Here is a 523,600-nt window from a genome sequence, read left to right on the forward strand (position 1 = left end):
GTGATGCATTGATGTTAGCATTATCTGACAATTTCCTCACCTCATTTAAACAGATATAGAATGAAAGATGACAAGACTTTGAATTATGTTAATAATTACAATACCAAAACATTTGAATTGTTATTCAGCAGGGCATAAAATGAGATATTCCTAATTTGAAACACTTACTTCCTTTTGACTGTTTAATCAAAATTATCTGTTCTTTGCCTTCAAAGCAGAACATCGTTTATTAGTTACTTTTTTTTTTCTAAAAATTAATATGACCTAACTATACATATTTATATATATATATATATATATATATATGCTATCTTTCTATTGTATGGTTGGAATAAAATATGCTCATTTATTAAATTTAATTGTGTCCAAGACAAAATAAAAAGATCCAACAAATCTAATCCAATAACAGCCATATATACCTGTATATATGCAGGTAACCATCCACGTGTAACATGGCTGCTGCCTTGTTTGCTCCAATCATTATAAGGCATGTGTATGCTAAACTAGCCTGAAATCCAACATCTGTGTTTGCAGGATGCACTTTGAGGCATCAGCCTGCCAAGTGAGACCCGCGGTGGATTAATGTGTCAGGAGAGGCGGTGGGGGGAGGGAGCATTAATTGCAAGACAGGTGGATTTAGTGAGTCTGGCAGACAATTATCAGCACTTTGTCATGGTCCTGCCACAAGCCCTGACATTACCTGTCTTTAATAGGCTTTAATTAGCCTGGGAAATTTCATTTACCTAAGACCAAGAGTGGAGAAACCAAAAGCAAAAAAAAAGAAAAAAGTACAGAATCAGTCTGGAATTTTAATGAGAAGTGGGACTACTAAATTTGAAAATGTCAGACATTTCCCAGTTGTACAGCAGGCTTAAATTGACTAACTTTTGTGTGGATAAAAGTGGATAACATCCAGTCTCATAGTAAATGGTGTAATGTGCTTTGACTTAGCAATCACTAATACATTTTTTAAAGAGTTTGCTGAAAACAATCAGCAGATAATTAGTCATAAGTTGTATTTTTGGCATATTTCCAGGGTTTTTAGGTTGTGGCATGTGCCACTGATTAATCACAAGCCAATGGTTTTGTGTTACACACTTTATTTGCTATATCTCCCGTCCTTCACTATCAGCTGTAAATGATCCTGTCACATTATACATGTGGAGAAATGTATAATAAGGAAATAACTAACTCTGAGTTAATCTGTGATGTTTTAGTTCTGCTCCTTTGTGAAAATGCTGTGTATTAATGTGTAACTAAATGTGTTTAATTATGGCTTCACAGTAAATAATGTCAATTTATTCCATTTTTTTCAGAGAAAAATACCAGTGACAATACTGCTCCTTATTTCTGGTGTTAAGTAATTTCATGTAGATAGATGCCAAATTTATTGCTAATAGTTAGAGACTAGTTTTGATTTCCATTTTTGTAATTCTTGCCAATTGTATCTATCTTGATTTCCTGCTTGCTTCATCTTGTTTAAGAGGTTTTCCCTGTAGACCACTGCTGTGTGCATAATATAAGAACAAAATGTTAATTTAGAATTTTGCAAGGGATTGCTATTGTAAAAACGAGACTGTAAAGATCAATTTAGGTTTTTATGGCATTAAACGATTATATGAACCTGGCTCACAGAATATTCTCACTCTGAGTTAGCTCCAGTCTGTTGGTGCTCACAGTTGTCATCTTTTCGTTCCTACAAGGACTTCTCAACAGGGTAAACACACCATTTTAAGAGGTACATTTCAGTGTAACGTTTTAATGGGCAATAAATCTGTGTCCACAGGCGTGGATGATACCAGAGGTACACCTTAGGGAGCACATCCATTTTGCTGTGGCCATCAGGGACAGGGGTCTTTTCATTCGCTTCCATTACTCTTATCTGATCAGGGAGAGGCACCCACTCCTTAGGTATCAAGTCTCTGCAGGCTTTCCTTCTGAATGCATCAAAATCCCTAGAACACTAAGAGGAACGTTAACATACATTTCATTTTACATGGTTTTTAGTGGTAATATTACTGACTGATAGACAATTAAATAAAGAATGACTAATTTGCTAGATAATCACCTGTCACACCTTACTCTGAAAATTAACACCAGTTACTTACAAGCTTGTGCTTATTTTTATCAGTTTTTCTAAAAATTTGGATTTACCTCTGATGGAATTTTTTTTTTTTTTTTTTTGCATGAATCGTTTTAAAACCAGTATTACAATAATGCGGATACAACTGAATCTCTGTACAGCGACGGCTACAAATTTTCTTAGTGGCAAAAAATTTAAAAATCTGGTTTTGTTGCATCTTTCTATTACAGAGGAGAGGGTAAAAAACAACAACAACAAAAAAAAATCTTTTTACCCATTCAACTCCAAAACCTCATCTACAAAATCTGGATTTGACAAGCTCTCAACCCTAACATTTGGTGTTAAAATACATACTGGAAAACAAAAGACATTTATATTTAAACAGATCAGGCTGAGACAAAACAGCAGTGTAAAAGCATTTGAGTTTATCACAAAATATCTGCTGGGATGCACTCAGCACAACAGATTATTGTTTCCTTTGTTTGGAGAGATCACTTCTTTAAGTCAAATCACTGTTTTCTACTGCAGCATCTACTGCTTACGTTTATAATATATTCATATTCAAGCATCTAAGCATCTGACCCAGTGTCATCATCCACTGCTTGTTTACCAACCCCTTTTTCTTCAAAGATCTAAATGACAGTACAAATTTTCAATGTTAAATACACCACTACAGACATCCTCTCTTCCAGGCATTCAGTAGAGGAAAGTGAGGGAAGAAGATAAAAGGTTGAAGAGGCGTCCTAAAGCAGAGATGATATCAGGTCTTTTTCTAGGATCTGTACTGAGAGGGGCGGATGAGGAACAGCAAGCTGCTGATGAAGACGTCTCTGTTCCAGCAGGAAAGAGCAGCCTCGTGCTCACTTTAATTACAGCTTGTGTCGAGTATTCGCACATAAAACGAGAGGACAAAATGTCTTTCGTGTGTTGTAAAAGGTTCAACTTTCACTAAACTGAGGCACATTTTCTTATGATTATCACGATGGTATTGTTTTCTAATTGTATTTCGAAAACCAGTGGAGAGAAAAACAAAGTCAGGTCGGCCTGACATCGACATATATTAAGCTGACCATTAAAAGAAAAACTGTGAATAATTGATCAGACTTACACTGATGTCTCTTAGCAGACTGAGTGTAAAAAAAACAACAAAAAACAAACCAAACCTGGGCCACTTCTGACTGCTGGAAAATGTTTTAATGGGTTAATGCAGGCATTCTTACAGACAACCTTATCTTTTCTGCTTCCAACCAAAATAAGTTTCAACATCTCAACATAATGCTGAATGAGTAACATCACGTAAAAATGATGCTACTTTGTTCAATTTACAAAACCCTCTGAAGTGTCTGCCACATGACACTAGATACGAGACGGACTGAATAAACATGACAACCCCCCCATTCAAACACAGAATAACATTGCCAGTAGAAGTGATGCTCAGCATCCTACAAATATCCAAGCATGTTAGAGGAAATTTGCGCACATATTCAATTAATTTAATTCTGCACAAATATGTCAGATAATGGCAGAAAATAAACTGTTAAAACAAAATTGGTACTTGGACACTTTCTTTGACAATTACATGACCATGCATTTGTCTCTCCACTTTTAGTTAACCACAATATATTGAGAATATATATCTGCAAGTTGGTATTACTAAGAAAAAAATCTCAATTTAATCTATAACTGTTCACAGATGTATGACCTGGAATATGTCATTCAAATGGGAGACTGAGTAAATAACTTCCACATACTTCCAATGTTTTAATATATTAGGGCCAAGGTACAGACACTTCTGTCTTACATCTATTATTAGGATTGACACTGGATCATAATGGCAGATTATTATTTTTCCCCACAAATACGCAATAGAACAGACTTTCTTGTACACTGATCTGGAGATGGTTCAACTGTCATTTACATAGAAATGGTGCCATCAATATGGGGCATACACATCTTTTAAAAAGTGTAAAGAACTGACCTTGCACTGAAAGTGTTCATGCTTTTTAATGTCTAGTCACAAAACGGGCTAAACATTACAAATATATAATATTTCCCATTCAGTTAAACCTTTGTTACGTTCCTATAGAACTCCATATCAAAATGACTATTCATGGGAACTAGTGCAATCTGGAGGAGGCCTGGTCTTTGTGACAAGGCAGGCACAGAGTAAAATAGACAAAGTACTCTAGGGAAGCTCCAGAGCAATGGCAGATATATTAAGGCCATTTTTAAAATTACAGGAAAAAACACAGTAGCAGACAGCTTGACTTGCTCCCCATGCTGAACAGAATTCAGTTTGGGAAGCAAAGCAAGCAAGCAACACCAACTGAACCAATTTTTTCCCCTATCCACTGTTGTGAGACGTCCACGTGCCAGCCTCCCCACATTCCTGGCCAAAAAGCTCCACTCTCCTTTATTCAAGTGTGTTCAGTTTTGGTGGAAATAAGAGTGGTACCCTCCCTAGTCCTTCGTTTGTAAACCCATGCTTCACACCTCCAGTATAGTCCTGGGGCACAGTCAGGCAGTCAAGACTGTTTTAGACGCTTCCTAGGAAGACCAAAGGGTGGGCACTGTGCTGAAGCCAGGGCACGAAAGGCCTCGGCTACCAAGTGAGGATGGGATTGGATCATTGACTTCCAGCCTGCAGTCTCCATTATATCTGTAGCGTGGCTGTAAGTACAGGCAAAATGAAGTTAAAACTCAGACATAAAAATGTGCACATTAAAAATCAATAAAACATAAATGAGATTGTAATGGCAAAGCCAAGTTTCACAGTGGACTACAAATAGGCCATTAGTGCTTTCTGTATGTGCACAGGTTGAAATTATTCAAGGATTAGAACATCTTTATATGTTGAAAACAAGAGAAAAAAAGTTCAACATTTCAAGGTGTCCTGTAGTAACAAGCTACATCACCTAAATAAAATAAAAAACTTCCTATACGGCCACCTTCCTTCTTTGTTAAAATTCTACAAATATTCCATTTCCAAGGTTTATGCAGGTATGAGTCTATTAATAACTTGGATACAAAGATATGGCGCTTCAAACTGAAAAGCACTTTGTCTGGGCTAGTCTGGGATAAAACAATGAATTCTAATGCATCTGGTTGGGGGGGAGAGATAAGACTGTGTTATTAATCTTGTGTCACACATATCAGCTAATTACATACTTGCTATTCCAGTTCTTTCCATCTTTACAGCCCAGCTGTCTCAGGACACTGCACCTATGGCAAGGAGATAAAAAGGTAAGCATTCAGGGCTGGTAAACAGAAATGGCAGCAGAAATTTATCACTGGAGTTTTTTTTTTCGTGCAATACTTGCCTGTTGATAAAATCTATGGCTTGTGCTTTGAGCTGCTCGGCGCTGTGCAAGTCTGCTAGGATGAGGGTGTCGGCCACATTCTCCACTGAAAGGCTGTTGCACAAGGCCTCTTCACACATGACCTTTAAACGCTCCAGAGCATACTGGGGTGGCAGTTGAGAGGGGGACACAAGATCTGTTGTTACATCCTGGATGCAACGTGGCTGCTCATGGTTTAAAGTTTTGAGTATACACACTAACTACGACCACAGTGAGTTGTTACAAATTTAAAAGATGAGGAAAAAAAGACCAAGGCACAAAATGCACAGCTCAGCAGGCTCATGTAACATGTTTTGAAAGGATAAAAAAAATAAATACGATGATCACTAGAAGGTGGACATTTATCAACTTAGCAAAAGAGAAACTGTTGAACATAGAAATAGTTGGTACAATATTCATGACACACTTAATTGAAAAATAGAAAAACACTTAACTTGAACCATCACTTATCCAATAGAACTGTGACTCTAAGCACTACAACCACTATTTTTCACACTATGTACAAGTATTTTCTGAGTAACTGACTGCCTGCAAAGGGGCTTAAATAAATACCATTTTTTAAACTTATGAAAACCGAAATGTCATATCCAATGCATCCTAACAGACACAGCAAAGTACATGACCGTCCATGATTCTATCACAAAATTATTGCACACAATTATTTTCAAAAAAAGCAGATCAGGTTAAGTGTAGCCTTCTGATTTTATCAGTCATTAGCAAAAAGAAATATCGAATTCACTTGGTTAGCAAATGCATTAAACCAAGAAAGAAAAGAGTAAGTATCTCATGATAATTTCAAACCATAAACTAGCTGAAGGTCTGGTTTATGGTCTGTCAGAACTAGTTTGCAAAACGTTTTGTCTGGCCACGACGGAAATCAAAGGTGTTTAGTGCTGCTCCAAGGAGACAAACTCGAAGGACGAGTGAAACAGCAGCCATTATAGAGAAACAGAGTATGGAAGTGTGATATCATTTAAATATGGGGGATAATAGCTCACATTTTCAGATAGTCAATCCATGAGGACATTCAAAGTGTTGCAGTTGTTCACATAAAAAGTATCACAAATAGCTGCATAACCAGTGAAAAAAAATCAGCGAGCTGGAGGAAAGAATAACAGCCTTGGCTTTTTTCTCACGTAAATACTTTCATATTGTGACGTGCCAATATGGGATCATTGGTTTTCAGAAAATTTCAAAAGCGGTTGGACAGAGAAACCCCTAATTCAACATTAGAGTATTAAAATCAGCAAATGTTTAACAAGATATATCAGCTGACGTTTTGGCACACCATGTTGCACACCACACCATTAGAATTTCTAATAGAAATGAAAACAGAAAAATAGAGGAAACTATAAAAATATGTGGGAGATATTTTTTTTAAAAAAAAAATTGCGCTTAACGCTTGGCTACTTACTTTATCTGCTGCTGCCAGCAAATTGTCTGCCATTTTCTCCAGGTTTGGGGCTTTTCCCGTGTAGATGAAACCCATCATTTCCTTAAAGACATCAGGGTCTACGTCGCTAATGTCAACACGGTTCTGCAAAAAAGATCACACTACTCATAAGAACTTGGCAGCTGAAAAACATCTTGGAAAGAAGGTGATAACTGAGGATGATGCTAATTAAAAAAATGACAAAAACAATTTGTGTCATTGCGTCACAGTAAGTATAAATGAGGAAGTGACAAAAAGCAGTTAAAACTAGTTATTCTTACCTTTTTGCTCTCTTCCATCTCATGTTCAAACATAGCATTAAAAACTGGTGACCTCGCTGTCAATGAAATAAACAAACTGATAAATAGCATGACCTATTATATTTAATGTTAGGAATTCAAACCAATACATGGTGACATGTGACAACAAAGAGCAGTGATAAAAGAGCATATAATGAGACAGTAATCTGAGATAAGAAAAAGTGCAGGAAACATCTATTTTACCATTCTAAAATGTTGCTAAATCCACAAAGCTGCCACTTTGTCAGCATTTTTCCCTGACTACTGCAGCTGCCACCATGTCTAATGGAGACAAGCTGGAGAGGCGAGCTAGCCTCTCAATCTCCTGGATCCAACAGTCATCTGGGTCAAGCGGGGCCAAGCAGGGGTAGTGGAGTGGATTAGCGCTCAATGCAGAACTAGGCTACTACAAATCAAGCCGGCAATACAGACCCTCCATAGCCTTTTGAGGTGCTTATGGCTCTCCATGAGAGGCCATTAAGAAGAGGCATACACATGTCTTGCTAAAGGTATTTTGGGGGCTTCTCTCCTGGTTGCTGCTTGTTAAAGTGCTAAAGGCTGGGAAGGGTCTTACCTGCAAGGATGGATTTGTGGGCTTTGAACTCCTGCCCTCCCACATAGAGGCTGCAGTCTGTGAAGCGTGAACATTCCCATAGGTTCCCCAGGTCATCAGACAGCTGACACTCGGGTACCTTCAGCATGTTCATGTTGGACTGGCCAGAAATGTTAACAGAGTCCTGGACAACACTAACCTGTACATGAGGAAACATCACAACAGAATATCACAGTGATGTCATCTCACCAAGGCTAAATATACTAACATATTGAACAGTATATGCCTCTAACTATAATTTGTGTTTAATATGCTCTTTCTTTTTTCAAAGAACCTACAGTGGGCAGCACTGCTGCTTGCAAAACCACAATCACTTGAAACCAAAACTAATTAACTTTACTGAAACACACTAATTGATGAGAACAGGCATTTTGTCTTTAATTTGAACATAATTTGTTTATCAAAGTGGCAATTTCCCTGAAATTGTTGAACCTTTTTGGAACTGCTGTCTGGCACCCATTCTAGTCCTGGCAGCATTTAGCCAATTGCAATTACATCAAAATTCACTGACACTTTATTTACTTGTCTGCTGAAAGAACATTTCAGCCATTTATTCTTCTTGACGCACTGAATTCAATTATTTGGAGAACAAGCATCATTGTAAACGATAGAAGATGGAGGAAGCATTTCACTACCTAAGACTTTAATGTCACTTGAAGCAAATGCCAACAATATATTTGTAGTTAAATGGCACTACAGCTCACACTCAGGGGAAAATGTGTCATGACAGGAATTTGGAGACTCCTGCCTTGATTCACTAAAGGTTACATTCTACATGCTTCAGTAAAACAGTGATCTTATTTCGATGCCAAAGACTCGACGTTAACAAACAAGTGCATGCAGCAGCTGCTCAGTAACAGTACTTGTATGCAATAATGGAAAATGAAGTTAAAAGAAGCTAAATAGAAACACATTATGTCTGAACTTTAATGAATAGGAATCCCCTAATTTGATTGTAATTATTTCAGACTTTTTGATCAATAGAAACGGCCCTTCAGTCACAAGTGTAAAATAAAAACAAAATCCACGTATCAGGCAATACAGCTTCTCTGTGTCTGTTATGCAGACAAATCACATTTGCCCCACAGTACTGTAAAAATTATTCAGACACCTTCACTTTTTCCAACCCCATTATTGTGTTCACAGCAACTACAGCTTTGCGTCTTCAGGGATAAGTCTCCACAAGCTTAGCAATCCTGGATTTGGGTAGTTTATCCCATTCTTCCTGGCATGTTCTGCCATGCTGCATTGGACTGCATGGGAAGTGTCTGAATTGCCATCTCCAGGTCTGTCACACACCTTATAGATTTATAAACTATGAAATGCAGCAATTTTTCAGCTAATCAGCTAATCTATGAGAAGATTTGATGAAAAGATGATTTCAGTTTGGTGCCTGGACACGGTTATCGCTCACAGTAGATGAGAACCATGCCTAGGCCCACCTTTTCAAATGGACCAGGGCACAGGACGCTGAACCCTGCCCGGTCACCGTATAGGGAGATCACACTTGTCAAATGAATTTAACCCCAAATTTGCCCGTTACAGATTGCCTAGTGTGAAAACATCCTTGTTTAAAGTGGCTACTGTCTAGCTAATCTACCAGTTCTGGCTGAAGGGACACCTGATAAGATGGTCGTCCTTCTGAAATATTCTCCCATCTCTGCAGAGAACAGACAACCAGCTCAAGGAAGAGTCCTGTTGGCTTCAAACTTCCTCTATTTTACAATTATTGAGGCCACTGAACACCTGGGAACACTCAAAGCTTTAGAAATTGTTTTTTACCCCATGCTTCACCACAGTTTTATCACAGAGGTCTCCAGAGAGTTCCTAGGATTAAAAGACTTGGTTTTTGTATGAGAAACAGTATGAATTGTGGGACCTTATCTACATAGTGTGTGCCTTCCAAAACTATGTCAAATTGATTTCAATTTTCCACATTTTTGACATATCTCAATTAAAATTACTGACCAGAACGTAGAGTCCCACAGCTGAATAGTTTTCTACATGACAGACTTCAATTTTTAATACATTTGAAAAAAAATTCTAAATATCTGTTATCATGGGTTAGCAGACAAATATGGCACTTTTATTCATCTAAAATGAAAACAAAGTGTAGAAACTTTTAAACGGTCTGACTATTAAAAAAAAAAAAAAAAATGCACACTGGTATATTCGACAAAGAAAATGAAGTGTTTTCTGTAGATGAAAAGATGAGAGGGGAAATGTGTCCCAAGGTAACAACTGATCTTCCAACATGAGTGACCAATTTGATCATAAAAGATTTTTTGTGCAGTCCCATCTTACACCCTCATCACAGATATGGCAGAAATAAGTGTGTTACTAAAAATTACGTAAAATTACCTTGGTTATTAAAATGATGATTACAATCCTAATTTTAAGAATAAAAGGAAAGCAATACCATGACAATTACCTCACAGAACAGGGTGAGTTTGTCATCTGGTAATAGTCCATTGGCTTCATCGAGGAGGAAATCTCTCCTTATAAATTTTTTGAAGCCCCAGTCTTTACCTTGGACAAATCTATATGCTCTTTGGCTTTCTGTAAGGATAAGAAAATGACAGAGTCCTCTTTGTATTTGCAAGTTAGAAAAATAAAAAGATATACAAGAAAAACCAAATGAAAGAATAAGTGCATGTAGTGACGTTTATGATTGCTTGTACTCACCCATTGCTTTTGTTTCCTCTCTCTTAGCATTCAGCAAAGAAAACTTGAACTTTGCTCTGACTTCACTTTTTGGACAACTAACAAGTAGTAAATACAAGGACAGATAATCTTTGCTTTCATCATCAAGTCCCTTTGGATTGACTCGCAGACACCTGAAAAGTAAACACGTCACTGCACATGAGGAAATCGTAACTGCTTCGCTTTTATTACAACATGCTGTGATGAGTCCAGTCTTTTGTTTTCAGAGGTCTTATGATAAAATTTTCAAAAAACAAGGCCCTGCAATTACTTCCATGTTTGTGGAAATGCAAGATCATGAAACAGACTGACAAAATTGAACATTATACAAAAAAAAACAAACAAATACAACAGAACTTCAAAGACCTACATTTATTTTCAAGTGATCGGTGATTTTTAGAGCCAATACATGAACTGTTGAGCAGTTTGAGTACTAACCATTTCATTTTGTCATTAGGACCAGAAGAAAAAGTTGAGCTTTTCAGCACCTCGCCCATTTCTTCTCTGCAGAAACTGAAGTTGTTTATGGTCCACATGTAGGAAAACTTCACGACTTTGACCTTGGGACCAGAAGAATAAACACACAGAACCATTAGACTGCATTTTGTGTCCACTCATTTTTAAAATACAGCAATAGCATTTCATTTGGTCAAGCCACAGTTGAAATAGTTTGAACTGATAAAGTTATATCACATAATATGGCAAGCCTCCAATAAAATGTTTTGGATTTTTACTGTTCTAATACTGTAGTACAACAGGTCTGATTGCAACAGCAGAAAGGAGCTATTAATATTAACTCCTGTGCCTCCACTAATTTGACATGTCAAATTGTCTGCTGTGAAGGGTTTATTAACTTATGATAAAAATATGAATTATAAAGAAACACCAATACTCGTGGCTTTCCCAGCACCGTGATATGCTAGGATTCAGATTATTTGAATTTGTATGTCAAATATGATTAGTCACCATTATGTACAGAACATACCTGTGTGTAACACCAGCTCTCTGCCACAGGTCCACTTGACATCTCCCCAGGAGGAGGAGGGGTGGGAACCCGTGACATTGCTGGCTTAGGTGTATCACTCACTTGCGTTCTTAAAGCGCTAATAAAACCAAGGAAACATTCAAACATAATTATTTTTGCACAACTTAACACCATACATTTCACTTATGAAGTAAATTTATCCTTTTACACTGCCTGACTGGAATAAGGGCTACTGCATGGTCTTTGCAGAAGTCAGAAACACACAAGACCACCCACAAACCACCACAATTATGTCAAGGCAACTTGCATATAGTCCTCATGCATGCCTCTTCATTTTCATTTTCATTTTTCAAACTCTGTCTGTAGCTGCGCTATCACACAGCTCTCTCTTAGTGACTGGTTCATTGGTATGTGATCTTTTAACCCAGCATCACTTCATTTCCCATTCTCTTTCAAAAGCCATGTTTTTATCCATTTTTACTGCTCTGGTCATTTTTATGTAGAGCTTGTTTTTGTGATGATCTCAATTGTGTCATAGAATAGAATGTAAAAATGTTTGTATACTCAGTAACTTAAAACTCATATTTTTAAATGTTGTTCTACAAGTAAAATGTGACACATAAGGAAATATTCTGTTATGCGTTATCTTTTGTGTAATCGTGCACAGACTTTCCCACAACCTGAGGACAAACGTGGATTGCTATCGCAATAACTGGAAACACAGCAGAAAAATAACTTCTCATGTCACACTGTTGACTCACTGGTGAGGTGAACTGGGAAATTACTGAACAGCATTGTGCATTAACTGCTGGCCAGCAAGCCTATGCAGATAGTGGCGATAACGCAAGCACAGCATCTTGTTTTAGTCATATAACCGTCATTTTTACAGGTTCTAACACGCCAACTCTAGTCACTTAACCAGCATGATCATTATCACAGCGATATAACAATGTCAGCCGAAAAACTGGCATGTTACTAAGATGAACTGAATTTGAAATGTTTGACATTGACTGCTAACCAAAAGTCTGAAGTGAATGCATTCCCTTTCTCACATAGTGAAGCTTATATCAAGGCCTTTGAACCCATCATTTAATCATCCAATCAAACTATCTCAGAGTAAAATATTCCTAGCTTCTCTTAAAAGGTCTTAACTTGGTCCAGATTGCTGAATATTTTTAGGCAACTAGCAACTGAGAATATGTATTCCTACTTTGAATGTTGGACGCAGGAAGCAAAACAGAACATTTCTCCATGAAAAGATGACATGAAGGCAGAGAAAAAACTATTCTTCTGCCAGCTCTCTTAACCTGAATTCACTTTATTTTTGTGATTTACCTGAAATGTGAGCATCACATAATCCCTTATTGTCTTAACAGAACAAACACACAAAATGTGATGTGTATGTACCACTTGTTTCTGCAAGTGATCACCACTTGTTTCCAGATTTATCCTTTGTTTATTTAGGAAATCCATTATTTTCTCTGCCTACTTACAATATTCTGTTTAAGCCAAAATCTATGCAAGCAGAAACTATAAAAGGAAATCTGGTGTTACTGGTTCCACGTTTTACACTCAAATCTCATCCATGATGTATGTAGTTTTCAAAACACATGCAGAATTATTGCTGGAAATGGGGAATATGACCAAAAACATCTCATGCTGACTATACAGACATTAGCTTGAAATTAAAAGTTTATCAGCTTTTTGTACAACACACTGCTGCAACTCAGCCATGTTTAGCTATGATTTTAAATGAATTTCAACCATGATTATATTAAACCTCATCACCTCTTGAATAGTTGAAATGTACAACGATGTGAGTTTTTCTCTTAAGTTATCACATGATCCTTCATGGCCCCATTTTCATGTTCCACCCTAGAAAAAATGAAAAGTATATTAGATCTGTAAAAATGGACCTGATTGATCAAGTCATTACAGTGGGACTGCATTACAGTTCTCACAATAGACCAGAGCTGCCACACCTATCCAGGGACTTAAGTCATCAATAATGTGACACCACTACAGAGGTACCACACTACACTGAAATGCCACGTTATTAAAAACAAAAGGATCCGTGAAGATAACACACTGTTAGCAGACACCGGTAATAATGGCCTTAAATGCCTGGCATGTTGGATGTTAACTGATTTGTGATGATTTATGGCACAGCCCAGAATGTAACTCATTGTTCGGCCCATAAACCAGTGTTATTAGCCTTACTTAAATTTCACCTGCAACTTTGTTTGGCTAACACATTAGCTAGCGTGCTAGCTCGCCTTTAATGCAACAGAAATGATGCTACCCGGAAAGCCATGCAGCGGATTTGCATTAACATCAGTGGAAATGTTTATAACCTTTATAGCTTAACGTTATACTTGCTTAGCGTTACGTGGTGTTAGAGGTGGCAGCAGGAGTGATTAATAGTTGCCCTTAATGAAAAATGAAATCACTTGAAAGCAACAGCTCAGTGTTAGCATAACATGCGCTAAAGTGTCTCAAACCATCACTTCACGGTCTATCCCCCTGACCTTACTTCACTGGACTTCATGCATCTGTCCACGTATCTCTCCCGAGCTAATGCTGATGTTCTGGCTGTATCAGGATCAATTATGGTTCACTTCGCCTGAGCCTTAGCCCGCAAATGCAGCTAACACTGAGCGGCTACGTTAAACACAGAACACTATCAATTAATCTGGCCACATACTGCCGCCAAGACTCACATTAGTTACGTTACGTCTCCACTGCAACACAAACTAGGCACCGATACGTTAGGTTAATTGTGTGAAGTCCTGTTCAGACACCGCATTACCCGGTATATAACAAAGGGCCTTCACTGATCGCCGTGACAGGATGCTAACAGCCCAGCTAACGCAGAGCAGCTCGTCCCCTATTGGGAAAACAACGGCGGCTAACTAGCACCTAGCAAAGCTAATCTCTGACCTGATGCTCACAAAAAGTTTAAAAAGACATGGTGGCGGCGTACCTTTCAGTTTCATACTTCCATATATATCGGATAACGTATATAGCTTTGTGTCACACACACTCCTTTCACCCTGCGGTACTTTAAAGCCTTTTTCACTGAGTCTCTTTACAAGCTTTCTTTGTCTAATTTATATCTGTGCTAGCTTACATCTGTCTAGCTGGCTTGTACTTCAGCTGACAGTTGCGCATGCGCGAAACACTGGCTAGCATCCTCGTCTCATTTTGTCAGCTGATACACACTTGTACTAAGAAAACAACGATGATGATGATAATAATAATAATAATAACATATTTCTTTCCAACCAAACTGAAGTTGGAAGTAGTTTGTCCTAGTGCTGTATATACTTTAAAATCAGGGATGGGAAACAAGGGACTATTTCACAAATTAAGTGCTTTTATTTTGATATTTGAGTACAGTAAACTGCTTTAACTTTAGCTGTGAATATTGGTCTTCATCATGATGACATTTTTCTTTCTTCTAAGATTAGAATTTAAATTAACAGTTAATGTTTTTTTTGGTAAGGGTTGACACTACATGGGAAACTTAAATGTATTTGAGTATGTGAGTAGTATTTATTATATGACTGTCCTCATATGGGAAGAAATGTAAACTGTGTCTGTGATAAGGAGTTGTGCTCATTATCTGCATATTATGTACCTATAATATAATTATATACCTGTAAGTGTCTCCAGCTCATCTTAGGCTAAAAACAGCAAAAACTGAAGGAGACTTGATATTGGGTAGCTTACACCCTATGAACCCCTTGACTACAGCTTTTTTTTTTCTCATCCACTGTCGCTTCTATCTACATCCGTTTCTCATCTAGTAAACACAAAGCAGCTTGGGGTAAGCCATTCTCTGAAACAATACAGTATAAAGTCTCCCTATAGGCCTGTGATAACTAATTCTCTTCCAGATGGATAGACACTATTCTGCACAAGGAGCGATAAATAGCTCCAATCTGGTGCCAATCAGTGTACATTCATGAACAAAGTGTGAATTTTTCTCCTCTATAGAAACAACAACTTTAAAATACCCATGTATGCTAGTTTGGGTTTGGTCAAATATACTGTAAACACATCAGAAAAATGTCACATTTTGACACTGAAGCCAACATCAAATGTCTTTAATATCATAGCGATGATGCAGCAACCGATCTTCAAGTAGAAGGGATAGATGATGAGATTAAAGTTGAAGAGATATATGGATGCTTATCTGGAATTTAAATCAGTTTAATTTAAGGGCAGGGAAACAGACTTTACCGAATGTGTCCACAGACATCATAGTCCAAGAAATCAAGAAGAGTAAGGCTCAGGAATAATGATTTAATTGGATTTATCTGTTGCTTTTTTAAGTGTTGCTATCTAATCAGTGGGTATGGAGCATAATGTGTGTATCTGATATAATATAATACAATTTTCAATACAAAGTTAAAAGCTTTCTTTCTCTTAGTTTCACTTGCTTTTCAAGTTTCTATTCTTTGTGCATGTTTGGCTTCAGAATGAATAGCACTGAATACCTGTTTTGTGTCTTTGTCCTATGTTCATCAAGTATGAATATCCCTCTGTATGAATATCTTCTTGAACAATGGCTGTGACAGTCCTCTACGTTCAATCGACAATACTGTTGTAATTAAGGGGATCTCAAAATACCACTGATTTCATTCCTGACAAGTATTCAACGCCGTCACAGTGATGAAGACTGATACAGACAGAACTTATGAGGAGAAAGAAAAGGCTACAGTGATAAGACGAGCCCCAGTGACCTTATCAGAACATGTTCATGGGACATGTCGAGAGAAAAATTGAGTCTGACATTAGTCACACGCTTTTTCCAGTAACTTAGAATTAAAGTCATAATACTGAACAAAAAGATGGAAGAAAAGCCCAAAGACTTCACTTTCATCTAAGTTGATTAAATCAAAGTAATAAAATACATGGTAATACCAAAATGTTGAGCAGATATGGAAAAAGGCATTAGTTGATTATCAGGAGTCCTGAAGAAAGTTCTTTATCCACAATAGTTTTCTATAAAAATATAGGAATATATCTTTTCTCATGTGGTAGCAAATGACTATTTTGTACAGTGTTTGAAATGTTTATGTGCCTTGTCTATGTCTGTATTCATATCTTTCCAGCATTACTTTCAACCATCTCTGGAGAGTTACAGAGGAATCTATTGTTATAACACCAACAGCTCACCCACATCTGTGATTTCTTTGGAAATAATTATTTTGGAACAAATGTAAAATTTTTTGAGCCTCAGGGACTCACCAAAATATCACACTCACATGTGATTTTTGAGATTACTAGAAAACATGGTGTCTTCTATCTTTGTTTACCATAAAGAAGCAATATCCAAAATGCCAAAGCAACATTTTGTAGCATAATAAAAGTTACCTGAGCTACATGAAATGCCAAAAATTCTGTAGGCTGCCTACCTCTTTAACAGATTCATGTTAAATCCCTTTCCCAACTAATCAGACTGGCTGATATAAAGTATGAAATATTCCATTAAAAATTTGCAGAGTAAAATTTATGCTTTAGATTAGATTATCTTGGATTCATCTTTATTGTCCCATGTACAAGTAGTAGGGAGATGATGAAATAGAGTATCCATGTAACCAGGAGTGCTGTGTTAAATGTGCAGTGCAGTGTCACACAGATGATTATAAATATGCACCGAAGATAAGAAAAGCACTGATAATCCAAACCATCATGTACAAAAATGTAGGTTTCTAAATAAAATATTACACTTCAGAAACTGAAAAAAGGTCACTTATGTTCCATTAACATTCAGATCACTGAAAAACTAAATCCACAACACAATACCCCTCTCAGTGCCCATATTTAAAATGTGCAGCTTCATTGAGCCTGAGCACTGGACCTTATACTTAGATGCAATCACCGAAAAAGCTTTCGAAACCTTTTTCCCTTTCTTGTGCACTAGACCCTCAGTGTAATAAAAAGAGATATTTGCCTCCTTCAGTGAGTTGGTTAGATTATGAAAACTGAGCTGTTCAGTGGACTGTAGCTGATACTGTGAGTAGGATTCCTATACTGCCACATAGATAAAACAAATAACAGGCCTAAAGTATTTACTTTTTAGCATATAAAATTATACTGTAATGTTACTGCCTGACTGTCTACAGTCGCACCTGGTGAGTGATTCTGAAACAGTCTAGCAACCTAAGACATATTTAAAGATATGACAATCAAAACTACATTTACAAAACTTGTGATGAACCAAATATCTTTGGTGTTACACTGGAGTTTTACACCAGAGTTGGCAGAAAATTAACTGTGAGCACACTGCATGAGGGTGAGTGTAATGAAACTCCAAACAAGATTAAATTACACTTGTTTCCATTTTCAGTCTTCTTAATTAAGTGTTTTTCATGTTTTCCCTTTCAACAATCTTTGAGCCTTTTCAGGATTTTGACAAGAATCATTATGTAACATGAAGCAGATGCCCTGTTGCCAAGATGTCCATTGACAATTATTGCTATTGTTCATAGCTCATTTCCCAGGGAGCAGTGAGTGAAATTGCACAGTGCCTTCAGGTTATTAATAGTGCCGCTTGGTATGGAAATTAGACACTAATTTAACCAAAATGCACCGTTTTTATTCTGGTTTGATTATCAAATGAACTATGACATTCTTGAAAAACTGTATTACAGTTATTAGTTTAAGATGAACACATTTCGACTACATTCTTTCTTATTCATTACAGAGAATACATTTAATACGACAATTTGTCCATCATTCTTGCATGTCTAACAAGCTGATGTTTTATCAAACATGTTTGTTTGCTTGTTTGTGTGTCTATGTTGCTCAAGTGGCAGAATAAAATGACATCCAGTCAATCATACTCATATTGGCCAGTGACTGCAGTGGTGCAAACTAACAAAAACACTCTAGTGTAACTTTTGTGCAAGATTTGCAGTGAAATGTTTGCACTTTTCAGTACTATTTCATCACAAAATTGATTAAAAGTAATATAAATACAAAATTTAATAACAATGCTAAATGTAATTTTAAATATGAATTCATATGTTTAATGAGCCATAATTGCTTATTCTTGAGGAGCATAGGGAAGAGATGTTGATCCAAGGTGACAGTGGGCAAGGGTTAAACCAATCCAGCAAACCCTGGACAGACTAAGGGCTGACACATAACCGCAAACCTTCTTTCTGTCAGGTTGTACATGTAATCAATATTAAATCTAAATGTGAAATTCATAATGTCTACATGCTGTAATCTCAATCAAATCTTTAAAACTTAAAACTTATAAATATTTTATAAAGACTTAGAAAAAAAGTGCACAGTATTCAATTACAATTTCTGTCATATAACATGTGTGCTTCTATGTTGTACATCATTCTGTGTGAGTGTCATATAATGTTGAGTCTATACTCCTGCACACTGGCTCTCTATTAAGAAATGACAATGCACTGTACAACAATAGTAGCCTTTTCTGTCCCTTAAAGATTATCCATTTAAAAGACATTAAAAACAAACTTGGTTACAAATTATAGTTTCCCCTTTTTAGATGTTTATACTAAATACTATGTTATTGTTATTGTTATTACTCTTCATTTATGCTAGGTGTTATGTTTATTTGAGCACAAATAAAATAAATACAGAGCTGGAAGATTGAACAGGAGTGGCACTACTTTAATTAGGATGAAATACTCAAATATTTGAAACAATTCTAATGTCAGCGGACACGTATACAATTTTATTTTTGTCTGTGTCAGGATGGCGGAGCGGTCTAAGGATCTGAAAGGTGTACCCCTGCCTTCCGCCCGAAAGAGAGCTAGGATAGGCTCCAGCAGATCCCTGTGACCCTGGTTAAGGAATAAGCGGGTATAGAAAATGGATGGATGGATGGATTTTTGCATGTGTGCAGCTACTTCATGGATTAAATCAAAGAGATGCTGCATTCATTATGTGCCTATTTAGTATGGTTTACATTTAACAGAGCAAGCATTTATATCAAAATTAATCTGTGACAAATGTTTCATGTTAAAAGTCGCTTTAAAAAAATCGACCAGTCTGATTTGATTAAAATTTGAACAGACATTGTTGTACAGTCGGCTTCACATATTTGCAAACATCATGTCTGTCATGTCAGAAGTGAGGATGTCTGGATGCAGGACTTGAGAACGGAATAAAACATCGTGACTTGATGACAAGGCGTCTCGTTTCTCCAGCAGGAATTTGATGATAACCTGTCGTTCTTCTGGTCTGCTACACCTGCACACTAACTGGCTGCTGGGACCTGCTTTTTCCCTGACATGCTCCTGTCTTTCCTGGCCTTTCATCCCCTCGCTTCACAAAAGAGAGTTTTTAACTATACCTGTGGGTACAGTTCTTTGTCTGCCAAGAGAGGAATTCAACCAACTAAGCCTTTGATACGATCCTTATGAACCATGTATCACAGGAATGGTTCCAAATGTTTTAGGTATTTCTGCATAATTGGCAAACCTTTTGTGACTCACTGCAAGCTTAGTAAAATTGAATGCAACTTGTTATTTAATTGTGTTAGAGGACACAGTAATCTTCAGGTGATATGTATATACGTATACACTCTATATATACTCTATATAGTTTTAAATTGGTTGTGCACTGTATTAGTGTATAGCGTCATCTCGTCTGATCAATTATTACATACAAATCCTCCTAAAAATGACATCATGGTGGGAGAGTGAATCCTAACATCCTCAGCTCGACCCATCTGTCTCTCTTTGTACTTTCTTGCCACACTTTACTAATCACTATCCGGTGAAGGAGAAATGTCATTTAAATGCTGCCTGAAGTAACCTTTGAAAGCTTAAAATATTCCTCTGCGGGATGGTACTTGAAATGCTCTGAACTCTCTCCACCCCACTCTTTCTCTCTCTTGTATTCACTCCTTGTATATTGCATTTGCAAAGCACATACTCGTGCTCTGAAGAGATACCCAGCATGGAAGCATTACTGAGAGACCGTCGTTGAGCAATTGCTGATCCTGGGGAGTGATAAAGAGAGCCAGGCTGTCTGAAGCCTGAAAAAAGAGGCTGAAGAGAGTCATGGAGCATTCAGACCAGGAAGGTCACCAGCTGCCAAAGAAGGGCCAGACCATCTCCAGGATGTCCTCGGCTTTCCCTCTATTACTGACACTAATGACTTTGAGAACCTGCAGTTCTAGGAGTGTCTCAGTGGGAAAAGTATGTTTAGAACAGAAACCATTGCAGTCTAAGGCAAATTAATACCTGATTGATTCAAAATCATGGCACAGTGAACTTGGCCTTTACACAAGAACACAAAGGGATTGATTAGAAGATATGCAAACGCGATAATCCGTGGACATCCTCACTATCGCTCCCTTTGCATATGGTCATTTTAAGGACGTGCTTATCTTTGGCAACAGAATTTACCATGCAGATAGATTTATTTCCTTGTAATCTTTGGCAATCAGCTGCCAATATGTTTGCATTTGTTTGGGGATGCATGCCTAAAAGTCACATTTACTGAATGCATTAACAGGCTGTGCATGCATAAAAAGCTTACTGTCAGAGGAGCCCAGTGTGCTTCTTAACTCATTAATTTTGAAACTGGTTTACACACATAATTTCCCCTTTTTTTCAGTCTTATTTTTTGGTTTTGAGAGACAATTGGATCTGATTTTAGATCTCTCTTCCTGTTCTAACTACCAGATTCTCAACAGTATTTAGTCACTTGTTTATGTGCAGGCTTCCCCAATCACATTTCTAGGCAGGTGCATGGCTGCCCTCCACAAATTATGTCCAGGATAATTTCATATTGATTAATGCAGATGCGTTCCTCTTGGCTCTCATACCCTACCTGCAGTCTATTTGGTATAAATTACTGAAGCCATTTTGCTGCACAAAGCCAGCCCTTTCCAATAAGGTGCTGGCTCATGTGTCGACTGGGGCCCCCAAACTATCCCTCTGCCTGCAGGAACCACTAAAGCTTTTAATTGCCTTCTGTGCAAATGGTCCTTATGCACTTGATAAAGTATCTGGAAAGTCAGGCACGGGCTGGTAGCACGGTCTGTGCACTTGCAGCATGTGTGAAAAAGATAGAAAATGTGTGTGAGAGATAGGCACAGAGGGAAAGAGAGAGAGATAGGAGTATACAGATAGTGAGACTTAGCAATGGCTCGTTGGTGAATCCTATCATGATATTACAACCTTTATGAGTATGGTGTTCGAGTTACCCTTTATGAGCACAGTCACCATTCAGCAAAATACTTGTATAGCCCAGCTAGTGGCCCACAGGATTATTTCCTTCTGTGTACATTCGTTACAGTAGAGTGGCTGATAACCCTGGGTAAAGTGATAAACAATCAAAGTGCGGCTTCAGTGGAAATGCCTGCATTCTGTACCTTGCCCCTGAGATGGGGGCCATTATTAATGTGGGTCCTGTCCTGACAATGCTATTTTCTGGAAGGTAATTGCAGATTCAGATCTCTGAGAGGGCCTGACTGAGAGTAAATGCCACCTCTTTAATTATGGTCTCCTCCATGTCTCCTCTATTGAGCTGCAGAGATGTCTATCGCTCCACGGGATCCAGGGGAAAATGACTCTAATGGGAAATGACCAGTGTCTGGGAAGCTGGCTCAGATTAGAAGCGACATTTCTAATTGATGGCTAAAGAAATCTCTGGCTGGATGACTGGTAAAAGTCACTTTGGAGCAAATGTAATTGGAGTGATTGGAGTTCTAACAAGAACAGTGGATAATCTCTTCTGATTTAAGCTTGTGTTAACACAGACAGCAAGCTCAGCAAGAGGCAACATACCATTGTATAAATTCAGTCAGAATTTGACACCACCTATGCTCCACTACTGCTGAGGGTCAGAGTGTCAAGGAAAATATTAGATTGTATTGTATTTTACTTCAAGACAACATGTAGGATGGCTATGCTTGGGACAAACTGAGACCACAGTAGAAATCAAACAATTTAAATGTCTTTGAAATCTAATAGTAAATAATTATAAGTGATCATAAAAAATGCCAGTGCAGATATGCTGTAAAACTATTTCTAAAAGAGAGTAATTATTAATGCCCTTTTGATTTACTCATTGGTGTGTGTTTGACATAAGTAGACAGGGTCAGGAAAAGTGAGTCTGCCAAAAACAGTTGCAACCCTACATCACAATTTAATTTAGTTTGAAATTGATGGAGTGACAAGTAAAGATTGAACTAAAAACATTAATGCAATGTACAGTCGCTGAATTTCATTCTAGGGACCACTACATTACAGATGAAAATATCTGTTTGTCAAAGCACCAGATACTCAAACACCCAATGATAATCATACAGATTAAAAAATATATATTTTTAATGAAAAACAGGAAACAATGAACGGCTCTTGTGTTTTTTAAAGACACTGTTTAAATTCATTTACGAATTCAAATTTCCATTACTGGCACTTTCTGACATGGAGCATGTATTTATGTCTGCAGTAATACCTTCGGCTACGGTGTCACTAGACCTTTAAGACTGTCTGCAGCCTGTTTTTTTGTGGATGTTCAGCAGCTCTTGAATCCATCACCGGTTTCTGTCAGTGGTAACAAATTTGCTGCTCTTTTCCAACTGTCCGGTCATTAGTTGACATTTTGGTGCAGGGCAACAGGATCTCTGAGGTCTCCCAACTGGTGCAAAATGTTGAAATGACAATGTAATAACAACATCTGTCTTGTGGCCAGAGGTATTGACATTACATTACAGGTACCAAATTGTTTATGTTGTGAAGTGTGTCTAGAAGACACGTCAAGCTCATGACTCCAGAATGTGTCAAGGTTTTCAAGAGCTGATAGCTGATGGTTGGCCAGACAAATATGTGATGGTATTACTGGGGTGAACTGGATTTATTTAACCAGGTGCTTTTAAGAAGGCAGTATTTGCTCTGATATTTGATTGTCTTATATTTAAACTTTCAAAAGATTTTTATGCACAGTAACCCTGACCGAACGATTGGGCTGAAATAATATGACAAGACTAAAACACAGCGGTTAGCTGTCTTTTTTTTATATGAATATCTGAACAAGAAACCATAAAGCTAACCTCTGCTTTACTTGTCAATGTAAATATGTTAAGAAGCCAAACAGAGGTATGTTAGAATTAAATATAACCTGATGTTAAATCTATTTTTTGTATATATGTATATATATGATTGATATATGTGTGATATATGATTAACATATGCAACTGATTCATTTTAAGGAGTCACATACCAGGGAACTGCTGACCTAACCTAAAATGATCAAACAAATCTGACTCACCAACATTGTCTCCCAAACTGCTGTTTGTTGACATCACTGGGATTTTGGAAATCTGAAGTCAAAATACAAAAAAATGAAACCCTTACTTCCATCTATAGATGTGAATGTGCAAAGTTATCAAGTGTGTCTTTAATCAATGGAGATTGCCTTTCAGTACAAAGGCTTCATTTACCTCCAAAGCTGAAATATGTGAACTCTCCTTCTCATATATATATTTTGAAATTATTCTCATTTCTACCTGCACTCAAAGGTCAACATTCACATCTTATTCAGTGACTATTTACTGACCTTGTCACCTACTTTGTATTGTGTGTGGACAAATGAATTAAGATTCAAGGGCCCCGGTAATGGAAAGGTGTTTTAATTTCCCCCTGACATTAAGATGTTGTGCCTCATAGGCATTTGGTGGCACATTACTCGGCGCCTGCTCTCTGGCTCTGCCATTGCCCCCCATGTTCCACTTAAACACTTCAATCACAGCAAAAGATCAAAGGAGCTGTTAAACTAATCAAGTGGAGACACAAGAGATGAAACTCCCCCTGTATTCAGTGTTTTTCCTATTAGCACTCTCCCTCGCGCTCCCTCTCTTGCTCCCATCCTATAACCCTATTAACGAACACTGTAAATTCAAGGAGGAGGTTTGCTGGCTCAATTGTCTGCAACATATATAGAGCAAACAATGAACCTAAACAAATGGGCATGTATTCTCTATGAGCTGCATTATTGAACAAGGAGCTAGAATCATCTTGGGAGTGTTCTACCTCTGTAGTGCTTAGAAAACAAAACTTTCATCATTATCATGCACTGTATTAGGTACATAGGATCATGTAGTACCTATATAGTATATATACAATAAACTGCTATTATCAGTTCAGCAACATATGTCTGACAAATATCTGCAACTGCATCAAATCAAAAGTATGCAGGTACTTTTATATGTACCACTATATTCAAATTATACAAATAAAGCCATAGGCAATGGTGGGAAATATAAAATGACAATGACAGAGCTATTTACATTACATCTAAGACAACACATTTAAGAAGTGAGATATTTCCTCTGTAAAATAACCTAAAAAGACAAGACCCACACAGAATTTGGACCTCACAGTTTCATAATAAACACTCTGAGGTTGAAGGACAGTCTAGAGTAGTCTTTAAGAGTCCATACTCCAGCTTAATAACAGCCAGAGACACTCTGCCACTTTTCACTAGGTCTCAAAAGGTTACCATATTGGATAATGACTTGTTATCAAGTAGGTGAAAAAGCAGTGTGTTTTGGAGAAAAGGTTCAGGGGGTGATTTTCTCCTAGCAGAATACAATTACCGGCATCTAATATGTCTCATTTGCTGTTAATTCAAAAAACAAGTTTTTAATAGATATTTTGAAACACGGAGTTTCAACAAAAAAGCAACTAAACATGTGACCATTCATAAATGTAATGCCAGTTTGACAAAAAGAACAGGTTCAGTAGTTTTCATTAACTCCTAAGCCTTATGCTACATTTAATAAAGCAGCAGATACCCTGTGCTTTGTGTATATCACTATTGCTGCACCTCATTGCTCTCATGCACAGGAGCTTCACAAATTGCACTTTCTGAGGGCTTCATCAAGCGCAGACTTTTCATTTGTTTCAAGTGTGACCTATATACAGCCAGCTTGTGCCAATGCAAAAATTCATTTTGGTTTAATACAGAAATGTAATGTACTGGAAAGGGGTTAATTTGACAGGTCTTTACATTTCAATCACTAATTAAGTGGTTTCATTTAGGAGCCTAAATAAAGCAAACACTCAGTGAATATTTGCCATTGCAGAAATAAACATGTGCAGCAGAACTGAAATGAAGCAATTAATGGTAAAAGGCAGGAGCTCATTAGTTTAATGGGGAAATTACAAAACAGAATAGTGCCTAGGGTGTTTTTAATGGCATTGTCTGTTTGTTTTTACTTATGATAAATATGCCTGCATTAATAATATAACCCTATTTCTTCTCTGTATTTTTAGTAATTTTATTAACTCTGAAATCACAAATGCAGGATTTGCTGTGTTATTGAATGGCATCTGGGTTTTATAAAATCAACTAGATATTGCCTTTCTAGTTTTCAGGGAAGGGCTTTCAAGATACTCTTTTCCATCCTAAAATAGAGAAACCCAAGAACAACAATTAAAGCACAAAAAGTACATAGAGGAAAGAGGAGTTTTAATCTGATTACAGAGGAAGGAAAGTACCTCCTGACAAGGCACATAAACTCTTTGGAGCTCTGCTTTGAGTCTCCTTCTGCCAGTCCTTTCACAAGGAAGTTAATGATGCTGGCAAGAAGATGAATCACCTCAGACAGCACACAGAGCAGCTCTGACAAGTGAGCACCGGCAAGTCTGACACCTGCAAGTACCAGAAGAAAGACTAATAGTCATGTCAGCTGCTACCTGTAGGAGTTGAGGTATGTCTGTCTGTACTGAAAGAAACTGTCCCTCTGATCACAGGTGAAAAGCAGCCGGAGGGATATGGCTGACTGGACTTTAACAAAACATAAAGTCATGTAGACCAATGAAAAGAAATGCTGAGTGACTTTTATAATAGATTTCAAAAATAGTTTTCCCGAAAGTATTTCTGTCATGTAAACAAAGCAATTTAATTGATTTAAAAAAAAAAAAAAAACTGCTTACTAATTTGGCAGCAGCAAACTATTAATGATATTTTGTTGTTACGGTACCAATTTAAATCTAAAAGTGACTCCTAACCTGCAGCATATATTTAACCCAGAAAAAGCTCAAAAAGCAAAAGCAGTTTTTTACATTTTGAATTTTTTAGTATGACAGATGCGTAAACATGAGTGTGCTATAGATCATCTTCTTTAACCCTGCTTAGTGTACAAGCCACAGAACATTATTACACATTTCAATAGAGTTTCTAGTGAAGATTTAGTGAACAGGATATTAAAGAAGATGGAACATCTTTAATACCCCAAGTCCTGTGTGTCAGGCTGAAAGTTTGTGGAAATTCAATGATGAAAAAGAGAGCTACAATACTTAGGCTTAAAATTCTCACATCATGGATTTGAATGTGTCGCCCAGTGTAATAATTATACAGATGCAATGAAATGAAATGAAATGAAAATGAAACACAATGTGAGAAATCTTTCAAATGTGTCATCCCCCCCCCCCACACACACACACAAAGGAAGAAAAATGTTTTAATGTTCTAAACTTGTACCTTGTTAACATCTGTCAGCACATACCCTACATTCTTTTCCATTTGTTGAATTTTACAAGGCAAAAGTACATTTCACATAATGTTTTATTTAAATCATGCACACAACAATTTCCCATTATGTTGCAATAATATCTTATGTCAAAGACCAGAGAAGCATGACTGATGAAGTCTTTTCCCATAACAAATTAAAACTCTGCAGAAACAAAATTAGAGACAAAAGAGCATATGCATATATTATAATTTTCCAATACAAGTAGATTAGTATTAATGATGCAACAAACAGACGTAGAGTCATAAAATTCTAATATATGTGGTTAAACTGCATAAAACTATAATTATAGTGTAAAAAAAAAAAAGATTAACAGTGGTTACTACTAGTGGATCAGTGCAGTACGTACCAAGCGGTATAACAATAATACATAGAAAGAGATGCTGTAACAAGAGTAAGCTCGCCGTGGTCATAATAAGTGGTGATATGCACATCCAAATGGGCCTCAGATGGTCTGTGAGAGAAGCAATTGTTGCCGCAGCTGACCCTGTAGTTAATCAACTGTAGATGGATGGAACAGACGGGTAAAGCTCAATACCTCAGCACCAGCATTGTCACATGGGTAATTATTGCTACTCTTAAACAATGCTACGTGTGAGTGATGTCGCTCTCAGAGAAATTCAGTAATAGCAGATGTATTTACAGTTCATTTTCATTTAGCAACGAAATGAACACAGAACAGGAATGTTGCCTTTTGGATAAAGAAAAGGCAACATTTAAGTCACGGCTTGTCAAAAATTACTCCTTGGCAAAATCTTGTATCACATTATAATAGTGAAACTCTTTATTCAGTAGATCTCACAGCAATCTCAATATGCTGGTTACCTACAAACAAGAGGCAACAAGTTCTAGAGAACGTTTGTCAACTCAGTACACACAAGCACCTTTTATCCTTACTGGCTTTGTCAGTCCATCTGCTTTATTTCCAAGTTCTTTAAGGCATAATCAGTGCTGTGTTGTTTGGCATTTCCTTTCACTTTCTTTGGCTTCCTATCACTATTTTGATGCACCCATACCAACAAATAAAAAACTGTCAGCAACGCTAGATCTGCTAATGAAAATATGCATTCTGATATAACTTTCCAGTCTATTTTATTCTGTATAACAGATTCAAGTCTGAGCCAAACTAAACCAAAAGAAAGCACAAAACAGACTCCATGTGTGTCCAGCTTTATTAACATTAGAGGGTGCCATCACTGCTATTAACAGCCATCTGTTAATGAGAGATTCCTGTGTGCATATTTTTAAAAGGAGCTATTATCAAAAGTGGTAAAACAAATGTGACAGCCTCAAGAGCGTCCTTTCTCCCTGGACCCTCATAAAGTCCCCACTGGGATTCTGTGATGAACGATCCAAGGCCAACTCTGGCCCAGGGATGCTCCACTGAACCATACTTTGATCTATCATTCGGCCTTCCCATATTAATGATAAGGTTATAGCGTTGAGGGTCACAGCATTGCTGATAAAAGCGCAAAGCTCGCAATTTGTTACGAGCCCAACTTGACTGATCATAACTCTTTTGATGAAAGGGAACATGATTTCACACTCCTGCACTGTCACACCGAAGACATGCCTGTGTTTCTCACAATGTAATGGCATTTGAGGATCACAGCGAATGAGCCCTATCATAGTCAATGAAGAATTAAATTAAGTAGTTGGTATCACTCATAGGACAATGATAATGGACAGCTGGGCACTACAACCCTGCTGGCATAATACATGTACTAACTATACGCACTCTTAAAGGTTTGTGTTAAATAGCTACTCTAGCTTAGAGCCTAGAAGGCATTTGACTAAAAAACTTGGTGCAGATTTAGCACTGATGTGCTGGTGGGATAATCTGGTCCACATATTGTACAAAGTAAAATTCATCTAAAAGATAATCTTGTACTGTATTTTGTATAATGTGTCTTTTGTGCTATCTTGTTTGCTTTTCCATGGACTAGTTCCACATAATGGAACTGTATTCACATAATTGTAAATACATAATGATACCAGATAGTTAATAGCACAATGGTTGGCTGTGCAGAAATAAATAAGCTTGTCACAGGTCTTGCTATTTTCGACTAAATAGTACATTGAAACTGTGTGTTTCTTCTAAAGGTCAGAAAGTACAGGTACAGATTTTGAAAAAGTGGGAAAAGACATAATGTGGAAAAACCATTTTTGTTTCCATCTTGCTGTTTCCATCCACCTCACCAGAAACCTGTAGTCTTTGCTTCTATGCAACATGTGCTGTCTTTCTTTAACAGCATCCTTTGAATCATAGATCTATGGATAAAGGGAGGCCTGAGTTGTAGAGACTGTAAAGCCACCTGAAACAATTCAGACTGTGGCCTTTACTTTTCTCAATAAAATGGACATAACTTGCCTCTGTTCTGCCAGCAGTACAGGGACATAACATCGTGCATGTTTGGTCTGTAGAACTTTGTTTAGGTATTTATTCAACTGATCAGAAAATATTTGTTTGATTATATTAACATAGTATAAACTATAGCTTAGTTGTTTTGTAGTACACACTTGAAGCAGTTGTTTATTTGTTAAAACATTTAAAAGAATGAATGAATAAATGTCATATTAAATTTATGATAATATGAAATTTATGCCCCTCCTCGAACCGCCACCTTATCGTGGTGGAGGGGTTTGAGTGCCCGTATGATCCTAGGAGCTATGTTGTCTGGGGCTATATGCCCCTGGCAGGGTCTCCCAAGGCAAACAGGTCCTAGGTGACGGACCAGACTAAGAGCGGTTCAGTGACCCCTTATGGAGCGACAATTGAAGACCGTGACGTCGCCCGGCATGGCGAAGCCGGGGCCCCACCCTGGAGCCAGGCCTGGGGTTCGGGCTCGTAGGCGAGCGCCTGGTGGCTGGGTCTCCCCCCATGGGGCCCAGCCGGGCAAAGCCCGAAAGAGTGACGTGGGGCCGTCCTTCTGTGGACCCACCACCCGCAGGAGGATCCATAAGGGGCCGGTGCACAGTGGATCGGGCAGTGGTCGAGGACGGGGACCTCGGCGACCCGATCCCTGGGGGCTGAAACTGGCTCTAGGGACATGGAATGTCACCTCACTGGGGGGGAAGGAGCCTGAGCTTGTGAGGGAGGTTGAGCGGTACCGACTAGAGATAGTCGGGCTCACCTCCACGCACAGCCTGGGCTCTGGAACCCAGCTCCTTGAGAGGGGCTGGACTCTCTTCTACTCTGGAGTTGCTCGCGGTGAGCGGCGGCGAGCTGGTGTGGGCTTGCTCATAGCTCCCCAGCTCAGCCGCAACGTGTTGGAGTTTTCCCCCCAGAGTGAAAGGGTCGTTTCCCTGCGCCTTCGGGTCGGGGATAGGTCTCTCACTGTTGTTTCGGCTTATGGGCCGAACAACAGTGCTGAGTACCCGGCCTTTTTGGAGTCTCTCGGGGGGGTGCTGAAAGGTGCTCCTACCGGGGACTCCATAATTCTGTTGGGGGACTTCAACGCTCACGTGGGCAGCGACAGTGAAACCTGGAGGGGCGTGATTGGGAGGAACGGCCTCCCCGATACGAACCCGAGTGGTGTTTTGTTGTTGGACTTCTGTGCTAGTCACAGTTTGTCCATAACAAACACCATGTTCAAGCATAAGGGTGTCCATCAGTGCACATGGCACCAGGACACCCTAGGCCGGAGGTCAATGATCGACTTTGTAGTCGTGTCATCTGACATTCGGCCGTATGTCTTGGACACTCGGGTGAAGAGAGGGGCAGAGCTGTCAACTGATCACCACCTGGTGGTGAGTTGGATCCGCTGGCGGAGGAGGAAGCGGGACAGACTTGGCAGGCCCAAACGTACTGTGAGGGTCTGTTGGGAATGTTTGGCCGAACCCACTGTCAGAGGGGTCTTTAACTCACACCTCCGAGAGAGCTTCTACCAGATCCCGGGGGAGGCTGGGGACATTGAGTCCGAATGGACCATGTTTTCCACCTCCATTGTCGACGCGGCGGCTAGGAGCTGTGGCCGTAAGGTTTCGGGTGCCTGTCGTGGCGGCAATCCCCGAACCCGGTGGTGGACACCGGAGGTAAGGGATGCCGTCAAGCTGAAGAAGGAGTCCTACCGAGCTTGGTTGGCTTGTGGGACTTCCGAAGCAGCTGACAGGTACCGCAGGGCTAAGCGTGCTGCAGCCCAGGCGGTGATGGAGGCAAAAACTCGGGTATGGGAGGAGTTCGGTGAGGCCATGGAGAAGGACTACCTGTCGGCCCCGAAGAAATTCTGGCAAACCGTCCGGCGCCTCAGGAGGGGGAAGCAGTGCTCTACCAATGCTGTTTACAGTGGAAGTGGTGAGCTGCTGACCTCGACTGGGGATATTGTCGGACGGTGGAAGGAATACTTCGAGGATCTCCTCAATCCTGTCAACACGTCTTCCATAAGGGAAGCAGGGGCTGGGGATTCGGAGGCTGATCCATCCATCACCCAAGCCGAAGTCACTGAGGTAGTTCGGCAGCTCCTCGGTGGCAAAGCACCGGGGGTGGATGAGATCCGTCCCGAGTACCTCAAGTCTCTGGATGTTGTTGGGCTGTCATGGCTGACACGCCTGTGCAACATCGCGTGGCGTTCGGGGACAGTACCCCTGGATTGGCAGACCGGGGTGGTGGTTCCTCTTTTTAAGAAGGGGGACCGGAGGGTGTGTTCCAACTACAGAGGGATCACACTCCTCAGCCTCCCGGGGAAGGTCTATGCCAGGGTGCTGGAGAGGAGGATCCGGCCGGTGGTCGAACCTCGGATTCAGGAGGAACAATGCGGTTTCCGTCCTGGGCGTGGAACACTGGACCAGCTCTACACACTCTCGAGGGTGCTCGAGGGTTCATGGGAGTTTGCCCAACCAGTCCACATGTGTTTTGTGGACTTGGAGAAGGCATTCGACCGGGTCCCTCGTGACATCCTGTGGGAGGTGCTCCAGGAGTATGGGGTCCGGGGCTCTTTGCTGGGGGCTATCCGGTCTCTGTACAAACGGAGCAGGAGCTTGGTTCGCATTGCCGGCAGTAAGTCAGACCTGTTCCCAGTGCACGTTGGACTCCGGCAGGGCTGCCCTTTGTCACCGGTTCTGTTCATTACTTTTATGGACAGAATTTCTAGGCGCAGCCAGGGGCCGGAGGGAGTCCAGTTCGGGGACCACAGGATTTCATCTCTGCTTTTTGCAGATGATGTTGTCCTGTTGGCTCCATCGAGCCAGGATCTCCAGCGTTCACTGGGGCGGTTTGCAACCGAGTGTGAAGCGGCTGGGATGAGAATCAGCACCTCCAAGTCCGAGGCCATGGTGCTCAACTGGAAAAAGGTGGTTTGCCATCTCCAGGCCAGGGGAGAGATCCTGCCTCAAGTGGAGGAGTTTAAGTATCTCGGGGTCTTGTTCACGAGTGAGGGAAGGACGGAACGTGAGATTGACAGACGGATCGGGGCATCGGCAGCAGTAATGCGGTCGGTGTACCGGTCCGTTGTGGTGAAGAAGGAGCTGAGCCAGAAGGCGAAGCTCTCGATTTACCGGTCAATCTACGTTCCCACTCTCACCTATGGTCATGAGCTCTGGGTCATGACCGAAAGAACGAGATCGCGGATACAAGCGGCTGAAATGAGCTTCCTCCGCAGGGTGGCCGGGCGCTCCCTTAGAGATAGGGTGAGGAGCTCCGTCACCCGGGAGGAGCTCGGAGTAGAGCCGCTGCTCCTCCACATCGAGAGGAGTCAGTTGAGGTGGCTCGGGCATCTGTTTCGGATGCCTCCTGGGCGCCTTCCTGGGGAGGTGTTCCGGGCATGTCCCACCGGGAGGAGGCCCCGGGGAAGACCCAGGACACGCTGGAGGGACTATGTCTCCCGGCTGGCCTGGGAACGCCTCGGTGTCCCCCCGGAAGAGCTGGAGGAAGTGTCCAGGGAGAAGGAAGTCTGGGTATCCCTGATTCGGCTACTGCCCCCGCGACCCGGCTCCGGATAAGCGGTAGAAAATGGATGGATGGATGGATGGATTAAATTTATGGACAAATTGATCACAAATTGATCTGGCTCAGTTATTGATCTCGGTTTGATTTTTTCTTATTCAATATTTCCTTGAACAATACAGCATTACTCAAATAATGAAATCAGATGTGTCACAGTTTTGTAGATAGGACCCAAATGTACAACACAAGCCAGTTGCTGAGAAGCACTTACAAGACATTCAATCGATGCAGCAGGACATTAAAAGAAATGGTGTATGCAGGTGAGCACAGGAAATAACGTTCTTAAGCTCAAAGATAGAGTCTCTTATCCAAGGCAGACCAAAGCAGTGTGGAATGAGTGTACAATGCTAGATTAATCTGACTAACCTGTTAGCAATAATAAAGTTCGCAGTAATGGCAGTTCTACGGTAACTGTTCATTTCTGCACAGTATGTGCTGGTGGAGTCTTGAAGGAAAAGGGTGAGGAGTGAAGCTGTCAAATAAGGATGTGTGGGTGAGCGTGGAGAGAGCATGGCAAGAGCAGTTGTACCACAGAGCGGGGCTTGGTGAAGAGCAAAAGGAAAGTTGGGGCAGGACCCAAAGGTGAAGAGGGAACACACACAGTGAGAGGCAGGAAGTGTGACAACAAAACAAAAGCATGAGGCAGAAAAAGTACGAGAATAAGGTTTGTCTTTTATCACTACATTCAGAGTGTGACTCATTTCTCATTTCTAGTACATCACACACGCATTAACTCAAACAAAACTCAAAGAACAAGAAATACGTATGTACTCTGCCTCACAAAGAATAATTAAGATTATTGAAAAGACTTTCTCCAGTAGAATCATAATTAAGATAAAAATGTGTAGGTGGCAAGTGTTATTCTTTATTTTTATATATACAGTGCTCTTTTTAAGAGTTAACTCATATATAAATCATGAGCTCTACAGCAATTTTTCATAATCTGTTTTATGTGCAAAATGTAATATTCTGATGAATATTGGCTCTACTGGCATAGATATGCTGAGAGATTTTCAGAAAAATATGCCTGTTTGTTATCTAGGTTTTCTTTCTGTGCTACACACAGAGGGTGATGATTGATGATGAAAAGCATTTTTCTACGTACAGTGGGCACATTGATTTTTTATTAATTGGTGACGGTGTACACATGAAGTGTACCAGTTCATGGAATTAAATTTAATCTTACTTGTGGATTGTGCCCCTACTGCTTTAGCTGCAGACTAAATGTGAGCCTGTTAAAGGTTAAATGGGGGTTATTCTGTATACATGCTAACTTTGTTGAAACCATGAGTAGATAGGATTAGCTGAGAAACTAATTAAGGGATTTTGAAACTGCATTGTGAAGGAAATCTAGGCTATCAATGACATTCTAGTGCTTCACAACAAAATTCATGATAACATGGCTTCACCATATGAAATCTGAGTTTCATTGCGTTGTTATAGTGAGGTCAGTAGCCATACTTTCAAAATTCCTCCTCATCACATTGTTAAGGTATGCTATCAAACAGTACAATGCAGTATCCAGTATCTATAGCACTTAGTTCTATCAGGGGCGAAGGGCTGAAAATCTAACAAGCCAACAGTGGGATAAAGGTAGGGTCTATCCTTGACAGATCAGCAGTCTATCACAGGGGTGATACACAGAGACAGACACACATTCACACCCACATCTATGGATAATTTAGAGTCACCACAATCTAACCCGCATGTGTTTGGACTGTGGGAGGAAGCTGCAGTACCTGGCGAAACACACGCATACACAGGAAGAACAGGAACAAAAAAAACTGGATTGAAGCCAAAACCTCCTAACCACTGCTCCACTGTGTCATATAAATTTACTACAATGAGTTGTAAAAAGATTGAGGCAGTTACTATGATACCAATTGACTACAGATATAAAAGCTGCTGTGAGTGTCAGTACAGGTCAGAGTCAGGGCATTTTACACACACAAAAAAAAAATGTTTGTGCCACTCTTGAAAACAACACAGAAATTGCCTTGTGTTTAGCCCCTTCCTGTTGATCCTTCATAGGGCAAAGATGAGGAAATATGATTAGGGAAACGAGATGTGTTTGCTACACTTGAAGACTGCTGTATGATTTAGGTTAAATTTAATAACCTGTGATCTGTCAAGTCAAGTCAATTTTTATTTAAGTCATTCAGTATCACAAATAAGAAATTCGCCATGAAAGGTACGTTAGAGTTGTTTTGTAAAATGCTATTAAATCTCCATTAGGATCGCACTGAACTCTCGAAAAAATAACAGTGAATCTGGGCTGTTTTGCCTAGCTTTACTTGCACTAAACCAAATATTGCCAACCTTACCCATCTACAATGACATTTAACTGATGAATCTTGAAAGAATCTGGGGAAGATTACTTGTATTTGGTTGTCATTTCATAACGTAACTAACATCATACAAATACATCTCTCACCTGGACAGGTAATCATGAATGTATGCGGTAAATAGTTCCCTTCAGTGATGCTGCAACCAGAAACAACATTAAGCTTTGCATCCTACTAAAGGTATCAAATTAAGTTTACTTTGAAAAATTCTCCATATTTCATTAAATAATATCGGGGTATTTCCTTTGTAACAATCTATAGGACGGTGAGGTAGTGCTTAACTCCTTAACAGTGTGTTACAAAAATGTAAATGAGAATTTCAGCTATTTCACTTTTGTAAACAGTACTACAGAGTACAGTAAGGTCACAGCTGGTTACATTCCAATAAAATGCACAGCTCGCTCAAATCTTTGCTGTAAGTATTTGTCACATCCTGCTGGTTTGTGAATTGGAATTGCTGTTAATTGTGCTTTGTCTGTATTTGGCATTTGTTGATTGCTTCATCCACCCATTCGTTGACTATCTAATGCTTGTCCTTCCAGGGTTGCTGGGAGATGGAGCCAATCCCAGTTAACATTGGGTGAGAGGCAGGGTACACACTGGACAGATCTCCAGTCCGTTAACAGCAGATTGCTTCCTCTAAATGTTAAAAATAAATGTGCAGTGTTTTTGACTGAGTGCAGATGATTTTGTCTCTGTGGAGTTCTCTCAGATGTTTTACATTGCTTGGAGAAGCCATCTATTAAAGTGTTTGATGAATGCACCTAACTGGCATGCAACCTAATCTAACCCACTTTGCTAACAGACACACTAAACATTAGAGTTAAAATCTTTGCACCTTCTGTGTTTATTTTCTCCAAATGTACAGTCAATTCATACAGCAAACAAATCCAAATCTTCCATATGTTTATATTTCTATGTGCACTGTAATTCATTAACATAGGTTTTATCTTTACAACAAAGACAGGAGTTCACATATTGTGCTTGTGCTGTTGGGTGTGCAGTGTCATCAGTCCACAGTTAAACAAAGTATCTATATATGGAGTTGATTTAGTGCATGGCTACTCTCTGTAGAAGTGGGCAACCAGCTAAGACAACTCAAAAGGCACAAACTCCATTATGAAAGCTCAATGAGCTAAAAAGAAGCCCCAGTGTAACAGCTAGGGACTTAAAGGGATCATTAACATCTCTGTTTATGAGTCTATGGTGGTGCATGGTTGCATGGTGGTGTCCAAGCAGGACACCATGCTGAAGCAGTTCTGTGAAGAATCGTCTAATATTCTTCCTGAATGTTGCACAACACTGATCTGCAGCTACAGGAAGTACTGCTCTAAGGTTACTGCTGCCAAAGGAGGTTTAACCTGTTTTAATGACAAATACTTTTAACAAGAGCCTGTAAAGTACTTCAAAGCTAAATTATGTTTTGATTTATCAGCTTCCTGCACCTTTCAGTGTCCCTCCTGTTCCTGTGTCATTGGTATAGTAGGTAATATTTGAATGCTGTGTTCTTTATTAATGAAGATGATACGCAGCAGGTGCTCTAATGACTGGTTGTGAGTGTCAGCAGGGACAAATAATTAAGCTGCGACAGTCCACCCTGATGTAGGCTACCCCTGAGGGGCTTGCTGTAAAATCAAGTGGAAGTATTCAGGCAGGAATGTTGTAGGTTTGTAGTCCACGTTACCCCATTGATATTTGGCATATTCACTCTTAGCATTATTAATATCCTAAACAAGTACCAAATTCCTGTCTCCCACTGTAATCATCAGAAGCTTATGTTTTTGCAAACATGTAAGTTTTACTGTGGGCACCTAACATGGATGATTCAATTGCCTGAGACAAAAACCTACTTGCATTGCTTTGTAAAGCAGCCATTACTGTGAATGCCTTTCTATCTTAATATCCATTCCAGTCACTAAACTTGAATATAAACTTTTAATGTACCATAAAAATGTGTTCATTTGGATTGACATTAAAGTCCATCATGAGCATGATAGCATGCAAAGATGTTTCTTTAGCCATTTTCTATATTACCTTTCCTACAGCATAATCTTCATACAGATTAAACGCTGTCTATCAAATCTCCCATAAACTGCAATCTATTCTCTCAGCCTAAGGGATCTATTGGGGTTCACTGAATGGATCTCAAACATCAGAGCAATCACTGACTGAGCAGAGTGGCATTCCTCCTCACTCTCTCAGCCATGTTCCGCTTCATTTGAACCAACATCCGGCCAGAAAATTATCTGAGCGGCTGGAGTAGTCTTCCCAGCCATTTTGTGGGCGTCTGAACGTCCTGGGCTCCTCTGTATTCATTAGCAGGCCAGTCACAGCGGTGCAATGGAGCATATCCTCTCAGCAGCCAGCAGGGACTGTCAGCCGAGTGACGGAGACGGATCGCAGGTGGACCAGCGAGGAGACCTGCCATAGATTAACTCGTCTGCCAGCAGGGGGACTCCATGGTACCATTTGTTTTCAGCTCAACAGATAATTTTTCTAATTAACCTTTAAGTGCATTCCTTTATGTCACATTCACAGAGTGGAAAAGACAGCCAAGCACCTGATGGACTTTTCTTTAATTCCCCTGTGTCTCTTCTCAAGTGTTGAAGATCTTAGTCTTTCAGCTGTGTGTGTCAGCTACTGCAGGTCAGAGGCTTGTGTGTACTGTGTGCTAAATGTCATCTTGGTTTTTCTGTAAGAGGAAACAAGGTAGTATTGATCCAAATTATATATATTTACACACACACACACACACACACACACACACACACACACCCTCACACACACACATATATACTGTATGTGTAATGATTTGAGGGACCTAGTTGTCACAAATCTGGACTTTCTTCTCTTTATTTAACTGAAACAAATAACACTATGCCAGAGTTAGTTTCATACATTTAAATCTGCAAGACAAAAAAATGAAAAGGGATCAAAACATGTACTAGTTCAAACCTTGCGAAGGGCATTTTGGCAGACAGTAAGATGAAAAAAGACTGATACAACTCCGGTATTTTTCCATAAAGACAGCCAGCAGCCAATTAGCTTAGCATAGAGAAAAGACAAGGAGAAATAGTTAGTCTGGGTATTGGCATCTACCAGTGTCTCCAAAGCCCCCTGATTAACATGCTGTATCCCCTTTGTTTAATTTGTATAATAAACTAAGTGTAGAAGCTGTGATGTTACTTGCCAGAAAGTTTACTATCTGGAGTTTCTGCTGGTTGTAGAAATAGTTTAACACATAAAGCCCCAGTAAAATGTCAAACTGTCATATTTACATTTCATTTTTTTTACAGTGATTAATCATGGAATATACATGTTAATGAGTGAGCAACAGTTGGATTTTGTTACCTTTGCACAGAGCCATGCAAGTGGTTTCCCCCTTGCTAAGCTAACCGGTAACCTAACACAAAAATGTATATTCCCAAAATGGCAAACTGCTCCCTTTGATATTTAAGGACTGTACATATATACAGGTAATTAAGTTTATAACAAATTAACCAAAAAGACAGTGGTGTTTTATCAAATGACGAGACTGCATTTACTGCATGACAAAGTTTTTGGGTTGGACTTATCATATATAACCATGTATAACCAAGTGGACTTGACATTCAGTGTCAAACTTCACATTTACCAAGTGTGGCCCCCAAGGCAAGAGACAGTCTCTCCTCTGCAAATAAATCCAAAATGGCTATTCCAAGAAGATTTCCCCAAGCCTAGAGATGTTTGTGCTTTAGATTAAAAAATGTGTAATTCCATAGCCATCTGGCTCGGGAAAAGGAATTTAAGAGCTGTGTGGATGCCTGCCCGATGCCACATCTTGGAATGGGCTATTGCTTTCCAAATGGCTCTGGGCAGTGTCCCCTTCTATGTATTTGTGCAATAGCATTAGCTTGTTTTCTGTCTGCCCTCCCTTCCTCCCAAAGTTTAAAAAGTAATCTTTTCTCAGAGCCTGGCTGTTTTTTGATAAGGAATCTAAAGTAGGTCAAGGACTCAGAGTAAAGTAATTGAACAGTAATTAAAGCACCCGATGATGCTACAGTTCAAACTGACTCCACCATGAGCTTTGAGATAGGAATCCATTCAAGGATTTGAAGAGCCATTGTTTCACTTTCCTCATGAGTAAAATCATTTTCTTCCTTTTTGTGGGCGTCTGTAATTAAGTGAACAGTTATTATCAAGCCATGTGCAATGTCCACTTATTCAAATGAGTGGTGAACATGCTGGAGAAAATACTGTTACTGAACTACCAGGATGCAAAAATGTCTGCCTGACGAAACAGTATAAAGAGTAGCCTACGTTTCCCAAACATTCCCACTGTTCTAGTTAGTCCTCAATAAAAGAATCTTAAAATGTTTCATTTTGTGCGGTGTTATTGGCACACAATCAAATGAACAATATTTTATGATATTAAGCATTTTTATACTTGCAGATTTGTTTCACTTTCTGTATACTGTAACATAATAGTTTTGTGTTAAGTAATAATAATAGTAGTAACATCAAAACACAGACATTATATTGTACTGTACTTTTAGTCAGGTTGGTACCGTATTTAAGCCACTTTAGCCATAGGCTATCATAAAAAAGATTGGATATAAAAATTAAAAATGTAAAAATAGTTTGGACAGTGTGATCTGCCTCAGAATCTGATCATTCCTGAGACATTCTGCAAAAGAAAAAAGTAAACAGAAATATATGCAGATCTGGAGAACAATATGTGAACTAATATTAACTAATATTCTCACCAATGGGACCACCATTGCCTTGTGAAATGCATAATCCCTTTCTGTAAGAAGATGATATTTGGCAGCCACCTCCAGTGTAACAATGTGTCTGTGGTCTTTTTGTTTCTTTAGGAGCCTCTGGCTGAACATTTGAAGTTTTTAATCTGGCGCTCCAAAGACCAAGGTCACCTTTAACCATCCCCCCTCACTCTCTCTTTTATTTCCTCTTGCTTAGTTCTGGCAATCCTGCTATTTCACACACTATTAAAAGAAATCTGTTAATGCAAGGAGCGAGGTCCTTGGCTTGTGGGATGGAAAATGATGGCATTTCTAAATTCTGTCTTTCTGAAAAGACCCTGGGCGTCTTCTGCGGGGTTTATGACCCTAAGATTAGTCACTTTTCGGAGCTGGATGTACTGCCCGGGGCTATTTCTACCAGAAACTGATTTTCATATTGATGTGCGACGTTGAGCCCTCTCCAGTCCACATATTGGCTCATGTATCACCTGGACTCTGCAGCTGTCAAGCCTCAGTGATAGCAAGTGAAGCAGACAATTCCTCTGTTAATAAATAAACAAGTGACACACTGCTAGTACATATTATATTCCTAAGGCTGGAGGCATCTGACTACGCACTGCACATTTCATTACCATTAACATTGCATGATGTTCAATCACATTTTTGTCCTGATTTCCTTTCACAAAGCATAATTATGAACTTATTATGCATTACTTGCACACCATCAAGAATGCTAATGAATAACTTTACAATACAATTACATTGTGAGCTGTCATTATTTTCTTGTTGTGTTTTACTGATCAGCGTACCTTTGTACTTTTTTAATTATTATTCTGACTTACATTTATATAAAGTAACTTCGTGTGGGAAAACAACTGACAGTGGCAACAGTAGGTTTAAAAAAAAAAAAAACATGTACAGTTTACACGACTGGCATTTTTAACCCCTGTCAATTTCATGTATTACACAGTAGAAGAGTAAGAAGAGATTATCCAAGTCCAGATGTGTCTCTTTCCATGGAAGAAGCATGCCGTCTGCTCAGAAGCAGCCATATCCTGGCACTGATAAGCATCAAGCAGCAGGGCGTCAGCTGTCTGGGGCATTACGCCAGTTGTCTCTGAATATGCAAGATTTCAGATTTAGGAAGCAGTTGCCTTTTAATGTTGTTGACACATCATCCATCATACTTTAGACAAACATTTACCAAGTTGAGTGATTGACGGTAATTTTGCTCAGAGGCAAATGTCATGTCTGTTTAAGCCTTTCTAAGAAGGGAAATGTGGAGTTTAAATGTGCCCGTGCAGTTATTTCTCAGCCAGAAAGAATATGTTGAGCAGAATACAAGAGAGCAAGACGTAACCCTTCTAAAACAAATCTGATATATTACTCTTTGTTCCTAATAATAACACACCCACTTTTTTCTGGCTTAATTGTCAGGAGAAAATGTTCTTTGAGGAGCACCCCAAGGCGGCAACACCCTGTAGTTCATGAGCTATGACTCCAGAGCAAAGAAACCAGCATGATTCTCTCAGTACAGATTGTGTTTTATTGAACCAGGGCTTGTCAGCAGTTTTTGGTGAGCTGGTAAAATATAATTGTGTCATCCTTTATGAAGCAGTGTTGGGATGACAGCACACACTGAAGCTTCATTACTCTGCTTTTTATTGGGGTGTGAAGAAGGGACATTCTCCTGGTGATGAATAACGTCTCTCTCGCAAGAAGTCAAGGTAAAACACACTCAGTGGTGGTGTGCTCCACTGGATATACATGGATCATTTAAAATGAAATCAATTCAGCTGAAGAATTAGAGCTGCTTGCCTTAATGCTTTTTATCTGATGCCCATCAATACATGTATTGATTTGCTAGTAGAATTGAACTTTGTGAGAACTGAGAGGGGGAAAAAATGCAACACACAAATAGCTGAGCGCAACTGTAACGAATTAGCACAATGTAGAGTGACAGCTTTTAATCCATCATGACTTTCTGCATACTGCTGTACATATACAGATGTAGGGAAACCTATGTGTTAACACAGGTGGAGCTTTAAAAACCTCAATTCCATCATTTTTTTTGTAATAGCGAATACATGCCTAAGTTCATAACTTGATTGCTTACATTTATGCGCCGCTAATCATCTGTCTGTTTTCTTCAGGAACCTGTTAATTCAAGCTGTAATAATTTCAAACAGTTTGTAAAAAAAAAAATTAAAAGTGTTCAAATGACAACATACCACGGTTTCTGCTTGATAATTTCAATTAAGATGTGCGTTACAAACACTGTCCGTACATTTACACTGATTCTCAACAGTGCTCAGTGTTGCAGGGAAGCTCTTCATATTGCTCTTATGTCTATTAGAAATGAGGTAGCTTAAGAGTGACTCACGGCTCCTAAATGAGATAGCAAATACCCCCATTCACCTGCGCTGTGATACATCAAGTTAAACAACCATGTTTATTGTGTTTGGGTTCTCACCAGGGCTGTAAACACCTTTTTTATGGATGGAAAACAGAACCATTTGACAATTTAGCAGAACATTTCATTAGAATGGGTTTAGTCGGGAACACCGGCGAGGCGAAATAAAACGTAAGGACTCTGGGAACCTGATTGTAAGTTATTAAGGCAGAGGGGCCGCTCCAGGGACCAGCACTTTAAATAGAGCTCCAAAGTTTCTAACTTCATTTCCTATGCACAATCAAGCTCACACCCAGGAGAGTGAGGATATTTAAGATCCAGTGAATGGATGTGAGCCAGAAAAGGCATTTAATAAAAGCAAAAGACGAGATACAAGTTGATTAATGCACTGAAGAATAATAAAGGCATAGCAGATCTGCAGGGAAATGTAAAGTCTTATTTTCTTTTTCTCTTGACAGGGATTAAGTACAAATATCCCTGCCACTGGTATTAACTTCTGGCAGAATTGCTCTGTGTCATGATCAGTTTTAAGTAGAAGTCTTTCTCACTAACATAGCTGCAGGTGAGATAGACATCAACCCCAGTAATAACAAGAATAGAGCTCAGCTGATATTATCTGTAGGGTTCATGTGATAAGGGTTTTTAAAATCTTCTTCCAATACACTGAAGTCACTAATAGTTATTATGGCAATATTCAGTATCTTTAATTTGGCCATTTTCCTGCCTGGATACAATGATTTCTGAGTGTTTACCACAGATTTCCATTCTTATCCTCTTCAAAAGCATCACTAAACCACTAAACATTACTTATTTATTTTCTATTGATTCCCAGACTAATTAAATTCTTATAGGGTGAATCGCTCTTTAAGGCAGAATGACCCACATCACCAATGCAGTGATAAACTCTAGAAAGCATTAGCATTAAATTGGCATTGCTTAAAATCACATAACCACATTGCTGTGTTATAAAAACAGTTATAACACCCCCCCCCAAAAAAAAAAAAACAAAGTCCATGCTGTTACTCTGTAATAAAAAGGCTGTTTCATTTCCAATATCCAATATATTAATATAACCTTAGTGAGCTGAGCAATCCCTTGAGCATGAGCCAAAAACTGACACTGCTAAAGATTTCTTGTTTTTTTATTTCCAAATCCCACAAAAGTAAATGACAAGCACAGCCCAACACACTGCACCATCTGAGGGGAACTGGGTCATTTAGTGAGGGTAAACGTCACTGAGTATAATTAAGGAGGATAACGCCCTTGGGAGCACTTCTGGTTGACAAAGTGAACAAGTGACAGTGACTTGTTTTATCAAATGAGCAAATATGGGCTTAAAAGAGCATGGCTTAGAGTCAACATCAAGTTGTTTCTCACAATTGTTATCACTGTTTGTCAGACACACATAAAACTCTTCTGAAGCCTGTTTTTCAACTTTTCCTCTTGACAGGGAAAGTTTTACAGTTGTATTACAAAAACAAAATGACTAATTTATAATTTGTAAATTCAACAAATGTGTTATGTGATATGTTAAACTGATGACAAGATCTACAGAAGGAGTCAGTCAGGGTTATTTCTGGCCCAGTTTATCTCTCTCACTACTGGTTCAATATGTGGCATGCAGAATAAATATGTTGCTCTTGATGCTGCTGCTTATCTGTGGCAATTCTAATATTTCTACTCGTTGGATCTATCCTGAAGATCAGACTATGAGGCTACAAATTGCCAAACAAAACAAAAAAAAAAAAACAGACAAAGGTAAACTTAATGAGTTACCCTATTTGTCCCTTTCTGATTTGTGGACAATCACCGTGGATTGATTTAAGCCAGCAAGTCTTTAGAATCACTTCTCTACAACATGATTTAACTTCAGTGACATAAAAAACACAAGGAGCTCTGAAACTGGAATGCCCATCCTCCACCTTGTTTTGTAGTGATCGCATTGATGGCAGACAAAATTTTTAAAAGACAAAAAATGTTAGGAATCGTCAATCAAGTAGCCATTTTCTGCTGCACTCAGACCTGGGGAGGACAGCTGCTATATAACAGCAGCTGCTAAACAGGACTAATTCTCCAGAATGAAATATGCCGCAGAGACCAGCCATTTACAGAACCAGTATCAGAGTTATATTTCAAGGCCCGGCTGCAGCCTCTGCCCATTAAATTGTATGTGATGTATTTTAAGGGCAGTTTATTGTCCTGCTCTGGTCTCACAGAGGTCTACACACAGACATGCGGGCTGATGGAAGACGCCTCTGGCCTGGTATTGGCTCTCCATGCGGAGGGGACAAGATGAGAGGAGTTTTATCAAAAAAAGATAGACATCTGAAGAGTCAGTTTGGCCAAACAAAATCTCCACATCCACATATCCACATAGCACACTGAAATACTATTATTTTGTTGGCTTTAAAATGAGCTGTAAGCAGTGGTATAATAAATGTGCAGATGATAGCCAATATTAGGTTCAACCCTTGTATGTTCTCTAATTTGTGATTATGGCTTGTAATTTTTAACAAGCTTTTTGAAACTATTATCTGAAAGAATATTAGTAAGCAATTTATAGTCAAAATGTTATCTATGTTATCAAGCTAAACAAATTTTAATTACATGCAGCCAACATCCTATAATTTTTAGAGCTACTTGTTTTTCATGTCTGGTTCTGTGTTCAGGAGGCGTAGGTGTTGATTTTCTATTGCTAAAATATATGTCCTTTTAAACATTGTTAAGGTTGCTCTTTTTTCCCTAAGAAGGGAAAAAATGAAACCTGTGGTCAAGTATCTTCTCTGCAGTGAAACACAACAGGCAGACACACTGCCACAACATTTACAGTCTGCTGCTGTCAGAAATACATTTAAACCAAGCTTAATATTTAGAAATGAATACACCTAGACCAAATCGTTTGGAAGTTGAAGTTATTACGTCAGAAAAAAAATGCTAAACATGATCAGGTAAAGACATGATAATAAAACTCATACATAAGGAGGTTGAGCTCTGATGGTCTGAACAAAAATTTCACTCTGAGGAAGGACTTCACCTGGATACTTCTCACAACCATCTTAAAACCACCTCAACAATCAAATTCTAATGATAATCACACAGAAATGCAAATGTACTGTTCACCAGACAAAATGATAATATGCAGGTGGCAGACAGTAAATAAAGAACTAACAATATAACAATATCCAGCTGTTTAGCACTTCTAAGTATAATCAATCACCAGGAAAACAAGGTGATCTGTGAACGTTACACAATTTATCTCATGGAGAACTTCTTCTATGATAAGACACCAACTGCCATGTGAAGTAAATAGTTCTTGGAGAGCATTAGCGGCAAACAGTGTCTTGAGGTTGATTATCTCAGTGACTAATGCACTGTCACTTTGTAGTGTGAGAGGGCCCAGCGAGGACCCCCAGTAATGGAGCCTGAGCAGGTGCTGAAAGCCCACTGACATCAGGGGGGAGTGCACTGACAAGAATTTCTGATGAATTTCAATTACTGATTTATTAAAGCTAATGAGGTAAACGAGCAGCCAGAATACATTTGCTAGATAGGTTGGGACGAGGCCTCAGTGGTTTGATGTGATTTTGTGCATACAGTATCAGCATTAGCATGGTGGGTGGGACCTAAAAATACAGTATTTAAATAACCAATGGCTTCAAAAAATATTTTAAAACACACATTAGACATGCTCTTATTGGATATGCCTAATAAAAGTTGGTGTTTTCAGCCTTGGCTGTAATATATCTAAATGTAGGATTGGTACGCCATCTACTGGAGTAACTACAGTAAAGGAGAGATGTAGGTTCACCTTTATTCTCAGACCTGTACCGCCATCTGCTGTCTTTTTGGTGAACAGCATCATGGAGAAGCTCAAGTTTTCCACTCATCTGTTATTAACCGTGTATCCTTCGAGGGTTGGGGCTTGAGCCAGCATAACTTTTAAAAAGTCTAAAATTGTTTTTACTCAAAATAAATTAGTAGACAGTCTTTTTTAAGCTCCACTAACTGCTGAGAGAAATGTGATTCTTTCAGAAGAAAGCATAACCACCAAGTAAGTAGTAATTAAAGTAATCAAAGGTAAGTCTACACATTTATGTCTGGAGCTGCTTTACAAAGGTGATCCAAAGCCAGGTACCTACTGGACAGGTAGTGTACCCTACAGTAGTTATTTTTTATTGCAATCGCTGCCTGTTCTTATGCCATTAGAGCATAAGACTAAGACTAAACCAAAACAAGCTGAAAGACAACACAAAGTCTGCTATAAATTTTGTACAGGTGAGGGGAACTGAGAATCAGGTTACAATTCTCCTTGGGTTCAACACTACACTGCAAGCAGCCCTTTTCATAGTTAACTAGTCATGAAGTCATATTTAATATAAGATATAGATACAGCTACCATGCATGAAGGATATCCAATCTGAAATGAATTGTAAACTTGCTGCATAGCCAAAAGTGAGTGTCAGTCAGTACATGCTTTGGATAAAGTTTTTCTGAACACAAGGAACAGTTTGTGGAAGTGATTTTAATTATAAAATAGTAACTAAATTGTTTTTATTGATAATTTTGGAACACATACAGATTAGTGAGTTTATGATTACACTGGGTACGGAAAGTATTCAGACCCCTTTAAATGTTTCACTCTTTGTTTCATTGCAGCCATTTGCCAAAATAAAAAAAGTTCATTTTATTTCCCATTAATGTACACTCAGCACCCCATCTTGTTATGGAATAACACTGATATCTGATAGGACCAATGAGTGACTACAAAAGAGGTGTAATTGAAAAATTGAAAAATCGATTTGTACTTTTTCATCCATCATGTTTACACAACATGGTGACTTTGTTAAAATGTAGATGTGATTTTCATCTGAATACACATTTTCACAGGCCTCTGTGAAAAATTCAGCAAACACCCCTTCTCTATTCTGAGTAAAATTTTAGTGTACTATATTCACATACCAGTATGTTGTGTTGTTTACTGACTGGTTTATGTCTCTTCCACCTTCTGATAGACTGAACACAGCTAATCCAGGTAATCAGCAGTAGGTAGGGCAGGAAAAGTTGGAAAATAATCAGGGTAGTGGGCCTATAGGACTAAACTATACAGAAAAAAACAGAAATGTAGACATTTTTGCAAATTTATTAAAAAAGAAAAACTGAAATATCACATGGTCATAAGTATTCAGACCAGAACTCTTCCTAGACCTGGTCGTCCAGCCAAACTGAGCAATCGTGGGAGAAGAGCCTTGGTGAGAGAGGTAAAGAAGAACCCAAAGATCACTGTGGCTGAGCTCCAGAGATGCAGTAGGGAGATGGGAGAAAGTTCCACAAAGTCAACTATCACTGCAGCCCTCCACCAGTCGGGGCTTTATGGCAGAGTGGCCCGACGGAAGCCTCTCCTCAGTGCAAGACACATGAAAGCCCGCATAGAGTTTGCCAAAAGACACATGAAGGACTCCCAGACTATGAGAAATAAGATTCTCTGGTCTGATGAGACCAAGATTGAACTTTTTGGCATTAATTCTAAGCGGTATGTGTGGAGAAAACCAGGCACTGCTCATCACCTGCCCAATACAATCCCTACAGTGAAACATGGTGGTGGGAGCATCATGTTGTGGGGGTGTTTTTCAGCTGCAGGGACAGGACGACTGGTTGCAATTGAAGGAAAGATGAATGTGGCCAAGTACAGAGATATCCTGGAAGAAAACCTCTTCCAGAGTGCTCAGGACCTCAGACTGGGCCGAAGGTTCACCTTTCAACAGGACAATGACCCTAAGCACACAGCTAAAATAACAAAGGAGTGGCTTCGGAACAACTCTGTGACCGTTCTTGACTGGCCCAGCCAGAGCCCTGACCTAAACCCAATTGAGCATCTCTGGAGAGACCTGAAAATGGCTGTCCACCAACGTTCACCATCCAACCTGACAGAACTGGAGAGGATCTGCAAGGAAGAATGGCAGAGGATCCCCAAATCCAGGTGTGAAAAACTTGTTGCATCATTCCCAAGAAGACTCATGGCTGTACTAGCTCAAAAGGGTGCTTCTACTCAATACTGAGCACAGGGTCTGAATACTTATGACCATGTGATATTTCAGTTTTTCTTTTTTAATAAATTTGCAAAAATTTCTACATTTCTGTTTTTTTCTGTATAGTTTAGTCCTATAGGCCCACTACCCTGATTATTTTCCAACTTTTCCTGCCCTACCTACTGCTGATTACCTGGATTAGCTGTGTTCAGTCTATCAGAAGGTGGAAGAGACATAAACCAGTCAGTAAACAACAAAACACACTGGTATGTGAATATAGTACACTAAAATTTTACTCAGAATAGAGAAGGGGTGTTTGCTGAATTTTTCACAGAGGCCTGTGAAAATGTGTATTCAGATGAAAATCACGTCTACATTTTAACAAAGTCACCATGTTGTGTAAACATGATGGATGAAAAAGTACAAATCGATTTTTCAATTTTTCAATTACACCTCTTTTGTAGTCACTCATTGGTCCTATCAGATATCAGTGTTATTCCATACTGTCTTCCATGAGAATAAGCTTTTAAAACACAACCTTAAAATACAACCTTCATTGGCAGGTGAAACTCTAACTAAGGGAAAAAAAGGAAGAGAGAAAAATACAAATATGTCTCTGGGTAGAGTTTTGAATTGCCAATACCTCTGAAGTTGTCTGTTAGCTGAGAGCTACCCTCTACAGTGACAGCAGTGCGGAAAACAGCAGGGTCTATAGACTGTAGTAGGGAGTAGCTCTCCAGGTTTTTAGACTTTGAAATCCTACTGCCTCACAGTAGTGCTGCTTCAATGAGGAAAGTCTTGTGCCCCAAAAACTATTTGAATGAAATATCCCAGAACAAATTAAAAGCTGGCATTTGAAATACACTTAGCTTAGGTTTCTGTGTGTGTTTCTGCCATAGTCTTATTATTATTACTTTTCATAGTCTTATTATTTCAGTCATGAACAATGACTTCGATGCTGCTGCTGCTGTGCAATACATCATTGTAATTTTTTACTGTCCTCTATGATGAAAATTATGCAAACATTAGCAATATTTTATCACATACCACCACTTCCAACAAGCTGCTCCAATTCTGCATCAACACCATTCATTCATCCATCATCTACCGCTTATCCTGGTACATCCAGGGTCTAGGGGGGGCTGGAACCAATCCCAGCTGACATTGGGTGAGAGGTGGGGTACACCCTGGACAGATCACCAGTCTATCACAGGGCTAACACACAGAGACAAACACGCACAAAGGAAAGTAGAGAATGCAGCGAAAATGTGCATTAAATATTATAAAAGAAAGCACTTGAGACCATCACTCCATATTTCATCATGTTTCGCCATGTGTTATACACAGTATAAAATAACTAAAACCAGAAGATCAAATTACATGAAAAAAACTTCAACCCTTTGATCTAATCTGTGGAGCAGAAATTGAATTTTTGGCAAAAGAGGAACCTTTACATATATCACACATTGCCATGGCATTGACTTTTCCAAAAAGTGGTGTTCTATAGATGATTTGCTTTCTAATATAGTCATGATCGGATTGTTTCTGTGGTCATTGAAAATCAGGACGACTTGTATTACCTACAGTAACATGAGCTCATCAGGGGCAGATGCTGAAAAAGAAAGGAGGAGGGAAAAAACAACAGATGAAAGACTCGTGTGCTGCAGAGAAAAACTCATTTTGATGGGATCTTGACAGGCAATGACTGATAACCCTGATACCCTGAGGGAGTTTGGCTTAGGTTTTCTCTTTTTTTTTTCATGTTAACAAAAATTTACTAAAATCCCCGCAGTGTTTTTTTAAGCAAAATGGCAAGTATTAGTATAGTATAAGTATTAGTATAGTTTAAAGTGGTCAAATACACAGACACCTCCATCTCTGCTGTTGATCTGTGCCACTCCATTGTTACCTCTGGTGTCTTTGTTGAAGCCCTGATTAATTGACAAGATGGCGACCGACAAGATGGCGATCGACACAACCAGCCAGGCTCCTACAACGCCACCAACACCAAGAGCAACAACAACAACGCCAACACTACCTGACAATACCAACTCGGACAATGCCAATCTACTACTCCGTCTAGCAAACAATGAAATCACCAAATTAAAGCAGGAAATACGCCGCCTCTCTCACGATCTCCAACAGAAAGACTCCATACTGACTAGCTTCAGGGACGTTGCCCTCGAGCAGTCGAGGAAGATCTCCACACTTACCTTCACTCTCCAGGACACTGCCCCATGGGACCCGTCAACCTGTCCTCGACCCTCCTCCTCTTCTACACCATGTCTTCGGTCCTCCTGGACCGAGGTTGCGGTTCGTGGGCGGAAAAGATTTCACCACGGGTCTCCGCGTCCCTCTCTAGACCTCTCCAATCCATTTGCACCTCTGTCTTCTGCCACCCCGGACCTACATACGGCCTCATCCGCTAACCACGTACCGGATCGTTCCGCTCCGGTTTCCCAACAACCCCCGTCACCCGCCAATGTCGTTCAGCGCCGTCACCTGCTCTCGCTCCCCTCTGACGACACCCGCCGCCCCCGCCTTAGTCCAAGTGCTCCTCGCGGAGCCCGTTGCCACGGCGGAAAACAGTCTCCATCCCGCTCAGCTACTACATCAGTGCGCCGTAGGATCCTTCGCGAGGCCGTGCTCAGGCACACTCACGGGCTCCCTAGCTACGGACCAACCGAACTGCCGCCTCCATCTTCCACCTCAGCACCCGATGTCACCGCCCCGCCACCCCGCCAGTCAGCAAGACGACACGACTCAAACGGCCAACTACTGGCGTCTTCTCCACGCCCCCTTTTCCCCCCAACCACGTTAATCATCGGAGACTCAATTATAAGGAATGTACGCTTTTTCAACGCCACTACTCACTGTCTCCCTGGAGCTATGGCCTCTGACATCTTGGCCATGCTTCCTGGATTACTGCCAACACTTCCGTCTTCCATCTCTAGAGTGATTGTTCATATTGGAACTTGTGACACGTCACTCCACCGGTCTGAACTGACTAAAAAGGATTTTATCTCTCTCCTCCACCTCCTAAGCAACTGTGGTAAGACTATTTTCATGTCTGGTCCCATCCTCACGTTTGGAAGAGGCTCTGGCCGCTTCAGTAGAATCCTCAGTCTCAACACTTGGATCAAGTCTGTCTCCCTGTCCTACAATCTCCAATTCATCGACAACTTCAACCTCTTCTGGAACCGACCTGCCTTCTTTGCAGGAGATGGTCTGCATCCTAACCGCCTGGGCTCCCATATACTTTCCACCAACATTCAACATGCAGTTCACTGTACCCCACACACTAACACTGGACAATCTGTCCATTCTGTCCCACATGCCTGACTATCTGACTCCATACTACCACTCCCCTCCATCTGGTCATCCTCCCGACCTCAGCCTAGAAAATCAGGTATACGCCAGATCAACCACTCTGTACTAGCTAACATCCCCAGAAACATGGACTCGACACCTTTCCACAACACTCATTTTGGGCTTCTTAACGTTCGCTCCCTCTCTCAAAAAGCATCCCTCATCTTTGACATTATTCTTAAACACAATCTCGACATCCTGTGCTTAACTGAAACCTGGCAGCAGCCCAACGACTTCACTGAACTTAATCAATCTATTCCTCCTGGCTTCACATATCTCACCCATCCACGCCTCTCGGGACGCGGTGGCGGCCTCGCCATACTGTACAACCTTAAATACAAAATATCCATCCACCCCACTATCACCTTCCAGTCCTTTGAAGCTCTCATAGCACGTATTCATGGTCACACACCAACCTTCTTGGCCACTATCTACCGCCCACCAAAACCTAACCCGACCTTCTTGGACGAACTGTCTGACCTCTTAGCTGACCTCATCTCTCTGTCAGCCAACATAATTCTTCTTGGTGATTTTAACATCCACTTCGACAATCCCAACAACACCGCTACAAAAGACCTAATTTCCTGTCTGGACAGCTTTGGGCTCCAACAATACATCACCTCCCCAACACATTCTCTAGGCCACACCCTCGACTTAGTCTGCTGCTCTGGCGTCACAGTTCAGTCATGTTCTACCCTCGACACCTTCTTCTCCGACCACAAACTAGTCTGCTTTAACTCCAAACTACCTCTCTTCAAAACCCACCTCTCCCGCACCATCACCTTCCGTAACTTAAAGAACATCGACCTCCCCTCCTTCACTGCTGCTCTCAACAACCTTTCATGTACTAATTACACACCGTCCCTCTCCAACATGTTATCCAATTTCAACTGTGAGCTACGAAATCTACTCAACACCTTCGCCCCACTCAAAACTAGATCTGTATCCTTTACGCACTCTGCTCCATGGTACACACCCGAACTCCGCCTCCTCAAAACCCAAGCCCGTCGCCTTGAACGTCTCTTCAAAAAAACCGGTTCATCCACCCACAAGGACTTATACCTAAACCACATACTGAAGTACAAGCAAACCATTACTCAAACAAAATCTGACTTCTATGCCTCGCTTATTGTATCCGCCTCTGGCTCCACGCGTTCCCTCTTCTCCACTGTCAAAAATTTATTGGGCCCTCCCGATACTCCTCTCTTCCCTTCACTCTCCACCACCTTGTGCAATAACTTCCTGGATTTCTTCTCATCAAAAATCGAAAATATACACCAGCAATTTCCCCCCATCTGTGACACTGCGAACTGCCTCCACTGTACCCTTCCCTCTCTACCAGTATCCTCCCTGCTTTCGAGTTTTATCATTCCACCCACCACGGTTATCTCTTCCCTGATCCTCAAATCCAAACCCTCAACCTGCAAACTTGACCCCCTACCAACCAACCTCGTCAAGCTCTGTCTCCCCTCTCTCCTTCCTCATCTTACCCACATTATTCACACTTCCCTCAGTTCTGGCATCGTACCCCCATCACTCAAGACAGCCATCATCTCACCAATTCTAAAAAAACCTGGTCTCGATCCTGCCGACCTTAACAACTTCCGCCCTATCTCCAATCTCCCGTTCCTCTCCAAAATCCTGGAAAAAGTTGTTCACCACCAGGTCCATACCCACCTTTCCGCCAATAGCCTATACGAACACTTTCAATCTGGTTTCCGCCAACTTCACAGCACTGAAACTGCCCTGGTCAAAATCACCAATGACCTCCTAGTAGCCGCAGACTCTGGCCTTGTCTCCATCCTCATCCTCCTTGACCTAACTGCAGCTTTTGACACCATCTCACACAATATTCTCCTCCATCGCCTTGCTTCCATCGGCATAGCCGGCTCGGTCCTCTCATGGTTCACCTCCTACCTATCTGACCGCACCCAGTCCGTCCATCTCCAGAACTTCCACTCCCAGCCCTCTACTGTCAGTTGTGGCGTGCCTCAGGGCTCTGTCCTGGGGCCCCTCCTCTTTATTATTTATCTCCTTCCTCTCGGAAATATCCTTAGGCAACATAACATCAATTTCCACTGTTATGCAGACGACACCCAGCTCTACCTCTCTGCTGCTCCATCTTCTACCCTCCCCCCTCCCTCCCTCCTTACCTGCTTACATAATATCAAATCCTGGTTCACCCATAACTTTTTGAAACTCAACCCTGACAAAACTGAAATTCTCCTCGTGGGCACCAGATCCACCCTTTCTAAAACCAGCACCTTCTCCATTCAAATTGACAACAATACTGTCCCCCCTTCCCCCCAAGTTAAAAGCCTGGGTGTCATCCTAGACAGTACTCTCTCCTTCACTCAGCATATCAATACCACTACCCGGTCGGCCTACTCCCATCTCCGTAACATAAACCGCATCCGTTCCTCACTCACCACCGATAGCATGGCCATACTCGTTAATGTCTTTGTCACCTCTTGTTTGGATTACTGTAACTCACTCCTCACTGGTCTACCTCTCAAATCACTTCGCAAACTTCAACTTGTCCAGAACTCTGCTGTCCGAATCATCACCAGAACTCCATCCTCACATCATATCACCCCTGTCCTTAAACAACTTCACTGGCTCCCTGTGTCCTTCCGTATAAACTATAAAATCCTCCTCCTCCCCTACAAAGCCCTCCACTCTATTACCCCACCATACATCACTGAACTACTTCATATCTATTCTCCGCCTCGTCCTCTCCGCTCCTCCAGTTCCACTCTCCTCTGCACCCCTACAGCGCGCCTGGCCACCATGGGCGCTAGATCCTTCAGCCACACTGCGCCCCGCCTTTGGAACATTCTCCCTCATCGCATCCGGTCGTCTCCGGACTTATCAACTTTTAAATCATCACTCAAAACATATCTGTTCCGTATAGCGTTTTCCACCTAACTCTCTTAACTTCTCAAAGCAGCCCGTGATGTTCTACCACCCTCTGCCTATTTCATATTGTCTCATACTGTTTCATATTTGTTGTTCTGTCATCTGGGTTTCTGTATTTCAATTTACTTTTACTGTACTTCGCCCACTTCCTAGATAATCCACGCTTTTGCCTTTACATTCTCTCCCGCCGTTTATGTATTCTTGTTACTGTTGTTTTAATGCACTCTATGTATATCATGCTGTATGCTTCCTTTTCTATCTGTAAGGTGACCTTGAGACTTTGAAAGGCGCCATGAAATAAAATGTATTATTATTATTATTATTATTAATAATTGCCTCCTTCTATAAGTTCTGATGGGCAGATGTTTTTGTCAGGTTTGTAGTGGTACCATATTCAGTTCGTTATGTTATGAAGGATTTAACAGTACTCCATGAGATTTTGGTTTCAACTACAGTGTTTGTTACCATTGTGGCACAGTCAAAAACAACTTTTAAAAAAACACCAAACAAACAGGTTGAGCTGCAGCCGCAGATAATCCCATTTTATTGCAGTTATCTCTGTGTGGGCTTGTATTTAATGTCTATCCAGCAGGAAGTAAGTCCAGTCATTCCAGTTTAAACACTACAAACAGGTGTTTCTGATTTTCAGCTTTCCTATATTTGTTGTTCAATTCTGCTTTGTATGTGTTATTTTGATCATTTTTCATAGTAGAGATGGTCAGTGATCTACTCATAGTCCTTTTATTTGGATCATATGTGCGTCTCTATTTTTTACAGTTCAGTTACTGTTGCTGTCCTCAAGATGGAGCCAACACTTCAGCTATATCACAAATAATTGTTCTGGCTGACAGCAAACACTGAAAGCAGCTGCTGCTATTGTTCCTGTGTTTATCTAACCAATATGCTGCATCTGTCAGTATGTAGGTACCAGCTGAAAAGGAATGTCCTTTGGCTGACATGTTTAATTTTGTATCTTCAAACTTTATTAGAGCCAAATCACTGACAATAACCAAAAGACAACAATAGTTTATAAAGTAAAAATAAACCTACTTGTGTGCTCAGCAGCAATTCCGTTGTCAAAAACATCCTGATGGAAGTGTGGATAAATGTTAATACTGCAGATAATTAAACTGAAAAAAGTTTTCCTTAACCATACTAGTTTGTTTTATTCATAAGCTGCATGTTTACATTATAAATCCATAAAGTTTTAAATTGTGATTATTTGTGATTAACCACAGCCCATAAGTGTGATTGATCTGATTTTTTTTAATTGATTGACAGTACTAATATTTATAAAAGGTAACATGTCAATACATGTAATGAGGTTTGTACACTGGCAACTGTAGCCTTTCAAATTATATGATTTTAGAATCTGATTCTGACTGAAATTTGAGCGGATCAAAAGAAGAAGTCAAGCCATCTTATTTTTAACAAGCACAGGAAATACTGTAGAATTAATATAAATTACTGTATCACACCAAAATAACTGTTCTTAGAACTGATTCAACAATTGTCTCATGAATGTATTCCAGACATTACACTTACACACACTGTTCTGACTGAGCTGATCTATGACTATCACTCCAAGGTTGTTGTTAAGGATAACTCTTCCATTAGACTCCACACTACAGTCTGGCTGCCGAAGCAAATCTAAGACACCAGCTTTCAGCTCAGCTGGAGCCGTTTTACTGAAGTTCACCACATGAGTGACAAAATCAAGCAGCAGCTCTCCCTTCTCATCCCCTTCACTGAAACATTCGGTGATATCCATTTCATTTGGCAGCTCATAGCTCTGGTAGCTCAGTCCCTTGGAGTCCAGGATGGTTTTGATGTCTCCAGTGGTCACACACTGACTTACTTCTGTATTAAAGAGCTGGTTCCTGTACTTCTGCCACAGCTTCCCCCAACCAATCTCTGTTGAAACAGATGGCATGAAAACAAGACAGTCATGCTGGCAGCTCAATGAGACTGAATGTTGATTCTGAACTAATCACCGTGTGCATCATAAATATAGTTTGAAATAAAATAATAAATCAACTGACTGAATGGCCAACACTGCCTTCCCTTCAGAAACGTTGACAGCATGTGTGATAAAAGAAAACAGCCTCATCAACAGAAGAGATATCATGGCACTGACTGAAATATAATAAATGTTTTTATAGAATTCAGAATTTGCAGCACAACATGTTTGTTTTTCTACCTTCCGCTGTGAGAAATGTGCACAGTGTTTACCAGAATGCAGGAATGGGTTTTTCCTTGTGCTGCTTTTCACAGGCTACAATAATCACTGATCCACTAACCAGACACCAGGATGATCAGTAGCTTCCCGTTCTTGTCCAGGAGACTATGGAAGAAGTTGATGGTAGCTTCAGGATCCTTCACATAGTACAGCATCTGTTGATTTCACCACAGATAAAGAGCTTTTAACTGGATTCACAGAACATCTAATTATAACACTATGGTAGACACATGTTCTGATGGGATTCATTTCTGTGAGGTGTCACCAAATGAATATGACCTAGATGTGTCTGTGGGCCAGAAGCTGGATCAGCATCAGCAGCACCAACCTGTATCATGTGAATGAAGTCAGCTTTCTTGGTCATCTTCTTTTCTTTCCAGTGCTCTTCAAACTCAGACGCAGTCATCTGGTTCCAGATAAATTTGATGTAGTCTAAACCTGGTTTCTGTGACACTAAAACTGCAGAAAGGCAAAAATAAATACCCATCATAGTATATATCACTATATTTACACCCAAAAATATTACAGTGTCAAAAATCACATTCTGTATTGTTACTGCATGTGTTTTTTGGGGGGGAAAGTAAAAATTTTACTCAGAAAAAAATCCTTTGCAATATTTTTTAAAATTCAGTGTATTAAATGCTCACCATATTAGAGATGCACAGAACAAACAAAAATGAAGTCCACCAGGCTCTCCAGTTTAAATGCAAATTACACAATGATATCTTGTCAATATCATGTGAATATCTGGTGATAGCAGCAGACTTGGAGCTGGATTTATCATTTGACTCCAAGACACTTCAGAAGGTTGGATACCGATATGAGGGTTTGAGTCCAGGACCAGTGGCTAAAGGACTCCCCGCAGAATACATGAATAACTATTACGAATGCATAAGTTCCAGTAACCAGTTCTACTTGTCATTGTGTACCGTCCACCTGTCCCTTACTCAGAGTTTTTAACTGAATTCCCAGACTTCCTGTCTGATTTAGTGCTTAGTTCAGATAAAGTCATTATAGTGAGAGATTTTAACCTTCATGTAGATGTTGAAAATAACAGCCTCAGCATTGCATTTAATTCTATAATAGATTCAATTGGTTTCATTCAAAATGTTAATAAATCCACCCACTGTTTCAATCACACCCTTGATCTTGTTCTGACCTATGGCATCGAAATTGAACATCTAATAGTTTTTCCTCAAAATCCTGTTTTGTCAGATCATTCGATTTTAAAATGATGGATCATGCAGCGTTTGGAAGAAAATTCCACTACAGCAGATGTTTATCTGACAACGCTGTTAATAAATTTAAGAAAATGATTCCATCTTTATTTACATCTATGCCAAGTATAAACACAATGGAGGGCAGCTGCTTCAATCCCACTCGCTACCAAATTGATCATATAGTTGACAGCGCTGTAACCTCACTGTGTGAAACGCTTGATTCTGTGGCCCCTCTGAAAAAGAAGTTAGTGAATCAGAGAAGACTAGCCCCATGGCATAATTTACATATCCGTACCTTAAAGCAGGCATCACGAAGGCTGGAAAGGAAGTGGTGTTCCACAAACTTAAGAGGAAATTTTTATTAACATATTAAAAAGCTCTCCGTAAAGCCAGAACTGCATACTATTCATCACTAATAGGGGAAAATAAGAACAATCCCAGGTTTCTTTTCAGCACTGTAGCCAGGCTGACAAAAAGTCACAGCTCTGTTGAGCCCAGTGTTCCCTTAGCTCTCAGCAGTGATGAATTTATGAGTTTCTTTACAAATAAAATCACAACTATTAGAGATCAAATTCAGCAGATGCTTCCTATACCTGCAATAAATGAATCTTCTACTACAGTAGCTCTTGAATCATCTGTAGGACCTCAGTTATGTTTAGACTGCTTCTCTCCCATAGATCTCTATGAATTCACATCAGTAGTTGCTTCATCTAAATCATCAACATGTCTCTTAGACCCCATCCTGACTAGACTGCTTAAAGACACCCTGCCATTAATTAACTCATCTTTATTAGACTTGGTAAATTTATTTCTAGTATCAGGCTACGTACCACAGGCCTTTAAGACTGCAGTAATCAAACCTTTACTCAAAAAGCCTAGTCTTGATCCAGGAGCCTTGGCTAATTATAGACCAATATCCAACCTGCCATTTATTTCTAAAATCCTAGAAAAAGCTGTTGCTAAGCAGCTATCAGACCACTTACACAGGAATGAACTATTTGAAGATTTTCAATCAGGATTTAGAGCACATCATAGTACAGATACAGCACTGTTAAAAGTTACCAACGATCTTCGCTTAGCCTCAGATAATGGACTTGTTTCTATACTTGTCCTCCTAGACCTTAGTGCTGCATTCCACACCACTGACCACATCATCTTATTACACAGTCTGGAGCATGTGACTGGTATCAGAGGAACAGTGTTAAAATGGATCCAATCCTATTTATCAGAGAGATTCCAGTTTGTTCATGTCCATGATGAACCTTCCCCACGAACAAAAGTTAATTATGGAGTTCCACAAGGCTCTTTGCTAGGACCGATTCTGTTCACCCTGTACATGCTTCCTTTAGGCAATGTTATTAGGAAGCACTATTAATTACCACTGCTATGCAGATGACACTCAGTTGTATCTATCTATTAAACCTGTTAACACAAACCAGTTAACCAGACTTCAAGCCTGTCTAACTGACATAAAGGCCTGGATGACCAGTAACTTTTTAACTTTTAAACTCAGAGAAAGTCAGAAGTCATTGTAGTTGGGCCAAAACATCTCAGAAATAACTTTTCTAAAATTATAGCTACTCTAGATGGCATAGCCCTGGCCTCCAGCACTACTGTAAAAAACCTTGGAGTTATTTTTGACCAGGACATGTCCAACAAATCTCTAGAACTGTATTCTTTCACCTGTGCAACATTTCCAAAATTAGGAACATCCTGTCTCAAAATGATGCAGAAAATCTAGTCCATGCATTTGTTACCTCCAGGCTATATTACTGTAACTCATTACTATCTTAATGTCCCAATATCTCCATAAAAAGCCTCCAGTTAATCCAGAATGCCGCAGCCAGAGCCCTGACCTAAACCCAATTGAGCATCTCTGGAGAGACCTGAAAATGGCTGTCCACCAACGTTGACCATCCAACCTGACAGAACTGGAGAGGATCTGCAAGGAAGAATGGCAGAGGATTCCCAAATCCAGGTGTGAAAAACTTGTTGCATCATTCCCAAGAAGACTCATGGCTGTACTAGCTCAAAAGGGTGCTTCTACTCAATACTGAGCACAGGGTCTGAATACTTATGACCATGTGATATTTCAGTTTTTCTTTTGTAATAAATTTGCAAAAATTTCTACATTTCTGTTTTTTTCTGTCAAGATGGGGTGCTGAGTGTACATTAATGAGAAATAAAATGAACTTTTTTGATTTTGGCAAATGGCTGCAATGACACAAAGAGTGAAACATTTAAAGGGGTCTGAATACTTTCCGTACCCACTGTATGTTGTATATGTATATGTATTTTTCATTTTTTCAATGACCAAGGACTTAATGAAAATGGACTTGAACCTTACTGTATATCTACTCAAGTCCTCCTTGATGTTAGTGCTTGATGTTTTTAGATCGACCTAAAGACTAGAAGTCCAGTTGCTATGACTCAATCTCTAGATAGCACAAGTACTGTATCTCAAATTTGTACTTAAGTACACCTTAGAGTAAATGTCTTCAACTATTGATTTTTACAATTGTTTCAGTCCAAATGGTTCACCAGATTTAATGATGAAAAGCAGCACTTTTCTCAAAAATGACACATTTTATAAATTATCTCTATGATTCTATAATGATGGAAGAGTAACAGAGTAACAGCAGAGGACGCTCGGCTATTTACAGTGTCCCATAGAACATAAGCTCAGTTCAGCAGTGAAAATGTCCTATAGTGTGTGTTCTTACCAGCTCCACTTCCAACTCCTATGACATTTAGATGGGACTTTCCATCTGCAACACTGAGGGCAGAGCAGAAAAAAGAAAAACATTTGGACTTTTCAGAACAGTCCAGTCTTCATCTCCAACCTGCCAAATGTGGGTCAGATTTTTGGGCTGGTAACTGTCAATTCTGCCTGACACTTGGGCATGTGACATGTTTTGATCCAGTGTCTGAAGAATTTCCAAGCACAGATGCATCGACTGCTACTGCGACATGTTCTGTCATTCGTGTCTGATTAGACCATTAAACTTTCTAATTTAGCTGTGAGTCTCCAGACTCCTCTCTGATCTGCCTCATAGACAGTCACATGGAGTAGAGAGTTTAGTTTGGTTCTCTGCTGCCTGACATTCACCTCCTACAGCTTATATCAACAGGAGAAAATGCAGGAAGAGACAAACACTCACTAATTGTCATTCACAGTTATGCACACACTGTTCAGCTGGTTCATCTATGTTAATTGTCACTTATTTGATTTAGTGAGTGAAAGAACAAAGAACCTACATGTTCTTTTTAGGATGGACTTCAGTCGTCAACAACTGGCACTGCTGACTGTTTTCAGCAGCACTGACAAAGACAGTGTATGTTGGCTCATCTGCACAGGTTACATCACTTTATTGTTTGTTTGCTCATGAGCTCATCACTGTCTAAACAGTGAAAAGAATTTACATTGATAAAACAAATGCATGATAATTAGTTGAACTTGGCTCATGAACCTGCTCTTTAAAGCCTGAATGTTTGTGATAAATAGTTTCCGGTTAAAGAGGCAGAAACTTACTTTCAACCACAGGGGAACATTGCTATAACAATACATACACAGGTTTCTCAAAGTTCTGTCTTACAATAACTACAAGATGATCCTCCTAAGTGTTGCTCAGTAGTTTCTTTCATTGACACACTCATACTATTTGTCATGTTAACCACACTCCAGGACTTGGTTTTTTCAGATCTGGTTTGTAATCAGTTCTATCCAGACAGGTAATGCTGTCTTTAGATGTCGGACAAAGACTGTGACAGTATGTTGATATCACTGAAGTAATCAGACAGAAGTGTGTGGTATCTTACCTGGTCAGTATGTCTGGCAGAATATTATGGATGAAGTCCTGCATACACTGATGCTCAGAGGAAAACTCCAGGAAAAGCTGGAAGGATTTCTGGTATCTGCTGTCATCATTAACCAGACTCCTCAGTGGAGATGCCATGACAAAATAAACAGCAAATATTTACATCAAGAATAATTTGCAAAATCTGTGTGAGTAATTTTGTATTTTTAACAGATATTTCATTTTAGCAAAACCACAGCTTCTGTTGCAGGTAGACCCTGTTTCCCATCACCTATGGGAGCTATCAGTCAAACAGAGTGGGGGGTCCTTTGGCATCAGTGTAGGGACTTGGAGGTTGGCTGCCACATTTGTTGTAGAAATCAGTACAATTTTGAAGCATCTGTACTTTACTTCAGTATTTCCATCCTTTTTGCTACGTCATAGTTTGAGTTCAGTATATTTCAGAGGAAAATATTCTACATTTATTTTATAATTTCATTTACTAGTTACTCTTTGATGTGCCACTGAATGACTTTCTGATGCTTCAAGTATATTTCATTGCTAATACTTTTTAAATTGTACTCAATTAAAATTTGGCATGGAGACTATTATTACAGTACACTGTGATATTTGTACTTTTATACTGCTAATATCAATGTACTACTAGTATGATTTTAAGGCTAGTATTTCAAGACTTCTTGGGATTATTTTGACTTATGACTTATTAGTTTATAAAACTATTCTTTTATAGTTTTATAGTTTTTATAGAAAAAAAGAAAAAAGAATTATTATTTATTTTTTATTTTTTATTTTTTTTTATTATTATTATTCCGCCGTTTTTCCCATAGGAATGAATGGAGAGAATGTTAAAATCCTCTTCAACTTTGTCCTCTTTCAGCTTTAACTGTGTCAGCATACTTTCAGCTAGAAACACCATTCGACCTTTAAACGGGTCAGAAGGCATTAATCTATACGTCTTGTATACAGCTTTTTGATATCTATTACGGTTTTTCTTTAATTGCAGTTTAAGTTTTAGGGTTTTTTTAGGAATTTTCTGAATTTTACATTGGCGTCTATGGGAGTGGAATGTTCACAGCTAGAGTGGTGACATCATCACTAGAGTGGGAGAAGCTGTTAAGTTTATGGAAAATTTTTCTCTCTAACTCGCGGCCACAGTTTTGACTCTTCTTACACCATTTTCTCAAAAGTAGTAGAGAGTTTTGTCTTCTTTCAGGCAATGCTGTTCTCATTTTGATAGGACCTACAGTTTTTCCACCACGTGGCCAAACAGACAGACAGTGACTGCTCAATCTCTCATTCACTCCCATTATAAAGAGCTCTCCCATTTCTGGTGAGAAACACAAATGAAGGCCGTTTCTAACTTGCCACCAATCCTTCATTTTTTGGAATATCTTCACAAAAATCAGGATCAGTCTCTTTGTTGAAGCCTCCTGGGACTGTTAGTGAAAGAATTATATTGATAGCACTTATAGTTTTTCTGTAGTCCTCCATTTTGTGAGGTGAAGTTTTCTCAGTTTCTCCAATCCGCGTGTGTAAAGTGCTGTGTCACTCCCCTTCCCACTCTGGGTTTAGGTCACCATAGCAACAGCTCACAAAGCCATAGCAGAACAACAACTGTCTGTGGTTGGTAATTAAGAATGACTGGCTGCCTAATGCTGTTACACATGGGGACCATTCTCAGTTATTTAGAACAATTTACATTTTCTGTGAAGTAAAAGGAATATTCAAAATAAAGTCCAGATTCTAGTAAAAGGTCCCATGAGTCTCCTGCAGCACTTTGTCCTTTCAAAATAAAGGCCCTGAAATAGCATTTTCTCAATAGAGAAGCCCTGAAACAGCAACTCAATATTAAAATGGACATTGCCTATTGGCATACAGCTTCAGCTACCAAGTAAGGCCATTTTCCATGTCAGCCATGGTTTTTGACATGGTCAGGCTTTCACAATAAAAGTCTGCAGTTATTTATAGGAAAATATTACATTTTTGTAAAGTATAAGGAATATTCAAAATAAAGTCCAGATTCTTGTATAAGGTCCCAAGAGTCTCCTGCAGCACTTTGTCCTTTCAAAATAAAAGCCCTGAAATAGCATTTTCTCAATAGAAATGCCTGAAACAGCAACTCAGTATTAAAACAGACATTGGTTATTGGCATACAGTTTCAGGTCTTTGTCCTTTCAAAATAAAAGCCTTTTTATGGCATTTTCTCAAAATAAAAGCACCCTCACTACAGTTCATATTTCTCGATTATTGCAACTGCGTCAGGCGTTTCAAAACATGCTTCGGCGACGCGATTTGACTCAAGCTTTTCGCGGCAATGAGCAATCCCAACGCAATTTCTTCAGAAATTGCATTGTCTAGTTAACTATAAGAGTACTAAATTTGATTACTTCACCTCTAAGTTGTTGCATAGCAGCAATAGTATAGCAAGCACTGGCCTACACAGGAAACAATGGAAACTTGACAGTTTTAACAGCTTTCTTTTATTTTGACAAGTCCATAGAAATCTCAATATAATCATTAGGTCAACCCCCCACACAACAAAGGGCAGTACATGTATCACAACACTCAGTCAAAAATAATTAACACAGGATGAAATAGTAACTACATACATTGCTACAAACACACACAACAAACAGACCTTGACCGAATAATGTGAACTCAAACAACAATAGTGGTCAAACATTGTTTCAGTCTGAGAGTCATGCTGAGGAATCGCATCAGTCCAAACCCCCTCCCCCTCTCAGAGTGTTAATTTACCACTAAAATGTGTAATATGTGTCCACTGTTCACATATAAACACTTTTTAGTGTTGATTTATCAACAGAGATAGTGCTCTGTATTATACATTCTCTATAGGCCAAATTCATAGGAACATGACTAAAAGAGCAGTCATGAGTGAGAAGTAGTGTTGTAACCAGTGGTTTATGTTTCAGTGGACTTGCTGTTTGCTACTAATGGTTTAGATCTACCTCTGTAATATTCACTCTAAGTTATTCCACCTGAAACTACACAATAAGAAAATTAAAAGGCAGGAATGGATAATTATATTTATTTATATTCTATGTATATCTCGATCTTCAAAAAATTCAGACTATAGACCTATACAATTCTGTATAATTGTCAATATAAGCAAAGTATAGTTAAGAATAAGTACAAGTACTGGCCAGGGTATCTGCAGGTTTCTAAGAGCTAGATTTAAGACTTTTTAAGACCTTTTTAATACCACACAATGAAATTTAAGACCAATTTTGTAGAAATAAAATAAAACATCCCACAATACAACCAATTACAATAACACACTGTTTATTGATGTAAAGTGTTTACACACCGTTTGGTTTATTGAGTAAAACAAAAATAAAATGCCAGGTGTTTTCCGACAGGTTTCTGCAGCCGCTTTGTCTTATTCACACCGCATGTGGGTCTCCAAAGATTTCATACCCATTGTTCCGAGTTTTACTTTTTTTTGCACAGCCTGCACCGGACCTCGAACACGTTGCCACTAACTGGACTTAACCACGGCGCAAAATTAGGGTTTTGTAACCAATTGTCATTAAATGTACATTTACCCATGGCAAAAGACCAATGCTGAAACTTTCCCGCAGTTCACGCAGCTGCCGGAAAGCATGTGTTAAATAAACTCCCCTCAAACGCGTATTTTAGTTGGTTCCGCCTATTTCTTTCTGCGTAACAAATACGCGAAAGGCTTTCAAATTGATTTCAAGATGAAAATAAAATCTTCTTTATGGGGTCGGTTAGATTTCATTTTAAGACATTTGAAACGCGAATTTAAGACATTTCAATGCTAATTAAGGCCTTAGTTTTGTAATATGGAATTTAAGACTTTAAGGATCCGCGGACACCCTGCTGGCCTAATATAATTCAATATTTGTTTCTGTATACCTATCAGCCAAGTATACTTGGGTATAATTTTGTTTAGTATATCTTTGTTAGATACCTCAACAAAAATACCCTGAAAATATATTACCCTATTTTAGGATCATGACAGTTTTCACTTACAGGTGAAGAAGTGAGGATGTCTGAAGAGCTGGATTGAATAAAAACCTTCTGCTTCTTTAGCGTGTAGTGGCAGGTGTCAGACCAACTTTAAATACCCTCCTACTGGGGCGACCCCTTCTCTTTAATCTTATCTGTATTTATATCGTTATCTATTTTTGTATTATTTATTTGTATTAGGGCACACAAACTTTATTACTTGCCCATTAAAATAGAACAAACTTTAAATAGAGGCTTAAAAGGACTACACATCAGCTCTGCTTTAAAAAGCACATTTATTGTTGGATAGAACATGACAAACCTCTTCACTGCCACAACCTGACCCCACAGTGAAGTACACTGCTTTACTGTGTTCAGAGTAGACATAGAATGCAGCCTTTTACATGTATTAAAATTAAACTAACTGTAGACAGTCCTCCTTAAATATGAAATTACAATAACAAAAATAACTTTTATCCAGTCTGAACATGGACTTATTAAACATCTGGATGCAAAATCATATGTAACATTTATAAAAACTGTGTCTGTCTTAACACCATTAAAGTAGCTGCCCCTCACGTCTTGTGACATTCCTGGCATCCATCTGCTTGACCATAGGGCAAATTAAGCCACCTGATGTCGTGCTGCAATATCTCTGTATCTGTTGCTCCTGCAAAATTGGGACAATTTAGGTTCATACTTACAGATTAGTGTGATTTTGCTCTACATTCTGTAAAACCTTTTTCCATTCACCACTTTCCAGTTGATTTTGTGTAAACACTGCAGGAGAAGAGGTTGCCAGGACATTCCATGTTACTTTTTTGTGTCTTGACCTCCCACAGATGACAATGCAGAAACCTTGGCAAAAGAAATACAAGTTTCTCTTTACAAAACAATCTAAGCTTGTATGAAATAATGTGTGCAACTTGTAGCCCACCTGAAAAGTGGATTGGGCCACCACTCCGTCCATTCCACTGGCTTAAAAATCCAGCTTGCTTCTGGCACAGGACAACTCAGCATGGACGAATTTGAAATTTGGTTCATAATCCTAAGATAGTTCTGAGAGCCAGTAGCTACTTGAAAACAATCCAAATAAAATAAATCTAAATCAAATGATACAATATGTGGGATCCACAGTTGTAGTCAATCGCTACCTGGTGGGACCAAGACATCCAGATGGGTTGCAGACTATAAGGCTACTAATATCACTGAAGTATCTGCCATCACGTTCTGAGAGCTGACAGCATTTTAACAGGAAAATAACCTGTTGTCTGTTTAGTCAGTAATAGTTTAGGTTTGTATTTTAGTATTTTATAGAGTTTCAGGCATAAAGTCTTTTCCTGAACATGTGTTGGAAACATTTTCTCTTTAGATAAGTTCGTCTCAGATTAACAATAAATGAAACATGGAGTGCAGTCAGCAATCTCCTTTGATTATAACGAGTGCACTCAGGTTCAGTCAAAAAAACAAGCAAAGAAAAACAGTCTACTCTCTTTAAACATCTCCTCATCTAACCTGTGACTTTCCACTCCTGGGAAAAGTAACAATTTGCTAATTGCTATTGAAATTTTAATACCATAATTAATCACACTTGCACCTAATCAATAATAAACTGACCCAAAGTAGTGAATTCCTGGTATTCATTACATTTACAATGTAGATACCTGGTGCATGTTGTCCAGTGGTGAAATATAACGAAGTATTTGTACTTTGTTACTGTACTTAAGTACATTTTTACATATGTGTACTTTACTAAAGTAAAAATAATAGTGCATACTTTTGATATTTTCTCTATTACATTTTTCAGTTATTATCTATACTTTCTACTCCACTACATTTCTACAATGTGTGCCGTTACTCGTTACTTTTTATTATCAAAAATTTGCCCACACAAAGACATGGATTGCATTGGTGCCTGGGAAGTTTAAACCAATCAGGTTTAACTCTATCCTGACAGCAGAGGGCGGTAGAGAAGCCTCCTCAAAGTTCATACTTCACAGTTTGTATAAACACCATATTGACAAGTTTATTTGGTATTTTGAGGGTTAATTAAGCCAAATTAGTGACAATCCTAAAGTATCCTAAAGACTAATCTGGCCAGACAATAATATTTCATTAAATAAATAGAAATCTGGGCAGCACTGTGCATTAGTGTTTTTCGCCTGTCTAGTGGTCAGTGGCTTGTCTTTCAGTAGAGATGGTGATCACAAGGCACCATTTAACATTGTGGTAAAGGCTCTTGTCTTTCTCGGTTGTTAGATTAGTGTTAATGGGCAAGTTTTCTTGTTTTTTCATGAACCTAGCAAATGATCATATTCACTTTCCTCACTGTAAGATCTATAACGTTACCTTTGTTGACTGGTTCTTGCGTGGCATGCAAACTTTGTGCCTAGTCTGGGGTTAAAAAGTATTGCGTTTTTTTTTCCTATACTGTTATCAAAAGAGCACAATGCTTTGCATTGACTTGTTTTAGAGTTAAATGAACGATTTAAAGATTTAACCAGTTCTCTTAATTGGTTCTCTTTAATGGTATTAACTTTGCAGATAATCCCTGATAGTTAACTTGTCAACCACATAATTGTAAGTTACAGTGTGAACAGTGTTACAAAGGGTAAGGACTCTAAATTCACCATCCTTTCCAATAAACAAAAGTTGTTGCTTATAAGTATTATTAGTAGTGGCACAGCTTTGACATTGAGAGACAACCCATTGTGTGAGTACTTTTACTTTTAATACTTAAGGTACATTTAAAAGTACTTACATAGATACTTACTTACTAATAACTCCTATGGTTTTGCAGCCACGACTGTGCCCTGCAGTGCATTACACATATATTGTATGCAAACATACAACAGAAATTTAATATATGGTGAAAGAGGGACCTTCACATTTACCATATATTGCCTTGACATAAATTTTCCCCCAAAAATATTGTTCTGTGATTGGTGGTAGAAAATCAGGATGACTGATTTTATCTACAGTAATATGAGCCTGTCAGGGGCAGATGCTTAAAAAGAAAGGACGAAGGAAGCGGCAAAAGATGAAAGTCTGGTGTGCTGCAGAGCAAAGGAAAACTCATTTTGATGGGGTCTTGACAGGCAGTCACCAATAACCCTGATCCCCTGAGGTTGTTTAGTTTAGTTTCTATCTGTGATTATAGTTAAAGAAAATGAACTAAAACCAAAATCAAGCTGTGAACTCTCACTATTTAAGTGACTTTGTTTTGATTCATTTAGTTGGCATTCTCCCGCCCTCTTAATCTGTGAGTTTTGATGCGCAGCCATTTTTGTCAGGTGTGTAGTGGTGCCATATTCAATTCATTGTCCTACAATAATAGTGTAATTAATAAATAATTAATAGTGTTCCATGGGATTTTTAATCAAGCCCTTATTTATACTTTTCCAAAAATGTGTCTGACCTGTTTTCAGCTCTCCTTTGTCTGCATGTTGCTGGTTTGGTGAGCTAACAGAGCCAGGTATTTTTATACTGACATCATGTGACCTTAGTCAAACAAATGAAAACGTAACGTAAGTTATCTAACGTCAAGCTAGCTTGATGTCATGGTCTGCTTGGAACAGCAGATGGACCTTGGTCAGTTTTTGGTCACTTTTTCACAGTTTGTATAAACACCATCTCCTGGTTCGAAACCCAACAGGGACTGTGGGATATTGGTCAAAATGCAAGTCTGAAATATATGTACTTACTAATGAGTATATGTATTAACTTTATGCATTTTAAAGTCTTGTTTTTAATTTTATATAGTTAATCTATATAATATATATATATATATATATATAACATTATTTTGGTTTGTTTTAATTTCACCCAATACACATGAATGGAAAAAGCTGACAAAAGACCCACTGTTGCTCCCAGTTGGCTGAGCAAGGCTTTGCAACTGGTGCATAGTCAGCACAAGCCAGCTTTCATGTTAGTACCCAAAACCTCACTTTAACATTAATTTCTCATTTACTAAATCAGGTAAATCCGGCTTCACTCGGCCCTGGCTGCCCGGAGAATTTTCCACAACTTTCTGTGTGGAGTTTACATTTTCTCTCTTTGTCTATACGTGGCCCTGTGGTGACCTGTCCAGGGTGTACCCCTGCCTTTCATGTGAAGAGAGCTGGGATAGATTCCACCAGATCCCTGTGACCCTAAATACAAATAAGCGAGTACAGATAATGAATTAATGAAATATAAACCTTAATATCTCTATTGTGTGGACTTCAATATTACCTTATCTTCCAGTCATCTTTGCAAGTTAATTTTACAAGCAAAACCTAGGGGTCAGTGTAAGCAGCCCTTGGTTTTGTCTCTTGTCTTTCACTTGTACAAATGAACTGGGCAAATATTTTCATACATATCACCGAAAAGCCACAATCCAAACAGCTCATCTAAAACTAAAAGCTCAATCTCCATGGTAAAAGTAAGTGATCAGTTCCATTTATTGTTATATTTCCAAAGTAATGTGATTAGTCAGAGCAGCACTGTAATGAGGTTTGTACAGTCTGCCAAATGTAGCCTATTAAAATTATATGATGTTAGAATCTGAAGCTGATTAAAACACTGATCTTGATATTTGTTGGGAAAATTTGTGTATTGTGACACAAAACAAAAATAAGATGCTTATAAAATAATAACAATTAAGCCATTTTCATTGTTCACATGAAATAATATACCAACCCAAAATAGCGGTTCTTAGAAAAACTATAAAATCACAACATTTCCTGGCGATAGTTCATGTTTTGTCAAAGCAAGACTGCACCACTGATCATGTAACACAAAGTATTTCCCACATAGGCTAAGAGCTTAATAGTTGATTATACAAGGTAAAATACTCCACCCATCCATCCATCCATTTTCTATACCCACTTATTCCTTAACCAGGGTCACAGGGATCTGCTGGAGCCTATCCCAGCCCTCTTTCGGTGGAAGGCAGGGGTACACCCTGGACAGGTCATGACAGGGCCACATAGAGACACACAAAGAGAAACAACCACACACACTCACACTCACTATTATGGGCAATTTTAGAGTACTACTCCACCCAATTTAAATAATCAATTTAACAGCTATGCTAACAATCAATTGCAAATATCACATTCACTGTACTAACAGACTCTTCTGAGCTGATTTATGACTATCACTTCCATGGTGTTGTTAAAGATAACTTGGCCGTTGGATTCCACACTACAGTCTGGTTGCCGAAGAAAATCTAAGACACCAGCTTTCAGCTCAGCTGGAGCCGTTTGACTGAAGTTCACCAGCTGAGTAAGAAAATCGAGCAGCAGCTCTCCCTTCTCATCCCCTTCAGTGAAACATTTGGTGATATCCATTTCAGATGGCAGCTCATAGCTCTGGTAGCTCAGTCCCTTGGAGTCCAGGATGGTTTTGATGTCTCCAGTAGTCACACAAGGACCTCTTTCCCCTTTAAAGAGTTGGTTCCTGTACTTCTGCCATAGCTTTTCCCAGCCACTAGTCGCTTGAACAGATGGCATGAAAATAAGACAAAGAATTTTATGCACAGTGCACAGAATGGAACAGAATGTCAGAAAACCTTTTTCCTTGTGCTGCTTTTCACAGGCTACAATAACCACTGTCATAGTATTTTCTTACTGATCCACTAACCGGTCATTTGGATGATCAGTAGCTTCCCGTTCTTGTTGAGGAGACTATGGAAGAAGTTGATGGTAGCTTCAGGATCCTTCACAAAGTACAGCATCTGTTGATTTCACCACAGATAATCAGTGAGCTGGTAACATTGGTTACTTATTGCAAACCAAGATTCAGTGAACTGGGCTCAGCCTTCTGGGTTATCACTATGGCCCATATCCTTTCTTTGCACCTGTGCACTAAAGAGAAATTCATCTATGCCGACCCGGACTGAGCCCTCCTCGCCCGGACTGAGTATCTCAATTTCGTCCGCAGCTCAAGGACATGCAAGCTGTTTCCTTAGAACAGAACCGTTCTTGTGTGTGGCCCACAGCCCAGAGGGCTGCACCCAATTCACAGAATCTTGGATTACAATATGTAACCAATGTTGTGTTTCATTGTGGTGCAGCCCTCTGGGCTACCACTATGGGTCAAAGCGATAGCCAGAAATGCTTCACGCCTCACTGGGCCTGGCAACCCAGGAGAAGAGCCAGAAAAAAAGGAATTGTCTAGGCTCTGCCGCGCATTCCACATAACATGCCAGAGTGTGCACTGGGCAGAGAAGGTGCAACGCAGTTTCCTCTGCGGATGAATGGGGTGGACAAAAGAAACCGTCCAGTGTGATCACTGTAGATCTGAATCACCACATGTTTTTATGGTGTTAAACGCCACATTTCTCTCCAGGAATAACCGGAGAAATGACAAAACCATGGGGAGAGGGCCTGCAATGGAAGAAACACCATTGATGATGATGACACCCCGACAGAGCGAAATCTTTCCATGGAATCTTCTGTGGGGGAGATGCCAGAATGTGTCACAGAAGTGGAAACCATGATGCTCTGGCCTGCTCCGGAGCTATCAGAATCACTTCCAGATCCTCCTCCTGAATCCAAGCCAGCAGCTGAGAGATCAGGGGGATCAGAGTGAATGCATAGAGAAGGCAAAGAGGCCATGGCCAATAAGCAAAGGCATCTATCCCCAGTGGTGGGTTGTTCTTTGCCCACATAGCGAACCAATGGTCACACCATGTTGTCGCAAGCTGCTAAAAGATCCACTGACACCTGTCCAAACCTGCTCCATACCTGAGCCACTCTCTTGGATGGAGACGCCAATCCCCCGTGTGAGGACTGCCTCAGGACATAATGTCTGCGGCCACGTTGTATTCACCTGCAATGTGCACCACTTTCACGGAGAGAAGATATGTGTGAGCTCACAGCAACAGGCAATGAGCAAGATAGAGCAGACGTTCTGATGGGATTAATTGCTGTGAGGTGTCACCAAATGAATATGACCTAGATGTGTCTGTGGGCCAGAAGCTGGATCAGCATCAGCAGCACCAACCTGTATCATGTGAATGAAGTCAGCTTTCTTGGTCATCTTCTTTTCTTTCCAGTGCTCTTCAAACTCAGACGCAGTCGTCTGGTTCCAGGTAAATTTGATGTAGTATAAACCTGGTTTCTGTGACACTGCAGCTGCAGACAGATAACAAATAGATACTTTATATCAGTGTATTTGAACAAAAAACTCTTACAGTGTGAAAAATTACTTTCTGTGTTGTTACTGCATGTTTTTTTCTTTCCAGGAAAGTAAAACTCAGAAAACACTCCTCTTCACTATTATTGAAAATTTTGTGTATTAAAAAGTAAACACTGAAATACTGTTGAAATATATTTTCTATACTCAGCATGTTTTAGGCTATAATACTTGCAATTGAAGTTGGGTAATTTGCTGCTCTGCTATCAAAACCAACAAACTTGCTTGTGCTGTATTAAACTTAAACATTAAACTTAAACTTAACATTAAAACCAGTGGATACCACTTGGCCCAAAGCCCTGTCCATTTCAAAACCATTAGGCACAGAAAAAGTAGAAAAACACACTTTAACAGGAGTAAAATATCAGTGAAAATAAACTTTAAAAGCTGTTTTCCGGTAAAGGAATTCTTGGCATTAAACGTCTGTAGGTTGTATCTAATGATGAAAGAAATATATGTGGATAAATATGTTTCAGTTCTTTTGGTACTAATTACTAATTAACTATGAGCCTTTCTCTGAGAAAGTCTGTAAATCACAGAAGATTCATTCATACTTCACAATATCCCCCTGAAAGCATAAGAGTCACTTTGAAATGTATTCTGATTATTAAGAGATACAAAAAGAAATAGGAATATACAAGGTGAATGTTCAGAAACTTATGATGCGTGAGAATGTGCGCCTGCAAAGATTGTACCTTTATAATTATGGAGCTGCTGGCTGTTAGGCTCCACCACCTCATTATCCACTGTCACCCCTGGGTGTTTCTGATGGATCTCTGAAAGTATCTCTAGGTCCATCTGACCTACAAGAAGAAATACAGGTTTTATTTAAATATTTACTTACCATTCACAAAGATGCCAGGTAGTGCAGATTTGTGAGGGACTATCTTTTGTAACTATTAGTGACCAACAGTTGAATCTAGTACTTCTAATTTATCTGACCTGTCATGTCAGTTTCACAATGGAGCTATGTTACAGATTACCTGTAGATAATAGACAGTATAATCCATTATAATGGATTGTAAGTTAGTATTTATTCTAATCAGGAATATTCAACATCTGTCCACATCACTTCCTGTGCTTCATTTATACCTGGTTACTTCTCAGGTTCAATAAATCCTAAAGCAAAATTACCTGCTGTGGCTAAATTCTATTTAAAGTAGATCATTTATAAAATGTAATTTGTGAGAAATGTGCCATTTGCCACTTGTACTTAACTAAAGGATCTGGATACATCTTGCACCACTGGTTATGTTATGTTGGTTGACTAAATGAAGACTTTGGGTACTGTTGGAAAGGTCAAAATGTTATTTCCAAGTAGTAGGTGGTTTTAATCAAATTCACTGAATTGCATAGCATCACACCTGTCCATCATTCGATCATGTTGTGTCACACATGCTTTCATTGTGTAGAATCAAATTGTGCTGAATCACAATGATTGGGGTATGAGTGCATCGTAGCACATCAGTAGTTGCAACAGTGTATTGAGGTAGGTGTGGTATCTTTCTCAACACCAACCCTTCAACAAACCCTTAGAACATAAGTTCAGCAGTGAATATGTCCTTTAGTATGTGTTGTAGCAGACCTAAGGCAGGGATATGTTCACATTCCAAGACTGAAGGAGGAGTTTTATCCTCCAGGGAATTTATGGCTCTAAAACCTTTAGTGACCTACTAAGGTAAACAACAGGAAGTGGCACATGTTATGCTTCTGCCAGGTTTTCCCCCTGGCAATCACCACTATTCGTCTCACCTGTTTCCAAGTCACTCACCTGCACCTACCGCTACCGCTCCTGTCGGAGGAAATCCAGCGGGCGGTTTGCTACCGGGACATCTTTACCTCCCTCACGGCGTTTACTGACATTCTCCTGGGTCCCGAGGGTCGCCTGTCTCAGGAGGGGACCAACTGGCTAGTCTACCACGTCCAAGATCTCAGGTTGGTTCTGGAACAGTGCCTAGATCAGTGCCTTCCCATAGAGGGGGCATGGAGAATTTGTGACTCCGCCGCCCTATTTCTGTGGCCGGGGTCGCCACCAACAGCTTCCTGGTCGGATTTGCACCCTCGACAACAACAACCGGGTCGCCACTGTCGGGGAGAACCTTCCACATCATGCTGCCCAACCACCTGAGCCTCGGCCCCGGGTGACTCCCCGCCGACGTCGCCGCAAGTTAAAGGGCCAGCAGCCAGAGCCAGAGTTCCTCCAGCAGTCCCAGCCCGAATCGTTCCAGCAGTCCAAGCCCGAGTCCATCCTGCAATCCGCGCCCGAGTCTCTCCCAAGCCGCCCGAGCCCGAGTCTCAGCTTCTCCAGCCGCCCGAGTCCGAGTCTCTCCAGCCGCCCGAGCCCGAGTCTCAGCTTCTCCAGCCGCCCGAGCCCGAGTCTCTCCAGCCGCCAGAGCCCGAGTCTTTCCAGCCGCCAGAGCCTGAGTCTCTCCAGCCGCCAGAGCCAGAGCCTGAGTCTTTCCAGCCGCCAGAGCCTGAGTCTCTCCAGCCGCCAGAGCCAGAGCCCGAGTATCTCCAGCCGCCAGAGCCAGAGCCCGAGTATCTCCGGCCGCCAGAGCCTCCAGCGTTCCCAGAGTCGTCTCCAGCGTTCCCAGAGCCACCGAGTCTCAGGTCGCCGCCCCTGCGGCACAAACCTGAGATCCCTGAGTCGCTGCTGCCGCGACCGCTGCCAGAGCATCCCCTGCCGTCTCAGCAGCAGCTTCCTCAGCCGTCTCAGCAGCCGCCGTCAGAGTCCCCCGAGCTGTCACCACCAGAGTCCCCCGAGCTGCCGCCGCCAGTGTCCCCTGAACCACCACCTCCGCAGCTGTCACCACCGCTATCGTGGTCTCCAGAACCGCTGCCTCCGCAGTCTCTACCGCCGTGGCCGCGGTCTCCGGAACCACCGCCACCGCGGCTGCTGCCTCTCCACGGTCCCCAGTCTCCTCTGTCCCCAGTTTCCACGGTCCCCTGTCCTCAGGAGGGGGGTCCGGCCCCCAGGAGTTGGCTGTGGAGAGGGGGGTACTGTTACGGTTCTGCCAGGTTTTCCCCCTGGCAATCACCACTATTCGTCTCACCTGTTCCCAAGTCACTCACCTGCACCTCATCTGCACTCTCCCTCACACATAAATACGCTTCTCACACTCCCGTTCCCCGTCCGATCTCGTAGCTAATCGAAGTGAGACACGGACTTCACTCCCCGTGGTTTCCAATACTTGTTCATATGATTCCTGTTCCTACGTTCCTGCAAATAAAGATACTTTGAGGACAGCACTTACCTTTGTGTCAGCCTGGTTCCGTTACAGCACAGCCCTCTCCGCCAAAACCTGCACTGTCAAGGCTCCATTTGACAAAGAGCAGACCACAGGCTCTTACTAAGAGAACTCCTCTTAACAAATAGACTCCCCTGCTCCCTCCTGGCTGTTAATACCTTAATACCTTAAAACTCCCTTGTAGAAAGGACTTGAAACCAATGCAATGACAATGAATTGTTGTTGTTATATTTCTACTTTGATTGCTAAGTACATGGAACATGTGTGACCAGACTTATGCAGAGCATCGCTGTCAGACTACGGTGTGATATAGAAGATGTGCTATTGTTTATCTGTCAGTCATGCTTGTTGTTAATCCATATACCTGTGGCAGGTTTTATTGACGCTCATTTATGTTGTTGTTGAACTATTGACTCTGGTTAGTTGCTAAGTTTGTCATGTGTTTGAACTTTGCTGGATGGAAAAAGAAATGATTGTCCCATTTTAGAAAACATTCTTAAAAACTTAAAGAAAAGATTAGTCTCTCAATTCACACAGACCAGTGAGACTGCACCATCACAGTCAGGGAACTGTGAACCAATCACGAGCAACGACGGAGCACCTCCTAGAACAACCACATTGTGTCATGCACAATGATGGACCAACCAGATGGATTAGCCACCCAGCACAGCAAGACACAAAAAGACAGTACACACCCAGATGTGCAGACAGACTTTCTGATTCCTCAAAATCCCTGCAAAATCGTAAAGATTCTCTGGAGACTCAGAAACTCTGAAAACCTTCTCGCTCTGAGAAAAAAAAAGACCCTCAGAAAGAGATCACTGACAGATGATGAGGTAGAGAATGCTTTTATTGCCCAAGCACAGGAGAGACCCAAAGACATCCTCCCTGGCTGTCTTGCAGGAAACAGCTCACCTCCAGCTGATCAGCCCACATCAACGAAACTCCACGGGACAACCCTGCAGCAGCCAGATGGAGAGTGACAAAAGACAATGAACGGACTACAGGCCTGCAGCGGACGTCTTCGGGGAACGCCTATGTATCTCCTGGAAAACCGCTGGCAGACTGCAGTTGGACCAACCCGCAGCGAAACGGACTGAGCCTCAGTAAAGTCGAGGTCAGACAAGTAACCCATGGCTGTGCTGGTTGTCTCACACTGATCTCAGCTGGTCTCCATATTTACTTAGAGCTTCTTGCGAAACACCTACTTTTATACTGTTATAATGCTTTAATTGTTAATTCATCCAGTTTCTCTGACCAATTCTCCCTCTGTTTCCCCCTATGTAAATAAATAGACATCTGTTACTGGCATTATCGATGTTATTTCACACAGTAAATACGTCACTGAATCGGGAGAACTCTCATTCAGATTGTAGACTGATATCCTGTATTGCTCATTAACTGACTGGTTGATCCGCCATCAAAGGATCTGGTGCCACAAAATTATGAAGATGGTTTATGATATTCATAATTCCTAAACCAGACATAATAACACATTCATGTTCAATACATGTATATATTTATATTTGCTACAGTGTTCTTACCGGCTCCACTTCCAACTCCTATGACATTTAGATGGGACTTTCCATCTGCAACACTGAGGGCAGAGCAGAAAAAAGAAAAACATTTGGACTTTTCAGAACAGTCCAGTCTTCATCTCCAACCTGCCAAATGTGGGTCAGATTTTTGGGCTGGTAACTGTCAATTCTGCCTGACACTTGGGTATGTGACATGTTTTGATCCAGTGTCTGAAGAATTTCCAAGCACAGATGCATCGACTGCTACTGCGACATGTTCTGTCATTCGTGTCTGATTAGACCATTAAACTTTCTAATTTAGCTGTGAGTCTCCAGACTCCTCTCTGATCTGCCTCATAGACAGTCACATGGAGTAGAGAGTTTAGTTTGGTTCTCTGCTGCCTGACATTCACCTCCTACAGCTTATATCAACGGAGAAAAATGCAGGACGAGACAAACACTCACTAATTGTCATTCACAGTTATGCACACACTGTTCAGCTGGTTCATCTATTTTAATTGTCACTTATTTGATTTAGTGAGTGAAAGAACAAAGAACCTACATGTTCTTTTTTAGGATGGACTTCAGGCGTCAACAACTGGCACTGCTGACTGTTTTCAGCAGCACTGACAAAGACAGTGTATGTTGGCTCATCTGCACAGGTTACATCACTTTATTGTTTGTATGCTCATGAGCTCATCACTGTCTAAACAGTGAAAAGAATTTACATTGATAAAACAAATGCATGATAATTAGTTGAACTTGGCTCATGAACCTGCTCTTTAAAGCCTGAATGTTTGTGATAAATAGTTTCCAGTCAAAGAGGCAGAAACTTACTTTCAACCACTGGGGAACATTGCTATAACAATACATACACAGGTTTCTCAAAGTTCTGTCTTACAATAACTACAAGATGATCCTCCTAAGTGTTGCTCAGTAGTTTCTCATACTATTTGTCATGTTAACCCCACTCCAGGACTTGGTTTTTTCAGATCTGGTTTGTAATCAGTTCTATCCAGACAGGTAATGCTGTCTTTAGATGTCGGACAAAGACTGTGACAGTATGTTGATATCACTGAAGTAATCAGACAGAAGTGTGTGGTATATTACCTGGTCAATATGTCTGGCAGAATATTATGGATGAAGTCCTGCATACACTGATGCTCAGAGGAACGCTGCAGGAAAAGTCGGAAGGCTTTTTCGTATCTGCTGTCATCATTAACCAGACTCCTCAGTGGAGATGCCATGGTACAAAATCTGACAAAACAAACAGCAAATATTTACATCAAGAATAATCTGCAAAGTCTGTGTGAGTAATTTTGTATTTTTAACAGATATTTCATTTTAGCAAAACGGATACTTCAGAAGCTTGGGTCTGATATGAGGCTTTGGTCCAGGACCCGGACTAAAGGACTCCCTGCAGTTTACATGTGGACTATTACGAATGCATAAGTGTGAAAGCCAAGAGCTGCTTTAAAATGCATCCTCATTCAGAATACAAGAAGAAACAGGATATACATTGTTGCAGTGAAATACTGAAACTATTTTAGGGGAGATTGTGAATGTATAATTGTGGTAAATGAAAAGGTGTACTTGTAAAGACTGTACCTTTATAATTATGGAGCTGCTGGCTGTTAGGCCCACAACCTCATTATCCACTGTCACCCCTGGGTGTTTCTGATGGAGCTCGGAGAAAGATCTCTAGGTCCATCTCACCTTCAGGCACAAATACGTTTTTATTTAAAACCACCTACTTACTTCTTGCAAATAACATTTGGACTTACTTTCCACCAACAGGCAAACTCTACATTCAGTCAACCAACATAACATAACCTAAGTTAGGTGTGCTATCCAGTGGTGCACAATGTGTCCAGATCCATATGTAAATTTCCATGTGTAATATTTAGAGCGATGTATTAGCTGAAATGGAAATGGAATATAGTAATAAATTTTAGTGTGTTGTCACGTAGTGTGTAATCACTGGAAATCATGAGAGTCATGGGATTTTCCTAATCCTAAAATGAGCCATTTAAATCTACACAGGGAGCAGATCTCCAATCACAGAGGAAGTCATGTTGGGCCACTTCGCACAAATTTCCTTTGAATAGGCTTTTATGTATCGTAACTCTTTCACTAATCTTGTGTTTTGGAGAATTACAAAAATATACTTTTCTATGTTTCAACACAAGCACAAATACACCAAGACTTAATGAAAAGACTTGAACCTTACTGTATATCTACTCAAGTCCTCCTTGTGTTAGTGCTTATGTTTTTAGATCGACCTAAAGACTAGAAGTCCAGTTGCTATGATCAATCTCTAGATAGCACAAAACTGTATCTCAGTTTTGTACTTAGTACACCTTAGAGTAAATGTCTTCAACTATTGATTTTTACATTGTTTCAGTCCAAATGGTTCACCAGATTTAATGATGAAAAGCAGTGATGATGATGGAAGGTAACAGAGTAACAGCAGAGGACGCTCGGCTATTTACAGTGTCCCATAGAACATAAGCTAAGTTCAGCAGTGAAAATGTACTCTAGTTTTACGTGACTTTGTTTTGATTCATTTAGTTGGCATTCTCCCGCCCTCTTAATCTGTGAGTTTTGATGCGCAGCCATTTTTGTCAGGTGTGTAGTGGTGCCATATTCAATTCATTGTCCTACAATAATAGTGTAATTAATAAATAATTAATAGTGTTCCATGGGATTTTTAATCAAGCCCTTATTTATACTTTTCCAAAAATGTGTCTGACCTGTTTTCAGCTCTCCTTTGTCTGCATGTTGCTGGTTTGGTGAGCTAACAGAGCCAGGTATTTTTATACTGACATCATGTGACCTTAGTCAAACAAATGAAAACGTAACGTAAGTTATCTAACGTCAAGCTAGCTTGATGTCATGGTCTGCTTGGAACAGCAGATGGACCTTGGTCAGTTTTTAGTCACTTTTTCACAGTTTGTATAAACACCATCTCCTGGTTTGAAACCCAACAGGGACTGTGGGATATTGGTCAAAATGCAAGTCTGAAATATATGTACTTACTAATGAGTATATGTATTAACTTTATGCATTTTAAAGTCTTGTTTTTAATTTTATATAGTTAATCTATATAATATATAGTGTATATATATATATATATATATATATATATATATATATATATAACACTATTTTGGTTTGTTTTAATTTCACCCAATACACATGAATAGAAAAAGCTGACAAAAGACCCACTGTTGCTCCCAGTTGGCTGGGATATATATAGATATATATATATAAAACTGAACAACAAAACACAATCCAACCACTCACAGAAGTGTTCAGTCTATATAAAATTAATACATTTGTTTCCATGTGAAATTAAATGTTCCATTTATTTCATATTTCCAAAGTGAAGTGACAATCAAAGCAGCAGTGTAATGGAGTTTGTACACTCTGCCAAATGTAGCCCATCAAAGATTATATGATGTTAGAATCAAATATCACATTCACTGTACTAACAGACTGTTCTAACTAAGCTGATCTATGACTATCACTCCAATGCTGCTTTTGAAGATAACTCTTCCGTTGGACTCCACACTACAGTCTGGCTGCCGAAGCAAATCTAAGACACCAGCTTTCAGCTCAGCTGGAGCCGTTTTACTGAAGTTCACCACATGAGTGACAAAATCAAGCAGCAGCTCTCCCTTCTCATCCCCTTCACTGAAACATTCGGTGATATCTATTTCATTTGGCAGCTCATAGCTCTGGTAGCTCAGCCCCTTGGAGTCCAGGATGGTTTTGATGTCTCCAGTGGTCACACACTGACTTACTTCTGTATTAAAGAGCTGGTTCCTGTACTTCTGCCACAGCGTCCCCCAACCAATCTCTGTTGAAACAGATGGCATGAAAACAAGACAGTCATGCTGGCAGCTCAATGAGACTGAATGTTGATTCTGAACTAATCACCGTGTGCATCATAAATATAGTTTGAAATAAAATAATAAATCAACTGACTGAATGGCCAACTCTGCCTTCCCTTCAGAAACATTGACAGCATGTGTGATAAAAGAAAACAGCCTCATCAACAGAAGAGATATCATGGCACTGACTGAAATATAATAAATGTTTTTATAGAATTCAGAATTTGCAGCACAACATGTTTGTTTTTCTACTTTCCGCTGTGAGAAATGTGCACAGTGTTTACCAGAATGCAGGAATGGGTTTTTCCTTGTGCTGCTTTTCACAGGCTACAATAATCACTGATCCACTAACCAGACACCAGGATGATCAGTAGCTTCCCGTTCTTGTCCAGGAGACTATGGAAGAAGTTGATGGTAGCTTCAGGATCCTTCACATAGTACAGCATCTGTTGATTTCACCACAGATAAAGAGCTTTTAACTGGATTCACAGAACATCTAATTATAACACTATGGTAGACACATGTTCTGATGGGATTCATTTCTGTGAAGTGTCACCAAATGAATATGACCAAGATGTGTCTGTGGGCCAGAAGCTGGATCAGCATCAGCAGCACCAACCTGTATCATGTGAATGAAGTCAGCTTTCTTGGTCATCTTCTTTTCATTCCAGTGCTCTTCAAACTCAGATGTAGTCATCTGGTTCCAGATAAATTTGATGTAGTCTAAACCTGGTTTCTGTGACACTAAAACTGCAGAAAAGCAAAAAAAAAAAAAATAAAAAAATAAAAAATCTACCATAGTATACCATATTACTGTATTTACACCAAAAATATTAGTGTCAAAAATCACATTCTGTATTGTTAATGCATGTGACATTTTTAGGGAAAGTAAAAAATTAACTCAGAAAACACTCTTCTGCAATATTTTTTCAAAATTCAGTGTATTAAATGCCCACCATATTAGAGATGCACAGAAAAAACAAAAATGAAGTCCATCAGACTCCAGTTTAAGTGCAAATTACACAATATCTTGTCAATATCATGAATATTTTGTGATAGCAGCACTGACATGATGGTAAATTACAGGCTAGGGAGCAGCAGACTTGGAGCTGGATTGTATTTACTGTTTTACTCCAAGACACTTCAGAAGCTTGGGTACTGATATGAGGCTTTGAGTCCAGGACCAGTGACTAAAGGACTCCCTGCAGTAATTACATGAATGACTATTACGAATGCATAAGTGTGAAAGCCAAGAGCTGCTTTAAAATGCATCCTCATTCAGAAATACAAGAAGAAACAGGAATATACATTGTTGCAGTGAAATACTGAAACATATTTTAGGGGAGATTGTGAATGTATAATTGTGGTAAATGAAAAGGTGTACTTGTAAAGACTGTACCTTTATAATTATGGAGCTGCTGGCTGTTAGGCTCCACCACCTCATTATCCACTGTCACCCCTGGGTGTTTCTGATGGAGCTCGGAGAAGATCTCTAGGTCCATCTCACCTTCAGGCACAAATACAGTTTTTATTTAAAACCACCTACTATACTTCTTGCAAATAACATTTGGACTTACTTTCCACCAACAGGCAAACTCTACATTCAGTCAACCACCATAACATAACCTAAGTTAGGTGTGCTATCCAGTGGTGCACAATGTGTCCAGATCCATATGTAAATTTCCAATGTGTAATATTTAGAGCGATGTATTAGCTGAAATGGAAATGGAATATAGTAATAAATTATTAGTGTGTTGTCAGTAGTGTGTAATCACTGGAAAGTCATGAGAGTCATGGGATTTTCCTAATCCTAAAATGAGCCATTTAAATCTACACAGGGAGCAGATCTCCAATCACAGAGGAAGTCATGTTGGGCCACTTCGCACAAATTTCCTTTGAATAGGCTTTTATGTATCAGTAACTCTTTCACTAATCTTGTGTTTTGGAGAATTACAAAAAATATACTTTTCCTATGTTTCAACACAAGCACAAATACACCAAGGACTTAATGAAAATGGACTTGAACCTTACTGTATATCTACTCAAGTCCTCCTTGATGTTAGTGCTTGATGTTTTTAGATCGACCTAAAGACTAGAAGTCCAGTTGCTATGACTCAATCTCTAGATAGCACAAGTACTGTATCTCAGTTTTGTACTTAAGTACACCTTAGAGTAAATGTCTTCAACTATTGATTTTTACAATTGTTTCAGTCCAAATGGTTCACCAGATTTAATGATGAAAAGCAGTGATGATGATGGAAGAGTAACAGAGTAACAGCAGAGGACGCTCGGCTATTTACAGTGTCCCATAGAACATAAGCTAAGTTCAGCAGTGAAAATGTCCTATAGTGTGTGTTCTTACCAGCTCCACTTCCAACTCCTATGACATTTAGATGGGACTTTCCATCTGCAACACTGAGGGCAGAGCAGAAAAAAGAAAAAAATTTGGACTTTTCAGAACAGTCCAGTCTCCATCTCCAACCTGCCAAATGTGGGTCAGATTTTTGGGCTGGTAACTGTCAATTCTGCCTGACACTTGGGTATGTGACATGTTTTGATCCAGTGTCTGAAGAATTTCCAAGCACAGATGCATCGACTGCTACTGCGACATGTTCTGTCATTCGTGTCTGATTAGACCATTAAACTTTCTAATTTAGCTGTGAGTCTCCAGACTCCTCTCTGATCTGCCTCATAGACAGTCACATGGAGTAGAGAGTTTAGTTTGGTTCTCTGCTGCCTGACATTCACCTCCTACAGCTTATATCAACAGGAGAGAAATGCAGGACGAGACAAACACTAATTGTCATTCACAGTTATGCACACACTGTTCAGCTGGTTCATCTATTTTAATTGTCACTTATTTGATTTAGTGAGTGAAAGAACAAAGAACCTACATGTTCTTTTTAGGATGGACTTCAGTCGTCAACAACTGGCACTGCTGACTGTTTTCAGCAGCACTGACAAAGACAGTGCATGTTGGCTCATCTGCACAGGTTACATCACTTTATTGTTTGTTTGCTCATGAGCTCATCACTGTCTAAACAGTGAAAAGAATTTACATTGATAAAACAAATGCATGATAATTAGTTGAACTTGGCTCATGAACCTGCTCTTTAAAGCCTGAATGTTTGTGATAAATAGTTTCCGGTTAAAGAGGCAGAAATTTACTTTCAACCACTGGGGAACATTGCTATAACAATACATACACAGGTTTCACAAAGTTCTGTCTTACAATAACTACAAGATGATCCTCCTAAGTGTTGCTCAGTAGTTTCTCATACTATTTGTCATGTTAACCACACTCCAGGACTTGGTTTTTTCAGATCTGGTTTGTAATCAGTTTTATCCAGACAGGTAATGCTGTCTTTAGATGTCGGACAAAGACTGTGACAGTATGTTGATATCACTGAAGTAATCAGACAGAAGTGTGTGGTATCTTACCTGGTCAGTATGTCTGGCAGAATATTATGGATGAAGTCCTGCATACACTGATGCTCAGAGGAACGCTCCAGGAAAAGCTGGAAGGATTTCTGGTATCTGCTGTCATCATTAACCAGACTCATCAGTGGAGATGCCATGGTACAAAATCTGACAAAATAAACAGCAAATATTTACATCAAGAATAATCTGCAAAGTCTGTGTGAGTAATTTTGTATTTTTAACAGATATTTCATTTTAGCAAAACCACAGCTTCTGTTGCAGATAGACCCTGTTTCCCATCACCTATGGGAGCTATCAGTCAAACAGAGTGGGGGGTCCTTTGGCGACAGTGTAAGGACTTGGAGGTTGGCTGCCACATTTGTTGTAGAAATCAGTACAATTTTGAGGCATCTGTACTTTACTTCAGTATTCCCATCCTTTTGCTACGTCATAGTTTGAGTTCAGTATATTTCAGAGGAAAATATTCTACTACATTTATTTTATAATTTCATTTACTAGTTACTCTTTGATGTGCCACTGAATGACTATTTCTGATGCTTCAAGTATATTTCATTGCTAATACTTTTAAATTTTACTCAATCAAAATTTGGCATACAGAATTTAACTTGTAACAGACTTATTACAATATACTGTGATATTTGTACTTTTATATTGCTAATATCAATGTACTAATATGATTTTAAGGCTAGTATTTCAAGATTTCTTGGGATTATTTTGACTCGCTCAGTTTATAAAACGAGAGTTACGCATGTAACTGCGGTTCTATGAATCCGGAATGACCACCAGAGGGCGGTGCTGCAAGTACTGAATGCTCCCTTCGCGCGTGCGCAGTTCGAGTAATTATATCAACAAAGTCACTGGGACCCCGGATGACCCCCAGAGGTGATATATTCCAGCGTCATCTGAGGCTCTTTTCCTACAGAATCTTCTCATGGGAACGCAAGGCTTCTGAGGGACAAGAGAGCTCTGGCAGTCAATTCAGGATTCATAGAACCGCAGTTACATGCGTAACTCTCGTTCTATTTCATCCTTCCTGACCTCCAGAGGGCGGTCCTGCAAGCACTGAATGACTTATATCAGCGAAGTCACGAAGAGTATCCACCTCACGGAGAAGATCCCAAGGCCTCTGGCCGGAGGACCACATCCAATGGCTGAGGGGTTACCACATTCATATATTCCAACGGCCAAACCCACAGCTGGAAACATCAAGGATTGGGGTGCCAGATCCTCCCTCCCAGTTGGGACAGAAGGTCTTCCCTGTGCGGAAGGCACGATGGCCTGCTGCGACAGAATTCGCGCAGTAGTGGTAACCATGGCCGTGACGGCCAGCAGGGGGCCACCAATAACAGTCCTGACCATCCTGAAGAACCCTCTGGAGTGTTGGAACAACTAGGGATAGCGGTGGGAAGGCATACAAGAGACCCCGAGACCAGGGATGGGCTAGAGCACCAGGGAAAACCAGAGGGGACAGTGTATCGACTCCTGCGAGGCAGATCCACCTCCGCCCTGCCATAGAGGCTCCAGATCTTGTTTAGCACCTCCGGGTGGAGATGCCACTCTCCTGGAGGGGTTTTTGCCGGGTCTCTGATGATGGTCGTTTTGACCAGGTTCGATATAGGGGGCCGGCATCGGAATTGCAACTCGTACCCATGAGTCTGAAGTGAGAGCAGCCCAACAGCTGTGCTGTTGGGTGAAGCCCCGACCGCCGACCCGGAAGTTTCATCCCCTGGCACCACGGCCCTTAGGGGCTTTGGGGGGGGGGGGGGGGGGGACGCTGGGCCCAAGGCTGTTCCGGCGAAGGACGGGCTTGATCCTGAAAGCCCCTGCCCACCCTCAGCGCCCGGTGATGCTGGTAAGGACCAGTACCACAGTGGGTTCTGTTCGACAGCTACTGCCTGGTCACCTGAGCCCGAATGGTGCATTCCAGCGCTTCCGATGCAGCTGACCCAAATAATTTTCCCAGTTCCACTGGGACACTACAGAGGACTTTGCGACACTGCTCCGTCAGTGCCGACTGTGCCAGCCATATCTGATGGAGAGTCTGGACTAGAGACAACATCATCCTACCCAGCTCACGGGTTAAGAGGGCAAAAGCCTGCAATGCTGCATCGCTGAATGCTGTAGCGTAAGTCGCAACTGTGCTGTCCGGCAAGGAGGCCGATAAGGCAAACATCAGGTGCACCAGTGAGTCTCCCAGACGGCCAGCACACGCAATGGCATCAGAGGCCCTTGTCACCAGGTCATCGGTGACTCGGCATTGAGGCCGTGGGCGCAGGGCCTCCTCAGGTGTCACAATGAGGTCCCTCCAGCAGGCATGTAGCTCCCCCGCAGATATTCTCTGGAAGGGGGGAACAACAAAGGCCGTATGGGGCCGTCCACATCTGAAGAAGGCACTCTGCGGGGTCGAGTCAACCTGCTGTGGGACCTCTATTTTCAAGCACTGCAGCGCCTTGCGCATAAGGTATTGCATCGAAGTGTCCCTGTGTCAGCTGCAACCAGAGGACACCGAACTCATGTCTGAAGCCCAAGAGGACCCCTCCCCAGAATCCTCCATAAACTGGGAAGCTGAGGCGGCCAATGAACGGACATCGTCCTGCCTATGCCCAACCAGGCATAGGCAGAGAGGACGGCGCTGCTGCCTCTGCCGGAGGGTCAGGATGTTGAGCTAAGAACACAGATCTCATCTCAGCTAATTCTGCTGACAGCCGGGCAACCCTCGAGGAAAGCCCACGTCCGGCTTTTGTCCTCTTCTTAGGGGAGGGTGTTGTAACCACGGGCTCAGCCAGGCGCCTTGACCGCCGAGGTGGCCCTAACGCCTCTCATCCTGAGGGGGGGGGGGTCACCCTCATCCCCCGGTGTCAGCAGTGCCAACCTGGCTAATCTCCGTGCACGAGGCAAGTAGCTGCAATTCATGCATGGGCTGTCAGATAAACCTTCCCCTTAGGTGATCCGGACCGAGGCAGGCCAGGCAGAGGTCGTGCTCATCATCTGGCTGAAGTATGTTACCACAGGTCGCACAGCAGTGAGCCCCCTCCATGCTGGGAGGCTTCACTGTCTGCAGTACAGATCACGCACATACATGATCGCATGCGCGATTCATTTGCAGTCGGGACGCGGATGCCTGAACATTTCCTGCTGTGACTGCAGCTGGGAGGAGGGGACTGCTGCGAGAGGACTGGGCCGCCTGTGAGGGCTTTGGGACGGAGGAGGGGCCCGCGGCTGCAGCTGATTTGCCGTCTTACTGTGGCAAATTGAGTGTAAGAACGGTGCAGTACAGACACAGAGTCTCCAAAAGTCTCCAGTAACACCAGAAAAAGTCGCCAGATTTGTCACTAGTCGCTTTTAAAAAAACATGTCGCTAGAGGGGTCTGAATACTCGCTAAATACAGCGACAAAGTCGCTAAGTTGGCAACACTGGGTTTCAGTTGTATCCCTTGTTGTTTTGTTTTTAAAGAAATCAACTGCAGCGTTTCAGCCCCAGCGAAAAAACGATGCGCCAAAAGCAAAGTGGGAGCGGGGAGCGCGAACGCTACCGTCACCAGTAAATGCTTGTGGTATTGATAACCGGACACGCCACTATGACCTGACCTCGGCAATCAAACCATTCAGCAAACAACAAGTGGGAGAGGAGAGCGGGAACGCTACCATCACCACCAGTACTCAAATCACTACTAATGAAAAACAACTACGGCGTCTTGACCGCAGCAAACAAACAATGCGTCCAACGCAGAAAAAATGGGAGAGGGGAGCGGGAACGCTACCGTCACCAACAAATTAGGCACTCCAAACAGGAAACAACTTTTTCTGGTGCGGTACACCCACAGCGAAAAAGCGCACAATTATTACCTCCTGGGTATGTTACAGCGTGAAATCCCCGAATCCACAGTCTCACGGAGCTCCCAGAAATTGGTGAGGAGTGTGCCGCTTGCTAAGCAACCTGCCCACCACGCGAACCGCGCGCGAAAAGAAAAGTGGAAAAGAGCCTCGGATGACGCCGGAATATATCACCTCTGGGGGTCATCCGGGGTCACACGTGACTTTGTTGCTAATTACTCAACTGCGCACGCGCGAAGGGAACAGTCAGTGCTTGCAGCACCGCCCTCTGGCGGTCAGGAAGGATGAAAGTACACTGTAAATAATCTTCTATGTAAAATGTTAGGTTTCTAGTCAGTAACAATTATTCTGTTTTTAGACGATAAAAGTTTACTTTATGAATACTTCATTAACTATAACAGTACTAAATTTGAGTACCTAATTACTTCACCTCTAAGTTGTTGCATAGCAGCAATAGTATAGCAAGCACTGGCCTACACAGGAAACAATGGAAACTTGACAGTTTTAACAGCTTTCTTTTATTTTGACAAGTCCATAGAAATCTCAATATAATCATTAGGTCAACCCCCCACACAACAAAGGGCAGTACATGTATCACAACACTCAGACAAAACTAATTAACACAGGATGAAATAGTAACTACATACATTGCTACAAACACACACAACAAAAAGACCTTGACCAAATAATGTGAACTCAAACAACAATAGTGGTCAAACATTGTTTCAGTCTAAGAGTCATGCTGAGAAATCGCATCAGTCCAAACCCCCTCCCCCTCTCAGAGTGTTAATTTACCACTAAAATGTGTATTATGTGTCCACTGTTCACATATAAACACTTTTTAGTGTTGATTTATCAACAGAGATAGTGCTCTGTATTATACATTCTCTATAGGCCAAATTCATAGGAACATGACTAAAAGAGCAGTCATGAGTGTGAAGTAGTGTTGTAACCAGTGGTTTATGTTTCAGTGGACTTGCTGTTTGCTACTAATGGTTTAGATCTACCTCTGTAATATTCACTCTAAGTTATTCCACCTGAAACTACACAATAAGAAAATTAAAAGGCAGGAATGGATAATTATATTTATTTATATTCTATGTATATCTCGATCTTCAAAAAATTCAGACTATAGACCTATGCAATTCTGTACTTGTCAATATAAGCAATGTTCAGTGAAGAATAAGTACAAGTACTGGCCTAATATAATTCAATATTTGTTTCTGTATACCTATCAGCCAAGTATACTTGGGTATAATTTTGTTTAGTATATCTTTGTTAGATACCTCAACAAAAATACCCTGAAAATATATTACCCTATTTTAGGATCATGACAGTTTTCACTTACAGGTGAAGAAGTGAGGATGTCTGAAGAGCTGGATTGAATAAAAACCTTCTGCTTCTTTTGCGTGTAGTGGCAGGTGTCAGACCAACTTTAAATACCCTCCTACTGGAGCGACCCCTTCTCTTTCAGAAGGCTGGGCCAGAAAAGCCCCAAAGGTAAATGAAATTACTGATCAAACTATGTGTGTGTGCACCTTGGATGGGTTTAATGCAGAGCACAAATTCAGAGTATGGGTCACCACACTTGGCCACATGACACTTCACTAAGAGAATGAGGATCAAATTGTTAGTTAACATGAGCATTTCAGGTAATCATCTGGATAATTGATGACCCTCAGCCCTCAGCACCATCTTGTTTTGAGAATTTGTCACAACATTTTAGTGCCAAATCAGGGACCATCCCAAACAGCAAGTTCTGAACCAGATCAGAAAGTATTGTAACATCTGTCCTGGATAAGGCAAACATGTGTCTGTGTAGCAGATCCATACAGTACCTGACAGGGCCAGCTGCTGGCACACATCAGTTTTAAGCTCTTTTCACATCTGGACCTAAGGTGGTAGAAAGCCACCACACACTTGTATTTTCTTTAATCTTATCTTTATTTATATAGTTATTTATTTTTGTATTATTTATTTATTTGTATTAGGGCACACAAACTTTATTACTTGCCCATTAAAATAGAACAAACTTTAAATAGAGGCTTAAAAGGACTACACATCAGCTCTGCTTTAAAAAGCACATTTATTGTTGGATAGAACATGACAAACCTCTTCACTGCCACAACCTGACCCCACAGTGAAGTATACTGCTTTACTGTGTTCAGAGTAGACATAGAATGCAGCCTTTTACATGTATTAAAATTAAACTAACTGTAGACAGTCCTCCTTAAATATGAAATTACAATAACAAAAATAACTTTTATCCAGTCTGAACATGGACTTATTAAACATCTGGATGCAAAATCATATGTAACATTTATAAAAACTGTGTCTGTCTTAACACCATTAAAGTAGCTGCCCCTCACGTCTTGTGACATTCCTGGCATCCATCTGCTTGACCATAGGGCAAATTAAGCCACCTGATATCGTGCTGCAATATCTCTGTATCTGTTGCTCCTGCAAAATTGGGACAATTTAGGTTCATACTTACAGATTAGTGTGATTTTGCTCTACATTCTGTGAAACCTTTTTCCATTCACCACTTTCCAGTTGATTTTGTGTAAACACTGCAGGAGAAGAGGTTGCCAGGACATTCCATGTTACTTTTTTGTGTCTTGACCTCCCACAGATGACAATGCAGAAACCTTGGCAAAAGAAATACAAGTTTCTCTTCACAAAACAATCTAAGCTTGTATGAAACAATGTGTGCAACTTGTAGCCCACCTGAAAAGTGGATTGGGCCACCACTCCGTCCATCCCACTGGCTTAAAAATCCAGCTTGCTTCTGGCACAGGACAACTCAGCATGGACGAATTTGAAATTTGGTTCATAATCCTAAGATAGTTCTGAGAGCCAGTAGCTACTTGAAAACAATCCAAATAGAATAAATCTAAATCAAATGATACAATATGTGGGATCCACAGTTGTAGTCAATCGCTACCTGGTGGGACCAAGACATCCAGATGGGTTGCAGACTATAAGGCTACTAATATCACTGAAGTATCTGCCATCACGTTCTGAGAGCTGACAGCATTTTAACAGGAAAATAACCTGTTGTCTGTTTAGTCAGTAATAGTTTAGGTTTGTATTTTAGTATTTTATAGAGTTTCAGGCATAAAGTCTTTTCCAGAACATGTGTTGGATACATTTTCTCTTTAGATAAGTTCGTCTCAGAATAACTATAAATGAAACAGAGTGCAGTCAGCAATCTCCTTTGATTATAATGAGTGCACTCAGGTTCAGTCAACAAACTAGCAAAGAAAAACAGTCTACTCTCTTTTACTTACAACATTGTATAAGTTATAAGAATGTGGGGCAGTAACTACAGATAAGGTGGGTTTTACACATATGATCATAAAGACATCAACACATTTCTGTGCATTCTTTGGGAAATCTTCCCAGGACCAAAGGTTATCCTAGAGCACAAAGTATCCTTTACTTCTCCATCAGTGTGTGTAACTGGTGTATGCTGAATTTGAGCTCTTTGATTTGATGCCATGTAGAACGACCTTGTACCTGAGTGGACTCCAATAAGGGGGAAAAAAGCAAGATAAGCAGCAGGGCTGGAACACACAGTACAGACAAAAACATACTGAAAGAAATGTTCAAATATTTTTGCAAAAAACATAAACAGGGAATGTTTTTATTGGAAAAGCAACACATTTCCCACCCATGATCATATTTAAAAGGCTACTGCCCCCACGATCCGGCCCCAGATAAGTGGAAGAAGATGGAGTTATCAAAAGATGTATTGTGTATCTTTGACGGGGAAAAACATTTTTCCTTTTTTACTTAAGTACATTTCAGATCCTGTACTTTCTTACTTTTACTTGAGAAAAGCAGTTGAGTCAGTACTTCTACTTTTACCAGTCTTTTTTCACACAAGTATCTGTACTCCTACTTAAGTATAGAATCTGAGTACTTTTGCCTCCTCTGCTCCTGTCTAATCAAAATTGTATGTATTCTTTTACAATTTCTCTGGCCTCCAAATCAGTATCATATTTAACAGTACACAACAACACAATGAGAATAAGGATCTACCCCTGTGAAGCTATGACTGTTGAAGTGAACACAAAAATAGTAACTTATTTGAAGTGAGAACTCAGTTTGGTGCTATTCAGATGGTACAGTTTATGGCTGCATATTGGTGACTGGTCTGGCAGCAGGGAGTTTTTCCTCACCATCCTCTTACCGGAGAAGAGCCTGGCTTCACTCTTTGTGTAGTATGTCCTGCAGGCTGGCTGGGGCGGCTTTGTCTGTTTTTTTTTTTTTTTGTTCAACAAGCTACTGCAAAGAACTTTTTAAGTTTTTAAGAACTCTTCCTCAAATTCACAGGCCTCTGGTAGAGGACCTGAGATTGAGGAAGACACAGCACTGTAAGGGTGAGAAGGGAATTTCAGACTGACATGTTTGCAGAACTCCTTGGTCTGCATTTTGCTTGTTTAGTGAGCTGACAGAATCACAAATCACAGACAGGTGGTGGTTTACTGATATCATGTGATGCATCATGTGACACTTGTTTGCACTCCCATACAAGACAAACAATGTGGGTGGATACTTTTGTAAGATACTCTACCTTTGCATTACAAGAACAATGAACACTAGCAAAGTTCAAATCAGGTAAGAATGAATGAATTTACAGATAAAATACAACAGATCTCTGTATTACTATGTTCATGAAGCACAGTGGTCACTTATTTCACTTATTTCACTTAAGGGAAATTTTGAGATTTTGGTTTCAACTACATTGTGGCACAGTCAAAAACAACTTTTAAAAAAACACCAAACAAACAGGTTAAGCTGCAGCTGCAGATAATCCCATTTTATTGCAGTTATCTCTGTGTGGGCTTGTATTTAATGTCTATCCAGCAGGAAGTAAGTCCAGTCATTCCAGTTTAAACACTACAAACAGGTGTTTCTGATTTGCAGCTTTCCTATATTTGTTGTTCAATTCTGCTTTGTATGTGATTGTATGTGTTATTTTGATCATTTTTCATAGTGGAGATGGTCAGTGATCTACTCATAGTCCTTTTATTTGGATCATATGTGCGTCTCTATTTTTTACAGTTCAGTTGCTGTTGCTGTCCTCAAGATGGAGCCAACACTTCAGCTATATCACAAATAATTGTTCTGGCTGACAGCAAACACTGAAAGCAGCTGCTGCTATTGTTCCTGTGTTTATCTAACCAATATGCTGCATCTGTCAGTATGTAGGTACCAGCTGAAAAGGAATGTCCTTTGGCTGACATGTTTAATTTTGTATCTTCAAACTTTATTAGAGCCAAATCACTGACAATAACCAAAAGACAACAATAGTTTATAAAGTAAAAATAAACCTACTTGTGTGCTCAGCAGCAATTCCGTTGTCAAAAACATCCTGATGGAAGTGTGGATAAATGTTAATACTGCAGATAATTAAACTGAAAAAAGTTTTCCTTAACCATACTAGTTTGTTTTATTCATAAGCTGCATGTTTACATTATAAATCCATAAAGTTTTAAATTGTGATTATTTGTGATTAACCACAGCCCATAAGTGTGATTGATCTGATTTTTTTTAATTGATTGACAGTACTAATATTTATAAAAGGCAACATGTCAATACATGTAATGAGGTTTGTACACTGGCAACTGTAGCCTTTCAAATTATATGATTTTAGAATCTGACTCTGACTGAAATTTGAGCGGATCAAAAGAAGAAGTCAAGCCATCTTATTTTTAACAAGCACAGAAAATACTGTAGAATTAATATAAATTACTGTATCACACCAAAATAACTGTTCTTAGAACTGATTCAACAATTGTCTCATGAATGTATTCCAGACATTACACTTACACACATTGTTCTAACTGAGCTGATCTATGACTATCATTCCAAGGTTGTTGTTAAGGATAACTCTTCCATTAGACTCCACACTATAGTCTGTCTGCCGAAGCAAATCTAAGACACCAGCTTTCAGCTCAGCTGGAGCCGTTTTACTGAAGTTCAGCACATGAGTGACAAAATCAAGCAGCAGCTCTCCCTTCTCATCCCCTTCAGTGAAACATTCGGTGATATCTATTTCATTTGGCAGCTCATAGCTCTGGTAGCTCAGTCCCTTGGAGTCCAGGATGGTTTTGATGTCTCCAGTGGTCACACACTGAATTACTTCTGTATTAAAGAGCTGGTTCCTGTACTTCTGCCACAGCGTCCCCCAACCAATCTCTGTTGAAACAGATGGCATGAAAACAAGACAGTCATGCTGGCAGCTCAATGAGACTGAATGTTGATTCTGAACTAATCACCGTGTGCATCATAAATATAGTTTGAAATAAAATAATAAATCAACTGACTGAATGGCCAACACTGCCTTCCCTTCAGAAACGTTGACAGCATGTGTGATAAAAGAAAACAGCCTCATCAACAGAAGAGATATCATGGCACTGACTGAAATATAATAAATGTTTTTATAGAATTCAGAATTTGCAGCACAACATGTTTGTTTTTCTACCTTCCGCTGTGAGAAATGTGCACAGTGTTTACCAGAATGCAGGAATGGGTTTTTCCTTGTGCTGCTTTTCACAGGCTACAATAATCACTGATCCACTAACCAGACACCAGGATGATCAGTAGCTTCCCGTTCTTGTCCAGGAGACTATGGAAGAAGTTGATGGTAGCTTCAGGATCCTTCACATAGTACAGCATCTGTTGATTTCACCACAGATAAAGAGCTTTTAACTGGATTCACAGAACATCTAATTATAACACTATGGTAGACAGATGTTCTGATGGGATTCATTTCTGTGAAGTGTCACCAAATGAATATGACCAAGATGTGTCTGTGGGCCAGAAGCTGGATCAGCATCAGCAGCACCAACCTGTATCATGTGAATGAAGTCAGCTTTCTTGGTCATCTTCTTTTCTTTCCAGTGCTCTTCAAACTCAGACGCAGTCATCTGGTTCCAGATAAATTTGATGTAGTCTAAATCTGGTTTCTGTGACACTAAAACTGCAGAAAGGCAAAAATAAATACCCATCATAGTATATATCACTATATTTACACCCAAAAATATTACAGTGTCAAAAATCACATTCTGTATTGTTACTGCATGTGTTTTTGGGGGGGGAAAGTAAAAATTTTACTCAGAAAAAAATCCTTTGCAATATTTTTTAAAATTCAGTGTATTAAATGCTCACCATATTAGAGATGCACAGAACAAACAAAAATGAAGTCCACCAGGCTCTCCAGTTTAAATGCAAATTACACAATGATATCTTGTCAATATCATGTGAATATCTGGTGATAGCAGCAGACTTGGAGCTGGATTTATCATTTGACTCCAAAACACTTCAGAAGGTTGGATACCGATATGAGGGTTTGAGTCCAGGACCAGTGGCTAAAGGACTCCCCGCAGAATACATGAATAACTATTACGAATGCATAAGTTCCAGTAACCAGTTCTACTTGTCATTGTGTACCGTCCACCTGTCCCTTACTCAGAGTTTTTAACTGAATTCCCAGACTTCCTGTCTGATTTAGTGCTTAGTTCAGATAAAGTCATTATACTAGGAGATTTTAACATTCATGTAGATGTTGAAAATAACAGCCTCAGCATTGCATTTAATTCTATAATAGATTCAATTGGTTTCATTCAAAATGTTAATAAACCCACCCACTGTTTCAATCACACCCTTGATCTTGTTCTGACCTATGGCATTGAAATTGAACATCTAATAGTTTTTCCTCAAAATCCTGTTTTGTCAGATCATTCGATTTTAAAATGATGGATCATGCAGCGTTTGGAAGAAAATTCCACTACAGCAGATGTTTATCTGACAACGCTGTTAATAAATTTAAGAAAATGATTCCATCTTTATTTACATCTATGCCAAGTATAAACACAGTGGAGGGCAGTTGCTTCAATCCCACTCGCTACCAAATTGATCATATAGTTGACAGCGCTGTAACCTCACTGCGTTAAACGCTTGATTCTGTGGCCCCTCTGAAAAAGAAGTTAGTGAATCAGAGAAGACTAGCCCCATGGCATAATTTACATATCCGTACCGCAGGCATCACGAAGGCTGGAAAGGAAGTGGTGTTCCACAAACTTAGAGGAAATTTTTATTAACATATTAAAAAGCTCTCCGTAAAGCCAGAACTGCATACTATTCATCACTAATAGAGGAAAATAAGAACAATCCCAGGTTTCTTTTCAGCACTGTAGCCAGGCTAACAAAAAGTCACAGCTCTGTTGAGCCCAGTGTTCCCTTAGCTCTCAGCAGTGATGACTTTATGAGTTTCTTTACAAATAAAATCACAACTATTAGAAATAAAATTCATCAGATGCTTCCCATACCTGCAATAAATGAATCTTCTACTACAGTAGCTCTCCAATCATCTGTAGGACCTCAGCTATGTTTAGACTGCTTCTCTCCCATAGATCTCTATGAATTCACATCAGTAGTTGCTTCATCTAAATCATCAACATGTCTCTTAGACCCCATCCTGACTAGACTGCTTAAAGACACCCTGCCATTAATTAACTCATCTTTATTAGACTTGGTAAATTTATTTCTAGTATCAGGCTACATACCACAGGCCTTTAAGACTGCAGTAATCAAACCCCTACTCAAAAAGCCTAGTCTTGATCCAGGAGTCTTGGCTAATTATAGACCAATATCCAACCTGCCATTTATTTCTAAAATCCTAGAAAAAGCTGTTGCTAAGCAGCTATCAGACCACTTACACAGGAATGAACTATTTGAAGATTTTCAATCAAGATTTAGAGCACATCATAGTACAGAAACAGCACTGTTAAAAGTTACCAACGATCTTCTCTTAGCCTCAGATAATGGACTTGTTTCTATACTTGTCCTCCTAGACCTTAGTGCTGCATTCCACACCACTGACCACAACATCTTATTACAGAGACTGGAGCATGTGACTGGTATCAGAGGAACAGTGTTAAAATGGATCCAATCCTATTTATCAGACAGATTCCAGTTTGTTCATGTCCACGATGAACCTTCCCCACAAACAAAAGTTAATTATGGAGTTCCACAAGGCTCTTTGCTAGGACCGATTCTGTTCACCCTGTACATGCTTCCTTTAGGCAATGTTATTAGGAAGCACTCTATTAATTACCACTGCTATGTAGATGACACTCAGTTGTATCTATCTATTAAACCTGTTAACACAAACCAGTTAACCAGACTTCAAGCCTGTCTAACTGACATAAAGGCCTGGATGACCAGTAACTTTTTACTTTTAAACTCAGAGAAAACAGAAGTCATTGTATTTGGGCCAAAACATCTCAGAAATAACTTTTCTAAAATTATAGCTACTCTAGATGGCATAGCCCTGGCCTCCAGCACTACTGTAAAAAAAAACCTTGGAGTTATTTTTGACCAGGACATGTCCAACAAATCTCTAGAACTGCATTCTTTCACCTGTGCAACATTTCCAAAATTAGGAACATCCTGTCTCAAAATGATGCAGAAAATCTAGTCCATGCATTTGTTACCTCCAGGCTATATTACTGTAACTCATTACTATCTTAATGTCCCAATATCTCCATAAAAAGCCTCCAGTTAATCCAGAATGCCGCAGCCAGAGTCCTGACAGGAACTAGCAAGAGAGATCATATTTCTCCTATATTGGCTTCTCTCCATTGGCTCCCTGTAAAATACAGAATAGAATTTAAAATCCTTCTTCTCACATACAAATCCCTTCATAATCAAGCTCCTTCATACCTTAAAGACCTCATAGTACCATATTATCCCAAAAGACCACTTCGCTCTCAGAGCGCAAGTCTACTTGTGGTTCCCAGAGTTTCTCAGAATGGGAGCAGAATGGGAGGCAGAGCGTTTAGTTATCAAGCTTCTCTCCTGTGGAACCAGCTCCCAGCCTGGGTACAGGAGGCAGACACTCTCTGTACTTTTAAGGCTAGACTTAAAACCTTCCTCTTTGACAAAGCATATAGTTAGGGCTGGCTTCAGGCAACTCTGAACCATCCCTTAGTTATGCTGCAATAGGCCTAGACTGCCCGAGGACCATCGGTGCACTGAGATCCCTTACCCTAACCCAGTGTCTATTTGTTGTTTATTGTTGCTGTTCTTTTCTCTCTGCTCTATGCACTCACCCCAAACGGTCGAGACAGATGGCCGCCCAAAATGAGCCCGGTTCTGCTGGAGGTTGTTTCTTCCGTTAAAGGGAGTTTTTCCTCCCTACTGTCGCCAAGTGCTTGCTCATAAGGGAATTGTTTGGTTTTTAATTTTAGTTTTTGTAAAGTGCCTTGAGATGATTTGTATTGTGATTTGGCGCTATACAAATAAAATTAATTTAATTGAATTGAAGTGTGAAAGCCAAGAGCTGCTTTAAAATGCATCCTCATTCAGAAATATAAGAAGAAACAGGAATATACATTGTTGCAGTTAAATAATCAAACATATTTTATGGGGGATTGTGAATATATAATTGTGGTAAATGAAAAGGTGTACTTGTAAAGACTGTACCTTTATAATTATGGAGCTGCTGGCTGTTAGGCTCCACCACCTCATTATCCACTGTCACCCCTGGGTGTTTCTGATGGAGCTCTGAGAAGATCTCTAGGTCCATCTCACCTTCAGGCACAAATACAGTTTTTATTTAAAACAACCTACTATACTTCTACTTCTACTTCTTGGAAATAACATTTGGACTTACTTTCCACCAACAGGCAAACTCTACATTTAGTCAACCAGCAAAACATAACCTAAGTTAGGTATGCTAACCAGTGGTCCACAATGTATCCAGATCCATATGTAAATTTCCAATGTTGTCATGTGTCGGGGTTATATTAAAGTTGGACCAATGACGCGCCCAGTCTGGTACTCAGGGTTAAACAAAAGACTTTATTAGAACTCAAAAGCAGAAAACAGAAACAGGAACACAGGACACTAGGTGAACAAGGTACAAATACTCAGAGCTTGGCAGCGAACACAAGGACAAGGGAATCTAAACACGGGACAAAGCACATGAATTACAGGAACAGGACCTGAACATGAACACAAGGGAAACAAGACATGAGGGTAGGGTCCCCAAGACACACTTACCTGGAGACACACCAGACTCACAGGGAAACATGAACATGAACTACAGGGACAAGGCATGAGGGTCTGGGTCACACACACTCAGGGAGACGCACCAGACCACACAGGGAACATGAACAGGACCAGGAACACAAACATGAAGGTCGGGGTCACACGCGCACTTGGGGACACATCAAACCACAGGGAAACATGAATATGAATAACAAGGAACAAGACAGGAACAAAGGGGACCAGACACGAACATCAGGGAACTAAACCAGAACACAAGACATGGTGAAAAAGCTTGGAAAACAAATACAAGAACAAAAACTACTTAACTAAACACGGTGATCCATGAACTTGTGATGGGCAAATGATACCGAGGCTTTGGAGCTTGTGTCACTCTTCCTGAAGCGGAGTGATTCGAAACGCTGTGTCGGAGCTTGTATCAAAACACCAGTGTCACGTGACTGACTGTTTCGCTTCATTTCTTCAAAATGTTTCAAAGCTTTTCATTGGCTCATAGTCTTTCAGTGTGTGTCATTGGCTCATGGCGTTTCAATGCATTCTGAGGCAATGACAGCTTGACAGGTTTGACAGATTTGAGTGGTTTGGTGCCATACCAGCTATATAAGATGCATCATTCTGCTTCAGGATTTGGAGAGTGAGAGTGAGAGTATTTTGGCAAGTTTCACGGCGAGCCCCACCAATAGGCGACGTTCTAAAGTTTGGGATCATTTTGATCTCAAGAGGTCTGAACTTTTACTGTTGTCATGGGATTGAAACAGTGCCAGTGCTTCATTCGTGCTCTTTAGAGGTTGCTATGGCTTCAGTTGTCCACCAGATGTCACCGTCACTGAGGTCTTGAAGCTTTGAATCTTTTTCGGCACAATTGTCAGTTAAGCCTCAGTGCTTCATGAGTCTTCACTTGCCCATCACTACATAAATCCAAAAAGGAATAAGCAACGCAAGTGTGGCAAACAAAAACTCTTTGGTCAGGGAAGGCTTCAGCAGTTCTGAGCCATTGTGAGCAGACAACCCAACAAAGACTGTGGCTAAGCAGGGAGTTAAAAAACCAAAAGAACAAAACAACACACAGGTGAAAACACCTAATTGGGGCAAAGTAAAGTGAAACAAAATCAAACAAAACCAGTTCCTGTCATAATCCTTCAAATTAAAATAAACAGGAAGTCACAAAATGCGGATCATGACAAATGTGTAATATTTAGAGCGATGTATTAGCTGAAATGGAAATGGAATATAGTAATAAATTATTAGTGTGTTGTCAGTAGTGTGTAATCACTGGAAAATACCAGTCATGGGTTTTTCCTAATCCTAGAATGAGCCATTTAAATCTACACAGGGAGCAGATCTCCTATCACAGAGGAAGTCATGTTGGGCCACTTCGCACAAATTTCCTTTGAATAGGCTTTTATGTATCAGTAACTCTTTCACTAATCTTGTGCTTTGGAGAATTACCAAAAATATACTTTTCCTATGTTTCAACACAAGCACAAATACACTTCGTAGAACTTTTAGCACACTTTATATACTAAAAGTATAATTTAAGTATGAAACAATATATTTATTTTTCACTTGGGTGAAGTTGTTTCCACCATCTGCACATCTGTATGTTGTATATGTATATGTATTTTTCATTTGGGGCAAATGACCAAGGACTTAATGAAAATGGACTTGAACCTTACTGTATATCTACTCAAGTCCTCCTTGATGTTAGTGCTTGATGTTTTTAGATCGACCTAAAGACTAGAAGTCCAGTTGCTATGACTCAATCTCTAGATAGCACAAGTACTGTATCTCAGTTTTGTACTTAAGTACACCTTAGAGTAAATGTCTTCAACTATTGATATTTACAATTGTTTCAGTCCAAATGGTTCACCAGATTTAATGATGAAAAGCAGCACTTTTCTCAAAAATGACACATTTTATAAATTATCTCTATGATTCTATAATGATGGAAGAGTAACAGAGTAACAGCAGAGGACGCTCGGCTATTTACAGTGTCCCATAGAACATAAGCTCAGTTCAGCAGTGAAAATGTCCTATAGTGTGTGTTCTTACCAGCTCCACTTCCAACTCCTATGACATTTAGATGGGACTTTCCATCTCCAACACTGAGGGCAGAGCAGAAAAAAGAAAAACATTTGGACTTTTCAGGACAGTCCAGTCTTCATCTCCAACCTGCCAAATGTGGGTCAGATTTTTGGGCTGGTAACTGTCAATTCTGCCTGACACTTGGGTATGTGACATGTTTTGATCCAGTGTCTGAAGAATTTCCAAGCACAGATGCATCGACTGCTACTGCGACATGTTCTGTCATTCGTGTCTGATTAGACCATTAAACTTTCTAATTTAGCTGTGAGTCTCCAGACTCCTCTCTGATCTGCCTCATAGACAGTCACATGGAGTAGAGAGTTTAGTTTGGTTCTCTGCTGCCTGACATTCACCTCCTACAGCTTATATCAACAGGAGAAAAATGCAGGAAGAGACAAACACTCACTAATTGTCATTCACAGTTATGCACACACTGTTCAGCTGGTTCATCTATGTTAATTGTCACTTATTTGATTTAGTGAGTGAAAGAACAAAGAACCTACATGTTCTTTTTTAGGATGGACTTCAGTCGTCAACAACTGGCACTGCTGACTGTTTTCAGCAGCACTGACAAAGACAGTGCATGTTGGCTCATCTGCACAGGTTACATCACTTTATTGTTTGTTTGCTCATGAGCTCATCACTGTCTAAACAGTGAAAAGAATTTACATTGATAAAACAAATGCATGATAATTAGTTGAACTTGGCTCATGAACCTGCTCTTTAAAGCCTGAATGTTTGTGATAAATAGTTTCCAGTTAAAGAGGCAGAAACTTACTTTCAACCACTGGGGAACATTGCTCTAACAATACATACACAGGTTTCACAAAGTTCTGTCTTACAATAACTACAAGATGATCCTCCTAAGTGTTGCTCAGTAGTTTCTTTCATTGACACACTCATACTATTTGTCATGTTAACCACACTCCAGGACTTGGTTTTTTCAGATCTGGTTTGTAATCAGTTCTATCCAGACAGGTAATGCTGTCTTTAGATGTCGGACAAAGACAGTGACAGTATGTTGATATCACTGAAGTAATCAGACAGAAGTGTGTGGTATCTTACCTGGTCAGTATGTCTGGCAGAATATTATGGATGAAGTCCTGCATACACTGATGCTCAGAGGAACGCTCCAGGAAAAGCTGGAAGGATTTCTGGTATCTGCTGTCATCATTAACCAGATTCATCAATAGAGATGCCATGGTACAAAATCTGACAAAACAAACAGCAAATATTTACATCAAGAATAATTTGCAAAATCTGTGTGAGTAATTTTGTATTTTTAACAGATATTTCATTTTAGCAAAACCACAGCTTCTGTTGTAGGTTCCCATCACCTATGGGAGCTATCAGTCAAACAGAGTGGGGGGTCCTTTGGCATCAGTGTAGGGACTTGGAGGTTGGCTGCCACATTTGTTGTAGAAATCAGTACAATTTTGAAGCATCTGTACTTTACTTCAGTATTTCCATCCTTTTTGCTACGTCATAGTTTGAGTTCAGTATATTTCAGAGGAAAATATTCTACTACATTTATTTTATAATTTCATTTACTAGTTACTCTTTGATGTGCCACTGAATGACTTTATTTCGATGCTTCAAGTATATTTCATTGCGAATACTTTTAAATTTTACTCAATTAAAATTTGGCATGGAGACTATTTTTACAGTACACTGTGATATTTGTACTTTTATACTGCTAATATCAATGTACTACTAGTATGATTTTAAGGCTAGTATTTCAAGACTTCTTGGGATTATTTTGATTCGCTTATTAGTTTATAAAACTCTTCTTTTATAGTTTTTATATCTTGGGATTGCTGTGCAAAGCAGCAATCCCAAGATATGTTTTTTTTTTTTCTTCTCTTTATTATCATTATTCCGCCGTTTTTCCCATAGGAATGAATGGAGAGAACGTTAAAATCCTCTTCAACTTTGTCCTCTTTCAGCTTTAACTGTGTCAGCATACTTTCAGCTAGAAACACCATTCGACCTTTAAACGGGTCAGAAGGCATGAATCTATAAGTCTTGTATACAGCTTTTTGATATCTATTACGGTTTTTCTTTAATCGGAGTTTAAGTTTTAGGGTTTTTTTAGGAATTTTCTGAATTTTACATTGGTGTCTATGGGAGTGGAATGTTCACAGCTAGAGTGGTGACATCATCACTAGAGTGGGAGAAGCTGTTAAGTTTATGGAAAATTTTTCTAACTCGCCTTCACGGCCACAGTTTTGACTCTTCATACACCATTTTCTCAAAAGTAGTAGAGAGTTTTGTCTTCTTTCAGGCAATGCTGTTCTCATTTTGATAGGACCTACGGTTTTTCCACCACGTGGCCAAACAGACAGACAGTGACTGCTCAATCTCTCATTCACTCCCATTATAAAGAGCTCTCCCATTTCTGGTGAGAAACACAAATGAAGGCCGTTTCTAACTTGCCACCAATCCTTCATTTTTTGGAATATCTTCACAAAAATCAGGATCAGTCTCTTTGTTGAAGCCTCCTGGGACTGTTAGTGAAAGAATTATATTGATAGCACTTATAGTTTTATAGTTACAGCAACTCAGTATTAAAACAGACGTTGGTTATTGGCATACAGTTTCAGGTCTTTGTCCTTTCAAAATAAAAGCCTTTTTATGGCATTTTCTCAAAATAAAAGCACCCTCACTACAGTTCGTATTTCTCGATTATTGCAACTGCGTCAGGCGATTCAAAACGTGCTTCGGCGACGTGATTTGACTCAAGCTTTTCACAGCAATCAGCAATCCCAACGCAATTTCGTCAGAAATTGCATTGTCTAGTTAACTATAAGAGTACTAAATTTGATTACTTCACCTCTAAGTTATTGCACTGCAGCAATAGTATAGCAAGCACTGGCCTACACAGGAAACAATGGAAACTTGACAGTTTTAACAGCTTTCTTTTATTTTGACAAGTCCATAGAAATCTCAATATAATCATTAGGTCAACCCCCCACACAACAAAGGGCAGTACATGTATCACAACACTCAGACAAAACTAATTAACACAGGATGAAATAGTAACTACATACATTGCTACAAACACACACAACAAAAAGACCTTGACCAAATAATGTGAACTCAAACAACAATAGTGGTCAAACATTGTTTCAGTCTGAGAGTCATGCTGAGGAATTGCATCAGTCCAAACCCCCTCCCCCTCTCTGTGTTAATTTACCACTAAAATGTGTAATATGTGTCCACTGTTCACATATAAACACTTTTTAGTGTTGATTTATCAACAGAGATAGTGCTCTGTATTATACATTCTCTAAACTTCAAGGCCAAATTCATAGGAACATGACTAAAAGAGCAGTCATGAGTGTGAAGTAGTGTTGTAACCAGTGGTTTATGTTTCAGTGGACTTGCTGTTTGCTACTAATAGTTTAGATCTACCCCTGTAATATTCACTCTAAGTTATTCCACCTGAAACTACACAATAAGAAAATTAAAAGGCAGGAATGGATAATTATATTTATTTATATTCTTTGTATATCTCGACAAAAATTCAGACTATAGACCTATACAATTCTGTACTTGTCAATATAAGCAAAGTATAGTAAAGAATAAGTACAAGTACTGGCCTAATATAATTCAATATTTGTTTCTGTATACCTATCAGCCAAGTATACTTGGGTATAATTTTGTTTAGTATATCTTTGTTAGATACCTCAACAAAAATACCCTGAAAATATATTACCCTATTTTAGGATCATGACAGTTTTCACTTACAGGTGAAGAAGTGAGGATGTCTGAAGAGCTGGATTGAATATAAACCTTCTGCTTCTTTAGCGTGTAGTGGCAGGTGTCAGACCAACTTTAAATACCCTCCTACTGGAGCGACCCCTTCTCTTTCAGAAGGCTGGGCCAGAAAAGCCCCAAAGGTAAATGAAATTACTGATCAAACTAAAGTGAACAGAGTGTTCTCTGAGCCATGTTAAACACACACAGTAGGTTACAAGGAAGCTAAATATTACTAAATATTCTGGACTGCTCTCTGGACTAAGTGGAGGCAGAGAATAAGAGAAGGCTCTCTCCACCTTCAATACCACCAAACCCCCAACTGCTCCCCGGGCTGCCCGCTGCTCCGTGTGTGTGTGTTCACTGCTGTGTGTGTGCACCTTGGATGGGTTTAATGCAGAGCACAAATTCCGAGTATGGGTCACCACACTTGGCCACATGACACTTCACTAAGAGAATGAGGATCAAATTGTTAGTTAACATGAGCATTTCAGGTAATCATCTGGATAATTGATGACCCTCAGCCCTCAGCACCATCTTGTTTTGAGAATTTGTCACAACATTTTAGTGCCAAATCAGGGACCATCCCAAACAGCAAGTTCTGAACCAGATCAGAAAGTATTGTAACATCTGTCCTGGATAAGACAAACATGTGTCTGTGTAGCAGATCCATACAGTACCTGACAGGGCCAGCTGCTGGCACACATCAGTTTTAAGCTCTTTTCACATCTGGACCTAAGGTGGTAGAAAGCCACCACACACTTGTATTTTCTTTAATCTTATCTTTATTTATATAGTTATTTATTTTTGTATTATTTATTTATTTGTATTAGGGCACACAAACTTTATTACTTGCCCATTAAAATTCAACAAACTTTAAATAAAGGCTTAAAAGCACTACACATCAGCTCTGCTTTAAAAAGCACATTTATTGTTGGATAGAACATGACAAACCTCTTCACTGCCACACCCTGACCCCACAGTGAAGTACACTGCTTTACTGTGTTCAGAGTAGACATAGAATGCAGCCTTCTACATACACAAAATCCAGCTTGCTTCTGGCACAGGACAACTCAGCATGGACGAATTTGAAATTTGGTTCATAATCCTAAGATAGTTCTGTGGGGCAGTAGCTACAGATAAGGTGTGTTTTACACATATGATCATAAAGACATCAACACATTTCTGTGCATTCTTTGCGAAATCTTCCCAGGACCAAAGGTTATCCTAGAGCACAAAGTATCCTTTACTTCTCCATCAGTGTGTGTAACTGGTGTATGCTGAATTTGAGCTCTTTGATTTGATGCCATGTAGAACGACCTTGTACCTGAGTGGACTCCAATAAGGGGGAAAAAGCAAGATAAGTAGCAGGTCTGGAACACACAGTACAGACAAAAACATACTGAAAGAAATGTTCAAATATTTTTGCAAAAAACAAAACCAGTGAATATTTTCATGACGATGCAGCAGATTTGGAAAAGCAAGACATTCCCCACCCATGACCATATTTAAAAGAACTGTTGGATGTTGTCAGCTCCAAGAATGATTCATGGTGAATGTGTTGTGTTTTGTTCCCTGTACCAGCAGTGTGCAGGTTGTTAATAAAATAAGAGGAATTTCCTTTTTTGTGTCGAACTTATTTAGTTTTGTGGATTTATCAATGTCTCCCGGCTGGCTTGGGAACGCCTCGGTGTCCCCCCGGAAGAACTGGAGGAAGTGTCCAGGGACAAGGAAAGTCTCTGTATCCCTGATTAGGCTACTGCCCCTGCGACCCGGCCCCGGATAAGCGGAAGAAGATGGATGGATGGATGGAGTTATCAAAAGATATACTGTGTATCTTTGACGGGAAAAAACATTTTTCCTTTTTTACTTAAGTACATTTCAGATCCTGTACTTTCTTACTTTTACTTGAGAAAAGCAGTTGAGTCAGTACTTCTACTTTTACCAGTCTTTTTTCACACAAGTATCTGTACTCCTACTTAAGTATAGAATCTGAGTACTTTTGCCTCCTCTGCTCCTGTCTAATCAAAATTGTATGTATTCTTTTACAATTTCTCTGGCCTCCAAATCAGTATCATATTTAACAGTACACAACAACACAATGAGAATAAGGATCTACCCCTGTGAAGCTATGACTGTTGAAGTGAACACAAAAATAGTAACTTATTTGAAGTGAGAACTCAGTTTGGTGCTATTCAGATGGTAGAGTTTATGGCTGCATATTGGTGACTGGTCTGGCAGCAGGGAGTTTTTCCTCACCATCCTCTTACCGGAGAAGAGCCTGGCTTCACTCTTTGTGTAGTATGTCCTGCAGGCTGGCTGGGGCTTTGTCTGTTTTTTTTTTTGTTCAACAAGCTACTGCAAAGAACTTTTTAAGTTTTTAAGAACTCTTCCACAAATTCACAGGCCTCTGGTAGAGGACCTGAGATTGAGGAAGACACAGCACTGTAAGGGTGAGAAGGGAATTTATATATACTGTATATATATATATATATATATATATATATATATATATATAAATAATATACATGTAGCTACTATGCATGTCGGAGGTCCAATCCAAAATCAATTGCTGGATAGCTAGAATTGTGTGTCAGTCATTGCAGGCTTTGGATATAGTTTTTCTGAAGACAAAGTTTTACAAAATGGCTGTTGTTATTATTGGTCATTTTGGCACACATACAGATTAATCAGTTTATGATTAGAGCCTAAACCAGGTGTGAGCAACTTTGCAGTTCCACTGCCCTTCTTGTTTTCTAACTACCCCTGCTCTACCCACTGCTGATTAGCAGATGATAAAATGACTGAATAAACATACTAAATCATAAACGAGCAGGCAGAACAGAAAGAGAGTTGCGAGCTGTTAGTATGTTAGTGATTTTACTTTGGTTCATTTCGTTTGTACTACATTACTGCTTTTACAAACATTCACAACTGGAAGTAGAACCACTGACAGGTACTGAGCTGTGTCAACTGGAGCACAGAAGTGCTAATTTCCTTTTTCATTCATTTACTCCCATCTCTGATTTGGATCTTTGACACTTACCTCTGGTGTCTTTATTGAGGCCAATTTGGGAGTTTTGGTGGGCAGCCTTTTTTGTCAGACTGACATGTTTGCAGAACTCCTTGGTCTGCATTTTGCTTGTTTAGTGAGCTGACAGAATCACAAATCACAGACAGGTGGTGGTTTACTGATATCATGTGATGCATCATGTGACACTTGTTTGCACTCCCATACAAGACAAACAATGTGGGTGGATACTTTTGTAAGATACTCTACCTTTGCACTACAAGAACAATGAACACTAGCAAAGTTCAAATCAGGTAAGAATGAATGAATTTACAGATAAAATACAACAGATCTCTGTATTACTATGTTCATGAAGCACAGTGGTCACTTATTTCACTTAAGGGAAATTTTGAGATTTTGGTTTCAACTACAGTGTTTGTTACCATTGTGGCACAGTCAAAAACAACTTTTAAAAAAACACCAAACAAACAGGTTAAGCTGCAGCCGCAGATAATCCCATTTTATTGCAGTTATCTCTGTGTGGGCTTGTATTTAATGTCTATCCAGCAGGAAGTAAGTCCAGTCATTCCAGTTTAAACACTACAAACAGGTGTTTCTGATTTGCAGCTTTCCTATATTTGTTGTTCAATTCTGCTTTGTATGTGATTGTATGTGTTATTTTGATCATTTTTCATAGTGGAGATGGTCAGTGATCTACTCATAGTCCTTTTATTTGGATCATATGTGCGTCTCTATTTTTTACAGTTCAGTTGCTGTTGCTGTCCTCAAGATGGAGCCAACACTTCAGCTATATCACAAATAATTGTTCTGGCTGACAGCAAACACTGAAAGCAGCTGCTGCTATTGTTCCTGTGTTTATCTAACCAATATGCTGCATCTGTCAGTATGTAGGTACCAGCTGAAAAGGAATGTCCTTTGGAGTGTAAATACATTTACAACAGTTTGTAGAAACACTGTACTGTGCATCACTGATTGGCTGACATGTTTAATTTCGTCTCTTCAACCTGTATTAGAGCCAAATCAGTGACTTTTCTAGAGTTTCCTAAAGACACTTATCTGAACACACTAATATTTTATAAAGTTAATATAAACGTTAAAATCTCCATTATATGGACTATAATATAATTTCATCTTAAGGTCAAATTTGGAAGTACATTTCACAAGCAAAAGTTTGCTTGCTCATTACTTTTTCATATTTCAATTCAATTCAATTCAATTTTTATGTATAGTGCCAAATCACAATACAAATCATCTCAAGGCACTTTACAAAAACTAAAACTAAAAACCCAACAATTCCCTTATGAGCAAGCACTTGGCGACAGTGGAGAGGAAAAACTCCCTTTAACGGAAGAAAAAACCTCCAGCAGAACCGGGCTCAGTTTGGGCGGCCATCTGCCTCGACCGGTTGGGGTGAGTGGATAGAGCAGAGAGAAAAGAACAGCAACAATAAACAACAAATAGACACTGCAGGTTGGTGGGGCCAGTAACTGCACATCAGCAATATACAGCTCCAGGACCAGGGACACCTGCAGAAGGTACAGAGAGAGAGAGAGACAGAGAGAGAGAGAGAGCTCAAACTAGGGGAGAGAGAGAGAGCACAAGGTTAGTGACATTCAATGGTGGAATATACATGTGAGGGGGGAGGAGAGGAGAGGGGAGGGGAAAGGGGGGGGGGTTAGGGTAGGGGAGCTCAGTGCACCGATGGTCCTCGGGCAGTCTAGGCCTATAGCAGCATAACTAACTAAGTGATGGTTCAGGGTTGCCTGAAGCCAGCCCTAACTATACGCTTTGTCAAAGAGGAAGGTTTTAAGTCTAGCCTTAAAAGTACAGAGAGTGTCTGCCTCCTGAACCCAGACTGGGAGCTGGTTCCGTAGGAGAGGAGCTTGATATCTAAAGGCTCTGCCTCCCATTCTGCTTTTGGGAACCACAAGTAGACCTGCATTCTGAGAGCGAAGTGGTCTATTGGGATAATATGGTACTATGAGGTCTTTAAGGTATGAAGGAGCTTGATCATGAAGGGATTTTTATGTGAGAAGAAGGATTTTAAATTCTATTCTATATTTTACAGGGAGCCAATGAAGAGAAGCCAATATAGGAGAAATATGATCTCTCTTGCTAGTTCCTGTCATGACTGGCTGTAGCATTCTGGATTAATTGGAGGCTTTTTATGGAGATACTGGGACATTCAGATAGTAATGAGTTACAGTAATCTAGCCTAGAGGTAACAAATGCATGGACTAGTTTTTCTGCATCATTTTGAGACAGGATGTTCCTAATTTTGGAAATGTTGCGCAGGTGAAAGAATGCAGTTCTAGAAATTTGTTTTATGTGTGAGTTAAAGGACATGTCCTGGTCAAAAATAACTCCAAGGTTTTTTACAGTAGTGCTAGAGGCCAGGGCTATGCCATCTAGAGTAGCTATAATTTGAGAAAATTTTTGTTATAATGGTCCTTCATTTTGGCTTGTGACTTTGACAATGACTCACGCGCTACATCACATGCGTGATGTAGTCTTTCTCTGAAAGAACTAACATAGTCCAAAATATTCTTTTCAGGGCTTGGCTTCTCTGAAAGCCATGTTTCACGCAGCAAACGTAACGGTCCACGTACAGTGTGGCCAAAAACGAGGTCAGCTGGGCTAAATCCTAGCGACTCTTGGCAAGTTTCCCTCACAGCGAACAACAACAATGGTAAGCCTTCGTCCCAATCTCGACTTGACTCGGAGCAAAACTTTCGTAACATACTTTTCAATGTTTGATGAAACCTTTCCAGTGCACCCTGACTCTCGGGGTGATATGTACTAGACGTGCGGTGTGTGACTTTGAGCTCTGCCATGACCTGAGCGAAAACCTTCGACATGAAGTTAGATCCTTGATCACTCTGAATATACTTGGGCAAACCAAATGTGGAGAAAAATCTCACAAGTGCCTTGACTATGGCACGAGCTTTTAATGTTCGGAGTGGCACTGCCTCGGGGTATCGAGTGGCAGCACACATTATCGTAAGGATGTATTGATTTCCGGATTTGGTTTTTGGCAACGGACCCACACAGTCAATAATGACGTGTTCTAATGGTTCCCCAATTACAGGAATTGGTTTTAATGGGGCAACAGGAATTAACTGATTGGGCTTACCTGAGACTTGACACGTATGACAGGAACGACAGAATGTTACCACATCGGACTTAAGTCCTGGCCAGAAAAACTAACGAAGAATACGATCATATGTTTTTCGTATTCCCAAATGTCCTGCCATACTGTGATCATGGGCTAGGGGCAAAATTTCTGGCACATGATCTTAAACGAGACTCTCCAAGATAGGCCAGACAGGACTCCATGTAAGACCGCAGAGGACAGTACAAAAATGTGTTGGGAAAACTGCCTCTTTTGCTTGTGCTTTGCCAAAAGCATCCTAATCCTAATCTCATACTGTTAAAATGAATGTGTCCCAAAAAGGAAAAAAAAAAAAACCAAAAAAAAAACCTTCCCTTAAAATATAACCATGGAACACAAAATTTATCAAGCAGATTACAACTATCAAAGCTACATTTCATTTTAATTAAGGAAAAAAATAATGAATAATATTCACAGTCAAACATCATTTAGTTAGATGTGGGCTCACTCTTCCAAGTAACAGACACCCTGAACACACCATATATTCACAAAATAACATCCTCAAATTACTGGTCCCACACTAGTACAACACTCCATGTTATGAAAAAGGTTTTTGGTCTAGGGCATAGGTCACTAACAGGCGGACCACGGTCCGGGTGCGGACCCAAAAGCTTCCCCATATGGTCCCGGACCTACAGCCAAAACAGAAGGTTATGATTTAAAACCTAACCAGGCGCTTTTATTTCCACCGGCTTTTGTAGACTTTATGGTAGTGGAAACGCACAGACCAATTGCATGCGAGTTGAGCCATCCCACGTGATACCACTCAGCCAATCAAGTCTGTGCATTCCAGGAGGTAACCATTACGACTCTACAGTGTAAACAGCGTTAGAGGCAAGTTACACATGAAAATATAGTACAAAGAAAAAGAAAAAAAGGCGATACATGTAGAAAACAAAGGGAGAGAAACAGGCGAGTGAGACGGAGAAAGGGAGAGTAAAATAAGGAACAAATGGCGCCCTCCAAAAAAAGAAAAGTGGACTACGAAAATAGAGCATTTAATCTGGAATGGACAGACTCATTTCTGTTCATACTTCCCACTGGGAACACTAAACCAGTGTCTCTCATATGTTCAGAAACCGTAGCACTTATTAAAAGTGCCAATGTGAAAACGCCATTATGAGACACAACATAAAGATTATGAATTGACAGTCAGGTATTGATCACATGCAGATGTTGATAAAACTACTAGGCTACTTAAATATATATCACACAAACTAGTTATGATCTAGACATTATGATCTTCCGGACCTTTGCTTCAAGAAATTTTCTCTAACTGGACCTTTTTAAATTTTAGTTGAATACCCCTAGTCTAGGGGTATGATTCTCGCTTGGAGTGCAAGAGGTACCCGGTTCAAATCCCGGATGAGCCCCCAAATGTATGTTACGCCCCAGCCTAGGGGTTACCGGAGCCTAACACGATTGTGAGTTTTCCTCCAAAACCTCTTCCACTCTCAACAAACACGAACGAACGAACTACAATTAACAAGAATATTTATTCTGTCAAAACACAGAATACAATACAGAATGTTCAAAACAAACAAAACGCTCCGTGAGCCCTACGATATGAAATAATAATGAAAAACAAACGCTAATGTAGCCTTACCCAAACAAAAACGCTAGATTTAGCCCTACGGTATCAAACGAACAAATGGCAAATATCAAAAACGGTAAATAGCCCTATGATATCTAATCTAAGAGAAACAACACAAAATCACAGGTCGCTAGCCTGGAAACTCCTAAAGCAAACCAGGAGAAAACAAAACACAAACGTAACCTAAATGTCTAAATTCTTAATCGAAAACAACGAAAATATTATCAACACAAAATCTTCAAACAAAACAACTCTAATCTTAACTCGAAATCGAAATCTTTAGCAAAATAGCTGGGAATGGCAAAGGTGGGAGAATAGCTCTCCTGAGCAGCAGTCCGTGGGCTTCTTATCGTTCTTCCGGGAAGTGTTGGGCCAATCCCGGAAGTCCAATCCACGGCTTCCTACGTCCACGCCCACTTCCGCATCCGTCACACACACACATACACACACACGAAATGGGGAAGGGAGAGCCAACAACACACCAACACACATAATGACCCCTAGGGTCATAACACTCACTAAACATTTATCTTGAAGTGTCCCTTCAGTTTTTCTGTGTTGTTGTTGCCCTTTTGTGTCTGTATTCCTTGTACACCTCATCTGTTATGTAACCTCATCATCAGCGGTTTGCCTTGCCTTTCTGTGCTTAGCTGCATTTGGGTCTTGTACATTGAGCTCAGTTCTTGACAATTAAGTCATAAACCAATCTTGAAATAAATCAAAATTTTATCCAATGATTATGTATGAGGCAACAAGGTGCCTTAGTGGTTTGCACTGTTGCCTCATAACAAGAAGGTCCTGGGTTCATAACCCATCAGGGGCCTTTCTGTGTGGAGTTTGCATGTTCTCCCTGTGCTTGTGTGGGTTTTCTCCAGGTACTCTGGTTTCCTCCCACAGTCCAAAAACATGTATGTCAGGTTGATTGGTGACTCTAAATTGCCCATAGGAGTGAGTGTGAGTGTGTGAGGTTGTTTGTCTCTATGTGGCCCTGTGATGGACTGGTGACCTGTCCAGGGTGGACCCCTGCCTTCCACCTGAGAGAGAGCTGGGATAGGCTCCAGCTGATACTTGTGATCCTAAAGAGAAATAAGCAGGTATAGATAATGGATGGATGCTGAGTTATTTCTCGGATAACTGAAAATTTCAACCTGCTGGTGGTGCTGAAACATAGATGAAACAGCAAAATAGTTCTATACAAAACAAGTGCTTTAGACTTTATTGTAACCCAATTAGGTAGTACTGAACATATAAAAAATGTTTCTTTTTTACTAAAGACAAAGGTCATTGTACTTTTTCTAAAATCTACCTGCCAGCTCCTTGTTTTATATTGCACTTTGTAACTAAAGTTGGAAAATAATACAACAATAAAATCTGGCTAAATAACGGGTGCTCCGTACATTTACCTGTGACTGCTCAGGTGGATATTTGTGAACTCAACTTACAGGGTATGAGAACAATTTTTTCCAGGGCAAAATCAACATCCATCCATCCATCCATCCATCCATCTTCTATACCCGCTTTTTCCTGGTTCAGGGTCACGGGGATCTGCTGGAGCCTATCCCAGCTCTCTCTCGGGTGGAAGGCAGGGGTACACCCTGGACAGGTCGCAAAATCAACATTTGCAACTAATTTTTCCTGTGCTGATGTTTAGAGTGGTGGGTGAGCCCTGAAAATACAGCAATCCAATAACCAACAGGGGTCTTCACTTCATGCTTTTATTGGATATGCTTAATAAAAGATGGTGTTCTCCACAGTTCAGGTTCAGCTGTATTCGCAGACATGTACCACCATCTGCTGGCTTTATTGTGAATAGCATCATGAGGGAGCTCAAGATTTAAAAGTCTGTCATTGTTTTACTCATATGTTTCTCTTCAATGAAAAAATAAATATGCAGATTGGCCCTTTTTAACCCCCATTAACATATGAAGGAAATATGTGACTCTTTCAGAAGAAAGCATAACCACCAAATAAATGGTAATTAATCAAAGGTAAGTCTAAATATTTGGGCGTGGAGCTTTTTTCAAAGGTGACCCAAAGCCTAATACCTGCTGGATGGGTAATGTAGCATACAATGGACTTCCAGATCTTTTTTATTGAAAGCCTGTTCCTGTTCTTATGCGATTAGAGCAGTGAGAGTTAATAAAAACAACTAGTTTTTCTTGGGTTCAACACTGCAGAAAATTAGAATTAGAAAATATATTACATAACAATTTTCAGTAATCTAAGCACAGAATAGCACAGGGGTGTTTGCTAAATTCTTCTCAGAGGCCTTATGTAATGACCGAAACATTTAATATGTGTGTTCAGACGAAATTCACATCTATGTTTTTAGCACAGTCACCAGGTTGTGTAAACATGATGGGTGAAAAAGTACAGGTTGATTGATGATCAGGACAATTTTTCAGTTCCACCTCTTTTGTATTCACTCCTTGGTCCTATCAGATATCAGTTAGGACTGGGTGATATGACCTAAAAAAAATCCCAGGGTTTTTCACAAAAAATCTGATTTATGACTTAATCCTCATGTACTGTTCGGGATGTTTTCATCCCCCAAGGGTCATTTTTCAGTCTTAATTTGGCCATAACCTTCACTGTATTTCACCAAATGGGATGATTTTTGGTGACAAACCTTAATTTAACAGAAATTTTGGAAATATCATTTAGAAATTTTCCATAGGTCAATAATACACTGTGGGCAAATTCACTACCCGTTTGGTATGTTCAGGATGAAAACATCCACTGAAATAAACTGCTGTAAAAATATATCAGGTAATTTTTTTTCCATCTTTTTCATTGCATAACTCTGTTAATCAACTTCAGTTCTGATCAAAACTATTAAATGTAAAAAAAAATTCCAGGATTTTAACATAAGATTTTAATTTTTTCTGACTAATTTAACTGTCATTAACTGCCATTATAACAACATTTTTTGACTAGACAGCCATGACATTATATATTCATGCATTCTTGATGGTTGGTAGTTTCCCCTGTTGGGAAGAGGTAAAATTTGTGATTTTGACTGTTGACAACCAAGTGGCCCCATTAACCCTTTACACAGGGCTGTGCATAGAAAGCTTAGTTTCTGGCTTTTATATGGAGTTTTATATGAACTATATCAGCATATTGCACTTTGTTACAGTGTTTAACTGGAGACCATTTATGATAATGTTCCACAAAAATCGGAGCTCATGGATCTAAACCAAAAGCGTTTGTATAAAACTTTTATTCAAACCACTGAAGCGATTAATGATTAACATGTCTACAACAACAAAGCATGTGTCAGACAGTGACTGTTGGGCCTTGTGGTCTGAGTCAAAATGTGTGTGTGTGTGTGTGTTTGTGTTCAGTCTTTCCAGCAGGACTTGCAGCATATCAACTGGTGCTCTTTGCAAATGTGTGCACCACAACAGATGCAAATGCTGACTGTTCTTTTTTTTGTCCTGTGCACCACTTGCATGTTTCCCTCTTCACTCCTGAGCTGTTGGTCTCTGTTGGTTTCTGCTGGGGTCTGTGGCTCTGTCTGGAGGTGCAGCTGTAGAAGACTGGATCCCTCTCACCAGTGCAGCAGCAACTGGTGTACGAGGGAGGTGCTGTCTCCTCAATATTGCTGCAGAGACCAGAGAATTTCCCAGCTCTTCTAAGAAAAGCCTCCTCCTAAACAACTCGGCCTGCTTCCAGCAGGGATCTACAGCTATAAGAATGACAAATTCATTATATGCTGAGATGTCCACCATATTAAAAAATAACATCTGTGGTCCTCCTTTTGCAGCTGTAGGTACCGACAGCCTACAAAGATAAGACAAGAAGACAATAAATACAGATTTCTTAAGTAATTTCATTTAAAATCTGCACAACAATGAGAATAATCTTGCAAACATTGTCAAAAGCCAAGCTGTATCTCCTAAATTGTATCTCCTAAACAAGCCCATGAATTCAGTAAAAGGCACATACTTTGTCTAGATTGTCGACACCTCCCTTGCAGCGGTTGTAGTAGGTGATGACCTCTTGGCAGGCAGCTCTGGTTTATTTTCTTTTTTATTAAAATTGTACATGTCTGGACTTTCCTGCTGCAAAGGCATCTATGATATCATCAAATGATACCTGCCTAGAAACCTCATTTAAAACTTGTACTTGTTGACCTCTGTCAATTAAAGACCACAGCCGAAGTGCGCAGCGACAACTCATCCACCCCCCTGTTCCACAGTGCATGGTGCAGCAGGGCAGGTTCAGGGCCGGTCAGGTCAATCATAAAATAATTAATTTTTAACTGCAAATTATTGCTATTTTTTATTGTTTTTTTTTTTTTTTGAGGGCTCGCAGCAACGCACACTCCAGCAGGTGGCTAGGAAACAAGGTCCTAGTCTTTGTATACATTATATGTAATATTTATGTTACATCACTTTCTGTAATCTATGTGTATTTACTACAAAGACAAATACAGATAATTACATATCAGTGATGGCATATTTTACAGTGCCTTTACAGTATATCCTTCAATCAGATGTGGATGATATTACTAGGAAGAATTACTCAAAACAGACATAATCAAAGTTGCATTTTATTTGCATTTTAAACTGTAATTGTTGAAAATGTGTCACAGGCAAAACAAAATTCTTCATGCACAAAGGTGCACTGTGCTGGCTGACCTCTGTGTTATCACCTTGGACATGGCCCTTTCTCATGGGCATTTGTTACACATGAACCTTGCCTGTAGATTAGAGTCAACAACAGGTGTGCTGTCACATTCCTATGCATGGACATATTCACTATTGTCTTCTACAGGATTACAAAAGAGCAAAAAGACAAGAAGAACTGCCATAATTTGCCTTGGCATTATATTTCTTAAAGAGTGATGGTTGTATTTGTTATATTGATCTGTGATTGGTCATAGAAAAATCAGGATGAATGGTCTTATCTACAGTAATATGAGCCTGTCAGGGGCAGATGCTGAAAAAGAAAGAGGAAGGAAACAGCAACACAGGAAAGACGTGTGTGTGTGTCTTGACAGGCAATGATTAATAACCCTAAGTAGCTTAGTTTAGTTTCTGTCTGTGGCTATATGCTAAGAAAAATGAACTAAAACCAAGATTAAGTTGTGAGCTGTCAGTATTTTAGTGACTTTGCCTTGGTTCATTTCATTTGTACTACATTGCTGCTTTTACAAACATTTACAGCTGGAAGTAGAACCACTGACAGGTACTGAGCTGTGTCAACTGGAGCAGTCAGGTGCTAACCTCCTTTATCATTCATTTTTCCAGAACACACTTTTCATGTGGCTTTTATAAACTTATAAATGATAACTTATGAAAGGGTTTTTAAAGGAAAGGGAGTGAATACATACAACAAAAGTGACATTACAAAAAAATATAAATAAAATTCATTTTTATTTCCTGTTTCTAGTTTAACACAACAAGACCAACACAAGTGTTGGGGGGGTGGAAGGGAAAGTTTGAGATTTTGGTTTCAACTACAGTGTTTGTTACCATTGTGGCACAGTCAAAAACAATTTTTAAAAAAAAACACCAAACAAACAGGTTGAGCTGCAGCCGCAGATAATCCCATTTTATTGCAGTTATCTCTGTGTGGGCCTGTATTTAATGTCTATCCAGTAGGAAGTAAGTCCAGTCATTCCAGTTTAAACACTACAAACAGGCGTTTTCATAGTGGAGATGGTCAGTGATCTACTCATAGTCCTTTTATTTGGATCATATGTGCGTCTCTATTTTTTACAGTTCAGTTGCTGTTGCTGTCCTCAAGATGGAGCCAACACTTCAGCTATATCACAAATAATTGTTCTGGCTGACAGCAAACACTGAAAGCAGCTGCTGCTATTGTTCCTGTGTTTATCTAACCAATATGCTGCATCTGTCAGTATGTAGGTACCAGCTGAAAAGGAATGTCCTTTGGAGTGTAAATACATTTATAACAGTTTGTAGAAACACTGTACTGTGCATCACTGATTGGCTGACATGTTTAATTTCGTCTCTTCAACCTGTATTAGAGCCAAATCAGTGATTTTTCTAGAGTATCCTAAAGACACTTATCTGAACACACTAATATTTTATAAAGTCCACTCACAATAATAGTGTAATGGATTTTGCACACTTTGCCAACTGTAGCCCATTAAAATTATATGTTGTTAGAATCTAAGGCTGATCTTGATATTTCCTGGGGAATTTCAGTGGATCAAAAAAAAAAAAATTAGAAGCTTGTAAAACAATCAAGCAATTTAAATTTTTACAAGCATAGAAAATACTATCGAATTAATTAATAATACTGTATTGGCACGAAATGACAGTTTTTAGAAACTAACTAATTCAACAATTGTGTTATGAATATATTGCAGTTATCACACTCACAGACATTGTTCTAACTGAGCTGATCTATGACTATCACTCCAAGGTTGTTGTTAAAGATAACTCTTCCATTAGACTCCACACTACAGTTTGGCTGCCGAAGCAAATCTAAGACACCAGCTTTCAGCTCAGCTGGAGCCGTTTGACTGAAGTTCAGCACCTCAGTGAGAAAATCGAGCAGCAGCTCTCCCTTCTCATCCCCTTCAGTGAAACATTCAGTGATATCCATTTCAGATGGCAGCTCATAGCTCTGGTAGCTCAGTCCCTTGGAGTCCAGGAAGGTTTTGATGTCTCCAGTGGTCACACACTGACTTATTTCTGTGTTAGAGAGCTGGTTCCTGTACTTCTGCCACAGCTTCCCCCAACCACTCTCCGCTGGAACAGATGACATGAAAACAAGACAATCAGCCAGCTGTTGTAGCCTGCTTTTCACAGGCTACAACAGCCACTATATTTTCTTACTGATCCACTAACCAGACACCAGGATGATCAGTAGCTTCCCGTTCTTGTCCAGGAGATTATGGAAGAAGTTGATGGTAGCTTCAGGATCCTTCACATAGTACAGCATCTGTTGATTTCACCACAGATAAAGAGCTTTTAACTGGATTCACAGAACATCTAATTATAACACTATGGTAGACACATGTTCTGATGGGATTCATTTCTGTGAGGTGTCACCAAATGAATATGACCTAGATGTGTCTGTGGGCCAGAAGCTGGATCAGCATCAGCAGCACCAACCTGTATCATGTGAATGAAGTCAGCTTTCTTGGTCATCTTCTTTTCTTTCCAGTGCTCTTCAAACTCAGATGCAGTCATTTTGTTCCAGATAAATTTGATGTAGTCTAAACCTGGTTTCCGTGATGCTAAAACTGCAGAAAGACAAAAAAAAAATATTTACCGTAATATAAATCACTGTATTCACACCAATATTAAAAATATTACAGTGTCAAAAATCACATTCTGTATTGTTATTGCACGTGGATTACTTTTTTACTTTTAGGGAAAGTACAAATGTAACTCAGAAAACACTCCTCTTCAATATTATTTAAAACTCAGTAAACACTGAAATGCTGTTCAAATGTACTCTCTATATTGATCATATTTTAGAATATAATGTTTGCAACTGGCATTTGTCACATTGTTGAAAAGAATCAACTGGGTAATTTGCAGCTCTGTTATCAAAGCAAACAACTTGCATGTGTTTTATTACACCTCATTAAAACCAATGGATATCACTTGGTAAAAAGATTTTTTTTTCTTGTGTTAAATAGCCGATGACGACAAATAAATTCAAACTCTTAGTTTAACATTTTGAATTAAATGCAAACTATGAGTAGGTCATTTAAGTCACTAGTCTTTCATGCTCAATTAATATAAGATGCAGTTTTTTTTTTTTTTATTAGTAGCATCTAACAGTTGTAGCAGACCTAAGGCAGGAGTATATGTTCACATACCAAGACTGCTGATGGAGTTTTTACCCTTAAGGAATTTATTGTTCTGAAATTGATAACCCAGGCATGAAGGTAACAGCAGGAGGTTGCACAGCCATCTCAACTGAATACTGTACTGTCAAAACTACCTTTGACCAAGAGCAGACCACAGGATTTACACAGGCTCTTACTAGGAGAGTACTTTGTACAAACATACTCTCCCTGCTCACACCCAGCCAAAAATATCTTAAAATAATCTTAATTCCTGGTTTCCTTTCAGAAATGACCCAAAACCAATGTAATGACTTCCGAATTGTTCTTGTTATATTTCTACTTTGATTGCTAAGTATGCAATATGTGTGACCAGACCTACACAGAGCATCGCTGTCAGTGTGATATAGAAGCTGTGCTGCTGTTTTTCTGTCAATCATGCTTGTTGTTAATCCATATACCTATGCCAGGTTTTATTGACTCTCATCTATGTTATTGTTGAACTATTGACAGATTATTTGCTGTCTTTGTCGTGTATGTGTTTGAAACTTCCTTGGTGAAAAGAAATTATTGTTCCCGTTTTAGAAATCATTCTTAAAATTTTAGGTCACACAGTGCTCAGTGAGACCGCACCATCGCACTCAGGGGACTGCAGCGAGGATGGAGCATGTACTGGACCAACCACGTCATGTCAAGCATGATGACGGACCAACCACATGGATTCCCCACCCAGTGCAGCAAGACAGGCAGATACACCCTGACTCTGCTCTCACTTTCTCAGGAAAAGACTCTCTCAAGAGTCTGTCTTGAAGAACACAATTTTTGCTTTCCCTCAGAGTCCAACGGATAGGGATTCTCAGAAAGAGAGCACTGGCAGAAGAACACTGGCAGTGCACTGGCAGAAGAACGATTAGGTAGAGACTGCTTTTATTGCCCACGCAGAAGACAGAACCAAAGACATATTCCCCACGTGTGGCTGTTCTGTAGGAAACAGCTCACCAGCTGACCATCTTACATCAACCAACTCCATGAGACAACCCTGCAGTGGCCTGACGGAAAGCGAGGAAAAGCAACAGACACACTACAGGCCTGCAGCCTAGCACTCCGGGGAATGCCTAGGTATCTGCTGGAAACCCACTGGCAGACTGCAGTTGGACCAGCCCCCAGCGGAACGGACCGAGCCTCAGTAAACCCGAGGTCAGACAAGTAACCCCTGGCTGGTGCTGGTTGTCTCACACTGATCTCAGGTGGTCTCCATAGTTACTTAGAGCTTTCTCCTAAACTGCAGTTTAGACCTCAAACTTAAACACAGAACATAAATTGAATGATCAAAATGTCTTCTCCACGACTGCAAACCACCTACTTTTATACTGTTATGTTTTATTCATTATAGGGAGAGGTACCGAGACCTGGTATTAAATGAGCCCCTGGGCTAAATTTTGGAAGACCGCAATGCCGATTAGCTCCAGCCTTAACAGCCCTACTGTTATCAGTATTGAAGTAGTCACATAAATGTGCACACTTAGCCCACGTGGTCAAATATCCATCTGTGTGTAATATATTTTGGCTGTTCGCACAGAAAACCTCTCTCAGCACTTCACTCTGACTACCTGCCTGCTGTGCCTGTAAGTGAAGGCCAGAGACGTAGCCCACACTCACGGCAGCAGTAGAAACATCAACTCAAGGATGGCAGAGAGAGCTAACGTAGCGACAAGGTGTTGCATAAATGTTCCATACAAATGTGCCAGATGTTCCACAATAAAGCAATTCATGTCCTAAATTTTTTTCTTCCCCTAAAAGTATGGATAAGAGCACCGTTAAAATACCAGACTAATAAGCAGATAAGAGTAATTCATCTAGTTTCTCTGCTCAATTCCCTGTTTCCCCCACGAACAGTAAATTAGTCCAAAAAATTAAAATCTGATGCTGGGCAAAAACTAACAATGCATCAAAATCAGTGTTGTTACTAATCTTTGACATATCCAAGACTGTCATAGGGGTTGAAAAATATCCTTTTTGTGTGTGTTTTTTTGTCCAAATCTGTGACATCACTTATTTTCATACAACCCTATGAGCCATAGCCTTTCTGTGAACTGTTGATTCAAAAGCGAAAGCTATGAGGAAATATAAAATTCACCTGTGATTCCAACATGCTTTACAATAAAAAGCATAAAGAAACCTGATGTGGGGTGAGAATATAATGAGCACTCACCACATAAGAGATGGACGGAAAAAACAAAAAGGTCCATCCAGATTACCAGTTTAAATCCAACTTCCTTTACGACTGACATCTTTTGAATGTTATATGAATGTGATAGCAGCACTGGCAGGATGGTAAATTACTGGCTAGGGAGCAGCAGACTTGGAGCTGGATTGTATTTACTGTTGGATACTTGCTTTATATTGCTAATAATATATATAACTGTATTACTAATGCATTAGTGTGAAAGCCAAGAATTGCTTTAAAATGCATCCTCAGCATTTAGAAATACAAAACTGGAATATACATGCAACCACAAACATGGAAAATATTTTTGAAACATATTTTAGGGGAGATTGTGAATGTATAATTGTGGTATATGAAAATGTGCATCTGCAAAGACTTTACCTCTGTAATTATGGAGCTGCTGGCTGCTCGGCTCCACCACCTCATTATCCACTGTCACCCCTGGGTGTTTCTTATGGAGCTCAGAGAAGATCTCTAGATCAATCTCACCTTCAGGCACAAATACAGTTTTTATTTAAAACCATATACTATACTTCTCGGAAATAACATTTGGACCAGTCTACCAGCATAACATAATCAGTGGTGCAAGATGTATCCAGATCCTTTAGTTAAAATTCCAACGTGTAATTAATTAGAGCAATGTATTAGCAGACATATGTTGTCATTAATGTGCAATCATTGGAAAATATTAACCATAACATTAATCTTAGAATGAGCCTTTTAAATCTACAAAGAGAGCAAGTCTCCTCTCACACAGGCAGCCATGTTGGGCCACCATGTTTCCACAGTAGCTCAGAAAGGACAAACCAAATACTGGATCTAGACAGGATATCACATTTTGTTTCAATGCTGGGGTTACTGATTTTCACAATAGCTTCAGTCCAAATGGGTCACCCAGATTTAAGAATGAAAGCGGTAACAGCACTTTTCTCACAAATGACACATTTTATAAATTATCCCTGATTCTACTTTAAATATAATTTAACCACAAACAGGTGATTTTATTTTAGGATTTATTGAAGCTGACAAGTTGCCAGATACAAAAGAAGCAGCATTAAGCACAGAAGGTGATGTGGACAGATGCTGAATATTTCTGATTACATAAAATAATATCTTACAGGGGAGTCATTGTAATGGTTTTTAAATTCCATTAGACAATCTGTAACATTGCTCCATTAAGATCCTGACATGACAGCTCAGATAAATTAAAGGGATTGGGTTTGATGTGAGGAAGTTTAACAGCCCTCATGGGCAAGTAGTCGGTTCATTCAGGAACAAATTAACCTTGAGCACTGGAAATGATACGTAGTGAAACTACAGACTAGTGAAGTCAAGTTGTCTGAAACTGGGGTTAAAGCTTAAGCTGAAGGCTGGCCAGATGTATTCAAACCCTTGACAATGATTATAAGGGTAAAGATTTTTACTGATGCCACCATAAATGACCACACAGCAACAGTTACAACAGAATGATTCAACACCTTCTCACCTTAGCTGTCTGCTGCAGAGGACACTCAGCTATTTACAGTGTCCCATAGAACATAAGCTAAGTTCAGCAGTGAAAATGTCCTATAGTGTGTGTTCTTACCAGCTCCACTTCCAACTCCTATGACATTTAGATGGGACTTTCCATCTCCAACACTGAGGGCAGAGCAGAAAAAAGAAAAACATTTGGACTTTTCAGAACAGTCCAGTCTCCATCTCCAACCTGCCAAATGTGGGTCAGATTTTTGGGCTGGTAACTGTCAATTCTGCCTGACACTTGGGTATGTGACATGTTTTGATCCAGTGTCTGAAGAATTTCCAAGCACAGATGCATCGACTGCTACTGCGACATGTTCTGTCATTCGTGTCTGATTAGACCATTAAACTTTCTAATTTAGCTGTGAGTCTCCAGACTCCTCTCTGATCTGCCTCATAGACAGTCACATGGAGTAGTTTAGTTTGGTTCTCTGCTGCCTGACATTCACCTCCTACAGCTTATATCAACAGGAGAAAAATGCAGGACGAGACAAACACTAATTGTCATTCACAGTTATGCACACACTGTTCAGCTGGTTCATCTATGTTAATTGTCACTTATTTGATTTAGCGAGTGAAAGAACAAAGAACCTACATGTTCTGTCTCATTGGGGCGCAGCATTCTGGGCTATCGCTATGGGTCATATCCCCTCTTTGCGCCTGCGCACTGAAGAGAAATTCATTTACGCCCACCCGGGGCCGGCCCCTCTCGCCCGAACCGCGTGACCACACGTCAGCAGCTCCCATATATAAGGTGGCGGTTCGGGCGGCTCTTCCCTTAGAACAACCGGTCTTTTCTTCAGCCGGCTCAAGGGATCAGTGGGGCCCACAGCCCAGAGGGCTATTCCCTTTCTTTTCTTCAGCCTAAGCACTAAGAGCAAGACAACAAAGGACATGACTTCAGCAGACTACGGCGTCACCAGAATCTGCGGCGAATGTGGTACCGGCTACATCTTCGGGGACGACCTGCATCCACACTGCGTGGGCTGCATGGGAGCGGAACACGCTGGCAGAGCCCTCACTCCATGGGCTAACTGCGCGTTCTGCAAGCGGCTGCCCCTCGAGGCACTCCGCCAGAGAGCGGACTTCTTCATCCTTGCCGCTGAAGAGTGCTGGCAGACCGAGGAGAGGCCTCCTCCCTCTGCGTGGCCCTCCGCTCCCACAGTTCCTCCCTTCTCTCTCCCCGCCGAGGAAACTCCCGGGCCAGGATGACGAGCTCAAACCCATCCTGGACTTAGCCAGACGACTCTGCCTCCTTACTATGCCACTCACCGGACGTCTCTCTGCTCCACCGCGTGGCAGACGATGGCGCACCGGAATATTTGGCTGCACCATCCCAGAGACGGTGAGGAAGGATTTGTTGGAGGGTCCCATTAGCCGTGACAGCTTATTTGGACCACACTTCCAGGAGCTGGTTAAAGAACTCCAATCCGCCACAGACGAAGCGGAACAGTTTCAGCACCATGTGACGGCCCCCCCTCGCACCCCTTGGGCAGGGCATGGGCACGGGCGCCATGATTATCGCCCGAGGGCGAGATGTCCCACCGGGTCCCGAGCTCCCGCCCCCGGCCACCGTCCTCAACCAGCGGTCGCTCCAGCTCCGGCCACCCAAGGCTCCTAGGCTAGTCTGCTCCTGGTCTACCCTGGCACCCAAACCCCCCCGCAAACAGCAGAGGTTCTGATGGTGCGTGGGGAATTATGTTTTGAGGAATTTATATGTCATGTTTATGATTCTGAACGAAATAAACATGTTTACATCCCCCTAAAAGGCAAATATTCCTCCATAACTCAGCCGACTCCTGCCAGTCATAAGGCAGCCATGGCTGTTTCACGCACATTTCCCACACAGTGCAGCCCTCTCGCTGCCGAGCATGTACCGGCTAGTTTGAGTGAGCATGCTAATCAGCACACACCCTTCACACAGCTGTCTCGTGTTGGGCCTTTGTTGGCTAATCTTCAATTTGACCGCAAGCGGGCGCCCGCGGATGACGAGTCAGACATCTTCGCTATTTCCATGTCCCATCATCCCTTTCGGGCAGGGTTCCCCAAGGTTACCGCCGGTCCGCTTCCGGGTGCGTTGACGGTGCAGATAGCTGTACAATGGCTGACACAGAGAGCGGCAGAGGGGCTTCACATAACAGCTCGCCCTCTCTCGGATTTTTATCCAGAGTGGTGCAAGCGTTGCGAGATGGACCGCTGGATGGACAAGCTCATCTACAGCGGCCATACTCTTCAGTTTGCACGGCCCCCTCCGCCATTCAGCGGGGTAATAAACACTCGCCTCGTCGGCGCATGCGAGGGAATTGCTAACAGAGATACAAGATCTGTTATCAAAGGGAGTTGTTTCTGTTGTTCCACCGGTCGATGTGGCCCGTGGATTTTATTCCCATTATTTCCTGGTTCCCAAGAAATCGGGAGAGATGAGGCCCTTCCTGGATCTGACGCGTCTCAACAAATCGATGCAGGTCAGGAGATTTCACTTCAACGACGGCCCAGCTCCTTCGGTGCGTTCACTGAGGCGACTGGTTCACGTTAATAGATCTGAAGGACGCATATTTCCACGTCTACATCATTCCCCATCACAGGGAATTTTTGCTCTTCCGTTTCCAAGAGACCAGCTACCAGTACAACCGCCTGCCGTTTGGGTACTCGCTGGCTCCCCGTACTTTCTCGAAGTGTGTCGAGACGGCACTGGAGCCTCTTCGGAGACAGGGAATGAGAGTCCTGTTCTACCTTGCCCACCTGCCTCTGCTGGCCCACTCCCTAGAGGAGTCGTGGCAGCAGACGGCGGAACTAGTGGATCATTTGAGCTCTTTAGGTTTCACCATAAATTGGAAAAAGAGCGCACCCCAGCCCACTCAGGCCATAGTGTGTCTGGGGGTCGAACTAAACTCTTTACAAATGAGGGCCTGACTCTCGGAGGAGAGATCAGTGACCCTCTCCTCCCTACTGCATCACTTTGCCCTACGCAGACGTGTCAGGGCTCGATTGGTGATGCGCCTTCTGGGGATGATGGCAGCGACTCTTCCGGTGGTGCCTTTCGGCCTATTGCATACGAGGCTGCTTCAGCGATGATTTATCCGCCTGAGGCTCTACCCAGTATGTCACCAGCGGCGTATACTATCCCTCCCCCAGTCAGTGGGCCCGGATCTGCTTTACTGGAGAAACCCCCGCGCTCTGACGCGAGGGGTTCCCCTGGGAATTCCGTCGAATCACGTGTCAGTGTTCACGGATGCTTCCCTGTCTGGTTGGGGAGGAACCTGCCTCTCCTGTACAGTAAAGGGGGTTGGACGGTCAGAGAGTCGGCGCATATTAACGAACTAGAGCTCCTCACAGTGTTGAAAGTTCTTTGGCATTTTTCTCCACTGTTGAAGGGTCCGAACGGACAACACGACAGCTGCGGCATATATCAACAAGCAAGGGGGGGTACGCTCGGCTCGTCTCCTCTCCCTCGCTCACTGCCTATTGCTGTGGACTCACACGCATTTTCTCTCCGTGAAAGCGGTGCACATTGCAGGAGAATGCAACGCCGCAGACATCATGTCACGCGGCGGTCCTCGCGCAGGGGATTGGCGTCTCCATCCGAGCTTGGTGGCTCAGATATGGAGCAGGTTTTGTTACGCCACAGCGGATCTTTTCGCAGTGCGCTGTGGTTTTCTCTGCGTGTGAAGGACAACCCCGCACTGGGCGTAGACGCCTTCGCTCATCGGCCATGGCCCCGTTACCTTCTCTATGCGTTTCCTCCGATCTCCCTGATCCCTCAGCTGCTGGCCCGGGTTCAGGAGGAGGGTCTGGAAGTGATTCTGACAGCTCCGGATCGCCCCGGAGCATCATGGTTTCCCCTTCTGCAGCGCATGCTAGCATCGTCCCCTTGGAAGATTCCATGGAGGGAGGATGCTCTGTCACAGGCAGGGGACGTGGTAGTCAGCCCCCCTCATAATAGGGCAGCACCTGTGGGTTTGGCTGCTAAGAGGAACCGCTTAGAGAGTCTGGGGGTTTTTTTCGCCGGCGTCGTCGCCTCCATACAAGGGGAGCGTGCCCGCCCGACTACAGCGTCCTATGGGGCTAAATGGCCGACGTGCACGGAGAACGGCGTTTTCTTCCGTTGCATACCCTCTCCCCGCGATTCTGTCTTTTCTCCAGTTTATTGCTGGAGAGAAACTTGGCATTTAGCACCATTAAGGCATACGCTGCGGTTATTTCCTCATGCCAAGAGGGGTTTGGAGACAGATCAGTGTTCAGTCACCCGCTCACAAAGCGTTTTCTGAGGGGAGTGCGCAGGCAGCGCCCCATCGCACGTCCCCTGGCTCCACAATGAGACCTCGCTGTGGTTTTACGCAGGTCCCTCTCCGTTTCCAAAAAAAAAAAAAAAAAAAACTCTTCTGCTGACGTTAGCCTCCGCAAAGAGGGTCAACGATCTGTCGGCTCTATCATTATCCCCGGAGTGCCTTCAGGTCAGGGAGGACCGCAGTGCGGCAGTTATGCGTCCTAACCCACACTGTGATCACACTGGAGGGCTTCCCCCCCCCTGCAGAGGAAGCTGTTTTGCATCTTCTCTGCCTGTCGAACGCACGGCGGAGTTGCGCCATTCAGAGCCCCTGTTTGTTCACTACAGAGAGTGTTCGCTGGGCTCCCCCCTCTCTGCAGAACGTTCGTCTCACTGGTTATGTGAGACCATTGCACAGGCTTACTCCGCATTGGGCAGGGAGCCGCCGGTCGGCATCCGTGCACACTCCACTAGTGGAGTGTCATCCTCCACGGCTCTTCTGCATGGTTTTTTGTCAGTGGGAGACATTGCGCAGCGGCCTCGTGGCCTCCCTGTGTGTCTTTGTGTGTTTTTCCATTTGCGGGATGTTACTAGCTCATCCCTCTCTCACGCTGTCCTGGCAGCCTCCCAGTCATAATTAGGCTGGCAAGACCGGGAAGTGTGTTTTATTATACGGATGTGGACAGGCATCTGTTTTCAGCTTTATATGAAACCAGTGCTTACGTATCCCACCTGGTGCTTGCTTCGCTTCGGGTCAGGCAGTTCCTCGCATTTCCTTTGTTTTTCAGACTCTTCTCCTGGGTAGCCGGGCCCAGTGAGGCGTAGAGTATTTCTGGCTATCGCTTTGACCCATAGTGATAGCCCAGAGGGCTGCGCCCCAATGAGACAGAACGTTGGTTACGTATCGTAAACCAAGATTCCATGAATTGGGCGCAGCCCTCTGGGCTGTGGGCCCCACTGGTCCCTTGAGCCGGCTGAAGAAAAGACCGGTTGTTCTAAGGGAAGAGCCGCCCGAACCGCCACCTTATATATGGGAGCTGCTGACGTGTGGTCACGCGGTTCAGGCGAGAGGGGCCCACCCCGGGTGAGCGTAAATTAATTTCTCTTCAGTGCGCAGGCGCGAAGAGGGGATATGACCCATAGCGATAGCCCAGAATGCTGCGCCGAATTCAAAGATTCTTGGGTTACAATATGTAACCAACGTTCTTTTTAGGATGGACTTCAGTCGTCAACAACTGGCACTGCTGACTGTTTTCAGCAGCACTGACAAAGACAGTGCATGTTGGCTCATCTGCACAGGTTACATCACTTTATTGTTTGTGTGCTCATGAACTCATCACTGTCTTCTCTTCACATGGTATTGACAAGAAGTTGAATGGCACCAGCTTCAAAAGCTTTTGAGGTGCATATACTCTTTCTCTGTTTTTAGGGACAACTGAAGAACTTTCAAAATAATAAACAGTGAAAAGAATTTACACTGATAAAACAAATGCATGATAATTAGTTGAACTTGGCTCATGAACCTGCTCTTTAAAGCCTGAATGTTTGTGATAAATAGTTTCCAGTTAAAGAGGCAGAAACTTACTTTCAACCACAGGGGAACATTGCTATAACAATACATACACAGGTTTCACAAAGTTCTGTCTTACAATAACTACAAGATGATCCTCCTAAGTGTTGCTCAGTAGTTTCTTTCATTGACACACTCATACTATTTGTCATGTTAACCACACTCCAGGACTTGGTTTTTTCAGATCTGGTTTGTAATCAGTTCTATCCAGACAGGTAATGCTGTCTTTAGATGTCGGACAAAGACTGTGACAGTATGTTGATATCACAGAAGTAATCAGACAGAAGTGTGTGGTATATTACCTGGTCAGTATGTCTGGCAGAATATTATGGATGAAGTCCTGCATACACTGATGCTCAGAGGAACGCTCCAGGAAAAGCTGGAAGGATTTCTGGTATCTGCTGTCATCATTAACCAGACTCCTCAGTGGAGATGCCATGGTACAAAATCTGACAAAATAAACAGCAAATATTTACATCAATTATAATTTGCAAAATCTGCAAAACCTTTTTCATTTTAGCAAATCCACAGCTGCTGTTGCAGGTAGACCCTGTTTCCCATCAGCTATGGGAGCTATCAGTCAAACAGAGTGGGGGGTCCTTTGGCGTCACTGTAGGGACTTGGGGGTTGGCTGTCACCTTAATTCTATAATTATTACTAATTCAGTATTTCTAGTACAGGTTTTTAACAGTGCAATGTTTTGTTAGGGGAGACAGAGGCATCTTGTCAGTTTCATATCTTACACGTTTTTTATACATGCTGGAATCTGTACATCACATTCTTTTCAATTACATGTCAATTATAAGACAAAAGTCTCAGCTATATACAGTGGGTATGGAAAGTATTCAGACCCCTTTAAATTTTTCATTAATGCACACTCAGCACCCCATCTTGACAAAAAAAAACAGAAATGTAGAAATTTTTGCAAATTTATTAAAAAAGAAAAACTGAAATATCACATGGTCATAAGTATTCAGACCCTGTGCTCAGTATTGAGTAGAAGCACCCTATTGAGCTAGTACAGCCATGAGTCTTCTTGGGAATGACGCAACAAGTTTTTCACACCTGGATTTGGGGATCCTCTGCCATTCTTCCTTGCAGATCCTCTCCAGTTCTGTCAGGTTGGATGGTGAACGTTGGTGGACAGCCATTTTCAGGTCTCTCCAGAGATGCTCAATTGGGTTTAGGTCAGGGCTCTGGCTGGACCAGTCAAGAACGGTCACAGAGTTGTTCCGAAGCCACTCCTTTGTTATTTTAGCTGTGTGCTTAGGGTCATTGTCCTGTTGAAAGGTGAACCTTCGGCCCAGTCTGAGGTCCTGAGCACTCTGGAAGAGGTTTTCTTCCAGGATATCTCTGTACTTGGCCGCATTCATCTTTCCTTCAATTGCAACCAGTCGTCCTGTCCCTGCAGCTGAAAAACACCCCCACAACATGATGCTCCCACCACCATGTTTCACTGTAGGGATTGTATTGGGCAGGTGATGAGCAGTGCCTGGTTTTCTCCACACATACCGCTTAGAATTAACACCAAAAAGTTCAATCTTGGTCTCATCAGACCAGAGAATCTTATTTCTCATAGTCTGGGAGTCCTTCATGTGTTTTTTGGCAAACTCTATGCAGGCTTTCATGTGTCTTGCACTGAGGAGAGGCTTCCGTCGGGCCACTAAGCCATAATGCCCCGACTGATGGAGGGCTGCAGTGATAGTTGACTTTGTGGAACTTTCTCCCATCTCCCTACTGCATCTCTGGAGCTCAGCCACAGTGATCTTTGGGTTCTTCTTTACCTGTCTCACCAAGGCTCTTCTCCCACGATTGCTCAGTTTGGCTGGACGGCCAGGTCTAGGAAGAGTTCTGGTCATCCCAAACTTTTTCCATTTGAGGATTATGGAGGCCACTGTGCTCTTAGGAACCTGGAGTGCTGCAGAAATTCTTTTGTAACCTTGGCCAGATCTGTGCCTTGCCACAATTCTGTCTCTGAGCTCCTTGGGCAGTTCCTTCGACCTCATGATTCTCATTTGCTCTGACATGCACTGTGAGCTGTAAGGTCTTATATAGACAGGTGTGTGCCTTTCCTAATCAAGTCCAATCAGTTTAATTAAACACAGCTGGACTCCAATGAAGGAGCAGAACCATCTCAAGGAGCATCAGAAGAAATGGACAGCATGTGAGTTAAATATGAGTGTCACTGCAAAGGGTCTGAATACTTATGACCATGTGATATTTCAGTTTTTCTTTTTTAATAAATTTGCAAAAATTTCTACATTTCTGTTTTTTTCTGTCAAGATGGGGTGCTGAGTGTACATTAATGATATATTCATACATATATTCATGTCTTACTTCAGAAGAGTTAAATAGCTAGTGTGCATTTTTGATGACTTTGCCCCATTAGTAAGTCAATTTGTTATGTCACAATATGTCGCACCAAGTACTGCAAGAACTGGCTGGAGTGCCCTGTTCATGAGCCCAGTGCTTGCAATTCACGAACTGAACCCAAATCTCATTTGAACAGATGTTGGATAACGGCTCTGCACAGACCAGGCACAAGTACTTACACATCTAGAAACTTGTTACACTTATTTATAAACAGTTATCAAAGGTGCAATGTGTAAAATGTGAAAGATTTAGCAGCACCTAATCATGACATTGCAGAATGCAACCTTCTTTAGCACTCATCCTACCCTACCAGCATGTTTCCCGATGTGAGTGAGGGTACAGTGGTTGTCACTTGTAAAAAAACAACAACAGAAAAAAAAAAAAAAAGCCAGAGCTGTGTAGAGCCAGAGTTTGGTTTGTCCATTCTGGGCTAATGTAGAAACATGGCGGCCCAACATGCTTGCCTCTGTGAGAAGAGACCTGCTCCCTGTGTAGATTTTAAAGGCTCATTTTAAGATTAAGAAAATGCACCATTTAGTATTTTGACATATTTAGGAATATTATATTCCATTTCTGCTAATAGATCACTCTAAATATTACACATTATACCTTTAAATGTAATATTATTTTACTTATTAACATTTAAATCCACTTGTTAAAAAAAATCAGAATCATAATTTACAAGAATATTTTATATTTTTATAATATGTTTTGTCACTTGTTTTGTCAACTTGCCCCAAAATCAGTGATGCAACTTAACGTTACCCCAGAGTGTTTTAGGTTAGTTTAGCATTGGAAATTAGAAAAACAAAAACTATCAAAAGAATCTATGGTCTCTACTCTTCAAAGTAAAAATATTTTACTGTGGATGTTTTTACTTGTGAGTGTGTAAATCTGTGCATTGCTCTCGTCAGCACATGTAGGTGCACAAAACATCTATTCAACTTTTATATCAGCCTGGGTGTTAGAAAAAGCTACAAGTATTACGTCTACTCTACAAGTATTACGTCTACTCTACATTGCACTCAATTTGCAAAAGATACTAATTAAGCTGATCTGCTACTTTGTGAACAAACAAACGGATGTCTTTCCTCGGTGTGTTGAATGTTTTGTTTCTTTCCTCCTTGATGCTGAAAACAAAAAGGCGAATATCAACCGAGCCTCCACTCCCAACACAAAGCGAGCTTCACTCCACTGCAGCAGCCCTGAAGCTGGTGTCTCCTGCAAGTCCCGCCGCGGGCTAACAGAGCTGTCTCCAGCTGCAGCGGAAACACAGACAGCTCTGAGTCCCCCCCACCTCACCCCACACCTTACATCACAGCACTAGCCCTGTCACTGCGCGTTTCACACTATAGTCCCTGTGTCAGCTGCACGGTGTTTTAAGCTCCAGACAAATGGCGAGTTTTGACTTACATGTGGTGCAGAGATGTGGACGTCTGAAAAGCTCTGCCGGCTGCAATGAATAAAACCCTCCTACTGCCGTGACAGCTTCCCTTTAAGGAGGCTGGGCCAAAGGTGACAGAGAAAAGCCATAAAGATAAAACAAATAAGGGATCGAACTACAGCGAAGTCAAAGTCTGTGTATGTCATACTAAACACACGCAGACTAGGTCATAGGGAAGCTGTATATTCATAATCATCTCCATAAATCACATGACTTGAAATACTGGTTTTTCAGCTTAAGGTAGCTTAAAAGCATGAATAAGGAAGGTTTAGTCAGGCAGACAGGAGGGAAAGCAGTTCCAGTCTGTGGTCAGCTTTGTGGTGGTGACTGTTTAGATTGATCTTTGTTTTCATATTACAGGAAAAAATTGAGAATCTGTTGCAGGCACATTTGCACCAGCGACGAACAGTAACGAAAAGGGTGAAGTTATGGGATATTAATCAAGAGATGGACTCCTGAAGAGAGTTTTTAGTCAGCTACGACTTAGTATTGGCCTATAATGGTATGTATGACCAGTGAATTTGTATTTGAAACAGCTTGTGTGTGATCTTTTTTGGTGTTTTTGCCTCTAAAAAAACAGAAAACAATACATCATCTTTTTGAAAAGCCACTGTATAACTATGAAACTACACCTTATTATACCAATTTGGCCTTGCTTCATTTGGCTCAGAGTTCAGACAAGATGTGAGCTTGCACAACCTTATCGATCTACCACCCCCCCCACTGTTTTTTGTGCACCACATCCTGCTCTCAGGTCACAGGGAACAGGTCTTTTTATAATCAGGAAAAGAAGCACCTAAAAACAACATCATAAAAAGACAGTGTGAGCAAAAGTTTTTTTTTTTTTAACCAGGTTTCACAACTTTGGAATGTATGCTCTCGTGCAACTAGCACTGTCTATTTCAGTAGCTACTAGATAATCATTAGTATATGAAAGTAAATACCTGTCTGTCATTCTTTTCTCTTATAAACACAAACTTAAATATGCTCAGGGCAGCTAGACAGTGTTACATCTCAGTGTTGTTCTCTTTGCTCATGTTCTGTGAAGCTGTTTTAGGCCCACAGCTGCTTTGAGCTAAATGGTAATATCGGCATACGTACATGCTCGTGTTTAAAGTGCTAACCAATCTACAGTAGCACCAACCCTGTTGTTTTTCAGACTTTTTCTTGAACTGTAGGTGTCCCCAGTTTTCACCTCTGGCTCCTTGGTGCACACCTGCCTCTCATTGCCTCATTACCCACCCCCATTAACACTAGAACCTCCATGTGGGTCAAATTTACCCTTGACTGTTTTTAATTGTACTTTATTCTATTTCAATAAGACATTCAAGTCTTGCAGCTTCTCTAGTTAAAAACAGGTACGATAAAATCTGAGTAAAAACAGGCATTTTAAGCACCAGCAGGGTCACATTCACCCCTTTGTATAACAGCTTACATTATTTTTGCAATATTCATTCCCACAGTTCATGTTCTATGTTACTAGGCAACGTTTATCAATTAGGGAAGATGGTACGCTGAGAGAAATTTGTCCTTATTGATCTTATAATGGATAAAAGAAGACAATTCATTAGTGCCAAATAGGTATTAGAGTGACTGGATGAAATGTGTGAACACCTCTCCACCTCCACCTCCAAACCTCCACCTCTCTAGATTTTCCTCCACCTGCTCCCTGCTCTCACTACAGATGACAATGTCATCTGCAAACATAATGGTCCACAGAGATTCCTGCCTAACCTCATCTGTCAGCCTGTCCATCACCACAGCAAACAAGAAGGGGCTCAAAGCTGATCCTTGGTGCAGTCCCACCTCCACCTTGATCTCCTCTGTCACCCCTACAGCACACCTCATCACTGTCTTACAGCTCTCATACATGTCCTGCACCACTCGAGCATACTTCTCTGCCACTCCAGACTTCCTCATACAAAACCACAGCTCCTCTCTCAGCACCCTGTCATACGCCTTTTCCAAATCTACAAAGACACAATGCAGCTCCTTCTGGCCTTTTCTGTACTTCTTCACCAGCATTCTCAGAGCAAATATTGCACCTGTGGTTCTCTTGGCATTAAACCATACTGCTGCCCACAAATGCTCACTTCTGACCTCAGCCTAGCCTCCACTACTCTTTCCCATAACTTCATTGTGTGACTCATCAGCTTTATTCCTCTGTAGTTTCCACAACTCTGCACGTCTCCCTTGTTCTTAAAGATGGGCACCAGTACACTTCTCCTCCATTCCTCAGGCATCCTCTCACTCTCCAAGATCTTGTTAAGTAGCCCAGTCAAAAACTCCTCTGCCACCTCTCCTAAACACTTCCATACCTCCACAGGTATGTCGTCAGGAACAACTGCCTTTCCACTCTTCATCCTCTTCAACGCCTTCCTCACTTCATCCTTACTGATCTTTGCTACTTCCTTCTCCACAACAGTTACCTCTTCTACTCTGTGCTCTTTAACATTTTCCTCATTCATCAACTCTTCAAAATATTCCTTCCATCTTTCCATCACACTTGTCAACACATTTCCATCCCTGTCCTTGATCACCCTAATCTGCTGCACATCCTTCCCATCTCTGTCTCTCTGCCTCGCCAACCTGTACAAATCCACCTCTCCCTCCTTAGTGTCCAACCTATCATACAAATCCTCATACATCCTTTGTTTGGCCTTTTCCACCTCTACCATCACCTTACACTGCATCTCCCTGTACTCCTGTCTGTTCTCTTCTGTCCTCTCAGTGTCCCACAACACACTCCTGAACTTCCTCATTCCACCACCAAATCTGCTTTCCTCTTTCCAGATGACACACCAAGTACTCTCCTACCTGATCACTTTAGCTGTAGCTGTCCAGTCATCTGTAAGAACCTCCTGACCTCCCAGAGACTGTTTCAGCTCCTCCCTGAACGCCACACAACACTCTTCCTCTTTCAACTTCCACCACTTGGTCCTTTACTCTACCCTTGTCCTCTTCATCTTCCTCACTACCAGAGTCATCCTACACACCACCATCCTATGCTGTCTGGCTACACTCTCCCCAACCACTACTTTGCAGTCACTGATCTCTTTCAGGTTGAAACGTCTGCACAAGATGTAATCAACTTGTGTGCTCCTGCCTCCACTCTTATATGTCACCCTATGCTCCTCCCTTTTCTGGAAAAATGTGTTCACTACAGCCATTTCCATCCTTTTTGCGAAGTCTACCACCATCTGTCCTTCTGCATCCCTGTCCTACATACCAAACTTACCCATCACTTCCTCGTCACCTCCCTCACCAACATGTCCATTGAAGTCTGCCCCAATCACACACTCTCTCATCACTAGGGATACCCTGAATCACCTCATCCATCTCCCTCCAGAATTTCTCCTTCTCTTCTAACTCACATCCTACCTGTGGGGCATAACCGCTGACAACATTCAACATCACACCTTCAACTTCCATCTTCAGACTCATCACCCTACCTGACACTCTCTTCACCTCCAGAACATTCCTAGCAAAATCCTCCTTCAGGATAACTCCTACTCCATTCCTCTTTCCATACACACCATGATAAAACAGCTTGAACCCTGCTCCTAATCTATAGGCCTTGCTACCTTTCCACCTGGTCTCCTGAACACACAAGATATCCACCTTTCTTCTCTCCATCATATCAGCCAACTCTCTAGTTTTCCCTGACAAAGTTCCTACATTCAAAGTCCCTACTCTAAGTCTTACACTCCTGCCCTTCCTCTTTTCTCTTTGCCTGCGAACACGCCTTTCTCCTCTCCTTCTTCGGTCAACAGCACCAGTGGTGGTCGTTGTTAACCTGGGCCGCAACCGATCCAGTATGGAAGTCATATTTGTGATTTGCATGTTTGATTTGACTTAAATTTTATGTCGGATGCCCTTCCTGACACAACACTCTGCATTTACCCGGACTTGGGAGTAGCACATGAAGACATTGGATTGTGCCTCCCTGTGGTTGCATTTTTGCTTTGCTTTGTTTATTAATTGTGCTACTATTTAAGCATTGTCTCTACTAGCAATAATTCTGATAGGCAACTGCAATTGCGATCTATGATGTTATAAATAACAGTTTTTATTTTTATTTTTTTTTGGTTTTCTCGTCTTATTGAAATTATAAATATATAAATGTATAAACTGAAACTGTGCCACTGACTCTGTCATTGCAAAACAGGTCAAAATGTAATTGTAAGCAGCAGTTGTTTGCCTATTTAGTGAATTCTAGTAGTTTACATAACCCAAATTGTTGCAGTATGTTTTGAATGGCATTATTATAAGGCTGCACACCCAAATCTACATTTCCTTTTATTGGCCAATCTCGTTTCAGTGTCATCTTTGTTTTAAGAGATGTGTCGCCCAAAAACAATGTTCAAAACACAGCTAACGATCATATACACCCATTTCATTACTCTAGGCATTTCTTTTTGAATACCATGCTATAATACAGTGACACAAAACAATTTTAGAAGGATCAATTCAGTAGTCAATTTTACCATGTTGGTGGATTTTAGGTATACAGAGACCCCCGGCAGTTTTAATGTTAAATTCCACACCTACCATACCTGTTTACATTTCCCTCATCAGCTCACCAGCACTGTGTCCTACACCAGGTTGTCTTTTGTACTTCCATGCTCTAGTATTCTTTAGTAATACAGTTGTTCCGGTTCTCTTTATGTGAAACCAATTCTGGGATTAGACATCACCACACTTCACAACTCCCACTGGACTTTAGTTTTTGCATTTTTATTTCCTGCTCTGTTTTCACCCTTTGTTGGACATTGATTGTGTCCTTCATTCTCCATGCCTGATCATTTCTGCCTGGATTCTAGATAAGCTCTAGCTTTTTATTAATAAACTGCCTAAATTTATCTGCCACTATTATCTTCGCTTGTTTACGTTCCATCTGTTTGTTTCTCACATGAAACATGGCATCTAGAGGTTGAGTCATGGCAACTGGACCTCTAGTTTTTAGGTTGAACTAAAAGTCCAGTTGCCATGACTCAACCTCTAGATAACTTCACCTGTACAACTGAGAATCTCCACAGACATGAAACATGGTAGTTTACCATGTTCATCACCTCATTTCTATGTGAGAGCATTTGCTAAATGGCACTAAGTATAAAGTACAGTTTAGATTATTTTGCAGGTATTTAGTCATAAATAAAACTTGAAATAAAATAAAATCAAAATTTGACCTGATGGTGGCATTATACACAAATATTGCTACCAATTTTAATCTTCTGGAAACATAAATGCAAAATGCTTGAATTTATCTAGCAAAAGGTGAGTTATTCATTAATCAGATAGTACTGAATCATTAAAAATGCTTCCCTCTCAAATTCTAAACTTCATTCTAAACCCTGAACATCTTTGTTCTTATGTAATAAATTGCCGTAGACAAGCACATGAAAAAATCAGTATATAATAATAAACATTCATTACTTTAAAAGGCTATGCATTGTTCATCCTAAATATTTATTAAGGTCTGTTTATGCTATGCCAAACTACAACACAATGCATTTTATTAGAATTATCCTGCTAATTTGCAATGGATGAATCCTGATTAAAACTAGACACTATCATTATCAAGCCGTTTACATTCCTTCACCAAAACCTGCAAATATGTCTTGAGAGCTGCTAATCTGAGATGAATTGAACTTGACAAGATCATCCCACATCGTATCCCACACATCAGATGGCCATGACACAAGCATTTGAATTCAACCTTCTTTTAAACAAAAGCGACAGTTTTAAATAAATGAATTAGATGAGACAAAAGATTTAAACACTGTTTCCCTCTCAACCTGAGAGCATCCTGGGACTATCAGACTGGAAATCTGACTGCAGGACAAGATGAATCTTATGAGCTGCTTATCTGTTCCGGGGTCTGCCTCAAAGCCTGTACCAGTAATTACAATTTATCAAGACTCGAGAGTTGAGGAGCAGATGAAGATCAGAAGAAGCACTAGGGCATCTCTCTCAAAAACATTTGAACTCTGAAAATGTGCAACAACGACGAAAGTATGCAATGTGTTTTTTTTTTTATTTTCACATCGTTTCACAATTTATTTGCATTTTTGTCCAGCTCTCATTGTACACACAATAGTAACACAAATAGTAGGATACTGTAAACAATGAATGAACATACTTTTAGATTTTCTGGGACATAACCAAATAGAGTTCTCTTATCAGGTTAGAGGCTGGCTGTTCTTTGCTTTATGCCAATGCATCTACTATAAATAACGCCTTAATTAATTGGCCAAATTATCTGAAAATTACAGTTAACAATTTGGTTTTATGTTGGCCATTTATCATATGTCCCTTCACTGGCCAAATAGTAAAAACAGTGTGTAAAAGAAACTACTCTAAAGTGTTTGGCAAATTGTAAAACAGAATCTCTGCAAGGCCACTTGGAGCACTCTCTGCCAAAATGGATCAAGCATGCCTACATACAGTCAGCTGTTGAAATACAGTTGTTACAACATGTAATAACCATATTTGCACAGCCACTAAGATTATAGAGTTACTGGAAAAATACATTCAGCAGGTGGTCAGATAACACAAGACCAAATCCTCAGTTTGTGGAGGCAGAAAACAGAAACAGCATAAACTAATCCATCCTAAAACCACCAAAAATTAGGAAGTTAATTGTCCACTGGGTATTAGGAACAATGAATGATGAAAAAGGATTGATTCACAAAGATGCTTTGAAATGAAGCTCTGGCAATAAAAAATCCCAGATGCCTTGTACTGGGGTGTAAACCTGAAAACTGAGGACTAAAAGAAAAAGTCTTGACTTCTGTGCATGAGTGTGAGGAAGAGAAATAATGATTAATAAATAAAATACTGTTCTCATATTTTAAAGCATGTGTTCATGGTGAAAAATATAAATAAATAAATAAACAGGAATAAAAGAACTCCAAACTGTCAAAAAGAAGTCTCATGACTTGGTCTGTGTCAGCTGATCTATTATTTTTATTTGGATGTAAGGAATGAATGAATGAAAAAAATGAATTCTAACAAAAACACTGTTATCCAGTAGATAATTCTTCCTTTTACTCTAATTGTTTTTGCAATAAGTGTTTTTTGTTTTGCATTTCATGATAAAGTGTGTATGAGGTATGAGTTTCATCATGCTGGTATTTGATAATTTTCATTAAAGATCTGTCTAGGTACAGTATGTTGTATTTTTCTGGACTGCTTTTGTAATCAAAGCAGTCTGCCATTATCCAGTACAAATAGCACAACTCTGATGCTGTTTCTTAATTTAGTGCTCAGTGGTGTGTGTCTTCAGAGCAACAGGGAGGAGAAATGACTGGATCATAGAATTGTTTAACTTACGGCAAGCCTGCTTTTGGTTTCCACATATACACAACATATGGCATCATCAACAAAACACAATCTGACAGCAACACCTTGCATTACAATTAAAACACTAGAAAAGTCATTTGAAAGAAAAAACAAAAATGAATCAGCACTAACATAGTGCATAGAGCATCTTGCTTATTCTCAGAAATTCAAAAAAAGGCTGTTTACCCAAAAGGCTTATGACATTTCCTTTTACAAAGATCCAGCAATGATGAGACAAAGTCAAATGTCGATTTCTCTTGTCCTTTGAATGTCATGAGTGACTGCTGACTCAAGATGTTTTATCTTCTCACGACACAAATATAAGACAAATAATCAGGTGGCCCGTCACACACAGTCACCACCTGTTAGCCCACTTTCTTTTCCTTTTCAGGAGATTTCACGTTTTGTGGGTTGCAAACATTACTTCAACTATGTGTTCATGTTGCAAGCAGTTGAAAACTAAAGATCAATTGATTTCCGATGTCCAGAAAGCTTTCTGTCTCAGTTTCATCTTGGTCAGGTTTGATTCCTCTTCTTCACAGAGTACAGTTGACTGTAGTCAAATCTGTGGGCTACATTGCCTTTCAGCAGCAAATCACGTGCTTGGTTTGTACAATACAGCTCACGCTACAGTAAAAAGTCACCCAGCTCTAACAGGTCAGTGACCAATAGTATGTGATGGACATGTTCGCTAACAATCTTAAAGCAGTCAGGAATCTGTTAGTGACTGAGCGCGTCCTTGTGAAGTATAGCAGCCTGGTTACATATCCATGTCCCCGTCGTAAGCCAGGGTCAAGGGCTTCTGTGGTGGAGGAGACGCCTTAGTGGTTTTGGATGGCTTACTGAAAAAAAAAAAAAAAAAACAGACAAGAAAGAAAAGCTGACAGTGAATCGTAGCACAGTGCACAGCTCAACTTGGTTTCAGTTTTTACAAAGAATTCCATTATCTGATAGCAGCAGCACACAGCAGACAAAATAATGTGAGGAATATAACTCATACTTGACAGGGTTTTGTTCAAAACTGCTGGTGAGGAATTTACTTTTCTTCCCAGGATTCAGGCTGTTCTCATCTATGCTGTGTGTGACTGACTTTGTTTTTGAAAGTGTGCAAAGTGTAAAATCTCTGAAGAGAATAATATGGTACATACCAAACCAGGAATGATAATGCAATAATGAAGAGTATTAAGATGAATCCAACAGCAGTGACGGCATAAACCCACAGCTTTACTCTTCCATCTGTGCAATCAAAAAAGCTGTTTTAATACAAACTTTTAAATATGTACATCTACAGTCTGGATCTGTCTGGATAGCACTTTTCCCCCTCACATTTCAGAATAAAGAAGTAGGTTTGCTCTGTTTTCAAACATACTGCAGAGGAATGACTAGAATTCCTTGACAGCTTTAGGGTCCATTGAGGTTTTTGTTTTTTTATAGCATATAATCCTAAACCCGGTAAAAACATTGACCTAGAATGAACTCCACCTCTGGACCAGTGTTCCTAGAACTACATAGGCAGGTTCAAAGACAGGGGTGATTTCAAAGCAGGAAGAGCTGTAAAGATGATTTCCATTTCAGTACCTGGACCAACAGGTCGCAAGGTCCACTCGCTGAAGAGGTCCTGGGCATGAGACGGCCGGGGTTTTAATCTTCCAGAATTGGTTTTCACGTCAGCTTTCTTGTTGTTGTCAATCCCTGGGGTTCTGGTGCAGTAGTCCAAGAAGCCATGCGTGGTCATCACTTCAGTGTAACCCTTCTCACACCCACATACACCGCTCTGCACAAGGAGGCAAGCGAGGCCAAGAAGAACATCAATTAGAGCTAATACCAGACAACTGCGATTGTTACTTTCCCACTGCTGACAAAACAGTCTGCCATGGATTGGGACTACTCTGCTTTAATCTACTCTTTCAGAGGAATGCTCTTGCCACAGGTCCATTTATCCCAACCCCGACATTAAAATGTGTTCAACAGGAGGTAGATTATGTCACTTCTCAGATTTGAAGACTTTAAAAAATGTGCTCCAACCAAGATTAACACAGATGCACTGGAACAAATGCAATGCACCACAGCATTAGCTTTATAAGCATTGTGGCCTCCACTACTGATTAATATTTCAAGGCAATTCATCTGCATTTAGCATCCAAAATACTATTTAATAAAAAAAAGCATACGGTAAATGCTTCTTTAAAGCATCCGTGCTTCCGTTTTGCAATTATAGGTGTAGTTACACAAAGCGTACTCTAAGGGGCACTAAAACATCAAGCTTAGACTGTTCTTTTTCATCTCCATGCCCCCCTCCCCCCTCCGTGTGTTCCCTACCTGACACTGAGCCCACATTCATCTGTATTAATCTAATTATCCTTTAATGGCATGTTCTTGACAATTAAAAATGTCATCTGTCAAAATTTATTTGACTCCCCTCCTAGAATGCAGGAGCAGCAGGAAGCAGAGTGAGAATTGCAAGGATCACAGCTGCTTGATCAAAGTGCAATGATCTTACCGGTGTGCAGTGTGAGAAAGGTTTGGTGCACGGGGGATGGCAGTGTCTGACTGTGGTTGGCCTTTTCTGCGGGAAACACCCCCCTGGAGAAAGACAACAGGTTCTTACTTATGTTCCTTTACCCACTGATCACTAAATTAATGTACTGTCACACCTGATTAATGGCCTTGGTTGCCTATCAGAGTCCCTGATCAATCTGCGAACATTTTAATTCCAACATGGAAAATTGCATGTCAAAATATCAAAGAGTAATGCCTTGGGCTCCTGCCTTCTCTGCAGAGGGAGGTTATTCCTCCTGGGCACATATTTGCCAGAAACACTTCCTTACAGCGATAAGATCACATTCAGCCACTATTTACAGCACATCAGACTCACCTAAAGCTTTTGTTCCCAGAGCACTATTACCTTTGTTTTGTTTCTCTATGCCTGCTTTACTTCCCACAAATACAAATGCATGATTATATTTATATGGATTGAAAGCCTCCCAGCTCAGAGTCTGGCTTATTGATTACTTATGTTAAGAGGGAGAAGAGAAATCAATGGAGACTGTACTGAGAATAGGCAGATCAAATAAGGTGTTAAATTCAACTAGAGCACTATACTAAAATGATTATTTGTGTGTGAGGGCCTCTGCATACACTCTATGTGTGTAGTACATTAAGCATGTTCCCACTGCAGGCCCTCCTGCACTAAATTGATGCTAACCCATTATTTATAGGGGGAAGAGTAATTGATTGTGTCTATTGTAGGAAATAATCCATATACAATATAATACTATTGTAAACTGAGATGAACCAGAGCAAAAGACATCACATCTGTTTTTGTATCCCCCCCCCAAACATGTTTCAATTAACTCCGGAACTGAAAAGGAAATCAGACATAAATCTTCTTCTAAACCACCTGCTCCAACCACCTCTGCCAAAATTACTGACAGCTTTCACAGATGAATGAAAGAAAATTCACTTAGTGTCAGAGCAACGCTTACAAATTCCTTTTTGAGCGATCAAATAATTTGATATTGTAGCACATATTCAGGTGATCTAGACTGAATTGAAAAATGAGCCTCGGTGCACCTTTGTGCTGTTCATACTGTTTCAGTTCGCTGCGGGGCAACAAAACCAGAACTGGGACACTTTCAGCTACAGTCTGCATTAAGCCAGATACACATAGATATTTATATCATATAAGAACATGTGTGTTCACTGTGTGTGTGTCTGTACAACCCAACTAGGGTGACCAGAAGACACTGCAACAACTCACCTGTGACATTGACACCATCTGAGCGCTGACACCACACAGCTCTCTCATTGTTGCTCCATTCTCCTGTCCTCCACTGGTAACTGTGGCATTTTCCTTCTGCAGGAATGGCAGAGAGACAATGCTTATTAGCAGGTCGTGCTGGCCGCCCAGCTGTGTTGCCAGGTTCCCATCATCATAAACCACCTCTTCTTCTGCTGGGGGCGGGGGGACAAAATAAAAAATAGCAACACATGTAGTGGTGAATTTTATGGTGAGATTGAAAATTTTAAACACACCACATAGATGGACTTACAATACTGGATGTAGTTTTAAGGTACACAGTTGTGCAGGACAAAAAGATAATGCAAAGTACATGACAGGTTTAATTTTACGGTACGTTCAGAAAAAAAACCTTCACTTTTTGTGGATCTCATTTTATTGTAGAATAAGATTTTAAGGAAAACTGCCAAGTTGCCCATGAATGTACATTCAGTAAACCACCCATCCATTCATTATCTTATCTTATTCATTGTCTTATTCCTATTTAGGGTCACAGGGATCTGCTGGAGGCTATCCCAGCTCTCGTCGGGTGAAAGGCACAGGACAGATCACCAGTCCATCATACGGGCAATTTAGATCAACCTGACATACTTGTTTTTGGACTGTGGGAGGAAACTGGAGCACCTGGAATAAACCCTGCAAACACAGTGAGAACATGCAAACCACACAGAAAGGCCCCAGCTGGGTTTCGAACCAGGAACCTTGCAATCACCTTAGTGGTTAGCAACAGCGCTAACAACTAGACAATTCAGTAAACCATAATGACAAAATAAAAAAGACATTTCTAGAAATGTTTTGCAAATTTCTCAACAATCTCTATAAGCTTTGCACACCTGGATTTGGACAGCTCATCCCATTCTTCCACGCAGATCCTCTCAACCCCAGATTGGACGTGTGTCTGCGAACTGCCATTTTAATGTCTTCCGACAGATGTTCTATCATAGACTTATCCTAAAGCCACTCAGGATTTGTATTAACTGCTTCGAATGATCATTGTGGTGAACTGTCTCCCCAGTGTCAGGAGCAGGTTTTCTTCAAGGATATCTCTATATATGGCTGCATTTATCCTTTATTTAATTTTGGCTAAACTCCATGTTCCTGCTGCTGAAAAGCACACCATAGACTACAGCTACTATAGCTTGATGGTCCTGGTAGCACCACGGCCATCAGTCATTGTAGGGATGGTATTAGTTAGATGATGACTTGGTGATTAGCGCTGTTGCCTCACAGCAAAAAGAAAGTTCCTGGTTACCTGCTGATCATCAGTTCTGCCCAAAGGGTTCAGTTTTTTCTCATCAGAATCATTTTCCTTATTCTCTCAAGAGTCCTTTAAATGCCATTCTGCAGACTCCAAGTGGGCTGTCTTATGCCGTTTAGTCCAAGTGGCATCTGTCTAGCCACCCTAACATAAAGGTCGAGATTGACTGAGTGCTTTTACTCAGTCTAGTTGGGAGCCAACTCTAGTAAGAGTCCTGGTGGTGCCAAACATCTTCCATTTTAAGCCTTTGAAATGGTTTTATACCACTGCCCTGATCTATGCCTTGCTGTTCTATCGCAGTGTTCCTTGGTGTTCATGGTTTGGCTTTTGTCATCACCTGGAATGTAAATTTTGGGACTTCAGATAGACATGCTGTGCTTTTCTAATCTATTTCCAATCAATTAAGTTGACTCCAATGGAGTGCCACACGTCAAGTACAAAATAGGCCAAATAGTTGGTGGCTAAATAAGTATGTGAAGGTACAGTGATCAAAAAAAGTACAAAATTTAAGAGATATGATGATAAACTACACAATGTAAAAGACAATAGACAGCCCACTCTGAAATATACACACTGTCCCTGCAGCAACTCTGGAATCAGTTGAATCAACCTTGATCTTTTCTCTAAATTGGATGAGTGGTGTAGCAGTTGGAGCCATTCTGTGGTTCAAATACTGACCCTTTAATGATAGCCTTTTCTTCATATTTGTAATTACGTGCTAACCCTGTTATGCATTTGAAAAACTTTGCCATTTCATTCACAAAGCTGCCACTTATAGCAAAGCTGGCCATTTAGAACTCACTTGTAATATCACCTTATGGCTTTTCACCTTCATGCAGACAATGTGATGTTCACTGACACCCAAAAGAAACCTTCAATCCACAGTGCATGCTTTGAGTGTGTAGTCTGATCACTGTTCTATGGTGAAAACACTACTGTCATGAATTTCTGAGTTGACAGTGCATTGATATACAGTGATAAACACTGAAGTATAGTTTCAAGGACAGCAGGATTAAATAAAGATCTTTCTATGAAGATCAAATATTTATTAAATGTTTATCAAAAGATGATTACCACTTCATTCATCTATTTGAGGATGAGAGGCTTTTGTTGGCTTTTGTTTGTTTTGTTATTAAATACACAATGTTCAAAATCCCAATAGATGCATTGTGGCTGCTGCACAATGACAAATCAAGCTGTTCTGAAAGCAAATAATGACTATTCTCATACTTAATATTTTTTTTAGTTAAGCTGCTATTTTAACCTTCATTTACAGTATTTGCAGTGGAAAAAAGTGGTAACGCATCACTCATACATTACACTTTATGTGGATATATAATGCTTGTGTTTAACAAATACCTGCTTATTAACAGATCCAGTAGTTATGAAGCAATATCAGCAGACATATGGAGTAGTGTTTCTGACTACATCATGGATGTTAATCCATTATTCATGCTCCTTTTTGCTTCTTAGACTGCACTACTTCCTGAGGGATATGTCTGGCTCTTTAGCTATTAAACAATAAGCTAAAATATGCTATAAAGCTGGGTAAAGCTGAGAGGATGCATCCATCCACCCATTATCTATATCCGCTTATTCCTATTTTAGCATCACAGGGATCTGCTGGAGCCTATCCCAGCTCTCTTTGGGTGAAAGGCAGGGGTCCACCCTGGACAGGTCACCAGTCCATCACAGGGCCACATAGAGACAAACAACCTCACACACTCACACTCACTCCTATGGGCAATTTAGAGTCACCAATCAACCTGACATACATGTTTTTGGACTGTGGGAGGAAACCAGAGTACCTGGAGAAAACCCACACAAGCACAGGGACAACATGCAAACTCCACACAGAAAGGCCCCTGATGGGTTTCCAACCAGGAACTTTTTTGCTGTGAGGCAACAGTACTGACCACCAAGTCACTGTGCTGCCTCAAAACTGGATGATTTACTATAAATTATCTGTTTTTCACAAGTGGATTGCTGATATAAAACTAATGTTTATAGTGTCTTGAAGCAAAGTAAAGCTATGTACAATATGCAAGTGTTTTCTTCAGTACCTTTACAGGGCTGGGTCTCAAAGACTTGGTTTGGGCAGCTACCCTGGTTCTCCATGACTTGAATGATCACAGCTCTGGAGCGGGCTCGGCGACCAATGGTCTCAAAGCTCCGTCCCTCCAGGCAGGTTAGCTGGCAAGAGCTCCAAGATGACCATTCAGTCAAATGGCAGTCTCCTGAGGGTACAGAAAGACAGAAAAAACATCACTGATCAATAATACTGTCAGGTTTTGCTTTTAGATACTTGAGGGTGGTTTATATTCAGCTTGCCAACACTATTACAGCGATCATTTTATTGGCTCCCCTGCCAGGTCCGGAACATTTAAAAAAGATCGAAAACAACTGCAGCACACATCTGTGGCTGATAATGTACCAAATGCACAAACAAATTACTCAGAGAGCCCAGTGGGTATTCAGGAGTAACAGACCAGCCAGAGTTATAAATTATACAATACAAGCTAAAACTCTGAACCCAATTGTAAAGACAACACCCAATACTGAGACATGTCTCACAGGAAAAGCAACATTCATTTGGTTTGGGAAATGATTTTTAGCAGAGAAAGGTTGGTTGATGTGCTCTGAGAGTCCATAAAGGACATATCAACACTTGTTTCCATGAAGGTCAAACATTAATACCCTCTGTAATCGTTGATAGGGTCATCTTGTAGTGATATTATCACCCGCTGCCACAGCTCCTCAGCCAGAACAACCCTCTGATTCTCAGCCCTGAATGCTCATTACTGACATTAGTGGACTGACGCATCTCATTATCTTTCATCTTTATACAGATCCACTCTATCAACTCTTCTCTCATGCTGCTGAGGCTGTGGAACCATGCTGTGGCAAAAAGCTGCAGTGTATGGTAAATAGCAACATAATTACACACATAACTGTCCATTGCATACATGTTGACAACTACTCCCCTAATGTGCCTGCTCCCTTCACCGCAACACACACCAGCACAAATAACACACAACTGCTCTGGTCATCAAACAGTCATGATCTTGAGCCAAGGCTCACAACAAAGGCGGTTTGAGTGATGAATCAAGGCGAGAATCAGAAGAGAGCAAAGGCGAGCACTGTAAGATGGTGGCTCTTCATATTGAAAGCTAACAAGAGTCTTATGTGGTAAGAGCTATTCCAAAGGAGATTAAAGTAGTCTTTTTTATTATGGTTGATGAATGATTGTATTTCTCTTTTGAATGACGAAATGACAAAAAAATCTGTATATTCTACAGTAATGCTTGTGTAGGTGGCTTGTGCCTAACGACAATAATGCTTCATTACAGATTTCCAGGGAGGAAACCCTGACAGTGACAAGTAAAGCAGGTCACTGATGTCAGTTGGCCAGAAGCTACATTCACAATGTGGCCATAAAATGGGATTTAAAACAAGGCATCATGGGATGTCATTCAACTATGATGTGCTAGCTTCTTCCTGCTAGGGTGATTTTTAAATTACAATTATCATTTTAGTGGGCACACAGTCAGTTGAAAACCATGGCAATGCTTTATGTTATAGGCTGTTAATGATCAATTAAAAGCATTGTCATTTGATTTCGGTTTTTCCCTACATTTCAAAAACTTTCTTTTTCTTTTTCTGTCATCTCTGCTAGTGAGATTTAGTACAGTACATAGGTGTGCAAAAGTTGCAGGCAAAGGATTTTGTTTATTAGTTTTAGTTTGTCTCCAAGTTACAGCTACAGGCAGCACCGGTACCCTTTTATCATTATCCATCACAGAAAACAGCATGCACAGAGTTTGATGTGTGCTGCAAATGGGCATGTCACCAGCCAGCAGTGACTGCAGCTGTACAGTATATTGGCACATACTGTTGGATAGCACATCACCTTCCACCAAGGTTTTATGAGTAATCTGTGTGTAATTGGCATCTGATTACTTACCATTGGCTGGGACAGGTGCTCTTAAATGGTACAGGTTACTGATGTGAGTTTTTCTTAAGACAGAAATGTAATGATGAATGTGAGACAAATATATTCCCTGCTTGGTTACTACAACGGTATGGATGTTTGCCAATCGTCCAATAAAGTTTAATATACAGTAATGATGGCAATATCATAGAGTGTTTTAGCAATATTTTAAAATATTATAGTGATGTTAGAAATTATGTTAGAAATGTTGAGTTCACTACCATATAGAAATACAGAGGGGATCAAAATCTAAGTGAACTAATTTTCAGTTTGTAGTGTTTGCTTGTAGTGTTTGTATACACACAACTATAAATTCGACCCTTAAAAAACACTTGATGATGTAGATGGCAATTTACTTTATGTTTAAAATGACAGGCTGAGTTTCCCTTTTAGATTGCCATCCAGGTACTTGAAGTAAACACTACTCGTTTGTTGGGAGGCTACTGCATCACACTGACAAACTGCACTATTACAAATAAATTTGTGTGAAACTGTGGTGAGGTTTGTGATATCAGTGGCTGTTCTGGCTGGTAGTTAGAGAACATGGAAACTCAGGCAACTCATTATTTTTATGTAACCTCAGTTTCTGACTGATTGATGCATTTGCTGCTTATGCCATACCACCACTTTTGCTGGTGCTTCAAAACAGGTACTGCCATCCCCTTGAAAGAACAAACTTAAAAACATGATTTTATATTGATATATTGTGTTTTTTATCATATGTTGTTTTTGCAGTGATATTCAATATATAGTTAATATAATCAAAGTTGTTCCTACTTACTACTAGTCTTATCTAAGACTTCTCATACTATATGTATTGCATGGTTGTAATAGGCAGGCTGATGGGTATCAGCAGTGTGATCAGCAAACTGTGTTAGGATGATTTTTCATGCACCATTTATGTCTGGGTTTTTAGATAATGTAGTGTAAAAAGTCAATAGTGTTGTCAAGTAATTGGCAGTAAAATCTGTCTTTTAGTTACTCATACCTGGCTTCTGCAATATTGAGATAGGTATCACATTAACAAAAAAGAAAAAAAAAAAGAAAAAAATATATATTATATGATTTTTTTCTAAGTAGACATTATGTCTTTTATTCTGGTTGTTAATGTTCAACCAGATCATGTAGAACTAAAAGGGCCATTAGTTAGTCTTTGACTTTTATTGATTTGGCAATAATTATTTGGCAGCTGAAAATGTCAACCAATTGGTAGGGGGGCAGTGTACTGGCAGACCGTAACAAATTATTATTATTGATTATGAAGTAAGTGATGTGGGACAAGGTATTGGTATTAGGAATCAAAAATGATTACAGTAGTTTATGCAGTTATATAGCTTTTCTCCATTTGAATTGATTATAAATAATGACACATTGCACTGATTAATTCAAGCAGTTCCATCAACAATAGCCCTTCACACTGGACCAATACCTCTGAAAAGCAAAGGTGTTCATTTTGTACATCTGAGTATAGCTTTACCTGGGCAGGGGATGAAGCAGGGCTGCTCCATGTTCTGTTGGATCTGCTGCCTCAGTTTGTCTCCACAAAGCTCCTCATCTCCGGGCTGAGGAGGAGACACAGACCAGTCGCCCCAGTGGACTATACATGACAGGTTCCTTCTCCGAAGCCCCTCACCACAATCTGCACCCTGAACACACGACCAATTAATTATTCACATTGGAGTCCATGTAATATTTAATATATACCACAGATTTTTTTTTACCTCTAGTAGTGCTATGGAGCTATTTTTCTGTAAGTGGGTCATTATTTTATTTACTTCATATACATGCATGAGGAGTCAGTTTCTCCAGGGGTTTCAAGCTATATGACAGATCAACCGGTGGCAGTAAGATGCTAAGATTTTCTGCCTTGCACAAAGGCAGAGAAGAAGACTACAAGCTAGTAAATGTGGATGTACATAATACTGGATTTAAAATAAAAATGGTCTTTGCAAATATTTAATAAGAAAGGAAGTACACTTAACAGTGTCCTTCAGGATGAATGTGTACATGCAAACATTACTTTTACAGCTGTTTGTTATATATTAGAAAATGCAGGAGAGTGATTAATAGCAAAAAGTAAAGGAATAAATGCTGCTGGTTAACAAGACTACTACCTAAGCATTTGACGCTAGGTGAAAGTGGGCATCCTTGGTCAGCACATGATGACATCACAAATAGTCAAGCAATTGGTCATACCTGTATAGTGCATCTGGACCAGTCACTTAGCAGCCACGTATAACAAGGCCTTATGGGACAAGGTTTGGTCTGGGTGAGCTGACTGGGACAGGGACGACCCTCCTCATGAGCCTCCTGCAGGATTCTCCGAGTGCGCACAGACAGACCTGCAGAACATCAAGGCCGACACACTTATGAAGAACAGAACAGACAAGACATGTTCAAAGTGAATACATGTATTGATTGTGAATATGTCCAGAGCTAAAGTGACAAATTGCTTAAGAATAAACACTGTGAATAAAGGACAAAAACATTGAGGGATTAATACACTCACTAAACTACATGGGAGTGTGTGCAAGAGACATAAATGCTACACTGCACAAATATAAGGTCCTGTAAAATAACAGTTAATAAAACAGGTGGTGGGAATGAATGATGATCATTATTTAGAAGTGAAAAGAGGCTGCACCTCCTCTTTAGCCCGTGAAATATTTTCCTCATGACAAAGAAGAATTAGTGCAACAGCACAATACATCTGTGTCACAGTGCCACTTTATGCTCAGATCTAACAGTTTCCCTCACAAGTGCTTTGTTCAAGTGAGTCATTAATAATGTGTGACAGGAAATGTTTGGTAAATGGCGACAATAAAAAGAAGGGGCCACAGAGTGGATTTGAAATGTGGTAGAGCAGCTTAGCGTCTGAGTCCTGTGAGACTCAGTGAAGGCATGGCCTCTATCAGCCATCAAGCAGAGCCAGAAGTTTGTGTTCATGTGTTATGCCAGGGGAGGTGCTGAGTTCTGTAGGCCCCAGGCAGAAACAGCAAAATGATGTTCAGCTATGCCACCTCAAAAATCAAACCCAAAACATTAATGCTCCCATGGCATACTGACAAAACAAGACCCTTGTGTCGTCTGACACAGACACAAATCCCTCATGGAAGCTGACAGATGTGTTTCACTAAGTGTGAGAATGAAATGAGATGGTGGCAGAAACAGTTACAGCAACAACAACAGAGCTGAGAGAGACAGAGTTCTGACTTTAAATCCCCAGATGAAATCCTCAGTAAATGGGAGTTTAGTGGAATGAGGGGTTAACTATGAAAAGACAGACAGGTGATGACAGAATAAAATGAATGTGTGAATTTGTGAATCTCTCTAATTAACAGAATAACAAGCTTTCCCTCTGGGAGTCTGGCTTTTGGAGGCTGAATAAACAACATATGCATCCAGGTTAAATTATTAACTTATGTCAACTGCGTGAGGTTATTACCTGATTTCCCCAAAGTGATACCAAGCATACCACAGGTTGGTGATTACTAATTCAATTTTTGACATCATACAGACATAGGGTATATATTTTATTTAGTACCACTGGATCATTTAGGGCATCTATAAAGGTGAGCTGTATGGCATTTTAAATAAATAATATAAATGAATAAATTAAATTAACATTCTTTTCTTAAAATAAAGTGAAGTGTTCTGTGTTAATCAGAACTGGCCTATATTCAAAATGATAATGAAGTAAGAACATTACTTACAAAACACATTGTTTCCCTTTATAATAAGGCTTTAGATTGCCCATACTTGTAAATGTTTTAATGCATTTAAATGTATTCATACACAGTTCAACATCTTGTTGAAATCCTGAGCAGACAGAATAATGAGGCCCCGCACATGTGCACTCTGTTTCTGTTGATCAGGTTGGTGTTCGCGTTCGCTGAAGTTTATTTGTCCATGTTTACCTTGACTACCGCAGGTGTGCGAGCAATCTGTCCACGGCGACCAATCGGAGGGTATACAGCTGACAGGACAGTCAACAACACAGGTTTCTGACAGCCTCCACTTGTTGATCTGACCAGACTGTGGAAAGCAGGAGCAGAGCTGTGAGGAGGGCTGGCTAATTATTTCCACTTCCAAGAAATAGGGCTGGACCACAGTCCTTTTTTATACAGTGGAGACGCAGCAATTAAATCATACAATTACTGTGTATTATACTTAGCACAAAGGCCACAAAATCTTCATGCCAATCAAACGCCCTTCACTCAATTGTCATGCGGTTTTAGTTATACCAAATGTAATTGTCTAGGCTCAGTCTGACTGATTCTACTACTGTATATACTATACAGTAAACTAAGTATAGGATATACTGTAAATAACAGAATCTTTGAGACCACATTTATCTTAATTTAATAAATTAGGAGGAGGAAGATGTTAGGATGTTTCACTGAAACAAACTGAGCAATTGGGCTAATGTATAAGTCATTTGGAACAGAGAGGAAAGGCTGATACTTCGGCATTAATCAATACTTAAAAAGACTCTCCAGTTATGAATATTCAAATGTTCCTGTTAGTGAGCTCCCTGTAATTTGCACATCTCATCTTACTCACTCAGTTTTTAAACATAAACTGTTGTTCTGTATTCTTTACTCCACCACATGTATTGTATAAATATAGTAAAGTTGCCTGTCAATAGTAAAAAAAACAAACATATTTACAGAATAACTGTATGACACTGAAAATGTGATTTTCTCAATCTGTAACTGTGCCATTTAAGTCGTAAACTATGGGATCCTGTTGTGAAATGAAGGTCTTATTACACAGTGTTTACCTGCTCGCACTTATGTAACTCCACAACCTTGCCATCGCTGCGAATACAGTCCCGGAGACGCAACCGTAAACCCTGACCACAGACAGCATTTTCATTCAGCTGACATGTACTCCAGTCTGCAATATACACATAGCAACATATCTATATCAGACTGTCAGACTGTACATCCGTGCCAGTAAGGTCTCTGCAGTCTGGTTACAAGAGACTGTTCATCCTAACTCCTACTACATCCAACCACATGTACTGTATCTCTACTAGACTGAACCAGATTTATCTCTACTTTTGTTATCTTTACTTTATGAAGGCAAACCAGACCAGGTATGCATGCCTTGATACCCATTTATTCAGTTCAATATATTCTTACAACAGTCTGTCATGCACTTGTAGCTCAGGCCCGTTGTGGAGATCGTCCTACCTGAGACTCTGTACTGGTAGGTGAAGCAGGTGCTGTTGAGGAGGCAGGGCTCTGACTGCACCAGCTCCGGACAGGCTGAGTTTTCTGAGGTTGCGAGACGGATGATGTGTCTACTCCTGTTCCTTGCTGTCCCTTGGTCACATTGCTGCACAGCAATGACAGCACCAAAAAACAGGGGAAAAAAAACATATCACATATCACTGTCAAAGTGCAGGTGTAGTTTTGGAAATAAGAGAGACCGGATGAAGCCAGTTGGTGTCAAGGGGACCTTCAACAGGCCAAAGTAATTGAAAGCTGTTTACTGCATTTGCATTTATAGCCTACTGACTAACACATTATGATTAAGTTGTTATCATGCTTTGCGTAATAATACTGTCAGCCTGGTACAAGAGTTATGGAAATCTGTTTTAACTTGAGGTAACCTTCTGCAAGAACAAATTTAGATTCATCACTATAGAATTAAGACAAATGTGTGCAGTGTGAAAATGTGTTTTTAACTAATAAAAGAAGAAAACATGTATTCATTTATCAAGAGAACTGTCCTTTAATGACTTCAACCTAAGTTAGGATTATAGTAGTTCAGAATTTAATGCAACGTTGCAATTAAGTTAAAATGCTTTCATTTTTTATATAATAGTAACATTTGTTTATGTTTGATTCTAGAAGAAATTTAATATAATATAATTTATGCATAATACAATTATAGTCTACTGTAAAATTTTAATATAACAAAATGCTTTACCTCTTGGAAAATATAATTAAAGAGGTTGCTCTCAAGCCCAAACAATATAAACACACTAGAGCAATGACTAATGTTGCATTTTCATTTAATTCATATCTGACTACCTACAGTTGAGTCATGACAACTGGACTTCTAGTTTTTAGATCGAAATGTTTCACTATTCATTCAAGTAGCTTCATCAGTCTGAGAGAAAGCTGGTATGGAAACTCCAATTTATCTTTCAGGTTGGTTTCACTCCACCCCTAGTCCCGTAGGCTCATTAGGTGAGCTATGTAAATCAGGTGAGACTGGTTAGACCCACACTCCTGAGTTGGTTTCATACCTTCACACCTGGCCTGAATAGGCTCGTTAGGTAAACAACAGAAGTGAGCTCAGGTCATTAGGATCTAATGTTAGACTCATGTGACCTCTGATTCACCAACTGGCTGCAGAGTGTGTCCTCCCTGGAAGACACTTGATGTGTTCCTTAATTTCCTGGGAACAGATGAAAGGGCAGCCTGGTAGATTGAACACAGGTTATGGCTGAGCCCTCCACCCATGTTAAGGGAGGGTTTTACCACTTGTACATATATAGCTTCTCTGACCCCTCTCTCAAACCACCTATCTTCTCTGTCCAAAATATGTACATCACAAGGGCTAGGGGTGGAGTGAAACCAACCTGAAGGATGAATTGGAGTTTCATACCAACTTTCTTTTAGACTGATGAAGCCACTCGGATGAGTAGTGGAACTTTTCAACCTAAAAACTAGGAGTCCAGTTGCCATTACTCAACCTCTAGATAACGTCACCTGGACAACTGAGAATCTCCACAGACAGCTATCTACAGTTGCAATTCCACTTTCATTGACACATCTTTTCAGGCAAATGTCCTGAAGACGCATGTGAAGCTGCCATGTGAAGAAGAGAACATGGGAAAGATGAAAATAAATAAATAAATAAATACAATTAAAAAAAAATCTTGATAATGTTGTTTTGTGCTTATAATCCATGATTTTGAAATGTGGGAGAAATAGGAAGGAAAATATATTTTGTATTTTGATGATTGGTCATTATTACTATTTTTTATCGAAAGCAATAGAACATTGAATACTTTAATGGGCATCAGTTGAACAGTGCAGCAGCTAAATGTGGTACAAAGCATCTCTTTAAGATGACTATTTATTGGTCTTTGACACATGATAAAAGAAAACAATTGAAACGAGGCAGTTCACATTCAAATCCTACTCCTTTCTAAAGTTGTGTGACATCAAAACACACAGTGGACACCACTTAGTAACCTAATTTCAACCTATATTTCAACTGTGTTGAGCAAAATCTGCCTGATATAGTGTTTGTGAGGATTTAATTAAAATTATGAGCAGCAATTGTTGCTCTGCTATGAAAAGGATATTTCAATGTGACTGGTAACTATATGAGTTTCATGACCCTCTTGAGTCCTGTTTAAATACATTATGTAAGTGATGGGAGAAGTAAAGCAAAAGCAGCTGCAATTTGTGAATTCAGCTAATGAAGTCACAGGAAAGCAATATATGCACCTAAGTGAGGAAATCCATAAAATACAAAGAACAAAGATTTATTCAGATTACACTGAGGGAACTTTTTCCACCTATCTACCCATAACTTGAGACTTTTTTTTTTTTTTGTCTGGAAAGAACGACTGATCCTCATTGTGGCTCCTTCCCTAACTAAACTAAACCCTATCATCCTAACTCTCTGGCCTCCACTTTCATACCTAGTGTAATTGGCTGATTGTGTAATAGTTCTCAGTCCTGTCTTAAATGGCATTTTGTCTCTGTGACAAGGTGGACTTGAAATAATAAACTAAGTGAACAAACTCTCCTATATTAGCTTTAGTTTTTTTAAAATGTTTCAGTACACGCTATATTGCTTCCCATCTATACAAACTTATTTTTGCAACTTCAAAATGTGACAATGTGTGAAACACACCAATTAATGGTACAATGTGTGTGATAATATGTATTGTAATGTGTGATAGTGTGTCAGAAATATGAAAAAATAAGAAATAAGTGCCAATCCCAAGTACTACCTCTCAACTATGACGAAACTATGTTGACATTTTGGTCTGAAGATCCATTCTGACGTTAAACTACACTGGTCTACAGGTCATTTAGTTTCTTTTTTATAGTAATGTAAAGTTTCTATACTTCAGCTCACAAAGATAATGCAAATTTATTGACACAAATTTCTATAAACATCCTTTTATATCCTCCATGTCAGTCCCTTTGAAAGAACTGGGACACTTGTTTGAATGGCATTCAACATTATTTGACACACGTAAGACTGCTGCTGACAGCATGCTATAAATACTGTATTGTACTTGTATTGTACAGAATCACCCTGTAAACCAGGTAAACTGGGAGAAACCTGAATTTACTAAACTGTGTGATTATATGTGATCATAATTAAGGAAACAATGTAAACGTACAATACAAAGAGTACACATTTATCAAATATCTAGCACTGCACTGTGATAGCATGATAACACAATGTACTCTGCTCAAGTCTCACTATGGAAATGAAAATTATGAAAAAAGAAGCAAAGGATGTGTGAATGTGGAGGAACTGTCAGCTTGGTCTTTGACAGGGAATATTAAAATTACAAGGGGCTTTGCACTGAGCTGCATTTGTTCTTGTGCTCCTGATACATCTGGACGTACACCTCCATCACTGTCACCTCCAAATGAGGGGTGCCAGTGTCAGGATTATAAATCAGTTGCAGCCATTGTACCCTTAATGTTTTCACACCAACATGCTAGGTCCTGCAATGTCCAGGCTCAATTGCACCATTGGTTGTTCAAAATTATTGTCACATTAATACAAATACGACCAACAAAACCTATTAATTTAACAAAATCAAGAAATTAGGTATGTTCGTTTGTAATTTGAAAGTTACCCAAATATAAGTACTAACAATTAGAGTGAAAGCACTGTTACAGTTATGCATTTCTTTCACTGCATCTCAGTCTGCATCCAGACAGTCTGCAGATTCTTCTTCAGTGTTGTTCTTTATATACTTGCAACCAATCAGGTAATTCTGACCTTCTAACAAGTCACATTAAAACGAGTTGTAACACAGAGTCAAAGTGAACAAAACTGAAAGTCAGTAACACTAAACCCAAAATGTCACACGGTGGACAGAAGAGCAGATGCACTAGTTCTGCCCATTTCTTTCTTTCTACCAACAACAAAAAACATAATCTGCTTCACTTGGAACAGCAACCTAGAGGGGACAATTACCTTTCCCCAAAGGGAGCTATGGCCTCTGACTTGGAACAGTTGATTCTCCTCATAACTATTTGAAAATCCACCACAAGCTGTGCTGGAGGAAGCAACTTATGAATAGGTGTGCTCTTGAATATGAATATGTTTGGAAAAGCACAAATGATGGTATGGAACCATGCTGAATTTGTGGAGAATTTTTTGTATTCTGAAGGACATGAAAAAAAAATATCCCACATTAAAAACTGAAAATCATTGTTCTAAACTACAATTTTAGCATGATTTAAATTAATCTTAATCTAAATTAATCCCCAAATGCAGCATTAGTTACTCGATTGCCCAATATTTTCCAAAGCAAAGATCCAATGTGGTTTCCTGCCTTCCAGGTCCAGGTAGCCACTGGTTCCCAGTTCATTTAGCTTGCCTTGAAAATATTAGGTGTAATCCTGAAGCCTCTAGTGTTCTTTAAAATTGGGTTCATTATATATAAAAAAAAAAAAGACAAAGCAGAGCCTAGTGAAAAATCCACTTTAGCCAGTAGGTTGAATTATACTGATTACACAGGCAAAACTTCAATGACCTTCACAAAGACATGCGCTCATGTAGTTTGCATGGAAACTGCACTACTGTTTGGCCAAATTCTCAGAATTATGTAGAAACAAACATTAGTGTGCTTTGCCATAATGATCCTGCCACGCTTTTTTTGGTAGGTCTACTTTGTTTCAGAGAGTTGTGCCCCATAATTTCATTTTATTGCTAAAGTTGACTTTAACATAATGAAAACAATGCTGCAGAAGGAAAATCACTGCCAACTGCAGGAATAAGAATGGATGAGCATGGACAGTGCAGGGAAACATCACACTGTTAATATCCAGTATGCTGTCCATCACTGTGCCACCTTTGGATGCTAAACCTGCTGATCTCATCGCATACCTGCATGCGCTTCACACACTGCACAACATTACAGCTAAGTACATGGATGCCCCAGGATTATACAGCCATTTCCACCTCCAGTGGACCAGCATATTTTACATTAAACATCTGTGTTTCTCCTAACATTACCCGCTGGCAGAGGAGATTTCTCCTTCCATGTTGGAAATTTCTATACTTTTCAAGATCACTGTCTCTCATTAGTATCTCACAGCATAATGTCTCAGTCGGTCAGAAGTCAAGGCCGGTGAGGTGTGACTTCACACTGCACTTTTTGAAGTGGGTGTCGAGTTTTCCAAAGGTTAGGTTAAAGAAAATGGTTGAAAAGATGAGACCAGTTCAAAACTTCTGACTTTAAAATTTACATTTATAATGGCTTATCTTAGCTGACAGTTCCTCTTGGCAGTGACTGAATGCATGTATTTGGTATGTATTCATTATTTTCCACAGAAATGTCTCAATGTATCTTTAATATCATTCTATGTCCTGAGTTTTCCTACTTCATAATATAAATTGATGTGACTGTAACATTTAAATCTTAACTGCGCTGAGATATCAGTTAGTCCTAACGACTTTAGAATTTAGCAGATTGTTTCAGGGTAGATTTAACTGTAGACACAAATCATCAATAACACTTTTATATCGCTGTTAAAGTTAAATTGGCTTTCAAGTTAACAGTTTTTGCATTGTTAAATCACCAACTGCATTAGATGGCTGCATGTTACTGATGTTAAGTGCTCTGTCAAATTTTGCACATTAAAAGACTAAATGAAACAAAATGTATCAGACTAATTAAGTAATCGCTTGTTTTTTTCTTTGTCTCCAGTGTTCTACTCCAAAGGATGGTTATGTTTGACAGGAAACCTATAAATCTGCTACATTGCTGTGTGACCAGTAGCCGGTGGCTAGAATCACAGGGGAACATATGCTACATACAGTAGCTCTAACCTGAGGGTTAACCTTCATTAGAAAACAGTGGCACATTAGTAAAGATGATTTAATTTGCAGTGCCCGCCACTGTAATGTAAATGTGATTTCAAACAACACAAGGTTACAGAACAAGTGGGTGGATGCACCCATTACCATTACCCTTATTACTAACATATTACCAACAGCTCCCTGATGTGAAATTAGACTGTGAATATCTGTTTTTAAAACTTTGTATTTCCATAAAGACTGAAATAAAATGATACATTTTTTTAGATGAAATCTATCAATTTCCCAAATAATGGACACTGGGGAAGTGGCCATTACCAATTTGGTATTCAGCAGCCAGTAAACCACATTCACTGTATGTACTACATGATCTGAAACTGCAGCAGTGAGGCTGTGAGTTTGATGACTGTGCATACTGTATTATTCTAAATAAAATCTATATTTTCTAAATTGACAAACAATTTATTAATTGGTTAATGATTATAGTACTACATGTCTGATCAATTATTTCATAAATAACATATCTGACCTATTTTGACCCTGTTTTCTACAACAGCTTACATGTGGTGCTGTGAGCTATGGATATGTTATCAATAAATCAGCCGCTTTATTACCTTCCAATCTGTCAAGTACAAAAACAAAAACAAGCAAACAACAACTCAATTATTGCTTCTCACCAGTGGGCAATTGGTCCAAGGTCCCCAAGGCGCCATGACACAGTCACTGGGACAGGCCAGAAAGCAGACCTGGGCTCTGGGTGGCATTTCCTCCTGATCACACAGACTGTCTTCCACAGTGCTGGCCTCCCCACTCATTGTTCCTTTCTTCACACACCTAGCAGAGCAGCAGATGCAGCTGTATAACTAGTCCCTGGGGCAACACTAACTGAGTTTCAGAACACATTTCTAAGTTTCTGACTCAAAATAGATGATAATTTTGATTTTGATTTTGTAGGTAATTTATTTTGAAGGGTCTTCTACAATTTCTTCCTATCTGGTAGCATTCTCTAAATATTTAGCTGCACAAAACAGAAACAGATTTTACTGTTTTTTGGTTTTTTTTTGTTAGAAAAATGACAGGACTGGTGGCTCCAAATACAACTTTTGTGTAAATGGCTGTCTGTTTACAAAAAGGTGGAGGCAGAATGACAGTGGTGTCCTGCAGCTCAAAGGGTGGTTGATGGCCAATTTTAGATCTGCGGTTGTGACTTTCTGTCAAAGGTAGGCGTGTTCTAAACAAAACCAGGTCAGTTGCTCTTGACACAATGATATAGTCGCCCAGTTTGGCATTCACTATTTCCATTTTCAACACCAGCACCTGTACCTGTTGCCCCCAGGAAAGGTGAACCCTTGAATGCTTTCCTTTGCAACCATTTCTAATACTACCAGGAAAAAATATCTAAGAAAACACATTAACAAGCAGTAGTTTGTTTTCCCCTAGCAATGAAAGTGTTAGGACTAGTGTGAGTGCCAGCTACAGGACATCTGCCAGTCTACTTCTCCCAGTTTATGTTACATTGCCAGGGTAACAGTCATCTAGCCTAACCCTTTCACTGACCTGATCTTGCGGCTTTGGACTCCCTCCCCACAGACAGGCAGGTCGTCCACAGTGTTGATGGTACAAATGGACCAGGGCTCCATCCTCCACTCATACTGGCTGCATTCAGTGTGGCACGGCACAGACTCGTACACCTACGCACGTGCATGTGCAAACACACACATGAACAGACACGCACATACACAAAAGGAAAGGGACACACACAAGAGATTATAGGAACAAAGCAGCAGACCGTGTAACTGGAAAAAAATAGACATGCATACAAATCAGCTCTCGCACATGCTCACACACGTTGGTCTTGGCTGTGAGGACTCTCATTGACATAAAAAACTCTCTACCACGTAAGCCCATCATCCGCCATCAAAACTACCTAACTTTAACCCTAATTAATTCAAACTATAACAAGAAAACCAAGTCTTTAGCCAAAAACAGTTCATTGAAGTTCAGGACCAGACAAAACAACCTCGCAATGATGCTGTTGAACAAAATTTTTTCAAACGCAACCAGAGAAAGACATGTACACACCCACATACATTTACACAACCCTGCTTAATATAAAATATGAAAAATTGGTCCATACACTGAATGTGAATGTAGAAGACATTAGGGACATTTTCACTTTACAAAGTATCCCTATCTTTAGGTTTAAACCATTAATCATGGATTTTTCTTTTCCATACTGTAAATCTAAACATAATTTATTGTGCTTGTTTTAATCTACACACTGTTTTACATGACACGACCCCACATCAGGCACAATGCAGCTGTTCAGTTATGAAAGACCATACTGTTTTGAAAGCTGCATTAACACAAGTAAAGGGAGGATGATTTAATGTTGCTAAAGCTTCTGGAGTTTACTTTTAGAGTGCCATCCCTTACATTTTCTCCATTAAGAGCATGGACAAGCTAAAGCATGAGTGTAAGCACAGGGATAGACTTACAGGAATGGAACAATGGAAATACAAAAGGAAAGCTCAAGACCTGTCACTGCACACTCTAGACTACAGTTAATTAACATGCTACTGCTGCACAACAATGCAAAACACTAAAATAAAACCTATGCATAATATGGAGAAAACAGCATGGGGTGTGTAAAACAACAATGAACATGGCAATAGGCCCTTCAGTTAGTTCATTTAGTTGGCTTGATGCTGAGGCGATTCACTTTTCCCCACTTAACCAGTGACTCTGGCATCTCTGTATAACCAAGGGAGCAGCAAGCACAATGCTCCTGTAAACATGTTTACTCTCAATCTATGTAACAGTCTGCCACAGTAAAAGACTCACAATTTGTGGAAAAAGATATGACAAACTGTAATGGGTGTCTGTAAATGTGTGTGTTTGTGAGTGTGTATGTACACAGATTAGAGCGAATGAGTGTTGCATTTTCCCTCCCCTCTGGGCCACACAGATGCCTATTACACACCCTCATCATCTCACATCTGTCCCTACAGATGCCCCTGCTGGGTGAACTGGCAACTGCTCTGTTCTGACTTTCTCCAGTATAGACAGAGTCCCAGCTTAACAGCTGATTTTCATCACCAGAACAATGACTTTTGAGTCATTTTTCACAGCATAAATACTATTCATAGGGCACTAACACCATTTCTTCAGTAAAAAAATCATGCAACTATAGCACTTACCAAATGTGTTACAGTGCCACAACACGTAAGGTGTCAAATTGATATAGAATCATTTGTTCTCAGGTTAAAGCTGCTTTACTACAACACACAGGTTGAGCCGAAAAATGCAGTATTTGCTCCCAAGTGCATCTCAAGTCACACACATTTACAAGGTGCTCATCAAAATAGAAAGAGGAATAGGTTATTGTCAGAATTGACTGCTAAAGACTGGATCCTCACATTGGTTAAATTTGACATTTTTTGGATAAGCAATTCAAGAAACAATATTCCCCAGCTCAATTTCTCTGAGCGTGCTTTCAAATGCTACATAATAAGGTCCTAATGTTCTTTAGAAAATGTCACTCTGAGTCCCTCTTGTTAAAAAGCAGATGGTATATTGTCCATCCATGTAGCACTCTCTCCCATCAAACTATTATTTTCTCTCTAAACAAAATACCAAAAGGGTCATAGGAGTATATGTGAGGTGGACAGATCTGACATGCATTTTGTCTTTATTAGCTAAAGCATGGTGTATGTACAGAATGAACAGCACTGACCTGAGCCTGCGTGGATGTCCATATTAGCAGTGCAAGACAAGCCAGAAGTTGGGCAGGGGAGAGAAGAACAATATGATCATTAGTTTAGATTTCGCCTGCAGTGACAGAAATATATAGTTCTGCTTAAATTGGATTTAAAAAAATACTGCATTCTGCTCTTTGTCCCATTAATGAGGGTAAAGGATGATTAAATACTTCATCATCTGCACTAAATGTATCGGCCCTGGATACTTTGCCAAAGTGAATGATTCATAGTGTTGAGAGAGTTTTAAAGTGCTGCAGTTGGTTGCAACAGCTGTGCAACGGTCAGACCTGCAGCTGAAGGCAACTCTGAGAAATTAATTTGCCTGGAGACGGTGAGCGGGAAGTTGGAGTGAATGGGCATATGCTCAGAGAGTCTTTGTGTCTGTAGCAAAACAAAACTAGGAAAAGTGTTATGTAAGTAATTGTCAAGTTATTGTGATTTATATTTCACTGAAAAAAGGGGGCAGTCAAATTAAATTTAAAGACTATCTTGGGCTGCAACACACTGCATTTACCTTTGAGCTGAACATTTAGTAAATTCACAGAATAATAATTTGAACCATATTCTGCAATAAGTATGGTCACAGAAACAACTTGCACACACATGCTCCAAATCCCTTTTCTTTCTAATTCTTCAATTATTGTATTCAAAGCTATTCAATTCATTCATTCATTACTATGCACATCTTAAAGGAGTTACAAGGATCAAATTTATGATAATTTCTGTATTAGTCCCAGGTTTCAAGGAAAAAAATATATATTTGCATACTGCTTTATGCAAGGCATTGGAAGTCAATTGCATTATGGTTAAAGTCACTAAACTGATCTCTAAAAAAATGACTATGGCTCCTATCTAAAAGACATACACATGTCCAAAGACTCAATGCAAACGGACACATAAATGGATACAAGTAATGCACATGCATTATTACAAAGAAAACATGCACAGACATGTAAACAAATAAAATGTAAAAAATAAAAGGATACATGAAGTGCCAGCAGATCCGCCTGCAGGAATGGCATTTTAGTGATTCAGAGACTAAATGAATCGGAAAGCATTAAAAAGGAGCACTCTCTTCTTGAAATCTGTCACTGTGTGACTTCAACTTCAAATAGACTGCTATTCCTATCAGCAACCCATGTATACATAAGAAATCTGGCTGCCCTGTGAAACACAGGGGGATCCACTTCCTTGTGATGTTGACCTTGCAGATATACTCATGAGATGATGTTCCAAAACATAATGCAGTTATTATGATGACTGCCTTTGTAACGCATTCAGTATATTCAGGCTTACTGCTATATATATGGATATATATATGTGTGTGTGTGTTAATTTCATCCCAAAATCATAATAAGAGTGTCAGCTTTGAGCCACAATAGACTCTATCAAGTCGACAAAAGGTCTGAGTATGTCATCTGCTCTTAAGTCCTACTGACACACTGATCCCTTCACACTTCCTGACAATTTAAGACTGGAGGATAACACACATGATCTCCTCAGAAGACCAGCACTCTGCCCTGAGAAAAGAATGTGATCAAAGCACTCATGGCTTAACATGTTACTCTGTAGAAGTGAATGCATGCTTTACTCTTACTGGAACTCACACATTTATTAAAAATCCAGGCACATTAACTATCTTTGTACAGCACTGATGCATTGTACAGTGCTGTATATTATGTATAAGCATGTATTTGATTCATGCAGTTTTCTATCACCGTTTGTTTTTCCATGTTAGTAGTATGAATGAATATCCACACATGGCTGCAACAGACACAGTCACATCTGCACTGAAATTAATTTCAGTCTTTGCTCACTGTGCACAAAGTTGATTTACGTATCACACTCTCACCTACTGGCATCCAAATAGGTCTCTTAATAGGATGTCAATGAGCCAAAAGCCTCAAAGGATTTGTGTCTAACCCCCTTTTGGACCTCCTGCTGTGTTGGCTCTACCACAGGGCAATGGCATGGCCTTCCATAATTACACAAATTATTTAGCCATCAAGCTCTATTTTAAGCTTTCAAATAATCTTCTTTTCTCATTTACTTTGTAATCTATTACCAGGATGCAGCTCAACGAGAGAGAAATGCATTAAGTGAGACGCTTCACAAGCACTTAACCCTGTGCCACCTTTCAATAACAGCTATGGTTAAAGGTTTTTTTCACATAGTTATAATAAATTCAAAATGAGCTCACCTATCATATCACAACCAGTACCTCTCTGTCACAGTTCAAGTGACTGCTGCATATGAGCAGTACTTCAAGGAAAAGAAAAAAAAAAATCAGACCTACTGAAAACATTGGTAAAGTTAGCCGCAGTGGTAGCTCTTTTGTCTTTTTTTGGCTTACAACCCACCACAACAAATTCTACTGTCTCTTTTTCTCTGTATTGTTATGATTTTATCTGTACTTTATCCAGATTGTTATTGTTACAACATGAAATCTATTGTTAAAATGTCTGACAGAGACAGAAATTAGAAATTAATCTCTGGAAAAATTAATTGCTAAATATTGCAGTGTTAGAATATTGTTAAACAGACTTGATATGCAGTAAATTTAAATCAATAAAAATTAAGGGTTTATTATTGAATTTAGATATGGACCAAAAACTAGAGCTTCATAGTTGTCTTTAAAAAGTCATCCCATGATATAGAATAATGAGCATTTATTTAATATTCACCAAGCCACTCAATTCAATTTGTTTTTCTAATTAGCAGACAGAAGCTATGATTAACCTTTGTATCTGAAATAAATGCTGTGGACCATCTGGGTGGCTGGAGGCTTTAGAGAAGCTCCAAAAATGTAGTCCGTCTGTGTGGCAGAACTTCAGACTGCCTTAACAATATCCAGGGTTTGTAATGCAGGGAGACACCTTGCTTTTTGGCCTGGGCCTATGGGGGGACGGGGAATAACACATGCCCAAGCACTTCTCTGTGTTAATTACACCTTACTGGCCTTAGGTAGCTCCATCACCAGTTGGCACAGAAGTCTTTCATTCTAATAAAGGGAGTTAAGTTTCACACCTGGGTGCAGTCAGAAAAAAAAAAACAAGAGATTTAACGTGTTCTTTTTTCTTTTTATCTGTCCCTATCTTTATCTGATATTTGGTATTCAGCCATTCTGTAGACTTGCTATGGGCTGTTGTTGGAGGGTATTAACAGAGAAACCACTTGCAGATGGAAAGACACCTAGAAATTTTGAATAAATTTGGCATAGATATTAATGGTTCCCTGAGAATTAATTCTAAGGTTTTAGTGAACTACTTCCTTATGACAAAAAATCATTAAAGTTATTTTTAAAAAAGTTTTGTTGTTGTTTTAATGTAATTATAAATACCACTTTCACTCATTCAAATGTGTACTTTGATGAAAAGCACCGCCTCCAGCAAACGTTGCTCTGTGAATCTAGTTTTTTCCTCTAATAACAAATCAGCTGTCTCCACACACCATCCTATGCCAAGTCAAGTACCAGCATCCAAGGTAGAAGCAGTGAAATATAATGGTGAGAACTAATTTAACAATAAAAGAAGCATAAGGCAGTCATAAAGTCAAAAGTTAAAGTCACAAATTGATTCAACAGAGCTGTTTACTGTTAAACTGGTAAACTGTCCTTTAATAAGGTACACAAAAAAGAAATAATATTGTTGAATACCAGCTGGACAACAACATATAATGACATTGCTTAGAGAGGTATTGATGTTATGGTTGCCTTAGAGTTCAGGTGTTATTATGGTCCAAAGAGGACAGTGGTAGTTGTACAGTCTCAAAGCAGCAGGGAGGAGGTGCCTCTTTCATATATTGTAGGTGGAGGTTGCTGGCATAGAAGTAGCTGTCACAAGCACTTATGGTTCTACGCAGTGGGTGGAAGGTGTTGCACATAATGGCTGATAGTTTAGTCATTACTCTTTCACCCCCCTCCTCCCGTACTGTAAAGAAACCAATGAACACCCGAGGACAGAACCAGTCTCCTTCATTAATTTATTTAGTATCTTTTTGTCCACAGTCCAAATGCCATTGCCCCAGCAGACCACAACAGGAGATAAATAATACCACCACAGAGCAGTGCATTTTGGCTGCTGCTTGGATTCTGCCTCAGTTTTTGCACTGGGTATTCTCGTGCACAGCATTTCTGACCACATTGTTAATCCACACCACTTATTTTTTGAGGACATATAATTTATAATGTCTACTTTGAGGAAAGTAGTACTGTCAATAGCAGAATTGGAAGTTTGATCTCTAGAGTCCTGTTCTGAATCTCCTTATTATATGTAAATCCTTTATGCAGTCATTTTAAGTAGTTTATTAGTTTAAAAATGTACTTTCCACACTGGTATGACACTGAAACGAATAGAAACTGCAGTGATGCACTACCAAACCAAAACCATTGCCATCCTGCTGAACTGCAGGGTTGTGGGACTTTCATCACATATTCTACTACTCCTCCATGACATTCATTAACCCTGTCCTCACTCACTCTGTGCCTCACTGGGAGGCTGGGCTGCAGCTGCACAAAGTGAATACCAATACAATAAACTGCTGATGTTTTGCGCAATGGACTTAGTGTTAACTAATGCCAAACTGGTTGTTCCACTGCTACAGGTCACAGATCACAGTGCAACACCTGTAGACTGAGGCCAAACACTGGTTCTTCACAAGTCATTAAAAATATAAGTTCTTGGACGCGAGATAAATATTTTAAAGGCCTTGTCATTCATGCAGTTTGCAGGTCCTTCATTCAGTATTCGCATACAACAGCATTTTTTTTTCACAAACTTTACTGATGTAACTTGTAATAGCTATATTCTACACTTTTTAACTGCATTGCTGAGTTACTGTATCACAAGTTTGAATCCATCTTTTTTTTTGCCAGCGTTCACCAACAGCTCTTTGGTTTCAATAATGAGCTGACAGCAGAGTCCTGTCAGTCTACCGTAGCTATTCCTGTATATTAGCTCTGCCTTTTCAGATGTAAAGCTCCAGATGATGAAGGTGTCTACTGAATAAAGACATGATTCAACAAACCCTCAGGATAATGACCACTTCATTCACCCTAGCAGGAAAAGAGCAGTTGATAAATAGCTGAGTCTTTGCTTGGAGCAGACATATTTTCTTCTTTGAAAAGCACCATTGAAAAACAGCAGATGGTTATGAGTTTACTCAGTGTCTTCATAATCCAGCAGCTAATCCTGAAACACTCAACAATACGACCTAATTTATGATATATGATCAGAACCAGGTGTCAACTAACTCAATTACAGTGTGTGTCTCTAATACTGACAAAGGCAGTATAGAGAAAAAATCTGCGTGATTACCCAAGAACCATGTTGTGTTTCACTTGAAGCCTGTTAAATGAGAGTTATGTCAAAAGATTTACAATATACAATTATGACTCTCAACTAGAAATCTCATTTTCCTGGGACAAGCCAAGAGAATCAATGCACCAAAACAATGCCAGTAACAGCAGAGGAAAACCCACTACTTCAAAATGAACCAAGTACTGAGTAGTCAAAATTTCCAGCTGTTGTAACTGAACGCATGAACCATTTTAAAATGTTGCCAAAGAAGAAACAACTTAGAGACTGAGCATGGGTAGATAGCACAATAAGAGCTTAGCTTGGCAGCCATATTAGCTGGCACCATGATATTGCCCACGAGCAGATCTGTGGGGAAGCAATAAAAGCCCCTCAACAAATTAATATGCATAATGAACAGCGTCTAACTGTTTTCTAGCCTGTTCTTCTAAATTGACACCACAGCAAAGCTCAATGTTTTCTGAGAAAAACAGCCGGCAGCATCAGCAGCCTCATCACTTACTGACAGTTGCCAAATGCACAGACACCCAAGATGAACTGAGCCAAAACCTCCAGTCATGACATGCAGTCACTAAGAAAGCAGAAGTAAAGAAGAGAGCTGGGAAACTCAGCTTTGACAAAAGTAAAATATATGGTGAATAAAACTTATTGTGAGCCTTTCACTGATCCGGAACCACAGGATGTGTTAGGAAGGAGCCTACTTGCATTTTGAAATGTGTTTGTGGGACCCCATTAATTTGAGATTGACCATTGCTTTGAATAGCATAATGCTGTCAGCAGTAGTTGACTGAAGAGCTCACATGATTGTTTTGTTCATAAATCTGCCCTGAGGTAGCATCATCAGACTGTCAGCATGCAAGTTTGCTGACTAAAGACTATTTAAGAGCATCAACAGCTACATGTCAGCAATGATGACAGCAACAGTTTCCCTAAAAACTGTGTTGAACATACATTGTAGATACTGTATGTCAGATGTGAGCACTGAAGCCTGTAGTTCAGTGTTTTGCTACAAAGCAGCGGATGCTTTATGGCTGCCATGGTTTTTTTTTTTTTTTTGCTAGGATTTTCTGTTATGTTTTTATGTTTTATGAATTGACATACCTATCAGTAACCACTTTAAATGCATCAAAGTAAGCCATTTATTAACTGTGACTAATAAATAGAAATGTTAAGCAGTGATTTGAACTCTTTCTTAAAACACACATGGCTTATGGTTGAAAGGGTCTTCATTATCAAATACTGCTAATTATCTGATAATTATGTTTCTCTCATCTCTGCTCTGAATGCTATTACAGAGAGGAAAAAAAATACCACAACTTACCAGAAATATATTTACGACATCGAATGGCTGAAATAACCAACCTGCTAATTAAAAAAAAAATTCTGTCATAGCATTCTTCATGTATTTTTGCGGCATTCACTACACGAAAGCCATCAGTGGAACAGAAAACATCAAGGCAGAACATCTTATTCACCAAGCCTTGTTTCATTTCCCCTCTGACCTGCATTTGCAACAAGCAGATCAACACATCAAAAGCACAAATGGAAAATATATTGATTTTGTTCTATAGGTAAATAGGCTGATGGGATTATGGAAATGAGGAGCTTACAGCTATATGAAGATGTCATATTCACTAATAAAATATGTAGAAACTAACAGGCATTTCTCCATTCAACTCAATTAGAACAATAAACAGCATGGCAAGTGAACTTGGCATATACAACGTTGTCTTACAAGACGATCTGAAAAGCCTGTATTTGTTCTTAATACGGATAATTTAAAAATTAGTATTACCTTAAACTATTCCAAAGTTTTATAGTGACACGAGATCACATACACCCAACAAACAATAATAAAATAAACAATAAAAAAAAAAAAACATGGCCCAAGCAAACCATACAGAATACAACAACATACCAATGAAACAATAGTAGAAAAAACAATTTGTAACATAATTAAATGCAGAGAAACATTTATTCAGACATTGAATAACTGAAAACCTCCCACCATGCACACAACATGTGGCAGAGTGTTAGAGGTGGACAGGGAGGATGTTTCTCTGTACATTTGGACAGGGCCACAGTGGATGGAGTGGAGAACCCAGCTCCTAGTTACCCCCTGGGACCAAAATTGTATTTCCAGATGTATTACCAAAGATCGTGGGACAAATTTGAATAAAGTCTGACAAACTATATATCACATGAAACGAGAAAGTCTCACAATTCAAATGGTATAAAGCAATTTAGGATTGAATTATCACAGCGACTACAGTTTCTTAATGTTTAACAAGAGTACAAATATTGGAAAAACGTTAGTTCTTACATTTTCTGTAATGTTACTTCATACATGTACTGAAACATCAAGTGTTGCATGCCCTTTTTTTTCATTAGAATCCAGGGAACATGGTGCATCCATGTTTTTAGGCCAAAAGATGTATTATCCCTGAGTAAATCCATAAAACCATCGTCGTCCTCATGAAAAGTTTTAATCCGGTTTGTTTTAAGGTTGATTTCGCCGTTTATTCAATAAAGATTGACATATCAAGCTTGAGGACTCAATCATACAAACAAACAAACAAGCAAACAAACAAACAAACGTTACGTTTTTCAGCGTAAGTAAGTATGAAAACCAATGGGTGGGGGGATTTAAATGGCCCACACTAATACAGTTAGTTTCCCTGACAACGCTGGGCACGCAGCGGGCGCAGCTACGGGGGAAGGGGAGTTATATTTCATATTTTACAGCGTGAAATAATAAACTGCAAATCTTTTCCTTTAAACGACACCAAGGTCACCAATATAACCCTTAAGATGTAAAGTTTAATTTGGGTATGTGTTGTTCGGCCGTGTGCAGAAAAAAGGGGCGGGGTAGCTAAAAATAACTAACCTGGGTAGCACAGGGCCTGGCAGACAGCAAAGACAATTCTGTTGGAAATAGTGCATATATATAGTACCATTTAATATCTCAGCATTTGGCGGCAAACGCTTGTGGGAGTCATGATGAAATCCAAATATCTCCTGTAATTTTAGATCTAATTTGTATGTTTCTCAGGGAGCTCTGCTTTGACATATGTGAGCCCTCTGCGGCAGTTTCTCAGGGCATTGTGTATTCAGACATCGGCTACAAATAGCACTGTAATAAAAGCATTGTGTAAAGATGCCTACTTTACTTTACTATGAATTGAAGACTTCCAGTTTTTGTTACTAATTTTGAAGGTCTGTTACACATTATTTTGAATAAATAGCTCAGGAAAGTCACTCTTCATTTAAAAAATTCTGAAAACAAAAGGATATGGGAAAGGTTTTTGCACAACTGACAGTCTTTTAGATGGGTGCAGAGAAGTGTTAGTTTTTGAAGGATCCAGAGTGAAATATTCTAAATATGTCGCTAAAATCCTTTTTTTTTATTCTTACAAGGCAGTGCATCCAGACAAAGATAAAACAGGTTGCAGGACAGCCAAGTTTGATATTCTTAGCTTCTGTAGGTGTTTTTTCACCATAACCTGTAAATGGCATTATGCTCATTAGCCTTGGAAACTTGATTAGGTTACTACTGTACTGCTGTTAGTAAGATAGCATGCTGGACATGATAGCATTTGCAGTTTAGAGCAGGCCAACACACTGTTCACGCAATTCCCCACACTTTTTCTCTTGCGTTTTTAATTTTGGAATGACTAAAAACAAAAAAAAAACACTCTCCAAATTCTTGTATTCTTGTAAACCACTTGTATTACACCCACATGCATACTGCTTAAACATGAGGGCAACATTAAGAAACCTGACAGACCTAATCTGCCAATTATACAGTAGTTACTAAACAAATGGGTAATCACTGTTCACATATGTACACTTAGTAATGTTTCACTGAAAGTTAGTTCTTTAATTATCTTTTCCCACCTGTACACAAGATTTAGACAGGCCAAGACATCCACATGAATAGGTTCTCAGTGAGGTGTTGTGTGAATTCTTCATCTTGATTAAGTAGCTCTTGATCGCATTTTGACTACATCATTACCAGCATACTGACAGTTTACTTTACAGCCCAGCTCTTACAGGGTTTTTTGTTTTGTTTTGTTTTATTTTGACATTACTGGCTTTTTTGCTCATTATCTGCTCACTCTCTCTCTCTCTCTCCCTCTCTAATTCTCTGTCTCACTCCCTATTTTTCTTGTATATTCAACCATGTGACAAGAGGATGAGTTGTGGTGCACTGTAAATTTCGTTTCTGTCAAGTCAGTCACTTCTCAACAGGGCTCGAAGGGAAACATCTGCTGGTTGGAGCGAGGCCAGGCTTTGGTTTGAGAGCAGTTCACAGGGGGTGATGAGTGAGCACATGTTCGTGAGAGAGGAGGGCAAGCCATTAGCAATGAGAATATTCTTTGTCACGCTGCACCATAACTTGAACCTAATGAAGTATTAAGGGCCAAATGTAGGTCTGAGAGCTGAACATACAGTACACTGCTTAAAGACAGAAACCTGCATTTTTGAGACCATACAGAGAATTCAGCTCTGACCAACCATGAGTTTCCAAGTTTAACATAAAGCAGGGAAAAGTAACCACATACCTGTATACCTTTTGCGCTAGAGTTGAGGTTATAGGAGCCTTCCACCCACACCACAGACAGATGTACTTCACTTTAAATGGCCAATTTGATAATGTTAACCATGAGCCCTTGTCCACCCTAAGGATAAATCCATGAGTACATTGGCAAGAGCAAGCTCCAATTTCAGTGGTGAGGGTTATTACAGGGCATTACAACAGGGCCCATATAGACCTTGTTAGTGAGCACTTAACCATCTGTATGAAATTCTCCACTAGAACACACTACAATATTTTTTACAGAGCTATGCCTCATCTCCATACTGACCTCCAAAAACTAAAGTGTCCTTTCAAACCCATTCAAGCATAGAGGCAGCATTCATAAAACACTTCCCCTCTTTAAACCATGACCCCATGAGAAATATGCTGTCACAAAATATTCAGAGCTATGGCGAAAGCCTGACTACAGAATATCAAAAACTCCCATCTGTCCACTGCTCCCTCACTACCCTTCTTTTTGTTACTTTATGTCGCCTTGTTTTTATATCAAGGAAAGGTCATGTCTTGCAAGGCAAATGACCTGGTCTTACTGAAGACACTAGAAAATGAGGAGGTTACACAAGAGTCCCACTTGCTGATGGGTAATAAACCTTGTCACTGAAGTGTGAGCAGAATGCAACAGCTCCACAGTGTATTTATGTGACAGCACTGGGATGCAACACAACCAGGACTGGAGAAAAACTTATTAAAAGGCATACTGGATATGTGTAGGAAATTAAGATGCAAAACAGCATGGACCATATTAATATTCCCAGGAAGAGAATGCTGCATGTCTGTGTAAAACATACAGCAGTGTGGACAATATTTGCTTTAAGTGAATTTATTTTTTCGATATTTATCATGGCTTATCTATAATGTACTGTGCTCGTGAACACGAGTGGACTTCCCTCATCTACAATGTATGTGCCCTTGGAATTGACTGAGAGGAATTGACTTGAGAACAATGTGGATAGGTGATGAGGTCAACCCTCTTTACTCGTTTCTGTTTCAGTATGGAAACTGGAATGCATTATTCTAATGTCCATAAATTGTGGATTACCAAGCATTGGAAAGAAATTTAGTCCCACATGGCTCAAAATGGCTATAAAGAGTACTTGTATGTGTGTTTTTTGGTTTTTTTTTTTTTTACTTTAAGGACAAAGTAATAACAAAGGCATCAATGTGCAGTCACAGTTAACGACTGCCTGCCAAAGTGTTTCCCTTGTGTACTGCACAGGATGCTATAAATATAAAAGCTCTGGTGCAAGCCTTACCTGGTTCTTCAAATCCAGCTTGGGGCATGGGCGTCCTCCATTGAAAGCTTTCTCCCTGAGCCACTTGGACCTGATCTTCAACCCGCTGCCACAGGACACACTGCAGGCTGACCAAGCTGACCATTCACTCAGCTTACAGTCTAGGGGGCAGGAGATGTGGCAAATCTCCATCATGTAGCCTGAAATTGAAAATTGGCAGACAAGAGGGAAAGACTCATTTAGACTTGGTCAGCAGATGCAGTGAGGATCACATTAATAACGTCAGACACACATGCCACTGGCCAGTGTTCCCCCAGACCTTGGACTTGCGCACTGTGACACCAAGAGCTAATTATCTGACTAATGAGCGCCTCATTCCGACAGTGTGCCAGCACAACACAGTGAAACTGCTTCAGGGTTTTCACACTGTATAATGCTGATTGTTTTGTACTTTTGTCTCTGGATAAGTTTATTGGCATTTTTCACCCTACTGCCTTTCACACTGTGCAATTAAACATGACAATGGTGTAGCATCAAAACAACCCCTGCACTGCAATTAAAGTTTCACTACCATCATATTTTTATATGATTATTTTGACAGTCACACGCTGGGTATGTTGCTTTCATTGGATACGCATGTGTACATATCTGTCTCTAGCCAGTAACCAAGATTTGCATAAAATCTCTTGTAAAATAGCAACGACATTGAATTACCACACAGCTAGCAAGCTACTGAACTGCTTTCATGGAAAATAGTAGGTGATGTGTGTGAATAAAGGCGACTACAGCCTTTTCATTTCCACATGAAAACAAGGTCTGTTGTAGTTTAATGTAGCTTTAGTCCACTCATCAGGCAAATATTATGTTGAAGCAAAGGGCCAGAATATAACTTCAAATATACCTGAGTCTGCACAGAGTGTTGGGTTGACCAGCTGTCCCTGCTGGCCAATGCAGGCCACAGCTCTGTAACGCAGGCCTTGACCACACTCCTTCACTTCCCGGTGGCTCATCCAGCCCTGCAGGGATCCTGGGACTGAAGGATCGGGGAGGATGCAAGCAGACCAGTTTCCATAGGGCTGGGACAAAATCGCATCACAGGGACAAGCCTCAATCTCTTCCAGTGGGTACAACTCCTCAATGAGGCAATGCTCCTTCTTTTTGCTGCGACCTGAGGGGGACAAAAACACAAGTTACTGCACATTAATAAAAGCTGTATGGGAGCAAGACTAAGCTGACAAAAAAGGCACGTGAAAATATAAATAACAACTCTGTTAATTTATTCCTATTCCTAATTTGCATTTTAAATCTTAGTGTCAGTAGGTAAGCAAACCAGTATAGATTACCAGTATAGCTATAAATTGAGTGTAAAATATCTATTTGCATTAATATGTGAATGAAAGAGACCACATAGAGACATCAGCAGCCCAGCATTTATTTTTACTTCAGCCCACTGCTGTCTACTAGGACAAAAAAAAAAATTACTGGGAAAGTTTCCTTCTTCTTACATCTTGCATTCCATTTAAAGAAAGAAATAACGTAGTGTAACTGTTACACAAACAACAAAAACATAAAATGGGGACAGGAAATGATAAACTGCTTACTTGTTAAACTTCTCACATCTAGAAGGGATAAGTGATCCATATAGAAAAAAGGACTTTTTTCTAATATAGTGGATTAACTGTATAGTGTGAATATACTGCATTTTTTTTCTGACTAAAATACACCATTTGTTTCCTGGCTGTTCATGCTGCTCTGCACTTTCTCTATAGTTTGACTTAACCTTCTTTAGAGGGAACAAACATAACAAATTAATAGCCAATCAGTCAAAAACCCTCCATGACCAGTGGCAGGGAAGCACTTTTCCCTCTGTGATGCATATTCAAAGAGCACTCTCAATGACCCCAGGGAATGATTAGTGCTATTTTCAAGCATATTAAACTTTAATTTATCCCTTTATTTTGAAGCCCCTTAAGGGAATGGTATACACATAATGTCTGTGTTATGTTGCTACAAATATAAGCTCTGATGGTTAGGTCTGTATTATAATTTTTTCTGAATACTATAGAAATAAGACATTATATGTTGGTTTTGTTTCTATATTGTGAATCACAATTTATATATAGTTATTTGAACCTATTGTATGTGATTTGTATGCTATATTTAGGCATAGAATGTACATATATTGCACCAAGAAGATTACAAAGATTAAAAGATTAAAAACTGCAACATCTGAGTGGGTTCCTACTGAGGTGGAAACACAAAAAGACAGTTTTCCCTTTGAAACTTTTGCTGATGCACATGCCTTTTCTTTTACTTTATCCACAGCTTTACACCCACACAGAGAGGTTACTGTTTATTATTAATGATCAATGTTGCACAGGCAGCCTTTGATTCGAAGGGTTGACAATAGTGGAGAAATAGAGACAAGGTTGCTGGACAATGGTGAGATGCTCAGACAGGCACTGTTTAGCTCGAGAGCTGATTTGTGATTAATGACTGTATTTATATTTTTGGTATACCCACTTTACCACAGTCTGCACTGTCTCCTTTGACGTGCGTATCACATATCATACATACACTCATACATGTTTACCAGCCTTTGGCAAACCCCAGTAACTATACTAAAACAGGGAAAGAGTTTGTTGCTGTACTTTCCAGAGCTAGACTCGCAATACCATTTACGCTTTATATACTGTAATTAGTCCTTATCTCATATATATGATGATGTGAATTGCTGAGTACGAGCAGAAAAGTACAGTAACATAGCAATACCACAGCAATGCGTGAGCTCCTGTCAGACACTGTCAGTTTTAATATCTGGACATGTTACAGATACAACCTGTCAAGCTGTTCAACTGCTCAAAAATCTTTATCATGATTGATCGTCTGCTTCACGTCACTGTGTAGTACTGTTTGAGATATGTTGTTCTCAAAGGCTATAAATATCCTACTGTCATCAATACCTTAGTGTTGCTATGTTAGACTGTACTCTGTCAACACCTATTCATGTAAGCACATGTCAATGCTAAACAAATAATGCATTTGATAAGAGTAGTGGGGGCCAAAAAAGACAATCCAAGGTAATGGAACTGGCTAGACTGTAAGTTTGAAAGATAAGCTTTGTGTATTTACATTTCACCATTGTGCAATGCAAAAATATTACAATTCCACTTTACATGTTTTCTGACAGGATGGAAATGCCAAAACAAGAATCATTTGCCAATAGTCCCCTTATCTTTTTTATTTAGTGTCTTAATCAGTTGTTTGAATTGTAGATTTTACGGGTATATCAGAAAGGTTTTTTTTTTCTATTGTATATTTATTTACATATTTTTACAGTATATGATGTGGGTCTTTTATTGTTATTATGTATTTCATTTTATTTTGATGAAATTAAATTAAAAATATATATTTGAAGTTGTGAGGATCGGCCAAAATGTCCACACAAGAATTGTATCAGAGTAATAGCGTCCACACAACCATATAAAGCCATGTACACACACACACACACACACCCACACACACACACCCACACACACACACACACACAAAACACACATACACGGCATGCAGAGATGCACTGTTGATCCTCTCATACTTGTTCCTCCCTATTTGTTTCATGGATCGTGGGTGTCCTTAGCCTCCTGTGTGTCCACTGAGCAGCCCATCTGTTTCTGAAGTGGCTCTGATTGCAAACATTCCTCACATTGTGTGAACTCACTGGTGTCGCACTGCAATTCACTAACAATCTGTTCAATCTATGCCACTGCTGGTGGTTGATTGAAGAGCACCACTGCAACATCACTTCACTTTGACAACTATATTACTGGCAATAGCACCACATAGGCCTACAGGCAACACAAATAATCAGCATTTGAGTCTCTATTATCCAGCTTGTTTTAACATGTTGAGTTGATCCACCTTTAGTGGCTATAATACTGTGCAGTCTTCTTTGTTTCTGTAATGGTTCTGCTAAATATAATGAAAAGCAAATGTGAAAATGTGGAGTAAGTGAAAGAACTTTGGTTTATTGTTCAGAGTGGCCAAGAACATATTAGTCTGAAATCATTGCAACACAAAAAATAAAGATAGATCTTCTGTTCAGTGAAATCTCAACGTAAGGCTTTTCTTTACATGATTGTATGAGTGCACCATACCCTGGTCTGTTTCGACTATAGTTTTCAAACACGTTGATGGTTTATGTAGTATGTTTTAGCTTTGCAAAACGTAGTTTAATAGGTGGTAATTAGGCTTACAAGACATGTTATCACCTTATGTCGAGACAGGCTGGTGCATATCTGGACAGTCTGCACTGATTCACAAGATTTTGTTTTCGAATTAAATCTCATAATCAAAATTGAGCCAAACAAAAATGTTTTCTGGCAATTTTAAGATAATGACCAACTTTACAAAGGAATGTTCAGTGCAGCAAACATGACAAACACAGAGAGGGAACTTCAACTACTGTAGGTGCAAAAATTGGACTTGAAACTGTCTTCAAACACAAACTCAAATTTACTGTACCAAACTGTTTTGGTACATCTAAATAGTTTATGTAACCAAGTGGTCAAGTAATACAGAATATGTGCTAATATTTCTAACATAAAAACTGATGATAGTATTAGACTTGATATAGCTAAATATAATTTCAGTTTTGATAAATAATGTCTATGAGTCAAAACACATCAACAATCATAGAACAGTCTTGTCACGGCTTTAGTCTACCTCTTCTATAATATTATGTCTCTATATACAGTGTAATATCTTTAGACTGTGGGAGGGAATGGATCAATATGCAAATTCCTTGCAGAAATGCAGCAGCAGCACAGCAGGCTCCAGAAAATCCTTGGCTTAAAGTGACAGTGCAAACTATTGAGCCACCCATGAATAGGGATATAACATCACAGTCATGCTTTAGTTCAAGCCAACGGTTAAATTACAATGTCCAGCAGTTAGTAAGACAGGCAAACACACACACAACATCCAAAATCTACTTTAAGAAGAATAATCACAAGGGACTTTAGGAAATTTAAAGCTGATGTGTAACACCAAACCTATAAGGTACAAAACCAATGACCTGTGTGTTACAGGAGAACAGGCTCGGTATGTAACAGAAGCTGACTAAACAGTAGCATCACAGTGTGTGCATGGTTGCTTTTTTGAATGTTTTTCTTCTTTCAAGCCCTTGCTTTGTTTGGTTTGTAAATACACTGCTGTTGTGGTGAATAGGTGAAGGAGGTTGTTTAATTATGACACAAAAATTATATATACAGAAAGCTAGAGAATTATACTCCTGAATGCTGTGTACTTTGCCTGCTTACACAAACATATGCCCATTTTCAACATTATTTCCATGTATTAGCAATAGGGCTGTTGTGCTCATAGCACAATATATGCTAATGTTCTGTGGATCAGTGCAGCTGTGGCAGCGCTTACTTCTTCCCATCTTGACTAGCACATGCTGACTCCAAGGGACATGCACTATAACTGACCAGCATTTTGTTAAACTCTCTTTTAGACCTTCAAAATGATTTTCATAGCAAAGACCTAGAATTTACTTACTGTTATATGGCTCAGTGAGACTTTCCAATACTGCATTATTATCTAAGCAAAGACCTTGGTATGATTCCCACATCCTTAACTACAAACAAGCTAAAACCCACAGAAATTTACACTTTAAAAATTGTCATAAAAGAATTCAGACAATGAACTATTATGACTATCATGACCCAGTAAACACATGTGCCACCCACTGCCCCTAACCCCCCCCAACATTCCCCCTCCAAAAAAAGACAAAAAAGAGCTGAGGCTGATTTCATGTGTTGGATTCAAAGAGATTCTAATATAGAAGGAGACACTGTATGTTTACTACAAGCCCTCTGGCACTGGATCAAATATTCATGAAGACAAATAGCATCCAGCCTGGTCTGCAACCACGGCATGTAACTCAGCTTTTACTATCTACACTGAAATAAGGAATTACAAGCAGTGAGAGATCTAATTTAGATCTGATATACCACTACAGGGACAGTAGAAAGTTAAAGTAAAAGAACCAGAATGAGAAAACAGGTTGGAATAGATTGTGGTATACAATATACAGTATGTCAAAGTGTAGGGGCTTTACAGAAAATCAGGAATATGCTGCAGTGACAACAACCATAAGAGTCAAGGAACGGTAAGTATGAAATGTGAGTCCCAGGTGTACTATGTGTTTAAACTGTTGTCCATACTACATGATTCTATCAGTGCGTTAGGGGTGGCTGATGGAGATGTAGCTGAAGATAAACAGCAACCCATGTGTAGCATTACTTGTGCCTTACAAAGTTAAGACAGTTGCCTTGAGTGACATCTGTGGAAACATAAAAGTAAATATTAAACCAAATCCTAAAATTAAAAAATCGAATAACTTCAGCTGAAATACCAAAATGACCATTAAAACTATATAAAAAAGGGCTAAAATGATACATATGCAGCACTTAAAAGCTTACTCTAACAAAGAAGAGAGTCAGAGCAATTTTGAACGGCTCAGTAACAAGCTGGATAGTGTAGCTAAACCATTTATCTTCTGCTAAGCTCTTTCAGATATACACACACAAACTCTGCTCTCTGATCTGTGGTAGAAATAATTCACAGAATGTAACATTTGAATACCCATACAACACTCAACGTGCCGCTTCAGAAGGAAATTAGCTGCAAGCCAATACTCATCAATAAAGTGATGGAAAAACACTTATCCTATCATTTTCTCAACATTGTTGATGTTTGATCCAAGTCATGTCATCCTTATTTCTGACAGGAGACTGATTCATACTACAGCTGTATCTGCATAAATGTGTACCATTTAAACGTTTGAAAATTATGTTAAGATACTGGTATGATTAATAAGCAAGCTACAAGACTGACATCTCTTTTGAGTAAAGAGTTTTCTGTTTTTGACAATGGGTGGCATAATTTAAACAGGAACTGACAGAATATACTAAAAGTATGATCTTAATTTTGTGTTTTGCTGATATTAGAAAATGGCTTTTGAATTTCTCTACCATGGTGTAGTTATTTAATGTAAGAATATCAATCAGTCAAATGTGGAATACATTGTTAAAAATGTTATTGCAGCAGTTTTAAACATGCAAAATCATCTGCCAACAATCACATTAGTCTATAAAGCCACACCACATATCTAACAGTAACCTTTTCAATCTGCCTTCAGGGTCTATCACTCCACTGAAACTGCACTCTGTAAAGTGGTGAATGATCTTCTGCTTAATATAGATTCAGACTCCACCTCTGCAGTCCTCTTCCTCAATCTCAGCCCTGCATTTTTTAAACACAGACCTAGACCAAATGCAAAACAAATTTGCTATCTCTGACCTGGCTCATCTGACTAAAATTATATTTACCTGAAAGAACGTCCTGTGCTTCTCATAAATAATAGTCCTTAAAATATGGAGTAGCTCAAGGTTCTGTTCTAGGCCCTCTGCAATTTCCTCATTATATTTCACCTCTTGGCCTAGTTACATATTAGAATTAATGTCCATTGTTACACTGATGAAATTCAGCTGTATGTGCCTATTGGTGGCAGGTGTTTCAGATGGACCACAGAGTGTTTTCAATGGCTCATCATATACACATGCATAGTGTGTGCATGATATTAACGGTTCAAGTCTCACTCTATTTCTCCCTCTCCCTTTTCCTGTCAGTTTCTCTGGATTTCAACTAAATCCACAAAAATAAACCACATTGCATACATTTTAGCTTCCATTCACTGTCCACTTTCCAAGTGGCATCAGATTTCAAGGTGCTTTTAATGACATACAAAATCCTAATTGGAATACCCCTCCATACCTGTCTGGTCTTATTAAATTCTTGTATCCCAGTCTGTCCTCTCGCTTCTCAGAATACAGTCCTATTGTGCTCCCTTACTATGGAAAAACCTCACTGCTGGATCAGACAGTTCTGACTCAGTTCAGGCCTTTAAATTCAAACTTAAAAGTTATCTTTAATTACTTCAAGCTTTTATGGGTTATCATTCTCCCTCTGGCAGGTTGGTCTTAGCCTCAGTGAAATCTATTAAACCTACAGTTGAATGTACATTATAGACCATGTTTTCCTACCAACAATATATTACTGTAAACCTTCTGCATCTCTCTAAACTGTTTGCACTGTGTGTCTCTCTCTCTCTCCCTATTTTCTTCTTGCTGTCCTTTCTAACTATGTCTCTCTTTGTCCCTTGGCTGTCAGTGCTTCATTTCCAGGTGTTTTGGATCTGGATTTTCATCTTTCAGGAGTCCCCCAATCCCACATCTCACTCTCTCCCTTGTGTTCATGTTGTCCCAGTGACTCTCTGTTCTTATTTGGGTTTGTGTCCTTGTCCTAGATGTGTGAATGGTGTGTATATAACAGGTCCTGGAAGAGGGATCCCTTTAGATTTTGGCACCTTTTGCCTTCAAAAGGTTTTTCATTGGGGTGTTTACTCCTAATCTGATTCAAGAGTCTAAGGACAAAGGCTGTCATGGTCTGTACTTTTTTGCCTCAAAGGTCTGATGTGTAGCATTACAGACTTTTTAAAGATGAAACATTTGCCTTGATTAATATCCATGTTTCACACTCCGTTAGTAAATATAAAGTGCTTACCTGTGAGTGAGCGTTTGCGACTTCGGGTGCTGCCACATCCTGTGCATTCAGAGAACTTGGACCATGCAGTTAGAGTGCAGTCTTCTTTGCAAGCCAGCCTGCACTCTCTAATCATAGGGGGCAAGGTGCCACCCCATCGTAGGCACTTTGTCATATTGGCCGCCTCGCCATTCTCCCCAACACAGCTGACTCCTGCAAACATAGCAGAAGGCAAGAATGTCACTGCAATTATGTAGACATTTCAGACATATCAAATCAAACCTTACCAAGTTAACATTCAGTCACTGATATTGATTTAAAATTAAAAAAACCCTTTATGCTCATTATAAAACTGATGAAAACACAAGGTCATATTCCTTACACAGCATGTTGAATGGGCTCAAAAAGAAAATCGTTTTACATTTTAGTCATAGTATATGTCATATTTTGTAAAGATTTCTCTATAAAAATTATTCAATGTTGTTTTATAAAAATGCTAGTTCAACCTTCAAATGCAGCACTTTTATCGGATTTCCTTTGATAACTATGATTTATTAAATAAAAACAAAACTAAACTAAATACTTTTGACAGTGATGTATTTGATACCTATTGTAATTTTATGTGACTAAAGAGGAGTAAAGACATTACAACCCAGAAATACAGCTGCAGTATGTGCCTACAGTATGTGTGCTAAGAGAAATTACTTTGCAACACAGCAAAACAGATGGGTTACCTAGTTTATGTAACACTCAATTAACAGTGTGGCTGCTTCAGATAAGTTTGGAAAATTGTCTTGTTTTTTCTTTTTTTTTTTTTTTTTTCCACTTTTACTTACAGCAAAAGAGATTTTATAAAAATCAAAGAATGGAGGCTACTCTGCCAGAAAAAAAGTTAGTCAGTGTTTGCTGGACAATTAAATCATTATACTAAAAAACAATGTGTATATAAAAGTTAATAGTAAATCAGAAAATATTCACACACATTTTTTAAGAAAATACAACTCTTAAAGCTATATAATTATAACTTTATTATAAGTGTTAGAGGAACATGTATTAGTATGCAAATACAGTGGGTACGGAAAGTATTCAGACCCCTTTAAATATTTCACTCTTTGTGTCATTGCAGCCATTTGCCAAAATCCAAAAAGTTCATTTTATTTCTCATTAATGTACACTCAGCACCCCATCTTGACAGAAAAAAACAGAAATGTAGAAATTTTTGCAAATTTATTAAAAAAGAAAAACTGAAATATCACATGGTCATAAGTATTCAGACCCTTTGCAGTGACACTCATATTTAACTCACATGCTGTCCATTTCTTCTGATCCTCCTTGAGATGGTTCTTCATTGGAGTCCAGCTGTGTTTAATTAAACTGATTGGACTTGATTAGGAAAGGCACACACCTGTCTATATAAGACCTTACAGCTCACAGTGCATGTCAGAGCAAATGAGAATCATGAGGTTGAAGGAACCGCCCAAGGAGCTCAGAGACAGAACTGTGGCAAGGCACAGATCTGGCCAAGGTTACAAAAGAATTTCTGCAGCACTCAAGGTTTCTAAGAGCACAGTGGCCTCCATAATCCTCAAATGGAAAAAGTTTGGGACGACCAGAACTCTTCCTAGACCTGGCCGTCCAGCCAAACTGAGCAATCGTGGGAGAAGAGCCTTGGTGAGAGAGGTAAAGAAGAACTCAAAGATCACTGTGGCTGAGCACCAGAGATGCAGTAGGGAGATGGGAGAAAGTTCCACAAAGTCAGCTATCACTGCAGCCCTCCACCAGTCGGGGCTTTATGGCAGAGTGGCCCGACGGAAGCCTCTCCTCAGTGCAAGACACATGAAAGCCCGCATAGAGTTTGCCAAAAAACACGTGAAGGACTCCCAGACTATGAGAAATAAGATTCTCTGGTCTGATGAGACCAAGATTGAACTTTTTGGCGTTAATTCTAAGCGGTATGTGTGGAGAAAACCAGGCACTGCTCATCACCTGCCCAATACAATCCCTACAGTGAAACATGGTGGTGGGAGCATCATGTTGTGGGGGTGTTTTTCAGCTGCAGGGACAGGACGACTGGTTGCAATTGAAGGAAAGATGAATGCGGCCAAGTACAGAGATATCCTGGAAGAAAACCTCTTCCAGAGTGCTCAGGACCTCAGACTGGGCCGAAGGTTCACCTTTCAACAGGACAATGACCCTAAGCACACAGCTAAAATAACAAAGGAGTGGCTTCAGAACAACTCTGTGACCGTTCTTGACTGGTCCAGCCAGAGCCCAGACCTAAACCCAATTGAGCATCTCTGGAGAGACCTGAAAATGGCTGTCCACCAACGTTCACCATCCAACCTGACAGAACTGGAGAGGATCTGCAAGGAAGAATGGCAGAGGATCCCCAAATCCAGGTGTGAAACACTTGTTGCATCATTCCCAAGAAGACTCATGGCTGTACTAGCTCAAAAGGGTGCTTCTACTCAATACTGAGCACAGGGTCTGAATACTTATGACCATGTGATATTTCAGTTTTTCTTTTTTAATAAATTTGCAAACATTTCTACATTTCTGTTTTTTTTCTGTCAAGATGGGCTGCTGAGTGTACATTAATGAGAAATAAAATGAACTTTTTTGATTTTGGCAAATGGCTGCAATGACACAAAGAGTGAAAAATTTAAAGGGGTCTGAATACTTTCCGTACCCACTGTATATGCAGCAAGGTGTCTAATCATTTTCTCTACAGGGGAACCGGTAGTGGAAAAAGGACATTTTCATTGTTACCATGCTGGAAATATGGTTCTCACAAGAACAAACCCTTCCAAATTTCCTGCATTTCATCCGTCATAGTAATAAGTCAAAATGATAAAAAAGGCTGGATCATTGTTTTAAAATATTAATAGCAACAGTAACACCACAATTCAAGTGGCACACCTAACATTTGAATTACAAGTTTAATCAGACCCACAATGAGACAAGGAAATAAATTCTGGTGAATTGTGATTCACCTGATGGGTGAGGAAGTAACATTAATGAAGCAAAATCAAAAACAGTTAGAAATGTGGTCTGAGTTCCTTAAATAAAAGAAAAGTAAATTAAACAAGGAGGTGTGAGGACAATGTCTCTGTAGAGTTTGCTGGTTGGAGGGAAAGGGGAAGAATGTATTTTGCAACTTTATTCAGTGCCTTTGATTAGACAGTGGACAGTGAATGGACAGGAGTGTTGTTAAACTGGGAAAAAGAACACACAAACACCCTGTTTGTATTTTATTGATTTATATTTGACTTTTAAATTTTGCACTCTTACAAAAACATCTAGGTTTCCACATGCCAGCTGAGAATGTGTGGGATAGTTATTTACATATAAGGCTAGTACAAAAGCACTGCAAGGGAGATAATAGGTATTAATAATGTGTCTTTATATAACATTCACAACCATAAGTGATTAAAAAAATAGAGGTACCTTTCAAGGTGAACTGTATTTTGTGTTTTAACAAACCAGTAAAAAAAAACAAAAAGAAAAAACAACTAATCATTAACATATGCTAAAGTATTAGTCCAATTAGCACCACTGAATGGGGTAATTTTATGTCCCTGTTGACATTTAGTTCTGTCCATTCACCTTGAATACTCACCTCTCTTATCCAACCTATGACAACGTCATTCTGTCATGCCAGAGTCTTTGATTAGCAGATTCCACCACAGCAAGTATTGACATTCTGATTTTTAACTGTGAGCCGTCCATTTTTAACATAATTATTCCACTCTCTGGGTGTCCAAGTCCATTTATGTGGCCTTTCACATCATCTCCTCTCACAAATGGTAACAATTTTTTTCACCATACGTCTGCCCCCTGACAGGAATCATCATTAATTATACAGTTATTTAAAAAAGGTGGACATCTTTGAGAACCAATTGAAAGAAAACGTTCTGAAAAGGCTTTTCACTGTTTTTTTTTTCTTTTCCAGGACGAAGTTGTAGACTTTTAGCTAAATGGACATTCTTTGAAAATAATAGGCAAATTTCATTTGTGTTAATTATAATCCAGAACATGTTACATGACATCTTTAGTTTTAATACTATTTTTTTTTATCCACATAAAGCCCCCTCCCACCCTATGTCAGGCTAATTCAGTCATACTGCTTGTACAAAGTACTTCTATAATATACGCTGCCTTGCAAAGAGCAATGTGAATCGGATTCATCATGGCCATTAAGTAACATTTTTCATGCAGCAAAAGATCATCAGCATGACTCATTTTCTATTGAATAATTCCAGTCTTACTCAGGGAGGGATATCACATTTCCAGCTGGTTATGAGCCAGAAGTTGGCTGAATTTAGACACAGTGTATTGCACTTGGTGTGAAATCCATTTGCTCATTGCTCGCTCTAAGTTATCAGCTACAACTTCACACGTTGCCCATACTGGCTTGTCCTATTTGGCTAGAAAAAAACTTTTTGGCAAGGCTAGAATTAATCTTCTCAAATCTTCATCTCATTTAATGGATCTTATCTGAGATCCCTGGCATGTCAGACCAGTGTCACAGCAATCATCACTTCATTCTACACATGCTTAGATATTAACTGTCATTCAAAATGGGGCCAAATGGATGAGAGGAAGCATTTACTTAAGTCAAGGGCATACTGTATGCTACAGACCCAGTTGCATGCTTGTTTCTAAACCTTGTCCATGAGTCGAATATAGTACTGGCTTGAGTCTGCAGTGCACAGTGTAGCCAGCAATCTGACCAGTTTTGACTGGGCTCAGCTCTTCTGTAACTGCAGTTTCAGTGTTTCATTATCACAAGCCATTTACTAGTTTCCCAAGGCTACACAGCATTTCTACTAAAACTCCAGACAGGCTTATATTAAAGCTGTGTGGATGAGTATGATGTTTCTGAGGAGCAAGACATGAATAAAGCTTGCCAGATGACATAATTGTGACCTAATGGGAGTAGTGCAGTATCTTTATTTTTAAAATATGCCAAAAAGCTTTCTAATAACACACTTAGGCAATAGCTGAGACCTTGACTGGCACACTCCCTGGCTGGCTCCTTCACTAACTTTTGAAAGTAAGGGTTTGGAAGGACATAATAATTTACAGGCATTATCAAGAGCTATAAATTCCTTATTCTCTCCTGAAATAAAGCCTACATCTTAATTTTTGACTCAACTGTGACTGTTTTCCCTGGAAAAGATCAAAAGCAAAAAATGAATCTTGCTCTGTGTGGAGTGCTAAAAATGCATTATATAATTTAATCATATATGGCCTTAAAATAATAGATAGAAATATTAACTTTAAGGCTCCAGCAGATCCCCGTGACCCTGAGCCAGGAAAAAGCGAGTATAGAAAATGGATGGATGGATGGATATTAACTTTAAGTTTATAAACCTAAAAATCTCATACTTCAAGACATAACATGAAGAACAAAATGCACAAAAGCCAGCAACATCCGGTTTATATTTTCCACTGAAAAAGGATGAATGTCTGATGATAAGGCTGCATAGCTTTCTTTTCACACTGCATTTCTAAATGAATGGAAATATCTAAAGTCGCTACCATCTCACACAACCTTCCCACAGGATGAGAATACAGCCGCTTCAGTGCGTACTGATATATGAAGAAAAAAACATATTGTAAGCACAACTGAAATTTATGTTAACGAAATCTATATTTCAAATTAAGAAAAACCAGAACAGCAAAGAAAAAGTAAAGAAAAATGAAATATAAACCCTAACGTGCTACTGCACTAAACTGTTGCGAATATTTCATGTAACATGTTACATGAACACAATACATGGAGAGAGTAAAATGAAAATAAAACTGTATCTTCATATTAGACTAATAGTAGTTTTATCTAAATTAGATTGCATTATATTTAGGTATGAGTGTATATTGGGTTCCAACAGGACAATGCTGCATTTTTAGAGGACCTTTAATAAAATAATTGAGAAAACTTTGCTAAAACTTGCTGTCATTAAATCTTTGATAGGCCCATATTCAATGTGTCTATGCTCCTAATATGGTCATATTCCCAATTAGTTTGTCCTAATTAGCTCCCAATCTGACATTTATGTGTCCTTTTTAATGAATTGGCTCACTCAGTGAAAGTAAACTCTGGATAAATTATTTGCTGCTTAAAAACTACATTTAAATTCTGTCTTTTTCTACCGACTGCAAATTCCACACTCATACTCCAGTTTGAAATGTCACAGGTATTTAACTTAGTCATTTTCTAATCACATGCAAATTGGAAGCTCTAAAGGTCAATGAGGCTTGCTCTTAACCTGGGAACACTACAGACACTTTTCCTATCCTCACCAAAAAGTCATACAAACTCACTTGAGAAATGTCAGTCATTATTATACTGTCAAGTAAATGTGAGCAATAGTGAGAGCAGAAATTCTACAAAATTCTCAAGGTAGCACTGGAAGCCACAGAAAACTTCACGTGAATCGCATCAGTAAATTAGTTACAACATTTCGTGAGTCGTCGAGTTTTTAATGATTGTTTTCACAACTCGACTCAAATGTGCACCTCCTCACAAATGGCAATATATTGGACTCTGCACATTTTGAAAACACACAACACAGTCACACGATCAATTATCAGTGGTAATCAAAGGGACACGATATACTATTTATATTGTGTAGCCAGCAGTAATGACAGTAGGATGATGACACTGGTAATTCTACATTGAGGAACATGCTGCATATTAGTGTGCAGTGGCATCAAGACTGAGCCACAGTTTTATATCTGAGAATCTGAGACAAAACACAGAAAAAAGAACAATATATATATTTTCTCTACATTCTACACCACTATATATGGTGGTGGAGAATGGCCGAGCTACGATCCTGTGGGACTTCCAGATACAGACTGACAAACTGGTGATGACTAACCAACCAACATAGTAGTGGTGGACAAACAACAGAAGAAAGCCATAGTGGTAGATGTAGCAATCCCAAGTGATAGCAACATCAGGAAGAAAGAACATGAGAAGCTTAAAAAATACCAGGGGCTAAAAGAAGAGCTAGAAAAGATGTGGAAGGAGAAGGCAACAGTGGCCCCCGTGGTAATCGGCACAGTTGTTGTATATATATGCATATTGATATTTAATGATATTTATTGCAATGTAATGCATGTATATTTTCTTGAAGTAAAAACACTGACTGTTACATACCATATCATAGAGAGCCTAAGCTGGTCTTGTCTCTAATGTTATAATATAGAGTACTGCTGCTGTATATCTATTCAAGTGTCCTGTGGCTTGTAACACTGATTATAAAGGCAAATCTGAGCACTGTCTGAACTCCAGAGTTCAAAAGGACCCAGCAATGCCATATATGAACATCGGACATGATAGAATTTAAACATTTAATACTGCACAATATCCTGATAGAGTGAATTTGTTGCTCTGAGCCAAGCTGGAGTCAACTCAGAGGGAAGACAATGACTCATGATCAATAACACTGAAAGAAACACTAAAGAAGTATTTGCTATAAACCTTTTTTGACCAGTGGTTTAAAAGCCCAGTTGTTTGGATGATGTTGTGATCATTGTTTGTGTATGGGTACTGCTACACAATCTCACATGCCATGTACAGTAGATCTATGACATCATTAGCCTAAGTGTGTCAACTGAGCAACCACCTGGCACCTGAATTACCTATTACTGACAATGACTTTAGAGCCAAGCCAAAAACTTGAGAAAACTGCCAACAAGTTATTTTCCTTGTTGGAACAACTTCACTCCTGCATGCTTAGGTAAATATAACACGTACAATCCCATCAAGACCCATTGATGCAATGCGTAATGTGGCTTTTGTGCTCAGACTTTTGTCCGAGCACATCATTTAACACTAGGTGCTTTTATTTGCATACAGTAAATGGAAACGTATTTATTATTATTATTTTCTTCATATTTTTTTTCCTCAATTTTGAGGACCCAAGGTATTTTGTATTCAGACCAAGATGGGGAAAAAAAAGACAAAAAGTTATTAAAAAATAAAAAATGTGATCCACAAATAAAATATTAATGGCACAGTATGTTTAGGCAAGAAATTCATCATAATGCCATATTACTGAAGCTTCATTTAAAACCCTGTTTACAAGTGAAAAGCTTTGTTTCTGTGGATTGGGAATTATTTCTGTTTATGGCTTTGCTGTTTTTGTTTTACATTATTAATGGATTGCGTTAGGCTAGCGTGAGTATTTCCATTCTTAATCAGTGGGCTGTAACTTTCATAATTCACACACGGTCAGACTTTATGATCGATCCTAGTATCTCAAGCTGTAAAGCAGATATTCATAATTTCATCAAAAAACCTGCTAGAAGGGCAACACGGACATGCAGATTTCAAATTTTACAAGCTTTATTGGGCACAAGTGTCTGTATGTTCTGTACTGTGTGTGTATTGTGTGTAAACGAGCTGATTATTTCTTTCAGCTTGCTGTGACCAAGATGTGTTTGTGACCATCTAAGTCGTTGCATCCATTAATAAGAAACTAGTGTTGTGATAAGATCATCAAGACAACAAACGGAAAGGTTCGTCTCATTACACACTCTGGACAAATTACTTCTTTCTTTTATGTTTCCATCACTTGCTTGTTAAGGGAGCAGATCTAGAAGGACTATTAGGTCTCGTTAAATAAGGAAAGTAAATAGATGGAAAAGCCAGACAAAATGGTGAGCTGATATGTGTAGAGGGTATAATAGGTCAGGAATAATGCTTGCCTCTTGTTTCTAGACCATTTCCACAGGCTTCTCCTGGTCCAGTTAATCCACGTCTAACTGAATCTGGAACGAGAGTGCAACTGTGCCACTTGTGTGTTCTCCAGCTGTATAGAAACACAGACACAAGACAGAAAAACATTAAGATAGTACCATGCCATGTATTAGAGTATGTATTACTATAGTTTTATTTCCATAGCAAGAAAAAGTTTCAGCCATTCTTTCTCACAATTGTCAATGTGCCGATTGTGATATGAACCACACACTGTACAACCAACATTAGCAACAAATTGTTATATAATAAATATGCCACAATTGTTTTATTCAGTTTGTGTACGTGGGCTGGTATTTGTTGAGAACATGCCTGGAAACACAAATTAATGTGAAACCTGAATGTCCTTTCAGTGTCACTATTATGCCATAATGGCCTGCATTTTTTGGAATAAACATACATATCTTAGTTATCCCTTAAGTAACCCTCCCAACTGGCTATACTGTATACTGTGAGATGGCATTTACATAAACAGTTTCCTTGTCTCGTATTATTTGTAGAAAAGGGCAGGTGGAAACTGAGGCCTCTATTGATTTGTGTTTGTTTGGTTTTCTATATTGTTTCATGTGTTTCGAAGTTAAACTTTGCAAATCATGAACCATGAAACTGCCTTATGGTTAAAGTTCCTTTAACTCACTTTCCACTTTTTTTGAATAACACAACACTTACATAATATATCTACTTTGCTCACTTGATATTGCTGTTGTTAGGAACTGTCTACAAATACATTTTTTGTTGTATGTCCATGTACTTATTCAAACTGAAACCAACACTGTCAAGTTAGAACATACCCTCACTACATTTTTTAACAGCGTACTCTTTTCTTGGTTAGTACTCTGATACTAGGCCCTGACAAATAGTTAAATAAAGCTTGATGTAAAAACTTTAAATAATTAGTGAACGTTTATGTTTGCTATGCTTTTAGCGATTAATGAATGATTGATCATTAATGGCAACAGTCAAGAACATACTCCCATTTGTCCACAGGAGGTGTCACAAAATTGATGCTCAGACTACTAATAAAAAAAAAACTAGGAAGGCCTATTCCATATGAAGTTTTTTTAGATATGTATCAATGTAATGTGCTATATCAAACACCAGCTATGACAGGAAGTCACTTTGAACAACTGTTATTGTAGCAGGCCTCATCAAGCCAGCACACTGAAACATTTCATGTCACAACACTGTCAGAGCTGCCATGTACTTTGTCTAATTAACAAAGCTAGTCAGATTGCCTGCTGGCAGTAGCTGGAAAACAAACAATGTTTTTTTTCTCCTGTCATGTTAGGTCTGTTTTTTAGAGTTTATTGTTTTATTGATACATGCAAGTTTGTACTGCTATTTTATTTAAGTGTAGTTTGAACCAGTAACCCTAAATCTAATTAACTATCAAAGCTGTCAATCAATAACTTTTAACTTAACCTATTGGGTTAATAGCAATAATTGCAGCCATGTTTAACATCAATAACATTACAAGCAGATATCTGATGTTAATACCATTATACTGTTACATGCATGCATCTCAAGTATTTTACAACATTAATGGACCCTTGTGACTCTTGGCGTTCAAAAACAGGTCACACTTAAACATTCTTCTCACCCTGGACTTTAACTTAGATAAGAAAGAGAAATAGTTAAATTTAGAAATAGAATAGAAAGGTAGAAATAGTTAATATTAAAAACATGCTTTTACCTATAGACTGGACAAACTGGGAGCGATTCACACTCCCTCTCTTCGTACAGTGTGTCAGGACACTCTTGACCTCCATTAGCAGACCTCTGAATAATGGTCCTGTACCGAGACTGTGTGGCGGCAGTTGCATTTTCTGTTAAACATGAAAGACAATCCTCAGAAAAGGTGACCATTTAAGGGACGGAAAGTAAATTGGAAAAAATCCAACATACTATACTGTATAATTTATGGGACACCAAATACGTAAATATCAATCAGTGTGATATCTAGAAGATAAGACTAAAGAACAAGGGGCCTCAAAGTTGATGCTGATGCTGAATGTGCCCTTGTGGCTGCAGTGTCCTCTTCACCTCACTGCAGTCTGTTTTCAGACACACCACACTGTAATGGCTTCATTTGGCTCACAGTCCAAGGCTCATTACACAACACTAATTACTAACCATTGAAAATAGTGCAATTAAGAAAGTCATTACATCATCAGTGGGCCCAATTGACTACAACATATTTACAGAGATGAGATGCAACAATTACATACTTTTTAAACCTATAGTACACCCATTTAAAACCATTAAATATTCATTTCCTTCTTGATGTGTCAGCTTATTGTAATAGGCATTTAACACTGTCATGTGCAATCACTGAATACACTAGAGACAAAGGGGAAGACATTTGTACAGCAAATTTTTAATTTTTATTAAAATGTATTCAATGTCATTATATATGAAGTACATCATACCTTATGACTCATACCTCATACTATGCCTTGCGGCTGTAACTGGTGGATGCAGAAGAATTAACTTGTACATTGTTGTAACTATTGTTTACATTTGGGATTACTCTGCAGATTGTTTTCTCAACTTATTATCAACCTTTTAATCCATAAAACATCAGAATATAAGGAATTTCACAAACTGCTTCATTACAATCACTTTCCAAAGCTCAAGGACAGTGTTTACCATATCAGAAAACACTGAAATCCCACCAGCAAATATTTCTATTTGAGAAGCTGTAACCAGTGAACTGCTGTCATTGCAGTAACCCCTCATCAGCAAACGTTATAGGAAGATTTCAAAATCAGGATATCCAGTCAGATTCCAGTCAGATTTTCAGACTGCTAGACAGACATTGTGAAAAATAAGTTGGTAGAAATGGATGTGAGTAGCTACCTGGCATACAGGTTGATGGACATGCTGTCCATTCACTGAAGGGTGTCACAATGCAGTCTTTCTTGCAGGGAAGGAAACAGGGTCGAACAGTTTCCGGACGAGAAGACTCTGAACACCTAAGCATACAGACAAACAGTGGTCTTAAATTCTTTTCATCCCCCCTGGGTGTTGAATGATAAACGTCTTCAGTCCTGCTGGTAACAGGACAGTACAGTGAAACAACTGCTCTGTCCTTGACATCACACATCTCCCAACAGAAAACATGATTGATTACATGTCTGCCTGCCTGCACACTCAAGCAAAAGGTGGACAAATGAAAAAAAAAAAAAAAAATTAGTTTTCTCACACATTTAGTTCTACCCAGGGTACAAATACTGCTCCAGAGAAAGAAAAATCTTTCCACTATTAAAGTGAGCAAATTGTCTGTATTTTATGGGTTTTAATACATTGTCAGTTTTAAAGCCCAGTTGTCTTAAAGCTGCACTAATCCATATTTTTTATACCAACGATAGATCAAATTACTAATGTGAGAGGTGTTGCTCTCACAAAACCAAGAAGGCTATCTCCTAATTCTGCAGCTCTCTTCATTTTTTTTTTTTTTTTTTTTTTTTGAATGATTGTTTTGGTTTTACAACCACTGAGCTTAGGTCATGTCATCCTTGTATCAGCAACATAATACCCTGAAAACACACTTTATGCTACATGCTCAGCACCAGAGTAGATAGGAAATGTTATTGATCAGCCAGCACTGGTCCAGACCAAGACAAAACTAAAATTAAGAAGGTCACTCCCTTTCAGCTTCATGTGTACATGTAAAATTCATATGCTCACATTAGCAGAACTCTCTTTTCAGCTTGATCCAAAACAAACAACCAAAAAAATATATATTACCTATAACTATTAACATACTTATTAAGAATTATTAACATGCATTGTTATTCAGTACCAATATATGCAATATAAAATTCTATATATATCATTAACAGCAGCCTATTTGTGTTCATAAGATGGATGAAAGCAAAGTATTACAACTACATGTGTCAGTACTGTGCATCTATAAACTAGGGAAACAAATTTAGGATCACAACCATGTGGCTCCCTATATACATATACAGAGAAGTCACAGCAGGCTTTTGTTGCCGAGAGTTGTGGCAGAAAAATCAATCACAGCATGAGTGCTAATTAAACCTGAGAAAAGTAAGGATATGGAAACTGTTTACCAATGGATCATTCCTAGCATGCCAAGGACACCATTACCAGGTTTATAAGGAGCACTTCACTGAATATTATTAATTTCCCAGTTTTAATAGAAAATAATCATGTTACCATCTCTATTCAGATGACTATAGTACCCATCTTGTGTAACATATCTGTATCAGCCCTTTCGGTTGGGTGTCATGCAATCTTCAAGTGCAGTAGATTAATTCAGTTACGTAAAATCAAATAAGTTTAAAGCTTTGATGTCTTCATCATTGAGCAGCCATACTCCTCTCTTCAGCACACAAACACACACATAGACATACAAATTTCTTTACAGAGAGAGTGACTTCCTTTGCCTGACAACCAAATCCAGGTCTCACTAGAGACCCAGCATGGTGCCACATCCTACCAATTGCAGAAAGCCAGCATGCACGGGCATGAGATCAAAGTATGCCAAAGCATAAGGAGACAAGATACATAAAACCCATCCTTCCTAGGCTTTATCCCTCCTCTTCTCTCTCCCTCTTTGCAGTGATGTATGCCAGAGGGCATGGCAACGCAACAGAGCAGCTGGGGGAATACGGTGCAGTACGCCCAGAATGAGGGAATCAAACTTACAGTCAAGAACACTCTGTTCAACTGTGACGTGGCTGAGCACATTAACTGTCTCTTATAAACAGAGTCTTACAAAACCAATGGAAACTGCTAATTACTTCAGTGATTATTTGCATGACTATGCGAAACCCAGGCATCAAAAAGATGGGCTTTCGAACGGGTTTATTAAAGACAGAAAATACAATGATAAATCATGTATTAAATCATTAAATTTGACAAAACATGCATTCGTACAGTAACATACAGAAACTATTGGTGTTAGTAAGAAAAAAAGCATTCAGGTCTTACACCATTAATTTCAGTTTTGAAAAATGGGCCTTTCCTTTAGAATGGAAAATAACATATAGTCTATTACCCACTTTGAGTAACATTATGGAGAAAACAGCTTATGAGCAAAATCAGTAGAGTATTTCTTTAAAGTCAATTTCAACACTGTGTATCAGCATGGCCACAATGGAGCCCCTTCTGTAACTACAGCTCAAATGATGAGTCAGTCCCCTCTTAAAACACAGCACCATAGGTTGTTTGTCCAAGCAGGTTATTTAGGCCAGTTACATTTTATTGTTAAGTGACCTTTAGCAGTTGTCTCACCTTGTAGCTGCAGTAATTATAGCGGGAGCAAAGGAGGAAGTCAGGTGATGTTGTTATAGCGACAGACTCAGCATAGGGCAGGCATCGGGGTACAAGGATCTGCAACCTTAACTGTGCGTCTATTATTGTAACCATGATGATGAAGATCATCTGACCTTAAATGTACAGTAGGGTAGGTGATTCCTTTCAGAAGCATTTTTTTTGGTTATATTTCTTGAATTTCCCTTTCTATCCCATGCATTGCATTATTGCATTTATTGGACTGACAGCATGATGAAAAAAAGTCAACCCAAGTAAAACCATTGGCTGGCCTGCCTACCTGTCAACCTAGTTCCTACTTACACACACTCTGTCCCTGCACTGAAAAGGCAAGCCTGAAGCCTCACACGTTATCACTCTGTTTTTATAGCTACAGTACAGATAGTGAGGTGTGGCAGAGAAGGTACCCACAGTAGTTTTGAAAAGATGTTGGATTCTACAAGAAGCAAGAAGTAAAACCAGAATTAATTATCAGGGCAGGGCGTGTGTTCTGGAGAAGTGGATTTGGAGAGAACTCGGTACCACAGAGTGGGATTTCTTCACTTGTCTACTTTCAAAATAACACTTTTACATCATAAAATGATTCATTATTAACATAACAGCTTATCTGTGGCATATCTGCTGCTGTCAGTAGGAGGCACTAATACAGAAAGAAATGAATCAAATGATTAGCAGCATTAGTATAGCAGAATATTGTTCAGTTTTTGGTCCAACACAACAGAAATACATTTTCTTAGGTGCAGAAGAACAAAGCAGCTGATATGGCACTTCCATGGAGTTGTTGATCAGGGATAGGTACAATGAATTGTCAACTGGCTTGGTTAAAAAAAGAAAAAGAAAAAGGCTTCATTGCTCTTTAGAGTGCTGAGGCTAAACAATGTGAGATGGATGGTGCCAGACAAATGGGTAAGCATTGCTATGAAATGCTTCATATCCAGACTAAGAGAATACTTTATATAGATAAAGTATTTTTCATACAAACATCATTATTTTACTAGGCAGTAATGCACTGATGGCGAAGGATTCATTTGTTGTTTTTTTCCAGTAATAAAACTTGTTTTAAGAAACATTTGTGTTTGTATCTGTTAACATCTAGCTAAATGTATTATTGTTTTTTTATTTAAAGTATGATATGGATGTAAAACGTTAGCTGTCAAACTTTTACTAGTGATTTAGTGGAGCTGGTTTTTATTTTAACTTTGTTTCCTTTATTTTCGGTTCTCTTTTAAACTTTTGTGCAATAGATTGGCTATGATTCATCCTGCTTTCTGTGTTTATTTTAGTTTTTCTCCTCTGCAGTGTCAGGCTTTAATGCAAGCACGGATACTAAATGTTGCATTCTGGGTTCCTGTTGTAGTTATTGCTAAGCCTGAAATGCTTAGATGTTTGCTGATTTGACCCGCACATCAGTGATATGCATGGGCACAGGGGATTAGATGCTTAACACCAAAACTGTGTTGTTTTAAATGGTAACAATAAAACCCTTATCATGTCTCACAAACTGTACATGTTGGTAGGACAGCAGACAGACACAGCTTTGCAGACATACAGTGATGAATAGCAACACGCAGGGCTTTATGTTAGATGCCATTCCATTAAATGAACACTGCTGCCACATGACTAGCAAAGAAGTGATTGGATTTATGGGATACTGTACAGACAAGATCTGTTGGTGGAGCAGAAATGACAGCTTTCATTAAAGCCTCTATGGTGGGAGATAGGATGGTCATAAGAAAAAAGCCTCTCCATAATCCACTTTATGGCCCTGTCAATAATATATCGAGCTAAAGAAGGGCAAACTTTGTGAATTATTTATAAATCTATCTTCCTGGTGTGGGCTATAACATCATTACAGTGACAGCACAAAGCCCTTAGCAGTATTTGATATTGTATTGCTGAAAGAGGAGTAGATAATGGTAGAGCATAAGCAAAATGAATCTAAGGTTCACATTCACTCACACACACACAAAAAAAGCCTAAACACAGCAAAGAAACCACAGAAGAAAAGCTCAATGTACAAAACTCTGGGGATATAATTTCAAAAGAGCATCTCGTCCTCTGGGTCATTTGTCAGTAAGTAAACGCACACACCAGATATCTTCAAGTAAGACGCTTTTGGAAAAATGGAGATTGTGTTCTTAACTAAAAAAGAAACATGATCACCTCTCAACTCCTCCCCCAGATTTTACAAAGCTCTTTTACTCCTTAACCATAATTCACCATGCATTTCTCTCAGGGCCTATTTTCTGGTGTCTAAAACTAAGCAAAGCATCAGTGACAGGGATGAAAGAAGAAAATATTCTATAAAACATTCTTTCAAGTGCTGTTTTTATCTGCCACTATGAGTCAACATGTTTTTGAGACGTATACTGAGTATTAACCCTGTTTATAATGGGTTGGGATAAACCAATGCACTTCAATTGTTTATGAGTAAGTGCACATAGGTCAAAATAACAGCGAAAACAAATATACTGTACATCTAAACATTTCAAGGCAGAACTTGATATGACACAAGCTGATGTCTGTCAGAGGATTCACCTTTTACTTATGACAGGTCCAGCATTCATCTTCATGCATGTCGCTTTCCGGATCTGGACGCCCACAGCACAGGTGGGGGTCCCATTCCAGGAGATGGTTCTGTTGAGATCCATGGAGGTGTCCTCAATACAGGGACCCCAGGCTGAGACCTCCCAGTAGAACACCATGCAAGGATGGTCATTGCAGACTCTCCAGTCTTCCAGGACTGGACTTGCTGGGCACTCCTTTCCATCTGGCAGGCAACACACAGGAGAGAGACACTGTGTCAAAGACACAAAGAGAATATAACCTGGCATTCTGAAAAAAAGGCTGAGTAGAAACGGTTCAGTGTTGTGCTCACACCAGTGTTAGTCCAAAAAACCAAGAATATTAAGCAGAGTAAAAGTGATTTGTACAAAAACTAAAATAAGTGTCAACTGGAGTACATGATGTACTTAGTAGAATGGCAGTGACCATGGGCAGCGTTGTGACAAAGTAAATGTTTGTTCTGGTTAGCTGAGCAGACACTTTACAAGTTACAGCTTGTAGGAGTTTCAATTACAAATGAAACGTCAGTAAGGTCAGACTTCTTTAGCCAATTCAAACACTACCCACAGCAACACCACAGCAATCTTTTCCTGTCACTGCTCCCTATGTCCAGGTTGTCGTATATTTAGTTATTAACTAGACAAACACTGTGCAGTTTTATATTCAGCCTCAATGACAGTGTAGCAGTCAACGCAGAATATCTGTGAAAGCCTTTACTTCCAAAAATATATTCATGATTGTGCAGTAGATTAGAATAGCAAAACTATTAGCATAGTATATTTAGCTACTTAGACTTTTTCCCGCTGGTTTGCAGACACCACTGAACATTCTGATTGAATATTAATTGCAATTGTAATTAAAATCATTACAGTACTGTTACTGTTTTACAGTGTGCCGTCTTCTTATGGTTGGCTATTTTAACCATGTTGTACTTTATATAATTAATCTTATTGTGCCATATATTCATGTGTTGTAAAGTATATTGTATATATTATGTGTGTATTGTTATAAAGTATACTGTATGTTATACAGTATATGTTTGTTTTTGTATATGTATTGTTTCATGACAAAACACCAGATCAAATCAAATTAAGCAACTTCCTATAGAAATTGTTATTGAGTTTAAAACACAGACACGGATAAATGTTTTGGCATTTTGTATTAGTAATATTAGTTTCTAATGTTTGGAAAAATGAGAAAAACTAGACTACACAGTAATTTTTGAGTGAAAGCAAGACCCGATGTCCACTACAAGGGACATGTTATTACAAAAGAATAAAAAACAGGTTTGAAAAAAAAAAGTGAAGTGCTTCTTACATCCCAAATACTATATTAAAACATTCAAAATATTAAAACATATTTACTTCAGGAAGGATCTATGTTAATTTACTGTGATTTTGTAAAATAGTCACTAACGTTAGATGGCACTCCTGACTCAATTGAAGATAATATTTTACAGCTGAAAAAGTAAAAACGTTTATGCTCACAGTAAACTCTAACTCCTTGTGTAACACAAGTGAAAATGCCACCCAAAAGAAAGAGCTATACTGCAGACTTCAAAGTGCAGGTCATAAAGTCTGCAGCTGAAACAAAGTCTGGAGTGAGTGACCATTCAGACAACCTGAAATAAATTGGTGGAGATGCTTTCTTGACATGGAGGAGGAAGAGTTCAATAAATTCAGTAATGCACTTCTGCTTGTCGTTATAGCCTACGCTCTTAGATGTACAGTAGGGTAGGTCACCTGATGGGCAGAGACAAGGAAAACAAAACCACAACAAAAACAAACCAACAGCACACGGACCATAACAACCAGTCAGTGCAGGGACTTTCCACTAGGGACAGTTCACTTGAGTAGAATCAGAGGTGCGATCTCGGGAGTGGTTAAGTGCCCCTATGACTTACACAAGGGTGGGGATGAGTTTGTCACTAAACCACAAACACACGCACCTTCCTCTGTTTTGCATTCCTGAGCATTTTCTTATTGTCCCACAATGTTAAAAGCAACCAGGCATATAAACACAAATACAGCATTCACACACGAACACACACAAACGCTCACAGCACCCCTGCCAGGAAGCAGATAGCCAGCAACATGGTAATAAACTACACAGTGAGGAACCTGGCTTAAGCTGTCAGATTCTTTCATCAGCTGTTATTGTAGATATGTGTTTGGTTACAGGGATTAATGGGTAGTCTCTGCCTGCCAAGGCTCTGCTGTCTGACTTGAAAAACACAACACTTGGTGCACACAAAAAATACTAGCCATAAAAAGAAACCCTGATAGCGTGTGGTCAACTCAAACCTCAAATGTTTTTTTTTTTTTTTAAGATGAAATGTGTCTAAATACGACCCTGAAATCTGCAGAAGTAACATCCAAGGTAAAGACACAGTGCTCACAGTGATAAAGACACTGGCTCAAGCAATCTTTAGTTTTGGTTTGCTGAGTTGAGCTTCACTTAGTTTTTCTTAAAATCCCAGAGACAAAATTAATCTATCCTGCCGTTCCCCATCTTGACAAACATCATAGTGCAATTTGGGTTCCTATATATATTTTACCACAGCAGTTTTTGAAAAAATACACTCAGTACTTTAAGGCAACATTGCTGGACTTCTGCCTCTGTTGGCTAAACACCGATTTGAGACATTCTTCACAAATAAACACAGCAACAAGAATGATTTATTAGCACAGGGTGAAAACACAAGCAAAAAGGGACTATTGTATTACCTTTCCCTGGGATGGCCAACACAGTACGAGTGCGGCTCTGTCGGCCCTCTGCGGTCTTAGTGGCACAGCTGTGGGAGCAGGGCGACCATGAGGACCAGGAGCCAACCACACAGTCTGAGGGGCAGGCCACCTCACAGGTCACCTCTGTGGGTGGTGGGTCGTCTAAACAATGGGCAGCAGGCACATTTACCCCTGACGAAGGCAAATAGAAATTAGAAAATTGAAATAGAGATATCAGCCTTAGATCTACAGAGCAATTGGATGTGTATCTCGCATTGGGACTGGATTAAAATCTGAATTTCAATAAGGGACATCCATGAAAGGACAAGGGTAAATGAGAGGTATGACACTATTTGTAACAAGCATTACTACACATCTCATCTGATCATACTACAGGAGTGCAAGACAGTTCTTGCCAAAATAAAAAAATAACAGTCGCAGATTTAAAATGCACCCAAGAGGACACACTGATTATAATCCAAATACATAAATCACATCTAGATTTGAGCAGCAATTCATTTTGATCACACTGCATTTTAAATGGAGCACAACTACAAATATGCGGTCAGCTACTGCCTGTCTCAGCTGTCTGCGGTTTCTGTAGTTTAACATTTCCAGTAAGCTCTGCATGTTCCTTCACAGATAGACAGGAATCCTGATGAGGCACGGGAATACATCATGAGTGGAGCTTTTTGCGGTCCCGGCTGGTAGCAGGAAGGTTAAGGCACATATTTTGGTGTCTTGCTGGTAGTAGATATGTTTATAATTTTTTTCTTCTTTCCTATACTTGCAGCGCTTGCGAAATGCAAAATGTTTTTGATCCTTTGGTGGAAACACTTCCTCAATAAAAGGCTCACATCAGAAATTGGTAGACATGTTTCCTAAGTGTTAGAAAAATGATGTCAAACAAAAATAGAATTTGTGAAAGAAAATTATAAGGCAGTGCCATTGGTATTCTGAGCTAGTTTTAAAATCTATCCTTCAGCCTTCATCTTGCAGTCATGATATGAAATATTTATCGCAGTGCTCAGTTAACTTCTCTTTGAGGAGGGGAACAGCTAGAACCTTTTCCCTTTACTGTACATGATAATGACTCTTTTATTGTGTGATTAAACATTAAAATTACAGAAAAATCTTCTGCCATGAATGTTAAAGACATTTCTTGTGCATTTTTGTCGGACCTTGCTCAGAGTTAGCACAGTGCTTCAGATTTCTCTAATGTCTGAGAAAGATTCATTTCAGAAACAGGGATGGCATCCTGATGTCAAAACAATGCCAGCAGCAGCCAAAGCATTGTTTTCAAATACGCGTTCACACACAACACTTGAGTGAACTTGCCACTACATCATAGAATATGGTTTAACAATAACAACCCCAGGGCAGAGCTGTCATCAATTTGTCTTTTCCCCCATCTCCAAGCAAATACCCTTGATGCAGAGGAGGGTAGTGGAGAGAAAAAACGTATATATCACTCATCAGATAGATGTAAAATACTCCCTTGGGGAATTTTAAAACCTTTCACCCATAAATAGAGATTTCCAGTCATCAAAGTAACTGCTGTGTATACAGCAGGAAACATCAGTTGAAGTAACGGTGAAGCCCCACAGGCTACTGTATGTGGTGCATTATTACTTTCATTAATAGAGTTGCCGGTGGAATAAGACCTGAAGTAATTGAAGGTAAAAAAAGAAAAATAAAAAAAGATCAAACATTTGGTGTAAGTGACAATTTGTCATTTTTAGCATTGATACTATGTCTGAACACTAAGCTAAAACTAATGCAATGTAATCAAACAGTAAATGCTCCCTTCATGAACGTGACAATATTCAGCTGTTTTCGATAAGTGTTGATCCAGCTAAGCAGTTTGTGCAGATTTTGTCTGCATTTTTTGAAGCATTCAGTTGTAGTGAAACAAGAGTTTTGACTATTCTTTTGTCCTCTCTGTTTATATATGTTAGGCTAGGCAAAATAACTGAAACACCCCTCTGTATAATGCAGCCCATTCAACAAGAGGACCAACTACAGACCACACAGTTGAATGACCATTTCTAGAAAACAGTTAACAAAAGTTATATAAATGAATCACTTCCACCCACCGTGAATATGTCCTGACATGGTCAGTCATTACCTGTTACATACTGTTTTAAGTTTTTACAATTTCGGCAAAATCCACTGCAAGAAGGAGCAGAGAAGCCAGACAAAGTCTCATAAGCTCAGTTTTCTCTACAATGTATTATCAATTCTGAAACCATCATTGAACTTATGGCTGGGGGTAATAGTCAGATGATAACAGCCACCTTAAAGATCAATCTACTGTACTTCTGCACACTATAGTGTACTTCAGGCCCTGTGTTTAGTTAATTCTATTCTGACTAAAGCAACATATAATTATAAAAAAAAAAAAAAAAATTCCCGTCTCACCCCTATGGGTGGTGTGTCTTCCTCAATCTCGGGTCCTCTACCAGAGGCCTGGGAGTTTGAGGGTTCTTCGCAGTATCTTAGCTGTTCCTAGCACTGCGCTCTTCTGGACTGAGATCTCTGATGTTGTTCCTGGGATCTGTTGGAGCCACTCTCCCAGTTTGGGGGTCACAGCCCCGAGGGTGCCGATTACCACGGGGACCACTGTTGCCTTCACCTTCCACATCTTTTCTAGCTCTTCTTTAAGCCCTTGGTATTTCTCCAGCTTCTCATGTTCCTTCTTTCTGATGTTGCTGTCACTACATCTACCACTACGGCTTTCTTCTGTTGTTTGTCCACCACTAATATGTCCAGTTGGTTAGCCATCACCTGTTTGTCGGTCTGTATCTGGAAGTCCCACAGGATCTTAGCTCGGTCATTCTCCCTCACCTTTGGAGGTGTGTCCCATTTTGACCTTGGGACCTCCAGCCCATACTCGGCACAGATGTTCCTGTACACTATGCCGGCCACTTGGTTATGGCGTTCCATGTACGCTCTGCCTGCTAGCATCTTACAACCTGCTGTTATGTGCTGGATTGTCTCAGGGGCATCTTTGCACAGCCTGCACCTGGGGTCCTGCCTGGTGTGGTAGATCCCGGCCTCTATCGATCTTGTGCTCAGGGCCTGTTCTTGTGCCGCTACGATCAGTGCCTCTGTGCTGTCTTTCAGTCCAGCTTTTTCCAGCCACCGGTAGGACTTTTCGATATCAGCCACTTCTTGTATCTGTCGGTGGTACATGCCGTGCAGGGGTTTGTCCTGCCATGATGGTTCTTGCTCTTCGTCCTCTGCATCGGGCTTCTGTTGCCTGAGATATTCACTAAGTATTCCATCGCTTGGGGCCATCTTCCTGATGTACTCATGGATCTTGGCCGCTTCATCTTGGATGGTGGCTCTGACACTCACCAGTCCCCGGCCTCCTTCCTTCCTCTTAGCGTACAGTCTCAGGATGCTGGATTTGGGGTGAAGTCCTCCATGCATTGTGAGGAGCTTCCTTGTCTTGACATCAGTGGCTTCTATGTCCTCTTTTGGCCAGCTTATTATGCCAGCGGGGTATCTGATGACTGGCAGGGCGTAGGTGTTGATGGCTTGGACCTTGTTCTTCCCATTTAGCTGACTTCTTAGGACTTGCCTTACCCTCTGTAGGTATTTGGCTGTGGCTGCTTTCCTTGCGGCTTCTTCCTGGTTCCCATTTGCCTGTGGGATTCCAAGGTACTTGTAGCTGCCCTCAACATCCGCTATGCTGCCTTCTGGGAGTTCAACTCCTTCAGTCCTGACAACTCTCCCTCTCTTTGTTATCATTCGACCACACTTGTCCAGTCCGAATGACATTCCAATGTCGTTGCTGTATATCCTGGTGGTATGGATCAGTGAGTCGATGTCTCGTTCAGTCCTGGCATACAGCTTGATGTCATCCATGTACAGGAGGTGGCTGATGGTTGCCCCATTTCGCAGTCGGTATCCGAAGCCAGTCTTAGTGATGATCTGGCTGAGGGGGTTCAGGCCTATGCAGAACAGCAGCGGGGACAGAGCATCTCCTTGGTAGATGCCGCACTTGATGGAGACTCAAGCTATTGGCTTGAGGTTGGCTACTAGGGTTGTTTTCCACAGTCCCATTGAGTTCCTTATGAAGGTTCTTAGGGTCCTATTGATGTTGTACAGCTCCAGGCATTCCAGGATCCATGTGTGAGGCATTGAGTCGTAGGCTTTCTTGTAGTCAATCCAGGCGGTGCACAGGTTGGTCTGCCTGGTCTTACAGTCTCGAGCGACCGCTTTATCCACCAGTAGTTGGTGTTTTGTTCCCCTGGTGTCCTTACCTATTCCTTTCTGGGCCCCGCTCATGTATTGAGCCATGTGCCTACTCATCTTAGCCGCTATGATGCCCGACAGGAGCTTCGATGTTGTGCAGAGGCAGGTTATCGGACGGTAGTTGGATGGGACTATATATATATATATATATATATATATATATATATATATATATATATATATATATATATAGGACCCCTATATAAAATATTATTATTATTATTATTATAATATTACAACATTAGATTTTGCATCAATCTAAGAAAAAAGAAAAGTATGAAATGTCATGCAAAACTTAAGAAGCTTCCCAGTGCTCCAGGCATATTTAATAATTTGTTTTGATGTGTTATTACCAAAAGCAGAAGTGTTTGCTATACCTTTACAATCAGTGCAATTTAAAATCATTTTTTAGCAGTTCTGCTTGAAAATCACACACCACTAATGAATATGCCTGGAAGACGTGCCTGAAGAGTACTGGTACGATAACATGAATCCACAGTCACAGTTTGTGATACAAATACATAGCTACTCTAGGGGTCCTTTTTCATTATTAATACTGGGATCTGTTGTTGGGACTCCTACTCAGATATCACTACTTCTTGGATGCAATTTCAATATGATTTCTATTCTACTCACCCACCCACCAATTAATCTGATCCAATTAAACTGAAAGTCCTCGCCTTTGCTTAAAAGTTAATAATCACATCCACTCTGCCCAGGCAGCTTTTAAGACAAAGCTGGCAGGCAAAAAGCAACAAGGCAAATTGGGCAAAATCACTGTGAACATCAAAGTGGCCTGGGTTACTAATAGACATTTTTTCTGTATTTGTCTGTCAATCATGTAACTTTAGAATTTCATTATTAGTGACAGTCACATAGAAAAGTTTAGGGTTTCTTTCCTTAGTTGATGCTCAACACAGAATTTTGCTGACCAGTCGAGCAGAAAGAGTTCAGGCTGATGGGTTACTGTTTTTTGTTTTAAAAATGTCAGACTGTCTGTAGTTTTATGGCTGTTGGGCAATATGCATCTATAAGGGATCAGATCTGTCATGTCAGCTGTCAGTCACAGGTGCATCCAGTATGTTTGAGTCAGCATGTCCTGTGGTTGCTACAGTAGTTTGGAAATAGGACCGACTGCTCTGGTGTGAATGGTCACTGTGTAGCAAGTGGGGGCTATGGGAACACTCAAAGTTGTCAAAACAACTTTACTAGGCCTGAGGCGAAAAGCCTGTGGGACAGGCTAATGCAGCACTTTTACTTTTAATTTGTTATACTTTACAGCCCAATAAAGTTGTGGAATATATCAAGTACCCATTAGCCTCCCCTTGGTGTGATGGCACATTATTTTTAACTTAGTTAACTCAACAACTTGAGATTTACCTCCATCCAACTCAAAATGCAACTTTAAATGCACATACTAAGAAAAATAAGATGATAATTGTGTTTTGCAAAGTTTCAGATAACATGGTTTAAAGTTTGCAAGTTCTAGTGTCTGTATGAATGTAGTCACCATAAGACCTGAGGGACTGTCTTGATTCTCTCTCCTACAGTAACTCTCTCCCAAATCTCTCTCATACATCAGTCAACCCTCTGAGACAAATAAAAGTCACATTCATAATTCTACATAAAAAAACACATACATTTTACACAGTCTCAGTTACTTTAATATTAAAATAGTGATGTTATCTTATAGAATAAAAAATGTTTAAAGATGTAAATTTTAGGAACCTGAAAATCTGAAAACAGTAAGTGGGTTTGGAGAATAATAGAAAAATAGAATTACACTGAAATTATTTGTTCTAGTGGACATACAGTGGGAATCTTTAAATGTTATAGTATATTAGATAGATGGATAGATAGATAGATAGATAGATAGATAGATAGATAGATAGATAGATAGATAGATAGATAGATAGATAGATAGATAGATAGATAGATAGATAGATATCTATTACAGTGGTCACATCTTTAGTCTCTATTCGATGTCTCATGTTTTGTCTTTTCTCTTCTCTTCATATTGTTCTTATTTTTTTTTTTAATCCTTCTCACAGCAATGCAATGGTTAGTCACCTCACAACAAGAATGTTCCTAGTTTCAATCCTGCTCAAATCCTGGGACCTCACCGAGTGCATTTTTCATGTTCTTGCCATGGGTTTTTTTCTGGGTACTTCAACTTCCTCCCGCAGTGCTAAGACATGCAGTTTGTGATTTGGATAATTGGTGACTCTAAATTTCCCATAGGAGTGAGTGTGAGTGTGTGAGGTTGTTTGTCTCTATGTGGACCTGTGATGGACTGGTGACCTGTCCAGGGTGTACCCCTGCCTTTCACCCAAAGAGAGCTGGGATAGGCTCCAGCAGGTCCCTGTGATCCTAAATAGGAATAAGGTGTAGATAATGGATGGAAATACTCTTCTTTACATTTTTTAAACACACACAGTCTCAGCCATTAAATTCCTCATATACTTGTGCTATGTTCAGGTGCTAAATGAAGCTAGATCACACACTGCCAATCATGCCAGAGCTGTTAGTCAAGCTGCAAATTCACACATCATATATTAACAGATCAAAGTCCGACACAGTAAATCTACTTATACCACAAAGACTAGAATGCTATTACAGTAATTATACTGGGACTTACTGAAGGTTTTAACAAATATTATATTGTACAACCACTAATGATTTTGTTTGGACTATTTGAGGACTGGGTCTGCAGAGCTTAAAGTGGACTATTAGATGACAGAAAACAGATGAGGAAAAGAATAAACATAGAACTAAAAGTGTTCTCATGCTATGTGATGCATTAGATTGCTGAATTTTCTGAAAGATAAAAAAATAACTATAGTCCTCCACCCCAGGTGTTGCTCCTTTTAGCTCATCCTCTTGACTGAGCCCCAAAATGTCCTTAAACACCCCTGTGCCAGTCAATTCCATTTCATCCATACCTGAGTGGTTTTAGGAATTACCTCATATATTTGCCTAGCAATAAAAGATGGCATTTAGGTGATAGAGGATGTTTTCTGATTGCTTGAGCAGCCATAGATAATAATTTAAATCCCCATCAGACAGACTTTGCGGGGAAAGTGTTGTCTCTTACTCTTTACAGGCAGGGACTTTCCTCAGACAACTTCATGAGTTTTCAGGCTTGAAATGCAGACCAGTTTTATCTTGAGAAATTGGAAACCAGATGCTTACTCAATCAAGGAGTAAAGTGGAGAAAACACAGTATATCTCTGGAGTGTCTGTCACTCTATGGAAGTTCACAATCTTAAATGGTAACTGCCAGTTAACATACCCACTTCCTTTATTCCAGCTGAGTGTGAATACTCTATATTTACCACCTAAGACAATTAGCTTCATGGTTTAAGATTTGTTTTTCTAACATACATATTTTCATTCAAGGCAGCTACATGTGGGGAGCATTTGGAAGCCTGAGCTTAGAGTGACTCTACATTAAACTGAACCACTCAAAAATGTCAGTAGTTTTTATGTTCTGAACATAAAAGCACGTCCTAATGGAGCCATTCCTAATGGATGGTGAAAAGGAATGTCAGCCATGATGGACCTTTCCACAAACATCAGACGTCAGCAATCATTTAGAGTTGGGGTATAAAAAGTGTGTGATGTAAGGGATTACAATGATATGTCTCTTTAAGGTTTGGAAATACTTTTTTCAGTCACATTATTGGAATACTATATGATCATGTCGTCAATGTGATCCAATTACAGAATATGAATATATAAATTTAATACAAATTCAGCTCAACTAGACTGATGTAGAAAATAAAATCAATAGTAAATAATAAACTCAATAAGATAGCATCTTTAAACAAGTTATAAGAGGTGGGTTCTCAAGAAAAGATTCAACCACTCTATCACACCAATGTATATTATTCCAGTTTAAAAGTTGTGTATGAATGCATTCATAATTGGGTTAGGGGTTAAAGCAGGTTTTAAGAGAATAAGGAAACATCTGCTTAAAATGGGGACACGGTAAAACCAGGCTAGGCCAACAGGCCCTAACTGACTGAGATTTCTCCAATTAAAAATGTCTTTCCTTGAACAAAGGAGGGCAAGCCAACATGAGCTGGAAGGTAGACAGTTTAGTTTACCTCCACTTCTCAAACCCTTTCACTTCTTACCCATAAATAGCTTTGAACCTTAACTTCTTATCTTTCAGGAGTTCTCAGACTCCATCACAGTGTACTATAGATAAAGACAAAGCCAATTCAACTAATGCATGTGTATGTTTTGAAGACAAGTTGCTGCTATTAACACAAAATATTCATAAATATCATAGATTGTTCTTGTTATGGACAGATTATTGTACACAATCCTTTCATCTCTGCAGACATGTCACTCCTACCTCTCCTTTCTCTCGCTCCTCTCTGCATGTCTCACCCTGTCAAATATTCTTTACACTTCTGGAAAAAGTAAAAATGATTGAAACCCAGGGAAAAGAGGATATTCTCATACTTTCCACAGTCAGCCTAAACATACCTGTCATAAAATCTCCAGATTCCCCTGTTAAAACGTTAAAGTACTGTAACATATTATTAAAATATTTCCAAAGAAAAAGCACCACAGGAACCAAAAGCTGCTACAGACATTAACTATTTTCCAATGCTAAATGCACTTTAGGGCAGAAGATCTGATTGCTGTATTTTATTTTAATCTTATGAGTCTTCAAAGATTCCATGAACATTTTTTTAATATTGTGTAATACTCCTCTAATTTGTGTGACAAAGCAAATGTACTAGATCTTAAACAAATGATCCATTACCTTAAATAAAATCCTGGTATGGGAAATTAAACCTGGGCAAGCTATTATTTGGGGTTACTGCTCAACAACTGGATAGGGAGCTAATTTCTTTAAAACAGCAACAAATCCAGACATATTGTACAGAGCAAGCACAAGGGTTTACCAGACAGTAGGTTATTATATTTTAGTCATTGAAACCAATTATTAATGCTGTATTATTCTTGTAATAACTGTAAATAAATAAATAATAAATCACCCACTACAAAGCTCTTATTTGACAGAGATGAGGTAGGATCCAGACATTCAGCTCTATAGATTCTATCTGCAAATGAAGCAAAACAGCATGAAGCACATGAAGTGACATGTGTAGAGAGTTACACTAACATGATGTTATATTCTCTATTTGGCTATTTATATTCCTCATTCAACCTGAGGGACATTAGATAAGAGAAATGTAAGAGAAGGTCAGGTCCATTTTAACATTGAGCTGAGATTAGTTTTTTATGTGTTCTTCATAAAAGTTGTTTTGTATTTGAGATGGGGAATCTTCTGGGGGTACAGCAATTGAGGCCTTGAATAAACTCTGACCTTAATATGGGAAATTAAATTATTTCCGAGTCTTCCGTGACTGGCAAAAGCTTGAACTTTATTTTTCCCCAGAGAGAAGCATGTCTTCTTGCTTTATTTCAGTATTTCAGCACTACACAGACAAATGTGTCCATTAACTTTTCTTGTGTAACAGATGAGAAGGAGAGCTTGAATGTGTTGAGTCTAAATGTGCAGACAGACTGGCAATTAGCAGCTGTTTCTCCAAGGTCTACTAAATTTATACGTCAAGCCCAATAGAGAAATAACTTAAAGCATATTGCATCTAGAGAAAAACCTGCCCATGATTAAAAAGGTTATTGAAGTTTTTTTGCACAAAAAACATAGCAACAGACTAATTATCTGTTTTTATATCTCTCATCATGCAGTTCACTAAAGAAAAAAAAAAGTTCTGCATTTTAAAATGTTGGTGATGGCTTTATCAGATATAATGAACATGTGGAAGGTGCATACCATTGCAATAAAGAGAATTTAGAGTCACCAATCAACCTGACATACATGTTTTTGGACTGTGGGAGGAAACCAGAGTACCTGGAGAAAACCCAACAAAGCACAGGGAGAACATGCAAACTCCACACAGAAAGGCCTCTGATGGGTTTCAAACCAGGAACTTTTTGAGGCAGCGGTAATGACCACCAACCTACCGTGCTGCCACTTCAAGGGATCATTACTAGTCATATTTTTATCAGAAGTTTTAATAAAAAAATAAAACAGAAAAACAGCAAAAATGGAAATAATGCTCTCACCAGGCCTTGAGGAGAATTGTATTTACAGTATAAAGTATTAGCTGTGAAATTGTGAGTCATGCTGACATTCTCAGTGAGGCTTGTAGTCCTTTCCTGCATCACTGTTATTCTTGCATTGTGTGAAAATACAGAACTCCTCCAGTGGTTTGCATCACTTAGCAACTGTTGTGACTGTGTGTGAAAATAACCCAACATCCTTCAATGGTAAGTCAGAAAAGCCAATTAAAGAAGCAACAGTGAACAAGTGCCAACATTCACTAACAATAAATCTGCTGCAGATAATTTCATAAGCCTTTTTTTTCACTCAAACTGGCCAAAGTGTACAATCTTCATTGTCTTGTCAAAACTCATTAAATTCTCCCATTGGCTAATATGTTTACATCCTCCTCTGCCTTCCTGATAAACACACACATGATCCATTGTGACAGAATAATAAAATGCAGGGAAAAAAAGGCAGCAATTAGGTTTCTAATCTATGGAGATGAGCAATTAAGGCCTGGTAAGATGCTGTGATTTTTAATCAGGCCAATGTTTTCTGTGCCCATAAACTCAGTGTTGGTCCCTTATGAATAATGTATGCTCCCTTAAAGCGGATGTCCCTGTTACACAGTGTGATGATATGGCTGTGCACAATAGATCACATTATACCCAGTAGTTCATGCATCAAAATGCTACAGATCACATTAGATGTCCAGATTACAGCGCTGATGTGTTTACTACAGGCTGGATGATTTTACAGCTACTTTAGAGGCTTTAGTCTAATTAGATTTGTGAATAAGTGCTGCCGTCTGGGATTAGCATCATTTAAAACATTCACGTGAAATTATATCAATATTGAGCTAATGGTAGTTTTTATTTACAGAGCAGAGAATATTGGTTAAAGTGTAAAAACAGGGGTAGCAATCTTCCCATCTAACGCTCTACATGTAAGAATATTTCCCAAAATGTCAAACTACTGCGTAAAGCAGGGTTTAGATGGAAGAAAGTCAACTATAAACCCAGTTTGTGGCTCCATAAAAGCCCACCACATGAGAGAGAAGCATGTTGATTTTGATGTGAACTGTTGATTTATGACGCTAATCTATGGGAGTACCTTCAGTGCTGACACAGGTCACATTCTGGACTGACATTCCTGGACCACAGGCGCTTTTATTGTGAAGGCAAGGTCCCTCTTGGACTTGCCACAGGTAGCAGGCAGGATCTTCACAGGGGATAGATTCAACAAGATGTGGACAGGTCTCTGGAGAACTGCTGGACTCCCACAACACCTTTCTCCTCCTCTGTCTGAAACCTGACAGAAAGCAAGTGGGGAGGGAGGAAAGAGAAAAGGCCAGAGAAGCTATTGACATTCCTGTACAAAACAGTAATCATGTTGTCTCACTCAAATACACCCACTCACTCCCAATCACAACAATTCAGTACTATGATGCATTTATTTAACTTGTCCCAAATGGTAATGGTGTCAAATTTGGCAGCCAAGTTATGTGTGATATTCAGTAATTCATTTAATTATTGCTATAATTATCTGAAATAAAAATAAAATCTTTGAATTCAGGCTTCGGTGCAGTTATGTGCAGATCCCCTGCTTCTGGCTGCTGCAGTGTACTTATACCTAAATTAAAGAGATGGAGAGTTTACTGGGCACTATCTCTGTATGGCATAATAATTCATTAAAAATAAAATTATATTTGTTATAGGTTCACTCTAAATTCAAGTGGCTTTGTTATTCTATTAACTTTTTCACCTTTTTTAGAAATGAGCTGTTTTGTAGTAGAGAAGCAAGTAATACATCCATTTATGAGTCAATTTCAGCACCAGGAGCTGTCCACAGAATCCATTAAAATGCTTGGTGCAAAGACAAAACCTGATTCTCTCCACATGAAGTTCCATATGGCACTTTGTTAAATTAAGATTATTTTAATTTAACCATTGTAGAATCAATAGTATACATGAGTTATGTTATGATGATCTTCATATGAAGTGGAATTATTTTTTCGGATTTGCCGTAATGGTCCCGGCAGTTGTCAACCTGCACAATTATTTTCTTCTCTCAAAGATAAAGGTTAGCGTCCATCTAAGTAACTAAACTAGGTTAACCTTAAAAACACTCATATTCAAATTTGAAAAAAAAAAAAAACATTGCTTATTCAATTTTCAACATTCATTATCCACTGATTATCCTGTAAAGGGTGGGCTGGAGCCAATCCCAGCTGACATTGGGTGAGAGGCAGGGTACACCCTGGACAGCTCACCAGTTTGTGACAGGGCTGACACATAGTGACAGACAAACACTCACATTCGTACCTACAGACAATTTAGAGTCTCTAATCCTAATCCCTAATCCTGAACTGCATGTCTGTGGACTGTGGGAGGAAACTGGAGCACACAGAGAAATGCAAAGAGAATGTCTCCAGGTTCATATGGGTTTCTAACCCAGAGCCTTGTAGCTGAACAGTGCTATGCTGAACATTATTCTACCCTGTCACTTTCAATATTTATCTCTAATTCTATTATTTAAAAGTATAAAAAAGAAATACATGTTGAACATATTTGCTCATTTTTTAATAAATATGTATAAATTAAAAAGGCTGCAACTTTAAAATATCCTCACTTTGTCTCAGACTGCTAAAGTCTGACTTCAGATAACTTTGAAATGTATTTTTTCCCAGAACAATGAGTGGTCAGTACAGAAAATAGAAAGTATTACTTCAAATCTGCTGTATATTTATATGGGTACCTGTGTGTTGTTTAAAAGCAAAACTGAAAAAATTGTAAAATCATGTAAATAGGTTGAAGGGAATTCATATTGTTTCCCATTGATGTGTAAGAAAATATTAGTTGAAAAAATTCAATGTGAGCAAAACACAAAACACAAAAATAAACATCCCACATCAGTGTGGGAGAGTGTAAGTAGTTTGAAAACATTTTAATGTCCTTTGACTAGATTACTGTTGTGAACAAGTCATATGAATTCTAATAGGCATTCTCTAATTGGCTGATTCAATTGCATCACTACATTGAACCAGCTGTGAGCCATTAGTTGAGGGAATACACATTTAAGCAGGAACAATGAGAGGAAGAGCAAGAATACCGTATTGCATGGCATCTTAAACCAACAGATTACCACATCACCCTATTTAATCATCCACTTTTTTGCTTGGTTTCCTTTACCACATGTTGGCCTTTTACAGCTTTTACACTCAATCATCTGTGTCCATATAGAAACTGTGTATATTTTTTAATTGGCTAAAATGTCTACAGCAATGACAACTAAAAGGGCATTTAACAAGACATGGTTTAAGATGCTTTAAATACACGTTTAGTGAATTGTCCAATAACATGATCCATATTTTGACAAACTCATTAAGCCAGTTGTCTAATCAGTTACATAATTTTGATTCATATTCCCCACTCTGAAAAATTGATTTTCTCATAAAATATTTATTTCTTCATGAAAAGGTTCTCACTGAGTGGACACCTCATGTTTTAATCTACAGTCTATTGACTACTGAGCTCTTCCTATTCCCTAAGGACACAGAAAAATGTTCTGGTAGATGAAAGATGGTAGAATAATAATTTTATTTCTAGGCTTCAGCACTTCCTCCAGAAAATGGCCATAATACTTGAGCCGCTGCAGCTTTTATTTTTGAGCCGTACTCATTTTACCACAACTCTGACACTTGGCAGAAAGGTCCCACATTCTTTCCCTCGACAGGTGGAACTGTCTAACCCCAGGATGCCCACTCTACAAATTACATCCCCAGACCATCTACTGGTGTGAGGCACCAGTTCAGGAGTCTGATCCGAGCAGTGCTGATGAGTATGCCCTCAAAGTGCAAAGAGACTCTGCATCGATTGCAGTATGGCCCAGAGCACTTACTTCTACTCACATCCAAAGCACAAAAAAGAAAAAAAAAAACAATTTGGCATGGGCTTGCCCTCATGGATATTAATAATTGAAAGGTTTCTTGGTTGTACCAGGTTTATTTCAGCAAAACAAGAGCAAACCAGTGCTTTTCAGCAAACTGTTATTCAGGAATGACCCTCCCTCCAGCTCATTGACTTTTAGTTAAAAAAAAAATTCTATCCAGTAACGTCCTGAATTCATTTTTCCCACATAGTGGTGATAGAGCACATGAAACAATGTGAAAAGCACTAAAAGCTACTGTCAGGCAATTTTAATATGTAATTTGAATGAGAACAAAGCTCGGCCAACATAAGCAAATTAGCTGGTTGGCCCATCTACCTGAAAACTGGGATCTCACAGGCCTTTTGGTTGGAGACACATTGTAGTTTATTCTGTTGTTGTGAAACATAAAGGCTAAGTGCACATTCAATAGGAGCAAGAAATCCTCTGCAACTCAAAGACCACGGGCTAACGACTTGGATCATAACAATAGCGAACTACTCAGTAACTGTTCATTGTTTCTCAGTCACTTTTGCAGTTCACTGTGGGTGACTTTCTATTGGTTTCATACTCTGCTGTGAATTCTGCAACTTTATGAATGCCATCAAAAGACAGTGTGCCACAAGAGATCCCTGTGCAAAACAGCAGATGCTGTGCTTTCCACTCCTTGAAATATATTAATGCCACTGTCTGTGAGAGAAGCAGGCTCATCCCATAGAGATCCAGTGCTGGAGAGTGTGGGCACTGACCTGAACAATCCACCCTTCAGTCGCTCCCCAGGGTGCTTTCATGCACGTTTACTCATGGCTGGGATGAGGTCATGCTGCCCTTTTAGCAGAGCACTAACATACTAACAGCTCCGACCAGTGCCGGCACGCTGGCCGAAACACATACACTACACTACACACACAATGTGTACTGTAGATTCTCCAAAGCTGTTGGATTTGACATGCATTCACCTGTGCAAAAAGACAAGAACATTCAGACAGCCCCAGCTCGCTGAATACTTAAGCATACCCACTCACACACACACAGATGCACACACACAGGAAGCATCTTATCTGCTGAAATTCCCGTCACCCTCCTGGGGTCTGAGAGCTGAACTACAGGTGTGCTCTCTTTCTGTCTTTCATCTGTGGCGGTTTATACCTGTACTGCTATCTTCCAGAGCACACTTCCTCTCAGCCCGCCACTTATCAACAAACAATTTAAGATTCAAACATGCACTGCCTCTCCTGCTTTGACAGCGTTGCTCCCTTGCATTGTCATTTTCTCTTTTCGCCTCTGTCAGCCACAGTACTGTATCTCTCGCTCTCTCTCTCCTTCAGTATCAATATTTCAAAGGCACAACACAATCCATTGTTTAGACATTCAAACATGGTGCAGTGCTAAATTGAAAACATGTCCATGTATAATAGCTCTCAGGTTAGTTTGAAGCCCCTTGTTGACCTTATTGGACGTACTCAGCTCTTAGGCATGAATTGCTGTGAATCGCTGATTGTAAATGTACGACACAGCTATCTGCAATAGGACTCAGCCGTTAATTGTTTTTTGACTGAATGCTTGTAAAATCACCACTGGCCCATCTGTGCAATTATCAGTTTCAATTTTAAATCATAGCAGCTTGTTAGCTAGCTATTTGTAGTATATTTTTTTGGATGGTCTGTATCTGTCCTTCTGTCCCTCCATCTGTCAAATGTGATTCTGAGAGAACAGTACTTTGGATTTAAAGACAGCTGGAAAGATGATATACTTGAAACATTTTTTTTATTATTTACAAGAATACTTTAGTCCACTTTTTATGGGGTTGTTACATCTTGTGACAGCAGCTACTGTGGTCTAATTTATAAAGTGGCTGGCTGAAAATAACATAGCATCACCAAAGAAGAATCATGTCAGTCATCAGTGAAGACACAGTATTATTATTATTTTTTTTTCTGTGTGGCACATGTATTTTAACTCCTTTTTTCTTCTGAAGACATGTTTGTAGAACGTGTTTGGCCTTTTAAGTCTATTCATCCTACAGTCCTGCTTTTCCAAATACTAAAATATGCACTTATGTACTAAATCAAATGAATTGACCACAACAAATGTTATTATACACGTTCATCTACACCTTTTAGTCATTTTTAAAAGTATTGTGTTTTTAAACACCAGAACTTGCCGCTAGGAGGTGGCACTGTATCAATATGTAGATAGCATATTGATTCTGTTCAATACATTGTTGCACAGTGATTACTGTCTACAATGACAAAACACTGGAAATCTTTCAGACCCATAAATTATTGCATCGTACCTTTCTTCCCTTGTGGTACTTTGCAATTGTCATGTAGGCAGGCACCCCATGGTGACCACTGAGAGAGCAGGCAGTGGTGCTGGCAGGGGATGGAGCAGTGCTTGACACCCAAGGGGGGCTCTTCACCAGCACACAGTCTGGCATGCACAGGCCTGGAGACTGAACAAACAAAAGCAACACAGGTAAGGATAAAGCAGGGTTAAAAGATCAGGCGCACACAAATAACGGTGTGTGGACGTGTGTGTGTATGTGTGTGTGATTGCTATTGACTATGTTTTGAAATTGGAATCCAAAACAGAAGTATGTGCTTGATGTAAAAAGAGTGAAGAAGATGAAACAGCATCAGTGTGTTCGGACTGAAAAGTGTGGATGTAATTTGGTTCTGATTGAGAAGTTAGTTGTTTATATACTAGTAAAGGCTACAGCTTCAAGTTTTACACAATGTGTCGAGATGAAGGGCAAATTTAGCAAAGCTTTTTTGTGGAGTCAAAATAAAGGAGAAAAGAGAAAGAACAGAAGGAAAATAGGTCTTTTCATCTCATGTCTGCCTCAGGAGAATATTAAATGGAAGGCAGTGGCCATCTATGGGTTTAAACAGGAACTGAACAGGGAGATATTAAGGCAAGACACAGTGAAACCAATTCACTGCTGAGCATGGCTGGCATCATTTGTAGATCACAGAAAGCTCTGCCACCTGTAATGGGCTCTGACATTAGTCTCTCACGCTGAATAAGAGGGAATTTTTTTGCCTGTCCACAACACAGAGATTTATCCAGTTTAATATTCCATTTTGATGCACCTCCACACATGATTGAGAGGCAAATTTCCATTTAAATGAGAGCCCAAAGAGAAATTCAGTAAATGTCCATTACGCATTTTGTATTCTTACCAAAAGTAATTTACATGGCGTTTGATATCCTTTATAAAAATGAGATGCTTGCTTAAACACATTGATAAAGTTCATGGTACAGATCCTTCTGCTTCCCTAACTTGCGATTTCGTGTGTCGATCAAGTGCATTACTACATTGGACATCCAAGAGGTACAAATTATTTTCCACATTATCATATCAAGCAGCATCCCATACTGCAGACACAAAGCCACATCTGTTTACTTTAGCAAAAGTTGTGTGGGTCACGTCAAGGTAAATATTACAGCTGACGTATTGATCTGTGTTCCTCACATCCATTGGTTCAAAGAGCCGCCTTGATTGATATTCTATACTCAGCTAACACATTCACTGTCCAAATACACCTCTGGTCTTCTAGCATTTGTCTGGCTACATCTGGTGGGTTAAAGGGACATCCCACAGCAACTGACAAACCACCTCAGCTGTAAAATAAGGGCACACAGGACTCATCATGTAGACAGTATACCAAAAAATGCGTGGATGGAAGCCAAATTTTGTAGAGGTATCAGACAGACTTTTGCATTTCATAAAGCACACAATAATACGGCTGTCTTGGTGATTATTACAAATTATATATTTCATCTCCAAGCATATTGATTTATTTATCAAAAGAAATTAACTGGCTACATGTAAAACCTAAATATCCCACTGTTTCTGTGTTTTAAAATATCTAATGATAGAAACTCTTAGATGTTTTGAACACGTATCTGTGGTGCTACTCCCCCTCACTGATCTTTCAACTGTAATTTAACCCAGAGCAAGCTTGCAACAGATGGTAGGTTTTCTCTTTCTCTGTTCTGTCAAAAGAATAACTTCCACTACGCAGGAAGTGAGGAGTTGTTGAGTTCTAACAGTAAAGAAAAATGGGCCATTTCACATGCTGAGTGAGCAGAGCCACCACTTCTGGGCAAACAAAGAAAAGTGTGGCACTCAACTAAACTCAAACCTGGTAAACCAATTTATAAATTTCAGATTTTGCAGGAATTGCCAGTTTTGATTTGGTTGTTTGGTTACAAACTACACTGTAAAATGCTGTTCAGGAATATTTTCTGTGTGTGCATTTGTTGTATCAGTTTAAACATGCGTTAAGCATGAGTGTGGAACAATAAAACACAATGCTTTCATCATAGTGAAGAGCCACACACAAGCCATTCTCATATATGATATATAATAATAACGAAATCACAAGGTATAAGTTGATTTGTTGCACAGGAGACATTACACAATTGAATTCATGTCAATCATCAAAATAATAATACTAAATATTTTATTTTGTATCATAAGAATTACTACTACTGTATAAATCATATGCATTTCACATCATTTCTATACCTAACACTGTAATATTGCATTTTTTGTAGTAGTAGTTTTGTTGTGCCAGGATATGAAATGCTGTCACTGCCTGCGTGTCTTTGTGTTGTACGTGTGTACACACAGTTTTAGCAGAAACTAGGGCAGATTGATTTGATTTTTTTTTTTTATTTCGTTTGTTTGTTTTGTTTTGTTTTTTTTGGGTGGGGGGGTAGCAGTGACAATGCAATTGTACAAGTTTTGATAATGATAATGGTACATTTTTGTTTCTGTGAATTTAAGCAAAAAATATTAAAATCTGGAACTACTAAATAAAAGAATAATTAAATCAGATAATGAATCCGATTAGATATTTATACATCTGTATCTCCATAAAATTTACACTTCAGCATATTATGCATTAATTACACAGTACAATGCACTACAATGCATCTACAGTCATCTTATCTTGTTTGACCGATAAGCCATACTTTGGTACATTGGTTTTTCTTTCTAAATACTAAGCATACTACAGCCCATACCAAAAAACACATATGACTTGTCCTAAAAGATTACATGGCATTAAATAATGCACATGAAATACATGACAGATCAACTTCGAGGTTAAGGTTTAGTGGCGTTTTCCTCATGAGAGTTCCTCATGTGTCTGAAAGGATTGACTGAAAAAGAAGAAACAGCAGCAGTCCGGCTGCACAATTAGCATCTCAAATCCAAATTTAGACAAGCTGTCAGCACTGCCTTCAAGACAAAAACCACAATACGAGATGAAGTTCTCTCTCCTCTGGAATGACAGTAACTTTCTTCTTTTCTATCTTTAAATCTCTACATTGACTAACTTTGGTATGTTATGCCATCTGTCTACATTTTATTACAGCTTGTTAAATCTGCATAAAACTGACATAATGCATAATAAAACAAGAATAAATCACAGGGGCGAGGAATGATCAGGTTCCACTCAATGTTCAAAGTAAACTAATTCATCCCCTTTAATAATACTGCTGATATGGCATGTTTGATTTACTGGGAAAAGTAAAGAGTCTGATAAGAAATATTTCTCAAACCACATTCAACTCTTTCACTTGTTTTCTTTCACAATCCAGGCCACATACAATTACACAAATTGCACTATATAACACAACCCTGAGCATTACTGTGTCTACTCTGATATTAAAGAGATTTAGCTGGTTAGGTTTGTAACACAAACATTAATGAGAGGAGGCAAGATGGAAAACGGTGAAGAATACTTACTTTTAAAATACTTTTAAACTTTGGCTGTAATAATGTCTGTCTTTGTGTGTATTCTTGTGTGACTACAGTGACAGTGGCAAGGAGCTGCTATCCACTGCATCTTACAGACTTTTTAATAGGATTTCTACAACTGTCTAAACTAGGTATTTTTTAAAATCTTGTGCACTAAGCAATCTATCTCTTCTTTTATCTTGATGACTATGTACATATGACACATACTACATGTGTAGATGCTTTATCCAGATGGGGAGCACACACATAGTGGCTGTGACAGGTAGATACAGTACTAATAATGGACTTGTCTACAAATTGTATTAAGCATGAGGACATTTTCCTACTGCTCCTGTTATCTTAAAAGGGAAACAAGAGCTTTGTATTGGCAAAAAAAGTGAAGGTGAAATGGTTATGGCTGCATTAATGCAGCACTTTTAACTATATGCTTTACAATTAGCTTCTTATTTACTCATTCACCCATACACAGACAGATTAACAGCAAGCTACAGTACCATGTGAAGTTTTGCTCTGTTCAGTGTCCTGCCCTGTGACACTCGAACATTTGGACTTCCTGCTGAGCCACAGTCATCCTGCTATTCCTCTTATTTATAACATACTATGTGAGCACTAATTGAGATTAAAATAAGCATATAAGAACAGTGTGTCTGTTCATTTTCATGATCAGTGGAAAGTTTGTTAATATAGCACTTTCCAAGCTGAGCAGGCCAAGTCATCACAATTCCTCATATTCACCAACGCATATGCACACATGAATGGTGAGAAATGGTGAGTTGCCTCACAAGGCCGCTAAAATGGAGGTACTGTAGATTTTTAGTCTTTAATTTTTGTGGCACACTGGGACTGAGACGCACTTCATTAAAAAGGTGTTTTTTGTAGTCTTAGTTTCAAGGGGATTTGGGCACCCACTCTTCATCTCCCCTTTAAAAAAACTACAAAACTACAAATGCATTTACTAAGTAATCGAAGCAGGTTACAAACCAGCCACACAGTGGATCCTTGTTTTTAAAGGCCTATATAGAAAACACAGGCTCTGTAGTATACATATGCTTTAGCTACAGAAATATTTGTTTGCTTATGATTTTTCTCTCACCCACATAACCAATACAACCAACATGTTCTGCTGCTAACTTTCACCTTGTGCTCACAGATCATATCAAAACAGACCATAGAGTTTAGTTGGAATTTATTCATGGTGAATGTTTTGAGTCTTCCAGCGAGCCCTGGGTCAACTGTGATGAAGGTGCGTTTTTCTTACCTTCCTTCCTGTGATGTGGTGCTGAATCATCAGGGACTTGAACACAGTAGGTCTTCCTGGTCTGGATCCCCCCTCCACACAGAATACTGATGTTAGCCAGCCGCTGGTCCTGCTGGCTCAGAAGAGGGAGGATGCGGCATTCACCCCAGTCAGTGGTCCTCCACACATACCTGACAAAGCACAAAGACATGCAAATGTATTTGCTGTGTAAACAAGCAAACAGCAGTGGAGTCAGTGTTTGGAAGTATACATGAATACTGTGTGTATTTTCAGAAAGAAACCTGAAATCAGAAGCAAACTGATAAATTAATGTTTTTAAAAAGGCTAAATATCAGCAGACACAGGGTAGCAATGCCAGTCAATATAGTCAAATTACTGAGAGCAAGAGCCTCTTCTCATAGTTTTTCAGCACGCGTGATTATTTTAATTTCAGCACTTGAAAAAACCAAACTGTCTGGTTTCAACTATGAAAAAGGCAGTGGTGCAGAAAGCAATAATATTGGAGGTGTTTACCAGAACAACAGCCTGTAGTAATCTATCAAATGCTTAATTTCCGTAATGAGTTTTTCCTAATCATGTAAATCCTCTGTTCTCCGGCACTTCATGTAGATGTGGCAAATAAAACAAAAGCTACCAGCAGGGAAAGTAATTCTCCATTGACTACATTGTTTACTGCATGTAATATTAGCTAAATCCTAGCTTAACTCAAATGCACCTCAAACAATATGATTCTTTCAAATACTTGTCATCCATGTCATGTCCGTTGGGTCAAGAACTCCCAAAAGTACAAGAGTTTGTTGTAGGTGTCACAAGCTAATTGAGGTATTGCCAAATATTATGCACAAGATAATGGATAGTGGAATCATGAATATTTGCAGCCTCTAGGCTTTCTTTCATAATTATTCAGGTGAAAAAGCTCAGAGAAGCAAAAATAAAAATCATTATTTGGTTTTTAGAGATTACACATGAGCAGAGCTTTCGCTTCTGAGGTTTGTGAGCTGAAATCAAACTACCTGGGGCAGTTTGGAAGTAAATCTCCTATGATGTTGCAAGCTTCTTTTTCCTCAAGGGCAGGACATTGTTTCCCCCCGCCGACTGGGATCTGCGTCATGATCCGTGACCGAAGGCGGTAACCAGGAGACAGGTCGGTGGACCGGCAGGTCTTAGAGCAGAGGCTCCACGATGACCAATCAGATGTCTGACAGTCTTTGGGCATCACGCAAGCCTGGAAGGTCAGGGGGGAGTTGTCCTTGGTACAGAGGCTGTAGATTAAAAAGTTAAAAAAAATTAAAGGGAAAAATACCGCTATTATGAAACATCAACAAAATATCATTTGACAACATGAAAATTTTAACCCCTTCATAAAAAATAGAGCAGCTATAGAGACAGTGAGTGAGATTAAAGCAGAAGAAGAACGTGTGTCGTGGTTGAGATTAAAATAGATTGGTGGACAAATCATAATAAGAATGAATGAGAATGAATCAGTCAATTATTGGCTAGCATTTACTTGAAGAACCGACTAATAGATGGGTTGAGTTCCAGGTGAAGAAACTCAGATCTCAGGGTCTAAGGTCAACTTGTCACAGAAATGGTACAAAGAGCTGATATGCTCACTTCAATATACTGCATGAAACAAGTGCATTAGTCATGTAATTACAGCCTTTGTTGTTTAATTTGGACAATGTAATTAGTTAGGTTATTAAGATGTGAGTACAATACTCATTTTAAAATGTTGCTTTGTAATTAGGCTGTAATTAGAAAAGCAGAACGAGGCAGAACTCAGGTGGGAAATCCATATTCAAAAGCTCCACTCCCACTCTACAGTGCCTAATCAGGCACTGTACTATAAATGGTCCCTTCACACTTAAACCGTAAACCAGGAAATCTGCCTCATTGAGGACAATAACAAACATATAACAAGATACCATATTTTAGCCCAAATGGCATGTGACAAACAGAACTTATCAAATTAAAACTGTCATGATACTTTATTCCATACTGTACGAGTTGTGATGCAAAAAGCTGGAAATGCTCAGCTTTCATCTAGCTGAAAACAATGTCAATGTAATGTTTATTACTACAAATATAAAAGAAACATCAAATGATTAAAAAAAGCGTGATTCTATGAACGCAGTCACAGATTGATTTCAACAATCAGCTAACAGTGTCACTTTACACCAAGTAGATGGCAGAGTGGCATTTATTCAATATAATACATGTACAATGGCTTTCTCTCTCCTTAAAGCAAAAACACAAGATGAAATGTTGTTGACTGTATGTGTAGGTATATTTCTGTGTGCGTGTGTGTGTGTGTGTGTGTGTGTACCTTCTTTGTGTGTGAGCATGTGCAGAAAAATCCATTCTTATCAAATCCAAATACCAGGGTTAGCTCAAACCACAGGGACAGAGGGGGAGCAGCACTTGACATTTAACACAATACAACCTCACCACCAGGGCAATGCGCTAGTAAAACACCAGTACTCACATAATCTTGTTATAATTGAATAAATAACCACCAGCAATAAAAAAACATTGATCATGTTCCTCTCATGTTACAGAACAATACGAGCATGGAAGAACCATTTAAGCAATCGACTCCATCAGGACTGTTTCACTAGACAGACACACACACTCATTTTGCAGAGGATTTTTACAGCACAACTCATATTCTGGTTGTAGTCATTGGTTGTAAATGACTATCCACTGCAAATCAGGTCTCATCTCAAGCTTATCTCAGACCTTAAGAAATTAAACCGGCTGTATTATGCATTGCACACATGTATTCATCTTAGGTTTACGTTTTGTATTATTAGGTTTAGGATTGTGTTGTGAGTGGCTTACCTCAGCATAGCATTCTTGCCATCACTCCGTGTGCAGCGGACTTGTCGTGTCTGGTATCCCACCTCCAGTTCCCATGACATGGGGTGCCTGTGCACATGAGTGTGGTGATGGTCGTGGTGGTGGTGGTGAGAAGCCTGTGTGTGCAACGTGACGGTGTTGTTCTCATTGGCACTGGTGCTGAAGTCCACTGTGGTCCTTCCACTTAACAGAGCATCCTTGTGATGGGGTAGCCGGCATTCACTCCAGGCCCCTACTTTTAGGCTGTACTGGTACTCCCCTTCCCCACCAGGGCAGTCAACAGGGTTAGAACAAGTCCTGGTGGACGTCAGGTTGGGGCAGTTTGCCCCTCCATACATTGGTGTGGCTAGGACATGTCGAGTCCGATGCTGCAGGCCAGAACCACAGGTTTTGCTGCAACTTGACCAAGGGGTAAAGTCTGAAACGACACAGTCCTGAGGGCAGGGGATTAGACAGGCCTGCTCCACAGATGGTTTCTGGGAAAAGAACTCGCATATCCTCGAGGTGACTGTGGTACGGTTTGAAGTGCGCACACAGTGGACTCTGCGCCTCTGCATGCCATGCTGCGCTGTAATGCACTCAACTGTCCTCAGTTTGAGCTCATTGGAAAAGAAAGGGACAAGAACACAGTTCCCCCAGTCAGACACCTCCCACTCAAAGAGGTCCTGGTGCCAGTTACAGACCTTAAAGCAGTGCCGCTGGCTTTCTGGCTTGTCCATGTGCTGGCAGTGGATGTGGTGGGTTGTCCAGCCCTCCATGTGGACACACCATATCGTCCTTGTCTGAACCCCGCCAGAACCACACTCCTCCCCAATACACTGACCCCACTGACCTGCAACCACGAAAAGACACGTAGAGAGGACATTTTCATTAAAACCTGAAGGCTTAGAAAAAAAAATGATGATTTAAATTGCAGCTATCTGGAAATTGCAATCAAGCACAATTCAAGGCCATTCACTTAACCTCCATGATTGCTTCATTCATGAACACTAGAAGAAAGGAACAAAGGAGCACAAAGTAATCAAGCCACTGGTGGACATCAATATAAAAAATATAAGGTTAGTTTCTTGGTCAGAATGGACTAGTTTCACATAGGATCTTTATCCCAAAGTGATCAATCTCTAGAGTTACTTAAAGCATGGCCAGCAGTTTGTCAGGTGCTGAACTCTATGGTTTTGAATTCCAATAATACATATCTATTTCATCGCAATAAAGCCACCTCCTCAACAATTAAAGCATCCAGTCTACAAAGATAGAAGGTTTGTATAGCTCTTTTGAACAAAGAGTAGTGAAAGGCGTGCATGGCATTTCACAGTGGTCTAACTTCTTGCTCACAGCACACGTTGCATTTGAGTTTTAGTTATCGTAATGTGGAAAGACCAGCACTGGCTAGAATAATTTATTAATAAATGAAAGGAATTTCAGCAGTAAGTAGGAATTTCTGTCTGTAAAAGAGAAGAAATGTATAAGAACATAATGCTGGCCTTTATGGACTAATTCACAGTGTAGCAAAAAGAGAAACACAATTTTCTTTTGTGATGTTGATAGATTTAGGAACAGCTAACAGCATCACGGTTCAAAAATGTCAAATGGAAAACATGTGCTTAATAAAATAACATATGTCAGGCCTGACATTTAAGTCATTTGATGTCCTATAGGTCTGTTCGCAAGAAGAGAAGTTCAAAAACAGGGTTGTCTCCGCTCCAGTTGGTTTTTATATTTAAAAAAAACTCAGAAACATAAATATTGTGTACTGAAATTAAAGGAACATCAAGATCAGTCATGCTGACATTTGAAGCTTTCAGTCCTTATGAAAATGCTCATTCCAATAAATGTCATTTTTAGGTGTTTAGCATCATAACCAAGTGTTGATGTGTCGGGGATCTGCAGCATGAAACAAAACCGCATTTGACAGCCACTACTTTGGCAACATTAAACTATGTGCAAGAAAAGCGCAGCAGCTATAAGTAATTTCCTACTTCTCACAAAAAGGGGAAAGTGAAAGAACTCTCTGGAAAGAGAGCCAACAAAATTGCTGATGCCTTTTTCCTGCTGTGAAAACTTCAGCATCAGCTTCAAACTGTAGCATAAAATGTGCTACTTTCACCAATTCAAGCTGACCACAGCCTCTGTTTTTGTAAAGAAGGGAACTATAAGCTTTTCATTGCCAATACCAAAGACTTGATACTTGTTTCTGGATTTCAATATGCTCGCAAATCAATTCTAGGGTGTTCCATGATATAGTGATCTCTGTGTTATTATCTGTACAATGTGAAAATTATTAAAAACCTTCCTAATTAAATGCTAAATTAACTCTCAACTCAAATATATGCTCTGTTAATTTAGTTTTTGACCTTTTGTATTCATTTTTAAAAGAGACAGATATGAATCAGAATATGGCAAAATGAAATCAATTTGCTGATACGATGTGGTTATCTACTGTACATCGGTCACATTCACTTCTCATCCAGATACTTCGCTACATGCTGTGAAAAGGATAATTTGATTCATTTCTTCTAATTGGAATTAAATTGATGTAATAATGAGATTCTGCTGCGTCCTAAATTGCTTTCGAAAGACAACTCACTGAAACTGTTTTATGCCTTTTCGTGCCACAGAAATATGTTGTTAACACTGTGTTCCCTGGCCGATCGCAGACACAACACTGCCTCGGAGCTGTTGATTTCTGCTTAAGGGGGCATATTTCAAACTACTGAATTGTTTCATAGTTCATCGAAGCACATCATTGAGTTTATTCATCTTGGCTTTGCAATGTTAATGGGGACTTACTGTGTAACTAACATTATTATCATTCACTCGTGTGATCTTTTTGTCTTATGCATTTGCTTTGTACAATACAATGAATGGAGAATGTCACAGTAATGACAAAAGCTCAAAATGAAGTATTTCAGTCCCAAAATGTTATAACGTGAAGTGACAGAGAGATTTTTTTTTTTAACAGAGGCAAGAAGACAAAGTGATTTGTCCACTGAGGACGTGAATAAAGACACCGAGGTGCAATATCAAAAACAGGACCATCTGTGTCCCACACAGTGTGAAACATAGTCCAGTTATTTTGCAAACTCATAAATTCTGAAACTGTATTGTGTATTATCAACCAGTAGCCTATGCTTTCTTTCATACTGCAGCTGTGACTTGTACACAATATGTCAATGTTGCCGTGCAATTATTTTCCCTTTTTGCTGGCTTTTGCAAATATTAACACAAAGGACTAACAGTGCTGTGTTACTGTAAAAAAAAAAAAAAAAAAAAACATTTATCAACTGGGGACAAAATGATTTGGGTTGGAGTCAAGTCCTTTGAGGAAGGGCCATTGTTGGTTTTACACTGTTGGATGCTCTATAGGGTCCTGCTGTAGACAGTGCTGCCTGACTGCAGTACAGATCAACTATTCAACTATATCAACTATTCTTTTTTTCTGCGAGGATGCTATTTCAAGGTCAATATGCCATTGAAGGCAGAGAAATATTTAGTTACATTAGGCTTTCTAAACTAAAGGCCATTTGTAAATTCAGGCTGGCTGTTTTATATAGGCTACCTTGAAAATCACCTCAAAATTGGCCACATTATACATGACGCCAAACAAAAATAGTTGTATAACCAAACTGGACCAGTGGAGCTTGCCAGACATGAAACATTTAGGGAGTATGTTGTTTGACATAGCCTGTGGAGCATTTGCACTTTAAACAGCAACATGTGCCACTGACTCCCCTGCAGCATTTCATTCATTATTTTTTCTTTCTGAATGCATGTTTAGACTGACGCACGCTGCATTAACCTGAACTAACATAATTTCTGCTTCAGTTTAAACCGATAGTTTGAGCTCTGCCTTAAGACAAATTGCCAGGCTATTTGGTTACAACCTCAAAGATACTTTATACACCTTGAAACATAGCAACATCATGTTAGAACAGAGAAGAGGTTATGAACGTTCACTCACATCATGAAGCTCCTGGAAACATCTACTTATATAATAATATCTTAACATATTGGGCAGTAGATATCAGTCAAATTTATTTTCACAAACTGTAGTTGTAGCCAACAAAACATGAAACATGAAACTGGTTAAAAAAAAAAAAAAACCTTTCTTATTTCAATCAAATCTAAAAAGACCAAAAAAGAAAAAGAAAGAAAAGAAAAGTTACACCAAGCTCTCAACAAGAAAGAGATATGAGCATCCATTCACAGCTGAGGACCAAGACCTTTAGTCTGAATGTAGGTCATGTCCTTCCTGTTCTTTCAGCTGAGTGCACTGCTCTTGCAGTCACTCTTTAATGATAACTGCTCTTCACCACCTTCATCACCTTTGCTCAATTGTACTGTTTTTAAATTGTGCCAGGATATGTGTGCGTGATTTATGGAGGTGTGATTGGGAGTGATTCGGCTGCCAGGGGAGCCAGCTAACACAAGCACTAGTTCATCTCCTAAGCTCTGAATAATCACTCCCTCGATCTGTCAGCATCAGCGTCTGTCAGCCTCTCAGGAGGAACCAGTCACCCCTAGCTCCGCCATTCCTGTCGCGCTTAGTCGCCTTGCTTACACCTCCGAGGTGCTCCAGTAACTATGGGGGCCCTCCCATATTTACTATTTCATTTACATGCTGATATGAGAAAAAACTGATATGTTTGAGTAGACTACACTGCAATACAGGAAAAGATAGAAATTAAGCTCAGCTGGTGTCGCATGACTGACCACGTATTGTCTTTTTCAGCAGTGTTCATCTGAACCCTTAAGTTGGACAAATAAGAGAAACAAAGCTGCACAACAATAAAAAGTAACACAACAAAAACAATCTCCACTGTGCCCTGAAACCAGGGAGACAGAGACAAAAAGGAAACCAACGGAAAAGCAGTAAACTGTCTCCTAAGCAGCAGCAAGCAGCGCTCTATCAAGACAAAACTGCACTCACCACTGTTAAATCTTTTACCTCTCTGGTGCCTTTAATTACATTTGTTAAAAGCATCACTGAGTCATGGCGACAAATCTTAATAGGTGTTTTGGGCAACATTTTCCAGGTCCATGCCACCATTTCAGGAGAGTCAATGTGCGATGTTTACTAGTGCGTCTTAAAAGTTTCACACCACACATTTTGTTGTTTATTGAATTAAACACAATTGCAACAGTGTCGACGAAGTCAAGTTAAAGCATGAATTATTATGCTGGATTTTAGGCACCCAACCACTCTTTTGAAATGACAGGACGACATTTTTGTGTTTGCCATTCATTGATCGTATTGATCTATTCAATGCAACGTTCTGTTCCAAACATTTTATTAGGCTTGAACTTCTCAGGAAGCTTTCAATTGTTTCAGTTCTCACAAATATTCATTATTGTAACATGACAAGAACAACACCACACTTTGAAATTAGATGTTTATCAAGTCAGTTAGTAATTTATTACAGTGATACACACACACACACACACACATAGAGTGAAGCATTTTCTTTTGCTGTAGCTTTTTGCACATTTTCACAAACATCTGCTGAATCTAGTCACAATCCATCTTCAACTTCGCTCCCTGAGTTAAGTTTGACTGTTTGGATACGTGCGTCCTTTGTCACAACACTTTTTAATTAAATGATACCTATGCCACTGAGCCTCATTATGCCGAGAGCTGTCCCCCATGCCACACTTCCATCAGCTGTAATTTATGAGCAGTGAGGTGCATCTTCAATTACAACATTCATATATGCAGAAATTCATCAGATTATCATCAGGCAGTCCATCCATCTCCAGAAGGCCTGAATCAGCTTGTTTTAACCAAGTGTTTATGTAGCAGGTTCATGGAAAATTAGTGATATATGTATGAGCTAAAGAAGTTAGAATTCATAGCCAGGAGACAATTCACAGGCAGATTAAGACAAAAAAGACACCCATCGCTGGCAGCTAAAAATAACATTTGTGTGATAAGCAGCTACTGTGAGAAAATGTAACTTTCCTGCTTTAATATAAATCACATATGTCCATAAATGCTCAATAAGGGGATGCATTATAGCATTTGCTTATTGCAGTTTGCATTATCTTGAGGCAAAGCATCAAATGTAGCTTTAATATCCCACACTAATTAATTATGTACCCTGGAGGCTGCAATACTACACACATGGCCCCAGTGGGCTTTGGTTATAATTCAGCATTCAGCCCTGCAGCAGCAGTGCCAGACCTACTTGAATATCTGATCATTATCTCAATGGGCAGCAGTATAAACAAGACAGGACTAATACAAGTTGTGCCCACTAAGTGATGTAATCCCCATGTAGGCCAATCATTAACTAACCAAATAAGATCTGTAATGCAAACCCCTCATCAGCCAGTGTCATTTTAAAATGCATCTGTAGCAATAAGACTCATTTCCTTCCATTAATGGAAATTTGATTAGAGGTGTCGAAGACATTATGTGCGATAAAGGGACAGACAAATAAATACACAGAGTGGGAATGGCTCCAAAGTCTGCAGTCTGGTTGCAGTAGGTGTTTAAAGAGACAGTCTAATTTTCTCCATAAACTATAATACAGAACCCACAAGTTTCTCCACTTCTCTCAAATCTACACTCTCCTAAATCATGAAGAGGATAGTTTTAATACCAGCATCTGAGTAATCAATCATCTTTAGTCGGTATTAGCATGACTCATTCAGAGACCTTTCACACTTTGTTGTCAGGACAGTCTTTCAGTTACACAGCCATACAACAACAGAGTAAAGTGGAGAAAAACAAATAACAGACTGCTGTGTGCAAGCTGACTTGGGCCAGAAGTAGTGAGCCCATTAAACCAGTTTTTAAGTCCTTACAATAGTTCCCTGTTAGTTGCTATATTGATTTTAAAATTAATTTTACTTTACTACTGAAATCACTCCATGTTCTTGCACCAGCCTACTTAACATGCTTCCAGTGTCCAGCATGGCCTCTCAGGTCCTCTGGCACAAGTCTTTTAGTTGTTCCAAAGTGGTGGGTCTGCTTTTAGTTTTAGTGCTCTGAGCTGTTGGAAGAGTCTGCCTGGGAAAATGAGAGCAGCAAACTTTAACCTAGCTTTGAATAAAGCCAAAATATTTTACATTCAGTATTTATTCTCTGTATTCATTTTTTTTTTAATTTTTAGATCTTAAAATGGTTTGTTCGCCCTTATATAATTTATTGTGTATTATTAGTTTATTCATGTTTTAATAATTTATTTTATTCTGTTTTATTGATTTTTGTATTATTTCTTATATCTTTAGTCTCTGACTAAGATTATTTTATAGCTTTTTCTCTTCACATTTATTCTGTCTACTGAGTTTGTCAGGGAGTTGTAAAACGCTTCATGCTGCATTCAAACCTGCACTAAAGGTGCTTTACAAATAAAACTGATTGGATTAAACCTTATTTAGATATGATTCCATTGCCTTGTAGTTGCTGCTTCAGTTGTGCAGTGGAAGAGCAGTTACCTGCAGTCAGACCGAACTTGGCGTAACATCTGTCATTCTGGGCTTTGACAGAATGTTCAAATAATTAGCAGAAAAAAAGCACAATAATGAAAGCTTAAGCTTTGCCAACCAACATGATAAATGCTGCCATCACATTTTTTGGTCAGATAAAACCAAAATAAATTAGGCTGGATCAGATGGGGTCCGGCCTGTTTGGCATGGACCTGGCAAGTGCTACAGCAGTGACTGCATAGCACCAGTGCCAACAGTGAAAAGTGGGCTGAGAGTGTGTTGATATGGGGCTGCATGAGTGCAAAAGGTGTAGCAGAGATGACATTTATAGATGGCACAAGGAATGAAAGTTTGTATAGAACACCTTTGGAGTATTTTAACCTCTTCCACTCCACCCCTGATTTGGAGCAAAAACACCTAAAATGAAAATAGCTGTAGCACCTGAACCACAGAACCACACTGACTATATGAATAAGTAAGGACTTGCCAGAAAAGAATACCCACAAAGATTTTTGTCAGATTGTCAGAACCACTTCAGGCAGAACCAGACCAGCCAGATTTTGAATTCAGTAAACATTGAAAAATGTGGTCCACCTAAAAGGGAAATATATGTGTGTATATATATATATATGTGTGTGTGTGTGTGTGTGTGTAGTAGAGCAGTAGTGGTAGATGTAGCGATCCCAAGTGACAGCAACATCAGAAAGAAGGAACATGAGAAGCTGGAGAAATACCAAGGGCTTAACTATATGACATTTTCTAAGCTAGTGTATGTCTTCGTATAGTAAGGCCATCTCTAGTAAACTTCACTGCATCTCTATAAATTCAGCATTCACAAAATTCTGAATAATTTGCAAATCTTTGTTATAAAGGCATAGAAACCTGGGGAAAATGTGCTCACATCTATCCACCCACCGTTGTCTAATGCAAGATAAAATAACCCTTGACAAATCTGTCTTTTGTTACCTTGAGACAATGAGTGAAATGACCCCATTATCACAAAAAACATGCATCGTTTTTTCAAGATAACATAATAATTATTACTTTTAATACTCGTGATGCTAAATTTCCCTTCTCACCCCTACGGGTGGTGTGGGTGTGTCTTCCTCAATCTTGGGTCCTCTACCCTCTAGAGGCCCGGGCATTTGAGGGTTCTTTGCATCTTTGTTTCTTAGCTGTTCCTAGCACTGCGCTCTTCTGAACTGAGAGCACCGATGTTGCTCCTGGGAGCCACTCTCCCAGTTTGGGGGTCACAGCCCCGAGGGTGCCGATTACCACGGGGACCACTGTTGCCTTCACCTTCCACATGATTTCTGCCTGTTCTTTCAGCCCCTGGTATTTTTCAAGCTTCTCATGTTCCTTCTTTGTGATGTTGCTGTCACTTGGGATTGCCACATCTACCACTACTGCTTTCTTCTGTTGTTTGTCCACCACTATTATGTCCGGTTGGTTAGCCATCACCTGTTTGTCGGTCTGTATCTGGAAGTCCCACAGGATCTTAGCTCGGTCATTCTCCACCACCTTTGGAGGTGTGTCCCATTTTGACCTTGGGACCTCCAGCTCATACTTGGCACAGATGTTCCTGTACACTATGCCGGCCACTTGGTTATGACGTTCCATGTATGCCCTGCCTGCTAGCATCTTACAACCTGCAGTTATGTACTGGATTGTCTCAGGGGCATCTTTGCAAAGCCTGCACCTGGGGTCCTGCCTGGTGTGATAGACCCCAGTCTCTATCGATCTTGTGCTGCTACGATTAGTGCCTCTGTGCTGTCTATCAGTCCAGCCTTTTTCCAGCCACCGGTACGACTTCGATATCAGCCAATTCTTCTATCTGTCGGTGATACATAGCTTACCATGCAGGGGTTTGTCCTGCCATGAGATATTCACTAAGTACTCCATCAGTCGGGGCCATCTTCCTGATGTACTCAGGGATCTTTACTGTTTCATCTCCGATGGTGGCTCTGACGCTCACCAGTCCTCAGCCTCATTTCTTCCTCCAGTCTGTACAGTACTGGATTTGGGGTGAAACCCTCCATGCATTGTGACATCAGTGGCTTCTATGTCCTCTTTTGGCCAGCTTATTATGCCAGTGGGCTATCTAATGACTGGCAGGGCGTAGGTGTTGATGGCTTGGACCTTGTTCTCTGAGGACTTGTCTTACTCTCTGTAGGTACTCTCTGTGGCGGCTTTACTTGTGGCTTCTTCTTGGTTTCCATTTTCCTGTGGGATTCCATGTATATATATATATATATATATATATATATATATATGTTTGTGTAGTCATTGTGTACTGTTGACTACATCTCTGACTGCAGTGTTTGCAGGGGGACATGTGTTGCACTAAGTGAAAAGCTGAGACATCTTAATTGGTCTATCCAAAGGGACAGTAACTGTGCGTAACCATGCCTCTCCATCCTGCACTCCAGCGATTTATACATACTGTAAAGTCCCAATTTCATCAGTTTATTTTCATGTCTGTACAAGATTTGCATCTGGGAGCCTCACTGTCAGTCTCTGGGGTTAGACACGTGGGGGTGGAATAGGACACATTTAACTTACACATTGTTTTTGACTTGCTTTTTATATGTTTTGCACATAAGTTGCCCACCTTTTGTATTTTATTCAGCTATGCCACTTTTTTCAAGAAGTTTGCTGTTTGCTTTACTGGCAATGTATATATTTGAATTGAAGGTACACATGAAGGTAATACCATCAAAGACTAAAGTAATCTGTTGCTTTTTTAAGTTCAAAGTCATAAAATATATTAACATGGCAAAGGAAAAAAATGGCTAAGAATATCACCATGTGGCTACATATATAAAGTTTACCTTTATATATACAGTATTATATACATACACACATACACACACACACCCTCACACACACACACACACACACACACACACACAAAAAATTTCCCCTCTCACCCCTATGGGTGGTGTGTGTCTTCCTCAATCTCAGGTCCTCTACCAGAGGTCTGGGAGTTTGAGGGTTCTTCGCAGTATCTTAGCTGTTCCTAGCACTGCGCTCCTCTGGACTGAGATCTCTGATGTTGTTCCTGGGATCTGTTGGAGCCACTCTCCCAGTTTGGGGGTCACAGCCCCGAGGGTGCCGATTACCACGGGGACCACTGTTGCCTTCACCTTCCACATCTTTTCTAGCTCTTCTTTAAAGTGGGGATTTGTCTGATAGCTTCTAGTGCTTTCTTAGACGCATAATGTTGTAAATCAGTTAACTTGTGAGTAAGATGTCATTGTAACTAAAAGGCCCAGAACTATAAACTCTAACAGGCTGACATAGGGTATTCATTTATGTATAATGGTATGTCAGCACAACACAGGCCACTAGTTTTTCTGTAGTCAGCTTTAACAATAAATCCTGTTCGAGTCACATTTCCTTTTTATCCTAATAGTGTTTGTGGCATGTCACACTGTCTTGCCAAAATATATGCTCATGGTCAAATGTAGACACTATGTCTTCTCTCACTGAAAAAAAAAAAAGTTTGGCTTTTCTATTAAGTTGCCTTAGAGGACCTGTTAGTTCACCCACAAAGCATGTATTGTATTTCCTCTGGGGACTTGTTTATAAAGATAGATCCCTCTTTGATTTTACATTGAAAAAGCCCTTTGGGGTTGTCTCTGAGAATCAATGCGTTTACGCTTATAAATGCCACAGTACTTTAGTCGGAATCATTTTAAGGCATCAAGACTGTAGCGGGGACCAGCCAGAGGTGTGCTCTTCCTCTGCGGTGATCAAAATCTTTTTCCGTGTAATTGCTTGTCTCATGTGGTCTTCTCAAGTCCCCACACCAGTGTGTGTAGAGGTGACAAGTAATTGGAAAGGATGTCATTCACTCCTCTGTCTCAGTGTCTTTCACTGACCTGGGATCTCTCCCCTGTAAGCACAGGAGCAGAACTAATGACCGTACCTACAGGCAGCAACCTGAGGAAATACCCCTGTGTTTTGATAATGCAGGTGACCAGGGTCACAGAAGGACAGAGATAAAGTGACAACTGTATCTCCGATGAAGCAGCACAGTCTGTATGATATACTGTTTCTGCTAATTCTGTTGTGAAACAAAACAATGTTGAAACGTTCAAACACTGCAGCCCTGGGAACAGTTGCAACAATTTCCATTCTGCCACTTTGTTTCAAATAATACTTTGTCCACTGAAAACCACCATAATGAATATAAACCATAGAATAAAGAACACACAGCACAATTTGACATTACACTATATCCAAGCACTGGCTCAAATGCTTTAAATGTAATTACTGAATGATTATGCAAGTGAGTAAAAAAGAGAGAGACATGTATTGGCTGGTTTGGGAATAACTGCATGAAGAACAAAGAATAAAGTGACTGCAGCACCGAGAGGAAGATTTAAATGGTAAACTGCCAACATTAATCCTGGAAGTTATTTCTTCCTTTTGATAGCAACACAAAGGATATACGACTGAAAGTAATGTTAATTAAGAGCTGAGGAAACTGTTTTACTTATCACAGGCTACAGTTTGGGATTCCACAGATGCAGCAAGTCTCTAAATAAAATTTTGCATTAAGATTAGCAAATTTACCTTCAGGTCTAGTCACCTATCTTTTAGCTGTGTTTAATTTTTATTGTCTAACAAAAAATCATAGCTGTTGTTTTCAAATGTTACTTTTTATTTAATATGGTTTTTTTTTTGTTGTGAAAAATAGGTCATTTTTTTGTTTGTTTGTTTTTGCATCATAATGTTTGTTGAAATTAACACTGGTTTGAAAAGAGCTTTGATGAGGTTGCCTTCATGGTTGAAAATCTGTAGTAGCTTGAGATCAGCACTGATTAAGGATGCATCCCAGAGGCTCTCAGTTTGAGCAGCAAGTCCCAAAGTGCTGCTCTATTTCTCCTTGCATGTGACGTGGAAATGCTTCGTATCACGAAAGGCATGTTTTACCTACCACAACGACTATGACCAGCAAACTGCAACAAAAATATGTTTTCCATTCAACCAACCAAGCAACACAAAGCATTCACTTATATGTTGCCCTTATGACATGGTTAAGTTTACACAACCATAACTTGCTGGATAAGGTCATAGAAAGTTCATCCATCCATTATCTATACCCACTTATTCCTTAACCAGGGTGACAGGGATCTGCTGGAGCCTATCCCAGCTCTCTTTGGGTGAAAGGCAGGGGTCCACCCTGGACAGGTCACCAGTCCATCACAGGGCCACATAGAGACAAACAACCTCACACACTCACACTCACTCCTATGGGCAATTTAGAGTCACCAATCAACCTGACATACATGTTTTTGGACTGTGGGAGGAAACCAGAGTACCTGGAGAAAACCCACACAAGCACAGGGAGAACATGCAAACTCCACACAGAAAGGTTCCTGCCTAGAAAGTCACAAAACTCAATTAATTTCTTGAAACTATTTTCAATTTTCTTATTACCGACCATTCAATTGGCTATATATAATGTGAAGGGAGTTGCTGTAAGTGATGAACCCACAGTGAATTATCCCCTGACTGTGCAGCTCCCATCAGCTCTGTGGGGCTTTTTACCCTGTTTTAACACACTGGTTTGCTTTCATGGCCCAGACTGACAATTGCAACAGCCTCTTTTGCTTCTGATGCAGGGAGCTGTTTTCAAAGAAAGGCTTTTATACCAACTGTATGCTGTCTGTCCAGCATCAAAGCAAAAATTATTTCTAATATTGTTCCAAGACAGGATTCAAGTGTGAGGCTCCACTGCCTATGAGTTCGTACTCTAATGCATCGACCTCAATGCCCACTCACTTCTCACTATGTTCAGGTTGAGGTAATCTAGTATAGCCTACTATTGAAGAAGACAGTCTCATTCTGCGTTGGCATAACAGTGTTCAGTTTAATGCGTTCACTTTTTGCAACAATTATATTACAGGGCATCACTCAAAAAGCTTTGTGAATTCAACTATGTAAGTAATTTCAAAGCATACCTGGTGTTCTTTCAGCAAATACAGTGAAGCAGCACTTGAACCTACATTCATATAATTTAATTGCCATCTTTTTCTGTCTCTAAGTATTTGCCATGAAGCACAGATGAAAAGTGCAACTGTTCGTATCCTAGGTTATTACAGGTAACCTTCAATAATTGTCATTTTATGATTAATTTGAGCTAAAATTACTTGTAAAGAAAAGTGCTTAGTATAAAAGATGTTTGCAAGGTTTGATTCTCAAAGGGAGAAATCAGAATCAGAAGTGGTAATACTTCAGTACTGACCTTCCAATCCCACCAAACATCTGCCTCACCATCAGAGAGAATAAATTACAGTTCACGAACGCACTGTTGCTCAGGAGTAATTCTTTGTCTATGTTCCAGGTTCATTTCATGATACAGACTTAAATCACAGCAATTTGTGTTCCCTTTAATCTAACACAAAATGGTCCCGGGGCTTAATTGAGGAGCAATTCTATGAGTACCCCATGTCAAGTGAGTTTCTCTGACAGAAGTGATTACCCAAGTCAGATAGCCTGCAGAATACAACCTGCACAAGCTAAATACTTCAACTACCCTCCAGCTGTCATTTGTGTTCCCTTTGTCCCTCAGTTATTAATCATACACTCCTTCATTTTATGGTCATCTCTGGCAAGTCAAATAAATAATGACCAGACAGGATAACAGTTTCTAGCATTACTATCACTGCCCATCCAACCTTTTTTAATTTCAGATGTGCCAGTAACTGAACCTCAGAGTGTTTGCTACTCTGAGTGGTAACATCAACAAAAGCTCAATGCTAAGCTACAAGATATCCATTTATGCCGACTTTTATTCTATGTTGCAACAATATAGAAATAATACACCATATAGTGTAACTGGCTAAAAACACTATGTTGCTATACATTAAAACACCTCGACCAACACAGCAGTTTCTAGCCTGCCTGTATCAGGGATTCAAACAAAGTCATGAGTCACTGCAGCCAAGGTAGTTGTTATCACTGAGTACATTAGAGATGTGCAGACACCTCGAATTTGTTTCCTCTGGGAGACTTATTGGAAAGGACAGAAAACTAATGGATGGTTTGGGGCTCTGATAGTTGGGGGATGCACCTCCCTTCATATCCTGCAGATAACACAGAAGACACCCCGGCTTTGGTCTGCAAATAAGCCAAATGCTAAGTCAAAGGTATGGAAGAAGTGTTTGAATAGTAAAAATGATTTCTGTTACTTTTGGCTGGTGTGTCAGTCAGTTCAGTCTCTAACTCCGGTCCTAAATTATTAATGTTGAGAGCATACAATAGTTCTTATCTCTCAAGTAATTAGATTGTTTGCCATCGTTGAATTGTATAAACATTTATAATCAGAAAAGGAAAGAATCCTAATGACAGATGATTCCCTGAGTTGCAAGATAATAACAGAAAACAAGAAATCAAGAGGCTAAATTTAGTACTAAGCTTGGCACATTGTATGATGCTATGTTTTTTTTTTTGCACTAGTAATGAAACACAGGCTACAATGGCACCAGTAAGTAAAAATCTAATTAAATACCCAACCCTATTCTTTTTGGAAACAGTATACTAAGCAATGCCAGACTGAAAACACAATTTGGGATTACCTTTGAGTCAGCATTGTGCCAGCTCTTTGGATCACAGAGACAAATGCCTATGACCTGTTTACAGCCTGCCAAGTTAACATTCATTTAAAAGAATCACAGTCTGAGAGGTGGGATAAGGTTTTCTGCTGACATTTTAGGATCTACAGGACATAATCAAAAGTACTACAAGTACTACATTAGTTATAGAGGAAAAGATTAGAAACCCCATTACTAATTTTCTCACCCACCTACTCAATGAGATATACGGCTAATTATGTTTCTAAGAGCTCATCCGCTGGGACCTTCCACAAATCCCACCTGTCCTCTGTTGGAAATCTGCAGCCACCATGTCATAATAAGTCATACAGTTTCAAAGAAATGTGGATAATAAAAAGTATTTTCCTTTCTGATATTGAGGTAGCAGCTGTTATTTCTCAGTGGGTTACCCTAAAAAGAACTTGTCATTGTATTTTCAGTTCTTCCTCAGTACACTGAGCTCTTCCATTCCCCAAAAGGAATGCTTGAGAACTAGAGCACTGTTAAAATTATTAATCAGTTTCTGCAAAAACAGCAAAGACTATTTCTGGATCAAAGACCAGAAAATAAAAATTACAAGACAGCGTTCATTTTGATGCATACATATTAAATCTCCACGTTAGCCACTATTCTGTATTTGTTGTTGCTCTAAGAACAAAGGTGACAGGGTCAGTATGTTGTTTTTCCGTAGTTGTAGCTTCTTGCATGCATCTGGGTAAGGAATAATTCAGCAGATACAGTCATTAGACTGATCTCTTGCCAGCACAGAGTAAAAGCTATGTGGTTATTAAACTCAAAGGATGTCATTGTGTGGGAAGTGTGAATGTTTGCAACCACTGTTTAAAATGCAGAGAAAGACAGCCATCATATTACCTCCATGGTGGAGCTAATAAAATATCAAACATCATTCCACAAATCCTAATTAAAAGTTCACCTAGCTACTTTCTTCATGATTAAGTGCTGGGCGTCTGGGGTAGGAAAGTGATGCATGGCGTTTCCAGCTTATATTAATTACGTGCTACTAGTTCCTTGCAAACTGACATCCTGCAAAACTCAAACATAAGCACCTTTACCTGCATCCCACTTTCACAGAACAGCCCAGACATCATTTCAACAAAGTCTGCTCATAGAGTACTAAAATCTGGTTTGGTTGGGGCACTCACACATAGCATTTATGGAAACAAATATCCAGAGAATAAGTACATTATTTGTACTGTCTTTGTACTGTAGTAACTATAGGAGAGTACAGTACAAAATGAGTATCTTGCAAAACAAAAGAATTAACTGTTCCACACTTACTTCAAAATAGTGTGTCCAAATAATCATAATCTTGAATGCAGAGAAAACAGAGCTGACTGAGAATCTATTTTCTCATGATAATAAAATGTTTCTAATATTGCATTATATGTCATGCATATATGGCTATGGAGAAGTCAGCCATATGCATAACTGGAAAATGCTGCCAAGAGACTGAAGGAGTTACAAAACTAAAAAAAATGATGGTGCTTTGAACAAACTGACTACTAATGATGGTATTACTCAAGATCAGCTGACACCAATGGTGCTGAATTTAAAAAAAACAAAAAAACTTTTTAGATTCTGCCTAAAATAGTTTTTCAGGCTTTGCTTCATTTGTGATGAATAGTTCCTTCTGACTTTGTCATTGAGTTGCTTCTGCATTTACTGTCTCAGGCCTCATGCTGCCAAATCAGCCAGTCTGAGAGCATGATCCCTGATCAAGAAAAGGCCCCCAAGCACCCCTACAGCAAAACCCGCCAGCACCCTTTTCCCATCGCTGTCTGTTTATCATTACACTGGTGTTCTCTCCCCTAGTTACAGCTTATTGAAATGCAACATTGTGAGCGCCTCATTTAAATCTCTGTGAACTACACTCCCACTTGAGTTCCACACAAGTTCAACATTACAACTTCAGGTTTATAAATTTCTATATTTTTATTAACAGGATCCAGGGTTTGAAGGCTGGGAGGATGTAGTCCTGAGGTAAAGTCACTTTGCAGAGATGAATAATTATTAAACTATTTGTACTAACTCCCCTAAGACATTAAGACATTTCTAAAGATCTGCAATGTGGCATAATTTCAACATAACTACAATTTCCAGCTTAGAATATTTTAGAATTACTGTTATTTGAACAGTTTGTCATTTGGCCATCTCGGTCCATCACTTTGGTCCACACTGAAATAGCTCAACAGCTATTTGGTGAACTGCTGTTCACGTTGCCATGTTGCCATGTTGATGTTAATGGTCCCCTTACTTCTTCTCATAATTACAAAATTTGCAGATCAGGATATTAAATAGATGATCAAACCTTCTTAGCAGTTATTAATAATTGCCAATTGAAAAGACAGCAGCATTATGGTTCTACCTGATTTAATTGTCTGTCCTATTCTACCCTAACCTGTCAATAGAATAACTGTATAATGAATATAAATACAAGCTGAAATATTAATAAAGAGATATATACACACATACATAGTTTGGCTTTTTTCCGTCATTATTCTAATAAAGATTGTGATATTTTTAAGTATCCCTTCTTGCAGCACATGAACACATACTCTAGAATTATTGTTCACCTTACTCATTAACCCACTCCACTAAGGACCTGAAGACAAACTACACACGCCTTGTTCTGTATAACAAATCCTCCCTAATGTGTTTTTCTGTGTTAGCCAAATGAAGTATACTATATATACCAATATTAAAAATTATTGTATGTACCAATGCCAATTTCAGCCCTTGAGTTTATTGTGGAGAAAATGACCCCAATATGTTTATATTACAGCAGCACAGATATCTAGTTAAGCTCCTTGAAATTTCTTCATTTTACCATTTAGGAAATGGGCACCTCATAAGTACAGCAGAAAATTGCAAACTGTGGAATCCACCCTGTGATTAAGGAGTCACTCCCATAATTGTGTTCAACAGTCGTGCTAAATAAAAAAGGGGATGAAAACCAAGCATTAGCAGAATGAATTAAATTGACCTGTTGTGCACATTGAGTCCAATTGGTCGATCCAGCTCTTCCTCTGCTCTCAACAACAAATAATTATGTGGCTGCTCATCCCAAGGAGAAACATGTGCTAAGACTGAATATAACAAATAACATGCTGCCAAGATAAAATTAAACATAGGCCAAGCTTCCAAACCAAAACATAAAAACAAATGAAATGATGCTGCATAATATTACCAAACCCCAAAATTTAAGTTACTACCATAGTCACTGTTAATTAACCAGCCTTAGATGTTCCAACTCTACAAATTATTAGTCACTGGTTGTCATGACCATGAAATAAGTTCTAAGTAATCTTCTCTCCAAAGTCTGACATTTCTAGGAAGTACTAAGTACTGACATTCAACATCCTGACATTCAACATAAGAAAATAAACAACTGGAAATAAAAATTACACACATCTATTTTGGTATCATATTATATTATTTCTGAAGAAAAATGGATAATCAGTCTGATAGGATTAATGCAACAGGGTTAGAGTCAGGTTTATTAAAAGCACTGCACCACCATGGTACACTCACACTGATTAGACCACTTCTCAAGGCAGCATGCATGTTGTTTGACACTGTTAGAGCAAAGATGTATTCATTTGCAGTTGTGACATAGCCCCTTTTTTTTTACTTTGCACAGTATTACTTTATTGCTGCTTTATTGTTTCTGATTATGTTCCCAGGTAGTGTTTTTTTTTTTTTTGCCAAACAAAGGAAGCACTGTTTTTCGAACAGCAAACAAGTCACAGTAAGTGTAGAATAAACAAGGCTTCACATCATGAATCTTGAATATTGTTAGATTTAGGTAAGCACTTTGGTAAAGGTCAGAAAAAGATTGTAGTTTCAGTTTAGATATTGGACTTTTTCTGGATTAAGGTTAAGATGACCTTTTCCTAACCTCAGCCAAGTCTGAACGTAACCATGAAAATGTTTAATTGTGCCATACTTGCTTTATGAGATAGTGCATTGAGGCATTGTATTGCATTGTATTCTATTGCAAAAGCAAGTCCTGAAGAGAAAGCAATAGAAATGCATTGTCAGTGAACAATTTATTGATGCACTCAGTATCTACAGTTAGCAGCTTAGCAGATATATTGAATAAAATTTCCCTTTATGTTGATAAAAAAAAATGTAACCCAGGCCACATTACATTTCCTTCAAAATGAGGTTGCTATTGCAGATTAGTGCTGTATGAACATGCTCAGCAAAGTCGTCCAGATAACTCCAGACACCTGCTTCTTGGAGCAAAGCCCAGTTCCTGTCTAGGTTTTTCAGTCCTAATTTTTCCATTAGATGAATGACAAGTCATAATTCAAAATGTATACAGTATTTTGCATTGGCTGCTGCATTAATACTGGCAGGATAATTCCACTGCAGTCATCCTGTATATCCTGTTTTGACTGGTCTGTTTGAGCACAGCAACTGATCAAAGGGTAAAATAAGACAAACTCTCTTGATAGACAGTGCTCACAAATCAGAAAATGACTCATATGGGAGTGTTTCTCAGGTAAGAATAAAATCCATTCGGTTTTTCCTCAGTCTCTCCAGTGTGTTCCCCACTGGGTCAAACACACAGTAAACAGAAAAGGCTATTTTAACAGGTCTCTGTGGAGGCTGCTGTTCAAACAGAAAGCACATTATTATTTTCCCTTTTCTCTTACCGTGGGTATTGCATCAGTAAGGAGTTCCCATCCTTCATTATTCTTAAGAGATCTTTTAAGTAAAGTGGCACATCCACCCCAGGAAACAAATATCATGTCATTAATTATAAAAGAAATGATATTGTGATCGAAATAGGGAGGAACTTGCAAGAATAAATGGGAAATCTTATCAGCTGGTAACCTATTTACTTCTAGCACTGTCTGCAGTAGGGGGTATGAGCACTTGTGCTGACAAAGACAAAGCACTCCAGCATGGAGACCAGCTTGTCAAAGAAACCACACCATGAAGGCAATGAACACAAAAGAGTTTTTTTTTTTTTTTCTCCTTGCAACCATTTTTCGAATTTAAGTTTTAGCCCTTGCCGCCCCCTTATATATTCAGCAGCTTCTCCCTGGACTCACACTGTCTCAGTCTGGCTGAGACCTTCAGGCTTCCAGTTTTTGTAAAGCAAAGAGGAGTTCATCTCATTAAAACTATTGTAATTACAACAGGCATGTCATGTTTTGTTAGAGAAGCAAATAGCCTTTTTTTATGAAGGGGAATTACAATGAAGCTTCCTCACTAAAGAGCATTTATAGAGCTTATTAAGAACGCGGGCAAAAATGAGAAACAGAATGATAGAGTTATAATACCATGGCAGTGAGACTTAATTTATTTTGTACTCTGGAGCAGAGGATGTCAGATGCTTTGTCTGTTCATTCCACACAATGACAAATTACTTTTACAGTCTCTTTATATGGCTGACCTCCACACATACATACATAACGTAGAAAGTACAAGGTCATCCACTTCAGCCTCAAAACTTTCAAGTGAGGCAACAAAGAATGTGCTCGCGCATGGTTTCCAACCTCTTACTATTTTATTGAAATGTTTGCACTTTGGGCCAGTTTACAGCTATAGAACACGAGAACCTCCCGTCAGCAGGTTTGCTTTATATTTATTTTTTTTGCTTTATTGCTAAAATTAATTCTAAAGAAATTCTATTCAATTGAGCATTTATTTCAACTACACTTACAGTATCTGCAAAAATTACTTTCTAGTGGGGTTGGACAGAGACACTGATTATCAGATGAGATGGTGATTGGTACTGTACATGCAGTAAAACACCACTGTATTGTACAGCATCTGAACTGCTCTGTGTGCTTGAGTAAAAAAAAAAAAAGGGGGGGGGGGGGTGTTCAAAACTGCCATGAACCATCTACATTCATTTGAATATGATGTATTAAGGGCTCTAATCTTCACACATGGAACTTAATCAAAAATGAGAAGCTCAAGAGATGCCTTTTATGCTTTCCACCATTAGTAAGAATTGCATCTGCAGAAGCCATTCAGTAATGAGATAACATTTTATCTTTGATTCCCATCATTTACACAATGGCACTCCAGCCTGGCTATTTCCAGGAGCTACAGGAACTCTCCATAATGACTTCTGTCCCGTGTTTATGACTTTATGTCTTTCCCCATCCCCCATTAAAACCTCTAAAATTCAAAAATTCAACTGTGGGAGATTTGTCCTGAATTGGAGCGTTTTGTGTAAGGGTTATGTGAAAGCCTTGCACTGCTTGAAAGGAATTTCTGATAGAAGGACCTCTCTGAAAGCTAACTCTTCAGTGAGAATATACACATGGGATTAAGGATCTGACTGCTTGGACTCTCTTGCTATGTGGCTCTTGTGAGACCAGCCACAAGCTTTTATGACAGCCTCAATCAGTTCTCTGCCAGTCCGAAAGGGAGACACAAGTTCAAAATGAAATTCAGTTAAACTTAATCAATGCAAAGGGCTTTTGAAGAGATACTTCAAATTTTGTTAAAGTTGCTTTGATAGACCAAATATGGAATATTTCAGTATACCATTACAACTATGTTGCGTTTTGTACAGATCAAATTTACAAAAAAAAAGTGTCTGTTTGGGATTCACTTTATTGTTATTGTTTCATGTCAATGGTATGCCCAAGGCACTGTTTTAAAAATGCCAAAAGCATACGTATGTGTGCGTGTGTGTTTTATAAGTTTGAGATGTAGTATATTTAATTGGGGCAACATATTTCACCCTCAGATCAATATTCAACTTTGTGGTTTGTTCACCTTGATCACAACTAGGCTGAGTTGCTGTACTTGATTTAGCCCACCCAAAGGAGATATGCATGGAAGCAGTTAACAAACATTTCTTTCTTTCAAATTTTAATGAGACTACATTTGTGTGTATTTGCAGGAATTTGCTGAATTGTAATATCAAGCTACATAATTAATATTATATGAAATGAACAAAGGAAACATCTTTACAGTGTTTACTAAAAGCAAGAAGAAAAAACAGTTTAATCATGTCTGAGTCACAACAAATGGTTGTGTGAGAGGAAATAGAAGCTCAGTTGGAGTCATGTCAAACCTCCTCAGAGGTCCTGTGCTCATTTTGAAGTTGTTGATTTTGGTCTCATAATTTTAAAGAAAAACCAGGAGACTCTTTGATGTAAATAAGAATGGAAATACTGGCTAGCATCTAAAAAAGACCAGCTTCAGAGAGGATGTTTTTTTTTTTAATATTCTGAAGCATTTTCAGTCTTTGTGATAAGCTTCCCTAAATATGCTTCACCATTACCTTTATCTAACACAGAATCTTTTGGATGGATTTTTGGATATTTATCAATTTATCAAACCAGTTTATTCTTCCCAGAGGTGTGTTTGAAATGCACAAAACTATTTACGATCTCAGATCAAGGCCTTCATGAAAACAATATTCTCACACCTCGAGTTAGCAAATAGCAGCCCTAATGAATGTATTAATGTTTTAATTTTATTGTTACGCTGTGCTGTGACATCCCCGGCATGTTGAGGAGCACAGATAGCAGTGAAGCAGCAGCAGTGTGTGAATCATTGCTTTATTTACCTTCAAAGCTCTCCATATGCAGGAGGCGAAATCCCACACTGACAGGGACAACACCGCTGTTGTCAAACTTATGACAACACCACAGCCCACAAGACAAATCAGCTGGCAGCATTCGTTGTTGTGATTATATTCAAATAAATAAATCCATTTTGATTAATCTTTTTTCTAGCAGAACCTGAAAATGTAACCATGGCCAACACATTTATATCTTTCTATCTCCAAAGTCTGCAGTTTTCAACAACAGCCAAAATCAAGGTGAATGATGAATGACTGCATGTAAACACTATTATACAATATCAATACCAGCAAAAAGCCTGTAAGTACTCCAGCTATATCTGAGAAATTACTGCAGGCTAGAGACGATTTTTTGCAATGATGTACTGTGCTTAGTCCACATACCACAACTCTATAATTATATTTCATAGCTAAGGGCAAGATTACATAAAATTCTAAAAACACATATAATGTGTTATTTGTCCACTGAGCTAATCTATGAGTGTGATTAAGGGAAAAAGAAACTTGCAAGGCTAGTTATAACACTTTAAGCTATTATTAATTAAGCTGTTAAAAAATTAACTGTTTGAAAGCAAGCTCCATCTCTGATCTAGTGACTGAAATATGAGCAAGTAAATGCAGAAACCTATAGCAAGGAAACATAAAGCTTTTATTTGTTTACATTTATTACAACTGCTAACTCTATTTTACATACTCTAAATTAGCACATACTTAGAGGTTCTTTGTTCATGAACACACTTTTTTGATGTTGATTTGTAGGGTGTGATGGCGAAAGAGGAGAGGTAGGATGCAAATGCAGAACACTTTATTACGCCTGGATCTTCCGGGGCTCAGGCACAAAAAATGAAGAAGCCACTGTCTGGGCGAAAAAATACAAACTCAGACAAGAAACGAATGTCGCGTTCCTTAGCTAACTAATGCTCCAACGAGGAACAAAGAAAGACCGGTGGTATAAATAGATAGAACCAAAGACTAATTAAACACAGGTGAAAGTAATATTATTCATTTATAGTTAATTAAACTTGAAGTTGTGCATCTCTGCTTTCATCATTAAAGTAAGCTGGAAACTCAATTAACTCCTTAAAATAATGTATTAAGAAATAAATAATGATATCCATTATCTAATTGTATATTTTGACATTTGTATCTTTACGTTTTTATTTTAATTCAATTTTATTTTGTTGCAGTCTCAGATTGTCTTTGCACTGACTTTGGTACAACATCTTTTAAACTACAAATATAAATTATTTGGATCAAAAAGAACTTCAGAACGTCACCCAGCCAACCATTACTGCCACCCATACTGCTTATAGTGTACAGAGGGCAGCTCACGATCACACATAGATGTGTAGATGTTTAGTTTAAACTGTTTTACAGTGTAGGTTTTTAACCTGCCTGAAGTTCGATGGAGAGCTCTTGATCAGTTGAACAAACAAACCTAGGAAGCATTCCTGAGGGAAGTACCTTTTATAGCCAGATGGGATGTCCCATCACTGGGATTGGAGCAGATGTTCTTAACTTGATGACGTGGTCTATTCATTAGCTTTGTGCTATGTTGTTTTCAAAGGCGCAGGTGGTGTATGTTTGCAAAATATTTCTAATATCAATCAAAATGTTAGTCTGTAATATAGTACTTGCACTGTATATTGTATACTGTATACAGCATTTATGCATTTCCTTATTAAAATTATGTGAATTGTATGACTTACATTTACAAAATAAAACTTCATGTTATGTTAATTAAAACAAAATAGAAGAAAGCTTTTATAGAAAGAAAATTATGGTTTTGTATGTCCGTGTACAGTGGCCATATCTTTTCTTCAAGTGGCTCATCTTTATGAATTGCCCTTTAAACGATATGCTGTGCTGGGCTGAAACATTGTGAAACTTATGTGAGGTCTGTATGCAGTTTGGTTTGTAGTCTCAATCACAGCTCATATTTTAGTCCAGGGCTGGATATAGGCCCTTTGTGTGGGTGTTATCAGAGTATAATTGTAATGTGCTTTAGCTCATTTGCTTATGTTGTGCACTGTGTTTCCATTAATAGAAATAGCAATGCAGATTCTGATATTGATATGTGTGATCAACTTATTTGTCTCAGTCAAGAGGACATCACAGCATAAGATGCCTTGGTCAGTTGGACAAGAGAATGATAATGCATACATATTCATATGGACCATCCTGGGCAAGATGGCCCATATGAAAAAATATAAAAAATCGTTTACCTTCATGTTTAGATAGAAACCCTGTCTTCTAGAAATTACATGTACCGTATATACGACAAAACTCATTCATTCATCCATCCATTATCTATACCTGGTTATTCCTACTTAGGGTCACAGGGATCTGCTGGAGCCTATCCCAGCTGGGTGAAAGGCAGGGGTGCACCCTGGACAGGTCACCAGTCCATCACAGGGCTCCAACAAAACTGAAATGCCAACTACATTTTGTGGGAAAGTTAATTGTGACTAATGAAATGGAATGGAAAATTGTGAATTTTCCATTAACCCAATCCGTAAATTTATATTGCTGAAAAGCAGCAAATATGTTGGTATTTAATATGGTAAATATATGGTATTTATTTTCTTATTTTATCAGCTACATATTAGTTTTATGAATAGGGATGTGTAGTTTACATGTGTGTATGTGTTGAAGCACCACTGGGAGGGGCACTTAAAATTTCATTACATTATGATGCATTGACAATAAAGGTGCTTATTTTATCTGAATGGATTAAGTAAAATGGTATTTGTTTTCTGACAAAATATCTAATGCTGCAATATAATATGCTTCTACAGTGACTACAGCATTATTAAGCTTTTTATGATTACATTTAGGCACTCACAGTACTTGGTTAAAGTTAAATGGAGAACATAAGAAAATGTTCATAGCATTGTGATTCTAGGACCAGACCTTTAGGGGTGCTCAGCCCCCAAGGAGAATCAGAGGTCTTTCTTCTGACTCCATCCTGCTGTCTGCCCTTCTCTCCCTCTCTGTGTCATCTCTTAACCAAATAGCAAACTTAACATTCAATCACAGAATCTATAATCTAATAAAATGCATAAATTGAACCATACGGGTAAAACTGAATTTTATTTTGTTAATGAAGAATAATAACTGCAGTGCTTTATAATACTGTTTTACGGTTTCGTGGTTTATCTCAACTTACAATAACCTACTTCTTCTCCTACATTGCTTGTGCGTGGTGGAACAACATGTTTGCGAAACCTGACATTAGTTAATAATAGGCCTAATGATTAACTATTATTATAATTTTTAGGGGTGCTGAGATGTTGTGCTTGAGCTAAAATCGCCATTGGTTCACAGTGACTTCAGAAGTAAATATTTATATTTAATAAAAACAATAATCTTTCCCTAATCTTAACTAAAGAGCTTTTGTTGCCTAAAACTACACAGATCACAGATAGAAAAGTGGGTGTGACAGTCATGCACATTGTACACTCACTAGTCATCCCAACTGCTTCCTTGCGAAACTGCTGCCATTAATGTAATAACAGAGAAGGCTTGACACAACAGAAAGTTTTCTTCAAAACTCTGCACCCATTTTTGTTGATATTTTCTCCATCCACGTTGAAAAATTAAAAGCTTTAAAAACATTTTTAAAGTGAAGAAAAGCCAAGGTGGTAAGGCAAAGTCTTGTATGACACCAGTGCAGAGGGTTAAGGGGCAAGATGAGTGGCTGTTCACCTTAACCCTCTGTCTCCTTTTCTACAGGAAGCTCCAGATCCAGTGGCATATACAAGGGATGATGTCCGAGTCTGCCAAAGAGCCATATAGGATTTGTGGTGTTGAAGCTGAAATCGATGAACAGGATACAGGCATAGGTAGCAGGTTTCTCTAAGGGATTTTGGTCCATAAGCTTGAATATTTTGACATACACTTATGCACATCAATTTGCACATTTTTGAGCAGTGCTGGGCTGATCTTATCTGGTCCAGCAGCTTTCATATTTGTTCTTCTATAATGTTTCTAGTCTCTGGAAATAAAATCAGATTGCTTTTTTGATAAGGTGGGAGTTTTTGGTAGAGGAAACATATTATAGGCAGCTGGGTCATTGGTTTATATTGTGTTATTAGCATTAAGGGAGAATGAACACCAATCAAGATAAGGTGAATTTTAGATGGTCGACCTTTGGCAGTGATGAATTCCTGTATATGTAGCTGAGTACCGTCTGTGCACCACTGATGATAAATCATAAGAAAGATACCACTGCCTTTTAGTTTCATGAGGAGCTTAACTGACTTGGTCTGGAACCATGTCATTTATCCAGGTCTCGGTCAGACAGATACCTGAGCAGTCACTGTATTTCTCTTTGATTTGATATAGAAGAAGTCCATCCATCCTGAGAGATCTGATATTGGACATCAGCCAGGAGTGGAGACGCCTCCAGAACCTGGAGAGAGCCCCACCACACTGATCGATCCTGTGACTGCAAGAACTCTTTCTAAAATATAGAAGTTTGCATGTGGTATACTTGAACATACGTGATGTCTTTAATTGTGAAGCAAGCCTCACTGCCTCTTTGTTTTATTGTTTCTCTTGAACATGTAATTTGTCAGTTCCAGCTGATGTGTTTTTACAGCTACAGCACTGTTTACATGAGACCACAAGACCTTATTATTTCTGATGTTTTCTGTAGCTTCGTTCAAAACTCCCATTTCAAATGAACACATCAGCTGGCCAGTACTGTGCATCACAATCAGTGTGCAAATCTATGCTCCCATGAGGAAGGCAACTGTTGGTTTTGAACATGACTTGATTGTTTCTGTAGCACCACTGTCAGACCAAGCTTTGACTCCCTTTATAAAACAACTGCATCGTTTTAAACCAAAGTTTAAAATAATGGTTGACTGGGCCAAAAACACAGACTGCCTCTGTAGGAAGGGCTAGAGCAGACTGTTTGTCCTGAGACAGCTGAGGTCCTTCAGCATCTGCCAGGTGATGCTGAGGATTTTTTATGAGTCTGTGGTAGCCAGTACCATCCACTATGCTGTTGTGTGCTGGGGCAGCAGACTGAGGGTGAAGGACGCCAACAGACTCAATAAACTCATCCACAAGGCCAGCCATGTTGTGGGAGAGGAGCTGGACTCTCTGTCAGAAAGGAGAATGTTGTCTGAGATAACATCAATACTGGACAATGCTTCACACCCTCTCCATGATGTGCTGCTCAGCGGCAGAAGCATATTAAGCTAGAGACTCATTCCCCCATAATGCAACACAGAGCGCCACAGGAATTTATTTCTGCCCGTGGCCATCAAACTGTTCCACTCCTCCCTCTTAAAATCAATATGTCTATTATTGAGGATGTAGCTATCCAGCCTGTTCAATACTTCCAAATATATGTAAATATACATATTTAAACAGTGTAAATTGTACATTGTGTATTTTTGTATTATTTTCTGTACTTTTAAAGATGAGTGAGTTTATTTTATTTTATTTGTTAATGTTGCATTTAATATATTATATATATTTTATTCTCATTTTTGACTTTACTTTGTTCTTTTCCTGACAATTTGGGGTGTTTTAGAGTTTACAGCAATAGAAAACCATTAAGAATATAACTGCAACTGCATATACAGTGATGCTAACTAACTAAAAATGCATTTAGCTAAAGTGTTTTTGTCTTTGTTACCAAAAATCAAAAAAGTCCTCAGTAAATTATTCAGTGTCATTTGATTAAATGTGAAATCCTCCTAGGAACAATTCTCACATACTGCCTCCTTTGAGCTTATTTTTCAGAAACAACAAAAGCTCACTGCAGCACTGATGTTTGAGTTTAGCTTTGATGGTGCAACTGTGTAGTGACATTGAAAATAAATACACTCAGACCCTGAAATGAAATGTAAATGTTGCCTCACTGTATCACTACATGTAGCAGTTTTATTTTTTCTTGCCAACATAAGGCCTCGGGTAAGATCAGGTCCTGGGGCTTCAAACCTTTAAGCTCTTTGAATAATCCAGCAGGAGGTGGGATCCCTGCCATTAAGGAAAACTTTTATTGATTTCTCAATCTTCAGCAAATTATTGCCCCTCAGTTGATTCTAATAGCTGAAAGTTCTTAATTTAGGTAAAGAGTGGATAGCTTAATTATTTGATTCTCCAGAAGACTCCAGCTAATGACACTTTAAATAATATCTGAGAACCAAAAAAGGAAGACGTATAAATGTAAGAAGTGTAAATGAGGAAATACAGTCACCAAACAAAAATAAATGTGTTCCTTTATATTCCAGTATATTGTTAAAATGATATAGGAATGATGAATGTATCTCCTCAGAGATAAAGATAAATTGCTTTTTCAAATTATTTAGATTCCTCAGTCTAAAAGGAAAATATAGCAAAAAAAAAAAAAAAAATGTTTTGATGCACAGTACAGCCCCATCTAGGATGAGCTCTCAGCCATATGTAAGAACAAAGCAGTTCTTTTCTTGTTAAACTGTAAATAAAACATAAATAACTTCTGATAGGTGAATCCAAGCCTTTTAAATGCATTCTACAAATAACATGCTCTTCTCAAAGATGACAAACAAAAACCTGGGAGAGAAGATCTTACTTATTTCCCCAGACTAAAGCTGACACTGGATGAATGCAGTGCCTTACTGTCGTGCTTAAATGCAGATGCTTCTGGAAGTCAAAATAAATCCAATTTAAACACTCTTTTTGTGAATATCAACATCCTGAAGCTAACAGGGCTGTGTATGATCCATTGAATTTCAAAAACAACATTTGAAAGGCAAAAGCTACAATATGCAAAGTTTAGTTTGTCTGCTGTGATTTTTTTAAACTCTACTCCTCCAACACCTAAACTACTTAAATGGAATCTTCAGTAGTAAAAATACTTCAAAGTACTGAAAGACCCACACAGCAACACACATGACAGTACCAGTTGAGAGCACTGATGTGATGTGAGGATATTTCCAGAGAGAAACAGCAGACATATAGTGCTTATAACAGGTTAATTTTTTCACACAGATAATTTGATATTAGAAATGCAGAGACCTGATTACTACCTTCTATGTTTGAGCAAAAAAGCCACACTGGCCTTCATAAATCCCATTACCACATCATCATCTGTTCTGATTCACTGGTTTTCAATGTGCTGTAGGTTAATGGTACATGTACACTGGTTGTTTAAAATGGTAATATGGCTGCTGAAAAAGGATTGTCTTTAAAGAGTTAATAACAGTTCCATTAGCCGCAGCGTTTCTGTGCTCTATGCTGCTCCTCAAGACACAAATGAAGGTCAAGTTTAAATGGCTCCCCCTTTCCGTTTGAGCCAGAGACTGCTTAGCCACAGCACTGGGAACCGGCTCACACAAAAGATTTAGCCCACAATGCTGCTGGCCTAGATAGACACACCAAACACACAATAGGGTGGCTGTGCATAATTTAGAGCACATCTTCCCTACATTGACAAGTCAAAAATTAAAAGGAAGCTGGTCAGCCAAATTAGGTATTCAGATATATCATGACCTTCATGGACATGTGGAGGTTCAATCAATATTTGCCAACATGGGTGTAATACTCATACCATGTTTGGACAGTAAAACCAAGTATACCAAGTACCCTATATCCCTGTGACACCCCTATCATACTGTACAACTGAACTCTTTTTGGTTGTTGGATTTAACATCAGAGGATTGCAATGCCAATTGTTACATTCCCTCAGTTCCACTGGAGTCGAACAGACACTAGGAGGATATATTCAGCGGTGAGATGTGCTAAGTTTGAGATTTCTTTTCTTGTTTTTAAAGCGATTTTCATTTCCAGTTTAGCAACTACTCATAAGCCATCTTAGCCCTGCAAGGATGTCAAATCCTCACACTTGGTGTCCCGGTTACATCCTATTTGAACATACGCTCTTTCAAGTGAAATTAATCAATCTCTTTATCACTTGGGCAGCGTCATTACCCAACCACAGAGTGAGAAATGAAAGTGCTAATCGCACAGCAAGTGGGGCTTTTGTGTGGGAAGGCCAAGTTTTCTTCCTCAAGCTGCTTTGGAAATGCATTTTCAATTGAATTTGTGAAGCGACAAAAGGATGAATCGTGAGTTTACCTCAAATTCCCTTTATAAGGAAATATAAGCTTTCACTACAGTTTTCCAAAGGTGAGTCACTCACAGACCCAAACCACTAAGATGCATACAAAGATATTTGTAACTTAGAAAATCACTAGAAAAACAACTTTAAAAATCTATAAGCTACCATATATTTAGACTCAACATTTACAGAATAATACAGTAAAAGTGTGCAATATGCTGTTCATTGAAACCATGTCAACTTCTCCCATAACATACCAGAACATGATTATTTACTGTGCACCTCCACCTCATGAATTGTCTCATTCCCAAAGCACACACATAATTCTGGCCCTACAGGTCTGGGGATGCATAGGCCACCAGAAGGAAGGTATTATTATACAGCCTACTGGCTTGATAATGTCCAGTAGCAGCCTGGGGTTTATACTTCCCAACAGGGTATGTCAGAAAGAGGAGGATTACTTTCCACCACAGAACTGGTTGAACCAAGTAAAGAGAAATTCACGTGTACAGTATTTTTTGCAAATAATTAGAAGTGTGTGAGGTTGTGTGTCTCTATGTGGCCCTGTGATGGACTGGTGACCTGTCCAGGGTGGACCCCTGCCTTTCACCCAAAGAGAGCTGGGATAGGCTCCAGCAGATCCCTGTGACCCTGGTTAAGGAATAAGTGGAGATAGATAATGGATGGATGGATGGATGTATTTATGACTGTAAGGTCTGTCTGTATACTGAATTGAATATCTGTGACCTCACATATGAAGCACATGTCTAAATCTTAACAGGTTCAATGCGATCTGTCTGAGAATAATACATATATTTATATACATATATTTAAAAGAATGACATAGAAGTACCTGTTAAATAAAAACGAACAAAGACATCGGGAACATTATAATATGTCTACTACTCTGATTTTACACTACAGATTAAAGAAATTCTCCAGGATGACAGCAATTTGAACAGCGATTAACACACTTACAACAGAGAAGAATAATTAAACATTTACCTGCTTTCCATGAGAAATGATGGTCCTTAGGAAACACAATGTCTGACTGGACTAGGGTGGAAAGGAGGGACAAGAGGATGAAGAGGCTGAGGTAGTTCCCAGCTCGCCATGCCCAGGCAATGACCCCAAAGTCATCTTTTAGAGTCATAGTCCAGCCCATTGATTCCTCTGTTACTCCTGTGGGAAGAACATGAAATTCATGAGTAACTCATTGTAAAAATGGCCATGGACATTCAGTCACCTTCTGAAGTACATCACACAGTCTTACATGTGAATAATGTCATATGTGTTTCATTACTATTATTGATTTTTAAATTCAACATATGACAACATACCTGCTGCTTCTCCTGCACAGACCAAAATGAGTAGTCAGAGAGGTTTGAGCATCTCATCCTCCAAAGGTAGAAGTAAAAACACGTACTAAAGAGGAAAATTTAAGCTTGCAGTAATACTGGGTATTAGTACCTTTTTATTGCAGCTCATTTATTCCTATCTCCTGCTACTGTGATTCATGTCCTAGGAGTGTTAGGGATTAGTACTGGATTCACTAGGTCTCTAATTGTGTTGCAGCGACAGCAAAATTAATGAATACGGAATTGAATCTGCAACACCTGATGTCTGAGAGACTGATGTTTAGCGTTCATGACTGTGGTGATTCATTTTCCAAAAACAAATTTTGCTGCACTGAAGCACTTGGGTATTGCAGGGCTTTTTATTTTTTATTGGCTTATTATCCCACAGAGTCCCTGCAGTTTGTCGTTCTGCAATTGCGTAATCACCTGACACAGAAACACTTTTTGAAATACAGCAAAACTTGTAGGCTAATTGTAACAAACAATTTGAAGTAAAATTAAAGAGCTCAGAGAGCTTCTACACATAAAAGAATGAAGCAGTTGAAAGTGAAAAAATTAACAGGTTTACACAAAATGAGAGAGACCGGTGGATATTCAGTTTCTATCAGTGATACACAAGTTAAGTGATGAATTTATTGAGTTTATTCTCAGAGTCAAGATAAATTTTATCTTTTTTTTTTCACAAAAAATCTATTTTATGTGACCTACTGAACTTGATCACAAGCTCGATCATGACAATATGATTAATATTTCTTGTATGATAACCTAGTATCATAGAGAATATCTGATCATGGATTAAATACTGAGCAGGCATTTGAGATTTGAAGATTATTTACACATGGTGTGTCTGTGAAGGTGCTCCGTGCTAAATTATTTTTGCTTGATTTCATTCAGGGAAATTAGATTTAGATTCTGATGCTTTAGCTGTGTTTTGACGGGGGGCAAAATTTGTTTAATGAGAAAGAATTGCAAGGGTGGAGATGGCTTAGTTCCCAGAAGTGGGCTGCCAGATGCCCAGTTTTTGATGGACTGTCCAATTTTCCTTTGGGTTTGATGTTTTAGTCTATAGTCAGAATGTTTTGGTCTCGTTTCTGTCCCATGGGGCTTTTAAACATTTGAATTTAAAGATATACCCTTTGCTTTTCAACATATCAACCTGCCTGAAACACAGGTTTCATACAGTACATACTATACATACTGTACTGTACAAGCACATGCATGGAGTGTCATTTCAAGTCAGTCAATCCAAAGAAAAGCACTAGTTCTCTGTTCTCTCTCTGTTTTAAAGAACTCACCAATTTTCAACAAAAGTGCCTCTTTTATGAAAACTGCCTTTGTCCCTTTTTTTTTTTTTTTTTTTTTTTTGGCCAGAAAATGTATTCTTTATGGATGAGTGAGCAGGGTATTCTGCCACTTACACAGCCATGTGCCAATTAGACACCTCTGGTTGCTGATTACTAGCCATCCTGTCAGGCTGCACTGCTCTGGAAGCCATACCTGACTGCACCCAGATTACATCCTCCCTCTAGCCAGTCTAATTTGACTATTCATTGAACAAGCCACACTCTCCATAGGCTGACAGAACATGCCACAACTGATTGGAAAACATGGTCTTAAACAGAAACAAGCAACGAAAACAAGCATAACCTCAAGGCATGCTAGTAATTCTTTTTTTTTTTCAAAATACACAAAGGTTTGGGATTGTGTTAGATATTTCTGCTTAAAGTCAGATGACTAGTTGCTTTTATTTGAAGCATTGTAGGCTCAAGCTTTGGCTCATTCAGTTTGTGCCTATCAGAAGAGGAGGAATACAGGCTATCCTGAAAATCTTAGAAAAAAAAAAATCTCTTAAGCTGCTAAATATCTGGGTCAAAGGAATCATGCCAGGCCCTCACTAGCCGCAGAAAACCTGGCAAACAGCAGTGTTGCTCAGATGCTGCTGTGCATCCTATTAGATACTCCACGATCTGATGGAATGCAATCTGCTTTTCTGTCTCCTGTGGTCCTTGTTTGGGGCTCACTCACTGCATTCAGAGAGCAAAAAGCTCGCAGCTGTCATAAGGGAACAGATGAGCAACACTCCACAGTCTTCACTTTCACAGGTGGTCACTATAATTAATGTTTGATTAGATCTTTCCAAATGAATGGCAAGAGCTAATATGGTGGTGCCAAGGCCCTGAACAATCACCATGTGATCCTCCAGCCTCAAATAAGCCAAACACCCAGTTCTGTCTGGAGTGGAAACAAAGGCATTTGATCCCAGAGATGCAGCCCTCTTCCCTGGATTTCCACACAATTACATAGCCAACCAGCTCAGTCTCTTCACATTCTGCTCATATGCCTATTCTCTTTTTTGTCATCCAGTATAGTCAGGTTAACGCAGCTGCAAATATTTTCTCCACATTGTGGAGCATGTCAATGTTTTTGATTGCTTTTGGCAACACAAAAACAGAAATTCATCTGTGTCCAAACAAGCACATTTTTGCAGATGTTTCTATTGGCATGGCTACATTGAAAGAATCAAAAAAGCAACACATATATAGTGTTTTGTATTCCATTGACCACAGACTAGAAGCAGCTGCATTCCTCTGTCACTGTATAGACTTAAAATGAAGAATAGTGCTGTCCATCTTTGTTTATTCCTTTTGCAATACTTTGTTCAGTACTGTAACACAGATAACATCCCAGTTTTATTCGCTAAATCGATGCTGAGACCTTTCCAACATACCTTAGTACCATACACTATATTTCCTAAAGTTTTAATATCTTTAGACTTTTCAACAAATGGAAACTACTGAAGAAAAAATAATTGAGAGCAAAATTCTATCCACTTTGGATAGCCCAAAGCCCACGCTTTTCTCTATTCTACAAAATATTGTGACCTACCGGTACATGCAGTGAGGTAGAAGAGTTTTTTGTCCTGTCACAGAGCAGCGCATTGGATTTTTTCCTACTCTTAATAATAACTTAACAATACATACAAAGGCAAAGGCAATGCACATGGCAATCAGATATGTTTTTTTTGTTTGTTTGTTTTTTTGAGTACTGTGGATAAACAAGCATTAATATTTGATAAAAGTGACCCATGGTTCATGGTTTTACAAATTGTGACAGATATATTGCCTTTAAAACTAAAGCCCCACACACACATATATAAAACTCAGTAAATCTAGTATGTATATAATACAAAGTGTGCTGGACCCATAGAAGACCATCCAACTCAAAATGCAAGGACACTTAAAACACACTATCATTGTTTGTGATATAAACTGTACCTGAGCAAGATGACTGCCAGTCATCCCTTTGGGTGATCTGGTGCAGTGGCAAATACTTTTACTAGTCCTTCCACAGGAGACAGGTGCAGAATAAAGGAAGCCTCCAAATACGTTAAGTCTGACAGGGATGGTAAATCAGCTGTGCCAGGCCTTCTGCCTGAAGCATCATACAGTGGCTTAATCCTGTGTGAATCAGTATGTAGAGGGCTGGGAGTCTGTCACACCTTCAGCGGCACTGACTGGTATTAACTCTCTGGTGTTGGCTCTGTCAAGAACCCACCCACTGATGTTCCCACAAGGGCTGGCACAGGAATCAGCCTGAGCTACTAGGTCTAAGGTAGAGGAAGACAAAAAAGAGAAAGAGAAAAAAATACTGACATTAACATCTGATACTACTTCACAGTGAAATCTGACAGTCCGCACAATGACACTTTCAAGATTATTTTTCTTTTACATGATGCATTGTTGAGAGTTAGCTTGTATCACAGAGGGACGAAAGCTGTGAACTGCAAAAAGGAATGAATGACACTGTGCACAGTAGCTGCAGCTGATGCTTCATAAAGATGCATGAACATTTTTATACTATCCCCACAAACTGGTCCAGAGGTATGACTTTCCATTCATTTGCTCTATTGCACTTGTTCAGCTCTTCATTTTAGCAGAAAGATCTCAGTGAAGTTGTCTGTGCGTATAAAAAAGGAGTATTATGTTTCCCAAATTGAACGTCGCATATGCAGGGGTTAGTTGTTGTTTCACAGAAAGTTGAAAGGCTTACTGTGATGTCATTGCCTGGGGTCACATTCTGACAAAGATACCAAATACACAAATGTAGTCCAAGAGTTGCAGCTTAGGTTTTTGCTCTCATATGACATTCAGTTATTATATGTTAACCTTCCATCCAAGCATGTTCTCAGAGCTCACGCAGAGGTAACTCTGATTCTATTAACACCTCCTGCCTTTGTCTCCCATTCAACCTCCTCCTCTTCAGTGGCTCCAGCACTAAGCTCCTCTCCCTTATTGACCTTCCTGGCCACGCTCCTGAACACTCCAGATCCAAGTGACCCAGAACTTATTATCCAAGGCTTTTAAGTGTTTTGCATTTCCATTCTGTGGTGGCTTAAATGAGCTTGTCTTTGTAGCTGCACTTCTCCTCTAGCTAACAACTAACTAAATAAAAAAACAGCAAACAGAATGGAAAATAGGTGCTTCTGGTGAATGACGCAAAATCAATTGCAAACATTCAAGTAGTTTCAGGTAGGAACAAACAGTGCATTTAATCTTTTTTCAATCTCAACTTCAGAATTGTATTACAATCATAGTCCATGTGAGACTGTTTTATCGCTTCTGCGTTTCTGCATCTTGTTTATAGTGCGATAATTGTTGCTGTGTACTTCAAAAAACACAGACCACTTTTATGAATTCAAAATGAAGCATGAACAAAGTTAATATTTTTTTAGGGCTGGAAAAAAAATGATGGTAAATATTTTAACAGCTGGATACAAATGTGGCAATTTTAAAAAGTACAACTTTTCAAAATGCTTGTTTTAGGGATGGTAATGTTTGTTTGTTTAAGCAATTGCTTGCTAATCTTTCTTTTGACAATAATTACCTCCAACTTTAACGCACCTTCTCACCCTCCTTCAAGACCTGGGTACATCACGTTGGTTTCCGCTGTACAATCACACAGCCAAATCCCTTTTCGCATAACTCAAGAGCTTTTGCTCTACATGACATTTAACTTTTCCTTAGTATTCATCCATAAAGCACATGTAGGCGTATGCCCTGCTTCTGTGGTGTGTCAAGCCTGTCAGTGTCTCATCATCACCCTGCATATCTGTTGTCGTCGTAAGATCTTTCTTCTTTTTAAACCTCTGCAAGTTCAAAAAAGTGAGGGCAGCACAACAGTGTGGTGGTTAGCACTGAGGCATCAGTGCAAGAAATGTTCTAGGTGATGGGAAACCCAGGGTCTTTCTGTGTGGAGTTTGCATGTTCTCACCATGTCTGCGTGGGTTTTCTCTGTGTACTCCAGCTTCCACCCACAGTCCGACCACATGAAGTTTGCTGTAAGGTTAATTAACTGGTGGCTCTAAATTGGCTGTAGGTGTGAATTTAAGTGTCTGCCTCTATGTGTCAGCCCTGTCAGAGACTAGTGATAAACTGTCCAGGTTAAACTTATCCATCTCATGCAAATTACCATCTGTCAAACAAAATTGACGAAATTTCCTAGTTGCCTTCACTTATAACTCATTTTTTGAGTTAAGATCTTAACCAGAAAATTAAGAGAACTTATCTCAAAAAACGTTTTTTTTTTTTATTTTTTTTTATGAATACACTTGTAAGCATTCATAAAATTAAATCGTCCTAATACACTTTCTAGCTCTGTACCCAAGACAAACTCAGCTGTGGTGCTTTGCCAATCAGCACATCACTTAAACAGGCCATATATTTTGCAATGCTTCCAGAAACTGAAAATCACCAGATTGTTAAGATGTTGTATGCGGCTGAATCCGAAAGAGAGAGGTATCTCCACTCTGCCAGCACCTCAAACAGCCTGGCAGCCGATGCAGCTGCTCCTGAAGCCAGGGTTGTGAACTCAATCAGCTGCATGTTTATCGTTGTGGCACGGAACATACTATGGCTCTTTCTGCCTGCCTCTATGTGCTGTAGGTGTAGTGGTATGGCTAGTTAAGCAAGCTGACAGGGTCACAGCAGTGATAACGGCAGGGGAAAATTTTAAGGCAGCCCTGCCCACCCAGCCTCACCACACAAAGATCAGTTTAATGACACCATCCATCTACTCCTTAGTATCCTTTTTCTCACAAAATTGGGAAATTGGCCTTAAATCTTTTTAAATTCTATATTGTGACATTATCTTTTAAGTCTGAATGCTTAAAAAAATAACTTTAGAATTAGAATAATTGAATTTTCTGGCCTCGAAGCACATGCTTCTTTAGAAGATTGCTGAATTGCAGTGATTAATTACAAAGCAAATGTGATCAGACAGAGTAAATTTGACAAAGGCAAAAATGTGGCACCCAGATATTTAAATATGGACAAGCTGCAGAGTTTCTTAATCAAATTAGTTACATCAAATACTATTACAGAAAAGAAATTTTTACTTCAGTACCCTTAAGTATATTTTTAATTTGATACACAGTCTATAAAGTCCTAAATCATCACAATTATAGTATTTCTTGGTTAGTGATTAACATCTCAAAGGAAAAATTAAACCAGGCAAAGCTAAAGCCCACAGCTGTGTTAACATACAAGCTCTCACATTATGTTACTCAAACTCAAAGCTCTGCTCTGGAATAAGAATCACTGCTCAGTGTGATCGATTGCAGCTCAGCATCATATGTTTATCAAAACACTCCTGAGTCAGTCAGAGAAAGGCATGTCTTCTAAAAGATAAACTGGTGTACTTTAATGGGAACAGACCCTGATGCTTATAAGCGAAATCCTCAATGCATCAAAGCTGCTTTAGCCATAGTGAAGGTGTTTAATTTCATATTTATAAACCGTTTTCTGTTCAAAGTAAATCATTAGCCTTTAGAGAAAAATGATGCTAATTGATGGAATATGTTACAGAGCAGTGTAGCCACATAATTCTCACTTCGTTTTTTCATGCCATAAATATTTTATCAAAGACATAAAATGTCATCTCAAAGAATGTCAAATTAGCACAGAACAAAAGCGGCAAAATGACATGGCTTTTTTTTCTCTTCATTGGTGTGAACAGGCTCGAGAAGGCCGACACAAAGCTCTGAGGAAAAAAAGTAGAAGATTGCCTTAGGTGAAAAGACACCTCTCATCTCCTTAATGCTAAATTTTCATCAGCTATGTTTCAGGTAGTTCATTCTCAATCACTCCACTTGATAAACTGCAAGGTCCATCCATCCATCATCTATACCCGCTTATTCCTTAACCATGGTCACAGGGATCTGCTGGAGCCTATCCCAGCTCTCTTTGGGTGAAAGGCAGGGGTCCACCCTGGACAGGTCACCAGTCCATCACAGGGCCACATAGAGACACACAACCTCACACACTCACACTCACTCCTATGGACAATTTAGAGTCACCAATCAACCTGACATACATGTTTTTGGACTGTGGGAGGAAACCAGAGTACCTGGAGAAAACCCACACAAGCACAGGGAGAACATGAACTGCAAAAAACATCTAAATGGATTTGGAGAGGAAACACACCAAAAACAAATGTATCTGCTTTCTGAAGCAGAGCTGGGAAATTATTCCACAAAAGACAGACTGAGAAGGATGGAGAGTCTGAAAGGGAAACAAACCGTTCTGGGATAATCGGATTTGTTTTGTGTGGCTGTTCCACCTGGCCTCCCAGCCCCTACCCACCCTTCATTAAAAAAGCTTATAATTAACGCAAGACTGGCTGTAATCCCAGTCCCTCTGTCTACCCTTTTCGATTAATAGGAGCGTCTCATGGGACTGGAGTATACAGGTGAGCGTGTCTGAGTCCCGACTGCTGAGGATCCAGAGGGGATTGTCACCCAGAGAGGGAGTCGTCAGTGTTAGTGTGGGAGGGGGATGGCGTGACGGCGTCAGGATTAATTTTGAGGAGGCCTGGATGCTGAGGCAGGCTGATAACATGGGTCAGCAGTTGCAGAGACACCTGGACCCTGAAGCCAAAAGTGCCCCTCTGGAAAATAACTGTTAATGTACTGAGAGCTGTGTGTATTTATCAGTGTGTGTGTGTGTGTGTGTGTGTGGGTGGGGTACAGGAGGAGTTGATACTTGTCTAGCCTGCAGGAGATGACCAGAGATGGCTGAAATGGGTAAAAAGTCAATTATCCAGGAAGGAAAAAATGTGGAAAAGAGGGGAACCATGGGTGAAATTAAAAACCTGGTTCTTGTGATAAGTGGCGGTGATGTGAGGTCTGTTCCTTTTTTAAAGTGGCAATCTAACGTTGTGTAAAAAATGTCATAATGTTCCAGCATGCTGGAAAAAAAAGAGGTGAAACGCAAGCTCACGTTATAGTTTGACACAAGATTGAAGCTGCCGTAGTTTTATTTGTAGAAACCGACACAGAAATTAACAAGTCTTCATTGATTTTTATTCTATAATGCACCAACCAATTCACTGACCAACACTGTCGCCTGAGAATAACAGTAGAAACCGTTTATGACAAAATTTCCCAGTGCTAGTTCAAAGCAGGCTTTGCATAATAAACATGTAAATGTTAGTCTTAAAAGCAGGATTGAACAGGATTGAATATTTTTAGATCAAGGTACAGTCAAGACATTGCTAAGATTTGAAAATAGAAAGTCTGTCAACAAGGCTATAACAGGTTAGGCAGCATAAGCTAGCGTACTGACAGTGAATGAAAACTAAAAACAAAAACAATGGCTTGAAATATAAGTTAGGACTTGATATTCAAATATTTCTTTGTAGATTCTAAGTCAAAGCTTTAGTTCATGCATAAAGTTACTATTTTTCTATTTTGAGTCATCAAAAACATTAATATTATCTTTTCCTCTCTCTCAGTTCTAAATGTCAGAACATTATGTTCACTTTGTTCACTGACCTTTCCAAACCCATCAACACAGTCAGCACCACTAATAACCCAGACACGCACAACCATGTTTCTCTCTCACACTGTGCTGTCTACATATCTGAAACAATGAGCCTATTGCTATGTGATGAAATATTGTGTTTATCAATGTGCTGGAAGTCAACGTGTGTGTGTGTGTGTGTGTGTGTGTGTGTGACATCAATCCAAAAATATGGGGAGAGAGAGATGGTACCACACATCAAGGATGCACAGTTGCTTTCCACCTAATTGAAAAGATCGTTTATCAGAGGTTTCTAAGAACAAACATTCACAGTTCATTTCTTGGGTTTATCAGAAAGACACAAAATATGCTCTAATAGGCACAGGCAGGAACACACAAACACACACTTTTGACTTTTGAAATCTCTTCTATAAAATGGACAGAGTCTAAGCTTCACTGTGCCTGAGCGCAAAGTTCACATTGAGGTGTGAGGGGAGACAAGTTGATGCTTTGTGCTTTAAGGAGGCACCAGTATTGTGCTGAGAGATAAGGGCTCAGGACAATAGGAAAACACTGCCTGTGAGACCGGATGCTGAGTCTGTAGCCTTCTGGATTATAAGTGTGCAGCCATGGATGGAAAAAAGAGCAAAAAGGAGGCTGGCCCAGCATCTGTTACTGGGAATTATGGTTCCATGTAGAGGAAAAGCACTCAAACGGGTGACGTCCTGTATTGATTGATGGGTGTTCCAGGGATTAAACCTTAACCTTATATTGATCCAGTACACTTTGTGAGTGTGGATACAGGAGAAATACACTGGCCACTAGACAGTATACTTCCCCCCTCTTGTTTCCTAATTTTAAATATTGCATGAAATGCTGCTTAAGGGCATATATGCAAACATTATACGCGGGCCAATAAACAGAAGGCTTAAGGCCTAAATAAATCACGGTGCTATAGTGAAGTTTAACTGTCAGGCAGTTCAGCAAAGGAAAAAAATGTTATTCACAAACAATGTCTGACCCAGTTCTGACAGGCACCCATGTGCACTGCAAATAAGGCTGCACTGTTAGCTCACCAATAAGAGAACTGATGCCACTCACAAGTGGTGTTACAAGGTACATGAGCAGGAAATAGAGATGATAGAATGCTATTTGTCTCTCACTCCATGGGTGTTTATGTAGGGCGTAGCATAAACGCGAAATAAGTATCTACTTCAGTATTGAGTACACAGAAAATGTTTTGGCAGATGCAATTAGACTCTTCGCTGATTCTGTGAGCATTTGAGAGGCACTGTCTTCACTGCTTTCAGGATTCGAAGGGATAATGCAAAAAGTTTTGAAAATGAGTGTGAATGATGGCAACATCAGAGGGTGGCACTCCCAATTGATGGCAGCATTTACATGAAGTCATTCATGTATCCCTGTCTAAACAAACAACTCCAGTGTTTTATACTCACACTTCGGCACAAGCTGTGGCTGAATCCTATTTGCAACAATAAGTGGATTGTGATTGTGGTTTTGCAGTTGTTGCTTCACAACTTTAGAGTAACCTCTTACAAAGTCTCAGGGACGAAAAATTTGTTTTAAAAACAACTTCACACTCATTAGCTTGTTCATGGTCTCACATGAACAAGCTAAATCACACTAAGCCTTTGTGTGATTTGTACAGCTTGTATACATAATATTATGTGAAGCCTTGTGCAGCTACAGTATTCTCTTTTTTCTTCATTTGTTGCTTTAAGCAATATTTGCTGTGGCCCATGAGAAAACAAAATGATGAAGCAAAAGTACTGACTATAACTCGATGCACTCTGTTTATAAATCACCATAAATATCACATCATCTTAAAAGGGGATGCCTTTTTGTCGCTGAATCAAGGGATTCACGATCTTACTTCATTCTGAGAATAATGAAAGTAATTGCAGTATGTGTAAGGTAAAAAGGGTAGCCAACGCACATCATGTAGATGTGCAAAAATGAAAATTATTAGGCATGAAAATGTAGTTAATTTTGACATTCAACAGCACTTGTCTTAAATAACTTGTCATCAGTTGTCAGCTTAGCAATTCAGAATGTGATAAAATGAAAAATCTTATATTTTCGCAGGTACATGTACTCTATTCTCTTTATACTCTCTTTGCTCTTTCTAATGATCTGATATCCAAGTCTACACTATACACAACCTCTCATGAGACAGCACACGCTAAAGTTAGGGAGCTTCTCACATGCATGGTAATGGGCTAAGGGAGCTTTTCAAAAAAAATGTTTTAACAGCTTTCTCATTTTGTAAATAGACATTTCAACAAAATTCATTTTAATTTAGACCTCCTCCCACTGCATGGCCACTCGGGTTGGGTCACCAAATTGGCCATGGGAGGTGACAGAGCCATTGTTGGTGGACAGTAGCGTCATTCATCAGTCCAAGACCAATGCACAATCTCTTCTAAAAAATGAAAATAAGCATAGCCTTGTGAGCTACCGTGGTAAATTTTTGTGCTATTATTAGATTATTTAAGTTTGATGGTTAAAACTTTCTATTATTTTATTGGCACCTAAACATGTTGTATATGTATAAAAAGTATAAAAGATAGTAGAAAAGTCTCATCAGCCATATGTACTCATTATTGTTGTCTCCTACCATTTCAGACAGGGTCAGCAGCATCACCTAAGTTCCCCAGCCACTTGCACACCTACTGTTCATTGTGTCATCACCCCCTTTAATGCATGTGCCTGTCCTCTCCCAGTCATTAGTTGGCTGCGTGTCTTTGTAAGCGTGCAGTCATTATGCTCCAGCCAGTTTCCTTGTTGTGTTTGCCTGATTCTGACTTTAGCCCACACCAGGTTTCCTGTCTGACTAGCTCATGTCTGTTTTGTATGCCTTTGCTGACAGCCCGCCTGTTAACAAACCTGCCTGGACTAATAAATAGACTTTGCCTTCCATTTGCTTGTTGTCGAGCCTTGCTTTTGGGTCCAAACCCCAGAGTCAAAAAGTTACAACAAAACAATTTATTGTACATGAAGCAGATTAGACAGGTACTACAACAGCCTGTATAAACCACACTCACTTCCTGAATAATAAATAAAACAAAACAGATTCAGATGGTAGATTTGTATTATAATTCTAATGTGCACCAAAAAAAGCAAATTAGTATTGCTAGTGGAGGGGCTAAAGGACACCCAGCGTCCCATAAAGAGACGAGTATTGTCCAAATCTAGGTCATGTGTTAATACCTGTGTGTTTGAATATTTATCCATTTTGCCCATGTGATTGAAATGAATGTCAAAAACAGATAGAAAAATAGGCATCCGTCAACCTATTCTTTTGTGTTGAAAACTGGGTATCAAATAATGCATTCCTTTAATTCCATTGGTGGTTCTAGTTCCAGTGGTTTGATAGAAATAAAGGATGATTTTAAACACAATGATGTTGAATAAAAAGGTTCTGGCTGAGACAATTATGGAATACAAAAAGCCTGAATGTGCAATGTGAGGGAAGGAAAGAAAAGCTGATATCTTTAAAGGACAAGACCAGTCTGAAAACTATTACAAAAACAGCAGTAAGTCACACCGCTGCTGGGTGACACATTTCTTCCACTCGAAATGTGTGGGGTATGTCTTATTTCAAAATCCACCTCTAAATACCAAGTTTACCATGTTTGCCCTGACAAAATGTAAATGTTAATTTAAATGTGTTAAGTATGTACATCATTTTCATATTTGTTGCCTTTGTTGGATTCAAGCCATGTTTCCCTTAGCATGTGTGCTTTGTGTATGTTTAGCCCTTAGAGCCATTGTAGATAAGAATCTATGAAAGTGTACATCAGTTCTTGTGCAAGGAAGGGCAGGTTTTTGTTTTTTTTTTACCCAATGTGTCCTCCATGTTACAAAAATAGCACATATGATATTCACAAGGCAAATAAGATGCACAAAAGAAGGTTTTGTCTCTTAACCAGTTAATCTGTCAGAGCATGAAAGTCACAAATAGGATGCCACAGATAAAAGTGGCACATATTTTGATACCAGGCTGGAAGAATGCAAAATTGAAATCTTTTTTTTTTAATATCAGTGTTCATATTATGTTTGTAAATTAGATTTTATAATGACCTCTAATTTTGATCTTCACTTAATGAGTATATCAATAGTGATTTAAGTTACTGTGTTCTATAAGGATGGAAACTTATATCATCTTTATGTAATTTAATAATTATGTATTAGTAACAGCCTTACATTTAAATAACATATTTTAATCACATCATATTTCAATTAAAACAATGTACAGATTGTTCTACAAAGGACTGTGTACCACTGTGCTGTATGATTGCACCACAGCTCTAAGCCAGTGAGAGGATTTGTGCCTCATTTGTGTCAGATTTGTCCCATAGGTTTGATGCAGCTGTGAATATTTTTCTATTATAACCAAAGGATAAAGTTGGTTGACACGTTTGACAAAATGTAATCTGATCATCCTGAAATGATCTTAGGTATTTTGATGGCAGGTTTCAAACAGGACAATCATGACACAATGTTCCCACACAATTGCTTTCAATGAGACTTTACTTCTTTGAGTACAACAGAGTAAATGACTTGAATATAAGAAGCATGTTCTGTCACATCACATGCCTGTCAGACATAAACTGAATGGTTTAGACCATTTCAACCTCGTGGTGCATATAGACATTTCCAAATGTCAAAATTTCAGCTTAACATTAATTTAACCAAAAAAAACCAAGGGCTTCAGGTTAAGGTAATATAGCATCTGTCTTTGAATTTGCATGCTCTTTACAATTTAATTACAGTAATTGTGGTAAAGAGTCTAAAGGTAATTGGCACAACTTACAGGTTGCGCTTGTTGACATACATTTGTAAACTGTGCCATGCTTTTCATATAAGAGTCTCTCCTAGGAAAAACTGAAAATACTCCTATCTCAAACTTGGAAATTACAACAAGCTGGAGCTGCAACAGCACAGCATGAGCTGCAGCTTGAAGCTATACAAACATACAGAGTCTACATCTCCAGTTTGACTCTGACCAGGGCGCCCCACCACAGGATAAATCTTTCACAGCTCCCACTATACAGTACAACCCAGGATTCAGAGCCTCTTTCATGCAAGCAGTTGTTGTATACACAGGCTCATAGTGAGACTAGACAGAATCAGTTAGGAAACAATGCCTGCAATAACTGTACCATGTTTCAATTCTCTGACTCATAAAAAATGACTCTGATCTCATGCCAACGAGCCACAAAATCTTTTTAAATCCTCAAACATAAGAGGAGCTTGGAGGATAATTCTTGTTGCTTTGAGGTGCAAGCACCAAGATGAATGGTTGTGCTATTGCTGTAACTGCCTGTCTTCAGAATTAAAACACCCACCACGAAGAGCATGCAAACTCAAAATTACCTGGTACACATGGACTTTCATATAAATCTGTAAATATTTGAGAATATATAAATATATATGTATACATCATGTGGTGTAGAGAGTACATGTCTGTGTCATAATAGGTGGTTTTAGCTCATTTGTTGCAGGGACCAGTTTTGTCCTTTTTTAACTAATTGACAAAATAAAAAATAAAAATCTGGAATCAGAATTTAAAAAACCGCTGCACCACATTCCAACTGTGCATCGAAGATTAAGTAACATTTATTTTGTCATATTCACATTTTAAATTTTAGCATGAAAATGAGCACAGGATCTTTTAACTGTGACTAGGCAAAAACAATTTCACATTAGCAATTTAATGCTACCACAACATTTTTTTTTAATTTATCTGAAACAAAAACACTGGCATTATATCAACATTTCAACAAAAGTCCAGCTAACCTACAATTTATTTCATGCTGATTTGTACCAGGAGTAAAACTAAAGAGAGAAAGAAATAAATGAAAGGAATGGGTGAGGCTATATGTTGACATTGCAAGTTAAAAATGGAAGAAAGAGAGGCAGGATAAAAGTCTGGTATTGGAAAAAAAAAATCTACCTTGGGAGCATTCAATTTGAAAGCAGTCACTGAGTTAGCCACTGGGCTGCACTAGGAAAAGGGCTAAGGTCAGCAACTCAGATGAAATGGCTACCATATGGAGACAAGCTGCCAAGTGTCACTACCTGGTTTAAAAATGGATCTGTCAGTGGAACAGAGAAGTGCAAAGATACCTACTGAACAGCAGTGCCATACCAAATCATACACTGAAACAACATTTAAATTTGCCCCATTAATAAAGGCTTTAGGCAAGTTCATGTAGATTCAAAATTTATAACAACTTTTAAATGAGCCTTATTTACAAAATGGCAATCAAGCCTGACAATTACCTAATATTTCCTCTGTAGAAAGTCTGATACAGTCTAATCCTGGAAAGGAGTTGGGAACTTTCTAGGTGTGTGTATTCGGTTTTGACAGAAGCTGTGCATCAGCAGAGTGCTCTGTCTGACCTTCCCTGCTGTTGAGTCCATTACGCTTCAATTAACGACAGAGGCCTGCTGCGATGAGAAGGAACAGCTGCTGGGCCCACATGGTGGTAATTCAATGAGAGTCCCAGACAAGGGGACACAAAACTCGATCCACCAATCAGATACACCTATGCACAAGGGGATACAAATTTTCTCTGCTGTATTGGACCTTCAGACAGAAGAGCGAGAACCGTGACCTGTATGCCATGAGGCTCTCACAGTATGCGAGAGCTAGTCGGGAAAATGTGCTGAGCTTCACCATATGGGTAATTTGATTTCACGTGCAACCAAAAATCAGATTAGTGGCTATGATCTCAGCTAATGGATACTCTTTATATCAAATCACCCTACAGATTCTTTTCTGGCTTTGTTTTTTGCCATCGTTTCAATAGGTGATTATTTTCTCATCTCCTTAATGTCCATACCAGTAATTACTTATATCTTATGCTGTAATTAAGGTTCTCATTGTCTAATCATAGATGTAGATGCTTTAAATGCACAGAAAACAAATCAAACACAAACAGCTGAGTAAATATAGTTTCCTTCACGCTCTATTTCAGGCAATGCGCTGTGCAGCATGACACATGGGTCATACAGTATGCATATCTTCACTGATTAGTAAAGTCTTTCTTCACGAACAGCTCTGAAATTGCTACAGGGTCACGAACTGCAGACTAGACTGCTATTCTGTGTAGCAGTCTATGCAGTTAACACATGCAAGTTAATAAGCATCCTTAGATACATCTAAGGACTACATCTCTACTACCGCTACATCCACATATAAGGCACTTAAAGTAAATCTGCAACACATTTTCTGATGACAGCCAACTTAAGATGTTTCACATTTCTGATAGCCAAAATTGCAAAAAGTTGTCACTCAAAGCTATGGTTATTAGACCTCAGACATTGCCCTTGGGAGTACACAGAGAGCCAGATTAAGATTTTTCATAGAGTAAAACAGCCAGAAATGGGATGAGGAACAATGATAATGGAAAGCATTTTTCAAATAATCAGTATTTTTCAGACATGCATCTGTCACATAACGCCTTCTACTTCCTCAATTTGCAGTGCAAAAAGTCACCTTGAAACTTTATGCTTATGATGCAAAGCTTCACCAATTCCTGACAATGCAATTAACATGAAAAATGTGAAACTATATGTTTGTGTAGACAAGGTTTCCCCAAGGCCTCCAACAATGATCACACCTTATCTTTAACTTCACCAGGATTCTTGTAGAGTGTGATTACACTGGGATCCGCCAGCGTGGGACAGTACTGTTGGCCTGATTGGATCTCACCTTGACTTGACTTCTTCGACCTGGAGTGAGTGCAACAACACTCTACATCTCAACAAGAAACAATGCATTAGTTACTCACCCGATAAAAACTCCAGATAAAAGTGTCTTGATCCCATTAGGGCTGAAAATAACTCTTCACTCTGTGCTGGCAGTTTTACTGTTGCTAAGGATGTAGTGGGGCATCCTATAGAGCCAGTGTACTTCACTAGGGGTTGGGCTCTTAATGAGCAATGTTTTTGAATGTGAAGTCAGCAGAACTTCAGTTCAGTGGGCAGACAGACGCAGATATGAAACCTTGTTAATCTTATGAGTCTTGTCTCATCTAGTTCACCTGAAAAAATACGTCTGTGTGTGTGTGTGTGTGTACATCCATATCAATAAAATGGAAAGACTGTTTTGTAGATGTAGACAGTGGACTGTGAGCTAACTCAGTTATACTTCTTAGTATTTTTGTACGTATATTTTCCTACATATACACATTTTTTCAGAGCTACTGCACACCACCATAAGGCAAGACAATATTTCTTGCAGAAACAGTCAATATATATATATATATATATATTTATATAAAACTCTATCAACACATTGAGTGTAAGATGTAACGCCTATACAATAAACTGATTGACTGCAAATCAGATACCTGTGCGAATGATTATATCTTTTTTTTTGATTGTCCAAACAGTTGTTTTTTTTAAAAAAAAATTTATCAAACCATGGGTTAGTTATGCTCTAAACAATTTTGAGATTATTTGTAACAATGAGAAAATAATAATAATAGGGCCATGTTTTTGTATTTATCTATATTTTATAAGATATGGTATTGGATATGGTAGTTGAGATTTTCGATCATGGGCACTAGAGTATGTTGAGACAGTAATCCATGAAATATAAAATTGTATAAAGAAAGATGCAACATAAAGAGAGCAATTGGCATTGCTGCTGTGAACACTTGCGTCCTCACCTGCTTGTGATCTGTGTGTAACTTCCATGAAGAAATGAAACAAAACATTAATTTCAGGACAGCAACATCATCATCCTGTCACTGCCAATGGATGAGGCCTTGTTAAAAAGACACAGGTGAATGCGTAACACTTTACCAAAGTGAGAATCATCTGACTGACAACAGTCTATATTATGGGAATGGGATCGTCTGTGGCTCTTTGAATCTTACAGTCAACCCAGAACTTTGGTACCAGAGCATTAAGACAGCTCCTTCACAACTGTCACACTTAAATAAACGCTCCTGTAAGAGGAAACTGAGTTTTAGATCAAGACTCACTAACCAAAAGCCGCTGTACTGAATAATGTTTTCCTCATAACAACAATGTACCACAAAAACATGTGAAACAGAGCAAGTGAGGGCACTGTGATTTAGATGGTAATTTAAAACTTAAGATAAATGGCTTTCATTCTCCTTGAACACTTCTGAAATAATGACAGGTAATGCAGCCACTTAGAGCATGTATTGTAATACAAATTACACCTTTATTTAAACTGTATACCACTTTTTCTTCACAGAAAGAAGACAAAGTTAGTTATTAAAAATTATGACAAAGAATATGTAATAACAAGAATAGAGCAAAAATGCAGCTAAATAGCCACCAATTATAGAAATAAGTCTTCAGTAGAGTTTAAAAGGGGACACTGAATTGCTTCCTTGATCTCGAGCGTGACACTATTATATCATTTTGCAACCTGACTGCAAAATGCCCTCATGCCCTTGCAGCACTGAGCAACAAGAGATCAGAAGGCTTCAGGCTGCAAACAGAAATCAAAGGACAGAAGGAACCAGGCAGACCAAACACCTGTGAGTCTTTAAAATTGATTCTACAAGCAAAAGAAAACCAGTGAAGACTAAATATGACAAATGTGCTCTTGACAATTAGACCAAAACAGCAACAAAAAAGGCAGCTACAAGAAAGACTATGTACTGTAAAACACAAGTAAATACTGTATACTGAGATGCCATTTCTGTGTGATTTTAAATGGCAGCAGTAAAAATTTGTCAAAGATGACAATTTAGATTTTTGTTGTTTCATCTCTCCCTTCCATCATATCGTAGTATCTGAGTGAGAGCTTTATGCCATGGAAATGACAGTCCTGTCTGAATCAATACTTAGCTTTAATATTTCAACTCAATTTCCATTTTCCTCAGCATATATAATACTTTGGTCTAATCAGTCTTTCTTCCAAGAAAAGTGATTTTACTTGTGTAAACTGAAGCACACTGAAATTTATGAAAAGGCAAAGCAACATGACTTTCACAAGATCAATTTGCTGTATTGAAACACGGGGTGATGTGGGTGTGATGGTGCTGTATAAACATGCAATTAAACTGAGAACAACTGATATTAAACAAAACATGAAACAATGGACTGAGTATTTTTTTTTCCAGTTATACTCCATTCGATTTAGGGTGAAAGCTTAGGTTTCCATAAGCATACGTTTCCATCTCTACTTGCTGCTGAGCTTCAAACTTACGGCTTCTCTTCTCTTTGCTGTTGTCCATGTTTGGCATTATGCTGTCTTACTGCAACCCATTCTCACCCTCAGGGTGTCTAGTGATGAATTATCAAGCAGCTGTTGATAAAAAGTTGCCCTCTATTGGAGATGTGTAGGGTTTTCTAAGCAAAAACAGTATTGACACTCAAAGCAACAGCTACATTCATGGATTAGCAGTTACATAGTATACTTTCCCAAGGAAAGACGTGTTCAATTCAAATGTGAAACAGTGTGTTTTATATCAAGTTTTTTTAACCGATTTTTTTTTTTCCTTAAACATAACCTAACCAGGTATTTTCAATGCCTAAACCAAACCATGTCATTTTTGTGATTTTTGAACCAAGCACTTAACTAACATTTTGTCAAGTATCTGATGATGCACATTAACACAAGTGGGTTACTCTGTTACCTATTGAAAACCCTGTGCATTTTACACAGGCGTAAAGATATCCTTTAGCATCCGTATGAGACATCAAAGGTACTTGACAAAGCCTCGACTATCTAGGCGCTTTTTTTTCCTGTTCTGTTTGAACAGAACGGCAGCATGATAATATCAAAAAGATGATTTGAAATGTCTGTTGCTCCTCTCACCACTGACTAACCTAGATTACAGATAAAATAAAAAGTAACTTGCACAACTTGAGTCATCATGCTTTCCTGAACACACCGCCAGTATATTTCCTTCAATTTTATACATGAAAAAGTTACTAGAGCCCTGTTGTGCAGTCAAGAAAGATCATCTTTAATGTGCAGTTTTAATATTTTAGTTAAGGTGTATAAAGTGTATAATCTATCTCTCAGCTCTAAAGTAGGCTATATCAGAAATTTGCTGATATTGTAAATACAGTCCCATTAAATAAATGCGCACTAATAAAGTGCCAGCTGGCACAGCAAAATGTATAGAGCCACATGTGGTTTCCCATTCATACTGCATCATAATTAAATGTGGTGCTTTGAGAGAAAGCCCGAAAGACAGCACATTGATAACAATCTAAAGAATATTTAACCTCCCACGCATGAGGTCCATTTGTTACTATATTGACTCCTAGGTGGGAAGATGCTGCATGACATATGGACTCGCAGTGTGAGTGCTCTAGCGTCTTTGCTGTGTGAGTCACTTATCTGACTGTGCTTACGGATAAGATGGGAAGGAGAAAGGGAAGGCTGAAAGTGGGACTTTATTGAACATTGTGTCTCTGTGGAGAACCCTAGGCTGGCTCACTTTGTGAAAGCAGAGACCTCACCATGGCCAAATCCAATCAAATGTTTTGAGGGCTGACAGGTCCAATCAGTCAGCAGCTGGTTGCTGTTCACCTCTTGGGTTCAGTTTAGGAGGTAAGCTTTTGGTGTAAGACCTTCACAGACACACAAGTGAAACATTGCAGGTGAAAAATTACTAGACGAAGAACAGGCTAAAATTGGAAAGACAGCATTTCTCTTACTCTCCCGCTAGCTTGATGGCTTCCTTTTTTTTTATCGCATCATAAAAATTGCACCATTCCATCATTTCAACAAGATAATTTGCTTGTAACACAAAAAGTGAAATATTCAGAAAGTATTCGCCACCATTATATTATACTAAGCACAAATATATTTTTTCTTACATAGCATGTTACGACCATTGCACATTTATTTCATGAAATCATTTCTTCCAGCCATTCAGAGCAATTTAGAAATCATAGAGGGGCTTTTAAAGATCTCTGTAGTTACACTCCTCCTAATAATAGTTCTACAGACTTTTGCTCAGAGGCTTTGATTAAAATATTGTAAAAACACCCAACAATATTAGGAGAAGAAGGATATGAGATTGCACATAGGGAAAACCTGAACCCACTTTAGAAATCTGTGTCAAAATATTGTATAGATCAGCAGGTCAGTGTTTAATCTTTATAGAGCTACAATGGATGCAGAAGCAGCAGATTTGAATTCACCTCAAGTTATTCGAATCCTTTTCTTTTCAGCTTGGCTAAGTGCTTTTCTTCCACAGGTACAGTACCATCATATGTGTGCCTTTGGGAAGCAACCATGCAAGCACTTTTTGAGATGTCCAAAAGTAAGGCAAGGCAAGGCAAATTTATTTGTATAGCACCTTTCATACACTACGCAATTCAAAGTGCTTTACAAGGCATATAATTACATTAAAAGCACTGAAAAGAGCATCTAAAAAATAGACATTTAACATAAAATACATTTAAATCAAATAAAGTAAATTTAAATAAGATGTAAAAGCACATTAAGAAAACAAAGATGAATAATTATTTGAAGGCAGCAGTAAACAACAGTGTTTTCAGTCCTGATTTGAATGAGCTGACAGTTTGAGCAGACCTCAGGTGTTCAGGAAGTTTGTTCCACAAGTGAGGAGCATAGTGACTGAATGCTGCTTCACTTTGTTTGGTTCTGGGAACACACAATAGACCTGTCCCAGATGACCTGAGGGGTCTGGAAACCTCATAGGGAACTAATACATCTTGAATATATTTTGGTCCACAACCATTTAGTGCTTTATAAACTAGCAATAAGATTTTAAAATCTATCCTTTGACTAACGGGAAGCCAGTGTGATGATCTGAGAACTGGTGTGATATGGTCCAGTTTCTTGGTGTTTGTAAGGACTCTGGCAGCAGCATTCTGGATTAGCTGCAGTACTATTACACATTACACTAAATACAAGGTCTTACATAGACAGATCTTAACATTTCATAACACAATATTATTTGAAAACTTGGACTGATCCTGAAACTTTCCATTTGTTGTCAAATTAGTTTTTGACAAAATAAGTGTTTGGACAGTCACAGTCCCACACATTTGCTGTCAAAGCTCTTGGCCAGATTACGAATACTCTGCCCACTAAGATTTATAATTTAACAAGCCCAATTTAAACTTACAACAATGACTTTTGATTGATAGAGCAAACATCTTTTTATGTGGGGGTGATAACACAACCTGCTAAACACCACGACAAAAGGTCCAGTAACAAAAGTTCCCGTTTCGAAATATGTGGCAAAGGAAAAAATCACACTACATATAAGTTATTTCAATCAGTGTCCAATCAAGCAGCACTCACAATTTTCTTAACAGTGATGGTAATGTGTTATCATAACAATAAAATCACAGCATTTTATCACTTTAGAACACCAGGCTTGTTAGTTGTCAATATGTGGATAGTGTTTGGCATTGGCAGATAGTAATAATGGCCCTAATGTTTTCGCAGTACATTTTTATTATATACCACACATAAAGCACAGCAGAAGGTGTACAGAATATTCAGATGTTATGAAGGAATACAAAATATATCATTAATTATAAATAACAAATAACCCTGATGGCATAGTTTGTTCATCAGATCAAGTGCTGATGCTCCATCTGTCAGTTATAGTGAACTCAAACTACAATCAATGGACACACTAATCTAGACTCACATACCATCTGTGGCTTCAACATGACCGCCTGAATTTTCCCTGGCTTGCCTAGGACAGTGATAAAATCAGCCTACCCTCTGAGACAGTGGCACAAAGAACTCTTAACGATTTTCTGCTATGCTTCATCCACCTCTGACTACAATTTTAGGACAAGAAAGGAAGAGCTGGAACAAAATTATTCAGTATGTGTGATGAAAAGCAAGTTATAGGCATATTTGAGTGTTAATCTGACATCTTATGAATCTTGCTTGAGCAACGGTGATGTTGGCGTCTGAACTCAGTGTGATATGTGGAAAATGAAATTTAATGTAAAGCCTGAGGCCAATTAGGTCCACTGGAGTAACACAATTAACTGAGACGCTCCATTAAAACCAACATTTCACCACAATTGAACTGGTAACCTAGCAACACCATAGTGTGACAACATCCGTTGAGGCTGTTTTCATTGTCACCTATCACATAAATAACAGTGGTAACATCAACTCCTTTTTATCACTGGCTAATAACTGCGCTGAATTAACACAATTATTTTTGGCTTCTATGATTAGAAACTGTACAGTAATAACAACATAAGCCAAAGTTAATTTGTTCTTATTTTAAAAAGCCTACTTTAATGTAATGTGTTGGAAGATGAGAAGTGGAGGCCCGGTGGTAATATATTCTAAATGAAAATGGCATATATTGTCTAATCCAACAAATTTTCGCCTTCAGTAATATCAGTTAACTTGTTAATATTCTTTACACGGTGAGCAGTGTGTGTCAGTTTTTGTGATTCATCTGTGGTTTCCTAATAGGATCACCTCTTATTGTTTGCATCAGACAGAAGAATAATTGTCACATATTTTATTCTCGATGTTGTGTACGACACCATATGTAGCAATACCTGACAGCATTGCTAACTTGCTATCCAAGGACATGAGGTCATATCCACTTCATCTTTGCTGAAGTGTAAATATTTTTGGTTGTATTCAAACTGTGCAATAGGATTTAGTTATTATTTTTTAAAGTTCTGCTGTGAATACAACAGATGTTGTTACTGTTAATGAGAGCTCTGCAGGCAGATGTTTGCTTTGGATGGAGGCTGTGTGACCATAGCTTGGAGGAGGTGTTTCTCGCCAAGGTTGCAAAATATCAGCCTTGTGCTGAAGCTCTCTCACAGCCTTTATATAACTGCAGAATGCTTAATTTTATTTTCATACTATGAACAATGTCCATAAGTTTGTGGTGTGGAGTCAAAAAACAAAGAAAAACTTTCTTATTTATTTACTCACAAGCTAGCAGTCATCACATATGGAGCACTGTGCAATGTTCATACTGATTTAATGCAAACCTAGATGTTGAAAATGAATCATTTTGCTTAGCTTAAATTGTTTACACTATATATCAATGAAGTACACCTGTAATTAAGATCCATATCTGTCATTGTTATTTAAACAGATTAGCAGATTTTTTGTTTAGGATCCCTTGGATTTTTTTCAGCAGCTGCTCTGTTATATGCATGTCCACAGGTGCAATGCTCCAGACCTGTATTTACATGATTTGCAGGAGGAGTGTCTTAAAATTATCTCAGAATCATTAGAGTTATTCATGTTCACTTTGTCATGTGTCTGTTAATTTACTGGGAGCTTTTTACACTTGAAGGGCTGTGGAGGCCCCGATAGCTGTGGTAATTAATGTCTCCTCTCTCCTGACTTACTACTATGTGCCTTTCCTCCTTGTCCTCCCCTTTGGTCTGTCTCTTTTCTTTCCTTCCTTGCCTGCACTACCTGTCTATCTGTCTATTCAGGGAACACACTTAAGCACTTAGCTTGGCAACTTGTAAGAACCACTATCTTTATTCACTCCCTCTTCATAACTACCAAGCATTTGCACATTGAAATACAAAGAAATATCCCATCAAAAACTTTGATGGTGACTAGCATATATACTTTGCCCTATCTGGTCAAGATATCACTGAAACTATTCTGATTCATTTGTGTCTGTCAGTGCAAACAAAATAAAAAAATGTGCTTGAACCATTTATGGGAAACAATACATTTATAAGCATAGGCCTCAGCACCCCAATACTGCTTTGCGCAAACATGCACAGATGATGTACAAACAAATCAGACATCACTACTGACTCAAAGTAGTGATGTCTGATTTGTTTGTACATCATCTGTGCATGTTTGCGCAAGTAAACATTTTGCTTTATTAATTCTTAAGTTATGGATATTGTACAATATGGCAGATAAATAAACTGTGATATCTTGACAAATAATAAAGTGCACATTTGTTGAACAGTGTGTTCAAATGATATACAAATAAATGAGACTACTTTGGAGTTAATGAGGTAATGAGGCCTAAGCTTAAAAACGGTTCAAGCACAGATTTTTACTTTGTCTTCACTTCATAATGGACTGTCAGAAACATTCACTTCATCCAAATTCGTATTTATGTGATATCTCTAGTTCCTTTGCCAAAGAAATTGGCTAAGTATGAGACTTTTTGTCAGGAAACATAGGTAGGTCTACATTGTTGCTCTATGCTGCTTCTTGTATGTGGCCAGCTGCTGCATATACACAGTGCATCACAACTCAATGCATTTAGGGGAAACACTGCAAATTGCCTGATAATTTAATTCAAAGATATTATCTGACCAATAGAGTGAGAACCGCTTTAGTTGTCTGGGTACTGCAGCTGAATTGATAGGACTGTAAAAGGGTGATACAGGGACAATGGCATTTTTATTGTGTTCATATTTTAATAAAACAAACACTATGCATTATTGCAAAATTCCTTTGATGAAAGCATAAAATCTGAGGTATTATTTTATAACTAGTGGAGCATGTAGAATAACATGAAAATTCAATAAACATCTGATTAACCTCAAAGCTAATCAAATATCTTGCACGCGTGGATGTACGGTATGTGACTATGCCCATCAAAATGGTAAATTTTAATGGGCAATAAATGCAGTATTTCACATCCTATTTTAAGTGTTGATTTATTCTCAAAGAAGATACTAGAGCTTGTAGAAGGTTAAATAGTGATAACCAGGAATTAGGAGAGAATCACATGTTCAAAAGGTGAAAACGTGTCACAAGCACTTTCCTATTCGAAAAAAGAACTGTGACTAACAACCCAACCTGAAACAAAACAGAATCTTATTGTTTTAATTGACGACAAATGCTATTGTGTGGATGCATTTGCAAGAAATCCAATACAGGAGGTTTCATTTTTAAATGTCTTTCAGAGTAATCTAAAAATCAAATTAAAAAAATAAAGGATTTATGAGCCTGGGAAGGGATTTGCTCCAGAAGGTAAAAAGCTATTTGAAAGGGAACCCACAGGTCTGGATATTTTCTGTAAAAGACCAAGGAGTCGAACTCTCACATCTCCATATCATTTAATGCGGTTGGATATGGCATTGTGTTGAGAGCTGACACAATTGCTTGTAATTAAGCCACTAAACCAACATCATTCACAACAAAAGTCAAGAAATTGCCCTGCATAGCTCTTAAAAGTCAAAATTACCTTTGATTAGCCAGAATTAGTGTAGCTAATTATGTGGCTTGGGATCAACTGAGGACATTTTTGCAATGTGTCATACTAATTTGTACCTGTCAATCATTTCAGTGGAAACAACATGCTATAAGAAGCAATTATAATAAAACTGAAACAATGATGATGATTTCAACAGGATAGGGCACATTATAAGCTGCCAGTTTCCTGTTTTTGAACTAATATTTTACTTCAAACTCCTTCAACTAACAAACACTAAACCAGCAGTTTAAAAGAAAACTAACAAACCGCTTCCCAAATCTTCATAGTTTTTAGGAGTCAAGATAACTATTTATAGTTATTTATAGTTATATATAGAAACTTAAACATATAACTGTCAAACTACTTATCAATTCAAGGAACGATCAAAACGGCCGGGGAGTGCATAACCAATAACGACCATCATGCCCTGGCACTCATAATTATGCCACATTTGTGTAAGGAGTGTTTCCTATTCCAAGGCTCTGGCACCTGGCCAGGAGCGCTCAGCACTAGTACAAGACACCAGCCAGCCAGCGCCAGTCATTATCCCATTGTTTGGTGGCACACTGCTTGTCCTAATTAGATGCAAAAGAGCAGAGAAACAGTATCTAGTGGCACTGCAAATGAGGATGGAGAAACACGTCACATAGCCTGATGCTGAAGGTTGGAGTGTAATGAAATAATGAAATCTCATGGGACGATCTCCTGTAGAAAGCAAAGCACATTAACAGGTGGCTGTTTGAAACAGGTAACTGCTGTAGACAGCAAAGGGCCATAACAAAAAAGACCTGCAAACAGTGAACCCTACACCCTGGGTGTCAGAGCATGAGGGTGAAGTGTGACCAGTAATAACTGATCCTCACAGCAGCTTATCCACATATCTGAAAAAGACCAAAATGCCAATAAATGAAAACAGCAGTAAATAAAAGCATCAGTCTGTTCAAACAGAGAGCAAAATGTTTGTAATGTTGGCTGGATTCCTCACAGGACTTCACATCAGAAGAGGTCTGACATCATCATCATCAACGTTACAACTTCATATGCCTCTCGCCCTTTGACTGTATATCATAATAGACAAGGTGATCTAGCATCCATCTCTAAACTTCCACTTAGTGTTTTGTTGCATACAAAACATACAAACATTAGCACAGGTTGAAATTGTCACTAGGGTTGTCTCAGTCTGTCAGGCAGGTATCCTATATTGGGTTTTATTTTCCTTGCTATGCTTCAGCTAGTACACTGAATGTTTAACTTGTAAAAACAATTCTACATCCACGTGTCACTGTCTATAGGTGATTTAAGCATTTTATTCCCTGCTCAAATGTGGTAAATTGTGAGCAGTAATCACCATAAGTCAGAAAGTGTGAAGATGGGATGAGACATGATATCTCTTAGAAAATACTAATAACAGTATATTACTATGCATGTGAGATTGCTGAATGCTCAGAGTTACTTCTCATCTGCTATTCACCACCACAGAAGGATACAATACAGAGAGGTTACAGACCAAGAGTGCCTGAAGGAGAATACTCCGGGATGAAGGAAGATAAGGGGCACACTACCATCTTCTACAGACTAGGGCCCTGAACTACCAAACCATAACACTAATGCACACACACACATTAGCACCTCTGTACCTGCAACTGGCAAGTACCTCAAATGTATGTTACTATACACATACATTACTGTAGATCTGAACTAGATTGCTTTGCCTTGTGCAATAAAACATGTGGTCTATCTAAATGCTTGACATTATAGAAATCAGCAGAATGATCTAATGCTGTCGCTATAGTTTTCTATACTCTATATAGGCTGCAGTGTCCTCAAACGAGACAGCAGCGTGTATGATTTCTGCTAAACCTATCCACCCAATCAGCATTAAATATAAAGTAAAAAATACTTATAATCACCTGTCTGATCTCTTCATGTTAGATGTTTTCACTTACTTCTAGTAGTAAAATATGTAAATTTGAAGGTGCAATAATGACTGACATGTCTTACAAAGGGAATCATCTTTGGCCCTGCTGACACCAAGTGTGGTTCACATGTTCTCGTCTAACTTGTAATAGCCACTTAGAGGCAGGTACTTATCATGGTGAACCAGACGAGATGCAACAGTGGCATGAAAAAGAAATTCAAAGTAAATGAAAAGAACTTTCCTCTTCAGCAGCTCCATTGGGATCACTCTGGGCTCTCACCTCTTCAGTCTTATTCTGCATTACTAAATGGTGAGGTATACATCTTCCAGTTGCCAGTCATTACTTGGGACACCTACTCATGTAAAGTAAAACAGCATATCTTTCTGAATTGTAGGGCACTAACTTGTGTGTGATTTCAAAACTGGTTCTAACCCCTGAATGTCAAAGTGGCTTCATATCAAAATCTGACTGACTGCAGCTTCAGATTTCTATCAGTACAATGGCAGGAAAAACATGTTTTTCCTGTGTATCGTCAGGTGAACAAATCATTTCATTTATCGTTAAAATACCACTGAGCCTCCATGGACAGCAGAAGAATATCAAAATCAGTGTCAATTAAGACACAACATCTATACAGGAGGAGAAAAACAAAGACACATCTGACCAGAGGAAAGCCCATTGCTGCTCTAATTCTATTATGTGCAAAAAAGATTTAGTGAATATAGCCAGTGATCCAAAGGTAATAGGGATGATAGAAGCAGAAGATCCAAGGTAAAAGCCAACAGGTCGTCAAGATGCGGACTCAGTTTTCTGACAGCCTCCTTCAGCTGCCTGGCGACCACGTAACACCCAAAGAATATCCAGTGTGGCCAGATGGAAAGAGCCACAGACAAATAAGCCAGCTACTTGACAAAGACCCTTGAGATAAGTCTTGCCCAAGCTCCTGCATTTGTATTCCAAGTGGGGTGGGGGGCGGGGGCTAATGTAATTGAAAACTGTTGGGGTGTTGGGGGTCAGTGAATTCAATAGACTGGAAAAAAAAAGTGTTTGTGTTCTGAGTAGTAATGTGAAGTACCAATACCCCAGTCCTGCAAAATGATTCTTCTGCCCAAATAATAGCTTCCAGATCCTGCCCTCCATCAGACTGATGTGAGGAGGGATGCGAGTATGAAATCATCATCACTAACTATGTCAAGGGTCTCACTTGCTAAAAGAGTTTTCCTCTGAAGATATTTTTTATCTAAGTGGATTCAGACGGTTTTTTAGTTGTAGTGGAAAAAAAGGGATGTTTTTTAATGTTTTTTTTTTTCAGTGTAACCATCATATCTTACTGTAATGTTCACTGGAATTACAGTACCACAAGGGCAAATAGATGGGATAATAAAAGTCGAACAGGAATTCAATAGCTTCCTTTCACTAGTTCAATTCTTAAACTTTTAGCTAATCCCAACACATATTCCTCAGGATAAATGTGGTTTATATTTAAATCTGATAAGCACTTCAATTCTATGCATATCATATACAGATCCCCATGTGGTGCAAGGATGGTTTTTTTCTGCTGAGCTGAAACCTACCCATCCTTGTATCTGTTCCCAGGAATAGGTTTCATGTTTTAATTGGCATTTCAGAAAATTAGGTTTTAAGCTTTGAGCTGAAATCACAAAAAAACTAATATTTGCAAAAGATACGTAAAAACATGGTTTCCATGAAGACACCAATACAAATGTTTAAAAAGAGTGCACTAATCATTATGTCAGTCTATAGTAATTAGCAAGAGCTCACGGTGGTGACAAAATTAAACTCCCACCTGGAAAACTATAAAAAAAAGTCACCTCTTAAGGTTTCATGGAGTGAATAGTTGATACTGGAAAGACTTCAGATAGAGAATTGCTCTAAAGGTTGTGCTCAGATTTGGAACTAATATAACTAATATATCCTGGATCATCTGGTGTACTGTAAGCTGTAGGGGGTGAGTGTGGGTGAGATTTCAAAATAAATAAGTGTCAGCCAGCAAGTAAAACCAGTAAAAAAAAAATCAGTTAAACAATTTTCTGCAGCACACCTCTGAAGTGCTTCTTTCCGTTTAAAGTGCATTTGAACTTCAGTAATTTGTTCATTTTGCAGATGAAGAGGTTGTCTAAATATATCCGCACTGATACTCCTCACTACAAAATATTGAGGGAAACCATCAAAGAAAGAGACAGTAAAAAAATATGAACAAAATATAATTGAAGATTGAAGCATTTAAAAAATATCAGATTTGGATTTGCATTTGAATCACGGGCAAAAAAAAAACATATTAAAACACATTGCAAATATGAGAATGTTCTCAAAAGGCAAGTTTGGTGTCTTTCATGGATGTTTTCTGACCAACTGATTCAGATGTTGTCAAACCATTCAGTCAAAGTTATCAATCTTTACAACACCCATAGCAGAATTTAACCAAAGCCTTGATCATTTTCTAAACCCCACCAAGCAGTTTTTATGTGTAAAGCTGATATGGTACATATTTATTATGGGAAGCCTGACAATGAAGATCTGTTGCATGGGTGGAAATACTGAGCATACTAATAAGTGGAGTAGGGCCCAACTAAGGTATTACTATGGTTCTGATACTGAGTGATAACCGGTCATTTAATGGTGTGAAAACGCCAAACGTTCAGGAAATCAAGCTAGCACTAATGTGAAATTCAAAAGCAAACCACTGCAACACTCTCACATCTCCCTGTCCTGTTATTCTCACCCAGGCCTTTGCCTACATCCTGATCACATTCACTGTCTCAGCTAATGCAGGAATTTGATGAGGTTTGCTCAGAAACTTCAGAACAAAATATGTCTGTACTGCTTCAAGGCTGTTCAATGGGTCTGACTCTAAGAAGCCTTTGACAGCACCTCTCCACATGACTGGAGCATATTTCAACTAAAAATAACATTAGAAAAAGTTGCATAATGTAGTTTTAAGAAAGTTAGCATATAGACTTACAGATGAGATTTACTCTTTTGCAGTCCTCATCTCATTTTATAACTGATGTAAGCCTGACTCTGTTAAAGAATATGGTCACTCATCAATTTTCCTACTGAAATATTGTTTTACGATTTATTTATCCAAAACCTGTGTTTGCATACCTGTCGTGTCATTGCAGTGGTAGATATATTTACTGCATATAGCCCTTCAGATTCATGTAATCCTATTTATCTGAATGTTATTGACAAATAATGTTGTACATGTATTTGCCTTGCCATTTCATATAATCATATTAGGACACTGATCTACTATAATGCAGAAGGCCCTTAGTGCTAAATATGTGTGCACCAAACCCATGTTCATCTCCTTGTAACAAGCAAAGCCCTCCCATAAAAAAGAAACATGTAAAGATGTAAAGAACCCCTACTCATGATTCCTAACTCACTGTACTTTATACAGATAACCTATTGTTCATAATGCAATGCAGTTTGATTCTCTATGTGGCATATAATTATGGTCACTCCTATAGCAAGAAACTATGTCACTGATTATAAAAGTTTGAAGAAATGTGCCTTAGGTTTTAGTTTTAAAAAGTCACTTTCATTAGACCTATTTATTTGAAATACTGTTAGAGCATTCACAGATTACAAACACCTACACAGTGCAGGAGCTGCACTTAGGCAAATTGTATGAGTGGTTTTGATTGACGTAATAATTCTGTATGTTAAAATAATAATACAAGATTCCCTGTTGTGTCACAATGTAAAATCACTTAAATATTGTCTACTATTGACTTTTTCTTTTATCTTAATTGAAATCCTGTTATTTAAAATTAACATTTTAGGTGATTGCTTATCTATTTATTTTTGAAGTAACATTTTAATGTAAAAAATTCTACAGTTTGTAATTAATGTTTAATGTTTATAGGGTTATGTATTTTGAGCCATTTTTGGACATAGAATGACAATGTCAAGTGCTTTGCTCCAGACTTGTCATGAATTTTTGATGTTCATGGTCCCCAGAAAATGAATCCTAATGATTTAGTGATCCTCTGACTTCTCACTTTCTCATTTTTTTCCTTATGCAGTATAACAGCTCTCAGGTGGGCTGGCAGCATGCTAGTAGAATAAAGTAACTAATTGGTTAATTGATTATTGATTATTTTAATTTTAGACTGGCAACCTCAAGCATGGCAACAGGTATGGATACTGGATGGTCAGACTATGACCATACTGTATTATAAATGTGGCACAGTGAAGAGGGGGTTAGCGCTGTCATCTTACAGCAAGAAGGTCCTGGCTTTGAATCCTTGTTTGCGTGGATTTTGTCAAGGATGTACCTCGCTTCACACCCAACCTCTACTATGATTGGCTTCAGCTAACATCCCTGGATTTATCAAGATAAGTGGTAGATAATGGATGGAAAGCATGACGAATCACTTCTATGCTTATTATATTAAATGAGCCAGTGGACATGGACGCTTCCAAACTAACAGTGCCAGATGGATCTGTAAAGTGAAATACATTTTATACAGGGATTTAAAATCATATAGGTGCCACATGTGACAAATAAATAGTAACTAGGGGACTTCACTCCTCTATTGGCTCTTCTTTAAACAGACTGGCTCCCTGATGAAGTCTGTTTGCCAAGAAGCACTGTGCTCTACTGTACAAACTGTAATGTAATCTCTTGGCCTTGGCTCCTGGGTATGTGCCCTGATAGGCTTATAAAAGATTAATTTCCACATAAAGTCTCCAATATAAGTACAAATCGTCCATGATGCTGAATAAAATCAGCCCCCCCTCTCCCACCACTGTAGGAGTCATGCTATTCATTCAACACATACTGTATGTGTAATATATATATAACCCCGATAGATAGATAGATAGATAGATAGATAGATAGATAGATAGATAGATAGATAGATAGATAGATAGATAGATAGATAGATAGATAGATAGATAGATAGATAGATAGATAGATAGATAGATAGATTTTTTTTTCTTTAAATCAGATCATGCATCGGCTCATACTTGTTGGGTTACGCTGCTTGTAACTTGACTACCAGCCTCAGTGGATGCAACACATTGCCTGCCACCCTCATATTTCAATCAATAAACAAGGTGGGATTAGTAATTTGGGAGGGTTGTGAGAATCACGTGACAGATCAATTGAGCAGAAAGACAGCACACTCATTGGGGTGATTCACAGCCCAACAGTTTGTCCCCTGCTCAGCCTGAATCTATGTCGTCTGTCTTCTTTATATGAAGCATTCAAGGCTGGAAATATGCATCTGTCAAACACCCCCCATTACTCTGGCTGCCTGTCACACCTGGGGCAGCTCACGACCAACCAGGAAAAAAAAAAAAAAAGACGGAGCATAGCTGTCAACAGAGAGCCCTCAGCGGACTGAAAAGGCACCAGCTCCCCTCATTTCTCTGACTCTAATTTCCTCAAAACACAGATATTTTTCTGGGTCTCTGCATGAGTGCTGGGCTAATGACAGAGTCTGTGTCAGGCAAGTAGCTGAGGCAGCTTCTTTTTGCTCCAGATAACGTTAAAACATTGCTTTATATCACGGTATGGTAAACTAGATGCTCAATATCCTATATTCCGCACAACCCTGCAATAGTATTATATCTCTAGGCTAGTGGCAGTGTAGCTGAAAGTGAAAGTGAAGAATGTGCCATTAATAGTCGTGAGAAAACCCATATCATAAATTCAGTACTGTGTGCAGTGTGTGCCACCAAATGGCATCAGTGCTACAGAACTCTAAAACTGTGGCTGTGGACTCTGGCCAATGTGGTTAAAATTAGCAAGTTTCAGTGCGGGTTCTTACAATTAAAGCACAATAGGTGGTTCAGCTTTTACCGTTCTATTCTTTCCACTACACCATGTCTGGATGTTCTCTCACCTCAACAAGCAATGTCTTTTTACATCACAAAGCTATTTCTCTCATTTCTCTCCATCGTCCATGAGAGAGCTGCAAACTATGTCATGAATGAAATATAAGCACACCGCTGTATTACTTATGAGACCTAACGCAACTTTGCTCTGAGCTATTTTCAGATTTTATTTAAATTCATCAGTGTGATGAATATTCCTATACCAAAGACACAGACGATAGGGTGTCGGTCCACAAGAAAATATTAGTTAAAGATGAACTTCACAGATTACTTATCAGCAAAGACCACCTTTCAGCTAACCAATAATGCGTACATCAATCATTATAGTGAAAGCTTTCTTGCAAGGGGGGCGCCGTGTAATTCTAAGGCAGTGCAAACAGGAGCCCAGCCCACAGTGAGACATGATTCAAGTGACACTAATGTTCTTCACTGCTGAATTCCAGATGTAACATTGTAATGTCCTATTGTTTATTTAAACTTCAAAGGCGGAACATTACTAATGGGCAACCCTAAACTCATTTATGTATCTGCTAAATGAATGAGACATGAGGAGGGGGCCACTTTGGCGCTTTATGCAAATTCAGATTAATTTCAATTGCAATTTGAAAGACTATTTTCACCAATATCAATGAATGACAATTACTGTATAGCTTGCCTCCACTATGATCTAACCTTTTCCTTTGTCATGCAGCAGTGGACTGAATCTAATTATCCTCTAACATTAAGAGTTAATGTTCCATGTGCACAGATTTACAATTTATGTCAATTAGTCAGTAGCAGAAAATCCATTCAAGAATACAGCCCTGCATGTTCAGACACAGAGGGTTTGGGGATGCGAACAACTATCCTGCATTAGTTATTCTTGCACCACACATGCACACACATACAGTTTTGCACTCCAGCAGGTTTTCTTTACTGCATATGAAGTCCTGTTTGAACAGTCCATAAATATACCAAAGAGAATCTCTCACATCAGCTTCTTTGGATTTACCTTCAGCTTACTTCTGGGAGGAAGCCAGCTCCAGATCAATAGAGAGTCAACTCATCAACTGCTGATCTGTGAATGGACACCTGAGCTCATGCTCCCCAAACTGTTAGCTCACTTCCCACCACCAGCTTTGATCAGCCAAAGACCATTTCCTTATCTGTCTTGTTTTCCCACTGTATCGTTCTCATTTGCCCTGCAGTCACTTTTTTGACTGTCTATGTTTCTGTATGATGTTGATTTTAATTTATATATTGTTTGTGTGTCTGTGTATGCGTACATGTGTGTTTGTACACACATATATGCATATATATACAATCCTACATTCACCTCTTAAGTAGACTGTATTGTATTGAAGCCACATTCCTAAAGTTATTATTCCTATAGCTTACTAGCAATTAAAACCGTATAAAACCGTCTTTGAGTGCCTCACGAATGTATTAAACAACTTAGCTCAAAGATAACCAGATCACCACTTCAAATTCATCACAGTAAAAGAGAGCAAGAAGAAGCTAGAAATGTAGAAAAATCAATTTGTGCACACTGGGGAGAGAGCAATGAGGTTTTCTGTTTTTAGTGTTACAGCCCTTCAGTGTAAAGTGAATGAATCACAAAAAAGGTCTTACCTGGACTCTTGGAGAAGCTGCTGCTGTTTGTAACAGATCCTATCTCTGCTTATGGGACAGAGTCAGAGAGGAAAAAGCAAGAGGAGGAGAAAAAAGCAAAGAGAAAGGAGGGGTGAGGAGAGGGACCATGAGCGCAGAGGAAGAGAGAGAGTGAGAGAGATCAGAGGGAAGGCGAGAAAGTGTCTGTGCACAATGAGGGAGAAGCACAGACAGACAGGAGAGAGGCGAGAGCAGTGACAGTGGTGTTCTCACACAACGCTGCCTTACACTGAAAGGGATGTGCTGGCTCTGGGAGGTGGTACTTCTCAGTCAAATGACATCTGCCTCTCTCTTAAAAACCATTGGCTAAGAGAGATGATTTCCTAATAAGCCATCCCTGCTGTCTCCAAGTGAACACACCCCCTCCTTCTTATCCTCTGCACATGCATACACAGATGCATGCACACACATTTATGAGGAGTCTCATTAGCCATGATACATTCTGGGCATATCACATACATGTATTCTCTTCTCACACACATGCAAATATTTTCACTTACATATATTCTCCTCTAACATACATATTTTCTTTTCTCACACACATTTTTTTTTCAATTTCATATTTCACCTTCTCTATTCACATAAAATATTAAGATTCTTTTAACTCGGCATCTCTTAGGTTTTTTGTTTATATCTAATTTACTGACCTATATGTTTTATCTTTTACAATGCTTTGATATGTTTTTACTATTGTTAGAAGAGAAAAATCCTTAATGTTGCTACTCTAGGACACAGTAGGACTGATGCCAATATGACATATGGGAACTGATACAGCAGGGGTCTCCAATCCTGGTCATCAAAGTCCGTTGTCCTGGTTCTTTTCCAACCGTCCCTGCACTTGTAGCTTCTGATTGGCTTAACACACCTAATCCAGGTAATCAGCAGTGGGTAGGGCAGGGATAGTTGGAAAACAAGCAGGTCAGTGGCCCTTGAGAACTGGAGTTGGAGACCCTTGCTATACAATATTTCTAAATTGAAACGTTAGCTAGAAAAGCACACAGAATTGCATAGTGTTTTCATGGATTTGTTTTTATATATAGGCTCCCAAAAGAGAACGCTGAAAGGCAGGTATGGAGAGCAGCACTGGGAAGAAAGGACGCCAATCCAAATGACTCTGGTTGTGTCCCCTCAGATTTTACATTTTTCAGAACATGTTTGCATTGTTTGTGCCACTGTGTCATTTTCTTTTTGCTCATTTTTAATTCTAAAAACTGTAAGATCAGTTTGTACAGCCCTTCTAATACACTGGGCATTGTGTATACACTGTATATGATTCATAAATGGGCAAAATGTGAATATTTCACTCTAGATGTAATTTTTCAAATAATTGTAAAGCCTGACAAAAATGTATTAAATACTTTAATTTCTATGCTTTTACAACCCCAATTCCAAAAAAAAAGTTGGAATACTGTGTAAAATCTACATAAAAACCGAATGCGGTGATTTGCAAATCTCATGAAGACTTATTTTATTCACAATAGAAGATAGAAAACATATTAAGAAAAAACATTTTAAGAAAAAAAACAAGTTGATTTTGAAATTGATGGCAGCAACATGTCTCAGAAAAGTTTGGACAGAGTCAACAAAAGGGTGGAAAAGTAAGTGGAACTAACAAGGAAGAGTTAGGAGAACATCTTGCAATTAGCTTAATTGGCAACAGGTCGGTAAGATGGGTAGAGGGTCACCGATCTGTGAAAATATGTTTCTACAAATTGTATAACAATTTCAGAATAATGTTCCTCAACATAAAATTGCAAAGACTTTAAATATATCATCATCTACAGCACATAATATCATCAAAAGATTCTGAGATTCTGGGGAAATCTCTGTGCACAAGGGATAAGGCCGAAATGCAATACTGGATGCCTGTGATCTTTAATGCCTGTGTGACGATTAGACAGCACTGCATTAAAAATAGACATGATTCTCTGCATGGGCTCAGTAAACACGGGCCTGTCCCAACTTTTTTGAGACGTCTTGCTGCCATCAATTTCAAAATTACTTTTAATTTTCTTAAAATGGTACTTTTCTCACTTTAAACATTTGATATGTTTTCTATGTTCTATTGTAAATAAAATATCGGTTTATGAGATTTTATGTAGATTTCAAGGTGTCCCAACTTTTTTGGAAATGGGGTAATTGTATGAGAAATTTTACAGTACAATAAGAACAAATGGTTATACACATTTTTTAATGGATATTGTAACAGTAACAATTTAAAATTCTAATGAAGTAACATAGTAACATGAAAATCTGCATTTAAATTGTTATTATTAGCCCACCATTAAGTCATTATGTCATTTTGTTATTTTGAAATGCAGTTGCTTAACTTGGCCAATAGGGAACTTTATGGCACAGTTAGATGATAAATGGCCTTATGTTGTGCTTTTCTACACAGCCAAGCATGCTCAAAACACTGTACACTATTTGCCCATGAACCCCATTCACACAGACTCACACAGTGGCCACCATGAGAGAAGCAGTGTTTTACCCAAGGACACCTCGATATGTGGACTAGAGAACCTGGGGATCAAGCTGGAGAAGCTGGGGATTAAACTGCCAAACGTGCGGTGAAGGGGAAACCCTTCCTGCGATGTGAGCCATAGCCGCCCAGGACGAGGTTCAGTTACAGTAGATATTTAAGTCATATTGTTGAGAGGGGACTACATATGATGGATTTCTATGATGACAAATGTAGTTTAACACCACTTTACAGAGAGAAGAATGTCAGAAAAAAACCTCCCCACAAGTTACTATCCCTCATTTTTATAACAGCTTTATTAAAGCAAAGGGGAACATATCCTGGCAGCTGAGATTGTCACTGTCAGATAACATTCCACCTCTTTTTACTCAGGAAAGAAGTTCCCCCATCTATCAGACTGTTTCTGCTGACTTGTTTCCACACCACAGGTAGCTTCTCTGAGGTCCATCCTTCTAACATCAAGTATGTTGATTATAGCAAGGGGGGCTCATCCTGACAGCTGAAGTTATCACTGTCAGACACTGTTTCACCTCTTTTTACTCACTAAAGAAGTTCCTCCATCTATCAAATTATTACTGCTGAGTTGTTTCCAAAACCCCAAATAGGCTTGTGACATAAATAATTATAGGGGGAGGTCTGATAACAGTTAATCAACACATTGCTGTAGAGTCCACTGCAATGAATGTGAGCAAAATGGAAGTTGTCTTGGCATTATCATGATATATATACTCACCTCATCTCCAGAAATTTCACATTTAGAAAAGTTTGTTTTCTAATGTTGCTAAACTTCAATAGCCATCTTCTGCTGCTTCTTCTACTTCTTCCACTTCTTTTTTCTTATTATTGTCCTCAGATATACAGTGGTGTGAAAAAGTGTTGGCCCCCTTCCTGATTTCTTATTTTTTTGCATGTTTGTCACACTTTAATGTTTCAGATCATCAAACAAATTTAAATATTAGTCCAAGATAACACAAGTAAACACATCATGCAGTTTTTAAATGAAGGTTTTCATTATTAAGGGAAAACAAAATCCAAAACTACATGGCCCTGTGTGAAAAAGTGTTTGCCCCCCCTGTTAAAACATAACTTAACTGTGGTTTATCACACCTGAGTTCAATTCCTCTAGCCACACCCAGGACTGATTACTGCCACACCTGTTCACAATCAAGAAATCACTTAAATAGGACCTGCCTGACAAAGTGAAGTAGACCAAAAGATCCTCAAAAGCTAGACATCATGCTGAGATCCAAAGAAATTCAAAAACAAATGAGAAAGAAAGTAATCGAGATCTCTAAAGCTTTGGGACTGCAGCGAACCACAGCGAGGGCCATTATCTACAAATGGCCAAAACATGGAACAGTGGAGAACCTTCCCAGGAGTGGCAGGCCGACCAAAATTACCCCAAGAGCACAGCGACAACTCATCCAAGAGGTCACAAAAGACCCCACAACAACATCCAAAGAACTGCAGGCCTCACTTGCCTCAGTTAAGGTCCCTGTTCATGACACCACCATAAGAAAGAGACTGGGCAAAAATGGTCTGCATGGCAGGGTTCCAAGATGAAAACCACTGCTGAGCAAAAAGAACATAAAGACTGGTCTCAGTTTTGCCAGAAAACATCTTGATGGTCCCCAAGACTTTTGGGAAAATACTCTGATGAGACGTGGACTGACGAGACGCATTTCAGAAAAAGAACATCATACCAACAGTAAAATATGGTGGTGGTAGTGTGATGGTATGGGGCTGTTTTGCTGCTTCAGGACCTGGAAGACTTACTGTGATAAGTGGAATCATGAATTCTTCTGTCTACCAAAAAATCCTGAAGGAGAATGTCTGGCCATCTGTTTGTGACCTCAAGCTGAAGCAAACTTGGGTTCAGAAGCAGGACAATAATCCAAAACACACCAACAAGTCCACCTCTGAATGGCTAACGAAAAACAAAATGAAGACATTGGAGTGGTCTAGTCAAAGTCCTGATCTGAATCCGATTGAGATGCTGTGGCATGACCTTAAAAAGGTGGTTCATGCTCGAAAACTCTCCAATGTGGCTGAATTACAACAATTCTGCAAAGATGAGTGGGCCAAAATTCCTCCACAGTGCTGGAACAGACTCATTGCAAGTTATCACAAATGCTTGATTGCAGTTGTTGCTGCTAAGGGTGGCCCAACCAGTTATTAGGTTTAGGGGGCAAACAGTTTTTCAAACAGGGCCATGTAGTTTTGGATTTTGTTTTCCCTTAATAATAAAAACCTTTATTTAAAAACTGCATGATGTGTTTACTTGTGTTATCTGTGACTAATATTTAAATTTGTTTGATGATTAGAGGTTTTCTTCCAGGATATCTCTGTACTTGGCCGCATTCATCTTTCCTTCAATTGCAACCAACTCCTGCAATGACGCAAAGAGTGAAACATTTAAAGGGGTCTGAATACTTTCCGTACCCACTGTATGTGAGGGGAGGATGTATGAATGTGAGAGGCCCTACAGTAAGTTACATGGCTCACACATGCAGGCACACATACACAGATGTTTTTTTTTTTTTTGTGCAGCTTACAAACATTGTCTTTGCCACCCTTTTTGTGTGCATTGCCCTCTTCCTATTCTCTCCCCTAGCCCTTTCAAATTCCTTTATTCTTTCAGGTTGTCTCCTATATGTGCATTGTCATATTTCACAATTGTTGCAAGAAGTGTATTTATCTTGAAGTTCAAAATTGCCTTAGCTTTTGATTGTGCATTAAATCATTCTTACAGCCATTTCCAAAGCTTTCAAAAGCTAAAAAAAACAATGCTTACTTTTTCATGTTCTATATAATGTATAGACCTTCCCTGTAAAGAATGTTATATTTCAGCTATTATGGACAGAAGCACTCTTGCTACAGTATAGTATGATGATTACACTAAAATTCACTGCTTTTAAACCTATTCAACAGATGCTAAAGTGGCAGAGTTGTATTAGTGCTTCCTGTGTTGGTATGTTGAGTCTTTTCAAGTTTGAACAAAACTGAGCATCTCAATAAAATAAAGGTGTTAATGTTAGTGTTCTACACTGCACATTTTTAGACTTGTTTCACACACTTTTTGAAAAGTGTGGGAGGTAAAATTTAAAGCAATGCAACATTTGCACAAATTAGTTTTTTCTGGTGGTGCCATCAACTAAGCAATTATACACAAACTATTATCTGCTACTAACAAAGCAATTATTATTGAAAAATCTTGGAAAATATATTTTCATTTCCTTTCATAAGAAAAACGCTTGTGTGTATGTGTGTGCTGGCTCACTGTTTTTGTTTACAGTTCACAACTTTAGTGAATTGGCTCCCTGCACACTGTACTAACACCTACATTTGTGACTAGATGGTGAATATAGTGAAACATTTATTAACATGTGCTATTAATGTGACTCTGTGTATGCTTGATATAGAAATTTCTGGCTTGTCAATATTACCAACTTCATAAACTGTAAATATGTCAGTGTTGTGTTTACAGCTTGGCACCCTGACCCCAAATGTCCAAAACATGAAGCAGTGTAAGTTCAGGTGTCAAAGGTATGTTACAGTTCACAGTTCACAGATCTGAATTTCTAACTGTTCTTCTTTTTGTCTTCTCCTTTCCAAAATAGAAAAACGGTGGCTGCTTTTGTATTAACAAGGGATAGGCAAAATAACTACAGTGACTACAAACACAGTTCCAAAGGCCAGCCGAGAGACATAGTCCCTCCAGTGTGTCCTGGGTCTTCCCTGGGGCCTCGTGCCGGTGGGACATGCCCGGAACACCTCCCCAGAGAGGCGCCCAGGAGGCATCCGGAACAGACACCCGAGCCACCTCAGCTGGCTCCTCTCGCTTGTATCCGAGACCTTGTCCTTTCGGTCATGACCCAAAGCTCATGACCATAAGTGAGAGTAGAAACGTAGATTTTACGTTAAATCAAGATCTTCGCCTTTTGAGAGCACCTTCTTCACCATGACGGACCAGTACAACGACTGCTTTACTGCTGTCGATGCCCTGATCCGTCTGTCAGTCTCACGTTCAGTCCTTTCCTCACTTGTGAACAAGATCCCAAGATCCTTAAACTCCTCCCCCTGAGGCAGGATCTCTCCCCTGACCTGGAGATGGCAAGCCACCTTTTTCCGATTGAAAACCATGGCCTCAGACTTGGAGGTGCTGATTCTCATCACAGCCACTTCACACTCGGTTGCAAACCGCCCCAACGCACACTGAAGGTCCTGGCTCGATGGAGCCAACAGGACAACATCATCTGCAAAAAGCAGCAATGAGACCCTGTGGTCCCCGAACTGGGCTGCGCCTAGAAATTCTGTCCATAAAAATTACACATATATACACCAAATATGCAAAAATTAAAAATGAATGGGCCAACAAACTTGCCACAGCTTTAAACCTACCACATGACAAGCCTGTTCAAAGAAGAATTCCAAAGCAATGGAAAAAGTAATGTGGTCTAATGACTCATTCCTCTCCAGTTTCTATATTTGCATGTGTTTCATTTTTAGAAAGTCAAAGGATGCCTGCAAACCACAAAATCTGGTGCCAACTGTTAAACATGGTGGGGGTCTGTTATGATGTGGGCAGCCAATGCTAGGCTACAGCAATTATATCATCTGTCCTGTTGTATAACAGCCAGGCAATGCGAAACCACCGTATGGTGCGAAGACTATTCCCTCAAGGTGTTAACATATTTACTGATGATGATGCCCTGTTATGCACTACTAAGAAAAGTCAAGTCACTCACCAACTATGCCCTTATCAACCCATGCAAATGTCACTGGACATTTGCCTGCACATAGAAAGCAATTAAAGGATATTTCTATCACACGATTATGTTATGAGATAGCTGAGATGAGGTTGGGGCTGATTATTCTATATGACTCATGTTGTAAGGAGCAGCAGCACCAGCAGATTTTTGCAGCAGTATTAACAGACTTGGTAGTCTAGCAGTGAAACAACAGCAGAGAAGAGCAGAGCAAGGTGATCAGCATATTCAGCATTGCTTTAATATTGAAAATGTATAGCAAATTGTACAGAACTACTAAGTGCAGACTTTAGCACACCACAAAATCTACAGGAAGAGTAGAGTGTTGAAAGAAAACCAACCAAACTGATAATTGTTAGAACTCAGTTGTACATCCATCTATCCATTATCCATACCACTTACCCTCTAGAGGGTCACATGGGGCTGGAGCCAATCCCAGCTGATATTGGGCAAGACGCGAGATGCACTCTGGACAAATTGTCAGTCTATCACAGGGCTGACACATAAAAACAGACAACCAGTCACACTCACATCTGCAGGCAATTTAGAGTCACCAGTCAATCTCACCTCTATGTCTTTGGGCTGTAGGAGGAAGCCAGAGTACCTGGAGAAAACCTGTACAGGCAAAACAGGGAAACATGCAAACTAAACACAGAAAGGCCCCGGAACGAGGGGGATATCAAATCCAGAACCTTCTTGCGGTGTCGTAACAGTGTTGACCACTGCACCACCAGTAAACTGATCTTCAGGTTATCACAAATCATTGGAGTTGCTTTTGAGAAAAATATGCCAAGTTTTATTTATTATTAAAAGCACAGCATTCGTGTGTTGCACATATTCTCAGTATATTTTCCCTCATTTTAAAATTCATTATGCGTAATTATGATATGAACTGTTGAGGCATCACCACTGTCTGCTTTCTAAATCACTAGTATTGTTGCAGTACTGCACTGTTGGGGCATGTTTTTCATAACATCATTTTTTATTGGACTCCTTTTGTTTGACCCATACTTTTCTCACTGACCCACTGAGGGGTAATTGGCTATGTTAGTGATAACCCCCTTCAGTTCCTGTCATTTTATCCTGACACCCTTCAACCAAAGAGAAATATAACCTAAGATAATTGCAATTTTCCTTCTTCAGTATCCATCAGTTTCACTTCCTTGCTCTTCAGAAACAAGAAATTTCCTTTTGACAAGAGCCACAAAACAGCCGACCCATCACACGGTAATGTATCACAGTATCTAACAGAATGATTAAAAACAGAATAACTCTAATTAATCTGACAGCAAATGAGCCTCTCCTTTCCGCAGGTGTAAGGCCAAAAGATTTATTTTATCATTTCCTCAAAGAGTAAGTTTGCTAATTTATGAAGTGAAAAGAACATTCAGACAAAGCTTTTATCCTGAAGCAGTGAATAAAGAATCAGAGCTGACTTTCACTGTTGTCCTTTCTCATCATTTGTTATCACAAAGAATTTTCATGAGACAAGGCTGTACTCTGTAGTGCAAGTGCAAGGCATCACTTTCTTGAGGTCCCTCCCTCTCCCCCACACACCTCACTCTAGGGCACATAGAGTGAACTCCCATAGTATTAGCCATAGCTATACAGATTGGCAGTCACTCTCTTTATAACCAGTCACAAACTGAAAAGCCACGGACCAAATCGAAATCTGGGGATGGCATTAATCCCGACAGCAAATGGGGCTGATAGCTGACTCTCTGCATCTTAGCTTCTGGATGCTCTTTTCCAGCCACAGAATCACATAGAGTGCCATGGCTGGCTGACTGTGGTTTGCTATCTGATTATGCATTTTATTTTAAGCTGTTCTTTCCAAGTACAAATCAGGCCTTCCATCAGGTTGCCTGTTTGTTTGCCTTTGAAGCATTTAACCTCACATTGTCAGTGTCAGCCAGACCCAAGCCCCGGCAGCCATATCTTCAAATGGTTGTGGTTAAATTCACTTATCATTTTAAGTAGCATTAGAATTCACCACTATCAGCTTCTCCATGCAATAGAATATCTCTCTAATTACACCCCAGCTATGGTAAAGGAGATAACTTATCATCTACTTCAAATAGAACATATCACCTCTCCCCTGATATTCACCAGAGTAATTAAACAATGTAACATGTAAGCGCTCAATATTTACATTAAACATATTATGAACAATGGTTGGGAGAAACCATTAGATGCAAAATAAAATCAATTTAATTTTGAACATTTACATATAACTAACATAATGATGCATAATTCAGTGTGTAGGTGTCATTTAAATATCCTGTTAAATGAAAGCAATGAGTGTTTTTTGAGTAAAATTGCTGGATCCAATCCCAGCTGACATTGGGCAAAAGGCAGGGCACACCCTGGACAGATTAGTATAGGTCTATCACAGGGCTGACACACAGAGACAGACCACTATAAATTTAGAATCACCAATTAACCTAACCCCAAACTGCACGTCTTTGGAATATGGGAGTCTGAGTATATGATGAAAACCCTCAGGGACATGGGCAGACCATGCAAACTCCACACAGAAAGATCCCAGGGTTGAACAGGATTCAAACCCAGAACCTTCATGCTGTGAGGAGACATTACTACCCACCATGTCGTCTTGTGACCCTTCAGTGTGTGTAACATTTTTTATTGATTTCCACAGGTGTATAACTTAATCAAAGGTAAAAACATGACTCACTACCAAAAAGCATACAATAGAATAATATCAAAAGGTCTTTTTAAAATACATTCTGGGGCCTTAATCAATGAACTGAATCTGCAGTGCTGTTTAGGAGATGGCCAATTGATTACCACATGTAATCTTGAAGCCCAACAAAAAATTACTAATTTTTGTGGAGAGTGTGTACCTACCAAAGCATGAAAACCTTTATGTAATATTTAGAATATTTTCCCAGTGTCAGTGTACAAATTAAAAAGGAATATAATTCTGCATTATTATACTGTATGCATACTCTGGACACTTTGACATTTTACATGAAAAGGTATTTCTATACACATATTCTTTGATTGAGCACTTAAAGCTATTATACTGCATTGGTGAAAGTGAGCACAGTAAAAGGGGCATGCAAATGTGTACTAAACACTGTGAATGGAAGATAATACAGCAAAAGACTGACAATGAAAATGCTTGAGCAGAAATGTGGTTTTTTGTACAGCAGCTGGAAGCTCAGCCAGGAGTTAGATTTTTAAAATAGGTCCTTTGTTTTTTCATTAGTTACCTTAGCAACTGTCGAATCATTTTAAGACATGATTATTTCACTAGTGAAATTGAATTTTAAACTCTGCAATTTCCTAGTTGCAAAAGCTGCGGTTTTATTCAATTATAATTATATGAAAAAGGTGTTTACTTAATGACCTGCAATTTCCGAGTTGATAAAAAAAAACTGCCACTGTAACATTTTATTAAATAATAGCTAATTAACATTATGCAGGACTGATGGTCTGTCCAAACTGCATGTTAGATGGTAAGATAGCATGTAAAAATCTCTCCTCAGTGGGCTATTGCGGAGTGGGTTTGTTTCATCGCTGGTGACTGAACTCCTACTGTCACATGATGAACGTTGAATTTTATATGAGCTTGTGTGTTGTTGTTGTTTTCCATCATGTTATATTTATGTTTTATGCATTTTATTATGTTTTATGTATCTTATATTTAAGTCTGTGTGTTATGTTATTCCAGCTGACAAATAGTAATAAGTAACAGTAATAGTAACAAGTAGTGATGTCAAAGTTGAAGCTGAAGTTGCAATTGATGTTAGTTTACACACTGTGCAGTTTGTTTATTAACAGTGAGGTAAATTAGCCAAGGTAGGTCAGCTAGATCTGGTTTGGTTATGGAAACAGCAGCTACTGCCAACTAGCATGGTGATAATGGTCACTTAGCATAAACTGTATTTGAAGGTCATGTATTGTTGTCACAAGGATGAAAATCTTGTTGGGATGAGACTTATTGAAAGTGACTGAAGTGTGAGAATTGAAAGTGTTTTCAAAACTGAGAACGCTGTGAAGAGGCAAGCAGTAAATTACCTGATGGAATTTAACACAGCAAGGTAGCCAGGTGGGAAGGCTGCCAGTGTTTTCAGGAAAACTAACTAGCGGCATTCTTCTCAATTGCTGCATTCACTTCTCATGTTACATACAAATGTGTGAGACCAGTAAGCCCTTTTTCTTGATATGTCACAGTAGACGAGCATGTGTATATAACAAAACACTGTCAATGCAGCAGGTTTCAGGGTCCTGATATAGACCTTTGTCACAGAATATTTTAAATTGTCTTATCAAAAAAAAAGTGAAACAAATTTCAAATAATGATAATAATAATAGTTGTGAAAAAGGTACTGTGTATTGTTCATGCTGGCTTACTGGAAGATGGAGACATAGAGCAAAAGTGTCATTAATGTTAATATTATCAGCAATACTATGAAAAGTTGCACTGTGGGAATCTGGGAGCCAAGAGGTTGAAAGAGAAATATTTCTCTTCATCAAAACAGAAATAACATTGTGTTGATTTTTTTTAAAAGATGATACTCTTATGGGTTTAATGAAAATAGTGCAGGTGAGAAACTGCTGCTATTAAGATTTCAAGGCTCTTTACATTAACAAACTCCCAGTCCATCATGACAGGGTTACCAGTGTTTAAATCTACATGGTACTGCAGCTGTCGAGTTAAAAGTAACAATCACCTTTTTTTTCCAAACTGGGAATCACTGGCTGCCGTTAAAGAAGCTTGCAGAGTCATACTGCTGTGGTGATGAATGCAATCCATCATTAACTTCTTCTAGGTATGATTTATAAGCTCATTCATAATCATTGCAGTTTGAATAGCATCTAAATTAAATCCATTCTGCCAGCTGTGACAATTAGCAGATCGTTCCATCCATTCTCATTCTCAGGGCATCCAATACTGACATTTTGTCAAAGCACAAGGTAACCTCTGGTCTCTTTGTATGATGCACTGGGCCTGCCACATATATGCATATTATACACACATACACACACACACACAGATAGATAGATAGATAGATAGATAGATAGATAGATAGATAGATAGATAGATAGATAGATAGATAGATAGATAGATAGATAGATAGATAGATAGATAGATAGATGGATGGATAGATAGATAGATAGATAGATAGATAGATAGATGGATAGATGGATAGATAGATGGATGGATAGATAGATAGATAGATAGATAGATAGATAGATGGATGGATGGATAGATGGATAGATGGATAGATAGATAGATAGATAGATAGATAGATAGATAGATAGATAGATAGATAGATTCTTGCTATTTAAATTTAAATCTTTATGTCATTAAACAATATTTTTACTGTGAAATCAGTGGAAGCAAGCAGCTGTGCTCAGGATGAGTCCAGCTGTGAGTTCATTTTTATTTTCAGCAAAGGTTCAAATATCACTTCCTGTATATTGTATATTTTTATGCTGTCTCCAGTGGATTATACAAGGAATTTTTACTTTCCCTGCTTAAATGCTATAATATTTCCATTTACACTAGCAGTACTGCAAGCATAAAATCTTATCACTTCAATAAATAAAAAAATAAGACAATGGATAGAAAAAAGTCCACTGGCAATGTATTTGTGTATTTGGGTAAAGGTCTATTTGGGGAAAAAAGACATTTAGAAAATGGCAATATCTCTTTTTGGAAACAGTGCCATTGTTACTCTGAATGATCCACATCCACAGATTACAATGCGCCACAAGGCATTTGTGCTTAGGGCACCCAAATGTTCCACAACAGTCCTGTTCAATTGACTACAATATTAACTCACTCTCTGCAATATGAGATGCCCAGAGCAACTGCTTCAGTGGTCTATTAAATCCAATGGTAACCTAACCTGCAGCATTATTGGACTCTTGTAGCTTTGGCATCCCTATTGGAAAGTTAAATGGTCAAAAGTACTCCCATGTTTTACAACTAATGAACATTGGCAATATTGTGAAAAGAAAACCTTGAATGTGGAATTTACAGTGGGGACAAAATTCTTCCAGGTGGCGAGTCATACCTCTGAATCTTAATCAGCAGAACATCGGTGTCATGTCTTGGCTGTTCAATGGGAAGGTCAGTGCTCAAGTATTGCTGCAGGTAGCTTTTCAGTGGGGTCAATAACCAGCTAGAGCACTTGCTCAGGGCATCTAATATTTCTGCAAGTTAACACCAGAGTCAATTGTAAACCCTGTGCAGATGCCAAAGGGTTCATTGTGCGTATCTATAACATGGTAGCATCTTTGACAAAGTGTCAGGATTTGACACCATGAAAATGAGAATGGGTTGTTTTGTTTTCCTTTCAGTAGCATGTTTCTTCCATTGTGTCTTAATTTTGTTATGATTCTATGCTTTCACCTGAAAAACATATATCATCAAGTCTTTATGCAAGGCCAGTCTTTGTGTGTAGGGGTTTTACAGCACTATCTGTCTGAAAAGAAACTGTTACCATGTCAAGTCTCAGTAAATGTGGTTTTTAAAACTTTATCTTTTTATCGGTCCTACACAGAATCTCGAAATCTCTTATCACTGGTTAGACAGACCTTCAACCAATCACAATGATCAGTCAGCAAGCAGTTTCCTGCTGAAATGACAACCCTAACCCTAACCCTAACCCCCTAACCTTAACCCTAACCCTTGATTGCAGGGAGAGATGAGAAAAATCCAGTTCCCTAACATGCTCCCAAATGCCAGCTAGTTGGGTAAATCATTACAGAAAAAATCTATTTGACCTGAAAAACTGGCAAAGTGTAAAACTTGAAAGTATTTTATTTTTGAATGACCCTTTCTAACAGCAAGGTATAGCAACGTTTATGTCAGCCTTCTTTCTCTGCGTCATCTGTTATGCTTCTTGCCTTTGCTCTTAATCTCTTCCATTTTACTGAATGACAACTTTGAGGCTTTTCCGCCAAGTACTCTATGAGTTCTACATGACCTCATCAACTAAGGCTAGTCTTAATGATTATATCAATGAATTATTTTCCTGCTTACTTAAAAATAGGTTGTTCTATACTATTAACACTGGACTTAGATTTCCTTGGTGTAAAAATGACACCAAATGAAAAATAACGCTGTTCTGGGTCAGTTCAATGTGTCAGTTTGCTACTTTGCTCCTAAATTTTCATATTTAGTTAAAAGGTCAGCAAGTTCCCCAGATGGCCAGGTAGGTAGTTTGTCTGTACCATCTGATGATCTAGAATTAATGTTCCTGTGGTTGCAGTAGATTTGCCACAGATAAATAATTAGAAATGACTGTAGAAGAATAAATTACTAAGCCTTATGAGATGGGAGAACAGCATGGGTAATTTTAAGGAAGGATCGTGCCCTGGATAAAAATAAATGCTCTGTTAACCAACCTTTTTCATCATTATTGCAACAGTAACACATGTTAAAGGTTATGGAAAAATAGTAGTCTAACATCACAGAAAAAAAATATGAATATCAGTTTGAAATAGGAACAGAACAGTGGCCCCATGTGTCAAATCCCAGTGTTTATTTGGCCAACATTCAATATTGCCTGAACCCTTCCTTTGCTGTCATCATAATTATTACGTTCACAAGAGAGTTTGTCACTTGGCCAAAAAGACTGATATTTTCTGACATGACTTCTAGCGGCTAAACACTTAAACACAACAGGTCCTGAAAAATTAAACAACCTCTGAAATTGTGTTTTGTTCTAAAAAAAAAATATGAAAGTGTGCTAAAGACTATTATGTTTTCTTTGTTTTCTTGTTTTTCTTGTGCTACGGGATCAAGAAAAAGAAATATTAACAGATACATTTTTTGTCACTATAACATATGTACAGTGGGGAAGTATACAAATATATTTTTTCGCAAAAGTAATCAAATATAAATATATATATATATATATATATATATAGTCATGAGTTTGGACTTTTAAATAATAAAAGCTGAAGAGAAAGCCTAACATTGATGTAATGTTTTCATGGGGATTTTCCCAGAATGATGTGGGACGTTGGGACAGTGATATCCATATGTTCACATAGGCTTTAATTTCAGTTAATTATTTACTCTGCCTATTACAAATCATTACAATAAAAGGCAACTATTCTTGATATATTTTTTTAATTTTTCGAACAATTATAATATGAATTAAATTAAATGAGTAGTAATCACAAATACAATGATCTAAGTAGAGCATGTTGCATTTTGAGAATCTTTTGGGGTTTTTTTGGTATCAATTTCAGGCATGCCATACAGTGACAGCTATGATAGCTACTGTATTTGAGAAGGGAGCTCTAATGGATACTTTCAACTTCCATCACCACACTCCCACAGTGGTACACAGACGTCCACATTTTGCATACATCTGTGCATCTCATGATACACATCTTTGGTGATGCAAATGTTAACACATCTGTTTGCTTTTGAAGATCTAGATCTACAAGAGCTACATTAAAATCAATGTCAGAGAGCTGTAATTCATAAATCATAGACATCCATTTCCTGAGCGAGCACAATTACAGTGCAAATGTGTTTACAGGGAAAGCACCATAGCCATTTCAATTAATCTAATGTACCAGAAAATAACGTCTATTAAATAACTACACTGTTTCACTTGCATGGTTGCCTCTGAATCAGAAATTTGTCCCTTTTGTGCTGTGGAGGATTGGTATTCCTTTGGGAAACCTAAGAGACATAGTGAAGTATGAGTCCTTCAGAGGCGATGGGTGCGATGATTAAAGTACTCCATCTTTAGGAATCATCTGTTGAAAAACAGAAACAGCTTACTCTAGTTTCCGTGGAGCTCAATATTTATATTTAGATCAGTGTGATTATAGCTACAAATTCATGCAAATAATACATCAATATGAGACTATATTGGTCTCCTAATATGAATACAAAAATGTGTACAAAAAAATCTAATTAGCCTAATATAGTATTATATATAAAAATGAGAAAATAACATAATATGCATTTCTAATATGCATTCATTTATAACATTTAATTTTAGAAAATTTTATAAAAAGCTCGATTTTTGCACATCTTAGAGTGAGCTTTGGTTTAATATATAGTTGATATGATTTGATGATGTCCATTTGCCATCAAGAGTCATTCTAAAATACACAAATGGGCTGATGACCTGGCCAGGCCTGAAGGGAGGGCTAATTAAACTGTCATTCAGCTGATTTGTTTGAATTCTTTTAAACCAACCTTGTCCAGCATTGAGGCTGCTCCACCATTTTTGTTTACAACATAATTGCTGAGTTATCGCACATTTGTATATATCTTTTTTTTTTCTTTACAAGTGTCTGTAGTGTCAGAGAGGGAGGTAAATGTAGCTAAACCAAAGAGAGAACAAAAATAAAACAACTGATTTGCAGCAGATCTTTAAGTCCAGATACTTTACCATCTTACAGATCCATAATACCAGCTTTCACAATCCATCCCCAAGAGCAACAATAGAAAAAAAAAATGCTAAACACCAATTGTTAACCAAGTACATGAGAGCATTGATTTTGTTTTATAATTGGAGGGTTATTTGCATCAAGATGGTTAGTGCTCACTGTGCTTGTATTAAACTGTACATCCTGAAAACATCAGAAAAAATAACAAAATAACACCAATAGTTAAAAAATTTCACATCTCTATTTTGCTTTCACAATAACCAGAGTGCTTGATAGGTTTTATGATTGTGCAGTGTCACTGCAAAGTGTTTCTTGCAGAAACTAAAAGCACAGTAGTTGTCAAAGAGGTGTGGTGTCACAGACTATAATGCTGTATCAATGCTTGACAAAGATCACAAACAAAAACAAAGGCTGCAGACTGCAATGAAGATGAAGGAAAATCCATATAATGGATCAAATTTGAACAGTTCAGATGCATTTCTGCATAAATTAACACCACTGTGTCATTTATGCTTTGTATGAAAACATCAGAAAACCTGCCCACAACTGCAAAATGAGGAAGAGGGCCATCAGATTGTTCTCACCACAGGAGCACAGCGCTTTCTTTCCTGGTATGATGTTGGAATCATCTGTGAGAGCAGAACATCACACAGAGGAATGAAATTTGATTGAAATTATTCAGCTAGTCTAATTTCCACTCAGTGTGGGTGGCTGCCTGCAGTGTCTACAATGTCAAGCCTACATCAACCATGAAAACACACTAAGAATGGGGGAAACAAACACATTCAGCCTACTCACAAGTCAAGACTAATTTAAACATTTTCCTTGTGAGAATGTTTAAAGATGATGTGCGATATGAAACTCAAAACATCAAACATCAGACACCACACACCACACGAAGCCTTTCCATCATGTGCTTTCTAAAAAAATATTGTTTAATCAATGTCCCAAAAGAACTTTGGTCATATCAGCAGGTCTAGCTGCATTTCCCTCATTTCTCTTGATAGTTTCTAGGCATCCCATTATTTCATCTATGATACCTCCTCCAGTGTCAGGTTGGACCACAACAACATTCACATTGTTGTCAATTTCAGCTTTTTCATGATGCTGCAGAGAGCACAGTGGGACCAGCTTGTGAAAACGTTTGAGGAGAGAGTTTGACAGGTGAAGGATATACACTCAGTAGGTCACACGGTATGATAACATGACAGGGAGTGAGCACCAAACAAGCATCCTGTAAACACACTCAGGGGAGCACCATTAGATGTGACATAGTATTTAAGAGTTTAAATTCACATGGAAACAAAACAATACGGGGATGATGGAGTAAGATAGGACAGCTCGCTCCACAATTACTCAGTGAAGGACAGAGAAAATACCACAGATGGATTTTTTTTTATGGCCTTTTCATTTCTGTGGGCCAGCTGCTGTATAAAGGCACATGCACAGGCATACACGTACACACACACACACACACACACACACACCCTCTCACTTAAATACATTGTCGCTCCTATGCAAACCCCTTACCATACAGCTCCTAGGATATAATATGTAATTAGCAACTGCAATGTAGCTCTGTCTCTTTCTAACCACTCTTCGACAGATGGTGTATTACAGAGTATGTGGGACACCTCCTTTTTTGCACCTGACATTCAATATCAAAATTTACAGATCACAATAGAGTCTCAGGCCTAGTCTAAGGCCACAGCAAGGCTACACAGTGTTGGAATTACAATTGTGACATCCAATTTGGGAAATGCCCATTTATAAATTGTAGAGGGACTTAAATTTAATAAATGCCCTCCCAGAAACTCTTCAGCCTGCCAAGGCAATTTCCCGCAGAAAAGGGTGGCAGTAAATATGGTTAATGTGCTGATGTGGCAATGTTACACCAACATGTTGTTAAAACTATACATGAGATATTGGAGTGATTCGTTCCACAACTAGGATGTGAAATCTTCTCTCATAAACTAAGCATGGACAGGGTTAACCACAAAAGGACTGCCAAGAAAGTAAGCATCAAGTCTCCCTGCAAAAGTACATCAAAAATTCAAAGAGAGAAAAATGAATAGAATAGAAATCAGGTATATGTACAATACGCAAGCTAAATACTCAGCAAGCTAGACCACTCAGGTGGTCTGTGACAAGAGGTAAGCTTTTTGGGCAACAGATTTGCCTTTGAGATTTAAATTGGAATTTAAACTGGGTAATTAAGTAATTATGTAAGTGAATTTTAAGCATGTTGTGGGATACACTAGTTCCCATTGCCACCTCAGTTAATTAGGCTTTTAAGATGGGAGTGTTTTTATAATATCCTGCTCAGTGCAGCTTTAACATGCCATTTAATGAACGAGGTGAGAAGAAACTCTGACCAATTAATAATGAAATGCTTGTGAGGCAGTGACTGAACTTTTTTATGTTTGCTTATACAAAACATAAATCATTCAACATTTACTATAATTGTTTTTTTTTCACCAACATAAGTGATTCAAACATTTGCTCTGCAGTCATTGAACATCTGGATTCACTGTTGTAGTCCAGCACAGATGTCTTTATCTTAGTACTTCTGAATTTTACATGACCTGGATGACTGAGAGCAGACACAGTCTAATTATAGAAATATTAGCAATGAGAAACAGAAGCTGTTAGAGATTTCACCATAGGTGACTGTGGAAATGAAGGTAGCCTCAGTCACAGCTTTGAGCCAGCTGTAATAAATGAGAAGCCAGAAAAGCACCTACAGTCTCAGTGCCCAACTGATCTGTAGCAGAAATGTAATCACAGCAGTGAGCTTACCTAACTCTACAGAAACACTAATAAATCCAGTCATGGTTAATACTGGTGTTTACAGTCCCCCTGCCAGCCATCCAATGAAAAAAGTAACATCCTAATTTGTATTTCATTAACAAATGTCACTATTAGTGCTATTGTTGTTGATGTTGTCTTGAACTAGAGTATAACATTTCATTTTAACTTGTTAAACAATTTGACCTGAAACTTTTATTCTGCTTACTTGATTTTTTTCCTGACACTTGCAACTCTAAGTTTTTTTTTTTTTCACTAATTCTGCCAGCTTTGCTGCTAACTTAGCTTGATGTGATTTTAGCCAGGAGGCCAATCTTTACTGCACCAGCTCTGATCCTGCTATAATCATTTGCTTTGCAGTCCACAGTATGCAGAATGCCCATCTTGCAGCAGAAACTGTGATATGAAGACAATAATAAAACATCTACAGTGTGTCTAGGCACATTTGAAGACAATGCACAGGCTGTAAAACGCCATGAACTTCACTATCTCTATCTAGCAATCTGTCAGACATGATTCTGCTGGATTCCTCTTCCTGACTGCGAAGCTTTAGTCCAAGGGGAACAGAGGTGGTGATCAGAAATTCTGAGCTGTTCCCCCTTGGGGATTAAATTGCTCCAGCTGTCTGGTGATGCTACCCAGTACTGCTTGCTTCATACTGTCAATATCTCAGGAGTGGAAACAAGCCATCTTCATGTGTCACACACACCTTGGCCCACCCATCCTCTGTCACCATCCTCTTTCAACCTAATCATATATGGTAAAGTGAATCATGCTTCCTGAAGCACAAACTTTTTGTTTTATGGTGCTAGGATTAAAAAATGCATATAAACAAGCAAATGTCCATAGTGGACATTAGGTAATTGGAGGGTTTCAGAGATTAGAGTGAATAGGACTGAGCAGCACTGATCAGCACTGTTAATAAAATATTACCGATCAGGGCTTTGAATGCACAGTGGTAGACTCAATGTTTATTTTCTGGTAATTTAACAATTTCTTTGACATTATCAAGCCTATGCAACACTGCACAAGTCAAAGGCTAAGGTAATCCTAGCTGTGCACACACTGACACAACAGTCTTGTCCCTCAGCATCTGGTCAGATGAGTTCCCAGTAGCATGAAGCTCAGTGACAAGACACAGATGGTGTCTTACCCATGCTGCACCATTGTGAGTCTTCTCCAACTGTGTGACTTGTCCACCTATTCATTATTCATAAACAAGTCACTGGAAAGAGTGTAATTGCTGGAGATTACAGACTACCGAAGCTTGTACGATGCAATTTAAGTTTTGAGACACTGTATTAATGACTCATCAAACTAAGGATGTGTAAGCTGGCATATGGGTAATGTAGATTCAGAAAGGTCATTAAACTATTGTCATTTCATACTGTTTCATCATGAAAGGCACTGTGCGCTTCGAATCAGTTTCTCCCTAATAAGAGAAAATCAGTGCAAGTTAAAATGTATTTTTTTTATGTTGAAGACATGCAGTGACACAAGTGAAACAAGGCACCTTCACCTTCATTAAAATGTGGAAAATATGGGGTGTTTTGCAGAAAATTTGGAATTTCTTTCTGTGATGATTCTGCCAGCAATGACCCCAAACTCAAAAAAGGGTTGTGTTTAAGGTTTTACTTCTGATTAATAGTGCTGAAAGAAATTACAGATGTCTATGTCTGCTTTGAGTTAGTAAGTCTTTGCTTGTAAAAGTGGAAAACTGGGTTAAACTGTTGTCGAGCACCTCTCAACAATCAGCCAAAAACAGACCCACCTTCAATTATGCATTTTTGTCACCACTGCTGTTTTTTTTTAATGCTGTGCAAACAATTAGCTTTTCCTCAGTTTAACAGCAACCTTATGGCATCTCTTAGCATTAGCAGCCATTTGTGCGTGTGCCTGGTAAGCACTTCCGTACTAACTTTGCTCATGGTTTTACAAAAAGGGGAAATGGAAAAAGCTGAATCTGGATGTGATAATGGCCTATACAGCTGTTATATGGGGGTAAATAAGTGAAAGGGAGATTAGAGCCAATAGCCACCAGAAAAGCTATTTAAGAGTTGCAAGATATGAGGGGACTGTGACGTTGGCAGTCCTTTTGTTACCAACTTTTAGTGCAGCAAGTGCTCCTTTCTGTCTCGATCTGGGGCTTTTTCCGTCCATCAGCAGCACAGATAAGTGCAGGTCCCACAGAGAGATGAAGGATGATACAGATTAGAGAGAAAATCTGATGCACAGAAACACCAGCGAATCCCCTAGGACAAAGAAGGACTGGTTTAATGTCAGCCCTGCACCCCATCACTCTGACAAAGGAACAGTACAAATAGAATTCACTTCAGCCAAGCAGGAAAACAATACCCAGCGAAATGCAAGCATTGGGTTGTAAACATATGTTTTTGCAAAAAACACTGAGACTGTTTCTATATTTTCTTTTGTAGCTAAATTATAGCAGACATTCAGGTCATTTGAGTTTATCTGTTCCAGTCCAGTCGAGTAACCTCATTAAATTTCTCTCAACCCTCCATCAAAGTCCCAGTGAGGGGACAAACAATCTGACCCCCAAGTTGTTAAAACAGTGGATACATTGCAATTTCCGGGACCACTATCTGTAAAAAAATGTAACCCCTTAAATTTAAGATGTTCTTGTTTAAAAACTAACCCACGACTGTACCCATTTACTACCCACATGGTGTGAAAAAGACGACTCACCTGTGGCCACACAAATCTTTTGAAACTCATGAACTTCACTACTTGAAATCTAATAATTAAAGTGACATCTGTCTACAGTAGTATTTTAAGCCTTTAGGTGTAATAATGAATAATAATGCCTTTATGAGAACATATAAGGGGAGGCATATGAGCAATAAAACCCACAGGAATTCTCTCAAGGGTAAACGGCCTCCTTGAATTAAGTCTCAACCCTCTTTCTCAGCCAGTTATTATAAGGTCTGAGCAGGAACCAATGTCACCACCCTCTCAGGTGGCAGACACTCCATTAACACATTACCTGGAATGGCACATAAAACTTTACAGCCAGGACATCTCCCATTTATCAGGCGGTCACCTCTGGTTTAAGGCCTGATTGAACCTCTGTACTCCTGACAGCTGACTCAAAGCTTGATGGAAGTCTAACCATCCTTTTCTTGCAACACCAGAGCAATAATTAATCTGTACTGCATTTAAAAGAATCCCCCTCCATTCACCAACATCAGTAAGAAATCTTAGACCCAGTCCCAGGAATGACTTGTAGCATATACCTGTTTTATGTACACTCTAACTTTTTTTTTTTATAATGGTACTATTTATTTTTATGCTTCTTATAAAAACTATATAGACTCTGTTATTTATTTATTGTTTGAGCATCCAGGCTGCAGGTTTGGCAGTTTGGTTCTATCAGCCCTGATCAATTCTGATGAGTTTGATGATCTCTTGAGGATTTTGTTTTGCAGCAGCATTGCGAGACTGGAATTTGTGACTTTATAAGTGAAATGTGGCATCGACTATTTCCACATTTCATATATTCATTTCCCTTTCAAGATGAATGGTGATAACTTTGATCTCTGACTTTTAGTCACACCATCAGGTGAAAGCTTACATTTTCCAATACGTGTGAATACTTTATGACCAGATAACAACAAAACCAATGACATTCCCACCATCCTCACCTGCTAAATGTTAAGATTATAACTGGATAGTCCACTGTGGACCAATATTGAGGCTTCATTCAATAAAACATTCTTCTTTCATCATTCTTACCCCTGGATTTGTCTTTCCAATGGAAAAATGTCATACTATTCTTTCTTAAATACACTTCAGGGGAACATTTCTTCTTGTCGCAATGATTCTCTTTCCTTTTAAATAAAGAAACTATCTTTTCCTAACACCATTACAGAATTCAACTTCTACACTGTATAAGGTCAAAGGCAATGTATATTCTGAAGACTATTGATGCTGCCTTTGCCACTTGTGGTCAGTTTCAAGGAAAGCATAATCTTTCCAATTCTCTTTGACGATTACTTACAGGGACTTTACCTCAGTACCACCCTGTATGATCCTCAACAGAGAACTCATGATAAGGTGTTATTAGCCCTGTATAGAAATAAAGATCATCAGGAGAAGATACTAAGGTAGAAGACAGGACATGGATTTCAATACTAATAATAATACTAACAAACGTGCATTCTTCTCCTACCTGTGTGAGACAGGCTACAGCTTAAACTCATTCACCTTTCAGAAGAGAAACTTACTTACTAATATGTATGCTGAGTTCCCTCTGTGCAAGGTGCAAAATTCAAATTGGATCTCTTATTTACTGCTTTTGGACATGCTGTTCTCTTAACAAGTGCTGGACAAGTATTTTTTTTATTTCATGTAGTTCTTGAAACTCAAAAAAAATCCAGTCACATTGAGTGGCCCCACAAGATCACTAAAACCTGGCAGCTATTCAACACCTGTTTTAAGAACCTCAAGCTAAGTGACAATCCTTGACAAACTGTCTGGACACAACACATGCTGAACATATGGGACTCCCTGGCTGTTGTGTGTGTGTGTGTGTGCGTGTGTGTATATGTGTGGTTAGGGCAACAACTCTGCTTAACAGTGGTTAGGTAAGCAGTGGTTAGGAAAATAGGGCTCAGGAAATTAATGTTAGTTAGTGGCCCCTTTTACACATTCAAGGCTTGAATTTTGGGCCTTTTCTCCAAAACACCCCACAACAATCAAGTTTGCCCCAACTCCTGTATAAAATGAGAGGGTGGAATGGGGGGTTGGTGTGTACGGATTTTAGGACAATGGGCCCCATGGGTTCAGAAATGTAAAAGGGCCCTTTTCTGTAGCAGTAGGAATCACACATTGAGCAACCGCCTGATTTGTTATCAGCTTGTATGATCTTGTAGTTGTTTTGCATTGAGTTCCATTCATTTAGCACCTATTTTTACCTGTTTTGTTGGGTTTTTTTTATTTTAATAGTTGTTTTGCACTCATATGATTGAGTTTCAAATGAAAGGTTAACCACCCCTATCTAATTCTCTAGTCTAGATCCCCTTGACCCCGTTAGCCCCAGGGCCTGTGCCCAGTAGGCCCAGTCAGTAATCCATCCACGGGGATTGGGAATATTAAAGTAAGTAGTGATATGCATCACTCCTCTAGTATTGGGATTCAAGCAGCTGTGTAAAGTGAACAAGGGGCAGCAGTTTGCCAAATTTTTAGTTCACCATTTGAATCACATTTCAGCCATGGGTGTGGAGGAGAGTAGTTCAAGGCCCTTCTTATGTCCCGTTATGTTCCATGGACATTGTTGTTTTGTGCTGTTTTTTCTGTTGCTTGTATTTTAAAAAACACAAATAAACCATCTAGAACTGGCGTACGTGTACTTCAGCCTTCACAACAGATGGCATCCACTTTGCTACAGCCTGAACCGTCAGCACTTTGACAGAAAACCAAGTTATCACCTCACCCTCTGCACCTCCCACCACTTTTCCCACTGTCACCTCCCACAACACTTTAAAGGTATTAGCCTGAAAAGAGGACTACATCATATTATATACAGATCCTTCCACTTTATTTTTAACTACACACCTCTTTATTTGAGATTCACCTAAGTACAGGAGCAAAAAGGACACAAAGGATTGAAAATCAGTTTAAAAGTATAATAAAGCTGATTTCCACATTTAACGTCCATCCTTTTTTTCACCTGCTAGGGTGGTTAAAGCTCGTCCCAGTTTACACTGAAGGAGAGGCAGGGTGCAGCCTGGACATTTGACACATATAGATTGAGCACCAATCAGACTCACATTCACACCTACAGGGAATTAAGAGTCACCAGTTAATTTAACCTGTATGTCACCTGATACATCTGGGAGAAAACTTGAGCACCTGGAGAATGCATAATGTAATAATTGAAAACAATTCATTTCTAACAGTTTTTAAAAGAATTATATTAATTAGAGTTTTCAACATTAGTATCTAGTATCTATACACTGCAAATTGTAAATGAAGATGTGATGAGTAAAATATCCAAAATGTTTCTTTGCTACTTGTTATCAAGCAGAAATGTTCTATTTATTTTGCACCAACTGCACTTGGGTCCAAATCATATATTAGGAAAACAAGCAGTTACAAGGGATCACAAATGTCCAGTTTATAATGAATCAGAAACAAGATCTGAGAAGTGACTCAGGATCTTCTGTGTTGTATTTAATATCCTAATCTCTCAAAATAGGTGTGTGAGATGAGTGTCACAGTAAGATAAACATTTTCAACATGTTGTTAAAACTATGCTACCAGAAGCAGATCTGCCACATCTAAACTGTATATTTCACTGGCACTAACTGTAGCAGTATTCATTTTTTCTCCTCAACCTTTGATGGCTGAGTTGAAAGAAGGGGAAATTTACAACATCCTACAAGCACCGTTCTGAGAGCTGCAAGACGGTTTGCACACAGCTTGACAGTACAAATGCAATTTCATTAAGAGGAGAAGGTCAATTGTATCCATCACCCTTGTTGAGACAAATGAATGATGCGACAACTAAAAGATCATCAATTGATGAAAGAATAACATTGATTTAAAAAAGGCCCTTGTATATAAGTGTCTAAAAATAGTTAGACTATGTTTCTTTAGCAAAATCATCCTCTGAGACTTAGTCATAAGTGCTAAGCCTTTAATTAGCATGTTAAATGAATTTAATTCTAAACTATTATACATAATTACCAGGTGTCTCAGATAAGGGCAGATTATTCATTGGTTTGACTATATTAATTAGCACAGAGATGGCCTATGAAGACATGTATTTACAGTGGTATTACTGGTATGAATCCAGAAATATTTTTTTAATACTTGGTGACAGTTTGGTTGTTGTTCTTCTTGTTTTTTAATTTTACTTATTATACAGGCTTCTTCCCAAGACCAGAAAAAGATGAGTGGTTTATTCTGAATACAAACTTCCAATAAATATGTAAAAGATAAATATAGTGTATTTTCCCTCCAGGTATGCTCTTTAGCCTAAACAAAGCAGGCACAAACATAGCCTAGTGTGAAATCTCTGAGGGAAGTCTAGTTGGGGAGGGTCGCCCCCCCAGTCGATGCTTGAATAATGCATGAAGGATCTGGAGACATCACTTAGAGATGCTGCCAATATCAGCTGGGGCCCTGCCCAGTCCTGTGGCTGATGCCCTTTACTACAACCTTTAAAAGGTGGATTCCCTTAATACAGATGCACTTGGTTTCTTAAATACCAAAATGATAAGATAAAAATAAGCCATTCAGTTGCAACAGTAAAAGTATAGTATTCATGGATGTGTATTTGATGTTGGGGGACATTTACTCTTAACACTTTTTGTTTTATTTGATATTAAGAATGAACTAGTTATCCATATATTGTATTGTTATATTGTATTTGTTTAAACATAAAACCTAAAGGGTTCCAGTTCCTTGGTTTTTGGAAAATAAGTTATGATGTGTTTTTGCCAACCAACATGGCTGTAGTCTTGGATCCTTCTAACATGTTGTGTTCCTTGGTAATGGTGTGCTGTAATGACTGAAGTGTTGTTCTAATATCAGTGATGGTCAGTCAGTAGACGTACAGTGGGGAACGTCATTAACCACAAATCAGCCATAAATTTCAAGATTTTATCATCATTTGCAAACTCCTAAAGCGGAAACAAATTTGTCATATGTGACGTGTCTTCTGATCTATGATTGGCCCTGTGTTCTCATTTCTCTCTCATAGCAGCAGAACTTATTTTCCATGTTGATTTTCAAATTTGGACCTGGAATAAACTTATAGCTCCAACTTTTAACTGATTGCTAACCCCGGGACCAGGGGTGATTTGAATAAAGTCCGACAAACTATATATCATTTGAAAGCAGAAAGTCTCACGATTCAAATGGTATAAAGCAATTTAGGACTGAATTATCACAGCGACTACAGTTTCTTAATGTTTAACAAGAGTACAGACGCTGTAACTCCACTTCTTACCTTTGCTGGTGTGTACAAATCCACACATGTACTGAAAGTGTTGCATATCATTTTTTTCATTAGAATCCAGGGAACATAGTGCATCCATGTTTTTAGTCCAAAAGACCTATTACTCAGTAAATATAGTAAATCCATAAAACCATCGTCCTCCTCATGAAAAGTTTTAATCCGGTTTGTTTTATGGCAGCATGGTGGCTGAGTGGTTAGCACTGTTGCCTCACAGCAAGAAGGTTCCTGGTTTGAAACCCATCAGGGGCCTTTCTGTGTGGAGTTTGCATGTTCTCCCTGTGCTTGTGTGGGTTTTCTCCAGGTACTCTGGTTTCCTCCCACAGTCCAAAAACATGTATGTCAGGTTGATTGGTGACTCTAAATTGCCCATAGGAGTGAGTGTGAGTGTGTGAGGTTGTTTGTCTCTATGTGGCCCTGTGATGGACTGGTGACCTGTCCAGGGTGGACCCCTGCCTTTCACCCAAAGAGAGCTGGGATAGGCTCCAGCAGATCCCTGTGACCCTGGTTAAAGGAATGAGTGGGTATAGATGATGGATGGATGTTTTTCCTTTTCATTCTCAAATAATGAAGACAAATTTCTGCACTGAAAAACTGTATATACCTGCTGCAATAGATTATTGTGGCTTCCACCTGCAGGTTACTTTGACAAAGTTACTGTATATTTAAAACCATAAGAAGTAAATACTGTAGAGACAGTTGTAATGACAAGCCTTTATACAATTCAGTAAAAGACAGCTGAATTGTCACAAGATTTCTGGGAGAATGGAAGGCACAGCTGTACGCTCTCTAGAGTAACTAAGGAAACAGAAAAGACAAACCTTTGGCAGAGCAAACTGAAAAATCTGTTACTAAGTTTCACCTAATACTGTGCAGGTACAAGTCCAAATAGAGCTTTGCACTCGAAGCTCCAATATCTCTTGGCCCTGTAAATACAGTAAGTCACATTAGTGGTCAATGAAATCAATGGGCAGCTTTACCCAGTAATTAGACAAACCAGTCTATGGAACCAAGGTCAAACTTTCTAGGCTCCATTTAAAGTCAGTGTGTCTGTCTCTGTGTGAGAGCTTGATGAAAACCTAAACCTGCTCCAGGTCTGTCAAAAAGCCCACCATGTCCCCTGTTCCCTCTGGTGAAGTGTAGCTATGCTGCATTTTCAGAGGAATCTGAAATTCCAGTGTTTTTTTTCCAAAATATTTCAAACATGGTCAGTGAAGGCTCAAAATTGAGATGTATCAGAATTTTATGAAGGGAATTATAACAGCTTGTACACTGGTCTGCACGATTAATAGTAAGTTAATAACTGTGATTTTGACTCTAAGAAAAAAGTTATTCTTTAATCCACTGACAGATATGAATTGCTCGTGTGTATTCATTGGTAATACATAACAAACTGCTTACAGCCATCCCCGTGGACCATGCTTCAATGTGAATGCCACTGCTGTGACTGTATTGATGAGGGTTCACATCTGTCCGTCGTCATATAACATCCATTGTTTTTCACAACTGTCCCTGAAAACTTGGCAAAAGAAATTCCTAAAAAGAACAACTAAAATCCTGTGTTCAATCTCTAACCACACCTCCGACCAAATAAAAACTTCCCCATTCTCCGAAGAGTCTCCTGTAGAGACAGAGAGGAAAAGTTCAAAGTATTCTCATGTTAAATATCAAATCTTCAAAGCGCGTTCAAATCTTCCCCAGGCTGAACAAAGTAACAGGGGAATTTCACGCAGAGTCAAAAAAAAAAAAAGCCCTTAAGCACAGTCCCCACTTTCTTTGACAGGTGGATGTTTGTTTTCTTTGAAAAGGCTGAAGATCTGTTTATGGTTCTTCTTAAATTGAATCCCATATTCCATTTTCTGCCATGTGTGCCATTACTGAAAAACATTTTCCTGCTGCTCATACATTCTGATGTTGTTGTATGGCTTTTCATTATCTCAGTGGAAGATTTGCTGATGGCTGTTTTGGAAGTGGAGTCTTGGTAAGTTGAACGCAAACTGTGTCCAAATCAGCTCAGCACGATCTTTACCAGATTCTGTGACAGCTGTTCTACTAGTTGCAGGTCTCAGTATTTCCTCAAGGCATCAAGCTCTTTCCTGAATCATCAACTTCAGCCCACAGCCCTGACTTCACTGCTGTGAAGACCTGGAGCCAAATAGCAGAGAGACACTCTGCAGCATTGACAAGAAAAACACTACCACAAGAGTTCTGTTAAAATCATTGAAAATGATCATAAAAGTTGTGTAGTAATTAAATTCTGAAGCAATAGCACACCATCAGTGTATTCTGGTTGTTTGCCCATATATCTTTGTAAGGTTTCATTTTTCATGGTGTGAGCCATTTTCTACTTTAAGCAAGTGTTGAGAAGAAGACATTTTGACAGGTTTGAAGTCAGAGCTGAGCGAAGCGGCGAGCAAGATCTAAAGGAGCCACGAGTCTAGATTTGACAGTTCAACAGTGGCAGATGATTCGGCAGAGTTGAAGGGGGAGGGGGTTCATTATCTCCTAATTACACAAGATAGAGCAGGGGCTTACTGGGCTGGAGCAGGAAAACACCTGCAGACTCAACTGTGTCTCCACAGATTCCAGCACCAGCTCCTGTGAAAATGCTGCATACCAACCAAAGGATTACCACATACAATATTGCCAGGCACCCTTGGAGACAGGCAAATGAGAAGAAAAGAAATGGGAAAATAGTGATTGATGTCAACAGCTATAACCGAGAAAGTGCATGTAGCCAATGCAGGTAATAACTGAATAATAATGAGACTGTTTTTTTGTCTTTGTGCTTCGCTCCCCTCAGCCAAAACCCAACTGCCCACCAAGCAGATTCAGTCAACCGCAATCGTGCCCATGAAACATCTGCTCTATTGGCATGATCTTTAAGAAAGTGTCACACACAGTTTGACTAGATGCCATGCTGCATTGTAAACAATACAAGATTGTTTTCAAACAAGCCATGTTAAAATAAAATTAAAATGTATTTCCTCTAGCAAATGACTACATGCAAGACCCGCTACCAACTTTTGAGTGGCTGACACAGTGAGATGGTACTGTCTTTTGTTAGAGCTGAAAGTCTAAAAACAACAAAAAAATAAAGCAGTGGCAACTTGATCCAGATGTTGTTTGTGGAAGTGCACCCAGTCACCTACAGAGCAACGCACTTTCTATGTGAAATGCTTGACTTTACTGGCAGTACGGTCTCTGGCCTGTCTAAGAAACAGCTGTGACAGTTTCATCCCCTCTCTGCTACACATACTGAGTCTTCAGAAAAGGAAGCACGAAAGCAAAGCGTCTTAATCTGTGACTGACTGAAAAAACTGACTCATCAGGTGTCCATTGCAAGAAGGTCAGTAAGATTGATCTTTTTTTAAGTGAGATCTGGTCTATATAGTGACAGAATGATTCTTCATCCACAAGTAAAATTGGAGGAACTAAGTTAGCTGTACACAAAAGGTTTAAAATTGGATTGCAGTGTCTCATGTGGATATAGGCTCCTGTCACTGAATTGAGAGCACCCCCTCTTCTGCTGCTGCCGCATAATGAGAAGACACTGTGCCATCTAGTGGCTAGCGGGGGAACAACAGCATATTAACACTTCCAACTTCCAATAATGGCCAAAACTAGTAGCTGTGTGCATCCAAGCTTTGTATTTATTTACCCGGCACTTCTATAAAACAAACAGTCTCCAGCTGACTGGTGTAATGAGGCAGGAACAGAGGACAGGAGCACAGAGCTTAATCAGAGCGTGTTATTGCTCCAATCTACTCACCAGATTTTGAAAATTGGAAATGGTTTATTTTTGGTATTTACTTGCACCTGTCTGTGTCGAGCTAAAGGACAAGCAGACGAATAGCTTTCCAAAGAATAACTTCATTCATCACAAAGAAATACATATTGGTTACCAATAGTGCATTACCTTGATCCAGCAGTGTTTGGCTGCTTTCTTCACTGAGTTCAAACAGGCTTGATTGAATTTACAGGACTGGGTAAAAAAAATTAACTGTCTTTTTTTTTTTGTGTATTTTGAACAGAAACACATGAGGTTTTATATAGACTTATATAGCAGGGTGCTGACAAAACTCCTGCATTCAATGGCAATTCATTTAGTTCAATACCATACCAGAGAGTGAAATTACATATCATGCCAGCACTGTGGTGGGGCATATTCTCTATTACTTAATGGAATACTGTTTGCTGAGTTGCAGGAGTGTAGAAGCATAAGAGCCTTTTGTTAAGAAAGCATCAGGAGATATAGAGTAGCAAGAGAACTACAATAGTGCACACTTTTCTGCCTGATTTTTCCTTGCTTTACATATCAACGGTGAATTTCACCCCATGAGACACTAATGGGAAACAGCAGACAGACCTGGACGACAGAAATAGACAGCACACCAAGCCTGGTCAGTGTATCCAATTAGAAATCATGCAAAAGCCTCAATCCAAGGCTAATAGAAATGTAGATAAGATTCTATGGTCAAATTGGACAAAGGATATAATAAGGAACTGGCAGATGGCAACCAGGAGCTTTAAGATGCTATCTGACCCAGATACTGGCTGGCCTTGCGTCTGCTGATCGAGCATTAAGAGCACCCTCCACCCGAAGAGCAAGGAAAAAAGGAATAATAATTATGTGGTGTTATAATGAATTAGGCTGGAAACAATCCAGAGAACCGTAGATAGCTTTTGTCAGCACACCACTTGCTTTGTATGTGTTCTGACTTGGTGGAGTCAAATAAAACCCTGGCAGGGGAGAGTCTATTCACATGTGCTCTCCCTTTTCCTTCACAGAAGAATAACGAATAATCAGAACCTGGGCAGTCTCTGGGTGCCAACTCTTTTCCATTACAATGTCTGAATTCAAACCGCTTTGGTATTCAATTGGAGAACAAACTGCCTTTTGCGTTGTGTCTCAGGGCAGTATGCATATTTTATGTTAATAACTTTCTAATTGCTTCAGTGACCAGTGAAAGGAGAATTGCATGTGGTTTTTAGTGGCTGGTGTGACGAGAGGACAGGACCTAAAACTTGCAGTGTCCTGCTCAGCAGAGTAGATCGCTCTCAGATCGACTCTGTGAGAGTAATAAAGCACCAAGCAGCGCAGCGAGGGAAGCGGGGGGTGGTTCATTCTGCATGCAGCCATAGGTGATTTGTCAGTATGGTTGAGAATGTTGCAAGGTAAGTGTGGGGGTGGACGAGTCTCTGTGGGTGCATCTGTGTGTGAAGATGGTTTTCTCTGTATTTCATCACCTCAAATTATCTTTTCTGTTTTTTTTTTTTTTTCTTTTTGCTGTTGGTGCTTGTAAGCAAAAAATTGATTTTACCTTTTCATTATAGGCTGATGAAGGTTTCTGGTGTTTCTACTAGTTTCTGGAAAACTAAGAGTAAAAGAAAAAAAAACACCCCTTCTAGCCTGTTTGCCTGTCAGGCAAACTGTCAGGATCTAAAAAACATGTAATGATCAAGATGTTGGCACTGTAGCCCCAAACATGCTAATGAGTCCCTATATATTACAATTGACTACACAATTAGAAACTTTTTTGTAAGTATGCCAAATCTGTTACTGTGTTATATCTCATTAAGGTAATTAAACAATGCTAATTAATCTTCCTAAACAAACAGCTAATTGCCTAAACTCTAGCTTCTCTGAGAAAAAAAACAAAAGTTGCTTCATCATGAGAGGCTGAGGTGATGTGGAAAGATTAGTCATTTTTTCTGGCTTGATGCAGCATATTCCAAACAGCTCATCTGCCTTATAATTAAAGAGCATCACAGAGAAGATGCAGCTAAGCCAGATATTTACCTCAAGCAGCTTTTCATTTAGCCATGTCTGAGCAGCATTCAAATCTTCTCAGAGACTCTTTGTTGCCAAGCAACATGAACCTGAGGTACTTTATGGCATTCTAGTTATAGAGTTTTCCCTTCAGGCTTTGACAATTCATATCGGAGATACACACAGACATCCCTGTCTTTTGACCTCAACAAAGTCAATGTTCAAAATTAGACTCCTGCTATGAGGTGTGCTACTGACACCAGTGGTGCATGACTGAGAAGGATTTTCTGTGATTCTCATATGGAAGATATCATTTCATTTTTCCTTATAATTGGATATGTATAGGACCAAAAAAAAGAAGTTAGAGAATCATATTCTCCAAAGTCAATGAAACCATGGAAAAATAGTAGACTGTTCAGAACATCTCTATCTCTTTCAGTGTAAAGACACTAGAACATGTTTCTAACAACAACAAAAACAGATATATTCTTCTTGTGAATGCAAATCCTGTCGCTTTCCATTGGCATGAGGTTCGCCACTAAATGCAAGCTCAGAGAAGTAGGCAGCGAGCCAGGCTGACCTGGGTGAGGTTAAAGAGTGTGACTGTCTTCGCACAGAACTGTTTTGAAAAGTGACAGTTTGGCCAAGACTCACTCTCATGGGGTAGGAGATGAAGCACAGTGAGCCTCTCACATTGTTGGAAGCTCTCCAGATTAATTAGAAAACATCTGAGAATACAGAGAAATAACTCCAGCAGCCAGTTTCTCTTCTCCCCCTCATCTGACAGGGAAACCATCACAAGTGGATATCTATCTGGGGATCTCGGGGAGTGGAGAGCTGCATGATTTATCAGCTGTAATTTTGCAGCCTACCTGCTGAATCTGTAAACAACATTGATAAATCTGCCATAGCTTTTACAAATGACTAGAGTTTCTAAAAATGACAGATCATTATAATAAAGGTAGAGGGGCAGGAGGGTTGCTAATATGGATCATGGCCCAGAGATAAACTCAGATAGATTCTGAACAGCATCATTGATTTTCCATGCATCAAGAGGACAAACAACACTTAAATGAAGAATGCAACCATACAATAGAGAGACAGCTTCAGAAAAAAAAAGTGTTGAAAAAGACATACTGGAACAAACCACAGCTACTGGGACATAGATAGCCTTTTGTGATTAAACAGAAAGTGCTTCACTCTTTGTGTTAGAGCACCAGCTCCATCACAAGCATCTAGCCCACTGCAATTCTGCTGAATTCTCTTCTCTGCATATCTGCTCCCTAATCTCTGAATGTGGCATTTTATTACTGTGTGGTGTTGAAGCACAAACTCATAACACTGTCTGCAAAGATACCAGGACTGATATTTTGGGTGTCTCTTTTATTGCTCATTTTTGAAGAAGAAGAAACACATTTTTGATTTTGCTTAGAAGAAAAAAACCCAATAGGCAGCAGCAGCAAGCAGATATTATGATTCACAGTTATCGTTTACAGTCAAACAACCTCTAGTGGCCATAGCAATTTGGAGCAAAGAAGAAATCAAATGACGCAGTGACAAAATCCATGTTAGGCGGAGGTTGGAGTGAAGGATGTTGACAAAGAAAACCACAGTTTTTTCCTCAGGCAAATCTGATATTTACTGCTGTTTCTTTGATCCATGACCATTTCAGAATTATATGTTAATGATTATAACTATGACAACAATGGCCCTTTTTTGGCTACATATTGTAAAACAAGCACTGATCTTTTTCTAAAACTAACCAAGTACAATTTACATTTAAACCTAAATTGTTTTTGTGTCTAAACTATAGCCATAATCTAAATGGTACATCTGTGTGTTTATTATTGTTACCATGACAACAAAGGTCCAGCACATCTGCTGCTAGTCCTCTCCTCTGGGTCATATCCAAGAGTAAAGACAACCAACGTATATGATTGTTTAGACTGGAGAACTACTATGTGACTACAGGCATAATGAATAGAAGAAGAAGAGAATAAAATAGAATAGAACAGGCCCTTTTTAGGTAGAGTCTTCATCCATTACCAGAGCTAAGGAGCCTCAGAAGTACAGCAGTGCAGTTTCCCTTGCATGCAGCCAAATGAACAGTAATTGGCAGAGGAGCTGGAAATCAGACTCAAGGGTACAGACAGGAAGGAAAAGCTCATTCAGTACGCTGATCAGCGGTGATGACTGGCAGGTCATTGTTAGCATTCTGAAAACAAACAACACCCTAATACCCAACACCGACATAAAGAGTCTGCTCAGTTGGGCTGACATACAATGAGTAACTAGTAACAATTAAACATGTAGGAGTAGCTACTGTTAGGCAATTTAAGGTTATAATATAATGGAACATTCTTTGGGCTTGTGTTTAGAAATGGAGAGTGGATGATCAGAAATTTTAATCATGTAAGTAAGTCAAAGATATTGTAGAAGAAATGTGATCTTATAATGCTATTAATTCACCGTTTGTTTTGTTTACGAGGTAAAGAAATGTGAAGGAAAAGCCAGGGGAAGACTGAATAGAAATGTTGAAAATTGAAAAAAAAAAATGGTACCAGAAATATTGTTTTAACTTTTTGTCTTGCAGCGTTGTAATATAGAAAATAGGACTGGAAGAAATATTTGCAAAACCACTTTATTTGTGTTATTATCAATACTATTGTTGTTGTAATGAGGTGAGGAAACCATTTCTATTCAGCTTAGAGAGATTCTCCTGTAAGAGAAAGCTTGTTGTTTTTCCCCTCTCAAGCAGAGGGGTCCAGGAATAGTGATATTGGTCATTCAGCAGGTCCATTTGTCAGACCAGCCATGTGTTCATCCATCTAATAGTCTGGTTTAGAGGACGATCACTTATGCAGCAGGTTTACTATAGACTCTGGACTTGGTATCCACAGTCCACACAGGATGTTTTCTAATGACTGTGGTGACCTACTGACATTTTCTCTACCTGGGGCTAAATGTTCCACATTTCTCTAAAAATCTAGTAGCAAATTAATGCAATTTACTGAGCTTTTTTATCTAGTGCATGTCATCAGGTGTCCCAGTTGAGTAGATGACTGTTGGCATGGAGGATGTGTAATGACCTTTCCAGAATATTTTGCATCTCTGGTATTATATCTATTTAATATGCAAATAAACAGAAAGCTGTGTTGATGGCCACTGCGGCTTAGGGACATACTTAAACATGCTGCATTTGTTTCACTTAGTGAGGAGGTGTGTATGTAATGCCATTTGGGAAGGGTATTGAAGCAGACTGTGTTTGAGTTTATTTAGCTTCATTAATGAACTGAACACTTGAGGGGGTGCAGTTTTACATAAATTTTAGAAGTGGCTAAAAAGCTACATGGGCTCTAAGGAGTCCCTAGTTGCCAGTTACCTATTAGTGCTGGACAAAATAAAGCAAACAAAAGAATAATTTTTAAAAACCATTCATCAGTGAGTCTGTAGTGTTCTGCATTCTGCTTCCACTGAGCTGAACCTCCCACTCTAAGTCCAGCAGCAGCTCTTTCCAGCTAGTTACCTTCCTCCTACTCACATAAGCAAGCTCTCTCTTTGTACCCTTTTGCAGAGACAAATAGCTTCTGTAAATTACCTAAACACACACTGCCAATAATGGCAGTGTAAGCACTGCAAGAATGGTTCAGTGTAGGCTAAATCAATCTTAACAATACTGTTAGTGTGGAAAAGTTTTCTACAGTAAGTAGTATAGTTTTGAGCTGTATCGTTTTCCCCTCTGTGCTTGTCGTTCATTCAACATGATTCATACATAACCTGGATGTCGATTCATTCCTAACCATCACCAGCTGCTTTGTGTTGCTTAAATCCAGAACCATAAAAACCTTAATTATGCTTTAGTTGCAACCCAAAAAAAAAACTTAATTCGGCATTTATCCTAATCAGTGTAACATTAACAACAAAATGTCTCAGCCCATACAAATTAGGTGAATTAAAATGCACAGGGTTGCTCAGCTATGGATAAACAGTCTGACTTCAGCTTACTTTGAAAAGAAGTATAGCTTTTTCCCCAGGAGCGTCACCACATTTCAGGATGTCCTCAGGTTTCAGCAGGAACCTCCCTCACATTCTCATCTTCTCTGAGATAAATTGGCTGCCAGCCAGCTGGTCCGGCTCATTCTGCCCTAAATGAAGAGTGAGACAGAATAGACGGCCTTGTCAATTTGTTCCCAATATCCTGCCTCACACTGCTCCTCGACCTGCCCACTTCAATCCTCTACACTATTAAGAGCATCTCAATCCATGCAGAAAGAAGTGGCGCTATTAAAGCTAAGCCACGTCAAGATATTTGGCTTTAATTATTAGCACATAAAAATTAAAACCTTGATATCCTGTACCAGTGATGTGGAGTGAGAGTCATTAGATGCAAGGAGGTGACTTTATTATGCAGTGAACTCTGATGGCATATACCTGTCACCTTTCAGTTTCATTTAGATAAATGCTCCCACTGCTCCTCCAGCACCCAGTATTCATTGCTTTAGTCTCCTTTTGGAGACTTTATGGCAGTTTAGCAAATGGAGGCAGCAGCTAGACAGGATTTAGAGCAGGGGAAATGAGTGCCACTTCACCAACAACAACTGATATAAATGCTGACAATGTAATTTAAAGGCTTCTGTAACCTTTGACAAAACAGTGGTAAGACAACTGGTGTCCAAATTGCTTTGCTGACATTAGGAAAAACAATCTGCATTTATTTTGATGTGTGTAAACCTATTTCTGTGGACAAACTGTCTGTAACAAGAGATTAATGAGTTAATTCAAGCTGTTCTCTTGTCTTCTCAGTGAATACAGGTAGTAAATAATCATGGATGTGGGTGTCATTATGTACTTAAGGTCTTTAGTCCTCCTGGATGCTAAGTAAAATGAAAGAACTTCATCTCAATTGTGGCTGATAAACACAAACCTGTTTGTGGAAACAAGGGAAAATGCTACAATGAATCAGGACCGAGAAGGCATTTGGATTACAGGGTGTATCAATGGCCCACTTATGGTAGCCACTTAGGGTCTGTCAATGTTTCAGACAGAGCCGGGTAATGTGTCATCATAATGTGCTGTAAATCTTTTGTACGATTTTTTATTTTACAATGAAATTCCTCCCACTGCTCTGCATTGTCCAAGTGACATTTGCAGTCTACAGCGAGCTGTGTGAAGCAGAAGGATGAGTAACAATATCATCTCTTTGTTGTCCACTGTGGAATTATAACTGCATAACTAACTGAAAATGCAGTTCAATAATTACATTTTTTAACGTGTGAAAAAGTGATCTATCAACGTATAATTCAAAGCTGAATGCAAAATAGGCCTCTATGCATAATACCTGTGAGTGCAAAAATTTCCATTTGACATTTAATATTTCTGCCCTCTATAAAACAACCCTGTAAACAAAATACTTGAAGATTTTAGTTTATTATCATAATCACATTATACAGTGATGAAAAGGAAATAAGAACTCAGATAGCCAATTGACATTTCATTTTTATGTTCTTGTTTCACACAAGTGTCAGTAATTTAGTTCAGCACCATTTACATGATTACTTTTGCATGGCTGTTTATGTGCCCTGCCAAAATTCAAATTAACAAGCTTGTCATTCAAACTGTGGAGGTAAAGGATGGGAAGAATATGCTGTTCAGTCCTTGTTTATCCCAGTTAACTGAGCCTGAGAAGCTCCAAATGTACTGATGCAAAGAGCCAAACATGCAAAAAGATCAGAGAGGCGAGAATACAAGGAAGATGATTACAGACAGTACTGTTCATTTATACAACCCATTTTTGGATTTAGGTTTAGGCTTTTACTGCAGCATAAATATGGAGAGCAACAACATCTCTGGTCATAGTCTCTTCAGTTTAATTTAAAATTAGTCATGTAAGTCGCATGCTCCCTCATAATGCACTGTATTTATATTCTCCAAAATCTATTATCTGAACCTCAGCTTATTAATATGAAAAATATTTTTAATCTGAGAAAAATATTCATCCCACAACGGAAATATAGTGTTAACAGTCTACACCAATACTAAGTTATAAGGTTTACCAGTATGAAGAGCAGTGTATGGGTGTATAGTGAATGGGATAAATGTTTGAGACTTCAATGTTCTTTGATTATTTTGATGTTTAAATGATACAGGTGCTAAACATAGGTAGTGTTTTAAATGCATAAAAAATGTTGCTGCTAGCTATAGTTAATATAATATACAAAAAAAAAACTACCACAAAAAAATCTATCAAAATTATTCATGGATATCACATTTGAGTGGCTGTGTTTTCACCATCCAATTACTCTGCCACCATAGCTGTAGACCTCTCACCCCTGGAGAGGCCTCAAATGTGCAGGACATTACAGATTTCAACTTTACAGATTTCAGCTCTAAACACACAGAGAGGAAATGACCATGTCCATGCAGTGCAGCATCTTTTCATTCATTCCTCATTAAAACTCACTTGTACTCTTATGACCTTTTCTTTTAAAAGGTCTTTTGGCCCAACTTAAAGATAAAATAATCTTCACTTTCACTACTGCTATTTAGCCATACATATCTTATTCTAGGTTTTACACTGTCTCCAAGATTTGTCTCTACCCTAATAGGGGTAAATAAAATTAAATCTGTGGTGCTCTCACCATCACAAAACTGCATTTTAATAATTCAGTGGCAACTTCTCTTTCCAGAAACAGTGTCTCACTTATTCACAAAGCACACAGTAAACAATTTTCATAGGGACTATTTCGGGTCTGTGAGTAAAATGTTAGAAAGTGGTTTAATGTTTAATGGACAAACTTTTGTCAGTTTCTGTACTGTGGTTGTAGAGAAGCAATATTTCATGTCCACTGTATTCTTATAGTGAGAATTTTACTTGTAATCATAAATTAATGGCCTTCAAGGAACAATTTTCCTATCCTTAAAATTAATACAAATGGTGGGGCAGGAAGCCATAATTTCACTGTGCTGTGTATGAGTAACTCATCTGCTGAAGTAATTCCAAAAATAAAATTAACTGCCATCATTTATCCTGAATTTTGTTTTATTTTAAAATTTGTGTATCCACAGGCAGTGTATTTCAAACAATGAATACTTTACATTATTCAAAGGCAGATCCTCCTCCCAGTGCAAAGCCCTGGATGCAGTGGACTCCTCAGAGCACATGAATGATGTTAATGTTCTCTTTACTTAGCATCAGCGTGTCAATCCAGGTCATTGTTTCAGCACTTTGTAAACAATATCTTGCACAAAAACTTGCAGATAAGTTTGAATGAAATACCGTTTTGTCACTCTTGCTCAGACCCATTTTGTTTGTTAAACCTGTGTACTGTAACAAACCGGTCCTTTCAAGGATAAAACCTCCTGTCATTTAAACCCTTATGCCAAAACCATTTTCAAAAATGTGTAACCTGGCTCTTTATGAGGCATGTAACATGTAACTAGCCACTGTTTTCTTGTGTTTTCTTTCCATTTGGCATTGTGTTGCCATTCAAACCAAACACTTTGCATTCATCTTAAACCTTTGTTTATTTGCAACACATAAAAGCAATTATCCCCTTTCACTGTGAGTGGAAATTATTGGACTCAGTGGACAATAATGGATGTGGTGAAAGCAAACAATGGACTGTTTTCTCAGTGTGGATTATTTCAATTGTTTTTAAGTCAACATCACTGACTCACATGACACTAATCTCATGCCTATATTCAATACTGGAAGAAGTACTTTAAGCCTTTACTTAAAGGTGCAATGTGTAAAATGTGATTTAGCGGCATCTAGTGGTTACATTGCAGAATGCAACCTTCTGAGCACCCATCACACCCCACCACTCGTTTCCAGGTGCAAAAGTGAGAACAGTGGTCATCACCTTTAAATCAAAAAGTTATTCCCTATCCAGAGCCTGTGTTTGGTTTGTCTATTGTGGGCTACTGTGTAACAAGATGGCCTCTGTGAAAGGAGACCTGCTTCCTATGTAGATTTAAAAGGTTCATTCTAAGATTAAGAAAATACAATGGGTTGTGTTTTTCAGTGATTATGCACTAATGACAACATATTCATCAATAGTATATTCAGTTTCTGCTAATATATCGCTCTAATTATTGCACATTGTACCTTTAAGTTCAATGTGGAATGTGGAAATTATTGTGTTCATCACATTAATGGTGCAGCTGGAAAATTAAAATTAATTATCTGGAGCTCGTTTAACTATCTTGTATACGTACAGCTGAATTACTTTACATACTGCTGGGTAAATTGTGAGGTTTTATAATTATATTTTGCATCATTGTCATTCTGAAAGGTAACTAGTAGTTAAAGTTGTCAAATAAGTTCACTGAAGTAAGTATAATATTTGAGGTAAATGTAGTGAAGTTAATGTATGAAGTAGCAGAAGATGAAAATATTATTCAAATGAAGTACAAATACCTCAAAATTGTACTTACAGTAAATGTATGTAGTTACGTCCTACCACTGCGTACATTCGACCATTCATCCTCCTCGAACTGTGTTTATGAAAAGTACAAAGTAACTGCAAATCTGAAATGAGGAATCTGTTGGGGAATTCATCTGTGTAATGACGCAAATGATTCCACTAGATGGCCCATGCACACAGATATGCTGTCTCTTGAGGCATCACCTATGATTAGACTTTGAGCTGGTCGCTACTTAACTTATGTTGTACGTTGTAAGTAAAATATCTTATAATGACATGTAACCTTTCCATTGAGTGAGCCCAGAGTTTATGTTTTAACTTAAATAACTTAAATGCAATAGTCTAATGCAATAGTATAATTCAAAAAGCCAAAATCATGAATTTATATAGATTTATTTATTACTATTTATTATTATTTATGTTTATGTTTTATGTTTACTACAGTGGTATTTCTTACATAAAGGTCACTGTGAATTGTTTTATGTTGCAAACTTTTCATTTGATTATATCTTCAAAATTCCCTATTCTATGCTTCTATTCTCAGTATGCATTAAAGTTCAGCTTTACATGAACTGTAAAAGTATAACATACAGACATGCTTTGAAACCTCACTCATACATGAGAACACAACAAACTACGTAATAAGTCAAAAATAGACTTCTTCATTGAACAACAACAGCGTTATGCAGGGTACAATATGTTCTATCCATTTGAGGAAGTAGCTTGCTCACCAGACTGTGTCACATGCCATCCAACACCTGATAGTGAAATCATTTTACTGAGCGAGTTGTAGTCAACTGTTTGCATGCAGAAGAACCAACTGTAGTTGGTTCTTGCAGTGGCTCACAAATTCAACACACTAAAGCCAAGAAAGACTCACAATAGAACAGAAGATGTCCTTCCCAAGGCCACTCATAAACATCTCGGAGCTGAATGGCTTTATTTTTTTCATAAGTCAGCCTCTGGGCTTTCACTCACAATATTACAAGGTTTCTTTTGTTTCTTCTGGCAGCACGGTACCCTGAGATCCATCTACACAGCCCCACATGGGGATACTGGGTGTCAGAAGACTGCTCAGCCTTGACGTGGCTTCAAGGCACAAGCTGAGCTGTACTGGTAGAGCTGGTAAACTTCCTCTTGGTGATTTACGGGCCAGAGACGATGATAAAATGATGTGGAGGCCAGGATAGTCTTCTAAAGGAAACAGTAGACAGCTCACTGAGTGAGAGAGGGAAGATAGTTGGGTGGGGTTATTTTGTCCAAAGCCAGAAAGTCTTCAACCAGAGGGCAGGGCGTGAATGGGAGTGTAGGTGCAGGTGGTGTGTGTGGGCTGTCCAGCCTTCAACCTAGCTGGGTCAGTTTACCTCTCTGTCCCCACACGCTGACCTTTTAATATGGGCTATACCTCCTCTCCTTTCACCCTGGCTTTTATGGCCCCATGTAAATCTCTCTGTGGTAACACAAGCTTGTCAGCCCTCCTCTAGCCCCTTTCTTTTCAACACATTTATCCTCCCCGAAAATTCAAAGAGGCACTGCGGCAACTTGAAATAGATTGAAAAAGGCTGAGGGATGATCAAAAAGGAGAAAGTCCAGAGCGAAACCTTAGACATGGGAACGACTGGACACTCCAATGGGCAAGAAAGCCCCACTCAGATGAAAGGCAGTCGTCCATCAATAAGTCATTAAAGCTTGCATGTAGACTCAGAAACAACACTGACAACCACAGTCACTCTGTGAGCCTACATTAAGGCATGAGAGGAGCATGGGGGTGTGCAGGGTGAGACTGATGTTTGCCCTGAAATTAATAAAAGATCCCATAAAAACTGAGAATGAGCCGAATGAGGAAGGGATGAGCACCATCTGGTGGATTTAGTTTTTTATGGCCTAAAATGCCTTCTTGCTCACTGTCAGTGTGATGAAGAGAAAAACCTACAAGCTCCAAGCTCCTTTCTATTTGAAATCAAGCTCGATTGCAACAGCAGAAAGTCAGTGTGAGGAGGTCAGTAACAGCTCAGACAGGATTCTCTTTTACAACACTCAGAAAAACCACCCAAAGCAGTCAGCCAGCTTAACGTCTTCAGTCCTGTATGCGCTCTATTTTTAGAAAGTGTGAAATACATGGATGGATAAGCAAACAAATACACTTGATTTATTACAGTTTTCTCCAGCTGGCAAAGGTCTGTGTTGTTCAGTGATGTGTGTCTGTTTGCCTTACACTATGAAGGAAAAGTGATCCAGCAATCTTTGAGTGGCTATAACTTTATAACTGGTGGTCCAAAGAAGCATCTCTGACCCTGATCTGTCTTGGTTAACCAATAAGAGATACAATAGTCTGACAGGGGTCACACCAGCACTTATTCATTCATATGGCTAATGTCACATGTTGAAGCCAGAATGCTTCTGGAGAGAGGCATATAACAAAATTTACTAGGCAGTAAATTTAGCTGCTGTAGAAAGTATAGTGACAGCACAATGTCGGGGTTTATGCCATAAAAATGTGTGCACAAAAGGCGCAGCAATTGCTACCATACAAACATATTTCATGATGTTTCACATTTGATATGTCTGCTTTTTCGCAGCTATTTCAGCTATAATGTGGGATATTAACGTCAAGAAGGCTTAATAATTTAAATTGCATTGTAGCTGCTGCTGAGTATTGTTCATATCACCTTACTAAATTGCTTTGTGTTTTCTCAGCGTGACTGTTGTGTGATGCTATGCATCACTTCAAAATTACAAAGAAATTACAGCACTCAGTAGGGCTCTGCACCAAATCCTAAATCAACTGATAGACTTCAGCTCTAAGCCAAGTAACGATTTGGAATAGCTTTGTTGCAATGATTCTGTGAAAGACTCAGGACAAACAAAGTCATTGTACAAATGTCTCTCCCCCTCTTAGCCAATACTCGTGGGTCACTTTAAGTATCAGGCCTTTCATAGCTCTGTGCTTTAATGACTTTAAATTCCCTGGACAAACACAAAGTCAGGGAAGAGGTCACACAGCTCTCCTTTCACTCTTTCACTGTGGGATTGGTTTTGTTTGTTTGTTTGAAGGGTTCTTACCAAAATGACACAAAAACAGATGAACCTAATTCTAGATTAGGGCCGTCAGTTGTTAACCCCAAAAGTCCCAAAATGGCACTAAAATGTAGCTGTTATTTCCCTTTGAATTATATTTTTTAAGGGAAAGTGAAACTGTTAGATGTAAGTAATCATTTGAAATTTAAAATAAAGCAATATATTTTACTTTAAAGACCCCAGTTAGTGACCTTTAACCTGTGTGGGTTGTTGTGCCATTCTGTTGGTAGAAAACTCTTTTGTTAATTTGGAAGTAGCACTGCTGCTGGAATCACAATGCAAGAGCACAAAACAGCTTAAGCAAAAGGGAAATGATCATGTGATGGCCAAAATAACAATATTATTACAGGATCTGCATTTTGTTTTGGCTCTTCATAGCTTAGTGCTTCCACATCAGCTGGTGAAGGGTGTAAGCAAAGTTCAACATGCACATTGAGGTGCCCTCAGCCTGTTTCTGGTGTCACAGTGGTATGATCTGACTGCTTCCTGCAGCCTGTTTTTTCACACGCTTGTCTGTGGTTGTGATCAGTTTAATTTCTTGCTCTGTGATCATTTGTTTCTGCTTTAGTTTTGTTCTAATCTCACATATATCTAATATTTTAGGTGGTTTATTTTGCAAAATATTTGTCTTTGTGTAAATGAGATTTCCTGAATGACTAAAGCTGAACTAAATAAAAACGATGTTGGAAAACAGAGGATGTAGCTCTGTGGAATTGGCCGCTGCTTCAGGTGGCAGTGAACTAGCTTCTACAGTTTTAATGGTGATGGCGTCTTTAAGAGAATAAGATGCTAACTGTGGATACAGTCATCCTACATTGGTATGGACATGGGCTGAGTGTGTTAAGTGATGCATCATGAATGACTGGCAGTAGGACAGCGCTGTAGCTGGTCTTTTCCTGCCTAGTGAGCAGCTAATGGTGCAGAGAGCATATCCCGATGGGGGAGACAAACACTGTGGCCCCGCTACGATGCCAGATGTGCTGTCAACTGTATTGTCAGCAGCAACAAAGCACACCAGGCTCACTACTGGTTGGGTATTCACATTCAGAATGAGAAACACTGCCATTAACGTTTCTGCTGCTTGCACTTGCCCGCCTACGCTGAGCACTATAAACCTGTCATTTATTCTCATTTTCAGCATTTAAGAGTTATTTTTCTCAAAACAAGAAAAAAATCTGTTCGTGGGGTGACACAATTCATCGTCTTCCTAGTGCAGTTTCCCTCATTTGAGAAATTTACAAGATGTGTGTGCAACAGACCTGACAGAATGTGGCAGATTGGGGCATTATTAACAAGAAAATGACACTTAATTTGAGAAATTTCTCAAAGTTTATTTCTGTTAAAAACAGGTGAAGTTGTCCATTTTCTCACCTGTTTAACAAGAGAATAAAAAAATAGAGGATATGACTTAAATTGGATATTTCTTTTTTTGATGCTGCACAAAAACACACACACACACATAATGAGAAGGAATGGAGACAAAGACACAGACACAGTGAACACACAGAATTCACACTGACATGACACACCCAATGGACACACACAGATACAGACAAAAAAACATAAATACTGACACACACACACACACACACACACACACACACACACACACACACACACACACCCTCCCCCATTCCTAAGGAGGGGCCGCCATCTGCCCTCAGTAGCAGCAACACAATGACCAGATCAGAGGAGTCCACTAATGAGCAAGACTTTTCCACTGTTAAAAATTCATTCACTGCCTCTCGCTGTCAAACAACCTGCAGCTTCTGCAGCCGCATTACAGCCATGACAGCAAACTGGGAGTCATCTGTGAAGGAGGGTGGTCTATTTGTTTCCAGGGCACTGGCTCAATTGCTTTAGTGCTGATGACTTAATCACCTGTGGTTTTTTTAAGCAACACAGCACAGAGGGTCAACTCTCTGCTGGCTAAGACATGAAACCGTTCATTGTGTAAGAATACATGACAAAACAGCTTTGCAGCCGTGTCGGCAAGAAAGCACTGGTGTTTTGATACAGTCTGACGCCAGCAGGGCAGCATGAGAAGACAAAAACAAGCTTCTCCGCTGCAATCAGTAGTTCACCTTTTCAAACCTCTCACGCAATCTGAGATGAGGGAAGTGTGACTCTGGCAGACGATGGCTGCTGTAGTGGCTCCTGGTAGAGTGGGGGTGGAGGTGTGGGAGGTTATTGATCTCACTGTGGACATCTGTGGCATCTATTAGAAGGGCTGTCAGTCACGAGATAGTGGAAGTGAGGGCAGGATAGTGCTTGTTTTTGTGCATGCATGTGTTGAAGTAGGCAGACAACAACAGAAAGACATACAAGTTCACTAAGAGTTCAGTCTCTTTCTCTACCAGTCTGATGCACGCTGCTTGGTTTTGGTTCTCTTTGTCCTAATTCAGTTTATTTCTCTTCCTCTCTCCCTGTAGCTCTTCCTCTCTTACCACCCAGTCCCCAGGCTGATCACTGGATATGAATATGAGAGGGCTCAAGTGTTTACATGCACTTGAGGAGTTAACAGGAGTCATTTGAGTATGAAAAGACAGCAGTAAAACACATCAGCAATGAATCTGCAGCTGTTACTTAATTATCAAGGCAGTGGAAAATGGACTTGTTTGGGCCAAAAATCATGATGGTACGAATCAAGTGGACTGATGCTTCAGATTCTTCTGAGATGCTGCCAAGTTGTATGTGTGTAATAGATTTTGTCCATATATTGTCCTGCCTGAAGCTCAAAACATGTTCTGATAATCTGAAAAAGAAAATGTTATAAAATCTGGAAACAGCAACACAGAATATAGATTTAATAATTCTCCTCTTTGCCGTGCACAACTTTGGGTTAGATTTAGATGTTTTAAAAAGCTCGGAATGAAAGCATCAAAACAAAACTATATCACATTATTAAAGGACAGAAAAGAGACAGCTTGGAGATGGATCGGAGTGCTTGTCGGCGATAAGCATTGTATAACTACAGTAAATGTAAAATGGATTCTTTTCAAAAACATGATTTATGACTTCTTGCTGCCTCAACATTACAAAGCCAGTGTGCTGCCATTATCTATGTAGGAGATATATAAGCCCTGCAGATGATTTAGAAATGTGATGATGGAAGAAAGATCTTTCTCATTCTATTATGATGGCAGCCAGCTACTGGGAATTCAAACATAGCCAATCTAATGAATCATGGCGAATGAGAAAAGGAGAGCTGATAACGAAAAAGTAACTTCCATGATTGTGGGAAGTGAAAAAGGTTAAAATGCAGTGGGTGATCTGTGAGTCACTGTTACTGGAGCCTTGTTAGAGACTATAGACAGTGTTAGGTGAGTAAGACTAATAATAAGTCTGAACAACAGAAAGGTGAGTGTGATCGGGTTACAGGGGCAGGAGAAAGTCTGCTTTATGTTTATCTTGGCAATTATGCCATCAGCGATTACATGCATGTCAGATCCTGTTTAAGCTGAACTGCCTATGTGACATGTGATCAAATTTCCATGTTAACATGAAGGACAACAGGGTTCAGACGTAAGGAACCCGCCACTTCATGTCTGTTAAAGGAATAAGTCAACGTTTTGGGAAATGTGTTAATTTGCTTTTAGGTGAAGAGTGAGATAAATAAAAAGAATGAGTGAGAGCCAGTTGACTTTGCAAAGATCATCTAAACTATTCCTTTAACTATGATACCGGAAGCTGGCATTCATACTGAAATCAGAGAAAACAAGTAGCTTCTTGAATAATATCAGGTTTGTTTATTTAATTACATTTTTATTTATTTTCACTTTATTTTATTTTTATTTTTCCGGGCATATGTCAGCTGACATGTACACAGACACAGGAAATGTGAAAGCCTTGTCTTAGCTGGTCAAATCCAGAAAAGCCAGTGAAAGGAGGTTAACGACCTCCACTTCTAACTAGTTCAGCCATGGACATGTAAAAACCTCCTTATGATAGAGAACAGGGAGAGAGACCCGCCCCAAAATTCCTTGGTCCAACAACAAACACATAAAGCAGGTGTTCCTGAGTGGCTGGTTTGATTTCTAACAAAGATTTGGACAAAAGTACAGTGAACATGTTTTGTGTAAAAGACAGAAAAACTATATTCTTATAAACCCTAACCTTTATTTTAAGTATAGCTTAGTTTATACATTTTATCGTCCTAATAATTGTATAATTAAACTAAACTAAGGACAATATATTTATGATCCTCTCTAAAATTACATGATCTGATATTTCACTGGAAAAAGATTAACATAAACAGGATCTCACTGACGAGTCATCTTAGTTCAAAATATCCTCCACTGAAGAAGTGGAAAAGTGTTTATGAAAAGAAAGAGGAACTAATGTTTTTGTTTATTTGAATAAAATGTTAGGTGAGACTGAAGTGCCATGTCTACAGTCTTTCCAACAGCAGAAGCCACAAACAAGATGACCCACTGTCACAGGACACGTATCCCACAAACTACATTATCAATTCTAATGTCCTGCTAAGATGTTACTTCTCTCAGTACCCCAGGCAAAAACAATGGATATTTATTTCCCTGTAGGCCTGAGTTGCTCAGCATTTTCAAAACATCAATTTTATATATACATGTTTATGTACATATATATGTCAAAGTCTTTTTTGTCAGATAACATATAAAACCAGATGGAAAGCTCCCAAGGGGGACAGGGGCCCTCCTTAATTCTATTGCTCTGTGTGCACACACACAAACACACATCACTACAAGACATAAGCAGCTAGTGGATGCCACAGAAGGTAGTTCTTACAGATCCTAAGCTGCCCTGAAGGCAAGAGGCCCATGATGGATCAGACATTGATTTGATTTGAAGCGTGTGTGAAAGCCGCTGTTCGTGCCCTCTGCCAGAGAGGTGAACCATGATTGAGCAATGGCTGTCTGGAGGGTTCACTCAGGAAACTGTAAGTGGACAGGCAGGGCCTACTGCTAACAATCACCTTTTGTACAAATAGGCTGGAAATGAATTGTTGATTCACAGAGTAGAAACCAAAAGCAAGTCTCAGCTGCAAGCTATTCCACCACACCAGCTCAAAGCTGTTGCTTCTTGGACTCACAAACAGACAGATGCATACAATTTTCCATAGCAGTCATCAGATATATCATCATTTTAGAGTTAATTCACGTGAAGGAACAATAACCAAGCCTCTATCTGAGATGCTTCTGTTTACTCATAATACAATTCTGGTGCCGGTTGGGTTACTTGTCAGAAATCTTTTCCACCTACACAAAATGATGAATCACAACTTCAGAGTAAAATCCAAATCTGTCTCCCAAACAGCAGTGAGCAGTTAAAAAAACAGTACCCACCAAAGCTAGAGCTGCTGCCTCTCTTCTCCCTTTGCTATCTTTCCACATAAAAGCATCACAGACAAACTGCTGGTGACATGCCATATGCAGTGGTGGAAGAAGAGCATACAGCTATAAAAGATAATTAAAAATATTTGACTTTGACTGGTAGTCAAATAGAGGCATACAGTAAAGGAGCACTGAAATAGAAAGTGACATAAACACAGTAGAGTAAATGTATATAGTTGCATTCCACCACGTGTGTATATAATTTACTGATGTCATGTAAGTGGATCAGATTAAACCTGCTGCGATGGCGAGTACTCTGCATTCATCTCTATACATGAATCATTTTATTGTTATTTTCAGTTGCCACAACAATGATTCAACTTACAACAGGTACACAGAAGCGTTTACATTTACCTCAGGAAAACCCCTGTGACGCACAGGAAATAGTGTGCTTCGCTCCTGCAATTTGTCTGACATACACAAAGAAGCACAGAAACAAAACTAAAACTTTATCGTAAGAAAATACAACGCAATAAAGATGACAGTAATGCTGTTGCAGTTTGATTGACAGGTGATTTCTGGGACAAAGTGACAACACTATCATAAAGGAGACAAGATGCAGACAAAGCAAAAAATAAAGATTTCAAGAACTAGCACATGTGAGAAGCGGGGTGTGGAAGTTGGCACTTGGTGTGTAATGAACACTTCAAAATACACAGGTTTATCTAGGTACAAGTCAAAAGCAAACACGGTGAATCACAGCACGGAGCTAACTGCACGCACACACTGCTCTCACTGTCATACAGATGTTATTGATGATAACCCAGAAGCTTTGTTGACACTCCTGATAATGACATATTCTGCCAGCTGCCTGGTGGCCGTCCTCAGCTCAAAGCAAATATCCAAGTGTCTCACTGCTTGACAGATAATAATCAGTCTAAACAATATAAGTTCAGGGGAGCTTGCGCCCACCTGAGGCCTGAGAAACCTCTGTCTGTCCCCAGAAAAGCAACACTTTATCACATCCTGCTCTTGATGCTCACAATGTTGATAAGTCAAGTGTCATTAATAATTCATTAATGGATATTTCCTGGCTCATTGTTGTTGAGTTAAGAGTGTGTTTTGACCAAATCAGCAGGTTGAAGCCAATAGGAGACCACAATGTAATTTCCAAAGGCATAATGAGAGCAAACAACAGAGTTTTCTAACAGAAATAAGACTCAAAACAAACACTGAAACAAAACAGCACCTGTCATATCCAGATCAATAGCCTTCCTGTAGGAAAACAGTGCTATGCTGACAGAGTGACCAGTTGTTTATTTCCTGTCATAAACAGCGCTAAAGCATAGGCCTGCCAAATAATCGAAAAGTCAGAAGAACGGATGCTGGTGTTGGCACAGAAAATCCAGATGTATTATTTACTTCACATCTTTGTTTACACAAAAACACACTAATCCTCACAGATTTGGGGGGCAGTGGGGTGTAGGAAAGGCAACACTCTATATCAGCAGAGGGATCTACAGTCCTTGCAGTCTTTAGAAAAGAAAAGAATTCAATTGTGCTGAGAAAATAAACCCAAGGGCAGTCAAATACAAAGGGCCCCAGGTCCCAATCGAGCGCTGTTACGATTCATCCAAAGAGTTGGCTTGAAGAGGAAACACTATCATAAGCCTGAGGGAGCACCGAGGGCTGGTTTGTTTAGCTATAAATCCTGGTATTTTTTTAATTCACAAGGGGCACTCCCATCTGCCTCAGTACAAACATAAACTAAAACAATCCAAGACTCCTTTCACTGGTATTATGGTGCTCTCCTTTTCCAAATAATACACATTTCAGACTGAGAGCGCTCTCTGTTTTCATATTCTGAGTATTAGCTGAAAAGCCCCAATATTGCCAGCACTGGAGAAAACAGTGAGTGTACCTGCATTTACTCCAGGTAAAATAAAGTTGGCACATCATTTGAATTGCTTCACAGTGGGCTCCAGCTTGATGATCACACTATGACTAATGTGTGTCTCATCAACTGAGAGGAAGAACAGGAAAACAACTTTTTTGTGTGTGTTAAAAAACAGTGATGGGCTTTACTGCCCAGTGCCCTTTCCTGAAGACTGTAGGAAGAAGAAAATAAAACAACTATTTGTTTTCTCTTTGCTTCAGGCAGCCGATGTAGACAGTGTCATCTTTCAGACAAGGAGGCACCACAGGAGCGGTAAAGCGTCCCTCTGGCCACGGCTGATAGATGTTCCCCCACCTGTGTTTTGTTCTGGTCTGGTGCTGGACACTTGTCCCCCTCACTCCAGACCAGAGCCTTATGTCACTCATTGCAGGAAACTGTCTTTCGACAGGGATGCTCAAATACGCAAATCCAGCTCATCAGTGTTCCATCGCAGTTTTTAAATAATAAATGAAGCCTGTCTTTCTTGTGCTGAGTGGTGCAATAAATCAGCACTAAAAGCAGAGTGCCAGAGGCGAAAAGTTTATATGCAGAGAGCCTTTATGGAATAGTCACAATGTTGGGTTTACTTCAATGGCGTGACACTGAGAGGTAATGCTTAGTGTGTATACTCTGGTGCTCCTCAGAAAAAGATTCTGAGTAACAGTAATATGATAATCTAGTAATATATTACAGATATTACAGGTAATACAGTAATATATAAGTTTTATATGAAAATGCCTTTTTCTGCCTTTTAAAAAAAAAGCCACCTTCACAAAATAAATCCAAGGAGAAAGTAAATTACATTATTCATTGTTGTATAGGTTTCAAATTTAGACACATACCATAACTAAGTTGATCCTTTTCAGACTGAAAAAAGAATGCGATACTTTATCTTAGCTTCAACTAAATGAATTTAACTTAATGATGATCAATAACAGTGTAAGCTAAAAATAAAACTTTTGTGCTGGGATAGGACTGTGAGACAAAGTACTGCTGCTAACATGTAATTTAACCACATTCCCCTTCCAGGACCTTGGATGGCAGACGCAATGAGGCTGTCTGGCTCGACAGCAGGTTTATTTCCTCTTTCCCTCCTCTGGTCACTCAACTCTGGAAAGCTTATCTGCTTTCATCTGGCCTATTGTCCCTGTTATCTGAGGTGATCAGGGCTGATCTGAGCTTCTGTTCACATTTGAGTCGCCTCCATCCACAGGAGCCAGATGGAGGACCTCCACCTGCAGTGAGCCTGAAAGAACGCTGGCTGGGCTCTTCTGTCATATTCAAAGGCAGCAGAAGGACTTCCTAGTGTCTAGAGAAAATAGTAACTGTAAGAACCCATTCAGAATATGATTGAAATACCTACTATGGCAGGTCTCTGATGGGCTGAGGCCATGACAGTCATATGACTTTCTTTGAGAAAATCTAAAAGGACCAACATGTAAAGTGTACAAACTCATCTAAGTCATCCAAGCAGGCGAGCCTACGTTGTGTCACTGTATAATCATAAACCTCCATGAGACACTGGAGACCGTTTTGTGTTTTAATACTGTTGCAAGGCAAAACCACAGTGGAGACGTTGGTGAAAAAGGAAAGGGAACCCTGGTTGCATTTATCATGGACTCATAGCAAACACCCTTCCTATGTAACAACTAGATTCATTTCTCAAGCAGCCTTGTGGCTTGCTTTGAATCTGTGCCATGTGTGGATATGTATTTCTCCCGTAACTGCTCGAGGGCAGTGTCACCCATTTCAGTTTTTATTGGTTCATGCCCTGTTGTCTAATTCTGCAGGGACTCCATGTCAGGGCAGGCAGCTGCAGGATGCAGAGTAATCAGTGTGAAAATGTTCTTGAGTAAAAAAAAAAAAAGAAAAAAAAGCCTGCTTCCAGTGTTTGCCCACCAACAGTGTCAGCCTAGTGAAGGAAGAGTATGCTTGTTAGTGTTCCAGTAAGAAAAAATGAAAATAAATCACTTGGACCTCATGCTGAAGGCAAGACACATGTATTCTGCTGTGACCCCAAAATAACTGTAACACTACAGTAAGTAACAATGATGAATGTATTGAATATGATATAAATAAAACATAATTTGATTCTGGACTGTCAGAAACACACATTTAACACCTCCATGCATATCCACTGAGGTGCATACTCAGAAGGCTTTTATTTATATTTTATGTACCCTCAGTCACTGAAGAGAAAAGTGGTTGGTCACCTTTACGGAAAAGTTATAACTTTAAACTACTACCCTAAATGAGAACAGAAATCTATCATGCAGAATGTCATTGATTAGCAGGTCTACTGTCGTGCCACAGTACGTTATAAAAAAATGAAACACTGGAGAATAATTGGAGCAATAATTCATGGAATTTCCTCAGTGATTACAACCTGCATTTTTGCATACCCCTGGCATTTCTTACTGCTGTGACCTTGACTGAGGTCAAAGAAAGAGTTTTTAAAAAAAAAAAGTGGCAAGCAATCCATGCAGCCCTACAGTCAAAAGTAGGAAGTTTAAGAGGGTGCCATGCAAAGATAAGGAGCGAGCTTTGTCTTTAAAGTAGGTCTATTGTTCAAATGGAAGCTCTTTTTTCCAAATACAAACATTTAAGCAAGCAAGCAAACCGGATGCTTTTACAAATATTTCTCTGTGTAAAAATATAATCATTAATATTTATCTGTGCCAGCATTGTGGGAAAAAATTCCACCGGTACTGACTGCTTCAACATGTCACTCAAATTAAGCAGGGACTTGAAATATGAGATTATAGTCACTTCTGCACAACATCAAGCATTCACAATTAAACTCTGTGATACGTCCTGTGTTACAGTATCATATTTACTGTCATCTTTTACTCACTGAGGCGTGATTTGTCTTGTCCTGACACAAGACAATACCCAAACAAAAGCTTGAAGAACTCTGAAGGATAAATCTCTGAGGACCACCGACCACCCCCACCCCCAACAAGCAACCTTCTTCTCTCCATACAACTTCAGACTATGGAGAGATGGGAAAACAAAAGCAGCCTGATAGAGCCTTGGCTGATAGATAGATAAAGAAGTTATGCATTCCAGGGTGAATAATGAGCATAACTCTATGCACAAACATGCAGGGACATTCATTTCATCTTAAGTCATTCAAAAACACCAGGGTCCACATTCCACCTCCGCAAGAAATACTTGGTAATAGCATTTCATTACGAGGCAAAATATGCCTTCAAAGAGAGCCAGTATCAATACAGATATAGAACATGTTACGTTATGCTCACAGGGTTGATAATGAAGCGACAGTAGCGACATCTGATAGAATAAAAAGTGCTCTAATAAATAGAGGATGTTTTTTGGTGCACTGAATCAGTGTCAGTGAAAAGGAGCACCACAAATATCACATCCCCCAACCTTATTGTTACAGTAACACAAATATGTGAGCTTACAGTGCATCTACAATCACACACAATTATTCTTTGCAGGTACTGAGTTGAAATACACAGTGCTCAGACAAGAGATTAAAGCTATTTGAAATACCTAAATCCTTTTGTTCCATTTATGGGCAACACCCAAAGTCATCTTCTGCAACAAAGGCCGGGTGTTATTTTCTATGGGGTGATTAAAAGAAGAAGAAGAACACGTGAGGGGATATTTGAGCAGATGTATTATTATGAAAAATTATCCCGTGCCAACTTGCTGAAGGGGGCCGGGATGAGTTGGAACTAGAGTGTCAGTGTTGACTGAACAGCACTGCTCATTCTTCTCTTTATCTCACTGGCATTCTTCTGCCTCATTTCAATAGCCATTCTTCACTGAAGAGCCCCCTTCGCTGCCATTCACACTTCTTGTGATTTGTATTCTAAGTAGCTCACAGATCTTTTGTATTCCGGGCCGATAGCAATCTGAATCCTCATGCTGACAGTGGAGGCTGCAGACATCCTGCTGAAGCTGAATAAAACTCTTATTTATTACGAGGAGTAAAATCTCTTTTGTTGAAATCATGGAAAATTATGAGCTCTGTGTACACAGAGACTCCACACACAGAAGATGAAAGGTAAATTCAAAAAGTGGATTGTTTGTAGTGCATTGATTATACCTAATTTTCTTTCTAAAGGCCACGGAAGAGGACACAAATGCTGAGCCAAACTTTTTTTTTTGTCTGGAATACCATGATCTTTTTTGTAGTGTGTCCATCATGAGCATGAAATCTATTTCAGCAACTTATTGTGAAGAAAATCTGCCAAACTTTTTTATACAAAAGTTACATTATTTTGACAAACCTGGGTTTTATGTAACATTCATGTGTACTAAGCAACATTTTCCTAAAATTCTTCTTTAAGCAACTGCATAAATAAATATAACAATGAATTGATAGAAACCATTTCTTTTTTTAAAAAAAACTAGATCCCCTGTTTATTAATGCTGCATTGTTAGTGCACCGTTTTGCATTTAGTTGAATTGTGTTGTGGCATTGTGAAACAACTGCATGATTTCAAAGACGCATAACACAGAAACAGCCTCTGGAAATTTCAGCAAAATTTGAATTTTTTTGTAATTTTTTTTTCAGAGGTAATTCTTCTGAAAACATCCAACAAGCAACCTCAAAAGGTGAGTCGGTGGGATTCCCCTCTGCAGTGAAAATGATTTGGGGAAATGTAAAAAAAAAAAATGAAATATTGTACGTAATTCAAAATGCAGTTCTGCTTTCAGACAGATAACAGAGCAACTGTCTGCGTCTGAATGTTGTTGATAAGAGCATCATATAAATATAGTGGCCTTTCTCTGAGCTGTATATTGCCCCTGTTCCTCTCCTCAGGAGTCCAACTACAGGCGGCAAACACACAGGATTAGTCTACAGCCACTTTGATAAGCCCAAACACAGCATTATTACATTCATTTAAATTCAGTGATATTTAATATCAGTGAATGTTGTTAATGTCTGTGACTGCTGAATTATTGATGATTATTAAATGATTAGTTCATTAGTGTGTTATGTTAAAGCAATGATCACAAAGCTCCTAATTAGCTTTTTTGTCTGCACTGGTGTAGTGTTGCAGCAATGTAGTAGCAACAGTTTGCATCTAAATCAAACTGTGTGAGTATTTCCTTTGTTTTCTATAGAAAGCCTTACACGCTAACTTACCTCCTTCTAGAGAAACTAAACATGAAACTCATTTATTTTACAGTGGGGAATTTTAGTTGCACTACACACCAGGTGTTCAGAACAGAAACTGTAGAACTCTTCATGAAGTGACCACAGATTTTGTGAGATTTTTCTCATATGATGATGAGGAGCAAAGCAGAGCTTAAAAGTTTCCAATCTGTTCTGAAGTATATTACAATCTTATGCAACTGTGTTGCATTGCACGTGACATTCCGTGTGAATAATGCCGCCCATCACTGTTCATAATTACTCTGTTATATAGTACAACCACAACAAAAATGGCAGTGGTTTTCACCCCATCTTAGTTGTTTTATGATCCAGTCATGATGGAAAGGTTTTTCTTAGCTTCCTCATGTTCCTAAGAACTGTATGGATTTCCATTTTTTCATTATTAGCACATTGCTGACATTTTGAAACTGTGGTGAGTTCTGGGGTTTTCAGGGCATTTAAGTTCTAAAATGTACTGTGCCTTGAACAGAGTGGGTTTGTAGGTAAACCTTAAAGCTGACACTGTAGGAACTGCTAGTTAAAAATGTTTTCAATGCCAATATGAGTTTTGTCTAACATTTGAATTGGGGGGAGTATTATGTCTCTTGAATAAAAATTGCTAATGCTAACATAAATACATATGAATGCAAATTAGGGAAGAAAGGGGATATTCTTCCTTTATGAAAATGTGTTGATGTCTTGTTGCTGTCGAAATGTTATGTTGTCAAGCATCGCTTGTTGTCCTCCACAGGACAAGGAAATGACATAAGTAAAATCAACAGTGCAGATCGACTCACTCAATTCTTCACTGCTCTCATATATCAAAGACATGATGTAGTATTTGCATACCACATGGAGGATATTTCGTTTCACACAACCATCTGATAGGAGGGCGGGGAGTTTTGTGTGGCCTGGTCCTGTCATCACTACCTTAACTGAAATGAGAGACGGTTTGGTAAAGCTGGGAGAGAATGAATGTTCAACACGCTGAGGCCTAAAAGCTGTTTGATAGAAATCCCACATTATAGGGTATGTGGTTCTTTTCAAATCCACTGGGGGGTCATTTAGCACTTGGGAGCGCAGACACAACAGCACTTGAGATGTGACAGGGTGTGTATAAAGGTGAGGACAGATCTGGGCATCAGCCGATGAAAACTGTCATCAGACACAGTTATAAACTGATTTGAGGAGAGAAATATAAGGCTGGGAGAAGGCGCTGTACGACCGATCTAAATGCCAGTCCTTGTGCCATGCAGGATCAGGAGGGAACTGCAAAGCACTGAGCTGAAATTGCAATAACTTTTTTAGAGGATGTAGTTACTCAATACAGTTTTTAATATGCAGCCTATGAGTGACATTGCAGAGCTTTAAGGCATGTTTCTCATTCCTGTCAAAAATTAATAATGTTATTATATCCTTAAGCCTTCTATCATCTATTATCAATAAAGTGTATGTACGGTAGGAACCACACTATAACAGGCAGCATGCAATAATAATTTCAGTTTTACCTTCACTGATTAATACTGTGCTGTGTATTAACTTGTAATCCTGAGGTGGTGACTGCTCTCTCATGGTTTTTGTACATCAAACTATTCCTTCCCACATGCATTGGTACAGTTCTCGTTTGGAAAGGTCTTAACTTTCTATTGCATAAAAAACAACGCAACAAAAAAAGGAAGCTTTATTTGTTTCCAGACGCTTATTTTAGCCTGGAGGATAAGAGAGATAACAGACCTTTGTTTTGTGGTCAAAAACTTTCACATTGTGACGCCCTGACCACAGGCACAGACGTTAGTTTTATAGCCAGCCACTTTTGGGATCGACCCATCGCTCGGGGGAGGGGTCAGAGGAGCGCTGGTATTTAACGTGTTGTTTGCGCGCAGAGAAGCAACTGATCTCTCTGCTTCACTCACAAACACACACACACACACAGGGGTCTAATGTCACGTTATCAAGTGCTGAACGTGAGCGTGAGGGTGAGTTTCCTCCTTTTCTTTCTTAAATTTTTAAGCCAATATGTGATTGTTTTGTGTGTATTTGCTTGTTCTCTAATAGCAATTAATGCGCGTTTTTTACCGGTCTTTACAGTAGGTTTATTACCTTGCCTATTTAGATAGATCTTTAATTCGATATTTCCTAACGTGTTGTATACTCCTTAACAAAATCTGTTCACTGTTAAAATTAGACAGCCAAATTAGATAACTTCAACTTAAACTAAAAGTTTTTAAAAGTTGTAAATGACTTCAATGTTTTTTTAAAAGAGAATATGAAATGTTTTCTAACGTTTCTAATTTTTTTTCTTTTTTCAGTTTGACTATTCAGACATGCTTGGCAACAGTACTGACATCTCAGATATCAACATGTCTGAGGAGTCTGGAGACTTTGAGATGGAGGAGCCATGTGGCAGCGCCGTGAGCAGTGACTTCAACAAGATCTTCCTACCCACGGTTTATGGGATCATATTTATCCTGGGAATCATTGGCAATGGATTAGTTGTTGTTGTCATGGGCTACCAGAAAAAGGTCACAACAATGACGGACAAGTACCGGCTTCATCTGTCGGTGGCAGATCTCCTGTTCGTCATCACGCTCCCTTTCTGGGCTGTGGATGCAGCCAAAACCTGGTACTTCGGAGGTTTCCTCTGTGTGTCTGTGCACATGATCTACACAGTCAACCTGTACAGCAGCGTGTTGATCCTGGCTTTCATCAGTCTCGACAGGTACTTAGCAGTTGTACGCGCAACTAACAGCCAAGCCACAAGGAAGCTGCTTGCAAGCCGAGTGATCTATGTGGGTGTGTGGCTGCCTGCAGCCGTGCTGACTGTACCTGACATGGTGTTTGCCAGGGTGCAAAGCATAGGCTCTTCAAACCTCTTCATGGATGAACACGGAGACGTGGAGACTGGTGACTCCAGGACCATCTGCCAGCGCATCTACCCACAGGAAACTAGTCTCATATGGACTGCCGTATTCCGCTTCCAGCACATCCTGGTGGGCTTCATACTGCCCGGCCTGGTCATCCTCACCTGCTACTGCATTATCATTACCAAGCTGTCGAGAGGCGCCAAGGGCCAGGTGCTGAAGAAGAAAGCTCTAAAGACCACAGTCATCCTCATCCTGTGTTTCTTCTCTTGCTGGCTGCCCTACTGTGTTGGCATTTTTTTAGACACCCTCATGATGCTGAACGTGGTCCCCTCTTCTTGTGAACTGCAACAAGCAGTGGAGAAATGGATTTCTGTCACTGAGGCACTGGCCTATTTTCACTGCTGCCTGAACCCCATCCTCTATGCTTTCCTGGGAGTTAAGTTTAAGAAAACTGCCAGGAGTGCACTGGCAGTCAGCAGTAGATCAAGTCAGAAAGTGAATCTCATGACAAAAAAGCGAGGGCCAATTTCATCTGTGTCAACTGAGTCCGAGTCCTCAAGTGTTTTGTCAAGTTAACAATCAGCCTCAGTCTGTGACTTGAAGCTCTCAGGAGAGACAAAAACTAAGCTTTAATTTCAAAGAACTTACTACATTTTGTACAGATGTAAAAATAGATTTTTTTATACTTTTTGATTTGTTTGCCCTGCAATTCTGTCTTGTGGGGGTTTTGATCTTCCTTGAAGCAGATTGTATCCTCAGGCAGTGCCTCATTTCCACTCATTCAGCTTTACGTTCAAACTCCCATTTTTCCTTTCTTCATCTTTACAATGTGTTGCTGTACCGCAGCCCAGGCAAACAATGTCCTGTTCTGCTTTCAGAGATGGTAGCTGCTTTTGGAAACCTGTAAATAGTTTGTAGCATTTGTGTGTTCGCACTTAAGTTGTGTGATTATCTGAAAGCTATAATTTATTGCTGTCATTCACACTGGAAGTTTTGTAAAAGAAAAAAACTGCATGCTGCTTTGTTTTAACCATTTTTACTATGTAAATTGTTTTTAATGAAAAATAAAAAATCCTTTGTGTCTCACAATGACTGTGTGGTGTGTGTTTTCACCTTCAACCTACTCCTTTTTTCCTCAGAGGCTTGGGGGTCAGGCATAAGGTGTGTATGTTGGAAGGAGGGAGCATGGGGTGGGGGTGGGGGTCTCCTAACACAAATGTTTCCACCTGATCTGGCTAAATAGAAGGAGGACTGAGCAGACAGGCCCTGTAATTGCAAGAACATCTGTGCACTTTTACATCTTAAGTAGCCATGACACAAAAGCTAAAATCCTCAGTTATAATTAGCGCCCATATGGCTGCTCAACAGAGAAAAAGCATGTTAAGTTCTCCTGTTTTTTCTTTCCCTTTCTTCTCAGTGTGCTAAATAAAACACTTCCATTATGTTTGGCTTGTAAACAAGCTCTATGGGTCAGTGGGTCAATTTAACCATTCCCCTACTCACAAAAACAAAATGAATACCATTCAGTTAACAGGTTATATATTCTGACGATGCAAATAGACAGACATAGTCTCTGTTGAGAAACTGGTAGTATATCACTGGCAATAAATCTGCCTTATTGTGACAAAATAAGACATAAAAGTGACAGGTTTTAAACGCACACTATGAATCAACTTCTCCATGGACTGTTTTATGTACTTTACATACTAGAGGTATAAGTAAAAGTTGGAGACCGAGTGAAGCTAGGAACAATAGATGCCAAGGAGAATAAAGTCAATAAATGGCCGCTGTGCAATGCAGTGCTGGTATCAATTCCAATGAAGATACATTTCCATGTTTTTACATGTGAAAAGATGTGAAGTGCCCCCATCAAGTCACAAGGCTAATGCTTTTGGGGGAGTATGGTATCTCACAACAAGAGGTGCTTTTTCATTTGGAAATGTTTCTAAATGCTTCATAATTAGCATAGGAGCAGGTCTCCCAAAGCCTGCGCAGGGAGAGAGCTGTGATTAACATTTGAGTGTGTTCAGATGGATCCTGTTTATCAGCTCTTTCTCTTGTCACCATGAAACCTGGGATCACATATAATTTGGTGTACTTGATGTGCACATTGTAGGCAATGTAATGTACTTAAATCAAACATTTTATATTGTGAATTGCAGCTATAACAGGTTATTTCAATATTCAAGACCATTGTTCACAGAAAGACAGTTGCATCTGTTCCTGCAGAGGGAGGTTACATTTGTGTTGTGTTGTGAGTCCACCACATTTCCATGTCATTTGTTAAATGGTTGGACTGATTATATAGTTGAATGATGATTATTTCTGACCTTTTTCTAAATGCTAACTATCATTAGCATCATCAATCACTGTCATCATAAACATAAAAACCTAAAAAAGAAATTGTCCAAAGTGCCCATTTGAGTGCACATTTTTAAGTCCTCATGTCCCTTGGGAATTCAACCTTTAGTACAATGAGGTCCTCTTTCATTTATAATTAAAGCTTTTTGTGTGATGAGAAAAAATACTGCTCTTCATAAAGCTCTAATCCTGATTTACAGAAGTATTTATTGTAGATATACTAAACTTTTCTAAGAGAATAATTTGATGGTCCTTTGCAAAACATCAACACTATCTTCCTGTGCAATATTACAAAAATTCTGACATCTAATCAACTATTTTAAACATACATTTGTGTGTATGTTGCTATAGTGAAGTGTGTTTTGTTTGCCCTTCTGAGTTAAAGGCCAAAGCTGTTGAAATGTACAGGAAATATTTTTTGCTGGTGATTCATTTTTAGTGCACATTAAATTTCAGCTGCAAATTGAGACCACTGTCTAATCTGTATAGAGTCTGATATAGATTTAACTGTTAATATATGACAGACAGTATAGGCAGGAGAAAGTGCAGAGGTTATTTGCAAAGTAAGCATGAAAGAAGCACAAATACCGCATGTTTCTTTTGGGCAATGACCTGCTCTGCTAATGGTTGCATTGTTTTGGTTGGAAAGTGAGCAGCAGGAAGGCTGTTTCCTGCAACAGGAGCTCTTGTGGCCAACAGCCTGAGAAAAGCTTTGATGACACCCCCACTCCATTCAAACCACCATCACTTGCCGTGCATGGCCATTCCTGCAAAGGTCACAGCATACTCGGATGCACTTAGTGCACTTGACCAAAGGTGTGAAAAGTAATTTCATGGAGAGTGTCACTTTTAGCATTTGTGTGGATGTGTAAAAAAGCCCACACATGGTGGTCACTTGTTCATTCTTCTGTATGTATGCATTATGTTGAAGGTGTGCTATATTGACTTAGTTAGTTAAAGTAGGCTATTCTTTCTATATCTTGTATTCTGCTTATAATATATAGCATATTTTAAGTTTTTTTTTTGTCAGCATTAAGGAATCATCAAATTAAGCACAGACTACAATTTGTCCAATTTCTCTAATAATTTTGGCACATACACTGCTATGGGTTGCTTTCCAGTCAGCATAATTTATTATTTATTTATTCTAATAATTTTTAATCATCATATTTAATCGACATACAGTCTGGACACATATCATTTGCCATTTGCCAACATTGTCTTTGTTATTTATAAAATCCACTCATCAAATTCATCATCATTTGTGTTTTGATACAGCTAATTAATTAGTTAATAGTGTTAATTTGATTTCCCCCCATGTGCTTATGTTGTTTTGTCTACCCAGAGTGTGTCGGAACTACAGTTTAGTCAGTCGTTTCTAGCCGAAACTCGAAGCATCCGGTATTTGGTACGCCGTCAAAACAGGTCCTTCCTTCCTGTGCCTGTCCATGCTCTGAACAGCTGATGTGGGACATCTCGCTCTCCAGCTGCAAACATTTCCCTTCAAAATCCAAGACTATAGCTCGACATGACTAAAGAGGAAGTTCACGGGTAAGAATAGTGTAGGAACAGAGTCGTACGTGTCACAGTTCACGTCTCCCGGCATCAGCAGGTTTATAAACACCTTGTGTTAGCCCGGTTTGGGGCTAACGTTAGCTAGCATTGCCATAACATGCAGCAGATTGCATCATCTAACGATTTAAGAAAGGAGGAGGGGTAAAATGAATAAAAAGTATGAACTGTTAGCAATAAGTGCCTAAGCAGAATGTTAGCCCAAATTATGCTGGGTCGCTAACGTTAATTTATCAGCAGGGTGGATTTGTTGTTTGAAAGTCACATTAAACTTAATGAAGTCATAGATCTCAAGCTGTCTTTTTTTAAGTTAGCTTTATATTGAAGTACAGTACCAGTCAAATGTTTTTAGTGGTTTTTCTTTCATTTTTGTTATTTTCATTGTACAGTAATACTGAAGATATCCAAACTATGAAAGAACACGTTTGGAATTACTTTTAACAACCAAGAATATATTTTACATTTCATTCTGTCTTAATTTGCTTTAGAGCATCAGGTGTATTGTGCAGAGGAAGAGTGGGTGCAGAGTCATTAGCACCAATAGTGCAACTGCACAAATCCATATTATGGCAAAAAACAGTTAATTAAAGAGAAAATGCAGGATATCATTACTTTAAGAAATGAAGCTCAGCCAATCTGAAAAATCTCAAGAACTTTGAATGTATCCCCCAAGTGCAGTCGCCAAAACCATCAAACGCTCTGAATGGATCTCATGAGGACTGTCCCAGGAAAAGAAGACTCAGAGTTACCTCTGCTGCAGAGGATACGTTTATTAGAATTACCAGCCTCAGAAACCACAACACTGATTTACAGCACCTCAGATTACAGCCCAGATAAATGCTTCTCAGAGTTCGTCCACTGTTTGGAGGAGGCTGAGTGAGTCAAACCTTCATGCAGCAAAGAAACCAAAGAACAAGTAGAAGAGACTTGCATGGGCCAAGGAACCTAAGGAATGGACATTAGATTTGTGGAAAATAGTTCTTTGGTCTGATGAGTCCAAATTTCAGATTTTTGGTTCCAACTATTGGACGTAGAGGATGAACGGGCGGTTCCTGAATGTGTGGTTCCCATTGTAAAGCACAGAGGAGGAGGATGCTTTGCTGGTGACTTAGTAAAAAAAATGAGGGCACACTTAACCAGCATGACTACCACAGCATTGTGCAGCAACACTCCATGCCATTTGTTTTGGATAATGACCACAAGCACACATCTAGTCTAGAGCTATCTGTCTGAGAAGGAAAGTGATGGAGAGCCGCGTAAGATGACCTGGCCTCTACAATCATCTGATCTAAAGCCAGTTGAGGTGGTTTTGCATGAGTGTTGTGGTTTTGAACTGAAAATATAAAACCTATTCTGGGTTATTTCACATGTTTTTGTTGACTGCACAACATAATTTCAACGTCTCTATTAGTGTACGATGTTGAAAACAATATAAAAAAAAAGAAGAAACCCTGAATAAGGAGGAGTGCTCAAACTTTTGACTGGTAATGTATATAAAAAGATGTACTGTATTTAACTATGACAACTTAGTGTACTTTGGATTGCTTAGCCTTATATAAGGACTGATAATATTTGTTTTATGTTCAACCGCTCATGTTAATTTACTGTCTTTTTATGATCTAATAATGGAACAGTACTGGCTATGTTGGTGTAATACTTGGGTTGTGACAGGTCTTGGACATATTTGATAATCGAGAGCTAACTGACTGGTGGTGGGTGGCAAATGAAATCAACTGAGTATATTTAACCGTACCACAAACATTCATTTGTTTGTTAGGTGCATAACGAATGGAGAGCCACAAAGCTTGTTCTTGCACTGATTAGACAGTAGATTTTAGTAGGTGCCTGTAGAAAACTGGTTTAGTCAGACTGATCTCACTTGCTTGAGGGCAAAATGCGATTGTTGATCTAGTTTAACAGATTTATCTAGTTCATGTAGTACCTCACGTCCTGTATCTTCGACCTGTAGGGCAGGTTCATAACACAGCTCTAAAACAAGACAATAGATGGTTTGTTTGTTTGTGATATGTGTGTGTGTGTGTGTGTGTGTGTGTGTGTGTGTGTGTCTGTGTGTGTGTGTGTGTGTGGCTGCAACAAAGGAAATTTTATATGCATTTTGGCAAATGTGGAATATTTTTTTAGTTTTATGTAAAATATTCTGAGTAATTCTAATGGAAAACCATAAAAAAAAGAACACATTATTGCATGTCTTCCCTTGGAAGTCATCATCTGTTGGTTTTCGTTTCTTGTTTAGACTTTATTGCTATTCATAGTTGCTGTTTGGTGCTTGTTATTTCCTGTGGCTAAATTGAAGCAGCCCTGATATTGCTCATAGACTTCCGTCAGGTCTAGACACCTGGTCACTGGGAAATCCAGACAGCACTCATTTATTCACCTGCAGTCTTAGCACCCTTTTGTAACAGGGAATAGAAGTCTGTTTTGGAGTAGTTCAAAGTTTGGACTGTCTGTAATACACTTGCTTTATTGCTGCTTTACCTCTTGCAGCCTTCTAGTCTTTGACCAGAAATACAGGCTTATCACATCCTCAGTAATCCACTGCTTTATAGTTTCACCGATGTAGGTCAGGAGAAATCACTTGTACTTTAACTTTTATTATTTTATTATTAAGTTTTCTGGTGTTTTAGAATGAATCTACCTCACTACTGCCTGTTGGCTTTGTACTGTATTCGTTTTAACTTGATTAAAAACTAATTAGTTAACTTAAGGTATGTTAATTTCTGATGGCCCATAATTGGCATAATTGTTACATCTAGATAAGAGTGCGGTGGTGTATTTATTTAATCTACTTCTCTTGTTGTGACAAGAAAAACTTTGCAGGCAACTTTACATGCTTATCTGCTTCACATTGTGTTGTGCTTTGTAGTGTAGTGGTACTATTTAACAAATAAAGGCAGCTTTATCTTTAGTGACTAAATGGCATCATAATCAGATAGCCTGAATTGTTCACAAACTATGTAACAGATTAAAAAAGCATCTGTAAGGCTGTTTTCTTAAAACAGTGGTGTTTATGTAGCTAATCTCATTTCTGACGTCTCTGCTTTTAGCTACTCTCTTCTACTATCTCTCCATTCACACCGGCTACAGCTGTTTTGTCATGTGAAGAACAGAGTTAAAAGGTAGTGCAGACTTAAAAGCTGGAGGTGATGACGATTCAGATTTAATTTTCCCAGGCAGTCAACAACTTCCTCATGGGATGCAGGAGAAATGGGAGGTGGAAGTTGACTTAGATGTTTATGTTGTGTGTTTCTTCCTGTTTCAGAGCGACGGCGGAGGAGGAGCAGGCTCAGTCAAAGAAAGCCCTGAAGAAACAGCAGAAGGAAGCGGAGAAAGCTGCAAAGAAGGCTGAGAAACAGGCCAAGCTGGTCAGTGTTGTTTTTCTTTTTTCTGGTTTGTTGTTTCACATCCGTCGCCCCGTCTTACAGCTGGCAAGCCTGTGGCGTGCTTGTCTGCTGGTCATTGTGGTTCCAAGAGGGTAGGTTGTCAGTAGGAGGGCAAGAATATCCATTGTTTAAGTATTCCTGTGATTTTTACTTTGTTTATGTTCACCCAAACAAAGTGCTATTTTCTTCTGTTTTGTGTACATGACATACATGTAGCACCATTTGCAGCCATTTAGCACCCTAAAGGTCACACTTCCTACAGAGCTCTTGCACTCCAGAAAGTCATGTTAATGAGGTAGAGCAGGTCGTGAAGGTGAAAAGAACCAAAAAAATCTCAGAGTGCCAGACACTTGTCCTCTATTAACGTCTGTTACCTCAGAGCAAGTGATTGACATTGTGCAGGATTTTTTTTTCCATGAAGTTCGGAGAAAATCCTTCAGTCCAGTCTAAACAGACTTGACAAACTTGCCACCAACAAGTAAATATGTTTCCAAACTGAGTGATGTCTTTCTTTATATCCAACAGAGCATCAGTTGCCAGTGCCAAATTGCTTGTGTACTTCCACAGAACAAATTGAGTGCCACATTTCTTCTCGCAAACATATCTGAAGTGACAGCACTGCAGACATTTTCACTGCCACAGATGCTAGTGGGTTTAGATAGTTACGTTTTATGTTATATAAACTTTGGCAGCATACTGATAAGAGTTTTTTCTGTCACAGTACCAATGCCAACACCCAAACTCTGATGCTGAGTACCAGTGTGATTTCCACTTCCTAACACGTTCTCTCTGCAGGAAACTTCACTGTTTTTCAATTTTGTTGTGTTGCAACCTGATACAATTGTTCAGATTCATGTTTTTCTCATTAATCTGCACTTAGTACCACATTATGACAAAGTGAATTTTATAAATGTCTGACAATGTATTAAAAAGAAAAAACTGAAATATTCCATTTACATAAGTACTCAGACCCCTTACTTAGTACTTAGTTGAAGCACCTTTGGCAGCAGTTACAGCCTCGAGTCTTTTTGGTATGATGCAACAAGCTTTGCACATCTGGATTTGGGGATTATCTGCCATTCATCTTTGCAGTTCCTCTCGAGCTCATTCAGGTTGGATGGGGCTTGTGGGTGGACAGACATTTTCAGGAATCTTTAGAGATATTTAACAGGGTTTAAGTCAGACCTCTGGCTGGGCCACTCTAGGACATTCACATAGTTGTCACTAAGCCACTCCTGTGTTGTCTTGGCTGTGTGCTTAGGGTTGTTGTCATGTTGGAAGGTGAACCTGCAGCCCAGGCTGAGGTCCTGAGTGCTGGGGAGCAGGTTTTCATTGAGGATATGTCTGTACATTGCTCCATTCAGCTTTCCCTCAACTCTGACCAGTCTCCTAGTCCCTGCTGCTGAAAAACAGCTCCACAGCATGATGCTGCCACCACCATGATTCACTGTTGGGATGGTATTGGGCAGCTGATGAGAGGTTGCCTGGTTTCCTCCGGACATGTTTAGAATCGATTAAACGGTTCAATCTTTGTTTCATCTGACCAGAGAATCTTGTTCCTCACAGTCTGCGAGTCCTTCTGGTGTTTTTTTGCAAAGTCCAAGCAGCTTTCATGTGTTTTGCACTGAGGAGAGGCTTCCGTCTCGCCACTCTGTCATAAAGCCCAGATCAGTGAAGGGCTGCAGTGATGGTTGTCCTTCTGCAACTTTGTTCCATCTCCACACAGGATATCTGGAGCTCAGCCAGAGTGACCATCCGCTTCTTGGTCACTTCTTATTAAAACCCTTCTCGGACTATTGCTCAGTTTGGCTGGGGGACCAGCTCTTGGAAGAGTCCTGGTTGTGCCAAACTTCTTCCATATGAGTATTATGCAGGCCACTGTGCTTCTGGGAACCTTTAGTGCAGCAGAAATGTTTTGTAGCCCTCCCCAGCTCCTGTCTCTGAGCTCTGCAGGCAGTTCCTTTAACTTCATGGCTTGGTTTTTGCTCTGATATGCATTGCCAGCTGTGAGGCCTTCTATATAGAGATGCATACTTTTTCAAATCATGTCCAATCAATTTATTTTACCACAGGTGGACTGCAATCAAGGTGTAGAAGCATCAATGAGAGGCACCTGAGCTAATTTTCACATGTTGTTGCAAAGGGTCTGAAAACGTATGTAAATGTGATATTTTACTTTTTTGTTTTTTATAAATTTACAAACATTCCTAAAATTCTGTTTTAAATTCATCATTATGTGGTACTGAGTGTAGATCAATTAGAAGAAAAAAGAATTTAACGAATTGCAGTATCAGGCTGCAACATAACAAAATGGAAAAAAGTGAAGGGGGTATGAATACCTTCTACTATAAACGAAGACCTTCATCGTGCTTAAGAATCTTCTTAATTTGTTAAGAATTCTTCCTTCTTAACAAATTAAGAATTTGTGAAGAATTTAAATAGATTCAACACGAATGATGCATCTAACACAATTTGTGCTGCAGTAGCAGTAATGTCGTATACAGATACACACTGAACTTACCCAGTTTCACCAAAAAAAAATTCAGCCGAGGAAAAAATGTCAAGCAGAATATGTTGGTGTTTGACTACAGCTATTGTAGCGAGTCTGCACAACTTATCCACTGCTGAGGTGTGAGGGTCTCTTTAGCAAGATACAGACCGATGATGTACACAACAACGTGAGTGTAGTTTTCTTTTTCACGAAACATGTTCTGATCATGCCCAGACATGTTGAATGAATCAGCCAATCAGTGCCGCAGTGCTGCTGAGGGGGTGTGGTCCTGGCTGGATAATTTTGTTCAAAGTTTGTTCAACTGAAAGATGCTTGTAAACACAAATATCTACTATTATAGTACAACATAGTACTCATTAAGTAATGCAGTCAAAGTCAGTGTTATGTGTAGAAAACGTAGAAGTTGAACTATACTGAGCCAAATTTTGGCGACATTAGCTAATCACAGATTAAATCAACTCATCCAGGCCTTGACGTTCAGATGCATCTTTTGAGTTTCACATGCAGGAAGTGATTATTAACAGAACCAACTCAACAAAAAAGTGAGTGCATTGCAGCAAAAACAGTCAAGTGAGCTGAACTGAAAATAATTCAGTGGCTCATGTCAATTGGGATGTTTGAATGTTAGCCAATGTACTTCAGTATCTGGACTGCCCCTAAATTTGCCCTACGCAGTCTCTTAAAGTATAATCTTTAGGACATAAATGAGGAAGTCTATATGCATTCTTCAGAAACATGTTGTTTAGATTGAGTTTGCTTTTCCAGGACTAATAAGGCACCCTGTGCATTGGTCTGTCATAATTCCAGTGGCTTTTATACTTCAGAGCATCAAGGTTCACCTGAATTTATCTAGTCAGCATATTTCTTGGAAGAAGCAGGTGTTGTCACTGTTTAATACTCTAGCCATTGCTGCCTATAGTAGTGTAGCATAGATAGTATTGCCTTTCTGGGAGACCAGAAAGTTGAGCTGAATGTTTACTGAGTAAGTGTAAGCTGTGATATTTCCGTTGTGTATTTTTTCCTCTGACACTTGTCACTTCAGTCGCGCCGGTGTGGTTTGGATGCTTCTTGGCTGTAGTGGGTCTGTATTCAGTTGATCATAAGCTGCAATATCATCCATCATGTGACTGGTTTATCATATCAAGGATGGGCAATCCAATTCACTCCACTGCTACCAGCCATTTCTATACACCAATATCAATTTGCATAGGAAAATGGAATTGTAACTTTGCCAAGAGTCGATCTCATTGCGCTCTGGGAGTCATTTGCCTAGGAGTCAGCGCAGAGATAAAGAATATCTGTCCACTTACGCTCTTTCTATTACAAAGCAATATCTCCTGCTGCCATTACTCATTGTCTATGATGTGTTAGAGCAATGTGTAGAAAGGCTGTGTATTCCAGGGATCTAAGTATTGGCTTCAGGACTGAGCTATGATTCATTAGTTTTATTCAAATCCCTGATAGCGCAAGATGAAAACACAATTTACACGACCGAGGTAGCAAAACGTCTTAAGCTGCTATATTTGAAGTCAAATGTTTTTGAGCGTTTTTTATGTTTGAATTTAATAGATCGTTGTCTTGTTATTTCATGGTTCTTGGCAATGCCCTTTAAACCTGTTGCCTCATGTTTTTCAGGCTGCCGAACAACAAAGCACAGATGAAGATGTAAGTATCCCCTATAGGTCACAGTATTCATTCTCTAAGACCAGTTCCCTGCTGTCTCTCTTAAAGAGATTCTATCACTGTTTTTTCACTTTTGTAACAGTTTGTATGCAAATACCTGTGCACTGAACTTTGTTTTCTCTTTAATATATTTATGTGATAAGCTTCATTATCTCTTCTGTCTGTTATCTCGCTGTCGTAGACAGACTGACGCTTATGAAGCCACAGTAGTAGAGTTTTCCTGGAGAATAATAGAGAGAAAGAGAGATGATACACATGTACTAAAACCATTGTGAATTGTGTTTTACCTGTTTAGTGAAATGACTGATCTCATCTGCTAAGATGACTTACTTTTATTCTTTCAGGACTTTGCCAAGGACCGATATGGTGTGTCAGCTATGGTTCAGTCCCAACAAAAACTGGGTTAGTAGAAAACTCCTTAATTCACAGCCAGCCTGACAGCCAACCAAAGCCCAACTTTTGATAGAAAACACAGCAAAGTGAAAGAAAATAAATAAATAAAAATGAATTTGATATGTGAATTTTTAATTTGATATCTTCCTCCTTTGGGAGCCGTTTGCCTTGATTTGACTCTAGCTTTATTGACTGCATATAGATCAATCTGTTATATGCAGTGATGTTTGGTGATCTGTCAAGAATAGATGAATATAGTTACATTTGGATGAATGAACAATTTTGGCCTACACTGAATGATCACTTTCTTTAGATGTTTATGAAATATAGTTCTGTGTGGTCCTTGCTGTCGAAGATGCTGCTGTCTTTCATAAAACTGCACCACATCAACATGATGAAAGAAAGAATGAATGTCGTCAGGCACATCTTAATAATGTGTCATGACTATACAGACCGCAGACCCAGAGATTTCCTTTGGTTGGAATAAACATCTTATTTTCATATATTTTCAAGCTACCAGAGCCTTGTGCTTTTGTATTTGTGTGCCGCATATTCTCCGTTTCTTGTCAGTACTCTGCCACGTTTTTTCTTGGAGAATGCACACACAGCGAGGTACAGACCAGTTTAGATTTCTAAATCTTTTTCTTTAGATTTCTAATTCATCACCAAAACACTTCACGCAGCTCTTCTTCAGTACATCAAACTTTTATTCACCAACCTTTTTTGGCAACTGGGCCTTCATCAGGGTGGTATCTCAAGGCTGTTTGCTGTTTTGTTCTATGTAATCATGTGTGGTGGTCTTTATTTGACCAAAGACCACCACAAATATTGGTCAACTGTTTATAGGAAAGCAGGAATCAGCCTCAGGATACCCTTATGCCAAAAAGCCGATGGCTGAAAGCATAGGGGGGAAAAACGTTTGATGTAGTGACACATTTTGATGTTGAATCATCTGACACTTGGGAGAAGTGAAAGTCTACAAAATAAAATAATCTCCTAAAAAGTGCTGCTTTAAAACTTGCTGTATCTGTTTTTGTATCTCACTAAATTTAAAGATGAGCTTGATGTTATATTTTTTTTTATTGGAAATTGGGCTAACATGAATGCTAGAATACAAAGAGTTAAACACCATATTTCACCGTCCTCTGTAGAGATGAGGGCATCAACACATAGAGAACATGCTGGAGCCTTCAAATTCAATCTTTTGATACAAGATGGTTTCCTGATTAACAACTTCTCAGAGTACATTTGCCTGGCTGGCAACCGTTACTGATTTTAAAACGATTACAACTGATAAGTATCATCAAAAATACTTTTCATAACTTCTTTCACCATGTCTGCAGACGTCAGTGATAATTGCAGCAACTAATAGTTTTTGATAACTCTTGGATGAATGAGGCAGCAAGCGGACCTGTCGAGGTCGTCCATCTGTCTGGATGCTCTTTCAGCTCCAGTGGCAGCAAACAAAAGTGGGGCCCCCCTCACCTGCATGCCAAGCTCAGCCACGGGGATGGTTTAGGAAGGGAGGGAGGGGGATTGGACGGTGAGGGCTTTTATGTGGGTTGACGCAGAGTTCTCAGCCAAATGGGCGGCTCTGTTTTCCCTGGCGTAGCCTCTGTGTCTGCGTCTTCATGTCGCTGATAATAAGGAGAAAGCATGTGTCTGAGTGACACAGGTGAAACTAGAGTCAATTTGTCATAAAGCCCACAGTGAATAGGCAAGTTAGACAGCTTTCACCAGGCCTCCTAGCGTTTCTTATTTATTGGGCTCATTTGTAATTTGAGAATTTTATTGTGTGTACGTCTACACGCACATACATGCCTATTCACATCTGCCTTGGGGAGTGTGCAATAATAAGGAGGGATGTGAGGTTCTTTATATAGGGGCAGAAAAATTCTTTGAAGTAATATATTGTGTGTATGTGTGTGTGTGTGTGTGTGTGTGTGTGTGTGTGTGTGTGTGTGTGCAGACAGGGCCCTGGTACGGGTCCAAGACCTTATTCCTGAGAAAGCTGACCAGCTAATCTGGCTGCGTGCCCGAGTCCACACCAGCAGAGCCAAAGGTGAGATCACCCTAAACCCCCCGTTTTCACCTTTTTTTTTTTCCTTCCTCAGAGCACCTTTCTTTTGTGTGAAAAACACAACCTGCCAAGACCAGATGACCTCTCTGCTAATCCTGTGTACTTTACTTAAATGTGTAACACTTCTTCCCTTGGGCCAGTGCTCCACATCACTCACTCACTCTTCCAGACCAAGCAGCAACACCAGTTGGCTTTGACTTTGTACTGTCAGATTTCATAGATGACATAGATGACTGACATCAACCTTATTAGGCTGATCAGTACAGAAGGTCAAAAACTACAAAAAAAGAAATAAAAACAAGCAAACAGGCTTGTATTGCAAACATACATACATCGGTATGAAATGAGCATTTTTCCAATATATTTCTTTCTGGGGTGGTACAAGCAGTCACAGTTGTTTTTTCTCCTCCTCTTCCTTCCATGTTAAGTAGAGTTTGACAACCTCGGGGTGTTTTTTGATATCATTGTCAGACTAGCATGTCACTGCCAAATGGAAGATCAGATAACTTCTGGTTGCTAGATTACAGCTACTGGCAGCCATGTAGCCGCTTTGTTTAAACACTGTAGAATGAACCCACTGAGCTTTATCAGTTTATTACATCTCTGCTAAAATGAAGCCTTTTTGTTGCTCTGCTAAAAGTGTGATTACACATAAACGGAAGTCTCAGTGATGATCTTTTGTCTGTTTCCTCTCAAGATAACTTCCAGAGTCTAGAGACATTTCCCCTCCACTCACATCTTAATTCTCTCCGCTTGCTGTAAGAATCTCAATGTGAGCAGAATAACATCCTTTGGTCTGGGGAGAGGTGCATCTGTTGGTGTGATTTTGGCTTCACTGTTACCTCCACCACCCACCCCTTTCTCACAGGCAACAAACATGAAAGTACCTGGGTGGTCTGATTGTCTATTACTGCCCTGATTTTTTTTTTTTTTTTTTTTTTTTTTGTAGGCTAACTTGTTTACTCTGTTCTGGGTGTGTTTGTTAGGAAGGTAGCAATCACTCTTTCGCTGCACAGTGCTCTTCAAAGAGAAGTTTCCATTCACATATGATTGACACTTCACCTGTAGATGACAAGAAGGGTCCTTACAACTGGGGGGGGGTACCATCTTCATCCCCAGTAACATGTAGCCCTGTCACTGAGCAAATATGCACTGCTTCAGAGAAAGCTCCCAAGCTTTTATCGTGACAAGACTGTTAAGCTTGCTTGAAAGAGGTCTTAACAGCCCGGCACTATCTTATTGTTGTTTTGTTTTCAGGGAAGCAATGCTTCTTGGTCCTACGTCAACAGCAGTTCAACGTGCAGGCTCTGGTTGCAGTGGGAGATCATGCCAGCAAGCAGATGGTCAAGTTTGCTGCAAAGTGAGTATGGAGACTGCTCTTCCTGTCAGAGAGGGCAAAAACAATGGTGGGAAAATGCTGGGCCCTAATCGTCCGCCAAACCGTTTTCACACATTCTGAGTGAGGTGGTGGGTGGGGAAATCAATCATTTTTTCACTTGAGAACAAAGGCTGGCTATTAACAGGGCGGGATACAGCAGTGTTTTAATGGAGCGGTTCCCGTCGAGATGGCAGATACAGCAGCTCGGATCAGAGAGCGAAGAAATACTTGAGTGCCAGGCATCATTAGTCATGTTAGCAGCCAAATTGTAGCCTATTACCGGTAGTCAATGAATGAATACAACTGTCAGCAGATATGCACTTTATTAAAAGCCGATACTAATGCTGTCTTAAGCTGAGGCTGTTTACATGGTGGCTTTTTTGTGAAATAATTCGCAAGTTGAACATGAAATCCACATCAAGGTATTCATGATGTAATTCAGGTAATTTACTGACACTTTTTGTAATTAACATGATTATTGTTTTCCAGTACTCCCGTTGCTAGATTAAGTCAACATATTTGTAAATGGTGAAGATTATCATGAATTACTTAAATGGCACCTCCTCATCCATTGCTAAATAAGGCAAAAGGCAACACCCACATGTCTAATCTGCCAAACCAAAATGTCAGTTATTACACTGCATAATAAAGAACTTAAGCAATGCAGAAATTGCAGTAGTGCTTGTGGCTGTTGAAACAAACATGCTTTCAGAGTAGCAGTCTGTCATGACCTTCCAGCCTCACAAAAAGCTGCCAAAACTGAAGACAGAAGAAATGTCTCCCCCATGTCTGGTCCTCACAAAGAAACTTGTAAGAAAAAAATCACTTTAATTACAACCATTAACTAAAGAAGACATCACTGCTGCAGAAAGTGGTGTCAGACATCACTGAGGATGTTTAAGGCTCCCTCATTGTTCCAGACACTGACATCATACCCAGCACTGGTTTAACCCGAGGACACGTGTCTCTCCTTAGCTTCTCACCTCCCCAGATCATTTCAGACTGAGCAGTAAAATGGAAGCTGCAGAACAGACTGCCCTGATTTTAAAAGCTGTTACTATATTAGATAACATTTAATAGAAGCAGCAAAATAAATATTGAATTTCGTGCAATGCTTTGGGTAAATATAGGGATCCTTACAGTATAGCCAGATTTACTGAAAAACACAAGATTTAATGAGAAAAGTAAATAGTGAGTGATGTTTGTGTACACACCTGCCTGAGTCATATGTAAACAAGTTAGAGCTACTAAATGTTTGATGAATACCCAAATGTGCATAAATTACCATGTTATGCACAGTTATCAGACTCATGTTTCATAAGTGAGTCGTGGAGCCTCTTGACAGCTTGTTGCAGTATGTTAAGTGTTAAAGGAAACTAAACTCAAACACGTGCACTTTTCTAATGAGGGCAAGGTCACTGCTGCACAGAGTCCTGACCTCTGCTTTACTGGATGTGTCAGAGTCCCCTGATCATGCCACAGTTCCTCTCAATCACTTCGCTGACCTGCTCCCAGCCATCATTGAGATTCAGCTTCAGTTTCTGTTGTCTCACAGTGCTTTGCTGTCTTAGAAAATGGGACTGAATACAGGCAAGAAATGACAAGTGATTTCAAACAGTAGCTTGTTTTATATTAAAACAGAGTTTTTGACTGTATGTCACACATATGTTTTTTTTTTTGTGTGTGTGTGTGTGTGTGTTTTGTACGTCTGTTATTATGCTTTGGTAAGTGTGAGATGGTTTCTTTTATGGACAATAGTTCCTCAATCTGGTTCTGCAATGTTGCGGTGAGGCAGTTAGATTGTTAAGCCATACATTCGCACCTGACAGCAGAGCAACTGAAAGTGATAACACGGCCTTGCATCTAAAGTCAGCAATACCAATTTCAAACTGCAGTGTCACAGTTTACCAGGGGACTTCCTGAGTGTTGCTAGGATCGAAATGTGTTGTTGTAATTAAATCTTTATGAACAGGTGGCAATATCAGTTCCTGTGGCTTTTTAGCCTCAGTCGAGTTTCACGCACTTTTGTGTTCTGATTGACAAGCCCAATAAGACCCTGGATTACAATAAATCCTCTCATAATAATGCAAAGGGTAAGGGATGACATTGCTCAGGAAGGCTCTTTTCACATATTGTATGTCCAAGACATGCACCTCATTCACACAATTTAATTAAGTGATCCTCAGACACCGCAACCTTTGCTCGACTCAAGTACCTTAAGAGTGCCAAGTGTAAAGCAGAAGAGAACTGTAGCTGCTTTGAACTCTAAAGCTGGAATAATAATAATGTGATTATTGTGAAGTTTATTTATCATATTAGAAATTATAATAGTGTGTCCTAAGATATGTGAAAAGCTGAAGACTAGCTGTGACTAGTCAGTGAGAACAGAAGCCCTGACCACAGCAGTAGTGTAATTCATCCATATTAAGAAAAAGCAGGATCTGTATTTCTGCTGATACTGTGTGACCATGGAAATTTGGTTTTGTTTTTGGGGTTTTTAGAGATTTTAGCCTTCATTCCAATATAATGATACTCCAACTTCAGTTTGTTCTTCAAAAGGCTTTTTTTTTTTTTTTTTTTTTTTTTCAAAAAAGGCTTGGTTTCATTAGGATTTTCTGTCAGTCTTTTTTGTTTGCCTCAGTGTAAGATCTCAGGTTCTGAGGGGTGTTTGGACTCATCTTTGTCTGATGTTTGGCACTGATACTTGGCGTGTAGGGAGCAAAAGCAACAGGACTGCTGAAAACATCCAGTATTTTGAAATTGGATAACCTTGTCTTGTCTGTACTACTTCTGTCTCGTGCTATTGTTTGATGGCTCAGCAGTGATGGTCTCTTCATGGCCAGTATGAGATTAGAAATGTTTCTTTTGGCTTATGTAATGTCTGTAAAATAGCACATATCAATACAACTGAAATAGCAGAAGGTTTAGTATATTAACCCTAGAGTGATTTTGTAGTAACTCTAGGATAAAAACAAAACTTATTGCATTATTTATACAAAGAGTACCCATTTCTGGTGGTACTGGACCAACATTAGCCCCAGTTGCTAAGCAGAGGCTGAGTGCGTCAAAGTGTTGTATGGTTGACCCTTTAACAACATAGTCATATAGAGTCATATTTCTCATCTCTTTGTGTTGTCAAATCTCAGTCTTGAGTTAATCAGTCTGTTTGCCTCAGCGTTTGGTAAATGTGTTGTCGCCAGCCAGCCGGGTGGTTAAGCGGAGGTTATTAATCTGAGGATTTATTTATCTAACTGATCTACTAGAGGGAGCAGCTGTTGTGGGGTTGAAGGGACAGCAGTACCCTGGTGTTTGGTCCCTCATTACTGCTTTTTAATGAGGAGGAGTGAATGATTTCACTGGGTTTCCCATCTGGCCTTTCATTGCATGTTGCTCTCATCTCTCATGGTACTTGGTTTCAGTGAAGAGTCTGTGTAGGACAATGGTGCTCAAAAACACACTTTAAAAAAAGGCTGTATCTCACATGGTATGGTTTACTTTCACTTGGGTATGACAGGGGAATTCTTACTCCTGCGATGAGAACATTAATGTAGTAGAGCTGGGTACTTCCCTGCAGATCATGATATTGCATAAGCTGTAACACTTTTGTAATAATTTGCCAATCGGTTGTCTAAAAGCTCAACAGCTCTCCCTTATTTAACCAGAAGGTGAGCAAGGAAGAGCTGGTTATTACTTTACTCTGGTTATTCCTCCTCTGTGACTGATAGATACTCAAGGAAATTTGTTAAAAGTAACGGCTGACAGCTGTTATTAACTGTTTGATTTGAGCCTTATGACAGACACGTTTGTGTTGAGCAGAGAATGTGGGGTAGCAATTGTGATATGAAAGCCACATGGCCTTGTGGCTTTCATATCACTGTGGCCTTCCCACAGTTAGCAAATGTCATTTCAGCAGCTGTATTTTTAGGATTTATAGTGATTAAAACAAAAAAAAAAACATCCCACTCAAAATCACGTACCCATATCCCTCACCCCCACCCCCACTGCACTCAGCTCACCATGAAAAATGAAAATGCATGTTTACACACATCCATCACAGATTAATGCAAATATTGTTCTCATATAGTTGGCTTCCCACGCAGATGACTTTGTTTTCTAAGTGCTATCTGTTGTTTACCTCTCACTCTCCCACCCGTCTCCACCAGCATTACCAAGGAAAGCATCGTAGACGTGGAGGCGTTTGTGAAGAAAGTGGAGCAGAAGATCGAGAGCTGTTCCCAGCAGGACGTAGAGCTCCACATTGAGAGGGTGGGCATGTTTTCACTACAGTCTTCAAAGCACAGCCATGCACAGCACTTAACACATGGACATGTAAACAGAGCAGATGACAGCCTGTTTTTATGCATCACATTTCTTCCCCGCAATTACATAAAAACACACATTTGGCCTATAAGAATACTTTATATCATATTAGCAGATTAAGTACACTGTTTACACAGGAACTGCACAGGGTTTGCACAAGTCTTTGTTTCAACTCAACACAACAACAACTCAACATATATATATATATATATGATCATAAGTTCAAATGTTACATGTGTGTTTGCTACACTGTACTAGATATGGGGGAGAATCAGTCCAAATACACTGACTCCTAAAGCAGAATCAAACAACGTAAACTGGATTCAAGATGTTTTGCTTTGATTCTACAGATTTTTGTTTGTATCCAAAAACTGTACATGATTGTCAAATGCACAGCAAATGAGGAGTTTCAAAACAATATTAATCACTCACACATAGATGAGGTTTTAACAGATGAGGATGTCTGTCTCTTTTACTTTGACTTTTTTTTTAGTGTCTATGAGGTACTTTCCATTGTCAGAACAACTGATGGAAATCCAGGTAGTTATTCACCCTTTGCATTCTAATGCCTTTTGTTTCCATCCCTTCTCAGATTTTCGTCATCAGCCAGGCAGAGCCTCGTCTCCCACTGCAGTTGGAGGATGCTGTCAGGCCTGATGGAGAGGGGGAAGAGGTGAGGAATAGATGAGGAGACGTGGGAAGTGTACTTCATCCAAGATCCTCACTAGTGGAGACAATCCAGCACCATTTTCCCCCTCTGTGCCCACTAATGTGAAGTATTGGTTGACACCTATGGCTGAGCTTATTCATTTTTTTTTTTTCAATGACATAGTACACTGTAGTTCACACTGATTGCAGGACATTTTAGTGGCAGTAGGTAGCTGATTTGAACCCTATTAACCATCCACCATGAAACATTCTGAATCATTGAATCATGAAATATGGCCTATCTCCTCATGTTCGTTGTAATTTGGTGATTTGGCTAAGAATGAGAAAATACAACCATAAATAAATCAGGGTGACTTGGTATCAGATACGGTAAACCTCCAAGTGTGGTATATATATATCTAACATGAAACTTTTGTCAGGTGAAAAGAATCAGCTTGTACCACGAATGAGACAGCACTCTGCTCCCAACTAGTTAGTTAGTTTTAATTTGAAAACTAGCATATCCATGTCATGAAATACTGTAAGATGTTGTCAGTCATTAATTTGGTAATTAAACCTGGATAAATTGAACAAGAGCACAGTGGCGCACACTCAGTTATCGCTGCAGTCGCGTCTTCTACCGAATATTTCAGCGTTTACTCGAGTAATCGCATAAAATAGACTTTTGCATTTTTAAACAATAATACTATAGTGTAATGCATGACAGAAATGACATGTTACCTTGAAATGACGTTACCTTGTCAGCTCCGCTGGGTGAGCCGGTCTGGTTCACAATTGGATGTTTTTTTGTTCGGATGTTGAAGCATTGACGAAGTGCTGCTGTGGTTCTCCAGTTCTACTTTACAATACACACATTGCACCGTGTTGTCATCTTTTTTAAGTTTGAAAAGATCCCAAACTTTGGACACTTTCTGCTTTTTACGGACGGTTTCTCTCTCTGTCACAGCGCCAACTTTGATACTGAAATGCGTTGTACGACAGTGATTGCAGTCCTTGTGGAACAATGATCCCTAGGTGGAGCAGGTCCGATAATGCAAGTTACAGTAATTAAAACAATCCTTGAGGCAAAGAATTTGCTTCGGGGGTGTTTTTTTTTTTGTTTTTTTTGTTTGTTTGTTTTTTTTGTAATGGAATTACTCGATTTCTCAATTTGCTCGAGGATTCACTGCAGCCCTACACTCAGTACCATCAAATACAGTCAGTAACATCACTTTGTTTGACTAGCCTTTTTTTATGCTAAATGTGATTTCATGTTTGTAAGAGCTGGCAGCCAGAGGTTGGGGAGCCCTCCGAATTCCAATTAAGGAGATTTGTGCATCAGCACTGAATAATTTGCAGGAATCATGATGTATTTCAGAAGCCATTATTTTTCCCCACCTCCAGCTAAGGTGGTTATTAGTGATTATTGAACTTTGCGCCTGCAGTTTTGCACTGTCCGTCACTGGCTTAACAGCAATTTGATGCACAACTGATTCAGCAATTCAGTTCAAAACTATCTATATAATCATTAAATAACCATCAGTCTGTGCCGATAACCAGGGCATTGTGACTTTGTGTTCTCTCAAACGATTGTCCAAAATGTTGCTATACCTCTAAATCATGGTCAGAGAAGCATCAGAAATGCCTGGGTCAGTGTCCTTGGTCTTTGTCTGCCATGCTTATGTGTGAAATGCTGCATCTGTAATGGTAAATTTAAATGTTTTGTTAGAAAGACCATTTGTAATAAAATACAAATCACTATAGTTTTGAATAGCTTTATATTAAATGGTGCAATAATTGCCACACACCAAGAGCGTATTGTTGCTCTCTAACTGTAGAGTATCCAATAGTGTATAATTTTTAAATATATTATTTTGGGCATGTCAATATATGCATGTCACGATTCAGGGGGCAGCTGAGAGCATGTCTGTTTATCTGGTAAGCTGATGTCTGCAGCTGCAGTAGCATCTCAGATGTTTTCTGCAGGGATACAACTCATAGCAACACCTGCCTTCCCAAGAGACACAGGCCTTAACAGCCCTCTGTATCTGACTGTCTGTCTGTCTAACCTTTGTCCCTCTGTGTGGGGCAGGATGTGGCCACACAGGCTATTAGTTCAAACCCCTGTGGAACCTCTGAGGAAGCCTGACATCCATGACACTGGAAGCAGTGGTTCCTCCTGTGATGAAGCATTTACTTTTTTCCTTTTGTTGTTTTTATGTTTTTCTTTTCTCTATTGTGGCCTTGTTGTCCCATATTGCAGATTTCTTTTGTTGTAGTTGACCCTGTAATAGCTGCTACATCGAACAAAGCAGCAGTATATATTTTTTTTGTTACTTGTAGGTGTTTATGTTGTGTGAGTGTGGTAGTTGTGCACAGCTCAGGGTATTTCATTCCTTTAGGAAAAATAACATGGGCCCATTAGTGGTTTTTAAGCTGATAGGTTTGTCTTTGTTTATAGAGCTATCATTAGTTGATATGTACAGTAAGCAGTTTGTTTTTTTATTTAATATCTAGTATAATTATTATTATTATTTTTTGTAATACATTTATGTTTTTTTGTTTGTCCTCAGGAAGGCAGAGCCACAGTCAACCAGGACACAAAGCTGGACAACAGGGTGATTGATCTCAGGGTAAGCTGTTGTAGAATGAGGGAAAACAATGAAACTTCTTTTCCTTTCGGCTGCTCCCTTCAGGTGTCGCCACAGCGAATCATCTGCCTCCATTTAACCCTATCCTCTGTATCCTCCTCGCCCACACTAACTATCCTCATGTCCTCCTTCACTACATCCAAGAACCTCCTCTTTGGTCTTCTTCTAGGCCTCTTTCCTGGCAGCTCTAACCCAGCATCCTTTTACCAATGTATTCACTGTCCCTCCTCTGAACATGTCCAAACCATCTCAATCTGGCTTCCCTGGCTTTTTCTCCAAAACATCTAACATGAGCTGTCCCTCTGATGTCCTCATTCCTGATCCTATCCATCCTCGTCACTCCCAGAGAGAACCTCAACATCTTCAGCTCTACTACTTCCAGCTCTGCCTCCTGTCTTTTTCTCAGTGCCACTGTCTCTAAACCAGACAACATTGCTGGTCTCACCACTGTCTTGTCCACCTTTCCTTTCATTCTTGCTGACACTCTTTTGTCACACATCACACCTGACACTTTCCTCCACCCTCCATCCGTTCCAACCTGCTTGCTCACGTCAGGGAAAACAATGAAACAAACTGTAGAATATATGAAAAATCCTGCAGGTTTAGTTATTTTTTAAGTTGTCTGGTGAGATGAAAAATAAGGTTTAGATCAGATATTTGAACCCAAATTTGTTTTGTTTGAAGTGTGAAAAGAAAGAGTCTGTGATTTTAGTGGGCTGGTGCTGTGCGTTTTGTGTAGTTGGTAGATGTGCTAAACCTATGCAAGCAGCCGAATACACCAAGCCACAGAATCTCATTGTTTTGATCTGTGCCTCTCCCGTGGGTGATGTGGCAGGCAGGAAGGTACCGACACCACAGCACAGAGCTGCGTAGCTCACATGCTTCACAACAACACCTGTTTTCTGCAACACTGTGTACATGGAGCTCATGGACTCAAGTCTGTCATCAGTTTTGCACTTTAGAGGCCAGTGAAGCTATAAAGTGGTTCCCACTCTGACAAACAGACACTCCAAAATGTGACCATAAAACCCCTCCAATAATAATTGAGTTCCTGTGGAACTCCCCTTGTAACTTGACCATCCTTAAACATCAGGTTCTTCACACTAAAACACCATGGAAAAGTTTACTTGTGATATTTTAAATTTAGTTTGCATAAGACACCTGGACTCTCAGGCAATGTTTGGACAATGATTCTGCCTCTTTGGTATTCGTGTCAAAGCAAATTCCCTAACAGTGGTGTTGCTATTTCCTCAGCACCGTGGCCCTGTACGAAATGCATGAGAATCAATCCATGGTCTTTTTAGCCCCCAACGCGCGCACACACACACACACACACACACACACACACACACACACACACACACACACACACACACACACACACACACACAGTTAAAGGCTTATAGCCCTGACATAAAGAATAAAATAAAAAGTGTTGCCCATAAAGAGTAATAAAATCCAATATAAAAAATACAAAGCATAACAGTATTTTAGATGCCAGTATATGCAATTATATGAGCAATACTATGCAACATCTAGCTGAAATTGTTGAAATAATTACCAGCTGGTGAAATTACTAAAAAGAAAAGGCAAGGTGAGCCCAGGAGTAAACTGTGCTTTGGAAACCTGCCTGTGGTATATATTCACCACAGTAGGGATTTAAACCAGTTCTGATGGCTGCTGAGACATATTTGAAGTCTATTTTATGAAGCTCCACATTTCTAAGCACACCACCAGGTGAACTGCCAGTTTCAAGCACTAACCACTATCCACCCTCTCGCTTTTACATCTACTTAGTGCACATTTGCTGTAAACAGGAAGTGCTTTCTAATTTTTGAATGTGGCCCCACACAGACAGTTTTTAGGGTGGTTTTTCCCCAGGTTTAATGTGAGGCACAGCCCATGTATGGGACATGACACAAATGAGTCATTGGTGGTCTGTCGGTAGAATTTGGTATTTGGTTCATTGCATTTGAGCCATTTCTGTAAAAATGATTTGAAGCAGGGAAGTTTTATGTTTTTCTTCTTCTTTTTGTAAAGCGTTTATGTTGAAAGTGAAGTAAAAGTTTCTGCCAGACAGCCCTGAGGCATTGTCTGCAGATTAATGAGCTTGCCCATCTTTATACATTAGCAGCTTTCTATTCTACCAGCTGTTTGTCAGATAAAGCCTTTTCAAGACTGGACAGACATTACAGAAGGCCAAGAATGAGAAATGAAACCTTTTAATTAATGCAGACCTGTGCATCCTCTATTGAAAGGATCAGGGCCCATCTTCATGAACATGTATAATAACTAGAGTTAAAAGCCAGAAAAAAAATTGTAGAAGTCTTGTGATTTGAGATGAGTCATTGGATTTTAGGGAGTGTTCACTTAACGTTTTGACATGCTCTGTTGTCTAGATGTGGCAGTTTTAGGGGGCTTTTGAGGTTTAGGTTTTTTTACAGTAATCTTGTGTTTTAGTTTAAGCAGTTCTACCCCGTCTCGGTTTCAGTAGTTCCTTTTTTAATTGTAGTTTTAACGCACTTAAGCCTCTTTCCTGCTGAGAATGCATGGCTTTCTATTGCCAACAAATAAGTGTTTCACCCTTTATATCAAGAGGAACTACACAAGCAGAATTTGGTGCTCGTTTTCACACATCTGTTATGATTATGTAATAATTCAAATGAATCATTCTCAATGTTGTAATGCGTCTGGGTGCGTGGCTGTGTGTGTGTTTGCATGTGTATCACATCCCCCCACCCCCCAACCCCCACCACAGACGACCACCAGCCAGGCCATCTTTCGTCTGCAGTCAGGTGTGTGCCAGCTCTTCAGAGACACCCTCACCAAAAAGGGCTTTGTGGAGATCCAGACCCCTAAAATCATATCAGGTACACACGCATACTTTCTGTCACGTTGATCCTGCCCCATGGGAAAACTAAGACTAACGTGCATTGAATCTTTTTTGATGGGATGTTTCACTAGAGGCACACTTGTTACAGTATCACCTCCCACAGTTGTCCTGTGAGTCACCGTGTGACAGTTATAGGTTTGACTTTCTGAAGTTCAGTTGAAGCTCACAAAACAGTTTCAGTGAATTTTTTGATCCAAAAGACTCATGCACATCAATGTTCAAGCAGCAGCACATCAGAAGGTATTAGACAGTGTTTTATAGTCAGACCAATCAGGATTTTAATCCAACTCTCACATCAGGTCCTCTATTTCCACATTTCCACACAACGCCCTTCTAATTTGACAGAAGAGGCCTTTCCCTAATCTTGTTTCCCAAGGATACTGCCGTCCTGTCTCACATCACTGAAATAAGGCAAGGCTAGAAAAAACTTTTTTTTCTCTTCTTGTTCTTCAGTTGTAGCGATTACTTGGTGTTCTACATGCGCAGGTTTAATTATTCTACTATTGGGCTGAAAGGAATGGATTGTCTAAAGCATAGCGAAAGCTCAGAGAAGTGTTGGGAATTAATAGATAAACAAATGGCAACAGAATTTGAATGGGAAGCATTAGTTGTAATGTTTTGACTAGAATGAGTAGCATTTTCTCTTCCAACAGAGGACAATAGTCTTGAACACTAAGCCACAGTCCACAGCCATCCACATGCCTCTCAAATTTTAAATGTACTGTGGTGAAACCCACTCTCACTTCCTCTTTTCTTAAAGAGCCAATGATCTTAGCTTAGCCTGTCACATCCAAATTCAAAACTGCCGCTCTTTTATTTTGGCGGCAGCTGTGGATAACTTCGTGTACTTTCAGCATAAACCGCATCTTCCTGCCTGCCAACACCCATAGCATAGGCAGTGAACAGTTTGTGCTGCATGTACCCCCCACCCCTTTGACAGCATGAGGACCAGGTATTGCCTCTGACGTCTGCTTCACATAGCGAACCGCAGATGAGCTATGTGCTTGTGTACTGTCTGGCTGATGTTATGCAAGTCTGAAATTTGTACTTGTTTGTTTTGAAAAACATACCAGGCAACTGTTTGTAGTTTTCTTCTTTTTTTTTTTTGCCAATGTTCAACAGTTTTCAGTCAAAAAAAAACAGTGTTATAGCTGTCATAAGATGTCTTCACTTTAAAAAATGAGTAAAAATGACCAGGTTATGTAATAAAATAAACTAAATCCCTAAAGAAATTCAGGTATGTCCTCATTACTTCGGTTCTTTGAGTTTGTAAAGTTAAGTGCTCACTAACCCAGATGTGTTTGTCTAAAACCCCATCAGCCCTAACAGTTAATCATCATTCTGGGCTCATTTCACATCTAAAAGTTGTCTCTGTTCACTTCTAGCTGCCAGCGAAGGTGGTGCAAATGTCTTCACGGTGTCTTACTTTAAAACCAGCGCGTACCTGGCCCAGTCTCCCCAGCTCTACAAGCAGATGTGCATCTGTGCTGACTTTGACAAGGTCTTCTGTGTGGGTCCAGGTAAGAATGCTGCCCATCTGTCCCCTCACACTTTTTCATTTGCTTATGGCAAAATGAGCAGCAAGAGTATTGTAAAAACCGTCGACCCTGCTAACTGAGCTGACGGTGTTGAAATGTCTCCAAATGCATTGAGATTGTTAAACTTTACCAGACCTCCCTCTGTTGCTTTTTCGGTGGTCTGAGCTGCTGTGGTGTTTAGTGCGTTAGCGACACAATGGGGCTTTTAAAAGACTTTATGGCATTGTGCTGGGTCTAAAAGAATATCCATCTCTTCAGATGAGCAAACACTGCCACCTTTGGATTGAGTAAATTCGAATAGTGTTGAATAAATGTGTTTTTAGTTTGTCATTGATACACAATTCTGAACTAAGATAAAATAAAATGTTTGGAAGAAGGATGCAACTTCAGTATTCTACCAGCTGGGCTTAGGCCTTTGTTTGCATCTCTGTACCTCCACCAGAGAAATCAAAGGGCTGAAGGTCATCACTGCTTCTAAGGCATCAATGTACTCACGACTGTAGTTACAGTTACATTTACATTTCAGGATCACTGGGAGCAACTTTCTTTGAAATCTCAGCAGCCCAGAAGCATTACTGCGTTTAAATATTCCACAGCATTGGTGCCACTATCTGAAATCAGCTAAAGAGGTCCACAGGGAATAAACCGATGTAAACACCAGGCCGGTCTTCAGCACAGGGGAGCAGATGTCATGTTAATTATGTCTAGAATTGTTTTATATTTTTATTGGTTGTTTCATTAAATGTATGCAAGGGTCAGATGTTTATCCAACTGTGTTGGTTCTTAACTAAAACTATGTGTAGCATACAAAAGCAGGAATATCTGCATACAGAAATGAGAAATGATGCATATTCATGGACCTGTGTTATAAGTCGTAGTGTCTAATTTCCACTCAGCTGATTTAAATCCACATATGGCTTAATAGGTTTGCGTGTGTGTAAAGATTGCTCCACCACACTGTACAATTGGAAATGAGAAGAAACAGGAAACTCCATTTAACATCAGCAAGGTCCTCTGACATCCACAGAGCAGCAGTCCTTACGCAGGACCAATATGATTGGCTCTGTCTAATTATATGTGGCACTCATAATGACATGAATTCATCAGAAAGGTACCCGCAAACTATCATCAGCAGTGACATGTTAATCGTCAGAAAGGTAATCAGTAATGACTTTGTTTATTGCGCTCACATCACAGTGTGTGTCATAATCAAGGATACAATGCAGAGAAAGATGAAATGAAAGCATCATAGCAGCATCACTAGTAAAGCATTTCCCAGCAACAAAATGCCTTAAAATGAGTCTTGTAAACACGTAGTCCTTGATTAGAGTGACTTCAGAGTGCAGATGCTGAACTTCATGACCCTGTATATGAAGTTCTGCTTTATGACCTGGTCAGATGCTCAAAAGGGAATTTGACAAACAATTACTCTGTATTCAAGGCCATTTCACTAGAAGATGTGTTGCAACCTTTCACTGTCTTTGTTTAGACACTGACGTAATTTCTGCACCATTTCAGTTTTCAGGGCAGAGGACTCCAACACCCACCGCCATTTGACTGAGTTTGTGGGTTTGGATATTGAGATGGCCTTCAACTACCATTACCATGAAGTGATTGACTCCATCACTGACACTATGGTTCAGATCTTCAAAGGCCTGAGAGACAAGTAAGATTCAGATTCATACCGTTAAGATTAAAACTAACGGGATGATATCTTTGTTTTGACTTTACAGATTCTCTGGGTATTCTTGTACTCCCATTTTTTGTGAGTGCTGGAAAAACTACATTACATGCCACAGAAGCTCAAGTTTTGTTTTCCACACAAGAACTGAATTTTGACATCATCAGTTTCTGGTGGGGACATTTCATGGTTTGCAGAGAGTTGAAATATTAAAACTCTTTAAACTGTTGAATCCAGGTGAACTGCTGTCTGCTCTGTCAAAAACATCCAACAGTGAGTTCCACTCACTGTTTGCCAACAAGAAAATGTCATGATGTAGCATTATTGCCTCCTAGTGGTGTGAATCAGTGCTGCACATGAAGTGATGACTGGACAAAGATGAGTAGGCACCTATATGAATAGCCTTTGACAGTTCTCATACAAGCTGCCTTCACACTTAAATGTATATTTTTACATTTGCTGCTTAATTGACTGAGTGCACATTCCTGAACATTTCTTAGCAGTTTCACCATTAAATGAATATGTCCACTGCCTGTTAAACGTTTGGGGTCACCTCCTTTTTCAGTTAAGCATTTTGAGTCCAGTGATTATCTCAAATTGTCCAAAGCAAAGTAGTAAACTGCCAGAGGTTTAAAAAAAAAAAAAGACAGTTACTTGTGTGTGCTACATGTTTTCTGTAGCAGTTAAAGCCTTGAGAATGGATGAAAACAGTTTCCACAGGGGTTACTAGTATAGTATATCTGTAGTATATACTGTAGTATACAGTTTACCAACTTGTGTTGGGTACTTCAAACTATATTTGAAAAGTCTGTGCTACTGGACACACTGAAGCATTATTTGGACTATTTATTCTGCAGTTCAGGGAAATCAGGACAGTGATGCAGCAACAACTTTCAAGGCTGTGTAAGAACTAGACCAGTCGCTTCAAATGATGGAACAATCTGAAGAGTGAAACTTACAAGTCCTTCACATTTGTGGAAACTTTTGCCATAGTGCGTCTATCCCAATAATATTTGATTTCAGTTGGACAAAGAATGAAACAAGTGTGTTAGGTTGTTGAATGAGTCAAAAAAATGTACTTAAACCATTCTATGATTCTGTTTTTCCATTATCTCCAAATTACTCATGGTATTGTGGATTTTTGTGTTGCAGCTAGCTTGAATAGAACAATTGAGCCAAATTTGTCTGACAGGCTGATGTGATGTTAAAATGCTGAGTCTTTTATTAAGAGAATAAAAAGGGGCTTTCCCACCACCAGTCTCTTCACCACTTCAGTAAAGGATCATCCCAAAGACACGATTTAACTTTGTGTAACTTTGTGGTCGAATCAGAGACGTGTCATCTTAGGTTAAATGCCATGAAACCTGTCCCTTTTATATTGTAAATGTTAGTCACTGTTGGTTAGTTCAAACTTGTGACTGTTGTTCCTCTTTCTCAGGTCACTTTGACCGTGTTTGTTCTCATGACTTTCCATGTTCCTCCTTGACGTATGAAATGACTTTGCATGTGCGTCTGACTGATGTTCAGAATGACTTGGTCTCTGTAGAGCTCTGTTAGTTGTTAAATCAGTCAACTAAATGTTCTATGTCTTTTAAAACATGATAAATGCTGCTTCTCTCTTACCTCCCCTGTGTAATAGTGTTTGCTCCTTTTACCTTTAAGCATTTTTACTGCTTTTGATAACTCTACTTTGCTTTGTTTTTGGAAAAGAGAGCTTGCAACATTAACTGCAGAGTTAAATTTAAGATTTAATCACTATACAGAGCTGTGAGACCTTTAAATACCAAAATATTTTCTTACAGTGACTGATGTTTGTGGGCTGTAGCTGTTGTTAGATTAACAACCAGAGGTGAACTTCCTTGGCATTTGTGTCTGTGTGGGTGGGAGTTTTAGTTGTTTTTAAATGTGTGTGTCTATGTCTGTGTCTGTCTGTCTATGTGTACATGTGCTCACCTGCCTGTATGCATCAGCTTCCAGACAGAGATCCAGACGGTGAACAAGCAGTTCCCCAGTGAGCCGTTCAAATTCTTAGAGCCCACTCTAAGGCTGGAGTACACAGAGGCCGTGGCCATGCTGCGTGAGGCCGGGGTAGAGATGGGTGACGAGGATGACCTCAGGTCAGAATACATCACCTGTCACATTCCTCTCATCTTGTCAGATGATTTCATTAAATAAAAGCAGAAATATAATTGAATGTGTCTTTAAAGCAAAGATGTGAAATAAGACACCTAACATTTTCCAGTCAAGTAATGCCTGTGTCCTGTTTTACAGTTGAGACATGCATGGAAACATTTTTGTCATTCTGTTAGTGTAAATACACACGCTGTGAGTTATATAGTTTTATATGTAATCAGTTAAATTAGGTTAAAAAAAAAAAAAAAAAAAAAACAGCATAAATAGTGTGCCAGCAAAATACTGTTATCAGTATGGAAAAATAATGCTTTTTTTGTTGTTTCTTTCTAGTACACCTAATGAGAAACTTCTGGGCCGTCTGGTCAAGGAGAAGGTATGTTCACCTGTGTTTTATTAATTTAATGTCAGTGTGACAATATGAATATTGCTTGAGTTGACACCAGCTGTAGTAGATTCTCAGCAGGTTAAGAAACACTCATTTACGTTTAAAGTAGCAGTGAGTGCTCCAAAAACCCAAATTGATCTAACACCTGCGCCACAGTGAATTGGTGCTTTTCGAAGAAGAGTTCAAAATAATATTCAGGACGGTTTATTTTTGACTTTGCATGCCCTTCATAACCACTGCACATGGCAAAAACAAACAGTACTGTGCCATTTTGCCAAAAGCAGGTATTGTTTACTACATGCTTTATTATGCAGGCTTTTTGTGTCTTTATTCATTCTCAGGTATGTGACCACTGACTGTATATATGTCTTTTTTTTTTCCCTCAGTATGATACTGACTTTTATGTGCTGGATAAGTACCCACTGGCTGTCAGACCCTTCTACACAATGCCTGATCCAAACATCCCAGTAAGATTCACCCTTACACATGCATGCGCACACACACACACACACACACACACACACACACACACACACACACACACACACAGTTATTGGCTATATAGTAAGGACTGTGAAGTAACAAATATTAGGTACATTTTTGCAAATTCATTTTGCAGTTGACTTGTATTGAAGTTCCCATTTTTGACCCCCAAATTGGTTTGGATCTGTTTAGCTGGATTCAGCTAAACAGTTTGTGCTATTTTTCTTCTGCTTCTTGAACTTTGAATCAATGACTTTTCACCCTGACAGCAATATTGTCACCTTGCAGTCCTTTTACTTTCCAAATCAGTATGTCGTGTGTGTTTTCCACTTCTTTCATTAACTGAAGTGTCGATCACTTTATATCACAGCTGATGTCTTTTTGTTTTTGATCAGAAATACTCCAACTCATATGACATGTTCATGAGGGGAGAGGAGATCCTGTCTGGGGCTCAGAGAGTCCACGATGCCCAGCTGCTGACTGAGAGGGCCATCCATCACCAGATCGGTAAAAGCAAGAGTTGAAGGGCCATTCAATGATTTATTTGATGATGTCTGTCTCCCTCATCTGGTAACCAGTTGAAATTACAACAACATCAAATTAGTTATATTAGTTGTTAGTGAATGTTGGTGCACACTTATCAAAGTTTAAAGTTTTTTGGAACTGAACCACTTTCTTTGTATGCTACTACAGATCTGGAGAAGATCAAGGCATACATTGACTCCTTCCGGTATGGAGCTCCCCCACATGGCGGTGGAGGAATTGGTAAGGAATATATACTTCTTGCAGATCCCACAGGAGAGAGACTTTTGTGTTTTCCTGAACGCAACTGACCAGTTTTTTAAAAAAGTATATAATATCAATATGCTGGTTATGAAAATGGCTGCAAGCGTTTCATAGTTTTTTTAAAGGCAAAAATAAATATTAGTTGAGTAAATGAACTGTCATTCTTCCCAGGCCTGGAGAGAGTCTGCATGCTGTACTTGGGCCTCCACAATGTCCGTCAGACCTCCATGTTCCCACGTGATCCTAAGCGCCTAACACCTTGAATCCTCAAGCACTTAGACAAACTCAGTCCTTACTGGACTAACACACAGATGCTGGTGAAGGGAAACAGTACTAATCCATAAACGGAGATGGTGTAAGAGCTAGTGCCACACTATGACTCTAACATGCCACTATTATTAACCATTAAAATGAAAGAATAAATCAGTTCTAACAGTAGGGCATACTTTATTGATCAGTGTGCATTGTCAAACAGCAACAAGTAACAGATAGAGGAAGTGGCCGGTGAGTTAAGGAACAGGCCACCAAACTGCACACAGTGAATCCCTCTTTTAATCAACGAGTCAGTGTTTTCTAAAAACTACTTTAATACAGATCCTAGGAGTCCCTCATACCAGCACACACTTGGGACTAATGATTGTGGTCTCCAGCAGTATGCCTGTAACTACAGGTGTTTTGTAAGTAATTAATAGAACTAAATACACATTAAAAAAACTCAAACCACCATTTGTGTTGTCTTCATATTTGTTTTTTGCTTTTCCATGGTACCTCTTTATAAGGATCAAGCTATGTTTTGCCTATTACTTCAGTGCTAATTAGGTTTGATAGAAGATAGTTTCAACATGAACATATTGTGCAGACCTATTAAAATTCCACTCAGGAAAGGAATTGGAAAAATGAAAACTATAAAATATGCAACCCTTTAGTGTCTCTTCATTCACACATAGTTCAAATATAGCCTTAAATGCACTGTGCTGCCTTATGCAGTGCAAAAACAAATCAAAGTGGTGTTAACATAAAAATATATACATTTAATAGGCAAGACATTCAACACTGATAGTCGGTAATGATGTAAACTAATTTACACACATGCAAATGTAGCCCTACAGTTAATGAGAATATACTGTAAGCATAGATGAAAAGATGTGCTGTATCCAGAGGGTTATTCAGTCACAGTTCCACTGATTTGGAGGATGAAGAGAAAGATGTGAACAATATCAATGTAAAGAGAGAGAGCTCCGTAGATGTACTCCTCTGGGCTGATGGCCAACTCCCGGTTTCCAATAAGAAGCTGGGTATTATACACTAAAAACTAACAGAGAAAGAGAAGAAAAATTAACCTTTGGTTGTCATAAAAGAAGGAATGTGGGTTTGTCTGCTTAGGTTGTATGCAGAGCAGAGACAGAAGCCATCAAAGATTTTGACAGTGAAAATGAAAAATGAAGTTTAAATTTAGCACTGAGTCAGTCCCTCTTTGTCTGTCCAGCAGCCTGTTTAACTGAGATATCTCAACAATGAATTGCTGCATTAAAACAACACAGTTCCCTGTCTCCATGAATACTACTGTCTCTTCAACATCTGGTGTTTTTAGGTTAATGTTAATATCAGCATGATAATATGCTGAGGTTTAGCAGGTATAAGATTTATCATCTTAGTTCATCCATTATCTCTACCCACTTATTTCGGTGATCTGCTGGAGCCTATCCCAGCTCTCTTTGGGTGAAAGGCAGGGGTCCACCCTGGACAGGTCACCAGTCCATCACAGGGCCACATAGAGACAAACAACCTCACACACTCACACTCACTCCTATGGGCAATTTAGAGTCACCAATCAACCTGACATACATGTTTTTGGACTGTGGGAGGAAACCAGAGTACCTGGAGAAAACCCACACAAGCACAGGGAGGACATGCAAACTCAACACAGAAAGGTCCCTGGCAGGTTGCGAATCTGGGCCCTTCTGGCTGTGAACCAGCTGTGCTAACCACTAAGCCACCGTGCTGCCCCATCTTAGTTCATTAGTATGATCATTTAATGGGCATGACAGTTTTTTATTATATTTGATCTTAAGACTAGGATCAGACATAGAGATTTTGACCTCATAATGGTGCCAGGTAAAGTGTGAAGGGATAACCAAAGCTATTACAATCCATCCTGACAGAGACCAAACTGTAAAGCACTTTGGTCAGCCTGGCAGCTATTGTAAATGTGCTATATAAATAAAATGAACTTGAACTTGTTAAGATATTTGACTCAAAACCACAAAACTGAACCACATAGAAAAAGAAAGCAGGGGATTAAATAAATCATTCCGATATATCATTAGAGGATTATGCATGTCTACACATTTTTTATGATAATCCATCCAGTAGCTCTTGATCATGTTCATATCCCATGAGAATGAGCTACTTCCATTTTGGACACTCCATGCACTACTCTCAGATTAAAAGTATTAATTAACTAATAATTATATCATATAATATGATTGGTAGGTGACTGGGAAATTTCCTGCACAACTTTAGCACAATACATTATTATAGCAGGGTGCAAGTAATATTGTGCAATAACTTTGCAATACAAAGTTCAAATGCTCTCCTTTACTTCATGTGAGTGTCGACTCACCAGAGTGTAAACAATAGCTCCGATTGCAGCGTAGAGCATATGCAGCCAAGGGACCTGTTGAGTGACAGAAAAAGGGCCTTTGAATGTACAATCAGCCACACAGATACACCATATTGAGATGCTACCCCTCAAACTGAAAAATACGAGCAGAGAGAATAAATTAAAAGATTTGAGGAAAGAGTCCTCACATATTGGAAGGAGAGGACAATGGCTGTAACCACCCCAATGATCATGAGCAAAATGGCAGCAATACAGAGAAATCCCCCGCAGGAGGTGAAGTCCACCTGTGATGAGAAAAAAGTCATTAACAGGATGAAAGCAAAGTTAATAGGCTTCAAGCCACATGAAAGAGCAGTCATGATCATTTGAAAGAGAATCAGAATAAGGTAAGAATGTATATAATAATAAGTGGGTGGATGTGTCATGCACCAGCCAAAATTGTGACTTGTTCATCTTCAGTTGCATCAGACAGAGATGTCGGGGTTCACATCTTATCCCAAAATGTTATAAATATTTAAAGGAGCTCAGTGCCCTATTGTAATGTGAGACAAAGGCGTTCTTTTACACTCACAACAAAGACATCCTCTGACAAGCCACAATGTACTGAGCTACAGAGAGACACAGTTTACATCCCCATCTACCTTGGTTTGGAAGCAGAAGATTGTGACAGCTACACAAACTAAAGCTGTTATTCCCATGGCGAGAAATACTGCTTTGGTTTCATAATAGCTGTAAAAGATACACATGGTGATTAAAACAGAAATAATATAGGATGGAGTAACACATCACATTACGAAAATGTGCTGTGTTTGTGTACTGTGGTGTGTTGCCTGAGTTGGGGCCAAAAACAAACCTCGCAATTGTTCCAGCCATGTAAGACAAGGCAAGAGTCTGCAAGACAAAACATAAAAACCATGTATCATGAAGGGCAGAGTGGGCTGTAGCCTTACTCAGACTTCTTGATTTTTTAATAGTTGCCTTTGTTTTGTATTACTGTTCCAGTTTTCAACTCAAATATTATCAAACTCCTCAATTTTTTGTTGTTGTCTTTTTTGCTTCGACATATGGAGCTGCTGGACTCTAACCAAAATTGACTTCTGACTAATAATATATCAAACAATACTTACAAATATTCCCAGCAACACACAGTTCCATGGGAAACGTCTCCTAAACAAAAAAAATTAACATAGTACACAAATAGAAGTATTAGTGGTTGCAAGTATTTAAGACAAACATTAGCAGTAGTAAAAGTATTTTGTATCTTTTTCAGACAGAGCGGGGCCATACTTACCTTGGCTCTTTGCAGCAGATGAGAATGCAGTAAACCAAAAAATAAACCACACTAAGGAGAGACAAATCACTTTGTTACTCTATATAACAACATGCCATGACAACAATAGCTCTCAGAATGTTGTTGATGCTGGGGACTTTCTATGTTTATTTTTTAATTTAATTGCATCTTAATTGTGTTTTGTCTTGCTCCTGGAGTGTAACTCACAAAGATGCCCAGTAGATGCCAGGGTATCTGATGACAAACTGCCTCACTGGGTCGCTATGAAAACACAGATATAAGGGATCACTCATCCTCCAACAGACACGTTAAGCAGTGAGGTGGAATATTGTAATGGGATGAATAGTCAACACTTACACAAATGTAAAGACAGCAACAACTGAAAAGGTGACAGCAAGCTGTGCTGCTAAAATCAAGTAAACCTGCCCACAAACACAAAACCAAGATGTTCTGTTGAGCACACAAGGAAACATACCAGTGGTATGTAGATGGGATTAATGAGCTTGTCACAGGCACTCTGTACACACTGTTTAAGTAAGTGTGTGATATGACAAATGAGAAAAAGTCTTTACCTTTCTGATAAAGGCATGCCGAATAGATGTGCTTTCCCACTGGGTGCTCAGAAAATCCTCCATGTCTCCTGCAGGATTGGGGATAGCGAAGTGGTGATTTTATACTTATTAGAGCTGAGAACTATTCCAAATATAATACAGGATTTGATTAGTTTAAGTCCTGCGTTATTTCCTCAGAACCTGGAATGGATGCAGGAACTCCAGCAGACAGACTCGGTATTGTGGTGGGCATCCCTGATGGCGAGAAGCCAGAGGCTGCCCACATGCCAGCCTGTGGGTAAATGCCCTCCTGGCACCAGTAGCCAGGAGGACCAGGGCACATGCCAGGACTGGGACTGTAAGATGGAGGTGGTGGAAGAGGGGAGCCATGTTGTGGCTGGTGGGGGTAGTTTCCATATTTTGGATGGTGCAGTGCATCTTCATAAGGTGGTGGGCTGCCCAGTTTAGATGTCATGATTTTTGCTGGATCACCTTTAAGACAGTATGGTTATCAGTTGCATCAGATACTGCACATATAATGTACTGGTATTACAACCCATACTGACAAGAGAACATAATAAGTAATGTCAAAATAAACATGAAGTCCAACTATTTGTGTCTGATTAGTATATTAGAAACAGTCATTCAGTTAGTAACTATGTACATTACATTGTCACAGTTACAAAACTGTCATTTTTCATATATATATATATATATATATTGAGAGAGAGAGAGTATTATATCACATAACTTATGCACATACTAAAAACTTTATTGTTATAATAAAACCTTATTATAACAAAGGTAAATATAATATAATCTAAATAAATACCTTGAACATAAAGAAAAAGTGGAAGATTTGAAACAATTTTACTTACCTGGTGGCTTCAGCCTAAGTTGGCAGCCCTGTGCTCTTTAGTTTTTTCTCTCCTTGGAGGTTTTGAGACTTGAGCACAGGGAGATGACATCTTTGTAATAGGATATGTCCATTGAAACTCACACTGTTTGTGATGTCGCGAAAACATGGACACTTCTGCTCAGGCTTCTCTTGTTAGAACAATACACATACAATAACTAGAAACCACGCACACACAAATTGTTTGTATCTCTGTCCAACAGATTTTTAGGTGTTTGTTAAATAACTCCACAGCTGCATACTCAGTCCTAAATAACTCCACACCAACATACTCTTTATTTTCCCTGTGCAGTGGTTTTAACATATTTTTTTCCATTCTATTTTCACTTTAGGCTGACATACATTAAGCTACTTATTACAGTATACCAACCTACACTGTCTCATTTTGAGCTGTTGCCCGTCAATGCCCCATCACAATCAATGAGACACTGCTAAATTATTTAGAAATCAACTGAAAGCTGGCTTCCAGATGGACACCAAATACGATTAATTAATAAAAGTGGAGTTAACATTAGGCTTCATGTCACAAAGCTCAAGCAGTAAAGCTTCAACTACAGCCTTAAATTATAACACTGAATATGTTTTGCGACCATAGAAATAATTTATATAATTAAGTCAACAAGACTATGTCTAAGCTTAAAGCTTGATACAACTGTACAAAAAGTACGTTCTCGATTTCAGGGGTTTCAAGGGAAAATAATGTCAAGTGTCTAAAAAAAGACTTTTATTAAGTTTTTCCATTTGCTCACAAGAGCTCACTTTGACAGAACTCTCAAAACACAGATAATGCGAAGGGTGTGTGGTTGTTTGTCTCTATGTGGCCCTGTCATGGACTGATGACCTGGCTCCAGCAGATCCCTGTGACCCTAAATAGGAATAAGCAGGTATAGATAATGGATGGATGAATTATCAATATGGATCAACTGATGCCTCTTATTAGATCAGAGAATCTGTGACTGGATGTTAAGTTTGCTATTTGGTTAAGAGATGACAAAGAGGTAGAGAGGAGCATACAGAGGGAGAGAAGGGTAGAGAGCAGGATGGAGTCAGCAGAAAGACCACAGTGCATAAGGTCCTGTATAAATGTCACATTCTGCTGACGAGCTGAGCCCCTAAAGATCTGATCCTAGAATCAGCCCTGACTGATACAGGTGTAGTTCTACAGGAGGATTTACTTTGGTGACTGGTGGCGAGGAATGTGTATGACTTTCCTTTTAATATGAAACAAGAGCAGCCTGTGTTTGCTGAAGAAAATATATGAATAACAAGGTCTTTAACAAAAACATTTGGTTGGGATGTTAGACTTCTGTTAGGCTGCAATCATTTAACGCCAAACTCATATTTTTAAGATTAAGTGTTAGATATATGTAAAATAGAGAACATGTATTCATTGTAGGAATATGGTGCTATCATCTGTCACTTGGCTTATAATGATTCTTTTGGTAGGCACGTCATTGGTTTATAATGTTACAAACCAGTTGTAACAGGCATTTTTTATAACCTGTAAAGTGCCTAGTGTAGCCAAGTATGGTGACCCATACTCAGAATTTGTGCTCTGCTGTAACACATCCCAAAGTGCACACGCAGCAGTGTCCAGTGCCTTGCTCAAGGTGGATAGAGCGCTGGCTATTCACTGCGCCCCACCGACGCTTCTCGAACCCACAACTTTCGGGTCACAAGTTTGACTCCCTATCCATTAGGCTATGCCGTAGCTGTGTAAGGAGTTGTTCATTCTTGCTGTCAATTAATGTTCTAACATGTCAAACACCTTATATAAGTTAAAGAGTAAGATAAAACCCTTCTCTTCTCAAATGGTTGTATTCCTGGAAGTCCTGTATTGTAATCTAGCCTATAAATGTGCCATTCATAAAAACATCTGATTGAGTCCTGTTTTTAATCTGCTGGTATAAATTACATGTATGTTGTAATTTGTAATCATTGTTCAAGAGTGAAGGAAAACTGTCTCTCATTATACATCGATGTTTCAGACGCAGCCCAGTTTGTTATTGATTTTTTTTTTTTTTTTAATCTCGTCGCTTCCGGGCTGGACGTCTCTCTCGCTCTCTCTTGACACGTCATTACGCTGCACTGACAGGCTATGGCGCTTCCTGAGTGGACGGTAACGCTGTTGTGTGCCGCATCCTTTTGCTGTTTCTTATGTTTGTGTGTGCGCTACAGACGGTCGGGGAAAGTGCACTGGAGACCAGTACTTAGGAAGATAATGGCGCGCACCGAGAAGCCGTTGTTCCGAATCGCGTGAGTATAATCTGACAGTCAGAACTGGAGCAGATTTTTTTTTGTTATGGCGATGATAACAGACAGCAGCCCTTAGCAGCATCTAGCCATTAGTATTAGGAAATACAGTCCCACCAAACTCTGTTCAAATATATTATAATTTAAAGTTAAGCTGGTGGTCTTCCAAAGCATTGCCCCTTAAATGCTGAACTAATGCGTCTCCTTAGTTTTTAATGGCTTCTGATTTATTCGGCATACATATGAAACACAGACGACCCGTTTATGTTAGGAAACACTGGTGTTTGTAACAGCATGCCAACAGAAAAATCGTGTATCTATGTTCCAAGCGTTTCATTATCAGTGGCGCATGGTGAAACGTATTTTTTAAATTGAGAAATGGTGGTTGTAGCTCGTTTTTGCTTTGGCCTTCTACATTTGTACACATTTCGCTTGAGTGGGCGTGAATCTTTTCCCCTTTGAAACATGATAAACGGGCTATAGTGGGATTAGCACCAGCAACCCCTGCTACCACACACACAATGTCACAATGTTTTCTAACCTTCTGGACTGGTTCCCAGGTACACACTCTACACCAGGACCAGACTTGGCTACATGTACTACAAGAGGCAAATGAGGAAAGCCCGAGAACAGTACCCTGCTGGACATTCAACAGCTCAGCCCATGGAGCTCAATGGTATGCAAGCAGTACAGATTTTATTCTTTGCTGTGTTCACACCAAATTGGTCATGTTTTCATTCACATTTTCATTTGCTGTTTGTGTGGATATAAAACATCCCTGTCATGTCAAATTTAGTGCATCCTGTTGTGTATTGTACAGGATGTAATTGTCATTGCCATCAAAGCAAAGGTGCTATTGCGTATGTTTTGTTTATCTGTACAGTAAACCTGTAACGCTATGCTTCTAAATGTGTAATAAAAGTTTTAACTGAATGTGTTGTCATTTCTTTGTCTGCCCACAGGTATTAAAATAATTCCAATCTCGGTACTATCTGACAACTACAGCTATCTTGTAATTGACACAGCCTCCAGTGTTGCAGTTGCTGTCGACCCTGCAGACCCTCAAACAGTTCAGGTGAATACGTCTACTGTCAGTTGACACTAATCTGCAGAAAAACAACAGGCATGTTTGTGCAAATTTATGTTCATGTTAAGAGGAGGTAACTTGGCTTATCTTAACTTGGCTCGCACCACAGGACATTGCTTTTGTAGAAAAGTTGAGACATGTCAGATATTTTCCAGGTCTTGTTAAAATACATGTTTGCTTTGCCTCTATTTGGTAGGTGCACCACACCTTCACTTAATTTAACATCAGGAATAAAAAGAGACAGTGTAAGAGGAGATACAGTATGATCCCATGCTCTTACACTGCAGTTATTTAACAAAAAAAGTGCTTATTGTAAAGGTCTCAATGCAAAGAGATAGTATAATGGCAAAAATTGTAACTAGATTCAGGTATCAAAAAATAAAATTGTAGATGTGTGTGATGTTCTAAAGATGTTATTCCTGACCAGACAGCAGTTTTATGAAGCTGACAGACCCAACGTGGTGCTGATGCACGTAAACACTTGTTTTACTTAGTCAGGTATCACAAAATGACGCTTGTATTTTCTCAGCATTACTTCTTAGTTTATATTTCTACTACTTTCTATAGCCGCTATTTTGTAAGTGCATTTTCAGCAGGATCCGTTACAAGCACACATAAAATGAGAAATGCTGTACAATGTGAAGTGCTCTTCTGCAGCTCAGTGGGCTTTTGATTCAAAATGGTGATTAAAGGTTTTAACAGCACTTGTAACTTTTCAGGCAGTCCTTGAGGAAGAAGGAGTGATGTTAGAGGCAATATTTTGCACACACAAGCATTGGTGAGTGGAATAGTTGCTTTAAAAGTACATATTGTTTTTTTTTTTCACATTTTAAGTATAAGGACCTGAGACTAAATAAACTAATCATGGCAGGTTACAAACTCTATCAGACATAGTGATCTCATGCACACATTTGCTGGTGTTCACTTTGTGACACACTCAATAGCTCATCTAATATCATATCCATCTAATGTGAATAAAAGAAATTGCAGTCTTCTATTATAAAGATATACAATTCAGACTGAAACCACAATAAAGAGTTTGATGTTAGAAATGCTTGGTGTAAATATAGATGCATAGTTTTTTTTTTTTTTTTTTTTTTTTTTTTTTTTTTTTGTTTTTGCTGTGTCCAGAATAATGCCAAGCTCCTGCTTTCTATTTCAAATACAGGGATCACAGTGGGGGAAACAAAGGACTGAAAAGACTTCACAGCTCATGCAGAGTTTATGGAAATGCAGCTGATAACATTCCTGGCCTCACGCAGTAAGTCGCGCTTGTGCAGTAAAACACACTGCTTCCCACAGAATCTGTCTTACAGTAATGAGTCCTGTCTTGTTCTCTCTGCCAGCACTTGTAGCAGCTGACTTCATAGTAAATTATCATGGCATGATGAACTGTTCCTTTATGACCTTCGAGTAAAGGTCATCCTAGCCTAGGCAGTATCCAATCCAAGGGAGTAAATTGCATTTTTCAAAATGATTATGACTGATTTAAGCACATATATAAGAAAACTAATTGCTGACCCATTGTTTTAGCTTAGCAGGTACATTTTAATATTGGAATTATTTAGAAGAATGCATAACACTTGGTATTTATCTATTTTTGGTTCTGATATAAGTTTAGTCATATACATCCCAATACCTTTCTCTAATTACTAGGTAACTGATTTCCCTTTTATTGTGTAACATTAAATCAAACACTATACCGTACATTATCTTTATAGTATGTCCATTGTTTTCTGACTTCTTATATACAAAAATGTGCAATTTTGAAAACAACTGTAGACTGCCTCAAGTTGCAGTGAGGGCTGGATGTGTGTTCCTACTAAAAGAGCCCAAGTCTACATAAATTATGGGATGGTATCAGAATGGTTTCTGTAAGAACTTTTTCGTTATTATCAGTGACTCTATACAAATGACTGGTCTGATAATATGAATTAGACTTTTACAGTTTTCATGTTTTTAGTTGCACAGCTTCTTTCAATTCTTTTTGGTTCTTATCTGTTTTTCATAAATCAACTAACCAGAATAACAAGTAATATTAGGAAATATCTTAAGGAATTTGACCCTAAAGTTGCACATACAGTATAGCATCTACAAATGGCAGCGGGATATAATAAATCAGTGGCATTGTGTTAACATCATTACTCTGTGTTTATTTATTTTTGTTCCCAGCCCACTCTCACACAAGGACTCTGTAACAGTTGGCCGTATGCATTTTAAGGCCCTCTTTACCCCTGGACACACAGTGGGCCATGTGGTCTACCTCCTGGATGGCCGAGCGGTTGGTGCCCCTTCTAGCCTCTTCTCTGGTGACCTGGTGTTTCTTTCAGGATGTGGTGAGTTAGAAAATGGAATCTATAGAAATAATCTGTGAAGATTCTCAGTCGTCCACTTAAAGTTATCTAGAGGCATGATACCATGAAAAGTTTGAGATTCCTACCAGCTTTCCCTCAGACTGACGAAGCTACTTGGATGACTAGTGAAACATTTCAACCTAAAAACTAGAAGTCCAGTTGCCATGACTCAGCCTCTAGATAACTATAGAAATAATGATTTTTTTGTGTGACCTTTTAGCCAGTTTCTGTGATGCGTTGGTTTAATGTGCACATAATACAGGGTATCTGTAGTATTTTATTTGTGTGAGAAAATCCTATATGTAGTCAACCTCAACCTTAGACATCTAGACCAGATGTTTTGTGCACCTCTGTCCTGCACAGGCAGTGAATTTTGATTAATGGCTTTGACTCATATGCCTACTTATGATACTTTATGTGTTTGACTTAACACACATAGAGACTAACTAGTTCTATAGACTAACTTGTTCTATATGCAGTGCCTGCATCATCTGTGTTATTTGATGCAGTGCAGAATATATAAATGTAAATATAGATATAGTGCATGCAGCTTTACTGAACACTGCTTAATGTGCCGTTCAAAAATACATTTACCAATATGGTTTTTCCTTGACTTTCTATTTAGATTGTGGATTAATGAGTTTCATGATCTCTGATCAATCAGAAATGGGTTTCTCAGCATTTCACAAATTTGAATTTTAAATAGAACTCTAAAGTGACGAAAACAAAAGATTCTAAAACGCATGATATTTGAACTCAGAATAACTTCAATTTAGTGAAACCTGTTCTTGTTTTCAGGGAGAATGTTTGAAGGCAGTGCAACAACAATGCTGTCATCTCTGGACATAGTCGACTCCTTAAGTGATGATACTCTGTTGTGGCCTGGTAGGAAAATCTCACTTGTCAGCAAGTCAGTGTCAGACAAATATGTGTCAGTGTTTGTGTGTTGTCTTTGTGGTGGTGGTTTGAATGTGTGGTTTGAAAAGTGATGCATAGGCAGACTTCAGCTTTTGAGTGTGGTTATGCATGTGGCCATGATTTTTTTGTGTGTGTGTGTGTGTGTGTGTGTGTGTGTGTGTGTGTGTGTGTGTGTGTGTGTGTGTGTCCGCTGGCTATCCCTCAGGTCATGAGTATGCTGAAGACAACCTGCTGTTTGCTGCCGAGGTTGAGCCATGCAACAGTGCCAGGGAAAACAAATATCAGTGGGTGCTGCAGCAAAGAGGCCAGAAGCTGTGCACGGTGAGAATGATATATCGCCATTGTTATGCCTCTCAAGCACGCCATCCCAGAAAGTATTCATGTTGTCCAGCACCTGGGAAGGAAGGCTTATCACCTGCACACAGTGTTCTTGTCATCAGTGCCCTGAGTGCTTGCTTTCTTCTCACTTCCTCCTATTTCAGGCTCTCACAGTCAAGTCTCATCTTTGATACACTGCAGCTGAGCAGAGGTTCACTGTTGAGTAATGCACCTTTACAGAATTTAGATTAGTTTCTACCTGAGCCCATTTGCGCCTCACTGAATTTTGACAGCTTTCATTCCCAAAAAGTATTGAATGAGTAACTCTATTGTTTTCACTGCATCGTGTGCATGACACTGCATGACTGGCACATGGAATGCGGCTGCTCTCATTCCCCAGAAGTACTTTTTGACATATTTTGACCTTTTTTATTCTTTTTCAAGATGGACATTAAATCAGATCTGTCGTACATTAAAGGAAAAAATGCGCATATTAGCAACAAATATAACTGTGCTTAGAGCTGATGATGAACTATTGATAAAACTGTTAATACTGCAATACTGTGTTTCTATTTGAACCAATAGAAGCATACAATAAACTGTACATATGAGTCCATCTCGCAGACCAAGAGCAACTTTTCTCTACTATAAAAGATGGGGTTCTGCTGCAGGAGACAGTGTCTTTTTGTACACACAGCTTTTGGCACAGTTTTAAAATCCTATAGATACAGACTTTAAATCAAAACCATATATCACCACAGATGTTACTTCCTGATATTATATTAATGTTACTGGAAAACAGATATTTTGACTTTCCACTGTAGAAAAAGCATAGGTATTACTAATAACACCACCCATGGCTATATCCTACTTAAGTGTCCCAGTAAGCTGTGACAGTCTGACAGAGAGCCAGCATGCACAACACCAGCACCCTGAAACTGAGGCAACTAAATGGAATTCAGCCACGTGCGTTTTTTTTCCACTGTGACACGCATTTGCTGTGAGTAATAATGTGTTACAATTAGGTCAATTCAAATGTCAAAATGTTAGCAATAATAATAATTTATATGACTTGTGATACTATTAATATTGGTTTGTTTTTTTGAAAGTGCTATTTTTTTTTTGGATATTCATTAGCACTGTATTTGAATTTGCTTCTTGGTGTCATAGGAGGCTTTGTTCTGAGCTTTACTATAAGCAATATGCATAAGCAAAAAATCCTATTAACACTATATCTCATTGGTTTAGCTGCTTTTAACTTCTGTGAACCAGGGTTTCTCAACTGGATTAGCAAACACTGTAGATTACAGACTGCAAACGCAACAAAAAAATGGAATGATAAAAGTAATTTTTTACTGACAGGGAGTGTGTGATTTAATTTACAATCAAATTGTAAAATGGGACAGAGATGCACAAATGTAATGATTTGCTGTATTAGGTTTGCAGGAATCACTTGTTACCCATCATTTTGAAGAGGGGCTGATATGCACTTCCTTTTCAGAGTCCCTCTACTATCGGAGAAGAGAAGCGGTACAATCCTTTTCTGCGCAGTCACTCTGCAGAGCTCCATCTGGCCCTGGGTCTCCAGCAGTTTCAGGATGAAGACTGGACCCAGTTCAGGGCTCGGGTGCTGGAGGAGCTGCGGAAACGCAAAGACCTCTACAACAGGAGGTAGTCCAATAAGCATCAGGGAACAGTGGTGTGAGCTCATCTTTACCGAACATCAGTAGGAAAACTGCAATTTGCAGTTGTAAAAAACACAATAAGCTGAGTTTTTTTTTTGGTACTGTATATAAGCCTAACCTGATTTGTAAATTTCAAGGGGCATTAAGTAATTTCTGACTTGTATCAGTAACCACTAGGAACATAGTGACAACTTTATCATTACATAATCCTAGTACTAAAAATCCTGTTACCTCTCCACATAATGTATATTATGGTAACTGTGTGTTTAGGCAAAGCATTGGTCATGTTTTTTCTCTTTAGCAAAGAGAAAACATAATGTCCATTTACATGAGATAGATAAAACCAGATTTCTCATTCTAGTATGTGAAACACAGGATGAGAACTAGTCTGCGCACTAAATGGGTTAATTACCCTTTTGGGTACTGTATTGTTTACTCCTCCACCTAGTTTATTTTTTAGTGCAAGTATTAAATGATCTTGAAAGCCACAGAAATCTTTGGTACGCTGGCTGTGTTTGATATGCTGGTTACATGCTGCTAAAGTGTAATTACCTTTGCCATGTGACTTTTGGACTTTAGTATTTTGATTAACACTATTTGGAATTTTTATAACAATGGTACCCTTCCTTAATTTAACAAGTCACACAAAAACTCTTTGCTGTCTGTACTTAATGTGAAAGTCAGCACAAATGGGGGATAGTTTGCAAACTAGCATGTAATGTCAAACTGTTTACTGAATCTACGAACCGCTTTTGTCTTGGCTTAAAATGTGCTAATAGCATTAGTTATTTAGGATGAATGTGATTTGGTCATTAGCCCTGTTTTTTGCCCTTTTTTAATTTATAATTCACTCAGAAAGCATGACTTTATCTGCTAGTGGGCCAAATGTGAAACACACATTTTCTATTAAAGATGTTTCTATTTTATTTTATTTTATTTTATTGTGTTGTGTTGAACTAATTGTTTTACATTTCGAGCTGTATTTTTCAAGTGTCAGTAGTGGCACTACGTGAATAGCAACATAAGTGAAAGATTTGACTGGTATGCATTGTAATGTATGAAACAGGACTGAATTGCTGTTGATGAGCTCACTTCTTAAGACACACACTATGTTTGCAATCAGTTTGAACTGATGTTTAAAATGTTTAGTAATTAAGTTGTTGATGGGATAATAGTGTATTTTCCTCTCCAGAGAAAGGCTGTGACTCAAAGGTACATTTTTTAGAACCTGAAAACTTTGAAAAACAAAGATGTACTTATTTTTTAATATATTGAAGGATTTATTATACTGTGATGGTACAGAGGAGGACAATTATTTCAGTGTAATAAACATGGTCTTCTTCTTCACTTGCACATTTTAGTATTTCTGTTGCATTTTGTATCTTTTTGTAATGGAAATCTAATGCAGTGTCTGTTGAATGCAAATGAAAAAACCTTTGAGGAGCTATGAAAGCCCTTCAAATTCCTCTGTTGCTCCTGCAGAAGGGCTCATACCAAAGCATCTCGTCCCCTGGTGATTGTTGACTAAAATGTTACTGTGTTTGTTTGATGCAGATTCGCATCTTATTTGCATATGTTTGATTTATGAACACCATCACACAGGAGACTGTTTTACTTCAGGTTATGTTTTAATGAGGATATATGAAAGTAAACTCCTCTATTAGAGTTGTATATGTGGTATTTGTTGTTTTCTGAATGTTCAAAACTGACAGCCGAGTTATTTTTCCCACTGGTTTAACTTCCCTCAGTTCAAATAAAAGCATAACCTACTTTATGCACATTCAAAAGATACTCTATATCAGAAAAATGTGAACAGAACTTTCTGTTGACCAAGCAACGTAATACGACAGAACAAGCAAACACAGAATTCAGTCCTGCATCCGCCTTAGGTGCCTGATTTTAGGTCTTCTGTATAAGTCAGAGGACCACTTGAAAATAGAATCATCCATTTTCTATATGTGCTTATCCCTTTTTAGGGCCACAGGGATCTGCTGGAGCCTATCCCAGCTCTTTTTGGGTGAAAGGCATAAAAGCAATGTAGAAGAAGAAGTTGGTAGTTGTGGATTTTAAAACCAAAAGAAAGTTGGGAAGTTAACATTAGCAAATACAGTTGCTGAATGTTCTGACATTAGGGTCCACACAAGCACAGGGAGAACATGCAAACTCCACAAAGAAAGGTCCCTGATGGGTTTCGAACCACAAACCTTCTTGCTATGAGGCAACTGTGGCAACCACCAAACCACTCAAAATAGAATAATTTAATAAAAATGATTAGAGATGAAGGGTAAACTGATTTTTTTCCCCCTATCACCATAACGGCATTGAAAAGTCCAAACCTGTGCTGCAGAGTCATGATCACACTTTGCATTAGCTCTTGAAACACAGCAGTCTTTTTATATGTTCAAACATACATTATAAATGATCGTCCAGAACCTGCTGGATTGATTAACAAACACACAATCTATAACTAATAACTGCAGGTATAAAGAACTGTATAATGCAAGTACAAATTGCTATGTTTTTTTAGATCAGTGAGTAACCCTATACATCCATTTAGACTTTTATCAAAGGAGACATTTTGACTGTTTACTAGTAGAAGCTTGAGTATAAATAATATTACCATTAGGTGTTTCTACTTAGAGTAGTTGTAAATGGTGGTAAACCTGCTAAGACTGGCCAAAATGTTCACTATGATAAAGAGTATTATAGATGCAATATTATCAAAATAATAATTCATACTTCAATACTTAAAGAGAGTTTTTTCTTTATTTGTTTGTTTGTTTCGGTTTTTTTGAACAAATTATCTGACAAGTGTACTCAGAGACAGTGACCATTTAATCTGTGGAAACTGTTGATGCAGGCTAACTTGACAAAAAGGTCCAAATGGCATTCTCTATTAATAACAAAATAAATAAAAATGTAGCTTTTTGCTCTAGATAAACAACTCTATAAGCAATATGTAGTCCAGAGTTAAATGTTAACATTTAAATTCAATTAAAGCATTGCCAGAATAGTAAAATAGGAAAGTTGTTTTCTGATTCATTAGGTTTCAGAAATGTGTAGTTTTATGAATACACCCAAAAACCTAACAGAGGAGACCTAACTTCTCCTTTTGAAATAGCGTAGTATAATTACATTCATTCAGCATTTTTATTCTTATCTATATCTCACCCAGATGGGACAGTGGCACTGAGAAAAAGACAGGAGGCAGAGCTGGAGGTAGCAGAGCTGAAGATGTTGAGGTTCTCTCTGGGAGTGACGAGGATGGATAGGATCAGGAATGAGGACATCAGAGGGACAGCTCATGTTAGATGTGGCGATCCCTGAAGGGAGCAGCCGAAAGGAAAAGAAGAAGCATTTCACCCAGATAGTTTTTATTAATAGTTTGTCTGATAGTTCTATCTTCTCATAACCCTACTACTTTTGTTGATTGACTATTCCCATTTGGGGCTCTTGGTGTCCCCTGCCAGCACAAACAACTCAAATCTAGAGGTCTTTAAACGCGCCAATCCGTTTCCATGACAACACTCCGCTCCACGTTTCTGAGGCGATCTCGCCGACGTCACAGGTCGATGCGGAAATAGTCCCTTCAACAGCTGCAGGTAGTTCTTAGACACGTCTTGTCTGTCAGGAATCACAGCCTCTCAGTCAACATGTTGAAGGCGGTTATTTTAATCGGGGGTCCCCAAAAAGGTGAGGAGGAAACAAAACTCATCTTTGTCGTAATTTTCACAGGCAGTTGTGTAAAGCCAGGCTAGCTAAGCTGCTAATGCTAAGAGACGCGCTGAGTTTGTGTATATAACTGACGTGGCATAATGAGAGGACACCACACAAACAAAGAAAACAGCGTTAAAGTCCTGATAGTTTCGTGATGACATTGAATATTTTATGACTACAACAATAGCTGACTAGTTAATAACATTTCAAATTCATTTAGCTAATTTTGAAATGTTTGCATTTCCATGTTACTTTTCAGCACTTTTTGGACTAACTAGCTTAATCAATATGCAATAACAACGTATAGTCGTCGAGTTATACTATATTTCAGCATTTGTTATGTTCACAATACTCACATCAATAAAAGTTTGCTATTACTCAGGAGTGGAGAGGAGTAGAGAGCTTTTTATATCAGAAGGTGCAGAACTACATGAAGCCAAATATAGCTATAGGTTCAGCTTATGTTTTGATGCTTGAAAAACATGAGAGGATGTTATTTTAACTGTGAGTTAGTATACAAGTGATTATCTTCTTGCTCTGCAGGCACAAGGTTCAGGCCGCTCTCTTTTGAAGTTCCCAAACCCTTGTTTCCAGTAGCCGGTGTGCCCATGCTGCAGCACCACATTGAAGCATGTGTCAAGGTGAGTGCCACTGCAATACCTTTGCCACTGGGCCCTCGAGTCTTAGTAAATGTAGTGTACACTACAGTAAAGAAGAGAGGTCACTGATATGAGTTTTTATTTAGCCAATGTAGATATTTTTTTTTTTTCCTGGCAACAGATGGCTGATTTATGATGCTGATTTTATGTGTTTATTTTTGGACAATTTTCTTTTATTGGGTATTCACATTTTCTGTCTAAAAGTCAGGGCTGATTCTAGGATCAGATCTTTAGGGGCTCAGCTCGTCAGCAGAATGTGACATTTATACAGGACCTTATGCACTGTGGTCTTTCTGCTGACTCCATCCTGCTCTCTACCCTTCTCTCCCTCTGTATGCTCCTCTCTACCTCTTTGTGCTGTCAACCAAATAGCAAACTTAACATCCAGTCACATATTCTCTGATCTAATAAGAGGCATCAATTGATCCATATTGATTTATAATGTTGTTCTAATTGCTTTGGACAATACAAAGGTGCAGGTAATGTGACTTTGACTTCACCTTACCTTTAAACATAGAACAGGCTACAGGAGTTTTTTTTGATTTGTTAATAAAAAAAGGGCAGCACAGTGGCCTGGTTGTTAGCACTGTGGCCTCATAGCAAGAAGATTTCTGGTTCGAAACCTTTCTGTGTGGAGTTTGCATGTTCTCCCTGTGCTTGTGTGGGTTTTCTCCAGGTACTCTGGTTTCCTCCCACAGTCCAAAAACATGTATGTCAGGTTGATTGGTGACTCTAAATTGCCCATAGGAGTGAGTGTGAGTGTGTGAGGTTGTTTGTCTCTATGTGGCCCTGTGATGGACTGGTGACCTGTCCAGGGTGGACCCCTGCCTTTCCCTGGTTAAGGAATAAGCGGGTATAGATAATGGATGGATGGAACTTTTTAACTTTCTTTTGGTGTTAAACTCCACTTTAACATCCACAACTACCAACTTCCTCTTCTACATTGCTTTTATGTGCATGGCAGATTGCAATGACAAAATCAGGCTGCCCTCGGCGGCACCTGCCTGTTAATCAGCTTAATATGCTCAGTCTTTGGCTGATTATGTAGAAAGGGCAAAAATTGTCAGCCTACTTGGGAGACAGTGGAAACTCAAGTAAATAGTTTCTAGATAAACCCTGTAATTCAAGTTAGAGATTGTGTTTAGTTTATAAAAAGTTGTTTTGTGTGGATATTCTGGCTGGTAATGTTCTTAACAAATTGTACTACTTTAACTGGATATTAAAATAAGACAGCTTGTCTTCCCAGCTAATGATCCTGTAATTAACATCTTTGATGTTACAGGTCCCTAATATGAAGGAGATTTTACTCATCGGATTTTATCAGCCAAATGAAGAACTAACCAGATTCCTGTTTAATGCACAGCAGGAGTTCAAGATTTCTATCAGGTAAACAACAAAGCTTAAAAACAGGTAAACAAAAGAGCTTGGTACAAAGTGACTTTAATACTCACTGCAGCACACTGACATCTAGATTTGAGAATACAATGCTAAATTGTTTCTTGTCTTTCTTGTTTTGAATGTTTTATGTACAAGTGATGGGGCTTTTCTTGTCCTGGTGCAGCACCATTGCAGAGTGACTGCAACTATGCTGTTCTTCTTGACTCTGCACCACAGGTATTTGCAGGAGTATGCAGCTCTGGGCACTGGAGGGGGCATCTATCACTTCAGAGATCAGATAGTTTCTGGCTGTCCGGAGGCTTTCTTTGTTCTGAATGCTGATGTCTGTTCAGCCTTTCCTCTCACAGAGATGCTTAGCTTCCAGAAAGAACATGGAGAACCAAACAGCTTTGTTATCCTTGGGACGACGGTGAGATGTTATTATTGGCAGCTGGGAGTACCTTTTAATAAAACATTTGTGTTAATTGTTGCTTTGGAACTTACTGTTGTAAAATATTTATATCTTGGCTTTTTTATATTTTTCACAATTTTGAAAACCATATCACCGTTCTTCTCTTAGGCAAACAGAAAGCAGTCCATGAATTATGGATGTATCGTTGAAAATGAGGAAACAAATGAGGTAGATAACCCTTTTTGTCCTCAAATATTTGCTCATTACTGTTTCCTCTTGAATTCAATCTACTACTCCCTTTTTATGCAGGTCTTGCATTATGTGGAAAAGCCTAGCACGTTCGTGAGTGACATCATCAACTGTGGTATATACCTCTTTAATCCAGAAATCTTTCAGCATATTGGCACTGTCTTCCAGAAGAATCAACAGGACATGTTGCTGTGAGTTGAAGGGTCTGTGTGTGGGAATGCATGTGAATACCATTCACTCCATTACACCTCTTCATTTGTCCTTTTTTTTTCTCCTTCCCTTTTCCTCCCATCCATGATTTCTTTTTCCTCACACACTCCTCAGATATCCATATGATGGGTAAGTTCAGTACATTTAGGCCGCACGGTATGGTTGTAGTGCACTTTGTATACCGCGTGTGAGTCATAGAAACATAAGTGCTTTGTGAATGTTGGCTCTGCCCTTTCTGTACACTGATTCCTTAATTATACACCTCTTATTTTGGAAGCAGCTTGATTTTATTTATTTATAGTTACTTATTTACAGTTGTGTTTTTTGGCCAATTTTACCCTTCACAGGGGCACTTTTGGGAACTGGTGGGGGATTTACTTTTGCCTGTCAGACAAACATAAAAATTTTAGCATAGGGAAATTCAAGGAAATTGTTAATATTAATATTTAATATTAATACTAGGAAATACACTTATATCCTCATTTCTATTTGGTAAACATGATTCTATAGCTGTTAGCTTAGCTTAGCACAAAGAATAAAAAGTGGGAGACATCTTGACTCTTTTTAACATTACAAATGTTACCTACCAGTACTTCTAAAGCTTACAAATAAAAACATCACATCTGAATTCAAAAAACAGAATTATTGTTCACCTTTCCTGCTTCAGCTTTCATACCATAGGGAGAGACTTCTGCTTCAGGGTGGATTTCTGCTTCAGGGTGGAAGTTGTCTTCACTTTTGACAAGGAAGGCTCAGACAGTTAGAGTGGGTCTTAAGGAGCTGCAGCATTTATTAGATTTACACCGTACCTTATAGCTGTACATTTTCTGCCTGCAATACTGCAAACTTCTCTGCTCCACTTGCCAATTTTACCACATTCTGCCATGTCACTCTGCCCTTCCTCTCCTACAGCTCTTACTTGACACACTGTGTTGTTGCTTGTTGCTATTGAGTTTACCATGTTATACCTTCAACACATTTTTTGAGCATGCAGTAACTTTTCAGGTATTCTGGAAAATATTCTAGACAGGATTTGTCATTGTTTTGGATTTTTGCAATAACAATACATATACATTTGCATAAATCAAGCATATGTGTCCACACCCATGTTGATTAGAATATTAAAAACTTAAATATCCATTTAAGATGCATTTAGAATAGATACAAATTACAGATTTGTAATCTGTAATTAATTGAACTATGATCATCATATAATTAATTGAAATAGAATATTTCAATCTATTGACTATTTTTGTGTTCTTTTATGTCACCTGTATGTTAACTAGCAAACACAATTTAGATAGCATTTAGTTGGTGAAATGTTGTTTGATTGTGTTATGGCCTGAAACTAAAATAGCAACTGGAATCAATACATGAATTTTTTTTTTGTTTGTTTGTTTGTTTGTTTTTTTTATTTACATTTTGACACTTTTTGGGTGTTCACATTTACTGTGGTGTAATAAACTTAACTCCATGGGTTAAAATATATTGCAAAATATCAAACCACTTTTCACCGACACCAGTGCATTCTTCACTTGCTAACATCAATAGCACTGAATCAGCAAAACTGTTGAACACTTCAGAGGGATTTGATAGAAATGGTTAGTGTTGTATTGCAAAATCGCTCAGGGGCTACTTTGCCTCAAACCACAACGCCGCCTTTTTTGTGAAACTTCGATTATGGATGCAGTGCTTTAAAATATTCTTTTCATCAATATTTAACACTCTTTTCCATATTGGGGCTCTTACAATACACTATACCAGATACCCTGATTAATATGGAACACGTAGATTCTTCCACTTACAGTTTTGGATCACTACTAGTTAATCAGCTTCAGTTTTAACCCAGCACTGACACCTTCAAAGTTGGGACTAGTGATGCATTTCAACTCGGTGCTCTCATTTTGTGCTTGGGTCTAGATTGCAGAGCAGTAAATTGTTTTCTTTTCCTAAATATTTTAGGAATCTAAAAAACCATGAAATATATGAGGCGAAAAGGAAAATATTTTTTTTCTATTAGGTTTACAATTTTTAGTAAGAGAAAATGGCAATACACACATTCTGTATATTGTTTAGGAAGTGATCAGAGAAAGTGTTAAAATTGGTTATTAAGGAATAAAATACAGCTTTGGGGATGGTGGCATAGGGGGAACCATAGTCTCTCACCGTCCACTTTAGGTGATCATATACTGGGGACCTCTGCACCAGCAATTTTCTTGGTTAGAGGCGTTATGTTTTCAGGTTGTCTGCCTGTTCATTCATATGTTTGTCTGTATGTAAGATTCTGGAGGTCAAAGGCCAAGGTTACATTTACCTCAATTTCATTCCCTTCTTGTGAATGCAATATGTCAGGAAGGCCTTGAGGGAATTTTTTTTTAAATTTGGGGGTCCCGTAGTCCCAAATTTAGTGGTGCAGTATGGTCTAACATGCATGTCAACATAGTGTAACTTGGCTGGTTGGTGGAGCCAAAATAAAACATACCTTTATACCTGATTCTTGGAAAGAGAAAGAAAATAAATGTTGCTGTACTTGTGAACCTGAGTTAGTTTTATAATTTAGTATCACAATGAACATTGAGCTAAATCAATGCAATCTTCAGTTCAGTAATAGTTTTTTCCTGTATAAATCTAAACTTTGCCTTGGGTTTTTTCTAACCTGTAACTTTTAAGGCACAAGATTTTATTTTGCTGCCTCAACCTGTGTTTTTTTTTTTTTTCTTTTTAATTTGGGGCTCTGAACCAATGATGTGTTTCTTGCAGAGAGGAGCCAACCAACGGCTGGCACAGAGCAGAGGCAATCAGGCTGGAGCAGGACATTTTCACTGCCCTGGCAGGACAAGGCAAACTCTTCGTGTATAAAACCCTCAGTTTCTGGAGCCAGATTAAATCTGCAGGGTGAGTGACTATGACATAAATGCTGTTCAGCAGGTTATAAATTTATCATTTCAACGTGTATAACCCTGTAGCCTGTCAGATTTTAAGAGGAGAGGAGAAATATTGGACTATCATACATACTGGTTTGAAATCTAGTTATATAGCATTTTAAAAATTATTTAGACTTTTTTTTTTAACCCAAAAATCATAAAACTTCCCCTTAATTGGAAAATTAACATGCTTTTTCTTGCTTTCTGGAATTTGTCTTAGGTCTGCAATTTATGCCAGTCGATTATACCTCAATCAGTATCACGCAACTCACCCAGAAAGACTGGCCTTAAATAAGGAAGCAGGGCCCAAAATAAATGGTAAGATTCGTTAAGCTTCTGTGGTTTTGCTCATTTCTCATATTGATACAAATACATTTATTTGTACTTTTTCTTTCCAGGCAATGTCTATATTCATCCTACAGCCAATATTGACCCCACTGCTATGGTAAGAGTTTATCCAATTTGGGTTGCACTTAACTATTTAAGCATATACAGACTAGCCTGATGTCCTACCAACAGCACATCCTATTTACAAGATGAGGCTTTGCAGTGGTTATAACTTGAGGTCATTTCCTCTTTTCTAATATGCAGCTGGGTCCCAACGTCTCAGTTGGCACTGGAGTGACTATTGGTGCTGGAGTCAGAGTTCGTGAATCCATCATTCTCCATGGTGCAAATCTACAGGTGAGTAACTGTGAATATGAAGTAGTTTTTCATCATATGCAGACCAGGACTAGCCAAAGGTTGCTGCATCACTCCCTGAATCACTGTATTCTCCTACTCTAGTGAAGTGGCATTTTCCACATGAGAGCATTTCCATCACCTGTTGTTGTGGTATGTTTGGTGTGTTGCCATGGACTTCAGAGGGAGAGAGGTGCACTGAAGTTTTGCTTCCAAAATGTCGACTATGCTGTTGTCATTTCCTTTCTGCATTAAAAGAAACTACTGTATCTAAACCTTCAGACAAGGTTTGGGGCATGGTTAAATCAAAGCAATATTTTTGAAAATTCTGAACTTCTCCTCTGGTGAAAAACATCACATTCAGAATTAAATTGAACCCCGAAATAGTTGAATTGAAGGTAAATTTAACTGTCCATTCACCGTCATCTTAACATTTTATGACTAACACCATTCGAGCTTCAGCAATGACGTCCTTCAAAAATATTGAAGTTCTTTTGTGTCACCACAAATACTGTTGCATGGGCTTTCCACAAAAAAGTTGTTTTTAATGATTTGGCAGCTGGTATAATTTATTCCCATGTCTGCAGTGATAACTGGATACTACTAAAATAAATTTGGATTGCGGGTGTCTCACTAGGTTTCACTGCATACTGCTTTCAAGGACAATTTGCTAGCTGATGAGTATTTCCATATAAACAGTGTTTTGGTTTTTTTTTCAATTTACTGCTTTAAGCACTTTTGGTTTGACCATATCCGCCGTTATTTCATGTTTAGCAACAGTATCTAGTACAGGATCTGTGAAGTCCTGAAACCCATGATGCTTTGAGTGTTGTTGCTGATGAATTCTTGAATTTTCTTAAAAAATAAAAAAAAAACTTTCTCAAGATCTTGTCATTTTGTTTTTTGTGAAGGATCACTGCTGTGTTTTGAACAGCATTGTCGGATGGGATAGCACAATTGGCAAGTGGGCAAGAGTTGAAGGAACCCCAAGTGACCCAAACCCCAATGATCCCTATGCAAAGATTGATAGTGAGACCCTCTTCAGAGATGGAAAACTGACACCCTCAATTACTATTCTCGGTAAGTGTGTTCTGAAATATTATGTAACTTGTGTTCATTAGATCATTTGTTGAAAATGCATTATACCCAGTATCAAAATATGCATTTTTTTTCTCATAACCATTTTAAAATCAAGCTGTCAGAAATGAAAAGTTAATAGATGGGTGAATGAGGGAAATGCTTCCACTTTTTCAAATACTGATATAAGTTCCATCAATTGACGTATTTGGACACTAAGTGAACATATTTTTGCATGCATTTGTCTTTTTTAGCAGTGATTGGCCAGTGTGGCTTAATAAATCCATGAGAAACATTACTGAAAATTTGCATCCATCTTTCTCCATCCTTAGTTCTTATTCTTTTGAAGTTGAAGGTACCACCTTTCAAAACACTGCATTCTCTGGTGGAAATTGCACTTTAAATTACTACCAGTTTTTTCACAAACATACTAGAAATAAAAAATAGCATAAACATAAAACACATCTCTTCCTGTATCCTACAAGTGAGAATTTACAACTAAAGTGTAATGCCTTGGTGCTACATGGCACAGACTTAATGCAGCCTTGCTTTGTCTCCTCAGGTTGTAATGTGACCATCCCATCCGAAGTGATTATACTCAACTCAATTGTCCTCCCACATAAAGACCTCAACCGCAGCTTTAAAAATCAAATTATTCTCTAGTTCATCTTCCTCGCGTTTCTGTCTATTTACTGTCACTGATGAAGGATGCAGTAAGCAGGGACGCACACGGCACTGCTTCTGAGTTACTGTATATAAGATGTCAAAAGTGAAGATTATGGGACATTCATTAAATAATTTTGAAAGATAGATTTTTATATATTTGTCCTCAAGCCTTTATGCATCATTGGGTGTCAACAGTATTAGAGACAGGCTAATCATGCATGTTGATTCACCTTGAGAAGTGCTCTCATGGCAGGGCTTTATATTGGTTTTTTTATTAACTTTACCGAACTGTAAAATTACTGCAGACACCGGTGTAATATATTTGGTTGGATGTAATATAATGTAAAAAGAAAAAAAAAAGTTTATAGACAACCACGCTCTTGTTTCTCAAGGGCATCCTTGACAAACTCGAGTCATGCTACATCAGAGTGAGAAGAGGAATTATGAGAAAATAAAAATCACTGGCTACCAACTGTGGTTAATTTTTAGAGGTGATTATTTTTGCGGAGCTCTGATTAAAATCTTTTAGCATCCTCATTGTTAGTCTCAAAAATTGACTACCACCAAAATAAATCAGTAGGCTTTGACATTAACATTGCAATCAAGTAGTGTTGCCTTTTAAAATGTGAACTTAGCAGGGGGCCTTGAGACTCTGCCATATAAGCAGCTACAGCACATACTTAAATTGTGCATTCGCAATCACTGGAGGGGCTGTTCCAATTTATGGATGCAGCACATTAACATTTACTTATTAAGCCCTCGAGCACTCATGATCACTTTGGCACTTTTGTTCCAATTATTGCAACGAGAGGGTCTATTAAGGAGGCATGTAAATTGTGGTACTGGAGCTGCAGCATGATATATTTTAATCAAGTCTCTTTACACACTGTCCTCAAAACCAGGGGAAAACACAAGGTGACGTACAATTTTAATTATAAGTTTATTTCAGGTTTCATAAGTAGCTGTTTTTGCTCTTCATTGTTGATTCAAGTGTCCCTCATTACAGTATTTATCCTTATCCTTAGGATGTTTTCTAGTTGGGCTAAAATCTCCATCATCCCCACATGAAAGGCAGTCGTGACATTGATTAGATGAAGTAGGCTTTCAATAACTTAAAATGTATTTATACAGAGATCTGTTCACAGTTATAGGTCTAAAATCCAATATTTACAGAATATTTAACAGCAACCTATTGGTGATAGCTTGTTCAGGTTTTTTTCTTTACACAGTCACGTAAACCATGAGAAAGACAGCTAAGGTGACTTGTGACAAAGGCTGGATTCAAATCCCTCTCAACCTGAATTGTGAAGGACATTTTAACTTGGTGAGTCAAATGACATGTCAGCTGCCAGAAAGTGTGTGCGCCCACCCTTTCAGTCCACGTGGATTTTTGAAAGCCTTTCTGCTCCTTTACTGTGTGACAGCTTTTTGTGCCTTTGAATTTTTTTTTTTTTTTTTTTTTTTACCAGATGGTTTATTTTTGTCACTTTCTTTATTATAGGTTGTCTGTATGTTACCTTTTATGTTATAAACTGCCAACATTTAAAAGTGTACTGGTATATGTGATATATGCTAACAATCTTAAGAGTGAAATGCTCAGTCTTAACAAGACAAGACAATGAGCTCAGAAACAGGAAATGTTTAAAATTTTTATATGACACCTCACCATTAGCAAGTTTAAAAAAAAAATAAAAAAAAATAGCTAAGAGTAACACTAACAGTATTTGTCTACAAATAGTTACGTGTCCCACAGCGTCTACTGTCACCAGCTGAATGGGAATAATATCACTTGTACACAGATGTTATGAGTATTGTTACACAGTGTACCTGTCATGATATTTGGTGGGAAAAAAAATTTGGGGTGAAAAATACAAATATTTGAGGGACTGCCAGAAGGATATCCAGGGGTCAAATAGTGGTTATTTGTTGATATTATCATTTTTTATAATATTAGAATACTTAAAGAAGAAGTACTTTATTAATCCCCAAGGGGAAATTCAATTGTTACAGCAGTTATTCTCATTTAAAGTTATTAAATTTAATATTATTTAAATTATATAAATTAATAGTAATTAATTAAATAAAGTAATTAACTTGTATGTAGAAAAGTAATAAAGTATTTATTTTTGGGGTTTGTGTGCGTGTGTGTGTGTGTGCTTGTTGAAGTTGTTTCATTTGCTGTATAAAAAAATAAATATTAATACCTGTGTACCTGTAATTATAAATATTATTATTAAACCTGGCCTTTAAATTTGACTCAACACATTTTACTCATAAACTGAGGCAGAGTCAGTGATATAAGGTGTAATCTTCAGCTGCCACTCTAGGTCAACTGACATCACCCAATCTCGTCCTGTGGACAGGAGACCTCCCAGGCACTTCTTGGTCTGCCTTGGCTGCTGTCCTGGCTTGACAAACTGAACTGTTCTGGATAGGGTGTGATTGCGTCACAAACATGCCTCCCCTTATTTAAAACTGCTCTAGTGTTTCTAAACCTGCTCTTGCAACAAAAGTGAACATCTAGTGTTTCAGTGATGCTGAAGCCTTTTTTGCAGAGTTTTGCATTAGAATTTTTCACTCATTTACTGTGCAGTTCAAAGATTAACTTTGTGTCTCAGTCATGCATTTGTCTAGGCCCTCTGGCATGAACATTTCCTTATGACTTTATAAAAAGTAACCGTAATTAAAAAGGGGGCTTTGCCAATCCCTTGAACTACAACACTGGCTCTGTTCTGCAACTACACAATAATGCTTTCGAAATTTCACTTAGGTGACTCACCTCTTTGATGGTATTAAAAAATAGATTTTAAAAGCTTCACAACAGTATTTGTGAAGCATGATTTGTTGAATCCCTGCATTCCCATGACAGATTCCCTTCTTTTCGGGGTTTTACACTAACGGCCCTCATAATTGGACAAGTCATTGTTGCTAGAGGTTTAACAGAGGGCAGTCAGTACACTGTAATATGTCTTCTGCAAATAAAGCATGAGGAAAGCTAAAGTGTCTCTATTAGCCTTTGGGAAGTCTCCTGTGCTGCATGTGCTCTGTTTTAAGAGGAATCTGTGGCGAGTGCACATGTCAGAGTTAGAGTTGATCAGGGTGTAATAAGATGTGACATGCTTAGTGAGCTAGAGCTGCTGGCGATGTCAGGGTGTAGTCATTATGCCACTTCTACATTGGATTGATCAAAGCATTCACTATGTACAGTACTAGGTGAATTTCTTCCATTTGTATGTCTCTATATTAGTATATACATGTATATTCTGAATCAAATGTTGGTGTTGTGTAAAATATTTTTTTTTTATTACATTAACCAAATCTGTATTCTTTTTCTGTGTGGTTTGATATCTTAAAGCATGCAAATGATTCCCAAGCTAACCTAGCTGAATACCTGAAGCCTCCTCCAAATACTAGAGGACTTGTGATGACAGGCTCCTTTAGTTTTGTTAAAGCAATCTTTGTCAGGTCCGCTTTGCCGAGCAGGAAAAATACACATTTCTCTCCAACACATTGCTCCCCCTTAGTACTCTGTGAAGTATTTTCTCAAATATGAAGGAAAGGTGACAAGGCACAATGGAGATCAAACACTTTAAAACTGGTCATACAAGGGAGGAATGCACATTCTTGATGGGGCAGCTTTGGTAAATCTCTCCAATTTCTGCCAATATAAAGATGTTAAAAGGCATTAACAGCTGAATACATTAGTATCACTGCTGTTATCAATACAGTAGTTGAGTTTGGTGCATTATTGCCTTGATGGAAAAGCAGAAAAATCCCTGTACATCTAAATTCTTTGTCAAACTTCAGTTCCTGATAAAAACAGCTGTCCTCAGCAGTAAATAAACTGCTGTTTCTTAACTGTAAGCATTTAGACACACAAAAAAAATCAACAAGAACACCTTCACAGTAGCATAACACAGCATATTAACAGCTACAGTTATGTAGGTGAAATTTTAAAATGATAGGCTGGGACCTCAGCAAAAAAACTCTATAAAATAAAAGAATAAAGAAAACAAAATCTGCTTCAGCTGTCATTGTTTCCTCGCAGCTATTATGTGTATTTGTACACCGACCTTTCTGAGGACCCTCTTCAGTGTGAGGACATTATGGGCAGTCTTCATTTTTTCAGATTCCAGTTTGAAAGAAATACAAGTGTGTGTGTGTCTGTGTGGGTGCATGCATGTGTGTGTGTGCGCGCCCGTGTGTGTAGGTCTGCCAGTTGAGGCCAGACTGGCTATGGGCAAAGGTCCAGGGATGTTTCCACCTGAGAAGACAGGTGGAGGATTTGTGTGTCTGTACACTGAAAAGATGATGCCTAGCAGAAGGACTGACAAATGAGCTGTCAGATAGAAGCTGACATCTTACACTGCTCAGATTCATCTGGTAAAGAAAAATAGCACTTGGCTGTCATGCATCACTGGTGAATGCTAATGTTTTGCTAAACTGTGCTCTGAAACATCAAAGAGAGCCAGTTCCCGAAAGAGGCAGTTTTGTTCCTCACTCAGCAGATGTGCTGTATTCCACATATGTTAAGGCAGAGTTTTTGACTTTGACAGAAACATCAACTAGACCAATTTGTCTCAACCCTGTGGATTTTAAGGTGCATCTATGTCATAAAAAGGGCAACATGCACTGTCAACACTGTAGAAATATGTATTTAAACTTGTTTAAAATCCTGAAATTACAAGGTAAAGTTGACTATTGAATAAGCCGAGATATGTATGTTTTCTTCTGCAGTGTGCAGGACTTTACTTTAGAGGGAGAACCTGCTGTGGTCTCTTAACAGTGTGTAATTTTTATATTATCAGTTTGTTGCCCCTAATAATGCGTAGACCATAAACCAATTATCAACATAATTCAAGTAATTAGCTCATATTTTTACATTTCCAAGATCATGTGTCTTAGGAAAACTGTCCTTGTACGAGCCTGCAACAGCTAAACACCATCTGCTCATTTCAACCACTGCAGGGCATTTTGAGTCAAGGTTTAGAGAAGTAAATACAGCGCTGACACATTTTTGCTCAAACGATGTCTGACTAATATGGTTGTTTCATACCTTCATAGCACTAAGTACCAACTCTGGGGAAAAGCATGTGTAGTAATGTAGTAATGGTGATTGCAGTTTACCAGTGATGAATTTTCATCTGACTTTGAATGCAGCATTAGTCACAGCTCTTGAAATCCAAAGTCATGAAGTTGCCATGAGTTTTCCATGCAAAGAGTTTTCATATTTTTGTTCCTCCACTCGTGGCTTTGTGCTCTTTACTGTAGGCTTTGGCAAGTTTATTACTGAGGAGCTTAGCCAAGTCAGAATCCCCACACTGAACATCGTCTTAGTTCCACTCCTCAGCAGACTGAACTTTCATACATTTTGCTGTTTTGTCCCTGATCAAATACCTCTTAGCACAGGATTTAACACAAACTAAGAGAAATAAGTAAATGTAGGGCAGTGAACTTGGGTAAACTTGCAAAGTCCAATGCTGTGATAAACCTGTACTGCACTTTATTTTGGCATCTCTGTTGTTTTTTTTTCAATCCAGTGTCCACTTATACAATACTAACTTGAAGCTCCACAGTTTTGGGGACTAAATTTTAATCGAATGGAGTATTGGAAATAAACAGCCTGGAGCTCTGTGCAGATTTCTGTCGTCTGTGTACATCATGCTGCAGTCAGAGTAAAGAGTAAAAAGTAAAACAGTTTCAGAGCAGAATTAAAAAGTGGGCGATGAAGTAAATCTAATATTCAGAAAAGCATTTAGGAGAACTGGATTTACCAAGAGGCTGTGTGTTTAAATCCAGGTCACATTTAAATATGAGTCAGTTCCTTGAGTAGTTTCATCGACCTGACATATTGTGTCATCTTGCTGTCTCACTATAGTATGTTTTAATATCTGTGCTACAATTTAAGCATCCATTTTTTTAGCATTAGGATCAGGATAGCCCAGTGATGGACAGGTGACCTGTCCAGGGTGTACCCCTGCCTTTCACCCAAAGAGAGCTGGGATAGGCTCCAGCAGAGCCCTGTGACCCTAAATAGTATAAATAAGTGGGTGTAGATAATGGATGGATCAGGATCTCTCTTCGTCTGTTCTATTATAACTAATATTAGAGAGCGCAGTTACTCAAATGACTGACAGTGAAAAAAATAAACATTTCAATAATTAACCACAAAGGAGGTTTAATATTTGTTTTTCACCAAAGGTCACTGCATATACTACAGTTTACTGCTCTTGTGTAGATTGACATCATCTCCCTTGTGGTCCAAATTAACCAATGGAGACTTCTGCCCATCATTCACATTTGCAATGTACTTGCACTCATGAACCAGAAACCACATATCGGCTGCCTCGCTTCTGTAACTGCCAAGGTCTCACATCATGTCATCACATCATCCAGTTGTACTTGAATGATGCAAGTGTTCAGCTGTAAACTGGCAAACATCAAGCTGTGATGCAGTGCAGATTAATTAAGTTACACAACAGACATTAGTGAATAACTGCTGAAGCTGCCTGCAACCATCGCTTTGTCCATATTACGTTTCAGCTGATGTCTTACCCTAGAGAAAAAAGTTTTTTTTTTTTCCATATCTAGGATTTTTTACTTCTTTTAAAAAATAACAATAAATCCAATATTCTAGCCCTGTAGAAAAATGATTAAAGGAGCAGAAGTATGGATGAAAACCACTGTGCTGCTATCTTTCAGCCTCACCATAATAGGCTGGCTCCCTCAGTTTTGAAGCACTCCTTAATATCCATATCCACCTGACTGTGGGCACGTTTCAACTCTACAACGGCTTTTTATTTGACTGATTTCATCAGCTGCTCTTTGTATTTCTTAAGCTCCAGCTCAGCATGAAGCTTTCCAGTGGCCTCAAAGTCTTAAACCACTTCAGCTAACTGAGATCATACAGAAAAAGTCACTGAAATTTTGTATAGGCAACATAAAGGAAAAGGCAGCGACATGTTTGTGAGAAGTAGGTCATTTCTAATAAAAAGAGGAGACACACATTAGCTATGCAATTGAAGTGATCTAAAGCAGACATTACTATTATTATTTTTATTTAAGTCTCCAACTACTGTATAGGTGCCACTATTATATTTACAGTATAGCAAGCAGACTGGGATGCGTAGCAGACATTTAAGGAAAAATATAACTTCAAAGTCATGATGTACACAGATGACACTTTTATTGTTTAGTTTCACAACCACATTTTAGCCTACATTTATATATATTTATTTTACAATTAATACTTGCCCTTGTTGAGTTTGTAACATAAACTTCTTCACTTGAGGCGACCAGGTTTGTTTTCATCAGCATGATTGCTGAGTAATTAAATGAATAATTAAAAAAAAATAAAAAGTAGGCACAAGTATTTAGGTCCATCCATCCATCATGTACCCCTTGTCCTTCAAGGGACAGTGGGGAGATGAAGCCAAACAGTCATCAGAGGTGGGGTGCACCCTGGACACATGGTCAGTCTGTCACAGGGCATATTCAGGTCCCACAGACCTAAATATTTGCACACATTAATTGTATGTAAGGGCCTATATCTTGTTGACTGTGTGGTTTTGTAGGTGCAGTTTGAGTTGATTCTGTCCTATTATTTGCATAACCTCTATTACAGTACAATAAAAACACATGTTGACTTACTTTATTTAAATATATTTGTGTTAGCAGAAGTCACTGTTTGCTGAAAGAAATGCAGTGAATAGAGACTAGTGGGAGGAGGTTCAGTTCTTTGCCCTCATTACTTCGTTGGAGAAAGATCAAAGTTGGCCATTGTTGCAAATCAACAGAAAAGACGAAGCAGCTTTTCATCAGCTGATGCACTGTGAAATCCCTTCGTGACGACTATGAATGTTTTAATTGAATGCAGGGAGGTCAAAAGTCACCTGGCACTTTACAAGCGCTTGAATATAATGTCCCTGCTCAGCTCAGCCTGCAGGCTTCAGGCGTGTTCACCGGCCTGCGGGCTTGACTGCAGAGACACAAGAAATGTTCTCACAGAAATGAGATAAATGTTGCCACGTGTTGTGTTCAGAGCTGGACGTGGAGAAAGTCGTGAGATGTAGTTTTGTTAGACAGACGTTTCACCAACGTAAAACTACAACCGATAACAGCATATTGATTTTAGCAGCTGGAGGACAAATATTTGTAGAAAAAAAAAACCAGAAGTTTATCTAATAAAATAAAAGTCGAACTTGACGTTTGTAATTCAGTGTTGGTAAATTAGAGGTAACTGACTTTATACTGTGTGATGCCAAAACAGTTACAGTACAGGTGGAGATCACTGGGCTCCATTATGTGCTTCATGGTACCGACACTGGCTTTACTGGGCTTCACCTGAGAACTTTCACAAATGTATATGTATATGTATATGTATATAACTGTGTACCTGGAGCTAATTATAGCTTTTAATCATCTAATTGTGTATGAATTCAGACATAGTGTTTGGTGGAAATAACATTAATTGAGCAATAAAAATGAAATAGTTACAGAACAAGCTTAAATGTGAAATAAAGGCCAGTCATGTTAATAGCTAACCAGCTATAAAACCAGTAATCACCAAGAGTGGGAAGCTGGAACCAGCTTAACAATCGACAAACAATTAGTTCATTTAAATTGCTGTCAATTACTTTTTGTCAGTGGAGTAATTCTTTACAGTGTTTCCCCCTGGATCAATTTTTAAAGCAATGGTGCTGTTGTGTGTGTGTGTGTGTGTGTGTGTGTGTGTGTGTGTGTATGTATGTTGGTGGAGGAATAACTTAAAATACCTATGAAATGTTATATGTGCATTTATTTATTCACATTACCATCCACAAGAAACATTCCCCCATTAGCTTTAAAGGTCCTCTGAGCTCAGCTCCTCTTTCAGACTCATCTAAAAATGTCATCATCATCGTCTATAATTTAACTAACAAGATAATTGTACAAGACAAAGTTGAACTGTTTGTCATCTAAGTTGGAACACCATGTGATCGGGTTATTAAAAAAAACAAAAAAACATTTTAAATCATTTGTGCCTAAATAATAATTTTTAAAAAATGTGCTTGGACCCTTTTTGTGAGATCAGCCATTATGTTTTTAAGCATAGGCCTCAGCACCCCATTAACATCCAAATGACTCCAAACTGGTGACTCACTCATTTACACACTATGCAAGCAAACATCTTTGCTTCATTAATTCTCAACTTATGAGCATCACATGCCAGGTAGATAAAACAAATTGAAAGTTTAGTAATAATTTCGTCTGGCTTGCAGCAATCACTTTGCCACAGACATGCAGAGAGGTTAATTTTGTTTGATTTAATTCTAGGAATAATGGCACTATTTCTACTGCCTTTGTAAAAGAAATTAAAGACTTCTCATTAGTAGAGGCAGGTAGATTTACCTTGTTGCTGTGTGCTGTTTTTCCTGAGTAAAATGGCAAGCTGCTCCACACACACACACTGGGGCTCCTTAACAGTGACATCATTGTGCATACATGTGTAAATAGTTTGACGTGTGGTATGGTGAATATTAATGAACCCTGTGTAATTTGTGTGGATACAAGAGAAACCAACTAATCAGTTCAGCTCTGTAGTATCGCTGGTCTCTGGGTGCCTATGGAAATAATGAGACTGCCATGTATAGTGGGGGTCACACGTTTTTGCCCCATGAGTCCCCTAGCAGGTTAATCCGGCCATGTTCGGACCCCTGCACCTCTAATCATTCTACACAGTCATGACCTGTAATTTAAGTAGATGGAAAAAAAATAAACAGAATGCACACTGAATGTCATGTAGCCCCAAACATGGGGCTAAAGTCACTCAGATGCTATGAGTAACCAGTGACAGTTGCTGTAGAGCAGAAGGGACAAGCAGACCTGCAGCCAAGTGAAGCCCTGATAATGTGGGGCTGGAAGTGTCTTGATTTATGCAGTTGGGTAGATGGTCCAAATGTATCCTCCTGCAATATTTATTAGACATGCACACCATCACTCTGCATTCTGAATGCAATAGTGGTGGGTGGACTAAACACTATGCAATGCATTGCATGATACAGGGTTGTCACATACTAATGGAGGATGGCAGTGTGATTTGCATTATTTCCATAAGATCATGATTTTGCACATTTTGTACATCTAAGTTTAAAGCATCTGAGAAACACCCTGTCCTGCGGGATGTTTGCTTCTGCTGTGCTGGCAGCAGCTGTCAGACAGCCCCTGCATTAAAATAGACTTATGTATATTGATGTCTTGTCAAAGTGTAGTTATGTTCACTAGCACATCAGCTTACCTTCCTCTGAGTAAGCTGGTTACTCAGTAATAATAGACCACACATTGTGCAGTCAGAATAATGTTTTGCGTAGTTTGCTATCAGTAGCAGTGTGGATTACTACTTATTTTGATGGATACACCATTGAGTTCGAAATGAATTCACTGCAGAGAAACCTATACTGAAAAATGAAAAAAAGAAAACAAAAAAGGGTTGGCTTATTCTAAACTTTCCCTGCTAGCCAACATTTAGCTTGTCTGAATAAAACACGATATAGGACACAAATCCCCAGGATCCAGTTAGTAAAGCAGGTCCTGTAGGAGCTGTATGCTAAACCGTACATTCAAATGACTGCACAAACTGAGTTTTGCTAAAAATTGATATAGTGCAGCAGTATTTCCATACAAGATAAATACTGTTGAGAAGACTATACAAAAAATAAATTACATACAATAATTGAAATACGTGTACATCTATAAGATGTTATTTATTGTTCCTTCTACAGGTCTCAAGAGGTTCACCTTGCAATTCTGCATCAACTTGTCAGTATGGCTGAGACTCAAAGCAGTGCAATTACAGGTAGGAACAAAATTTCATTTTTTATTAATGTGAACACCTGTTTTCTTAAACTAGGACTCCTGTTCAGTATTACACTTGTCAAAGGTGCAAGTTTGTGTCTCCAGTAGAGGGCACTGTGGGTATTCATTAAGAACAGACATGTCATCTGTATCTGTATGTGACTCCTGAGTGATTCCTGTGTTTGAGCAAAGCTGTGTTGTATTTGGTTGACTTTGTGGCACCCAGTAAATAAGCTGCAGTATAGCATTAGAGTTTTTCCCCCCTTTACTTGCTTCAAGCAACCCCTTTGCATCTATAAGGACAACGAAATATACAAAATTATAATACATCATATTTCTCATTGAGCTAACAAACCTTTGCTCCAGATTAGATAGTCTGGATCCCACTGCTAAATGCAGATGCATGCCTAGGCCAAAAAGCAGGTGTTTGTGTAGTCCTTGATATATTCATGAGTAGAGTGTATAGAGTTTTATCAGTGGGCTGTTGATTCAGACGTATAAACCTAAATATCTCATGACTAATGCCACCGTGATATGCCATGCAAGCACACATACAAACATTAACATAGATCAAATGTGCAAAAATCTGTTTGAACATTTTTATAATGTTTTAAATTAAGAATATAATTCTACCTACTGTGATGCAAATGAGAATTGATACATCAAAGATGAAGAATTATTTGAAATTTTGTAGGTGAGTCTCCACTCGACTGCCACTTTCATCACCCAGTCTCTATAATGTCTGTTTGAATGTGAAATGGGCAGAGTTATATTAATGGATCTTTTGGCTCCTTTGTGCAGTGTAATTTCTGGTTTATCTTTCGCTTTCACCTGCTTTTTTTTTTTTTTCTTTCTACCTGCACACTGTACTGTTCTCTTATGCCACGTGAATATGCATGCTTTTTATTTGGTGTCCTAGTCTCTTAATTTGTCTTTTCCTATGTATATAATCCTACGGAGATTATAGAAACAGAGCTTTGCTTTCTAAATTAAATGCTGTTGCAGAGGCTTGTTGATAAGAGGTGTCATTTTGATGGGGAGAGTCGTGCAGAACCTGTTATGCTACCGACTTTTCATAACATTTTGTTTTTTTTATAAAACACTCAAAATTATCAGCAGGCAATAATAAGAAACTGGGTTTACTTAGCATGGTTATTTAAATAAAATGGGCTTTATCTGTATGAGGCATTATTTGTGGCAAAATTGACATTGTTATTAATTGTCTTCATTACTACAATTAAGTCTTGACAGATAAATATTTGCCTTCTGGAGCTGTCTGACAGGTTGGCTGATGCAGGATATTGGTTGTTATTTTATTTTATATTAATAATGTAACATTGGTCCTAATTTGGTATCATATCACAGCAGCCTTTCAACACGTTTCCTAAATTGACAACAGTATAACTTGTTTTTTAAATTGCAAATACAAATATTTTCAGTAGGGTCTGGATTTCCAACACGCTTCACTTTTCTTTTTCACACTAATTAACAGCAATTAGTGGTTTACTTAATTTTATAGCGAGGCTTTTGAGTCTACTGTAAAAATACATTTTGTTTGGAGTGTTACTCACTGTATCTCAAAATACATTGTGAACCAAAAACTACAGTGAATTTTATTATAATTTTGTTCAGTTCAAAATGTATTTTTTTCAATTTTATCTTAATTATTATTTAGGAACAAAGTTAGTAGTTTGGCTGAGGGCTTTCTTTTTTTCTTGAGGGCTTTTTTTCAGGGTTTTTCAAATATTTATGAGAACTGTCTCACTGCCTTACCAAACTTTAGAAGCAAAATTGCAGAGGCAAATTTACAGTATAAACAAAGCTCTGCATCTGATCTGCTGAAGTTGTGTGGTGTAGCCCTTTCCCCAGAAATTAGAGGTGCTTAATGATACCTCATTACTATTTAGCACAAGGAGGATATAGAGAGATATGTGCAACCTCTGTTATACATGGTTTCATGGGCTGCTGTGCTTCATCAGGAGAGCTGTCCTTCTTCATTGCTCCCTGCCCCCCACTTTGCAAGGACCACCCAGTAGGAGTTGCTAGACTAGTCCAGGATGTAAACATCCAGTCTCTCATCAGCTACAAGCATGACTAGTTTTGTCTGCAATGAGATCAGAGCTACTACAATCAGATGTCTCTTCTGATTCATGATTCCATTATAAAAGGTTTTAGTGACAGAGTAAATTTTAGAAATGCAATTATATTTTATAAACCCAACTTTAGACTGACAGAGTTTTACTTACTCATCTTTCTTTTCTTTGGGACTGATTCTTTGACAAATTGTATGCAGGCTAGTTGTTCAAGTGTAAAGATGGGACATGGCAACATTCAGGAGCTGCAATTGATCAAACAAATATAGAAATGCATGTCTTCCCCTCTGACCATTTGAGCGACAACCTTGTGTCTTATCTGTCTGTGTCTCCTTCCATAGGAATCAAATACTTTATTATGATGTACTGAATAGTCTTTACTTGAGAAGGAAAAGGAATTGCTTGTCTTGATTATTTAATGTTGGAAATTTGGTGTACCGACATTAAGGTGGTTAAAACGGCCCAAACATGGATTTAGATAAACTTTGTCCTTGGTTAAAATTTACCCAGACTGTTCTCAGGATATCATACACAGCAGTTCTATCTCGGGCTGGATGCTCCTTGAGAAACAAAATGTGTTTTTAGCATAAAAATATTGTTGTACCAGTTGTAAATAGTAGTTGTTTATTTACATTGTTCCTTGTGAGTATAAAATAATTTATTTTTACTTTATGACTATATAATAGAGCTCATGTACTAATACTTCTGCTGTATATATCATTAGCTTAAACAAAATGTGCTTGGCACCGTTATTTTTAAAAATGTAATGATTGTGCTTGTCCTGCCAAATCATATTGGTTTTTCAGCTAAAAGTGCTTTATTTCCATGAAAATGAAAATTACATTTAATCTAATGTAGTCTAGAGCGATTGCATTCTTCCACCACAGGCTGCATGGCCTTTGCAATACTTGTCACCCAAGTTCTTTATTGTGTGAAATGTCAAGCCATTGTATGGGATAAAAAATCCTTTAGTTAAAATACAGTATATACGTTCATTTGAAAAGTAAGGGAAATTCCTTAAAAACACAATTCCTAGGAGTTAAAAATGACTTTCTGAGGAATGGAACTTAGTGAGCATTTAAAGCTGCCTCTGCAATAGTATGGTGAGTCACATAAAACTTAATTTAGGACAAAATGCTTTTTTGAATTTAACCATACTCTGGCATATCTGCACTGCATAAACAACTTCAATTGGACAGAGCACACTGACAAAACCCTGCATTTTGCCAAGAACAGAAATTCACTTAGTAAAGTACTTTGCTAAGTCTACAAGCCCTTGAAACATTGATTTGTGTGTTTGTGTGTGTGCATGTGTGTTGAATTTGTTTGCGCTGCTGTTATGAATGCAATGTGTTATAAGCAGAGGAGGTAAAAGCGTGGCACTCCAGAATCCTTTGGGAGCCATTACTGGCATCGCTGGTGCAGGAAATAGATTCAATGTAGAAAATAATACCCTTGAATAATTAATTAGATGAGTTTTAAATCAACAGCAAACACGCTGACTGCACAACGGGGAGCAGGTGAAATTCCAAGTGTTCTTCGAGAATGCCGTTAGATGCTTGTAAAACTTAAAGATTATCAATAATAAACTGAGGGTGTGTGGTTAAACTTAATGATACTTTTAAAGTCTATTAGTCATGTTTCGCTTGCATTTATTACAAAGCTGAGGCTTTAGTCATTTACTAAAACTACCTCTGTTCTTATAGAGGTTCAATAAAGTGATGGCTTAGCACACTGATTTAAAAAAAGTATATCTTTCTCTTTATTTCTAAGTGCATGTTTTTGTGGTCATGACAGTTGGAGTCTCCTATTGCCTAACAATCACGATAATATGAGGAAACTCATATTGCTTCGATATGACCTTTCTTTGATCTTCTCCTCTAACCACTTTGACCTTTTTTTATTCAAAAGAGGAAATTCATCTGTGATGCCAATAATTGGATAATGCCATAATGGGTTTAGAAGTATTATTGGTAGTATTATTAGCATTATGTTAATGGGTTAGCTTCACTACACCTACATTTTGGCCCATGGCCCCATGTAACAATGAAAACATAAGTTTTCACTTCAGATGTGGGTTAACTCACATTGAATAGTCAGGCATTTTAATGAATAACCATCTTGTGCACAGTATCATAGACAGACAAGAGGAACACATTCAATTTGAAATTAGCAATTAAAACAAGAAATGTCTGTTGGAGCTGCACTAAAAGCAATGGACTTCAGTGGTATATGAATAAGCAATAACTTGAAACACAAATATTGCTTATTAAGAAAAACACACATTACTAATAACATTAACTGTAGCTTTATTCTGTTGTACTGCTCCTAATATTAGTGTGAAAGCCAGCATGCACAATACCAGCACCCTGAAACTACTCATCCATCCATCCATCCATCCATCCATCCATTATCTATACCTACTTACTCCTATTTAGCACACACAGGGATCAGCTGGAGCCTATCCCAGCTCTCTTTGGGTGAAAGGCAGGGGTCCACCCTGGACAGGTCACCAGTCCATCACAGGGCCACATAGAGACAAACAACCTCACACACTCACACTCACTCCTATGGGCAATTTAGAGTCACCAATCAACCTGACATACATGTTTTTGGACTGTGGGAGGAAACCAGAGTACCTGGAGAAAACCCAAATGATAAAGATAAATGGAATTTGATTGATTAATTTGATAATTTTTACTTGAATTTCCTACAGTATTAATCAGGGGCACTGACTATTTGGGGTTCTGCAGCAAATAAACCCTCAAATAAAGTAACCAGGGAAACTCTAACTTGTGGTAGTTATGGTGGAAATTAGAAAGCAACAAAATAACTTCAGCAGAGAGTTTGATGAAGCAAAAGTGAGTACATTAATTCAGCCATAAACCCAGTTGCAAATGCAGTTGCATCAACAACACATCAGTCACCATTAGCTGTGCCATATGTTTAAATATCCAGCCACTAGTTGTCATTACTCTGAGTGTTCCTTCTTGAGTTATATAATTTGTGAACAGTCAAGAAGTCATTTTTTTGTCTGTTATATAAGCAAATCAGTCTATCTAAAAATTTAGATTATAAAAAATGGTAATATAAATGCTGAAATGTGCAAAAGCAATTTTTTATTTTAAAAATGTTGCATATTTCAACACCGCACAACCCACAGCTACTGTCAGTCAGTCCTCTGGTACTTATTCAGGGGGCAGTGCAGTTCATCTAATCCATCATATTATTACTGTGGACAGACATGAAAATATTAATTAGTTGGGTGTTATAATTATGTGAAACAAATCATATCGAAAGAAAATGGGTTTTCTCTCTATTTGGGGTGATAAGAGGTAAAACCTTGGCTGCTTCTGCTCAGCAAGTTCAGGATAATTTTGGAGCATTATGGAGAAATGTGAATCGAGTGTAGATTAAAAAATTATAATCACGGTTTAATGAATATCCATTGTATTCTTGTGATTTTAATATTCATACAATGCAGCAGTAATAAACAAACACTAAGAAGATTACAGATTATTACTATTCTCTATTTTGGTGCCTGGCCTGACAAATAGTGTTATAGTGTATGCTCATGACCACTGATGGTTTGACATTATTCAATAAATTATACAGTGAAATGTAAAAATGAAGCTGCACATCCTGTCTTTGCACAGATACTGTGTTTGTAATTAACTTGCTTCAGATAACAAAAAAGCGATAATCACGTTGTTGAGTAATGGTATGGACCTGATTTAGCAGTCAAGCAAATGTACCGAGCTACAAGTACTATAAAGATATCGGTAAAGTTGAAAGTTTTAGGTGAATTGATTTATCAACAACTTTCAGCATTTTTAAACTTCTCACTGGTTTACTCTTCGGCTATCCCTGAAACAGAATGACATGTTTCTTAGATGATACTGGGTAGCAATGTTTCAGATAATGTTGGTACACAGGGAGATTCAATTTCTGGGCCCATATTTATCAAGTGTATTAAACTAACAAATCACTCCTGACAATCAAAAAAATTCTTGTTGACAAATATGAGCAATTTATGAACAAAAACCAAGCCAAAGTTTAGGGGAGTTTCAGAGGTGTCCTGACTGGTTCGACATTACCAGGAGGTGGTGTTCAGGCAGAGACCTCTGTGCACAATCTTTGTTTTGCTAACAGTTAATTATCGTTAAAAGATCCTGCTCAGACACAACTACAATAGTTTTTGTTACATATCTTGTGTGGGATGCAGTTGTTCCATCAAAGTCATTACCTTATTTTTATTTATTTATTTATTTAGCAACAGGGGAGATGCGGCTTTGCAGCAACAATTATTTGGGTCTGGTGCAACCGACAGTGTTGAATATAATAAATCAAACTTTGATCGCTCTTACAGCCCCACAGATTAGATTCATACATTTTCCCACCACACAGCACGAAATCAAAGAAAAACAAGCTGCATTTATGCAAATCACCAGTTTCTCTGGCATTGTTGGAGTCATTGATAGCACACACATTAAAATCATTGCACTGAGCATTGGCGGAGAGGCTTATCTGAATCGAAAACGTTATCACAGCATCAGCACATAAATAGTTATTGATTCAAATTACATGATCATTGATTTATTGGATTGAAATTTTAAATAATTTTTACTTTCTTTCCTCTAAGTTGTTGCTGATACATAGGCCTATAAAGCTTTTAGTTGAAAAATAGAGCTGATTTTGGCATTTTTCCACAGTGTGAACTTCTAAAAAACTACACATTGAAATAATGTGCACTTTGCAGCTCAGATTGTCATATAAAACTGTGATGTTGCATGCTTTCCCAGAAGTAGACATACTCCTCACTGAAAGTAAGAGCAGGAGGCTTCAGAGATTACTTTTCGGTCCTTTTCTGAGGTTCGTGTATTTTTAGTCCTTAGTTAACTTTCAGCACAATTGTTAGGAGTGATTCTGAAATGCTTGATAAGCCCTGATCTGTGATGACACTGAGAGATAGCCCAGGGCTTTTAACAGGAACAATTAGATGGAGACAAGTGTTTTTTTTTTGTTTTTTTTTTTTAGCTCTTAACAACTCTGAAATGCACGCAGCAGAAAGTATATTTTCATAAATCCAGTTAAGATGGCAAGATAAATTGTTTGTATGTGAATCATTTCAGGGGGACTTTTTTCAGTTTTAATATTGCAAGTTTTGAAGTAAACTAGCAGGGAATTATGGAGGGCTTTAGGGAATTTCAGAATAGATTCAATAAAACATGCTCAGGGCACTGGATTAATGATGATCATTTTCATTCTAATAATTGCCAGTAGCCTGTTGTAAAAATTTGAATGTGTTTACATTAAAATGTATATGCTGCACTTCATAGCAGTAACATCAAGTGGAAAATGAAAATGCTGGTAAGACATGATAATTCAGTCTATATCAGTCAAACATTCTCTGCATACATCACCTCAGTTTAAGCACAAAAATGCTTTTTTTTTCCTTTTTAACTAAAATTGTTTGCCCTGTGGACCCACTACAGACAGAAGACTTAGTGAGTGACCTGGAAATTAAATTGAAGGCATGAGTTAAACTTTGAAGTTTTAATTAAAGCCACCTAGGCCTGTGCTCAGCAGGTCTATACAGTATGTACAATCTGTGAAGCTAACCAATACCAAAGATGACAGGAGACCTCGATTTAAAAAATGTAATATTGGTAGCTAGACTCCTTTAGTATTCATATATATAATTATTTTTAAAGTTGGTGATGAGTTTTTAAGAGACTGATTGCGTATATATGACTCTGCAACCCTGTACAGGGTTGGCGGCGTAGCGTAGCTGATGGTGGGGTGGCTTATATATAAGTTAGATAAATATATGCAGTATGGAACCCATTCAGACATGGGAGAGCTGAATGATTCCTGACAGCCATTATGTTTATAGCATTTTGAACAGTTAGTTAGTATGTGTCCTCCAGCTAAATGAGTTGACAATATATTAACCCACCACTTCCCACCAATGTGTATATCTTTCTACTTCAAAATTCAGATGCATTGCTGTCATAATGGAATAGCTCATCACCAGTTATTCACTTCGATAAAGCATTTTGCCATGTTAACGAATAGGATGTTAATGAAGGGTCTCTCTGCAGAAAAAGGTCAGAAACTGAAATATTACTTTATTGTTAGTTTCAGTTTCACTCATTATTTTCCGGCAGCATACAGTGCTTCAAATAATGCTTACAACTAATGTATGTGTTGTTCCAATGCACACAGTACACTGACTGTGTGTCTGATGCAGGAGTACTTTTACTGCTCCCATCTGGCGTTACTGCCTGAGATGACACTCTCCTGACTTGGCACTTAGAGGAATGAATGACGACTGAATGACAGTGATGACTGACCAGTCAAAAGCTTCAAGTGAGACGAAACGAAATGGACAACCAAATTCTGTTGACTTTTCCAAATACATAAAATGTTGGGTACGTATCATAACCCAAGATTCTGTGAATTGGGCGCAGCCCTCTGGGCTATCGCTATGGGTCATATCCCCTCTTCGCGCCTGCGGACTGAAGAGAAATTCGTTTACGCCCACCTGGGGTGGGCCCCCTTTGCCCGAACCATCTTCCCTAAAAACGAACGAACCGGTCTTTTCTTCAGCCGGCTCAAGGGACCAGTGGGACCCACAGCCCAGAGGGCTGCGCCCAGTTCACAGAATCTTGGGTTACAATACGTAACCATACGTAACCTGTCTCGTGGGGTCACAGCCCTTACCACTTGACCCGAAGCGAAGCTGACCCGAAGTGAAGCAGGCACTGCATAAGCACTGGTTTGATATAAGCTGAAAACAGACGGATGCCTGTCCCCCATCCGTGTAACAAAACATGCCTCCTGGGCTTGCCAGCCTAAACGCCGTTCTCTGTGCACCATCTCTCAAACGTGGCCCATTTACCCCCATACGATGCAGTAGTGGACCTCTGCAAAACAAAGGCCCAAGTATGAACAATACTTGTCCATGTCCCAAAAGGGATGATGGGACATGGACGCCAGAGTGACTGCTGGTTGAGGGCAGTGATTGGGAGCGGGAGCTTGGGCCCGGTGGGACGTCTCGCGCTCAGGTGATAATCATGGTGCCCATGCCGTGCCCCAGGAGTTCAAGGGGGAGGGGGGGTCTGTCACATGGTGTCAAAACCTCTCCATCTCATCTGTGGCGGATTGGAGCTCCTTAACCAGCTCCTGGAAGTGTGGTCCAAATAAGCTGTCACGGCTAATGGGACTCTCCAAAGAGGTCAAACAGGTACGCGGTGTGGCGCCTGCTGGCCGAAGTGGACATCCTGAAGCGGTTGGACCAGCTCAGGAGGTACGGGGAGCTTACACCTCTTAGCCGCCATCATGATGATGCCCGGGAGCTCTTGTAACAGCTGAGCCATGGCCAGCAGAGGTGCAGTTGCACCAGCTCCCCGGAGGGGAGGGTATGCAGCGGGGAGCCGTCCGGCGAATGGTCCTGCAAGGAGGCAGAGTCATCTGACTCTGGGTCCAAGGCTACTTCCAGGATGGGTTTGATTCCAGGATGGGTTTGAGCTTGTCATCCCAGTCAGGAGTTTCCTCGGTGGGAAGAGAGAAGGGGGAAACCGCGGGAGCGGAGGGCAGAGCGGAGGGAGGAGGCCTCTCCTCCAAGAATGAAAAATTCCGCTTGCAGAACGTGCAGTTCGCCCTTGGGGTGAGGGCTCTGCCTGCGTGTTCCGCTCCCATGCAGCCCATGCAGCGGCGGTGCAGGTCGTCCCTGACGATGTGGCCAGTACCACACTCGCCGTAGAATCTAGTGATGTCGCAGTCTGCTGAAGTCATGTTGTTCGAAGATCTTGTTCTCAGTGCTTAGGCCAAAGAAAGGGGAAGAGCTCGCCTGAACCGCGCCTTATATCTGGGAGCTGCGGACGTGTGGGACACTCGGTTCAGGTGAGGGGGGCCCACCTCAGGTGGGCGTAAACAAATTTCTCTTCAGTGCACAGGCACGAAGAGGAGATATGACCCATAGCGATTGCCCAGAGGGCTGCGCACCAATGAGACAGAACAGGTAATACAAAAAAAGTTGTTTTGTGTGTATCAACCGTACCTGACGTGACTGTAAGTCTATTCCAGCCACATGATTCGTCCCTTCCAGTGCTATTCTTATTATCATTGGCTCTTTGTGTTGTCTTTCAGAACCTGAACAGAATGAGTTCTTTCAACATTGTATTGACCATGTCTTATATTTCTAGCGAGGAAAAGTTATTTTGAGATAATGGTTCTATCTTTATCACTCAGCCCTACTGACATGATTTATTAATGATGTTAAAATTAAAAGTTGCTAGCCAAAGTCAAGAACTCCAATGATATCAAGTATCAGCGCTAGTGGTAACCACACATTGTGTTGAAGCACATTAACCACTTTGTTTCCCTGACATCCTCTTCATCCCGACTTTGTTCAATCGGCCTTTCAGCTTTAATGCCTACAATATAACTGAGTGGAGGATAAAGACCATGTTCCAGACTCAATTAGCTTTTCACTTTAATATTACCTAGTTTTATTTTTTGCTTTGATTAGAGATTCTCCTGAATACAATTGCTTAAAGTGTAGTGTACCAGACTGACCTTATTTAGGTATGGGCTGTGGGGAGAGTAGTGACACTTGCTCTTTTGTTATGCACTTATTTCCCTCGCAGGCGCTATAACACTTAAACACACACACACACACCCATGTAGGCATTGGAGGTTTTTTTTTTGTTGATACATTTTAGTACTATACACTATTAAGCCAGAATTACATTGTCATTGTTTTGTGGTGTAACTGTTTTCTGTGAAATTTGTTTTGCTGCAATGCTTTCAAGCTAAAACTACATTTTGAATCCTCTCAAATTTATTGCTGCTGTGGCAGAGAAATTAAACTTAATTGTTGACCAGCGAACCTTTATCATGCCTCTTTATCACGACTGATGGGAACAAGTTGCATTAGAAATCCCTGACTCTCACTCAGACAAAAGAAAGCTTTTAATGGGAGCTGTCATTAACTTTCATTTTGCCAAAGCTTGGCTTTTATTTATTTATTTTTTTGATTGGGTTACATAGATTTGAACTTGGTTTCCTGTTTGTGTGAAATGCATAGTTGATGAAAAAGGTTTTGTTAGAGATAATCTAATTGAATAGAAGTGCTCTCCTTTTTGTTTTTCTGTCTCGCCCAGTGTTTCCTATAAAAGCTCATTCCACTTTAGTTTTGTTAGATGATTATGAACTGCACAAGACCACATTTAGTTTTCAGGCCTCGAGTGATGCTGACCCAGTGTCACCCTCCTGTCCCAACCCTTTAATCGAGAGGAAGAGACATTGCATCAATTTGCCGGAAAGGCTTCTCTTTGTTCTGGTGCATGTTGTCAAGAAGGAATCTTCTTAAGTCCAGCATTGCCACTGGACCTTTGCTTTCACACAGACTCTTCATCTACCACACTATTAGCGGGATCATATCACCAGGTTTGAAGAAAACGTGACACCTGGAAAAACATTCCCTGGTTTTACATTTTGTATTATAAATCCTCTTAGAAAGTCTATACTCGCTGCCAGTGACATAGAACATCCGAGGCCGATCTGGCATATACCTGCAAAGTGCAGGGAGAACACCCCAAGTTCTACATGTGAGAACACAGAAAGTTTCAAATGCCTCAATGGGACCAAAAGCAGAGCTTCCATGCTGTGGCCAGTTTTACTGGAAAAGGCTGTATGACCGTTCAGCTCACCGCCTTTGGGACACGGTGAAGTCTTGTCGCTTTAAGAAGGCCCACTGCACGGCTGAAGACTTTGAGGATGTGAGTAATTTTCTCACTTGCCTTTGAACTTAATCCTTTCAGCAGAGGTTTTGGCCTTAAGGCTCTCTCAGTTGTATGAAAGATCTGAATAAACCAAGAAATATGCATACAAACCACAGTGTATTGAAGAATCAAAGACTTCCCCTTGATTTTTTTTTTAAGCTTGGTTTCAGAGTGTGATTGGTTTCATAGGAAATAGACACTGAAACATATATATACATATATATATATATATATATATATATTCCCACACTGTATTTAGTATAGAGGGTGTGCATCTTAGAGAAGATCACTGAGAAGTATTTAATCTGTTTGATGTCTTACTGTAGTACTGTAGTAATCTATTCATTGTCCTTCTGCCTAGCGGTCTCACACCTGAGTACTTGCCACATTTTAAAAGGTGGATTTATGTGTGCATATAGTCTATTATAGTGCATCATAATTTTTTAGTTTTAACCTAGCCTTTTGTAAAGCACGCCTTTTTGTTCTTTTAAACTAGGCTTTTGTGCCTTATTTTTCATGCTTTTTGTGCCCAGAGATGTGTACAATAGCTATCAAACAGATGGTCCAGCTTGGTAGTGCATCTGTAATCTTACTTGCAATCAACAAAATGCACATTTTATCCTAATGTATTTGTATTTTAGTGGTGATTATGCCTGTACAGGTCAACATATTAGTTAGTTAGTTGTCTTCTGTTTCTTGTGGGAAATTATTTACTGCATTCAATAAGTAAATTAGCTTAAAAAATGTAATAGCTGAGATCTAGAAGTTAGTGCTTGAGAGGCTGTAGAATAAAAAGTGGCAGAAGCTATCAGACAGCTCTTATGGGGTTTAAACCCAAGCCCCTTTTTTCTTTGAGTCACTAAACACTAAAGCAATTGCCTGGGTGGCAACTGACTGTGAACTCTTACCACCTTCAGTTTTAAAAGCAGGACCAGCTCACAATACTTATATGAAATCACTTACAGATTTATACTTATTGTGGTAGGAGTGATTAAATGTGATATGTTTACATTTTAGGAAGCGTAGCAATTTGAAAACATACATGTATGTAAAGATGTCAGGTTATGCTGAGAGTTTTTAGGCACGTTTTTTTTTTTTTTTTGTGGCTATTTTTGGTATTTTATTTAGCAGAGTATAGCACGTCCTTGAATGGAAAAGAGCATTCAGACTGAGCAAATTCCATTTGCAAATTTAATGAAAGGTGCAGGAGCACTTTGTGCTGTGCTTTTACTATATGTAAAATTTTTACCCTCAAGTGCCTGCCTTTGTCAGTCTAAGACAAGAGCTTAATATTCATATAAGTCACTTAACAGCAGCACTCTTTGAAGAACATAAACTAACGGTATTAAAATATTTACTGCACATACTGTACCATATGTTTAATTTGTTTTTTGTCAAAATGAGATCCTGTCTGAGTGTAAATTCATGACTCCTTGCTACAAGTGTTGGGTGGATTATTCTGTGGTATTTACGATGTCTTTCTATTTGATTAGAGATCTAAGAGCATCAAGCCAGATTAACTCTCCCCCTATGGTGTAAATAACCTCACCAATCTCTTCACATCCATGGCAGCAACTCACAAGTCATTAGGTTGTGAAGAGTATATCGATAGCTCTTGTGTTTGGGGGTTTAATTAAAACCCTATTCACTCAGGAGGCAATGTCACTGCACTAAGATATCTTCCACCAAAAATAAATAAACAAATAACAGATCCGTTTTTGTCATCATGGTTGTCACCACATTGTGAGCATCTCTTACATTACAGTGTTGGCAACTGATATTTGTGACAACCATATCTTGGCAGCGGAACTTAATATTCTGATTGCAAGGAAATACGGATGGAGATAATCAGGTGGGTGAATTTGAATAAGTTGGAACAACACAGCATACACAGCAGATGGTCAGGACTGTTTTTTACATTCATGTGCTGAGGTATTTCCCTTTAGGCTGCCCCGTATTAGTTGAAAAATCTTGAAATGATTGGTTTGCTTCAGAATTCACATCTATCTTTGGCCTCAAGGCTAGAGGGGGCCATGCTGCCTGGCACTTACTAAAACCACATGGTCCATGGGTGTGTAATTGAACTCTGGTTTTAGTGTAAATTTCAGTGATGTAACACTCAAAAGTAGGAGAATATATATATATGATCAGCAAATAACAGTAGTAAATACCAAAGGACACAAACAGTATAAAATATATAAGTGTGGACTTGCATCCATTTTCTTTAGGTTTGTGTAAATATGGAGCTTGGAACATTTTGGCATTCTTTTCCTGAGCTCTTTCTTAATTTTGCTAAGCTCTAATAGTTTGAGCAACAATAATTAATTAATAATTAATTTATTACACTCAATGGCTGTGGTGCCTGTAAGGATTTGAGTCTAGTCCTATGTCTAGGAAGCTGAATTATGCATAGGATCATAAATTACCCACCAACTGACCTAAGGTCAGTGCTACCTTCCCGACTTGTGTCTCAGCTTTGTAGTTTTTGAACCCCTGAAGTACACTGAAGTTTGGCAACTTGAACATAAGTGTTTCACAAAAAGAATTAACATTTTCTGCTACAATAAGGTGCATTAATGTATGTTATTGTTTTAGGAATAGTGTGTTTTTGAAGTTGTAGTCTTAATATATTTTCTTATTGCCTAACTGGGGTCACTTGGGCTCCCTAAATGTAACTGTTGTATATCTAGCATAGGGTGAATTCTCCCCAAACTATCTTCCCAACAGTGAGCAGTGCTGTTAAGGGAAATTTCAGCTCTTTTTTTTTTATTCCCTCCTTGGGTTTCAAACATCACAGACTGGCCAGCTTTGTAAACATGAACGTATTGTCTAATCTGCTGACATTGTGTTGCACGACATCTTGAATATTCTGCTGGACTTGGTGCTGAATCATTATCCAATGACTTAGGATTTGAGTGCCGATTATAAATTCAGTGAATACTGGGTCACTGATGAGTTACTGACACGCATCCTATGGCACAATTTCAAGGTGTGGCAGAGCAAAGATCAGGAAGAATGGGGTGACTGATCACATCTACTACCTGGGCTTTTCAGTCCTGAGAAATATGTAACACCAGGAAATGAGATTTTCTACATATTAAATTACTTGAGACAAAGGGCACAGGTTTAGTGTACCTCAAGAAAATCTGTCATTCAAAAGATTTGTAACAGGAGTTATTAGAAGTACTACTATGGGTAGAACAAACATTAGTGGCTGTGGTGCTAAACAAATAGTTTGCTTCATTGAAAATCTAATCTTTGACACGTAATTGTTTAGTTTAAAGTGCTTCCAAGCTAATAAAGCTGAGGCTTGTTGTGATGAGGCAAGTATGGCAATCTGAGTCGAAACATGGCTGTTATGGGCATTATATGTGTATATGTAGTATCACTGTATTGTATTGGAGTAGCTCAACTATTGTAGCCTGACGTGTTACAGTCAAGAGTTTGGCTTTGTAAACTCTGTAATTTTCTAAATACTGAAATAACTGGGACCTTATTGTGTATGTAAAGGTATTCTGTGAGTTTATGGAGCAAAACAACAAGCATTTTGGAAATTTTCCACAGAGCTGAACAACTATTATACTGGAACAGGTTTGGCAGTGGGAAAATTTCAGACCCTTGGGCATGTGCTAATGGGGCAGTGGATTGAGACATGCACTTGATTTAAGAGTTGTTGAGAAACAATTACCTCCTGTTGGTAGTTGGAGCCGTGAGAAAACATGCAAAAGTGGCAACTGCAAACTCCAAAGATGGCTTCATTCTGCAGGGTGTTTTTACATTTACCAATAATTTGCAGTTCTAGATTCTGGCTCTGTTTCTTGTAAAACTTTGTTACACACAAACATTAAATGCCAGAAGACACAACACACATACAGGTAGCAGTTATGAGTTTCCTCCAATATGAGTACTTAAAGAACTTGAACTTGCATTTTAGAAATTCTCAAATATTTTGTGTTTTAAGCTGCAAGGCTTACATGGACAGGAGTGTAGCTGTTCTACCAAGAGGCCCTGGTTGGCCAAAATGAAGGTCTTATGTGCAAACAACAATAGCACATAGTATACTAAAAGTGTAATATCCTGGAATCCAAGTTTCTGTTATTCAATATTCAGAAGAAATCCATCCATCCAACTTTACCCACAGGTAAACAGAGATATAATGAATACATTGAAGTTGTTGTCATGCAGGGTAAGTCTCACCATTTCCTGCTCAGCAAGTATCCATGGAAACTCTAATTCTGCAGGTAGGGGGATATCAGTGGTGGTAATTGCTTCAAACCGATACATACTTTTACCAAATTGACCTTTAACAAAACCTTGAGCCATATTAATCATTAGTTTAGGCTGTGTTCTGACTTTGTGGAGTGATTTATAAAGCTGTCTCCAAGGGGGGCACCAGGCAACACCTGAATGGCACCATTTCATCCTGTAAGTCAGTGGTTAACTAGGTAAGACATTGGTAACATCATAGCAGACTGTAATATAAAGTCTTTGCTTTCTCTAACAATAATTTTAGTAGACAGTTCTACAGAATCCATGGGCTCCTATTAGTAGCTAGTGCCTTCAGCTTTTAACTTTTTCTCTGAGAAAGTGAAGTCATCATCATGCATTTTGGAAGGCAGTTAGAAGCGTAATGTACTTAGTGTAACATCTTTTTTCCACTCAAGGTGAACGACCATGAAAATCTTCACTCATCTCTATCAATTCTAAAACAATGTTTTTGTTTGTCTGCTACATAATACCCTTTTATGAGATTCTTTACAGCTTAAAAGGATGTCATCCTCATATTAGGGATGAGATAGTGTATGCATAAATCCACCTTTCTATGTCTGACTCACTTGTACACTGCCAGCAAACAGTATGAACTATTGAGTTGCTAGTTGAACAGTTAGTTCAAACTGTTAAATGCATTCAGCATTTAACGTTGCCGTTGATCATAACTGTATTGTTCATTGGCTTTGTTACACACTGCACAGCTCATTGGATGTTGTCATTTAGTTTTTTTTTTTCTTTGTAACAGGGAGTTGCATATTCTCATCTATTGCTCCTCCTCGAGTATAATTAGATTCAGAGCATGTTCTCTGATCATTGACAACACGTTATCTTCTGTGTCAATCCCACAAGCACCATTAGGGTGAGTGGCCCTGCTTCATTTGTCTGTGCCCCCCCCCCCTCTTTTTTTTTTTTTTTTGCGTCGTTTGCTTTGACCCCAAAGCTGTTTGCTAAGTAGGGGAATCAAGAAAGGATTCGCTTAGATGAAATGACAGGCTAATAGTGTTTAATGAGCTGTTTTGGCATGATGTCATTTTCCCGAGTTTGTTTGTAGAGCAAGGCTATCTGACACTGCCCATCTGTAACCTCCAACTGTGTGCATGTGTATCTCTGGGATGCATCTGTGACTTTGTGTGTGTGTGTGTGTCTGTCTGTTTTTGTGTATGTGTGTGGCTTTGATCAGACAGAGACAGGCTAACACAGTTAATGGAGAGAGATGCAGGGAGACCTGGCACCGCACAAGAGGCTTTTACCTCCTTAGCCTTGATTCAGAAATTCAGGAAGAGTGATGGTCTGAGAAGACCCAAGCTATACTGAAATCACTGACAGGATAAGAGCTCTAAATGTGTTTCCAAGAGCGAAGACATGATTTGAGTCAGATGGTTATTAACGAAATGAGAAGCAGATATCCTACACATATCTCAGCAAGAACCTACAGATCTCTAAACTTATATGCACATATGTACTTGAGAAAGATCCACTATTGAGCTTCTTAGATAAATTTGTTGTCTTTTATACAACTTTTTTTTATAACTGCATTTAGATGACAAATCAGGAAATAAGATTTGTGTTTGCAATGACTCTTTGACAATACATTGCAAACAAGACAGCTCAGCTTCTTCTGACATTTTTGATAAGGAAATGATATTTTTGTTACCTTCTGTTGTGTTTTAGAAAAACCATTATTGTATCTGTACTTAAAACAGTGCCAACATGTCTTAATGATTATAAGCCCATTGTTCCTACATCTATTACAATTAAAAACACTTTGGGAGTACTGTAGTCAGAACTTGCATTAGTAGTAATGTACAGTATGCACTTCGGAGCCACCATGGTTTGTCTAATTGGCCAGTTAATGATGTGGCTCTCCTGGTTCTGCACGTCACTCTTAAACACCTTGAGGGGAGGAATGTCTATATCAGATTTTAGTTAAGTGACTTTTAGCACTGCCTGTCTATTGTTAACCCCAGAGACTTGTGCTTATCATTATTTTCTGCTGATCTTTTTAACTGACACAGCCACCAAGATCATAACACACAAATTGGAAAGTTTGCAGATGATTCCACAGTGACTGGTTTGAGCAATGACAATAAGGAATTCTCCAAGACAGAAGTGTGAGAACTTTCTTTGTGGTTCAATTTTATGACCTTTTCATTAAGATCATGTGCAAAGTGCATGTCGCAATATGGGTGTAAGATTTAGTACATCCCTCCCTGATGGTGCTGCACGAAACTAATCAATCAACTACCTCAAAATTTTGCAGAGCACTGTATTTACTTACATGTTGAAATTAAATACACGGTTAGTGATGTTCACTATACAGAAGCTATTAAACCTGAAAAAGTTCAGTGTCAGGCTTATTTGATTTTTAGTCTTGAAAATGACATGTAATTGGTTATATTCTGAATATGAATTAATTTTCATCCATAGGAAAGATTCACTGATTGAGCTCAAAAAGCGATGGACATCACAACACTGAGCTGCCCCCCTCAGTATAACAGTCAAAAACAAATAAACAAAATAAATAAATCCTGTATCACTATTTTATTTTAGTTTATTGGCTGTGGTAATTCTGCTGCTTGTGGAATTAAAGAAGTCTGGCATGCCTAGATGTTACACAAAGGTATGTTCCCTGCTAAAAATTAATTTCCACGACCACTGTGAACCTTGAATTTAATAAGCTATTATCATATAATCTGTATTATAGTTAAATGCAATAACTACTGCAGGCAGACACTGACAAAAGTAAACCTTAATGAGGCTTGCATGACTTATTGTCTATCTTCATTTATAGCTATGCTAAATTGATTTGAAAAATATTATTAAACCCGCTGAACCGTCCTTTGTCTAATTATTACGATGCAGCCTCAACATTTACATTACTATATATTCACACAGTGAAGCTGATTCATTCTGCAACCCAAACTAAACCTTTTGAGCCCCCTCTCTCATCTCTGTGCTGCTGCATGCCCAGAATGTTAAACTCCTAAAGAATACAGCTGATTTCTAAGACTTCCTTCCTCTTCTCTTGTGTTTAATCTGGAAAATCGCCATACATACACCTTTGGTTGATGTTTAAGTGTGTGTTGAGCAGCTAAAGGGATAAAGTCCTGGACGCTTAACCGTCCAGAGCCATTATATTTTAACAGGTATTTCTTGTATTCCAAGATTTTTGTCAATATGACAGAAAACGAATTGTGTCATTGTAATATAGGGATAAAAATTATTTATTTATTCTTGATGTTTTGTACATCAGTTCGGATCACCTCTTTGGCTTGATACTGAATATGTTGTAAATCACATTATATGTCCAGTATAAAAGGTACCCAAATATGTTAGTATGAAATCTCCATAGTAAAAACAGTAGTTTTAAAAATGCTATTAAGTGTTTAAATTCTGTGTAACACAAACCTTATCCAGCAAGAACTGCCAACTGCTGTAAAGCATGTGTGTGTGTGTGTGTGTGTGTGAGAGAGAGAGAGAGAGAGAGCGAGAGAGAGAGAGAAAGATTGGTAACTTAGTATCACATTACACTCTTGGTCTACTTATATGGCTGCTGTATTGTCTTGTTTATAGTGGAACCCTACTTTGTGGCCATGGTGTGTTGATAATTGCAGATAAGGCACAGGTTGGCTTAGTAATTCAAGGGGATGGACACAAATTTACACTGAAAGACACCAGCTGTGATTTGTTCCTCTTATCTATAGAGATCACCGTCTGCATGGTGTGCATTATAAATGGCACTGTTGCCATCATTACCGCTGCTATGGAGACAGGAGGCTGGACAAGGTCTCATCCAAATCCATCAGCAAGTCTGAGTTATTCAGCCCTGCCCTGCTCTGGACAGGCTTAACTGTAGAGTTCACACCAAGGGAGTGGTGTTGGGGCTGCTAAATCATTCTACATCAGACGGCAGCTTTAGAAAATCAATGCTTCACCATTTTTTTTTCCTGCAGAGAAGTGCATGTGGTGAGTAGAGAGGATGCAGAGTGAAGAAGGAATAGTATTTGTATGTACAGGGTAGGAATCATCCTCATGTTAATAAAGATGAAAGGGTCATGGAGGCAACGGCTGTAGGCACGATTCAAATACAGATAGCTAAGTCTTCATCAGCAAGGGTTACCATGTAGAAACAGAGCGATCACAGAGGCTCACATTAAACCACATGCTTCATAATGCAAGCCCAGTGCAGTCACAGTTAGATGAGTGGGGTCATGCTGAGGGATAAAGTAACACAGCATGTTGTGGGGGTAACGCATCCCCATTTGCATCACCTAATAACCCGTTAAAATATGACATTAAAGCATGAGACGCTAAATTGTTTCTTATTTCTCTCTTGAATTTGTTGATAAAATGAGTGTGAAACCTTAATTGGAGCACAGAGTTGCTCACACCTAAAAGTGTATCAGGTGAATCTAAATAAGATATTGTATGTATTACTGGCAGTGCATCTATAAAAGGCAAAATAATCCTATATGAGAGAAGAATTTCTCAGCCCTCTGTGAAAAATAAACAACAGAACAACTGCCAAGTAAATGAACACAATAAATATAATAAAAGTGCATCAACAGCAACAACTGTGCACACAGATTATGGGAGCCAGATATTAGCTCAAAACTGCATGTGTGGAAGTTTATAAAACAAGAAACTTTAAATGGTTTGTCAGCTGTCACGGAATCAGGGACTAAAGGCCTGTGCTGAACCACCCCATGCATGTGGAAGTGGACAGACAAGTCAAGTGGAAAAGCATGTTGAATTTGTAATTAGAGAAATTGAACTGTTGGTTGTGTCACAGGACAATGAACTGTAAGAAAGCAAAACATCTGACTAACACCACATATTTAGACATCATCGTCTAGGAGAATTGAAAGAATCTGTATTATTTCTGAGATTTCGGTCTGTTTGTTTTCGTCGGTCTGTCTGTTTTCGTGTATTTCCTTAATTCTCTGCACAGTCGATTATCAAGCAAATTACACGTTGCCACAACTAAGATGGTAGATAATGTAGGGCCTTTATATCATGACACAAAATGTCTTTAAAGTTTTGAAAGCATCTAGTCAGAATATTTTATTTTAATTTTACTATAATATTGCTAATTGCATTTCATTTGTAGGTATGGGTAGGTCTATTTTAAACCTAGCATGCATATGTGGACATGTTTCATTACGTATTCCTCATGAGTGTTGTAACTCATGTAATTCAAAAGCATGATCCCTGGGAAGAGAAGCAGCTATGCACCTCAAATAAGCGGGCAGGAAAAAAATGCTGAAATGCGTACCACACAGGCTTAAGGACTCCACTGATTTCATAAGGTATGTGTTGCAAGTTGTGCCATCCAGCCACTGTTAACAGCACAAGTTTTCATAACAGAGAACTTTTGTGTAAGGCTGGTGTCTTCCAAAAACAGGAGGTAAGACAGATGAAGCCCAACCGTAGGAAAACCTTTCCACCATTACCTCTTCTCTCAGTCTTCTGTGTTATTAGTATCACATCGCTCACCTCGTCTGCCACAGCTCAGCAGTAGATTTATACCCTATAGCCTGGTGCTCAGGCCTTCTTAGGTGTGTGAAGGTAGAGGAGGTAGTCTTAGTCGTAGAAGCAGAAAGCAAGAGAAATAATGGACTAGAAATAGTTTTCTGCATCGGATCATGAGTGATGACCTTTGTCTCTTGAGAGACAAGCATTTCTAGTGGATTTTGTACTAATTGTTTTTAGGTTGAAATATTAAGTTGCAGAGTAAAACAATCATTCTAAATTTTAAGCATGTACAGCTGTAGTCTAAACATTATGAGTTTTAGTGATTTTTTTTTTTTGCCTCTTTTAGCAGATGTCATTCTAAAGTTGCTGCATTTTTGCACATGCGGAAGTAAACAGACAACCGCTATGCCTGTGTCTCGCGAATCCCATGGGGGCCTTGTTCTCCTCACTTCAACAGGCATACCAACTGGACAAGGAGTGCTTTTAGTAATGATTGATGTACAACATAAACTGTGTCAGTTGGAACATTAACATTTGTGTCGTATCCCTATGTAAGCTGTCTTCCAGTGTATATAAAATTTGAAATTTCTTTCAAGTCAAGTTGTAATATTTGCAGGTTTGTGCTTTGTCAAGAACAAACTGTTGCATTTTTAATGTCCAATGTTATATTAATGCCTCCACTGTGTATGAACTGTTGCCAAGATATTTGAAGATTAGTTGTGTAAACAATGCAACATTTGCATTAACTTAATATTTTCCAGCTGCTTTGCCTTAAATGTAGAGTGCTAGTGTAGTGAGAAATGAAATCCAGGTCCTTCTGAACCCAGAGGGCATGCAGTACATTGAACGCTTTATAGTAGACATGTTGATGCATTACAAAGCTCTTGTCTGGTGACCTCATCACCTCACTTAGATTTCTGAGCTTTTCTAAAAACAGCCGGTCTATAATTATTTCAGCAGGTCATCGTCATGCCCTCTAAGCAGAATAACTTGTAATGTACATATTTTCATGTTCATTATCATGTGCTTTACATTCAGTGATATAGCACAAAATGCTGCGTGCAGTTATTTTAGATTATGCTCTTAATATTTTATATTTTCTATTATTTTATATTATGTTTCTTGTAAGAAACATTTTTATTTTAAACTCACTATTACATATGCTAATATGTCTTGAAATTTGGTCACTGGTGTAAATAAATTTTTTGCAGACCATTAAGCCTTTTAAGCAAACTGTATTACAGTAACCATTTTAATGATTTGTGATGCCTCTGAAAAGGCACAAGCTCTCAAAAATTTCAGAAATCAATTTACCATTTGGCCATGTACTGAACACTGAACCTTTTAAAAAATGTACTTGTACTTCAGTTGTTATTCCTCATATAGAATACACATATCATTGTGTGCTGCCACTAACAATATGATCTGACATGTCAAAATTGATTATTTCATCTATGGTTTAATTTCCTGACCCTATAGTCTTGTCTGTTGTGTCCTGAAGACATTTAGAGCAACTGTGACAATATTTGTGGCCACATGAATCTTATTTGTAGTCACACGTCCTTCTTTTGCTTCTTTCTGTTGAACGTCAGCTGTGTGGAAGCTGCAGGTGCTGCAATACCTGCTGATCTTCACTTCATTCAGAGCTGACTGCTGTCCATCAACAAATGGATATAAAAGAGTAATTTGTCACAGATTTAACTGTGATCAAGGACAGCTAAAAAAAACCTGTCAACTGTTAATGATCATCCGACAGCAGCGGCGATCTGGCCATCTGGAGTAGTGGGATTTTATCTGTGGGCTGGTTGATCTGTGAGCGCACAAACAGAAAACGCTAAAGTTCTGCATCATGTGGGTGGGCTCATTTACCAAATTCATCTTTCTTCATAGGCTACTTTGTCTCTCATTCTACTCTTAATAATTTCAAAATTTCTGATAAGTTGTAAGTAAGCTTCAGTTGTCACCAAATATGATATAAATATAACATAAAACAGGGGTCCCCAACCCTTGTCCTCAAGCGCTACTGTCCTGTCCTGTCCTTTCTGCAGGTTTTCCAATTATCCCTGCCCTTCCAGCTTCTGATTGGCTGAATACACCTGATCCAGGTAATCAGCAGTGGGTAGGGCATGTCTGGAAAACAAGCAGGACAGTAGTGCTCAAGGACCCTGGTTGGAGACCCTTGACATAAAGTATTGCCTGCAACAGCTGGCTGACTATGAATCAGGTTCACCTGCCTTGGTGCAAATGAAAGTGAGGCAAAGCAAGTCAACTCCTCCAAAGGGAATAGTTTTATTGTACATGTGGTGACCACAGACAAATGCTCTCTCCTTATCCTTCCTGACTGATTCTTCTCAAGTTTTGTGTTTTGTTAGTATCCTTGTTGGGGAATACCTGCAGTCCATTAAGTTTGGACAAGTAGTAGTTACTCACAGGGGTGTAGCTAGAAGATTCAGGGCCCCCTGAAAAAATATTGATGTGGGTCCACACCTGGTAACAAAAAAAAAAAATGACAGTACCTGCCCGACAGCAGTAGACGGTACTTTTCCCATGAAAATAAATCGGGCAGCGAAATGACAATAGGCTACATTAACCTGTCGTAAAGAATGTCTTGATTGACTGGAATACAGCAGCTCTTCTGTCCTCCCTCTCCTTCTTTTCATGGCATTTCTGGTACCCTGATTTATGTTTTCATTTTCAATCGGTCAGTCAGTCTCCTTCTCTTCCACCAAATTCATCTCTAACTTCAGAGGCTGCGTCGACACTGATTGGTCCTCTTCACAGGCTGGGGTGGGACTTACGGTTTATTGGGTCCCTCAGATGTTTGTCACTGACTGAATAATTAATAAATACCTCATATCGGATTAACCATTTTTAGGGAGGGGTGAAGAGCAACTATTTGGAAAACTTCTTTCATCAAATTGCATGTTTTTGTGGTTTTCATAAAAATCTCTGGCATACAACTAATATAAATATTAGAATCATTCACAGAACAGGGGCCTATAGGGTATAACTGCTGGATTTTGTGGGGCCCCTATAATTGTCACCACCTTTCACCCCACTAGCGACGGCCCTCGTTACTCATCCATAAGGGCAGTCGCATCAAAGTTTCTCCCAGCACATTCTCAAGAGCATGGTGGAGACACCAGGAGGCTGGCTGTTACACCAGGGGAGCTGGACAGAGCTGCAGAAGGGGAACAACCCAGGAGCAAGACCAGTATTTGGTACTTTATACAAGGAGGAATAGGAAGAGCACTACAAAATGACCTTCAGCAGGCTGCTGTGAATGATTCTCACCAAAATGTCAGAAACAGACTCTAGAAGAGGGCCTGACGTCCTCTAGTACAACCTCTCCCCACAGCCCAGGACCATGTAATGCACCTGGTATGTGCCAGAGAAGACCTGAATGGGCAGGTGTGCCATTGGCGTCATGTTCTCTTCACAGATGAGAACAGGTTCACACTGAGCACAGCCAGGAGTCTGGAGATGCCATAGTGACCATTATGCTGCTTGTAACATTATCAAGCATGACGTCCATGTTATAACTGACAGTACCATGACTGCTGTGATGAACTGGGATGAAATCCTCAGTGTCTGTCAGACCTTACGCTGCTGCAGTGGGTCCTGGGTTCCCCCTGGTGAATGACCAAGGCTTCTAGTGTGAAAGAATAATGTTGGTACAGCAGCATCATGTGGCACTGGGCTTCTTCCTGCACACCTCTCAGCAAGGACTGCATTTGAGAAAAGGAATATGAGGCATAATATACACAATTAGTAATGCAGTGTGTGTGTTGTTCAAAATCAATCCAATCAACACAGAAGGCAAATTTAAAAGCAAAGAAGAAAATGGGACTTCACATGACAAAATAGAACATCGCTTGAGGAAAGAGGTATATGGACAGAAACCACACATACTACGAGACTACCTTGAGATTGCTAAAATAGCATGTTACAATAAAGAGCTCCAGTTGGCAAAAATGGTTTCCCATTAACATATTAAACTGTTCAATACAAGGACAAATTCATATAAAGATTTTTCTTTTATGTTGAGCATTTTTATCAGTAGCACTTGCATGGCCTTTCATCCCTTCAACAAGGTCTCTGGCTGATGGTGAAGTGTGTAACACTCATATAATAATATAAAAAAGGTCTTAGACAAAAAATATTGTCAAATCATTCATGCATTCAATTAAAAACAAAATACCGTATGTCCAAATGTGGATGATTTCAGTAGTAATCCTCAAAAGCACAAACCTAGAAATTTCCACTAGAATTGTAACATAGAGTTGTATCTGCATCAGAAATATGTGATACGGACAATAAATGAATGTGGCTGAAACCTGCATAAAGTATTGTGTGTTCAACCTCAGTTTAATTAGCGGGTTAGCACTTTACTCAAAGTGTTAATTATCATTCATTCATTTGTGAGCTTTAGAGACACTATATGAGACAATTAGATTAAAAAAAAAACTGGAGCAAGTTAAGATGACTGGTGAACCAGTTATATTAGACAAGTGTGCTGAATTCTGGCAGCTCAAAAAAATTCTCAGTGTATTAATTATTGTATTAAAGTTGTCAATTACAACTAGTTTGAGGATGTTATCAGCAAAAAAGAAGATAAATCAGGATCAACTCCACCCAAAATACTGAATATCAAGCACCAACTGTAGGTTTGAAAGTAGCTGTGTCTTGCACAGAAGGACCTGCAGTTATAAACTCCGACTACAGGAAAGCAAGAACTGGGTGCATTACACACATCTGCTTGTAAGCTTGTGAAGGCTGTAAGGGGTTTGAAATGGAGGTAGTGCACTGTATTCATCTATATTTCTGTACAAATATGACATTTGGGACCATACTGGGGATACCACTGGTTAGATGAAAGTTGATTATTCTGCAGGAATGGTTTAAGAAAGTTTTATTGACTTTTTACCCCAGTGTAAAACTAGCCATGATTGAAATCCATTTTAATAACCATCATGCATCCAAACTGACCAAAACTGAAGTAGCAAGCAACAAAATCTCCTAAAGCCATTTTTTAGATATTAAAAATGAGTATAATATATACATTATAAAACAAAATTTGTGCAATTTAAAACTAAACCAGTGTCTAGACATGTTGAGAGCTCACATACACACATTTCTAATCTGTCTTTGCTGGTCAACTTGTATAACATAGTTCTTGGTTTGCTCCACAGCTACAAGGGCTGATGGAGATGTTGTGATGTAAGGACATTATCACCCAAAGCTTTGCCCTAACCCTTGACCTCTGTCATTTTGACATGTTTACATAAGCCAAATGTGAGGAAGTGGGCCAGCAACCCTGCTTGTCACTATAACACCTCCCATGATCACAGCCTTATTTACAGTCATCTCCCACAGCCCTTGATTGATGGCAGCCATCTCATTAACGCCACAGCAGTCCATGGCCTACTAACATGTCCGATTGGCACATCCCCCTTACTCAGCCTGTTGCACTACAATTAAAATTCCCCTGGAAACCAACTGTACTGCCAAGAAAGAGAAATGGACCCTACAGTAGCGACTGCTCTGCAGCTTGATATTGTTTGAGAAAGCAGGGGAGAAAATATAAAGAGGCAAATGGGGAAAAGGGGCAAAGGGGAGAGGCTAGAAAGAGGGGTGTTGATATGATGTGAGTGATTTATTAGTGTAGCTGGACACTTAATAATTACTTAACACACACACACATAGATCACCTTTACAGTATTTCTGTCAGGCGACGGCGCCATAATGGAAATGATATGTGATTGATGCCAGAAAGCATAGGCACAGCCCAGGGGGAAGCAGTGCAAGGTCTTACATATAAAAACATCAATCAGGGAGCGTGGTCTGTGGAGCCATGGATTGTGAAACACCAGAGGTCCTCCACTCGTCACACTGTGAACAAAACTTGCCTCAGAGGGAAGTAGAGTTCCGTCACTCATTTAATGAAGACGCTGATGCTGTGCATGGCTACAACATCTAGATGAAACATCACATGCTGCCATCATACAAACTACAGCAAAACCTTGACTGTTCACCAGACCTGAAAACAAAAATGTATCACGCCATTGTGTATGCCACATTACAGCCACAGTCCTATTTTAGAAAGTAAACATTTATTCTACCACATAACAGGACAAATGCAGCTTAAAAGAAAGGTGCACTGCTCTGCCCTGTTCTTCTCTTTGGCTCAACCAAAACACATTTCATCTTGAATGTAGGAGGGGAGACAGTTTATTAGGCTTATTGCAAATGCAATTGAATTACAACAAACAAAACTGCAATGAACCTAGACTCCACTGCAGTACTAAAAGTACTTTTTAATTCAGAATCAGTATATGCACATACTGTACAAGAGGCAATCTCACAAGCTAATTACTTTTGAAAACCCCAAGAAAACACCACTGCAGAATCATCATGAAGGCTCTGACACTGTAATCTACAGTAATAAGAGACAGTGGAAATCTCATGTTGTGTAGCAGTAGCTTTGCTAGAATAGAAAAAAAGAGAGCTTATGGTTCTGAAACATATCCCCGGAGGTTTCTAAGCTGTGAGAAATATTTGACCCATTGAGTTTAATGTAAAAAATGTGTTGCATAACTGTTAAGTGTGATGTATGATGGTCTTAACTGATTCTTTCATGTGCAAAGAATGTCTTCAGGATTTTAGCTTTAAAAAAAACATAAAGCTTGACATGAATCATCCTTAACTTAGAAATTGGCTTGCTGGTACTTTTATTGGTGTTGGATTTCCTACTAGTGCTCAGTCACAAATACAGCCCAGCCAATAAGAATTGCCATAAGTTGATATAACGACTTGTCATTCATGTGGAGAACTAACATGACTGTTGCCTCAAGTCATGGAGTCTTTGTGTTTTGTGTTTCTCTGTACAATTGTTTACCAGACACTATTCTGCTCATTATTTTTACTTTCAGAAAGGTCATTTGTCAAGCCTCTTTTAATTGGGTTATTTTTCATGGGACAAACACTGCACTCTGGAGAGTATTTCATTTAAAATGTTGATAAGGACCTGATTGTTCCTGTGACTGTCAACTACATGATGTTATAACATGAGGGCTTCGCTAAAGCTAAAATCTGGAAATATACTAATTAGAATTTTTTGTGCTCTAGTGCAGATGAAATAGATTTTTTTAGCAGAAAAAATGATGCCAAGACCACATTACTGAGGATGGCTTTCTTTTATGAGCACTTAATAATGAGCATAACATTTTTGCCACCTGTGAGGATATGTGTTTAGTTATTTCTAATGGTTTTTTTTTTTTTTTTTCTTTTTCTTTTTCTGTTTTGGCCATTTCATTTGAGACTTCTTGGAGGAAATGTGAAAGCACTTCAGTTTCCCCTTGGTACCTATTTGCATTGCATTATGGTGCAGGTGCAGTGGCTAGGGAAGGGTCTGGAACTGTGCTAATGAACAACCATGTTTTAATTAACTTCAAGTTAAAATGGCGTGAAATTGAAAATGATTATTGCCAAAGTAAACATAGCTAATTAGGATATAAGGGGTGTAAGTAAATTATTTGATAACTATTGTTTATTTGGAGCTGTGCATCACCTGGTTTGGGTTAGGAATTAATCTTTGGAGCACAAACTCAATGCACAGTGGCAGACAATCTAGTTCTCTCTGAGTGGTAAAGAAATTCATGGTATAGTTGTTTATTAAATTTAAAGAATTTTTCCTGTTTAGCTTATTAAATATGTATTTTGCTGCTGACTTTGAGAGGTTGACTTTCAGAGGTTGAGGCAGATGACCTGGTCTTTTTCTGCAGAAATACATATTCAATACAATACAAATACAATAATCAATATTGTATTGTGCTCTTGTCAGTGCTTTAGAGCACACAGTGGATGACAGAAACTGTTGACTTTTATATGTCCTAGGCAGTATATAATCCTAAATCAAAGACCGAATATTAAGAACCTGTTTTAAACTGAAATCTTATTTTTATCTAGTTAAAAATACTTAATACCTGCAGTAATACTTTCAGATTTCAATCAGTGCAGCACAGCAGAACAGATTGAGAGGCTGGCACTGACAGGAAGGAGTCTGCCATTAGATGATGAATGAGCCTGTCAGATTAGGGACAATTTGATCATGTCTATTGACTCCAAGTTTAATTTCAATGATCGCATCATGAGCGACGATGCATGTACAAACATATGCTCACTCATTACAACATGGACTGGCCTCTTACTCCTTGCTTCCTTGTGATTTGCATTCCTGACCTGTAATTTATATTAACGTGACAGCAGTGTTAATTTTGGCAGCTATGTTTTGGGTTTAAAATTCATTCAGATCGGATTTATTCGTCTTGTTGAGCTCTTGTCATTTTAATATTCCACTTCCGCTTCCACTGGTCAACTGTGATTTTAATTCTGTCCACATAACAATTGCAAAACCCATCCACAAACATGTTTTGCTTTTTCACATGTAAAATCACTCATTTCCCATTTCTAGTTCAACCAAAAACAAACAAACAAACAAACAAAAAGAACATTCATTCAACTGTGGGTAGAGCTTGTGTAAGGTTTTGTCTAAATGATTGTGAATTAAAATACATAGAACATCAGGAGCATTTACTTCCCATTTCATCTCCATGCTGAATTCAGACCTTTATTCAAGGAAACTTGGGACTGAATCATCCCCATTACACTCATTTAATATCAAAAAATCAGTTATTAAAAAATGATGGAGTTGAAAATGGATATAAGAAGAGGTTGTACTGACAATTGTTAGCTCGAGAAAAATATCTATATCCAGATTCGCTGAGCTCCCCTACCCTCCACTCCTTTTCCTTCCCCTCTCCTCCGCTCCTCCCCCCTCACATGTATATTCCACCATTGAATGTCACTAACTTTGTGCTCTCTCTCTCCCCCCTAGTTTGTGCTCTCTCCCTCTCTCTGTAACTCCTGCAGGTGTCCCTGGTCCTGGAGCTGTATATTGCTGATGTGCAGGTCGAGGCAGTGACCGCCCAAACTGAGCCTGGTTCTGCTGGAGGTTTCTTCCATTAAAGGGAGTTTTTCCTCTCCACTGAGATGATTGTATTGTGATTTGGCACTATACAATTAAAATTTAATTTAATTTAATTGAATAGATTCACCTTTGCAGTATAAAACTTTTAGTAAGAAAGAGGTTGTTCAATTTGTAACACAGCAGAACCTTAAATAATTAGCTGGATATAGTAATAAGAAATCTTCTGTGTACTCTTCTTGACCCGTGGGATGTACAGGTCCTCAGTGGAGGACAGGTTAGCACAGAACATCATCTGACCACAATAATATTTTACTTCTTTTATTCATTACATTAATTCCAGGAAGTCCTTATCAGGTGAGAACAATTAGACTCTCAGTAATCTCACAATTGAGGCTGTACTTTTAACTTAAATTTGAACTTGAACTAATGCTACATGAACATCGATAATCCAAGCTTTAATTCACTGAACAGTTGTTTAAATCCTAGCCTACAGCCAACAGTAATTTGCCTAATTTTATCTTATTAACTGTAATTAAAGATAAGCGGATCGATAAAAAGCAATACAACTGCACTGTCCCTTCGCCAAACATTCACCAAACTCTATTGGTGCTGGCAGCCTAGCCGAAGGCCATTTTTCTTACCTTTACATTTTAAAGATCACCGCAGACACTTTTCCTTTGCTTTGGCTGACCGACTCTTAACTGATCTGAAAGTGCACAACAGAATTTCACATTGTCATAGATGCAGCACACTGTAAACAAAACAGCTGTAAATTCTGTTCAAGTGTATTCTCGTACTTTCTTGTAGTAGTAATTGAATGAATGAGATGAATATTTATGGTCATTACTTGATTAATGTTAAAAAAATCTAAAGACACTTTCTCAGAGCAAAATGGCTGTTTTATCAATTGCAGATCTTGGGACTTTGGTCATTTGGTTAGAAAAATGTGCAATTAAAGTAATCTATAACTTAATTATAAATTAACCATAAATGTTGCTGGTTTGGATTTTTTTATCTGCTGTGCTTACAGATCAATTCCTCATATAGTACATTTTGATTCATCATGATATGGGAATGAGTTGATACCTTATTTGGTAATAAAACACCACAATGTAAACATGTTTCTATCCAGAACTATGTGGAAATTCAAAAATAATAAATTACATGAAAAACGTAGTGAAGAATCACATTAACATTTTGTTGTCCACAGTCTTCTGTGGACAACACAGGGAACATTAAGACATAGGAAAATGTTTTGATCACTCTAAGTAATCAGGTTGTTCTTGGCCTTGATTACATTAAATCCTTATCAGCACTAACAGCCATTATGGTACATCTCTGCTCATTAATAAAACAACAGGACCAAGAAGTGAAAGAATCGATGCTTGTCTTGTCTAAAGAGTAATTTTGCATTAACTGAAATCGTGATGACACTCATGGTTGAAGGACAACTGTTACATTACTGTGAGCTACAACAAACTTCTTTTGTTAAAGTTCCAAATGTGCAAATATTTTTTTAATTATCATCCCAACCTCCCAAGTATAGATGGATGGATGGTATCTTCTACATTCAGAATCTGATATGCCCAGATTTGTTTTCTTCTATAACAACCTTTCTTTATATCTATTTATGGTACATGTAGATAGTAAATGGAAGCACTTGCATTTCAAAATCTACTGTTCCAAGTTGTACTGAAAATGTTCTTTAGCCATATGATTTGATTTTCTCTAATAATGTTTCCTTATAGGTAGGGATTTGTATGTACCAGCTGGTTTGGACATTGATGTTGTCAAATACAACTCCTAGGTAATGCCTCAATAAGTTTAGGGTTGCACCTCAGTGCATGAAACAAGACTTTAGATTCCTATTTGTCTGAACAGTTTTACTTAATTTGTGCATATGTGTGGAAGAGATTTGTCTTGCTTGTGCTGTCTGTTCAGTTGTTGACCTGAAAGCTTGCTTCAATTAGTGTTCAAAAACTGCTTTTTGCAGGGGCTTTGGTGTGTTTTCTCAACGCAGGATTCATGTCCTTTCTGGTTCATTTAAATTAGAGACTTTCTCAGTAGGATGCAGTTGAATGTTCATAAACTCTCTTCACAAAATGAGCACATTAGCATCAGCTGCTGGGGAATGCAGCAGTCAAAGGCAGGGAGATGGAAACATGGCGAAGGAATACATATACTGTGCTCCCAAATTCTAGTTTGTTTCAGGTTCTATATAGCTCAGGGACAGTCACATTTGATTAGTGTCATGCAAAGCAATTTTATCTGTTTGGATGGGCTCACTGTAGCACTATAATATGATGAAATACTTTCTTTTGTTGATTTAGCTTTTGCCACAGTTGCAAACAAAAGCAAACAGTGCACACAGTCAAATGAATCTGAAGATTGTTAAAAGATAACCAACCCAAATCACACCCTCACTACAGTCCAGTTATTGCCTATACTCCATGTAACCCACCTGTTTGCAAACAGTCCAGACAACACAATATCTGAGGTTAGTTTGGCTCTGTTTAAGTTATGGTACCTGGCTTGGTTAGCATTTGATATTTTATGCTATTTACTGTAGTGACTTTATTAGTCTGAAATTATCTGACAAAAATGTTTTAATATGTTTACTTAATGGCAAATTCAGTCTTGCCATGTCTTGCCATTCTGAGCACCCATGATGGAAGTGTATAAAAGCCCTCATTGAAGTAATTGCTAATCTGCAGTCCTGTCACCACTGAGCCCACTTCAGCAAAACAGCTGTGATTTATTCTCAATATTATGAAGTTCCTTCCAAATAGTAAATACAAATAATTCTGAGATCACAAATTATCATAGAAAGTAATAACCAGGACTGCATCACACTGCTCTTTGCTCATTATTTCTTTTGAAGTTGTATGTTTGCATGTGCCCAAATGATCACTCACTCTTTCACTCTCTTTTTTTTTCTGTCCAGATTTTTGCAAAAGGGGAGAGCCAGTCTTATTGTCATTTATTAGCATGTAGCTAGTTAGCTCAATCACAAGTAGTTGATGCACATAAAGACCAGGAGTCAGATAGTAGCAACATATGGAGAAGACAAATACTCTTTTGCTTTTTTTTTTTTTTTAAACCATTGTGCCTGCGGGTTGATTGGCTAAATGTGGGAGTTTGTCAAATTCCGTGGCTGGAGACAAATTCCCTGGCTGGAGCCCCTGGCCGGAGCCCCTGTCCCAGTTTGGGGGTCACAGCCCAGAGGGTGCCAATTATCACAGGGACTACTCTTCACCTTCCACCTTTGGATTTTATGCAAACTTGTTCTATTGCTGTTTTAATCACATACTAATATGAAAGGCTCATTGTTGTAAAACACGTTTTTGAATTCTATTACAACATTGAGTTTGCTTCAGCTGTTATGCAGATATAAAGATATAGATATGTCTATGTAGATGTTCAAGCTGAGTAAAAAACAAGACAAAAGAAAGGAGCTGTCTCAGAAGCTAAGAGAAGAAATTATTTCTTTCTTAAAACTTATGGTACAGAAAACCCTCTTGGGCATGGAAGAATAAAAGCAAGATTTCTCTAAGGGCAATCAGACATTTGAAAAGAAAAGCCAAAATACTCCTAAGACTTCAAAGACTTGCAAGAGTATGTGATGCCATCATCGGCCAAATCCTTGGACTTTTTAGCAAAAGAATCATCCCAGGCATACATGTTGTGGTTGGATAATTTTGACAAAGGACCTTTTTGGAGAAAATGTAATTTATTTTTAACACCATTAATAAACTTTGCCTTCTCAAAAAACATTCAAATATGCATCATTAAACTTTTTTCTTTTAATCAGGACTTCAGTTGATTATGTTTCTCTCAATTTTTTTTCACATCACTAGATTGTCTTGCAGAGTAAGAAGCTGAATTATTTTAATTGCAACTGTCTGCTTTCACAATAGAAATACAAAAACCTGCTTGTTGCTTTTCCTCTTTACAGTTGCATATATGCACATCTTTTCAGGTTCACCCATACATGTAAAAAAAAAACATTTATCATCTGTTTAATTATCTTATTATCTTATAAATAACAATAAAATGCTGGGAGCCTTGACCTACAGTAAACCTCATTGACTTGGCACCGACTAACTGCTGGCTAGCAATAAGCAGATTCACTCCTGAGGCAGATGTACCCTTCCCCTTTTTCTGCACACAGCCGAACAACACATACCCAAATTAAACTAGCTGTTGTCTTTACATTTTAAGGGTTATATTGGTGACCTTGGTGTCATTTAAAGGAAAAGATTTCCAGTTTATTATTTCAAGCTGTAAAATATGAAATATGACTCCCCTTACCCCGTAGCTGCGCCAGCTGCGTACCCAGCGTTGTCAGGGAAACGGTAGAGTAGCAGTGTGGGCCATTTAAACCCGCCCTCCCCTTCACCCGCAATATAGTATGACACGTAGTTGGAAATGGCTTTTCATTGGCTACAACATACGTCAGTCATCACTGACAAACAAAACGACTGGCTGATTTTACTGACATTAGAAGTTGTCCTCTCCTTCTGGGTGGGTTTTGCTCTGAGTCGTGACCCCCAATTGGTTTTCGTACTGACTTACGCTGTAAAACGTGAGGAACATGTTTAATTGAGGGTTCATGTGTTTCACAGAAGCTTGCTATGTCGATCAACCGTAAAACGAACAGGATTAAAACTTTTCATGAGGAGGACGATGGTTTATGGATTTACTCATGGATAATACATCTTTTGGCCTAAAAACATGGATGCACTATGTTCCCTGGACTTCAACAAAAAAAATGATATGCAATACTTGATGTTTCAGTACATGTGTGGATTTGTACACACCAGCAAAGGTGAGAAGTGGCGTTTTTACAGCATTTGTACTCTCGTTTTAGATGTATTAAGAAACTAGTCGCTGTGATAATTCAGTCCTAAATTGCTGTATACCATTTGAATCGTGAGAGTTTCTGCTTTCAAATGATATATAGTTTGTCGGACTTTATTCAAATTCGTCTGACAATTGTTGGTAATACATCTGGAAATACAGGCCAAATACAGTTTTCGGTCCACTCCTGGGCCCGGGGTTAGTAATCGGTTAATAGTTATTAAAAAAACAAAACAAAAAACACATTTAAAAAGTTTGTCACAGTTTGTAACTAATTGGTCACCAGAATAGGAGAAAAAGAAGTAATTAGGATACAGTGTACATGTTTCCCAGTCCATTAGGTTTCCTTTCTGTTGAATCTTAAGCGTCATAATCTCTGGGTCTGTTTTAATCTTGTTCCTTACTCATTGAAATGTTTAATCATAGATCTAAATACATATCTACATGCACTAAGTAATAAAGTCAATGGTTGAAACATTTTCTGGGCAATTAAGCAAAACGTGATCAGCTCACATTTTAGACTCTGGGGTTTGAGGAAGTTAACCCATGACAAGTTTAGTTTTTGCATTGTCAAGCTGTTTTATAGTCAGCTGATGTTTCCAGAGTTCAGCTCCCAAAGGGTCAGATCTTTGTGGAAAAGCTTCCAATTTAAACAACAGAGGAAAGTACTTGCAAAAGCAGGAAGAAAAGCTACTCCAATGTGCAGAAAATCGTGACAGAGAATGTCAAATGTTTAATTTTCAGTGGATGCTGCTCTTGAAATTTAAGAATGGAACATCAAACGGTGAGCTTCAAATTAAATGGCATACTTGCTTTCATGTATATGAAAATTAATTTAATGGGTGTGTCTAAGATAGTGAAGTTCTTTTTGCATTAGGCCTGGGTGTGAGGCTTAATGTGGCATTCTTAAAAAGAAAACAATAATCTTATAAACTGAAGTAGAAATGTAAATTAAACAATAAGGGGGCAGTCGTGACCTAATGGCTAGGGAGTCGGACTTGTAACCTGAAAATTGCAGATTCGAGTCTCAGGTCCGGCAGGAATTGTCGGTGGCACAGAGTGAATAGCCAGTACCCTGTCCACCTTCAATACCACGACTGAGGTGAGACCCTTGAGCAAGGCACCGGACCCTCAACTGCTCCCCGGGCGCCGCAGCATTGGCTGCCCACTGCTCCGTGTATGTGTGCATGGTGTGTGTGTGTGTTCACTGCTGTGTGTGTGCACTTGGCTGGGTTAAATGCAGAGCATAAATTCCGAGTATGGGTCACCATACTTGGCCATATAAGTCACTTTCACTTTCATAATCACAACAGGTAACTGCTAAAATTATTATGTCTGGGATTGAGTGCAAGAAAAAGGCTTTTGTAAAAAAAAAAGATAAAATCATAGTACATCTGAAAATTAGCTGCCAACTTATCACTGCATGGGTTAGCAGGAAAAGCATTACTTGGCTCATTACAGAATACAGTATACCATTACTACTATTCAGATGCAGTTGCATTTGGCGTCATCTTCATACAGAGGATGTCAGTATTATATGGAGGAATTTGCTGAATTAAGGGTATCATTTTACAAATTGAATTAAATTAGTTTACCTGCTTATTCTTGAATTATTCTTTGCCTCTCTAAAGATATACCTACTTAGCATTCCTGCTCAAGACTCCCCTGTTGCTTCGAGAATAATAGGATGATAATTTTATGATGATGAGACAGAAGTAAGGAGCTTAAAAGATTTTCCTTTACATTTTTATTTACATGCAGTGAATGCCAACACAATAACTACGCAAGGATGGAGTGGGTTTGTCCAGTGTGGGGAGGAAGAGGTTGGTGATGTAAACATGCCAATATGCATACAACTTGATCAACAGCTTGGTGTGAAGAGTGAGACAGAGGCAGTGCATTTAGTCTTTTTTAAAATCAAACAACACTGAGTGCATATTACAAAACTCATGGTTTGGGAAGTTTCTATGAGATTTTCACTGTGAAAAAATAGAACCTGAGCCAAACACAAAGTCTGCAAACCAGCCGCCTTTCAAGCGCAGAGTGGATGACTGTGCTTAAAAGAGAACTTTAAACCATTTTCCTGTAAGTTTGTGGAGATTCGTTTCGACCTAAAAACTAGAAGTCCAGTTGCCATGACTCAACCTCTTGACATTTTCCTGTCAGTATATAAAATTATGATATTGTGTGTCCCTCACATTTTACATCAGCAGATACAGTAGTATCCACTAGTTATTCAGCCTGCTGCAGAAGCAAATGTGTAGACTTAAGATTAATAAATATTTTTTGAGCATCATACATTTTCATTCAAACATCAAGATATTGGTGACCCCTTTATCAAGTTCATTCTAATGAAAAACAGTATATTCTTAGGTCTTTGAAATATGCATGTGCATAACATAAACACACAAACTACTGCACAGTAAAGTTTTTATCACAAGAAAACAAAGTTTGTTAACAACACCTTAACTATGTTAACAACATAGTTAAGATGACTATTGTGCTAGGACATCAAGAAAATAAAACCACTAACTACAGCGATGACCTCTGCAATCCTACTTCACGTTGACTCCCTTCTCTAAGGCTCTCTCTTTTCTTCAAAATGGAGAAAGTATAAGGAAAAGCTGAGCAAATGTGTTTTGGCCCATCATTTCTCTTTTGCACTTTGACATTGTTCAAATTGTGGCTCTTCTCAATATCATACAAGCATCACACAGCTAGTTTTATTTTTGTACTCGTAATGACATTTTGAGCCCCCACCCCTCACACCCCCAAACTGATTAGCACCATACAATAGCAGCTGCTGATGTGTACAGATCAATGACTCCAGAAACACAGCGAGGAAACAAATCAATTATTGTTTAAACACAAGGCTTCGATGTCCAGGAATCAATAGTTGAGATGTATTACATTGCAGATGCTCTGTAATTCATAAGAGCTCTGAAATTCATTTTTATTATTTTTTTCTGTTTGGACAGCAAAACCAGATGGAGCTCTTTGTCATTTCTGACCCAGTTAGAATCACTGCTGCTATTATATATCTGCCATTACCCAGCAAATTGTGGACTTCAGGATCAAAATTGTATTTACTGGAAGAGAAAATCTGACAGCAGTACTTATCGCCAAGGTACTGCAGATGCATCAGCTGAAAACTTTACCTCTCATTCTTTGTACTTTGCTAACCAGTTCCAGTATCCAACGAATAATGCTGGATTTTTAAATGCTGGTTAAGGTTATCCAGTTATTTTGGTTCTTTGATCTACACTTGAGCTGTGGATTATATATACATATATATGCTAGGTATGCTATATATATATATATATATATATATATATATATATATAAAATCCATTGATTATGGATTGTTGTTTACTGTTTTTATTTTTATAAAACTTATAACCTATTTTTTATCATTTTTATTTTTTCTTGTTTTATGTATATTTGTTTTTCTGTTTGTTTTGGTGTACAGCACTTTGTGTTGGCTCTTACTGTTCTTAGAGCGCCTTATTAATAAAAGTATTATTATTATCAATGAGTCGATGTCTCACTCCTGTCATACAGCTTGATGTCATCCATGTACAGGAGGTGGCTGATGGTTGCTGCATTTCGTAGTCGGTATCCAAAGCCAGTCTTAGTGATGATCTGGCTGAGGGGGTTCGGGCCTATGCAGAACAGCAGCGGGGACAGAGCATCTCCTTGGTAGATGCCGCACTTGATGGAGACTTGTGCAATCGGCTTGAGCTTGGCCACTAGGGTTGTTTTCCATAGTCTCATTGAGTTCCTTATGAGGGTTCTTAGAGTCCTATTGATGTTGTATAGCTCCAGGCATTACAGTATCCATGTGTGAGACATTGAGGCTTTCTTGTAGTCAATCCAGGCAGTGCACAATTTGGTCTATCTGGTCTGACAGTCTTGGGTGACTGCTTTATCTACCAGTAGTTGATGTTTTGCTCCCCTGGTGTCCTTACCCATTCCTTTCTGGGACCCGCTCATGTATTGAGCCATGTGCTTACTCATCTTAGCCGCTATGATGGAGGTTCAGGACCTTCCATGTTGTGCAGAGGTAGGTTATTGGGCGGTACTAGATGGGACTGTTGGACTGTCCTGCCCTCAGTTAGCCAGTCTGGGTGAGTCCCATCCATTAGCAGCTGGTTCATTTGAGCTGCCATTGAGTGCAGTTAGCTTCTTTAGCCAGTAGGTGTGGATCATGTCAGGCCCCGGTGCTTTCCAGTTTTCCAGTAACCATTGTGATTCCCTGGTTCCTGTTCAGGGAGGTTCCTGTGGTCTGCTCTCAGATCCGCCAGCCACTGGGCATTGGTGTTATGTGATGCCTCCTTCTCCCATATGTTTTTCCAGTATTCTTCAGTCTCCAGCCTTGGTGGGTCTGCTCTCATGTTACTACCCTGCCACTGGGAGTACACTTTGAATGGTTCAGTGGAGAACACCCTGTTTATTCTCCTTGCCTCTATTTCTCTGGTGTACGTCTTTTGGTGTGTGACCAGGGCTGTGAGTCGTTCCTTGGCAGTCTCCAGAGCTTCAAGTATGGACAGCTTGCTGTACTTCTTACCCAACTTCACCCCACCTCTCTGCAGTTCTGATAGTTGGCTAACTTCTCGACGTGTTGACCTTATTTTTGCCTCCAACCTCCTTCTCCATGCAGGATACTGCTCCTGGGTGGTGGTGTATATTTTGTGGCCAAGCATCTGCATTCACATCTTCCAGTAGACTTTCTTTAATAAACTGAAATCTATTGTGAAAAAGCCTTAAGTGTTACAGGGGAACACAAAATTTGGTCAACTCCAAATAAATAAAACTAAAATTTAATTTCTTAATCTTGAATCTATAAATGGGATTGTAGTCTTGCATTTTATGTGCTACAGCTTTAGGTAGTAAAAAGGTTAGTGCTATTAGCAGTTTTTAGTGGAACATGTTTCTGTTTTTGTCAAATATAGTTTTTACAGTGCATGCTACTCTGATTATTGTCAGACACTTGAGTTGTCATCAAAATATTCTGGTCTGTTCATCTTTTCTTTAATCAGGCCCTCACTCCTGATGTACTGGCTTGCACAGTGACCGTATCCCAAACATTAGCATGTGAGCTGCTCCTCTGCGCTCTGTGCTGTGTGCATCAACCTAACTGATGTGCTCTAACTCTCTTCCAGCAACATTGGTTCAGCATGGCACTATTTTCATATTATCACGCTCTTCATTTATTCAACATTGATGGAATGAGATATCTCGTTGTTGTATCGACCAGGTCTCATTTTTCTATCAAAGAAAAACAACAATAATAATAATAATAATTATTATTTTTATCATTCTACTGTCCTGTCCTAATAAACAGTTTTGGCAAATGCATATTAAGCTTTGGAAAGGATAGTGATGTTTAAACAAATTATCTTAATGGTATTGACAGAGTCTAATAATATTAGATGAGTTAGTCCCCTTTGTTTTAAACAGGAACGAAGTTCAGTGAACTCTCTTCTCTCTGTTCTTTCCTTCTTTCTGTGATAAAATTGTGGTGAGATGTGCTATAGACCAGCGCAGTGTCATAAACCCATTTCTAAAGCTTTGAGTGTTCCCGTGAGCACAGTGGTCTCAATAATTGTGAAATGTATAATGTTTGGAACCAACAGGACTTTTCCTATTCGGCTGTCCAGACAAAATGAGTAACCAGGTAAGAAGGGCCTTGGTCACTGAGGTCACTGAGAACCCAACAGTCATTTTAACAGAGCTTCAGATGCCCTCTGCAGAGATGGCAAAACCTGCCAGGACAACTGTCTCAGCTGCTCTTCATCAACCAGGTTTTTGTGTCAGAGGAGCTAGAGAGAAGCCACTTTAAGTAAAAGGCAGGTAGCTCACTTGTAGTTTGCCAGCAGCATTTTAAAGGACTCTGGGACAATGAGGAAAAAGATCGTCTGCTCTGATGAGAGAAAAACTCCAAGCACTATGTCCAGAAATAAAGATAATACCACTCTTGTAGTTAAGCATGGTAATGTGGCATCATGCTACGCTAATGCTTTTTTTTCAGCAAAGACAGATTGGTCAAAACTGAGGGAAGGACGAGTGCAGCCAAATAGAGATCCTTAAAGTGTACCCGCTCCAGAGTGCCCTGAGAGTGGGGTGATGAAAAAAATGAAGAAAAAAAAATCATAAACTTGGTCAAGTTTACAATAAAATCATGGCATGGGTTAAAATAATTCATCATTTCTAGGGGTATGAGTGGTCACCTAAGTATAACACCTAACCCCCCTTACTATGGTTGTAATAACTTGCTGTCACAAACAACATATCTTCACAGGAGGACACATTCACCAAGACAAATGGGATAAAATGCTTTAACTTGGGAGTGTAAAATTCACAGGACCTGAATAATTTTGAACAAATGCTTGCCGCAAATGACAATATTGTCCACTTGAATTCACAATAGTGAAAATTGAAGAGACATGTACAGTGTTCATGTAGTGATTCTAACTTTATATACTCCTGAAATATGCAACTGAAAATCTATAAATGGCCACACAGAAAACTTTTCTTTATAAGGAAAGTGGTCAGATAGTATCTTTAGTCATTGCAGTTGTCATGATTTTACATCATGACACTGGTTGTGCATGTTTAGTTATGTTTTGGAAAAAATGGCCAATATTTCTCAAATTGTGCCAGGCAGGGCTATTTAAATATGTGAGCACAACTGTGTAACAGCTAAACAGCTATTCTCTCTACAATGGATTTTAAATACTTTTCAAAAAGTTCTTTACTACGCTGTTGCAGATGTTCCCAGAAATGTGTTGCACTTGTAGGGGCTTTGGGTTTGCCAGACCTCTTCCTGTCAGTATCCTTTAGGTTCCAATTTAATTTTGATGGTGTAGGAAACTGTACTCACTGACACCTTGGCTTTCCTTGCAATTTCTCCAAAGGAAAGACCTACACTTTTAAGGGTTATGGTGGTCTGTCTTAATTGCCTTTTTCTCATCATTATAGTACTACAAAATACAATACTGTCCAAATATTGCTTAAGAGACCACAGTCTGTTCCAACACTGCTTTTGTACAGACAGACGATTATTAACAAAGGTTGACACACCTGTAGGAATTGTTAGCATCACCTTTCAAGGCTGAATAGACTTCCATTGCTGCAGAAAGCAGGATATATGTAGCCCTGGTCACATGCCTGAAGAGGTACACCAGAGAAATAGAGGCAAGGAGAATAAACAAGATGTTCTCCACCAAACCATCCAAACTGTACTCCCAGTGGTAGGGTAGTAACATGGGAGCAGACCCACCAACGCTGGAGACTGAACAATACTAGAAAAACATATGGGAGAAGGAGGCATCACATAACACCAATGCCCAGTGGCTGGTGGACCTGAGAACAGACCACAGGAACCTCCCTGAACAGGAACCAGTAACTATCAAAATGGTGGATATCCAAGAAAAGGTCTCAAGCATGAAGAACTGGACAGCACAGCAAGGACCCCCAAAAGGGAGCAGTCCCATCCTTCTACTGCCCAATAACCTGCACATGGCTCAATACATGAGCGGGGCCCAGAAAGGAATGGGTAAGGACACCAGGGGAGCAAAACATCAACTACTGGTAGATACCAGCATGCTAGCAGGCAGGGCATACATGGAACGCCATAACCAAGTGGCCGGCATAGTGTACAGGAACATCTGTGCAGAGTATGTGCTGGAGGTCCCGAGGTCAAATTGGGACACACCTCCAAAGGTGGTGGAGAATGACCAAGCTAAGATCCTGTGGGACTTCCAGATACAGACCAACAAACAGGTGATGGCTAACCAACCGGACATAGTAGTGGTGGACAAACAACAGAAGAAAGCCATAGTGATAGATGTAGCAACATCAGGAAGTGATAGCAACAGCAGGAAGAAGGACCATGAGAAGCTTGAAAAATACCAGGGGCTAAAAGAAGAGCTAGAAAAGATGCGGAAGGTGAAGGCAACAGTGGTTCCTGTGGTAATCGGCACCCTTGGGGCTGTGACCCCCAAACTGGGAGAGTGGCTCTAACAGATCCCAGGAACAACATCAGAGCGCTCAGTTCAGAAGAGCGCAGTGCTAGAAACAGCTAAGATACTGCGAAGAACCCTCAAGCTCCCAGGCGCCTGGTAGAGGACCAGGTAGAGGACCAAAGATTGAGGAAGACACACACAACACCTGTAGGGAATATATGTATATGTACTTTTTTTAAACTTCTAGTACAGTTTAGTTATAACCAAAATTTCTGACTTTCTGGATCTTTGAATTAGAATATGAAGTGTCGACTGCTCATTACTCTACCGTCATGCTGTCACTCAAATAAATTATGGCAGAATTATCCATGATTGCATTTGAAATGCAAAACAAGTAAAGGATTTTAAAGCAGGAGGGCTGTTGGTTGCCAGCAGTTTGTAAGGTAATGCAAACTTTATCACAAAGGTCTATTAAATATTCCTAAAGGTACATCTGTCCAAAAATGACGGTACACAACAGGGAGCCATCTCCTGTATCCGGCTCCTCTCATAAGGACACATCTAGTAATTTTATTAATAACTTCTAAATCACAGAGTTTATGCAGGGGGTCCATGGTTCATATTTGATTAATTACATAAAATTAAGGAAGACGATAGGCTTTTTTTTTTTTTTTTTTGCCTTCATTTCAAATCATTTCTTGCTGAGGGTTTTCTTGACTCCAGCCTAGATTTGCATAGCGTTATTTATCAAAAGCCTGCTACCTGTGATGCCATGTTCCAAGCAGAACAGCAAGTGATGCAGTTGACACTCTGGAAACTTGAATCATGCAATGAAGCAGCTGCCCTTCAGCAATTACAGTTATGAAGCCATAAATCAGAGCTTAATAGGTGAGAGAGGGGCGTGAAGCTAAGACTTGTGCTACTTCAGTGGATTGTCTCCTCATGTACATTGCCAGGTAATTTATTAAAAAGAAATCCTCAGACCTATATCTTCAAAGTGGATTTTAATTTGAGCAGTATTTCTTTTAAGAGTTGCTGTGATTGAATATATGTTAAAAAGCCTTCAGCCTTCAAATAGAGCAACTTTTAATGTTTTAATTAGCATTTATTCAACAAGAAGTGGATGAAATTGTATGTTTGCATGTTTCAGAATGGATTAATACCCAGTACATGCAGACACACCAAAATATTGTTTATTTATTCTATTTCATTCATCAGCAGATCTTCATCAGGGTTATGACATACTTTAAAATTAAATGAGCAGCTATGCAGTGGTATTACATTAATGATGCAGGAGTGTTTTATAGCCTCAGTACTACAGATCAAGAGCATCTGTGTTCCTGTAGGGACTAGTTATTACCGTTTCTGCATGCTATGGTCTTTAACATTACTGAAATACAAATGAATGCGATACTGTTAAAATACCAAATTTGTTGTCCTGGATAGATTAAAAATAATGGGTCTTTGGTTCATAGAAATGGATAAGAACTCCAGACTGAGCTGCACATGTCTCTTATATACTATAAACCTGTATCTCTTTACAGTCATTCTGTTTGACTTTGTGCTTGCTTTGTAGCCTTGTGTGGTCATTTTATTGTTGTTTTGCACCAGTTTGTGATCATTTGGCATTTATCTTTGGTCATTTTGCTGCCCTTTGCTGTAGTTTTGTATTTCTGTTGTCATCATGGGATTAATTTTGTCCTTTTTGTTCTCTTTTGTCTCTTTTTGGTGGTTTTACATATTTTTTTTGTTTCTTTGTACATCATTGTCATTGTGTACCTTTGGTGGTTATTAGGTTGCTTTGTACTGTAGTCTTGTACCTTTGTAGTAATTGTTTGCTGTAGCAATTGTTTCTGTATTCACTTTGCATCTCTAGTTATTTTTGCACCTCATTTTGTTTCTCTGTACTCTACTAGTTGCTCATCTCATTACTTATTAGTGTTTTTTTTAAATTCATTTAGGCCTATTTTATGTTTTTCTCTTTGTCTGTAGTTCTTTAAATACCAAGACAAAAAAGAGTAATTATTTAGCAAGTTTTTCCCCTTTTTTGTGGTCTTTCACATTTGCTTAGCAGTTATTTTGTAGTCATTTTTGTATGTTTTTTTTTTTTTTTGATTTATAGTAACTTTGCATCTATTTGTGGTGAATGTTATTATATTCTCTATAGTTGTTTGACTTTTCAGCAAGAAATGTTAACAGTAACAGAAATTTAGGCCAAAGGGTCTAAAGGATCAGGAAGCCCTTGTTCCTGTTCCCTGAAGACCTGTACTGTAATCCATCCGTAGCTGTAGTACAGGTTTGCAAAATATTTTTAACACATTGAAAATAATAGCATAGCATGATATAATGTAGTGTTTATATCTGTTCTAAAATGTAGTGTAAAATATTTTTACATTACCGGCTAATAACAATAAAGAAGCACATCTACAAAATATCTCGTGGAAAAGATGCAAAGTAGATGGAGGCCTAAGGAGAGGGTGCTGGTGTTCCCAGTGCTATGAAGCACTCAGCTAGCTGTGGAAGCAGTGGAGGTAGTCATAAACAAAGGTTAATCCTCTCAGACAGGCAGAGAACAGCTCCGGTGTGACAGGGCTCCTGTTCATTCACCAATGCCCTTGCTACCTGGAGGCAAAAATCCTCCCCGTCTCTCCATAAAGGCTATTTGCCTAAACATGGATAGACACTTGTCCTGGAGCAAATGGAAATGCAGTGTTCAATTTTGCTCTGGAGTTCAGACATTTTGTTCGTCTTTCATTCATCTGTCATTTTTCTCCCCTAAAGCATCTGTTGTGAGCTCACTTATGATATATAAATAATTTTTTTCAGTAGAACAATACTTGCACTCAATAAACTTTAACATTACAGGACAAAAACATCCATGTATGTTTGGCCTGCCATTCCTTTCGAAACAGAAACACTGGCATTCTTACTGGAGTATGGACACCCTACTGCTGCTATAAAGGATTGTGGTCCCCTACAATGAAATTTGGAAGGTATGCATCTATCATCTATTTTATTTCCCCACAGTTCTCGTACATGATGTGTCTGTTGTGGCAAATTGCACCAAGGGACCAGGAATGTTTGTTTACATCTATAGATAGAGCATTTACACTAGCCTGAAGTCCAATCATAACACAAGACAGACCACTGCCAAATGTGCTCTAGCTGAGCTTTAAATATTTCTGAAAGACATGCACCTGTAAGTACCTTATGTCAACTTCTTACATCCTAATCAAACCAGATATCCAGATAAAGTGTTAAGTGGGGTCAACTATATATCTGGCCTTGCCGAATACATTTACAAAATGTACTTTAAAACACCAGTAGGGTTTCTTTGTGGTTTTTCCAGCTACATCAGGCGTAAATGTCTGTTGTATCTGAAACATCAAGTGTTGTATGCCAAACCTTTTATAGGACACAGACCTGACACCCTTTATGCATATTGTGTAGCAGGTACACATATTAAAATCAATATGGTACCATTTCTCACTCGCAGAAAGGGATGCCTTTTGAGTTTGACCAATTAGGTAGTACCCAAGTCTACACCACATTAGATCATTGCCAGAATTTAGTATTACAAAGTATTACACAGGCCTGTGGTCTAACCAGCTGAAAAGCAAAAGGAGAAGACCTGAATAAGTTATGTTGTTCATGTAGTGGTGGTTAAATAGCACTTTTTGTATTCATAGTATTATTTATTGCAGCTGAACCCATAACACAACTATGAACACTATGAAAAAAAGGCATGGACCACAAAAATTCCCCCAGAGCTACCAGGAGAAATGTTTTTTTTGCCTGTGCATCCCAGTCTGCGTTACTGTTATTGACATGAGAAATCAGTGTTAATAATTGAACATGTGATGATGTGCGTTTTCAAGGCAGATATATACCGAAAATTTACAGATAAAAACATAATTTTATATCAGAAGACTATCATGACCAATTATTGAAAAAGTCTACCTGTAAGTCAACTCACTAGAATAAAGCTGTCCTTGTGGCTTCTTCTTGGTTTCCATTTGATTCCAAGGTACTTGAGCTTCCCTCAACATCCGCTATGCTGCCTTCTGGCAGTTCATTTCCTTCAGTTCTAACAACCTTCCCTGTCTTTATCATCCGACCACACCAGTCCGAATGACATTCCAATGTCGTTGCTGTATATCCTGGTGGTGTGGATCAATGAGTCAATGTCTCATTCACTCCTGGCATACAGCTTGATGTCATCCATGTACAGGAGGTGACTGATGGTTGCTGCATTTTGTAGTCCGTATCCGAAGCCAGTATATGTGATGATCTGGCTGAGGGGGTTCAGGCCTATGCAGAACAGCAGTGGGGACAGAGCATCTCCTTGGTAGAAGCTGCATTTGATGGAGACTTGTGCAATCGTGTTTATTTATTTATATATCTACTGTACATACTCATTCAATAGTAAGACAACAGTCAAATCAGCTGAATTAAGAGGATTTGTGATACAGAGGAAGCTTTTCAGAGACAAGCCCCTTTCATGTAAAATGACTCCACTCCCATTACCTGGACGAGTGGCATATAGAAGCATTGGAAAGTGAGTAGTCAGAGTAGAGACTATTACCTGAATCCCCAAGAAAATCAAATTGCCATATTCTTTTAGCTTTGTTCTCACTTACAATGAATCTAGCTCATGAAATCAATTAGATATAAATAAAATATTGTATATGAACAAATAATTGTTCATTTTACACTCCAACGCTCAAATCTACTTCTTTCACCTTTAATTCTCTCTTTGTTGTGACTTATAATGTTAGACGAAAGGAGACCTTTCTCAGAGGCTGTTTTCCTTGTAGAAATTGTACTGTCTGTACTGCTATGATGAAAACAAGGCTTCACAATCACTTCACAAATTCAATTTCAAGCAGATGTTTTATATTTATATATATCTATGTAGGACAAACATCTTGCCAATTAGGAACAAGAATTTCAGAGCATTACGTAGTTATTTACCTTTCCTATTGGCTCACCATTTTATTGAAAATACTCTTTCTGTTTTCCAACTTTTATTTGTAGAATACATATTGAAAAGTGATTCGACCATGAAGAGGTGGTTTTTTAAAAAGGATACCACATGAAGCTTGGTATATTTGTACATTAAATACTATGGCTCCTATTAATCTAGAAGATGAATTTGATCTGTCTACTTTCCTGTAACAACTTGTAAAACACTTTTCTTAACATTGTTTACACACACAGTCTTGCTTTACACTACAGTGAATAATGACCTGATGTGTTCACTGTGTGTACCAAAGAAGTTTATTAATTATTCATTATATAGTTTTTGGAGTCTATAGTGGTTTGAGATTGTGTTTCTGGAACTGCCCATTTGATTGACAATGGTAGTTGTTTACTTGTGTGGTCTGGAGGTTTCTTTGAGTTTTGTGTATGGTTCTGTGAATTTATGCATGAATTATTTCTCTGTGCTTAAACATGTGGTGGTAAATGTAAGAAGCCTTGTGGGATTTCCAGTGAGGCAAATCTGAGGACATCTCAGGTAACCAGTAGGTGCACCAGTTGGTGATAGCTGATTGACATTTAGTGTTGGGGAAAACGTTAAAAGGGCTCAGCCATGACACTGATGGTCTAATGCACACTGTAGAAAGCATTGCTGAAATGTCTGTGCATTTTCCCTCCTGTGCAGGTATGTGACAAATTGTGACAACTAAATAGAAAGAAAGTATCTTATTGCTTTGCGTGTGTGTGTGTGTGTGTAATTTTAACTAATGACTATTATCAAAATATATTCCTGTAGTAAATTGGTTATGGACATCAGAGAAACTATTACTGAGCCATTTCATCTAAATGTAAAGAAGCTGTAAGCTAAACCCCTAAAAATTACGTTTTAAGGGGCATCAGGGGAATAGGAATGCTCTGCTCTCTCACCCCTCCAGGGTGGCAGGGGCAGGTCAAGGGCTCTGATTGTCAGTGTTTATTAATGGGCCCTGCAGAGGGTAGTGACAGCAGGGTGATCTCTGTGATGATGATGTCTTATTGCTTTCCATGAGCGCCTCAGGTACATACATATTTATGATGTGCTGCCACCTTGACACCAGCTAGAAATATCTGTTTAACACCCAGCCCATTCGGATGCTTACCAAAGCAGAGCCAGAACAAAATGACCCTTTAGCACTAATAACGCCAGTGCCACATTAACTGTAACAAACAGAATGACTTTCCACTGTCCTTTACAATAAAGGTGGTGCAAAAAAAATATTTGATGCACTATACAATAGTGAAAACACTATTCTGCTATAACAGAGATATCAGTGTGACACCGTCAACTGTACTACAAAACTTCACAGCACTGATGTCAGCTTTTGAACGTCAATTGAATTAATTTGAACTAATTAGTATGACTGATTCATATGTGACACAACACGTGTACATATTAAATATTAACAGCTAGCACTTCCCCAGGGACAGCTGGGATTTTAAAGGGCACCTTATACACAGTCATTTAATTGATTAATATGGGCCACTCATGTCGAGCAGACAGATTTGTTTTACTTGCTTATTCATGTCTTCACAGAATACAGCTCTCCTCAATCTTGTTCCTGATTTTTTATTTTTTTTTCCCTCAGCAACTTAGTTTTGTAGTCATCAGGATTAGTGTCATTCTCTAGTTTCTGTCCTAGACGGTGATATTCATTCTCTCACAAAGCAGTGACATAAACATACAATAAACACTTTTTTTTTACACAAGAAAGAGCTGGCAAAGAAGCAAGAAAACAGTGGTTTTCAATGCCATTACAGTAGCTTTAACATTAATAGGTTTTCAAGTGTAAATATATAATGCTGAAGAAATTTGGACAAACTATATTGGTGAACACAAAATGTTTACTTTTTTTACTTTTGATACATAACTTTAAAGGTGAAACAGTCAAAAAATATTGTTAGTTAATCAGCAGAAACGTCAACTCTTCAGTGTGTTTCTCTGTTTTGCAGACTGCTGGTCAGACAAAACAAGACATTTGAACATTTCACATTGGACTTTGGGAAACTGAGATAGAGATTTAAAATAAAAACAAGAAAAAAAAAAACCCTTGCCCTGCATGGCTCACAAATTGAGTAAGGCAAAAACAAAAGCCTGACGCCAGTAAGGATGCTATACTGCATGTCAGCAGTAGTGTGTAGCATAGATACTGCAGTATTTTATGTGGGTAAATCTTAGACTGAATAGCCGTTGAAGCAAACTCAAACCCAGAGCAGCGTCTTTCTTGGGCCACAACATTTGATTTGGTTTTTCAATGAAATGGCCTTTAACATTTCTAGATCTTCTTTTAAACCAACAGGAAATATCTTTCCTTTACAAATAAGTTGTAGAATTTATCCAATGCACAGTACGCTGTGATTTGTGATGACAGGACTTAACTATCACACTAATATTGTATGGCACTATAAATCCACCGCCTCTCTCTGCTCCCACTGTCAAATGTATTCTGAAGTTGTATTTCAGCCATGTCCCCTCAGCACTGAGCTCACTGAATAGAGAAATAATGAGTGCTGTCTGGAGACAGTGTCACTATTATTTTAGATCTTCCAAATCTCACTCCCTCTCTTTCTGTCTGCACCTATTTTCTAGGAGGTTTCTCCTCCACCTAGTGTCTTCCAAACATTTTCACTGCAGTTCTGGTTCAGTCCCCACAAAGCAGAGTCACACCACCTACTCTGACTTGATTCATTTGTATCTCTCTCCTCCCTTTTTTGTAAGCTGTACTGTTAAGAAGAACCTGCCATTGGTGTATATATAAAAATGTGCAAAGGAATCTGGGAAGAGGAGTAGCAGTCAGTCCATCTGATGAAGCTTAAGAGAAATAAAGCAGCTTAACGGCAAATCCGAGAGCAGACAGGATGCTTAATGCCATCTGTTTAGGTGTTAACTACTTTGCTACTCTGTCACATGGTATATTATATATTGAGAAGTGATCGCAGCTCATAAATATCAATAACATATTGTCTGTAGGCATAATTAAGAGTCTTCCGCAAAATAGTAATGATGTTTTTATTAAATGAGGGAAGAACTTCATACTGTAAGTCAGGGTGACTTAAGTTTAAAAAAGCTGGTCAAACTCTTTGCAGCAAAGGCCAGTTTGTCCTGAATTATAGTCTTTAGTGTGTGTCAACTTAAAAGATCAAAGGATCCTAAATTTTCCAAAATGCAACTGGCTGGCATCTCTCATTAGAAACTCTCTACCTCTTAAATGCCCATTATAAAACATCAAACCTTCAGCTTTCAAGTCCAATTTAAGATGACCTTAATGACACGATCAGTGTTTTTTTTTTTTTATTGCATTTTTGGAACTTTTCCTCTGGAGCCTGGCATTATCCTGTTTTTACAGGCTGAATGGAACGCTGTGGCAGAAAAACTAAATTTCATCCAGTGTCATCGTTTATATAATTTTGATGCCATCATCTCATTTATTGAGATGGCATAAGCTTCAGTGTCAGCTAACATTTCTGTCTCTCATTTGATAAAATCCGGTAGGAGCCAGGAGACATTTTACATTTTTAGATCTTGCACATGCTGTAGGTGTATTAACATGGGACTTATATTACTTCACAACGTTTATGTAAAAACAACACATGGCATATTTTCTTCTTTGTTTCTCTTGCCAGTAGCTGAAAAGTCAGAGAAATTGGACAGGTTGCATTTATTTTAATGCAAAGGCAGATAACAACTGGGCTTCTCTACAATGTCTGTTTCAGAGTAGAATGCAATTTGTTAAATACATTAACACCTCAGTGAAAAATCCATTGAGGAAATTCATCATTCTGCCAAATGCTGAAGGACCACCTGATTACTGGGGGAAGAGATATTATTTAGTCATGCATCTGGGAAATACATCCAAATGTACTCGCTGAGGAATACGCATTTATCTTTCTGTCCAATTCTTATGACTTTGTTCTCTCAACATCTGTTTTACTAAATACTAGGATGTGAATTTGGTGTCCTGGTTTCATTGGTAGTTAAAATAGTATAGTTTTTATTCTTATACAGCATGGTATATCAGAAGTAGGTCCTTCTTGAGATTAAAAAAAAACAAACAACAAAAAATGTCTTTTGTTACCCATTGTAGAAATGGGCAGATGATGAAAATGTATGTCATGCCCTGGCTAACACGCAGAAACCATGAATTTTCTTGCTATAAAATCAGTTTAATTTCTTGGGCAGACAGTTATCATGTTGAGAACTTATACAGAATGTAAAAATTGTTTTGTTGTTTTGTTTGTTTGTTTGTTTTTTAAATATAAATAAACAGTATTTTGCACCAGCAAGCACTCCCTCAAACAATCAGAAGAGTTTTCCTCTGATCTACTGTGGCAAAGTGACTTTGAGTGATATCATTCACAAGCACAAACACAGGTAATTTAGTTCCCGCCTTATTTTGCTTGTTTTAGTGTAACCCAAGGCTGTTTAGAATGAATCTATCCAGGTCCCCTAACTTAATCTGCCATTTATGGGCTCAGTGGTGGGGTGTGTGGACAGACATTGTGTTTTGTGATTGGACAAAAACGTAACCAAGGAAACCATACTTCTTTAAGTGTTGTAAATTAGTTTAAACTCATTTATCTGTAATGTGAGTTGCGAGATGGTTGAGGTAAACATGATCAATCAGGAACTGTGTCACAACTCGATTTGTTTAGACACCAAGCTCTGTTCCTCCAGCTGCAGCGTTCGGCATGTGTTTACAGGAGGTTGTAAGCAAACTGCATGAGTTTTGTATGGGTATTTCGAACATAATTAAGAAAAGCATTTCAAAGGTTGCTCATAAATAATGCAAATTCTGTGTTAAATGTCCCTGACAGCCAGTGCTGGCGCTGCAGAATTGGGACCTCAAGAAAGGCTGAGCTGGTCTGTCTGGTCATCAGGTGCCTCCCTTGGAGTGCTATAAATTGACAGAAATAGGGGACAGCGCAGAATAGATGAGATAGCTTAAATGAGTAACACTCCCCATTAATAAGATTCCAAACATGACACTGAGGGACTCCAAACTGAGACATAAATACTTAGTACAGCACAAAACATGACGCTTTGTAAAAACTACTCAGTGATGCACATCCAACCCACTTTGTTTCCACTTCTTTTCTTTTAGTTATATTGATACATCAGATACCATTTACAATGTTGAATTAGCACTAATGCATTGAAATCACAGATGCTCCCAGTGATTGGTGTTACTACAGTATGACCAATGATATGTAGAGGACAGAAAAACATTAAGTGGTTTGTTTGTTGTCATCATCCACAATAGGATACACTAATATGCAGTGCATATTGATGGCAGTATGTGTGTATATATATATATATATATATATATATATATACATATATACACACCTGGATTTATAAATGTTTTACTACACTGTCTAATGTGGTAAACTTTAAACTTATCAGGTTAAACCATGAGCTACCCTTTGGAAAGAGAAAAATATTTAAAACATAATGGATAAGCATGTTGATGACAAAATGAATCTCACCTCATAGAATTTCCGTCATGAACCAGTATTTATATATTATGTATAATTACAAATACTCTATAGTGTAGTTTAGTGTAGTTTCATGTTTTGATAAATATCTGGAAAATGATCATTATGATAAATGTTTTTGATTGTAGAAAAGAATGATCGTGTATGAACATTTAATTTTACGAACATGGTTTCAATCACGTTAAAAAATAAAATAAAAGAGCATTTCTTTTTCTGCCTTCCCTTGTGCTGGGCTATGGTATCAAGTGTGCATCTACAATGTTATACATCCATTTTATGAAAAGTGACTTTCTTATGAACAATTTGTTTTTTGTCCTCTTTAGTCCTACTGCTTTTGTATTGTTTCCTTTTCTCTCTTTTTTCTTGCCATTGAATGGCTGCTTTGTTTTTACATGCATTTTTAATAGCGTACACACAAGCTAGAGCCTGATTATCTGCAGCTTGATTGCCTGAATCATAAAAACAACACAGAAAAAAACATATTAATTAGAAAGTGTTTATTATTTAGAACTTCCTTAATTAAGGAAACATTATAAAGATGCACTTTTCTGATTATTTTAATGCTTAGCTGAACTGCTATCCATCTTATTTTCTGTGCACTCTCTGCTGACGCTGACACACACACACACACACACACTCATACACACACACATACATTGCTTTAGCTCCATAAGATTTGACCAATACTTCAAATCAGGAACCAACTAAAAGTCTGATATTTTACCCAGAACGTGGTTCTGCCTCTCCAAATGCTGGTTTAGCCCAGAGGTCTGTGACGGATGTGGGTGATGTCTCTGCCCCAGATCCCCAGGACTCTGTCCCCTTTGATATTCCTTAACTCCAGGGCCCTCATAAGCACATTGAGAAAGAAGTCAAGGTCACTCCCACTCTGTCGCTCACAAGCCTCATGAATATTATGATTAATCAGTCTTTTGGCTCGAATTAATAACAAACCCAGCATTGTTGTGTGCGGCCCATAGATTCAAGGCTAGTATATGAGAATTTGTATTTTGCCTTCCCCAGTATCTGTTCTATTTAACTGCACGCCCACTCCCGACACTCCCTGATGACACTTACTCAAAACAAAAAAACTTAACTGTAACACTGCCCTTGGGCTAGGAATAATACTACTAGATGTGACACAACAAGTGGTATTAAGAATCATGTCTTTAAGCCTCATCAAAAAGCTAATAGTGATGTCTGAAATACATTCTTTACTTTAAATAAACAAAGCATTGTCCCCTCCTTGTCTCTCACTCTAATAGTCCAGTCAGTGTAGTTGTAGTACAGTGTTTTCAGGCTTTACAAAGTCAATAGCATCTCAAATATCAAATGTGACTCACAAACAATCAGACCAACCCACTGGGCTTCAAATGTTTTGCTGTGTTGGTAGTAATTTAATAATGTTGCAAATGACATGGCCCCTGCAATTATGTATCTGACATTTGCAAACAATACTATTTGTTAATCTGTTAATGCATCAAATGGATCTTTAAATAGTTAATTATATGTTGAGTCATGAAACAGAAGATATGAGAGTTTGCTCTAATTCAGTCTTACTTTTATTTCCTCTTTATCCAGATGTCTCAGACGTGTAGGAACAATAAAATACTAATGTTTTACTGCAACTTGGAAAGTACTGTTGTTGCTAATTTGTTGCTGTTTCCTCTTGAAGCCAACACATCGGTGTCTGTCATGATGTGGACACTTGAGAAGGCTTTATGCTTTATGTGTCACCATGCTGCTGGTGTAGAAACAGGTGTCCCATTTGATGTTCTCCAGGCCTTCGCTGGCTTTATATATATATATATATATATATATATATATATATGTGTGTGTATATATATATATATATGTGTGTGTATATATATATATATGTGTATATATATATATATATATACATATATACATATATACATATATATATATATATATATATATATATATATATATATATATATATATATATATATATATATGTGTGTATATATATATATATATATATATATATATATATATATATATATATATATATATATATATATATATATATATATGTATATGTATATTAAAGATATTGCTTCAATTCTGCACATGGTCCTCTAAAATTGAGTTGTTCTTCCCACTGGCTGACAGCTCCTGAAACGTCAAGGGAAAAGGTTGATGGGCGGCAGAGAGACACACATACACAAGACAGCGCTTACAAGGTCACCAGCACAAATTGTTCACATAGTTTACATGCACCAATGTTGATATGAAAGTTGGAAACGTGGCGAAATCATAGCAGTATTAGAGGCTCAAAATGTTTAAAATGATCTAAACATGTTGATTTGTGTCTTCTTAGCCACATCTAATATTAATATAAATCGTTTATTCCTTGTGGACTTTTTAGGCATCAACTCTCAAGAATATATCACTAATCTTAAAATTAGCATCTGTTGCTCACCTACTCGTGCTTTTCTTGTGCCGTGCTGGATTGCAGACCTTTACCTCTAATGATTGTTTTCAGTCCTTTCCCTCAGTGTGAGAAAAGAAAATGGAATAGTCAGAAAAAAACTACAGCTTTATCACAAATACTGACCTTTAATTACAAAACCTTTGCAGCAGGAGACCTTAACTTTTACTTAAGTTGACATTTATAAATACCGAAATGTCCCCATGGATTGCTTTTTGTTGAAGTCATTGTATTGCTGAGTGAGATAGCATCAGTCCATTTGTCAAATACTGTAACTCGTGACTCAGGGGACTGGCAGCATGTGTGCAGAGGACAATGTATGGCTGGTCTGGACTGTCCATGTATGTAGAGGACAGATCTGTTAGCGAAGGGCCTCTCCTATCAGTCACAGTAGCGATAGAAAGTTGAGATAAAGATGGTACTCTACCCTGCTACGGTGTTTGTGTGCCCAGGACAAGAAATCGATACAGCTGGTTTCAGAGGCTGTTTTACAGTCAGGGCACCTCTCAGCTTAAATGTTTGTCTGTTTTATTCAATGACACTTCTCTGCAAACTATTACCCACAGGGAGCGGAGAACAAACGTGAAACAAATAAACTAGCTGTCGACCCATCTCGGCATTGTTTGCACTTACAGATGGAAACTGGATAGTGTGGAAATTTTCTTTACAGTGTCAAAGCAAAATCTATCACAGCCATTATATTACAGCCTCGGAGGAAATATTACTTCTCTGGCTGGCTTGTTTTTATCCCTGATCTTTCTGTCCACCCATCATCACATGGATATGGCGGCATCTGTGGGGACAGGCGCCTTCCATAGCCTCTCCCTTGATGAAAGAGGATTTCCTGTCTGATATGCAGTAAAGGTTATCTGGATCGCAGTCATGTTTCTGTATAACATGCACTGCCAAGCAAAAACAGGAAAACATTTCTCCCCAAAAACTCATTTCAGCTTTGCTTTTCATTATTACCACCACGAACATACTGCACTTATGTGGCCATAATTCTCTTTTCAGTGAGCACAACACAACTTTGATGCCTTTTGGTCTAAAATGAAAACAAAATCTCTTGGTAATTTCAAGAAACCTTTAGGGTACACATTTAGCCCCCTTCCCCCCATGTACTACTGTATGGTAAGTACTGTACTGAGGAACATTAGCTGGAGAGAAATACTAATAATTGGAAGGCTGTGCAAACCCAAAGATTGTTTCCTCCTCACAACAGAATTCTACCACAAATTTAAAACTGCGAGAGTGAAACAGGATATACAAATTTCAATAGGATATTTTCCCCTTTAATCTTGTCCCCATTTTGGAAAAATGTGCTTTTGCACTTATGCAGATTAGTTTAGTAAATTATTCGCTGTAAATTGTCAATCTTTTCAAGCTTCTCTGGAACAGTTCATTAGCTTCCTCCTATCTCGTGTGCGGCTACCTTCATGGCAGCCCTGTGTCTCATTTCCCAAAGGGTTATTCACCACCACGTTGTAGTCAGAGGTCATTTTAAAATTGGCATTAAGACAGTACTATTCTTAGAAGCTGACAGTTGGACAAATGTATCAAACCTAAGAATACTTTGAGAAAAAATTAATATGATGCATGACTGTTCAGGTCTTGTAAGACTTGATTATTAGCATTATTGACTCCTATACAGCTACCTGTTATGATAACTTATATAATCTAAAAGAAAAGTCTCTTTCTTAATAAATGGGCAAGCCATGATGATGATGCTGTGACCAAAACAGAATATTCATTTTATTCTATATTTAATTATTTCTTTTTGTTGAATTTGGCATTTTAATTAAACTCCATTCCCTTAGATTAGGGCATTAGTAGGAAAACAACTGTGACTTATTCAACAGCTCTGCACCACTCTCTGTTTCTTTAGTATGAGAAAACTCACTTGCTCATATGTGACAAAACATGTGGCCCATTGTCTTATGGGTTCTATGACGTGGTCCTGATGTGTTATGACTCATGCAGAGGGAAATTCTTAACATTTTTCATTAAGATTGGTTATGGTCAGTCAGCACCTTTAGATTAAAGAAACATCTTCCTTAGAACCTTGCAAATGAAAGACAAGTACTGAAGAACTCATTTCAGCACCACATGCTGTCCATCATACTACCTTTTAAAAAGCCTGCATATGATGCTTTTTTATGTAAAATAATTGTAATTTGGATTTAAATTCATTTGTGTGTATTGTTGTATGTAGAGGATGTTGACAGTGTTTTTAGCAAATTAGGAATTAATGATGTCATTAGTTGCTTATGCATCATCTCTCCATCTTTAATACCATTCATTTGTGCAGTGATACTTATCTGTAAATTCTCCAGGACTTTCTTTGTGGCAGATTTTCTTTTTAAAACAAGATATTTCTGATATAATCCAGAGAGAACACAACAAAAACATTTTTTTAGGGAGAAAGTAAAAAGGAATGTGAATAATCTTAGGAGCCATATCAGTTGTTTAGCACAAAAACCTCATAACATACCATCAAAGCTAGCATTAGGAAGATGGACTGTGAAAAGGATTTTCACATAATCGTGAGTTAAGGTCTGTATTTAGCAATTCTTTTCATACTTTCAAGCTTTCAAACTGCAGGCTTTTGAATGACTTGAAAATTGGTAGAAACATCTATGGACTCAATGCCATTAGTGAGATAAAACACACTGTCTACTGAAAAACAAAATGGCTTGAATGTAATCTGACAGTGATGATTATATAATCTGCAAGACTGTGTCATCATGTAAGGTTAATCAGTTAAAACAACTGATCACACCATGATAGTGTCAGTCTCAACTGAGTTTGTCACCTGCTTTGCATACCCGAGTAGATGTTTTTCTTATTGCATTTATGTGCTGCAACATTAAACAACACAGTCTTTCAACACAAATAACTTTATACAGCGTTGTCAAATATCTGGTTATAACATGTTAATAATTTCATTCAGTTCCATACTTGCGTCTGGTGAGAGTTTAGTCAGATAAGGACGATCATGAGCTCCTGAGAACTTGACATTCTGCTACTTTTGCAGCCAAAGCAATCACTTGTTGTGACAGGGACAAGGAAGCTCCCTCTGCCTACAGGAGGCTGATTGATTGGGCAGTCAGGAAGAGGGGAAATGTCCTTCACAATGGGCAGGGAAGGACAGAAAACCCAGAATATTCTCAGTCTACTCCAAGAACTTTGCGTTTTGCTGAGGTAATCCTCTCTGCTGACATCGAAGAACTATAGCTGACATGAGAAAGAGCTGTACTGGAAATGCTTCTGTCAAATGAGATGGATGCAGGTGGTGCAGATTCATAAAGTAGTATCTCCTGCTTTGACGATGCATAGTCATCCAAAACTGCCAAAATGCAAGGCCTTATCATCAGTGTGTGTTTGTGCAAATTCAAACACATAGGAAGCTGCATAACAAATATTGGATTTGTGCTGTATTACAGGGTGGATAAAAAAGATTATGTCAGTCCATATATCTTGTCCGTTTTATAATTTGTCATACACTGGTTTTGCAAAATGCCTCACTTTGTATATTTCAATAACGGCCTTAATTTCAGGAAAAAGGTAGTAGCTTTGTGTAGCTTAAAACAACATTACAAAAGCATTACAACAGCACTTGTAGTCGGACTTGTAACCTGAAAGTTGCAGGTTCGCGTCTCAAGACTGGCAGGAATTGTCGTTGGGGCGGAGTGAATAGCCAGCACTCTGTCCACCTTCAATACCACGACTGAGATGAGACTGTTGAGACTTGAGCAAGGCACCCCAGTTGCTCCCCGGGCGCCGCAGCAATGGCTGCCCACTGCTCTGGGTGTGTGTTCACAGTGTGTGTGTTCACTGCTGTGTGTGTGCAGTTTGGGATGGGTTAAATGCAGAGCACAAATTCCGAGTATGGGTCACCATACTTGGCTACACAAGTCACTTTCACTTTATTTAGATGATTTCTAGTAATTCCCACATGAAACCTTGCTTTTTTTTGTGGAAAGATGGCATGAAATAAAATGAATGTATTACAAAGTACTTTACACATCCATGTTGTATTAGTGTAGTACAGTGTATGTTTGAAGTAGTGACTACTACATTTCTGTCCTTATTGGTGATATCTGTGGAACTTTAATCATTTTGTCTAATGTTGCAAACCTGAGCAGAGCATATTCCTGTATTAGTTCTCAAAAAAAAAAAAATCGTAAAAGTTGTGGATTTATAAGAGATTTTTTTTATTTTGCTAAACCTATTCATAATTTATGAGCATCAATTATCAGGCTCTCAGAAAAAAACTTACAGCGCCATGTAAATCTAACAAAGTTCTGGTATCTCATTATCCATAATGCTTCAATGTCTTTGCTTCTAAGATCTAAGATATCACCAACAAGTGAAATACAGATGCAGTATTGTCTCTCTGACATGAAATTGTATTGCTTTACGTTCATCTATTTAAGTGAGGACCTCGTTAGATATTTGCACTGTGCCAAGTCATACAGAGCCACAGCACCACAGCCATTACCATTACTAGGTAGGCTCCGCTTTTAAATGTTAATTGCCATTCCTCACACTTCCTCATTACACTCATTCTAAATGATGTGCTGTGAGCTCTACTGAAAGTGTTCCCATTTATTCTCTGATGCACACAGTTATGTTGCTTTCAAATATGTGCCAAGAGGGACAAAAATAACTGCTCCTGTGTTATTTTTTTGTGTGATGCTGGTCGAAGGCAGTGAACTGTTTTTGTGAGAAAAAGTAAAATCTTTATTTCTCTCAGTAGTAATCGGTAGAGTACATTAGTGTCAAAAATGACCATATGCATCAATGTGGACTGTTACTTACACAATCAATCTGCATCAGAGTTCATTCAGTGAGAGTTATTCGCTATGGTATATTCTAATCTCGTCTGAGGTTTTGATATAGCTTTACATTGAAATATGTACTTCTTATTGTATCCATTTGAATATTTGATACAGTAAACTTGTAGGCAAGTTGGTTGTTGAATGTACATATAATACAATGTAACAATATGGAAGCGATTTATTGAAAACAGATTACATAATTGTTGTAAAATGTACAAGCCAAATAAGTAGTCTTGTTTGATATGTGATGACCTCCCCCGGACGCACCACAACTGTTGCATGAAGATTAAGGGATAGATAGATAGATAGATAGATAGATAGATAGATAGATAGATAATATTTTTTTTGTTAGTGAAGTACCTGGGGAAAAGCATGCTCCATCCATCATCTATACCTGCTTATTCCTATTTAGGGTCACAGGGATCTGCTGGAGCCTATCCCAGCTCTCTTTGGGTGCAAGGCAGGGCTACACCCTGGACAGGTCACCAGTCCATCACAGTAAACACAAAACAAAGAAAAAAATCTTTTGACAGTGTCAGTGCTGTGGAGAATGTGAAAAGAGTCTATAAAACAACAACAGTGAATTATGTTCATCACAATGACAGCTAAAAAGTAAAATTAGACAGTTGCCCTTAATTTTCTCATCAAACTCTGATGAAAAAAGCTCACTTGTCACAGTCCTTTGACTTGGGAAATGTTATCTATCACATTCACTAATCACTACCTTGGGAGGTTTCACCTATACATGTATCAGATGATGTAATAAAAACAGTTATTACACACACACACAGTCTCCATCTGGTTGTTTATGTGAATGTAAATATTTAATTAACATACTGTACTTTGCTTGAGCAATTAGCTTCCCTCTTTAAGGTGCTTAGTGTTTTCATATTTTTGTATAAGAAATAATTGTCTGTCCATCCTTCTGTGGCCACACAATAATTTCCCTTATGTTTTGAGAAACATTACCACTAAGTCAGTTGTTAAAGCCTTATTACAGTTAATTTCTCCCTTTGGTATTCCAAAGACCATTCAGAGTGATCAAGGAATCAACTTTATTTCAAATATGTTTGCAGAGATTTTGAAAAAAATTTCATATGAAACATGCTCAGTCCACCTCATATCATCCTGAAAGTCAGGGAACTGTTGAGCACTTCCATCAACCTCTTAAGTCCTTGCTACGTGCTTATTGTACTGAGCTTGATCAGGACTGGGAAGAGGGTTTGCCAGGGTTGATACTTGCTGCAAGAGAAGTGACTCGAGAGTACAGGTCTTAGCCCAAAATGTCTTGTATTTGACCACAAGGTTCAGGGTCCACTAGCTGTTTTAGAGGGTAACTGGAAGAAGCCTCTACCACCAACAAATTTCATTGATTATGTAAATGGTTTCAAAAGACAAGTGTATAAAGCAGGTAAATGGGGAAACCTTATAAAGTCCCAAGGAAGGATGAAGGAACTATTTGACTGAAGAGCAGAATGGACACTCTTCAGCTCAGGTGACCAAGTGCTAGCACTTCTTCCATTTGTAGGTTCTTTTCAGGCCTGGTTTTCAGGTCCAGGTTTCTGAACAGAATTCTTTGATTTTTATTACGAATCACAGCTCTAAATCTTTTGAAGCCCTACTACTCTTGTTTTTCTCTAAAGAGTTCTACTTGTGTCTAAGATGGAAGATTTACCTTCTAAGTCTTTGTCAGAAGGTGAGGAACAGTGTTAATTTTGACAACAGATTTTAATTTAGTTTTAGTCATAATCTTATGATTAAAATGCAGTTTTAGTTTTAGTTATATTTTAGTCATCTGCTTTGTTTTAGCTTTAGTCTAGTTTTAGTCGACTAAATAGCATAAGATTTTAGTCGACTAAAATATATTGGGTTTAATTTAAGTGTAATTTAAACTATTGTGATATACCAAATATTCTAAAATTAAATAAAAAAATAAAATAAAATAAGAATAATGTAATTAAATATATGGAATATGGCCTTTCCATTGTGTTGAGGTTGAGCCTTACTGTGCTTGCTGGTTAAATAGCCAGATCACACATTTAGTCCCTGTACAGATTAAATAAGGTTACTAAACCATACTCATTTCCATTGCTTCAAATGGAGGATTGTGTGGATCAAGTTGGATGTGGGGAGTTTGCTAGTAAGTTTGACCTCCTGAAGGGTTACTGGCAAGTACCGTTATCATTGTTTATGTATCGTAACCCAAGAATCTGTGAATTGGGCGCAGCCCTCTGGGCTATCGCTATGCGTCATATCCCCTCTTTGCGCCCGCGCACTGAAGAGAAATTAATTTACGCCCACCCGGGTGGGGCCCCCTCTCCTGAGCAGAGTGTCCACATGTCCACTGCTCCCATATATAAGGCGGCGGTTCAGGCGAGCTCTTCCCTAAGAAATGAACCAGTGTTCTGTCTTATTGGTTGCCAGCCCTCTGGGCTATCGCAGAAATGCTCTATGCCTCACTGGGCCCAGCCACCCAGGAGAAGAGTCCGAAAAACAAAGGAAATGCAATGTAATGAGTTCAGTTCCACCCGCGCTCTTTTTCCAATTTATGGTAAAACATACAGCGCTCAAATGATTCACTAGTTCCGCTGTCTGCTGCCACGACTCCTCTGGGGAGTGGGCCAGCGAAAGCAGGTTGTCGATGTAGAACAGAACTCTCGTTCCCTGTCTCTGAAGGGCTCCAGTGCTGTCTCTACGCACTTTGAGAAAATGCAGGCAGCTAGCGAGTACCCAAATGGCAGGCGGTTGTACTGGTAGCTGGTCCCCTGGAAACAGAAGCACAAGAATTCCCTGTGTTGGGGAATGATGGAGACATGGAAATATGCGTCCTTCAGATCTATCGACGTGACTCGGTTGCCTCGGTGAACACACCACAGGAGTTGGTAACCGGCGGTAACCACGGCGAGCTCTGCCCGAAAGGGACAATGGGACATGGAAATAGCGAAGATGTCTGATTCGCTATCTGCGGGCGCCCTCTTGTGGTCAAATCGAAGATTAGCCGACAGAGGGCCCAAACGAGACAGCTGTGTGAAGGGAGTGTGCTGATTAGCATACTCGCTCAAGCTAGCCGGCACATGCTCAGCAGCATGAGGGCTGCACTGTGTGGGAAATGTGCGTGAAACAGCCATGGCTGCCTTATTACTGGCAGCAGTCGGCTAGGCTACGGAGGAATATTTGCCCTTAAGGGGGATGTAAACATGTTTATTTTCCTCAGAACCGTAAACATGACATATGCATTCCTCAAAACTTAGAACACTACACACACTCCCCGAGCACCATACAAACCTTTGCTATTTGCGGGGGTTCAGGTGCAGACTAGCTTAGGAGCCTTGGGGGCTGTCCAGGACCAGGAGGCATATGGACCGAGGAGGAAGGGGTCGGAGCCAGAGCGACCGCTGGTTGAGGACAGTGACCGGGAGCGGGAGCTCATGACCCGGTGGGACGACTCGCTCTCGGACGATAATCATGGTGCCCACAAGCGATGTTAGCTGCAGCGGTGGTCTGGAAGGTGCACTGATGGGACCTGTCTGCTAGCTTAGCAGCTAGGACGTCCTTTGGAGCCAGGGGGGGCAGGTCGCCGCCTGGCCTGAAGCACGCACTTTGCTCCGAACAGAGAGGCCAGGCTCTGTTTGAGCGCCGGGACCGTAGGAAAACCCCCTACCATTCGGTCAGCCACCTGCATGATGGGGGAGAAGGTCGATCCCGGAGTTTTTGGCTTGGCTGGCTCCGACGCTGCCGTGGAGATGTAGGCAGAGATGGTAGGTGATTGAGGCCACACAGGTACACGGTGTGGCGCCTGCCGCGGGTTGTACCGGCTGAAGTGGGCATCCTGAAGCGGTTGAACAAGCTCAGGAGGGACGGGGAGCTTACGCCTGTTAGCCGCCGTCGTATTAATGCCCAGGAGCTCTTGTAATAGCTGAGCCATGGCCGGCAGAGGCATAGAAGAGGCTGGCGTAGGCCGCTCAGCTAACATGCTAGTGGCAGACATTTGCACCAGCTCCCTGGAGGGGAGGGGGTGGAGCTGGGAGATGTCTGGCAAGTGGCATAGCAGAGTGGCAGAGTCGTCTGACTCTGCGTCCAAGGCTAATTCCAGGATAGGTTTGAGCTCGTCATCCCGGATAGGAGATTCCTCGGTGGGGAGAGAGAAGGGGGAAAACCGTGGGAGCGGGGGGGTAGAGCAGAGGGAGGAGGTCTCTCCTCGGGCTGCCAGCACTCTTCGGCAGCAAGAATGATAAAGTCCACTTTCAGTGCCTCGAGGGGCAGCCGCTTGCAGAATGCGCAGTTCGCCCTTGGGGTGAGGGTCTGCCGGCATATTCCCCTCCCATAAAGCCCACGCAGCGGGGGTGCAGGTCGTCCCCGAAGATGTAGCCGGTACCACACTTGCCGCAGATTCTGGTGATGACACAGTCTGTCAAAGTCGTGTCATTCGAAGATCTTGTTCTCAGTGCTTAGGCTGAAGAAAAGAAAGGGCGGCGCTCGCTTGAACCTCCGCTTTATATATGGGAGCTGCGGACGTGTGGACACTGTTCAGGCAAGGGGGGCATAAATGAATTTCTTTTCAGTGCGCAGGTGTGAAGAGGGGATATGACCCATAGCGATAGCCCAGAGGGCTGCGCACCAATGAGACAGAACTACATGTGGACAGGAGGTGGCTTCATTTGTAACATCTTCAGGCTTGCATTCATATACAGTGATGCCTTTTGGTTTGAGAAATGCTCTAGCCACCTCTCAGAGGTTAATGAATAAAGTGGTTACTGGTCTCTAAGATTGTGCTGTATATATTTAGGTGATGTTGTCATCTAAAGGCCCTGGGGAAGACCCAGGACATGCTGGAGGGACTATGTCTTTCGGCTGGCCTGGGAACACCTCGGTGTCTGCCGGTGAAAGTGATCAAGGTGAAGGAAGTCCTAGTATCCCTGTTTAGGCTACTGCCCCCAGCCTCAGATAAGCGGACAAAAATGGATGGATGCATGGATGCATGTCCATAGCAATACTTTGGAAGAACATGTACAATGCATTTCAGCTCTGTTTGAATGTCTGGCCTGGGCTAACCTTACGGTAGATCTGGCAAAGTGTGAGTTTGCCTGGGCTACTGTGACTTACTTGGGTAAGGTTGTGTGTCAGGGACAGGTCAGGCCAGTAAGAGCAAAAATTGAGGCTATTGATTGTTTTTCTCCTCCCACTACAAAAATACAACTTATGCAGTTCATAAGAATGGTAGGGTATTTTCCATCTTTTTGCAAAGACTTTTCTACCATAGTTGCACCTCATACCCACCTTCTTAGATCAAAGGTGAAGTTTTAATGGTCCCTGCGTTTTCAACAAGCTTTAGAGGTCAAAGCTTTATCCACTGCTCCTTTTATTGGCTGTGCCAGGTATGGGGGAACCCTTTAAAATGCAGGTGGATGCTGCAAATTTAGGAGCTGTGTTGTTGCAGTCTGGTGAGGATGGAGTTGACCATCCTGTCAGTTTTTTTCTTGGAAGTACAACTCATGTTAGTTGAACTATTCCATTGTTGAAAAAGAGGAGTTGGCCTTAATTTGGGCTTTGCAACTTTTTGAGGTATATATATTATATAGGGGTAGGCTGGACCTTCTGATAGTCTATACTGATCATACCATCTCACTTTTCTCCATTCTCTGCAGAATCCAAATCAGCGTCTTATGAGATGGTGTTTTTTTCTTCTGCCCTACCATCTAGACATTAGTTATTTAAAGGCTGTTGAAAATATCTTTGGCTGATTCTTTGTCTAGGGCTCTGCCCCACTGAGGTTGATTATGTTTCTTTGTCTAGTTTTTGCTGTTTCATTTCCCTCTTCTTCTTAAATTGCTTCTTTTAGAAATCAGAGTTGCTGAGGGTGTAGGAGTTGAGGTGGAGACAACCACACATGTACTGGAATAAATATTGGGCGAACAAAGGGGGGTAGTAGACAGTGTCATTGTTATTCTATGCTAATGTTTCTTCCTTAGATCTGGAGGGGCTGCTGGATTGTTTTTAAGGGGGGGGGGGGGGGGGGTCCTCTCCCCTGGCTTCTGCAGTCGTGGTTGTTCTCAGCCATTAACAGACTGCACTGAATGGAAATGGAAGGGGTGAAGGGTATAAGTCACTTTTAATAGAATGGGGCTGTGGCCTGGCTGGTGGCATGCATTTCCCCATGGCTCTCATTTTTAAGTTTATTGTTTGTTTTCACCTGGACAACACTTGCATACATTCACACCATTCATCTCTACTTGCTTTACAACACTGAGGCTTTACATATTGTCACACTCCATGCTATATTTTTTGTGCACAAGTAAATTAATTGGCATCTTTTAATCTATGGTTGGGTGGGCTCCCTTCTTTGTTGCAAACCTGAGCTATCTCTTTGTAACAGATACAACATAAAAAACATACCATATATTTCTGAGTTTTTCATGTGTTCAGTTTGTGAGTGTGACACAATCACCTTTGTTTGCTGAGGGGCTGGCGTTAGAGTATGACCTATGTTCTGGCTCTGTCAGTGCCTTCATTAATGAGGTGCCCTCACCATTCGAGCTACAAAAAATACAGTTGTATAGTGCATCACTACCCAAACTATGTTTTTAGATATTGTGCATCCGTGGTCTGCATATCTGAACACGAAAATAAATATAGTGTGATGATATGCATTCAAGCTACGATGGACATGCCATATACTGTGCATAATGAAACTAATAATGGAGCACAATGAAAAACAATTATGGATTATGACATTTATTTAGGTTGTAAATGTAATTGAAATAGTTTGTTTATTACTGAAAGGTAAATGATTTTTCAATCAAGATGCTTGGCTTTGTTTACCACGTGCTATATTTCTGTATTATGTTTAATATGGCTGTTATTTCTCTTATCCTACACCTATCAAGAGCATGTTAGAACAGGAAAGATATCTGTGTGAGAATCCATCAGGGGATTGCTTTGTGTCACAGTCTTTGCAGAGAGGAAGATTACTGTGGCAGTCAGTAGGGACTGAGGTCATGCACCTTTGTCATCCAACATGGCTGCAACTCCATGTACTGTAACACCAACTGGCAGAAAGGTCACACCAGCCTGATCTTCAATTTAAGATTCTGTTCACACTAATGCTCTGGCTCTGTCACTGTTTTGCTTGATGGGTGTAGACAGTATTGCACTTTGTGTATATTTCCTTCCTGGAATTCATATTTGACATGTACTTTCAAAGGTGAGATGAAGCTTGTGAATTATTAGAATAGTAGCAAAGGAGGAATTTTCAGGTGTTGTCTCATTGTCTCCCACTTAGTTGAACCAGTTCACATCATCTCCAACTGAGATATACTGTATTAGCTCTGAATGTTCAAGCGGAGGGTCCCCTGCCTGAGGGAGATTACCACATCATCACCAATCCAGCAGCACAGAAACTGTCATAAACCGATATCTCTTGTGATCTTTCAGACATGGCATGGAGGTACCTTTGATTGGACATGCTCGCTACCAGGTAGTACAGTCAAACATTCTGCACATGCATATTTATAGGGTGCACCCTGACTTGCGTTGTATCAGGGTACTGAGTGCAAGGTAAGAAAAATGAGGTTCATTACAGGATTGCAGCCATTTCTCAGTGCATGTCTTGACCATGTCAGTGTGCACTTAAATCTTTAATTAGTAATTAACCTACCTGAAATTCTAGAGTTGACATTGTCTGAAATGGCTAACTAGCAGCATCTTGCTTGATCGCTTGTTGCCTTGGAAACGTTGGATTGTAAACTCTAAGCACTGGAAAAGATAATGTTGGAAGGAGCATCAGCTCAGCGAGGAGAGAAAAAAAATTAATTGGTTTTGAGAGTCAACCATAACTTACAAACAGCAGCTTTTGTAAACATAGGATGGAAACAGAAATATTGAAAAAGGATTTTTTTTAATCGGAACCCACTGGAAATAAGGATTGGTTTATGCCATGGACAGGAATATGCTGCCTGAGCCCGTGAAGGCTATTTGGAGTGGGAGCTTAAGCTTGGCACTGTGTACCTATACAATGGGTGGATCTGAGGTCTTCAGGATCTGCAGAGGGAAGTGCAGTCATAACAGAAATCCCCACTACAAAGAGAAGAGGTGAAAAGGCAGTTATTTAACCAGATGCCCCACTCAGCAGAGAGAGGATTAAAATGCACTACTGCTTATCTGGCATAAAGACTTTGACTTTAAAACTGCAGGTTACTTCAAAAACATGGTGTGAAGGTCAGCCTTTTATTAGATGCCTTTTGTGTGCTAATGAGTATGCAGTGGGTTTTATGTGTCATTTCTCTGTTCTACTGACTTCAAGCTTTAATGTAGAAAAGAAAGTATTACAAGGCTATGAACAAATTTTTTTTTTGGGTTGTTTTCAGCCATTTCATGGACAAAAGTGGGTTCTGATTGCAGAGTAAACATGTTGAAAGCCTATGCGAGTGTTCAAGGTTCAAGTGAGCAGTTCAGACTGTGCTATGTCAAAATGGTGTGTTCATGACTTCATTTCAGATGCTAAAAAAAAAAAAAAAAAAAACAGACCTTGGTGTTCCTCGAAAACTCATTTTTTGTGATTGTAGAAAACAAGAAGTTTCTTCTAAATAATACCACCATTAAAAATGATTGACTATTTTTAGCACAACCCCATTGCATATGGCATTTATTTTTATATATATATATATATATATATATATATATATATATTTTATACCAGTGGCTTAGGACGCAGCAGTTATTCTATAATACATCACTTGATCTATAGCACTGATTTTACATGCTTAATGCTTAAACACAATACAATAAAGGATGCTACGCTGTCCTTAAATACAGGTGAACAGTATATATAGAATCAGTATTTAATATTATCACAAGCAGCCTAGAGACCAGAGAACCTGACTATGTGAGAGTTTGTCTCTCCTAGAAACTGCATATATGCAAAATATTGATTATTAGTTTTCCCTATAATTAAAGCATTCAACTTTTTATGGTCATGTTTATGTATCCACAGCACACTATTAGGATTAGGGAAATTATGACAAATCTTCCAAAAGGCCAAAATGACTTGAACCAGAAACAGCATGTTTACTTAACATTTCACTAAAACTTAAAAAACTACATTTTTTACTTAAATTTTCTCTTAACCTTAGCTAAAGTGCTTATATAGTTTATTCCTACTAGATACTCAAACACTAACTCCAGTCTCAGGTGCCAGAAGTCTTGTGCTTGTCCACCCAACATCCAAAGATGCCACTGAATATGAATCAGAAAAGAGTTACTGTATTTTCCATTATAACATATATTTGGCAAAACAAATTAGTAGTAAACATAAGTTTGAGGAGATAGTGTTGGATTACAACTGATTGTGACTGCCTTCAGCTCATTGACAGTTACAGTGGGTACGGAAAGTATTCAGACCCCTTTAAATTTTTCACTCTTTGTGTCATTGCAGCCATTTGCCAAAATCAAAAAAGTTCATTTTATTTCTCATTAATGTACACTCAGCACCCCATCTTGACAGAAAAAAACAGAAATGTAGAAATTTTTGCAAATTTATTAAAAAAGAAAAACTGAAATATCACATGGTCATAAGTATTCAGACCCTTTGCAGTGACACTCATATTTAACTCACATGCTGTCCATTTCTTCTGATCCTCCTTGAGATGGTTCTGCTCCTTCATTGGAGTCCAGCTGTGTTTAATTAAACTGATTGGACTTGATTAGGAAAGGCACACACCTGTCTATATAAGACCTTACAGCTCACAGTGCATGTCAGAGCAAATGAGAATCATGAGGTCGAAGGAACTGCCCAAGGAGCTCAGAGACAGAACTGTGGCAAGGCACAGATCTGGCCAAGGTTACAAAAGAATTTCTGCAGCACTCAAGGTTCCTAAGAGCACAGTGGCCTCCATAATCCTCAAATGGAAAAAGTTTGGGACGACCAGAACTCTTCCTAGACCTGGCCGTCCAGCCAAACTGAGCAATCGTGGGAGAGGAGCCTTGGTGAGAGAGGTAAAGAAGAACCCAAAGATCACTGTGGCTGAGCTCCAGAGATGCAGTAGGGAGATGGAAGAAAGTTCCACAAAGTCAACTATCACTGCAGCCCTCCACCAGTCGGGGCTTTATGGCAGAGTGGCCCGACGGAAGCCTCTCCTCAATGCAAGACACATGAAAGCCTGCATAGAGTTTGCCAAAAAACACATGAAGGACTCCCAGACTATGAGAAATAAGATTCTCTGGTCTGATGAGACCAAGATTGAACTTTTTGGCGTTAATTCTAAGCGGTATGTGTGGAGAAAACCAGGCACTGCTCATCACCTGCCCAATACAATCCCTACAGTGAAACATGGTGGTGGGAGCATCATGTTGTGGGGGTGTTTTTCAGCTGCAGGGACAGGACGACTGGTTGCAATTGAAGGAAAGATGAATGCGGCCAAGTACAGAGATATCCTGGAAGAAAACCTCTTCCAGAGTGCTCAGGACCTCAGACTGAGCCGAAGGTTCACCTTTCAACAGGACAATGACCCTAAGCACACAGCTAAAATAACAAAGGAGTGGCTTCAGAACAACTCTGTGACCGTTCTTGACTGGCCCAGCCAGAGCCCTGACCTAAACCCAATTGAGCATCTCTGGAAAGACCTGAAAATGGCTGTCCACCAACGTTCACCATCCACCCTGACAGAACTGGAGAGGATCTGCAAGGAAGAATGGCAGAGGATCCCCAAATCCAGGTGTGAAAAACTTGTTGCATCATTCCCAAGAAGACTCATGGCTGTACTAGCTCAAAAGGGTGCTTCTACTCAATACTGAGCACAGGGTCTGAATACTTATGACCATGTGATATTTCAGTTTTTCTTTTTTAATAAATTTGCAAAAATTTCTACATTTCTGTTTTTTTTCTGTCAAGATGGGCTGCTGAGTGTACATTAATGAGAAATAAAATGAACTTTTTTGATTTTGGCAAATGGCTGCAATGACACAAAGAGTGAAAAATTTAAAGGGGTCTGAATACTTTCCGTACCCACTGTACTTTTAAGGTTTCTTGGAGCAAGCAAATGAAGCAGGTGAAGCTTAGAAGGCTGTTAAACTCATACTTCTCAAACAGCACATATTAGCAGACTGTAAATTTAAAGTAACATGATTCAGGAATAGAAATAGCTGCATATGAGCGGTTATTTTTCACTGACTAAATATAAATAATTTGTGTAATTCTAATATGCACGTCTGCTTGAAGCATCTGTTTTTCACCTGTCCTGGTTTGGTACGACATGGCATAGACAGCAGCCCTCTACTGTCATGGCCCCCAGCTCTCATGTCATTTACATGTCATCTTTTTAATTTGGTGGTCCCATGACAGTCAGCCATCTCACTCGTCAGCTGTGTTAAATATGATTCTTTTATATTCCAGCACATAGGAGAAGAAGCTTTATTGTCATTGTACAATGAGACACATACACAACATAGCACATAATCTAGAGTGGCTGAGTTAATGATGTTAAAGTCTGTTAATCTTGCAGTCCAGTCTGTGTAGGTTCATTTGTTTAAACATCCAGGTTCAAGATCTTAAAAGAAGAACTTTATCAAAATCACTGGACTACAAGTTTGAGTGTTAAGATGTTCAGTGTTCATCCAAGCACCATCATCAGTTGTAAGGTTAAGACAGAAAGTCATGGTCACTGGCAATAAATACACAGAAGATCACTCATAAACAACTGAAGTATAGTCTTTAAAACTGAATTATAAGAAGCACACAGCTGATGTTTCATACTGCCCCCTCCGTTCAGTGAGGCCATCTGCACTTTAACATAGACGGGACTCCTTTACACCTCTCTCGAACTACCTCTCCTCTCCATTGAATAGCTGATGGACCGAAAGGTTTTAATACTTCAACGTTTAGTCCAGCGATTTTAAAAAGTCTTTTTTAAAGCATTGCAATCTTTGGCATTATTACAGCATATCAAACATCAACTGTTTTTGCCATTTGTGTAAACGGTCTGGCCTAAATCACCACTCACCATTATGACCTAATACTATTCATATATTTTCATATTCATATGTTTTTCTCAGCAGAAAAAGTGTGTGTAATGCTTGATAATGCATTATTAACCTACAATAATACAAGGAAATAAGGGTTTTCTGTTAGAAATGTATTAGTAAAAGTTGATTATTGATCTGTAATCATGACCATTTTAAAAATTTCTGTACAAAAACACTGAACCACCTATAATACTCAAGAGTACTGTGATAAATCCAGACATTGCAGGAAAGAATATCTTGTGTTAAAAACCGTACAATAAAGAGATGGTAAAGTAACAAACGATTTCCTTACAATAAAGGTCAAAGGTCAAGTCAAATGGATGACTGAGTTTAGATGGTGGCCATGGTACAAATTGGGGAGAAAGTTAAAAGCCATTTGTTCTACATAACTTTAAATGGGTTTTTCTACTTTGAAGCTTTATGTTACGGCCTTGATTTTTAAAAGCAGGTTTACGAAGTCAGTTGCTTTTAAAACTGTAAATCTGGCATACCTGGAAAAATAATATTGAGTTGCATTTGGAGATTAGTTTAAAATAGGTTCCACAAAGTATGTTTGTACTGAAAAGTAAAGTGAGAATTTGTATGTGTATATATATATATATATATATATAAATTATTCAAAGATTGTGTTTATTTTTTAACAGTGTTTTTAAAAAAAAAAATGTTTCAGTCATAATGGATCCTTTGGCATTTTTCTCAGTTCCCCTACACACTTCAAAGCCACCAGGTCCTTGGAGTCACATCAGTATTCAGCTCACATGTGCAATGGCCGGTAAGCAATGGACATCGAATTAAGGGAGGGGTTTTATGCTAAAAGTATGGTCTCAAAACACATTAATCTTATATTTTCTGTCAATAATGTGGCACAATTAATGACCAGGGAACTATTAAGCAACAGTAAACACTACATGCTGAACAGTATATAACAGGACCAGGCTGACAAGGCCACAAAACTGTTGGTGGGATTATTTGTTGATGCAGGTTGTTGTTATCTGTGTTTGAAAAACACATGCTGTGTTCTGCTGCTGGACCTTGGGAATCTAGATTTAATGGTCAAATAATATATTTTTTCCAACAGTCTTTAATAAAATGTTGCATTTATGGTCCACAGCATTCACAAATCATGACAACCTGTATCAGTGAACAAAGAATCTAGAATCTAATCCTAAATTTGGTCACTCACTGACAATCTGTTGTGCATGCACTCTCTAAGGGGCACTGGCAGAAAAAATAGGGATAAGTTAGGGTCATTTGGGCCAAGTTCTTTTGTGACAGTGTAAAAATTAAGTTTAGACCTGTCCCATGAGGGCACAGGCATATGATTACAGAAGGTCCTTGCTTTATGAAGGTTTTTACAAAGGACACAGATCATAAAGTGCAGGAGCAATCACATTCATACCAGTGATTTCATAGTTCTTTGAACAAAAATCAGCATAGTCTTTGCACAAGACACCTAGATGTTCAAGTGCAAGTGTAAGCCCTTGAGCATAATCAGAGCCCAGTAGAACATTTTTACAGAGGGCTGTGTCGAGTAGAAATCCACTTAATGTGTTTCTTGTTTGTTACTAAATAGCAGATTAACCCCAGAGGCTTAAACCAGCTTGCAGCTGGGTGGTGGAGTATTGGAACAAGGTGTCTGCAGGGACCCTGCTTTATGTTTCTATCTTGTTTCTTTTAGTCCAATCTGAATTACCTCAAAAGGGGATTTTATACAAAAGGTCACGTTATCAGAGGACAAACAGATAAAGGTGAATGAGGCTTAAAGAAAGTGACAGTTTTGTCCCATGATATGGTTAATTTTATTATCCCAAGTTGATAAGTTTGTACCGAAAAGACTGAAAACAGGAGAAAACAGTAATCTTGGATATGTCCAAATGTAACAAAAGCCTACTAGCACCTTTAAATGCAACTAATTGTCACACTGTCACTTGTGTATTTGATCCGTCCATTAACTTTCTGGTATTATAGGGATTTTGTGTTGCAACGTTGTTTATAGTATTAGCTGCTTCTGCACTTCTTATTTTCATGCACACCAGCTACTGGCTATATCATATTATTTATGCTGATTTCCGAAAATGTATAACTTTTTCTTTAACAGGCTGACTCTCAATCAGCATAACACTAACAGTATACACAGTATATTTTCTAAGGTAGAAGACAAGATATGCCAAATGTCAGTATTAATAATGATGCCATAAATAGGTTAATTTGTCATGTTGCGCTTTGTGATAATGACAGTGTTGAGAGTTTGGTCAAACGCAGCTTCCTCTTGCCATCAACACCTAATTGAGATTCATCATCAATCATCTGTACAATGATTGCTGTCACTGTCAGCCTCAGAGCAAGTCAACATTTTTAAACTTTGTGCATATGCTTTGTTAAGCAGTTCAGTGTTGCCCTTAGGTTACTGTGGAGTTTGCCTCGTTGCACTGGGAGAGTCTCCGCAAAAATTGTCGGCGGAATTGATGAATATGACGGGGCTCACTGCGACATCTGAAACATGTTTTCTCAGCATGAATTTATTTTGTCACATACCCTCATCTGGTTTCTTTTTAAAGAATAACAACTTATTTTTCATGTGCTACTTTTCTTCCTGCATATAGTCCCCTTTATTAGAAATGTGCTGCATAAAATGAGAGATCCAAAGTCTTGCAATGTGTCTTATGAGTGCACAAAGCATACAGGGGAGTATTAGAGGTCTTGTGAGGTTGGGGAGAAAATTGGCCATTTGTCTGTCACATTCAGGCCATTCTCCCATTACCTGTACAGACCCATTACAAGCTGCAAGTGTAATAACTCCTCATGATCTATGGCTGTAATGTGGCAACCAGTAAGGCACATGAACCCTGTGCAGGAATGTTAGTTTAATGCCAATGTATAAATTCCCGATGTGGGTTTTACAGCTTTGTTTACTTACTCTCTTAAAGTTCAGTTTGTGGAGGGTTTTCCTGCTTGATCCCCAAACGACTTAAATTCTTAATGTCAGTGTTTTTCACTGTACTGTGGTCTTACTTTGTGAGATTATAAAGCCAATGACATATTCAAAACCCCAGAACTCATTACTTCTGCTCAACAGTTTCTATCCCCTTTCAAGTGCTTGGCACAGAAGGGGAGCTCATGCAGAAAGGATTTGCCCTATCCAAGTATTGTACCTGCTGTAAATGATAGATTTAGAGAGAGGCAGAAAAACTGCACAAAATAATAATCTCTTTGACGTAAGACATGACAAGTGAATAGACATAAGAAAGAAACCAAGCACACAGAAAATTGGATTTTCAAGAGTGCCTTGTCTCACAAAAAATGACCGGTCACAGGGTGTTAGTGAGGCAGACTGGCTTTCATTAGCCTAGTCATTTGGCATCACTGAACCATGAAGATGGTTAAGTGATATTATGTTAACCTCCTGTTTTACATCTTGAATCGAGATTAAATGTAATTAGGTGGCTTTTGTACTTCCCACATAGTCTTCTGGGTAATTGATGAGCGATTGAAGTCTGACTGTCTGCAACATTGTTCTGATCTCAGCCCTGCTGTCTGCCATTTTTACAATGATTGACCAAGACCACAGACATCAGCTGGTCTGCTAAGGCTTTGGCTTTCACTGTGGCCACATCAAAAGGGAAATAGTGTGTCCCATTTAGCAATTTATGGCATCTCTGTCCTATTTTTAGCCTGGGGTTGGCTGAAAAGATGTGATGAATGTTGAATTTCTCTATGCTGGTGAAAAATATCAAATACAGAAAAACGTAGGCTCAAACATTAAACCGCTGTACCCTATGTATGGGTATGTCTGACCTTTAAAATATAATTGATGGATCTGATGTTGATTCTGGTGGCCTTTTTAACAGAAACATTTGCCATTGAAGCAGAAAAGTATTATACTAGAAAGTACATGTTATAGTAAGTATGCACTGCAGTAGGACCCATGATACTGTCATAAACATATTTGGACAGTGACTTTTGAGTAGTTAGAGAAGAAAATACTCAGTAGGCTGTAAGAATGAAAGTGAATAATATTTTAGTTGTAAAGTTTACTGTATATCTTTTTTTAACCCTGAAGAGGAACAAATTTGAAGTTTGTGAAGACTGAAATTCATGCAGCATCATACATTACAATATTCCAAGAGGGTTGTTGTCTTGGCTGTCCAGAAAGTCTTATGCAGTCAGAATAAAGAACAGGCAGACACACACCATGCAGACAGAGATTTAGTACCTAGTCATGTTTTATTGTGAGACAAGTAAAATAAATGAACGGTTAATGGCGCGATTCCCAAATGAAATCCTAGTGTTTTAAAGCTAGAATTCACTCAATACTCACAGTATAATCACATTCACACAATATAACTGGAGCTGTTTGTTGGACAGTTAAACTATACAAGTGTGAGACTGGGGTGATCAGTTTAGCAGCAGTGTAGTGTGAGAAGCATTTGTGACAAAGTTTTGTCTTGTAAAGTGGAACATTATAGCCTGTTGATAATAGGTAGACTCTTTCAACTCCAAAGTGTCATTATTTAGTATTGAAAAATAAACCACATTCAATTATAGTTAATCACTCACACACTCACTCACATTATAAATATAGATTTATATATACAGTATATATCACAGATATACATGGCTTGCACACATCTCTTAGAATGGCTACTTCCCTAATGTCTGTCTCTGCTACAGTTGAATACAAAGCTTCATTAACAGTTCATATGCATTGCATGCATTAACTACACGACTTTCTGTCGGTACTTTAGCATATACGTATATGTTTTGTGGTTCAGCTGCATTTTATTTGCCCCATACTAATGAAGTTCTCTACTACACTCAGGTTATGACATCCCTGCTAAAACTAGAAACACCAGTCACTGTAATGCAGTGCAGTTGAAAAGCACCACAGTTTTCAGCCTCATTGAGGGTGCACCAGACAAATGCCTGCTGTGTGTTTAAGTCCTTACACACATTATCTAAAGTGTGACCTCATGTTCAAGTGTCTTTCTGGTTTAATACTTTTAAATTATTTTTAATGTTCCCATATTATTGTAAGAGAAGTTTTCAGATGTCTCATACAGCTGGCTGCTTGTGTAATCTCTGCTGAATATACAGACTGTTCACTCTCCCAGCTCCAGCATGTAGCTCCTTCTGGTCCTGTCCAGTGAACTAAGTGTAAACCAGAAGGCGTGAGGAGATTGGCCTGTCAGTGATTGCGTTTTGTTGATTAAATAAGTGCTATTCTCATCCTACGCAAAAAATGTATATGTCGCCATTGTCATAGGTCATAGAAGAATGTGTTTTTTTGATAGCCACTGCTACTACTGTTGTCTTTAACTCTAACCAGTTTGAACCATAGTTACAAAATTCCAGCTGAGAAAATCTGCTAATTTCTTGCAACAATTACTGTTTGTTACTGTTGATTTAATGATTTAGTTTTCCAATATTCCCACCCAAGACTATATTCTAAGCTCTTTAGAGCATAGTTAGGTAGGCTGATTGCAGTTCCTGTAGTATTTCCTTGAAAGATCTTGGCTTAATAAATTAGTTTAAATACAGTGTTCGATGTCCAGGTTGCCTTTGACATTCATGTATGACGACTGTTTCCTTTCTCTGATACTGAAGTGCAGTTAGGTTTCACTTTAGTTGGTCCAGGTTCTTGAGTGTGACCTAAGAGTTGACACAGTTTTTTGAAATATACACTGCATTTCACTGGCTGTTGGCTACTTTTTCCTGCAAGATTTTCACCCTGCTGGACGATGATGATGGTGATGATGATTATGAGGAGGAGGATGAGTGTAGCTTTGGGGCTAGAGAGGCAGATGGGTCCTCATCCTCCCTCCTGCCCGGTGCTGATCTGACCTCTTTGTCCCTTAAATGCATGATACCTGTGAGCCCCCTGATTATGGCCAGGCCATACTGCACAGGCCCGTGGCCGCTCACTGTGCAGGTGAGGCAGCAGAGTGGATGTGATTGACTCTCACTGCAAACCCTGTCGGAGAGCTGCATTCCAACGGGGGAAGATACAGAGTTTGAGGGAACAGGAGATGAGAGGAAAAAGAGAGAGGCCGCCCTGCATTCTCTGGCTAATTAAGTGTTATTATCCTGCACAACAGGAGGTACCAGAGAAATAATTGGCCACAGCGACAGCTAAATGTTCCAATCTGGAGGTGAAGCCAAAAGCACTGTAAAAGGTCACATGCCATTATGCATAATGCTGATCCTATTAGCACTTCAGTCTGTCAAAAGGATTCCCTTTAATTCCTAGTCAAAATACTTCGGATTAAACTATTCCCCTTTCCTTTGATTTAAGACCAGTCTTTTTAGGTAAAAATTAGATTTTTATTGTGATTTCTGACCTGTTATTAAAAGTTGCCTTCACTTTTCACTTTTATACCCAAATACCTGGTCAGGATTTCATTTCTTTTGTAGTGCTAATGCCAAACTAAAAAAAAAAAAAAAATTACATTAAAGCATGTAGAAATAATCAAATTATAGGACTCATATACCCACTAATAAAAGAAATTTGATGGATTTCCTTTTTCTAACACATCCGTGTGCTGCTGCAGGGACAATGAACAGTGTGTCACTGAGAATATCAGAGTTTCTATTCTAACAATATTACTGGATCATTTCACTGATTAACACCTTTACCCAGAGGAAGAAATAATCACTTCAGTCACATGCTATGTTCACTGAGTTCTCGGTGTATTCAGCACTATCGACAAGAATTCCTGTAGTCTTTTATATAACTCCATAGACTGAACCAGGCCATGTGTAGGCCAAGTAATATACAGTAGGCTCTATATAACAATGGAAAATGTCTCATTACTCTGTATGTGAAAGCGAAGCCAGAATACTGCAAAAATATGCTCTTGTTATGCATTTTGCAACCAGATTCTGTGCAGTAGTGACAAGAGGGCAACCAAGATGTCAATCAAAGGATATTGATCATCTTAAATACACCTATTTTTATAACTTTGAATTAATAGTTTGGCTCCCATCTAATCCACTAAGAATGATGGGGTGGGGTTTGTCAAGCTACTTCAACCCTCCACCAGGGGGTGATTGACTTACTGTGGCTTCACTTCTCCAGAGCTGTCAGTCATCAGTCTTTTTATACAGTCTGGTTGCAACAACTTAAATTCACCAATGTTTATGCTCAGTGTCAATGCCAGAAGTAGCGTGTGTGAAGGTCACAGTGCTAGACTTAACAAAGACCTCAACAATAAAAAGTTTCCATTTGTATTTGCCATAATTTAACATGGCTATAATATGGATGCACTAGTTTAAATAGTAAACTGTGTGACTGATAAAACTATAAAGGATTATTTTTGTACTTTCCAAAGTACTTGTGAATCCAGTGCAAGAATGGATATATGGTGGCACCAAAAATTGCTTTGTGACTTCAAACATGTAGGCATCAATATTATATACATATATGAGGACTTGGACCATCCACAGTCCCCTGTTTTCTTTCATTCAGATTTGCTGTAAATAGTTTACTTTACATGTATAAGTTTTACTATAAAGAGCCAGGCAAGATCAGTAGGTATTGTAACGATCAAATGTCAGGAGTGATGTCGAGACAAGGTATTTTCAGGGCCCCTGTTCTTCTTTACCATATAATGTGTGTACTTTAGTAACTAGCCCACCCTTGAAATTAGCGTATCCCTCATTCACTTTTTCACTGAGCTACACACAGACACATCTTCATGTCAAAAACAGAAATCCAAACTGGAAATTTCAAAGCAATAACCCAAGTGTGAGAGTTAAGAGGCAAACCCTTTGATGCTGGAGCTTCATAAATGTAATGTGGGTCAGGGGTCTGCCATGGTTGTATAGATGTTTCCATAGCATTGCTGTTCACAGTGGGGAGCTTTAAGCAATACCAAAGTAATATTTCTGATATTTTACTCTTATCAGAATTAACAACAATATATTGCAAAAGAGGCTCAAACTACAGCAAAGACTCAGTGAGCACTACAGGAATATCTGCTGTTATTGTTATTCATCTATTTTTGTGTGCACTGATGAACACACTCTTGTTTTGTAAAGTGTGTGTAAGAAAGGTAGCATTTCATTTGTGCTTTGTTCTAAATGTTGAACTTGTATTTTCCTGGTGCCAGCAGAAAGAGTTTCCTTCACTTGGTATTTATACTTTCAGGCTGCTTAACTAAGGTTTCTGTGAAATTGTAGAAGCATTTATTCCAGTTGTTTATTTGTTCTGTGCCTTATTCAATAGCCATAAGTGTCAAGCTTGCCTATTCGTTACTGTAGTTTGTCCACATTAGTTTAGCAGTGGCTGATAATGATCCAGCCCCCATCCCGACTAGTTACCTACATTCAAATACTATTGGCTTACAGTTAAAGAAGTACATTTTTGCTATGGTTGACTGTGGACCTACAGCTGTCTTTTAACAGGTTATCTTCTAAGTGATAATCCTCACAGCAGGCATTTAGACTTGTCATTGTAGGAATTTAATTCATTAATAATAACATTAACTATAGTTCAGTTCGGTTCAAGACTCTTTGAGTCACAGTGTGACAGAGATCCAGGACCTTGAAAACTGAAGCATATAAACAGGTATAAATAAACATTTATTTTATGTGACATTGTAAAATGTCCTCTGGGAAAAACATGGGAAGTAATAGAAATGCCTCATTTGTAAACAATTAGTTAATTGCGTAATTGGGTTTTAATAACCAGATAATTAGCCACAATTTCCCAGAGTATATCCGCAGAAGGCAAACACCCAGTACATCATGAATGTATACTGAAGTTAAACTTTTTATACTGTATAAACAAAATCATACACAATAAAGTTAAAATGTTCCCTAATGAGGAACATTAGGAAGTAAGTTTCTGTGAGATTGTAGACTGAGCCTCTTTGTTCCTGCTGTATGCAGGAGTTACATGAATTAATCAGCAACTAGTAACACAGTGAGTTTTTATTTCATCCAGTGATTTTATGAACTGTAGGAGCCATGATAGTACTTTCAATGCTAAGGATTATTGCATTCTTTATCTTTGCTCCACAGAAACAAATAAGAATTGACGTGTATTCATAAACTGACTGAGCAGTATGAGGTGGTGTCAGATAGCTGAGCATCATGTTGTAAATAGCCAGATTTTGTTATGAACAACTGACCTAGAGTTGGGTGTAATTTGAAGAAATAATAAACTGCACCCATCTCCAGAGTTTGCAGTGAGCAGATGGCTGATGCAAAAGCTTAGCAAATACTATAAAATTGATCTGCCTGTATTTTCATTTGAAAGAATTCTATTATTGGGTGACCATTTTGCAGTATTTATGCTTTTCACCCCTAATTGGCCTTGCTATAATTGCCCTCCTACCTCTACTGAGCCTCTTTGTCAGCCGATTCTTCACCTGATGCTAATGACCAGGTGCCAGTTCTGCTGTCCCTCAGATATCATGCCTGGAGACTGATGTATTGATCGAGCCAGATTGATCAGGGCAGGGATGATACAGCAACATTACATGATTTATTCAGGTTCTAATATCTTGCGTCAGGACTGCCCTCTGGGACTTGTCTGTCTACGCCCAGTGTACTTTCATCATCTACCCAAATATCAGACCCTCTGTACAGACCACAGCTTCAGTTTCTCCAGTCGCAAGAGGCAGTGCCAGTCTCTGCTTGGTAGTGAGACTGATTATTAAAGTAAATACCAACACAGTTTGAAAACAGGTGCTTTTTATATTTATTAGGTTGTCGATAGAGTACTGCTTTTCCTTTCTGTCTCCCGCTTTCCTAAACAGCTACATGATTTGCAATCTGTGGATGTAAAAATGTAAAGCAATCAAATAAGTAGTTTTCCATTTCTCAAAAAAAAAAAAAAAAAATTAACCAAAACAAGGCAGTCTTGCGTCCCAAAAAATGTTTTAGTATTCATCAGTTGGAAAAACAAATTTGTAATGCGTTAGACATACTTACTGCATGTGCATGCCGTTCTTAAATACTAATGCTGTTTGTTTACACAATCTCACAAACACTAATGAACACAAAATCAAAGTCAAACAGTCTCCCAGTTTCAAGTTTTTTTCAAACTTCAGTTGGGCAGTGAAACAGGCTGATCTGCACAACAGTAAATACTTTGAGGTTGCCACTCAAATACATAAATAAATAAATAAAAGTACCATGTGATGCCAAAGGCTCTTCAGTCAATTTAATAAGCAACAAGTATAAACATTTTAGCCTGTGACCTCCATCAGCGCCAGGATACTCTTTTTATGTCCTGCCTCTAAATCACCCCATGTGCACTACACAAAACTACACACGTTATATGCACAAATTAGATTGACATTACACATAGGTTGAAATATATAAAAATAAATAACAGGGCCCTTCCTAGATCCTTCCAAAATTTAAAGTCACTGTTTTTTACACGTTCAGTTTACTTGGAATGAGCAGTAGAGTGACAGCAGCTGTATAAGGTTTGTTTTGGCTCTGGAGGAGCTTTCCAAAGTTTTTCATACTTTTGGGTTGCGTTATGGGAAAAGTAGGCTCTTGTGCATTTGGAGATTGCCCTAACCTAAAGACTAGATATTTCACCAGCTGTTCCAATTATTAACTTTATAACAACACAGCATTTTACCTTTGGCCTTAATAACCTGTTGTCACCACCTACATATGGACACACAATATGAATCAGGTAGGTGTCACTTCAGGATCCTTTTGAATATACTGTGTCTAATATGTTTTAATTCTTGTATCAAGTGTAGGGAATAATCTGTCTTCTGTATGTTTTATTGGATTGTTTTATGAATTAATGATAATGATCCACAGAAAAGTAATGTGAAATTAGAAAACTGTACATGTTCTTGTTTTCCCCTAGTTTCATTTTAAAAAGGCAACCTAAAAAAGAAAACTAAATTACCTTCCAGTTTTGATCTTGTCTTTTGCCAAGGGTGATGCATATACCTATAGTATATTTATGAGTGCAGCTCCTATGTGCTCTAAGACTCCCCCCCCCCCCTGCATTCTTCTGATCATTTTTCCCCAACAACAGTTATTTATACCACAATTTATAAAATGTCAGCCCTAATGAACAAGAAGTCTCCGAGTGGTGAGCGTAGAATTTGTTTAGGCTTCGGTGGGCCAGTGGTGGAGGTTGTTCGATGCAGCTGGCAGGAGAGCACGTCCTGTTGTTCCTGGGTGCTGGAGGGCAGGTGAGCTTCTGTCAGAGTAGAAGATGGGTCGGGCCCATGATGTGTGTGCCATGTTGGTGGTGCAGCTCATGGGGAGGGGAGGGGAGTCAGCGGTACCTCCCAGGCTTCCCATCCTGTCTCCCCATCCCATCTGTCCTGTGCTGACAGGCTGTGAGCAGAATAACAAGTCAGCATCTGTCCAGTAATGAGGGCCTCCACTCAGCATCAAAATATCAAATGCTAACAGGTAGATGATGATAATAATATAGCTTTGCCAGTTTGTTCGGTGTAATCACATACATTTCTACAAAGATAATGTAATTACTAGATATAGTTCTGAATTACAGTGCATGATGGCAAAAATAGGGACTTTTTTTTTTAAAAGGAATGCAGGCATCAGAGATCTGTACAATCTAGTCTCCCACTGTATTCTGTCCATTCATCACTTCTCTTTTAGTATCATGGGGGAGGCTGCATGGAGTCGATCCCAGCTGACACTGGCCAGGAGGCAGGGTACACAGGCCGCCAGTTTATCACAGAGCTGACACACAGAGACAGACAATTCATGTTCACATTCACACCTACAGGCAATATAGAGTTTTCAGTTAACCTAACCCGAATGTCTTTGGACGCTGTGAGAAAGCCGGAGTATCTGGAGGAAACCCTCTTGGCCTGGGGAGAATGGGGCGACAAGGTGAACATGCAAGCTCCACATGGAATTTGGCAGGTTTGAGCACCGAACCTTCTTGCTGTGTGTCGGCAGTGCTAACAGACGTGTGTTGTCTCTCAGTACCCACAGTCACAAGTGTTCTCAGGAGAAATTATAATACATACAGAGTATAATTGACAAAAATGTCAGCGAAAAGATGCATCTGTAGCAACCAATGAAAGCCACTGTAGCCCAGCCATTGTTTGGTCCACAATAGCAAAATTTTGCTGAAGGCCTGCTTTTAGTCTTTTGGATCTCATTTGCTTTTTTCTGTGAGTGAGATGAGAACACTGATACCACTCTCATGTCAGTGTGTAACATTCAAAGAGAAAGTACAAAGAGGCCAGGCCTTGCTTAGCACCGAGACTGGGAGCTTCAGCCGACTCAGTCTAAAAGTGGTTAAAGCAGTCATGTTCCCTCCTGACAATACCTCCTCATTGTACCACAGCCTGCTCGGAAAACACCACGACACCATGAACTCTGAAAAGCAGTGGTTTTTTTTTCTCCCCAAAGAAGCGGTGAGAAAGTAAGCTCATTTATTATTTACAATAAACCCCATGCATGTATATTGTAGATGTTTCACATGAATGTTTTTTTTATTTGGTCTGAAGAAATTCCGCTGGTGACATTTAGCTTTTGTTCCACTTGCTTATGGAAAGGAGAATATTCCTTTCATTTTTCATGTGGGGGTCAGTTTAGAGAACTAAAAAATGCACTTTAGAAAAGCTCGCTGCAGTTACCTGTGTGCTACTGTGACCTTCAGCTATAAAGGCAGATCCCTGCTATTTTGCAAGTCGATTATTGGGTGGCCTTTGTCAACAGCCAACTTTTTTTAAATTCTGCATATAGATCAATATTTTTACATTTACTTCCATTTCTTTTGTTCTTGTGGGAGCAGTTGCCAGTCATTCAGGAGAAATCATTCACATTGATTGGAAAAAAAGACAGGAGGTGACAGAAAAAAGACAAGTTAATCCTAACATCAGAGGCATCTTACTGTTCTGACACACCTTTCAAGCCTCTGGAGAAGCTATGGCACGCCTCAAAGAAATATTGCAGTGATCATTCTTAAACTTCTGTTTTGTATATAAATATTGAGGTTGTGTATGTGTAATGTTGTTTTGCCACATAGAACAGCAAGCTGCACGTGGTTTCGACAAGAGAAGTGATCCTCAGGGCTATAAAAAAATCACTGAACCTTCCTCTCTGCACTCATGTGCAAAACCTGGCAGTTCCTCAGTCCACTGCACAAGCTTCCCATATTTTTTTCCTCTTCCCTCTGGGCTGTGTTCTTACGTATACAGTAAAATGAGTGCCCATATGGTCCTTCAGAAGATAATACAACCTTAATAATGAGAGCTCTCATTAAACAGTGGGACCTCTGACCTTTAGCTACTGTTTTAACATGAGACTGTAGCAGAATTTGTGCTCACAGAGACTGAACTAAGCTACTGAACCACACCATGTCCAATCTCAGCATTAATGCAAGCTGATGTGTTACCTAGCAAGGTACACCAGTCATTTCAGCAGTTTCATACAGATGAAGCTACAGTAAAACTCAAGTGCTCTGAATTTGCAATGAAGTGGGCAGTGAATGCCTCCAAATTCCCCCTTTACAGTTTCAAATTAGAATAAGTCTAATCCAGAATTACAAATAAATGGGCATTTAAACTCTGTGTTTCCATATGAGCACACCTGTGCTTTACTTTGATATTTTTGTCTCACAATGTGTGCAGACATGCCATTTCATATTGCTCTATTATGTCATATAAACAACATTTCAAGATTAGCTTTGGAACTGGGTGTTCTTTTCATTGTATTTAGTTCTGTGCCTTGGATTTTAAAGCCAAGTAATTGGTAGGCTGTTGTGCTTTATCTGCTTTGGGGGTTTTGCTCATATTGTAAATATTGGCGACTTGCAAAATAGCTCTTGTTCCCACCTTCAACCTCCTATTGTACTGCTGCTCCTCACTATTTTTCTAGGGAGAATTTCACAGTACTATAAACATGTCATTTTCTTAAAGATATTTGCTACGAATAAAAAATTATACGCCTTTCTAAAGGGCATGGTAATAAGTGAAAATGACTATGGAAACTAAGGATATACATAACAACAAAAAACAAATATTTAGTTTTGATTGTGATTTGTCCACATATTCACAGTACCAAAGAAGAACAACATTAAAGCATGTAATACAAATGTAATGCATAAAAAGCAGAAAATCAAACAAGCATGGCTGTCTAACATCAGCCTGCAACCTGCAAAGCTCAGCATATGAACCGACCCATTACCTTCAATTATCTCTAAATCAATTCCGGATCTGATCCAGTCGGACGTGTTCATAAAAGGCGTGTGACCTCATCAGTAAGCTAATCAAATACGCTTCAAGCTGTTGCTGGGCAGTACAGATATGAACTGCAGGGGTGCACAACAAGGAACAAACTAAATGTTAATGAACACCTTTAAAAAACTGATGTACAGCTTGAAGAAGCAAAAGCAGTATGGCACAGATGCACACGTGCACTTTTCCCAAACTGTATGTAATATTACACACAGCAGGTACAGCATGGATACACTTGCCATTCACTTTTTTAAATTGTTCTGGCAAAACATTGCGATTAATGCTTAACAGGCCATGTCTCTTATATTATTTTGACACTGGTGAACTGTCCTAAAACAGATACACTTTAAATCATTGAGGATGTTTGTAAAATACCAGCAGAGTTCATGTTATACTATTTTTGTTTCTACATTTAAAAACAAAAAGAACAGAACTCTAAGGTCATAATATATTAATTCATGTATATTAACTGTGTAACTTGCAAAATTACAAATGGAGCAGGTATCTATGCTGCAGCACACCCTCACCTCTGTATTTCACAGTCTGATCAAGTAGAACCACCAACATGGTTTTCCACCTGTAAGCACAATTTTGGCAGTTGAAACACACAACCCATTAGTTTTTGGAAAACCCAATTATCATCTGTTGATAAGCCACTTCTTCAGAGTGACTTATCTAATTTGTATTAATTGAGCAGCATGTGCTTCTCTGCCATTGATACTCAGATGGACCACTGTTAAATCTGCATCAATTTAAACTGATGTTAGTTGTGTTTTCTCTTGAAAAACAATATATTGACAGAGTATAACTCTTAGCTTTTTCTTCAAAGTTTACAATGTATTGTGTCATCACCATGACTGGAATAAAAAGCTACAATATTCACTAACCATGTGCTCAGAGGAGGAAACAGCCAAGTTGTGCTGATTGCAAAATGAAACCACTTTGTGCCTGTCATGGTCATGCCATATGAAACCGAGGTCAGGGCGTTTCTGCAAAGGAGCTTGGCTCTCAGTGAAAATTCCCAGAATAAATAAAGAATAAACAGTTATTTGGCACATTTAATATTCATTTATAGTAGCTAGAATGAATATCAAATTTGCACTCAGTTTGCATACATGGAGCATATGCATACTGTATGCAATATACAGAATAAAACTATGTGCACACCAACAGCACAGCAGACATTACATTAGACATACAGTACCCTGATATACATTGATTGGACAAAGGACAAGTCTGTGTGGTGCATGTAAAGAAGAGGGGACAAAGATTTTGCTGAAGCAAGCCGTCGTCTTCCTGTTTTGTATTTTTAGCTTGATGGAAGGAAAGTAAAGCAGCACTGGATCAGGTAGTCCAGGAGTCTGTTACAACTGTTCATTCTCTGCGTGTTAGGGTGTAGATGGTGGGGTTTAAAAAATGCAAAGAGTGCCAAACCTGAACATTTTGGCAACTTTATGTGACATTTTTAGTGACAGTGTATTTAGTTTGTGATGTCGGACTGATATCTTGAAAACTCCAATTATTCTGCAGTAATTAGATGCATCATCACTTGCTTAAACTGACCGTGACACGACTGTGACTTATCAAACTGTCAATATCGCATTCTTTGAAATGCGATTGTGAAGTTTTCCACTGAGAATGGCTGTCAGATCTTTTTATGATTTTGCATGAGTGAGACACGACCATTAAAGTGGTGTAGACACTACCATGTCATTTGTGCAGGGATGAGTAGTCTGATGCCATAAACTGGATGAGGGCAAGGATGCCAACTTCTGTGAATTAATTTTTCTGCTTACATGGTGATGAGTATGTCATTTAGTACATGCAGGCCTCTTTCATCATTGGTTCTTTATACCACAAAAACATTATGTTGTGCATAATGGTTCTGTGAACAAGATGAAACCTTTTTCCTAGGGCTCAGAAACAGTGAGGCTCAGAAATTGTAGAAATTTCCATCACAACATAATTACACTAAATCAACTTCAATGCGCAAAGCTTTGTTTATGAAAGAGTCTGAGCAGGTAAATCTAAGCAAAAGCTATGACGTTGGATTTCATGAAAATATTACATCCATTTTAGTGATGAAAGAAATATATAAAAATGTTCTAAGCCCCAAATTCTAATAACAAGCAAAAGTGGGCACAGCTGGATATCAAATGGGATGCAGGGAAAAGACACTACAATGAAAAGGTTTGTGAACACAGACATTGGTTACTTAATACATTTAAGTACCATTCAGTGCATTTCCTCATTAAATTGTAATAGTTCAAGCAAAATCTTTCGTCTTATGGAGCTGAGTTCTCTGATGTTTGCTCAAGAAAAAAAGAGCAAATATCAGACCTCTGTCTGGAGCCTCCACAATCCCACACCTTCAAATATCTAGAAAAACAAGAAATATAATTTTTTTGCGGCTTTTATGCAAATATGACATTTCCCATGCCGGCTCCACAGAGCCAGGTTCTGTGTTGACCACAGATACCTGCCGGTGTTAGTGCTGAGGTAGCAGCAGCCTCTGTGGCATTGAGTCTTCATTATTTGTTATCAACACATGAATACCTGTCAAATAGAAGTTGCAGGTCTAAGTTGAGCTGCCGGTGTGGGAAGTGTTTGACAAATCACTGGACAGGCATATCTTGTGTTTGCACCTTTAGGTTTTAATCACAGTGCATAGCTAGAATATTTTTTTTCACTCAGTTCTATTAAAAACAAAAAAGACTGAGGTAAATATGCACGGTAGTCCTAAAATACAAAATACATGACATGACAATTGACTTATAGCTGTCTACAGCAGTTTTGTTTATATTACAGAGTGATAAGACTGTAGTGTTCAGTAGATTTAAAATAACCTTGCCAGCAGCTATTTTAATGACATTTTCAATGATTTCACAAAACCGAAAGTAAATCTTAACTCTAGGCTAAACAGCATCTGGCACAAATATTTCCCAGCATTTTATCATAGACAGACATCAGAGAACACTTGAAACATTCAAAATGAGCAGATCACTAAATAATGCTGCATCAATTGTATTTTTATGTTGACAGCATTGTCTTATCTGTGAGTTACAATGCCTCTACACTAGCTGATTTTCAAATCTTAACCAATTTTTAAAAAAATGGGAGATCACAGAAATGACAGTTTCACCCATTTTTTAACATTGTAATTCTCTGAACACTAGACATATCAGCCAGACACCCGCCGTTTGTAGTAACGATTTCACAGTATCGACTCCACAGACGCAAGGTTTCACAGAAACCACGGTTATAAATGTGACTTCAGAAGGTGTCTTGCATAAAGGGACTCATGTTGCCATGATTCTCCTTTTTCTGTATTCCATTTGGTTCAGGTTGTGTTGTGGTGTGTTGTCTTGTGTTATGTTGTGTTGGCTTTGTGAGCATTACTTTGGAGGCAGCCAGATCAGGATTGCAAACTGTAAATATCAAACATGTTTGATATTTACAGTTTGCGATTGGAGAGGCTCTGACTCGATCAGAAGCAGAAAAATAATCTTATTGACACTACACACTTGATTATTTAGACAAATAATCAGTTGCAGTTGGGAGATGCCACCATGATCATTGGGGAAGGGGGGCGGTCAAATTGGGCATAAAATTGTCTGGTGTGTAGCCAGCCTGACAAAATAATCCAGTGAATATACATTCCGCAAATGGCAACTGCTATCACAACTGGAGATTGAGGAGATACAACACAAATTCTACGGCAAGGGGGAGCCAGGACGCAAGGTCAGGGGGGAAAACAATACCATCCCCACCCGAGATTGAGTACCAAGCCCCCACACACTCAACGCAAGAGCAGCTGACCTGAGATTGAAAATCACGAGTAAGATGGACACCTGGAACCTCCGTAGCCAGTTACCAAGACTAAGTGAAGTACCCTCTGAAAGTCTACTGGAAAATGTGAATGCAGCATTACGAACAATCCCTACTATGACCATCACTGAGACCAACAAGCTGATATACGCCACAGCAACAGTGATCCTTGAGATGCTTGGCCACAAAATATACACCACCACCAAGGAGCAGTATCCTGCATGGAGAAGGAGGTTGGAGGCAAAAATAAGGGCAACACGGAGAGAAGTTAGCCAACTATCAGGACTGCAGAGAGGTGGGATGAAGTTGGGTAAGAAATACAGCAAGCTGTCCATACTTGAAGCTCTGGAGACTGCCAAGCAACGACTCACAGCCCTGGCCACACACCTAATGAGGTACACCAGAGAAATAGAGGCAAGGAGAATAAACAGGGTGTTCTCCACTGAACCATCCAAAGTGTACTCCCAGTGGCAGGGTAGTATGGGATGGGAGAAGGATGCATCACATAACACCAATGCCCAGTGGCTGGCAGATCTGAGAGCAGACCACAGCCTGACATGATCCACACCTACTGGCTGAAGAAGCTAACTGCACTCCATGAGCATCTGGCAGCTCAAATGAACCAGCTGCTAATGGATGGGACCCACCCAGAATGGCTAACTGAAGGCAGGACAGTCCTGATCCTGAAGGACTCCCAAAAGGAAGCAGTCCCGATCGCCCGATAACCTGCCTCTGCACAACATGGAACCTACTGTCAGGCATCATAGCGGCTAAGATGAGTAAGCACATGGCTCAAAACATGAGCGGGGCTCAGAAAGGAATGGGCAAGAACACAGAGGGGAGCAAAACATCAACTACTGATAGATAAGCAGTCACTCAAGACTGTAAGACCAGACAGACCAACCTGTGCATCACCTGGACTGACTACACGAAAGCCTACAACTCAATTCCTCACACGGATCCTGGAAGGCTTGGAGCTATACAACATCAATAGGACTCTAAGAACCTTCATAAGGAACTCAATGGGACTGTGGAAAACAACCCTAGTGGCCAACCTCGAGCCGATTGCACAAGTCTCCATCAAGTGCGGCATCTACCAAGGAGATGCTCTATCCCCGCTGTTGTTCTGCATAGGCCTGAACCCCCTCAGCCAGATTATCACTATGACTGGCTTCAGATACCAACTACGAAATAAAGCAACCATCAGCCACCTCCTGTACATGGATGACATCAAGCAGGAATGAGCGAGGTATCGACTCATTGATCCACACCACCAGGATATACAGCAACGACATTGGAATGTCATTCAGACTGGACAAGTGTGGTTGAATGATAATGAAGAGAGGGAAGGTTGTCAGGACTGAAGGAGTTGAACTTCCCAGAAGGCAGCATAGCGGATGTTGAAGGAAGCTACAAGTACCTTGGAATCCCACAGGCAAATGGAAACCAAGAAGAAGCCGCAAGGAAAGCTGCCACAGCCAAATACCTACAGAGAGTAAGACAAGTCTTAAGAAGTCAGCTAGATGGGAAGAACAAGGTCCAAGCCATCAACACCTACACCCTGCCAGTCATCAGATACCCCACTGGCATAATAAGCTGGCCAAAAGAGGACATAGAAGCCACTGATGTCAAGACAAGGAAGCTCCTCACAATGCATGGAGGGTTTCACCCCAAATCCAGCATCCTGAGACTGTACATTAAGAGGAAGGAAGGAGGCCGGGGACTGGTGAGCGTCAGAGCCACCATCCAAGATGAAATAGCAAAGATCCATGAGTACATCAGGAAGATGGCTCCGAGCGATGGAATACTTAGTGAATATCTCAGGCAACAGAAGCCCGATGCAGAGGAAGAGGAGCAAGAACCATCATGGCAGGACAAACCCCTGTATGGTATGTACCACCAACAGATAGAAGAAGTGGCTGATATCGAAAAGTCCTACCAGTGGCTGGAAAAAGCTGGACTGAAAGACAGCACAGAGGCACTAATAGTAGCAGAAGAACAGGCCCTGAGCAAAAGATCGATAGAGACTGGGGTCTACCACACCAGGCAGGACCCCAGGTGCAGGCTGTGCAAAGATGCCCCTGAGACAATCCAGCATATAACAGCAGGTTGTAAGGCAACAGTTGTCCCCGTGGTAATCGGCACCCTCGGGGCTGTGACCCCCAAACTGGGAGAGTGGCTCCAACAGATCCCAGGAACAACATCAGAGCTCTCAGTTCAGAAGCGCGCACTGCTAGGAACAGCTAAGATACTGCAAAGAACCCTCAATGGGAGTTCCCAGGCCTCTGGTAGAGGACCCGAAATTGAGGAAGACACACACACAACGCCACCTGTAGGGGTGAGAAGGGAAATTTATATATATAAAAGTATTATAATATTTTTTAATGATTCAAAATATATAAAGATAACTCAGGTTTGGCCAAAAGTTAACTCAAAAGTTAACACCGTTGGTGTTGGAGCTTAGATTTGTTTGCCAGACTACTGTTCCTAAGGTCAAATGAAGTTTAAAGCTCAAAGGATTTAGGTTAATTGTACTTCCTTTTATCACAAAATCATATCTTAAAGAGCAGAGATATGGGACTCTTTTCACTCTATTCTAGTATAACATTGGGAAGCAAATAGAGGCTCTAGACTTGAAATCACTTTCTTATTATTAGTGTTCTTATTCGCAGTGTGAGAAGCTGGGTTTTTTTCAAGACTAGGAAAAAAATGGAAATTGTTCTCAGTCGCACAGTTTTCACATTCACAAACATACATCAAACTGTTGCCACGGGCATGCTTTCTCTCAACATGTAAAAATCTAACCCACAGGGAATACCACTTTGACCCTTAATTGATAGATGTAAATGTCAGACTGCCATTCATTGCCATAGAAACTGAAGGCTGAATCCATCTTCAATTTAGTTTCTCCTTTAATTTAAGTCATGTACATCATGTAAAAAATCTAAAAGCAAGAGTCATTGTCTGAACTAGAACTGTGATTTTTCTGTTTCTCACACAAACTTCTCCCAACACGAGATCATCAAGCTCAGACAAAAGTATGGTGTTTGACTAATTACAGTTCTCTGCAGGGCATTGTAGGCTTGTGCTAAGCTGGGTTCCTGGCTGATGCTGTAGTTCAGCTGTTCAAACCACCATGAAGCTACAATTCATGTTCACATAAGTAACAAAGATCATATTTCCGCAACCATTCACAAAGTGCCTGGTTTCACAGTTGGAGCTGGTTGAAAAGGGATTTTTAGTCTCTATGATGTCCACTGTTGTTGTCTTTCAACCAAAATATCTGGGTTTTTTTTTTACTAAATATTACTAAATTATTTATGTTTACATATAGAAGTAAAGAAAATGCTGTATTGATTTTGATCATTTCAACAAAATGAAAACATATAATTCACTGGTATTACTGACAGAGTTGTACTATATATTATCTTCCACCCAACTATTCTTAGAGTAGACAACAGTGTGTGTGAGAAACAGGGCAGCTGAGGGAGCTAACAAGCGAAAAAACAACCCACATCTGTGATGTTGTTTTGTTGATTGTAAAATGATTGTGTCTATTATGGGTTATGGCAGTGGATGCAGTGAACCTGCAGAACTTTTATGAACCTGATCCATGGGGTTCTTACTGTGTAGTACCTGGATCTATTTGTTTCAAAAGGCAATATTTTGTTAGATAAGCATACAAAGAACAAGAACATTATGTAAATTTTTCACATTACAAACTCCAAGGAACAAAATGTAAAATATTCGTTTTCAAAATCAAGTTTTTTTTTTGTTTGCTTAAATATATTTGAATATTAATCTTTGTCTTTTCCTTGTTCAGCTCTATCCTGTGGTGTTTTTACTCAATAATTAAATGACTTAGTATCTTATTTAAAATATATTGAATTTAAACAGGAAAATCTCAAAAAAGAAATAAAATCACTTAATGATAATTCATTCCTAGTGGTCGTTACGGGTGTAAGACTGCTCTGAACCATTCCCCTTAAAAGAGGACAGTGTGCTGAGATTGTGTTAAATTGCCACACTGCACTTTATATTAAAGTAAAAGTTGACCACAGAGGCGTCCAATAGATGGAGCTTTTGAACAACATGATTAAAGTGTCAGCCTGTTCTCTCAGGTAGGACATCATTTGTTCGCCTCTTTCAGTCGTACAGACTACTTTTATTGCACAGTAAACAGAGTATTTTTTGTTCATTGCTGAGTCTGATATTTGAAACAGAGAAAACACATGCTTTTCTGTTCTTCATACAGTTTTTGGCTGTTTTAGAAGTAACCATGAAGCCGTATAAAAGCTCCTGCTAATGCTCCTAAATGAAGCCTATCAGAAATGATTTGAAGGTTGGTGACATTTAAGTCATTTGTAGGGTATCAACCCCAAAACAGACCCAGGGTTTGGAGTGTAATTGGCTTTGACAAACAAATATTATGCCATCCACTCCTCCACTGGTTTTCATGTGCCAGATGTGCCTGCATGTTTTTTTTAAATTCACATTTAGTATTTAGTCATAGTGTGGACTGTAAGCTTTCATTCCCTGTGTGAGACTGTAAATAAGCCCAGGATCCTCTGGGAGTGACTACATAAAACACTGTGGTTAGCAGACCTCAGTGTCTGCCAGAGGCATAGCTAAACCATGGACGCTTCACTTTTCTCAAGTAAAGGCAATATCCTAGATATCTCTGTTTATCTAGCAGAAAAACACACAAAAGACAATCTTCTATAAAATGTATAAAAGCAAATGTCTGAGGGACTGCAATGACAAAAAACATAAGGGAAAAGGCAGAGTTTTGTCTCTCTTCTATTTTGCCACTGAAAGACATGTTTTTAACCAGTCTGATTTAGATCTCTTATTTTTAACATTTGCTGTTTGATTATACCAAAAAATGTCCTTTATTTACAGCTATAAATATGATCTTTCACAGGTCATCAGAATCGTCCAGAAAGATGTTTAGGGGGCAATGAAAAAGCAGATTTCTTTTGCATTCATACTGTAGTTTTGAGTAGTTAATTTTGGATTTCTGAAGCCCTGACTTGTCTTGGCACGTGTGCTTAGAGCGGTTGAATTCACTTTTAAATATGCCTATTCTCTAGAGGTCCCAGCCCCTTGTGATGTGACCCGCATGACTAATTCTATTTAAAGGGAAATAACATGCATTAGGGCCCTCACTTTTCTGCCTTGCATTTGCATAATTTTGTTTGGCAACTTGGAAAAGGGCCATTAACAGCACTAAGACACACACTGTAAAGGGTAGGGACGGAGACAAATCAATACTTTATTTCAACATCTTTACCAGCATCAGGGTCCAGATCAGGAGGCAGTCACTAATTTAAATTCGTGTACGAGTCTTGTGATGCCACCATTACTTCCTGATAAGAGAAGTCCGTTTTACTGCCTCTCCTAATCTGACACACATGTTCGCTTGATCAATGGTCTTTTACTTTTTTGTTGCAAAGACAAGATTGATTGCCATGAGGTGCCTCGTTCACTTCTCACACTCATTATTTTTTCAATTAGTCATTCTCTAGGGACCTTATTTGGGGTGGCATTAAAAAGCACTGACCCCTTGCGATTTACATCAAACACTGGATGTTTGGCAAGATAAGCCTTTGACATGAGCT

At 39.1% G+C, this 523,600-nt stretch overlaps 11 protein-coding genes across 14 annotated transcripts; 4 read left to right on the plus strand and 7 right to left on the minus strand.

Moving 5' to 3' along the window:
• Positions 1-3,255: 3,255 nt before the first annotated feature.
• spopla (speckle type BTB/POZ protein like a) lies at positions 3,256-14,625 on the minus strand. Of its 3 annotated transcripts, none has more exons than XM_026295736.1 (12): positions 14,458-14,625; positions 13,263-13,349; positions 11,475-11,592; positions 10,928-11,049; positions 10,472-10,623; positions 10,218-10,345; positions 7,748-7,925; positions 7,156-7,211; positions 6,857-6,979; positions 5,404-5,546; positions 5,252-5,305; positions 3,256-4,753 (listed from the first exon to the last, which is right to left on the minus strand). In XM_026295736.1, exons 3-12 carry the CDS (start codon positions 11,550-11,552, stop codon positions 4,609-4,611), a joined length of 1,179 nt encoding a protein of 392 aa, XP_026151521.1. In that variant the 5' UTR covers positions 11,553-11,592; positions 13,263-13,349; positions 14,458-14,625; the 3' UTR covers positions 3,256-4,608. The 3 variants fall into 3 exon arrangements, with proteins under 3 accessions (XP_026151521.1, XP_026151522.1, XP_026151523.1); XM_026295737.2 differs by lacking the exon at positions 14,458-14,625 and adding an exon at positions 14,195-14,417; XM_026295738.1 differs by lacking the exon at positions 13,263-13,349.
• A 41,637-nt stretch (positions 14,626-56,262) lies between these two features.
• Positions 56,263-62,185, minus strand: LOC113122892 (histamine N-methyltransferase-like). The gene is made up of 5 exons (XM_026294538.1): positions 62,049-62,185; positions 60,953-61,005; positions 57,338-57,468; positions 57,071-57,164; positions 56,263-56,684 (listed from the first exon to the last, which is right to left on the minus strand). The coding sequence occupies exons 1-5, from the start codon at positions 62,183-62,185 to the stop codon at positions 56,263-56,265; spliced, it is 837 nt and encodes a 278-aa protein (XP_026150323.1).
• A 6,564-nt stretch (positions 62,186-68,749) lies between these two features.
• LOC113123397 (histamine N-methyltransferase-like) lies at positions 68,750-90,656 on the minus strand. Its single transcript, XM_026295423.1, has 7 exons — positions 90,510-90,656; positions 79,101-79,247; positions 78,018-78,070; positions 73,921-74,028; positions 73,034-73,164; positions 71,669-71,762; positions 68,750-71,522 (listed from the first exon to the last, which is right to left on the minus strand). Exons 2-7 carry the CDS (start codon positions 79,235-79,237, stop codon positions 71,152-71,154), a joined length of 894 nt encoding a protein of 297 aa, XP_026151208.1. The 5' UTR covers positions 79,238-79,247; positions 90,510-90,656; the 3' UTR covers positions 68,750-71,151.
• A 4,202-nt stretch (positions 90,657-94,858) lies between these two features.
• On the minus strand, positions 94,859-106,158 carry LOC113123399 (histamine N-methyltransferase-like). Its single transcript, XM_026295425.1, has 7 exons — positions 106,079-106,158; positions 103,394-103,540; positions 102,296-102,348; positions 99,659-99,766; positions 96,022-96,152; positions 95,755-95,848; positions 94,859-95,368 (listed from the first exon to the last, which is right to left on the minus strand). The coding sequence occupies exons 2-7, from the start codon at positions 103,528-103,530 to the stop codon at positions 95,010-95,012; spliced, it is 882 nt and encodes a 293-aa protein (XP_026151210.1). The 5' UTR covers positions 103,531-103,540; positions 106,079-106,158; the 3' UTR covers positions 94,859-95,009.
• A 13,986-nt stretch (positions 106,159-120,144) lies between these two features.
• Positions 120,145-135,082, minus strand: LOC113123398 (histamine N-methyltransferase-like). Its single transcript, XM_026295424.1, has 7 exons — positions 135,033-135,082; positions 131,549-131,695; positions 125,477-125,529; positions 124,273-124,380; positions 120,982-121,112; positions 120,715-120,808; positions 120,145-120,615 (listed from the first exon to the last, which is right to left on the minus strand). Exons 2-7 carry the CDS (start codon positions 131,683-131,685, stop codon positions 120,254-120,256), a joined length of 885 nt encoding a protein of 294 aa, XP_026151209.1. The 5' UTR covers positions 131,686-131,695; positions 135,033-135,082; the 3' UTR covers positions 120,145-120,253.
• Positions 135,083-141,145: 6,063 nt separating this feature from the next.
• On the minus strand, positions 141,146-338,755 carry thsd7ba (thrombospondin, type I, domain containing 7Ba). The gene is made up of 31 exons (XM_026294497.1): positions 338,668-338,755; positions 334,237-334,376; positions 264,868-265,199; positions 261,240-261,416; positions 229,541-230,390; positions 227,713-227,961; positions 226,700-226,869; positions 221,962-222,120; positions 216,852-217,049; positions 205,385-205,576; positions 202,632-202,863; positions 197,649-197,764; positions 196,483-196,615; positions 194,741-194,844; positions 186,041-186,232; positions 178,311-178,577; positions 177,431-177,609; positions 166,238-166,243; positions 164,059-164,192; positions 163,179-163,335; positions 156,654-156,798; positions 156,239-156,354; positions 155,373-155,490; positions 153,652-153,797; positions 152,933-153,101; positions 149,528-149,701; positions 146,168-146,263; positions 144,908-144,990; positions 143,986-144,181; positions 143,556-143,643; positions 141,146-143,249 (listed from the first exon to the last, which is right to left on the minus strand). Exons 4-31 carry the CDS (start codon positions 261,397-261,399, stop codon positions 143,168-143,170), a joined length of 4,911 nt encoding a protein of 1,636 aa, XP_026150282.1. The 5' UTR covers positions 261,400-261,416; positions 264,868-265,199; positions 334,237-334,376; positions 338,668-338,755; the 3' UTR covers positions 141,146-143,167.
• A 17,175-nt stretch (positions 338,756-355,930) lies between these two features.
• Positions 355,931-358,067, plus strand: LOC113123914 (C-X-C chemokine receptor type 4). The gene is made up of 2 exons (XM_026296290.1): positions 355,931-356,093; positions 356,427-358,067. The coding sequence occupies exons 1-2, from the start codon at positions 356,058-356,060 to the stop codon at positions 357,555-357,557; spliced, it is 1,167 nt and encodes a 388-aa protein (XP_026152075.1). The 5' UTR covers positions 355,931-356,057; the 3' UTR covers positions 357,558-358,067.
• Positions 358,068-360,754: 2,687 nt separating this feature from the next.
• dars1 (aspartyl-tRNA synthetase 1) lies at positions 360,755-390,603 on the plus strand. The gene is made up of 18 exons (XM_026295252.1): positions 360,755-360,893; positions 364,195-364,297; positions 368,463-368,492; positions 368,855-368,912; positions 370,873-370,965; positions 372,241-372,343; positions 376,525-376,627; positions 377,274-377,354; positions 379,903-379,962; positions 382,739-382,850; positions 384,259-384,393; positions 385,930-386,077; positions 388,063-388,209; positions 388,556-388,598; positions 388,997-389,077; positions 389,489-389,600; positions 389,787-389,858; positions 390,051-390,603. Exons 1-18 carry the CDS (start codon positions 360,871-360,873, stop codon positions 390,140-390,142), a joined length of 1,596 nt encoding a protein of 531 aa, XP_026151037.1. The 5' UTR covers positions 360,755-360,870; the 3' UTR covers positions 390,143-390,603.
• A 211-nt stretch (positions 390,604-390,814) lies between these two features.
• Positions 390,815-394,819, minus strand: LOC113123661 (protein lifeguard 3-like). Its single transcript, XM_026295882.1, has 11 exons — positions 394,546-394,819; positions 394,366-394,433; positions 394,151-394,215; positions 394,001-394,054; positions 393,794-393,844; positions 393,630-393,669; positions 393,356-393,393; positions 393,144-393,231; positions 392,691-392,786; positions 392,503-392,556; positions 390,815-391,191 (listed from the first exon to the last, which is right to left on the minus strand). Exons 1-11 carry the CDS (start codon positions 394,817-394,819, stop codon positions 391,042-391,044), a joined length of 978 nt encoding a protein of 325 aa, XP_026151667.1. The 3' UTR covers positions 390,815-391,041.
• Positions 394,820-397,326: 2,507 nt separating this feature from the next.
• pnkd (PNKD metallo-beta-lactamase domain containing) lies at positions 397,327-405,544 on the plus strand. Its single transcript, XM_026296446.1, has 9 exons — positions 397,327-397,516; positions 398,074-398,189; positions 398,476-398,588; positions 399,320-399,378; positions 399,769-399,861; positions 400,773-400,936; positions 401,753-401,839; positions 402,078-402,193; positions 403,692-405,544. The coding sequence occupies exons 1-9, from the start codon at positions 397,359-397,361 to the stop codon at positions 403,863-403,865; spliced, it is 1,080 nt and encodes a 359-aa protein (XP_026152231.1). The 5' UTR covers positions 397,327-397,358; the 3' UTR covers positions 403,866-405,544.
• Positions 405,545-407,433: 1,889 nt separating this feature from the next.
• gmppaa (GDP-mannose pyrophosphorylase Aa) lies at positions 407,434-417,886 on the plus strand. 2 transcript variants are annotated; one of them, XM_026296332.1, is made up of 13 exons: positions 407,434-407,568; positions 408,136-408,233; positions 409,534-409,637; positions 409,866-410,058; positions 410,209-410,268; positions 410,350-410,480; positions 410,614-410,628; positions 413,260-413,394; positions 413,644-413,741; positions 413,822-413,868; positions 414,015-414,107; positions 415,016-415,184; positions 415,744-417,886. In XM_026296332.1, exons 1-13 carry the CDS (start codon positions 407,529-407,531, stop codon positions 415,842-415,844), a joined length of 1,284 nt encoding a protein of 427 aa, XP_026152117.1. In that variant the 5' UTR covers positions 407,434-407,528; the 3' UTR covers positions 415,845-417,886. The 2 variants fall into 2 exon arrangements, with proteins under 2 accessions (XP_026152117.1, XP_026152118.1); XM_026296333.1 differs by lacking the exon at positions 410,614-410,628 and having other exon boundaries at positions 415,744-417,885.
• Positions 417,887-523,600: the final 105,714 nt, after the last annotated feature.

Source organism: Mastacembelus armatus, chromosome 21 (genome assembly GCF_900324485.2).
Source record: "Mastacembelus armatus chromosome 21, fMasArm1.2, whole genome shotgun sequence".
Classification (NCBI taxonomy): domain Eukaryota; kingdom Metazoa; phylum Chordata; class Actinopteri; order Synbranchiformes; family Mastacembelidae; genus Mastacembelus; species Mastacembelus armatus.

Excerpts from the sequence above, each read along its gene's own strand:
- spopla (XM_026295738.1), bottom strand. The coding sequence starts at position 11,552 with ATGTCACGGGTTCCCACCCCTCCTCCTCCTGGGGAGATGTCAAGTGGA. Across the intron at positions 7,212-7,747 it reads CCACAAATCCATCCTTGCAG|CGAGGTCACCAGTTTTTAAT; the intron begins GTAAGACCCTTC and ends TTTCATTGACAG. Across the intron at positions 6,980-7,155 it reads AGATGGAAGAGAGCAAAAAG|AACCGTGTTGACATTAGCGA; the intron begins GTAAGAATAACT and ends TCTTTTTTGCAG.
- LOC113122892 (XM_026294538.1), bottom strand. The coding sequence starts at position 62,185 with ATGGCATCTCCACTGAGGAGTCTGGTTAATGATGACAGCAGATACCAG. Across the intron at positions 61,006-62,048 it reads CTGCCAGACATACTGACCAG|TGTTGCAGATGGAAAGTCCC; the intron begins GTAAGATACCAC and ends CTCTGCCCTCAG. Across the intron at positions 57,165-57,337 it reads ACTTCATTCACATGATACAG|ATGCTGTACTATGTGAAGGA; the intron begins GTTGGTGCTGCT and ends TGAAATCAACAG.
- LOC113123397 (XM_026295423.1), bottom strand. The coding sequence starts at position 79,237 with ATGGCATCTCCACTGAGGAGTCTGGTTAATGATGACAGCAGATACGAA. Across the intron at positions 74,029-78,017 it reads AGGAGTTGGAAGTGGAGCCG|GTCAGATGGACCTAGAGATA; the intron begins GTAAGAACACTG and ends TTCTTCTTGTAG. Across the intron at positions 71,523-71,668 it reads ACTGATCATCCAAATGACCG|CGACTAGTGGCTGGGAAAAG; the intron begins GTTAGTGGATCA and ends CATCTGTTCAAG.
- LOC113123399 (XM_026295425.1), bottom strand. The coding sequence starts at position 103,530 with ATGGCATCTCTATTGATGAATCTGGTTAATGATGACAGCAGATACCAG. Across the intron at positions 102,349-103,393 it reads CTGCCAGACATACTGACCAG|TGTTGGAGATGGAAAGTCCC; the intron begins GTAAGATACCAC and ends CTCTGCCCTCAG. Across the intron at positions 95,369-95,754 it reads ACTGATCATCCTGGTGTCTG|AGATTGGTTGGGGGACGCTG; the intron begins GTTAGTGGATCA and ends CTGTTTCAACAG.
- LOC113123398 (XM_026295424.1), bottom strand. The coding sequence starts at position 131,685 with ATGGCATCTCCACTGAGGAGTCTGGTTAATGATGACAGCAGATACCAG. Across the intron at positions 124,381-125,476 it reads AGGAGTTGGAAGTGGAGCTG|GTGAGATTGATCTAGAGATC; the intron begins GTAAGAACACAC and ends TTGTGCCTGAAG. Across the intron at positions 121,113-124,272 it reads GCAGCTCCATAATTACAGAG|TTTTAGCATCACGGAAACCA; the intron begins GTAAAGTCTTTG and ends GTCTTTCTGCAG.
- thsd7ba (XM_026294497.1), bottom strand. The coding sequence starts at position 261,399 with ATGGGCTGGACTATGACTCTAAAAGATGACTTTGGGGTCATTGCCTGG. Across the intron at positions 149,702-152,932 it reads CTGCTTCATCCCCTGCCCAG|GAGACTGCCATTTGACTGAA; the intron begins GTAAAGCTATAC and ends CTGTACCCTCAG. Across the intron at positions 143,644-143,985 it reads CTTGCGACCTGTTGGTCCAG|ATGGAAGAGTAAAGCTGTGG; the intron begins GTACTGAAATGG and ends TTGATTGCACAG.
- LOC113123914 (XM_026296290.1), top strand. The coding sequence starts at position 356,058 with ATGTCACGTTATCAAGTGCTGAACGTGAGCGTGAGG. Across the intron at positions 356,094-356,426 it reads TGCTGAACGTGAGCGTGAGG|TTTGACTATTCAGACATGCT; the intron begins GTGAGTTTCCTC and ends TTCTTTTTTCAG.
- dars1 (XM_026295252.1), top strand. The coding sequence starts at position 360,871 with ATGACTAAAGAGGAAGTTCACGG. Across the intron at positions 368,493-368,854 it reads AACAAAGCACAGATGAAGAT|GACTTTGCCAAGGACCGATA; the intron begins GTAAGTATCCCC and ends TTATTCTTTCAG. Across the intron at positions 386,078-388,062 it reads TTCAAAGGCCTGAGAGACAA|CTTCCAGACAGAGATCCAGA; the intron begins GTAAGATTCAGA and ends TGTATGCATCAG.
- LOC113123661 (XM_026295882.1), bottom strand. The coding sequence starts at position 394,819 with ATGACATCTAAACTGGGCAGCCCACCACCTTATGAAGATGCACTGCAC. Across the intron at positions 393,670-393,793 it reads ATCTGCTGCAAAGAGCCAAG|GAGACGTTTCCCATGGAACT; the intron begins GTAAGTATGGCC and ends TTTTTTGTTTAG. Across the intron at positions 391,192-392,502 it reads GAGCTATTGTTTACACTCTG|TTTTTAGTGTATAATACCCA; the intron begins GTGAGTCGACAC and ends TTTCTCTGTTAG.
- pnkd (XM_026296446.1), top strand. The coding sequence starts at position 397,359 with ATGGCGCTTCCTGAGTGGACGGTAACGCTGTTGTGTGCCGCATCCTTT. Across the intron at positions 399,862-400,772 it reads AACATTCCTGGCCTCACGCA|CCCACTCTCACACAAGGACT; the intron begins GTAAGTCGCGCT and ends TTTTGTTCCCAG. Across the intron at positions 401,840-402,077 it reads TGATACTCTGTTGTGGCCTG|GTCATGAGTATGCTGAAGAC; the intron begins GTAGGAAAATCT and ends GCTATCCCTCAG.
- gmppaa (XM_026296332.1), top strand. The coding sequence starts at position 407,529 with ATGTTGAAGGCGGTTATTTTAATCGGGGGTCCCCAAAAAG. Across the intron at positions 408,234-409,533 it reads ACATTGAAGCATGTGTCAAG|GTCCCTAATATGAAGGAGAT; the intron begins GTGAGTGCCACT and ends TTGATGTTACAG. Across the intron at positions 413,395-413,643 it reads AGCCAGATTAAATCTGCAGG|GTCTGCAATTTATGCCAGTC; the intron begins GTGAGTGACTAT and ends AATTTGTCTTAG.